The following is a 576716-nucleotide window of genomic DNA, read 5'->3' on the forward strand; positions in this document are numbered from 1 at the left end:
ACCTCTTTAAAAAAAAGTATGGTGGCAAGTATAGAATGGAAAGATGACACAATAGAGGAGTTGGGAAAAGGATTGAAATAAAGGTCATTGCAACACTTTCATTTGCTTGTTTTAAGACCTTTATATAGTCCAGGGTGGCCTCAAACTCATGGTGATCCTCCTGCCTCAGCCTACTGAGTACTGACTGGACTACAGGCTTGAACCACTATACTAAGCACCGTTATACTGCAGTCAGCAGAGCTAATGCCAAAACACCATAGTTTGTGAGTAGAATTACTATAAAACACAGGAAGGCAACAATGATCAATGGCCACACACAGACATACGGATATTGTTGTTTTACTATGTTCTTGTTTTTGGTGCACACTTGAAAACTTACATACTATAGAGTTAAAATGAGAAGAATCATTAGTGACCCATGAGCCTTGTCCTTCTTCTCAATGAGACTGAATTGGATTCTTTGCCTGGCAGATTGAGATGGAGAGAAGAAGCCACCCCTATTCTTCCCATAGAGAGAGACCACCTGCATGTGCCAGCAGGTAAAAGTACAGGATTTTCTATAGGGCTCACCATTTACCCTCTGGGCACTGTACCAGTCAAGGCAATGTAGTTGCAACAGTGAAAGCAATGTACTTAGCAAAGGGTGGCGTGCAGTTGGTGTGCAGTGCTTATCCAAGAGGAATGATATTCTGTAAAGTAGCCAAGCACTTCGTAAGACAAATTAAGTGAAACAATGAAAGGATATAGCAGTTCAAGCCAAAGATCAAAAGACTATCAAATAGTCAAGCAGTCTACAAACAGCAACATGGTAGAACCTACTTAACAAATTACACATCCATGAACTCAGCAAATATGGAACCCATGCATATAGACAGTTTTGTACTACCAGGAAAAGAAAAATCAACATGCTACCACCTAGCTGTATCCAATGGTCTCTCAATGTGCAACATTTGCAGAGGGACTAATTGATAGGGCTGTGGATGACCCTGTTGTTGAGGTTCAGCACTAGGTGAACCTGATAGTAATTGCCCTTTGAACTTTGTCCCTTAAATGTCTCACTTGCCTCACACAGGTTCTGTCCCTGGTGAGTCGCCAACTCTAAACAGCCAAGCAATATATTAGATTTACATAGAAGCTTGAACCAAGATCCCACCATGGGAGGGCAGAAAGTTCTGGGCCCAACTAAAATAAAAATGCAGAGACACAATGGCCAGTGACTGACTCCTACAAGATGAAGAGAACAAAGTGTCACCAGCTGGCTCCAATGTGCTTGTTATCTCCCCCTGCTCCAAGGGGGTGGGTGTAGTAAGGCCAGTCAGTGCTGTTAAACCTTGAACCCTACCTGTTCAAGTTCCTAGGACACTGTGGCAGAGCATGTTCTCCTAGATGGCCATGCAGACTTCCTCCAACAACACACTAGGAGGGTTTGGGGACTAGTTAAAGTCTACAGATTGGCGTGGTTTTAGAGGCAGTAGATAGAGATTCCCATCGCTTGTTCGCAGCCGCTTGCTGCCATGAGTCTGTTGTCATCTGAAGAAGTGCTTTCGGTAATAGGCTGTGCATGACATGTGGGCTCCCATTATTGGGATGCCTCTGAACGCTGCTTGTTACCGGGCTGCCAGGGCACTCAGAACTCTTCTACTAACTAAACCCTTTCTTAATTTCAAGAAGTAACATGTCTGGAAATAATCTTTAGACATTGTTAAAACTTGGGAAACATCAGTGAAGATTTACACACATGTGTATGTATGTGTGTGTGTGTGTGTGTGTGTGTGTGTGTTTCTTGTCCACCTGCACACTGTCTTCTGGCTACTTGGTGGGCTTTTGCAACCTTGAAAAGCATGCACATTTGAGCTTTGAGAGGGAAGAAACAAAGCATGGTTTATTGTCAGTATCCAGCCTATGTCCAGCCCATAATAGGTGCGCAGTTCATGGATAAACTATAAGAAATCCCAGCCCTTAGAAGGGGACAGAACCAGAGAGGAACGGGCAAACAGGGCTCTCGGGGCTTCGTGCCCGGGCAGATGGCTGTTTTGGTTGACTTCAGTTGTGAGAACCAGCAGTTCGGCGTGCCGCCAGCATTGGGTAGCATGTGGTGCAAGGGGCAGGAGGCGGCGGCTCCCATTGGTCCAGCGCGTGCCCCTCCTCTCGGGACGGCCCAGAAAAGGAGCTCCCGGCAGTCCCAGACTTCAGAGGTTCAGGATACCTTGAGAAAATGGCCGAGTATCTGAGGCTGCCTCACTCCCTGGCACTGATCCGCCTCTGCAACCCTCCAGTTAACGCCATCAGGTAACAGCACCAGGTCAGGGGATGTGGCGGGTCTGGGCCGGGACTCTCCTCTCTAGAAGGACCGGCCAATGAGCAGCTGGCTCCGGCCTTCCTTTCTGCCCGCTGTCAGTCTCACAGCTCGCTCAAGTCTGGTTGGTTCTGGTGGGTCAGGAACCTACAGAGGCGTGGCTTCCTGCTACCAGACTGCGGGCTTGCAAGCCCAGCTTCTCTGTGTGAAGCCCAAAGCTATAGCTACCCGACTCAGAGAAAAGCAGTGTTTCTCAAGTGTGTCAGCGCTCCCTGTCAGCGCTCCCTGAACAGCATGTCCTGAAAGCTGAAGTTTTGCCTACTTGACCTGCGTGCAATGCACTTAGCACGTTACTTTTAAAAGTGACATCTGTTGCCTTTTTGTAAAATGACCAAGTTGATTTATCTTGTTTATTCCATATCACTGGCGAATAGAGTGTAATTCTCTATTAGCCTCAGGAGGAATTACGCGTACGCGAACTGCCGAAGTGGTGGACCGGATCATGACGGATACTGTACAACATTTCACTGAGATGTTGCTAAAATCCATTTCCTGGGGGGAGACCTCCTACAGCCCAAAGAACAACCCTAGGTGCAGTTCCAGCCAAGTTCACTCGGGGGGCGGGGGGAGGGACCACCAATGGGTTTATTAGGTTAACTTTCAGAACAGTGAGGGGGCGGGGGCTAGGAGCAGAAGCATGGGTGGCCTTAGGGCAGCCACACTGGAAAGCAATGCAGGAATGCCCTCCCCTAATCCTTCCCTACCTGTAGCCCTTTCCAGAGACCTGGAGGGGAGCTCCACTGCAAAGACCCCCCCCCCCACACACACATACAGTTGCTTCTGCTCCTATAACCTCGGAAGCGAGGTGGGGGGGAGCGGTGTGTTGGAGGTGTGAATCTTGCAACTCTGAGCTTCCTGGGCATCTTAAACATCGGTAAATTTATTTAGCTTCCAGCACCTTGTCAGTTTCTTTAGTTTCCTGAACTTTCTCCTCCTTCAGGGAGGAGTGCTTCAATCCCAGGGAAATAGCTGTATAACCGCAGAATAAATAAAGTGAAAATAGGCCATTTGGTGAAAATTCCCATCCCAAGCTGCTGGGTTGGCATACTCCTGGAATCGCGGCGTTCAGGAGCCTAAGCAGCAGGAAGCATTGGTCTATTGAGACCGTCTCAAAAAACAAAAACAAAACAAAAACAAAAACAGAAAGGGGACATGTTCATTTTTAACCCACACTGCCATTAAGTTTTAGTTTTAAATTTTTCAAATTATCTTTATTTTATTTTATGTGTATGGGTGTTTTACCTGCACATATGTCTGGGCACTGCATGCTTGCCTAGTGCCCACGAAGGTCAAATTTTATCATCATTATTAATGTAATTCTTTTGCGACAGGATCTTACTGTGTAGACCTGGCTGATCTGTGAACTAGGTGGGCCTCGAACTCACAGAGATCCACCTGCCTCTGCCTACCAAGTGTTGTGATTAAAGACGTGTGCTACCACACCTGGCTTGATACCATACTTATTTTAATGTGAAGGATACATATGCAGTATGTATTGATATAGTAATACAATACAGTATGCAGAAATAAAACCACATGCACATATATCCATTTACTGGCCATTTGGGGGGTGAAAGCAAAATACTGATTATGCCAGCTTCACACTTGATCTCAGCCCAGAGACCAGGAAATAGGCATCACATGTGTTTTCACAAAGAAAGTATAAGCAATATGATTCCTTATCCATTTGAGGTGTTCATATACTGCTAGGATTACCAGGTAGAAGATTCTACGTCCATCAAGAGGTGAGAGGGAAATGTCCCATTCTCACACCCCCAGTCCTTCTGGTACTGTCGGATATGTTTCTAGTGTTTAACCTACTCCCTCCCTCCCCAGTCTGGAGAAATGTAAGTGCCTAACGTAAAAAGTTACATGGGTTAAACGAAATGGAGATTGTAAATGACTTTACCCACCTGTGGTCATCCTTGCATCTCTGAGCAGCCTGTGGTCAGTCGCCTGCAGTGGCCCCTTTCTCGGCAGCTGCTTCAGCCTCGTAGAGATTCATCTTATACCCTGCACAGCCCCGTCTCTTTTACTTTGAACTTTAACTGCACGTCAATTGCTTACCAACTCTAACGGCTTCCTTGTTTTTTTACCTTAATTTTTTTGGCCTCCTTCCTTCCCTCCTTCCTTCCTTTCCTGCCTTCCTTCCTTCTTTCTTTCTAATTTTATGCAGGAAGCTATCTCTACATAAATGAGGTATGATAACTTGTCTAATTCTCTTTTTTCCCAATTAATTAACAATCCCTTGTTACTGGAGTAGGCAGCCATGTATCCCTCCATTCTGGGAAAGTAAAGTTTCTTCATAATTGTAGAACATGGCTGATTACTGAGCTTGTCTCACAGAGTGATGGTTTTCAACATTTTTTATTACTCTAAGCTACCTAGTTAAACAGAAACTCTTAAATTTGAATTAAGTACATAAAATCCGAAGATGCATACACACATTTACATGGTATAACTAAAATAATTTTCTGAAACCTAGCCTATCCTGATATGTTATAGATTTTGGAATATTCTAGTGTTACTTCTCTTTCTTTCTTTGAAAAAAAAAGAGCTGGTTGTAGATCACAAATTTGATTTGATAAACTTTGGTTTAAGTAACACTAGCAAAAAAATTCCAGTGGGAAGATCATGCTAGGGTCAAGGAAGCTGAAAGGTTAAGGTAGCACTCATAAATGTAATCCTGGGTTTCACTCTGCCTTGCTTTGTATATATAGGTGTGGTGTTCAGGCATGCATGTTCAAATGTACATGTGTATGTGAGGGTATATTTACACCTATGTGCCCACGTATGAATATGGAAGCTGGTGGTTGACATCCAGTCTTCCTGGATGGCTCTCCACCTCATTCATCAAGACAGAGTCTCTTTAGAAATCAGGCGCCAGCCTTGGCACTCCTGATTTAAGGAGTTAAAGTTTCCCTTTCTCTGTATAGATTTAGGGTCCAAGTTTTTAAACTTTTAATAATTTAATTTTTGGCCCCTCAGGGTTTCTCTGTGTAACAGCCCTGGCTGTCCTGGCATTCACTCTGTAGACCAGGCTGGCCTCAAACTCACAGAGATCTGCCTGCCTCTGCCGCCCAAGTGCGGGCTTAAAGGCGTGTGCCACCACTGCCTGGCTGTATTTTTTTTAACTGTTGAAAATGAAAAGCCAGCTGTAGTCAAAGAACTTGAAGCACACAGTGGGCACTCAGGAACTCTCCCCTCCCTCTGTCACCACTCGGTGAACACTGATCTCCCTCAGTGAACACTCCTCTCCTCTCTTCTCTCTGCCCTCACTCAGTGAGCACTCCTCTCCTCCCTCTGTCCTCTCCTCTGGCAGTGTGGTGGGGAGGACACACTTCCTAGCTGCTGGCCTCTTCCCAGTATGGCAGATGTGTTCCCTCCTGAGCTTCCTGATTCTTTGAAGCTGGAGACTTCCTCAGGGAACACTGGAGAGGAACCCCATGTCTAACAATTACATTTTCCCTAGTCACTGTTCTCCTCTTAACCTAGAGAAAACAAAACAAAGCCACTTTCCTTTTCCAGTTTTTCCTATTTATGAATTTCCGCCCAAATTACCAAGACCATGAGTAAAAGTGGAGAGTCTAGATAAAGTGGGAAGAAGCAGCGCCCCACCCTGGAGAGGCACCCACTCAGTTTGGGGGTGACACTTTACACAGAAGGAAAACCCCGGCCCTCTGGGTTCCACAGCTGCCATTCAGCCACCCTGGGTGGGAAACAGTCATATCCGCCATGAAAGTTTCCCGAATGAACACAGATTATTTTTCCCTTGTCTTTGTTTTTTTAGTAATGCAGTTTAACAAATATTTATATAACATTTCTAGGTTAAGAGCTGTAGAGACGATTCGTGGAAATATGAATATTATCTCATTTTCTATGGGGGACTTCACTATGTGAGGATTTAGGTCCTGTGGGGGAGAGGGTCTCTGGGAACCTATGCAGAGGAAAATGTGTATGCTTTGTGGACTTTTGGATGTTATGTAACAGTTCTCAAGCTGTGTCATGATCTGACTGCTAATTAACCAGTCAAAATCTAGGGGGTTTATTTTATTTCCTCCAGGTTCAAGTGTAAACAGTAACTGGAGAAAAGGTAACTCATAAACATGCTTACTGGACTAATTTTGGTATTTACCCAGAGAAATAGTTTAAATCTTTCATTGAGTCTAACCAGACTCATTTGCTTGAGTTTGGTTGGGTGCCTGTTGGCATTGTGTAGATTTAACACCTGGTTGCTTACCAGGCCCGGCCCTGGGAACACAGTAGTTTTATTCCCCCACCCAACTCCCGCCCACCCTGCCACTGTAATCCACATAGTTAAAAACACAATGGTTTACTTTGGAACTGAAGACACACACACTAATGCATTACCGAAACCACAGTTTTGGGAAACAAAGCCACATTTAGAGGTTAGTTTGGACTGTCTGATTTTCTTTTATGTTGGAGAGATATTGGTTTATAAACCTCAAACTTGATGAACTTTGATTTTAGTTTTTAAAAGCTGTCCACAGGGAAACACGTGATATGGCCAAAGATGAAGCCTTTGCTTTGCACTCAGGAAACGCTGTCTTTTCTGCAGACCCCTTCATCTCTTCCTACCCCCCATCCCTCTACCCCTACCCTCAGCTCCTATATCTAGTAACAATGTTTTCCCTATGTATAGCCGCTCATCCTTTCTCTTCATTCCTGGTTTTTTGACTGTTTCAATGTTAACCAGAACATAAATGAAGAGAGAGATGTGGTTTGAACAGGAGACACCTGCCTCTTCTGGAGGCACCGGCTAAAGTGATTTGGTGGAGGCCGGTATTTCATCCTTGTATGAGGAGTTGTTGGTGGTGTTTGCTCTGGATTTTTGAACCAAGATTTCACTCTATCATGTAGGTTGGTCTTGAACTTATAAGAATCCTCCTGCCTCAGCATCCAAATCCTGAGATTACAAATGTGAGCCACCACTGGCTGCCACTCTTTACCTGGAAGGAAAATACTGTGGCCTTCTGTATCGCTGGGTGTCCCATCTGCCATTCAGGCAGCACAGATAAAAACAAACAAACAAACAACAACAAAAAGTAACTACTCCCAGGGTGCCCGAGGCCCTGATAAACGGGGAGACTTTCTCTCCATTTATGCATAACCACCTTTCCCAGGATATTTCCAATTCTGAGTAGTGTAGAGATGGCAGTGGCCGTAGGTTTCATGTGGCCAATTCACTTTTCTCCTATAATAGACCTCCACATGTGGAGATTTTCTCAATCCAGAGTGGTGTCTGGAGGGACACCCACATCAACTGCACGTGCCTGTGACCTAATGGCTCAGAATCTGTTTTCAGGATAGGATTCCATTTCCAATTAACCAGCCAAAGTCAAAAGGTCAAAGGAAAGAAATAAGGAGGTAAAAGATAATTACCAGGTCAAGGAAAAGCCCTGCTTTAACTCCCTACGGACTCCGTTATTCTGTTGTAAGGTGTTTTCCTTCTGTTTATATTAAGGAACGTGATTTACCACATTCCTGCTTGTTCACCAAGTGAAATACATTCCCAGTTTTTCTTTGTTTTGTACTTTTGCTCTTTCTTGTTTTTAATTTTTGTGGGGAATTATCTTTCTAGCTTCTCAAGTCCCTCCACATTTTTTTAACACAAGATCTCAGTATGTAGTCCTGCTGGCCTCAAACCCACAGAGATCCACTAGCTTCTGACTCTCAAATGCTGAGATTAAAGGTGAGAGCTACCATGATTGCCTACTGAGCTATTACTTAAATCATTCTTTTTTCACTCCCCCGCCCAAAGTATTATACATCCTTAATTGCTGGCTTAGCCAAATTTCTTCCTATTCTAGTCGAAGCCTAGGGTCTCTGGAGAAATAGGGTATTTCTATGTCTTTCCCCAGAAGAATGCCTTTCACATTTCTAAAACTACCACCCTCATAAGAGGAGACCCTAGCAACTGCCAACACATTTCTCTTTCTTTCCTTCCTTCCTGAAACTTGAACACATTTGATTTAATAAACTTTATATCTTTTCTGCTTGGGTTTTTGTTGCTGTTATTGCTTTTAATAGTTCCATAGGAGGGAAGCAGACCATGGCTTTCACGTTTTCTTAGGACCCATTGTCCCAGCTGGGAGACAGACATGATGCCCCCTCAGCTGGCCCTGGTCAAACTCTGTTTGTTTTCTTCTTCTTTCTTTTTTTTTTCTGTTTGTGAGTTTTCAAAATGAACAGGAGTATGAATAAAAGATGACATATGACTGTAATGTGAAACCTCAGTCCTCTCCTCACTGGCTTCCAGGACAGGGAAGTCCAGAGGGAAAGAGTTTGGCTCTAGGTTCCATACCATAGACAGAAAATGGTGTTTTGTCACCAAATGTTGAGTTCCCAGGAAGGACATCACCCTTTTTAAATCTTGTCATTGTTCCATAAACAGTGTGCTGTGAGTCATGCACATGGGTTGTTGTTAGTCGTTAGGAGATGTGGCTTGCATGGAGTACGTGAGCCCTGCAGTCTTTTATCTGCTGGACTTGAACGTGGAGGGTTTTGTTGTGCTGGGGGGCGGTGCATCCCGAGGTAATTCTGCCCCGGAAACCAAACGACAACTGCTCGCTCCTTTTGGATTTTGTGGTATTATGTAATGGCTCAGATTCTGTTTATTTGATTTCCTATTAGTAAATCAGGAGCAGGAGATTTTATTTAATTGTGTCTAGGTAAAAAGTAACTGGGTGAAAGGTAATTATCACTCATGCATAAGGCGGGTATCTACTGGCTCCAGTTTTTGTCTTTGTAGTCTCAGCACATCTTTCGTAACTTTTTCCCATTTGGTTTGAAATTTTCATGTTGTATACATAAGAACGAAGAATCTACCCCAATACATATAATCCCAAGCCAAACTGGTTAGAGTTTCCTTACATCTGTCACCCCATGATTTTTCCTAAGCTCACCAGCTTCACCGTCCTAATCCCTTAGCAAATTCTCTCCCTACTTCTCGAGTGGAGACAGATCTGAAGGATCTACCCTTGGCTTGCATCCTCCCGTGGGTTTAGTTTTATTTCCTGTAGGCGCCTCCCTGGTACTGTGGCACCTGACCAACGTTTCTTTGCCCTTGTCTCTTCCTCCTACATTTATTAGGGAAAAGTCTCACTGACAGTGAATTAAACCGGAACCCCTAGCTTTTCTCACAGCAGTGTCCAGAACACAGCTGCTAGCTAATCGGCAGTGTTTGCCTGCCAGCTTTCTGCATGCCTTCTACCTCTTGGTACAAGGAGGGTAGTTCTGTCTGTCCATCTCATCTGCATTATTGCCAGGAGTGGGAAGGAAAGAAAAATAGGAAAAAATCATGCCCATTGTTTTCCAGAAATCTTTCTCTAAGTTGCACATATCAGATATAGAATTTAGCTCACGGGGTGGAGTGTACTGTAAAGCATGCTGGGAAATGTAGTCTTTTTCTGAGTCACCATGGAGCCATCTAAGAAGCAGGTGTAAATACTTTGAAGCAGGTGGGGTGGGGGGGGATGGATGTTTGAAATGACTAGCAGCCCTACCTTGTTTCCTAGGCAGCCTCTCCTTTATCTTTTTCCATTTTGCAAGTATGAGAAATTGAAGGAATTGTGTCCCTTGCAAACTTCTACACGCCCTTCTTCGCAGCCTTATTACAGCTCTCTTCCTGCACACGCTACATGGGAGCTGCGCATACTCACCAGGAACTCTGTGCTTGTACAGATAGCATGTGTAATGCTTTTAAAACTGGTTACTCGTGATTGAAGTTAGAGTGCAGTGGAGGAAAGTGACAATTGCTCATAAGAGGATTTATTTTACCGGCTCAGCACTTCATTGACAGTAGATGAAATCATCTATTGAACTAATAGTGAAAGTTCTGTGGTGAGAACCTGTATTGTTTTACCCATCACTGGTAAAGGAAAATCTGCGAGATCATAGAAATTTAATTTTGGCTAATCTGCTTCATGGACTTTTATCTTTCAGCTCAGCTGTCCTCAGCGGAATAAGAGAGGGCCTTCAGAAAGCCTGCTCAGACTACACAATTAAAGCCATTGTGGTCTGTGGGGCAAATGGCAACTTCTGCGCAGGTAACTGCTGTCTCCATCTTTCCCATTACCTCTAGAACTATGCCCAGGCCACAGGCAACAGTGCACAGGCTGTCCCTGTGAGTCAGAAGCCGGTGAGTGTAAAGATCAAGGGACAACTGGAGTGAGAAGCATCACAGGTGAAGGGACACCTCTGCCGAGAGAGACAGGACTGTGGCCTTGTCGGTTTCTCTGTATTGTTTCGGAGGCTATCGGTTCAGCCCGGCCTCGAACTCACGGAGATCCGCCTGCCTCTGCCTCCCGAGTGCTGGGATTAAAGGCGAGCGCCACCACCGCCCGGCGGGCCTTGTCTCTTTTATGTGGACTGGACTCTGGAGAACGTTCCGTTCCGGCCTTGAGAGCCAATAGCTACTGCCATAAACTAGCTTTGTGTCTGCTCTGCGCGTGTCCCTTCTCCCTGTGTGGGCTTGGGCCAGTCTCTTTGACAGCCTTACCTTATTTTCTCTGCCTATAGAACAGGGGCTGTAGTTTGCAGCCGAATGGCATTGTGTGGGATTTAATGAGATGCCCTGGCTGAGCAGTCTTGTCAGTGCCTGTACCCAGAACAAGTTCAGGAAACATTGCCATTTTATTCACAGAATCATGAAGTAAAATAAAGTTCATTCCGGCGGCCCTTCCCCAAAGGGACCACGGCACCGCTCTGCTTGGTCACTGTACAACAATGCACAGCTTAGCCAAAGTATCTGGTATTGAATCATCCCACGTAGTTTATGGCACCTCATTCTTTCCCCATCCTGAAAATGAATATATTGAACACTTTGACGGAAGTCACATAGAAATAAGGGCCGTGGGAATTCTCCAGACCACAGACATTCGGTGTTTGTAAATGGTAACCTGAAAATACACTGGCGCTAGAGCCAGGATAAGAAACAATGCAAAAGCGTCCACCATGATAATCACAGCTTCCTTGCCTGATCGACACCATAGAGATTGTTTCCTGATTTAAAAATCGGTAACGATCTCACACAAGTTGTAATGTTCAGCAAATCCAGACGATGAAGGCCGAGGCAGAGACAGACTAAAACAATGCATCAACTTTAGGCCCGCTGTGAAATGGCTTTCTCACTAGAGTCCAAAGCTTGAACACCGTGGTGATGATTTGAGACCGGAAGGGGGCTCAGAATCACCGAGATCTTGATTTTCTGTGTGATGATGAGGAGAAAATTGGAATGCAGTGCAAGTTCCTGAGCCGAAGTTTTTTGCTTTTAGCGAAGTATCAGAAATGACCCAGCTGGACTAGTGGACCTGTGCAGGACAGTGCATCTCTAAATAGGGAAAGGCACCCTTTCAAACACATCAGCAATACTTACAAAAACAGGTTGGGAACTGGTGGGAAGTGGTGGCGCACGCCTTTAACCCCAGCACTTGGGAGGCAGAGGCAGGCGGATCTCTGTGAGTTCGAGACCAGAGTGAGTTCCAGGACCCATAGCTAATACACAGAGAAACTCTGTCTCAAAAAATACTGGGGGGTATAATTCAGTGGTGGAGTGCTTCACGGTTTCAAGGCCATAAGTACATTCCCAGTGTACACTGAGCTTGTCTCTGTAAACTTCTTTTAAAAATCTTCCAGCCAGACTGCAAATCAATAGCAAAAACACAAACAGAGCTCCTCCTTTGTCTGAAAACTGAATTCCTTTTTAATCTTTGAGTCAGACATAAATGATAAAATATCAAGAAATTTAGAGAATGCAGTGACAAAGTAAATTCTAAGCCTTGGTGGCAAACTGCCCCAAAAATTCAAAGTTAATGCTACTCCAAGTTTACCAAAACATTTTAGGAAGGAGAGAGAAGGGACCTGGAACCTTCTTTGGCTAAGTCTCCTGAGGCCGCTGTAACAACTTTCCATAAACTGGTTTTTTTCTTTCATTTTTTTTTTTTTTTTTGGAGATAGGGTTTCCCCATGTTCTGGAACTTGCTATATAGATCAGGCTGACCTCAAACTCACAGAGATCTGCCTGTCTCTGCCTCTTGAGTGTTCATAATCTATTTTGAATTAGTAGAGGTTTCCTGTTCCTTGGTTCTGGAGGCTGGAACCTCGTGATGTGGCACCCGGAGCCCCTCTTCCTCGGGATCTGGGGAGAAGCTTTGCCTGTCCCTTCTGGCTTCCTGTGCCTGGTGCTGTCAATCCTTGCCTTGGAAGGGTTCCTGCCCACTCTTCCCGTCTTCACATGAGTTCTTCCCAGCAGGTCCACATTGAAGTTCCCTGCTCTTAGATAGCTCCTCATTGCCAAGTACTACATATTTTCCTTTTTAAAAAGCTCCATTATTTTCCTTTATGTATATGAGTGTTTTGCCATCATGTGTGTCTGTACCCTGTGCATTCAAGGCCAGCAGAGGCTAGAGGAAGGCATCAGATCCCCTAGAACTGGAGTTAAGAGATGGTGATGAGCTACCATGTGGGTGCTAGGAACTGAACCAGAGTCCTCTGGAAGAGCAGCCAGTGCTCTTAACTGCTGAGCCATCTCTCCAGCCCCTGTGTCACCTCTTTTGAACTTGATCGGATCTGCAAAGGCTCTGCTTCCAAGTCAGATGATGTTCACAGATACTCTGTGGATGTTGCAGCAAGTATCTGTCTCAGTTTGTGCTGATGCTAACCTGAGCTTAAACCAGTACCTGACCAGGGCAGTGTGAGCAGTCAAAAGGATAGACCAGCCCTAATCTTGCTGTTTTCTAACAGGACCTCCTGTTATATAAAAGGTGTAACAACCACTCTTGTCTTAGACATATGAATCCTAGAACACTCTAACAGTGTTATTTATCCCAGTAGAAGATGATATGAGTATTTCAAGAAATGCAGGGGAAATAATATCCAGCAGAAGTTAGCATAAGAATTTTTACTCAGCTAGATCTGAGGATGTTTACAAGACCCATAGCAAGCAAGTAAATGCTGAGTAGGAAGCTTTCCTCGTGGGAGGAAGAGAAGGCTGAGCTTCACCCATTTGGACTTAGACCCTTTGCCTCCTACTGAACTAGAAAAATAAATCAGTGGTGTAGGGGTTGTGGAGGAAGATTAAAAGACAATTCATTATCCAAAGATACAGCAGGAATAGCAAAATCATTCATCAGAAATTCATTGTAATTAAGAAGGGAATATAGCCGGGTGGTGGTGGCACACACCTTTAATCCCAGCACTCGGGAGGCAGAGGCAGGCGGATCTCTGTGAGTTCAAGGCCGGGCTGGACCGACAGCCTCCAAAACAATACAGAGAAACCCTGTCTCGTTAAAAAAAAAAAAAAGAAGAAGGGAATCTAATAAAACTTCTAGACATTAAACCAGTATTCAAAATTTAACTGTTTTCTCCAAAAAATGAAATTGCTACACCCTTACCTTTGGTTCCTGTGAAGTTCTGTGACCACGCTGTTAACTGTGTGATTAAAAGACTACATGAGATGCGGACTTTGTAGCCTGGCTGCCTGGGTTGGGATCTCTATTTCACGAGTTATTGTAATTTAGTATAGTTGCTGTCTTGGTCAATCAGTTTAATACCTCAAAACCTTAAATTTTCACTGGTGATGCAGAGGGTCATACTACATAATTGAGTTGGCAGGAAACTTAAAGGAGACGACATGTGGGACCATGCGGTACCGGCCTGGTGTAGGCACACGAAGCCCATGAGGAGCAGGTAGAAAAGACGGAAAGGAAGCAGATAATGTGCTGAATGCAAAATTATTCTTTTCAATTTAAATTTCTTTGCTGTCCTGTGGACTGAACACAGGTTTTGCGTGCTATGCCAGCGCTCTGCAATAGAGCTGTACTCTCAGTCCCGAAAAGATTCATTTTAAGTTTATACCAAGCTTACTGATGTCAAAGAATAGATGATGCCCCATAGAAACACTAGGCATTACTGACGCTTCTATCTGAGGATACAGCACCTCTCAGACCCAGGGCGTCCTAGCCTTCTAAGACTGCTGCATCCCCTGGTGTCAGTGACAAAGGCCCCAACCACCTCCTCTTGTCTGTCTTTAGGTGCCGATATTCGCATCTTCAGTTCTCCCTCCTCTGGCCTCAGGCTGGGAGATGTGGTAGACGAAATGCAGAGATGCGAGAAGCCACTGGTGGCTGCTATCCAAGGCGTGGCTCTTGGAGGGGGACTAGAGCTGGCCTTGGGCTGTCACTATCGGATTGCCAATGCACAGGTAAGAGGCTCCCAGGGGTGGGGTTAGGGCAGGGCTTGTCTTCAGTGCAAACTGTAAGGTGGACCAGGCCTGAGACTGATGGCTTTGGACACTGGCTGATGCGGGATGATTCTTGCATCTTGGGTTCTGGGGCCCGGCTGTTTGGTTCCTGCCCGCCTCTTCCACGGTGTTCCCTGAGCCCTACGTTCCAGCGTTCTTTTGTAGATGTGTCCATTGGAACTGGGATAGTAGGGTAGTAGGCTGCCCTTTTGATTTCCCTTTTGTTGAGCAGGCTTGAAGTCCAATTAGAGAGCTGTTGGTTACCGTGGAGATGTGGGTGCCGCTACTGCACCCATGACGCTTGTTATGGTTTGTCAGTTGTTTCCCTTCCTTGGAAACTTGTGGTGCCATGAAAGATAGTTCTCAGGGAGGAGGCTTTCGGGTCAATTCCAGCTCCACAGCCTCTGGGCCCTGTGTCTCAAGTGCACGGTGTCTTCAGCAATAGGGACGTTCCTTCCCCCTCTGGGAGGCAACCAAAGGTAACCACAATGTTTTGTAGGGTTTTGGGAGTCTCTCGACAATCCTGACCAACTCAAACAGGACTTCTTATGTCTGGGTTTCTGTTAAATTGTCTATGACTCTTGGGGGGTAGCATTGTCAGCCCACATGGGAAAATACCTTTTAAACTACCTATGCACACGTAGACACAGATTCATATGTGTTATGTATAATTCTTGGTAGAGAGATAATAGTATGATGTGTTATGACTTGCTCAGACATTGTGTGTGTGTGCGTGTGTGTGCGCGTGTGCGTGTGTGTGTGTGTGTGTGTGTGTGTGTGTGTGTGTTTGCATTTGGCCTGCATGTGTGTCTGTGTGAAGGAGTCAGATCCACAGGAACTGGTGATACAGACAGTTATGAGCTACCATATGGGTGCTGGGAATTTAACCCAGGTCCTTTGGAAGAGCAGCCAGCACTCTTAACTGCTGAGCCTCTTTTTTAGACGTCTTTACTGTTAGTTTATCTTCCTCATTATTCTGTTTTTTTTAATCTCCTTCCCCTTTCCTAACTAAAACTCCCCCTTTTTTCTATTTCCCCCTTCAAAACACTTGAACCCCAATGTTCCCCTCCCTATTGAAAAATATGGAGTGCTTTACAGACATGTGTGTCACTCTTGGCAGCTCCCATGCTAATCAGCCCTGTATTGTTCCAGCTTGGGCGCATGTGCTGCCAAAATGAGCACCTGCCGTTTTTGTTATGTGTACTCTGGCAGGCATCACATGTGTTTCATTGTAGCTTAGTTTTACATCCCCAATGGCTAATGACACGAGCATCCTTTGCCACTTGTGTCCTTTCTTTGGGGCGTTGTTTATTCAGATAATCAGCCCATTATTAGTTGGTTGCCCATTTATTGTTAAGTTGTGAACGTTCTTTGTAGAGTGGAGATATGGGAAGTTCTGTACTGTTTTTCTCCCAGCCTCGGGGTTTTGTCTTTACATTCTGATGCCTGCAGGGACCCTGAAAATGCAAAGACTACTTTGTTATCTGAGAGGGTTACTTATAGAGTCAAAGAAAGAAGTGTGCCCAAGCAAGGATGTGTGAAAACGCCACAGCTCTGCTCGTGTTATTATGGGAGACAGCAGACACGTGTGCCCTCTACAGACTGTTGCTGATTTCAATGTAGTTGTTTCTTATGGTGTGGGAAGTCCTGGGCGCCCCAAGATCTCATGATGGTGGCCTTTCTGCCTTTAATGTCTTGTAGGCTCGTGTTGGCTTTCCAGAGGTCACACTGGGAATTCTTCCTGGTGCGAGAGGAACCCAGCTTCTTCCCAGACTTATTGGAGTTCCCATTGCCCTTGACTTAATTACCTCAGGTCAGTAGAAACCTCAGCTATGACTTGGATCAATGTGGAGAACAAGGCCAGAGTCTTGAAAGTCTGGTCTTGGTCACTTACTACGCACACAGGTTCTAAGGAGCCTATTTTAGTTTCTCTGACTCCAAATTTTGTCATCTGTAAAACAGATACAGTAATTTGCCTCAGCACGTCCCAACTGTTTCCATGAAGAACCCTTGTAAGAGCTTTCTAAAGGAAAAGTGCATGCAAAGAGCCCCTCTGGGGTCATACTGTAGTTTATGTTACTCGTAGACTACATATTCATATAGGGACCACCCTAATTATGCATGAGAAAGTTGAATGTCTGGGGCTGTGGGTATAGCTCAGTTGACAGTGTGCTTGTCCACCACAGTTGGTTCCTTGGCAATGCATGAAACCAGATGTGATGACTGGTAACAATAAAATCTAACCCTCAGCAAACAGAAGGAGGAAGATGTGGGGTTCAGGCTCATCTTCAGCTATACAGTGTGTTCTGTTCAGGGCTAGCCTTAGCTACATGGAAGGGAGGGAGAGAAGGATGGGCATAATACCTAAAAGATTAAAACTAGAATTTGAGTTTAGGTACCAGCGATTGAATTATTCATTTTCAAGGTATTACGATAATAGTTAAAATGAAAGTTTTTCTTTTTGAATGAGGACTATGAACCAACCTGAACTTGACTTTCCATTGAGGTGAGGTTTAAAGACAGGACATGTACAAGTATTTACTCCAAACAAGTGTGGTTCATCGTGAGCCTGTGGGTGGTCTTTTCAGCAGCATACACGAGAGGGTGATGGGAAGATTGTGTAGGCTACCATAGCAAGCTGACACATGGTATGAACTCCCTGTCCATTAGCTCTAGCCTAATACTGCTGTTTCTGTCTTTTGATGTAAAGACTGTGTAAGTTAACACGATGAGATTACACTTGGTATGAACTCACTATCTGTTAGCTCTAGCCTGATATTGCTGTGTCTTTTTCTAAGTAAAACTAAGATGATGTTCCCATTTGCAGACAATGTCTTGATGAATGAGCAATAAACAAGCAGAGGTTTAAAATTCAGTTATTTTAATGAAAAGTTTGTGTTAACATGTCATGAATTGATCATCGTTTTAAAATTATTTCATTCATAAACCTTTCTAAGGTTCCCAGTTTTAATTTCCACTGACGAAATATTGACAGCTACAACTTACATAAATAATAGCTCTTTGGAGTCTTTCATAACTTCTAAGAATGTGAAAAGATGGATTTTTTAGAATTAATAATAGAGATCTATATGCTCTCATAAAAAAACTGACACGAAAACATAGAAACCAATAGCCTATATGAATTAAAAGTAGCTTTGCTCTTTCAAATGAGGTGTGTGAAAGGAAACTTAGAAGAACTAGATGTATTGAATTGAAATTCACTCAAATAATCAATTTACACACTGTTTAATGACAAACATATTTCAAAAGCCCATGAAGTTTTGGAGGTGGTTTGGATTTTTTCAGAGAATGCCTGTAATTCAGCATCCTACAGAAGCGCAAAGCAAAGGCAAACCGGAAACAGAAGCACAAAGTGTGTGAGGGAATAACGGGGCAGGGACTGGGTTTACAAGCCCTGAGGTCTGCAGGATTAGGCCTGTGAGGAAAGTGAAGACATTCGTCAGGAAGGCAAGAGTGCCTTGAGAAAAATCAGGAAGAAACACAAGGGGCCTTGGTTGGGTTTTGCCCACAGCTCTGATTCAGAAGATGCTGCTGTTTTAGCGTGATGAGAACGAGCATAAACTCCGAGATCGACAAGTTTTGATTTGCATGGCGAAGGCCCCTGTGGATCAGCAAGCAAGCTGGCGCAGGAATCACACCCCTGTCTCCCTCAGTGGACAGAGTGATCTGGTGGCCCTGGGTTGGCTTTAAAATGACATCTCAGAAAGGTTCCGTTTGAGAAAAATTCCTGGAGAAATTTGGAAAGACACATTTCAGAGTCGAACATGTGAGAGGCACTCTCTGCTCCAGTCACTTTGGGGTCTCCCTGCAGCTCATCTTCCTGCGCTTTGGGGTTACAGCCCACTAGACAGAGGTCCAGTCTACACTGTGCGTGACCCAGGAAAGAACAAAGTCAGCAGGGGGACTTCGGGTTCAGCATGCAGGGCTGTGTTTCCTCAGTGGTCGTTTGGAGCAGAGCTGGGCCTTCGTTAAGGCATTAGTAACTGAAGACGCAGCTACGGTGTTCTTTCTGAGACTCCAGAACTTGACAACAACCATCCTTTCCCATGGGCAGCTCGCACTCCCCTGCCTTACTGCCCCAGAGATCTCTGTAGTGCCCGGATTTCATTTTCTATGCCTTGGTCTCTTTGCCCTGCCTAAGCAGGCTCACTTACACTCACCCATGTGTCCTTATCCAGAGGACACATGGCATCATTCACCTGCCCACACTCCTCACTGGATGAGGAGGTCTGGAAGGCTATCATTGAAGCAGTGGCAGAGAAAACCTCGGCAGAGTACTGATTCCACCAAGCTTGACCGTAAGGGCCACACTTCACTGCCAGGGCATTGAAGGAGCAGTTGTCTGATGGTATCTACTTCCTCCTCAGCCTCCATAGGAATCAGGGCTTCAAGTTTGCCCAGTGGACAGTCCACAGGTCAAGGTCAAGGCAAGGTCAAGGTGCCAGATAACCAAAAAGAGACAAAACTCTTTCTAATTCCTCCTATGTAATTTTCACTGTACTTAATGGAATGCCAACTTAATCAACATGGTTTCTCCGATCAGCCAACTAGCTCTGTATGGGGACTGTCTCTGGATCAGTACAGGTCCTGGTATGTGGTAGACAAACGGTAGATAGCCCTGTCTATCTGTGGCTACCACTTCTATCACAGCCCAAAACTCAACCAGTCCGTACACGTCTGTAGAGATGTACAGGGCTCTCTACTTCTGTGAGTATCTAAAAAGAGACCACTTTTCCTTTACCTAATACTCAAAATTACCATAGTAAACATAATTACTTCCATTTTTCAGGTGTGGAATTTGATTCCTAGTACATTTCCCTATGGTTTCTCTAATAATAAGAATTAGAGCTACAGCTTGAAGTCGAGTGACCTGGCTACATCTGTAGTGATGTTCAACTACTGCAGTTCAGCCCCAGCATGGTGGTGCATGCCTTTAATCCCAGTACTCAGGAGGCAGAGGGAGGTGGATCTCTGAGTTTGAGGCTAGCCTGGTCTGTGTATCCAGTTTCTGGCCAGTCAGAGCTACATAGTGAGTGTTAGAATAAAGCTGGAGGGGAACCTTAGTGGATTCCTTGGCAGGTGAGGGTGACTGAGGCGGGTGACAAACATGCCAGGCAGACAGAGCTTAAGTGAGAAGGTTTATTAGAAAGGGGAGGGAGGGGAAAGGAAAGAGAAAAGAGGTAAAGAGACACAAAAACGCATCGAGAGGACAGAAGAGAAAAGGGAGACAGGAAAATTCCTGTCTGCCCCAGGGGAGTAGTGGAAAAGAGAGAGAAAGAGAGGAGCAGAAAGGAGAGGATAAGAGCTGTAAGTGGACAGGGGTCTGTCTTTTAAAGAGGTCCTTTGCATCTGCATGCAGACTAGTAGTCATGGAACGCTGGGCTGACCAGAGTATTGCCTGAGTGCATTCTGTCAGGTGACATCAGCAGGCCAGCATAATGCCTGAATCCTTACAGTGAGATCCTGTTTCAAAACAAAGACTACAGCAGTCAGGCTGATCCCATGCATTTTACTTACTAATTGGTATATCCAGGAATGGCCACCTTCCCCTCCAGAGAGAGCAATGCCTTGGATCATCCTCACATTGTTGAGTGGTTTACTTTATTTCCTTTTGTTTCAGGAAGACATATTTCAGCAGGTGAAGCCCTCAAGTTTGGCATTCTGGATGCAGTTGTGACGTCAGATCCAGTTGAAGAAGCCATCAGATTTGCCCAGAAGATTATGGGTAAACAATAATTTAAAACAATGGCACAAGATTGGGAATAAGCTAAATGTGCTTTCTAAGGAGGGACTCCTTAAAAAGCTAATGGGGTATCCATGTAGTACAATGTAGCCAAGCTTTAAATGCTGTATTGATCTGGCAAAAACTCCATGGTATGTTGTAATGTTGCATTAGGCAATGAAGAGAACATTATCCTAAGTGGCCTTTTGTTAATGGTGTAACAAGAAGAAGGGTGTTAGTGGAGAGAAGGTATGTATGCCAAGGGTGGGCAAGCGTAGATGCTGTCCATGCCTGAGGTCTTCCAGAAGCATTCCACAGGAAACAAAGTGATTGCTCTGGGAGTGGGACTGGACATTTGCTGAAGTTTTAAGGAAACGGTTTAGAGTCTGCTCTGCTGCACCTTGGGGGTGTCAGGCGTCATGCATGTTTTTCTGGTTGAAGCATACAATTAAGCTGAAACATGGGGACAAACATGTAGCTGATCCACTAGAGGAGGGGACCTGCAAGGTGTTCCCAGAGGCGTGGCTTCTGGAGTTTCTGTCTTGGACAAGTGAGTTCTGTCCCTGCTGGGTGTGCAGACCAGCAGTGTCCTTCAAGTGTCCCTTTAGTACTCGCCTACAGAATTGTTATGCTTTTTATTTGTTTTGCTTTGGGGGAGTTTACTTAAAACTGTGCCTTTTTGCTGGAAAAAAAATAAAAGTGGGACTGGTGACATAACTCTGGGAGACAAGTGCAGAGTCAATTCCCAAAAGCCTTCCTGCAAGAAATCATGATAGAAGCAAAAACCACTCAGTAACTTCTGGGGAAAGTTGAGGGAGGCTACATACTCTAACTGAGCAGGGGCAAGTTGCCTAAGAAAATACATAGGAGGAGTGCTGGGCTCCAGGCAGAATGGAGTGAGTGTGTGCTAGTCTCTGCTCCAGGTCATTCCAAGACATCCCTGTGAAAGACTGTTAGCTGCCCCTGACAGTGACCTTTCTTTTCCCAAAATCTTTTCTATGCTCTCGTGCCCCCACCCCCAGCTAGTTCGGGTTTCAGTGTGGAGGTGACACTCACACTCCAAAGGTGAGGTACTTACTGGTGGGGAAATACTGCCAACTCCTGGCGGGTGTCAGCAAGTCCTGTCGCTTTGGGAGCGCCATCCCTGCTGTGCTCTGTCTCCCAGGCTGCTGTCACAGCGCTGTGTCCCTGTGCTCCAGGGAGGGCTGCTTGCAGAGAGCGCCCTAAGCCATTCTTAGAATCAAGCTCACACTATTGATTTCCGTTTGTACTGGTCTTGGTTTCTATGGGTCTCCCTGGATTCTGTTTTGAGAGTTGAGTTACTTCCAGCAGAGGATAAGGACCAAAGTCTAATACTTATGGTCTGGGGGTGTTTACTCCCTTCAGCTTTTAAAGTTAATTCGAAACATTAAATTTGAAAGTTAATAAAACAAGATGGCGGCCAGTCTCAGCAACATTATGGAGTTTGTCCACGAGGGGGCACCCCAACGCTACCGACAGTTAAATGTGACTTTCTACATTTTAGTCCTGATATACAAATGTTTCAGCTGTGAGGATCTGCTTGGGGGACAGGAACTAGCATAGTGAAACCATGGGTTTGATTCCAATTCCAAGAAAAAAAGAAACAATAAAAATTTACTTACAACTAGTTAGGATTCATATGAGTATATATAAAAATTTTAAGGAGATAGTGACAAGTTAAAAAGAGCTTTTCACAAAAGTTACTATCCGCGTTTTGTTTTTATTGTGGTATGTTTTCTGTTTGTCTGCTTGTTTGTGTGTGTGTTGTTTTGTGGAGAGGATCGTTGGGAATTGAACTCTGGGCTTTGCACATGTGTGACAGAGATATGTCACCAGCATTTGTTTTACTTATTTTTTTTCTAGCTTAGCCTATACTAGTTTGCCCAGATATTTCTAATTTTTGGATGTGTTTACATTTTGTTTTATGTATTTCCTCGTTGTATAGATCATATTGACTTTATTTACAATTCTCCATTTAAGTAGTAATCCAGATGAAGAACAGTTAGAATGTTCCCTGATGTTCCTTTATGCCCAGTGAAATTCACCCATTTAAGTGTAGAGTTTGGTGAGTGTTGGTAATAGTTGTGTGGCTACTGCCACAGTGTAGTGGCAATATAATTTTCACCTCGAAAAGTATTGGCTCCTCCTGGTAGATGCTCTCCATTTTGTTTGGCTATTCAGTAGACACTTACCAACTCCAAGACAGCATGGTTTTCTGTTTTTAGAATTTTATATAGCTGTAGTGTGGACTCTGCCGTGGCTTCTTTCACTTAGCGTGTTTTTTGAGACTCATCTGTGTTGTCTGATGTAACAATTGACCGCTTTCCATTACTGAAATGTGTTCCATATGACTGAGGCACAATGTCTTTAGCAGCTGATGGACTAATAGGTTGTTGCCATCCTGGATCTTCACCAGTATTCCAGGACATACATTTCCCCCCCCACACACACACACATACCAGGATACATATGTCCATCTGTACACACACAATAATACTAAAATAAAACAATCGAAAATATTGCTCTTTTCCACGATCCAAGCCACTGAATTTACCCAGAGGAAAAAGAGAGGCCTGCCCAATGTGTTGGTGGGTTCAGTGTGATACAGAAATGGTCTGAACATCAGGGACATGGGCTTTATTCTCACTTGGACCGCAACAGCTCTTCTTTTGCCTTTTCTTGTCTCTCTAAAGGAAGAGCTCCACAAAGTCAGTTGACTTTGGGCCACATTCTGAGAAAGCCAAGGCCCTGCTGGTTGGGACCTCAGTAATTAGTCCTTGCTACAACCAAACACATCCATGCCTGATTTGGGCTTCAGTGAATAGAATCCCACAGAAAATACTAGAACTTTTAAATTGCTGTTGTGTTTGTGTCTGTCTTACCTGAGCACAACTGTTTGGATCTTACTATTTCAGGTTAGGGGTGACAGTGTACTTACCTCACATGTAGGGGGTCCCTGGGTTCCATCCCGGCAGTCATAAAACCGTGTGTGTTAGCACACTTCTGTAATCCCAGCCCGCTGCGATGGAGGCAGCGGGGAGAAGGCTGCTACCGGCTATGTGAGATCCAGTTTCCTCCTTGTTGAAGGTAGATGTAATAGGGAAGAGTAGAAAAGCTGGGCAGCAACCAAGGCCTGACTCGGAGCGTCTTCCTGTTGTGACTGACTGTCTCGCAGGACACACCAGTCAGCAATGCCTACTTTCCTCTTCCCTTGAGGCCCTGTGCTTCTCCTGATGCCTCCCGGCTTCCTCTCTCAATTGCTCTTAAATGTAGCTATTAGTATATAACCATTTGACAAAACAAAACTGGTGGGTTACCTTGATGGTCAGGTTCAGAAACGACGTGTGTTTATACACGCATGGGAATTTACGTTTTTGAAGCTATTTCTGATGCGCAGCCACAGCTCTCCAACTTGACCGTGTTGGGATTTTCTGTCACATAGCCTGCAGCCTAGTGCCACGTCCACTACTCAAATGTTGAACTGAGAGGCCAAAAGAAAAAGATGTAAAGGTTTCACTTTTCCCTCTCCCGGGAGTGAGGAGAGGGTTTCCATTGTAGCAGTATTTTGGAGCAAGTGATGATCGGGAGGGAGTTGGGGAGCTCTTGTGCCCATGGTGTCCATTTTCTCTACGAATCTAACCCTGCATCCCGAAGAGTTGACTATGCTCATTAGCGTCTTTATCTTCCTAACATACAAAACCTTCCAGACTACAGAGGCGAAAGAGATAGGGGAAAGAGATAGGGCCGAGCCTCCCCTGAGGAAGGGACGTGCAGGGGTGGAGGGGAGGGGTCTTATAAAATGCCACTTCTTTCACTTGCCATCCTACAGGTGAGAACTCACCCCCACCACACGTCCCTGTGAAGCTGGGCACACAGAGTGTCCACCTAGGAGTCTCGGCTCAGGAATGGATGCTCAAGGGGGCTGGCTCACTTGTGGGTTTGGGATTTAAAAAAGATTATATTTTATATTATGTGTATATCTTTACGGGTTTGTGCAAATGAGAGCAGTGCCTCAAGAGGCCAAAGAGGGCATCAGATTCCCTGGAACTGGAGTTCCAGGTGGTTGTGAGCCACTCTACACAGCTGCTGGGAGCACAACTTGGTCCTCTAGCAGAGCAGCAGGCACTCCGTTTAGCCACTGAGCCATTTCTGCAGCCCCCGGTTTTTGTTTTGGAGGCAGAGTCTCCAGCCCAGGGGGCCAAATGCCCAGTCTTCCTGTGTCACTGTCTCAGGCTCTGGGGTGACAGGGTACACCAGCATGCTTCTCTCTGACGCTCTATTCTCGTCTGTGCAGTGAGCTCAGGTCCTTCGCCCTGGATGTCTGGTCCTTTTCTTTTTTTTATGATTTTTTTTATTCTTTTTTTAAAATTTAGATAAGAAACAAGGTTGCTTCACAAGTCAGTTCCAGGTCCCTCTCCTTTTCCCTCCCCTCCTCCCGTGCCCTCCCCCATCCCCCCCCCCCCGTTATCCCCTGTCTGGTCCTTTTCTAACAGCTGTTTCTGTTCAAAGACTTGTTTCTGTTAGTTATTGTGGCTCTTAAGAATTCTCAGCACTTTCCTTGGTCTTGCTCTTCATTTTACCGTTTGCCCGTTGTAATTTATTTTTACTTGGAGTGGATATTTGTACGGCCATGTTTCTAAAGAATGGAGTGACCCTGCCCACACAGAGGCCTCCGCTTGACGAGCTACCCACCCGTGAGTGGTCTTGCTGAAGTTGATGATGGGCAGTTGTGGGTGCAGCACCCTGGGTCAGGGTAAGAAGAAAGTAGTCTTTCGTGTCTGAGGAAGCAATTTATGTGAGCCTTGGGTCTCTTTAGCCAGAGCGACAGTCTCTTCCTGCCACATTGGCAGAAGGGCGTAGGCGAGAGGACCGCGTTTGTGCCCCTCTGAAGTACGACCCACTGTTTGGTCAAAACTTGTGAGAAGACCCTAGGGTAGACGTGACCACTAGCCTGTTGGAGCTGCTGCTTCATCCCGGCCTATTTTCCCCAGCAGCCGATGCTGAGCTGGCCAGTGTTGCCCGCTGCCCATCACTGCCTGCGCCTGCGCACTGTGCAGGTGATGTTTTTCTCCTTGGTGTCTGGATGGACTTCCCAGAAACCGCAGCTGTCCCCCAGAGGTAACTCCCAGGGCTAAGATCCGCTCCTGGACTGTGCTTCAAAGTCAAATGCTAATGTTCTTCAGGTCGCCACATCCTGTCTATGTCCGCAGCACAGTCAAACTGCATCTGTGATGGCCAGCAGCCACCTGAACTTAAACTTTTGGAAGAACTCGGGTGTGCAGTGGTGTTAGGAGGCAGTTCCAGTCCCGGAGGGAACAATAGCAGCTTCAAGGATAGCATGCTCGGTCTGCAGTGGGTGGGGCCACTCTCGGTCTGCAGTGGGTGGGGCCACAGCCCTGACGTCCATCCTCCTTTCTTTTCCACTTGCCCCTCCCCCACATGTTCTCTTCCGGTTCTGTCTTCTATTGCACTGTCTTCATTTGTCATCCCTGAATAACACTGACTGTAGACCGCACAGGTCTCCTCATCTTCTTCAGCTGTCCCCTCCCCCTCCCCGTCCTCCCCCACCCCATCACCTCACCTCACCCCCCCACTCCCCCTCACTGAGGACTGCGCTAATGTATTGAATAAGTGATGGCTGTAGCTCCTGGTCCTCCAAAGGAGCAGGGTGAGGAGGGCCACAGGCTGCTAACCCCTGTCTGCATGCTATGCTGGAAAATGCTTATAGGACAGCATTCACTTAAAGCCCTTCTCACAGCTACAAGTAGTTAATGTTTGCATATTCAAGTCATGGGCTCGTGTTTGGCTTCCAAAACCGGGAGGAGACTGCAGAAGCCCAAGTGCACATGATGCTGCCCAGGCCCTGCACTTGCTCCCTTGGGCACTCCTGAGCACACACTGTCACACGACTGTGCTCCTCTATGATGGCCCCATGTCTTCAGCAGGTTCTCTGTCTAACTCTCTTAGGTGTACATTTTTACCATAATGGTTCATTCTTGAGATGGTAACCCTTTTTTAGAGCACATTATATGGTCGTGAGTTTTGGTAACTAATTTGTTGTGTTTTTAATATGATTTTAAAACCATTTTATTGAATCATTTAGTAAAATTACAGAACCATAAGGTTCTGGTACTTAACTCAAGATCACAGAGATGTTCCTTTGTTATGTTTTGTTTTTCCTAGAAAATTTTATAGAATTAGGAGTTCAGTAAAATTGTGATTCATTTGGAGGTGTGTACTTCATAAGGGACAGTTCATTTACTTAGTACTGCGTGCCCAGTCAGTCACCCCATCTGAGTGTCCAGTCACCCCACCTGTGTGTCCAGTCACCCCATCTGAGTGTCCAGTCACCCTACCTGTGTGTCCAGTCACCCCATCTGAGTGTCCAGTTACCCCATCTCCTTTTGGGGGAAAAGACTTCTTCTCCTGTTGACTGTCTTCTGTCCTGCATGGATAATCAATTCCGTGTCGGAAGAACTTACCCACGAACTTTCCATTATTTTCCATCACCAACCATTGCATCATGTTACTTCCCATCCGTTACGGTTTTTTAAAAGCTTCGTAGCCTGGTGGTGGTGGCCCACACCTTTAATCCCAGCATTTGGGAGAGGCAGGCGGATCTCAGTGAGTTTGAGGTCAGCTTGGTCTACAAAGCAAGTTCCAGGACATCCAGGAATACACAGAGAAACCCTGCCTAGAATGTAGAGAGAAGCCTTTTCCTTGCCAGCCGCTTTGGTTTTTCCTCACCAGTCGCCTGGGCTCTGCCAGGTTGTAGTCCCCAAATAGCACACATGACGCTATATTAATTATGAAGCTGTTGGACTTTTGCTTGTTTCTTACTGGCTATCTCTGACTTAAGTATTTACTCCATAATTGTTAATCTAAGCATTTCTCTTACCAGAGAATAGGTCCAGACTTCTTACCCCTATGGCGGCTACATGGTGACTCCCTGTGTTTCTCCTTCCCAGAGTCCTCCTGGACTCCTAGTCCCACCTATCTTGCTTCCCTATTGGCCAACAGTGCTTTATTGACATATTCACAGGACTTTTCCATCACTGGAAACCCCCCCAAATGGTTTTGTCATTATTAGCAAAGGAATGTGAATAATTTTGAATATATGATATTAACTAAGAACTGGCATATTTGGACTCACTGACAGATTGATATTTAATCTATTATAAAGTTCTCTTGACCTCAGAATAAAAGAGAATGTACTTTTCATGTCTGGATTAGGAGCTTAATCGTTTAGATCTTCTAAATTTTGCATTATGGTCCGAAGTTACTAAGATAGCATATTTGGGAATTAGTGTTTCATTAAATAACAATGCATAGTGTCTTAGTTGGGTCATTGGAGCCATGTACTATTGCTTGGCTGTGGTGGGGTCCTGTTGCCTTTGTATTATACTTGCAGTGCTCTGATCTTTCGCAATTCCTTTTAGATAAACCTGTAGAACCTCGCAGAATCTTAAATAAGTCAGTTCCAAGCTTGCCCAACATGGACAGTATCTTCGCAGAAGCCATTGCCAAGGTACGAAAGCAGTTCCCTGGCCGGCTGGCTCCGGAGACCTGTGTCCGTTCAGTTCAGGCCTCTGTGAAGCACCCCTATGAAGTGGGCATCAGGGAAGAAGAAAAGCTGATTAAGTATCTTAAGGCGTCGGGGCAGGCCAGAGCCCTGCAGTACGCCTTTTTTGCTGAAAAGTCTGCAAATAAGTGGTCAACTCCCTCTGGAGCATCTTGGAAAACCGCGTCTGCTCAACCAGTCTCCTCAGTTGGCGTTCTTGGTAAGTACGTTCCTCACACTGGCGCATTTCTTTTCATCAACCGAGAATCTCATACAGGTGAAAACTGGATCAAGTGCCCTCCCCTGTTTCCTTTCCCTCAATTCCTGCCTTAGCCTCCTCCCACCGCTATCTCCCCAACTTCACGTGTTCTCTCTCTTAAAATCACAGAGACTTCTTAGTGCTGCTAGTGTGTTCATGGTGTGAGACCATCTACTGGGACATGGGTAGCCTCTTGGGAAGGTGGGCTCATCCTTAAAGAAAGTCAACTCTCCCTCTACCAACAAAGGCCAATAGCCCTTCAGCTGGGGGTTGGACTTTCTCCCTGCCCCCCCCATGCTGGAATTTTTGTCTGCTTGATTTTGGCGGGTCTTGTGAGTGCTGTCAGACATGTTGTCAGTTCATATGAGCAACTGCACCACTGTGTACAAAAATCACAGCACATTTCAAATGTCGCTTGCTTGGGGCTATTGGATGCAAAGTTCTTTGTTGAACTTAGTGCTCATGTTAGCTCTTGCTGATTCTTGCCAGAGTACATGAACTCTCTCCATCCTGCGGGTCAGCCCTAGGGCTGTTTCAACAGCAGCAGTCCTGTGCACATACGGGCCATAAGAGTGGAGTTTATTTTGGACTCTTGGTTGACTCTATCTGCCTTGAATTCTACAGTTTTGTCATAATTATTGAAACTGGGAAGACTGACTTCTCCAATTTTTTAAAACACTGTCTTGACTCTCCTAGGTTGCTAGCATTTCTGTGTGAATTTTAGAATCCACTGTTAATTTAAGCAAAAAAATTGTGATGGCACAGAGTTTGCATTGGTTCTACAGATCAATTTGATATTTCGTCTTTCTGATATTAAATGTTTCCTGGTCTGTGAACAGTGGATGTCTTTTGACTTACCTAGGTCTTCTTTGGTTCCTTTTCTTTCTTTCCTCCCCTCCCCCTTTCCTTCCTTCTTTATTTTTTTGTTTCTTGTTATCAATGTCAGACTCAGAGCCTTGTGCATGCTATGCAAGCACTTAAACACCAAGAACTAAATACCCTGGCCATTATTTAATTTTCTTCAATAGTGTTTCATTAATTTTAGTGCAGAAGCCATCTTTGTTAAATGTACCCCTTTAAGAGTATTATTGGTTTTGGTGTTATTGTAGGTAAAATTATTTTCTGATTTGCATACAGATTGTTCATTACTAATGTGTGGGGATGTATTTGGAGCTGGAGAGATAGCTCAGCAGTTAAGATACCTGCTTTGAAACATCAGGGTTTAGACCCCAGTGCCCATGTAGCCGCAGCTCCAAGGGGGACAAAGGCAGGAGGGTCACTGGGGCTTGCTGGCTTTCAGACTAGGTTAAAATACACAAGTCCCTACCCTCTTAAGAGAGAGGACCCTGTTTCCAAAGGAACAGGCAGTGACAGAAGAGTACACCCCTTTCCTTCTTCTGAGGTCTGATGTACACACACAGGGAAATAAATGTTAACGAGAACGCAGTGACTTTTATATACAGATTTTACATCCTGAAGCCTTCCTGGGCTTGTTCACTAGTTTTAATAGCTTGTGTGTATACATGAATGTGAATCCTACTGAGTTTTATTTTCTCTGGAGCACTTAGCAGTGCATGAACTACTACTCAGAACATTTATGTTCACTAACCAATCCTAGTGTTCTTACTCATCTTTAGTGCTGGGGACAGAAGTCAGGGCCTCATGCATAATCAACACACTTGGTGACGGCAGCCGGGACTCATGCATGATCAGTAGCACACTGTGACAGTAGCAGCACTATGCTTGGGTCAATCTTTTATTTTTATTCTTTTAAAGATTTATTTATTACAGTGTTCTGTCTTTATGTATGCCTGCAGGCCAGAAGAGGGCACCAGGTCTCATTATAGATGGTTGTGAGCCACCATGTGGGTGCTGGGAATTGAACACTGGACCTCTGGAAGAGCAGTCTGCGTCATCTCTCCAGCCCCATGGTCAATCTTTTAAAAGGCCACTTTGCCACAGATGCCTTGTACCAATGTCCACCTATTTGGCACATCATGTTTTCTTTCCTTTGTTCTTTCCTAGGTTTGGGAACAATGGGCCGGGGCATTGCCATCTCTTTTGCAAGGGCTGGGATCCCTGTGGTTGCTGTGGAGTCAGACCAGAAGCAGCTAGGTGCTGCTAGGAAGATGATAACTGCCATCTTGGAAAAGGAAGCATCCAAAACGCAGCAGAGCGGCCAAGCTTCCGCGGGACCCAAACTTCGGTTCTCCTCATTCATAAAGGAGCTGTCAAGTGTGGATCTGGTAGTTGAGGCCGTGTTTGAAGATATGAACCTGAAGAAGAAGGTCTTTGCTGAACTGTCAGCCCTGTGCAAGCCGGGAGCCTTTCTGTGTACCAATACTTCAGCCCTGAATGTGGATGAGATTGCGTCTGCCACCAACCGCCCTCACCTGGTGATTGGCACCCACTTCTTCTCACCAGCTCATGTCATGAAGTTGCTAGAGGTTATTCCGAGCCGACACTCTTCCCCCACTACCATTGCCACTGTTATGAGCTTATCAAAAAAGATTGGAAAGATTGGGGTCGTTGTAGGTAACTGCCATGGATTTGTTGGGAATCGAATGCTGATGCCCTATTACAGCCAGACGTACTTCCTGTTAGAGGATGGCAGTAAGCCAGAGGATATAGACGGGGTCTTAGAAGAGTTTGGTTTTAGAATGGGACCCTTTAGAGTGTCTGACCTGGCAGGGCTAGATGTGGGTTGGAAAATTCGCAAGGGGCAAGGCCTTACTGGACCTTCCTTGCCACCAGGAACTCCTGTCCGTAAGCGAGGCAATAACAGATATTCCCCACTTCCTGATCTGCTCTGTGAACATGGGCGATTTGGTCAGAAAACAGGTAAGGGTTGGTACCAATATGACAAACCACTGGGTCGGATTCATAAACCTGATCCCTGGCTTTCCTCATTCCTGTCACAGTATAGAGCAACCCATCACATTGAGCAGCGCTCCATCGGCAAGGAGGAGATCCTGGAGCGTTGCATCTATGCCCTTATCAACGAGGCATTCCGCATCTTAGGGGAGGGGATGGCTGCTAGCCCAGAGCACATTGATGTCATCTACTTGCATGGGTATGGGTGGCCAAGGCACTTTGGAGGGCCCATGTTCTATGCTGCCTCAGTTGGCTTGCCCACAATTCTAGAGAAATTGCAGAAATATTACAAACAAAACCCTGACATCCCCCAGCTGGAGCCCAGTGACTACCTGCGGAAGCTGGTTGCCCAGGGAAACCCCCCTCTGAAAGAATGGCAAAGCTTGGCAGGACCCCACATCAGTAAGCTGTGAGTTAGCCTTCTGCATTGTGCCATGCATACTGGCATCTAATTTCAGTGTGATTCGCTCCTAAAATCCAAAGAGATTGCTCTGAGATACCAAGGATGATGATAACGGTCTGCAAAAGCTCTTCTCTATCTCTATCTGCCTCATGCTTTTATTGGTGAGATTTTAGAAATGTGTTTTCTATACCTCTGAATGTACTTCTGTGAGAAAAGTCCAGTGAATATGTACTTACTACTCAAAGAGTTCTTCTCTTTTGACTTTTTGCCTTGTATAACAAAAATTTGTACAAAATGTGGATAGTAGGATTATTCATAATAACCCCAAATTGACAACCCAGATTGCCTTAGCAGATCAACAAAAAGTGGTATATATACATGCAGTTGTCAATTTTCAGCCATGAGAAATAATTGACACATGTTGTAACATGATGCTGAGTTAGGACACTGTTCTGAGTGACAGGAGGCAGGCAGGAAAGGCCACATATCATTTGGATATGGATGTGAAATTATAGAATATGTAGATTTGTGGTCTGAGGCTGTTAACTGTTAGAAGCTAAAATTACTGCTAATGGATGCACAATATCTTTGGGAGTTCATAAATTTTTCTGAAGTTACTCTAGTGGTGGTTCTGTAGTGCTACAAATATACCAAAACACAATGAGCCAAATGGTTCAAATGAACCATGTCGTGTATATATTGTATGTCTCAATGAAGTTAATAAAATTAATGGAAATAAAGATTTTAACTATGTAAAATGTTTTCACAATATCTTCACCTTTTAATGTAAGCAAAGTCATTGGAATTTCTGATGGGGCTATCTCGAGTGAACGGAGTACATGTTTTCCATTGTAAAACAGGTTTGGTGATGCCAGTGCAGGAAGATCAGAAGTTCAAGGGCTGGAATGGGCAACATGGAGCAAAATCTAAAAAAAAAAAAAACCTCATGCAAGCAAGAAACCAAGAGTGTCCCTTGCACTGTAATTCAGTTTGAAAATTTTAAGTGTGGATTATTAGCCTTTGGGTAATCTTTTGGGAGGGGGCATTTTGAGACAGGGTTTCTCTGTGGCTTTGGAGGCTGTCCTGGAACTAGCTCTTATAGACCAGGCTGGTCTCGAACTCACAGAGATCCACCTGCCTCTGCCTCCCAAGTGCTGGGATTAAAGGCATGTGCCACCACCGACAGACTGCCTTTGGGTACTCATATTTGAATTCATGGCTTTCTAGATGATTTCTTGGAGTTGTAACTCTGAACAACTCCAAAGTAACTTTTAAAGAGGATCACATCAACTTTCCTTAAAGCCATGGGTGATTTTTTTGTTGAGTTATTAAAACATTTTCAAATTAAAATATTACCAAATGGAACTGTGGGATGACTCAGGGTGGCTCATAAGCAATTTCTGGAACCCACATATGTGTGAAAGGAGAGAACCAACTCCACAAAGTTGTACCCTAACCTTGATACATTTGCAATGCTGTGCATATGTCCCTCATGATAATAAAATTTAAACCTTATTTTCATCCTACAGTAATCATTCTTCATAAACATAGGGGGAAAAAACCTCACAATTTATATAGCAGCACAAAACACAAGCCTAGCAAAAACACTTTGAACAAACAGAATGGTAGGGGCAGAATCACCATACAAAACTTCAAGTTATACTATAGAGCCATAGTAATAAAAATGCCACGGTACTGGCACAAACTGGTACATAGCTCAGTGGAATAGAATCGGGGACCATGCAGTCTTTGGCAAAGATAACAGCAGGCTATAAAATATATGTGACACCTTCCCTACCAATGGTGTGTTAGTTACAGTTTTATTGCTGTAAAGAGACACCATGACCATGGCAACTCCTATAAAGGAAAACATTTAATTGGGGCTGGTTTATAGTTCAGAGGTTTAATCCGTTATCGTCATGGTGGTTTGCCGTCAGAAATGGTACTGGAGAAGGAGCAGAGAGTTTAACATCTTGATCTGCAAGTAGTAGAAGGAGATTGTGAACTATACTGAGTGTAGCTTGAGCATATGAGACCTCAGTGTCCAACAAGGCCACACCCACTCCAAGGCCATACCCTATAGGCCTAATAGTGCCACTCTCTATAGGCCAAGCATTCAAGCACATGATTCTATGGGGCCATTCCTATTCAAATCACCACAGTTTTATTAACTGGTAGCTAAAGATAAAGGTCTAGGGAGGGGAAAGTCTGGGATAAACATCTAAGATGAAGTCTGTCTCTATAGCACAAGGTTGGTAAGGCCTACTTCCACAGAAAGCAAAGGGTCTAACACCATCCACTCCCAGCTTTCAGAGCAGGAAAACAAGTATTTTATCTCCTCCATTGAGGAGAGGCCCCTGCATATTAAACATTCTTCACTTCCCTAGGGATCTTTGAACAACAACAACAAAAAACCCTTTTTGTTCTCTCAACATCTCCTCCCTTTTGATTTTTAAAAGAAAAAATGGTGGTCGTAATAGAGGCTATGGCAGAATGCATTGCCTCCCTGGCTAGTCTAAAACTGTGGTCCTCAATGCATCCATCTCTAGACTAACTTCTGCTAATATTTTTGTTGTAGTGCTCATAGTTTTACTAATCATTGCAAGTTTAGGGGAGAGTTCTCTTAATTCTATTGACTGGTTGCAAAGATTTACTGAGCAAAATGAGTGCAATACAGCCTATTCCACAGAACCCCTTATAAACAGTCCTTAGCATGGCAAAACAATATCACACTGTCTCCTATCACAGGTGTGTCTTTTATCCCCCACCCCCCGACAAAAATATTTGGATCCTGGATAAGCCGATAATTAACATGCAACATAGTCATTAAACAGAACAGCCTCATTTTGGGAGCCAGTCATATAATAATGTCTTTGTTGTTTCCTCAAAGTCTCAGATTGATGAGTTAAAGTCCTCATGCCTCTCCAAGTTACCAGCTTCCTCTTCCTCCTGGGACATCTCCTCTTGATAGTTGGTTTGTGGTCTGCCTTCAGATGTTTCATTCATCTGGTGGTCTCTTGATGTCCTGGGTGGAGTCATCAGATCAGGAGTCATCTGGGTCACCATTCATTCTCTGAAAATACACCAACATCACCCCACCTGGATGTTAGAATATCAGTTCTTTCTTATTTAGCATTGAATTTAGCATTGACTTTAGGTTGTGTCTCCTTTAGGGCAAATGCTTTTGGGCAGCAGAAAAAGCATTAGCCTTTACACACAAACAGACTAGATGACTTCCTCCTGGCTGGTCAGCTTTAGTAATTCTGGAAGGCGTTTTCCAGACTGCTAGGGGAGAAAGGACACCAATGGTCTTACCCAGTACTGGACCCTACATGCTGAAATACAACATGCCAGGTAAAATGTAGTTACTGCTGCAATAGTGGTGTGACCGTTATGGGAGAAATAGATTTCTAACTGGGTTTGAGACCTTCTTCACAGAAGGAGTTTCATTCCTGTTGCTGTAATCCTGGTCAAAAGGGGAGGTCAAAGGCCCTAGAATCTACTTTTGTTATTTTGCTAAGTGGTCTTGCTATCAAACTACCTTCTAAATACTTATGCTGATAACAATAGACTTGGCTCCTCTTAGCTTTGGGCAGAGAGTCTTCTTTTAAAAGTGGGCAGCATCCAATGAAGAAATGCATAACTGGTCAAAGTGTGGAAAATAAGAGACTGAGTGCTTGACTTTTAATAGGACATCTATGTTAACCCCCCTACCACCAAGGCTCAGGAAGCACAGCCCAAGAGAGAGCAGAAAGGGTGTTAGATCTGGAGGACAGAGAGATGTGCTATATGATGTGTTCTGATCATGACTTGACTGTTGTAATCATAGACTCACAGAAGCTGTGGTTGCTGACTCAACATCAAGTCAGCAAAAATCTCAGTGTAGATGATCTCCAGGCCCCAACCCTTATTGAGGAACTTCTGGCAGTGCATGGTTGTTGGAGAGGGAGAATTATTCCACTTTAAAGTGTGGTCAGTTTCCTTTGGAACCTGGACTTAGTGGGTTATCGGATAAAGAGAGAGACAGACAGACAGACAGAGAGAGACAAGCACACAGAGACAGACAGAGAAAGAGACAGACGAGACAGAGACAGACAGACAGACACACACACACAGACAGACTGAGACAGAGATAGACAGACAGACAGACAGACACACACACACACAGAGAGAGAGAGAGAGAGAGAGAGAGAGAGAGAGAGAGAGAGAGAGAGAGAGAGTTAGGAAGGCCAGTGTTGGGGATATTGAAGGAATAAGAATTTAGACATGAGCATTTGGGTGTTTTCCTTGGAAGAAGTTCCATATTTCATACCATAGTCTTAGAAGTATATAAAATAGAGACAGGAACTTGAATATTCTTGTTTTTCATCGAGGAAAATGAAAGAAATCATCATTTCTAGCCTGCTGATGATCGAGCACAATATAAGGTTCTTTAGGCTAGCTTGTCCTGTCCTTAAAAATCACTTTTTTTGTTTTTTGAGACAGGATTTCTCTGTGTATCAGCCCTGGCTGTTCTAGAACACCCTCTGTAGACCAGGTTGGCCTCAAACACATGGAGATCTATCAGTCTCTGCCTAAGTGCTGGGATTAAAGGCATGTGCCACTATCACCTGGCAAAAATCACATTCTTAAAGTGTAGATTTCATTGCTAATTTTAAAACTGTTAATCTGTAAAGAGAAAAGTCTTGAACAACATTTTAAAAATTGGTAATTCACACTGACAAGAACTATATATTGGAAACACCCTTGAAGCCTTGCCTGCGACTACAATTTTCAAGATGAGACTGCTGAAACTTCCCAATGAGCAACGTCACAGTGCATCTGTGCTCTTGACACTTCCTGTCCAGTCGTATCTTGTGGGTGGCCGAGCGCCCGTGGTGTGCAATTTCTCGTAATCATTACAGTTTCTAGGATCTCATAACTGTCTTCAAAACAGACCCAACTTCAAGCCGGGCAATGATGGCACATGCTTTAATCCCAGCACTTGGGAGGCAGAGGCAGGCAGATCTCTGATCTCTGAGTTTTAGGCCAGCCTGGGCAACAGAGCGAGTTCTTGGACAGCCAGGTCTACACAGGAAAAAAACCCTGTCTCAAAAATCAAGAAAACAAACAAAAAAACCAGACCCAATTTAAATGCTACCGGAATGCTGTGTGCACACTAGATAACCTGAGCCCTTCGCTGCCATTGGTGCCGTTAACCCAAGCCAAGCATTCTAGACTAAGGCTAGAAACACTTCCCGGCAGAACCAGAACGGTTCACGATCATCCTTGGTCCTCACCGGCTTCTCTTGGAGCCTTTGCATATCTGAGTTTAGCAGCCACATTATGTCACTTCCAGGCAGAACAACGGCATTGCACCTCTCCTGGTGATGTCATGCTGTACACCAAAGGGTTGTCACCCAGGCAGAAGTAATGACACCGCAGAGTTGTGCTGCCCACCGGGCTCTCTGGCAGTTGATGGATAGCAGTGGGGGAAGGCGATCCCCTTTCTTGGTCTCAGATATTTAGGAAGGGATCACATTTTGTTTGTTCTCTTTAGCATTTGTCTGTGGAGACTAAGAGAGGAAATGGGGGAGAGGGCTAAACAGAGCTCTGCATTTGTATCCTATGAATTTCGGGCATTTCAACTGCGGGGCTCCCTTGTTCTCTTTCACCCGGCTTAGCAGAGCCTGGCAGAATGGGTGGCTGGAGAGAACACTTCTGGGAGGACCTGAGCAGAGCTAATGAGCTGTGTCATGTGCACATTTTCCATGTACCTAGGGCTATTCCACCCTCTCCCAGAGGACACAGAAACAGCTGCTATTTCTAGGCAGAATGTGATGTCCTGAGGGTGAGGTAAGGGCAAACTGCCTCCAAATTGCAATCACACTTGGATTTCAGAGCATGCAGAGGTCGGGGGTTGTTTTAGAATTTGGAAGAGATTGATGGCTGGTACCTGGTATTTCTCTGACAGTGGCTGGCACCTGGTATTTCTCTGACAGTGGCTGGCTTTGTTTTCAGCTATGCACATACTTGCCATACTGTAGGAATCTTGGTTAGTTTGTAATGCAGAGAACTGTGGGCATGCGGATGGGCTAGACAGTGGACCGTAAGTGAGGGTGTCTGGTGGCAGCCATGGGAAGCTGCCTTCACAGTCCACGGCGGGCATCCTTTGCCCGTTTCTTTTACTACTTCCTTCATCTTGCTGCAGGGGACGCATATGTAGTGGCTGGAGTTCTACCCACTAAACTGTGAAGAGAGGGCCCTCTCCACTGGGTCCCTGGGAACCTCAGAGAGCACAGTTGTCACTTCAAATGACCTTCCTACAGCCATTCATGTGTGAGCTGTCATGGGCAAGCTACTGTTACTGCAGATTGTTAGTCACAGTTGACCTAAATCTGGACAAATACATGTGGGCTCCAGGAATTGGGGGAGGGTCATCTGTTCTATTCTTGGTGCACAGGAAGCTTCAAGAGTATAGTCATATATAAATATATATATATATATATATATATAAAATAAAATTCCTTGCTTTAAAATTTTTCTTTGCCTGGTCTGATGTGTTTTTCAGCTTAATGTCGAATTGCTCAGAAATCTTTATGCCACGCCATACATATAACTGCAGTGGGAAGTTTACAGAGGGGAGCATTGTGAACACCAGAGCAAACCTTGATGTCAGTACGGAGCAAGATGTAGTCTCAAAGGCCGGCTTGACCCACAAATTTCCCACTCTGTAATTGAAAATAGAAGCACAAGGCAGTGCTCACCGCTAGGGAGGTGTCTTGAGGGAGAGGAATAACTTGAAAAGCAGCTTCTCCCATGGAGCACCAAAGGCTAAGTGCCAACCGTGGGGTTCACAAGCCTTCTTGCTAGACCAGAGATCTGTAAAATGGGGCACCGGTCAGAGGAATCTGATTAATGACCCACAGCAGTTCAGGCAGTACATATTAGAACTACTGATGTGTTAGCAGGCTTTCTTTTGGGCTACCAATCAGCTCCCAAATCATGACATGTAGACTTACAATGCTTGGCCTTAGTTTACGCTTGTTCCACTCACTCTTATAATTTAAATCAACCTGTTTCTCTTCATCTGCGTTTTGCCTCAGGGCTTTTTACCTTTCATTCTGTATGTCTTACTCTGTGTCTGCCTGATTGACTGGCAGCTGCCTGGCTGGCTGACCCCAGGTGTCACTCTCTCTTTGTCCTTCTTTCTTTTCTTCTCATTCTCTCTCCTCTTGAGTATAGATTCCTCCTTCTACTTATTCTTTCTGTATCCCTCTTCTGCCTAGCTATTGGTCATTTTATTAGACCAATCAGGTGCCTTAGGCAGGCAAAGCAACACATCATTACATGTTAAACAAATGTAATACATCTTTGTCTAGTCAAATAAACATTCTGCAACACTGTTGCCCCTTGTTTTCATCTCAAGCTAAAAAGATAACCCTGTTTAACATTCTGTGAGCCAGTAGACATAGTCAGCCTCATCAGGTGTGTCTCAGAAACCCGAAAACCAGGGGCTGCACACAGGGCTCAGGGACGTCTTCACCCAACTATCTGACTTCAGAAATGTAGCGACCTCTAGGACAGTGGTTCTTAACCTGTGGGTCATGTCCCCTTTGGGGAATCACATATTTGCATTACATATATTACATTCATAGCAGCAGCAAAATTACAGCTATGAAGTAGCAATGAAATAATTTTATGGTTTGGAACTATATTAAAAGGTCAAAGTATTAGGAAGGTTGAGAACCACTGTCCTAGAGGAACAGAAAGAATGAATACATACATTCTGTATATATGTATATGAGACTTTATCAGAGTGGGTTACTGGTTGTGGTCTGGGTAGTACAACAATGACTGTTCCCTGATGGCAAGGTCAAGCATCCATGAGACTGAATGTCTAAGTCACAATCTGGTGCTGTGGTCCCAGGGAAGCCCTAGAGAACTGCTTGTCTTCAGTCTATGTTGGAATCCTGAAGATTGTGTTCTAATATCAGTGAACGAATGCCCCAGAAGCAGCATAGATGAACTTGCCAGCAGGAGTAAGAGAAAGCAGGCAAAAATCTTCCTTCTTCCATGTCCTTTTATATGGCCCAGAAGGTATGACCCAGACTTATTGGGGGTGGGGGTCGTCCTATGTCAAATAATCTAATCAAGAAAATGCCTCATGGATGTGCCCTGATGCTTGCGTTTTGTTTTATTCCAGATGTAGTCAAGCTGACAACCAAGGTTAGCAGCGAACTTTCCCATGCTAACCCTTCCCAGCCAAGGCCCTACCTTTAATATGATGGATTTGTCATGAGAATTCATATTTTACAGAACTCCACAACTCTTAAAATTAAATCCCAGATTTGATTCCTCTGCTGCTTCTGCCCTGTGACTACAGGGCGTTCTTACATAATGCTAGGTAAGTCCTCTGGTATTCACAGCATGTCTTACCTTAGTGATTGATCACCTGCATACCTTTTGTTACATCTCTCTAGTACAGCAGATGCCCCCAGCAATAGTCAGCCATCTCCATTTAACTACAACTTCCTCTGACCTCCAGCGCCTCATTATTTTCTGACTGTATCTTATCCTAACTTCTCCACAGGCAAAAGTTTCAATGTTTGCAGCTTCAGCACTCCAGGGACTAAGAATACTTCTGTGGTTGGTGATCTGCTTTCTTAACACCTATCTACCCAGCCAGATCCTGCACATTGTTCTTCAGGGTCAAGCCCAGTTAGTCTGCCCAAGCCTCCTCTCCCTACCTCTGAAGCCCCCAGATCTGGCCCAGGTCTCTCATACAGTGCCCCAGCCTAGTCTACACCCCTGCCTTCAAAACAATCAGCCTCTAGTCTGCCTGTCCCTGACACACAGGCCCCTCCCATACCAGATCCAACATCTCCACCCAGCCAGATCTCCCCCCACACTCCAGGCTTTGAAGAGGAATCACACCCTACCCACCAGTGTAGTCCTCTCTGACTTCATTCCACCTAAGCCATTTCCATCCTCTAGACCCAACCTGCCCGTACATCCTCTCTTCTGTCCCAACCTGTTCTGTCCATATCAGGCTGACAACAGGTGTCCACATGCTCAGAATTTATTTAAAAAATTACAAACATTATGAAAGATCATGACAGTCAACACCCCAGTCCTATAGAATTTGTTGCCAGTGAAGATTACCTAGCTGAATCTTGGGACACGGAGCTTAAAAGAATAATCATAATGGTCATCAAAGAATTGATGGGAGACACACAGACACACTGACACACACACACGGTTAAACTTTCCCTATTTGTGAATAACATCATACATTAGAGATCCCAAAATTCTAACAGAAATTTCTAGAAATGATAATATGAGAATATGGCAAGATTCAAAAATCAATTTTCAAGAAACAACAGCTTTTCTATATACCCACAACAAACATACAGAAAAGGAGACCATGGGAATAACTCCCATTCACAATAGCCTCAAAGAGGGACTGGAGAGATGGCTCAGCAGTTGAGAGTACTGGCTGGTCTTCTGCGGCACCCAGGTTCAATTCCCAGCACATGTATGGCAGCTCACAATAGCCTCAAAGCAAACAAAATATCCAGGAATAAACCTAACCAGGCAGGTGAAGGACCTCTACAATAAAAACTGAACCTCTGAAGAAACAGGTGGGGAAAGATTCTAGAAAATGAAGAAACATCCTGTTCTCATGTGTTAGTCAAATTAATATTATGAAAATGACCATTTTATCAAAAATCATTTGCAAATTCAATGCAATCCTAATCAAAATTCCGATCTTACTCTTCATATAAATAGAAAAGGTATAATTCATATGTAACCACAAAAGACCCAGGTAGCCAAAACAATCCTGAGCAAAGAGAACAATGCTGGAGGGACTACAATTCTAGATCTCAGGATACTTTACATAGTCACAGTGATAAAAACAATATGGTCCGGCACAAAAACAGATGTGTAGACCAAAGGAGCAAAACCAAAGACCCAAACATGAGCACATGTAACTTCAGCCATTTAGTATTGAACAAAGATGCCAAAACATAAGCCAGAGAAAAGACAGCATCTTCAACACATGGCTCTGGGAAACTGGATGTCCACATGCAAGAGAAAGAAAGTAGACCCATATCTATCACTGCAAGAAAACTGACACCCCATGGATCAAAGACCCAAACCTGAAACCCGAAACACTAAAACTGCTAGAAGAAACAGGCAGTCCCTACATGACATAGGTGCAGGAAAGGACTTTCTGAACAGGACTCCATTTGTCCAAGAACCAAGGCCAACAACTGACAAGTGGGATTTCATAAACCTAAAAAAATGTCTTCACAGATAAAGAAACAAGCAACCAGGCAAAGGCAACCATGAGAGAGAATCTTTGCCAGGTATTCATCTGACAGAGAGTTAACATCCAGGGAATACAAAGAACTCAAAATACAGAGTCAAACAAACAAACAAAAACCAACAACCCATTCAAAAAGTGGGTCTGGGGTCTGAACAGATAGTTCTCAAAATAAAAAGAAAAATGGCTAAGAAATATCTTTCTAAAATGTTCATTTTACCTAGCTTTGGGGAACTACAAATCAAAACTACTTCAAGAGTTCATCTTATCCCAGTCAGAATGGCAAAGATCAATGGAACAGCCAACAACAAATGCTGGAGAGAGTTTGGGGGGGAGAGAGTAATCCTCCCTCATTGTTGGTGGGATTGCAAACTGATCCAGTCTCTCTGGAAATAAGTGTGGAGAATTATCGAAAGCTGAAATTAATCTACCAGACAAAGTAACGTTAGCTCCAGACACCACCACATGGGCACAAAGAGAAAAGAAAGTTTTTATTGCCGGCCAGTGGCTCTGCAGGGAACTTACCCAAATCATGCAGCCCTGAGCCTTACAGCCCTTTGTCTTTTATGTACAAGACCCACATCATACTTCAGTTAGCAGGAAGTGGAATGACAGAAGCCAGAGAGCAAGGTTATTACACTTGGGGACTTTCCTGGAACTGAGGCCTAGGTCCTTGATGGATTAGGTCTTTGTTCCCATTTTGCCTGCGTGCTGGGTTTTCAGGTCAGAATGGTGCCTCCAACATGGTGTCAGTTGTGCTAAGATCTGGGGATCTGTTACAAAGGAATTACAGGCAATTAAGGAATGCTAAGAGCAGGAGAAATGGTCTTTCCCCAGGAACTGTGCATCAATTAGTTATCAATGCTAAATGGTCAGTCCTGAAAACACACACACACACACACACACACACACACACACCCTTATACAGACTGAGTGGAGTGTATTTATGTGTTTAAGAATATATATATGTAGTAACAGTAAATGAAAAGAAAAAGAGGTCATGAATTTGAAAGAGAGCAAGGAGGGGGTTATATGTGGAGATCTGAGGGAGGAAAGGGAAGGAAGAAATGATGCAAATGTACTGTAATCTCAAAAAGTTCAAAAAGTTCTTAAAAGGCCATCTCAAAGTTTGTTCCCTCGTATCGCTGGTTAGCCACTCTCTTGGACCAGGATCCTTCAGAAAAGTCTCTGAGGTCTGGATACCCACTCAAAATCTGCTGGTGAATGTAGGTGGAGATTTTGTTGGTATTGCCAGTCAGCTCTGTCTCACCAACCGGTTTCCCAGAGACTTAATATTAATTATAAATGCCTGACCAATAGGTAAGGCTTGTTACTAACTAGCTCTTACAACTTAAATTAATACATATTTCTTATCTAAGCTCTGCCACGGGGTGGTGGTACCTTTTTTCAACATGGCATGTTCATCTCTTGCTTCCTCTGTGTCTGATGTGAGACTCTGATACTCCCACCTCTGAGCTCGTTTTCCCTGTCCACAAGTCCTGCCAAAACCTCTTCCTGTCTAGCCATTGGCCACTAGTTCTTTGTTAATCCAACCAGAAGGTGCCTTGGCAAAGACACATCTTCACGGTGTACGTAAAGATCATTCCATAACAGGTGAACGTCTTCCTGGTGAATGCTCCTGGAACTACATTTGTGAGGGAGTGAAGAAGGCGAGGTAGACAGAGAGAAGATTCTGGACTGTGATGCAAATGCTGAGGAAGCTGCAGGGGTCCCTTGGGGACCTCTGAGGCTCAGGATGCCCCTCAGGGGAGTCGAGGGAGATGAATGCTTACCCCGCTTTGGGCTTTGTGTATATATGTTGTCCCTAGGAAAGGAAGGTGGTACTGGACAGGCCTTCTGCCGAGGTAACATCCTTAGAGGAACTCAGATTCTTACCTCCTTCCAAGTATACTCAACAGTGGGAATATTGAAGATGGAGACCAGGTAATTCTGCCTTGGAGACCAGAGTTGCTTTAATCAGGATTTTTTTCCAGTTTTTCTGTTCATGAGAAACTCTGGGCTCTCATCCATGCATGGCATTCATTGCCTCTCAGCTTCCCAGGACCTCCTTGTTGGCCTTCCAGAATTCACAATTTATAGTCACACCACCTGGAGGGTTCCCTGTGTGTTCATTCACTTTGGCAAAAATCCTTAGAGAATCCAATCATGGCTCCAAAGAATAGCTCATCTTCCAGCCTCTGGAAAACTGGGAAGTAGGACAAGTCAGCTGTGGAAGCTAAAACATCACCAGGGTTTTTAGGTATAGGAACCCTGTCAATTCAGGACTGTTGCGCTGGATAATCTGGCCTCCCCACATGGACACAGTGGTACTGGACCACACTTACAATGTCATCTTTCCTATAATTTAGATCTGGGATGTCCCCTAAAGACCCATGTGCTAAAAGCTTGGTACCTGGTGTGGCCCTCTGGAGCCTAAAAGGTAAGACGTGGTAGGATATCTTAAGTCTTCGAGGCTGTGCCCGTGAAAGGAATGTTGGGGAAGATCTCAAGTCCACTGCTCTCCCTCCATCCCCTCCAACCTGCCCAGGAGTTGACCAGCTTTGTCCATCACACATCATGGTGTGCTGTCTTCCCATGGACCCAAAAGCGGTGGGGCTACTTGGTTATAGACTTAAATCTCCCCCAAGCTGAGACAAAGTGAACCTTCTCTCTTATTCAGTGGGTTATCTCAGGCACTTGCTATAGTAATAGAAAGCCGATTAAAGAAGTAATTCTTCGTTGCATGAAGTAGTCTCCGGACCTATCTGCATACTTAGAAAGGGAAATGCAGGTGTTTAGACACTCAAAACCAGACAAGAAGGCAGAGAATGTAGCATGTGCTGTGTGCAAATGAGCAGGGTTTGTCCTGGAACTCAGAGGGAGATGGCCAACCAAGGGTGGACTGCCCGCCCACATCCTGGAGGCCATCCTTTACACTGTCCTGTTCTTCCCTATGACTGTCTTATTCCTGATGTCCTCCCAAAGCTTGTCACCTCATCTCCTCCTTGTCATTTGGTGCCCTTAACACCCTTCCCAGAGACATGAAACCTCAGAAGACAAAGTCTGGGAGCTGCAGCAGCTCAGTGCGGTAGCTGTGGGCACGGTGACCAGAGGGCTCCTATTCAAAACCCAGGTCCCCATCCCACTTCGAAGAAAATGAGAGCAGAACTAACAGAAACAGCAACGCAACAGTGTTTTCACCATCCCGAGAGGCTCCTCTGACCTCATCTCCAGTTTCTCTGCCTGGCTCATTCTGCCACAGAAAATTAACCTTCTTGATCCTCTCTGTTCATGCCAAAGAAGCTGTCACCTCAGGACCTTTGCATCTCCTATTCTGCGTACTCATTTCCCTCAGCCACTACACAAATTCCTGTCCCCTCTTGTTCTGCCTCCTTCGGTCTCTCCCTGCTGGAGCAGCCTTCCCTGACTCGCCCATACCTAACATTGCTGACTGCTTTCCCTACGCCAACCCTTACCACCCCACACCGCATTTTTCACAGCACAGTTTCTGTCTGACTCTGTACACACTTGTTATTTGCTTATTCTCTGTATTTTCTCTCATAATATAAATTAAGGTTTTATCCTTTACTTTAATCTATGAATGTATGTGGGTGTTTTGCCTGCAACGAACAGCTATGCAAACTTCCGGAGGCCAGATAAGGGTGTGGGATCCCTTGGGACTGGACTTGTAGAGAGTTGTGAGCCACTGTGTGAGTGCTGGGAATCAAACCTTGGTACTCTGGAAGAGCAGCCTGTAGGGAAAAGGGTCTAGCCAAAGAAACACCCTTTGGGCCTGCAACCAGAACCAAAGAATTGTACCCTGACCCTGAAACCAGTGCCAAAGAAACACACTTTGTTCCTGGAATCAGAGCCAGTGAAAGAAATGCACCCTGACCCTAAAATTAGAGCCAAAAGGCTAAAAAGGACCAGTAAAAGAAACACATTTTGACCCTAAAACCAGAGCCAAATCTGATCCTAACCCTGTGCAGAAAACTAACCAATCCCTGAGCAGGAGGTTAAAATCTAACCAATCCCCACTCTGGAAAACTCCACTCCCTAAAAAGCCCTATATAAACCCTGTGACTGTTCAGCTTGTGGCCGTCCTTGCTACCCAACTGTCCTCTGCCACAGTGGCAGAGGACAGTCACTCTCCTGGATTCTTCCCTCCCAATAAACCCTTTGGGTGAGCTTTGGGTGAAGATCTTCTTTTGTAGCGAGCATGACTGTAACACTTTTGCCAGGGAAACCTTCCCTTGGATTGTTATACTCTGCTCACCACTCTCCCAGGAGCAGAGCTGAACAGTAGCAACTTTGCCCAGGAAACCTTCTCCTGCCCAAGGAGCAAAACTGCTACACTGGGCAAACATCCCCAGCTGGATGATCCTCTGAGGATACCTTCCCATCTGAGCTGTGTAACACTCAGTATTCTGTGACTCCCGAGTGCCAGAATACCTGTCCCATCCGATCCATGGAAATGCCTACACAGCCAATGCCCTCTTTCCAGGCCCAAGTTTTGTGAAGGTAGGCACTTGTGGTGTTTTCCCTGCTGTTGTGTCTAGGACACAGAGCAATGTCTAGATACAGGAGATGTTCAATATATTGTGAGGAAGTGAGAATTCTAGTTCAATGCTTCATTTTAGGCTCACTATTCCAAAATATCTCATGTTTGTCATACTAGAAACTAGTCCACGCCTTTGCTAAATTTCTAGTGTTGTTGTGGAATATAAGTAGAAGATGTGTCACATTTGTTTGTGCTGTGGAACATTTGTTTAATGGTGCAAAGATGTGTTGCATTCTTTTATGCTGCATTTGTTTAACTCTGTGAAGCTGTGCTACTTTGCCAGTCTGAAACACCTGATTGGTCTTATAAAGAGCTGAACGGCCAATAGTTATGCAGGAGAAATGATAGGCAGGGCTGTCAGGCAGAGAAAGTAAATAGGAGGAGAAATCTGGGAAGAGCTCGAGGAGCAAGAGGAGGAGAAAGGCACAAGGGCCAGCCACCCAGCTACACAGCGAGCCATGGAGCAAGAAACAAAGAAAGGAATAGAGAATAGAAAAAGGTAAAAGCCCAGAGGTAAAAGGTAGAGGGGATAATTTAAGAAAAGCTAGCTAGAAATAAGCCAAGCTAAGGCCAGGCATTCATAAGTAATAGCAAGTCTTCATGGGTTTATTTGGGAGCTGGGTGGTGGGCCCCTCAAAGAGTAAAGACTAAAAAAAAAACAACTATGTAGTGTCTACATAAAAACCACAGCTCTCATTTTAAAGGAAATAAGAGATAGTTTATTCTGGAACCATTATGAGTGACCATGGCCCAGAAACACAGATTTAAGTTATCCAAATTCCATGATCCCATGTGGGAACAGTTTATTGTTTTTTATACAGTTTTATAGAACAAAGAAAGTCATACACCAAGGCAATTTTAAAATTCACTGGGGGGTACAGCGAGATGGGGGAGCAATTCTATAGGCCCAAGATGCTACCTAACAACATTCCTAGCTGTTGGATTGGCAGAAGCTGGTGTTGGGCTCAGTTAATAACTTTGATGAGCTTCACACTTGCTGCCAGGGCATCTGCAGCATCTCATGATGAAAAGCTGGAAAATGAAAGTGTGATAGACAGAAACCGCTTCCTACCAGAGGGAGGTTTTTGTGTTCTCCACTAGATGGTGCTGCTGAGCAAGTTCCATTGCAAGTTGAGGTTTCACTTTTAATCAATAAAGTATAGTTCACGTGTTCAGTTGTGTTTATCAGTTTTATCAGTTTAGACAGACTTTTATGGGGCTCTTGACACTTGTTGGTGAACAAAATTTGCTTTATTTTCTTAAGTAATAGGCAGAGTGGATATAGGTGGATATTAGTAAGAATTTCAACAATTATGCATCTGACACCTCATAAAGTGTGTGCATGCATGTGTGTCGGTGTTTGTCCATGTGCACACACAGGCCGAAGGTTAATGTCAGATATCTGCCTTTACCACTCAACATCTTATTTATTTATTTAATTTATTTTTGAGACAGTGTTTCTCACTGAAACTGGATCTCACCAATTCAGCAAGGCTAACTGGCCAGTGAGTCCTGGGGGAACCTTCCTCTGCCTCCCAGCTATCCAGGTATGCACCACAATGCCTAGCTTTAATTTGGTACTGGGAATCAAACTCAAGTCCTAGCTGGGTGTTGGTGACGCACACCTTTAATTCCAGCACTGGGGAGGCAGAGGCAGGCAGATCTCTGTGAGTTCGAGGCCAGCCTGGTCTACAGAGTGAGTTCCAGGACAGGCTCCAAAGCCACAGAGAAACCCTGTCTCGAAAAACAGAACAAACAAACAAACAAACAACCCCCCCCCAAGACCTCATGCTTCCAGGGCTATTTTACTAAGCCACCTCATGGTCCTTTGTTCTCCATAAGGATTTGACTAGACTCAAATTTATGATCCTCCTGTCTCAGCCTCCCAAATGCTGAGATTACAGGGATGTACCCAGCCGGCTTCTGATATCCTTTCTCAGACTGAAAGAAGATCTGTGTGGCAGTAAGTGTCGATGTTGTCCTTCATCAAAGAAGCCTCTTTTTTTTTTCAATGATCCCATGTGGAGTTTATTGGTGGACGGGGAGGGAAAAGGGGGGTGAGAGGTAACCAACCCGTGCAGAGCAGAGAGAGAGAGAGAGAGAGATAAGAGAGAGACAGAGTAAGAGTAAGAGAGGAAGAGAGCAAGAGAGCAAGAGAGTAAGAGAGCAAGAGACAAGAAGCCTCTTTTTGTAGCAGCTGGAAAACACTGCCACAGAGGTTCTCAACCTGTGGGTTACAACCCCTTTTCACAGGGGTCATCTAAAACCATTAGAAAACACAGATATTTACATTATGATTTATAACAGTACCAAGATTACAGTTATGAAGCAATCACCAAAATAATTTTAAGGTTAGGGTCATGGGGAACTGTATTAAAGGGTTGCAGCATTAGGAAGGTTCAGAACCATTGTCCTAGAGAATTCCCCAACTAGTCAAAGTGCAGAGAACAACTGACTGTGCGGTGTATTGCATTGCCACAGCTGAGGTACACTGCATTGTCACAGCTCAGGTGCACTGTTACAGCTGAGGTGCACTGCATTGTCACAGCTGAGGTATACTGCATTGTCACAGCTGAGGTACACTGTCACAGCTGAGGTACACTGCATTGTCACAGCTGAGGTACACTGCATTGTCACAGCTGAGGTACACTGCATTGTCACAGCTGAGGTACACTGCATTGTCACAGCTGAGGTACACTATCACAGCTGAGGTGCACTACATTGCTACAGCTGAGGTGCACTGCATTGTCACAGCTGAGGTACACTGTCACAGCTGAGGTACACTGTCACAGCTGAGGTACACTTCATTGTCACAGCTGAGGTACACTTCATTGTCACAGCTGAGGTACACTGCATTGTCACAGCTGAGGTACACTGTCACAGCTGAGGTGCATTGCATTGTCACAGCTGAGGTGCACTGCATTGTCACAGCTGAGGTACACTGTCACAGCTGAGGTACACTGTCACAGCTGAGGTACACTTCATTGTCACAGCTGAGGTACACTGCATTGTCACAGCTGAGGTACACTGTCACAGCTGAGGTACACTGCATTGTCACAACTGAGGTACACTGTCACAGCTGAGGTATACTGTCACAGCTGAGGTACACTGTCACAGCTGAGGTACACTGCATTGTCATAGCTGAGGTATACTGCCACAGCTGAGGTACACTGCATTGTCACAGCTGAGGTACACTGTCACAGCTGAGGTACACTGTCACAGCTGAGGTGCACTATCACAGCTGAGGTGCACTACATTGCTACAGCTGAGGTGCACTGCATTGTCACAGCTGAGGTACACTGTCACAGCTGAGGTACACTTCATTGTCACAGCTGAGGTACACTGTCACAGCTGAGGTACACTTCATTGTCACAGCTGAGGTACACTGTCACAGCTGAGGTACACTGTCACAGCTGAGGTACACTGCATTGTCACAGCTGAGGTACACTGCATTGTCACAGCTGAGGTACACTGTCACAGCTGAGGTACACTGCATTGTCACAGCTGAGGTACACTGTCACAGCTGAGGTACACTGCATTGTCACAGCTGAGGTACACTGTCACAGCTGAGGTACACTGCATTGTCACAGCTGAGGTACACTGCATTGTCACAGCTGAGATACACTGCATTGCTACAGCTGAGGTACACTGTCACAGCTGAGGTATACTGCCACAGCTGAGGTACACTGCATTGTCACAGCTGAGGTACACTGTCACAGCTGAGGTGCACTGCATTGTCACAGCTGAGGTACACTGTCATAGCTGAGGTACACTGTTATAGCTGAGGTGCACTGCATTGTCACAGCTGAGGTACACTGCAGTGTCACAGCTGAGGTACACTGTCACAGCTGAGGTACACTGCCACAGCTGAGGTACACTTCATTGTCACAGCTGAGGTACACTGCCACAGCTGAGGTACACTGTCACAGCTGAGGTGCACTGCATTGTCACAGCTGAGGTACACTGTCACAGCTGAGGTACATTGTCACAGCTGAGGTACACTGCATTGTCACAGCTGAGGTACATTGTCACAGCTGAAGTACACTGTAATTGCTGAGGTGCACTGTCACAGCTGAGGTACACTGCATTGTCACAGCTGAGGTACATTGTCACAGCTGAAGTACACTGTAATTGCTGAGGTACACTGTTATAGCTGAGGTACACTGTTATAGCTGAGGTACACTGTCACAGCTGAGGTACACTGTCACAGCTGAGGTACACTGTCACAGCTGAGGTACACTGCATTGTCACAGCTGAGGTGAACTGTCACATATATATAAAACAACCTTTACACCTAAGACAAGGAGCGTGGTGGAAGAGGAGTTGGAAAGACTATGAGTCAGAGGACCAGGAAGCCTGACGCCAGACTGAGTCTTCTAACTATGGCAGGGAATCTCCACCCACGAAATCTAAACAATGTGGCTGCTTAAACAAGGCCTGAACAATAACAACACCAACCGACATGCCAGGTTGGATGGGCCCTGCCATGGGGCTCCACCCACAGTGAAGAGCTACAGGAAGTTAAAGACTGCCAAGAAAGGGGGAGTTAGACTTAACCCAAAGTTGTTCTTCAATCCCAAGTAGTCAGCCCTAAAAATATATACATGTATGCAAGTGTAGCAAGGTTTTCTCTATCCCACCAGCAAGCTCCCAAATAATGACATGGAGACTTATTAATTATGAAAGCTCAGCCTATAGCTTAGGCGTGTTCCTAATTAGCTCTTATAACTTAAATGAACTCATTTGTACTAATCCACATTCTATCACATGGCATCACCTCTCTTCCATCTGCACCTCCTGTTTCCTCTCTGTGTTTCCTGGCTTCTCCTGCCCCTTGGTTCCTCCTCCTCTTCCTTCCTCTCCTTGGAAATCTCAGCTATACCTCCTGTCTGGCTATTGGCTATCCAGCTCTTCATGAAATCAATCACAGCAATATATCTTCACACAGTAAAAAAACCACACACACATACAGCACACAAACAACACTAAATGGACTCAGGTTTGATTTATATGCTTATTCACACATATATTTATGATAATAATAAAATAAGAATACAAGGGAGTTGTAGGCTGAAGTCATTCAGAGATTCACCAGTCTGACTCAAGTTTTAGTAAGTTAGAGGCTTGTTATTAAAAAGAGAGTGTCCGGGACCAAACCAGAGAGAGTTCTCTAGGTAAGGTCCCAGCTATTGTTTTTACAAGCATAGAACAATAAATCTATCCTCTAAGCATATGTGAACCGTCATATAGAGGCCATGAATTTGAAAGGGAGAGGAGGGGAGAGAGGATTGGAGAGAGGATATGGAACGGGGATGAAGTAATTAAGAGTCTAATATAAAACTTACAAGAATATTCAACACAAGGGTAGGGTAGACACAATGTAAATATAGTACTTATGTATGAAATTCTCAACAAAACCAATAAAAGAAACATGAAAAACAACAAAAGAACATTATAACACAGGGGAAATGTATGAAATCTCTGTAATTTTCCTGGGGCTCTTGTTCAAGTATAAGAGTGAAGATTGCAGGGCTAGAATTATAGCCCAGACACTTGCTTAACATCTCCCAAGCCCTTGATTTGATCCCAATGAACACACACATACACACACACACACACACACACACTCACACGCATGTGCATATACACATAGGTACCGGAAGGAGTAAGAGAGAGAGAGAGTGCATGATAATACCATTTAGATTTGTAAAACTCCATTAATTATTATTAGATGAGCCAATGAAAAAATGGTTTTAAAATCTGGTCAAGAATTTACAAATAACAGTGGGATTTCTGGTTCTTTCTATGGTGATGATTTTTGCACTAGACAATCAACTCAGGGTTGTTTGCAGTGTACAATGCCCACATTAGAGCAATGTAATAATTTCAGCCTTGATAAAATATGGCAATTATTTCACTTGATCTTTTCTTAAGAGTCCTACATTTCAAAGGGAAATATGGTGCATATAGATGATCAGATTTTGCAGCTTGCTACTCAATTGAGGCTTTCACTGAAATTTGAGGGTTCAATGTGCTCCTTCCTTATTGGGGTACTAGTGGGATCCCGCTGAGACATGACTGTTGTATTGTATTTCCTAGATTAAGCTCTAGTGGATTTTTCATCCTACCTTTTAATTTCCCAGAGTTGGAATGAGAAGGTAGAGGAGGCATCATTTATATAATGATTTCCCTTATTACCTACATCTATTTGCATGTGTTAGAAAGCATCTGAGAGTATGAAGAGGCACCCCAAAGGGATGAGAGAGCAGCCGGGGGTGATGGTCAGGACTGCCCAAAGGTCCATGATGGAGAAGGATGATAAAGTGGTACAGAAGCAGAAGAGAGGCTTGGCTGCAGTCGGGCCACCGGAAGGGAGACTGTGAGACTAACAGCATCAGAGGGAGGGAAGTGGGCAGCACGTGAGCCCAAATCGCCCCTTTCTCCCTTCATCTACAGCTAATGTTGTCTCTGCTCGGTACCTCTGCCGGACATGGGGCGGCCAGAGCTCTGAGCAGGACATCAGCAGCTGTTTGTCCAGCAGCTGGCGGGCGAGGTCGCCACGAAACAGAGAGCCCTTTCTTTATCCATGGAGGGAGCAGGCAGTTGCTATGAGTGGCGCCTTGTTTTGGCCCATCGTAGCCCAGTTGTGAGGAACCTCTGTATAGCTCAGCAGGGAGAACAGAGGGCTGCACAAAGAACAGTAACCGCAAATGCTAGTGTGGCTTTCACATTATCACCCGGCTATGACCCTCAGTCCCAAGACTAGCACTGGCTTGGCCAAGGAGGAGACTGAGGAAGGGTCTTGGAGTAACAGAATAAGTGGAATGGTTACAAAAGCAACTGCCAAACTTTAAAAATTGCACACTTCTGGCTGGATAGTGGCAGCATGTATCTTTAATCCCAGCACTGGGAGGCAGAGTGAGTTCCAAGACAGTCAAGGCTACACAGAGAAACCATATCTCAAAAAAAGAGCACACTTTTGTAGATAGACAAGAGTAGGATAAATGTCAAGAGAGAAGAGCATCTTGACTTAACTCACTACATCTGTATTTATTGATTTTGTCATAGTTCAAGCTCACACTACACTTACTATCGCACTATTCTAAATAATCTGTGTGTTCTAACTCACTCAATTCTCACAATAACCCTGTGCCCAAGTGCTATTGTCTCTGTCTTAATGGTGGAACTGAAGCATGATGGTGACTCTTTTCCCCAGGCAAAAACCCAAGATTCTCAACCAGGTCATCTGACACAGAGAAGTGCTCTTAACTAATGACATGGAAATGTACTTATTTATAAATCATATATGTGTGCTGTGATAGCCATTCCAACAAATTAAAACATTCTGTCATAGAGGAAATCTCATTAAAAATCAGGAAGTTTCAGAGCCCAACATGGTGGCATAGCCCTTTTAATTCACAGGTGGATCTCTGTGAATTCCAAGCTAGCTTAGACAACATAGCAAGCCCCAACTCAAAAACAAATAACCCCCATCCAAAGAATCATTGAAACATTCCATCCTAGGGGAAGGCTTGTCAAGACTCATTAAGTAAACAAAAGTGGTAAGATAAGGGGAATAAACAACTGACAAGTCTCATGAAGTTCCCGAAACTTAGAAGAGTCACAAAGTTTCAACCCTTAAGGTTATAGAAGCAGAAACGCCTGCTGGAGAGGAGACTCTGATCTGTGGAACTTCCTGAAAGTCATAGGAGGTGCTCTGGGAGCTTCAAGGATTCAGTTTTCATCTGTCATCACTCAGGCTGGGATGGGATTTTTAGAGATTCAGCTGCCTTTAAATCATCCATGTTTCCGTAAGTAACCCCTCACTCATACTCCTGTAAGTAATCCCAATATGTTCATTGGTTCTCCGAGTTGGACTTTGGTGGAATCAGTTCTTTCTTTTTGTGTATATGGATATTTTGTCTGCATATATGTTCCGTATGTGCTTGCTTGGTATCCATGGGGGTCAAAAAAGAGCATCAGGTCTCCTGAAACTAGAGCTACAGAAAGTTGTGAGATGCTATGTAGGTGCTGGGAATTGAACCCAGGTCTTCTGCAAAAGCAACAAGTGCTCTTCGTCACCAAGCTATTGCTCTAGCTCCTGGAATCATTTCTTTGGTCTATCTTTGCTGTCCTATCTGGGGTGACAGGCATTTGTTCACATTCTTGTTTGTTACAAAGGTAAAGATAAAAAGAATATAATAGAGTTCCATGTATTTTTTTCTTTATCTCCAGTGGATTATCCTATGTTTACCCCTCTTAAAGACCACTGTCGGAAAATTTGGAGCCCAAGGAAAAGAGGCCAACCAGGACAGGCCACCATGGGAAACGTCCCAGGTCACTATTAATATAGGTAGCATTCAACACTTTGTGTTGCTGTGTGTCCTTTTAAACATAGAACAGATCTGCAGGTGGCCATACCTTTAGTAACTGCTGACTGAAAAAGCACACAATGGTTAAAGCTAGTAAATATTCAATAACTATTTATCCCATAGCAGTGATACTATGTAATAAGAAGCAATATGCAAGTCATATTAATTTGGGGGACTGGATAAATACTTAGTACCCACAGATTTACCTATTTGTTATAGTGGCCTGTCTCTAGGTTTGCAGTAGTTTTACTGGTTGGCCAAAAGGCTTGGTTCAGGAACGAGCCAGAAATGAGTTTGAATCCTCAGTCTGCATGTGTGATATAAGCTCAGTAATGGACACTTGGTGCCAGAGGGTTTGTGAAAAGAGGACAACATAGCGTGCTCATTTGCAGGTAGATCACATGCTCATTTGCAGGTAGACCACATGTTAAAATGTCTCTGGTAATCCTAACTCAGTAATGAAGGATGGCTATTTTCTGAAGCATTTCTATGACGCTAGCAAATCCTAAAATTTAGGGTGTGGCCCTAAACAGGCCATTTCTGAAATCCGGTGAAGACTGAGTGTGGTGCCATTTGCCTATAATCTCAGCATTATGATACAAGGCAAGAAGATAAAATATTCAAGACAAATATGAGTGCTCCAGACAATAAAGCCTTGTCTCAAAACACGAACAAGCAGAACCCTGGGAAAACACAGAATTTTTGTGGCCTGTTCTCCTCTGCTCTTCTTATTGAACAGAGACCCTGAAAGTCTATGAATGTTACACTAACCTTGGACCCATCCTTGGCTAGATTTTTTTCCCAAGGTCTGTTGTTTTCTTTCTTTCTTTTCTTTTTTTTTTTTTTTTTTTTTTTTTTGGTTTTTCGAGACAGGGTTTCTCTGTATTGTTTTGGAAGCTGTCCTGGAACTCGCTCTGTAGATCAGGCTGGCCTCGAACTCACAGAGTTCGCCTGTGTCTGTCTTCCAAGTGCTGGGAATATAGGCATGCGCCACCAAAGCCCGGCCTGGTCTGTCGTTTCCAATGGGATTATTACCCTGATTTTTTCTTTCTCAGTAAGTATGTTTGTCGTGGGCATGCTAATTTTGTATCCTGTCACTTTGCTGAAAATGTTTTTATTTCTAAGAGTTTCATGGTGGAGTCTTTACGGTTTCCCATGTGCAAATAGTGGTATTTTTTTTTGTTTTCTTTACCTATTCATAACCTTTTGATTCCTTTTCTCATCTTATTTATTGCTCTAGCTAAGACTTCAAACACCGCATTGAATAGGAGTGGAGAGATAGGGCACCGTTGTCTTGCCTCTGATTGTAGTGGGAATGCTGTGCTTTTCCACCACTCAGCATAACTTTGGCTATAAGTTTGTCATATAAAAGCTTTAGTATGTTCCCTCCACCCTGATCTATTCAGGGGTTTTGTCATGAAAGAATGCTGGATTTTCGTTGGAGGACTTCTTTGCATCTATTCAGGTGACCACGTGAATTCTGTCCTTAAGACCATTTATGTCATGCATAATGATTTCCATATGTTGAGTCATTATGAATCTCAGAATGAAGCTAACTTGATCATGGTGGATGGTCTTTTTCATGTGTTCTTGAATTCAGTTTGCATTTACGTTTATCAGGAAGCCTGGTCTGTAGTCATTTTTTTCTAGTGGTAGTTTGAATATAATTGGTTCCCATAAGCTCATAGGGAGTGGCACTATTAGGAGGTGTGGCTTTGTTAGAGTGGGTATGGCCTTGTTGGAAGAAGTGTGTCACTATGGGGGTGGGTTTTGGGGTCTTTTTTGCTCAAGCTTCCCTCATGGTAACAGTCAGTCAACTTCCTGTTTCCTCCAAGATGTAGGGCTCTGAGCTCCAGCACCATGCCTGCCCGCATGCCGCCATGCTCCCCGCCATGATGATAATGGGCTGAAACTGTAGGTGAGCTATCCCAATGAAATGTTTTCTTTGTAAAAGTTGCTGTGGTCATGGTGTCTCTTCACAGCAATAGAAACTCTAAGACACTTGTACATCTGTGTTTTCTATCAGTGTAAGACAGGCTCCATACAAAGAGCTTGGTGCATCCCTCCTTTTCTGTTTTATGGAAGAACTTGAGAAGCAGTGGTTTCAGTCCCTCTTTTATGATCTGGTAGGATTATGCAGTGATTCCATATGGACCTGAGCTCACAAGTATCACTGTATTGGAGTTAATATGTGACTTTTATCTTGTAGTAGTTGTTTCATGAAACTGAATGCACACACATGTTTAGAATTGCAGTGTTCTCTTAGTGGACGGTTCCTATAATCAGAATCAAGTAACCTTCTTTACCTCTTCTGAATAGCTTGGATTGGAATCTACCTTGTTAGATATCACAGCATCATTGGATCCACTTGCTTGGACCTGTTTCCATCGTTTTACTCTTTCTTTTGGGTGGAATGTGCTTCTTGGAGACAGCAAAAACAAAGACCATGTTTTCTAAACCAATCTGATAACCTTTTGTTTTTTATTTATTTTAATTTTAATTGTTTATTTGTGTGTGTGTGTGTGTGTGTGTTGGTATGTGCACATAAGTGCAGGTGCCCATGTAGGCCAGAAGTTGGTGTTGGATCCCTCTGGTGCTAGAGAGTTACAGGTGATTGTGAGTCAGCTGACATGGGTGCTCAGAACTGAACTTGGGTCCTCTGGAAGAGCAGTACATACTCCTAACCACTGAACCATAGCTCTAGCTCTAGTTTATGATTTTTTATTGGAGAATTGAGGTCATTAACATTCAGAATTATTATTAAAAGATGACTCAATCCTTCTCTGCCTTCTAATACACTATAGGTTAAGAATTTTTAACTATAAGAAAACTTGAACAGTTCTTTTCTGGCCTTATCTATTTGGTATTCTGTCTTCCTCTTTGACCTTGATGTACACCTCTTTCCCTAGATTTGGGGAATTTCCTTCCATGATTTTTATTAAAAATGTTTTCTATGCATTTAGTATGAGACTCTTCTTCAATAATCATAATTCAAAGATTTTTGTCTTTTTATGACATTCCCAAGGGCTCACATGTCCTGTTCATCCCTGGATAAAAAAAATTCAAGCATGGTTTTAACTGAATGATTGAATTCTTCTAGCTTGTCTTCAAGCCATGATATTCTGTCCTCCATATGACCCATTCTCATGACAAGGCTTTGTACTATGTGTTTTATGTGAGTTGGTGAAATATTTACTTGTAGTATTGGAGGGACTCTAGCCAGCCTGAGTATGGTAAGCATGGTTCTGGCAGGCCTTGCCCTTCTCTCCCATTCCCTCTTCCTGACTAAAAACCCATTAGATTACAGTCCTAAAGCTAGTCCCCGAAGGCTTTTCCTTATTTGACCACTTCCTCCTCCTGATGCTCACAACCAAGGTCCAGCTATCAAAGTCCAGCAATCAAAAGCCCCCTTTGGCTCACCTAATTAACATGCCCAATTAAAATTAAACATCTCATTCTAACACAGAGTTTCCCCTTTTACCTTTTTAAACCGTTTGCCTATGGGCCTCATTTCTCTCCTCTCTATCCAGATGTTTGTCCCTCAGAGAAAACATCCCTTTCCCCCTCTCCCTGTACTCTTACCCTTTTCCATGTCCCCTGTCTCCTGTCTTCATCTCTTATTCCCCACCATTTGTTCCTCTGGGGCAAATAAAATCTCCTTGGTGCTGAGAACTTGGTCTTGGAATCCTGGGCCAATACCAGTCCCTTCAAGTATCATTTCAGTTGGTTTTTCTTCAGTATTTCTATATTTTTATTGAATTCTATTTTTGTATCCTGAATTGACTTCCTTATTTCGGTCATTTATTTGTTTATGATATCTTAAAAGTCATTCAGGAGTTTATTAAAATCCTATTAAAATCTACTCAATAGTTTATTCATGTTCTCTGTCAGTTCTTTGAATATATTTATAATTGTTCTTTTGGATTACTCCTCTGGGTTGTTATGCGAGTTGTGAGGGCTAATCCTGGTTGTCAACATGACCACATCTGGAATCAACTAAAAACCCAAGTATCTGGGCATGCTCACGAGGGACTTTTCTTGGTTGACTTATTTGAAGTTGGAAGACCCTCCCTAGATATGGGCTACATCTTCTAGTGGTAGCTTATATAAAAGGACATGGCAGAAGGAGGCTTTTCCTTTTTGCCTGCTTGCCCTCACTCTTGCTGACAAGATCATCTGTCCTGTTGCTGAGGCGTCCCTTCCTTGGTGTTAAAACCTACTTCTTCAGTATTCCAATATAAACTGAAGACCAGCTGAGACATCCACCCTGGTGTTCTTTCCATCATGAGATAACTATTGGACTAGCCAGACTACAGGATAATCACTCTAAACCCCTTTTCAATAAATGTAGGTTCATTCTATTAGTTCTGTTCCTCTAGAGAACCCTAATTAATACATAGCTGTTATTACCATTACTAGGAGATTGATAATTTTTTCTTAAAGATTTGTTTATTTTATGTCATGTGTGATACTTGAATGCATACACATTTACAGTATACATATATGGCAGCTGTGGAGAGAGCAGAAGGCATCAGATCCTCTGGAACTTGAGTTACAGGTGTTTGTGAGTTGCTTTGTGGGTACCAGGTCCTCTGGGAGAGCAACAAGTACTCCAACCATTGAGAAATCGTTCCAGTTCCCACGACTGGTAATTTTTAGAGAAGATACATGTCTTTTGTCTTTGGAGCAGGACTTGCTGGAGCTACTTCACTGGTATAAGTTTCTGTCCCACTTGTTTTGAGTGGGTGTTTGGATCTGTACTTGCCTGTAACCTGTCTGGTTTGGGAAGGTGGCTGATTTGTGGTAGGGTAGCTGAAGTAACCCCATTTCATTTAGGGGGCATATAGCCTCTGACCTCATGGTGAGGTGTTTTTCATAGGTTTTGGGGCTGGCACCAGGGTCTATAGCTGTGTCTCCTCCAAACACAAGCATGTGTATGTTGTTCTGCCATGAAGAGAGGTGGGGTGCTGGAGTCAGCTAGTGTGGCAGCTCCTTACCTCAGAAGCAAACAGGCTCGCCACACAATTTGATGTTGTGGGAGGTGGGGGCCCAGAGTTGGCTGGATCCCAGCCTCTTGCCCTCAGAAGCTGAGTTCTGGTTGTAAGTAGAGGAAAAGGTTGTGGGTGGAGCAAGAACTGTGCATAATTCATGAAGTTTCTGGTCAAAGTTTGGCCTTATTGACCGCTGCCTGAGTTCTGGCTCTTTGAGGGGATTCTATGAAGTCCTTGTTGAATGATGGGAGCAATCTGAGGTCCAGAAGTTGATGGCTCCTCACCGCCATTTCCGAGAATGGTCTGCCCTGCATGTCTATTCTACATCTGGCTTTTAAGATGACGGCATGTTTAAAACAGTGGCCCATCTTTACCCCTTCAACCTTGAAGGAGAATGTTATGGGTTAGGTTTTTTTTCTCCTCAAGACAGGGTTTCTTTGTGTAACAGCTCTAGCTGTCCAGGAACTCCATTTGTAGACTAGGTTGGCCTCAAACTCACAGCCTCCATATTGCTGGGATTAAAGGCGTGTGCCATCACCACCCCGCCACCACTGGCTTTTATACAGACCTTCCTGACTGACTTGCTTGTAGATTCAAGCAGGAGTCTGGATCACAGTAAGAGAGAGAGATACAAAAGGAAGGCAGAGGAGATCCCAGGCTCTTATCTCACTCTTAGGCATCTTGTGGGCCACGGGAGGGATCAATGTTTTCTTTCCTTTTGCCCTTTCTTTTTTATTCAGTGCAGCTTTTAAGTGACTCTTGTTTCCCCGTTTTGGTTTTAAGGGGATGGCAGACCAGAGGGGAGAGATGTCAATGACAGTTGAAGTAGAACGAAAGGGTAAATACAAGTCTGGCGCCTGCGTACCTGCTGAGGCAGCCTTGGGGTAGGGTGGGGGGCAAGTTTTAAGAGCTGTGCTCCCCAGCAGAGGTCACATGAGAACACTGCGTGTTGGGTTCCTAGGCTGTGATAGCCATGAAGAGTTGAGGCTGTGCTACTTGTTGACTCCGAAGCTCTGAGTAGGAGGCCAGGTCAAATCAACAGCTTCCTCATCTGCCCTGCAACTTAGAGGTGAAAGAGGCTCTTAGCTAGGCTCGGAGCACTATTCTAAGAGTGGCTATAAACTGTGGCTACACAGGAAAACCAACATGGGGAGTTTTGAAAAATATTGATATTTGGGCTGACCCCCAGAGATTTCAGGATATGTTTGGCTTAGGATACACAAACAGCAATGCGTGAAGGATGGGAGGAAGAAAAGGAGCCTCTGGCGTGGGGAGAGAGTACAGAAAAACGAGAAGAGAACATGAAGGAAGTGGCAGGCTTCTAGATGAATCAGAGGCAGAGAGAGCAAGGAGGCTCTGGTGGCTGAAGGCAGCTGCAGGGACTGATCGATGACTTAGGACTTAGCGGGCCTCGGGCCTCTGTGAGTAAAGGAGGTGGCTCAGCAGGTGAGTAACCAGGGAGAAGCACACATCCATCAGGCCTGCAGGAAGTTTCCTTGGAGCCCAGACTGAGGGAAGACACCACAGGGCTCTGACAAATCTAGCCAATGGATACAGGGACACCTTTGTTCCATTTCACTGCACTTTGGACTTTGGAAGGCCCATAATCTTTCTTTCCCCCAGAATACCCTGAAAGGTTTGGCATTGGAGAGCCATCCAGGCCATCCTGAAATTCCCCCATCACCTCTCTGGCCTAGCTCACGTCATTCCAAAGCTACCCATTTTTAGGAGCTCAATGTTTACCCTCCTATGACATTTTGCTTTAAAATTGTTTTGCTCTGTTTTTAAAGTTTTTGGACATTCCTTTAGATCATGAACCTGTCGCCTTAAGATCTGGTCACTCCAAGCTGACCAGATCTCACAGCCTGAAGTCAGGCCATGTTTTCCCAGAGCACCCCCATCCCCCTGGTAAGGCTAAGAAGCCATGCAGTGTTATAGTTTTCTAACCCCTAACTTATGATTCTACCCAGTACCTGGCTCACCATGTGACCATCCTAAACTAAAGCCCTGCTTGGAACTTCCCACCAACCCCTAAAAGGATATAAAAGTCAGACCTTTTCCTTTGTTTTGGGGAAATGATCTGAAGGCTGTTCCTGAGGCCTCCCAACCCTCACATGACTGCACCCCCATCCTGTCCATGGCAGTTACCTTTCTTTCCCTGTGAGCTTCAGAGGTGAGGCTGCTGTTGTGGGTCAAGCCTTGGGAGACAGGTTTGCAGGCGAAGCTGCAGGTAGAACCCAACAAAGAGATGAAATGGCAGGACCCCGTCCAGGATGGGTTGATGGATGGACAGCAGATGCAGGCGGGTGAGCAAGAGTGGACTTGATGTGGGATAGCCTTCTGTATGCTGCGAATATGTGTTGCTTTTGTTGGTTGATAAATAAAGCTGTTTTGACCAATGGCTGGGCAGAATGGAGCCAGGCAGGAAATCCAAACAAAGAAGACGGAGTCAGGGACATTATCAGTAAGCCACAACCATGTGATGATACAAAAACCATGTAGCTGTTTTAAGAGGCTCTGGCTCTGCTACCAAACACTTATATAGAATTTATGAGAAGCCAGCATCACGGACCTAAAATCTCCCCAGAGTTGGGCATGATACACATGGCTCCCGCGAGTACCTTCACCATGAAGCTGGACTCTCAGGAAGCCAAGGAATGGGGTAAAGCCAGCCTCTTTGGTCCTAGACAAGCTCGTTTAACATTTTAAAAATGCTCCTAGTCAAAAAAGGATTACAGATAGACAATAAGGACAGATTCAGACCCCTCCCCCAAAAAAGGCCTCTAAATGGATCATAGTGTGTTTGATAAGTGTTAGCGAGTCATAGGTAAAATAATAATCATTCAGAATGCCTTTATTAACTACAAAAAATAAAAACCACAAGGAACTAGACTTAGCCAAAATTATAATGTATAATGAGATGTGGGGGGAGGTAAATGAAAGGACTCCATGGTGCAACTTCCATGAGGTTATCCATGTTGGAGTGGGATTTTGTCGTGATGCAGTTATGGGGGGAGTCACCCATCATAGTGGGGTTGGTATATCTGAAGCCGGCTTTCCAACTCCATGAAACCTACATTTATTAAAGACGGACTCCAGTAGCAGGTAGTGCACTGAAAGTCCATGGCGCATAGTATTTAAAGAGCTTGTTTGTTTGTTTCTTTGTTTTTTGAGACAGGGTTTCTCTGTAGCCCTGGCTGTCCTGAAACTCACCCTGTAGATCAGGCTGGCTTCGAACTCACAGAAACCCACCTGCCTCTGCCTCCTGTATGATGGGATTAAAAGTGTGTACCACCACCCACCTGGCTGTATTTAAAGAACTTAAAGAGACTGACATTCCAGATTCATCTCTCAGGAGGAGCAAGCCAGGAAGCAGCTGTCATCCCTGGTTCCTGCCTCTGCTCCTGTGCTCTCTTCTCCCAGGGGTCTACCGTGATCTTATTCCACAGCTCCTGCCTCTGCTCCTGCTCGAGTTCCTGCCCTGACGTCTCCCAGTGATCCACCATGATCAGGATGTAAGCCAAAGAAGCCGCTTCCTCTGCAAGTTGCTTTGGTCAAGGTATTTATCACAGCAATGGAAAGCAAGCTAGAACACCCATGCTCCACCCACACACACACTCATGCTCTGTAAAGAAGCCCAATAAACTGGTCTTCCAAATTGGAACTTGTGGGATTTACTTGTGTCCATTGTTGGTGTGTCTATTGTTGGTGTGTCTGTTGTTGGTGTGTCCATTGTTGGTGTGTCTGTTGTTGGTGTGTCTGTTGTTGGTATGCTCTCTAGGGCGAATGGACATGTGTTCTGTCTCCCTAGGAGCAGCTTACATGCAGCCAGTAATCACTGTGTTATTTAAATTGAACAATCTCCTTCTTATTGTATCAGATGAGCTGTAGCTGTAATAATACAAATAAGAAATTAACTTACTAATAATTTGAAATTTATTTTGTCAATTTAACCTGCAGTTTGATGATATTTCTTTTTCTGATCAGATACAGCACCCCACCACACTCCCTGTAACTTCTCAGGATGGTGTTTATCAGACATTAACTCGTTCCCTCTCTGCTTAATCTGTTTTGTTGGAACATCAACAATAAAATCCATTTTCACAGCATATGACATGATATATATCTGCACAAAGTGATATATGCATATACAGTTAATACAATCATGAATTATAGCACACACACACAGTTTCTGGAAGGTTGAAAAAGCCTACTTTCTTCTCTTTTTCCAGTATCAGGTGATCAGATTCAGTCTTGTACATGCTATGTGGTGTTCTATCACTGAGCTACACCCCAGCCCAAAGTCTGCATTTAAACTCATTACTACTTGAGAAATTTAGCTTATCCCCTGGATAGTCAGGTCTTCAATCAAGTCCTCTGCAAAAGAAATACCTTGATTTCTTTGTGTCTAATACTTAATTTTTTAATTTTAAACAATTACCATAAGGTTGAGAAACAATAGTACTATTGAGAAGATGGATGTGTGTCTCATTAATAGACTACTTTCAGGGCACACTCTGTGACGGTGAGCCTGGGGACGCATAATGCTGCCTTAGTTCCCCTCTGTGACACTGAAGTGGCTTGAAGCGGGCCAAATCAACGGAGGACTTAGGAAACCCCTGCAATGACAAAGTTTGAACATTTTGTCTTCATAGAATGTACCAGGCTCACCTAACAGAAATTTGTTTGCCTCTTTAATGCTTGAAAAAAATTGAAGCCAGTAGAAAAGCAGAGTTTTGGGGGGACGGTGAGGGGCTTCTTGTGTTCGTTCCAGTTACCTGATCTGTCCTAGTGGTTCTTGTTTTATAAGCAAGCTCCCATTTGGCCATCAGCATGTGTTTACTACAGCAAAACTGCAGTCTGTCAAATGCAGAGCTAACTTGTGGCCTGCTGTTATACACAGCCTTATTAATGTGTCTCCTTATTGCTTTGATTGCAGCAGTAGTCTTTGAAAAATGAACTTGTTTATCTTTTCAATGCTCTAACCTAGTTTTGATCTCCATTTGTGTACACTCTGACTTCTTTTTTGTTTTAATTTTCTTTACTGACTAGCCCCCATTATACATTTTGGCTAAGTTTAGTTCCTTGTGGTTTTTATTTTTTGTAGTTAATAAAGGCATTCTGAATGATCTTCCTTTTCTCTGGATTGTAACTGTTGTCCCCATCTAAGGACCTAGGCTTGAAAGCATGGGCCCCACATGGGCCTGTGGTATAGAGTGAATCTTGAGTGTCCCTTGCAGGCCTATGTGTTAAAAGTTTGGTTCTCAGCCTGTGGTACTTCTGGGAGGTGGTGGGACATTTAGGAGGTGGGGTTTGATGGAAGGCCATTATGGGTGTAGCTTTGAAGGCATATTGGAAACCTCACCTTTTCCTGTGTCTTTTGCTTTTTGGCTGTCGGAAAGTAAGCAGGCCTTCTGGGTCCTTGTTCCCATGATGCTGTTCTGTGCTGCCATGGTCCAAAGCAACAGGACCAAGTGTGACTGAACTGAAACCATGAGCCAATTAAACAAACATTTCTGCCTTCAGGGCACAGGGTCAGAAAAATGTCCCACAGGCTGCTTGGGTTCAGGTTTGAGTTTCGGGTCAGTTCGGTTGCGCTGTATGGACAAGCTCCCCTGTCTCCATACTGCAGCTTCCTCACGTGCGAAGTAGGGTGATTGCCATAGATGGCTTTTGTCACAACTGTGAGGCAGTGTGAACGTTTAACATCGGGCTTGGCACGGAGTGAGCTGCTAGCAGATGATAAAACACATGCTATGTGTTTGCACTCCAGCCCCTTCCAAGGAGCACTCAGAGGAACGAGGCATTTCGGGTGAGAGGCACGGGAAGAAACTTTGGCAGAGGGTGGTCTCGGAGTGGAGGATAGGAAGGCTGTCTGATTCCCAAGTTACTGCTTTCGAGTTTTACAGCTGGAAAACCACGGACTCTGCTTCTACGCATGACCTTTGCTGGTCAGCCATGACACAAGTGAAGTCCGGGTAATTACAGCTTCCGTCTGCTTTTCCTGCCTTTGCTACCTAGTCTCACCAGCCTTTCTATCCCATCTCTCATGCTCAATCCCGAGTAGATTTTCATCACGTTATAACTAATAACACAGCTTAGATTTTATTTGAGCTGAACATGTGGCATGATTTTAAGAAAAGATACATTTTCCTACAGGTAATGTACAGGTCATGACAACCTTTGGGGCCAGTTGTCAATGTTAATGTGACGTTGACTTATCCATCCCCCTTGCCGCATGTGGACCATGTGGGGAGGTCATCAACCGTTGCTGGCCAGTAGCAGTGCCTGGACACGTGTTCTGTCACACAGATCTGGGCCAGCCTTCCTGCTAGAACTACAGACAATGCTTATCTACGTACAGCCTGCCTGGATTCCTAAGGCAGAGTGTAACAGCTGGTTCTTGGCGTCAGACATTAAGCTTGGGAGTGATTTGTTAGCAATAGGTGTCTAACATAGACTGTATTTCTTCGGGTTGTGACCCTGGGCCCCCTCCTTCTGATCCCTCTGTTGTTCTCAGGCCCAGCCCATCTCTTCTCTCTTCCGGTGTGCTGGTTGGTGTTTTGGCAACCTAGGGTCATCTGGGAAAAGGGAACCTCAATTGAGAAAATACATCCATCAGATTGGACCATTGGCAAGTCTGTGGGGGCATTTTTTTGTATTCTTGCTACTTTTATTTTCTATTGAGAAAAGCATTTTTCATGCACTATATTCTGTCCATGGTTCCCCTCCCCTAACTCCTCCCAGACCCTTCCCACCTCCCTACCTATCCAATCCCACACCCTTCTTTCTCTCTCTCTAGAAAACAAACAAGAGAAATAAACTAGAATAATAAAAAAGAAAAACACACATACACACATGCAAAAAACCCAAAACCTATAAAAACACAAAATTGAAAACCATGATATACAAGCAAATGACCAGTAAAGACAAAAACTGCCCAAATAAAATAATATGAGACAAAAGTCTACAAAAAATAACATTGCATTGGTTTATATGTCATCTCCTATGGGCACAGAGCCTACTCCAAGTGTACAGTTAGTATACCCAGTGAGATCCCATTCAAGAAAACTATTTTTTCCTTTGCATATAGATGCCAATTGCAGATAGCTTCTTGGTTACGAGTGGGGGCCTGTGTCCATTTCCCCCTGAAAGACCTCCAGAGTGGGGAGGCCCTCACTCAAGTCTCGGGATAAGCTGACGCCCCAATAATTCAAGAGAGACCATTCTTGCTGCAGCACACGAGGTTTATTTGGGGAACCAGTGCACTGGGGCCGAGCTTATAACCCTCATAGGGGCAGAGGAGTTCGACCCCTAGTAGCTGTAGTCGGGGGTTTTTTAAAGGGAAAAACCATAAAGAATGGGGGAGTTAGGTAAACATCATAAACATAAAGGATGAGGAAGTTAAATGATAGCTTATGTCTTAACAGGAAGGTTATCTCAAGCAAGCATTCTTTGGGCATTGTACAGTTAAACACTGAGCTGGAATGTGGTGAGCTAGTTCCTGGATCAGGGAGTGTTATCTTTTAAGTTTATCTTGAGGTCTCCAGTTTCTCAGGAGAGGGCAGAAGGACACGTTACTTTGTGATGGGCTAGTCGCTAGGGGTCTAAAAATGTTGAGTTGGGATCTCTCACCCCTCAGTGCTGGGACCCTGTCTGACTTAGACCTGTGCTGCCACAGCCTCTGTGAGTGCATGCGTGCATCGGTTCTGTTCTACCTGGAAGACACTTTCTGGATTAATGATGATAAACATGGAAGGGCTCAGCACTGTGCTGCCTCCTGGGCTGTGGTTCTGGGCTGTATAAGAAAGCAGGCTGAGAAAGCCACGGGGGAGCAGTCATGTAAGAAACAATCCTCCATGGCTACTGCTTCAGTTTGGGCCTCCCGGTTCCTGCCTGTGGTGTGACTATAAGCTGGAAGGAGCCCTTTTTTCTCCAAGTTGCTTTTGGTCATGGAGTTTTATCACATCCAGTTTCCCCTATAGCATGTGTTGAGGTGGCAGACAAGTCAAGGCCACTGTCACCCTGACAGAGCTCGTCTCCTATTCCTAGACTCCCTTGTCTTGACACTAGACCAGAGTGGGGAGGTCCCGGAACTTTCAGTTGCTTTTCCACCATGGGCTCTACTTTGGGGCAGGGAGCCTGGAGTGTCATCATAGAATGTTAAGGTGCTCCACAACCCTTGCTTATTTATTGTGCTTGCCTTGTTGCTGCCTTGTGGGCAGGAGACGGAGGCATGCTGAGGTAGGGCATGACTGGGTCCTTTTCTGTAACACCTGGACATGGTGACACATAACTGTAATCCCCAGAACTCCTGAGGTTGAGGCAAGAGGCTGTCCTGGGCTTTATAGTAAAACCTTATCAAACAAACACTATAAAAAGAAATAAAAAAGAGAGTATGCCCTAATAAGCAACCGTGAGCAGAGGGAGACAGGGATAACAGGCATGTGAAGTGTGGGCGAGCAGAAGTTGGGCCCTGTTTACATCTCTAGGCTAGAGCAGTGGCCTTAGAATCTAAAGGCAGATTCTGCTTCCTTCTCCACCAGTAGGTCATGGGATGAGCTTCTGTGACCTCGGGCAAGCAGCCTCATCACCTCTCTGCATCTCCATGTTCCTCAGGGTTAGGAGGGCCACCTCTTAGCCCATGCTCTCCACCCACACAGCTCTCCTAATCGCTCAAAGCTCTTCACACTTGGAGCTTCCGGATGGGAGCACATGCATTTTGATGCCCACGGAGGTGGGGGAGGGCAGGGAGCAGCAGCTTGTCTGTCCTGAATATTGCAACAGCAAGTCCTGAGCCTGAGCTCCCACAAGGAAGTGGGGGTGGCGGCGGCTGTCCTCAGCTCCAAGGGAGAAGCAGCAGAGGAGAATGGGTCTTGACCCAGCTCTGATTTCACCAGGCGAAGAAGTGACAAGCATGGGCAGGAGTGACGAGCATGCTACAGACCACACACAGGGTGGTGAGGAAGCAAAGCGAGACATCCACTGTTATTCCTCTCTTTGCTGCTGGGCTGGATGAGGGTTCGTTTTTTTCCAGGAAGTGATATAAAGGGCCGAGTACTGCATCACAGACATGGCATCTGGAGCTAACCTCACGCCATTCCTCATACCTGATACCCAGGGGAAGGGAAAAAAGAGAGGGCCCTGGAGATGCTCTGCTTGGCACAGTTGTAACTTACCTCTTATTCAGTTTGAAATGGCAGTACGCTGTCTTTTAAGAATCATTTTTTTTAGTATTTGTGTGTTTTGTTTGTTTACAAACACTCAGACTTTACTATTTAAGTATGCAGAACAGTTGGTAGCAATGGTGCACGTTTACTAGAGGTAAACTTTTAGTTTTACATGTGCACACGTAGTCACACGTGCCGCAGATTGTTGCTGTGAGAGTCCTGGAGCCCTGTTGCAGACCATCGCCAACAGCTGCCGTTTTCCAGCAGAGGGAGTACTTACTGCCTGTCATGAAGATCCGGGGCTGGTGGTGACTGTTCTGAAGCACCGGTGTGCAGTTATGCCCTGAATTCTATTACACTACATCCAAGTAAATGCACATTCCAGAATATAGATGTGGTCGTGGAACCATACTAATGATTAAACCAATGATTGCTGAGAACCACTTATGCATTTGTTTTAAGGTATAACTCATTGTTTACAGTATGTTTTAGGTGACAATAGATGTGAATAACATTCCCAATGAATTTATATAGCAGTGAAAAAGTACATGTCTTCTGTGGCCATTTTATAAGTGCATTTTATATCAATAAAATTTTCTCTTTAAAAGAAAAACAAAAAAGAAATATTTATTTAATGTGTGTGCATGTGAACAGGAGGCTGTTCTAATTTTTTTCCTATTGCTGCAATAAACACTCAAGGCAGAAGCTTGAAGTAGAAACCAGTGGGGGAATGCTGTTTACTGGCTTGTTCCCAGTTCACATGCAGCTCTCTCTCTTGCTCGTTCTCTCTCTCTCTCTCTCTCTCTCTCTCTCTCTCTCTCTCTCTCTCTCTCTCTCTGTCTCTCTCTCTCTGTCTCTCTCTCTCTTTCTCTCTCTCTCTCGCTCTCTCTCTCTCCCTCCCTCCCATCCTCCTTCCCTTCCTTCCTTCCTTCCTTCCTTCCTTCCTTCCTTCCTTATATTTTTGGTTGTGAGCCTAGCCTTTAATGGCTGAGCCATCTCTCCATCCCCTTCCTTCCATTCTTTATTTCCTTTAGAATTTTTATTTCCACTCAGAACCAGTTGATATGTACAATTAATTTTATTACATTTCCAAAATTTACCATATTAAACATTTAATAACAGTATATAACTATGTGTCATATATTAGTGTTTTCATGCACATATTTTATTTATCACTGTCTTGTGTTTTTCTAAAAAGATTGGTCTTACATCAGGTTTCTAGGTTACAATAAGATCTCTGTGCTAATCAGTTTGAGACTGGACTAATATAAGAGCCAGAGAGGGTGGAGAACACCAAGGGAACAAGACCTTCTAAATACACCAGGACTGATGTATTTATCCTAATAAAATATGAGACCAATTTGTTAAACAGAGGAAAACAAAAGGCAAAAAACGAATCTGGCAGCTTATCACAACATGTATTGTTTATATATTTGGCATCCAACATAGTTCCAAGGATTTTTTTCTTTTATTGAAAATAGGCTTTTTTACACACTATAATCTGATTATGGTTTCCCCTCCCTCCACTCCTTAGTTACTCACCATATCCCCTCCCATCTGGAGCCATCCTTTTTTTGTGTCCCTCAGAAGACAAACAGGCATCTAAGGAATAATAATGTAATACAGTATAGTATAGAATAAAAACAAACAAATTGGAATAGTACCAAACAAGCAAACAGAAGGAAAAGAACCCAGGGAAAGGCACGAGAAACAGATATAGACATAGAAACACACTTGTTCAAACACTCAGGAATCCCATGAAAACACAAAACTGGAAGCCATAAAATATTCACAAAGGCTTTGTAGGATAAAAATGATAATAAAAAGGTGTGGGGGGAGCCCTGACTTGACATTATGAGACATGGGATCTCCAAAGATGCCCTTGCGTTTATTTCCTGTTGACCGTCTACTGGTGGGCTTGCGGCTTTCCCTTAAGAGTAGCTTGTTTCCCCAGTGAGGTGTCCGTGGAGAAAACTAACTTTTCATTTGCAAGTAATTATTGGTTGGAGGCAGCATTGGGTTAGGGATGGGGGTGCGTGCCCACCCTCCTTTCAGTTCTGGGACCCCATCGTGTACAGACTCTGTGCGTGCTGCCTCGGTCTCTGTGAGCTCATATGCATCAGTCCTGGTGTGTTTAGAAGGTCTTGTTCCCTTGGTGTTCTCCACCCCCTCTGGCTCTTATATTAGTCCAGTCTCATCTTCCACAGGGTTCCCTGGTCCCTGAGGGGAAGGATTTGATGCAGGCCTACCGTTTAAGGCTGAATGCTCCAAGGTCTCCCACTCTCTGCACAGTTTCTGGCTGTGGGTCTTTAAGTGTTTGTTCCATCTGAAGCTTCTCTGATGATGGCTGAGCAAGGCACTGATCTATGCGTACAGCAGAATGTCATCAGGAGTCATTTTACTGCTGCATTCCTTTAGTAGAACAGTGGTGTTTGGTTCCCCCTGGGTCTCTGGGACATCTGGTCTCAGGTTCTTGAGCCCCCAGCAGCATGCGGTGTGGTTTCCTGCTCAGGGCAGGGGCCTTCAGTCAGATCAGGCATTGGCTGGTTGTCTTCTCAAGTTTTGCGCCACCATCACACCAGCGTATCGTGCAGGCAGGGCACTACTGCAGACTGAGGGGTCTGTAGCTGTGCTGGTGTTTCTGTTTCTGCTTTGGCAGTGTGCAGAGCAGCTTCTGGTACCAAGAACACTAGCCAGTAGGGGTGGAGGCTCTGTGCAGGCACCAGATCGGCTTCTCCATGTCAGGTGTTGTCTTCAGAAATGGGCCTTACTGTCAGTTTATGGAGAGAACCTATGGTCTCGGCAACAACCTATGTTGTTTGGGAGTCGTGGGCCATGGGACCACGTTGGCCAGTAACTCAATTATATGTAACCCATTTCTAGTACTGGAAACTTCACTTGGTAACAAGAAATGTCTAGCTGGGACTCTGTCTTCCCTATTATTTAGCAATTTCATTTAGATTATCTTCATAAATGTGTATATTTGGGGAAGTTTCTACTGTAGTTTACGTTGCCACACCACTCAAATGGCTCTTAATTTTAGCTGTCCCTCCCAGTATTCCTTGCTTTGCTCCCTCTTCTCTCCCCGTCACAGCTTGACACCCCTGTTGTAGCCTCTCACCCGACCCCTGCCCCTCTGTCCATCCACAGCTATCTGTTTTATTTTTCCTTCCTCGGGAAATCTTTGCCTCACACCCCAGTCCCTTACTTTGTGTCTGACCTCTGTGGGTCTACAGAGAGCAAGTACACTTTTGTACAGCCCAGGCCTGCCTGCTTAGGGATAAAACCACACACAGTACACTGACATGCCCACAGGCCAAGCTGATGGACGCAATTCCACCGAGGTTTGTAAGAAATAAGCCAGCGGAGGAAAATGAAAGCATCGACTCAGTTTGACCTCAAAATGGCAAGAGCAAACCTTTGTTGGTCTGAGAGGTTGTCATCTCCAAACACTGTGACTGGATACCTGGGGGTTTGAGGAATGCTCTAGCCCAGGCTGAGTTTCAGTAAACCAGTTTTTGCATTGCAAGTAGGAAAGGGGGAGGGCCTGGCTTTATCAGGCCCAGAAACTGTTGTTTGGATAAACTGTCTGGTTGAGAAGCAAGTCAGATTGCTTGCTTATGTGATCTCAGGGCTCCAGGGTGTGGTACAGTTTTGGCTGCTTCCCAGAATTCAGTGCATGACAGCTTTCTTAAAGACTTGGGCCTGTTTTATGGCCCAATGTGGGGTGGGGGGACATTCCTTTAAGGTTGCTTCTTCCCAGGTGTGTCAAGACAGTCAAGATTAGCCACCACAGGGGCACCAGATCCCTTGGAGAGTTAACTGTGCTTGCCAGCCACCCAGTGTGAGATCTGAACTCTGGTTCTCTGATAGAACAGTAAACGCTCTTAACTGCTGAGCCATATCTTCAGCTCCCAGAATATTTCTTTTCTGCCCCGTGACTCCCGGATTCCTGGTCTCCGATGAATGGACACTCGTAGACTTGCCGCCACGTCAGGCATTTCAATCACGGGCCTTCCTTGGCCATAGTCCCTTCTGAGGAAAATCGGTGACCAGTAGCTCCAGCTATTTCTTCATTTTATTTTATTTTACTTCATTGATTTTTGTTGTTGCTCCTTTGTTTTGAGGCAAAGTCTTACTTCATAGTCCAGACTGACCTCAAACTCACTGTGCAGCCCAGGCTGGCCTTGAATTTCTGGTCATTCTCCTGCCTCAGCTTCCCAAGTGCTGGGATTACAAGCAGGATCCTGCTCTCAGCTTTGATGTAGTGGCTTTAACACGACCTACCTTCCCTCCAAGCCATTGCTGGCATGGTATATAAAATAAACACTTGCTGCTAAGCATCTGAACTTTGAGGGCAGAGGAAATGGCTGGTCATATGGCAAGCAGAATTAGAAAACGGAGTTAAGATTTTGAGTCAAAGTAGAGGGAAGAAAATGCAATGACAGCGAGAAGGCGTGACAGAAAGCGTAAGTGTATCAGCCTTGTGAGGCCTGGGCCAGGGTGACATCACATGTCTGCACATTAGTAAAACCCTACCAATTCCTGCTGCTGTCACTCCCAGAGCACCCTTGCTGTCTGCCCACCTGCTGTTGGCCCTGGATGCCCCAGGGCTTCTCTTCCCAGAGTCTCTATATTTCCTCTTGACATTCCGAAGTATTTGTGGGGATCACCGACCCTGGCCGAAAACCCACCCCTCCATCAGCCTGGGAGATAATGTTTACTGAAAACAATTCAGTGCCATAAAGCTCTGATAAGGGCTCGCTCACTGAAACACCATGACTTTGATCCCCCCTATGGCTAGATGCTTCTTCCTGCTCCCTACTGTTTCTCCCTGATTCTGGGGCCGGGAGATTAAACCACCAGCCAGGAGGTTGAGAAGTCTGTGAGAGCTGTGAGAGGTGTGTGAGAGCTCGGTTGGAGAATTGTATGTAGATGGATGGCAGAAGTCCTTATAAAGGGAAGTGTTTTTTCTTGGGGAGTTCTCTCCTAAGCCGACTTGGGGAGCATAAAGTTTTCTTAAAGCAACCGACCGGTCTCTGTGTCATCTATCCCGACCACCTCGATACATTCTCGGATGCAGGCTGCTCAGCAGGTGCGACAGTATTCATAACCAAAAGGAAGATATGCACCAAGTGTATAAACCAATGGCACGGCCACTCTGTGGTATGGTTAAGGGGAGAACAGCTAGAGACATCTGGAAGAATCCAGTGCAGAGAGAAAGAAGTGGCTTGACTATGGCCAGCAAACTGGACATGGTGGGAGCTATCTGTGGGAGAGGAGAGAATATCAGGGTTAGAGAATGGAGAGAACATAATGAGAGAGGCAGGAGTGGAGCACAGAGTGAACATACCAAGAACAGCAGGGTTATAAGGAGAATGCTGGGTGGGGAGCCATGAGCTGGCTGGAGTTTAGGGTAGGGTCAAGGTGAGAAGGGCTAGGATGCTGGCATGGACTTTAAAGTGTGTAACAGGTACTTGTGACACTGAAGGACTCTGGAAGCCCACACGAACTTTGATATGTGAATAGGCCCCAAAGGTCCCTTCTGCCAGAGGTGAGGGAAATGATCATTTTGGTAGTCATTAGGGAACTTGCTTGACAAGGTCCTGAGGAATGCTAGCTTTTATCTAAGCACCAGGAATCCTCCCGTAGCCCAGATTGAGCTCAATATTTGGACAGCTTGTTGGTGTTTGGGAAACTGGAATTTCCTTTGGACCTAACACCAAGTACTGAGAGTCCTAGCAGGGATGCTCCAAGGTAGCTCCTCCTCCTCTTCAAGGAAAAATTATATTTTATTTTGGCCTACATTTTCAGGGAGTACGGGCCCCAGTGTCACAGTAGGAAAGCCCCAGAAGCAGGGGCATGAGCTGATTCAGCACTCAGGGAGGTGGAGGTGGTTCCTTTGCTCTCTGGACAGAGGGGCCAGGACGACCTCTGTGCTGAAGTGTCCTTCCATGGGTGATCATCACCACCATTTCACTGCTGTAATATTGGCTGCCACTTCCCAATGGCTGTCTTGTGCCAGGAACACTTGGCAGTTAGCAATAATTTCTGCATTCTATTACAGCAATTCCACAAAACTGATATGTTCAACACCTTATAGCTAAGGAAATGCTGCTTGAGAGAGAATAATGAACTTGGCCAGGGACAGCATTTTGGCAAGCGACAGACACAAGATTTGAACTCAGTGTTGACTGACTTCCAAACTTCTGCCTTTTTAGTCTTCTGGGGCAGCTCGGTTAGGAGTGCCTTGGCTTCCTCTGAAGCAGGAGTTAATCTAGCAGACAGCAGGGCATTTCACACACTTGGCGTGGATGCCAGTGAGAATCCAAACCAGTCCCTACCACACTTGTGATATCAGCCCCAGGACAAGTTTCTCCTTTTTTAATTTTCATTCTCTTGATCTGCCACCTCACCTCTATCCATCACCAGCCTTATCTGAGAACTCAGACTCAATCACGCTTAAAATTTAAGATATGTCTTAACCCACTAATTCGATTTTTGTCAATTAAGAACTTAAATGTGTTCAATGACAATTTCACACATGTATGCAACATACTGTGATCACTCAACCCCTTAGAAGCAGTGGTGCCATTTATCTATCTATCTATCTATCTATCTATCTATCTATCTATCTATCTATCTATCTATCTATCTACCTACCTACCTACCTACCTACCTATCTATTTATTTGGGTTCTGGGGATGCTCAAACAATGGGGAACAGACCACCAAAGTCTATTAACCAGAAGCAAACTTTATTTCAAACACAGCGAGGCATAAAACTTCTGGCTAGCCAGGGCCACAATGACAATGAGAGGAGGTTTCAAGCCTCTTCTTATAGTAAAGACCAAGCACCAGGTGGTGGATCAAAACGGTTTTACAATCTGGAGGTTAGACCTTGGGAGAGTCATGTTACATTTCCAAGATTTACAACTTTTGATTACAGGGTGTTAGTTCAAGATGTTTGTGAAAGCCTGTGACTCTCCCCACAGGATAGAGGGACACTAGAGGCAACTGTTGAAGGTTAAAGGGCCGTAGGCAGGGCAAGGGGTCATAGAAGCAACTGTTAAAGGTTAATCTTCGTCCACAGTAGCTGCCAGAGCCAATTCTCTCTGAATACGTGTATAGGCTGTACAGTTTTTCCGTATTCCTGGGCTCTTGGATTTCTTTCTTTCATTCAGGCGGAGTGACGATGAAGCTCAGTCTTGGACAGGTCTTGTGCAGAACCCCACAGCTGTAATGGGCTCCTGTTTGCAAAGGCCACCTCCTGTCCAGAAGCCAGGGCTTGGCAGTACTCCTTCCTATCCGTTTGGCTTTTGCATTCTTTTTGCTCCCTCCTCCAGGATGCTACCTGGGCCTCAGAGGGTGCTCATACACGTCCCCCTTGGGCCTGATGCTCCTTTGTTTCCTAGCTAGCGACCTCCATTGTCCTTCTAGCACTTCTGCTCCCTCCAACCTAATCACCCCAAGTTGCTGATGTCATCTCCTCAGGATTACCACTTTTCCTTGCACGCAGGCTCCCTGGACTAGCAATCACTTCCTTCTGTCCTCACCCCATTTAAGGGGTCCTGGGGCTTTCCAATATTCGTGTAGACAGTGAACATTTGACCCTAATACTCTGTCCTCTGTGATGAAACAAACATCTTCACAACTTAGTTAGTTAACACAACATAAGCTTATCTCCCAATGTTCTGTGGGGCAGGAACCTAGGGGCAACCTAGTTGGTGAGCGGTCTCTCTACGGCTACCAGAACTGTGTTCTGATCTGAGGGTTCATGTGGGCAAATCTGCCACCAAGCTTCGGTAGCTATTGTCAGGCTTGGGTTCTTGCCAGGCTGAAGAGTCCTTGCCATGGGGTTTCTCATAATGTCCCCAGAGTTGTTAGGGGCAGGGACTGGAGCCTGGCAGCTCAGACAAGTTAGGCGTGGCCATCATCTTCAATAATTCAGCTAAACTGAGAGGTAACACTGGGTCGCAGAGAAAGGAGACTTATGCAATGTTGGGAACACATAGGAGGAAGGGACAAAGAGGTCCAGTGATTCTGAGTCCACCTTCGAGGCCCTGGCATGAGGCTTAGGTTTTAACGGGCACAAGTAGGCAGTCTTAGGCATAGAGTCCCCCGCTCCCATCATCCACGCATCAATATCTTCAGCTCCAGTCTCTCCTGCAAAGCTGTCACAAGGGTGAAATTGGAGGCGCATTCCTCCTCTGCTGGCACCAGGCCTCAGCATTCTCCTTCTCTTAGTGCGAGATTCCTGGGGAATCGGATTTCTTGAGGGAATCATTGTTCCAGCCAAAAGGAAGGGCACAGATGCCTTCAGAATAGTTTGTTTCCGCCAGGCTGGTTCCAGGAGGGCAGTTGACAAGAAGCCAACACAAATCCCATCCTTTGCAACCTCATCTTGGAAATGCTCCCACCTCTATTTCTGAAGTTGCAATTGCTCCATCCGACCCATATTTCTTTCAAGAAGGTGGCAGAGCTGGCCCAGGCTTTGCTGGGGGCCCAGTGTGTGCTGCCTTCTCCCTGACCTTTGAACAGACAGTGCCTTCTTGCTGGGAGATGTGTTTTGATGGCTCTGGGCAGACCTACCTTTCTACCCTGTGCTTTGTTTAAACACTTACAAGCAATTACCTTTTAGAATACTAGGCTTGCTTTAGGTAACCACTTCAAATTGTCTCCAGCAAACTGTTAGGGAGCTGTGTCACTTTCCCTAGAGTGACATGAACAATATCTCCTCACCCCAGGATGGGGGTGATGGGGTGCCCGGGACTGCCTAGAGAAAGGATTCTGTAGAAGGCTAGCTTAGTGAGTCAGTGAGTTTCCTGGGGACACTTATTGCAGCATGGGTGGCTTACATGCTCCACCCATGTGAGCAGCTGCACCACTGAGAAGTCCACCCCAGAATGAGTGACAAGTCACAAAAGCTGCATCCCTGGGGCTCCCTAACACCCTGTAGTCAGCTGAGATGATCAGAGAGTCTCCCTGTTAGTTGGAAACTCTGCTTAGACCCCATTCTAAACCCCACCCCTTCTCAGAAAGCCCACCAAGTAGACCACGCCTACAGTGTATTTAACACCCTCTCCCTAGGCCCTAGGCATGATTTCCCTCCTGCTTCCCTCAAGATCACCTGGGAGTGCTTTGCTCAGATTAAGTCTGGTCTTATTAATTTGACTTGATCTGGCTTATTGCATCGGCAGAGAAACCCACTACAGAGGATTCAAAATACTTATTACTCCTGTTCACAGCAGTGTGAGTCTTGTAACTCTGGGGCCTCCCTTCTCATATAGGAGGGAAAGTTTCGGTTTAGAAGAAGACGCTACACAAATGAGACCATGGCATCCAGAAGGCACGGAACAGGCACTGGACTGCACCTGAGCGTTTGCTACGCTGGGCCTAGGCAGAGTGCTGACTGCAGGCTGTTGTCCTCACCAGTTGCCTCATTTATAACCTGGAGTCAATCACTGTATTCTAGGTTGTTCTTTACTGGTATTATAACCTTCCAATGCTTCCTGAAATGGTTACTTAAGGCTTATCTAATTTCATGTTTTAAAAGTCCACCTTACTTTTACCTATGTGTCTGGGGGGTTTGGATTTAAATACCAGGTTCTCTCTCTCCCTTCCTCCTCCCTCCCTCCCTCCCTCCCTCCCTCCCTCCCTCCCTCCCTCTCTCTCTCTCTCTCTCTCTCTCTCTCTCTCTCTCTCTCTCTCTCTGTGTGAACATTCTGATGTGTCCATTTAACACAATTTGTCATATGCCTCTGATGCAGCCAATACAATGCCAAGTGCTGGAAATAAACAGTACCTGCTAGACTGTTTGAGGTGCCACATATAGGGACAGCAAATTCTTAAGATTGCAGAGGAAGCTGGGCATGATGGCACAGACCTATACTCCCAGATACTTAGGATGCTGAAGCAGGAGGTTCTGTAACTTTGAAGGCTGCCTCTGCCTCTTAGTGATAGTCAGTCTCCAAGTACAAAGTATAAACGGGGCTGGGGGTATAACTATACGGTTGAGCACCTCAGGCCTTAAGTTCAACCTCCAATCCTGATAATGATAATTAATAATAATGGTGATGATGACAACAACCCAGAGCGAATTAGGTAAAGACTTCAACAGCAACTGAGCTCAAATGAGATACAGAGCAAGTAATCAAGGCCAAGGGACAGAACTGGGAGGCATGGACTCAGGCAGAAGAAAATGGCACACTTCCAGAAATACAGCAATGAAGAACACAGGTTGTTGGGCTTTGGAGCCTAGACAAGAGGTTCATTTTGAACAGTTGTTGTGGTGATTTGAAAAAAAAATGGCCCCCAAAGGGAGTGGCACTATTAGGAGGTGTGGCTTTTTTGGAGTAGGTGTGGTCTTGTGGGAGAAAGTGGAGGTGGGCATTGAGGTCTCATACAAGCCACGCCCAGTGTCTCAGCCCACTTCCTCAGTTACCTCTTTAGTACCACGTCTGCTACCCACTGCCGTGTCCCACCATGATGATAATGGACTGAACCTCTGAACTGTAAGCCACCCCAATTAAACATTTTCCTTTGTAAGAGTTGTCCTGGTCATGGTGTCTCTTCACAGGAATAGAAACCCCAACTAAGACAGTTGTTCAGGGCAGTCTCTCCACAGCACCATAGAGGGAGGCTTGGGAAAAATATTAAGTCTCTGATTGTGAATGTTTGAGATGCTATAAAAAAAAGGGGCTGTGTTGGTTAGTTTTGTCAACTTGACACAAGCTCAGGTCATCTAGGAAGATGGATCCTCAACTGAGAAAACACCTCCCTCAGATTGGCTTGTAGGCAAGTCTGTGGAAGCTTTTTTTTATTAATAAATAATGTGGCCAATTCTGCTCTGGGCAGGTGGCCTGGGTTGTGTATAAGAAAGCAGGCTGGGCAAGCCATGGAGAAACAAGGCAGTAAGCACTGTTCCTCATGGTTTTGTTTCAGTTCCTGTCTCGACTTCCTTCAACACAGTCTGTAACACGGATGTTTATGACAAAGCAAACCCTTTCTACCCCAAGTTGCTTCTGGTCAGTGTTTTATTACAGAGACAGAAAACAAACCAGAACAGGGACTAACATGGAGCATCTGCAGTGGGCTGGTACAGGGCCAAGGTATAATACAGGAAAGCATGACTGCTTCTGAGTCTAAAGATGCTGGTCTTACCTCAGTACTGGGGCAAATGCTGAGTCCAAGTTGTGCTGATGGCCTTGCTGAACAGACTTCTTCCTTCCTCACAGGCAGCTCCCAGTTTAGCTGCACTGCATTTGGAAGTTGTTGCCCGTCAGCCCTGTGATTGGTTTAATATGACTAGCAGATTGCTGGTAGCTTATTTATAACCACGATGCTTGGTTGCTTGGTTAGGTAGCCAAAACCTGTTCCATTAAGATTCAGTTTCAGTTAAGTGTTCAGGGGGTTAGTGGGCAAATACAACTTACATTAAAAATAGACAAAGAGGTGCACTGAGACAGCAACAAATTATCCAGCTCTTTGCATTTGAACCTGAAGATTCTAATGAGGTGTTATAGCCAAGTAGACAAGTCATAGCCTTGTCTGATCTTTGATGGCTGTGAGTGTCTGGCATCTTAGGTCTTTGGGTCTTGGCTATGAATAGTCTCATTGCACTAAAAAATTGTGTTTCCTACTTAGTGGAATCTTGTGGTCCAGTCTGTAATAAAAGCAAGTGGGGTTAGCTATGTAAGCCCTCCTGGAGATGCCCTGTTATTTGACCTTATATGATATGCCTAGTACTAGAGGGAGTTTATACACTGGAGGGGAAAAACAAATTAAAACAGATGGATATACCTATTGTTTAAAAATTGGTTGGTGGGCCTAGAGCAAGGCTCAGAGGTTAAGGGCACTGGCTGCTCATCCCAATGATCTGGGTTTGACCCCCAGCATCAGCAGGGCAGCTAACAAACCCCTGTAACTCCAGTCCCAAGGAATCTGATGTACCCTTCTGTCTTCTCATTGTGCAGGCGGTACACAAACAATACATGCAGGCAAAACAGCCATACACACAAAAACAATAAAATAAAATAGAGAAAAATTGATTTCAGAATATAGCAATAATGTGGTATGGATTCCTTTGGTTTTTTTTTTCCTCCTCATTTGCTGAAGTTATTTTGAGATGGCTATATTAACAGCAGGGATGCATGCATGCTATGAGTCAGCAGTGAGCTGCTCTGGGACTTAAGGGGGTGGACACCTGGGAAGTAGGTGAAGTGATAATACCTTATGTTTGACGCTGATTCAGGGTAGGTCATTGGGAAGCCAGAGTTTGTGACTTAGAACTGACAGCCTTTGCTATCTTGATTTCCCTCAATCCCTGGCATATGAAGACTTCACTAGAGTCAGGCATATGCAAATTAGATTTCCCTTCCTAAACCAAGGTTAAATAAAAGAGAAAGCTATGAAAGGTTGCTTATGGCAGCAAAGATTTTTGAGGGCTTGAGGATGAATTTCCTTTAAAGCCAGGTTGGATCTCATTGCTAAGCAAAAAGGGGAAAGGAGATCCGGGCATAAGCACATGCCAGTCCAGAATTTGTGCTGAGAGGTTCTGTTCCCGACCCTCGGTAATTAGGGCATTTTCCTGGGACTCGAGAAGCAGTTGGCAAGGAAGCCCAAGGAGGGCGTTCCCTTTGCAGGAAGCAGTTCCCAGCGCTGCTCCCTGGAAATAATGATTCCTTTTCTCTTTTCTGGCTCAGCCTGGGATGGAAAACACATTTGATGCAAGTTGTGGTCAGGAGGGAAGGCAAACAAGGGGACTTGGAGAGGTAGGAGGGGGAGCTGCAGCCTGGGCAGCCACACCCATTGGCCAGGCTGGGCACCACGGCAGTCCCATCTGAGTGCCCGTGTGCGTGTCAACTTCACACATACTCTCCACGCATAAGCTCTCTACGCTATTCCAGCTCACCACGCCGCCACACACACCCATGTTCAACCTATGCAGTTATCATGCTCACACAGTGGTGTCCACATCCCCAGTCACCGCGCTTAACTCCCCCCCCATACACACACACTCTCGACCATTCGACTTACACACAGGCAACACACAGCCATTACATGTCACTCAGTGAACACCCCCCTCCCCAACCCCATATATCAGGACACACACCTAACACATCCTCCCGCCCTAGCTGCCTCATGCCCGGAGCCCAGCACTAATTCCGGGCGGCTGGCGCTGGGAAGAACCCTCTTGGTCTCGGGTCCGGGATCACCGCCGGCTGCTGCTCCGCCGCTCCCGGACTGTCGCGGGGGCGAGTGCGAGCCCTGCAGGACGCCTGGCACACCAGGGAGGGAGTGCCAGGGCCAGGCTGGACCGTGTGCCTAAAGGCTGGGGGAGAAAGCAGCAGTAGCCAGAGCCATCCCCACCCCCACGAGAGGGCAGGCGCGTGCGGGACGTGTGCGTGTAGGGACCCAGCTGACCGTCCTCGCGGCCCTCCCTCGGCTTCGAGAGGCGTGTGGGACCGACTCGCGGGGGCTAGGCTCGCAGAGGGGCGCGGCAGCCTAAGTGTGCGCGTGCGCGTGCAGGCGTGGCGGCCCGAGGGGAGGGGGCATCGGAGAGGAGGGAGCAGCAGGGAGGACGACAGAGAGAAGGGAGGTGGGAGCAGCGAGGAGGGTGGAGAGGAGAAAGAAGGGAGGAGGGTACCGGAGAAGGGACCGGGGCGCGGGGAGGTGGCAGGCCCGGCCCGGTCGCTGCGCCCTCCCGGGGCGGCTCCTCGGCCAGCCGGTCCCCGCCGCGCCTGCAGCGGGAGCCCGCCCGCGTCCTGCCCGCCCGGCGCCTCCGCTCCCGGGCTCCGGGTCCCCGCTCCGCGCCGGGAGAGATGAGTGCGGCCGCGGCGCCCGAGCGCGGCTGGAAGAGCGAGAAAGTGGACGAGGCACAGGCCCTGGCGCGGAGCTGCGCCGCCCGCAGACCCGACTTCCAGCCGTGCGACGGGCTGTCCATCTGTGCCACGCACAGCCACGGCAAGTGCTTCAAGCTGCACTGGTGCTGTCACCTGGGATGGTGTCACTGTAAGTGGAACCGCGTCGGCCTGCGGTCGCCCGCCTGCGGCCCGGCGCTGCCGGGACGACGGGAGGAAATCCCGGGGGAGCCTGGCTGCAGTCACAAAAGGGGAACCTCTCTGGCCCAGGGCAGCCTGTGTCTGAGCTTCTTAGCTTTTTCTTTTTTTGTGACTGCTCAGACGTGGTAAAGCTGCCAGAGCGAGTCTTTCCCGGGGTGGGCGTAAGGATATGCCCCCATTCACTTTCTTACCTTTTCTTTCTGGCTGCTATTTTACAGAAAGAGCCCATATAAGTCCAAGTGATTCTCATTTATTGAGACTGAGAATGAAGTATGAAGGATGGCTTCTAAGAAGTTAAAAGGAACAGTTTGAAGAGCAAACTCCTTAGACATTCAGTTACAGCATTTGAGCCAAGCCAGAACTAGTTTAGACCAGGCCCTTTCTATTTATCCTGCAAGTTTTAAATAGATTAAACTTAAGTATCCATTTAATCAGAATTCCACAATTTGATTACTCCGGCATTTAGCTTAATCTCACTGATGAATCATTTCTTTTTAGAAACATTCTAAAGCCTGTTTCCACATAATCTTAGATTAGAGGGCTTTAGAGTGTTTAAGACACATTTCCAAGTGATCTTCAATCAAACTTATTTTTCCTGTTATTCAGAAGCAAATGGCTCACAAGGAGAGATATGATGTGTAACAAATCTTTATTTACATTGATTGAGACTACTTGAATATCTTAGTTGCGTTTATGAGTTAAAGGATAGAAAAATCTTTGCTTTTTCCATGTAGATCCAAGGTCCATGGGCTGAGAACAAGCATTGATTTGTTGTTCCCTGTGCTGATGGGGTCCAGCAGAGAGTTTTTGCTTCTCATCACAAGTGTGGCTTCAGCATAGGAAACATGGTGCTGAAGTACACAGTGTGATGGACTCAACGGGGGTCCGCCTCCCGTGTGTCCTGTTCATGCTGTGGGACATGAGGGAGTTCAGATGGCCCTGGTCAGCACTGTCCCTTCCAGGGAGTGTTGAATCCTGGGAAGTGTGCCTCCAGTCAAATGGATTCTTCCTTGATTCTCCAGTCTTCCTTATACATTCTTTCCTCTGTTCTTACATGTACCTTATGAAATCGTGTGTGTGTGTGTGTGTCTGTGTGTGTGTGTGTGCGCGCGCGTGTGCCATGCCTCACATGTGGAGGTCAGAGGATAACTTTGTGGATTTGGGGGAATCCAACTCGGATTGCCAGTTTATGAGGCAAATGACTTCAGTGAACGATCTTGCTATCTCCCTTCTTACTAAATCTTACACAACAGTCTCATTCTTCTCAAATCATGTTGGTCTCCACTTCAGATATGCATATTTGAATATACCAAAAATTTCTTGCACACATAGCCATTCTTTTTCTTCATCCCTGGTATTCTTGGTAGTCCTGTTTCTGAACCACCCTTCCTGCTGTCCTTCCTCTCACAGAGTAACATCCATGGTTTTGTCCTGACTGTCAGGTGAGAGGTACCTGAGTTCCGGTCTGGCCGACTTTCAGCTTTGAGATGCTACTCTGCCTCTGCCTAGCTGCATCACCTTAGCCTTCTCCTAGCTACCACACCAAGCTTGCTGCTGCCCCCTCAAACTAAGCTTGTTGTCTGTCAATGCCATTAAGGAAGCTCTAAAACCGGTGACAATTAATCCACAGCTTGCCCCTCTCAAAGCTGTGTGCATGTTTTTGGAGACAAGTGCTAATACCTTAGGGATTTTCTCCCTTTTATTGTATGAGAATTAGCCCATTTTTCTAAGTTACTGTGATTTTAGTCTTGGCCCTATTATTGGATGTGCATAGCTTTTGTATGTTTACGTGTGTATATGATTCCTCCTGAGTTCATGTCATTGTGCCTGTAGTAAACACAGGCTTCCATGCTTGGCTTTTATGTGGCCTCTGCAGATTTGAACTTGGGTCTTTTCACTGATAAAGTAGTTAAGAGGGAAGGCCACAGAGTCCTGAATTTTGCTGATAGACCTGTACTTGAAGCTGATAGCAGCTCCTTAAGGAGCACTTGTGGCGGCTTCTCCATGGTTACCTAGTTGCCTAAATGCCCTATTATCATCTCGTGTTGTTTGTGTCCATCTAGGTCAATGGGAACTTGGTCAACTAAATTGCTGCAGTCTCATCAACACAGGGATTTTACCGCCGCCTCTTAATCTGTGCTCTTTCTATACGCAATCCTCTTTAAAAAGGAAATTAGACTGAGCTTGAATAACTCAGATTGGTTACACGATGCTTCTGTTTTCTTTTAAGAGACTAGGGACTGATTTTAAATAATCCAAAGTTAGAAAATGATTTCCAACATGCATACTGATGTTGGTAGTTCTTTATGATTTTTTTTCTGTATGTGTGTGGTGGCAGTGTATATATAGATATGTGTGTGTGATGTCTGTCTGTACACAAGTATGTGAGTGAGGGTATGTGTGTATGTATAAATATATGTATGTAATATCTATGACTGTTCATGTATGTGTGTTTGTGTGTGAGTGAGGGTGTGTGTAGTATCTGTGTTTGTACATGTGTGTGAGTGAGGGCTGTGGTGTCTGTGTGTGTATAAGTATGTGTGTGTAATGTTTATGTCTGTACACACTGTGTGTTTGTGTGTGTGTGAAGGTGTGTGAGTCTCCGGGGTCTGTCCTCCACCTTCCACGTTTGGGTCAGAGTCTCTTTGTTGTCTGCACACTGGCTGGACTGTCAGCTTCTGTGGACTCTTCTGTGTTCACTTCCTGCCTCGGGGTAGGAGCACTGGGGTTGCAGACACAGGCTTCCATGCTTGGCGTTTATGTAGGCTCTGCAGATTTAAACTTGGGTCTTCTCACTTGCATGACAAGAACTTGGCTCACTGAGTCATCTCCCCAGACCTTCATCTATTCTTTCTGGTCTCTGCCAGGCTCCCGTTCAGTGCTTCCTGCACTGGCAGTGATTCAGGGGTCTCATTCATGAGCAGCTGTGGTACCCAAAGCTGCCAGGTGTTCTGTTTCTGTTCCCTCGCTTAGTTGGGTATCAGTTCTTACTACGCTTTTTACCAAAATAAAATTGTTCTTGAGAGAAATAGTTAACATATTTGAGAAACTTGTTTTTTGGCACAACTCTTATAATCTGTTGTATCTTACATATTTTCTCTTCCTGAGACATTATAGAAACAAAATAAAGATATGAATACAGCTGCATCCCATCCTTTAAACAGAGTCTAAGGGTATGCCCCATGGATTTTTGTAATTCCTTTAAAGTCATATATGATATAGATAAGGACACCATTGGTTTGCTCATTGAATCTCAGAATGCAAAAATGAGAGAGATCTCATCATACTCAAGAAAGAGTCAGAGCAATTCAGCAAGTTCAGTATACATGATGGATGTTATATATGTGATGGATGCTAAAACTGTGAAGTTCATAAATATATAAAATAGAAAAAGGTGAAAATATATTCATGTTTACAGAAGACATGTAAATATATATACTCATAGGTGCATTCTTGCATAATTATTGTGTTTGATTAATTACTAGTTTTTGAGGAATAAACTAGGACTATGTTACTTAAGCTTTTCCTAATAAGAATGATTTTTGAGTTCAATGAATGAATGAATGAATGTTTCTAAGAAAAAGAAAAAGGAAAAACTGGCTTTGCCACAGAAGAGGAGTGGGAAAGAGAGTAAACCATGGGAAGATGTTTGAAAGTTAACGTTTGTCCCTGAGTAGACATTTAGAAGGAAGAAGAAAGCAGAGATGGGAGAATTTGATAGATGTTCAAGGTGACATTCATGGATATGAGTAGACTTGGGGTGGGGAAAGGATTGTGAAGTTTATTAAGAACAACATCTAGGATTCTGTCCTTTACAGGTAGAATGAAAGGAGAGCAAGTGAGATGGGGGTGTGTGAAACCAAGTTTGGATTTGTTGAGTTTATGTTGTCTTAGTTGCATACAGGGTTCGAGAACTCAGAGAACTTTGGGCTAAAGGTTGTATGGAAGTTTTCTGCTTCCTTAGAGTTGGAGCCATGGTGAAGTGTGGTATCTCCAAGAGCAAGAAGACAGCGCAGAAACTAGAGATTAGACTTTCCCTTAGACCAGTGTTGAGAGTCAATGCATGAGGATACATTCTCTGCCAGAGAACCTGAGATGACCAGAGAAGAAACATCCTCAGAGCAGAATGCTGAAGGGTGAAGCACAGTGAACCCTGGAAGAAGGAACAGTGAGATGTAACCAGTACTCATCCGGTTGTTCCTTAGATATTGCTAAGAACACTCCTGATTTTCCTTTTTTTGCTCAAAAGAGGATGAAAGATTTAGTCCTGCAATCATCACTTCAGGCATATACTGACATGTTAGTCAAAGCAATTGGAGATGGATTCTTCACAGAGTCCCAGGAGCTCAGAATTAGGACACTGAAGCGATTGTTCACGTGTGCTCACTGATTACTTTGTGACAGACTAAACTGAATATGCCGAGGACAGTATCCACAATTGATGCCATTGTGTCCATGTTAAAGTTGATAAAGAAGACCCCGCGAAGTCCAGCAGCTTCCCAAGGGCGTATAGCTAGTGAGGACAAGAGATTGTGTCTGGATCCAATATTCCCGATGCTACAATCTTGACCCAGAACCAAAATAGAGAAACTTAGAGTTAATGGGCAGAAACAACAGCTCAGGTCCATTAGAGCCAGCGATGCAGAGAGTGTTTTAGAAATGGGCACGTGTCATTTACAGTAATGAAACCCAGAAGAATGAGAGCAGTGGCGAGGTTGCTGGATTTGGAGAATAAGATTCAAGTGAAGGGTTATGAAAGAGAAAGTGATTAGAAAGTGACAGGTGGGGCTGAGTAGGTGTGCATGGTATGATGGAGATGCCACGAGCAGAACTCTTGCAGAGTTGGCTTCATACAGTCACACAATAGATAAGCTCAATTTCCTGCAGAATGCATCTCAGAACATGTCTGTCCCTTTCAGGTTGAAGGCAGTCAGAGTGGGACTTAATGTCACCTAAGATGATATTAGCATATCTAAAGAAAGACTGTTGTCAGCCAAGGTGGAAGAATGGAGACGTGGAAAGGGTTGGAAGTGATGTTGAGGGCTGTTTAGAGGAGACTGTATGCTACCTCCTAAAGGGTGGGAAGCCTGGTGTTCTGGCACGGTAATCTGCAGCATTTGGATATAATTGAATCCCTATTTATTAGTGTCCTGTACAGAGATGAAGAGCTGATTAGAGAATTTAGCTGTTAAAACTTTAGAGCAAATGTACTTTGTTGGTCTGTTAGCGTTGTAGTTATTGTGCTATTGTGTTCTCTTTTCCCACGTCCATACCACTAACTCTAGGAAACCTCATGCTTTCTAATTTCCCCCTGGCAATGCCCGGCTGCTTCTTCTAAGGGATAGCTCTGTCATACCCGTAACCCTGGGAGCTATTCAGAGCTATTGAAGGAGGTGATAGTGAAACATAGCCAGAGAAGAGGGTAATGAGGCAGAATGGTCAACTTCTACTCTTTTTTTTTTTTTGAGACAGTGTTTTTCTATGGCTTTGGAGGCTGTCCTGGAACTAGCTCTTGTAGACCAGGTTGGTCTTGAACTCACAGAAATCTACCTGCCTCTGCCTCCCTAGTGCTGGGATTAAAGGCGTGCACCACCACGCCGCCCGGCAACTTCTACTCTTTATTTCTTCATAAGACTGAAGGTCCAGCCTGACCTTGACTGGTGGTTGAAGAAGAAAGCTCAGGCCTTGAGTGGGAGATGTAGACTAATGTTCTGGCTGAGTCTATTTAGAGTTGTCAGAGCTGGAGAAAGCCAGTAGATGTCCTCACAGCAGACTGGTGCTCAGGAATGTGTTGACCTCACCAACAGCACGAAACAGAATGCTTATTGAGACATGATGAAGTCTTTCTGTATGAGAGTCTGCCTTAACTCACCCACTGCCAACAGCACAAACTGAGCAATGCTGAGAACAGGAATGTAAACACAAATGTTTAGCAGATGGTTAGATACTATGTCCATCTAGGAAAACAGCAGAAGTAGGTTCTTCATTAGGGCCTGTGACCTCAGTACCTTCTGACCAGGGTTATAATATATTGCAATAAAATACCCTGACAGAAATGTGATGGTTTGAATGAGTTGCCACCTATAAGTCTCAGGCATTTGAATACTTCATTGTTCCCATTTGGTGGCAGGTGGCTGTCTGGGGAGGATTAGGTGTGGCTTTGCTGGAGGAAGTATGTCACTGGGGTCTGGGCTTTTTTGAATTAGCTCTCCCTACTTCCTGTTTGTGGTTTGAGATGTGATCACTGAGCTGTTACTGCCACCATGCCTTTGTTCAACCATCGGACACTCCAGTCCTCTGGAACCATATGCCCAATTAAATGCCTTATTTTATAAGTTGCCTTGGTCATGGGGCTTTATCACAGCAACAGAAAAGTAACTAACACAAAAAGCATCTGAAGATAAGAATGTATTTTAGTTCACAGTTCAAGGCATAGCCCATCATGGCAGGGAAGTCAGAGGAACAGGGGTTCAAACAGCTGTTCACATTACATCTAAAATAAGGAGAAAAGAGCAATGAGTGCGTATGGTGTTCAGCGCTCCTTCTCAGTTGTATGTAGTCCGGAATCTGCTGTCCTAACAATGACCCCACTCACCGTAAGATGGTTACCTCAGTTAGTGTAACTAACATAATCTCCAATGGGCATGCTCAGAGGCCCATCTCCCAGATGATGCTGTATTCTGCCAAGTTGAAAATTAAGCATCACACAGTACCAGGTAGGCATTCCATCCCATGGTCCTCTAATTCAGTTACAATGTGGTTGGTTACACCACAACAGTCATGCCATTATTGTATAAGCGGGCACATCTTGCCTGGCAGGCCAGTATTTAGTACAGGTTTCACGGCTTGGTGAGACCATTGATGATTTTTCTCTGTTAGCAGCCTACATTATGAGATATCTAGCGTGGATGAAGCTTCTATCTCATTTCCAGTGTGATTTTTCTATGTCCTGTAACCAAGATGTGTGCTGTCTTCAGCAATGTGGTCTCACCATCAAGTTCTCACTTGGTCTCTGGGCCTCCAAGACCAATATTCTATGGGGAAGTATCTTATACCTGGCACTGGTAACGCATGGCTTTTTAGGGAAGCATTACCTACCCATGCTGGATATCTCCATTCAGACTTTTTTGTTTGTGTTTTTAGACAGGATCTCACTATATAGCTGTGGCTGTCCTGAACTTGCTATGTAGAACAGGTTGGCTTCAAACACCACACTTGGCATTATATTTTTAAGCTAGTTTACAAAATAGGTTCCTATGTGAGGTTTGGCTAACTCTCTTAACCTCTTTTCTTTTCTACCCCCATGTCTATACCCACTTGATCATTCCCTATGTCAGTGTTCCTCCCCTGTGCCCTCAAATCACACGTGTTCTACTATCTCCTCTCTCCTAAGGCCTTTACCCCTGTGTCCCAACAGTTGTCCCTTTCTACTTTCCTGTCCTCTAAAGTCACTCCAGGGTAGACAGACACCTAAAATTTAAAAGCTAGGGTCTTATGAAAACAAGGAGTTTGTCTTTCTGAGCTAGGTTACCTCACTCAGTATTTTCCAGCCCCATCCATTTCCTGAAAATTTCCTAATTTGGCTTTATGTACCTCTTATTCGTTATCCACTCATCAGTTGGTGACATCTAGTTTGAATCTATTTCACAACTATTTCGAGCAGAGCAGCAATGAACATGGTTGTGACAGTTTCTCTCTAGTAGGAAATGGAGCCCTTTGGGTGCATTCTCGGGAGTGGTATAGCTGAGTCATATGGCAGTTCTATTTTTAGCTTTTGAGAAACTTCCACACTGATTTCCATAGTGGCTACATAAATGTACATTCCTGCCAACAGTGAATAAGGATTCCCCTTTCTCCACATCCTTTTCAACATTTGTTGTCACTTCATTTCATTTCTCAGTTTAAAGCATTTTTGGAGAATACATGAATACGGTATTTACATAATTTTCATCTCTTCCTCTCCTAACTCCAACTCCTGTCATGTCCCCCACTCTATCTCAAATTAATGACCTCTTCTATAATTACACACAGCAAACTAAACCAACCAAACAAAAATAGCATCCATTTAGTGCTGTTCTCATGGGTGACCAGTTGGGATTGGATAATTTATGAGGTGATTTGTACCTGAAGAAGATAGATTCTTCCTCTTTCAGAAGCCATTGCCAGTAGCTCCTCATCTAGGGATGGGGCCATAAGAAATTCCCCTTATCTGCATTGGCATGTCTATTGGTCTGTTTCTATGCAGGTCTTGTTTAGGAAACTGTATTGTTGCAGAATCCCTGCCATGTCTGCAGGACACTACATAGCCTCAGGCATCCTGGCTCTTATAACCTCTCTGCCCCCTCTTCTGTGATGTTCCCTCAGCCCTAGGGGTAGGACTGTTCCACAGGACACCCCATTGTCACATGTTGTCTACATTTTGACTAGTTGTATATTTCTGTCATGGTCTCTGTCCACTGGGAAAACAAGCTTCTTTTGTGAGGGGTGAGACAGTTATCTGTAGGTAGAAGGAAAAGTACTTACAAAACAGTTATTAATCATATTGGTTTATGAAAATGACAGTAGTAGTATCTCCTCTAGGGTCTATAATGTCTACAGCAGTGCCTAGTTGGGTAGGTTTGCAGTCATAGACACAAATTACCTCCTGTTGAGCAGGCCTTAAGTCCAGTTAGTCACTTCCAATAGATGTCACACTATGGCACTATCTTAGTAGGGTTTCTATTGCTGTGAAGAGACACCATGACCATGGCAACTCTTATAAAGGAAAACAGTTGGTTGAGGTGGCAGCTTATAGTTTCAGAGATTCAGTTCATGACAGGGAGCATGGCAGCGTGCAGGCAGACATGGTGCTGGCTACATTTTGATATGCAGGCAACAGGAAGCAGACCATATACTGGGTGTGACTTGATGAGACCTAAAAGCCTGCCTCCACAGCGACACACTTCCTCCAATAAGACCACACCTACTTCAACTAGGCCGCACCTCCTAAGAGTGCCACTCCCTTCGGGGGCCATTTTCTCTCAAACCTCCACAGGCACCATTAGGGATATTGTGCTGAACTGGTTATTGTGGTTCTAGGCTTTACAGCTTAGTAGGACTACTGATTATCCAGTGGCAGCTTGTATGGAACCTTGTAATACTGTGAGAGCTAGTATTTAGGTATAAAGCTTCTGAGTCAGTTCTAGCTTACTACCTCTAAGTCTTGTGTCAGAACTATGTAGTATCTTCAGCAATGGGTCTTACCTTCAAGTTCAGGGAGGTAATCAAGGGCAATGACAATAACCTATATTGTTTTGCTAGTCTCTTTGATTCACCTGGCCAACAACTTGAAGAGAGGTTTCTAAAGCATGACACTGGAATTTTTGCTAGATTGTCTATGGCTCCTGGGGGGAGTATTATCATCCCACCTCTATGACATAACTGCATTGTTTGTATGTATGTGAACATACTTACTATATATGAATTTTTGAAGCTTATTAAATAATATTTCCTTGTGGATTTTCAAACATCCTTAGTGTTTTTTTATCTCTCCTTCCTCCTCTTCCCTCTGCATTATCCTCCCTTCCTCTTCCTCCTCCTCCTCAGTTGGAGTCATCCCCTCATTATTCCACTTTCCCTTCTCATTGATCCAAAGTCCCTTTATCTCCCTCTGGAGCTCCCTCCACCCCATAGTCCCTTTCTACTTTCCTGGCTTCCGTATCACTTAGTTCAGGTTATACACTTAAATCTAAAGATTCAGAGCTCGGATCTACAAATAAAAGAGATCATGTGGCATTTGTTTTTCTGGATCTAGGAACTCAGTACAGTATTTTCAATCTCTATTCATCCATCTGCAAACTTTATAATTTCATTTTTTGCAGCTGAATAGAATTTCATTGTATATATGTGCCACATTTTTATTAGCCACTCATCAGTTGTGGACATCTAAGCTGTTTCCATTTCCTAGCTATTGTGAATGGAGCATCAATGAACATGGATAACAAGCATCTGTGTAGTAGGAGGTCAGGTATCTGGGTGTATGCTAAGGGGTGGTATAGCTGGGTCGTACGGAAGATCTACTCCGAGCTTTTTGACAACTGCAGATTGATGTCCATAATGGTTGCACCAGTTTGCAATCTCATTGATAGTGGATGAGGGTTCCCCCTTTCCCTCATTCCTGTCAGTGTTTGTTGTTGTTTTCTTGATCTTAGCCATACTGACTGGGGTAAGAAGGGCTCTCAAAGTAGTTTTAATTTCCATTTCTCTAATTGCTAATGATACAGAACGCTTTTTAAGGTAGGGCCATCTGTAAGCATTTGGAGCCCACCCCTGGAGACTGGTGGCCTGAAACAGTGGGTACTCAATGAAAAACAATGGTTCCCCTCTTCACAAGGTATCAGCAGCTAACAGTTCAGAAGTGAGGGTAGGACCTCAGCAGCCATTTCCCCACGTGTAAGTGATTGTTGACAGTCTCGTGCAGGGCCGGTGCAGGTAACTGCAGTCGCTGTGAATCCGTGATTGCGACGGCTGTGCCAGGCCTAGAGCATGACACTGAACATCCCTTTCTCCCATCTCTTGACTCAGTCTTCCTGCCTCCTGTTCTACAGTGTTCCCCGAGCTTTAGAGAGGGTGCTTGTTGCACAGGACTATCCTCCAAGCCAGAGTTCCACGATCGTCATGACTTCAGCTGGTCCCACATACAAAAGATCATGACAGCTGGTCTTGTTGACCTTCCCTCATAGACGGGGAAGGGGGAGGGTCATGGAACTCTTCCAGTCATTCCAGAACTTCAGGTTTTATGTTAAAATCTTTGATCTGTTTCGAGTTTATGTTTTTGTGGGTAATCTAGTATCATTTTTCTATATATAGATACATAGTTTCCCCAGCATAATTTATTGAAGCTTGTGTCTCTTCTCCAATGTGTATTTTTGTTGTCTTTGCCAAAAATAAAGTAGGCCTATATCTAAGTCCTTAGTTTATTTATTCTGTTGGTTTATGGGTCTGTTTTGTGCCAGCTCTGTGTTTTCAGTTAGGGTTCTGAGGTGTAATCTCGAATCGAATATGTGTTGCTCATGATTTCTGTGGCTACCCAGAGTCTTTTGTTGCCTCCTTGTGAATGTTAAGATTTCTTTCCTATCTGTAAATAACAGCACTGGAACTTTTTTTTTCATACAATATATTCTGATTACAGTTTCTCCCCCCATCCCTCCCAGTTCCTTTCCATCTCCCCTCCCAGTCATATTCCCTCCCCTTTGCTGTCTCAGAAAACAAACCAGCATCTAAGAGACAATAAATAATAAAGTAAAATATAGTGAGATAAGACAGAAACAAGCAAATTGTAATAGGACAAAATAAACAAACAAATGGAATCGAGCCCAAGACAACATACAAGAAACAGATACTGACCCAGAGACACATTCATTCACACACTCAGGAACCCCATAAAACCACAAAACTGGTAGCCATAATATATATGCAAAACCTATAAGGTAAGATAATAATTATTAATAATAGTAATAAATAAGGGAAGAAAAAAGTCCTAATATGATATTATAAGACAATGACCCTCCAAAGATGGCATTGGGTCTATTTTCTGTTGGCATCTATTGCTAGGCATGCAATAGTGTGGTTTATGTCCCCAGTGAGACTCCCATGGAGAAAACTAATTTTTCATTTGCAAGTGGCTATCAGCTGGAGATAGCTTTGGGTTAGGGACCAGATCTTGTGTCTGTTTCTCCTTTCAGCTCTAGAGCTCTATCTGTGCAGACCCCTGCCGGCCCTGTGCATGCTGCCTGAGTCTCTGTGAGCTGTCACTTTTGTTACTGATCTTGGTAAAATGAAATCTCAAAGTAGTTTGATTTGCATTTCCCTGATGACTAGGGATGTTGAACATTCCTTTAAATGCTTCTCAGCCATTTGAATTTCCTCTTTTGAGAATTATCTGTTTAGATCTGTACCCCAATTTAATTGGATTATTTTTCTTCTTGATATCCAAATTTTTGAGTTCTTATATATTTTGGATATTATACTCCCTGCAGATGTGTACTTGGTAAAAAATCTTCTTAAACTTGGCTTTACCTTGGGATGTCTTATTTCCTCCATCTATTGAGACTGAAAGCTTTGCTGGGTCTAGTAGTCTGGGGTGGCGTCTGTGGTCTCAGAGTTTGTAGAAAATCTGTCCAGCCCCTTCTAGCTTTTAGAGTCTACATTGAGGAGTCAGATGTAAATCTAATAGGTCTGCCTTTGTAGATATTTTTCCTTTGCATCTTTTATATTCTTTATTTGTTCTGTATATTTAGTGGTTTGATTATCATGTGCCAAGAGGACTTAAATTTCTGGTCCAATCTATTAGGTATTCTGTATGTTTCTTGTACCTTGATAGGCACTTCCCTTAGGTTAGGGAAATTTTCCTCTATGATTTTGTTGAAAACATTTTTTTCTGTGCTTGTCACCTGGGTTTCTTCTCTTTCCTCTATTCTCATTATTTGTAGATTTGACCTTTTATAGTGCCCCAGATTTCCTGGATGTTTTTTGCCTGGAGCACTTTTGATTTAATATTTTCTTTGACTGAGGTACCCGTTTCTTCTGCCTTGTCTTCATCACCAGAACTTGGGGATGGCAATGAATCTGTAGATTGTTTTTGATGGGTAGTCATTTTCATAGTTTGTTCTTCCGACTCATGGCGTGGGAGGTCTTCCCATTTCTGACTGCTTTTCTCAATTCCTCTGTGGCTTTAAAGTTTGTATTGTATAGACTTTCACTACTTTATATTAGGGTTATCAAAGGTATGCTATTATTTACTTTTTGAGACTACTGTGAATGGGATTATCTTCTGACTTCTTTCCCAGTACGTTTGTCCATGGTAGACAGGAAGGGTATTGATTTCTGTGTGCTAATGTTCTATTCTGTATCCTGATCTTTACTGAAAGCATTTATCAGTTTGAAGAGTTTTCTGGTGGCATCTTCAGGGTCTCTTATGAGTGGAATCATCTCACCAGGAAATGAGGGTACTTCCTCTGTGTTTCCTGTACTTCCTGCTTCTGTCTTACTGATCTAGCTAATACTCCATCACTGGGTTGACCAGGAATGAGGAAAATTAAGACCCTTGTCTTCTTCCTATTCTTACATGTTTGGAGTTTTTTTTCCAGTTAGCATAATTTAAGCTATAGGTTTGTCACATGTGGCCTTTAATATGTTGAGATATGTTCCCTCCATCCACAGTTTCTCCACAGCTTTCATCATCAGAAATGTTAAATTTTGTCAAATGGTTTTCCCATGTCTGTTGAGATGATCACACTATTTCTGTCTTTGAGTCTGTTTGTGTGATCAATTACATATGTTGAGCCATCCCTGTATCTCTGGAATGCAGCCTACTTGATGATAGTGAGTGATCTTTTTTCTCTTCTTGAATTCAGCTCAGAAGTAATTTATTGAGTTTTTTGCATCTATATTCATCAGGGAGACTGTTCTGCAGCTTGGGGCTTTTGACTGTCTATATGTGTTTTTGGTCTGAGGGCAATACCAGCTTTGTAGAAGGACTTAGAAGTGTTCTTCTCTTCCTTATTTTATGGATTAATTTTAGAATAGTTAATGTTAGTTTAGTTCTTCAGTCAGCTCAACTGATATGGAATTTTCTTAGTTGGTAGGGTGTTATTACTGATTCATTCTAGTTGCTTGTTATGGATCTGTTTAGATTATTAATATCATTTTTTAAACGTTGGTAGGTCATATGTATCTTAAAAATTCATTCATTATCCAGTTTGTTAGAACATAGTTTTTAGAAGTATGTCTTGGTTTTCTGAATTTAACTGACACACATTTTAATGTCTCTCCTTTAATCTCTGATTTTATTAATTTTGGTCCTTTACTTCATATCATCTTGCTAAGGATCTGTCAGACTTACCTTACAAAGAATAAACTCTTCACATCATTGACTCTTCATTTTTTTATTTCTCATTTCTATTTCTCTGAATTTTATACTAATCCTAAGTATCTCTATTGTTTTTGGGGTCGTTTGCTCTCATTTTTTAAGGTGTTAAGGTACATCGTTAGTTATTTATTTGGTCATGCCCATCTTGGGCTAATTTGATGTGGGCTGTGTGTGTGCACGCCGCCTGCACGCTTTCCTCATTTCGTGCTTTGGCCTCCCTTCTCTGTTAGAAAGTGCTCTGGCTCCCTGTACAGCATGTTACCTGCTTAGTGAGCAACAGCACACATGTCAGCTTAGCATCAGCAAAACTACCACCGATCCAGTGCGCAAGTTCAGACTTGCACCAGTCTTTAAACCGCATACTAGAAAGTATGGAAGTCACAGCACTAAGCTCATATGTTCCCAAAATAGTTTTCTCTGTATATTCAATCATTTCTGATTCTGATCAATTTTTGGATTTGCCTTGTTAAACTTTGTTTCTAAGATTTATTTATTTTATGTGCCAGGGTTCTATCTGCATGTACACCTTTATGCCAGAAGAGGGCATCAGATTCCACTAGAGATGGTTGTGAGTCACCATGTGGGTGCTGGGAATTGAAACCAGGTCCTGCTGAGCCATCTCTCCAGCTTGCCTTTTTAGGCTTTTATTTCATGGTGGTTTCACCTCGGCTCATGAGAAATAATACAGAGAGGCCATATGTTCATTTCACCCAAAACTGACATGGATACAATCAAGGCTCATCAAACATTTGTGAGGTGTTTTTGTTACAAACTTCACTTAGTAATACAAAAATATCATTTGAATAACAGAGAACCACTGATGTCATTTCTTAGCACAGGGTGAAGCTGTGCTTTAGAATTAATGTGAATTTCATACTGACTTTGTAAAATTATAGCTATACTGATAATGCTTATCATCCTATTTTTTAGCTATGATCAGTAGAGTTAGTTTCTGCATTAAGCTCTGGGTTCACCTTAACAAATTCATACATGAACCTCCACAAAAGGCTCTCTGTTGTCAATTTTGCCTGGATAAAAACATAAAAGTGATATTTTTGCTATTGTCATTTAATATTGTATTGTCCTCAAAATGTAATTCAAGGCTCCAGTTATATACTCAAAAACTTTCTGATAATGATAGGTGGAGATACAAATTCAGAAGTTGTGATCCATGTTAGACACACAGTGGGTATGTGTTAAGTCACTGACCTGGGCAATGTTGTCTGTAATTACTTGATTAAATAGTGCATATTCATTCAGATCTGTCCCAGATCTGTCTTGTTCTTCAGTAAAACCAACCATATTAAGGACAGTCATAAAATAGGTTTGTTATGAGCTTTGCCATATCTTGGGTACAGTTGCACTGATAGCGTTTTTATAACCTCACACATCACGTGTAGCTCTGCATGTTGGAACAGAAAGAGGTTGTCCTGTTGGGCTCCTTGGTGGTGGCGAGGTTCAACAGTCAGTGTGGCCTGCTCTGGACTCCCTTGATACTTCAGAGTGAGGATCTCTATATCTGCTTTACATAAAGAGCGAAGTTAGGGAAATCATAAACATCACTGTTTGTGCTGACTCAGTATCCTTCAGGGCAAATAAGATTCATCCATTTTCAGAAAAGAGGACGGAGAGCTCATACTCACTAACTATAGTGCTTAATAAATAAATGAGCAAAAATCTCTCTGGAACCTGTGTGTGTGTGTGTGTGTGTGTGTGTGCGCGCGTGCGCGCACACACACATGCACATACATGTGTGTGAGCTTGTGTGTGGACATGGGTTGTCAGTGAGACAGATTAAGAGAGACTCAACGTTCCTAAAAGGTATGTCAGCCAGGGGGTCAAGCACCGATGCAACGAGAATGCATCGTAGGGCAGGACACGAGAGATAAGAGCTTAAAGAGGTTGCAGGTGGGGCTGAGCTAACCAGGTGCAGGTGAGTGTACACTAATTAGGGGAGGTGACTAACCAGTGGGAAGCACAGGGCTCTAAGAAGATATTGTGCAAGACACTGTCACCTTTTAGTACATTTTTGCATCTGATGTAGCTAAAAGTAACAGACTGAATTGTAAGTAATCGTGGTTTTTAATCCGAAGCTGCCACCTATTCCAGAAAGGAGACCACCCAGACCATCCCACACATAAGGAACCAAGTCTGAGGTAACCAAGAAAGACTGTAGCTGCCTCTTGGTCGCTTTGATAGAGTTGGCTCACTGCTGAATGAGGTAAGCTACAATCTGGTCATGCAAACATGAGAACAAAGAGAACATATTTTTATTAACTGGGAGCAGACCCTGCCAAGAGACACTGGCGAGGCCACCACAGCTAGAGGTGTTTTTCTGGCCAAACAGACAGAAAGGCATGTCAGAGGTGGACAAAAGGGGGTTTCCTGGAACCCTGGCTAGGGGAATGATAAAAGGACAGACACACAGATACAGTCGGTGAAGCAGGGATTGGATAGCGTTCCATTACCCCTATGGCTGCCATAACACTTTTCCTTTTAGGTACCTCAGCATATTTATTATGTACAGCACGGGGAGGGGCTGGATACTCTGGGAAGGAAGTCTCTTCAGGAGAGCAGTCTGAGAGGACTGTTGCTAGTCTTTGCACATCCTGATCAGTCATTCATAAACACTCATACTTGCACTACAGGGGAAAGCCTTGTCGTTCCTCTTGAGCCTGGTTCCTATGGGTAACAGTTTTACCAAACTAATTGTTCCATGGGCCAGTTAGTTCACAACATAGGCTGTGCCCAGGTCAAAATACATGTCCACTCAGGACTCCACTCACTCAGGGCTTCCTCCACGCCTGCCTACACGTTTCAAAGCATGTCAACTCCCATAATCAAATGGACAGAACACATCATCTCCCTGGTTCCGTGCATAAAGTATGTGAGTCCTTCACTGGCTTAATTTATGCAGTGCTCAGAGACTTAACCAGTCTCATTAGAAATGGCCTCAGACTTTGTCCAGACCCTTCTTTAAATGCTGTTTGAAATCCGACACAGCCAGCTTAACATGTTTCCCCCCTCTGTTGGAGTCCCCTCTGGAGCTTTGCTTAACTCTCCGGAGCTCTCTTTCTGCCACCAATATTTCATCTTTCTCCTTTCTGTAAGAATAAAACTTGAAAACTCGCCCTTCATTCTTTGAATTTGTGAGATGAGGGCCCAGAACCACTAGCTCTTTAGTTATGCACACCCAAGGACACTTCCTTTTCCCATTTCAATACTGGACAGAAATTTACCTCAGAATATGTTAATTTATGGTAATCTTAGTTTCCAGCACTTTTTGATGTTTTTTATTTCTTTTAAAATGACAGAGGCTGTCAAGGTTGGTCAAAGTGACCAGCTCAGTTACTAGATTGATAGCTTTCAGGTGTGGCCCAGGCACAGGCAAAGAGGCATCTGTCCCAGGACAGGCAGGGACCAAGGCTCTATTGCAGTCATTTTCACAGTCACTGAGTCTGTCTAGGCTGTGAATACATTTCTACCTGAAGCCCCATCTGTCTTGGTTAGGGTTTCTATTGCTGTGAAGAGACACCACGACCACAGTAACTCTTATAAAGGAAAACGTTTCATTGGAGTGGCTCACAGTTCAGAGGTTTAGTCCATTACCATCATGGTGGGACATAGCAGTGTGCATACAGACATAGTCCTGAGAGTTCTACATCTTACAGGCAACAGGAAGTGGTCTGAGACACTGTGCTGTATCTTGAGCATATATGAAACCTCAAAGCCTGCCTACACAGTGACACACGTCCTCCAACAAGACCACACCTACTCCACAAGGCCGTACCTGTAATGATTCTGCACGAGAGAGACCCTGGCAGGTTGGGTCCAAACCACCTTGTGGGGTTGAGGGACAAACACTCCATGCAGACAGAGCTCATGTGGGAAGTTTCATTGGGAGAAGGGAAGGGAATGTGGGAAGGAAGGGAGAGAGAAAGGGTGCATGTGGAGTGGCCTCATGGGAAGAGGGAGGAAGGGAGAGAGAGAGGGAGAGAGAGAGAGAGAGAGAGAGAGAGAGAGAGAGAGAGAGAGGCAGGAAGACACAGTCAGGAGGAAGAAAGAGGAAGAAGAGAAGGGGGTAGATAGTGTTCTGCCTGTTAAAGAAACCACAGAGCAGGTCAGGGTACCGCAGGTCAGGGTAGCGCCTGCCATGCGTGCAAGGGTGATGCACTCTACCATGTCCCCAAGGGGCGGGGCCAGGTGTGCCTGGATGCTAAAAATACCTCCTAGGTGCTGGAGAGATGGCTCAGAGGGTAAGAGCACTGACTGCTCTTCTAGGGGTCCTGAGTTCAATTCCCAGAAACCACATGGTGGCTCACAACCACCTACAATTCAATCTGGTGCCCTCTTCAGGAATGTAGGCAGAACACTGTATGTATAATAAATAAATAAATAAATCTAAAAAAACCCTCCTAATAGTGGCACTCCCTTTGGGGACCATTTTCTTTCGAACCACTGTACCAGCAGCAAGGGTTGCTTTTGCAGAAGGGGTAGGAACTGTCAATCAAGAGTCCCTGTTTTTGTGATCTGGTGAGTTGCTCGCTTTAAATGCTTAACAACTGCTCTGTGAAACTGGGTTTCATATGTAAACACACTGACAAGACTTTACTCTAGTTATGGGAACCCCAGGGAGACTTCACAGAAACCTCTTCAGCTGTCATATCTGCTGCTTCTGTCCCAGAGGCCACCATATTAACAATTACCTTAAGAATTTTTGCATCAGCCTTTATCACTCTAGATATCCTACTATGGCTCTGGAAAATGCACTTGGCCTCGACAACCTTTGATGATCCTACCCCACAGCCTTTCCGTATGTCTCCACTTATTGCAGAAGTCTCACTAGAGCCTAGAAAGAGCACCCATGACCCCCAGGACAGCCAGGCTCAGTGCACCTCCCCACCCAGACTGTGCTGACTAGCTGAATGTTTGTGCCTAGCAGACAGGAGGCTCTGCACATGAATGCCTGGCTAAGCAGTCCTCTTCTATTCTCCTCAGGTAATCCAAGGGATCTATGCCCTGGCCGCATCCTGCAGCATAGCTTCAATAAAGCCTGCTGCAGGTGGATATTGCATACCTCTGGTCCTAGGTAGGGTGACCGAGCGGTTGCATGAGAACAGACATCACAAGAGACTGCTGGCTCCAAGCACAACTAGTGGTAGGGGAGCTTGAGGGTTTCCTGAGTATCTGGGGGCAAAGACTGTTGAAAGAGGAAGGGAGGAGAAGAGCTGCAGAGACCTGAGACTGAGGAGGACGAGGATTCTGGAAGAGCTATAGGCTCCACCTGCTAGGAGAATTCCATCCAAATTGCTGCTGAGAGTTCCCGCTCCACCCGCTGAAGGGCCTGTAGGAACGGTTGGAGCTGAGCTGCTCCGTGTGTATGGTGGCACTAGTGCTGAGGCTACTGGCACTCCCAGGTTTGGAGTGGTAACTGCTAAGAACCGAAGGCCATTGCTATTCCATGCACACGCTGCCAGCACTGAAGGAACTGTGCTTTGCATATTCATGATCTCTGTCCAGAGTCAGTAAGAGACTTTCATCCAGTTGGTGACACTGAGGGTCAAATTCAGGGTCTCATGTTTGCTGGGCAAATGTTCTACCCCTGAGTTAACCCTTCAGGCTTCTAATTTATTAATTGGCCACCTGATAGTAATATATGGTACAATTGTGAGAATTAGAAATAATGTAATTCCTTGTAGTATTGCCAGCTATCATGATCATAATTGTGTTTATAGTCTTGACAAAGCAGACTCCTAGCATAATGATTTAATAGGAATGCAGTGTCCAGGCCCTGTAGTTCTGGAACATGAGTCTGAATTACTCCATTTACTAGGACAGGACTAGACACTAAGAATAAAGGGATTCCAGGAAGCTTGTTAGACCTGTAAATGTGAAGTCGTCATAGCAACTCAACTGCTCTAAATGCAGCATCTACCCTCCCATCGTGTAGTATTGGTGTAGCAATGCTGCGAGGTCTTGACATATAGACCAAGACAGGGCCTTGATATGCAGCCCAGGCTTGCCTTGAGCCTTAAACTCACCGTGTACTCTAGGCTAGTCTCAAACTTGTGGCAATCCTCCTGCTTCAGCCGCCTGCACGTTGGGATCACAGGTATGCACCACCATGCCTAACCAGCCAGCCCATCCTTTCTGTTGGCTGCTCTGCCCTGTAAGTATGTGAAGCTTTGGATTTCAGCCTGTGAACTCAGCTTCTGACACTAGACATCGCCTTACCCATGGGATACAGCTGAAGTGAAAAAGAGGAGGTTATGTAAGCAAAACCACTGAAATCCTACAAATCTAAGCATTGTTTAGCTGAGGCAGCAGGTGTGGGAGGGAAGGCGCTTCTCTGGCAGGTGCTTTGGGTGTGCTCCTGAGATTATAGAGTTCGTCCCACCGAGTGTGAGAAGGGATTGAGGGAGAGCAAGGCAGCAACTATAGTCTCCATTACAGGTTCGAGTCCCGTTTCCACAGACTCTGTGTCCTAAGCCATGGCTGATGTTAGGGTGTCAGGTAGTGGGAGGTCATTCACTCCTGCTTCCCAGCACATAGCAGGTTATGTGTTCATGATGCTGAAAACGAGGATGACTCAGTTACTGAAATGCTTGCACAGCATGCAAGGGTTCAAGTCAAACGCACATCTATAATCCCAGCACTTGGAAAGTAGATGGAGATAATCAGTTCAAGGTCATCCTTGGCTATATCATGAGTTCTACACAACCTGGACTCCATGAAACTCTGCCTCAAAGGAAAAAAGTTAGTGAACATAAAATCTTACTGACAATTTGTTTTGTTTATTTAAAGAATTCTTGGAATAGGAGTAGGTAAATTATCACATCATTTTGGGGCTTAACCATCCTTCTTGTATAGATGACATAATTTCTTCATGAACTTTCTTGGTTTTTGACACAAAACTAGGCAGAACAGATGCATACATTAAAATGCTGTAATTTATGTACAAGAGAATGAAATTGAAAATGCATCTCTGGTTAGGTTCTAGAAACAGTTGTATATTCTGTGTGTGGGGTGCATGTGGAGGCTGGGTTGACGTGGAGTGCTCTCCTCAAGTTTTCTCTACCTGTGGTGGTTTGAATGTAGCTGGCCCCTATAAACTCCTAGGGAATGGCACTATTAGAGGTGTGGCCTTGTTGCAGTGGGTGTGGCATTGTTGGAGGAAGTGCGTCACTTATGGGGGTGGTCTTTGAGGTCTCTTTTGCTCAAGTTTCTCTCAGTGTGACACAGACATTTCCTGTTGCCTTCTGATCAAGATGTAGCGGGCACCATGCCTGCCTGCGTGCTGTCATGCCTCCCCATCATGATGATAATGGACTGAACCTCTGAACTGTAAGCTGCCACCTCAATTAAATGTTTTCCTTTATAAGAGTTGTCATGGTCATGGTGTTTCTTCACAGCAGTAGAAATGCTAAGACACCACCTTACTACTTTATTTTAATTAAAACTTCACTTAATATTGTGTGTGCGTGTGCGTGTGGTCTCTCACATACATCAGGTGTATGTGGGTGCATGTCACAGTGTCACGTCTGCTTCTCAGCCTGTGTCTGAGAACGTGCGGAGGGTGTCGGGGATTGACAACACAGAGATTCGTTCAACGATATAAAGAAAACTTTAAACAGGCTCCAAAAAGGTTCAAGAAAACCTCCTAAGAAAAGCTCCCACCAGAGAAGCTTCTGCTCTCTCCTCTACCCTGGCTGGTTCTGCTCTGACCCAGAAGTGGATGTGTGTGGGTTTTTAAGGTGCGATTAGTCTTTGGACAAGGTCGAGGTCAGGGCGGTTTCCGTGGGAAGGCTTTTTCCAGGAACTTATTGTATCATTTTTAGTAAACATGTTTTTACTAAACATTGTCTACAGCTGCCTACTCCCAGGCAGAAGGGGAAGTGGGTCTCTGCTCAAGGTCTGGTGTTCCCACATCACAGCACATGCTGTGACATGCACTTGGGGGTCAGAGGACAGCTTCTCTTCTTCTACTTGTACCTATGCTCTGTGGCTTAAACTCAAGTCGCCAGGCTTACACGGCTGGTGCCATTACCCCTTGAACTATCTTGCTGGCCTGTTCTACCTTATCTTTTGAGACAGGGTCTCTCAGCTAACACTAGGGTCTCATCAGTTCATCTGGATTTGCTGTTAGGGAAGACCCAGGGATCCTACTGTCTCTGCCCCCACAGTGCAGTGATTGCAGACATGTGATGGATCATCCTGCTTAAAAAACAAACTACAACAAAAATGTGGGTTTTGGAAATTGAACTTGAGTTATCGTGTGTGGCTAGCAGTAGAGTTACGGGCTGTTCCACACCCCCAGCCCCTCAATTACATGTTCTTACCCATAGCTTACAGACACAGAGGTGGAACATCTGCTGTCACCACCTAGAAACTCTTCATAAATTTTGGCTGCTGTTTGGATCTTAAGTGGCTGTCAAAGGCTCATGGGTTAAAGTCTTAGCGTGGCCTGGTAGCAGTGTAACTTTGAACAAGGATGGTCTAGCGAGAAGTCTTTGAGTTGTTGCCAGTGTGCCTTAGAAGGCTGTTATGAGTCTCATGATGCCTCATCTTGATTGTGGACTTCATGGGATTCGGAATCACTATGGCAACAAATCTCTAGGCCTGTCTGTGAGCAGTCACCTCCATTGATTGAATTGAGGTTGGGAGATCCATTCTAAATGCAGTACCATTATTACATGGGTTAAGGTCAGGCATCTTATTGCAGCAATGAGAAAGTAATCAATATAGAGAAAATGGTACTGAGAAACCAAGCCGTTTGCTAGGATATACTTGGCCATGTGTGGCTTGTCAGACTTCAGTACTGGTTTGCATGAGGCATGTAGTTGAGTTTGGAACTTTGGGCTGGAAAACTCCTAGAGTTCTGTAAGCAGAGCTAGTGGGCCATTGGGATGGGAGTTTGGAAGACCAGAATGCCAAGAGAAATGCAGACAATGGAGGACAAGATCATAAGGTTTAAGAGAACATAGACTCCTATAATCACCTGGATGAGGGCCATTCCTCTTAATCTTGACAAAGAATCTGGCTACATTGTGCCTGGATCTGGAGAACTCCAGTGAGGTTAAATTTAAAGGTAATGTACTAATACACTTGGCAGAGGAATTTTCAAGCCAGGATAGCATTCTGGTTGTCATGGTTACTGCTTACTGCTCTCATCCAGGGCTATAGTGAGAGCAAAGACTATAGCAAGTCTTAGTTGCCAAGACACCACACACTGTGATCATAGGACATGGAGAAAGCAAGATGGTACTGACCAGAAAGCTTGCTCCCTACTGGCCAGTTTTCATGGTCTCAGAAGGTTCTGTGCAGGCTGTTGGGGCAGACAAGTAGTTAATAGTCTTATGCAGCTGTGAGCCCTGTGAGCTACAGTAATGACTGGCGTGGCAGGGTACGCCCATGGGTGAAGTAGTGTCATGAAAGTTGTGGGAATTGCCAACCCCTCTATGGCTGGTGTAAGAGACATGCCATAGGAAGAAACAAATGCTTGTAGCTGTGCATCTGTCCAAGAACACATGACTGCCTTTGTTCTTTCCAAAGTTGTTTTAACTGAGGTTCTACTGCCTTTCTCGTGCATGGTAGAACCATATTCTGGAGTGGGATTTGATTTGGGTTCCTGTTGAGTTTGTAGGTTATTTTGGGGAGATTTGACTTTCGAAGTGAAGGTTTCTTGAAGTTCTGTTGTTAGGTCTCTTGTGCATAGGGGATGGTATATCTCTTGGTCATCGGACCTTCATAGCTGTGTGAATTTTTATTATTATTATTCTTGTGTAATGTTCTTTGCTCTAAAACTAGTTTTACTCTAATTTGGTAGCTCCATCATTCTTTTGAATAATGTCTTGTGGTACATTTCCTTTATAGCTTTACTTCTCAGCAGTTGGTGTCTTTATGTTTAAGATGGGTTTCTTGGAGAGAGAATACTATTGGGTCTTGCCTTTGTAGACATTCTCACATCACGGCTAAAGATTGTGATAACTAAGGAAATAAACATGGTTCTGCTATAAATAAGGCCTATTCTGGATAGGGTGGCTAGGCAAGATGCTTCTGAAGAGATCATGCTGTAGTTGAGAAGGGGCTTTCAGAACAAGAAGAGGAGTTAGAAGTGTACCACATGGGAGGCTGGAGGGAGAGTGAGGCTACCACCAGGGTAAGAGAATATCCAAGGGAGAAGCACCAGAAAAAAACCCTAAAAGACAAGATTCCATGTGTTCTACAAACTGAATTAAGGCTAATCTGATGGGAGAGCAGAGGGGATGAGGGAGAATGTAATAAGACTTGTGAAATCACAGGAGGAAAGCCAGCACATGTAGGACATTCAGAGGACATCACTGCATGCTTAAGTCATGAGATGACAAGTTACTGGGATATTTTATCCTAGCAATCAGAACAGATATAAAAAAACTGTACAAAAATTCATTATAAGTATAATGAAGTTTTTGGCGTTAAGAAATGAAAAATAAAACCCAAATGACCTGATTACAGTTATCTCTTCAAATTTGTTTGAAAGAATATGTTGCTTTTTCTTTAGTCCCTATTGAAGTCCCTATTGGTTCCTATACCTGCCATTCCTCTTTCTCATTCAGTTTCATTTTATTCCATTTAAAGTTATAAGGTAGAAAAGGGCAGTCTCTTGATTATATAATTGAGAAACTTCTGTACTCAAGGAGTGTGACTGCTAATACCTCATTAACACGTTCATCATTTCATGGCACTGAATTCATAAACAGAGTAAGGGATGAAGAGGACTACTGCATAAGAAAAGGAGCTATTCATTAAGAAGATGCAACTATTGTAAGGCTGGGTGTGGTGGTGCACACTTTTAATCCCAGGCAGGTGGATCTCTGTGAGTTCAAGGCCAGCCTGGTCTACATAGCAAGTTCCAGGACAGCCAGAGCTATATAATAGAGAGACTCTGTCTCAAAAAAGGGGGGAGGAAGAATACGATGATGAAGAAGAAATGATTGTAAATATGTGTGCACTGAATGCTGAGGCTGCTAATCTTTATAAGACAAACATGAAAGGCATGGAATGTGTCAGAAAAGTCCTGATAACATTGGTGGAGAATTTCAGTACTCTACTGTCATCTTTAGACAGGTATTTCAAACTAAATCTCAGAGCTAAATCATCACATAGATCATCTGATTTTAACAAACCTCTATAAAATATTCTATCTAAAGGATATGGAATTCACATTCTTTTCAGTTGTCTGCAGACTCTTTCTAAGATTGATCACATTGGGGCTGGAGAGATGGTTCAGTGGTTAAGAGCACTGGCTAAAGTTCAAATCCCAGCATCTACATGGCAGCTCACAACTGTCTGTAACTCCAAGATCTGACACCCTCTCACAGACATACATGCAGGCAAAACACTAATGTACATAAACTAAGAATAAATTATATGAAAAAGATTGATCACACTATAGGCCACAGTGCAAGCTTAAAAGATACAAAAGTAACTGAAATAATTCTGTATCATCAAATTATAGTGGAACAAAACTAGCAATCAACAGTAAGAGAAACCACAGAAGTGACACAGGTACTCGGACACTGAACAATACACCCTGAATGAACAGTGTCCTAGAAACCATGAAAATGAAAGAACAGCTAAGCCTTGCCTAGAGAGGGTTTATGGCTCTAATGTGTGCAGTGAAGAACACAGGAAGTAACTACAGGATGCACCATGAGGCTTCAGAAAAACGAGAAGTCAAGTCAAATGCAGCAGGAGGAGAGTAATAAAGACTAACAGAAATGAGTGAAACAGAGACTGAAAGAATAATACAGTTAAACAAAGAGTTATTTAAAAGGAAAAAGTTGCAGATCCTTACCCAAACTACCTAAAAGAAAGAGGGAACCCAACTTAGTTGGTTTCCTATTGCTATGAAGAGACATCATGACAAGACAACTTAGAAAAGAAAATGTTTATTGGGCTCACAGTTCCAGAGGATTAGAGTCTAGGACTCCTTGGAGGGAGGGGAGCATGTCAGTAGGCAGGCAGGCCGGCCTGGTGCTGGAGCAGGAGCTGAGAGCTCACATTTGAGCCACAAGCGTGAGGTGGCATGAGTAGGGATACTGGTGTGTGTGGGCTTTTAAAACCTCAAAGGCCCACCTGCAGTAGCATCTCTGCAACAAGGCCACACCTCCTAATCCTTTCCAAATAGTTCCACTAAGTGAGGATGGAACATTCAAACGTATGAGTCTCTGGAGGTCATTTTCATTCAAAGAAGCATAGGAGCTGTTATAACAGACGGCAGTGAAATCCTGAGAAATACTAGGGAATACTTGGAAACCTATATTCAAAAAAGCTAGTAAATAGAAGAATGAATAAATTCCTTAACATGTTCTAAAATTTAATTGAGTTTGTAAACAATGTAAATGTACCCATTACTAACAATGAAATTGAAGCAGTATTAAAAAAAAAAACCTACCAAAATGGGGCCTGTCCGTGACACTTTAGCAGGCTTTGGGGACCTATTCCTCATAGTGGGTTGGAATTTAAAATAAATGAATAAGTTTAATCAATTAAAAAAAGTCTTCCAAACAAAGAAAAGCTCAGAACCAGGAGAATTACTGCTGAATGTTACCATCTTTTAAGAAAAAGTTAACATCAGTGCTTTTCAAACAGTTCCATAAGGAGGGGCACTACCAAGCTCATTCTGAGAAGCCAATATTGCCTTGATACCAAACTTGGAAAAAGATGGATGGACACACACTATGTGTGTGTGTGTGTGTGTGTGTGTGTGTGTGTGTGTTCACTAATTTCCCTGGTGAACATAGATGCAAAAATTCAAATGATCCTATACACAAAAGACCCTAAGGCCTCTCCAGAAAATTCTGAGATCTGATAAACATTTCTAGCAAAGTAACAGAATATACAACCAAGATGCAAAAATCAGAACTTCTGGATGTATCAGTAATCATCTTGCCAAGAAAGAAATCTGGAAAAACATTCTTTGATGATTATAAGCTTTAAAAAACTATCTAGGAATAAACCTAACCAACGAGGTAAAAGCTCTCTACAATGAAAATGTTAGGACCCTTTAAGAAGAAACTCCAGATCAGTGGTTCTCAATCTATGGGTTGTGACCCCTTTGGGTTTGCATATCAGATTTCCTGTATATCGGATATTTACATTATGATTCATAATAGTAGCAAAATTACATTTATGAAGCAGCAATGAAAATAATTTTATGGTTGTGGGTCAGCAAATCATGAGGAACTGTATCAAAGGGTCTCGGCACTAGGAAGGTGGAAAACACTGAGCTACACAATAAGACCTCCCATGGTCAGTGGATTGGCAGGGTTAATATTATTAGATTGGCCATATTACCAAAATTAGTCTACAGATTCAATGTAAGCCCCATCAGATTTCCAGTGACTTTCTTCAAAGAGCAACAACAAAATCCTAAAATTCATATGGAAACAAAACAGACACCAGTCCTATGCAGAGAAAATAATGCTGGCATTAGTACAGTACCTGATCTCAAATTATTTTGGCACCAACCAGCTCTGGAAGCTGAAGCAGGGCAATCACATGTTTTAATGGAGCCTGTGTAACCTACCAAGGCCCTAGCTAAAATTAAGCACTATGAAGCAAAAGAGAAAGAAGTCCAGGGATGTAGCTTAGTGATAGAACGTATGTGTAGAAAGCATGGAGCCCTACTTTCAGACCCTAGTCCAAGAAGAAAGGAGAAGGAGAAAAATCCAGCTGGAGTGACTGGAGAGATTCACCTTTGCACACCGAGGACCTGGACCAGAGTTAGCTGTATAATTTAATCAATCAGTTCAGAACATACAATACATGTCTGCCCATTGGGGTTTCTTCATGCTGCCCTTCCAGCTGGCTACAGGGCCAGTTTTGTAGATCTTTCTTTCGCATGTCTCAAAATGGAGTAGAGCTAGCTACATTTTTGGCATCAATGAAGTTAAAGTTCATATTCGGTTCTGTTTTTATCATCTATGCTGGTCATTGCAGCCCCACTGTATTGACTAGTATTTTGGCTAGTTCTTTTGTCAACTTGACACAAGCTAGAGTCATTCGAGAGGAATGAAACCCAACTGAGAGAATGCCACCATAGCATTGGCCTACAAGCAAGCTGGTAGGGCATTTTCTTAATTGATGATTGACCCAGCCCACTGAGGGTGGTGCCAACCCTGGAAAAGTGGTCCTGGGATGTAGAAGACAGCAAACTGAGCAAGCCATGAAGAGCAAGTCAGCGAGCAGCATCCTCCATGGCCTCTGCCTCGGTGCCTGCCTTGCATTCCTGAGCGTGACCTCAGAGTTGTAAGCGGAAATGTTTTTGGTCATGGTGTTTTATCCCAGCAACTGAAACTAAGAGAGTCTGTCTATTCCAGAGAAACAAAAGGAAGAGGAAGAAGAGAGGGCATTGGTTCATAGCATTCTGCAGATGACAAGTGTGGGTAGCAGGGGAGCCCAGGAGAGCCTGCCTGGGCCGCATTGGAAGCTGCTGGGGGACCTGTGTTGGCAGCCATTGAGCACTTCCCTTATGTTCTCTGCTTAAGCAGATTAGGTGCGGCCTGTTCAAGTGGAAGACTGGCTACTTACCCAAGCTGAATATTAATCGTGTCTGAAACCATTTTCCCAGCTCACATAAAATTAGCCATCACCCCGGGTGGTGGTGGCACACGCCTTTAATCCAAGCACTCAGAAGGCAGAGGCAGGTGGATCTCTGTGAGTCTGAGACCAAGCCTGGTCTACCGAGCGAGTTCCAGGACAGCCTCCAAAACAATACAGAGAAACCTGTCTCGAAAAACAAAACAAAACAAAAAAAATTAGCCATCACTACCTACCAATAGCAAAATGACTAGTTAGTTGGGTTTCCAAGAATGTTTACTTCGAGGGCAAGTCTTTTCTGCCTCCATCACATTTTGTAAGCCTCTGAGGTCTTGTGAGAACGCTATATATTCTTCTGAGTTATTAGCCTTCTCAGTGGACTCTATGCAATAATCGTTTTGAATAGAATGAGGTCCACTTTTATCCAACAAGACAACAAAAGCCTCATTAATCTCTGCTTGAAACTGCCTTCTACAAGCGGGGCTGCAGGGACTCAGAGTCCTGCAAGCTTCCTCATTAGCATCTGAGTTCTTAACCCTCAGATGCTGCTGCCTTCAAAAGCAGCAGGACACCTCTTAGGGCCTCATCTGTAGCCAGACTGCTCCCTGGGATGGGTGATTGGCTTGGATTAACCGGGTGCTGTCCTGAGCAAACGCACCTCGTGGCATGCTTTGGCCTTTCTGGGGGCCCGTGGCTTTTTTCTCTGCAACCATCATATTTGTTTAAATAATGTCACTTTCCCTTATATTTTCTAGTGATAATTTTAACACATTAAAAAAAATATCTTCCTTGGTTTTGAAAATCCCTGTGGTCACGTTCCCAGACTAAAACCCTCCAAGTACTGCAATAATCACGCATTTTCACAGGCCCAGCGTGGACCAGCTTCACTCACTGCTGTTCTCTCTGCCTTTGTCGAGACTCAGATATAAATCAGGCTGCACTCTTGCGCGGGTCCTGCTTGGCAAGCGGGCAGCTTCTTCCTGTCCTTCCTGGGGGTCTGCCTTAGACTATGGGGAGAAAAGCCTTGACAGCCTTGGCCCAGCCACCGTGCTGTGCTGCCGTTCAGAAAGCCATGGAACACCCTGATGGTCCTCTTCATTCTGGATGAAGACAAACATATGCTCACCAACCATGAAGGATGAATCCAGAATCTCGCTTGTTCAGGAAGCAGTTGCAGTTTTATATGACATTGTTTTGGAAGAGATAGTCAAGTATCTTCAATAAAAGATTACTTTGGTTTTCTTAATTTTTTGTCATTAATTGTTGATAGAGAAATATGCAAGAGGCAAAGGCCATATTCTTAAAAGAAATAGAGTTTAGAATGCATTATCTTAAATTCTTGCCCCAAAATATTCAACTTAATTATTAAAACTATTAACTTAGCTGGCTGTGGTGGTGCATGCCTTTAATCCCAGCACTTGGGAGGCAGAGGCAGGAGGAGCTCTGTGAGTTCGAGGCCAGCCTGGTCTACAGAGTAAGTTCCAGGACAGCCAGGGCTTCAGAGGAACCCTGTCTTGGAAAAAAAAAAAAAAAAAAAACAACCCTCCCAAACTATTAGCTTATCACCTTGTCCAATTTTAAGCATCTAAAATACTATTAGTAGTTATTGCATAACACTCATCCATCATTAGTATACTTTCCAAATATATAAACTAGCAAGTCTCTTTTTGTTGGTTTGGTTTTAAAATGCTGGTGTTCCAAGTCCAGGGTTTTACACATGCTAGGCCTATCACCAAGCCACACTTCCAGCTTAAACTGTTGTGTCTCTCAGTAGACGGTCAGAAAATAACCACCTGCTGCCCTTTCATGGTCATTGTGCCAGTCTGTGTCCTATCAGGGAACAGAGACCATAGACTGGATGAAGAGGGCATCTCCTATAATGAAAAGATTATTTAGCAGACTACAATATATGAGGAAGTCAGCAAAGTATAATATATGAGGAAGTCATCCATGGTTCTCAGGGACACTAGGATAATGTCACAGGAAGGACAAACGTGGAAGGAGGTTTCTAAGGTCAGGCTTTGAGACATTTAAGTTTAACCCTAGCATAGCTGCAGAGAAAGTTGGAGCTTTGCTGTGCAGGTCCGAAGCTTGTACAGGTAAAGGCTGACTGTACAGGGGCAGCAGAAGATTTGCATGGACAGCAGGCCTTGGGCATATTGGTTTCTACTGGGAGAGGTTCTTGGGAAGGCTGCTGCTGGACCAGGTTAACTGTTAGGTTGCCAAGGAACCACATGTCCTGGGAACATGGCTGCAGTATTTCTGCCTGACTCCTGACATCTTCAGGAGAGTATCTTGTACTGCAGTCACCATCTAGCACTTTCTGAGAAAATGTCACATTGTGGGAAAGGACATGCACTTCAGAGAATTCTGTCCATTGTGTTTGGGAGGCCACATACTGACAGCTAGTGCCTGTGTGGCCTCCCTGTAGTTTGAACCCTTCCTTTCTGGTTTAACGTTGGCTGTGGAGTGTCTACGTGGCAGCATGAGGAAGATGTCCTTGGACATAGGGCCAATCAAGCTGACTTTTGGTGCCACCGTCTGAGCTTCTTTGTCTTCATGAAGTAGTGTGAAATGGGTAGTGAAGTAGACACTACTTGTCACTTCTTGTCCCTAATTCTTGGGATGTCTCCAGTGGCACCAATTTTTTAAATTGGCTAACTTAACTATATGTTGTAAGAGAAAATACAGGCAATTACTACATCTGACTGAAAACAAAATGTAACAATATGATAAATGTTTTATTTAATGAAAGGTTGTATAATTATGCACATAACTGGTAATAGTTTGGTCTTAAAATATATCTCATTGATAGACTGTGTACTAATATTATGACTTTTAATTTAGAGTTTATTTAATATTTTTAATTAGATGTATTCATTTTATATGTGTCTGAGTATTTTGCCTGCATGGATGTGTACCACATGCACGCTCTGGGCCTGAGGCAGTTAGAAGGGGGCATGGATCCCATGGAATCGGAATTGCAGGTGGATGTGAGCCAAGTGGGAGATAGGAATAAAACCCCTGTCCTCTGCAAGAGTAACACGTGCTCTTAGCTGCTGAGCTGTCTTCCAGCCCTTGATTTTTAAACATCCAGAATACTGCATTACTTTGTATAGTCTTGAAGATGAGGTCCATGAATAATGAACAGTCATGGTGCCTAGGAACAGTAGCCTTTACAGAGTTATATTTAAATTGCAGTACACAGTTCCTGAGCCGCTGCTGAGCCGGGTTAAGTATAGACACTTCAGGTTTAAGTCTGCCTGTCTAGTTAGTGTCCTTTCCTTGTGACTCTCTGCATCCCCGCATCAGTAAAGAGGCGTGGCAGGTGTCTCGTGTCTGTTTCCCTTGCTTTAGCTTGCTGGAGGTATCCGGTCACTGGAGGTCTGTGGAGGCCGACAGCCTTGTGCTGGTGGTGTGGCACAGAGCCGCCCCAGGATCACCAGGCTCAGGTTCGGCTTTGCGCCCATGTATTTATTCATTTACTGGTTTCTAAGTGAATTTTTCAAACTGCAGTTTTAGACATCTGCTGTCCAGTTTAGACTCTGCAGAGAGGTGTTGAAGACAAGGTAGGAGGTAGGAATGGCCTTAGAAGATTTTAAGATTGAGGAATATTATTCTAGAAGATTGGTGACAAAACCCTCCAGTTTTAGCATTGCTAACATTACGCGCACGCGTGGCTTTTCTCACCCTGCTCTTCCTCTTTCCCTCCATCCCATTTCTGAGTGTCTGCCAACACTGCAAATCTGGCCGTTCTCTGAACACAAAGCCGACCCCAATGACCCACCCTGCAGAAAGGACTCCTCAGCTCTGTGTTCTAGCCCCTGCTCTCTTCCTCCAGTCCTGCAGGTAAATGGGGCCTAAATGAGAAGAGGCGGGCATGGTCCCTACACAAACCCCCATTTGCCTACTGTCCTGGCTTCCTTTCTCTTGCTGTGATAAGATATCCCAACCAAAATCGTAGGGGGCTGTGTTTGTGGGGCTGCAATCGGAGTCAGCCGAGCAGCCCCGGGTTCTTACCTGAGTGGGGGAGCGTGGATGAGGGAAAAGCTAGCTAAAAGGGGTTAAGAACAGAGACACAGGATAGGTGTCGGGAGGGCAGATTCAGTCCGTCCTGAATACAACTTTAGTTTATTCTTATACCATCTTATGTATTCAACCAACAGTGAGGACAAAAAACAACAACAACAAAAGAAAAACAAAAAACAAAACAAAACAAAAACCTGGCAGAAGAAGAGTAAGCACACCTGGGCTGAAAGAAACCTATTGTTGTGTAGATAAGAGACATGTCCCTGCCAAGGCCAGAACATCCTGTAGCCACTGAGCTATGGACTTAAGGACATAAGGACATTTTTAAACTCAGACTATTAGTCAAAATGAAATGGACTCCTTTTCATGGGTTCTTTTGTGTCATGGGTTCTGACACAAAAGCAACTCAGGGAAAGAAAATATTTATTCGGCTTACAATTCCAGGTGACAGTCTATCACTGAGGAAAATATTTATTTGGCTTACAATTCCAGGTGACAGTCTATCACTGAGGGAGTCAAGGAAGGATCTCAAGCAGCTAGTCACATCACATCCACAGTCAAGAGCAGAGAAAAACTAATGTGCCTCTGTTGCCTGCTTGCTCATTCAGCTAGCTTTCTTCAGTCATATACAAATCAGTGCTCAGCCTAGGGAATGGTGTCACCCGTGGTGGCTGGGGTCAGTTAACTATCAACATAATACCCTTGATTAGATCAGGCCAACTTGATCTAGATAATTCCTTAAGTAACTTAAGTAAGATTTTTCTTCCCTCCCAGCAGTGGTGGTGCACACCTTTACGCAGACGCAGGTGGATCTCTGTGAGTTCAAGGCCAGCCTGGTCTACACAGAAAAACCCTTTCTTGAAAAACAAACTTCTTCCTAAGAAGTTGTGTCAAGCTGACAATTGAAACTCCACTGCATGGCTACTTAAAAGGAACTAGAAACTTCTCACTCTGCACACCATATTCAGTCTGTTTTAGCTAAACTTATATAACACAATATTACTGAATTCATTCCGAACGGGGTCTCTTCTAACTGGAGTTGTCTGTGTGTATATTCAAAGGATTCTGCTATGCCGATTTATCTAGCATAGTGGCTGTTTTGGCAGTCCGGCACCCCACCTTTGATGACGAGGAAGAGCTCCGCTCCTTGTCAGTAATGGGGTGCTGGCACTGGTCTTGGTCGCAGGCGAGTCCACTGCTGCAGCCAGGCTGCTCTTCTGGCCACCACTTGCTCACCCACACTCGGGGCTTCCGCATGTGGCATGTCACTCCCCTTCTTGTCCTCAGCTCCCAGCTTTCCTTCAGCTTGCAGTCCGTGTTTTCTGTGGCGCCCTCCCTCTTTAGCTCTTGGCCTTTCTCTGGACATGGTATTTGTTTTGTAGCCACAGCTCATTGCTTCCCTCTGCTGCAGTGTGCGTGGATGTGTGTTTGTGTTTGTGATGCACTGTGTACAGCTCTCCTGGAACCCAACACACGAGTTTTTGGTGCGCGCGCGCACGCGCGCGCGCGTGTGTGTGTGTGTGTGTGTGTGTGTGTGTGTGTGTGTGTGTGTGTGTCTGTATGTATATGTATATGTATTCATCCCTTAAATCCCTTAGGATTCATGAAAGCCTCAACACCGTCCAAAGATTCACCGTCTCTGTCAGTGGGCTGCAGGGAATTCCTGTGTGAGCCAGGCAGCTCTTTCGTGTTTGGCTTTGGCAGGCTTTGCTGGTTGTTGTACTTGAGAGGAGTTGAGATGTGGCCCAGAGCATGGGGACAAAGGCAGACGGGTTGCTTCTCCCCAGAAATGACTCTCCAGTTGCCAGCATCTCCCTCAGGTCTGCCCTGTCGGTGTTCATTCATCCAGCCACCGTGGGCCTCCCGTGTCCTTTGGCCCTGTCCTGGGTGACATGCACTGGATTCTGCCTGATGTTGTCCCTGGATGCACAGACCAATCAGCGTTAAGTGTAGCCAGCTCCCTGTGGCTGATTTCGTTGGGCCTTCCTGTCATTTTGTGCTCATCACTCTTAAGAGTTTACGTCTTTTCCTGAGATGACCCGTTGAATGCAGTGACTCAGGCTGGTCATGGCCTTGTTCTTCAGCCCTGTGTCCCAAGTGCCCGGCAAACAATTAAGTTTTACTTCATTAGCGTGGAAGTAGGTGTGGGGACGAGGGAAGAAAGTGGGGTGTCTCAGCGCCGAGCCAGTCAGTCGACTAGAGGACTCTGCTCTGCATATGGGGTGTAGCAGAGTCTCGGAGGTCTGAGGCTTGGAGACACTTTCATGTTAGTCCTTCAACCCCTGACTGAGGCAAATATCTTAACCACTTGTACAATGGGGAAAATCGAATGGGAGAATATTAACTTTACAAGATCCAAGAGCAGCAGAAGAGAGTGTTGGGACTCAGGGATGTCTTCGGGTCCAGTCTTTACATAATGCACTGCGGTGGCTACCTTCCTGTGGGCGGGTCCTCCTGTCTTCTTTCCCTCCACATCTTAGATGAGACCCTCACAGTCCAGTATCTGTGACAGCCTCCCCCCCCCATTTCCTTCTGCTTCACCAGCACACATGTTCACTTATCTGTGCGCCCTTCCTCCCTGAGGTCATCAGGGTTCACTGTGGGAGCCACACTGGGTGCCATGGTCCCACCCACCACAGTCTTGCTGTCTGAACCCCCACGCTGATCTGCCTCACCCTTGCTCCCTGTGGGGTAGTCTGCTTGCTGCTGCTCGGCTGCCTTGACAGAGCTGCCCCTCCCCCCAGCCCCACTGCTGCTCCACAGCCTTTTCAGAGTCCCTCCATCTTCCTGTGCTTTTTACACTGCCCTCGTTTGTTTGTTTTTTTTTTTTTCTGAGACAGGGTTTCTCTGTATTGTCTTGGAGGTTGTCCTGGAATTAGCCCTGTAGACCAGGCTGGCCTCCAACTTGCAGAAATCCACCTGCCTCTGCCTCCCAAGTGCTGGGATTAAAAGCGTGCACCACCAACGCCCGGCTTGGATTTACTGTTTTACATTCTGTCCCAATCCAGATGCTTCCAGAAACACCATTGCCTGTTGTACTGCATTTTTTTCTCCTGTGGCATGTGACTTAGGAAAGACAGTGGCTATTTGATGAGAACTCATTCAGTGAGTAGCTATGCCATGCTCCTGCTGGTCTGTCACACCAGGGATTGGCTTCATATTAAATGGGATCCACTAAAGATGGTCGGTAAATGGAGGAGCTAGAATCTTGCTTACATCTCTAATTAGGGCTACAGCGAAGTGTACAGCCTGTGATCTTTAGCGTGCTCCTACAGCAGAAGACAAAATGCCAGTGTTACAGAGGACTGTAAGGGGCAGTGTGGACCGTCAGGCTCCTGTAAAGCTGTTTCCATTGGCTTTTAGTGTGTGATTCACTTCTCAACTCAGTGACTGATACACACTAAAAATTACTACATAGCATTTCTTTCAAAATACTGAATACCTCCAGTCTAACACAAACAGTTGTGATTTGATGACAAGCAAGGGCCTGAGCTGGGCATGTAGTCTGCCTCAGGCCACCCCGCCTTCCCTTTGCAGATTTGCTTTCCTAACTGTAATTTACTCCGGCTAACTTTAAAACGACTCTCCATTCCTGATATCAGTGTGTTTCATGTGTTAAGTCAAGGACACACATTTAACAACACAAGGTTATCTGTAAGAACATAATACTTATTTCCCCCCAGAGGATTTTTTTAAGTCATCACATATATGGCTTTAAAACAAACACACAACACATGTAACCAGGAGCATACAGCAGAGTAATGGGGCGTGGAAACACATCTGGATTTGTTTTGCTGTTTTAGTTTGGTTGTGTTTTTTAATCCCCTTGTAAAAAAGAGAAAGAAAGAACGAAACAGCTTCACAAAACCATTTCTGCTGTGCCGTCACACCGTGCTACACATGGGGTGTCAGATGAAGCGAGGTCCACTGACAGCCGGCACTAGCTCACCATGGGCGTGAGAAGGAAGGGGGCTGTCGCCTCGCTCTAGACCATCGACTGTCTGTCTTATACATGAGCGAGCCTGACAACATAAACCTCCCTGTGCACATCTAAGTGTCTCGTCCAGGGGTTGTGAGATAAGGGTCCACAGGGTTATGGCCCAAATCAGAAGTGTTATCAATGGAGACTTCCAAAGACTCATGGGAGTTAGTTAGTGGTTTTGATTGACCTTTGAGAAATGTCTGAAGATGTTGAAGGAGATTCCTGCTGAAGAAATGAGATGTCTGAAATACATTTTCCACCTGTTGGTCACAGTTGCTTTTTTTGTGTGTGTTTGTGTGTGTGTGTTTGTGTTAGCTTTATTATTTTAAAGGGTTATCAGTTTTTCTTTTTTAAAATAACTAAGAAACCTTATCTTTTGTTTTCTGGTCAGCCTTTAAATCTATTTTAGATTTATGGAGTGCAGTGTGACATTTCAGTGTGCTAATCAGATTAGAGTGATGGACATATCAGTCACTTCTGACATGTTTTTTTGTCTGAGAATTCCATTAGCTATTCTGAAGTAGTCAATTATTGTCAACTGTAGTTACTGTACCTTGAACATCAGAAATTGCTGCTCTCCAGTAGTGCTCTTAGTGATCCTCTGTCTACCATCCTGTACTTTCCAATTTTCTGCTACTGCTAGTAATAGTCTGGAAATACGTGTCACTGTTCCTTCATTGGCCTACTGTTGCACGGCCAGTTTCCATGTCTTGGCTGTTGTGAACTGTGCTGCAGTAAACATGTAGTAATCCTTACTGATTTCCCCCCATTGGGCATACGCAGCCAGCGCTGACATCGCTGGACCACGTAGAAGTTCGTTTCTGCCAGGCAAGGTGGTGCACGCCTTTAGTGCCAGCTTTCGGGAGAGGCAGGCACAGGCATCGCTGTGAGTTTGAGGCCAGCCTGTCTAGGTAGCCCAGGCCAGACAGGGCTATACGGTTCGAACCTTTCTCAAAAAACTGAAAACTGAACAACAACAAAATCACACAAAATGAAGTTCATTTCTAGTTGGATTCTGTTGTTGCTTGCTGGAGTTTGGACCCAGGCCCTCCCCAAGCTCTCACACAGGCTGAGCATGCATTCTCCCACAGACATGTCCACTTTACATGTGATGTAAAGGAAAAGGCCATCATCCATTATTTCAGTTGAGTAATCTTCATGTGGTCTTCGTAATGATCGTTTTAATTTTCATTCCTCTTAGGAGTGTGGGAAAGCCCGCTTTTTTTGACATCTTCACCAGTCTTGGCTGTTTTTTCTCCTCTGACAGCAGCCATTCTGATTCTTGTCATTGATTTGTGGGTCTCCAGTACCGGGTGTCACTGGATCCTTTTTCATTTATATGTGAGTGGCATTCAGACTGAGCAGCTGCTGCCACCATCCATCTTCACACCCCTCTGCATCCCACAAACTGAAGTTTACTTGCTATAGCTCCTTCTCATGCCCTGTCCCCGGGAAACAAGCTCTGCTTTCCATCTGTATGAATTCCACTGCTCCAGGCCCCTCACATGTGCGGAATTACTGCTATTCATCTTCTCATGACTGGCTTGTTTCCTTGGCTCGGTGTCCTCCAGAGACACCCATGTTGGTTTGGCATGCTGAAAGCTCCACTACAGCTCTGCTTCTATTTATCCGTCTGTTAATGGACACTTGCTTCTCTGGCGTCTGTCTCTAGGCTGTTGTAAACAGCCCGAATGACACTGCAAAGGCGTGCAGACACTGCCTCTGTAGAACAGTGCAGTGTTCTATGGTAATTTGTCTCGGAGCTGCAGCCTCTCTACCATACTTTGTCTTTGCCATCTGTGTTCCCAGACCACAGACCCTGCCTAGTTCAGAGTGAGGCAGGGCTGTGTCCTGAAGGGACACATCTCCCAGCTGGTCCCTTTCCCTTTGCTGTACTGTTGGGTCAGTGCTGGAGAACAATGCTCAGACTGAGCACTTGCTATGCAAGATTAGCACCTGAGTTTGAACCTCCTGGACCCATGGGGAAAAGCTGGGCATGACTGGGATGTGCCTGGAATCCCAGCTTTAGGGAGAGGGAGGGGTGGAGACAGGCAGATCCTGAAAGCTCATTGGCCTAACTGAAACCCTGAGCTTCTGCTTCAGCGAGAGACTCTGTCTCAAAGCAGTATGGCAGTGATAGAGCAAGGCACTCAACGGGCTTCTCTGCCTCTGCACGCATAACCTGCCCACTCAAGTGCATGTACACCCCACCACGAACCACACACACACATACACACAACACACATAACACATACACACACATAACGCATACACACACATAACACACACACACATACACACACATAACACATACACACATACATAACACATACACACATAACACACACACATACACACACATACCACAAACACACACAACACATACACACACATAACACATACACACACATAACACATACACACACATAACGCATACACACATAACACATACACACATACATAACACACACACATACACACACATAACACACACATACATACATAACACACACATACATACATAACACACACATACACACACATAACACATACACACACATAACGCACACACACACATAACACACACACATAACATACAGATACACACACAGAACACACACATATACACACATGACACACACACATACACACACATAACACATACACACATACATAACACACACACATAACACATACACACATAACACATACACACACATAACACATACACACACATACATAACACACACACACTTGCCATAGACTGATGGCTTAACCAACATCTATTCCTTCAGCCTGGCTGGGAAGTCTGATGAAGGTTTAATAGAGGTAGTGTCAGTTGAGGACACTTATCCTGGTTACAGAAGCTGAAGAGCCAGCAGACCTCTGGGCTCATCTTCTTCTTTGAGGACATGAAGCCCACTTGGGGTGGGGCGTGTCCATTCTTACCATCTCATGTGGATCTACTTATTTCTCATGAAGTCACGTTGGTAATCGGAACTTTAATACATAAATGTGGGGACCTAGCATCCATACAGAGTGACATACTTCAAGAAGGGAAAACAGAGCTTTGGAGAGGGGAGCCCAGAGTAAGAAAGGCAGAACAACCAAGAAGAGAGAAACAAAACAAAAATGTAGATCACAAAGGAGGGAAAGGGGACAGAGTAGGACATAGTCCTGCACATGGTTGCTGTTCTTTCATGTCTTAACATCATGAAACCTATGACAGTCGTCCTTGTGAAGATAATTCCATTCAGAGGTTCCCAGTCTGACCAAGAAATAGAACATGAGTGACTTCCCTGCAATGAGATGCTTACAAGGATGGACACCATAAACACTCGAGCCTCTACTAGAAGAGGGCTTCCCCTTGGGATATTGGACAATATCTGGATTTTTTTTATTATGTAGAGAGAATCCCAGAAAATGATGGTCTGGTCCAAAACCTCCAGTGGCACTAAGGCTTAAAAGCTGCCATAATGTGTGCAAAGGATGAAACCCAGCCTGACTAGATCCACTCATCCAAAGCAGAAGAACACAGGGATGCCCAGAACAGTGGCTTCTGTCTCTGGAGTTCTCAGAGCTTCTCCCCCCTTTTAGCATTTAAAATAGATATAATAGACAGATGATAGATAGGTAGATAGATAGATCATAGATCATAGATTTATAAATAGATGACAGGTGACTGATAGTAGATTTATAGGTAGATGATAGACAGAATATAGATAATAGATTTATAGGTAGATGATAGGTGATTGATAGAGGATAAATGATAGATTTATAGATAGATGGTAGGTAGATAGATGGATGGATGATGGATGATAGTGTGTGTGTGTGTGTGTGTGTGTGTGTGTGTGTGTGTGTGTACAATCACCCACCCACATGTGGAGGTCAGGGGACAACCTTGGGTGTCCATCACTGGTTTGTGGGAGGGTCTTCGTTGTTTCCTGCTGTTCTGTGTACTCCAGGTTAGCTGGCCTTAAACTAGGAGTGTCTCCTCTCTCTGCCTCCCTTCTCACTGTAGGAGTGTGGGATCACACACATGCTGTGACACCTGCTTTTCCATGGGTTCTGGGAATCCAAACCCAGGCTATCAGGTCTGCATTGCAAGTGCTTTTATTATGAGACATCTTCCTGGACCCCGTTTAGCTTTGTATTTTGAAATAATGTTAGACTTACAAGTCAGATGTGGTGGCAAGTGCCTTTAATCCCAGCATGGGAGGTAGCAGTGGGTGACTGTGAGTTTGAGGTCAGCCTGGTCTACAGAGTGAGTTCTAGCCAGTCAGGGATACATAGTGAAATCCAGTCTATAATAATAATAATAATAGTGTAATCATTATCATCATTGGAGACTTGCAAACTGTATAGCTTTAATCTGTTAGCATTTGGCTCTTGAGAGACTCTTCCTAAATGCATGAAACAAGTAGAGAGAATGAGGAAGGGACATATGAAGACTCCTCCGTGCGATGTTCACTCTGAGGAGCAGCCGAGGACTAAAGGGAAGAGTTAACGAGAGCCATTTGGGTTATGAAGTGGCTGTGGCTCTGGTCTGGCAGATGCCTCCTCCTTATGCTACTCGATTCACTTCGGGCCTTTAGACAGAGTCAACCATAGTCAACCTGTGTGGCCAGGGCAGAGTCAACCATAGTCAACCTGTGTGGTCAGGACAGAGTCAACCATAGTCAACCTGTGTGGTCAGGACAGAGTCAACCATAGTCAACCTGTGTGGCCAGGACAGAGTCAACCATAGTCAACCTGTGTGGCCAGGACAGAGTCAACCATAGTCAACCTGTGTGGCCAGGACAGAGTCAACCATAGTCAACCTGTGTGGCCAGGACAGAGTCAACCATAGTCAACCTGTGTGGCCAGGACAGAGTCAACCATAGTCAACCTGTGTGGCCAGGGCAGAGTCAAACATAGTCAACCTGTGTGGCCAGGGCAGCCTGCTGGGCTATCATCTACTCAGTGTGAGAATACTGACTAAAACATACCATCTAGGGCCTCAGGTCTAGCTCGTGATAGCACAAGACTCACCTCAGGGTTCTATCACTAGTAACAGAGTCAAAACACAGACACCTAGAAAGGGAAGGCCTTCCATAGTTTTGGTGGTACACTGAAGGACCTCTAGAATTTTTAAACTTAACAACATGTATTAATATATTGCTAGGAATAAAAGTGAAGTTGCCGTTGCAGTTCTATAGTGTATGGTTTCTTTTCAGCTTGTGTTTGCCATGCTATGTGATGGGTGAATTTTTTAAGATGAGGGCTGTAGGGCTGTCTGCACACTCCAGACCCATGGGAGCAGCTCTGTGTCCCCCTCCCCACAGTATTGGTGGTTGAACCCAAGGCTCTACACATGCTGAGTATGCATTCTATGCGAGTATCTCCTAAGTTAAATTTCAGAAGGTATTTTGGGTGTCTTGCATGGGAATCACTATGACACACTGGATGAAGTAGATATCCAGTGCCAAGTGATAACATCATTAACCATTTTGATATAGATGCTGCAGCGATTCTAATACGGTTTGCTCAGTGGTCTTAGATTTCATCTGTGTCTTGTGTGTCCCACAGGCAAATATGTATATCAGCCTATGACCCCCGTGGAGCAGCTCCCAAGCACGGAGATCCCCACAAGGCCGAGAGAGCCCACCAACACCATTCAGATCTCAGTCTCTCTCACTGAACACTTTTTGAAATTTGCATCTGTCTTCCAGCCGCCGCTTCCCCCTGACTCACCAAGGTACTGTATGATTTCCGATCTCTTCATTGACAACTATCAGGTCAAATGCATCAATGGGAAGATGTGCTATGTGCAGAAGCAGCCGGTGCCCCATTCCCAGAAGATGAGCCCTGAGGAGGTCTCTGCACATGATGCCTTAATTTCTAAAGAGAGTGAGACTCCGAAACTGGGTCACTGCTCCTCCCCTTCCAGTTCCGAGGACTCGGGGATCAATGCAATTGGGGCTCACTATGTGGAATCCTGTGACGAGGACACAGAAGAAGGGGCAGAACTGAGTTCCGAGGAAGATTACAGCCCTGAGAGCAGCTGGGAACCCGACGAGTGCACCCTTCTCTCCCCGTCACAGTCTGACCTGGAAGTGATCGAAACCATGGAAACCACTGTGTAGTCAGCTGGGAACCACGGCCAGGATCCACCCTGAGCTTCTGGACTTTGATTTGATTCTTTTCCAATACTCTTGGCATTTTCCAAGCCCTATTACCAACAATAGCAGTCCAGGGGGGCTGCTAATTAGTGTTAAAATTACCTTGTAACCAGGACATTGTTTTTTTTTCTTTTAAATGTATCTTGCTTTCTTTGTAGCATCTGGTGTCGTAGCTGTGACCCAGCCTTAATTTCACTGAGAACTTTGAGCGTGCTGGTGACCACAGAATATCATAGGTCGCATGGAGGAGCTCCCCAGAGTGGAGGTGCCCATACTTTACCCATAGCCCATCATTTGTGGCAAAGGCTCTGCTCTTGGGTATGTCATGTGACACCTCTGTTCTGTTGGTCTCCGGTGGGGGAGCAGCTCACTTCAGCCAACATGTTCCTTCCCTTCCTCCTCCTGCCTGCCACCCATACTGGCTCAGGTCAAGAGTAGCCTTGGAGCTACTTCTAGGAGGCCCTTGGAGGTCCCCTGGGCCCCTGGTGATGGCCATGTCACAGCTTCTGTGACTGTGAGGAGAGATGGGCCTCTCCGATCTGTGTCTAGTCCAGCTTTTGTGCAGCAGGGTGGTGGGATTCGGGATGGCTCAGACCAGGTTCTCACCACAAAGGGGACACATTGAATTACAGGACACAAGCCATGGCTCATGGCACCCACGAGGCTCTTGGAAGCAGGGGAGGAAAGGTGGACTTGGCCTGGGCTAGCTGAGAAAGTTGCTACAATGTCTGAGCCGGCCCGGGTGGGTTCACAGCATCCACTGCCCTTCCTGATTAGTTTTCCAGGTCAGGGAGAAGCATTTATGTTTTGTAGGTATTATATTTAGGAGGCAGCACATCTGACATCTTAAGAAAAAAACCACAATAGTTTTAGTTAGCATGGAAATGCTAAAAGACAAGTCCTTTAGGGATTAGGAATGAATCTAATAGGTTTGGTTAATTCTGCTTCGTTTGGTTGTATGAAGCATTAGAATGGCTTAGATGAGAAATGGACTAGAATTTTGTACGATGCATGGATTTTATGCAAATGCAAAAACAGTTGAAGTAGCTCACTGCTGAGTCAGGAAGATGTTTTATGTAACACTTCTTCACTTTACTGAGCTGGAGTCCACACACATTGTGTGTGTTCTTTCACACAGCTCACTGCTGAGTCAGGAAGATGTTTTATGTAACACTTCTTCATTTTACTAAGCTGGAGTCCACACCATTGTGTGTGTTCTTCCACACACACAAAATAGTGAGTAATTCTTTCTTACGTAGATTTCTTCAAAACTCTGTTCCTAATTTGGTATATACCGGGTGTTCTCACGTGATCTTATTACCTGCTGTTTTCTTAACTCTGTGAAGCACAGTACAAATCTGGGAGCTTTAACATATGCGAGCAGAGTCACACTCCTGCAGGGAGGTGGCGGCTCAGACCCTGGCTGTCTAGGCAGGTGCCGTGGCCTCATGGCCTGATGCTGCCAGCATCTCGCAATCCCTCCTCCCTCTGATTAGTGTGAACCCAAAGGAAGGAGAGGCTCGCCATGCTCCTGAATTTGGGGTTCTTCACTACGTTCTGGAGGAAGAATCTGCTTTCCCAACTGGTTATGGAGTCCCAGTGATTAGCCACTAGAACCTTCTTCAGGCTGACAAGCCCAAAACGCCCACAGTGTTCAGAAGGCAGGATATGTGGCTTCCTTTGAAAAGCATTAGTTAAAACTTCCTGTGCTAGAGAAGGTAGCAGAAAGTCCCCACAAACCGGGAAGGAGCAGCAGGCACAGGGGAGGGCAGGAGGGAGCAACCATGACTTGGTGAGGGTCATGCTCCCGACCTGGGATGGCCTGGGACCATCTGGCAAGCCCAGCCTGAGGTTTGTGATGCCTCACTGGCATGGAAACCAAATACCATGAGCCACATCTCCCTCATCCTGCACTCGGAGCTGTGGAGGCAGCACCGGGGCCATCTTCAAACGTGTGGTGGACGATCTCCTCAGAGCCCCGGGAGAGGCAGGCACACGGCAGCCAGTGCTCCATCCCCACACCCTTCTGATACTTTCCGGTGGGCTCACTGCCATGAGAACTAAACTAACTGGAGTTGTAGCCTGGGCTCCAAGGCCATGAAAACACGTGGTCTGCGCCCCAGCTCTGGAGCTGGGCCGGGAGCTTGGCTTGGGCCCTTGATCAGTAACATCTGTGACTTTTGCCCAGGGTTCTTTTTCTTCCTCCTCCTCCTTTTTGTATTTTTTTTTTCGAGACAGGGTTTCCCTGTGTAACTTTGGAGCCTGTCCTGGAACTAGCTCTTGTAGACCACGCTGGTCTTGAACTCACAGAGATCCACCTGTCTCTGCCTCCCGAGTGCTGGGATTAAAGGCGTGCGACACCACCGCCAGGCTCAGGGTCCTTTTTTCTAAAACCCCAAACTGCCACTCAGATCTGCCACAATTGTGACAGAACTTTTGATTTTAATAACAATTGATGATCACATTAAATATTTGCATACTCTTTATAATTAAACTCTCTAAGCTGCACTTGCTGTTTTATAAAATTGGACACATTCCCCTGCATTCTTGGATCTCAAAACAGCCTTTTCTAAATGAGCACAAACAAGAGAGGTTTTTGGTTTTGTTCTCCTGATACTGTTCATACCAGTAACTGTCTAAAATCCAACTAAGTCAGAATTACTTCCCTATGCTTGCACTCTGAAATCAGCGAAAAGAGTATTAAAGATGTATAGCTCAACTTCAGTTGTAGGCCTATTCTGTTCTATAGTCTATGAAAGGATTCCTCTATAATCCTGGTATTAGAGTGCTGATTTGTATACTTGTATTCATAGGCACTTTAGAAATACTTAGATGTAATATGCCCTGTCGACAGTAAGCACTGTCGTGTCAAATAGGCTTTTGACTAACACTGTACAGAGAGAGACGGAAGCTTGCAGGCTGGACCTTTAGGGGGCGAGGCTTGGGCCATGTGGATGGGCTTCTGCGGGAAACTGGCACTGTTGCTACTTTTTTGAAAGGTCGTTAGGTATACTAACATACTCCCACTAAATGTGGAATATAGTTTTCTTACCTAACCAAGATTTTAAGTTTCAGGTGTGTCCGTAACAAAGCAACTAAAGTTCTTTTAGGGATAACTATTTGATATCTTTAAAAAAAATAAGGCTTTACTTTAAAATCTGCGTATTTTTTACCTTGTAACATTTAAGGTATAAACTGAGAATCTGAGGGCAACCCTGAAGAGAAGCAGTTGCTTTCCTGGGAGACACACCTCAAGGCGACACAGTACTGAACAGAGTAAAGCCAAGTCTGTGTCCCAGCCCAACACAATGAAATACAATACAGAACAGACTGAAACTGGAGTCACCGTTCCCAACACCACACCACACCACACAACATAGCATAACACTACACGGAATAGAATAAAACTAGAGTCACCGTTCACAACACACAGCACAACACAGCATAATACTACATGGAATAGACTAAAACTGGAGCCACAGTGTCCCAACACAGCACAACACAATGTAATACAGTACAGAGCCAGTGTCCCAACAGGCCACAATACAATATAATACAAGACAACATACAATGCAGTGCAACACAATGTAAAACCTGAGCCATGGTGGTTTTCTGACAACTCCTTGGGATCTGATGTCTCTTGGGAATACTTTCACTTCTTAACTCCCGGCTTGTCTATTTGAATTATGTTCTTCTGGGGTGGATCAGAATAAATGCTTCTTATGCAAATTTGGTTGCAACCAGAGACTTTAGGAAGTCAGAATAACCATATGAGCCTGCAGTGTAGATACTGCCACATAAGAAAAAGCACACGTTTAATACTGCTCATGTCATCTGCTCCTGATTGTCCCCGAGCCCTATTTGCACAATTCTATTGTCATGTTTTAGCTTTTTACTTGAGGAAAACTTTTCTCTTTCCTTCCCCTTTGTCGAGCGGTGCTGAGAGTCTGAACAGTGGACTGTGGGGCTTCGTGGGGAGTATGTCACTGCGCTCCCCATGGAGGGGCAGGTGGGAGATGAGGGGGGCGCTACTCACCTTTTCTGTACCACACAGCCCTGAACGACATCGTAAACCTCAGTATAAACACAAGGACATTTCCAAAATGAAATTGTTTCCAAATCTGACCTTGTCGGGACTATGGCGGCTGAGCATGGGTGTGCGCGGGTGTGTGCACGGGTGCGGTCCGTGGAGGAGCTGCGTGCTGCCCAGGGTGAAGTGGCTGGAGGCCTGTCTGGGGTTTGAATGGCGCTCCAGGCCACTGTATTTGCACATGTGTTGAGGCTGTCCATACCTTGCAGTAGTCATGTGCTGTGCTGGGCTCTTTTGAACCTGTTTTAAAGTTTAAGCACAATGTTGACCCTTCTGTAATTTCCTAAAATTATATTCTGTTTTCCTAAGACTGCTCAACTTTAGGAAAATACTGCTGTACAATAAATGTGGTTTTCTTTTGTACTAGAACAAATCTGCGGTTGGAATTTTTGTATCAGGTGTTTACAGTGTGCTAGGCAATAAGCAATCCATACCCCTTACGCATTTAAACTTTTGGAAACTTGATGAAATGCAGGTAAGTATCGAGCACACGCTTGCCGCTGCTGTTAATTCACGGAACTCCTTGTAAAAACGTTTGTGTTGATTCCATCAGGTTTCTATGGAATGAGAATTATATCACCCCATGAATAACATTGATTTCACACTGAGTTAGGCCCTTGTCCCAGCTCATGAGTGCCATGTAAGAGAGCTAACAGCTACAGGCTGAGTAGTGAGGGAGGCTGCTACCCCATGGGGTCTTGGGTTTACTTGATCATTAAGGCCCAGCATCAAGGCTCAGTATGACAAGTCCAGAAACTCCACTTGATTCGGCATGCCAGCTTCTGGGGTTCACTGGGTGGGACAGCCTCCCTATAAAGACTGCTGTAAAACACACCAATGATAGTGCGCTCACCGACTGCCCAATGCTGCCTTACCATTTTCCATGTGGTCTTCATGACATCCCATGTCACATACAAGGGCAGCTCAGAAAGTGCTGCAGTGGCACCATTCATTAGTCAGAATGGGCCCTGAACCCAGAACACAGGCCCAGGAGTCCACACTCATGCCCCTTTGCCTACTCCATTGTCTGCAGCCTGGTGAATGCGGCCTGAGTCTGCAGCTCACCACACAGTACCACAGACAGTGCTGGAACGAGGCTGTGCTCCAGCCTCGCCTTTCTGGGAACCAGATCGCCAGCCAGTGTATGTGTGCACACGTGCTGTGTTTCCTATGAGGTCAACATTCAGATTGGTCCATCGCGCCTTCCATTTCAGTCACGTCTTGGCCTGTACTCTTGGCTGGCTCTGATACCGAAAGGGCCAACTTGTCTTCTTAAGGGATTCCTGCTGACAGCGGATCTCATCTGCATTGCGGTTTACTGATTTCAGTCTATATAATTGTACTGCACGTTCTGGAAGGCGGCTTCTTGTTTGTAGTCTTACAAGTGCTGACGGCCAACACTGTTCTACAGTTCCCCGGGCTAGCATCTTGTCAACTCTCCGTGACCACCTCAGGACTGAATGCAGAGGTAAAGGTGGCACCTGCCTCTTGGCGGTTGAGTTTGAGGAGAGAGGGTCAGGTGGAGGTCCTTTGAACCAGGGAGACATGACGGGAATGCATGTTAGAAGTAAAAACGGGTGGGCTGCAGAGGTGGCTCAGTGGTTAAGAGCACTGGCTGCTCTTCCAGAGGACCTGAGTTCAATTCCCAGCACCCACACAGCTTACAATTGCCTATAACTCCAGTTTCAGGGGATTCAACACCTTTGCACAAACATACATGCACACAAAACATGAGTGCACGTGAAATAAAGATAAATTAGATAAATTAAGTAATACATATAAAGAATGGGTGAAGATGCTGAGATACTCAGGTGGTTTTTGTTGCCTCTTGGAGTTTTCTAGAATGAACCTATATTTCCATGGGGAAAACCCATTTCGTTTGAAAGTGGAAGTTCTGTTGAGCACAGGCAGTCAGCACCTCACTTCACAGGTCTGTGGTGGAAATGGGGTGTCCAGGCAATGTGCATCTGTTGAGACCGTCGCTGGGAGCCTGGGACAACTGGTGTCTGCTGAAGAACAAGGTGCTCCCACCATGGCTGGGTGCTTGTGTACCTGGGGAGGGCTTCCTGTGTTCCTGAAATCTGGAGACAGGGATTAGAGGGCTTGGGCTTTGGGGGACCTCTGAGTCTGGTTCCCTGTAAGATGACAACAAGCGCCAGCGTTGTTGACTCGTGGAGCTCTGCAGGTTGTAGGCACCGAGGTCACGAGCATCTCCCCACACAGGAGCTTCTTCACTGTCCCTGACAACTATGAGTGGGTATGCGTGTGTGTGTGTGTGTGTGTGTGTGTACGCATGTCTGTGGTGCGTGTGTGTGTGCATGTCTGTGGTGTGTGTGTGCATGTCTATGGTGTGTGTGTGTGCATGCCTGTGGTGCATGTCTGTGGTGTGTGTGTGTGAGTGTGCATGTCTGTGGTGCGTGCGTGTGCGTGTGTGCGTGTGTGTGTGTGTGTGCTGGCTGAAGCAATGAAGACTTCATTCAGATGTGAAGTTCACAAGGCAGGGAAACAGTAGGATCAGAGTCCCCGATTCTCAGTGCAGCCTGCACTGCTCTCCTGCCAGCAAACACCAACCATACAGTTTCCTACTCCACACCAAGTCCAGCCCATGGCTGCTGTGGCTGCACCTTGCGTTGCCCAAGAGACCGGGCCTGGTTGAGTGTGGGTATTGCAGGGCTCAGCCTCCAATGTTGTTCAAGCCAGCGTACTCTAGTTTCCTGCCAGGCTGGTTTGACCTGAGCCTTGTCTCAAGGCTTGGGTTCTGTCTTCTTTTGGGTGTGGCATATGATCTAAAGTGTTCCTCTGAAGACCTGGGCTTCATGGGTCGCATATGATCTAAGTGCTCCTCTGAAGACCTGGGCTTCATGGGTCGTATATGATCTAAGTGCTCCTCTGGGGGCCTGGACTTCATGGGTGAGGCATGTGATCTAAGTGCTCCTCTGGGGACCTGGGCTTCAGTCTTAGTGCTTTGGCGATGAGCTGCCGCCATCCACCCCTTCTGCCCTTCCTGGGGCATCACCTCTAGCTGCTTCCCGCGGCTTACTCTCCAGTGTTGTCATACTTCACTCAGGGTCAGGGCGCCCCAGGGCATGCTCACCTGCTCTGAGAACTTGCTTGAGTTTGGCCCTGCGCAGAAGAGCCGGGTTTCTACCCTCAGCTTAGAATCTGCCTGTGTAGACCGTGCTGCCAATGCTTATAAAGCACGTGTCCATGCCCATATTCATCTGCAGGCCCTGGAAAAGCCTCTGCAGCCTTGTGAGTGAGCGCCGGTGATACAGTGCACAGCTACAGGAGTAGGCTGTTTTGGTTCGTGGTTTCAGACATTCCAGTCAGGGTCAGATGGCTGTACTGAGGCAGAGAAAGTGGAAGGGGGGGCTTGAGTAGAGCGTGATGGCAGAAGGGGGTTGCAGAGGGGTGGCTGCCTCATGGCAGCCAGGAGGCAGTCACAGGAAGGACCAGGAACATGACCTGTCTTTCCAGGGTGTGCCCCACCTCCTAATAACGCCATCCTATGGAGGGAAGAGATCGGAGTCCTCAGGATGCAGTCACCCGCTAGTCACTACCCCTGAACATTGCTGCATCAGAAACCAAACTGTCGACACGTGGGCTTTGGAGGCTGGTTCATAGGACGCTAACGGTATCAGCAAGGCTGCTACTCTAAGAGGCTGGTCAGAGCGGAGCCCTTGGACAGATAAGGCCACATGGCATCCAGATGGCTTCAGCAAGGCCTGCCAGCCTGCGTATCTGTTGTACCTGTGAATCTAGAATCAGATGAGCCCAGCACACTTAGGAGGCTGCATTGAGTAGACGGAGAAGACACCAACATTCTAGGCTTCCCAGGGAACTTCAGCCCTTAGGTCAACCTGCAGGCAGCAGTGGGTGTCAGTTGACAGTCACTCCAAGGTCACAAGAGGTCAGCTGTCCCCAGCTAGGATTAATTCAACCCCACAGTTTGGTCTCTCTCCATAATCAACATGTCCAAGGGTCACCAGAGGCCATGATGCTGAATATGTCCTCCTCCCCTCTCCCCGTCATCTATGTGGCCCCCAGTGTGCCTCAGCCCTGGAGGGTCAGCAGTGGCAAATATGGCAGGGGGATGTGGTGGTAGATGGAATCTGCCACCTTGGGTGAAGGTGAAGTAGGGCATGGGAGTGTTGAATGATGACCCAAGTCATTCTTCTCGAGGAAGAGGCCAGACTGGGCAAGCTAAGGTCCCTGAGGTTTCTGAGGGCTGAGAGGTGGCCTCTCAACCTCTTAGAACCAATTCATAACTTTTTTGTTCTGAGGGAGCAGACGCGCGAAGGGCATGCCTGGCTTCTCAGATAGGGAAAAGTGCTCTAGTGTGAAGCTACTGTCACCACCACCCCTCGGTCCCAGCTGTGCCCAGTCCCAACCAGAAGCTTTACAGGGAGTCCTGTCAGTCAGGGTCAGGGATGAAGGACAGGCAGCCGATGACACAGCCTTGCTCTTAGAGGTACACCCAGGAAAGGCGTTTGGGGTAGGTGGTGTATGGACTATTTCTATTGGCCCATGCTTCTGAACCTAACCTCCTAACCTACCCTTGGCATCGTGAAATCATCCCCAAGTTCATAACTAATAGAAATAAATGCACATGTTCACAAAAGTCAGGCACAAGAATGGTAATAGGTTAGCACCTATTGCCCTAGAGGCCCCTCTACATGGAAGGAATTTGTTTAGTCACAGTGGAATGCTGTTCAGGAGTCGGAGTGTTTGACATGGGCGCTACACACACACACACACACACACACACACACACACACACACACAGAGGCACGCGAACCTGTGAACAATCACACTGTGCATGCTATCAGAAGTCAGGATACTTATTGGCCTGGGGTGGACAATCTGCCATGCAGGTCATCTCTATGTGGTTGCCCTGATATGTTCGGGGGAAGAAGGTGACTTTAGGAAACAGTAGTGACACCTGTTTGAGGCAGAGCCTGGCACATGCTTGGCACTCAGAATCTAACTGTGCCAACAGAACAAACAGCACACACCCTCTTGCCCTGAGCAGAGGTAGAGGCAGGAGGACTAACAAGCCTCATAAACAGCCACCATGGGGAGTGCTCCCTGGAACACAGACCAGGGGAGAACCAAATGCTATCTTCCTGGTGTGTGTGTGTGTGTGTGTCTGTCTGTCTGAGAAGGGCTTCATAGAGGATGGGTGCCCTGGGGAGGAGGGGACATGCACTTCCATACTGGGGCAGCCCCAGGAGCCATCCATGCTCTGGCCTTCCCTGGAGTGGCCCTGACCTACCCAGAAGGCCACGCTGCAGGAGGCCTTGCTTGTGCTCTGGGCACAGCTGCAGCTTTGGGAACAGTTTTCCCATAGACAGTGCTGAATGGAGACACCGCTCTGAAAGGATCCCCAAAGTTCTTAATTATTTATCCATGAAAGCATCCATCATGGGCGAGCTGGCTTTCCTCTCATTCCGCCCTTCACCCCCCCCCCCCCCCGCCCTCCTGGCAGCCATATTGGGCCACACCTTTGTAAAACATTTTCTCAAACATCTCTGAGAACTTTTGGTATGGCTGGAGATTTTCAGAGGATCCAACAGCCTTCCTTAGTTTTGGGGGGTCCTAAGGGAGGCAGCATGGGGCAGAGCCTAGAGCCCAGGCCCTGGCTGGCAGCCTAGTGCTGTCCCCAACAATGTCTCTCTTTGCAGCAGCACTTTCCCTGGCTCTCTGCCCTCAAGGCTGGAGTTTCACAGTTGTCAGAAAGTCCTCTCAGGGGCCTCGCCCACCCCAACAATAGCTGTGACCAACACTGATGTTTCTGACCATGTGGCATGCCCTTGCCACCCGGGTGCCAGTGTGGCTGAAGTACAGACCAGGGCCTGCCCTCCCAGTTGGCCTGAGGGTCTCACAGCAAAAGGGCGGCAATGGGCCTAGAAATGCGCTTGTGGGGGTGGGTGGGCAGGGAGATGGCTCTGCGGGTAAGTGCTTGCTGGGCATGGCTGCGTGTGCCTGGAACCCCAGCGTGGAGGGGCAGAGACAGGTACATCTCGGGAGCTCTGTGGTCAGCTAGCTTAGCCGGTCAGTGAGTATGTGCTTCAAGAAAGATCTGCCCTAAGTATAAAGCAGAGAGCAACTGAGACACATACACACCAGAGACCAAACGGGTGAAACAGAGACAGACGGCTGGGAGTCAGCCCTGAGTGGCAGAATAGCCTGCCCCTTCTGAACTTAGCTTCCCACCTCGTGCCTCCTAGAAAGCTGTCACCAGGTCCACAGAGTCAGCCTTTGCTGGTTCTAGAGACTCCTTCTGGTAAGTCTGTCCCCAAGCAGCATTTTGAATTGGAACCTCTTGACATCACTTGGTAGATACTGGTTAAGGGTTAGAGGGGACAGGGATGGGCTTCCAGATGCCGGAGTCTGGGACCTCAGCTCAGGCTGTGACAACCCCAGTACACCAGAGCCTGGCACTCAGAGGTGACACATCTACTCCAGAAGAGCCGGGAGGACTCTTGAGACCCCACCCTACTGCTTCTGTGTGTCAGTTGGCTAAAGGACTCATCTCTGGGCCTTGACTATGAGCAGCGAGTCTGCATGCACTCCCCTCAGGTGAGAAGAACTGCCCCCAGCCTCTTGTGTAGGCAGAACCTCTGCAGCTCTTGGGGGGCGGGCTGGGGCGGGTGCCACTCCAGGAGGGTGAGGTTAGCAACTCTAAGCCCGTTTACGCACTGCAGGGCAGGCTCTGCTTTCTGTGCCCGGTCTGCTCATCTAGTTCCTGTGGGTTTGCTTAGCCGTCCACGAGCTTAACTGATGACGTGGGTCATCCGAGTCTCTGGGCACGGTAGCCCGCATGGCTGCCACACAGTGACAGAAAGCTCCAGGACCAACGCGTCCAGGCTTTTCTCTCCTTGGCCACCCTACCTGGCCTCAGGCCACCTGGGTGTTGAGGCCCACGTGGAGCCTGTGATGGAGCTGCTTGTCTGAACGGTGTGAGGGTCCCTGATTTGACAGACTGAGTCGGGGTCGGGCAGGCATCGAACACTGAGACGTTTATTGTTTTGAAGCACAGGTCCCCTGCTCACACGGGCTCTAACACCATCATCAGCAGGCATGGCTGCCCACACTGCTGCTCTCTCCAGGCCAAGCTTTCTATTCCTCGGCCGACGTGTAACTGCCATGTTACTTACATGGGATGCCATTGGTGCATTTTATTCTAAAGGGCTGGGCAGCATTCCAAGCAAGATGAAACCGGCCTGCCTGCTGGACTGATGCTACATCAGGGGGACTACACTTAGACGGGAGGGTGGCAGGTGGGCACAGGGGCAGGAGTGTGGGAGGCAGAGCTGTCCAGGAGTCCCCTCCTGCCTCCTGCGGTGCGGCGCTCTTCCAGGGAAGCCTCAGTCTTCAGCCACAGGCGGAGGTGCGAGCTGCAGCTGGAAGTTCTCGTTCTGGAAGATGCTGTTGAAAGCAGGGCCGCTCTGGGAACCTGCAAACGGCCTACAGCTGTCACCACTGCGGTTCTGGGACAGTTCCGTAAGGAGAGCCAGCTGCGAAGAAGAGGACACCCGTGAGGCGTGGGAGGGCACAGTCCTTCTGTGGGGGCACACAGAGGTGGAGAGGGTCCTGTCCTCTGCCTACAAGGAGTGAAAACGCTCAGTTTGGGTCCCAAGGTGGTGTCTGCAGAAAGGAGTGTGCCTCTGGGCACAGGAGGAGGCTCCTCGGGTGGGAGCGCTATAGTCATGGCCGCCCTCCAGGCACGGCTGCTCTCCAGACCACTCTCCACAGGTTTCCTCTGGTGCCTTCCTCTCTGGGCGCACGGCCCAGGGTTATTACCACTGGCTCTGACCTCTCTCTATGGTAACCCAGGACAATTCAGTTTGGCCACCAAGTGGCACTCTCCTCTAAACACACCCTCCCTACTTGTAGCTGTATATATGCCTTGGCACTACCCTAGTTCTGAACAGCTGCCGGGAGGAGCCCTTCCTGCCAGCCCACTGAAAAGCCAGGCTGCCCGCCGCGGTTGCCTCCTCTCATCTAGCTGGCTTTCTGCAAGGAAGAGCCTGGCGGGCTGACGCCCACATGCCCCTGACGATCAGAGGAGTCCATGCCCAGGAGCTGAGCCCTCCTGCCTGCTAAGTGACAACACCTGGACTGTCCCACAGTGCTAACTTAAGCCTTCAAATGCCTCAGGGCGACTGTGTGCATCTGTCTGTCTCCCGGCATCAGTCAGTCCCCAGGAGTTTCTGCAAGCCACAGGCAACTCTTTTCAGGCCAGACAGACTGGGTGCTTTTCATGGGTGACATTTATAGTCCTCCATGGAACCATGCGAGTGACTCACTCTGGGCCACCCAGCTATGAGTGATAGGATAGAATTCACCCTCGGATCCACGTGACCATTTCTGTTCCGCTAAGCTGCCTGCTGACTTCCGGCTGTTCTGATCTCTGGCAAGAGGTCTCCCCTCACACAAGCGATTAATGGCGCTGAGCTCATGTTACCATATGGCTGACAATAAAACCACTGGCTACAATATTAGGGAGCCGAGAGAAGCCCTCTACACTCTAAGCCCCAATTTATCAAAACCAACCCAGTCCTCAGTCCCAGATCAGCAACTCACACTGTCAGTCAGCTTCAGCTGTCAAGCTGACACAACTGTATCTGTCTGGCCTGTGGGCAGGTCTGTGGGGAATTTCCTCTATTGTTAGTCGATGTGGGAGAGTCTGGTGTGGCACTGTAGCTGGTGCCACCCCTAGACAGGTGGCCCTGGGCTACAGAAGAAGGGTAGCCGAGGAAGCCAGGGGGCAAGCCAGTAAGCAGCATCCTCCATGGTCTCTGCTTCAGCTCCTGCCTCCAGGGTCCTGTCTGAGCTCCTGCCCTGCCCTCTCTTGGTGGGCTGTGGCCTGTAAGCTGAAGCAAACCCTTTCTTTTCTCCCAGTGCTTTTGGTGTTCATCATGGCAGACCCGAACACTGCGTAACCACACGCCCACACTGACTGTGAGCCTCTAGCCTGTGAGGCAGCACGTGAAGGAGGCTGACTCATGGGTAGCCTTTGGGGTAGAGACACTTCTCGCTCAGCTTGAGACACATCTCATGGACTTCCAACCCTATAATCCAGTCAGCTCGTGAAGGGTCTGTGAGGAGATTATGCCCAGTGTTTCCAAACGAAGGGGTGATGGATGCTGTCCTCAAGGGGTGCCTACATTCTGACACCATGGCAAAGAGACCAACCACAAAACATGCTCCTATTTCTAAGTCTCACTGTCCCTTCCTCTGTCTAGGTGGCTAGGGATCACTGGCTCCAAGGAAGGCTCAGTATGTGGACAGAACGGTGATTCTGATTCTAGTTCCTGGTCAGAACTTGGTGGCAGGTAGGAAGGGACAGAGTGACACCAGCAAGTTCAGTAAAACTGCAGGGTCTCCCTTGGGAGGTCCTGGAAGTCTCCAGAAAAAAGAACCTCTGTGCACACCAAGGACTCCAGGGCGAGTGCCACTTTATCCCCAGAGTCTGCAGGAATGGGTGACAGCAGGGCTACATGCCGAGAGGCAGCTGGGACTAGACGAGCTCAGAAAAGCGCCGGGCTGGGTGGGATGCGGATATAGCATGGAGTGGAGGAGCGAGCGGGCGGGCATGGCTGGGAGCCAGCATGGGCCGTGCAGAAGGGAAGGGACACGAAGGGTGCCTGGCCAGAGTGGCATGGCCTCAGTGGTGACACGGAACCTTCCCCAGAGCACAGGCAGTCTGGAGGGGAAATGTCTGGAGAGAAGACGCTGCCAGGCTTCCACAGGGTGAGGCTGAGCCCAGGCTGCACCAGGCCTGAGCTCTTGATGACTGGATGGGACACAGGCCATCCCAGGCAAGGCAGGCAGGCTGAGAGCCCAGGGAAACACTTCAGCCTGCCGTGGATGCCTGTGCAGGGCTGACTGCTAGTAGCCTTCAAGTCTGCAACCTCCTCCCACAGTTGGAAGGGACCAAAAGTTTAGCCATGTCCAATCCTCAGTCTTCACTGCAGCTAGTGGGGGGTCACAGACCTACCTTGTAGACAAGGGAGGTTAGTATATACAACTTCTGGCCACTGTTCTTGAAGGAGGGGCTAGCCTCATCTTCCTTTCACTCTGCTTGCTAGCTGGCATGCAGAAGCTGTGGCCAGAGCTGGACCCACCATGCAGAACTACGTGAGAGTAAGCCTCAAGCTGGGGATACCGGGAGGCTCAGGGATGGTGTCCTGGCTCTCTGCGTTTATACTCCCAGTTAGTTCAAGCCACCATTGCTTAGTATTGGTCTTTCGTGGCTCAAATACAACTGAGGCAGATGCTGAGGAGCGCCTGGCTGTAGGGCAGCTTTGGCAGTCTGGGATATAAACAGAGTCCTCCTGAAGGAGGACACAGGCCTCTAGTTTGCTCTCTCTGGAGACAGGCCATGTACAGCTCTGTGTGCTCATGGCCCCCGGGAGGTAACAGACGCCTCTTTTGCCTTTGCCCTTGTGTCGCATTCTGAGTGCTCTTGGGGCCAGGGCTGGTGGACCATGAGGTCAGAACAGGTGCAACGGGGCACCTTCCAAGCTGGAGCTGGAAGCAGGACTCGGAACAGTAAGTCCAAATCGCAAACGGAAACATAAACACACACATTACCCGAGAACTTCCTCGGTAGAGCCGGCAGAGCTGGTCGAAGGCTTGGATTTGCTGTGGGTCGAGAGCAGGCTCTGAGTTCGCCTAGGGAATAAAGAACGGTCAGGTCAGTAATGACATGTCTGTCCCTGGGCAACCTCTGACCTTCCTCTCATAGACGAAGCAAGACACGGTAGTTCCCTCTTGTGTCTGAAGAAAATTATAGTCCTGTCAGCTGGGGGATTTGTCTGAGCATCCTTCTAAGGCCCGCTTTGATGCTCCAACCACCTCAGCCTCCATCAGTGCACCATCGGCACACTCATGACCTCCCTGGAGGCTTCAGGGGGAGTGCCTTTGGTCCACCAACTCTTGAACACCCATATCCATCACCTAGTGAGGCTCCCACAGACAGCCTTTCTTTGCCATTTCCTTGTTCATTATAACTCTGGCTGCAAGGCCAGTCTAATGCAGCCTGAGGAGGGGATGCTGGAGCACCTCTGTCATCTGTCTGTCCATTGTCCCCTTTCCCCCAGGAGCCTGCCAGTGCTGCAGCAGACCTTGTTTAACTCATACCTGGGGAGAGGAGAGGGATCCCAGGGGAGGGGTCAGCAGCATATCTGAACACTAGCACTCACCCCACATGACCTCAGAGAGGTGTTTCACTCCTCTGAGCCTGGAGGTGACCCTTGGGAGGTCACTGACGTTTAAGCTAGATGATCGTCTGCCTCCTACCAGGCCAGTGCTCAGTCATGAACTGTTTTGGCTACACCTCAGAGGAACCCTTGGTTAGAGGTTTATCTCCAAAGTACTTTGTATTTGTGCATTAGACTAATAAAAACTGTCTGTTGTTGCCACATACTATGAACCTCTCAGGCAGAAAGGCAAAGGGCTTCTCAAACATATACATATACCCTACATGGGTGACCAGAGCGGCTTCGGTGCTGAGGCGTGTGGGGGTTGACATGGAAGCCAGAGGGTCAGGGCTGAGGCCTGGTGCAGACACGACCACTAGTAACATCGCTGAGCACATTGGGGTCCTGGCTGCTTCACGCCGCCAGTGGGCCAGCTCACCAAGTCCTCAAAAGCACTCTACGAGAAAGGCCCTGGCAGATTCGCTTTCCCACCTAGAAGGTTGTTAACTTTAATTAATTAGTTAATCCGGACTGTGTGTGCATGCCATGGCTCCTGAGTGGAGGTCACAGAACAACATATAGGAGTCAGTTTTGCTCTCTGTGAGTCCTAGGGCTGTCAGGTGTGGTGGCAGTGGCCGCGGAGGTGTCTCGCTGACCCAGCTGTGACCCTGAGACACTGTGAGACACATGTTAGCTGCCTTTGTCGTAGAAATGGCTCTGCTTCTTTCCCGTCACATTTGCACAGGAGACAGCTGCCTGGGCACGGAAACAGCACTGCGTGAGACCCGCCTTGCTGGCCCCACCTGCAGGTACCACAGCTGTCATCCAGCAGGAGGGAAGAAGTCTGATGCTTCAGAAAGCAGCAGCTGAAGAGAAGCAGGCTCACAGCTCCCCAGACAGGATGTCGTAGCTGGTCTAGCTTATGGCTGCCTTCTTGATGCGTGTGGTAATAATGGCTGGCTGAGGAGGTGGCTTGAGGAAGTGCGGAGTGGATGAGAAGGGTAAGGGGGGGACCTCTTGGGGCTCACTCTCATTTAGCTACACTCATTTCACCGGGTCTTGCGCCAGATGAAGGAGCCCACTACAGCCTGAGAGTGTTAAAGCTTCCTTGACACGTGTTAAGAACCACTTGGCCTCAACACTATTTGGCAGGGAAAAAAGACACTGGAAAGAGTACACATCACACGTCTGACAGGTTTTATAAGATGGTCAAGGAGGTTCTAAGACCTGAAGGTCTGATAAATACACCAAGCTTGGCTCAAACCAAAGCCCAGAAGGGAAATGCCACCTGTTAAGACACAACCACTGGCAAGCACGGCCCAGCACCTCCCTCAGACCCGTTAGCACCAGTGCCCAGACTGGGAGCAGACAGATGGGGAGGGGACACATGTCCTGTACCGGCCATTCTGCACCTCTGCCATGTCCCATATAAGGGACCAGCCCTGGTTACTGTGTGGCAAGGTGTTCTAGCTTCATTTCTTTATTGTGGCAAATACTTTGACAAAGAACAACTTAGGGAAGATGGATTATTAGGTTACAGTCCAGGTTTCAGTACATCACTTCAGTGAAATCAAGGCAGGAAACTAAAACATCGAATCCACAGTCGGGGCAGACGGCATGAGCATCATCTCTGCCTCCTAGAAGCTAGCTTTCTCCTCTCTAAGTGCTCAGGATGCCCTGTGGGGGTGGGTGGATGGGTGGGGGTAGCAGAGGTGGGTGTGGGTGAGATGGGTATGGGTGAAGGGATAGGAGGGGTAGGGGTGTATTGGGACGCCCCACTGGTCAGATGTTGCAGGCTACCATAATTTAGCAGCTCTCCCAGGACTCAGCACACTTTGGAGGACTCCCTCCCCTGCCCAGCAGGGACTCTCTGTTCTCACCTAGCCTTATCTGGAGGATGTCTCTAGGCCCAGATGCCTGATTTATCACAAGGATGACCCTTGATACCCTTCCCTACAAATGCTCTTCCCCAGCTGTCCACAAGGTAATTAAGTAACAAGCTCTAGCTGTTTTCATAGGGTCGCTAATCCAGCTACATTATAGGAGCATGCCACCTAATGAAAATTAGGATCTGCCCCAGCTACCACTCCACTCCTATATACCCCTATACTGTAGAATAAAGTTGAACTGTCTCACTGAAGTCCTCTCCCAGAGGACTGTCTCCGTCGTGTTCACAGGCCGTACAAAGCTTTTTGTTGCTGCTTCTGCCCCTTTGTCCTAAAGGACTGGTAGCCAATGGACTTTGAGAAAAAAAGGGACCCCATGGATGAGTGTAGGGTGGGGGAATGGTGTGATCTACTGTGGGCTGGGCCCTCCTCCATCAACTAACAATCAAGACAGTACCCCACAGACACACCCACAGACACACCCACAGGCTCACCCACAGACACACCCACAGGCTCACAGGCTCACCTGATTGAGATTCATTCTTCATCTGGGCTCTAGGTGCTGTCAAGCTGAAGGTGGAAGCTAACGAGCACAGCAGGGTTCAATAAGAAGGGTCCAGCAAGAAGCATGCAGAGGAGGGACTTGTGGGTGGTTACTTTAAGATGTGCTGCATTTGTTTATGCTGTGGAACATTTGTCTAATGATGCAGAGATGTGTTGCACTCTTTTTTGTTGCATTGTTTAACTCTGTGAAGTTGTGCTACTTTGCCTGTCTAAAACACCTGATTGGTCGAGTAAAGAGTTGAACAACCAACAGCAAGGCAGGAGAGAGAATAGGCGGGGCTGCCAGGCAGAGAGAATAAATAGAGAGAGAAGAGAGATCAAGGTGAGGAGAACGCTAGGTGTTGCGGCCGGCCGGCCGGCCGGCCGGCCGGCCACACAGTAAGAGCGAAAGTAAGATACAGAAGCAAAGGGAAAAGCCCAAAGGCAAAGGGCAGATGGGATACTTTAAACTAAGGAAAGCTAGCTAGAAATAAGCATTCGTAAGTAATAATACGCTTTCTGGTGTGATTTATCTGAGAGCTGAGTGGTGGGCCCCAAAAGAGTCAAAGAGCAAAAACAACCAACAACAGGAAAACACTAGGGAAGGCAGGTTATTTAAAAGACGCGGCAAAAGCCAACACACGGCAGAGCAGTGACAGCAAGGAAAGCTGTCCCCTTATGGAGATACTTGTGTAAATTGGTCTTTGGACCGAGGAGATACTAAATCATGTATCAAATGCCAGGGAACTGCACTGTAGAATCATAAGATCATTATGGTCCTGGCCACTTCCCAAGATCTACTGAAATTTCCCTCAGACCCTGTAAAGAAAAACCTGTGTTGGACACTGTGATCACTTAAGTTTTGCTACTAATTGTTCTTCCTTCTTTCTTTCCTTCCTTCCTTCCTGGTCCATTCCTCCCCAACCTTAGCCAGGTCCCCCTGCAAGCTGGCCTCAAACCTGCATTCAGTCCATCTTTGCCTCCTGAGCAGCTGACCCACCTTGTTTAGGTTAAATGGTCCTACTGCCAGAGAAACAGTGGCTGAAGAGAACTTGGTGGCAATTATTTCTGTGGGCTGAGATAAACCCTGGTTTTATATTATTTCTCACAGACATGCAGTTTTTAAAAAATGTAGATTTTTCTTGTTTACTCATTTTATTCCAGCAGACATATTTTGGAAGCAATTGCTATCTTTTTAGCAAAGTGAAGGTCGTGTCACAGGGTAGTAGAAAACTACTGCTAAAAACAGAACCACGCCGTCAAGCCCCTGGGAAATACTGTACAGCTAAGCTGTGGGTCTATTCTGGGCACAGGATACACCAGTGCCTGCCCATGGGAGTTGCTGGCTGAGTCACAAGTGCAGACGTCTCAGATAAGGTTCATTCCACAGTTTCTGACCCAGTGCGTCTCAGACTCCAGAGTGAAGGGGAATCGCTCAGGGGTGCTGTTAAATGCTGACTCTGAATGGTAGTGTCCTATGGAGACCCCATAGTGTGGGAGGCTGAGGCAGGACAGTTTGTTCTGAGCCAGCCTGGGATACATGATAGGAGTCTCTTAAATGCTTTCGTCATAAAAGCAGATCTAGGATGGCAGGTGTGGGGTGGGGTTTGAAGACTCTCATCTCAAGCAGCTGAGGGGAGGATGTCTTCACTGTTCCTTATGTGTCCTGATGGCAACAGGATACTTTTAGGTTCTAGGTGTTTTAGTTCCTGGTTCAACTGTATCCAGCCAATTAATTAGCACTTCCCCCTCAAGGTGACTCAGTTAGGTATGTTGCTTTCAACATTTGCTGGGTTCACATGTACCCTGGCAATCCTTGCTAAGATTGTTTAACCAGACCACAGTGTCCTTGCTAAATGGTTTGTTCGAATCTTTCCGGAAGGAGCATTTTACATTCTTACCATGTACACAGGTCAATGTAAATTGAAGACAGTTGGGAGGCTTGTCCAAAAAAAAGCACAGAACTAACACGTGCACATGGAGGACAGTTTTCAAGTCACCTAGCATACCCAGGTGAGCTGGCAGGGCTGGCTCTGAGCTCTGGCCTTGCCAAGGTGCTGTTTCTTTACATTTCTTGGAGCTGCCATGAGAAGGGGCTTCTAATTAGGTATCTGTGCTGTTTGACTGAGAATGGCCCCATAGGCTCATGTATATGAAGGCCTGCACCCCAGTTAGTGGAACTGTTTAGGAAGGATTAGGAGGTGTGGCCTCGTTGGAGAAGGTGTATCACTGGGATAGGGGGTGGGATAGGGGGTTGGTGGTGGGCATGGGAGGACGGGAGGGAGAGGGAACTGGGATCTGTATGTAAAATAAGATTGTTTTTATTTTAAATAAATAAAAAAGAAGTGGAGCCTGGTTGGGTCACTGATGCAGCTACAACTAAAGGCAACAAATTCCTCACCCCTGAACTACCAGTAACAAACAGTTTAGCAGTAAGAGGGAGGGCCTCTGACAGGGCCACCATGCCTGGTTCAGCCCTAGATCTTATTCATTCTCTCCTCAGCACTCTGTACTCAAAAACCTGTACAGCCGACATTTGCTAAAACCCACATCATGATTCATTCTGAGCTGCCAATTTTACAGCTGGACTTTGTAAAGGTTCCTGTGATTTCGGGTATGTTTATCCTACATGTCAGCCAAACCATTAATCTTATTTTATTTTATCCAGTTTGGGGAAAGTATCATTTTTAAATGTCAGGGAAAAAAATTACCAAGCAAGGCCTGTGCCACCGGAGATGCTGGGGCTGGAGGTCTGAGCTGTGTCCCTGTGCCGGAGCTGATGCTGCCTTCAACAATCGCTATGCACACAAGCTTAGGTGAGCCCCTGGCTCTCTCTGAGAAGGGTGGGCTGCTCTTGCTTTAGTGAACAGGGATACTGATCAGAGCTCCCAATATGAAATGGTTAAGCAGCTGGAAGGAAAGTCAGCCCAGGACTCCAAGAGCTCTCACAGGGGCTGGTACTTAGAGGACACAAATGGCCTGTAGGCCCTGCATACACGGCCAGTCTCCATCATGTGCCTTCATGGGACCTCATCCTAATGTGACCAGAGACCCAGAAGCAGCACTGCAGCACAATGCAGAGGCCACAGTGCAGGGAACACGAACGGGCATGCTGCATGGGAGGGTGGGGGCAAAAGAGAATGGCACCTTGAAAATGGGAGCTATACAAGGGCAGGGTCAGGCAGGGCAGCCTGCTCGCCAGCACCAAGCCCAGCCTGAAGCAGCTTTGGAATCAAGATCTGCTCAACCGATGACTGGAGGGATAGGAAAGGCGAGTGACAGCATCCTTCCTTGTCTAACAGTTTCCTATAAACCCTCTGCAATGCAGAAAACAGCGCTGAGTTTCTGACAGCCATTGGCTCTACCTGGATTCTAGCTGAGTGGTTCTGGAGATACTTAACTTCTCTCAGTCTGGGTGAAACTCTACTTTGCAGAGTTATCGTGAGACTTACAAATCATATGGATCTGGTTCCCATTTGATGTTTAATAATGGTAGCAGTAACCTCGAGTGATTGTCTTACGCTGGAAGTGCCTACTAGAAAGTTCAATGGGCCGGGGTCAGGACACCTGAGCTCTCATCTGCTCACCAGCTTCCTGTGTAACCCACTGGGCCCAAGTTACAATTTATTTCAGAGTACTGCTACTGTGGACCACATTCTACCATCCAGAGGATGCGGGCGCCAGGAGACAATGCATATTTAGGGCCTGAGAGGTTTGAGGAACACAGTGGTGGTTACTGAAGCCAATTGTGGCTTTTGGTGTGAATCAAAAGCAAACTAGGGCAGCCAACTAGAGGCACTGTCACAAAACAGCCCAGAAGGGAAATAAGATTCAGTGAAAAGATGCTGCACAGAGAAACTGATTTTCCAGACAGTGTCAGGCACAGAGTGAAAGCAGGAACAATGGGAATTCCACAAGAAAACACGTAGAAATGAGCACTCTTATGGCAGAGGATACAAAACCAAGTTAAAACACAGCCTCTCTACATGCCAATAGTGGGGAATCTAAGAAACAGATCAAGAACACGCTCCCATTCACAACAGCCTCAAAAATTAAAATAGCTAGGGATGAACATAATCAAGCAGGTAAAAAAAATCTCTATAATGAAAACTTAAAAACTTCCTATTGCCATTTCCTAAACCTATAACTTCTAACTGTATTCTTCCGCAGCAGCACCCGGTTGTATGTCTACAATGCTACCCGCTTTTGGGACAATCACAGAGGAGGGGCGGAAAGACTGTAAAAGCCAAAGAATCATGATACCTGCTGCAAAATTGTGTTTTCTTGACATTTCAGGGATGCGGCACCCATGAAGTCACAACAATATGGCTGCCTAAACAAGACCTGCATAATGACAACACCAGCTGACACGCTGATGTGGATGGAGACAGTTCTAAAAGACTCCAGCCCTGTAAGAAGAGATACAACACTCAATGGCTGCTGAGGAAGGAAGCCTTAGTTTTCTCCAGGGACAAGTCCCTTGATAGGCTATCCAATCCTAGTGACCAACACTAAACACATGTGTATACAAATGACATTAAATGGATTCAATAGGTTATATGCATGCATGTGTGTGTGTATATATGTATGCATGCATGTATACATGTAACAATAAAAATTAAAGAAGGTCATGAATCTGAGAGAGGGGAGGCACAGGAGGAGTTAGAGGGCAGAGAGGGAATGGTGAAAGAGATGGGTATATTCACATATTTCTAAAAAAAAATACAATTTAAATAAAAATGGAGGGGAAAAAAAAGACAACAATCAAAAACCTGAGCAGTGTGGCAAGCCATAACACACAGCCCTTCCCCTAGCATAGCCCTTCCATCCTAGCACGGAACTAGGTAGGACTGATTCCCCAGTCACAACAGGAGGAGAAGTGACTGGTGCTACCGCATAGCAAGTTTCTTTCCGGTGATGAAGTCAGTCCACCACTAAGGACTGGAAACTAAACTGCAGCTGAACATTTTAGAGGAAGAAACAGTGCTGCCCTGCAAATGACCTGCAATGCTCTGCATTAAAGGAAATCCTGTCGAAAATGAGGTCTTGGTGATCAGTGAGAGCCCTGGGGAGAGGCATGTGAGGTGCGCACAGCATGCCAGCACACTGCAAAGCTGGGTGACTCACAGATGTGGTGTGAGTGAGCTGCAATTCCCGCCGCCAGAGAAAACCGACCGGGGCATGTGGACCTCTTGGCCACACAGCCAGCTTCACCGCAGAAGCGTGAGTCACTGCCACCCTGAAGCAGGGATGTGAGTCCAGGGAGCCTGCACGTGAGCCTTCCCAGCACATACAAGAGCACGACAGGCACAGAGAGCTGCACCCTGCTTGTTCACTTCTTGCTCATAATCCATACGCAAGGATTTCATTTCCCAATCATCTTTCCACCTAACGTGCTTTGGAGAGCCTTGGGCCCTTGGTGTACTGAGCCAACATAGCTTGCTGTGTTATACATGCAATAAAAACCATATTTTGGCTTTTTACCTGCCTGTCCTCAACTTCATTTTGAAATCTGTTAGCACTATAATCAATCGGCTATCACTGTTAGCTAGGTTTTTGCTACCATCTAAACTGTTTCAACCTAGAGTCTTAACCGTTTAAAGCTCTTTGTTAAAATGAAACTTCAGCCTCAAAGGTAAGAGTGAACCTCAGCACCTGCTCTGCGAACAGAACGTGCCCTTCCTGAACGTCTAACACAGTATGCCCTCACACGGAGTACCTGACCCTTCAGGCCCTCTTACATCCTAGTAACTCAAAAATCCATAGGTCACAGCTAATGAAGAATCAGATAATGGAATAACTCATCAGGCTATTAAGCTGCCCGAGAGAGTGGCAAACCAGGGACAGGCTAAAGAAGCAATCTGGGCTCTAAAGCGACAACAGTGACATAATGACCTTTCACAGCAGAATGGGCGAATGCTGGCAGTGCTGGCTGGAGCTTCTGTGCTGTATAAAGAGGAACAGCCGGCAAGACTGTTGCAGCTCAGTGTCACTGCCGTGTGCCAGCACGGTGCAAGGCATTCTCTGCACTGTCTCATCAAATGCCACGGCACCCCACGAGGTGTCACTTTACTGATGCGCCAACGGTCACACCAGTGGTGGGGCACCGATCTGAATGGAGGCACTTCCAAGGACATCTTTTACTGTCATGGTCTCAGTACCAGTCTGAAAGAAGCCTGACAAAACATTCACTTAAAGGAGCACGGAGAAACGGGCCTGCCTGGGTCAGGCACACAGGTGGCCTCTGGCCTCCTAGGCAGTCTTCATGATTCTGCTCGGGAACGTCAAAGCTCACTCCATCAGACCCTCACAGAGGAAGAGACAGCTGGCTGAGAGGGGAGCAGGTCGTGTGAAGAACCAGGCTGACTGCAGGAGGAGCCTCATGTAAACCAGCTGTGCCGTACTGGTGCTCACCATGCTTCTGCAGCCCTAGAGAGGACTCCGATGCTGGCTCTGACACTAATCATTAGTGACACTAATCACATCTATGACGTAGCAGGGATGTCTGTGTAACTGTTTCCCAAGCTGCTGCCAGGGGGTAAAGGGAGGCAGGGGGAGATGCAGGCTTCCTGCTGCCCAGAGGGCTCTTGGTCGCCCGTCAGATGCCTCTGTGTTTAAGAACACAGAAGCAGCCCAAGGAGGAAGTATTTACTGTCTGTAGACGGCAGGACACTGAGGTCCTGACATGCTAATGTCCTGTTAGTACACGACAGGGCGAGCCACTAAAACACATGTGTGGCAGACAGGAGGTGACATGAAATTACAAGGCGTTATGGGTTTCCCACAGGCAAATTCAGCTGCCTAATTGGCTGGGGTGCTGACTCTGCACCTGCCAAGTGTCTTCCAGGTAACCCGAGAGGCGAGTATCACTAAGTGCTGTTTCATTACAGAAGGAAGCACAAGTGTTTCTGTGTGAAATGGTGGAGGTCTGATATTCATGTGGCGTCGTCAATCAGTCTCACCTCCTTTTCTGTTCCCTTCCCCCTTGGATATGGAGCCTCTTACTGAAGCTGGAGCTCATCAAATGCCTGAGCAGCCAACTTCAGGGACCTACTTGCCTCTGCCTTCCCAGAGCCGGGCCCACAGACCTGCTCTGCTACTTAAGCTGAGTGGTTTTGTGTGTTTTGTTCTATCTACCCATTTTGTGCTCTCTCTTTCACTCACAGAATGTCCCCGAGTTAGCGTAATGTCTCTGAAACCCATATGCTACCCACGCACACGCTTGGCTACTCCCTGCCTAACCTACTGTGAAAGGCAGCTGGGGAACAAATGCTTGATGATCCTGTCACACCAGAGTGGATTGCAAAAGCTGGTTTGACAACCTCAGAATGTACTGTGAAGGTTTAGACATGTAACGTAGTATTTCAGTCAAATTCATTAAAGCCTGACATTAGGGAGTGCTGGCCACAACTGCCTCCCAGGTAGGAGTGTCACCTTACTGTAATGCAGGCAGTACTCAGTCACCATTACCCAGAGGGGTCAGGCTGGGTTCACCGTGAATGAAATGAAAAAGACAGCGGTAGCAGAGGGGACACAAGGTGAGGCCAGGGTCCCCAGTGCATGTTCCTAAGAAGACTAGACGCTTGACCACAGGTAGATTATGGCCTTTCTATAACTACTTTCTATTTTTGCCAGAAAGGGGAAAATGTTAAAAACCTATTAAGATTTCTTTTTATGGGCAGCAGAGTTGTAAAGATGGCATCTTAGAGGGTGGCACTCTAAAGAAAGGGTGAAACCCTTTCTTTCATCACTGGCCTAATGTCTGGTCTTACTTAAAAAATGACTCAGAAAAGATTTCATATATATATATAGAATTAAGGCCTGCTATCCTCTGACCACCTCTGATTGTTTTTACTTAGGAAAAAGTCCAACAATTATCTTGATGGGCTGCTCAGGGCTCCTCTAAGGGGCCAAATCTATCATGATTGATTGATTGTTCTATCAGAGTCCTCAGATCTGGATCACATCTGGCTCTCACATTCCTGCCCATCAGAACTAAGCAAACATGCCTAGAAATGATGGCCTGATAACAAGAGATACAGAGAAGAAACCAGAATCATGGGTTTAGCTCTAAAATTAGTATGGTGGTTTGAGTAAAAATGGTTCCAATAGGCTCAATTTGAATGCTTGGTCATCAGGGAGTGGTACTAGTTGAGAAGGATTAGAAGGTGTGGCCTTGTGGAAGGAAGGGCGTCACTGGGGCTTTGAGGTTTCAAAAGGCCATGCCAGGCCTAGCACCCCTGCTCTTTGCCTATGAATCAGGATGTAGTTCTCAATTACATCTTCAGCACTATGCCTACCATGCCTGCCGTGATGCTCCCTGCCCTGATGATCATGGACCAAGCTGTGAAACTGTAAATAACCCCCCAGCTAAATGTTTTCTCTTATAAGAGTTGCTATGGTTATGGTGTTTCTTCACAGCAATAGAACAGAGACTAAGACAGAGGTTGGTACCAGGGAATGGTGCACTGCTGTGACAAGTGTGATCATGCTGCTTGCTGGAAGAATTTAGAAGACTTCGGGACTTTTGAGAAAAGTGGTTGGAGGCTTTGGGGTGGGTGGTGGTTAGTGCTTCCTAGTAGAAACATGGAAGACAGTATGAAGGTAAGTTGAACAGTTGGGAGTTCAACTCAAGAAGTTTCAGAGGGAAAGAGTATTAGTAAGTGGTCTAGAGACCATTCTTATGAATATTTTGTCAAATAATATGGCTGCTTTTTGCCCCTGTCTTAAAAATCTGCCTGTGGCTAAATTGAAGAGTTTTGTATTAATGGCATTGGCAGAGGAGATTTCAAGACAGACCAGTATTGACTCTGTTGTCATTATTAGTGACCACTCTTAAGCAGATCTATAATGAAAAGGGGTAAGCCGTACAAAGAGAAATACAAAATGTACAGTTTGAGGAGAAAAGGAGTACCAGGAAGTATAATGGAGCTAAGTCCAGTGCTCAAGGAGATAAAAAGCTTAAAGAAAAGCCTGATGCTAAATGGAATAAAGAAGTGGTGACCTCAGGGCAAGAACTCACCCATCTAAGCTTCCAATTTGTGAAAAAGAAAGAAAGAAATGATTAAGTGGTGAAGGAAACCATTGAAAACAGAAACCTAATGTAACTGAAGAGGGGTCCAAGCTCCAGCCTCAGCAAGCAGCAGAGGCTGGCAGCTTTGGCCACATGGTTCTAGCTTTGGAGTCAAGAACACAAGAGGGTAGTTGAAGAATCTCCCTCTGTGGCAAAGGAAAGCTGCCAAGGCCAGGCATATGTCAGGATGTCCCTGCATTGAGTCCCAGAGAGGTCATTGTATGTAGTTGTGAAGGTGAAGATGCCAGCATTATGCCATACCTGCCAATGAGAGATGCTAAGAGGGGGTGAAACCAGCCCAGGATAGAGACATCTGAAAGAAGTTGGAGATCTGAAGAGCACCTTGATATCAGACATGGAGACACACAGTTCAGAGTTTGCCCAGCTGGTTTTCAGTCTTGCTTTGGTACAGTATTTTTCAGTATGCTCCCCATCCTCCCCTTTTTTTGGAATGTGCTGCTGTATGTTGAAAGTATGTGATCTGCTTTTTGATTTTGACTTCACAAGGGGGTTTCAGTAAGAGACTGCTTCAAGTCTCAGAAGAGACTTTGAACTTTGGACTTTTAAGCAATCTTGAGACTGTGAAAGACTATGGAACTTTTGAAGTTGGACTGATGCATTTTTGCATTATGATATGGCTTCAAGTCTATGGAGGCCAGGGAGTGAAATGTGTTTAAATAAGAATGGCCTCCAAAGGATCATATGTTGGAGTTCTTAGTCATCAGGGAGTGGCACTATTTGAAAGGATTAGGAGGTGTGGCCTTGTTGGAGGAGGTGTGTCACTGGGGTGGGCTCTGAGGTTTCAAAGGCCCATGTTAGGCCCAGGCACTTTCTCTTTCTGCCTACAGATCAGGATGTAGCTCTCAACCACTTCTCCAGAACCAAGCCTGCTGCCAAGCTCTACCTTGATGATAATGGACTAAGTCTCTGAAACTATAAACAAGAGTTGCTGTGGTCATGGTGTCTCTACACAGCAACAGAACAGTGACTAAGACAATTAGCAAAACCAAGTTAACAATCCAGTTACAAATTAAAGGACAGTGCCTATCACAAGGCTGTGCTACAGTTATTCTCAACAGGAATTTGCTGCCTGAAAGGGACAAACATGTCCAAACTCTTCCTGTAGGACTTGGTTGTTGGGATGAAGGCAAGAAGTGTGTGCTCCCCACCCCCCAAGAAATCAAATAAATGTAAAGAAGTAAAATTTAAAAACGAGCCAGGAGCTTCACACCAGCAGGTGAATTTGAAGAGGAAGGAGGTGAGCTAGAAATCAATACAGGGCCTAACTCTCAACTCACTGGTGCAGGCTAGACTCCAGAGCCCTCAACTCACTGGTGCAGGCTGGACTCCAGAGGCCTGGCGGGAAATGCTGCCTGAGACTCTGGAAGTCACATGGTAATTCCAGATATGGCAAAGTGCCAGAAGACAAGAGAATGCTAACCATCCAGACTGGAAAGAGTGTGGATAAAGATTTGGATGTCGGAGGAGAAGCCCAGTCCTGAGCCAGGCATGGGATCTGGGATACTTCAAACCTATTCCTAAAACAGCTGAGAACGAATTCCCTGAAAAATTAACAGCATCTGACAGCCAAACTTGAATGCCACTAAAAGAAGACAAGAAAATGCAGACACTCGACACCACTGCTGTCAATATACAGCATACAATCTGAAATTCCTAGACAGGAGGAGCAGGAAATGTGACCCATAGCCCAGAAAGCAGCAATAGCAATGCTCAGAGATGTTGGAACTAACACACTAAGAATTGGAAAGATAATTGTGTGTGTGTGTGTGTGTACAGCCTCAGTGTGAAAGTCAGAGGAAGTCAGCTGAACCAGCAGCTACAATTGTAGTGCCTGATGCATTCCAAGATGACAGACATGATGGCCTAATTTGGATATGTACTCTTCCATTGGAAGAGAGGGAACAAAGACGGCCCCGAGAACTGCCACTGGCACCCTAACTGTCTATAAACAGCCTCACACCGGGGCCAGGCGGGAACAACCAAGGAATGCCCCGAGAAGCAGAAGAGTGACAGGGATCTCTGCTGATGAACTTAAGCTCACTGCAGGCTTTGTTCCAGACAAACTGTACTGACTTGGATAAAGGCAGGTGAGGCCTGTGTAGATGGGAAATAACGATCCCACACGTCACAAATGAAGCAGTACCAGCACAGGCCAGCACTGGGCTCTGCAAGGCGGGAATGTATACCATCGATGGCATGTGTGAACGGAATCAGCAGGTTGGTATTGGCTTGTTCACTGCAGGGTGAGCATGCAAAATGGCTTCTGAAAAGGACAATGTGCTTTTGGTCCCATTTATGAATAGAGAGCCTAGAATAAGGACAGTTAAGTTCATCAATGCTCTCACCTTTGTAGCATGACAAAGGACAGAGCTGAGTCTGCTCTCCAGAGAAGACCAGAGTCGGGGCCCACTGGGCAAACAGGTTGTAAGTATCCAGAGGAAGGGGTTGAGTAACCTTTGTAGCTTCCAGAGAATAACAAGAGCAATGGGTAGACAGTGCCATCCCACTGAGACCAGGAGGCTACGCCCCATTCTAAGTTACTCTGTACTATACAAAGGAGTAATTTTTCAGGCTGAATGCCCTAGAAGACTCTATTTATAAACAATTTTTACTCCATTTTAAGGGAGAAGGATGACACCAGGTCCTGGGTGGACCTAGAAATTCTACCATCCCTCAGCCACCTCCTATCTAGAAGAGGATATTCACAGAATAATGACTTATTCCTGGGACTAAAAAAAAAAGGCCATCCTATAAATTTATCGGGGAGAATTGAAATTACAGGGGCACGTGGGCATATTAAAATTCTCTTGGGGAGACCAGATCCAAGAATTTATTGGACTCACCAGATTTAGGAAAAAGTATAATTTCCTCACTTGTACCCCATAAATGTGGGGGTACTTAAAAATGTGACAGCATGGCCCCAACACCAAGAGATCATCTGATACCAGGTGTGTACATTAAGGGCCGTGTATCTAAGATTCAGTCTGGTCCCCCATTGGTAATGTAGCCTACTCATTGCCTGCCCACCTACGTGCCCATCTGGACCTGGACCTGGTATAGCCTTATCCCTACGCAGTCACATTCTGCAGCTTTGCTCTCAAACTCGAATCCAGCAGCTCCCTCTCAGCATTGGTCTAGTTTGTATCTATGCAGATTTCCTCAGCTCACTGCCGAAGCCTCTTTACTTTGTATTCATTCTGTAATACACACACATGCACAGACACAGACAGATAGGCATTTACACACACACACACACAGTGAGAGAGAGAGAGAGAGAGAGAGAGAGAGAGAGAGAGAGAGAGAGAGAGAGAGAGAGAGAGAGAGAGAGGAGAGAGGAGAGAGGAGAGACACACACACACATACATACACACTGTGTGCTGTGTGATCTGAGAGTTAATATTAGTTAGGAGTGGCCAGTGTTTCAAACCCAAACCCCGGGACAAACGGCTGAGGTGCCTATTTAATAGATCAATGCCGACCTGGCTGCCAGGCTCTCCCAGCATCCCTCAGTCCTTACCTGTTCAGAGGGTATAGCTCACATACCCTGTCCTCTACCCTGAACTCTTCAACCCAGGGGCTGTGCTCCCCTTCCTTATATAATCCAGACATTTTGGTTATCTGACTCTTCTTTTTTCTTGTACTTTTGGCCTCCTGGCTACTGCACCTGGTTCCCCTCCCCTCCCATATGGCCCAGCTCAGTCTGGTCATGTCCACTCTGAGCTCTCCCAGATGTCCCTATGTTCTCCCTCAGATCTACAACAAACCTCCTTCACCACACCTAGGTACCCACTATAGGAGCAGTAAGGTCCTTTCTTTTCCTTTTTCTCCCCCCATTTAGCTAGGCTACCAAAGCAGATGGATTTAATGATAAAGGCTGTCATCGAACCTTATGATTTTATTGTATTCAATAAATCCTGATACTGCGGGAAGACATGGTGTATTTGCATGTTTCTTGTATAGCATGTTCAGGTCATGCCCACTACAGGAAGACAGCTTTAGTTAGGGCTCCCCCTCACCATGGCAGCCCAGAGAGCTCCACAGATTCTGCCTCCAACTGCAACTGGTGAGAACAATTAAAAGCAAACCTAACCAAACCAAAAAAATCATATAAAGATTCTAGAAATAGTCCTGGTGGAAAATGGCAAATGAAAAACAATTATCTGAAGAAAAAACATCTATGATTCAGTGAGAATAGTGAGTGTGTCGAAGGAAGCCTTTTTCTCCCCAGCATCTCCACTCAGCCTGGGGGACTCCAAGTCAGACACCGCCCTGGGAGGAGAAGGCCTTTGGCACTCCTCAGCTGCCTCACATTGTGCAGTCCAGTCCTCGATGGACACCCCAGGTGGTGGGGTTCCCTGGACTTGAGGGAAAGGTGGGGGTTCTATCTGGGAGGCTGTGTGCTGCCCCCCACCCTTCCCTGGCTTGTGAGGCAGTTCCGTGCCAGAAGACGCAAGCCTTTTAAAAGCAAAAGAAACTCAAAATATTAATCTTGTCAGTCAAACCCTCCAAGACTTTCATTTATGACAAGGAATTCAAATCTTTTTATTTTCTCCCACCTTGTAAAACCTTTATGCAAATGTTTTAATCTCTCCCACCTGTAACTGTTGTGTATAGAAAGGCCCTGCTGCATTCTTGGAACTTAAATGACGTAAGTGACCAACCCCTTCCCCTATTTCTTTTTTTTGGGGGGAAAGGGCTATAGCAATGACTCGGCAGTCAGGAGCATTGCCATCCTTGTAGGGTGTTAATTTAGTTTCATAACTGATGTTTTATGCTACATGGTCATCTTAAGAAGGTGACATCACCTGGCATGTGCCCTTTAACCTTCATAAAGATGGCTGCCAGCCGTGTGGTGTCATTCATCTTGACGAAGCCATCAACCAAGATGGAGTAAAGTCATAGAACTGCTATTTAAAAACATCTATTTTCCCAAACACGAGTCGAATAAGTTAAATATACAGTGTATTCTAAACAAGAATTGTATCACATGTATAGAGTTTTAGTTGTAAGCCTTTTGTTATAAATTTAAGTCCAAGTTTTGCTACAGATTTTATGGATTTTAAACCATACCTAATGAACTTAAGCAAGAGACCTGGATTCAGTTCCCAGTCCCATGTGGTGGTTTACAATTATCTAACTCCAGTTCCAAGGGATTCAAAGCCTCTTTTAGCCTCTGAGGCCACAAGGCATGCATGTGGTCCACAGACATACATGCAGACAGAACTCTCAGGCACATAAATCTCTCTCTTTTTCTCTGAAACTAGCCATCTGTGAAAGACTGTGTAGTTGGACCCCAGCCAATGAGGAAAGGTCACAGTCACCACCTATCTTAGAATGAAAACCAACTGACTCCCTGTCTGGTTGAGCATGTTCTGTTTCTATGAACATGGCAACCTGCCTCATTGAGACACTTTAATTGGGGTGGTGATCTCTGCTTTGTGACTCTGCGCTTATTTCTAACAACTGGACCACAGGCTGTAGTCTCCTCCATCCAGCATCTAACAACTGGACCACAGGTGGCAGTCTCCTCCATCCAGCATCTAACAACTGGACCACAGGTGGCAGTCTCCTCCATCCAGCATCTAACAACTGGACCACAGGTGGCGTCTCCTCCATCCAGCATCTAACAACTGGACCACAGCTGCAGTCTCCTCCATCCAGCATCTAACAACTGGATCAGGCTGCAGTCTCCTCCATCCAGCATCTAACAACTGGACCAGGCTGCAGTTTCCTCCATCCAGCATCTAACAACTGGACCACAGCTGCAGTCTCCTCCATCCAGCATCTAACAACTGGATCAGGCTGCAGTCTCCTCCATCCAGCATCTAACAACTGGACCACAGCTGCAGTCTCCTCCATCCAGCATCTAACAACTGGATCAGGCTGCAGTCTCCTCCATCCAGCATCTAACAACTGGACCAGGCTGCAGTTTCCTCCATCCAGCATCTAACAACTGGACCACAGCTGCAGTCTCCTCCATCCAGCATCTAACAATTGGACCAGGCTGCAGTCTCCTCCATCCAGCATCTAACAACTGGACCAGGCTGCAGTCTCCTCCATCCAGCATCTAACAACTGGACCACAGGTGGCAGTCTCCTCCATATAGCATCTAACAACTGGACCACAGGTGGCAGTCTCCTCCATATAGCATCTAACAACTGGACCACAGGCTGCAGTCTCCTCCATCCAGCATCTAACAACAGGACCACAGGTGGCAATCTCCTCCATCCAGCATCTAGCAGCTGGATCAGGTGGTAGTTTCCTTTCAGCATCTAACAACTGGACCAGGCAGCAGTCTCCTTTGGGAATCATTCAACTCCTAGATTACATGGTGAGAAACTTTCCACTATTCCTACCAAGAGCTCCAGAGATGTGGAAAAGATTGTTCCCGGGGATAAATGCAGGCTCAAACATTGATAGCTTCTGCTCTCTCTCTACTAGAAAGAACTGGCTTCATCAAAATCAGCCTTAGAGATGTTTAAAAACCAGTTCTTAAGGACATGGGAGTTGTGAAAGGTAGTGGAATGGAGATTTTCAGGTGTAAAGCAGATGCAACCTAGACTACAGGGCTACTCTGCAGAGCAGAACCGAGAAAAAGGACCGTTATTGGGAGGAGCCCTTAGGCAGCAGGAAGAAAGATAAATATAGACTTTAAGAATGATTACTTAAAAAGAATCAGAGTTGATCCCTGGACTTGTACAACTATTTATGTACTAGCTCACTATTGAAAACAAAACAGCTGGATGTGGCCAAAGAGTAAAGATGGAGTCAGCCAACACTACAACCCCAGGGTCATCCCAGGAGAACTACAGCACTCTTCCCTAGGGAGCAGTATCGGAAGCTTAATTGTGGAGACCAGGCCATGCCAGTTGTCACTCCACAGTGTGCAGAACAGTGTGCTCGGCTGTGCCTGCTCTAACTCCACAGTGTGCAGAACAGTGTGCTCGGCTGTGCCTGCTCTAACTCCACAGTGTGTAGAACAGTGTGCTCAGCTGTGCCTGGCTTCAGGGGACTCCATTTTACAAAGCAGCATTTGGCTCTACTCTGAGCACAGGCACAGAAGCAGGTGACTTAATCTCATCCTTTCACCCATAAAGCACAACCTCTCCAACACGGCCCAGAAGGCACAGCCTGGTAAGAGCTTATTCCTAAAGTATAAGCACCACCTCTCAACCTACCCAGGTATACAGGGATATCTGGGCACATGGGCATATGAAGAACATATCAAAACCCAGGCCCAACAACACATCAAACACACCAGACCAACAAAGGGCAAACATTCTCACCGGGACCCAGTTAGGTTCAAAACAGCCCCTCTAAATGGCGGTGCTCTTGCCCTAAACGACAGCTTGGGCTGAGTTCAGACTGGGCTCTTGACCAGGTTAACAGGATTGCTAGCTGTCTTAGGGTTTCTACTGCTGTGGAGAGACACCACGATTACGACGATGCTAATAAAGGAAAAACATTTCATTGGTGCTGGCTTATAGTTTCAGAGAGTTAGTCTATTATCATCATTGTGGACATGGCGGCATGCAAGCAGACATGATGCTGGAGAACGAGAAGAGAGTTCTACATCTCAATCTGAAGGCAGCAGGAAGAAACATTAAGACACTAGGACTGATTTAAGCTTCTGAAACCTCAAAGCCTGCCCCCCAGTGACATACTTCCTCCAACAAGGCCACACCTCCTAATAGGGCCACTCCCTATGAGATCATGGGAGCCAATTACATTCAAACTAGCACACCGTGGGAGGGCTGCAGAGATGGCTGTGTGGGTGAAAGGCCTGCTGTGCAAGCCTGACCACCTGACCACCGGATTTGATCCCTGGGACCTGGGGTAGAAGGAGAGAACCGACTCCTTCAGTTGTCTGACTTCCACGTGGTGCCGAGGCCCTCACACTCGTACCCACCTCTCTCTCTGACAAGAGTGACTAAGGGTTCTTCAGAATGAAAATGTTTGAAGCTACTTCAAGTGTCCATGGATCAACAAGGAGAACCAGAGAGGTAACGGTGTAATTGTAAAATACTATATAAATGCCTGTTTGTTTTCACAGTCTCTCGCAAGTGATTTTTAAAAAGTAACTGTATAATATGCATGCAATGCATTCAGGGCCTATAACAAATCAGACCTACACAACCAGAATTTGCTAGTTTAAATCAGAAACAGAACCAGAAAAGCCAGGATACTCACAGTAAACTCAAGAGCACAAAGCATGCCCCCGCCCTCGAAGAAACCTTTACAATGAAGACAAACAGAACACCCAAACACACCGAGGAATCAACCAAGTAAGGAGTACACAGAGGGCAGCCACGGTGGCGGGTAGAAGCAGGAGGGAGACCAGGAGTTTGGATGGAAGGGGTCAGGATAAAAAGTCATCAACAGAAAAACAAGAGGAAGCATCAGTAAGACAGGAGTCATTATCTCCATGAAAAGCCATCTGGTATGCCCCACCACACCAATCTGCTTCCTCCGAGATGGTCCATCGGGGAGGAGCTCAGGAGCGAGTTCCCACTGCTGAGAGCCAGGCTGGAGGACGAGCCAGAGAGGAGAGTGAATCAGCGGCGTAGCACCAGGCAAGGAAGGGTACAGGGGCTTCACCCAGGAAATGGGAAATACATTCCAGGGGCACAAGGAACAGTCTCTAAACCTATCAGGAGTCAGAGTGGACAGGGTTAGGAAAGAGGATGCAAAGCTAATTATTTTTCTAGTTCAAATTCTGTCATGGACTTTGTGATTTTGGTGGTAGCTAAGTGCACAAAATATATTTGATACTGAAAGTATAAAATGTAACCCGGTGGCTGCTCTGAATGCCCAGTCTGACTTTGAGTCTAAGTTTTAGTGTGTGATGCTTTCAATTATTTGCAATTTTTAATAGTAAATTCTATAAAAGTAAAAAATGATCACATTAATGGCTGCTCCCGCAGACACACACCCCACACATACAGAGCCGGCCAGCAACGAGCCTGTTGCCAGATCTCAGGCCAGAACCACCAGTACTAGCCAAAAAACTATTTCTCTTTAAATCTGAAGTCAATTATCTTGACAGTGTAGAAAATTGAGAGCATCAAGGTATAACTCAGTAATCCACTGTATGGCCTGGAAACATGTCCGCACAGAAACCTGCACAGATGTCTACTGTAGCCTTCGGCATGACTGCAAAAACCTGTTAGCAACTAAGATGTCATTCAAAAGGTGAGTGGGCAAACCAACTACAGTACAGACAGACAAATGCTGCTCAAGGGTGAAACACTGACCACTAAGCCATGAAAGGACCCCAAGAAATCTCAAATGCTGACTGTGGGGTACAAGAAGCAACATGCTAACTACATGGCATTTCAGAAAAGGCAAAACCACAAAGACAGCAAAGAGACCAGTAGTTGTAAAATGTTTGGGGGAGGAAGCATTATCAATAGGTGGGGCATAAGGATGCGGGGCTTAGTGAGACTGCCTGTAGGATCCTCAGTACACACAGCTCGTTACACAGGCGACAGAATCCACAGATACACAACACAAGGCTTCAGGTCCGAAGTAAAGCACAGACCTTAGTGATTAACAGTGTACCAGTACTGGCTTGTCAACTGCAGCCACTACTGTAAAACATTCCATCCAAGCCAACCAAAAGCTACACTGGTACCAGCTCCGTCTTTGGAACTATGGAGAATGCTTGTCCTTCGACCTAACTCAGTAGCCTCCAGATGTCTGAAGCCGAATAGATACCGGTAAAACTAATGGCTTATTAAGCTGTTCAGTGAATGCTGGAAATAGAGTCTCACTGATAAAATAAAAGCTATTGATGATGTGTAGGTAAGGGGGAATACTTGAAAAGTTGTACCTACTCTTGCACAGGGGAAGGAACAGGTGTACACTTGGCCATCTAAAAAAGACATCAAGGTCCATGTATATGCAGTCCTGGCTTGGGAAGTTTCTTTTTTGAGATAGGGTTTCACTATGCATCCCTGGCTGGTCTGGAACTCACTACATAGACCAGGCTAGACTTGGACTCATAGTGATTCGCCTGCCTCTGCCTCCCAAGTGCTGGGACAAAAGGTGCTCCCACACCTCAGCCAGGGACGTTCCTTTAGGTGACGTGGATTAGAGCGGTAACAGACATCTATGGTGGTGCCCTTCTCTGATTTAGTCAGAAACCACAGAGCTGAGGCATAACCAAGTTTGCAAAACAGGTTGCATCAATCCACTTCTAAACGAGTATTTATCTAATAAATTCCTAGCTATCTGGCAGAAATTTCTGTCACGAGGAAGGCCGTAGAGGAGCAGCTAACCACCCCTTCAAGCCCCTCACTGTTCTTCTAATCACAAAGAACACGAGGCTGCACCAGATGGCACAGCCATTTGAAAACAAGGCCCCTTCTTGGTGCAGGCAGAACATCCTGCACACTGTACTTGGCATTGTCAAGCCGTATGGTGATTGTGAGATCACCTGACTTGAGCCCAAAGACTGCATTTTCACCTCTGGCCCAATGCTTAGCTCTGGATGGATCCAGTGTCAAGAAATACTTGACGACTGAATGATGATGATGACGATGATGATGACGATGACGATGATATGTAGCAACACATGAAAAGGCGCATGGGAGTCAGAAGGCCCATGGTAAAGAGCGGTGCTCACCACAGTACTTGCTGTACATCACACACAACTGTCACGTGCTTCAACAGCACTTCACTGAGTGTTTAGGGCAATTCTAAGATCATCACTATCTTACACACGGAAAAAACAGAAGCCACCCACCTTTTAGAGTCTTTGAGTTTAAGCCTGGTTGTAGGTGAAGCCTGTGCTTTTAATCATTGTGTTGGACATGGCTGCATGGGCGCTGTTCAAGAGCTTGTACAACCCAATTTCTCCCTGTCTTCCAATTCTTTCGTGTTTACTGAGTCAGACTGACAAGGTTCTATTGTGACTGGCTGCCGACTATAGCCGGAGGTTCATGAAAGTCTTCACAGCAGTGTTAGCAGTTGCTATGGATGTTTGGGAAGGGGCCTTACAGGAGCCCTTGAGTCCTTGGGAACAGTGGGACACTGGCTTCATCCTCTCTCTTCCGTCTGGCTCATGATATGAGCACCTGTTCCAGACGTGCGCCTGCCACAATGCATTACTTGCTCTTAAAGCCCATACACGTGAAGCTGCCAGGACATGAATCCAAACCCACGTGGGGAATGAAATCTCATCTCCTCTGTAGCTGCATTTCACATGACGCTAACTGCCAGTTACAGCGAGGTGGCTCTGAGAAGTCACACTCTTCCCCTCAGTTTTGCCTGCCCATGACACTTTCAAAGAGCAGAGAGATTCCTGTATGACACATTTCAGGACTTTCAGACACTATGTCTTGTTTCTATCCTTCCGTTTGAAAATGTCAGTGTTTGCAGGCAGAGAAAAGGGACTGGTGTGTGTCACACTGCTTTGAAGCTAAAACCAGCTGTTAGTAAACACAGTCACAAGTTGTCATTTTTGTTCCACAAATACTTTGATGACATCATTGCTAGTCAAATTACAAAAGGGGGGGCACAAAATCAAAATAGAACACCAAAGCCGGGCACTTCAACTATCAGAAAAGTGGCAAAGGTGGCAGAAAGCCAGGCTGCCTACATCCTTCAGCACCCGTGGTTCTCAGCCATCCTAACACTGTGACACTCATACAGTCCCTCAGGCTGTGGTGACCCCTAACCATAACATTATTTTGTTGCTACTTCGTAACTGTAATTTTGCTACTGTTATGAACTGTAAACATCTGTTGTGTAGGATATCTGATAAGTGACCCCCGTGAAAGGGTCGTGACTCCAACAGCTACAGCGGGACAGAGAAAGTGGCTGTAGTGGTTCTCTTAATGCCGTCTGGGCACTGTTCAGGTCACAGACTCATAGCCCATCAGAGTCTCAGAGTTTACCGGCAGAAATAGTGGCACAGAAGACGCCTAGTCTAGCATCTACTGATGATCAATTATGTGGCACATGCTGACAGGCAGTATCTCCAGACAGTTTATTTTGGGCACAGCTATCTAGAGGGAAAACGCGTCACTGAGAAAACCAGACAGCTTTCCCCTCAGAATATTCTCCATCTGCAACTGCCCTCGGACATGAGGATGCCAGCCCTGGTAGGCTGTGGATGCCAATGCCACAGTTCGTAGGGCTCTTAGTTGCCAGGAGACTGATTGCTGGGCCCGAAATCCCCCAGGGCCGGTCTAGAAGAAACAAGGAATCCTAGCAACATATCGAAGTGTCCAATCAGAAGCAGCCTGAGAACATTAGCATAAATAAACAGCACTGCTATTTACAGAAGAGTGACCATAGAGCAGAATGCACAGGAGGAGGGAACGGAGGGAGGAGGAGGAGGAGGAGGAGGAGGAGGAGGAGGGACAGGAGGGAGAGGAGGAGGGAGCAGAGCAGGAGGAGGAGAAGGAGGAGGAGGAGGAGGAGGAGGAGGGACAGGAGGGAGAGGAGGAGGGAGCAGAGCAGGAGGAGGAGGAGGAGGAGGAGGAGATGGGGGAGGCAGTCCTCTGGGCCTCTGCCTTTGACACTCACCTTCCTGGTGGGAGGGTCCCCTTTGGACTGATATGATGGCGAGGTTTTTACCTGGAAAGGGGGGAACATTTTAGGAACTTTTTAGATATGGTTAAACTTTATTTCACCCACATTGCCAAAAATTCAACTAAAACTAAACCCAGGAGGATCTAGGCCTTGACCCCCAGATGATATGACAGATTTTGGAGATCCCCCATGAAGGGCCTCACCCTTCCTGGAGAGTCAGTGGGGATTGGGTGTAGGTTTGGGGAGATTGCAGGGGAGCATGGGAGGAGGGGAGGGGGAGGGAGCTGGAATTGACATGTGAAGCAAGCTTGTTTCTAATTTAGATAAAAAAAATTTAAAAACTTAAAAAAAAACCCAAGCTACTTTCAGAGTAACAATGAATAGAATTTTATAGAAAAATTTCACAAAAAATCAATAATAAAGCACCATAAAAGTATGAAAAGGGTATGACAAACAGATTATGGTGTGTTCATGTGGTTGGATGTGTGTGTGTACGGAGGTCAGAGGGCTTAGGAGTGCCCTCGACCACATCGCCACCTCATCTTTAGAGACATGGTCTCTAGCTGCACCTGGATTGGCTGGACTGGCAGGCTAGTGAACTCCATGGATCTACCCATTTTTTTTGCCTCCCCAGAACTGTGTCCACCTAGAAAAACAATAGTAACAGGTTCTATCTTACAGGTGGGTGACTTTTTATGTGGCTGTTGGTGATTTGGACAAGGGTTCTTCTGCTTACATGCAAAGTACTTTACCAGGTGAGCTATACCACCTTCACCTTCAAATTGGTGTTGATCAAATGGTGTGAAACTAAAGTGCTACGTTGCTTCACTGGCAATGCTGACCAATGGGAGCACAAGCACTGCTCAGCATGAAAAAGGCCAATGCTGACCAATGGGAGCACAAGCACTGTTCAGCATGAAAAAGGCCAATGCTGACCAATGGGAGCACAAGCACTGTTCAGCATGAAAAAGGCCAATGCTGACCAATGGGAGCACAAGCACTACTCAGCATGAAAAAGGCCAATGCTGACCAATGGGAGCACAAGCACTGCTCAGCATGAAAAAGGCCAATGCTGACCAATGGGAGCACAAGCACTGCTCAGCATGAAAAAGGCCAATGCTGACCAATGGGAGCACAAGCACTGCTCAGCATGAAAAAGGCCAATGCTGACCAATGGGAGCACAAGCACTGCTCAGCATGAAAAAGGCCAATGCTGACCAATGGGAGCACAAGCACTGCTCAGCATGAAAAAGGCCACGGCAAAAGAACTCTGGCTACCATGTGGGTGAATCCAATATGAGTTGCATACAAGTCAGACAAAAAGCACACATAGCTTACCGTTTATTTATCTTAAATTCTGGATAATACAGACTAATCGGGCATGTCAAAGAACTAGTTTGTGACTGCCAGTGATGGGAATAAGTTCCTAGTGGCACTGGTTGGAGGCAGAGTGTGGTCGTGAGTGTGGTGACAGTCACTTCATCTGTCTATATGTCAAATTGATGCACATTATCGATAGTTTATATGAATTATCATGTAAAAACATTTAGGTAATTTGTAGAATGCAGTGGCATCATTGTTTTTAAAAACTTAGAGCTTTATGTGCTGTGCAAGAAAATAAGAAAGGCTTAAGAGCAAGATTCTGCATTTCAGAGTTAAGAAACTAAAAGAAGATTAAAATAAAAGTAGAAGAAAGGAAAAGCAGAGACACTAAGACAATCCAGGCCATTGCCACTGTGGTCTCCACTAGAACATGGTGGTGAGAGCCTACTACTGAAGACCACACATGCTGGCCACAGGGCATGGAGAGATAAAGCTGGGACTGACCAGGAAGCCCTACCCTGCTCCCTTGTTTTCATAGTACCAAGAGACACCATGTAGACTGCTGGCATTGGGGAGAGTCATCAGTAATCTTTCCAGTTGTGAACCTTGTCTGCTATAATAATGACAGGAATGCAAGACCTGTCCCAGGGGTGCACGGGTGCCTTCTAACTGGATTTAAGGCCTGCTCCATAGGAGGAAACGTGTGTGGTACTGTAATCTGACTGAGAGCCCATGGCCTGGGAGCTCACAGGCCCTGGGAGAGAACCTGTTACTATTGTTTTCCTAGGAGGACACAGAATCAAACTGCCCTTGGAACTCCTCTCCATGCCCACACAGCAGTGCGGCGCTCAGGCTCCATCACAGATGTCTCTGTGTGCAGGGGATGGCAGCAAGCACAGAAACTTACCACCCTGAATGGGACAGCTACGTCACCCCCACCCAAGCTGAATGGGACAGCTACGTCACCACCCACCCAAGGCTCAGGGACCAGGACAGAAAAGTTTAACATAGCGTCTTCCGGACACAACAGACACTGCACTCATGAGCCCACAGCAGCTGTGGTTGTCTGCACAGTCAGCCCAGCTAACACTGCAACCCCCAGCTGAGGAGCTGCCAACAGCTGACAGCTTTGACACTTCCCGGAGGAGGGAGAGTCAGCTTCCTTTCAAGGATGTAGCCTCTGGTAGGGGGACCACATTCCAGTGAATGGTCCCATTACCAGGGGTATAGGGCAGCACACACTGGACCTGGTGGGTTATTTAAAAAAAGAGGAGATGAAGGAGGGAGGGAGAGGAAGGGATGGTAAGAATTAGGGGTGGGAGACAAATATGATCAAAATAAATCTTGTGCATATATGAATTCCTCAAAGGATAAAAATATCACATTAAATATGTACAAGAACCAGCAGAGACCCAGCTGGCAAGACGCTATCAAAGCACACATGAACAGCACTGGCTGGAGATCAAGTCTGAACACAGCCCTTTGTGAGTTAAGTTAGGCCAAATCAGGACACAGATTCAAATTTTATCCAAGATGAGCTAGAAATGGTCAAATGACATAAATAAGATACAAGACAGAAATATGAAATAAGACATGGCAAAGAACCAAATGGAGTGTGTGAGTTGTCAGGAGAGTGTGACTCCATGTCAAATATCCAAAGTTAGGCCCCTAAAGCAATAAAACGCTGGCACACACGTTTTACTTTATAACTTCTGAAATGTGCAGGTGTGAAACCATGATTCAGAGTCTCATGTCTGAGATGTGGAAGTATAACCTCATTTTCCACCACATACAGAATAAAGGTGCCATATCTGAGCAAACCAAGTTTCCCAGTAAGCATAAGCGTCTGTCTTAGTTAGGGTTTCTACTGCTGTGAAGAGACACCATGACCACGGCAACTCTTGGACAGTAAAACATTTAAGGGGTTGGCCTTCGGTTCAGGTTTAGTCCATCATTGTCACGGTGGGAAGCAAGGTAACACGTAGGCAGACACGGTGCTGGAGCTCAGGGTTCTACATCTTGATGCAAAGGTGACAGGGAGTGAACTGAGACACTGGGTGTGGCTCGAGCATACATAAGACCTCAAAGGCCACCCCCACAGTGTCCCCCTTCCTCCAAAAAGACCACACGTATCCCAACAAAGCCGCACCTCCTAAAGGTGCCACTACCTTTGGGGCCGTTTCCTTTTAAACCACCAAATTCCGCTCCCTGGCCCCCAAAGGCTTTTGGCCATATCATAATGCAAAAATGCATTCAGCTCAGCTTGAAAAGTCCTGCTAGTCTATAGTAGTCTCAAACTCATTTAAAAGTCAAATGCTCGAATTCTCTTCTGAGATTCATGCAATTTCTTAGCTGTAATCCCCTATAAAATTAAAAATAAAAAAAGATCACATACTTCTAACATACAATGGTGCAGGATATACATTACCATTCTAAAACAAGGGAAAGAGCCATAGTGAGGAAATACTGGACCAAAGCAAGCCCGAAACCCAGCTGGGCAAACTCCAAACTGCATCTCCATGTCTGAGGTCAAAGCACTCCTCAGATCTCCAGCTCCCTTCAGCTCTGTTAACTGCAGCACGCTTTTCTCTCTTGGACGGGTTCCATTCTGTTAGCAGCTCTCCTCAGCAGGTATCCCACGGTTCTGGTATCTCCAACATCTTGGGCTCTCCAAGGCAATCTAGGATTCACCTTCATAGCTTCATTCAAAAACCTCTCTAGGCCTCCATTCAGGGACACCCCTGACACGTCTGGTCTCAGTGGCTTTCCTTAGTTGTGGAGGTGAATTCCAGTCCTTTCTTCTCTCCTCAACTCCAGAACCACATGGCTGAAGCTGCCACACTCTGTTGCTTACTGGAACTGGAATAGGGCCCCCTCGATCAATTACATCTTCACCAGCTTTCTGTTTTTGATGGTTTCTTTTACTGCCTAAGCTTGTCTGTTATGAAACTGAATCTGTAGATCAGGTTGACCTCAAATCCAACAACATCCTCTGTTGGATTAAAGGCGTGTTCCACCACACCCAGCTCTAAACTTTTCTTTAATTCCTTTTCACAAGTTGGAAATTTAGCTGGGTGAGATCTTGCCTTCATTCCATTTCCTAATCTGTTTGTCTCCTTGAATACAGGATTTAGCGCCATTCCACTTTTGATGCCCTTTTATCCTCAAATATTTTTCCTTGCTCAGCTTGCTCCTTTTCATTATATAGCTTCATTAGAGTTAACACTAGTAACCACACAACAGAGTCTATACTAGGCTGTTTTGAGATTTCCTCTGCCAAGAGAATTAATCCAAAACCCTTCACTTCAGCCTCAGGCAAACTTTTGGACAAGGGCAAAAAGCAGCCACTACCTTCACCAAAATATCATAAGAACAATTTCTAGGCAACATACTAAAATTCTTCCCCTCTGAAACCTCTTAACTCATCCCCTCACAGTTCAAATCATGCTTAACACCACTGTCTTCTATGCTCCTATTGATAGGGCCCATTAAGCAGTACTTCAATCATTCCGTTGCATTCCTAATGCAAACTCCCAAAGTCCAAATCCAAATTCCTTTAAACAAAAGCATGGTCAGGCCTTTCATGGCAATACCCCAGTGAGGTGGTTTGAAAGAAAATGACCCCTAAAGGGGTGGCACTTTTAGGATGTGTGCCTTGCTGGAGGAAGTGAGTCACTGTGGAGGCAGGTTTTGAGGTCTCCTACATGCTCAAACCATGCCAACTGAGGCAGACCACTTCCTGTTGCCTGCCTATTAAGATGTAGGACTCTCAGCTACAGTACTATGTCTTCCTGCACGCTGCTATGTCCAACCAGAACGAAAATGAATTAACCTCAGAACTGTAAGTGAGCCACCACAATTAAATGTTTTCTTTAATAAGAGTTGCCATGAACATGGTATGTCTTCACAGCAATCGAAACCCTAACTAGGGCAAAAGTTGGTATCAGGGACTAGGTGTCTTAAGAATTTCTACTGCTGCAAAAAGACACCATGACCATGGCAACTTTTATAAAGGAAAACATTTAATTGTGGTGGCTTAGTTACAGTTCAGAGGTTTAGTTCATCATCGACATGTCAGAAATCAAGACAGCATGCAGGCAGACATGGCACTGGAGCTGAGAGTCCTTACATCTTGATCCAAAGGCAACAGAAAGTGTCATACTAAGGGAAGCTTGAGCAAAGGAGACCTCAAAGCCCACCCCCACGGTGACACACTTCCTCCAACAAGGCCACACCTCCTAATAGTGCCACTCCCTTTGGGGGCCATTTTCTTTCAAACCACCACAGCATCCTTGTGGATTTCCACAAATGCTAGTTTCCAGAGCCTGCATTAGGGACAGCTATGCTGCTGAATAGTCAGCAAGTATCTATACAGAAGATGGGCTCTCTATCTGAAGTGTTTAGGAATTTTAAAGAAATGTCAGCAGTAGATTTAAAAGTAAGCAATTACTTTACTAGACATATGGGAATGTATCTACAATTATGTCTTAATACTTACACATTTGTGCTGGTTGGATTTTTTGTCAACTTGACACAAACTGAGACATACCTGAGAAGAGGGAATCTCAAATGAGGAAGAACCTCCACTGTGAAAATGCCTTCATAAGACTGGCCCGCAGGCAAGTCTGTCAGGCATCTTCTTGATTAGTGATTGATGTGGGAGGGCCCAGATCATGGAGGGCAGTGGCACCCTTAGCAGGCGGTCCTGGGTTGTACACAAAAGCAGGATGAGCATGCCATGAAGAGAAAACCAGTAAGCAGCAACCCTCCATGGGTGGGTTCCTGCTCTGAGTTTCCGCCCTGACTTACCTCAGTGCTGGACTCAGACCTGAGAGTTGGGAAAGGGAATAAACTCCTTGCTTTTGTTCATGGCAATAGAAACCCTAACTAAGACAATATCTCTTTTTAAAAATTTACTCATTTTTATTTTGTGTGCACTGGTGCCTGCATGCTTGTCTGAGTGAGGGTGTCAGATCTTGGAGATACAGACAGTTGTGAGCTGACATGTGGCTGCTGGGAATTGAACCCTGATATTCTGGAAGAGCGCCAGTATTTTTAACTGCTGAGCCATCTCTCAGCCCCCTAAGACAACATCATACTACTCATATGGAGATGATTAAAAGAAGAAAAATAATATATAACATACTTTGAGATTTTATGTGACAAGTACCACAGTAGGCTCATTATGGGCACAATTTTACTTAATCTACACCACCTCTTCCAGTGTGGTTTCTGCTCCACATTTTAGAGATCAGAAAACTGAGTATAGTGTTGGAGGAAGACCACGTGCTCCGAAGTGTTGTCTAAACAGATTCAAGTTGTCTGTCTCTAGAGTTTAGGCTTTTAATTGCTACATTATCTAACATCTTGGCAGACCAAAAGAAACAAACAAACAAACAAAAACAACAAAAAAAAAAAAGCCCCAGGAAGGATCCCATAAAAATGAACCTCTTAAAGCCTGCTGTTAAGTTTCTAGGAAGAAATGGGAAAAAAATCACTAACAGTCATAAGAGACCCTTTCTATCTTACTTCACTGAGACTGTGAGCCTGTTATCACACCTCAGATACTTATCCTAAGGCTATTTGAATTAAATGAAACATGAGTTTTCTTCAACTATTTTTGCGAGGACCAAAGCTGCAAATACAGAATCACACCTACTAAGAATTATAGGGCCACTGATTTTTTTGAGTTAATCTTGTATCCTGCCACTTTGCTAAGGTGTTTATCAGTTGTAGAAGTTCCCTGATAAAATTTTTCGGATCACTTACATAAACTCTCTCTCTCTCTCTCTCTCTCTCTCTCTCTCTCTCTCTCTCTCTCTCTCTCTCTATATATATATATATATATATATGTATATATATATATAAATAAAACTAATTTCCAGCACTGCTAATTACTTAACAATTGCAACCCTGCTGGTTTTATTTGGCCTCTGCTGATGACCACTTTCCAGCTGTGTCTGAGAGATGACTAAGATACACGCCATTCTTCTGTGTCTGCTGACACCAAAAGGGCCTCAGTGGAGCACTTTATGCCAGATGGGCCAAAATGGACAAAATGATACAGTTTTGCCAGTTTCTTCATGGTTTTCAAGGAAACTCCTCCCTCTGGAGATTTCTGTGGTTTCTTTATATTTCAGCAAGCAAAACTGGAAAAACACAACCATGATGGGGAATGTTCTTCTGTGTACATGTTTCTCTTATTGGTTAATGAATAAAACACTGATTGGCTGATTGGCCAGACAGGAAGTGATGTAGCTGGGCAGAATCAAGATATAAACAGGGACAAACAGGAAATTGCTCTCTTTCTTTGGAGACACTGAGCAGACATCATGTAGCAGGCAAAGGAATTGCAGGTCTGGCATTCCCCAGTAAGCCAAGACCACGTGGAAATACATGGATTAATAGAAATGGGTTAATAATGAAGACAGAAATAGCTATTAAGAAACCATAGCCAACAGCTTTATAACTAATATAGTGTCCGTGTGTATCTTTGGGGATGAGAAGGGTGGCGGGGACCTACCGGCCCAAAAAGCTCACATTACACAACGAAGCTAGGAATACTGCTTTTGCTGGATTTGCTTTGTGTTTTGTTTGATTTTTTCTTCAGTTGTTATTTTCCCTGACAATTTCATAGTGTATATAATGTATTTTGACAATATATTTCTCCTTTTATGCATCTGACATACATAAAATCACTTCAAATACTTAAAAGATAAAATATTCTTTAAGTATGAACTTAAATATTCAAAGTATAATTGGCCTTTGCTGCCATATAGAAATACAATTATTTAATAATATTGAGCTTATAATCTAGAAGTATGCCAACAGTTATCTATAGATTCTTGTGGTAAACTCTCTGAGAAACTCCAAAATAAGAAAAGCAAACATCAACAAAAGTGATAACAAAGTAAATCAAAGGACATAGCTCTTTAAATTTAGAACTTAAAAGAATAGATCCAATTACAATGAAACAGAAAATATGAACAGCCTGTAGCTTAAAGAAATTCAATTTGTTATAGAACAGAATTCCAAATCTGTAGTGAATTCCAGAACATATTAGTATCCCATTTGTGAAGCCAGAATATACATGTAACGATTATAAACAAAACATAACAATTACTGTGGGCTGGCTGGTTGGTCCCAGGTTCTGCATCCAAATGATGGAAGAGAGGTTCAAGCAACTGCACTGAGTTGTCTATGCAGCCCTTCCAGTCCCAGCTGAGGAGGCTGCAGCGCACACTACAACAGTCACATGACCACAAGCATACATGCTTTCACCGCGTTGTGAGAACATGGTCCAGGAATGAACTTGTCTGAGGAGAATTCTGAGTGCCTGTGAGAACACTCCGAGGAAAAGACAGGAGTCTAGAGACCTCAGTCTCCTTAAAACAAGGAATTGTCCTTGGAATGTGTTTCTGTGCTCCTCCCTGGTGTAGGGGATAGGAGTGAGTTTACTTCAGATTACTCATCATGGCGTGCTGCTGTTACTCAAATGTTTAAACTACCCTTTATAGTTCTCTGTGGAAAAACACGTCACTGCCATGCACAGCTTGTCCCTGTGACTGTACACAGCCTGCACTCATGAGAACTTTACCCATGTGATCTTTCTTAACCCTCAGGGTATAAACTGTCTGGGGCTCTGGATAAAGTTGGCTATTGTGTGAGACTTCAGTCCTCCTCACTTATCAGCTCCATTCTCCCAGGTCCCACCACCTCTAGAGCAGTGACACAGATTAAGGGTAAAAACTGCGGGCTGGCCAGAGTGCCCTTTCAGGTCCCAAAGTCTGCAAGAGCTGGACTTGACGGTCCTTGGCGTGACATAGCATGACATCAATACTCTGGAAGTCACAGCAGATGCATGGTGTGGCTTGCAAAAAGTGATCTGTTTGTAACTTCTGATATGATCCTTTTGAAAAGGGAGAAAGAGAATTTCAAAGAAAAGTAGCTATTTAAGCCTAAAAATGACCTCATGAAAGGATCTGCACATTTTAAAGCAAGTCCGGAACTAGATGTGGTGGTGGCGACTCACCAGAGAGCTGTTCAGGAGACATTAAGTCTGGGAGTGTCTGATGTGAGACAGAGGGAAAGGTCTTACTTTTGTTTAAAAAGATTCCTCTGGAAATGCCTCAGGCAATTCGGCTACAAATCCAGGCCCAGATAGCAGCTCTGGGAATATGGGTGATGGGCTGAGTGACAGCCTTAATAATGATGAACACACCAACCCTTTGTGAGCTTTGCTACCAAAATGATTCCTGACTCAGGTAAAGTTTAAGTGAAAGAGGAATATCACTGTTATTTTTTTTAAGTCTTATGCTTTCTGGCTTTATTAGAAGAAATGTATACACATTGATGGAAATCTAGAACCCAGAGAAGACACTGTACAGAAGCCACAGTCAAACCCCACAGCAGTGACCACTGTGAGCCCCGGCAGAGACACGCCTGCCAAGTTTCCAGACTGGACATTACAGAGTAGTTCACTACATTAATATTTTTCTACAGTGTGGTACTTTTCATGATTACAAAGGTCATTCACTGTATAGAGGCACTGTACCTAATTTAACCAACTATGGGCTACAGGGATATTTTGGTTCTTTTCAACTTTTTAAGTATTAAAAACATTGTCATAAGCATTCAAGTTTGTAACACTTGGCACTCAAGCTTGAATACCTGATAGATTTCTGCAACTCCATGCCTCAAGAGTGCAAGCATTCAGATAAAAAAAAAATCACTGCCATATTGTCTCCAAAATGGGTCCATAGACCTTTTCTCTAAAACCCAGAAAGCTCTGACAACCATTGATTGCTAACCAAATAATACAGTGTAAAAGAAACCACAATGGTTTGACATCAAACCTCATCTGACGGCAAAACCAGACCTGAGCCACAGCAAGCTATGAAGGTTTTATTAATTACACATGACCACTTGGTTAGGGGATGCTGCTGAGTTCCCTCTGGGACTACTGTGCAGCAAACGGTCCATGGGCTGATGTCCTCGTATCATCAACAGTGTGCCAGATTCTCTCCTTCTTGTTGCTATGTGATGCTGTTCACGAGCCGTCTTCCTGTAAATGTCCACTGTGCCAGAAACCTCATCTTCAGTCTAGACACTGCCGTAATCTCCAGATGCCTTGACATTTTCTAACTTTCATATCTCCAGTCAATATATTCAATCTTCCCTATGGCGTCTTGAGCATATGGAATAAGCTATGATAACTTTAAATGCCCTACCTATTAAGTCTATCACCTGTATCATCTCTGGGCCAAAACTGTCCATTCTGACATATCTTCCTGCCTCTTTGCTCACCAGGGACTGTTGTCTATGTTCTAAATTCTTAGTAGATACTTCAACTTTGTTCTAACTAGTTGTAAGTAGCTCCATCTTTTTAGGGCTTCCTTTTAAGCTTCGTTGGTGGGATCAAAATAGCACTTATCCCTAGTCCTCTCCCTTTCTTTCACAGCAAGATCATCTTTGGTCATCTTAACACACTGTGTTGATAAAGCTTTGCATTTGCACTGGGGACAGACCTTCCTGCTGGTCTGTCCATCCAGGACACTGTCCCATCTAATTCTCTTGGATGTTTGGTTTTCCTCTCACCTCTCTTGGAGCTGCTCCTATACTGACTCCTGCAAACCCTTGCCCTCTGAGTTCCGGGGTTCTCTTCTTGGTTGAGGCTGAGGGTCTGCCTTATTCCTAACTAATGACTTTTCTAATTAATGACTTAGCAAGTTTCTTCAAGTGGTTTAAGGACAATTATACCTTTTATGCTTTTTTGTCACTGTGGTGGTTTGAATGTAATTGGCCCCATAGTTCATAGGGAGTGGCATGATTAGGAGATGTGGCTTTGTTGGAGTGGGTATGGCCTTGTTAGAGGAAGTGTATTACTGTAGGGACAGGTTTCCTACGGTCAGGATGCCCCCTGGTATCTCAGTCAACTCCCTGTTGCCTGCAAGATGTAGGACTCTCAACTACTTCTCCAGCACCATGTCTGTCTACATGCCGCCACGCTCCCCACCATGATTGGTGATAATGAACTGAACCTCTGAAACTGTAAGCGAGCCCCCAAATTATAGGCTTTCCTTTGTAAAAGTTGCTGTGGTCATGGTGTCTTTTCACAGCAATAGAACCCTAAGTAAGACAGATATATATATATATATATATATATATATATATATATATTTTTTTTTTTTTCGAGACAGGGTTTCTCTGTGGCTTTGGAAGCTGTCTTGGAACTCACTTTGTAGACCAGGCTGGCCTCGAACTCACAGAGATCCGCCTGCCTCTGCCTCCCGAGTGCTGGGATTAAAGGCGTGCGCCACCAACGCCCGGCTGACAGTTATATTTTTAGAAATCACTGTATTCAACTATCTGATATCTAATGCACTATGAATGATTATTTAATAATTTAATCTGTATTTTACTCATCACCTCCCCTTAAGAAACCTTAAACATATTTTATCCAGAAGTATAAATCTCTGAGCTACCTAGGGAAAATAAAAACAAAACAAAACCAAAAAAATAAAAAGAAAACAAAAACCCTGAAACACAGTTGGCTAAAGGGACTTAAGTCAAGAATCATGAGCTTCCACACACATACACACATTAACGAAGCATCACAGTGTCTGCTGCTTCTCATCGTATTGTCTAATCCACTTGTGGCTGCTGTGACAAGCTTACACAGGCCACATAAATTATAAGCAACAGAAGCTGCTTGGTTTATGTTTCTGAAGTTGGAAAAACTAAGTCTGAGAGATGCATTGATGAGAGTCTTCCTGCTATGCCAAACACATTAGAAGTGAAAGGGTGCTATCTCAGGACCCTTCCTTTTCTTAGAGAGCCTCCTTAATCCCAACTATGAGATGCCAATCTCATGACCTTATGGAACTCTAACCCCAGCATATGAATCTAGGGGCCAAGCTTCCAATACACAAACTTTGGAAGATACATTCAAATCACACCACTTACAAATATGAATACATACATAGCCTGGGAAGATGACTCAATAGGAAAAGCAGTTGCCACACAAGCGTGAGAATGGGAGTCAGATCCCTAGCTGGGCAGGCATGGAGATTGCCTGTAATCTCTGCAGTCAGGTGACCGAGCACCTTTAATCCCAGCACTACGGAATTATTAAAGGAAAAAGCAAAGGGTCTCATGTGGAGATTTAGTTTCCAGACACAGAGAGCTATTGTCTCTGAGGATTCATGGAGAGAGCATTGCAGTCTGAGGACTCATGGAGCCAGGATCACCCTTTTGGCCTGAAGCAGAGGTGAGCTAGTGGCTGGCTGCTTTGCTTATTTGACCATCAGCTTGAACCCCGATATCTGTCTCTGGGTTTATATTATCCATGCTACAGTGCACAAAGGCTGAAAATTCTTTTTGCATTAACATTCTCAGGTGTCTTGGAAACAAGCCTTTGCTGACTGGTAGAAATGCTAAGCCATTCACCACGACAGATGTGGGAAAGATGTGAAGACCAGGCAAGTAACAGATATGGCTGTCTACACACAGCGAGCCCCGGGCCAGATCACCCCTTTGCTTTAAAGCCCAGTGTTCCCTTTTACCTTGGAAATGGAAACCAAACGTGCCTGTCACTGCTCCAGACACTGCCCCGCCCTTACCAGTTTCCACATTTACAATCCCCTCCCCACATATCTCACTGTGGTGCTCAGGCTGGTCTCAAACACCAGGGGTCTCCCTGCCTCAGCTCCCAAGTAGCTGGGCCCCAGGCATGAGACCTTGCCTCCAGCTCCTACACGTCCCTCCTCAGACTCTCTCTGTACACTCTTCTGTTGCTTGAATGCTTTTTTTTTTAACATGGCTGAGCTTAAAGGTTCTACCTGTAGACATGTACATTCCCCGCTGCTCAATCCAAGTCCCTCACCTTACTCCACTCTATTCCCCTTTCACATCCGCTGTGTACTTACGGCAATTCAAAACTAACATGTCTGCAATACACTTCCTGAAGTGTCTTCTGGCTCTCTGGCCGGCTATGCTAACTGCTAGTGAGAACGATGGTTTTGTTGTTTGCCAGTATCTACCCATAGGGGACTAGAGCTATAGCTCAGTTGCTTACCTGACATCATGGAGTTCTGGGTTTGATCTCCAGCACCATATAAAACCTGTGACACATGCCTGTAATCCTGGTGCGTGGAAGGTAGGAGTGGGAGGAAGTTCAAGGTCAGCTCGGGCCAAATGAGACTTTGTTGAAAACAACAACAAAAACAAAACAAAGCAAAGCCAAAAACCATATATGCTATTGTGGTAGTTTGGAAGAAAATGGCCCCTAAAGGGAGTGGCACTATTGGGAGGCGGTGTGGCCTTGTTGGAGAAAGTGTGTCACTGTGGGTGTGGGCTTTGAGGTCTCCTATGCTCAAGCTTCCCTTGTGACACTCAGTTGACTTCCTGCTGCCTGCAAGACGTAGCACTCTCAGCTCCAGCACCACATCTGCCTGCACGCTGCCCTGCTCCCCACCATGATGATAACGGACTGAACAAGCCACCTCAATTAAATGTTTTCTTTATAAGAGTTGCCATGGTCATGGTATCTTTTCACAGCAATAGAAACCCTAACTAAGACAGCTATAGTACTAAGAAAGAGAAGTGGCCCAAGGTAGGTGTATGCTAAATATTGGCTAGAGTAGTGGTCACTTAGTACCATCCATCCATCCATCCATCCACCCACCCACCAACCCACCAACCCACCTATACACATGCAGACCCACAAGATTACTGGAAAATGGACAACTAGTTTAAAAAGTTTCATTTACATTAGAATTGCAAATTGCTGATAATTTCTATGTATTTCTGAGTCATATTTGTTGCAATTTTAAAAATCAGCACTAGAGAGAAAGACACCATGTGAGAGAGTTCAAGCAGAGTTTTTTTTTTTAATTAGGGAAAAAGGATCATATAAAGGGAAAGGGGAAGGGGGAGACCAGCTTCCAGGGACAGGAGCAGCAGGAGAGAGGAGAGAGGAGAGAGGAAAGGGAGAGGGAGGAACAGACAAAGAGAGGGAGAGAAAGAGAGAGAGAGGGAGGGAGGGAGGGAGGGAGAGAGGGAGGGAGGGAGAGAGGGAGGAAGGGAGGGAGGATGGGGGGTGGGAGGTGGGCAGAGCCCTTTTAAAAGGGAACATATTGAATAGGCACAGGTATGCTCTTAGTGGCAGCAGCTGAGAGTGTACCTTGTCAGAACTCCAAGGACAGGCCAACAAAATGTCTAAATACTAACAATGTTAATACTTATATAAGTTTCATTTAGAAGACACTCTTGAGAAATGTCACTATAACCAAACACTGAGATCTCATTTTTAGTATATATATCTTCAATTTAACCTTTTTATAGCAGACAGCTAATACTCTTTAAAAATGGACTTCTGATTTTAAAAAAGCAAGCTTCTGTTTTCGTTAAACAGCAAGATGATTTACAGTTTCACAGTATTGTGGGAATTCAAAATAAATAAGCAATGTCTAATATTCAGAGAACACAAATATCATTTACTGAATAATTATTTGAAGGTTACAAATTCTGCCCACTAGCACTGCTTGTGAATTCATCCTCCAAGATAAGACGTATTCTCAGGTGTGTGCAGAGCTGAGGTCAAGGGGAAGCTTGTGTGTTTTCCCCTGTATTGCACACAGTCATCTCCTTGTTAGCTGTGGTGGTATATTATTTATGATTCATTAAGGCTTGCCTGAAGGTACAGAAAGCAAAGTTAGCCACAAGCCATAGAGCCAGGCGATGGTGATACACACCTTTACTTCTGGCAGGAATACTAGCTAGTCACAGAGCCAGGTGGTGGTGGCACACACTTTTAATCCAGGACTCAAGAGACAAGCAGATGGATCTCTGTGAGTTCAAGGCCACAGTAAGCTCCATGAAATTGATCCAGTTCTAATGAGAAAGAGCTCACACGAAGGTGATCTCAGCACTTGAGGTCCCACACTTTTAATCCCAGCACTAGGGAATTATTAAAGGAAGAAGCAAAGGGTCTCATGAGAGATTTACTCTCCAGCCACACTGAGGAGAGGTAACAGTCTAGGATTGCAGTCTGAGGATTTGTGGAGCTAGTGGGATCACTCTTTCAGCCTGAGGTAGAGGTAAGAGCTAGCAGCTGTCTGCTTTGCTTTCCTGACCACCAGCTTGATCCCCGATATCTGTCCTTGGGCTTTTATTACTCGTATTAGAAATTCTGGACATGAAGCATGAGTGTCTGTACTCCTAGCAACCCTCTGAGGAGGTGGATGGTAGAGACGGGAATCCCTGCAACTTCACAAGCCAGCTGGCCTTGTGCACACAGGATAAACCACAAGAGACAGTATCCCAAACCGAGGAGAAGACAGCGGCCAATGGCCAGGCTGTTTTCTGCTTCCCATGTACACTGTGACAGGCAGGCAGCAAAACTTGACATACACGGGTGGAACACACATGCCACAAACACATTAAGAAAAACAGAGAAATGCAGTGGCCCCAGCAGAGGCCACTGGGCGGGGGAAACAGGAGATGAAGAGATGGAGTGACGGAGGAGCTGAGCGGTGCATGCGCCGTGGGAAGAGGTGGAGCTGGTGACCTGAGGCAGTGATGGGCATGAGAGAAGGCTGAGGCTGACAGCAGATCATTTCACTGCCCAGCGGGGTGGATGGGGTGGTGTGCAGCAGCCTGGTGCTTAAGCAGATGCAGACTCAGCCCCTGAACAAGCCGCCGGGCCATGGGATCACCCTGTCACAGGGAAATGATGGAGGCCAGAGAGGAGGAAAGGTCTGCTTTTTAGATTGGATGTTCTCAAATGAACACCATGTCCTGTGATGCTGCTGAGGGCCATCTGTGGCCCTGATGTGGCTGGGGTGGCGGTTGACGTCTGAGGATTGTGTCATTACCTAACTATGTGCGGATGTTCATGGTCTGTCCTTGGTGGTGTCTGGGTCTGTGGTCCATGTTACCACTGATGGTCAAGCAGAGGTCCCTGGTCTGCACTGCTGCCTGATGCAATATTGATGTTAGCTGCCATACTGTCACTGGGAGCCATTACTGATGTGAGCTGCCAATGTGATGTCTGGTCATGCTGCTACAGAGGGCCATTATCTGTGGTCTTACTGCAGCCAGGTCTGTGTTGATGTCCATAGTCTATGCTGTGGTCTCAGTGCATGCTGACTGACGTCTGTGGTCCCTGCTGCATCAGAGGACCATGTCTGGGTCTGTGACCCTACTGTAACCGGGAGCACTGTTTGTGGTGTGTGCTGGTGTCACACACCACACAGAAGTCCATGGTCCATGCTTCCAAAGACCATAAAGAGCAAGGAAGCTAATTTGGCAGTGATATTGATTACTGCAGACACACAGTTGAGAAAGAGGAACACAAAGACTTCTGTGACAACCCTATCTCTACTCCAACCCCTCCTGCCAAAAGAGTAACAGCCTAAACAAGCAATGGAAGAGAACTGTTAAAAATGGCGGCAGGGTGCTGAAGTGTCATTCTCCACCATCAGTGGCTTCCAGCAGGGGTAAGGGAAGGGAAGCACTCAGGTCTATTTTAAGGGGCATACCACTCAGAGCATACAGACAACACAGAACTGATTATTTTCTTTGCTGGGGGGGAGGTCACAAGGACAGGAGGACTGAACGGGGAGGGACTGGGAAGCGAATGTGTAGGGGCGTATGATGTGAAATCCCCCAAAGAATCAATAAAAATATTATGCTGGAAAAAAAGAAAAACAGAACAGAAAGAAAAATAACAACAAAGAGACCATGGATAAAGGAAAACAGAACCCTGAGCTTTGTTAATAATGTCTGAGATCTAGTGGATCTTTTTTCTTTGAACTTGTATTTAAAAAGTAACATAAATTCGATAGTCACTTTAAAAAAATGAATAGTAAGTTCACCTCATTTAATGCTAACCAGTGCTAATGAAAGCATTATCTGTTACTCTGAATTCATTAAATTAAAATGACACTGAAATTATTTGATATTAATATAAATGAATAAACGTATTGAGATACTAGACTAGGATGCTGAGTATTACAACTAAAATTAGCTTCTCTTGTGCATTTTATCTGTGCGTGGAGAAAACTAGAGTAGGTGAGACAGGCCAGCCAGGCAACACTGGTCCTGTGATTCCCCTGAGCACCTTGAAACCCTGAGAGAAAGGGGGGAAAGGCATTTGGATCACTTCTCTTCGAGAAAGAGGTGTTCTGAGGAGAGCTCCTGTCATGGCCATGTTAATCTGTTGGCAGACAACTAGTATGTAAACTTTATTGGATATATATATCTGCTGACATGAAGTAAGGTAGGAACGCGAGGTAGCAACACTTGACCAGCTGGGACCACAGGTTTAGTGTTGCAAGAAGTCAAACTGGAGTCAGAAGCTAGAGAATTAATTACCAGTTATTATGTTTCCCCCATTTGGCAGGATGGTGTTCCAAGGGCAATGGACTATTTCAAACACATTCAATTACCCTGTGTACGGAGAGAAGCAGGTAAAAGATGAGTGGCCCTGCCATGCTCTCTGGACAGACATAAGCAGACGGACAGACATAAGCAGACGGACAGACATAAGCAGATGGACAGACATAAGCAGATGGACAGCTCTTCAGAGAAACCAAAGAATCCAAGTAAAACTCTCAGATAGTGAACTCTAATGAAAACAGCCATACTATGGAATTGATGGTCACTACCAATTAAAAATGTGAATGACTCGTGGGGCGGTGGTGGCGCATGCCTTTAATCCCAGCACTCGGGAGGCAGAAGCAGGTGGATCTCGGTGAGTTTGAGGTCTACAGAGTGAGTGCCAGGGCAGCCAGGGCTACACAGGGAAACCCTGCTTGGAAAACAAAAAAAAAAGTGAATGACTATCAAGCGGTCCCAGCAACATGTGTGCATCTGTTTTACAATCAGAGTTACCAGGCAGATTCTGGCAGGACTCAGGGAGCAGGGGGGCGTTTTCCTAAAAACATGAGTTCAAACACTGGCTCTCCCCTCTGAGCTGCAGCTAGTTCTTTCAGTTGTAAATTGGGATAATCTCACCCTCATATAGTTGGGGTGAATCTAAACAACACATACATCTGATACAGTTTGTGTCAACCCGCTTCCTTGTGGGCCACCAAGTCATTAGGTAGCAGGGCCCTGTCTGCCACACAGAATAGAACAGCCACAGGGAGAAATGCTGTGACATGCATGTCTAATTTTAAAGTACTCACCTTTCTTACATGTACTGAGGGGGTAAAGGGAAAGACAGGCAAACCAAGTGTTTTCTTTCTCAGTGCCTGAGGTTTGGAGACATTAGAGGTGGGTAATGAACATATTGTAGATGATTTGAGAATTTAACATGGACTTACATTTTTTTTTCTTATAGAAAGCAGTAGGCTGACTTTAAAATTTATAACGAGGATTTCAATGAAAATGAGGGGGTGGGGGAATTCCATTTTTTCACTATTTAAACTACAGAACTTGCTTCCATTGTGACTTTAAGTCATGTAGCCAACCCAGGCAAGACAATTACAGAGTGAGGCAATCACAACCCCCAGGACACCTGTCACAGATGGTTAAGAGAACATAAGCAGAGGTCCCCCCGATTGTAAGCAGTGTTTTAAGATGTTCACTTTGCTCCTTTTAGTTACATAAAATGTTAAAGCTGGGGTGCTGATGTAAAATAGAGTAGCTGTTATTCACAGTACATACGGTGTGATGTCCTAGAACTCTTGTTTACCATTTGAGTTGCAAAACCCAGCACACTATCCATGCAAGGCTCACAAGCTACATCTGCCTTGGCAGCTCTTTGCAAAGAGTGATGAGAAGCGAGCTGAATTTACACCAGATGGACCGGTGGTAACAAGGGCTTCCACTGTTCTTTTCAGTGGAATCTTTTTGGTCAAACTGTAACTAGCTACTATTATATTTATATACAAGGTCTCTTTTCCTTACAGATGTATTTTCTTACTCAGAACCAACTAGTCAATTCACAATCTGTTTCAAAAAACTGTAATGAGCTGAGTGGCAGTGGCACATGCCTTTAATCCCAGCCATAGGGAGGCAGAGGCTGGCCTGTGAGTGTGAGGCCAGTCTGCTCTACAGAGCGAGTTCCAGGACAGCCAGGGCTACACAGAGAAACCTTGTCTTAAACCAAACCAGAAACCAACACATACGCATACAAACAGTGAAAGACAATAGAAGTAGAATAGTCAAAGGCGACACTTGTGAAGGAGGTGACACTTGTAAGAGAGCTCTTTACTTCTAGATCCAACCATGGTCAAGGTCTAATGCACGCCCTTTTCTGTTGAGAGCGGAGGTTTGTTCCCCACCATGTCTACCCCATTCTTCCTCTTACCTGCCTTTGCATCTAAACTTGCCTGTCTTAGTCCCCTCCCCACTGTCCCTCGCAGGGGCAGCTGACATGACCTCCTATGATTCTTTACATCTGATTCAGGCACACTCATTTTCTGTTCTTCCAGCACGGTTCATCGGTAAGTATTAGTTATGCAGTAAGAATACAGATAATTGGTCTTTGTCCCTGGTTCCTGGCAAAGAAGTCTTTAAAATCTCAAACTGGGGCCCAGCAGTTAAGAGCACTAACTGCTCTTACAGACAAGCCAGGTTCAATTCCCAGCATCCACATGGTGGTTCACAACCTTCTGTAATTCCATTTCCAAGAAATCCGATGCCCTCTTTCTGGCCCCCATGGGTATTGCATGCACATTGTACACAGATATACACACAGGCAAAACACTCATATGCATAAAGTAAAAATAAATAAATCTAAACAACAAATGAAGAAACCAATTCCACCATAGAATCTCTTCTGTAAGAACTTTTTTTTTTTTTTTTTTTTTTTTTTTGCTATTGTTGTTTCTTGAGACAGGGTTTCTCTGTGTAACAGTCTGGTTGTCCTGGAACTCACTCTGTAGACCAGGCTGGCCTCAAACTCACAGAGATCCACCTGCCTCTGCCTCCCAAGTGCTGGGATAAAGTCATGTGCCACCACTGCCCAGCCAGGAAGAGCACTTTTTATATGCCAATGAGATGACTGGGATCTGGGGACCCTATATAGTTTGGGGGTGAGGGCTTGTTGCCAGGGAGATTAAGCTAGGCGTTGAGGTTTCAAGCTTTGAGCTCTATCCCCCAACTCCAGGGGCTATGAGTAGTTTCTGAAATGAACACGTGGCACCAAGTTCTTTAAGGGAAGAAACATGCACAGAGCATACAGGCAGCCCCCTGTCCCTCACCAGCACAGGAGAGTGGTGTTGTCACACTCGTGCCAGGCAGGTGCTTGCTGCTATCGGCACCTATTTGCCCGTCCTCGCTGATCTGCCATTCTGTCAAAGGCCCCTGACAGAGGGCAGAGCATGTTTCATCCGTTTCTCAGTGCAGAGCAGACTTCAAACACTCAACACAGCTGAGCAGGGCACGCCGCACACTCTGTTTCTATCAGGTCAACTGGAGGCTTCTGGGACCTGACAGGATAGGCCAGGCCTAACAGACTGGCAAGAAAGCACAGGCCACGCGGGCACTGAAAGGAGCCCTACCTGTGGAGAGGCCGCCCGTCCTTCCTGGTCTTCGGAAGGGTTGTCCCTGAGCTTGCCCGCTTTGCTGCTTGAACTGCACTTGTAGCAGGTCCATCTGGTTGGGCCCTCAGTTTCTAAGGTGCACTCCTTGCTTTGCAGGCAGAGTGAATGATACAAATGGCCACAGCTACAAAACGAAGACAAATTTCTTAGTGTAAAAGCCATAAACGTGAAGTAGGATAGGGTAGGTGGTGCACCCACATGTGGTAAAGAAAACCCCAGATGATCTAGTGACTGGCTGTACAGGGACAGACTCAGAGGGGACACATATTCATCCATGTCCTCCCCTTCTGAGAAGCCAGTCTACATGAATTCCGAACTGGTGAGTAGGCATGCCTCCACAGTCCTCGGACTGCAGAAGCTGAGCCGAGCCAATGCTCATCCTCAAACTGTAGCATTCTGAGAGCTGATTTCAGGTAGGGATTCTTGTTGTTGTTGTTTTAAGTAATTGGGGAGAAAAAAAATCACGATTATTTGAGTAGCTTGGTAAAAACTCAAGTGCCCTCACCATATTCAAGCAGATTATGACGAAACACTGACACAAACACCACACCCTGAAGCTTTAACGCTGTTCCTAAGCAGGAGTCCCAAGACTGGCTACTGATGATGCTTGTCAGTGGCCATTTCTGGATCCCCCTTTTCTGACCAGAAACAGCTGATGAGTGTAGAAGACAATCTTCTTTCTTCGGTTGTTCCCCTTCTTGCTGCTGATTCATTCTGTGTGGAACCTGTTTCTCATACACTTGTCTTCCCTCTTCCCAGCCCTGCTCCTTTAGTTGTTATTTTTAATTTTAAGCCTTTAAATGTCACGGGCTCATGACTCCAGGTGTATACCGCCAGCCCAGTGTCTCCTTGAGAACTGCACTCTGGTGTCTACTAGGAATCTTCGTCTAACACACGCAAGCCTCTAACCTCCATTAACCCCCTTCCACTGCATATCTTCATCTGCCCTTCAATAACAGCGACCGCGTTCTTCCAGTTTCTCAGGCGAAACTTTGGTGGTGTCTAAACTGTTTCCTGACTTTTACATGATGAAAGTGTCCTTAAGCAAATCCTTGGTTCATCCTTCAGATGGTACCCAGAGCTCTCACTTCTTAGTTCTTTGCTACTGACTGCACTGGACCATCTCTCGTTGCGGGCTACAAAAGTAGCCTTCCTGGCCATTTTGCTTCCTTCCGTGGCCCTCCACCGTCTATTCTCAAAACGGCAACCACTAACCCTTGACATATCACTTCCATCCTCAAAACAACCCAGTGCCTTCTCAGAAGAAAAGCCCAACTTTGTACAAGAACCCAGTTCTTATCTGGTTAGCCTCTGTTGTTCCTTGGGTATTTTGTTGTCATTCAGTCTTCACTCTGTCCAGACCTACTGTGTCACCACTCACTGTCCCTCAAGTATGACGGCCTCCACATCCCTGACAGACAGCCTCCACATCCCTGACAGACAGGCTCCACATCCCTGACAGACAGGCTCCACATCCCTCTGACTGACAGGCTCCACATCCCTGACAGACAGGCTCCACATCCCTGACAGACAGCCTCCACACCCCTGACAGATGGCCTCCACATCCCTGACAGACAGCCTCCACATCCCTGACAGACAGGCTCCACATCCCTGACAGACAGCCTCCACACCCCTGACAGATGGCCTCCACATCCCTGACAGACAGCCTCCACATCCCTGACAGACAGCCTCCACATCCCTGACAGACAGCCTCCACATCCCTGACAGACAGGCTCCACATCCCTGACAGACAGGCTCCACATCCCTGACAGACAGGCTCCACATCCCTCTGACTGACAGGCTCCACATCCCTCACAGACAGCCTCCACATCCCTGACAGACAGGCTCCACACCCCTGACAGACAGCCTCCACATCCCTGACAGACAGGCTCCACATCCCTCACAGACAGGCTCCACATCCCTGACAGACAGCCTCCACATCCCTGACAGACAGCCTCCACATCCCTGACAGACAGCCTCCACATCCCTGACAGACAGGCTCCACATCCCTCTGACTGACAGGCTCCACATCCCTCACAGACAGCCTCCACATCCCTGACAGACAGGCTCCACATCCCTCTGACTGACAGGCTCCACATCCCTGACAGACAGCCTCCATATCCCTGACAGACAGCCTCCACATCCCTGACAGATGGCCTCCACATCCCTGACAGACAGCCTCCATATCCCTGACAGAGAGCCTCCACATCCCTGACAGACAGGCTCCACATCCCTCTGACTGACAGGCTCCACATCCCTCACAGACAGCCTCCACATCCCTGACAGACAGGCTCCACATCCCTCTGACTGACAGGCTCCACATCCCTGACAGACAGGCTCCACATCCCTGACAGACAGCCTCCACACCCCTGACAGATGGCCTCCACATCCCTGACAGATGGCCTCCACATCCCTGACAGACAGCCTCCACATCCCTGACAGACAGCCTCCACATCCCTGACAGATGGCCTCCACATCCCTGACAGACAGCCTCCACATCCCTGACAGACAGCCTCCACATCCCTGACAGACAGCCTCCACATCCCTGACAGACAGCCTCCACATCCCTGACAGACAGCCTCCACATCCCTGACAGATGGCCTCCACATCCCTCACAGCCTCCACATCCCTGACAGACAGCCTCCACATCCCTGACAGACAGCCTCCACATCCCTGACAGATGGCCTCCACATCCCTGACAGACAGCCTCCACATCCCTGACAGACAGCCTCCATATCCCTGACAGATGGCCTCCACATCCCTCACAGCCTCCACATCCCTCACAGACAGCCTCCACATCCCTGACAGACGGCTTCAACATCCCTAACAAAGGCCTCCACATCCCTGGCGGCCTCCACATCGCTACCCTTGGTTGAACATGTGTCCCACAAACTAGATAGTCACTTGCTCACATTTAAAAATCACTCATTTAAACAGGGTGGCATTCCCCAACTGCTCTTTATAAATTAATAGCTACCAACATCCTCTTTCTTCTATACTGTTTTATTTTTATTAATGTAGTAATTACATTTTAATTAGGTTTCAAAGTTGTCTGTTAACAAGTCATTTCAACAGTGAGACATTTCTAACCATGCTATATAAAACACCCATTCTCCCAAACTTCTGCAAATCTCTCTGCATGTTGTATTCCTTTTTCCCATAGCGGTTACCACTGCTTCATACTTCACTCGTGTGCTCATGCTGGTCCTTATCCTGGTGATTAGAGCTGCTACACAGTGGCGTCTTTGTTAGGGCTTCCATGGCTGTTATAAAATACCATGACTGTGCTGGTTTGTACAAGAATGGTCCCCATAGGCTCATATATCCGAATGCTTGGTCCCCAGGTGGAGGAACTGTTTGGGAAGGGTTAGGAGGTGTGTCCTTGCTGGAGGAGGTGTGTCACTGGGAGTGGGCTTTGAGATTTCAAAAGCCCATGCCATTTCCAGTTAGCTCTCTCTGTCTCCTCCTTGTGGATGAAGATGGAAGCAGTCTGCTACTGCTCTGGAACTAGGCCTGCTTTCCCTGCTCCTGCCCCCACCATCAAGGACTCACCCTCTGCATTTTTTTTCTGAGACAGGGTTTCTCTGTGGCTTTGGAGCCTGTCCTGGAAGTAGCTCTTATAGACCAGGCTGGTCTCGAACTCACAGAGATCCGCCTGCCTCTGCCTCCCGAGTGCTGCGATTAAAGGCGTGCACCACCAACGCAAGGACTCACCCTTTGAAACAGTAAGCCCCCAATAAATCCTGTCTGCAAGCAGGAACCTAAAGGCAGGGACTCAAGTGGAGACCATGGAAGAATGCTATTTACTGGCTTGCTCCTCATAGCTTGCTCAGCCTGCTTTCTTTCTTTATTTTTATTTTATGTGTATGGATATTTTTCCTGCATGCCTGGTACCCATGGAAACCAGAAGAGGAATCAGATCCCCTGGAATTGTAGTTACAGATGTTTGTGATCTGCCATGAGGTGTATAGGCCTGAAGTCAGGTTCACTAAAAGAGCAAGTAGTGCTCTTAACTACTGAGTCATCTCTCCAGCCCCAAGCCTGCTTTCTTATAAAACACAGTTGTCACCTGCTCCAGGGTGGTACCAGCCACAATGGTTTGGGCCCTCACACAATACTCTTTAATTAAAATAAATGCCCCACAGGCTTGCCTACAGGCCAATCTTATGGAGGCATTTTCTCAACTAGGTTTCGTTTGTGTTAAACTGACAAAACAAACAATAACCAGGGCAAGTAGGTTCTCAGCAAACGACTTTTGAAGGAGTGGGTTCCAAGCACAGTGAGAGCACTGTCCTCACTCATCCCTAGACCTGCCTTTTCCTGCACAGCTAACAGTTACTCATGACAGGCATTCAGTGACTGATCACAAAACCTCAAGATGTGTTACTACTGCTACCTCAACCCACAAACAAGGAAGCTAAGAAATAAAAGGATAAAGCTAACTTCTCCAAAGTCTGGGTTAGCACATGACAGTCAACATTTGACATCGGAAGTTTGACTCAGGAGTATTTTGGACCACTCTCTTCAGTCCTGATCCTAACCTCGCCACTGTGTCACTTGTGTATGAAATGTCTCCTCTCTTCGCACTGCAGTTTAAATATTATCTGTGCGTTGCTGAGTCATGAGTATCTATTTCTGGTCTCAGCATGGCTCCAGATTTCTGACAGAAGCATGGCTATCAGATAACCCTACTCAGAATGTGGCGGCTACCCCAGGCCTAAGATCTGCTGGACGAAGTTACCGTTTTCCCAGTTCCTTACTGATTCCTCCTCAGACAAGGGTGCCGTGTTCACCCAGTTGCCCAAGTCAAAGACCTAGTTTCCACTTCCACATCCACTGCACCAGCAAGCTGGTCACACCTTTCAGAGCCCACTCGGAATCCAAACCCTTTCCACACATTCACCCTGTCTCTCCGTCTGCTCAAGGCCATCCCTGGGCGATGCATTCATTCCCTTGTGTGCTTTCTCGACACAGCACTGCTGTCTGGTACACACCTCATTCCCCCATTCTACCGCCTATTGTTTACTTCTCATCTTAACTCTGGTCATACGGGACTTATGTAATGTCTGAGACCCTTAGTCCCCGCCGCACTCCCACAGAGACTGTAAGGATGGGGGCAGGAACTCTTGCCTATTTTGGCTGCAGCTTGAATGGCTGACTGTGCATGGTAACATCTATTGCTGCCTGGCTGCTTCGACCACAGATGTATTTGGGCCACGGGCCGTTCATAATCCTCCCTCTCTTACCTAAAGACAATGATTTCATCAGCCATTTCTTGCCGTCTTTTGTACTGTTGTAAACATATAGAACAGTAGTCCTGTTTGGGGTTGAGTCCTCTGGAGACCGAAGCCCTCAGGTTACACAGTGACCAATGGAGGTCTTGGTTCAGGAGGCTGGTGGTTGTTTCCAGCAAGGTCTATAGAAAGTCAAAACAAAAGAAAAGGTTAAAACTAAGGACAGGGACTAACGGACAACACAACAGAAACTAGAGTACTCTACGAGAAGATGAGGCAACCTAACATCTCAAGCAGGAACCCGGCTCATGCACAGTGATGATGAATGCACACATTAAAATGCTCAAATCAGTCAGTAGCTCCTAAGAACTATGTGCTCTGCCGTCTGTGGTTCAATTCAGCACTGATGGCTTTCAGATGACTTCTCTCTCGATGGCTCAGACAGTTGTGATAAGAACAGCCTGATCCCTGGCCTGTGATGGAAACTGCTGCATGGCAGTGTTTCAAATAACAATTCACTGGGAAGCTAACGGTCATTATTCAGTGTTCATTTCCCCTGGGCAGATCTCATTTTCTGATGAGCACTTAAAAGCCACTTGAAGCTGCTCAAGACCCTGCTATCTGTCATTAAGACATTTTCGCCGCAAACACATTAGGTCGCTTTAGGGCTGCCTGTGCTTGTAAAGCGCTTTCCTACCGTATGAATTCCCAACCTTCTTCACACAGATCACTGAGACATGCAGTCAGATCCTTTCTGTCAGTCCGAAGGGAAAGACAGACCTGGGCACAGCCCACCTCCTTGCTATACAGTTTGGCTCTTCAACTTTACCTCAATGCAAAGCTTTTACTTAGCTGTCCTCAGGTATGCTAACTAGTCTTGCCCTTCCCTCTGCTTCGATGACTTCCCAGGTGTTCTCCGTTTTCCTCCCACTTCTCAGGGCCTGGGTCTGAGGGGCACGGAGCCTCCCCATGCTATCTGTGGCAAAACTTCAATTCTTAAAGAAAACGTTTAAGAAAAACTCTGCCTCTCAATTCTTCTCACTCCTAAACTCTTAACAAAAAGATGCTGTATCTAACACACTGGATGGCACTTCATACTTAATTCCAAAGGGAAAAAGTGTACAAAGCCAAGACAGCTCTAACTGAATCTTAACAGCTATAAGCACTTGTGAGTTAAGAGAAAAATAATGACAATTTCTACTTAGTAGCAATAATGTTTCTATATATTTGAATGAACACTAACTTAGTTTTACTTTGCTATTTTCTATAATTCTCTGACCCCTTTCATGAGTTAAAGATTTTTTAATTAATCATTTTCTTATAAAGTTTATCATATGATAAAATATTGGTCTGATTGTTAATGAATTATAAAATAAGATGCATTTCAGTATTCTGTGTGTGCACAGGCATGCACATGTGTGTAAATTAGCTTCACAGGAAACTTAAAAGTAGTGAAAGGTATATTTGTATCTCAATTTACCTTATTTTTAGTAAGTTGTAATTTTCAAAGACAAATATTCAAACAGAAGGAAAGAAAAGACTAGAAAAGAAAAACATAAGGTTTTTCTATCTTTAGACAAACTTGGATGCAGGCAGCTCACTCACTTGCTCATAGTTAAAGGTGTCCAACATCCCCAGAATAAGGCCCTGGATTTCTCCAAGTTTTCCTTTCCCATAAATTGGGTCCTAATAAGAAAAAAAAAGTAATTTTTATGGTTCTTGGTTTTTAACATCACAATAAGCGCTTGTTACGGCTTGGTTGGTGTCCTTCCCCAGTGATAGCTGCTACTCTGCAGCTCAGGTTTGGAACTTGTGAGGTAGCCCAGACTAGCATCAAACTTGCAATCTTCCTAAGAGCCAGATTTACAGGAATGGGCTACCGTGGCCAGCCTCAGAACCTGCAGTCATAGCACACTTGTTCTCCCATGAGCCCTCCCCAGAAGGCCCTTAATTGCTTTCTCTTTGGACATCTCAGATATTTTGGAAACTAAAATGGAGGTAACTCAAGTTCCTTCTACAAACACCGTTTTTCAAGTCTAACCAAACATTTTATCACTTCTTCTCTCAGAAGCTTCTTTGTATTAAACACCAACTCTTCCTCTCCAAGTTCGTATGTATTCACTGTTCATTGCATGGAAATCAACGTTACCAAAGAATACTAGAATACGTATAACAATTCCTCAGCGTTCACTTTTTGCCACCTCTTGGTTAAAACTAAATGCCCCCAGTCTTGGAGACAAACAGCTTTCCATATGTGTTTTCATTTTCACAATAAAGCCATTACTGACAAATCACAGCTATTTAGAAACCAGGTCTATTTTTCATTGTTTGTATGCCAAGCCACTTACTTATTATGTATAACCCTGAAAACACTAGGTGGACCAAAACCTCTTCAAAACCTCCAAGCTACAATCCACCCATCCAGAGACTGCTGACTCTCACAGACACGTCTTCAGCCTTGTTTCTGGAAAGGATGCATTTCTTAGTGTTATCACCTCACATCTATTTTTTACTTAATGTTATATTGTGAGTATGCTCTGACATTACCAAGTATTTCTGAAAACTATACAATAGGAGTAATGGGAAAAATACACTTGTTTTCCTAGTCTTTCTAAGCTGCTGTGTCCAGGGTCTCCTCTTCCCCAGCCACATGAACGAACTAGTACCACAGCTGATGACTATAATCTTGGTCTCACTCTCTGATTCCATTTTAAGGGACATTTCCAGAAAGGGAATTATGGACTACAGGACAATTTTATGGCTGCAGGTATATACTGTATTGACCAACTGTTCTATCTAAAATGTATTATGCAATTTTCATCCTCAGTATATACTGTGTCCCCTTAAACTTTAATTTTGACTAGACTGCTAATCACAGTTTTAGGAATTGCTAACAAACCTAATATGAGGTTATGTGAAATATAAATGGCTTTTGTCAAATAGAGAGATCCAGGCACACAACCATGATCTAAGCAGACAGTGCTTGTTAAAGGAGTAGGATATGCCAAAGACGGGATGAAAACACTTTATACTATCTGCCCCATCCCCATGACCAGACACTTACACATGATTGACAGTGCACACAGTAAACAACAGACCAGACTGTGCCTGCTCATGTAGACTTTGAGCACTGTAACTGTTTCCTAGGCGATATGGTTTTATCACAACTATCTATATATTTGTTTACACTGTGCTAGCTGTGGTAAGGGAGAGCCAGGCATGGTGATGCACTGTGATCCTAGATCTGGGGAGGTGGAGGCAGGAGGATACTGAGTCTGAGGCCAGCAAAAATCAAACATATGAGTAGTAAGTGGGCGGGATGTGCAGGTTTTATGCAAACTCACTTTTAATAACGGGTGTGAGCATGCAGATATCTCTGGGAGTTCTTAGAACCTGACAGGTGCAGCAGGGTCACTGAATACACCTCACTGGCGTCCTTCAATACCTTTGGTGAATGAAGACACCGAGGCTGAGAGAGCAAACTCTGCTGAAGAGCTGTTGTGCCAAAAGCTGCAATCTGCATCTAGAAACTTCAGAAACCCATATTTATGCTGCCCTCCCAAGTACAGATACATAAAAAACTGAATGATGAACTAACAACTGTCAGAAATGTCTCTGGCGACTCTGGTAAGTCTGTAAAATTTGGTGAATTTTACACCAGAGTTTGATCCCTTTCAATCACAGCTTCTGATGTTGACTCTGGGAGGCTGGGAGCGCAGCTTCGGATGGAGACTAGAACCAGACTTGGGGTTTTTCTGGAGTAGTGTGGAGCTGCCTTTCGTGGATGTGGTTTTCTTTCAGCTGTGAGATTACAGTGACACTCTGAAAAGCGCAAAACTGCTCTGGATTTCTGTACTAATTACAATACACAAGGGCTTTTGAAGGCCCATCAGCTCTCGAGTCTCAGCCTCTGCTGGAGGTCCCATCACTGAGCTAAAGATCCCCATACCAGTGGCCATCACTCGCAAGTCTGGCTCTTACCTCAGATGTGTCCTCTGGAAAAACAACTCATACCACACATCCACAGACAACTTACTCTTTAAATTTGCCTTGCATAAAAGTAGATCTATTTAATACCTTTCATCCTTATTTAATCATGCTTTGGTGAAGCCCCTATTGGATATACATTTCTTAGCCACGTGTCTATCAGCAGTACAATATTATACGCATCCAATTTAACATCTATTCTAACCTGCCAATCAATGTGCTACAGTATTAACAGTTTTGGAGTCTGACAAGAGAGATTGAAGGATAAACATACCCTTTTTTTGTTTGATTGGTTTTTGTTTTTTTGAGACAGGGTTTCTCTGTATAGCCCTGGCTGTCCTAGAACTCACTTTTATAGACCAGGGTGTCCTTGAATCCACAAAGACCCACGTGCCTTTACCTCCCAAGTGCTGGAATTAAAGGCATATGCAACCATCGCCCAGTGGATAAAGATGTCTTAAAAGGTTAAACTCAGAGAAAAAGGAGACATCTTTATAGATCATTTCTATATTTACTTCAATATACATAATTTAAAAGGGAAGCCAGGAAAACTACTCATGCTGAGGCAACACATCAATTATAGAATCGAGGTGAGCACAGGCTTCAAGGACAACATCTAGCAGCCACCAACTCTCACAATTATTCTGCAGCATCCAGCTAGTCTTCATAAAAAAGCTGCTGGCCTTTCTCCGTAAGCTGCTGGCCTTTCTCCGTAAGCTGCTGTTAACTGTGGAGGAAGACACACTTGGTGCCCACATACAATTTCAAAAGCTCACTGGAAAAAGATGCAGTTGCCACTTTTCCCTACTGCTCTTTGGAACTGTGTGTGTGTGTGTGTGTGTGTGTGTGTGTGTGTGTGATTTGTTTCCTAACTAAGCATTATCTTAAAGTATGAGCATGGCTCCATGGAGGAGTGTACACACCAGGCTCTATGGAGGAGCGTACACACCAGGCTCCATGGAGGAGCGTACACACCAGGCTCTATGGAGGAGCGTACACACCAGGCTCTATGGAGGAGCGTACACACCAGGCTCCATGGAGGAGCGTACACACCAGCCTCTATGGAGGAGCGTACACACCGGGCTCTATGGAGGAGTGTACACACCGGGCTCTATGGAGGAGTGTACACACCGGGCTCTATGGAGGAGTGTACACACCAGGCTCTATGGAGGAGTGTACACACCAGGCTCTATGGAGGAGCGTACACACCAGGCTCCATGGAGGAGCGTACACACCAGGCTCTATGGAGGAGCGTACACACCAGGCTCTATGGAGGAGCGTACACACCAGGCTCCATGGAGGAGCGTACACACCAGCCTCTATGGAGGAGCGTACACACCGGGCTCTATGGAGGAGTGTACACACCGGGCTCTATGGAGGAGTGTACACACCGGGCTCTATGGAGGAGTGTACACACCAGGCTCTATGGAGGAGTGTACACACCAGGCTCTATGGAGGAGTGTATACACTAGGCTCTATGGAGGAGTGTACACACCAGGCTCTATGGAGGAGTGTACACACCAGGCTCTATGGAGGAGTGTACACACCAGGCTCTATGGAGGAGTGTACACACCAGGCTCTATGGAGGAGTGTACACACCAGGCTCTATGGAGGAGTGTACACACCAGGCTCTATGGAGGAGTATATACACTAGGCTCTATGGAGGAGTGTACACACCGGGCTCTATGGAGGAGTGTACATACCAGGCTCTATGGAGGAGTATATACACTAGGCTCTATGGAAGTAGCTTTCTTAAAAATCTAGGACTTTAGTCATATAGTGGTATCCATTTAAAAATCCTTAATTTTATTTATTATTCTCATCATTGTGCGTGTGTGGGGGGGGGAAGGAGGCAGGCAGGGAGGGAGAGAGGGAGGCAGGCAGGCAGGCAGGGAGGGAGGCAGACATGGGGAGCATGTGTATGGAGGGCTGGGGCAAGTTTATGGAGCTGGCTTTATCCTCGTACATTTACACAGGTTCTAGAATTGTCAGACTTGTCATGAAGCTTCTTTCCTCACTGCTGAGCCACCTTGTTGCCCCACCCAGTGATGTCTCTCTAACTTATATGAGGGTTCCTTTAAGCTTCTGTCCTCACCATCCATGTGTGCTCCTGGAGATGCTGTATGATTCAGGCCCTGGGCCTCACTTGGAATAAACACTCACCAGTTACGACAGTGTGAGGTTCCTCTGCATAGGACTATCTCTTCTGAAAACATTAACTGTTTCAGTTGTATGTGGGCAAATACGTGTCAACTGTCCCTTCCTCCCTTCTCCCAGGGGGATTGCTAGACTAATATGAACATGAAAATATATCAACTCATGTTAGACAGGGTAAAAGGCAGGGAGAAGCCAGAAGAGCTGTTTCTCACCCAGGAGCAGTACTCTGGGGCAAGCTCACACTGGCTTCCCCTTCTCTGAAATGTGAGGCTGTGGATGCTTGCTGTTCAAGGATCAAAAAGACAACGAGTACAAAGACTCTACGATGTGGGTGTGGTTTATCATCACAGGGTCATGTGCTGGATACTCAACTAAGTCCTCAGTGTAGCAACATTTGGAGATGGTGGGATCTTTGGGCCACTGTAGGCAAAATCAACATACTGAAAATATCAGGAATACTAAGGCAGTTCCATGAGACGCCATGTCGTTCCTCTGAGAACTCTACTAAAGATCTGTGGTCACTCTTCATTCTTTTTGGCTTTTGTTCTAGGAGTGTGATCATCCCCTCGTGCACAAGCCCTTCCCATATAATGTCATACACTATGAGGTCTTCACCAGGGTGGGACTGACATGAGGCTATGGCCTTGGTATCCTAGAACTGGGAGCTACATAACACCATTTTTTAAATAAAGGTGTCTAAGAGGTCAACAAGGAAAAATCACTGGAACTAAGGAGGGGTTACATAAAAGCAAAGTCAAAAGGTCCAATGAGCTCACACAGAATTCAACTTCTTTCTAATACACCAACAGCATACTGTTCACAGTGGCACCTAAGAGAGAACTATTTAGCTACATATCATCTATACAGAAATATATGATGCACATGAGAAAATATCTACAAAACACATACCCAGCCAAGGACTTTATTAAAATATAGAAAGAACACTTCAAATTCACAGACAAGAGAGCAAATGCCTCAAATAAAAATGGGCAAAAGCTCTGGAACAGACATCTCACAAATGAAGACAAATAGCTTAAGGAATATACTTAGCATGTCATTGGGAATTGCCAATTAAAGAAAAAGATCTGTTCCAGGTCCAGGCCAGCCCTGCACATCTTGCAGTGGGGCCCAGCCTGGTGAGTCTTACCCTCCCCAATCTTTAGATCTAGTCCGTAATCTGGGGAGCCTGGCCTGTGTCATCCCCAACCTCTGGGCTTGGGCCAGGATGCACTTCTTGCTGCCAATTCAGCCTCCCTGTGACCACCTGACCTCAACCCTCAACCCTCACACTAGGCAGGCAAGGGTTCCACCAATGAGCAACACCCCTAGTCCTGAATTCCTGCAGACATAGCACCTTGTGATGAGAGAGACTACTGCGTGCAACGCTCTTTGTCAGACCACTCACCCAGGGGCCTCAGAGCACAAAGGAAGAAAAGAGCACTTGAGGAATCCTAGAAGGAGCTGTAGGGACATTCCAATGGATAAAATCAAGGCCAGTGGAGTCCCATCACTATGTGACTCTGTGTGTGTGTGTGTGTGTGTGTGTGCATGCCCGTGCAGAGCACACTCAAGCATGCGTCCATGTATATGTGTGTGTTGTGTGTGTACATGCGTGTGTGAGTGTGTCTGGGCTCATGTGTGCACGTGTTACTGCTGCACATACAGTGAGAGAAGAAAGACTGGTTTAATTCTTGCCATCTCCCCAAGAATGTTCACAGGTTTTTCTAAAAATACAGCTGCAAGTGTTTTTAGTGTTCTCTTTCTTATGAAGCTGGGAAGTCTCAAGTCTTTTTGCCAAAGAAAACAGGAGAAAACGTTTCTTACAATAACTCTGGACAAAAGGCTAGCTAGAATTTTTAGCCGGGGCGAGTTTTCAGCTTAGAAGTATTTTTAGAATGAGCTAGAAAACTGAAATAACAACCATTACTTAGAATGCCTACATTCACTTCATTTTTAGATAATTCTTTTTTAATCTGAAAGTATGATCAGCTAGAAATAAGTACCCATTGTGTCCCAGGGGCTACAAACAACAAGAAATTTGTATGTGAGCCCTAAGGAAGCAATGTCAGAGTAGGGTCAGACCTAAGAGCTGACACCATGCAAGACTGACTCAACGTTAGTTAGAAAGTTAGGTAATGCCCAAACTTAGGTGATATAATAACCCTCAGCCTCATGTACTGGTAAAATAACTGAAACCCAGCAATGTTTAGCCTCCCTGCCCCTTTGAGCTCACCTGCAGGATCCTTTGTAAGATGGACGGGAGGGCAATGAATGCTGCCATACTGTTTAGAACTTGCATAGTCAAAGACTTCAGAGCTGTTGGAACAAAATGTTAACGGTAAGACTGGTTTTGCTTTTCTTTTTACTTAGTGGAAAACAGTCACCTTATATAGAAACTTAGTTAACTTAGGCCAGTTTGATATCATAAAATTGACAGTTGGTCAGCAGCAAAGACTATAAAGTTTGTAGATAAATTATGAAAGTATCACACAGAAAGAAATGCACATGACGAGACAGACTACAGCAATGGCTTCGTTGGGAAAATCACAGGAGGACAGATGTACTGGGGAAGGACGTGGCCTTGGCAGGTTGGTGAGTGGCCCGGTGGGGGGCATCCTGATGGGCTTACCTTCACAGTGCAGATGAGGAGCAGTTGAACTGGACAGCTTCTGTGGCGCCATCATTGCCTCCAACAGTGGAAACCACAGTGCCTGTGACATCAGAGGAAGCCACACCATCAGCATAGTGTTCACAGTTGAAATATAAGTATACTGGCAAAAATTAGGCAAAGGAAATTGGAATGTGACCAGGAAAAGACAGTAAAAGGCAGAGAGCAAAGTCAGAGAGGTCACCTTCATCAGCTGTGGGAAGCAGAGGGAGGATGTGGGACCATGACTGTGTTTCTATTTGGAGAGTGTGGGTGCAAGCCAGCCACGAGAGCTTCCTGCTAGGCTCTGACTATCCACAGAGAGGGGATAAATCACCCCAGGAGACTCGCCTCCACGCCTGTTCTTCAGGTTAACGGGAGACTTCCCTACATCAAGAATTAGGCTCTTTCCTCCATTGTTACACATCAGGAGTGGAGGTTAAGATGAACTCATTAGCATTCCAACCACATCAAGAGATGAGCAGATTTACCAGTTCTTTACTTCTACCACAGACTCCATTTAAGGCCTTACACGTATCTGTTTGTTTTTATGCTTTAACTTCGTTCAGAATGCACAGTTAGCAGAGGAGCCTCCCAAGCTTGGCTACTCAATAGACTCAGGGACACAGATGTGCTGATGCCTGGGGCTTAGCTGCAGTTAACACATAATGAAAAAGTTCAAAGCCCCCAGGCCACTCCCATGTGTAGCCAGGGCTGAGAATCACCGTTTTGCAGTCTCGCTCTAGCCTGGGCTGCACTCTAGCTACTCTTGAGGGCTTTGCTCCCGCTCTTCATGCTCACTCTTACCCACTGTGAACAGACTTGATGACAACTGACTGCACGTTCCTCCAACTGGCAGAAACAGAAATCCCACCCCACAGGCCCCACAGGCCCCACAGGCCCCGAGCATTCCCACACCAACACTCTGCAGCGAAACCGCAGACGTTAGGCCTTTGGGAAAGAAAGGAGCCAGAGCCTCCTGGCAGTGATGTCAAGAGCCTTATGCTCCTGGGAACACTCAAAAATGATTAAAGCTCAAACAAATTAAATTCAGGTTGCCAAGGGGGCAGTGGAAAAATAATTAGCTGCGAGTTTCCACACACGAAGACATCAGCCTACCTCTCGTTGCTGCTGATTCAAACTCTGGGAATTCCTCTGGCAAAGAGCAATCGTCTCTACCATGGCATCTTCAACACCCTTCAGTGGGAAAGCCTCCTTGGTGTCTAGATTGGGAAGGGGATAAATGTCACTTAAAGGTATGCTACTAGGACCTCAGAGCTTCTGTGAAACACACTTTTCCCTTTCTGCGTGTGGCTCTAGTTGGTTAATCTCCATTGTCAACTAAACTGAATTAAAAATGGCCATGGAAACATTTGTGTGTGTGTGTGTGTGTGTGTGTGTGTGTGTGTGTGTGTGTGATGGTGGAGGTTGTCCAAAAAGTTTTAACTGAAGATCTGGGAGAGCCACCCTGAACAAGGGTGTCAACTACCCAAGTGCTACAGTCCAGACTTAATAACGAGAAAGCAGGGAGCCTGTGCATCTCTCTTCCTGACTGAAAGTCAGAGCTGGGAGTTGCTCTGGCCTCACATCCTCCCCACTGTGAAAGACAGCCTCCTCAAACTATGAGCTAAAGAACCCCTTCCTTCCTCAGTCGCCTTGATCAAGTACCCTGTCACAGCATTTAATAATTACCTTTCTTACATGTGCCAAACCCAACTTATCACACTCACCTCACATCTGCTTGTCTCTTAGTTTAGGAGGACTTACAGAACCAGCGTCTCCAAGCTCCTGAGCTACAAATGGCTCCCATCTTTGGAGCTTCCTTCTCTGTTCATTCCACCTGTATACCTCCTGTGCCCCTCCCTGTGCCCAGATGGAGCACTGACTCTTCACTGCGTTTCCGACTTCCTAAGCCTGCTTTTCTGTTCTCTTTTGTATACAAGTCCAATCAGATCACCTCTCTGTACAGAAACTACCAGAAATCCCCAGCCTTAAGAACAGAGACTCAGCCTGCATAACAGAGGAGAGACAGGTTCATCTCGCCTGTGCCCTCCCTGAGACTACTCTAGCCACATCCACACACTCCAGTTGTCAGCCTCAAAACTCCTTTCTATGCTCTGTACAGTACATGTCTTTCACAACACACACTGACCCGAGTTACACGAGTGCCTGAACTCTTGCGACTCCTTTGTCATTTCCACAGCACCTGTGACACACTCTGTTCAACCTGTATTATAAGTCTTATCTCCCCGTGTCTCTTTGATGAGACTAAAACCTCTGAGGAGGGCAGGCTGTGGTTTAGTCAGCTGGGTGCTACCCATGGAGACTAAACACAAAGCCATGCACTTAATAGACAGCTGAATTTCTTAGCACACTGTCAACAGTGGATCTGAAGGCAAGAGGCTGTCACTGGACAGGTAATGAGACTTTCTATGAACTTTGGAAAAACAGCCTTCTGGATATGCTGCCTATGAATTACCACAGCAATGAAGAAACATCCTTCCTAGTTTTCCTTGGCCGCTCATATATTTGCAAAAATTATTCTTGTAACACTAAATTTAAGAAAAATATCACAAAATGCACCAAATACAACATTATCAAACTGACTGAGCATATACAGACAGTACAAAAGCAATAACTCAATGTCTAGTTTGATCACCAACAGGAAAAGTAAATAAAATCTTTTCATAGGTTCCAAAAAGCCACGGTGTAATACAAGATGGCCAAAATACAACACAAATACCTAGTCTTAGCATCAAAAAATATGGGCAGATTATCAACAGAGTTGCTAGATTAAAAAAGTACTAGAGGAATGCATGGGAGATAATCTAAAACTCATCTGACCCTCTGGCAAGATATGCTAGACTGTCAAAGAATATAAAAGCAAACACCTAACTAAAAATGGATGGAGGAGCAGAACAGATTATTTTTCCAGAAAAAAAAAATACAAATGGTCAAAATAAGTGCATGAAAAGATGCTCAGTTAAGCAAAACACATGATGCCCCAGGTGGAAACTGAAAGGAGAGAGGGGAAAGGATGAGGGAGAAAGGAGTGGAAGAGAGTCCCCTGACACCATCATGATTGACAGACAATGAAAGGAGAGAGGAGGAGAAAGGACGAACACATCAGGGAGAATGTGCTGCGACCAACCTCACACACTGAAGAGCATGTGAACATTGGTGTGGCTGTGGAGAACTCTAGAAACAGGGTTAGAGCACCTGCCTGGCTCTGGGTGCAACTCCCAGCACAAAGGAACTTTTAAAATGACGACATCACAGGCTGGGCACTGGTGGCGCACACCTTTAGTCCTAGCACTCAGGAGGCAGAGGCAGGCGGATCTCTGTGAGTTTGAGACCAGCCTGGTCTACAAGAGCTAGTTCCAGCACAGGCTCCAAAGCCACAGAGAAACCCTGTCTCGAAAACCAAACAAATGGGTCAGGCAAACTAAAAGTCAGTGCTGGAACTGGAGAGCAGACTAGAAGGTACAGTGCTGCTGAGGGGCTGCTTGTGTGGTGCAGTATGATAGCATTTATTGCCACTGATACTTTGGGTAGTTTTTTTTCTTATTTTATCGTAATTTTTTAAAAATGAAGAGAAATGTCAACGAACACAATACAGCTTATCTATCTGTGTCGGTCACTCCAGATTCACTGCTTGGGCTACAATGGACCAGAAGCTCTGATCTGCTGCTGTCTACCATAGGGCACCAAGCGTAAACACATTAACTAGGGACCTACACAGAGCCAAGTGCAGCTGGAGATGGCCACAGGACAGTGACGGGCGCCACATCCCCTGCACAGCTGACCTCATCACACCACAGTGGCGCATGGCTTCCTGTCAAGAAGCCTCCTGGAAAACCACTAGAACTTCAATCTATGTTACAGCAGATAAGGGGAACTACGAAAATGGCTAAGTGTAGTTATCACTAAACTAAGGCAGTATATTATATAACATTTTCTCACAACATGAGGTTAGTGGAGGAAAAGCATGTTACATCCAAGCACTTACCCACACCCTGCTGTGTTATCTCTTGCAGTCTGCTCTGCAGTCTCTAGGAGGTAAAAACACAGAGGTGGCAAACCACTTTATATTTTTACCCACTATATACTTGCATTAACAAAATTTAGAGGTTAACCCCAAAGAAACAGCTGGTGAGATGGCTGGCTCAGCACCTGCCACCAAGCCTGACAACCTGACTTCATCACTGGGAGGAGAGAAATGACCCTTGCAGCTTGTCCTCTGACCGTCACACGAACGCTGTGGCTTGCATGTGCCCATAAGCACACACATGTAAGTAAGTAAATACAAATGCAACGTTCCCCTGCTGCGCTTCAGCACTGACTACTGACCACATAGCTCACAGTGTGGAATGGCTGCAAGAGATCATGAGTCACCAATTCTGCCCGTGTGTGCCTCTCTGTGCCACTGAGCCGTCACCACCGACGTCCCTTAGAGCAGCACTCAGGGTCTCCACTTGTCATGCTTTGGATGAGGGTGTGAAATGTTTACCAGGTTCTAAAAAAAATGGGTAAGCTGTGCAGGTACTAACCAAGGACGCGGCAAGCCTATCCTCTCGGCACAGGTCCCAGCCTCGCGTCCGAGTTTTCTCTAACATCCAGCTGCACTGACCGCTGCTCTGACGACTTCCAAATTCTTACTCCCTTAACTGATATCCACAAAGCCTTCCTGACAAACATCAGAGCTGGTCCTAAGAGATCCCTCAATCTAAATTCACTCGTTTTCTTAGGTGCCTTGTAAGTCAAAGCCACAGAACTTTGAATTATGGATTTTCAGTTTATAAATCAATGTCAACATTTATCCCCCCACCCCTCATTCCCTTCATATCAGAATCAAATGACAGATACCTTCCCAGAGTCGTGCCTCTTCCCTCTCATTAGCTCATACGTGTACTACGGAACCCTGGATGCTGGAGCAGTTCTGTGGGTGGATGCTGGCGGACGCACAGCAATGTGACTATATCTGGCTTTGCAGAACGGTACACGTGCTACCACAGTGGTTTAAATGGAGACTTTTATACCTTACAATCGTCTTTGCAATAAGGAATGATTCTTTTTAAATTGAGAGAACCCCAAATACTAGTAAGAAAGGAATAATTTAAACTTCTATTATTGGGAGTATAAAATGGTATAGCCCTTGCAAAAAAGATTAGCACAAGAGTGATGAAAACAGTTCTATTCCTGAAGACCCCAGATCTAGAAATACGCCAGGTGTCAATCAAGTGAATGGAGAAACAATGACAGTTTGCTCATACCTAAATGTTACACAACACAAAATACTGATAAGTGTAATAGAAGAGAAAGCTCAAGAGCATTGTGGTATCAGAAAAACTACACAAAAGAAAACATACTGGACACGGAGAAATACACAGTGGTTTTCTCTGACTATGAAGAAAAGATAGTAATTATCACTGTTTTCTTTACATGCTTTGCACAAATACATGCATTTGTCAAAAAACATCATCAAATGTTATACTTACAACTGTGATCCTTTCCATGTATATAAATTATGACTTCATAATGGTACCACAAATAAATATGGGGCTGTTCTCAATGAGTCTGATAATAAAACATACTTCTGTCTACAGCATACCTCAAGACACCAGAGACAGAGACAGAGTGACAGTGAGCACAGCGAAACCCTACCTCCAGTAGCAGGAGGAAGGCGCCATGAACATCCCCTTTCTTCTCCAATAGATACGCAGTGACTTCATGGAGCCGATACTTTTGTGTGATCTAGGGAAGAAAGAAAGCACTTCTGTAAACTCTCTACAGAGGACAGAGAGTGCAGCCCACCAGTCACATGCGGCGGTCGGGTCAGCAGAGAACCCGGGTCTTTACAGAGGACAGAGAGTGCAGCCCACCAATCACATGTGGCGGTCATCAGAGAACCCGTGACTTTACAGTATCTACTGTACAGTACAGTGACAGTCAGCAGAGAACCCGGGTCTTTACAGTATCTACTGCGCAGCACAGTATGTGAGAGTCAGCAGTGAACCCGTGTCTTTGCAGTATCTACTGCACAGCTCAGTGACAGTCAGCAGTGAGCCAGAGTCTTTGTAGCATCTACTGCACAGTACAGTGACAGTCATCAGAGAACCCGTGTCTTTGCAGTATCTACTGCACAGCACAGTGACAGTCAGCAGTGAACCAGAGTCTTTGTAGCATCTACTGCACAGTACAGTATGTGGAGCCTTCTTATAATGAACCCATCTGGCAGTTCTACTTCAAACAAATTCATCCCTTTGTTTATTTTCCAAATTTGTCACACATCGGAATGGGGAGAAAAGCCAACACACATAACAAACAATAATGCTATAAACTAGAAAATGTCAGTTACAATTCTACATAAAATATTTAGAACAAAACAACCAAAAAGAGTGGATACTAACTTATAGGGTTTTACTAAAAATTAATAAACTAAGAATATCTAAATTGGTAAAAAAAATAATTGAGTATGTTCAGAAATAAGGAAAATACAGAAAATGAAAGCAAGCAAACACCAGAGAAATACTAAAGTGTCACAGATCGCCTCCGTTTCTTTCTCCACTGCTGTGATGAAATACCCAACAGAAGCCACTTAAAGGGGAAGGGTTCACTCTGGCTCACAGGCAGTCCCCCATGGAGAAGGGTTCACTCTGGCTCACAGGCAGTCCCCCATGGAGAAGGGTTCACTCTGGCTCACGGGCAGTCCCCCATGGAGAAGAAGTTAAAACAGCAGCAGGTTGGAAGCGGCTGTTCACATCTCACTCACAATCAGAAGTAGAGCACTGTGAGAAATGCCTGCTAGTGTAAGGCTCACTTTCTACACTTCAGATAGTTCTTTCCATGCCAATTAACCTAAGACAAACCCTCATCAGTGCCCAGAGGCCAAACAGCACCTCAATTTCTCAGGTGACTCCAGATCTTATCAAGTTAACCACTGACACTGACCAGCACACAGATCAAAGGAGAAAACATCTCAAAGAATGTAGAAAACTCACTTGTTAAAACACAACATGCTTTCATGACCGAAAAAACAAACCCAAGCAGAATTTCCTTAAGAGGCATTATCTCTGAATATCCTGCAATAAACACCATAATAACTGCAAAGTACCTGGTTCCCTTTAAATCAGAAACAGGATGGAAGGCATACTGCCACTGCTTCTATTTAGTCATGCCAAGAGTGCCCAGACACCCAAGAAGACTGAGCTGTAGAAACCCCCAACTATTGAACTGAAAAAGAATTTAGCTGGTTGCTAAGTGCAAACCAGCACAAATAATCCCTTGTACTTAATGCCACAGAGGCAAACAATAAAACGTCTTTACAGAGAGAGGCAGGCATGGTGGTGCACACCCTTCTAATCCCAGCACTCTGGAAGCAGAGGCAGGATCTCTGAGTTCCAGGTTAGTCAGGCACACACATTTTTACAAGGCAAACATTTCTGGATGTGAAGCATCAGTACCATAGCTGCATTGACTCGTGTGTGGTATGTATGTAAGGAAAAACAACCAAAGGAACAGAAGAGAACAACAAACAGATCTGTGTACGTGTAGAGTTTAATATAACACAGCATGGTGTTAGAAATCAGTAGGGAGGGTGTGCTGGCTAGTTTATGTCAACTTGACAAAAGCAAGTGTCATCTGAGAGGAGGGTACCTCTATGGAGAAAATGTCTCCATAAGACTGGGCTGTAGGAAAGCCTGTGAGGCATTTTCTTAATTAGTGATTGATGGAAGAGGGACCAGTCCATTGTGGATGGTGCCATCCCTGGGTTGGTCCCGGGTGCTATAAAGAAAGCAGGCTGAGCAAGGCATGTGAAAGAAGCCAGTAAGCAGCACCCTTCCATGGCCTCTGCATCAGCTCCTGACTCCAGGTTCCTGCCCTGCTTGAGTTCCTGTCCTGACTTCTTCAGTGAACAGTGATAAATTCTTATCTCCCCAAGTTTCTTTGGTCATGGTGTCTCAGCACAGCAATAGTAACTCTTACTCAGATAGAGGGAGGGCCAGCAAAATGGTTTGTGGGTAAAGGTGCTGCCTGAAAACTGATGACCTTGGTTCAATCTCCAGATGCCATGATGGAAGGACTCCTGATAGTGTCGCCTGGCCTCTACATGTGCACGCGTACACACACACACACACACACACACACACACACACACACACACACACATGCACGCACGCACGCACAGCCTCTCTCTATCTGTCTCTGTCTCTTTCACTCACTAGGGAGCAGAAGAAAATCAAGGCAAGGAGCATGCTGAATCTACTGGACTGTTACTTAGCCTGCTGTACTTCATGGTGTATTACGACTATTTGACCATCACTGTCTGCAGACAGGAGCTGCCGAGTTCCCTTTTCCAGGCTTACTTTGCTAGTTAGAATTTGTATAAACCCTGAACCATTGCAGGGATGGTCGAGTGTTGTTTCAAAGCAGCTGACTGTAGCAGTGGCGACTCCACCTGGGGTGCCAGCACTTATTACTTCCCAGCTTCTGCAAGGAACGTCACACCTGGGCCTCTGTGTCCACCCGGAACAGGGAGACTCTTCAGGGAAAGTCACACTTGTCTTGTGCATGCGTGCTGCAGGTCTTACCTGAATGGTTTCCTCCAGACGGTAGCACTCGAGGACTTGCAGTGTTGCTATGACTTGGTCTGGACTGAGCTGACACAGTAGCTCAATGAACTGCTCTGTAACCGATGGTGGTACCTGCAGCAATTCCTGATTGACATGAACACCCTCCCTGAAAGAGAGGCAGGAGGGCACACCTATAGTCAAAGGCAACTGGCACATCGTGATAAAACAAGACCACTTTTCATGAGATGAAAATATGAACTACACCATACATAACATCAGAGGCATGGAACAGGTCTGCGTTCACATGGAACAATTAGCAAAAATTATACTCTGTACTAAAAGAAAAAAAAAGACTTAATTCAGCTTAAACAATGAGAACCATGAGCTGCTCTACTTTAATGATTAATGTGGGTGGGCCCATCCCATGGGGGCTGGGGTCCTGGATTGTCATGAGAAAGCAAGCTGGCATTCCACTACAGTAGCCTGACGCCCACTACATTCTACATCTCCTCCTCAGAAACAGGTGAGTGCAGCTTCCACCCATCACCAAAGAAGCGTCTCTTTACAGCAGTTGGAGACCCTCACAGAGAACCAGAGCGGGTCACAATGCAGAGACCAGGGCGGCAGGGAGTCCAGCCCCAGTGGACATATCCACATCCCAGCTCCACTGGGCTCAGGGAACACAGCAGGAAAGGGGGCAGAAAGACTGTAAAAGCCAAACTTCAAGGGATTCCTGATGAGACAGTCTCTCCCAGAAATGGCTGAATAAACAAGAGTGAGCAGTGTGGAGGGGAGCTTTACAGGAGGCCCCACTCCAGGACAAAGGACTGCATGCATCTGGTGACTTCTGGGAGGAGAGTTAGCCTCTCCCAAAGACGAGCCCCTTATTGGTTGTCCAGTGCAGACTGTCAGCCCTGAAACCACACACACACACACAAACAAAAATGGACTCAGAAGGACCATTTGCACACATATTATACATTTATGTATTGCATACATGTTTATATGTTTATGTATGCAACAAATATAATCACAGAAAAAGAAGCTATCAACTTGAGAGTGAGGGACAGACATGGGAGGGATTCAGGGAGAGAAGGGATAGAAGTGGTGAAATTCTTATTTCAATTAAAACATTAAACTTAGAGGTGGGCAGTGGTGGTGCACACCTTTAATCCTAGCACTTGGGAGGCAAAGGCAAGTGGATCTTAGTGAGTTCAAAGCCAGCCTGGGCTACAAAGCAAGTTACAGGACATCAGGGCTGTTACACAGAGAAACCGTATTTCCAACAAACAAACAAACAAACAAACACATACATAAAACAAAACAAAACAAAACAAAGAGCAGGCTGAGAAAGCCATGAAGTGCAAGCTAGTAAGCAGTGTTCCTCCATGGTCTCTGCATCAGCCCTGCCTCCAGGTTCCTGACTTGAGCTCCTGGCCTGACCTTAGTGCAAGCTTTAAGCTGGTGTGTATAGGGTGATTTAAGTCACACCTTGATGACATTCTTTTGCTTGCTACATGTTTAACAAATGTATTGTTCAAACAGAGAACATGGCTGCGGTGAATCATTCTGCATGACTGGCCTGGTGTGGAAAGGGCTGGTCTACTCCCTCTGCACTCCAAAACTGTGAGCAGGCCGGCCTATACTGTTTCCATGGCTTTGTGGAAGTTTCACAATCTCCCTCAGTGCTTGCTTTAACAAACTGGAGTCAGTAAGCTAACCATATCTGTCTGCTTGAAAACTCTTTGTCCCCTCTCAGGCCCGCTGTGATGGACAGGGCTACCTCACACCCACTTGACTATGAGTCCTAATACCTCAGAGTGGCATTTGGAAATACAGTCTTTGCAGACTAATGAATTGAGTAAGGACACAGTGGAGGCCAGTGTACCTCTGACTGGACAAATTTCCCATGAGAAGAGAAAACCTAGATACAGAATTTAGAACACTGTGTAAAAATGAACTTTCTGGGTTCCAGGAATGCCAACCAGCCAAGATCCACCAGAGATGGGGGAGGGGAGAGAAGGGCTCTCCCTTGTGGCCTCAGAGGGGAAAATCCCTGTCAGCCCAGCCTCCAGAGCTGTACAAGACAGCGAGCTTGTGCAGCTGCTGGGAAACTAGTGCACCTGCTCCTGAGGGGCCCAAGGAATGGGGCTTCTAGGCTTAACTGACCCGGCGAGGCACGTGGCCAACTCCACCCTGTTGCCTCAGGTATGGAGCTGGGAGAGAAAGGCTGACTGCCCTGGAATAATCCTTTTGTGCACTGCAGATTTCTCACTGTGACTGGTTTAACAAGGAAGCTGACTGGCCAATAGCTAAACAGAAAAAAGTGAGGCAGGAGAGCCAAAGTGAGAATGATGGGAGGAAGAAGGGCGGAGTCTGGAGTCGACAACAGATGTAGCGAACAAGATGAACATGCCATTCTGAGAAAAGGTACCAGGCCACACAGCAAAGCCTAGATAAGAAATAGGGGTTAATTTAAGTGTAAGAGTTAGCCAGTAACAAGCCTGAGCTATTGGCCAAGAATTGATAGGTAATCTTAACTCTCCCTGTGGGTTACTTGAGAATGGCTGCGGGACAGGAGAGCTCTGCCTATAGCTGACACTCCGTGACCACTAGGAGGGACAGGAGCTCAACAGCTAAAAGCCAACTGAAGAACGGTGGTGGAAATGAGTGCCCCAGACTCTCCTCAAGAAGCAGCTTCTATGGAAACCCAAAGGGAAGGAAGAAGAGAAAAATAAAGGAAATTCCAGCTTCAGACATTACACCTACAGTAAACTCCAAATCTGAAGGTCTCTTTACTCCAGTTTCTTTTACATGGAGATGTCTGGCTTTCATCCCAAAATTAGAGGACATATGAGAAGATAAAGCAATGCGGTTTGAAAAGATGCAGTGAGCAACAGAAGCAGACCCAGCCGCGGTGCCGCGGTGTGAGATGGCTAGCACACTTTGCGCTGTGAGAGAAGCAGTCAGGCAAGAGGAGTACCACATAAACACACAGACTCGGAAGACACAGCGGACACCTAGGAAGAAAAGCAGAACAGAATAGCCAAGAACTACAGTAAGGCCCCAAAGAATGAATACACACATTAAACTGTGAGACGGAAAAAGAACGTAGAAAAGAAATAAACAGTAACTGAATTTAAACCATAGTTCTCAGAAGAGTAAAGAATACCAAGAAAATAAATGTTTGAAAGCAAAACAAACAAAAAACCCACAGAGACAGGCATCAGACACAGCCTGGTGGAGAGGAGGCCGGAGGGAAACCAGAGACACAGATGGAGAGAACGAATGGGAAGTTCATTAGACCTCTTCAAACACCATGCAAGCAGAGCAGGAACAGAATTTAAAGTGCCAAAGGGAAAAGCAAAAACAGTGACTGAAAGTCTGTAATTCAGCAAAATTAGCTCTAAAAGGTTGAAAGGGAAGTATTTTCTCAGACAAAGAAAAATGGAGGGGATGTGTTGCTGACACATCTGCTTTACAAGAAATGCTGACAGTAGCTCTTCAGAGAGTGGGAAGACACGGGTCAGAGCCTGAGTCTACAGACAGAGTACTGAAGGCAGAACAGGCACTGTCAGATAGCTCACGGCTCAGGAGAGCAATGGCGCTCAGGAGAGCAATGGCGCTCAGGAGAGCAATGGCGCTCAGGAGAGCAATGGTGCACAGAGCACAGCGCAGAGTGAAGGGTACGGCGGGCAGGCAGGCAGGAGAGGGTTAAACAAAGGGCAGCCACTGGAAAGGGTTTTTCTTTTTTAAAATATAGTTTACATTTATTTACTTATCTCCCTCCCCTCCTAGTGTGTGTGTGTGTTTGGGGGTAAAGTGCACATCTGGTAGCCAGAGGGCAATGTGTGGGAACCACTCCTTCTACTATGGGTACTATGGGAGTCCTAGGGACTGACTCAGATTGTCAAGCGCCTTTACTTATGGAACTAGCTCTTAGCCCCAGGTTTTTTTGTTTTTTGTTGTTTTGGGGTTTTTTTTGCTGTTGTTTTTTTTGTGTGTGTTTGTTCAATGGACTCACACAAACTATCCAATTAAAGTCAGGGAAGGCAGAAAATAAGTTAGACAGGCAGAAAGGGAGCAGGGCAAAGAACAGCAATCTCTACTCACAGAGGAGTAGAATTTTAATGAGCCCTTTTCATTGCAAAGTGGAGAAACATGAGTATTTGCAAAGAGGGTTAAAAATAGAGAATTTATGGAACTTCAGTTGTGGCACTAACATGCCAGCTGTCACTGTGTCAGAAGTATGCACCGCAAAGGGCAAACCCTCCAAGGGGGCAGAACAAGCTCCTGCTTTTCACCAACTGGCCAGGGCAGACAGCATGTGGCTAGCCACACCCACGCTCTCCTCTGATCAAAGTGTCCGCATCTTTCTCCGCCTCTGGTATTCCTCATTCATGTTGTCGTGCTTGCTGATTTGGAGTCAATCAGACTCACGAGTGTCTAATTCTCCTTCTTCCCTATTTCCTTCTTAGGATAGCTTTTTTTATTACAAATGCTAAGATAGTTGCTTTCCTATCAATCGCTCTTTAGAATAACATCAAAGCACACGCACTGCTTTCCAGCCTTGACAACGTGCAGGTGAGCTGTGCTCATGAAAGCTGTGTGGAGGAATGAGGACACAGACACACCAAGGGACGGAAATGGCGTGCGTCCCGAGCTGCCCAGGGGTTGTGGAATAATCTTGTTGTACGCTGTGAAGGTGTCTCACTGTGATTGGTGTTAATAATCTGATATTTTTATTGAAAAACTAAGTGGCTAGTCGCTAGGCAGGGTTTCCAGGCACAGAGGATGCTGGGAAGAAGAAGGCGGAGATGCCAAGAGAAGGCAGGAAGCAGCATGGGCAATGCAGAGTACAGGTAACCAAGTCTCATAAAAGAACACACATTAACATGGGTTAATTTCAGTTATAAGAGCTGGTTACGAAGAAGCCTAAGCTATCAACTAGCTTTCACAATTGACAGTAAGTGTCTGTGCCATTACTGGGGAGCCAACAGTCCCAAGGACAGTCCAACTCCACCCAGTACTGCTAAGGGGTGAAGAGACAGCGGGGACAAGAGGAAGGAAGCCTGTTAAGCTGGACAGGTGGGCCAGGTCAGGTCAACAAAAGCTGGGATTTTGCTGCGGGTGACGGGAGCAAAAAGGTTCAAGAAAGGAGGGTGACAAATGCATGCTTTGTTCACGAAGGGTACAAACAAGCTGGACGGAGGAGATGAGGGTGTTTACATAAGAGCCTCATACTGAAGAGACGTGGGAGAGAGGAGTCTGTAGATTTCAACTGCTTGTTTTGATGTGGTCTCAGTTGCCCAGACTGGTCTCAAATTTGTGGGCTCAAGTGAGAGCCTCCTGGCCTGGCCCCCAGAGTAGCCTACACTACACATAGATCCTGCCACACCTGGACTACATGGTACAGTAAGAAGGTATAGCGACAGTGAGTCAGAAAGGGAAAGCCGTTCATCTCTGAGGATCCCACAGCAGCACATGAAAGCTGCCTGCACCTCCGCCCGTGCCTTCTAGTGGGACGTGAGCTCTCTGATGGCAGGGCTCTGCTGCCATCTCCATCTGATCTCCCATGCCAGTCACCATGCTCAGCAGGCTTCAGCTGAGATTACTAAATGATTTAATAAGTCGATAAAGCCATTTGCTAAGAAAGTGAAGGGAAAGGTCTGAGTTAGAAAAAGAGTAACCATAGCAATCTCCCTGTAAGTACCGAATAAAGAAATAAATTTGTATGGGCTACACATGGGGGTGGGGATTAGGGAAGAATGAGGAAAGAGAGACAAAGAGACGATGCTACAATTTAAAATGCTGAATCTGGACTTCAGGCAATATACTACCAAGGGGAGACAAGGCTGACCAGGCTGACAAACCTTTTTCCCACTGGGGACTCACTGAAGAGGGACAGGTTCAGGAGTATTTACTGTGTTCTAGTTTTTGATTTTGAGGTGCCCCATTTGGTATCCTAAGATGTCCTTTCAAAGATATCCACAGAAATGCCGACAGATCCGATGACGAACCAGAGCCATTTCCATAATCTATATTTTGCTTCTTGGCAAAGTCACTCATGTTTAGCTTTTACTTTATTTTGATTGATGACTTAAAAATACACTGCTTCATATGATTTGAGAGTTTTCCCACAAGAAAAGCCCTATTGTATACTTCAGGGCCCTGCATGATATTGTTAACAAAAGCCACACCAGCATTCCTGGGGAAAATCACACACAAAGAGCTCCGAATGTAAACTTGCTTGTACACTCGTGCCCTTTGGTGGTGTCCACCAAAAGTGCCCTCTGCACAGATGGCAGTCCGTCAGGAGTCCTGCAGGGGCTGGTGGCCAGCAGGAGTCAGGAGAGGCGGTGGGCCAGGCCCTGGGGAGCGGCTGGAGGGAGAGAAATAGAAGAGGATACAGATGCCTCTCTCTCCAGTGGACGCCTCCATGCTGTAGAGCTACAGTGACAGGCAGGCACAGCGCTGGCACTGAGACAGACATGCAGACCAACAGAAAATACTAGAGGGCCCAGGGAAAACCTGCACAGGTATGCACATTTAATTCTTGACAAAGGCGCCAAATAACATATACCAGGGAATATACCTTCCTATTTAACACACAGTTCTAGCAAAACTGGATCTCTACCTGCAGAAAAATTATCCTGGAACCATATCTCTCAATTGAACAAAATCAATTCAAAGTGGATCAAAGAACTTCATTTAAAAAAGAAAATACAGCAAAAGCATCTTGATGCATAGTATAGCCAAGAATTTTTTAAAATGAAATCAAAAGGCTTCTATACAGCAAAGGAAACCATCAGTGGAGTGAAAAAAACCATCCGATGGGGGAGACCCTTTCCCACCTACACATCAGACAGGATTAATACTTGGGATGTACACTTTTAAAACTGCAAAGCTTAAATGTCAAAAAAAAGCACCCAACTGCCATCAATAAATGGTCCAATTAATTACAGAATTCCCAGAAGTGTTCGGCTGAAAACTCTGCTTAGAAACCCCACCTCAGCCCCACTCCTCCTTCTCCAAGCACTGGCCCCTCAGAAAGTCTACGAAAGTCCAGGCTCCTCCTCCAAAACTCAAGACCTCGCCTACAGGGTTTTTAAGGCCCTGCCTCTAGACCTGCCATGTGATTTCTCTCCTGCCCCCTTTCCAAGAGCCACCCAGGAATGCTTTGCTCAGATGAAACCTGGTTCTTTACTTTTTAATTCAGCTCGATCTGGCTTATCCAGTCAGCAGAGAAACCCACTATCTGGGATCCTAAAGTACCTATCAAAAAGCACTATAAATGGGTAACAAATACTATAAAAAATGTTCAACATTCTTAGGCACTGGGAAAATGCAGATTATAACTACATTGAGAGCCTATTTCGGATAAGTCAGAAAAGCTATAATCAAGAAGCCAAAATCTGGAGGTAAAAGAACTGTGATGGCGCTCTTACCATGTCCAGTATCAAGCTGTATTAGCACTGTAAGAAAAACAGCCTGATGTTGATGTAACAGATAAAGGATAATGGACACACAGATAAAAGCACAGAATGGGGGTGGGTCCTACTTTTAAACCACACAGCTACAGCCCCCAATCTTTGACAGAAACATTAAAATACACACTGAAGAAAAGACACTTCAACAAATGATGCTGGAAAATGGGTAGCTTCATGTAGGAGAATGAAACTAAATCCTTATCATTCACCCTGCATAATAATCAACTCCAAAGACCTCAATGTCAAACCTGCCTCTAAGACTGGCAGTGGAAGAAGTAGTAAAAACACGATGTCAGTGTAAGTCGGAACTTTCTGACAGGACCGCAGCTACTTGGAAACAGCACCAACAGACAAACAGACTTCCTGAAATTAAAAGGCTCTGCACAGCAAAACAACACAATGAGTAAAGAGACAGCCTACAGAAAGGAGATCTGTGCAAGCTATACGTCAGACAGATAAGTCTTATGTAGAATATACAAAGGACTAAAATGAAGAACAAATAGCCAATAAGCATAGGGAATAGAGAAATGCAAATAAAAATTACATTTGAGATTCTGCCTGTGCTATCGATGGGACAGTCAGAAACAGCAAATGCTGTCAAGGATAAGGATAAAAGAAAAGCCTTACACACTAGTGAGCGGAGTATAAACTAGTCCTGCCACTGTGGGTGCTCCGTAACAATAAACACTAAAATTGCCCTTCCCCTCTGTGCTGGATAGTTTTTTGTCAACCTGACACAAGTTAAAGTCATCTGAGAGGAGGGAGCCTCAATTAAGAAAATGCTTCCATAAAATTAGGCTGTAGGCAAGCCTGCAGGGCATTTTCTTAATTAGCATTGGAGGAGGAAGGCCTAGATTATTGTGAGTGGTGCCATCTCTAGACAGGCGGTCCTGGGTTCTATAAGAAATTGAGTTGAGCAAACCCCTCGGTGATCATATCCTGCCTCCAGATCCCTGGCCTGCATGAGTTCCAATCCTGACTGCCCTCAATGATAAATAGTCATATGAAGTATAAGACAGATCATCATATCCTGCCTCCAGGTCCCTGGCCTGGTTGAGTTCCAATCCTGACTGCCCTCAATGATAAACAGTCATATGAAGTATAAGACAAACAGACCCTTTTCTCCCCAACTTGCTTTTTGGTCACGGTGTTTCATCACAGCAACAGAACCCTAACTAAGACACCATGTGACCCAGCTAGGTGTTTATCCAAAATACCCCAAGTCAACACATCACAGAGACACTTCACATCAATGTTTACTGTAGCATATCCACAATAGCTCTGTGAATCAACAGAGATGGGTAAGAAGTGTGGTTTATACACACACTGCATTTTTTCAGCACAAAGAGCAAGTCACACCATTTGCAGGAAAATGGATGTAACTGGAAACATACTAAGCAAATTAAGCCTCAAAGACAAATATTGCATGCTTTTCTGCTTTTCTCTTGTTCCTGGGTGCTAGACTTAGACAACTGCATAAGATCCTGTGTATGGATGAGAAGAGAGTAGAAGCAAAATTGTCCCAGGGCCAGAGGCGCTAATGAGAGGGGAAGGAAGTGAGGCACCGGGGCATGTCCACAGGACTTGTATAAAACGCTTGATGTGACCCAGCACACAGCTAAAGACACGTCGTGACACCTAAGGCATTCCACCCAGTCACGACAGAACGTCAGGCTCTCACACGTGGCCCTGATTTACTCACATATCCATGGCTAATTCCATCATCTCCTAGGGTTTGCTTCTCTGTGATTTGGTTATTTTTAGAGTAGCAACCGACAATGACATTTGAACTATCCTTTCTATACTACCAAGACGTTAATATAAACTAAACATTCAAGTGAGGGTGAGTAAATTGACGGATGGGCTGGGAACTCCAGAGTAAGGACTAGGCTGGGGAAAGCCAGGACAGAAAGGGTCCTTCCTGAATGGACAGTCTGCATGTAGGGCCTTGTTATTTATTCACACCAGTGGGAACTCATCATATATGTGTGGTGATATCTTGCTTGTACAAATAAAGCACTCCTGAAGATCAGAGGGCGGAGCTTGCCACTAGCTAACAGACAGACAGGAAGTGAGAGACTAGGTGGAGAAAGGATTATAGGCTGGAGAAAACAGGAACTCTCTTTTCAGCTGGGAAGTTCGCTAGATAATGTGAGGCTGTAACTTGCTCCTTCATCTCTCTGATCTTTCTATATCTGACTCCGGGCTTCTATTATTAAGACCAATTAGAGCTCGAGATACATATGTGCTTATGTTTGAATGGAAAGGAAGTACTACTTCACATCTGCTTTCAGGGCATGGACCATTTATCCGGGTAATCACTCCTTCTTACATTAAAAATAAAGAGCTATTTACTGTTTGAACACCAAGGGCCAGGATCTTAACCCCAGCTTCTGTCTTTCCATCCTTCCACATGTGTACTATGAAAGCCAAAGTTTATTAACATACCTTGGGTCAAGAAGACTCCTCAAAAATTTGAAAAGCAAAACCTGGTTCTGAATAGAAAAGTAAAAAGTACAATTAAATCCCAAATTTCAACAATCGCACAATGCTCAAGCACTCTCCACAGCCCCTTCAAAGGGCAGGTGCTGCCTCCATGAGCCGTTCCTACCTCAGTGCTGCAGTCACTTGAGTGTGGAAGGACAAACAGAAGCCCCTTCCCAAGCAAGCTGGCCTCAAGGGGCCAGCGCTGTTGACAGTGGACCTGGGCTGCAGAGGTAACCTCAACCTGTCCTCTGCCTCTCACAGGGCCTGCTGCAAGACAGTTAATGGTGGCAGGGGAGGGGAGGACACAATACAGACTTGGGGGGATGTTTAAGGTCCAAATCAACAATGACCTGCAAAATCCACACATCATCTCTGCAACAGAATCAACCACAGCTGTGAAGCGTTAGCCATCAGTACACCCGAAACCCTGGGTCCTGTTTCCAACATTCACTAGCTACATGACCGTGTGACTCAGTGTTCAGTTTCTTACGTGGAAACGAAACCAAAACCAACCACTCCACGGCTACCATCACCTCCAAACCCCAGCTGTACCTTCCCACCTTTGTCCTACAATAGTGACAATTAAATAAGGTTAAACTTCTCATACCACATAAATATAGTTTCAAAGATCTTAAGAAGACTAAACAAAAATGAGTTTTTACACTTTTTTCTATGTACTGAAATTTCTTTAACATGCAGGGAGCATCCAAAGTGAAAAGAATATCATTTTAAATACAATTTTAAATATATTTATGGCTAGGGGTGTAGTTCTGAGAAAGAATCCTTGCCTAGCACACACAAGACCCAAGGCTTGATCTCACACTGGAAAGGGACACACACACACACACACACACACACACACACACACACACACACACACACACACGCAAGTACAGAAATATTTTAGTTTTTAAAAAGACTTACTCATATAGTCATTAGTCTACATCAGTTTTCATACCCTGTCTTCTCTATATTGCTTTATTTTATTTTACATGACTTCCTCCTGGTTATAACTTAATATTCTGGCTAATTTTTCATTCCAAGAGTTCTGGGAACTATTCTCTAGAAGCAAATTGTATTAAAAGTAAAGGAACTACATAAGAGCTGTATGGGGTTTATAAGATCATTAAAACTTGGCAGTAAAATACAATTTTGGGGGGGCGGTGAGGTTTTGAGACAGGGTTCTGCCTCTCAAGTGCTGGGATTAAAGGCGTGCACAACCACCATCCAGCTAAAATACAATTTCTTTTAAAAAACTGAGTAGAACTCAACAAACAAACCACAATCAAATAGTCGCCTTTTTCTTACACCTGTCTTTTATTTGACTGATGAATGACATTCACTCAACAGCCCTCTCTGTCTCTTCCTATGGGTGGGTGGGGGAGTCCTGTCAAGACAATCCAGAAGCATTGGAAGAAGCCAGGTTCAGCAGATGTGATTTTTTTTTTTTTTTTTTTTTTTTTGGTTTTTCGAGACAGGGTTTCTCTGTGGCTTTGGAGGGTGTCCTGGAACTCGCTCTGTAGACCAGGCTGGCCTCGAACTCACAGAGATCCACCTGCCTCTGCCTCCCGAGTGCTGGGATTAAAGGTGTGCGCCACCAACGCCCGGCTCAGCAGATGTGATTTTTAAAGGAGAGAAGCTCTGGGCTTGAGTGGTGAAAGCAGACTCCTTTGGTGCCCCCCAGTCTGACCATGTGCCCTTCCCTGGGCCCCAGCATCATTCTAGCTGCTCCTACCCCCATAACACACACATAGAACACACGCAACATACACACCACACACACATACACAACACACACATACACAACACACACAGTATCCACACCACAGTATACACACAGTATACACAACACATGTAACTAACACACACCACATACACACCACACACACATACACACCACACATGTAACACATACATCACATACATAACACACACATATACACAACACACATCACACACAACACATATAACACACACACCAAATACATACCACAAACACACACATATACAACACACACCACACACATGTAACACACACATACATCACATATACAACACACACATATACACAACACACACCACACACATAGCACATGACACACACACCCCACCATAATAACTGGCAGCTATGAATTTAGGCTATAACTATGGTCAGAAGCCCTCAAACAAAGATGTCCTTTCCATCATATGCTCACGGTCCTTACCTGAAGCTGCCCAATGACTACTTCAATCTGTCCAGAGAAGTGAGTAGCGACCAGCTCTGCAGCTTTACAGGGCTTCAGCGACACAAGTTCCTGCAGTCAATGGAAAAGACAAGGTGTTTTCTTATGGTACGCTCAATGGGCTACACGAAGACAAGAGGCTTGTTGTTGCCATGAGCTTCCACAGTATACTTCAAGACATTCTGCTTTGGCCTTAATTTAGGGGTCACATTATCAATTAGCAAAGTGAGAGCGATCCCACACAGTAAATCAGAATTAGGATTTTTTTTTTTTAGCTACTCTAGGATCTGGAGACAGTGGACTTTATGAAATTCTGGATTCTGGCCATGGAGCTATCGGTGCACAGAAGAGTGAAAGCCCCCAAGCTCCCCAAAGAGTCTCATGCTTTCTTTAGGTAAAATCCGAGCTTTGCCTCTGGTGCAGGGTCAATTTACACACCAGAAGTGTCTGTGGAAGCCAACCTGAGTCGTGAGGGGACTGAGTCTTAACCACTGTTACTACCCATTTAAGAGGATCCACGTTTACCAAATCTAAGACTTCCATGTGTCATCATCTCCTTGAACATCCGTGACCTTGCTGGATACTCTTTTGTCTTTGGAACTCTCCCTTCTGGGATTCTCTCAGCACTCTCCCTGCACTGGTTAGCTTTTTTATTGTCAATTTGACACAAACCGGAGTCACCTGGGAAGAGGGAATCTCAACTGAAGAAATGCTTAGATCAGACTCATCTGTGGGGCATCTTCTTGACTGATGACTGATGTGGGAGAACCCAGGCCATTGTTGATGACATGGTACTAGACAGGTGGACCAGGGCTGTGTAAGAAAACGAGGTGAAGCCGGGTGGTGGCGCATGCCTTTAATCCCAGCACTTGGGAGGCAGAGGCAGGCAGATCTCTGTGAGTTCAAGGCCAGCCTGGTCTACTGAGCAGGTTCCACGACAGCCTTTCAAAGCTACAGAGAAACCTGTCTCGAAAACAACAACAACAAAAAAGCTAGCTGAGAGGCTGGAGAGATACTCAGCAGTTAAGAGCACTGGCTGCTCTTCCAGAGCACCAGGTTTAATTTCAAGCACTCACAGAGACTGACGACAGTAAGCAACACTCCTCCATGGTCTCTGACCAGTTCCTGCCTCCAGGTTCCTGTCTGAGCTCCTGCCCTGCCTTCCCTCAGTGCTGGACTGTGATCTGGACATGTTAGATGAAACGAGCCCTTTCCTTTTCCAAGTTGCTTTGGTTGTGGTGTTTATCACAGAAGTACAAAGAACTACAGCACTGCCTTTCCATTTGTGCCTCTGTGGGAATACTTCGCCCAAATGCAGTCACAATACACAGATAAATGCAAAGACCCAGTGTAGAACAGCACGGTATACTAACTCCCCAGTAATGGATTCCAGTGAGAGTGACAAAACAACAAAGAATTCAAAAGACTGATCGAAGAATGTCCAATGAAATCAAAGAAGACAAGTCCTTGAGTGAATTTAAAAACAATACAAATAAAAGCTAAACGAAACCAGGAAGACGGTACAGGACATGAATGAGAAGTTCACTGGTGATAACCCTGAAACAATGCATCAAATTTTTAAAAATGAAAACTCAACAAATCCGATGGAGACTCAGTAGGAAGCCTCACAAGCAGATCAAGTAGCAATCTCAGAGCCTGAAGGTGGGGGCGGGGTAGGGATGATTCAAAACATCCGACAGTAATGAAAATAAAAAACAAAGTAGGAATAGAACATGACAGATCTACAGGACACATTACAACAACAAATTTACTGATCGTACACATAAAAAAAGGAAAAAAACTAAGGATACAGGGAATACAAACAAAGCAGAGGAGGAGAATCAATCAATAAAGTACTTGCCATGTAGACAAACGGTTGTTATTAGCTGAAGCATGAGAGCCTGACTTTGGATGCCTAGCACCCACGTAAAAGCCAGGTGCAGCAGCACGCTTCTATAAGCCAATAACATGGGAAGTGGGCCAAACCCAGGCCCTTGCAGCTCACTGGTCCTCCAGTCTAGCTCACTGACAAGCTTCAAGTTCAATAAGAGACCATGCCTCCAAAAAACAAGGTGATGAGAGACTGAGGAAAACACACCAGGTGGACCTCTGGACTTCAGAAATGGGCGTGTGCGTTCCAGCACATGCACTCAAACACAAGGTGGAGGAGGAGAATATAGTCAATAATGTCCTAGCAGGGGGCACTAGAGAGACGGCTCAGCAGTTAAGAGCACTTGTTGCCCTTGTGGAGGATTGGATTCAGTTCTCAGCACCCATTCGGTGGTTCACAACTACATGTAACTCCAGTTCCAGGGGAACTAATGGCCTCTGTGAAACCAGGAATACACATGGTACACATACATGTATGCAAGCAAAATCTTAAAACAATTTTTTAATCATAGTAGAATTTTCTGAAATCTAGGGACAAAGATAGCCATTCCCATACAGACAACATTCAGAATGCCAAGCAGGTATGACCAGAAAAAGGACTTTATCAAATCACATTATAGCATCCTGAACAAAGAAAGAATGCTGGAAATTCCAAGAGTTGAACACTAAGCCACTTATAAAGGTGTCAAGGCCCACAGAAGTGGCTCTGCTCCATCTTGACATAAGGCAAGCCTATTATTGCTCCTTTCAAGGCTAAACATATTGTTTAGCCTAAGGTGTGGATATTGTATGTCTTGCCTAGACAACAGGATATCTGGCCTAAGGTGTAGCTAACAGATGTCTCACCTAACAACAGGATATTTGGTTTAGGGTGTGGTTACCAGAGGTTTTGGGTATTGAGAAGGTAGTTATGCTCGTTTATTCTTTGTATCTCTTTTGCCTCCCCCCTTTGGATTGGGGTGTACAAGAACTTTGAGTAATAAACTTGGGGCTGATCCCAGTATTCACTGGGTGCCCTCCCAGCTCTATCTCTAGTCTCTTGTCTGTTCCTGTCCTCAGTCCACTCTTCTTCCAAGCACAGATAAATCAGCTGGGCCAGACAGATGGCTCCTCAAAGTAGGGCCTGGACATTAAGGCAAAGCCTTCAGGATGCAGCAGACGTCTAAACACAAACACTGAAATCCAAGGACAAGTAATTTTGAGTTCCATGTTCTGAAACAATAACTGCCAACCTCCATTACTGCTTTCAGAAAAGCCTTCCTTCTTGATTATCTTGATTATCAACTGAAGGATTGTCTTCATCATCCCATGGACATGTCTATACCATTATTCTCTTAATTGCTGATTAATATAGGAGGGCCCTGCCCACCATGGAAGGTACCATCCAGTGGAGACAGGTCTGGGATGTCTAAGAAAGGCAGACAAGAAAGCCAGGGGTAGACAGTGTGCAAGCCAGGGGCAGACAGTGTGCAAGCCAGCGGCTGATGCTGGGCAGTGTTCCTATGTGGTCTCCAGTTCAGTTCCTGCCCTGCTTTCCCTCAACAGCGGACTGGGACCTGTAAGTCAAATGAATCTTTCTTCCCCTAAGCTGGTTCTAATCAGTGTTTTAGCCCAGTGTCAGAAATAACTGAGCAGACTCTGGCACTGGAGAGAGGGCTGTTGCTCTGGTGAAACTGATGTTTTGTGAAGGATTTGGGAACTCTGGGCTGGAAAAGCCCTTAAGTGCTCAGCTTAATGAGCTGTTCTATGGGAGCTGGAAGATAAGAATGCTGGAAGCCTTACTGGTGATGGCCGCCTAGCTTGTGAGGCTCCAGAGAGAAGTGTGAGACTCCCTCATAGACTATCCAAGCCATTTGTGTGATATTTCAAATGAAGAATCTGTGAAGGGAAACCTCTTTGCTCAATGATTGAGACTAGCATCACTGTGGTGAAATCTTCTGGGAAATATCTGCTCAGGGTCAGCACATAGAAGATGAGGTCCAGGGAGTCAAGTTTGCGCCTCAAGCTGGAAGTCAAACTCAGCAACATTGAAGAATCTTCCACGTGGTATTGGTTTTGAAGGCATGAAGGGGTCATGGAGAGCAGCTGAGGCTTGACAACAGGAAAGGCCAGGGGATGCCACTGGTGAAGGGGCAGTCCCAGGTGCAGTAGAAGGTCCAGGTCGTGGAGAGCAGCTGAGGGTTGGTCCACAGCTTGGTGGCAAGGTTAGTTCCTGAAGAGAGAGGCCAGGAGGCCACTGCTGAAGGTGCAGCCTCAGCTGCAGAGGAGACTCCAGCAGACTGGAGATGCCTGGACCATGGGATGACATCGAGAGCAGTGGGAGTTATGGAGTGGAGCCGGCCTCAGCTGCAGAGACAAGCTATGTGTACTGTGGACGGCAGAATGGAGAGGTGGTACTACCCACGCCCGTCAGAGTTCAGAAGACCACACATGAATCTCTTCAGAGATATCAGACATGAAGACTTTACACTGCTGGATCTGAGTTTTGCTTTGTTCTGACTGTATTTGTGCCTGGTTCTTCCTTCTCGGATTACGAAGTATGTAACTTATTTTTGGATTTTCCAGGTATCCACAGCTAATGGATTTTGACCTTTTTTTTTTCAATGAGAACTTGGACTTTTTAAACTGGTAGGTCATGTTTTAGACTGTAGTATTAATATTAACATGAGATCTTGAGTACAAACCAAAAAAGGAAAGTTATTATTTAACCATGGTATGTTTGTATGTCAAGTTGACAAGGAGTGAGTGGGCTCATGACAGCTACTCTTGCTTGTCAACTTGAGACACCTAGGAAGAGGGGACTCAGCAAGGAAGTGCCTGTCAGATGGTTCCCTGGGCATGTCTCTGAAGCATTTTCCTAAGTGCTAAGTGGCACAGGAGGGCCAAAACACTGTGGGTGGTGCTGTCCCTGGAGAGGTGGCCTGTGTTGCATAAGAAAAGCAGCAGAGGGGAGTCAGGAAGCAGTTCCCAAGTCCTCTGCTTTGGTGCCTGCTTCAGGGCCCGGCCTTCACTTCCCCCCCACACACCCCCTACGCCCCCCCCCGTGATGTGCCATCCTGAGAATGAAATGAAGGCTTTCCTCCCCAGCTTGTTTCTGGTCAGTGTTCTATCACAGCGACAGAGACCTAACCACAACAGGACAAACAACAAACTTTCCTCACAGACATAAGCCAAATGAGTTTGCAACCACCATGGTCACACTACAGAAGACACTTGAAGGAATCCTTTATACTGAAGAGAAAAAGAAACATCAACGAAGCCATGTAGAAGAAAAGTGCACTAGAACAGAGGCAAGCAAAGAGTAGGAAAGTCCCAAACATTGCAAAATCAACAAAATGAAAGGAATTAATGAATACCTTTCGATAACTGTTAAACATTAATGGCCTCAATTCTCCAATGAAACAATGCATATTAGATTAAAGCAGGATCCATCAACTTATATGTCTTCTATTCTGTCTGCTCACAAAGGACTAAAACAAAGTGAATTCTAGAAAAAAACAAAATCAAAAACAAACGAATCCTCATAGAGGTGATCAGGAGGGAAATTTACAATTCCTAGATTCGAAACACAACATACTAGATGTAATTGGATACAATGAAAGCAGTTCTAAAGGGAATGCCTACAACCTTAAATACCTACATTTAAAAATCAGGGGTCTCTTAAATAAATGATGATGCATTTCAGTGTATTAGAAAATAAGAACAAAACACATCCCAAACCAGTAAGATCAGGACAGAGAAGCTGAAGAGATGGCCCAGTGGTTAAGACCATTTATGTCTCAATCATGAGGACCAGAGTTCGGATCCAAGCATGCACATTGGTCAGTTCGTGAATGCCTATAACTCCAGCTCCAAGGAGTCTAATGCCCTCTTTGAGCCTCTGTACACACATGTGCACATACTATCATATATGTACATACATAAATAAAATAACATATTTTTTAAAAAACATCAGGGTGAAGTCAATAGAATGGAAACAAAAAGAACATACAAAGAACCAACAAAACACAAAGTTGGTTCTTCACAACACTGACAAGTCCATAGTTAAAACTAACTGAAAGAAAAAGATCCAGATTAATAAAATTAAAGATTCAGGCATTACAACAAATCAATGAAATAGTGAAGGCTGTGAGGGCATGCTCTGAAAACTTATATTCCAATAAATTGGAAAGCTAGTAAAAATTGATAAATGTCTGCACATCCAACCCATCAAATTAAACCACAAAGGCAGAAACAAGTAAAACAAATCTATAACCAACATGAAATTAAAGCAAAAATAAGTATCCCAATTGAAAAAGCACAGGCCTGAAAGGGGAGGCCGAGGTGGGGGAGGGGGTATCTGCAATACAATACCTTCAAGGATTAGCACCAATGCTATCAAACTATCGCACAAAATGAAGAGGAAGGCCACTGCCACACTTGTAGCAAAAGCCAATACTACTTCAATATTAAAACCAGATAAAGACACAATACAAACTAGTATTGAAGTCAATATCCCAGATGAACATGAATGCAAAAATTCTCAAATAGTGGAAAATTAATTTCAACACCCACAACTGTTATCACTGGCTTGATTTCAGGTGTGCTAGGATGGTTTACCATATACAAATCAATGAGTGCAAAACACTGCCTGAATAGACTCAAGGAGACAAAACACAGATCATATGAACACACGCAGAAAAGCTTTACCAAAATACAACAGCATCCCTTCATGATAAAAACCTGGGGGTGAGAAAGAACAGAAGGAACACATACCTCAACATAATAAAGGTTTGCTGCAGTCACCTAATACTAAATAAGAGACAAACTGGAAGCCATTTCCATTAAAACATGGAATGACACCAAAGTCAACTCACTCCTATTTGCAGACAGTATGACCTCATATGTAAAAGACGGTCATGAGACTCTACCAGAAAGTTCTTAAACTGGTATTTTCAGTAAACTAGCAGAATGCAAAATCAACATGAAAAACAAACCAGTAGCTGTCCCTATATAATGAATAGTAATGAACACTCTGAGAGAAATCAGGAAAGCAATCCTATTCACTACAAGCTAAAAACAAAACCAACGAAAACTCTTGAAATAAACCTATGGAAGTGACAGACTTTTACAGTGAAAATTTTGGAGCAGTGAAGGAAGAAACTGAAAAAGATACTTGAAGATAGATAGACCTTCCATCTTCAGATGAGTTCTATAGACATAGATAGATCTGCAGAATACTATGAAATATTTATAGACCAAAAGTTATTTTATGTTATAAGCTAGAGCCATCTGGGAAAAAAGAACTTTACCTCAGAAAATGCCTCCATCAGACTGGCCAGTAGGCAGGTCTGTGGGGCATTTTCTTGACTGACAATTGATAGGGGAAGGCCCAGATCACTGTGGGTGGTGCCACCCCTAGGCAGTTGGTCTTGGGTACCATAAGACAGCAGACTGAGCCCAGGTACAGCACACTGGGGAGAGGGCCCTGCACCCTGCCCGAAGAGCACACGAGAGCTCCTTACAGCAATCAGAAGAAGAGACCCTGTACCTTGCTTGGGCAAACAGTAGAACTGGCCCCGGTGTTGTAACTATGGCCATGTTGGTGTCCAAGAGCAGTGCCACCACTCAGGCCATGCCATCCTACGTGTCCTGTACTGTCACCTGGGGTTATGGTGTCCGTCCAGGCCAGGGCTGCTGCCGAGGGCCATGTCTGGGTTCATGGCCTTGCAGCAGCCAGGGTCAGAGTTCATGTTCATGGTTCCTAATACTATTGAAGGCAATACAAATGCCATGGGTCTGTACCATGTTGGTGTCTGAGGGCTGTGCCAGCACTGGGGACATGACAATCTAGGTGGTCTCCACTACCCCACAGGTTCAAGGGGTGGTCTAGGACCAGGCTGTTATCATGGGACATGTCTAGGTCTGTGGCCCAGCAGCAACCAGGGTCTGGGTTGGTATCCATGGCTCCTGTTGCCACTGGAGGATGAACAGATGCCCTGGGTTTGGACACATGCCAAAGGACATTGCTGTCACCAGCTTGTGCTGCTACCAGGGCCATAGTGACATGGCTGCTGCCAAGAGCATGTCTGGGTCTGTGTTCCTGCTGCTGCTGAGATCTGTGATGATGCCCATGGCTGTGCCACCACAGGGAATAATAGGCACCATGTGTGCTGAAATCCGAGGGCTGTGCTGAGCTGCCCCCCACCTGCCCCGCCTCTGTCCCTGGGATAGCTGGCCCTGGCCCTCATTAGACCCTGCAGCAGGCACTCAGGAGAGCCGTCTCCACCCCTCACCTGAAGGGACAGCCCCAGTGGCCCAGACTGAGCAGCTGAGCTGCCACCCAGATCCACATCCTGGGCCTTGGGTCCAGCATCTACCCCAGCATCTACCCCAGCTACAACTGCTGGAGCTCATGAAGGGACTGGTCCTGCAGGATATCCAAGAGGCCTCGAACCAGAACAATGGCTCACTGCGACGAACATTTCACAGGTGGGGCTGACTGTGTGACACACCACAGCTCCCGATGCCACTAGGATGGATGAAGAGGTGCTGGGAAGATGGAGGAGCAGGGTGGCTTGTTTGTTTTTAAACTAATCTGGAGGGGACACATGCTGCAAGGGTGAGAGGCGGAAGTGGGGGGCTGGGACATGAGAGGGACTGAGGTGCATGAATCAATAAAGAATTATGTAAAAAGAGAAAAAGCACAAGAACTGAGAAAACCCCTATAACGTCTGCCACTACTTAGCAAACGCTAACTTGGAAACTACCCATTCAAATGGCGCAGTTTAGGTTTAACAGTCCCGGCTCCAGCCTCCATTTGAGGTAAGGGACGTGCTCACACTTCAGCCGCAGCTCCAGGCGGTCCCTGGAGGTTAGAGCTGTGCTCAGCCCTCTCTAGCCAACCTTCTTACAGCAGCGGAGGGAAGGTAATGCAGAAACGCATAGCTGGCTACAGTCTGAGAACAAGCGGTGGGGCCAGGCTCAGTCCTGTCACCCACTCCAGGGCTCAGAAGCAGGGACGGGAAGAATTAAGCCGGGAGGAAGGGGAGACATGCAACGAAAAGACATCTTTTGGACATGCCACAGCAGACGCACTCTCGAACTTACTGCAGCTGTGGCTGGTCACCTGTTCAACTCTGAGCCCATCACCATCTCATCCTGGAGAAGGGCCCGTGAGGCTCCATCCCCCCTCAGAGACTATGGGCAGTCAGTGGTAGTTGGAGGATGGGCATTATTTTCTTCCATGGAATAGCCATTGCTATACCCACACCTGGGCACTCAGTGGGTCACACACAAAAAGAAGACATGGAAGTTGTGGTGGTCTGAAAGAAAATGGCCCTAGAGGGAGCGGCACTACTAGGAGGTGTGGCCTTGCTGGAGGAAGTGTGTCGCTGTGGAAGTGGGCTTTGAGGTCTCAAATATGCTCAAGCTTTGCTCAGCGTGATACACAGACTGCTTCCTGTTGCCTACAAGATGTAGGGCTCTCAGCTACTTCTCCAGCACCACGTCTGCCGCATGCCACCATGCCCTACCATGATGAGATGGATCAAACCTCTGAACTGTAAGTGAGCTGCCACAATTAAATGTTTCTCTTTATAAGAGTTGCCATAGTAATAGCGTCTCTTCACAGCAATAGAAACCCTGACTAAGACAAAAGTATGAGGGGGACTTGAGAAGGGTTCTAGTGAGAGATGGAGGGGAATGAGAGGAGAAAGAGGCGTGAAAATGCTAAAACTCGTTACATAAACATGAAACTGTCAAAAGAATTCCTGAAGGATTTGGAGTTGGTACCTCCATATGATCCATGGCTTTCTGCCACACAGACTGCTTCTCCTCAGCACTGTGGCCAGGAATAGATAAGATGTTGTGGATATAATTGAAGACGTCTTCCTGTAGAGCACAAGACAATGCATTCAGCCCTTTACTCGGGCAGAATTCAGAGACTGTTGCTATAGGTGCCGGCCTCAATAAATATCTATTATTAGAAGATGAAAAAGCACTTGGATTGGGAGAGAGCTTATGGAAACCGGCACTAGAGGAAGAGTAAGTACGTAAGCCACAGGACAGACTCTCTGAAATTCTACATCTATTCCACTTAAATCTGGTCCCAGTTTGCTACCCCTCCGTGAGCGAACTGGATGCATACTTTTGGCTTTGGTAATACCTGTCCACATTCCCAATTTCATCTCAGATCTCTCTTGCTCTTGTCAACTGTGCTCCATCTATACTGATCCTCATTTCACCCATGCGATCTCCATTCAGTTCCCTGAAGATGCCCATTTTACCTACTTTGGAACCTCCCTGTGCACTCCTCCATGAACACTCCTCCCTGTGCACTCCTCCTATGCACTCCTCCCTATGCACTCCTCCCTGCGTACTCCTCCTGTGCACTCCTCCTGTGCACTCCTCCCGTGACTCCTCCCTGTGTACTCCTCCTGTGCACTCCTCCCTGTGCACTCCTCCGTGTGCACTCCTCCCGTGACTCCTCCCTGTGTACTCCTCCTGTGCACTCTTCCCGTGACTCCTCCCTGTGTACTCCTCCTGTGTACTCCTCCCTGCGCACTCCTCCTGTGTACTCCTCCCTGTGCACTCCTCCCGTGACTCCTCCCTGTGCACTCCTCCCGTGACTCCTCCCTGTGTACTCCTCCTGTGCACTCCTCCCTGTGCACTCCTCCCTGTGCACTCCTCCCTGTGTACTCCTCCCTGTGCACTCCTCCCTGTACACTCCTCCCTGTGTACTCCTCCCTGTGTACTCCTCCTGTGCACTCCTCCCTGTGCACTCCTCCCTGTGCACTCCTCCCTGTGCACTCCTCCTGTGTACTCCTCCTGTGACTCCTCCCTGTGTACTCCTCCCTGTGTACTCCTCCTGTGCACTCCTCCCTGTGCACTCCTCCCTGTGCACTCCTCCCTGTGCACTCCTCCTGTGTACTCCTCCTGTGAACTCCTCCCTGAGCACTCCTCCTGTGCACTCCTCCTGTGACTCCTCCCTATTTCAGAGCTCATCTCTGAGTGGCTTCTCTAATGCCAGAAGTCAGTTTACACACTACTTTCTCAGAGACTCCGCCTGCCTTGCCCTTGTTATCCTCCAGAGCCACACCCCAACCCTCTTCCCTAGCACAATATTTAAGTCTACATTTGGTTATTATCAGATTCTATCACTTAAAGCTTAGAAACCTCATGCTTTAACTATAGCAAAAACTCAACAAAAACCAAGTGACTATGGCTGGGGGAGAGAGACCAGGAGGGAGGCTCAGACGGGGGTGAAGCAGTCTTCAAACTTACCTCCCTCAATGGATCATGCAGGTAGCAGTCAATGATTTTGTCATACTGGTGTGCTCGCTCATACATAAATTCACAGATTTGATAGCTGGAATGGGAAAGGACAAACTTCAGTTGCCAAACAGGCAGGTGGCGATGCCTTCTGACATTCAGAACTTTACTCAAGCAAGGGTAAAAGGGAATGATGTCATTTTCAGTGCCAAACACAGGTCTAAGAATTTTCAATACAAGGGCATCTTGGACTTGAAATCTTAAATCCATGCAAATATTTGAACCCTGAAAACCTCTAGAATCTGGTCCAAGGGAATCTGGTCCCTGGCATTTCAGATAAGGGTACATTGCTGGTGTTATGTATCTAAGACCTCAGAGTAGTGCCTGCCTCTTTCCTGCCTCCTGACTGAAAATGCTGCTGAAAGCTGTTTACAAAAGCATTAAAGAGACAGTATGTTGTCTATTTCCTAAAGAATAGTTGGTGCTAGGTATCAATAATTTACAATAATCTGTTTCTTTGTTCAAAATTAAATATAATAAAATAGGTGAGTGTTGGTACATTGTATCTTATTTATTATGCTAAACTGTTCATAATCTCTACTAAATATAACTGCCATAATCTTGTAGACCTGGTTGGTCTTCAACTCAGAGATTTGCCTGCCCCTGCCTCCCAAGTGCTGGGATCAAAGGTGTGCGCCACTACCACCCGGCTAACTGTCATAATCTAAGAAATACCATAGATATATTACCTTTTAAAAATTTAGAGCTGGGCATGTGTATGGTTCCAGCACTTGGGAGGCAGAGACGGCAACAAGAAAAAGGCAAGTCATACACTGCATACTCCAAGACAGCCTGGGGCTACACAGCGAGAACTCATCTCAAAACACCATGGATGGATGGATGGATGGATGGGTGGATGGATGGGTGGATGGATGGATGGATATGTGTATGAATGAGGTGAAGCACAGGAAGACTGCTTGTTCATTTTCATGTTGAAACAAATATACATTTTTAATGTATACTATATATTTCTGTAAATTTTGCTAATTTTTAGAATTCATATGAAAGGCAAAAAGCAAAAGCAAACTAAAAAACTCTGTATGTTTACTGAGATTGTTATTGCTATAACCTTTCTTAATTAAAATAGTGAAAATGCAAAATGAAGTGGGTTTCACATTAGAGAAAGAACAGTACTATGGAAAATTAATATGCAGCTTTAAGACACTCACAATTCAGCCTTTTCTGCCATGCGGATGAGCCGACTTTCTTCAAACTGAACTATTCCTCCAGCCTGCAGCAACTCTAAAAGGACCTGAAGATTTAAAATGAATGAGTAGAAACACTGAGGTTTGTTTTACTGCCTAGTTCTCTAAGTCCATTCACCCATGCACCCCATAGCCTTTTTCTTATGTATTATTACTTGATTGTATTTTGGACTGGGTTCACTACATAAGATGATTCTGCTTTTCAGACACAGAAGGAATAGCACAGCATTTTCAGGTGCAGCCCCACACACTCACACTAACTTTTAAATGCCCGTATATATCATTCTAAGAGATTAGTTTTTTATTCCTTTGCATTTTATAAGTGTGAGTGTTTTTGCTGTATGTATGTGCACCATGTATGCATGCCTGGAACCTGTGGACGCCAGAAGAGGGTGTTGGATCCCCTGGAATTGGAGTTACAGATGGCTATGAGCCACCACATGGGTGCTAGGAATCAAACACAGGTTCTGTTGCGGGCATCTTGCAGAGCCACTCTATCTAGGAAAACACTGCAACAGCATAGTTGTTTTCTAGAAGTACTTTGATCTTGAAGAAATCTTGGTGGAAATGAGTGCTTGTTTTCTGTGATTTATAGAGTTGTTTTTCTGAAGCAGTTTTATAGCCTTTGCATGACAGAAGACACTCCTGGCACATCTGCAGCTCTTGGATTACCGGGTACTGAAAGCAGTACGAAATAGAGAGACTTGCATATGAGGAACTTGCTTACCCAAAAGACAACTCCGTGCAACAATTAATAAATACTCCTTTGTATGGCTGTCTGAGGTTCAGTCCGTAAGAGGCTGGACCTTCCTGCTGCCACACAGGCCTAAAACATTCTTCTTGGAATGACCTCTTTCCTTGACCAACTCACACAACCCAGAACAGCGACAGGGTCCTCTGTAAGAGCAGCCGGTCATCTTAACACTGTGCCATCTCCCCAGCCCAAAGAAGCTAGCTTTGGCCCAGCACACCTATGGCTATGGTTTTTAAAATCTAGTCCACAGACTGTGTCCAGTTTTACAGACGAACTACTTTAACTAAACATAGGGTTAGAGAGAGAGAGAGAGAGAGAGAGAGAGAGAGAGAGAGAGAGAGAGAGAGAGAGAGAGAGAGAGTAACCCTCAAAATACACGAAAGGTAGGAACAATTAAAATGTCTATCAAAGGATGAATGGACAAATGAGCTAACACACACACACACACATACACACGAATAATTTCGTTTCAAAACAGGAAGAAAAGTTGGATATGTGGTGCAACATGAATGAACCTTAAAGATACTGTGCTAATGAGATCAAGCCAAACAGATGTACAATAAACACTGTATGCCTGAACTTATATGAGGAACCAGAACAGAAGAGAAAGAATGGCGGCTGACAGCTGTCAGGGAATGGGAGAACATGGAAGTACTGCTCAGAGTTACTATAGCTTGTTTGGGGAGGTGGATTATCTTGGCAGTGGTGGAAAGGACTTCATACCATTGAGCTCAGACTTCAAATGGTGAATTCCAGGTCTCAGATACAGCTCAGTGCTAGGAGACTTGCCTAGCACTCATGAAATTCTGAGTTTAATCCCCAGTAATGCATAAAACTAGGCACAGTATTACATGCCCACAGTCCTCACACTAATAAAGATCAGAAATTCAAGGTGTGCTCAGCCACTTAGGAGTTCAACGCCAGCCTGGCCACATGAGATTAGCATCAAAAAAAAGGGACATTTTACCCCAGGAATCCATCATGGTGCACACATACAATCCCAGCACTCAGAATGATCATAAACTCTATGCCAGCCTATGCCACACAGCAAGACCTCATTTCAAAAACAAAGACAAAAACAATAAAAGCCCAAAATACTGATGCTCACATCACTTTATCATAGTAACCAAAGATGAACTATGAGCAGAACAATGGTGCAGTTAGGATGTCAGCCTGCATGCTAGCTGGGGAGTCAGAGGAACATGACCCTTGTCAGGGTGCCAGGAAGCTTTCACCAAGAACTTTTTGTTTATGATTTTGATGTTAAACAAAACTGATCTGAATTTTACATTCAAGGACCAAATTTAATCCGTTTGGAGCACTGGAATGTACTGTCATATGCAATGAAAGAGGAATGAGCGTATTCACTGTGTCAGTTTTGAATAAAATAATGAGTCAAAGGTAATCTTACCAACTCATTAGAGCTGATCGTTATCATCAGGGATTTTTGCGAGCAAGTTATGCAATAGTACTAAAAATTAAATTAAACTAATGTATAACTATACATGAAAAAAGCAAAGGTAATGAAAATCACATCTCATCATTTCCTATTATTTCATCACATTTTGTTGCTCTGTCTGCTCTTGGGGAGGTTTATGCAGGGAGGCATCTTCCAGCTCCTTGTTTTGTAACAACACAGTGGAAGACTAAATAAGCCATTGTGGCATGTCTATAAATCATCAAAATGTTATTAAAAATCTTACTCTTTGAAGAATTGTAAAAACAAGCAAGCAAACAAAAGAGGACAGACCATTCTGTGGCCTACCCAACCTAAAATGTTTACTCTTCGGTTTCTTTGCAGAGATAGTTTGTGGGTTCCTGGTTTAAAAAAAAATGGAGAAAATGCTACTAAGGCAGTTGAATTAAAAAGTGTGAATTCCTGGGCTAGCAGGTGGGTGAAGGGGCTTGCCCCACACCAGAACTTGAGTTCAATCCCTGGGCCCCACATGATGGAAGGAGAGACCTGGCCCCTGAAAGCTGTCCTCTGACACACATACTGTGGCTTATGCTCACAGGCACCAAGTAAATAAATGTAATTTTTAAGTGCGCCTGTCTGTAGGCATTACATTGTGAAGGGGAAGAAGCAGTTACTTTTATTATTCAAAACCGTTATATGTGAGGAGTAACAAGAGAGAGTGATGGATGGGGGAAGGGGGAGGGTGTGTAGTATTGAACAGATATGAGAAAGTCAAGGGGAAACGCATTATCTTGTATGCTTACTAAAAGAAAATAACAAAAAGCAATGTGTTACCTGATTAGGCAGAGCACTCATATATTACTTTCACCGTATTCATTTACATAAATTTACATAAATGGCACCATTCATATCAGAACTATACTCGGGGAACTAATTATTCAATATATGTATACCACTGGAAAATACTAAGAAATAATACACAAACCAATACTGTTTTGTGACAACCAGTATAAGGGGTTCTGGGTAATCAGGAAAGGAAATCACCAAGTCCTAATTTGAATTGTAACCTTGAAAAACTTATTGATCAGTTTTCACTATTTCAAAACCTGAGGAGGAAGAGTCATCTAAAGAGGACACCTTTATAATTAGTAAGGCAAAGGTGCTGTGGCTGTTTTTGAAAGTTCGGCTTTAAAGTTCAGACCTGGCCACATCTAAGCACTACAGCCAAACCTGCAAACATGAACACACTTGCTGTGGAATAATCCTTTTGTACACTGACTGTAAAGATTTGTCACTCAAACTAGTTTAATAAAAAGCTGACTGGCCAGGCGGTGGTGGCGCACGCCTTTAATCCCAGCACTCGGGAGGCAGAGGCAGGCGGATCTCTGTGAGTTCAAGGCCAGGCTGGACTGACAGCCTCCAAAACAATACAGAGAAACCCTATCTGGTAAAAAACCAAAAAGAAAAAAAAAAAAGAAAAAAAGCTGACTGGCTGGCTAAGACTTTTGGGGCAGAGAGAATTATGGGAAGAAGGGCAGAGACAAGAGTCTCCAGGCAGATGGACAATGAGTAAGACACACAAAATGAGATAAAAGGTAAAAACCATGAGCCTCAGGGTTAAGCTGTAAGAGCTGGTTAGTAACAAGCCTGAGCTATTGGCTGAGCATTTGTAATTAATATTAAGTCTCTGAGTCAGTTATTGGGTAGCAGGCAGTTGGGACAGGGAAACCCTGCCTACACTCACTGTATTGATTCACCTTCAGTCAATAAAGCTTTTTATACTCAGGGTTGTATGCACACACCATGCACACCATGGTCCACCCTGACTGTGTAGACAAACAGGTGTAAAATAAAAGTTCCCTCGATGCTATTTGTACTCAGTGTAGCCTAACAGGAAACCAAAACATTGGCCTTGTTCTCAGGTAGTCTGCATGAGTGCTGGGCCACAGGAGAGCAGCTAAAGGGTTCACTGCTGCCAGGCTACACTTCACCAGGGTCTCTGAGTCTGGGTTGTACACAACACCCAGGAAAGTCAGCTTAACAGCCACAACTCTAAATTCTTATGACTTGGTTAGTTACAAAGTTTGGTATCAATGTTAACTGGGCTGGCCTAGTTCCCACAATTTCAGTGTACAAACTTTTAAAGCACCTCTCACAAAAGTGGCACGAGAAGAAAGAAATGGTGGCCAGTTACTATCCCAGTGATTAACTGGTGGGGGTGGGGGTGCAGGTAGAGTCCAGTCTCCAGAATGGAGCCCTCCATGCAGCAGCACCTTAGGGTACCCCTAAAACTGAATGTGCCAACACTGAAGGTCCTGTAGTTGGTGGTTCTGGGACAGAACCATGAGCTGGAGAGGCACAACATTGACTGTTGCTACATAATGACGGATGGAACATGCTGGATGCAGACAGCTCCCCTGATGTTGAGTAGTCAAGCTAACTTAAGATATCCCCACCCCCGGGTGATCAATGACCCAGACCTACCAATCAGTACTCTCACACAGTTAGAGTAAACCAGAAAGCTCTTCTGTAGCAGCTTCACTACATAGAAAGGGAGATGGTCTGAACAAACTCTGACTCACAGGTAGTGGCAATCAGTGTGGATACAGGGACGTGTGCAAAGCTTAGGGATTATCTTGATTACGTTTGTTGAATGGGAAGAGTCACCCTAAGGGGGACAGCACCGTTCTTTTGCTTGGGCCCTGGACTGCATGAAAAGGGCAATGATGGGGCTGGAGAGATGGCTCAGAGGTTAAGAGCACTGACTGCTCTTCTAGGGGTCCTGAGTTCAATTCCCAGCAACCACATGGTGGCTCACAACCATCTACAGTTCAGTCTGGTGCCCTCTTATGGCATGTAGGCAGAACACTATATATGTGATAAATAAATAAATCTTTAAAAAAAAAAAAAAAGAAAGAAAAAGGGCAACGATGGCAGAGTACCAGCATCTGTCCCTCTCTGCTTCCCGAATGCATGTTAACATTATCAGTCGCCTCAAGCCCCTATAGAGAAAACTTCTCAGTCATGATGGACTACACATGAACTAAAATAAATTCTTTCTCCCTTAAGTGCTTTGGTTAGAACAGCAAGAACAAAAATAGATAAAACAGACTCCCCCCCCCCCACACTCTCTAGCAAAAAGAGTGCTGGTGCTCATACCTGCTGCCTTTCAGAGTGGCGGGAGTCATCATCAGGGCTACAGAGGAACTCAAGGACCTGGCCAAAGGTAACAGCAATAATTATCTTTCCATTTCAACAATTCATTCTCACTCACCTGTAACAAACACCCCCTTATATAGAGTTGTCCCAGGTGATGGCCTACTGCGCAAAGCATCACGTTTCGGGGATACCTACAATTCAGCATGTGTCCTATACACGTCTGCTTTGTTTGTTTGTTTGGTTGGTTGGTTTAGTTTTTGAGACAGGATTTTTCTGTGTAGTCTTGGCTGTCCTGGAACTCACTGTGAGAATCAGACTGGCCTCAGACTCATACAGATCCAACTGCCTGTGCTGCCCAAATGCTGGGATTAAAGGTGTGGGCCACCACTGCCTGGCTGCTAGTACACATTTCTTTCCTGTTGAGAAACAACTGGAAGTACTTCACTTTGAGGAAGCATGAACTTCAATCAGGATATTTGAATCTAAATACTATCCTAACACATGTAATAAGATTCCTGCTAGAAAAAAATCTAAGTCTGGCTTTAGATGAGTTCTTCAACCTTTCTGAGCCTTCTCTGAAAACTAAGAATCAATAGACTGATTTGGGGACCTCTGGAAAACTTGGTGAACACACAACACTCTCCTGGCTCTGAGAAGTACTCAGTACAGCACATTATCATCACTGGCTTCTGTAGGCAGTGGGTAGTCTTCACGTTCCCTGTGGACATGTAGCAGATGTTTTGACTATGACTGAGAAATGCCTGGAGAGTCAAAGTCATTTATGAGGAGACATGGACTTCCCAAAGTAACCTCTTCTCCAGACCATCAACAAAAGAGAGACACTCAAGTTAGCAAATTCAGAAACAAGAAATTTTAGGCAACTTAGAGCAACCAAATAACTCTTAAAACAGAATATTGATAACCCATGCTCCAATAATACTAGGCATCAGGCAAAATCATATTGCCCAGGACACATCATTAAAACATACATCCCTAATTCAGATCCCAAACTTGAACACAGTCCCCAGTAGTCTGCCTTGTCTATGAACCAAGAACAGAAGAAACAAGCTCCAGGTCTCACTGTGAAAGACACTTACTTGATCGAAGAGAGTTCTGTTCACAAACAAGGTATTGTCAGGCTTGGCAAGCTGCCGAGCGAGGAATGTAAAGAGACACCCCACTTGTGATGGGGTAAAATCTGAATTCTCCACCATAACCTGTTAATAAATAAAACAAACTATTTAGACAATACTCCATTCTGGCTTGAATTAAAAACGTGCATGCATGCACGCACACACACAGTGGGAGCCTCATTAGTGAAGATTCACAAAAAGACTATTTTATGAGCTGTGCAAGAACTGGGCTCGCTACCATCCTGAGAAGGAACACAGCTACTTGCACATTCTCAAAGAAAACAGTGAGGTAGCTTTTGTCATGTTTCTAGCAAATGGTGAGAGCTGCACTTCTGGAGAATTCAAAGACACAATAAGCGTTTCTCTCTGGGATTCTTAGAGACTCCTACTAAAATAATTTAAATTTAATTTTGCTAACCTTAGTGAAGGTCTGTCATCAACAAGGGAAGAAACAGGCTGCTCTGGGGGTTAAAAGTAAGATAACCTGCCAGTGAAGGAATTCCAGGAAGGAAGCCAGTGACCACTGCCTGCGTGGGCGATGCTTTCGGCCATATCTATAGCCTTGGAGTTGGTGGTTTGTGTAATGGACTTTTACAACCATACACAACAGGTTACCAATGGCAGTCTTTCCTCTAGTTTAACTTTGTTCTCTGGTCCTACGTCCTCACATATGGTGATATGACAGAAGCCTTTGACAAGTGTGATGGTGAACACTATTGTCAACTTGACACAATCTAGAGTCACCTGGAGACAGAGCTCTGGGCTTGCCTATGGAGGATTATCCAGACTGGTTACACAGGATGGAAGACCTGCCCACCATGGGCACCTGGCTGGGATCCTATCTTAAATGGAGAAGGAAACTGAGCAGCAGCTTTTGGAATTATGAACTAAGAAGGAAGGTGAGTCAGATAAACATCCTAAAACAGATAAACATCCTAAAACATATAATCAGATCACATCATTATTGAGGCTCAAAAACAATTGTGGAGGCCCAATGTTTAAAAAAGAAACCCACAACACAACAGCACATTAGATTCACTGCTACAGAAGGAATCTGAGAAACGAGAAAGAAACAGCTTCTAAGCAAGCTCTGAAGTCCTAAATAGAACCTTTGCCAAGGAAGTTACAACCAAGAGACGCAAGAGCAATGATGCACGTGGGTACTAGAAGACCGGTCTGCCAAGTCTTCTGGGATGCAGAGCAGAGAGAGGAGAAATCAGATGGCAGCCTTGGGAACCTGGAGCATATGACACAAACTGTGGGACAAATAGAGGTGGATCCTGATTGGGACTGAGCTTGGGAAATGGTCGTGTGCACAGTAGGGGACACAGACAGTGCCAGGAGTTCAGTATGTGAGGAACTGTATGGGCCCAAGGGAGGAGGGGTCCAGCACGGGCCCAAGGGAGGAGGGGTCCAGCACGGGCCCAAGGGAGGAGGGTCCTGTCCTGCAGCAGCAGTGATGAAATGGCGGCTCAGTGTAGAGCAGCCTGGACAGTGTCCCTACATATGGAAAATGTAAAAGCGACACATTTCCAGAATCATCAGTAGGTGGATAATCCTGCCATTAACAAAGAAAGAATGCAGACATTTGTGGTTGAAGGTCCTGTATGCTGAGGGCTGTCAAGTTGGATTTACTTGGGGTAAATTAACCACAAGCGAAGGTATAGCATCCAGCCATCCACTGTAAAACTTCCAAGTTCCATGCATTATCCTCCACTCTGAGACGAAGCATGAGATTTTGCCTGCTATAAAACGGTCCCCTGGGGCCTACTTCCTGACTTCCCCTCTAGCTTACTCTGTGAACAACAGGCCCTCCCTTGGCCCTCCTGCTTTAGGACGGCAGTCAGCGCTTGTTCAAGTGTACTATCATTGCCAAGTTACGTTCCCAAGAAACAGCCCTGAGTTTCACTTCCAGCTATGCACTCCCTCTACGTCTACATCACCAGCCAGCTCCCCATACATAACACATGTCCCAGACCATGATCTCCAGTTTTCCATGGATCAGTCATCACCCTGCTTAGTGTCCAAGGTCCCTGTTCTAGGACTCTGATCTCAGGGCCCAGCCAGTGCCCCTCCATACTGTTGGCTGCCCTTCTGCTCTGTAAGGTCCCAAACTGCCTGACTTTACACGCACCTTTTACAACAGCAGTTCCAACTCATAACTGATTCCTTTGCCAACTCAGCAAATGTCTGATTCCATCTTACAATCTCTCCATTTATTTCCTCCATAATATTTCAAAGGCCTTAAAACTTTCCTTGGTCTCTTGAGTGTTTTCCCTGTATGCAACCACACGGCACATGACAAGCCTGTCCCCACCACTCATTTCTTCTCCTGCTCTCAACAGCTCCCTCCAAAGCATACTTCAACACATGTACACCCCTGTCACCAGAAAGTCATGACCTCTGTGTTCACGCGTCACCGATTCTAGGTGAATTTTATGACAGCACGAAAGCACAGTAGCCTGTTGACAGTAACGGGGAGTTACAGAGTCCCAGGCTCTGCATGGGGATCATCCTTCCAGACTAGTACAGATTCAAATTCCAACTTGACCAATGGATAAATGTTTCTTAGACAGCTACGAGGTTTCAGGTACTGGAGATCACATGCTCTGGGCATGCTACAACGATGGGCCTCAGTGAATATAGTGATACAGTAGAGCATAAGTAACACAACTAATATAGTAAATACCACTATATTGTTTACAGGAAAATCTGTAAACAATTCCAACGCAATGCACTAGCACAGCACAAAGTATGCTGGGAACAAAAAGGAGCTCTAAGCTGCCCAGAAGTGTGTGGGAGGACACAGAAGGCAGTCAGGAGCCTAACAGAGAGCGGGAGGGAAGAGGCATGGCTGGCCGAAAGAAAATCCATGCGAAGATAAGGCATGATGTTGACCCAGAAGCCTGGAGACTTCTGATGATTTAGCATGGGTGAAGAGTTTGTAGACTCGCATGTGTGCAGGGGTGAGGGGATGAGAGGAAAAGGAACCAGCTATAGAGTAGTCAGGGACTATAAAATATAGAGGACCTTAGATGCCATGTTAAACCACTCTGAAGAATATAGCGAAATTTGCTATATACTGGGCCATAGATTAGTTTGTTCCCTGAGCTGTATGAGCTGGAAACTTGGTCCCACTTGTAAAAATAGTGGAATTTTTGATAGGCAGGGTCTAGTGGGCAGAAACGAAGTCATGGCAGACATTGCTCTGTGACGAGATTAACGCTGAGCTGCCATAAAAAGAGCACACCTGGATCTCTGTGAGTTCGAGGCTGGGCTGGACCGATAGCCTCCAAAACAATACAGAGAAACCCTGTCTCGAAAAACCAAAAAAAAAAAAAAAAAGAGCACGCCTGATCCCTATAATATCTCTCTGACTTCTTGGCTCCTTGTCACACTCACCAACACCAAGATACCATCCCCCATGCTGTAACAAAGGCAAGGAGACCTTTACTAGAAGCCGAACAGGCAAAGGCTGCCCAATTTTATGCTTTCAGCTCCCAACACTGTGAACTAAATAAACCTCTTTCCTTTAAAAAGTCCCGGGTCTGTCTGATGGGAAAAGTGCACTAACACACTGTCTAGTATCTGTTCTTTCCTCTTAACTGAGAAACACACGTTCTTGTTTTTAGCTGAGCATATGGTAACCCAGAATGCTTTGGTCTCTCTTAGTAGCTTTCAAAGCTCTGGATCACGTGCTATGAGCAGATTTATAGTATACAGCTTCGAAGGTATTTTCCTAAGGATGCAGTTCCTTCTGAGTCTTTCTGACATGGGCTTGCTAGCTGCAGGGGAACAACTGGCCCTGAGCAGCTACAATGAACCAGACAGAAACCATGTGTTAAGTGGAATAGTAACAAACCCTCGATCCCTGGGGGTTCTGAAGCCCTCTATTGGATCAGGTTGCCTATCTCCATCTTAAGAAAGAATAATACATTTCCATAATAGGCTACTGTCATTTTGAGTTATCTCATAGGTATAGTTTAATTGCAACTGATCTAACAGAGAGCTACAGGAAAATAACAGAAAGACAAAAAGCAGGTCTACAGATAGGTAGACTATCTGGGAATGTAGATGAAAATTCTGTATATTAACCACCTGGATTTAACTGGCTTTATTTGGGAATTCAAAAATTCTATTCTCAGAGTCAACACTGCCTATCTTACAAAGCTAACAAGTAGATAAATTGAGATGCTATATATACTGTGTGTGTGCTGTGCATTATTACAAAGAATATTACAGCTGTAGTGTGTTTTATGCTACATACACTAGAGGACATTTTAATCCTGGCCTCTTGACCAAAGTAATCTAGAAGGAAGAAACCTCTACTTTATGGGCAGAAGAAGAGTGGTAACTTAAGCTTTCAACAGAAACGCTCTGAAAATCTGAGACAACACAAAGGACAGGAACCCGTCTGTCTCTGCAGGCACGCACAGCAACAGCACGGATCCTAAAATAGGTCTCTGCCGACTCCAAGGCTGGGCTGAGGTAATCCTCAAATCATTTTTAAGTGTCACCCATCATCTTAATGCCATGGAAAACATGGTACTACCATAGTAACCAATGAAGGCTGGAAAGTGTCAGGGATTCTTGGCATTATTTCTTAAAGCTGTCTCTATTATTACATACAACCATATTAATAAAGTAATTGCCACAATAAGCATTTCTTGAATCATACCATATACCCCAGCACCCAGTATAACACTATGATACAGTAAGCTTTTTCAATTAATTGTTAACATTTCATTCACCTCTTGAGAACCAAACACCATACTATATTAGCACTTCGACAAATGGTTCCACTGAACAGATTATTTCAACTCTGCTATAGAAATTTCAATTATCTTAATATAGGATCAATCCAAAGAGGTGCAATCTTTGAATACTTGCTTTCAGTAAAATATCCACAATGCGCTGTTGGTATTCCACAGCTTGCTTGTCATTTTTAAAATCTTCAAAGGTCTAAAAGAAAGACAAAATTTTAAATTTAAAGTGTTATTTGCTAATTTTAGAAGGAAACAAATTACTAAATATCCCCCTTTAGCAAGAAACACCTGAATTTATTTACTTTTATAAAATGACGAAAATCTTTGTTTTCTAATTTTTAAGGAATATTAGTCAGTTATATCCAGCAATTTCTTCACTTCAGATACATTTTGTGGAGAAAGTATGCATTCGGAATGTTACCCATCTCAGCATGATCAAATAACTGGAGTCTGGTACAGTGAGTTCAAATATTTCCAATACAAAGAATGGCTGTTCTCAGGTGATGCTTCTGCTATTACAGCAGTCAGGCCAGGAATACGGACAGAGTAGCTATCTCTCCACAGAAATGACATGGTGTAAAATCCACACAAATCCCCAAATAAAATAACCATTCGTCATCAGGTTCTTTTTGTTGCTGCTGTTTTCAGATATATTTTCCCAGGAGTGGTGGCACACGCCTTTAACCCCAACACTCATGAGGCAGAAGCAGGTGAATCTCTGAGTTCAAGCCTAACTAGGTCCAGGACAGCCAGGGCTACACAGAGAAAACCTGTCTCGGAAAAAAAATTACTTTTAAAGATTTGCTTTTACCATCTTTAACTACATAATTATATAATCACCTATATAATTAACTATAGTATATATAATTGTATATATAGATACACACATAGTTATACATATATACATACACACACGGGGAGGGGGTTGTCCACAAGAGTACAGGTGCCTGCAGGAGCCAGAGGTTCTGGATGCCCCTGGAGCTACAGGTGGCTTTGAAGCACCTGACACAGGAGCCAGGAGTTGGATTCAGGTCCTCTAAAGAGTAACAGACGCTGTTAACTACCGAGCAGTCTCTCCAGCTCCTCTTCTTTTTAAGATTCATTTTTTTATTTCATGAGTATGAGTGTTTTGCCTACACGCATGTGCATCTACCACATGCCTACCTAGTGTCAGTGGAGTCCAGAAAAGGACATCAGATCTCCTGTAACTGGAGTTACAGATGGCTGTGAGCTGCCAGATAGATGCTGGGAATCGAAGCCAGATCCTCTGCAAAAGCAGCAAGTGCTCTTAACCACTGAGCCCCTCCAGCCCCATTATCTCTTATTTTAACAATCATGTGTGCTTTATAAAATTAAATAGAAAGCTATAGTATTTAATATTTCATGGCAATCTAAGATCTCAGAATGACTATGATCTATATACATACATACATATAAACATACACACACACACACACACATACATATTTGGTTGTATCATTATATACCAAAAACTGTTTGAGGGAACCGGGCAATGGTGGTGCATGGCTTTAATCCCAGTACTCCAGAGGCAGAGGCAGGGAGATCTCTGTGAGTTCAAGGCCAGCTTGGTCTACAGAGAGAGTTTCAGGACTGGCTCCATAGTTATTGAAAAACACTGTCTAAAAAAAAAAAAAAAAAACAGCCGGGCATTGGTGGCGCATGCCTTTAATCCCAGCACTCGGGAGGCAGAGGCAGGCGGATCTCTGTGAGTTCGAGGCCAGGCTGAACCGACAGCCTCCAAAACAGAGAAACCCTGTCTCGTAAAAACCAAAAACCAAAAAAACAAAAACAAATAAAGGGAGGAAGAAAGTAAGACAATGTTACAAAAGGGCAAACAGCAAGGGACTGTGGAGGGAACATAGAGGTCCTGATGCTATAGGCTGACACTAGGGAAACCTGGAATGTTAAACATTGTCCTTTAAGGAATGCAAGTCCTAGTATCTGTGTAGAAACCTGGAAACACACATGCCCTCTAGCCTGGTGACCATACCAGACCCTCCCCCAGACCATTATCATAAACTTGTTTTTCTCAGTTAATCTATAGAACCTACCTTTATGGGGAAGTGTTAAATAATTGTTATTTGCTAATTTTATAAGGAAACAAATGACTAAATTCTCCCATCTCAATGTATAGAGCCTATCTTTATAGACGGTGTCACGTGTACTTTACCAAGAATTTCCAGATAGTCATGTCTGATCTTTATTTAACTTACTTTGCTCCTCGAGGAGATTTATGTATGATTTGTTATATACATGGGAGAAAAATTTTCACCAAATTGCACAGTGCTTAAATATGCCTATAATAAAACACTTGAGGTCAGACTATTGAAGTTTGAACCAATACCAGCTACTGAACCAGCTGAACCAAACTACCTTCTTGACTCCCTCTGACCATCTCTCTGCAGGCCTGTGGAGGTCACAGGTCCCATGAAGGTCTGAGCAACCTGTAACTAAGACCTTAAGACGGAAGGGCGTGACGTCACAGGTTTAATCACCATTCAGACTAGTATTTAGAAATAACTGAAATGCCATTTACTGTCATGAAAAATAATTTTCATGATTTCTACAATTAAGAAAAAGGGTTTTCAGGGATAGTATTTTTAAAATAATCATGGTTTACAGCTGTGCAATTGGCAATAGCCTGGAAATGGAACCCACTTTGATACCCATCAGCAGATGAATGGATAGAGAAAATGGGGACCACACACATAACACAATTTTATACAGCCATAACGAAAGATGAAATTATGAAATCTCTAGGAAAATGAATGTAATTGGAAATCATTACATGAAGGAAATAAGCCAGACTCACAAAGCTCACAAAGCAAATACTGCATGCTTTCTTCCACACGCAGAACCTAGTTTTACAGTGTGTGTGCATCTGCATGTGTCTCTGTGTGTGTGTGCGTGTGTGTACTAATAAATGTATGCTTGTGGGACAGGGGACTAAAAAGAGGGTCATGGGGAAGTAGAAGATACCGTCAAGGAAGTAGGACTTAGAGAGGTGACAGGATACGTGTAATGGGGACTTACTGGAGAAAGAAAAGAATTAGCTGGAAGGAGGAAAAGGAGGAGGACCATGGGGAGAGGAACAGACAGAAACAATGTATAATGAATGCATGTATGATGATGGCATGAGGAAACCAAGGACTTAATGTGATTACCTAAGAATTAGTTTTACAACATATTTTAATAACAAAAATAAAAATAATTATGGTAAAGCTTTCAAAAGGCCAAAATGTTTAAGCCTAATTACCAAAATGAGTTACCATATCCTCCAAGCAGTGCCAAGAACAGCACTTAAAATTTTTATGTTATTGCTTAATGTGTTCTGAATATAATATGCATCAAGAACACCGGATTCAGAGTGGCAGCATGTAATAGTAGTATGTTACAAAAGCACTAAGTCCTTACAGGACCACCAGAAAGGCACAGAAACTGAGTCACACCTGGGCACACTGAGCAGGAGTGAGAAAAGATCAGGGCATCTTCTGCAGGTTTGCACTTAGCACCCCTGGTTCTGAGCAATGCTAAGTTAACATAGAAATGATGGTTACTATATTCTTGACCAAGGAAATAGACGGCGTGTTGTCCCAGCAGATGTTTTAAACGGATCTGCACAGCCAATGGGCTTTCAAGACTCTGTCAGTTCTATCCAAGCCAGAGAACTTGCTAGTCTTTAAATGGACCATAGATTTTCTCCAGCGTCTCTTTCCTCTGACTGGCACGCCTTTCCCTTCCTATTTCTGCCCAGCACATGGCAGGTACTTTAAAAACAACCATCGGAAACAAACAAAACAGCCTTCCATCTGCGCTCTTTTAGGCCTCGAGGCTGCTGCACCTGGTTCCCCCACCTTCTCTTTTCCCCTCTCCCTCTCCTCACATGGCTCAGGGTCATGTCCGCTGTGAACTCTCCCAGATGTCCCTGCCTCTGACTATGTCTCCCTTTTATCCACAATAAACTTTCTTCTCCACTATTAAAAAAGAAAACAAACAAAACAAGAACAGTCATTGAATTATCTATGAGACATGAAAGGAAATTTCCACCGGCATTTTCCTCCTGGCAGTATCCAGTCACTACTTTGAAACACACACTGAAAGTCTGTTTCTAGAAATCTAGTGAAATAGTGACATAAGAGTATGGATGTTATGATACACAGAGTGACATCTTTTGGGGGTAGGCAGCAGCTGCCAGAACGGCACAGCACTGCTAAAACTCAAGTTCAAAGTTATCTGGAAATTTAGACATAAAAAAATTAAAGATGAAGGTCTGGATAATAATGGTTGCAAGGTAAACATTAACTAAGATCAATGAACCTGTTGGTAAACATGGTACGATTTAGAGGCTATACTTCTTTTTACAACCCTAATAATACATTCTCAGCTTATGCAGGTTTTGGGTTAAATGTGGCCGGACTTAGTCCTTTATAGAATCCTGCTGTATCTCTTTACTGAAGTCCCCCAAATAAAACAATTTAAAAATAAATAAATTAAAAAGAATTGCTCTCAATGCATGTTTAAAGGCAAAATTCTAATGACAGCAACTACCAGAGCCTTCAAATGACATGGTGAATGTCTCTTGACCAATCATACCTAACTTCCTGTTAGTTTTCTTCCCTTCCTCCATGTGCAATTAAATTTACTATGATGCAACAATCCTCTCATTAGCTTCTTAAATTAACTTAGTTGGTTATATTGCTATAACTCATAAAAGTGATGTATGCACACAGAGAGACAGGCACCATCTCAGTGACTGTTGGCATTAAGATGTACATTTTCTCCAAATACTGTGTCTGTAAATGGGTTTTGCATACTTGTGGAGCTGATAACTTCACTAAAGACCATAACATAAGCGCTTTCCATCTTACCAAAAGCTAAACAAAACAAAGAAGAATAAGACAATACTATTTCATTGGGAAGAGTCGTCACATTTTATATAATTATTCCCTTAGATGATTATGTAAAACAGAAAATCAGCTTAGCTGAAATCCCCTATAATTAAACATTTATGAAGATGCTTTTCAACGGGGACCTTCCACTGTCTACGCAACTGCAGTTAATTCTGCTGTGCTCACACAGCTCCCTCAGAGTCTCATCCATACTGTGGACACCAGTAACACAATGTATGGAATCAGCAGTCATACCATCTAGTCAAAGTTTTTTAAAAAAATAAAAAATTGGGCCAGAAAAATGACTCAGCAATTAAGAGCTCTGACTGCTCTTCCACAGGACCAGGGTTCAATTCCTAGTACCCACATGGCAGCTCACAACTGTCTGTAACTCCAGGATCTGACACCCTCACACAGACATACAGGCAGGCAAAACACCAATGCACAAAAAATAAAAATAAATTATGAAGAGAGTGCTCTGTTTTTATAAATACAAAAACAACAACAACAACAAAAATGTTCATTTTGGTTTCTAATGAGAGATAACAGCAAGGGAAGGAAAAGCTGTATGCAGAGTTAAGGGGCCCAACAGACTGAAGCATTTCAACTCCTGACTCACTTGCTGGAGCATGACCGGGTGTGGTTCTTTCCCTAATTCACACACATACACATGCTTCTTTGGATCATTTGAAAATAGCGTAGGAACCACAGTGTCCCTTACCAGTGCCAACACATTCAGAAATTCTCTTGTGTCAAAATGTAGCAACGTCCGAACATAAGGATAGACTTCCTCCTCGGAGGACGCTTCTACAGAATGCAGACGAATCAGAAACTCAAACACCTGCAAATTAAAACCAACTGTCCATTATTTTCTATCATCTTAATGTCTTACTGGGGCAAGGATTCCCATACGGAGAAAGCAAAGGCAGGCTCAACAGTCACTTTAAACTGCTGCCGTGTCACACAATGTTTCTTTTAAATCTTTTTTTTTTATTTTAATTTTAATTTTTAAATTTAAATTAGAAACAAGGTTGCTTCACATATCAATTCCAGGTCCCTCTCCCTTTCCCTCCCCTCCTCCCACACCCTCCCATCAACCCTTCCAATATCCCCTCATTTCCCCAGGGAGGGTGAGGCCCTCCATGGGGGTGTCCATAGTCTGTCATTTCATCCAGGGCAGGGCCTAGACCCTCCCCTAAGAGTCCAGGGTGAAAGTGCATCTCACATTGTTGGATGGGCACCCAAGTCCATTTGTATACCCGGGATAAATACTGATCTACTACCCAAGGCTCAATAGATTACCTAGGCCTCCTCACTGACACCCACATTCAGGGGGTCTTGATTAGCTCCATGCTGGATTCCCAGGCATCAGTCTGGAATTCAAGAGCTAACCCTTGTCAGGTCAGCTGTTTCTAAATCCTCCCTTAACCAAAACTTTAAAGTTGATGACAGTACAGAGACTTGTCGAGCTGTGTTTAATGTCCAACTGCAATTCGTCTTCAGTCATTATACTAGCTAGCTTTATGTCAACTTGACATGAACTAGAACCAATAGGACATTTTCTTAATTACTGATTGATATGGGAGGGCTCAGTACATTGTAGTCCCCCTGGGCTGGTGGTCCCGGGTTCTAAGCAAAAGCAGGCTGAGCAAGCCATAAGGAGAAAGCCTGCAGGCACACCCCTGCACGGCCTCTGCATCAGCTCCTGCCTCCACATTCCTGCCCTGCTTGAGTGCCTGTCCTGACTTCCCTCAGGATGGAGTGTGCTGTGTAACTGTAACAAACCCTTTCCTCTTCAAGCTTCTTTTGTTGATGGTGTTTATCACAAGAGGAACCATCACTACAACAGCCGTCTCAAGAGGTGCAGACAGGAGAAACCCTGAAAATAATACTCACCTGGTTTTTAACCAGGGGAACAAGATCTTCGGGGATGTCACCCAGGGGATAGGCACGGCCTGCCAGGCAACAGCTGGAAAACAAGAAGACCTGATGCCTTATAAAGGAATAACTTCATGTGAGGGCAGTTTTAGCCCTGAGATTCTGCCCCCTCCATCATGATGCAGACTCAACTTTTGTCAGGTCAGGGTCAAAACCAGGTCGCTGCTGTCCTGCAGAGCATACTTACTCCCAGAGGTCGTGGGAAAGGGACAGAAAAGATGGCAGGAAGGCTGCAGGGACTGGTCCAGAAAGGAAGCTGACAGATAAACTGCCATGATGGGGCCTCAAGGGGGGAGGAAAACATCAGACAGAAACAATACAATATGGAGATCTGAGCGTGATGGGATCTTAAAGGGAAGGAGAGGATTCCCATAAAATCCTAGAGATGCCTTGCTTTAAGAGGATGAGAATGAGGGTGGGGAGAGGGAGAGGAGGAGGATGAGGAGGGGGAGGACAAGAATAAGGGAAAGAGCCACCACAAGCAGAATGAGGAGGGGAGGCCAGAGGAACTGTTACAGACAGCCAGCTTCATTCATCTCTGGCTGTCTTCATCAATGGTCCCTGAGGACCAATCCCCAGAACAATGGCACCGTCTGACTTGCTATAATCTTTTAGGAGTGTGAGAAGTTTGACATCACTTGAGTCACCACAGCATGGGAGACCTGACAGGGGAGCACGGTGGAGTCAGGCAGCACAAACTGAGAGCTATCAAGCCACAGCACAGCTTCTTAAGGCTCCATTCCAGTGAGCGCTGGAGGGAGGTCTGGCTTGTCTCAGAGTACCGGGTCAGGTCTAAAGGTGCAGGCCCATGTTCTAACAAAGGCTGCTGGATATTTTCACCAGAAAGCTTCCAGGGAGAACTATATTAACACTTGACTTAACATCACATGGTGGCCCATAAATGTGCATAATTTTTATGTTTTCAAGTGTTAGTTCAAGTGTTAATACCAGATGATACTCAGTTCAAAACACTCGGGTGATAGGGGAGGCCAGCACTTCGTGTCCTGTGCCTGAGCAGGGGCCTCCATTCCTGTACTGCACTCAAGGGCAGAAGGGATGAGGCCACTCCATCAAATACCTCTGACTTGGCATCGAGAAGGAACCTAATGGTACCAATCAACTACAGTTTGCCTGTTTGAGACTTTTAAACTAGAGGCTTCACAGTGACAGGGAAAGTTCGGAAATGAGCCATGGTGATGAACTCTGGGGAAATCACTGCCTTTTAAGGAGAGTTTGCATCTCACAAAGAACTTGCCCGGTAGCTTCACCTCTGAATCAGAATTTTTTAACAAACAGTAGTTAATGACCTGAATTATTTATGAGCATCTGGAATACATCTCTTAATGAACTCTTTTTGGGGAAGGGTAGGAACAACCTTTATACCTTTAAGAATCCATTATCAATTTTTAACAATAGAAACAACTTGGTACCAGATATTCTGAAGTTTAAAATATGATAATAAAGTGCTGGGTAACTGTTGCTATGTTCTTACTACTGAATCGATGTGAGAGGTGTGAAACTGGCCTCGACGTCCACTCCAACATCTATTCCAATGCTACAGGAACTAAAGTGATGCTCTGAGAGGATTGGCCACCTTCCTGCCAAGCAGCTACATGGCCAGTTCTACCAGGACTGAACCCTCATACTCTACAGGAACAAACTCTCCTCTATGGGTATCGACATAGACAGTACAGTTTCACCTCTGTCACTAATGTCTCTGTGACTTAAACAAATCTTCCCCTTATCTGTAAAACAGGAAAACACACATCACCCAGACCTTCTGGTAGTAAAGGTAGAATTTACTACACCGCACATCTCTTGAGTTCTTCAAGGGGATTGCCCTGGGCACTGTGGGGTGTTAGCAATATGCTTGTCCTCTAGGCCTTCAGAAGTAACACAAAATGACTTTGGATATTGTCAGACATGGAACCTGATCTATATAAAATAGCTTTGAAAGAATGAAAAACACTACACAGACAGGACATTGTGGTACTGCTTCAAACACGGGGAGTTGGGGGACACCGACACATCAGAACTTCTCACCTGATGTACACCAGGAGCTTGTTGCCCATAACAACTTGCTCGTCTGAAACAGAAAGAAAAGTACTGAGCAGTTTTCTCTCCAACTTTTTCAGAACTGTAACATTTATGTGGGGGAAAACTCTCAAAGTTGGCTTTAAGATGAGGTAAATACATTTCTAAATAATATAAACTTGAGATGACAAATTACTGCCACACATTAAATTTTCCATTAGATTATATTTGTAGACATGTGTAGAGCTAAGTAAATGCTTATGTATTGTTGATAGCCTGGGAGCAGGGAAGGGGAAAAAAGCTGGTGAACTGTAGATCATGGCCAATCACTACTGAGATGTAGCTATGGTGTGTTCTCACAGAGCACAGGGTTCATGTTTCCAAATGTTTAAAGTAAAAAACCTTGACTAAATTGCCTATTCTAAACTATGTTAAGAGGGTCTGTTACTGGGTGAGACTTTTAAAGCACCACAAAGATAATTAGATGAGTTTTTAGCTATGGGGTAAAGGTAGCACAGGACAGAACACCATCAATAAGGTGAAGTGACTGGAAACTCTACGGATCGAAGACTGTAGGTTGCTAATGAGGAGCTAGACTTTCTGGTTTTGTAACATGAATCCTAGACAAAATTTAAGTAAGAAAATATCTTTATCAGTAACTTTCATAAATACGAAAGTCTCTGATGTTCCTACAAATAGAACTGAACGTCTCAAAACTACATGAATAGCTATGTTTTGCTTTAATTAAAGGTGTTACTGGATCCACCTCAACTGGTATGACACATGACTGCAATCACCTCACTAACACACCAAGTTCAGGTTCATGATGGATTGGATAAATATTTTTAGTGCATGTGTGACTGCGTGTGTGACTGCGTGTGTGACTGCGTGTGTGACTGCATGTGTGACTGCGTGCAGGCAGGTTAGAAAACAACTTTGGGAGTTGCAGTCAGTTGTTTCCTTCCACCTTGGCAGCAAGAGTCTTTACTCATTGAGTCATCTTGCTGGCACAAGACTATATAAATACTCTAGTTAGAAATCTCAGGAAGAGTATATCTAGTAGTATATTCCTAGAGAGCTAAATTTACTAACGAGCATGCCCCTCTCCACAGTTCCATTCCCAGGAGTTCCTTTGGAGTGGGAAATCTGTGATCTGTACTCTAAGCAACCAGCACAGTGTCTCCACACGTAGGCAGATGATTAGTGGATGTGTAGGGACTATAGACAAAATTGGGATTTGCTCTCCACTGCTCACGTCTTCCCAGTGTGTTCTAGAGTTTTCTGTTGTAAAAACTCAACATCTCCATTTAGACTTTTCAGTGCTATATGCCATATTCATTTATGGTAACTACATATGTGAAAACCAACTTTCAAGTCTATTTCAAACAGATTTACACTGAACAAAATGACTCCTGCCCCCATCACTATAAACAAACAAAAAACCCTGCAAGCCTGCACTTAATACGGAAAGCAACCATGTGAACTTACTGAAGAGCAAGTAGATGCTAACACCCTGAAGGCACCCAGAGTCCTTTTCTCCTGAGGCCTTTCCCTTAGGTAAGTGCACCACGACCTGCACACCTGAGACAATAGTCAGAAAGACTTCAGTTTCTCTGGCTCGAGTGACACAGAGACTCTGAGGAGGAGGGCTATGGTGACAGAGCACTCCTCGTTCTCTGCATGAGGCTCTAGGCTCACAGCACAGCACCAACCTGGCAGCTCACTGAAGATCCATTCTTAGTAAAACTGCCCGACAAAACGAATGAGGAAATGGTGGGGAAAAGAGCAGAACCCAGAATCCCCTCAGAACTGTCCTTACTGGACTCCGCACCCTTCCGAGAGAAGAGCACTGCTCTTGGGGCGTTCGTGAAAACAACTGTTGCTATCCATAAAAGACTCAGCTGCGGGAGGCCCTGCTAACACTGAGTGAGGACTGAGGAGGCCTTTTAAAAAGGATAAGGGAGGGACGAAACTGCAAGGGTTTAAGAAGTCCAGCATATCCCTGGGATCACACTGCACACAGGAAAGCAGCACACACCCAGGGAAGACCAGAGATGCCCTAGTCACAGTCGAGGCTGACCTGAGGCTCCACCCATGAAGGCCAGAGGAAAACTCTCACCTGCCAGAGAAATGAAAATTCCTAAACAAAGAGAAACAAGTAGATCTATCTCCCTGGCCTGTTAGTGGGAGGGGCGTGGCCTGATATTCTTGGTTGCAGCCGGTCTTGGCACCATGACCTCCAGCCACTGTAGACAGCTGCCTCGAGGTCCTCACAAGTACCAGCAGAGTCATCGCCACACTACTGGACTTCCAGATCTGAGGACTCAGGTAGACTCCAGGCAACTACTGAACCAAGCACAGGAAGGGAGGAAACAATCCCCCATAAAGCACACCATCTGCCATGACTGGGTCTGGACTCTGTGTCCCTATGAGAAAGTGACAAGCAGATTGTGGGTGGCATTTTCAGAGGGAAAGGCGATGCGGGCAGTGTGAGGAGAGAGAAGAATGTGCTCTAGAAGTGCTGACAGTGACTGAGAGCAGAGACAATCAGAAACTGAGAGGGGCCATGCACCTCGGGACCCTGCCAATGCTCAGGCTATACTGAGCACTTCATCAGAGGTGAGAAGTTCCCGTCTGGGCCTGTCGCCCACTATCTACCAGTTTGCTAACTAGAAAAAAGCTTATCAAGGGACAGACAAATGTCATGTGAGATTCCTGGTCAACGAGGCTGGGGGTGAGTCCAGATAAAGATCAACAGGTCCTGACTGTCTTAGTTAGGCTTCCTATTGCTGTGAAGAGAAAACATGACCACAGCAACTCGTATAAAGGAAAACAGTTAACTGAGATAGCAGCTTGTAGTTCAGAGGTTCAGTCCGTTATCATCATGGGGCCTGAAGGCAGGTGTGGTGCTGGAGAAGTAGCTGAGAACTCTAAATCCTGCACAGGCTACAGGAAGTGGTCTAAGACACTGGGCATGGCTTGAGCATATTAGACCTCAAAGCCTGCCTCCACAGTGACACACTTTCTCCAACCAGGCCATACCAACTCCAATAAAGCCACACCTCCCAGCAGTGCCATTTCCTATGAGTTTATGGGGGCCATTTTCTTTCAAGCCACCACACTGACTTTGTCACTTTTCTTTACAAATGACCCCTGAACTGTACCACTGGCTAGAGAGTGTAGATCCTGCACAGGCTTAACGAAAGCAGCCACAAGTCAGAGGGCTAGAAGGGTACATAGGTATGAAAGGGAAATGCCTATTCTGTACAGTCACTGATGGCAAAAACAGGAGAGACCCACAGAAGCGGGTGGAGGAGCTCCAGCAGGAGACATACTGACGCCTCTCTCTGATTGAACAAAGACCACAGCTTTTAAACTGTGGGCATGAAGCTTTTGTTCGCAACCGAGTAGTCACAGCTTATCTCTGGTGTGCCCCTAATGGAGCAGATGGCCTCTGCATGTGCATGTCCTTCTTGGGTCTGTCTTCCCAGTTTCCCAGGTACAAATGCTTCAGATTTCTAAGGCTTTCATTGTGTAACTTAGCCATTTTCCCAAACAGTAACTTCCACATGGAGTCAGAACCTTTGAAGGTAGTAAGATACAGCCCACAAACTTTTAAAAGGCAATTTAAAAAAAAAATCTAATTTATACTATTGCTTCAGTTCAGCTAAATGGCAATTAGGTGTGTCTGGCTGGAATCTATTTTCCCATTTGAACTAAAGTAATTTTAATATATAATGCCACCAGTTTATTTACCACTAACAAGAGGCATTCTGATAACAAACAGAGATTACTTCACAAGAGGGGTTAAGCTATATTAAATTTTAATATAGTTATAAGCAATTTGAAGATGTCCCGTGAAACTGTCACTCATCCAAGTGATAAACATTTTCTGAATATTAGCTATAAAAACTGGAAGAAGTGAGGCATGAGACAGAACAATGAAATAACAGTAAAGATCTCTGTACCAGTTTTCAATAAAACAATTACAACGGCAGGCAGGACACGGAAGACTTGAACAAAACCATACACCAACACCACAATGTTCCACTAAACAGAATACTTTCAATCTGTTCTCCAGTGTATTTGAAACACTGTCTAAAACAGACCAGATACTAAGCCATAAAACAAATCTCACTATGTTTAAAAGGCAGATACACGATAATGTGCGTTTTTCAGATGAAATAAGAAATCCGTATCAGAAAGAATTGTGGGAGGCACTGGAAGCATGGCTCAGTGGGTGAAGGGCGCGCCGTGCAAGCGTGAAGGCCTGAGCCTGCATCCCCAGCAACCACAGAGAAGCAGGTGCAGCCATGCACACCGGAACCTCAGCATTGCCAGGCAAACCCCAGAACTGGCTCGCCAACACTGCCCCAATCCAATAACTCCAGGTTCAGGGAGAAACCCTGTCTCCAGAAATAAGGTGGGGGAGGGCCAGCAAGACAGTTTGGTGGTGAACACACATGGCATATGGGCCTGGTGGCCTGAATTTGACCCTGAATCCCAAGCGAAGGTGGAAGGAGAAAGGCAGAGGACTCTGCAGTGCTGCCCTCTGACCTCCACACGTACCCTGTGGAGAATGGGAGCCCCCCCAAAATAAATCAATCACAGTGAAACAGAAATCTTTTCAAAAGAGAAAAAGTCATACCTGTAAGAGTTTTTCCTGCATTCAGAGGAGGGGCAATGACTCTGAAAAGTTTCTAAATTCAAAAAGAAAAATCACCATCATTTCAAAGCATAATATTTTTAAAGATAATCAAGAAGAGTAAAGTTATTAATCCTTTCTTTGATGGAGTTAGTTATTTGTTGTTTGTTGAGCTTAATACAAAACTTACTATGAATAGCTATTGGGAAGAACCACCAGGGAGACACTGAAGCCACGCCCTTATTTAATAAACACTAGCTACATGAAGGTCTTTGTCGAGATTGTGGTTTCTGGCATAAAAAGCATCTTAGGTTCTGAAAAGAGCTTTATTATTCACAAGAACAGTAATCGCAGGAAGGAACACCATCCCACCAAAGTGTAAAGCTGACTTTACTCTGTAAACATCATCAGTAGCAGCCACAGGAAAAAACACACCACCTACACCACCTCAAACATACAGACCCAAAGAGATCATTGCCAGGGTCTTCCAGAGGAACTCCTGTCTGGTTTTGGAGATAAGGTCTTACTCTGTAGCTCAGGCTATTACTCAGCAATCCTCCTGCCTCAGCTTTAAGGACAGGAATTCTGGGCATGAGTCACCCAGGAAAGAAACTGACTTCTTAAAAAAGACTTTTATGAGTATTTATTACTTGAGACACATAGAGTAAGTCCCTTAAAAGTTGTTTATATTATTTCCTTCATCACAATAGGACAATGGTGGCTTCTGGTCATTCAACTGCTAGCGGGGCATTGGTGGTGCACGCCTTTAATCCCAGCACTCGGGAGGCAGAGACAGGTGGATATATGTGAGTTGAAGACCAGCCTGGTCTACAAGAGCGAGTTCCAGGACAGCCTCCAAAGCTACAAAGGGAAACCCTGTCTCGAGAATAGATAGATAGATAGATAGATAGATAGATAGATAGATAGATAGATAGATAGATCGATAGATAGATCGATAGATAGGTAGGTAGGTAGGTAGATAGATAGATGATAGATAGGTAGGTAGGTAGTAGGTAGGTAGATAGATGATAGGTAGGTAGGTAGGTAGGTAGATAGATGATAGATAGACAGACAGACACATAGATACACAGATAGATAGATAGATAGATAGATAGATAGATAGATAGATAGATAGATAGAGCTGGTTCAACTGCTTCATATCCTTTGTTGCGCCTGTCATTGTAACCAAACACAAAAACGGCTTGCCATAATTAAAGCAGGTTCACAAACTTTGTTTACAACTTATTTTCATCCACCTTACTTTGTTTTTTAATTGAAATTAAAATTTTAATACAATATATTCTGATTACAGCTTCTCTTCCCTAAATTTCTCCAAGATCCTCCCCTTCTTCCCACCTCCATGCCTTCAGAAACAAACAGGAAAATAAAAACAAACCAGATTCTTTTTAAAGTAGAAGAAAAAGTATCTCACACACACGCAGCCATAAGAAAACAAAATGAGAAACTATAGTATACAAGCAAAAAGAAAAACAGGAAGATTTTTTTTAAATGCCCAAACAAAGCAACTAGAGACAACAAATCTCAAAAGCTGCCAGTGAGTGTGTCGTGTGTTGCCCATCCACTCTGGACATGGAGACAACCCTTCCATGTGGTTTGTGCACTCACTGAGACTCCACTGGACTGACTGTTAGCGCCAAGGTGTCCACATTCATCTGTCCATTAGCATCAAGAAGCCCCCCCCAAAATAAGATGGAGCAGACACCTTCAGTCCCAACTAAGCCCAGCTACTCAGGTGGGAGAGATGGGAGAATCCCCAGATGAAGCTAGCCAGTGTGGAGAGATGCTCGCATCATTTAAAGGGAAGCAGAACAAAATGCCTCTCCTCTGGAAGCCCTAACCCTGCCTGCTTCCCTTGGGGTTAAGGCCGTGGGTGTGCCAGCCTTTACTTCTGTCTGGTCTTAGAACTAGCCGTTAGTAACTACATAGATCTAAGAATTAAGCACGTGTTAATTCTAACACACATGAAGGGATATCATCCTTTCTCCTCTCTGCACACTGCAGTCTCTCCTCCACTGCCCCCTTTATTCCCTACCACAACTCGGATCTAATTTGTAGAGGAGAGGACTTTCCTCCCAACACAAGGCACTAGGGAGATTTCACAGTCTTTCATTCTGGAAAACCCAGAAATTTACTAAGGATGTTAACTGCCCTTGAATGTAGACCTGTTCAGTACTAAAACAACTAAGCCTTACAAAATGGGGGGTAAAAAGGAATCACCGATGAACCTACTGCCTACAGTTCACATCTCCAACTGCTTAATAACAAATACCAGGCTACCCCTGCTGAAACCCATTCAACTTGGAAACTCCTCTGAACAAGAGAGGCAAGCTCAAGCTCAGTGTTCCACCTGAAACATAGAGGGATAAACATAAGCCAGACTGTACAAACTACAGCATATAAAATGCAGTTGTCAAAGGCAACATAAAAATATAGCAACTACTTCAATTTTTAAAATTAGTTTATTTCCAGGTGTTAATGTGGGGGATGTGGGGATGTGGGGGTGCCACAGGATATCTCTGCAGGTCAAAAGACAGGTGTGGAAGCTGGTGCTCTCCTCCCACCATGCAGGTTCCAGGGATCAAGGTCAACTTGTCCACAGCCTTTACACACTGAGTCGTGTCACCAACCCTACCTTGACAACAGTTTCCATCAATGTGGAATGAATGCCTCAAATTAGAACTGGTATTAAGGAATTATTTTGAGAAAACTGGAAACTGTACTCATCTTCGTAATGGCGGTCTAGACGTGGGCTGAGAATGTTCTGTGTGTGAGGAAGGACAGAGCCTTACTGAGGGGACAGCTGACATAGTTAAAGCAAGAACAGATTAGCATCGATAGTTGGGGTTAGAAACTGACCAAGAGAAAAGGGTGTGACCAAAATCGAAGGTGGTGCGCATAAACAAATGGCAATTGAATGACTACTGACCAGACAATATTAAAGGGAGTGTCTGCCTCCTTGGAGGGTACCTTGTCACTGCTGCAATAACTCTCAGAAACTGAGAAAGCCACACGTATCCGTGGCCACATTCATCGCAGTGACAAGCCTGTGTGCTTCTTGATTCCCAGTGAGGTGTCCCGGGAGACAGCGTCATCATGAACGGCTAACAATCCTTACTCAGCAAAGCAACCAGTGTCAATTCACAGTGACTCCTGACTGCTTTCATCCTGCCCAAGAACACACTCCCAAAACAGCACTGCCCAGCAGCACTTCATTTCTACCATAATTACACAAGTTTCTTACACATTTTGGAAAAGTTACATTTAAAAAAAAAACAGAATAGAACTTAAAGTCAACAATAGTCATTATTTCTTTTTCTTTTCTTTTCTCTTCTTGTCTTTTCTTGAGAGACAGGGTTTCTCTGTGTAGCTTTGGAGGCTGTCCTGGAACTCACTCTATAAACCAGGCTGGCACTCCACTGTCCAGCTGCATTATTTCTGTCTGCTGTTCCCTGAAATTTAAACATTTACATATGCAACTAAAGACTACTGAGGCTAAAGGTATTGCTCTGTGGTAGAGAATACAAAGCATAGAGAGGTCCGAGTTCAATCATCAGCAAAAAATATTAAAAAATTAAATACCACCTGAAAGTCCCAAGCTAAGGGCCACTGAGTGAGACAGCTCAGTGCTGAAGGTGTCCTAGCAACCTGAGCTTAATCCCCAGGCCCCATGTGGCAGAAGAAAGAGAATCAAACATACACACACACACACACACACACACACACACACACACACACACACACACACTGTCCTTAACATGTGCACACATGCATATCCCACACATAAATACAGACAAAAAAATAAATATAATAAAATTAATTTTTTTAGAGACAGGCATGGTGGCACACGCCTTTAATCCCAGCACTTGGGAAGCAGAGGCAGGAGGATTTCTGTGAGTCCGAGGACAGCCTGGTCTATAAAGTGAGTTCCACAACAGACAGAGTCATTACATAGAGACGCCTTATCTTAAAAAAATTGATTTTTAAAATAATGAATACAGTTATAATAAGCTGACATAAAATTTTAAAATGATCAGATGAAAACAAACTATTCCAAGCATATGAAGAGTAGAGGGGCATTAGACAATATTAGGTATGTTAGAAAGTATCTTACCTCCATGGGGCTAATGAACTCGTTCATGCCTTTGTTGTACACATAGATCATGGCATCATACAGACGATTTTCCCAACACATGAGAACTACCTGTAAAAGGGAGAGGCTCCTGAGTCATGTGACACCATGACACCAAGGATTTTCCTTCAAACTCCGAAAATGAAGATCTTTCTCTTCCCTAAGTTTTCTTCTTATTCCTTCTTCTCTGGAGGAAACTGAAATTTAAATCCTCAAACCCAATGGAAGGGTGTTACTGTAGGTTCAGTATTAGTTCAAACAGTACAGTAGACAGTCCCCAACGTCTAATTGTGTTTCTTTGTAATCTTCCCTTTTCAATATTCATTTTACTTTTAATCATTAAAACAGTTCTTCAAAAAATTTACAAAACATCTCTTTAGCACTAGAATAAAGTGACAGACAAATCCAGCCTGGAGCTCTACCTTCCTAGAACTTACACTAAGCTTGGACACCATTCAAAGAAGACAATAAAATGGTGTAAGTTAAGACTCATGAAGAGGAATATATGAGAGGGTTTGGAGGGAGTAGACGGAAGGGGGAAATGATATAATTATATTATAATCTAAAAAAGAAAAGAAATAATAATAAAGACTTGTAGAGGACATTCAACTAAACACACACACACACACACACACACACACACACACACCTTTGTTTAGTTACAATAAGCATTCTAAAGGAACCTGACTCTGTCTTTAGCATTCAAAGTCATTCAGAACAACATATGAGCTAGGACCTACAGGACACCTGGCACATGAACCAAAGAAGAATGAGCCTGAGGGGCTGCACCAGCAGAAGATGGTAAGGCTGGGAAACTGCGTGGAAAAGGGGTGTGGTGTGGACGAACAGAGAGCAGAGAAAACATTTAGAGAAAAGAGCAGAGAGCCAGCAGAATGAGGTCCTTGTTTTCTGTTCCCATGAGGCCTGTGTCATATCAGACACTGGACTGGAGGACAGCGTGGCAGAGAAAAGGACATGTGGCCAGAGGCATAAGAGGAAAAACAAGAGGATTTTGTAGGATTTCCACCCTCTCTCCAGAGTTCCCATCTCCAACTCTAACCTCCCTTCTGCCCTATCCAGCTGCCTAAAATCTTCCCTGAGATACCTAGCAGCTATTGCAAGACAAGTGGCAAGCAAGACTCCTGACCATGCCTCTCAGACTCAGACTGCCTGTCTTCCAATCGCCTTCAGGAGATCACTATTCACCCTGTCCACAAAACAACATCTTTAAATCCCCTCATTCCCACACAGTCTCCAAATCAGACCAAACTGACTCTCCACCACACTACCATTCCTGGCAGCCCAGTGATTTTGCTCTAAATAGTCTAATGATTTCTACACAGCACTTAGAACACAATGCACAAATTTTTCCTTGTCCTGTGAGCTCTGCTTACACGTAAGTTTATCAGGCTTCAGATCTGCCTGCCTCTTTTCCTGTCATTTAACCCTCAGGGCAGAATCTCCTCTCCCTTCACACTGGTTTTCACCTAAAACGATCTTCTCATCCAAATACAAGCATTATTGATTTCTTCTCTCTATGTGTCTGAATGCCTTTTTCTTTTCTTTGAAATAGACTCTCATGCACCCCAGACTGGCTATAGTCTTACTGACTCTGTAGTCCACAACTTGAACCTCTAATCCTCCTGGCTTTGCCTCCACACCCCAATCCTGGGATAACAGAGGCATGAGCACCACCACTCTCGGTGTTTTGATACCTTCTGTCAGAAGGATTTTCTATGCTAGCCACCCTCAGGTAGCCCATCTCTACTATACTATCCTTTCTGGTTTGTAACATTACACTTGTTTTCAAATAATCTCTGGTTTGTTTACTATCTTTCTGCTCACTGCCAAACTTCTCTCCTTAAATTTAAGCTTTATGAAGAGACACTTGACTGACCAGGCCGGCTGCAACACCCTCAGACCCTGACACACAAGCACTCTGGAAGGAATTAACTAATGACGCAGATAAAAGAAAGTAAAATAAGGACTTAAAAATATTATTCAAGACCTGGAGAGATAGCTCCCAGTAAAGTGCTTGCCACCCAAACTTAAGGACCTGGGTTTGATCCCTAACATTTGTGAAAAGATCCAGGTATGGGGGTGTACTTACAATCTCAGCACCAGGGAAGTGAAGACAGGAGGACCCCTGGAGCTCTAGCCAGCAGCCCTAGCTTAACCAGAGAGCTCAGGGCCCAGTGAGAAGCCCAAACATAAGCTGGATCCTTCCTGAGAACAACACCCAAGGCTGAGCTCTGGCCTCCACATCCAAACATACACACCAGCGTGCTCACATACACAGGCAGGCACACACGCATGTACATAGAAAGAGACACACACACACACACACACAGAAGGAGGGAGGGAGGAAGGAGGGAGGGAGGAGGGAGGGAGGGAGGGAGGGAGGGAGGGAGGGAGGGAGGGAGGGAGGGAGATCAGTGCATATTTACACTGAAATTAGAAAAAGCTGAAAATACTGGGAAGAAATAAAAATTTCTCCTAGCTGTGACAGTCAGAAAAGGGCAGAGTGATAATATGTTCTCAAGACATTGGCTGTTGTCAGACAATGTGGTCTACACTAAATCACCACATACCAGAAAGGCACGTGCACAGAGCACCCTGCCTTACCTCAAATGCTCACCAACATTAGGGAAGTAATAACAGGGTTTCCAAACTTTCTTTCTGTGAGATCTGTACATTTGGAAAGGGATTGGTCCTCTAAGACATCTGAAAGGCACTTAGCTGGAGAAGCTTGGACACTTAAGCAGTAACGCACTCATTGTGAGAACTAACGTGAACCGAAGAATTAAACTGTCAAATGCTTTGAGCAACAAAAATGAACACCGAGTAAAAACTGAAAACTCACTGGGCCTCAGATACACCATCAGCCACAGCTGCCTGAACCCCAGATACACCATCAACTACAGCTGCCTGAACCCCAGATACACCATCAACTACAGCTCCATGAACCCCAGATACACCATCAACTACAGCTGCCTGAACCCCAGATACACCACCAGCCACAGCTCCATGAACCACACATATGCCACCAGCCACAGCTGCCTGAACCACACATACACCACTAGCCACAGCTGCTGACTTGCTCTAAGAAGCCCTGTCATTTTCATCTCACACCATTCTCTTCATTTCAAAGCTCAATTCTGTTTCATGCACTAGTTGATTTTTATTTTGTTTTGTTTTTTGAGACAGGGTTTCTCTGTGGCTTTGGAGGCTGTCCTGGAACTCACTCTGTAGACCAGGCTGGCCTCAAACTCTCAGAGATCCACCTGCCTCTGCCTTTCCAGTGTAAAAATGGTCTATTGTGAATGAGAACGTATCCACGGTTGAAAACGAGCTGCCAGTGTTAGTGTGCAGACTGAGTAAGGGTCAGGCAAAAGGCGTTCACTGGGTGATTTGAAGACAAACGGCCACAGGCTCTGAAGACAGCCAAGAAACACGAGACCCGCGCTCTGGCTTGGAGGCATTTGTTACCTAATTTTTATTCACAGAAAGTCCTAAGAAGTGTATCAATACACAAAGGGCTCAACTGGAGTCTGTGGAAGGCAGACAGAGGCCTGTGGATCAGTGAAGGAGCTCAGTGGACAGACTGCCAACTCACCTGCTGAATGTCTAGGCTGGTGACGTCCATGTGTACAATGAGGGCTTCCACGTTTCCCATTAGTTTTTTGTCTTGGAAATGAACAATCAAGTCTTTCATGACCTGCGGTGTAATCCCCACCAATTTATCACTTAAAATATATGGCTCGAGGCACTCCAAAAACACTCCTTTTGCCACGGAGTTTTCACTTAATTTGTCATACATTTGGCTAAATAAAAGATCCCTGTAACAAAAAGAAAGAAAAAAAATAGTAGCTTTAGGAACATTCCAAATACCCATTAAATTTAGTTGAAGTATATGACATCTTTTCCAAACTTCAATTTACATCAGTTTAATAGAAACATTAACAATGTTTGCATCAAACTTTACATTGCAATACTTCACAAAACAAACCTTCCCAACAATTCTTTTAGGTGCAAGAGATGTTGCCAAACACGATGGCGCATTCCAGTAACCCAAATACCCAGAAAGCTGAGGCAGGGTGATTATCAGTTCAAGGCCTCAAAATCATCAGGGCCACAAAATGACTCGTTGTATAGGGCGCTTGCCACCAGGCCTGACCACCTGAATTTCACCTCAGGCCCCACAGGGTAGAGTTGAGAAATGACTCCGCAAGCTGCACACTCAGGCTGTGGCATGTGCTTCCCACCAAAAGTAAGCACAGAAGTAAGTATAAATCCAATGAAGCTGACGAAGCTCAGCTGCTTGCTGAAGAGCACTCTGGAGTCAGAATCTGAACCCAGCTCTCTGGCCACAGCGCAGACAGGAGTGGACGGGTGAGAGGGAAGACGAGATGAGGAGGGGAAAGGTCAAAGGACCATGCCCTTCTCCCCTTCTGGCCCTAAACACCCTAGTCAGCTGCAGGTGAGCTTCATCTCCGTCTCTGCTCCTTCACTTCTGCGGGAAACTACAAGCTCAGCAAACGGCACAGACGTTAGCAGACAAGGCACTTCTGTGTGAAGGGCTAGACTAAGGCAGACCACTCACAAGAGGCTAGGGTTCACAGACAAGACACTTCGTGCCAAGGGCAACATACGATGCTGGATAGACTAAGGCAGACCACTCACAGGAGGCTAGGGTTCACAGACAAGACACTTCGCGCCAAGGGCAACATACGATGCTGGATAGACTAAGGCAGACTGGGAACAAAGAGCAAGAAGAACTAGACTCAATAACTCCTATCACTACCTCAAAATAAAAAGGAGATAACTTCTACAATGTGATCTCATTATTCTGGGAGAAAGATGCAAGAAAGGTATGCACACAGTTTTCACACTTAGTCCTTATTCTCTTGGGGTGCTGACATGTCTCCTGAAGGGCTAACTTCAGCCCTGCTGGGCACTATTTTCAGCCTCACCTCCTGTAACACAAACTCCACTACAAATAATAGAGGCATCACTTTTCCTAACACTCGCATTAATGGTATGTTTTAGAGAGCTTTTAGTTTCTGCTGCAAACAGAAAAAAAAATGGTTAAGCTTATCTTATACATTATCAGTTTATAACTTTTTAATGTGAAGAACTATTTGACGATAACTGCAAATTCTGAGAGGAAAGAGAAGTGGGTATTGTCAAGCCACAGACTTACTGATCTACACTACCTGAGCCAGAGACGAATATGCAAGGACTACTGTGTGTCATACCGAAATACTGCTGGCTTAGCTTCCCGTACAACGGAGTCATTTGAGTTTAATCACTTCAGATACTACTCACAGTGATGGAAACTCAATGTGGCCAGCACCGTCATGCTTTACAGAAATATAATCCAAACACTGCACCCATTTTTACACCATTTTTAAATTATTACTTCACATGGGCTCTGCATCACTGCACAATGAAGCTGACATTAAGTCTGTAAAATGGCATTTGCACTGTATACAATTTGCTCCTAAGGGGACTCTCAATGGCATGAGTCCTTTTCATATTTGGGGAAGAAGAAAGACTAAATGCAGAGCAAGCAGCAAATACCAGTTTATGGAGAAAGATGGGGAAGGTCCATACATATAACAGTCCTCTGCTCAAGCAAGCCTAAACCACTGACCACGGTAACTTGATTATCAGTGGCCACTCTAAAACGTTATAAAATCTCCAGCATTTAGTATTGATTCAACTAAATATTTAATTGAACACTACACATTCCCATCAAATACTTTAATTTCCGTGTTTGAGATGGGAGGAACCTAATAGACAGATGGCTTAGGAATGAAGAATCGATGTTGATCAAACAAACAGCTTATTCTATCCTCCCCCTAAGCCCACGACTAGATGACAGGATCTGAGTCTGACGGAAAAGAAAGTCAGAAGGGAAAAAGCTAAATCTAGAACAGGAAGAGGGGAGATCCAAAGCATGCACAGCCTCAGGCCTTTGCACCACGGTGGTGACGCTGTCCTGGCCCTCCCGTGGTTGCTGATACTTAAAAAGCAGGTCAGGACCAGGAGTGAAAGGAAACTAAGACCTGTGGAGCCCTCACCGGGCAGAAGCTGGACCAGCACAATGTAGTTTTAAGACACAGGACAAGGAAACTGTGCACGTTAGCAAAAAGGAGGAGGGGAGAGAGGTCCAAAGAGGAACAGAGCGCACGGTGACTCTGGTATTCCTCTCTGAGATTCCCCATGATGGCACAGCCCAGAGGAAAACATGCTGAGCTATCAGAAAGTAACTAAGGGAAAGGGGCTAGTGGACACCAAGGGACAATACAGAGATTCTGATGTGACTAAAAAGGTGGAGGAGTCTGTCTTCTGCTAGCATGCTCCAGTTCAATGAGAAATCCCTGACCTCAGACTGGCTGACAGACTGGAGCATACTTTCTTTTGAGATCATACACACAACAAATGCTTACCTACAGAACATTTGGGGGAATATCATACAATGTTTCTGATGAACGTTTTTCTACCCCATCTTGTCCTTCATTTTACAACTGCTGGGGGCATTTTAACTTTGTGTCCCTGGGTGAGCACTCAGGATTCCAGAGAATGAGCACCTTGTTCATTTAATCATCATGTATCAAAGAGTCACTTTGCACCAAGTACCACACTTATTTAGTATGGAAGTATGTCCCACTGTAATTAGAATTCTCTCAATGTGAATAGTTAAGTGGACCATAATACTTAATACGAGTAGGAAGCCTCTTTCCCTCTACTTTCTGCTATGGAAATAAATATGAGAGTCAAATGAATCAAAAATATATAAACCTTAAGCTGCTAAGATTATGTTAAAATTTTTTTAAAAAACTAGCAAGAAAGTGAGCATGAAAATGGGGTAAAATAACACCAAATCAGTTAAGGATGCAGAGGCCCGTGACAAGTGTCATGCGTTTTGCCTTCTAAGGTCTTCACCCCTGAGGAAATGTCTCCCTTCAGCACTTACTTATAAGGAGGAAAACGTACAATACATCTCTGTCAACAATATCTCTGCTGTGGGAGCAGTACATGTCACCGATGATATAGCTAAAACACTGGGGTCGATTTAAGCCACAAGTGCATGGGAGCCATTGTTCCCTACAGCACAATCAAAATCAGACATAGCAAACAACCACCTCAACAACCCTCACTTACACTTCACAGTAAGATCCACCCTCTTAGGAATCTGGTTCCCAAAAGGCGTGCACATTCAAGTCAAGTGAATGCCGTTAGGGTTTTAGCTGTGCATGAATTACATACTCAGACAGATCTTTATCCCTCAGAAAGCTGAGAACCCACCTTTGCCCCAAAAGCGCCTGTGTGAAGCCGACAGGTTTGTCACTTGCTGCCTGGGGAACATCGTCCATGCAATAGATGAGCAAAGCTTACCCCACTGCTATACACGTTAATAAGGAGCTACAACAATTAGAGACACTGATAAAAGGGCCTCGGGGTGCTTGGTATTACAGTGAGTGTCAGAGACTATGAGCTGGCACATGCTGGAAGGTAATAAAGTTAATACTCCAGAGTTTTACACTGACTTTAAATAAAAAAGGCTCCGAAGAAAACTAAAGGTGAATTAGCAAAATGAACCTAGTCTAGTCTAGTCTCTTTGGAAAGACATGAAATACTGTGGTAAATGACAGCCCATAGGAGCTGCATCACCTCCATGATGCCTCTCCGCTCCGTTTCTGTCGCACACAAGCACAGATGAGCCACAAGCTTCCATCTGGGAAAATGAAGTTTGTGCAAATGAAGAGAAATCCTAATCCAATTTATAGAACTCCCAAGCAAGACACTACCTGGGTTGGGAATGACTGAGCGGACGAGCAACGGGTACTTACTTTCGCTGGAGCAGAAGGCAGTAGTCCACGATGAGTGGCACCGTATCCTGGAAGGGAACAGAAGAGCATCGTCTCACTTGACCTGCAGCCCACTGGGGACAGCAGAAGTCAGCTTCAGGTGCCGGGACTCCTAGCAAGATACAACTTTGGATTGTGCTGTCCACAAGGAAATCTATACCCACAATTTGAGGGCGGAGGGCCTTTGTTCTTAGATTTTATTTTTGTTTTATATTCATGGATGTTTCGCCTGCGTGTATATATGTGCACAATATGCACGCAGCCCACAGAGGCCAGAAGTAAGCACTGGATTCACTGGAGGTGAAGTAACAGGGGTGAGCTGCCACGTGAGTTAGGGGAATCAAACCCAGGCCCTCTGGAAGAACAGCCAATGCTCTTAATTGCTGAATCACCTCCAGCCTGGAAAAACAATGTTTAAATCCATTTCAGGTGTGTGCTACGGTAATAGAAGGAGAAGGCGGCAATGGGCAAGGGAGAAAAGCAGTAAGAAATCAAATTAAATTAAATATAAACATAATAGTCAAGTAACGTTTTCTACGTATAGCTTCTCTATAGTACAAGCGGATAGCATTTCCAGTGACACTAAACAGACAGCAAACTGAAAATATATTTAGTGCTGATGGTGCTTCAAGTGACTTAAAGTTACCTAATTTTCTGCTCAATGTTCTAAACTAACTTTGTAGTTAGTTTAGCTTCTCAGTTTCATATTCCAGAGTTCACCATGTATAGTCTCACATCAAGTAGGTGGCAACTCATGACAGGCGCCATTTTGGAGTAGTAGGTCATTATGGCTGGAAACTGACAGCCTGGGTTTACTGTGTACACGACACCTATAGCCAAGAGACCTAGAAACTAGGCAGAGGCCGTCCCACCAGAGCTGGTGGACCACACAGAACACAGTTCACACTTGCTGGACAGAGGTCACAACAGGAAAGCCTTCTTGCCAGAGGGAAGACCTGAAGAGAACCCACAATCCTGAGGTGATCCTGCGGGCTGTCCTCGACCCACCCCACTTTCTTGTCACTATTCCTCATGACCAGATTCATAACTTTATGTAGACTCTTCGCAACGAGGACCCGAGGGCTGGTGAGATGGCTTGGCAGGTAAAAGTGCTTGCCACCTGGCCTGGTTCAAACCCACACAGTGGAATGAGGGACCTGGCTCCCACAAGCTGTCGCCTGATATCCAGACTTGTGCCACAGTACCTGAATGCCCACACACACACACTCACACAAAATAAACAAATACGTCAGATTTAAAACCAGGAATTACATTCAAGGACTCACTAAGAGTTACAGCTACATTGAAATCTCGAAGAAAATACTACAGACTAGATAACTAGAGAGTTCCTAGAAATGCTGATGGGGGGAAGGGGAGTCTAACGATACCATTTAAAATATTCAGGCAAGGGTTAGAAATCTCTCAGAAGTTAAGGACTCAAGTTTAGCCCCCAGGACCCACATTAGGAGGCCTGAAAACTTTGTGTATCTCCAGTTCCAAGGGATCCAACTTCTGCCTCCATGTACAACTGCACTCATACACTGTCCACACTCAAGTACAAATAATTAAGAGTAATAACACACGTTTTTAAAATTACATAAGTAAGTAAGTGCACAGCTGGACTCTCACACAGGAAGGACAAACAGAGTCTCCAGAGGACTAAGAAGCAAAGCAAGGCGCTTTGACGCTGCATGTGTGTGCCGGTCACGGAGGAGCCCGAGTTTCGGTGCCACAGAGAAGCTGAGAGCGAAGCAGAGGGAACGCCTAAAACTGAGATCTGTAAACACCCTGCATCTCCTGGCACGGGGAGAAGAGCAGGAAGCTGTGCCCCATGGCTACGTGGGCCAAATCTGTACTCGGACACCCTAACAAACGACTGTCACTAACTTAGAGTGGGAACACCCGGACCAAGAAATTAGCAGTGACTCTAGGAAAAGGCATACACGGGCCACGTGAAAGAACAAATGCCCAAGCTTCCCCGAGGCAGAGTAAGTACCACAGATAGAATCCCCCCCAAAAGATGTGCTCAAACATGTGAACATGCCCTGAGAGAAGGTGCCATGCATGAGTACCACTAGGGACTGCCAATGCCTACAGTAAACCTAAAACTTACCAGGCAGAATTTGTTTTAAAAACTATTAGAGGAAAAAAGAAAAACAGAACTTCAACTAAAGTGTTCTTAGAAAGTAACACTGATGTATTTTCCATGCCTCATCAGTTCCACTCAACCAATAAAGATTTTTTAAAAAATAGAAAGGGGGCCACACCCTGCTGTTTAACACAGCATTGAGAATTACTAAGATACCCAATACTGCAGCTGGAGTTCATGGCTGGGAAGTCCCTGGTACATCTACTGAGGACCTTGTCTTCCCAGTGATGGTGAGAGCCAGCCACAGAGGCTGGAGTTGTGAGTGAAGTGTTTGGCATGGAGAACATAGAAGAGGCAGGAAGAGAGGAAGAGAGCAAGAGGAAGCAGAAAGAAGAAAGAAGAGTACTGGTGTGTATATGACTGGAATCCCAAATAAGAAAATAAGAGCCCTGGAACACAGCCGGTAGCTCCACAGGGAATTCAATAATGCTTCCTGAAATAAAAGCCCTTGAATCTCCACCCTGAAAAAGCACACCACACACGAGGACGGAAGTGGCCTGAAATGACCCATGGAGATGCAATGGGTTCTAAAAATAAAGAAAAGGCCAGGAAGTAAACCTGCCATTTGGGAGAGCAGAAACCTCCCAGGCTAGCCCTGATTTACCCACAGTGACATTCAATGCTAGCGGTAACAATGTTTCCTAGATCCTTAATGAAATGACCTTCAATATAAAACCTGGACACCAGCAACTTGAAAGCACAGCTCAAAGAACACTGTTCTCCCAAGCCGTCTTGAAAATGCTTTTTTGTTTTCTAAGACAGGGTTTCTCTGTGTGGCCCTGGCTGTCCTAGAACTTTGTTCTGTAGACCAGGCTGGCCTCCAACTCAGAGATCCTCCTGCCTCTGCCTCCTGAGTGCTGGGATTAAAGGTGTGTGCCATCACCACCCAGTCTTGAAAATGCTCTTCAGTTAATACACAGTGCTTTCTAACTCTACCTACCCCACCTCCCCACTCTCCCATTCCTCCCTTATGAATATTGATACCTCTGTCCTAAAAGAACTACAAACTATATTCTCCCCAACCGGTGCCCTAATGCTGCAGTCTCTGAACTCCATAGAGAACACAGGTGACAAGTGCGTCCTCCTGCTGGGACTGCTGCCAAGTCAGGATAGGTGTTATGGCACTTGGATTCTCCTCTGAACATAAATCCAAGTGGACAACACACCAGGATGGATCATGTTTAAGAAAACAAAAACAAATAAAAGCCGGTGGGAAAAGAGGAAACTAAAAATCAGAAGATATATACATCCAACAGATGCTCAAAAAAGAACACACACACATAAATACATAAGTACATAAATAAATGTGGCACCTCCACAGGCTGATAACTTCTCAGTACTAAAAGATGAGATGACTGAAAAAGCCAGAAATAGGGGAATACTAAGCAGATGGATAAAATAGCATTAATTTATACTATGAAAAAAGTTATAAAATCTAGACAGGAAAGACACCAAAGCAGATAATTGAATGAGTAACTGGATTGGAGAGATGGCTCAGTAGCCAACACCATTGTCCGCTCTTGCAGAGGACCTGGGTCCAATTCTCAGCACCCACATGCTGACTCACAACCATCTCTAACTCCAGTTCTAAGGGATCTGACACCCTCTTCTGGCCTCTGTGGGCACCTCATGCACGTGGTGCACAGACATCCATGCAGGCAAAACACCTGTACACATAAAATAAATATTAAAAGATCATTAACTTGAAGATAGAATTTGAAACCATGAAGAAAAAACCATCATGAAAATTGAGATGCTGAAGAAAAAGTAAACAGAAATTTGGGGAATCAAAGAATAAAATACACAGCAGAGCCGCACACAAACTTTGGACCCAGCCTGGGAACATTTCTGCGTGGACAGGGAGGACTATGATGTTCCACCCCTATCTTGGGCCCTATGGGCAGTTAATGGATGTGGGAGAAGGAGGGTCACTTTTCTTCAGAGGTAATAACCACTAGTATACTCCCCACAATCCGGTAAACACCCTAAGCCCAGGCATGTGTAAACAACCCTGATTAAGTTCAGTGGATTATTCAAAAGCAAACAAGCATCAGGCACACCAGGAAGACATGGAGTTGCAGAAGGAGCAAAAAGAGACAGGAGAGGGGATGGAGTATCAACAAAATAAATCATATGTATGAAATAGTACAAAAGTAAAAGTTAAAAAAATACTAAGTGTGATAGTTTAACCTTTAAGCCTAGCACCCAGGAGGCAGAGGCAGATGGAACTCTATGATGTCAAGCCTCACAGTCTATAGAGCAAGTTCCATGTCAGCCAGAATTACAGTGAGATCCTATCGCAAAAACAACAACAACAAAACCAAACTAAACTAAACAGCAGAAAATATCACTAGAGATATGATCAAGCCCAAGAATGAATTCCAGGTACGGAGGACAACAGTACACAGAGATGTATATAAAGAAAAGACAATTAATAATCACATGCCATGGCTATAGATAGCTCAGAGGTTAAGAGCACTGGCTGCTCTTCTAGAGGTCCTGAGTTCAATTCCCAGCAACCACATGGTGGTTCACAACCATCTGTAGTGAGATCTGATGCCCTCTTCTGATGTGCAGGTGTGCATACAGATACAGCACTCACTCATATACATAAATAATAAGTAAATAAATAAATAATCACAACCCAAACTTCCAAGAACTCTGGGATATGTTCAAGAGACCCAACCTAGAAGCCAGGAGGTAGAAGGAGATAAGTCTAAAGGACTATACAATTTATTCAATGAAAATATAGCAAAGATTTCCCAGAGCTAGAGAAAGACATCCAAACCCAAAGACATCCAGATGTGACCACAGAAGAACCCAGTCACAGCATGTCATAGCAAAATGTCAAAAATACAGAGTAGAGAAGCTATAAGAGAAGAACTTCAAATTACACACAAAGACATAAACACTGGAAAAACATCATATCTGTCACTGGCACTGAAAGCCAGGAAATAAAACATGGCTTCTATAGATTTCAAGCTCTAAAAACTAACTTTCATCTAAGATTGCTGCATGAAGCCAAGCTCTCTCTTAAAACTGATGGGGAAATAGTACTTCCAGAACAAATTAAGGCAATTTGTGATGACCGAGCAAGCACTGTAGAAAAGGAAAATTGTTTCACCCACAAGGACATAGGAGAGAATGTATTTCACAAGGAAGACAGATAATGGAGCACAGCAAGGATGTAATCAATCAACCAGCAAACAAATGAGAAGAAAAAAAACTAACAGTGATTCACCCAAACAGAATTACCAACCAAAACCACAGGAAGTAGCAAAACCCACCTCAACAGTAATCTTACATGCAAAAGGTCTTAACTAACCAATTATGTCTCAGAGGAAGAAATTAGGTGAAGATAGGAAGGAAGAAAGGAAGGAAGGAAGGCAGGCAGGCAGATAACAAGATCCAGGGCTGGGAAGATGGTTCAGTGCTTAAAAACACAGGACATGCAAGTGTGAGGCCAGGAGTTTGGGTCCTGAAAGCCCACAACGTGGCCCAGTTGTAACTTCAGCACAGTAGAAGCCAGGTTAGCCACCTCAGTGAGCTTTAGGCTAGCCACCAATGAGACCCTGCCTCAATGAGTAAGCCAGGAAAACATGGCTTCTAAAGATTTCAAGCTCTAAAAACTAACTTTCAACTAAGCTTGCTGCGTGAAGCCAAGCTCTCCCTTAAAACTGATGGGGAAACAGTACTTCCAGAAGACTCCCCACATCAACCATGGGCCTTCACATATACATACACACATGAACACACACACACACACATGCACACACACACACATGCACACATGCACACACACACGTACAAGACACATGCACCACACACATGCACAAGAAGAAAACAGAATATACTGTCTCCAATAACCCAAGCAACTAGCAGACACAGCCAAACACTGGGAGTCAAAGGTCAGAAAGCAACAGACCAAGCAAATGCAAGCAGTAGACAAGCGCGTTTAATGACTTCCATGTTTGATAAAGTAGACAGCAAATAAAAACTAGTCAGAGGAGATATAAAGACAAACACACAGAAATGAAGGGAGCAGCTAATAAAGTGCATGAAACTAATGTAAATATGCAGCAAACCCTGGGACCCATTAAGTTGTCTTCTGGCCTCCATACAAGTGCTATGGCACACATGTACATGCAGGCCCACCCTGACTCACTCCCCTGCAAATAAATAATGTAATTAAAATATACATTTTTAATTGAAATAAATCCTTGTTTCCTATCAGACCACAATGGAAACTAGAAATCAACATCAAGGGAGACGTCAAAACTTGCACAGATATATGAAGACTGAACAATACACTTTAAAAATGAACAGTGGTCCCCTGGAGAAAATGGAGAGGAGATCTAGAAATTCCTATCCTCAAATGAAAATAATACAACCTGCAGGCTAAGGCACTCCTAAGAGGAAAGCTTACAGCTCTAAAAGCTCACATTAAAAAAATCAGAGAGATTTCAAAGTCAGTGTACCTGGAGGGTCTAGAAAAAATAAAAAGCTACTAAGACCAAACAAGTACACAGCAAGAAACAATAAAGATTAGGGCAGAAATTAATGAAGCAGAGGTTAAGAGAACAAGGCATAAAATCAACCAGCACTGGTTCTTTGAAAATATTAGCAAAGTTTACTATTCCCTACCCAAATCAACCAAAACCAAGTTAGACAAGACCCTGAAATCACAGATGAAAGAGAGCTGTTATCAATAAAATATAGAAGATCACAAGAGAATACTTTAAAAATGTATATTCTCAAAAGTGGAAACTGTGTTTGCTGCAGAATATGTGTTAACACTGTGTGAAGATGTGTCACTGTGACTGGTTTCATAAAGAGCTGAATGGCCAACAGCTAGGCAGCAGAGAATAGGCAGGACTTCTGGGCAGGGGGAGGGGCTGTGGTGAACCTAGGCTTAAGAGAAATGCCAGCAGGACACCGAAGAAGCTGGACATATGATACAGAGATGTAACCAAGTCACACGACAGAACGAAGACTAATAGAAACAGGTTAATTAAGTTCTGAGAGCTAGCTGGGGAAAAGCCTAAGCTAAGGCCAAGTTTCTGTGATTAATAATAAGTCTCTGTGTCATTATTTGTGAGGTGGCGGCCCAAAGGAAAGTCGGACTACATGTCTAAATGTGTTACAACATGCCCAAACTCAAGTTGGGTGATACCAACAGTTTACACAGACCTGTAACAAGCAGGGCGACAGAGGCAGTGATGTAAAGTTCCCACGGGCTCTTCCTGTGACCAGAAGGCGTCAGCCTGAACCCTACCAAGCCGTTAAGGAGCATCTACTACCAAGACGTCTCAAACTGTTCCACAAACAGGAAAGGAAGAACACCACGAAAATCATTCTAAGAAGTAGGTATTCCCGACTGCAGAACAAGACAAGGACACACATACCTGTTACACACACACACACACACACACACACACACACACACACGCACGCACACAACACACCAGACAATTTCCCTGATGAACACAGGCACAAAGGGAAGATGTCAGACCATCCCTATTTGGAAGACAACACGTCTAAACAACTCATGGACTCCACCAGAAAACTGCTAGATCTGATGACACTTTCAGTAAAGCTGCAGGATACAGACTCAAAACACAAGATCAGCTTTTATATATTCCAATCACAAATTTGCTGGGAAGGAAACTAGGAAAAATATCCCATCCACAACTGAACAAAAAGGAAGAAACAACCAAGGAGGTAAGTGCCCCCGCAATGTTCAGACACTAGAAATTAAACAAGACACCAGGCACGGAAGAAGTCTGCCTTGCTCTGAGTCGGCAGAATTAGTATTATAGAGATAACTATATTACCAAAAGTGGTCTACAGACTCAATAGAATACCTTCAAAATTCCATCGGCTGGCCCTTTGAGGAAGGCAGAACTACTGAACAGCATTGAATACCGACGCCAAAAGAAACATCAGATTACTGACAGCAGGCACGAGGCGCCACCTGCTGGCAGGTCACTAATTAGCACTACTGATATTTGAACTAGTTGGTTTCATTTTCCTGTTTCTAATAACAGCTTCATTTTCAAAATTTGTTTTTCTTGAGACAAGGTGTCACTCAGTGACCCAGGCTGGCCTTGCACCTATGATTTTTCTGCCTCATATTCCTAAGTACTGGGATTAAAGTACAGCAAACCTTCTAGACACTAACTCAAATTATCTCACCCAGTAAAAGTCTTTAAAAGTATTATTCCTAAGTATTGTGTGTGGATGGAGAAGGCTACTCCTGTAACATAAAGCTAGCAGATGAGATCCCATAAACGACATCAGTGTCAGTCTCTAGCCTCTGCATACATAGGCTCACACACGTGTGCACACAGGAGACAACGCAGAACAGACATAAACGACATCAGTGTCAGTCTCTAGCCTCTGCATACATAGGCTCACACACGTGTGCACACAGGAGACAACGCAGAACAGACATAAACGACATCAGTGTCAGTCTCTAGCCTCTGCATACATACGCTCACACACGTGTGCACACAGGAGACACTGCAGGACAGACATAAACAACAGTCATGGACAGGAAGGAATCTCAATGCTAGGGGCAGACTACCTCTTACGAGTTTCTGGACAGAAAGGACCTTCTGGGTCTCCAAACCAATAGAGATTATGGTCACTGCTGTTGATTGCCCTTGGGAACTAGAAGGTAGGACCCTACTGTGCAAGACAACCAGGTGCTTTGGTTGCAGGCCATAAAGAAACAAGGCTGGAACTGAGGTGGACGCTTCCTCCCCGTTGGAATTTCACAGTGCTGAATGAGCTTTCAGCTGCTGGGAGGAGAACTGCCACCAATGGTCTTACTCAGGGGAGGCCCCTCCCAGGGTCCAGCCAGTTAAGGTGAGCCCACTGGTGCAAACACGGGGAGAAGCAGCTCTGCTCTAACTGAGTTGAGGCCTGCTCTGCTAGCTCTGCCAGCATCCAACTTTAGGTAAAAGCCTCTCTCCATGTCTGCAGACGTTGTGATTTACACACTGCTACATTTTGAATACAAAATGTGGTCCACCGGTTCGTGTGTTGGACACTTGGCCCCCAGCATTGTGCTGTGTGTGAATATGTATGTTTCTCTGTCTCTGCTCCCCTCTCAATTACTTTCTCCCATCTTTCCATAATGGATGCTTTTTTTCAACAAAACATACTTTCAGTGAAAACTATCTCACCACCTTTTGGTGAAGTATGTTCTTATGAAACATTAAAACCGCCTTTTCTGTCTACATTCCACTGCATATCTTTATTACTGCATGTGTACCTATGTACACATGATGCAGGGAGGCACATGTGTGTGCGGTGGCTTACAGGCGGATGTCAGATGACAACTTTTTGGAGTCAGAACCCATAGGATCCAGGGACCAAACTCAGTCATCAGGCTTCCACGGCAAGAGCTTCTGCTCACTGAGCCACCTCACCTGGCCCAGAAAACACCAGTGCATACATGCTTTTATTCCTAAGTCGCTCTGTTCCCTTTCTCTCTGCCATGTGGTTTCCTCCTCAGCTTACTTATTCCAAAACCTTATCTGAACTCATTTATCCTTCTCTACTGACAAATTTACTAAGGCCCAGCCAAGCAGCAATGGATCTGCACTGAGCGGTGCAGCTCAGGAAGCCAAATGTTCCTCTGACACCATACAAATCTTAATCGCCATATGTATGCTCATACTCTAAATTCTGGGCATCAAAGAGATATAAAAATGTCAGTATAAAAATCCAGCACTCAGGAAACAAAGGCAGACAGAATCTGTGTATTCAAGACAAGTCTGGTCTACATAGCAAACTCCAGGCCAGCCATGGTTACATAGTGAGACCCTGTATTTAATAATAATAATAAAATAATAATTATTATTATTATAATTATAATCAGTTCCTACTCTGTAGAAATCCAGAATTCCTAAATTCATTTTAAATGTTTCCATTAGTATATATTTCAACTGTACTATAATCATTTTGGTTTTTGGTTTTTGTTTCCTGTAGCTTTGGAGCATGTCCTAGAACTTGCTCTGTAGATCATTCTGTCCTAAACTCACAGAGATCCACATGTCTCTGCCTTCCAAGTGCTGAGATTAAAGGCGTGTGCCACCAATGCCTACCTAGCTGTATTATAGTCTTTAAGATAAGAAGCTGGGCGTTGGTGGTGCACGCCTTTAATCCCAGCACTCGGGAGGCAGAGGCAGGCAGATCTCTGTGAGTTCGAGGCCAGGCTGGACCCACAGCATCCAAAACAATACAGAGAAACCCTGTCTCATAAATACCAAAAAAAAAAAAAAAAAAGAGTTTAATCTATATGAAATCAAGCAACATATACTCAAGCCAATGGGTCAAATCCTGTCACAACAAAAACATGGTTCTTAGCTAGGCCTGATGTCACATGCCTTTAATACCCACGCTTGGAATGCTGAGACAGGTGAATTTCTGTGAGTTTGATGCCAGTCTGGCCTACACAGCAAGTTCCCACCTATGCGGGGTTATACTGTGAGACTCTACCTCAAAACATACAAACAGAAAAGGTGGGGACCAAATGGATGAGTCAGCAGGTAAAGGCGCCCACTACCAAGCCTAATGACCTGAGCTCGGGCCACAGGACATACGCGGTGCAGAGAGAACTCCTAGGAGCTGTCTTCTGAATGCTACACACACACTGCGGCACAGAGTGGGGCGCTTGCATGCAGTTCAGTGGTACAGTGTGAACTTGGCGAGGGCCAGGCTCTCAGTCTGATTTTCACGAGGAGGAGGAGGAGGAGGAGGAGGAGGAGGAGGAGGAGGAGGAGGAGGAGGAGGAAGAGGAGGAGGAAGAGGAGGAGGAAGAGGAGGAGGAAGAGGAGGAAGAGTGACTTTAAACCCCTAAAATTTACCATTTGGTTCTTTTTACAAATGTTTGCTATTCCTGATACCCAAATATTTATTTAAAGAAGACTTAAGTCTGGCTAGGGGATGTGGTTCAGTGCTGAAGTATTTGCCCCGTGGGGCTGGAGAGGTGGCTCAGTGGTTAAAAGCACTGACTGTTCTTACAGAGGACCGGTTCAATTCTCTGCCCATACATGGTGTCTGGCAACCATCTGTAACTCTGGTTCCCTGGGGAGACAACACCTTCTTCTGACTTCCATTGGCTTGACACATAAATACATGCATGCAAAACATTCATACTCATATAATAAGTAAATAAATAAATCTTTGAAAGTCTTTAAAACATAACGAAATATTTGTCCCATACGTGACGCACATGCACACATACACACGACACCAAATGCAGGCAGAGGAGAACTGCTGCAGTAGAGGCTGTCGTAAACAGAGTTACAAGAAGCATAGCGGGAGATCGCTGCACACAGGAAAGCCAGCATCATACATTAGCACACCTTTAAGCTGTTCCTTGGCTTGTGTTTTCATTAAGTCCTACGATAATCTAAGCATCTTTCATTAGCATATTTTATAGACTATCATATACATACACATGCATGTATTTATTTTATTTGTATATCTTGAGTCACAGGTGTGTGGGGAACTAAATTTAAGCCTTAGCAGCCCACTCCCTCCTTAACAACCCTAGTTAATATAAATGTGAGCCATTAGCAACGTCACCCACAGTAAGGTGTCAAGTCTCAGGTGTGTCGCTTCACACGGCAGTGAGCAGCAGTTCACTTGTCTCTTCCCATCTACTAGACACTTCTTCAAAATTTACTGTTGTACAATTTCCCTGCAAACACTGAAACAATTCGCTCGACACTTAAGGATGCTTAGCAGCCAAAACCTGGAAGTCACATCCGCAAGGCCGAGGGGACGCGAGACAGCATCACATGTGCAGCGAGGGGACGCGTGAGAGCATCTGCAGCTAGCCATGGTGAGCTGACATACACAAAGAGGCGAACCTGAAAGTGCTGCTCCATCACTTGGATTTTTCCCTGGTCTGGGCATTTTTTCAGAGCCCGATCTGCATAATGGAACAGGATCTCTACCATCTGTAGGAAAAAGAGCTTTGTGTCAGAATCAAAGGTATGGCTCAGTATTTAACATGCATGGTTCATATTGAATCATGCTTTATCACTATAATCAAAACACAGTTGGGATTTCAGTGTCTTTATTCCATCATTCTCTCAGATGAAGGGCTAGTATTAATTTTCTAATCTTTCCTAAGAACTGTCTGTATGTTCCAGACCTTGGTAGTATTACATTGCTCAGGAAATGAAAACCTGGAGTTAAGTGCCTCAGTAACCCTCCCTACAGAGAGGATGGACAAACCATTAGTGAATCTGGATCCCCACGTATTCCTTCTCCCCAGTGCTCTGACTGTTTTTCTGATTTACCATCTCCCTGAGGAAGGGCAGTGCTGAGACTTTACACAGCACTGCAGATCATACCTGGGACTAAAGCCTGACCCATTTCTCTCCTTGAGGACAGTCATTTGCCTGATCATCCCCAAAACATTCGCAAATATAAAAAGCAAATCTACAGTGTGACCTCTTGAAGACAGCACCGAGATGCTTACCCGATCTGCAACGACAGCCTTCCTCTTGCTGACATCCCCTGACAGCCCTTCAGAGAAACAAAGTCCAACAGGAAACAAAAGTTAGTGCTCGACTCCAGAAGGGAACCTCGGTTCTGGTCTCCCCTCCATAACCCAGGCTAACAACACATACAGTTACAACAGCCTCAATATCAAAGGCTGGGTAAGGGAATATCTCACACCTACCAGCCTCGCAGTTTATCAGTGTGCATCCTGCTAGTTCTCACAGTACATTTCCCTTATGAAAAGATTCCTCACAACAACACCTCCAACTCCACAGCATCTATTCACTTACCCACGACTGCTTTTGCCTTTCCTTCATGAAAAGACCACGCAAGAGCCAAGGCTTCTGTAAGACAATCCTGCTTCAGGAGATGATCCATTCTCTGAAATGAGCAAAGGAGACAAGCCAGACCTTTTTATCTGACCCAACAACCCATCGGAATTCCTATTCTACCTTTACAGACTTGCTGCTGGGGAGTGAGCAGTATGTCGTCAGCATTACACATTTCGGCACAGGACTTTTACTAAGGAAAGTGCTTCATAAAGCACTGGGTATCGCATGCCTGTGGGCTGAGTGACAGATGGCAGGAGAGCCTCACACAGAAAGCAAACAATGGGACTACCATAAGAGAGATGGCTGGCTACTTAGCACAGTGGGCACCTGCTCCCTCAATAACGAGCTCCGAGCTCCCCAGAGACGGCAATACATCAGCTACCCACACTGCTAAGATTCCCTTGTATCTTCTGGGGGCAATGCAACTGAACTCTGGTCAACAAGCGGAAGCGGTAGCTGGTATTTCTAATGTTTATTAACTTTAGACGTTGGGGTTGACCTTTGTTTTCTCTTTCCTCCTTCACGGACCCTAGACAACAGTTGGAGCCTCTAGTAACTATCCTGGATTGTAAAGTGAGTTTGAGACTAGAATTCAAAGGTGATGAAATGGGACAGCATCTTAGGACATGGAGCGCTCATACTGGCTACAGTCTGCCTGTCTCCAGATCATTCCAAATGGGAGTAAACCCTTGATGAAACCACCCACTGTTACCTTGAACGGACTCAAACCCGATTCTTTTTTTCACACTTCCTTGTTTTAATAACTTCAAACAACAGACGGTCACTTATAAATGAGGATTTACTACACAAAGCTATCCCCTTCCAACTTCCATAGATTAATAAAGCATTCTTCCTCATGCTATGTTCTCTCTGACAGCAGAGCAGCTACAGCTGTGCAAAACCAAATTCTGATGCAATCCGCTTTAGCAAATCAAGTACCTAACAGTTAAAGCGGCTTTTATGCATTCTTCTGATATTAAAAAGTCCAAATTATCATCTGCAGAGTCAACAAAAGCATGAGGCTGCTGCCATTCAGTTCCTACACAGGAAATCCCTGTGAACTCACCTCCCTCCAGCCCCTCAGCATCATCACGTAAACGGACTAGAAAAAGAAGGAAACGAAGACGACCGTTAGCAGATTCACTCGGGGGCACATTTGTTCCAGCCGCAAGATCTCCAAGCAACACACACTTCACACGCCAGATGGAAACAGACCCTGGAAGTTACTGGAGGGTCCTCAAGTTGCTCCTCCTGAAGAGCAAGGAAGCAAACCCTCAAAGGAAACATGAACCATCTAGGCTCATGTCTTGCACCTACTTGGCAATATTCTGGCTGAATTTTAACAGCGAAGAAAACTGTCCATTTCATGTTGAAAAGTAAAGTGCTCTAAAGCCAGTTATTCTAAGTCAAACACCTCAGTGCACTTCAATATATCTTAAGTTGACCTACGTTAAAGAGCACTTTAGTCATAGGACAAATACACACTTGGGTTGGCCTGTGGCATCTACTATCTTAGTCAACATAAGAGATGTGCCTCTGAGCATGTCTGTAGGAGACTCTCGGGATTACATGAACCCCTGTGGGAAAGCCCAACTTAACTGTGTGTGGGATCCTGACCCAGGGGACCCTGAACTATGAGAGAGAGACAGAGAGAGAGAGAGAGAGAGAGAGAGAGAGAGAGAGAGAGAGAGAGAGAGAGAGAGAGAGAGAGAGAGAGAGAGAGAGAGAGAGAGAGAGAAACTGTGCAGCAGTGTGCATTCACTATTCACTCACTCTGAGTGCAAACATAACATGGCCAGTTGCTTCAAGCTCCAGCTGGTCTGACCTCCCTGCCACCATGTGTACCAGGAACTGAGAGCTACAATCAGTTCTTTCTCCCTGAAGTTGTTTTTGTCACAGCATTCACCACAGCAACAGGAAAAGGAACCAGATGCTGCCTTCAATTTACTGAGGAAGCTGAGTTTCAGCCTCCCCGTCCCCACACAAATGATAACTAAACAAGGTGATGGGTATTTAATTATCTCATTATGATAATCACTTTGCAATGTATATGTTGATCAAAGCAAGACATAAAAGTTCTAATTAAAAAAGAAACAAGATACTTGACATTAAAACAAATGTCAAGGAAGACTATAAAAGCATATCCTTAAATCAAGAAAATAAGTGTCCTATATTAGCACCTACACAAAAGTAAAATTAGATCTTAAGTGAAAAAGAAAATGTTAAACAACTAAAAATCTTTGGCTACATAACTATTCCAAGATTTGGATCAATACTGATAAGAACTCACTTTGCAATGCACTACTCCTCATCAGACACCTCCCTCCTCAGCTACCCTGATGACACACAAAGCAGAATGAGAGAGAGCTTACCTTTGTCCCCAGATAGAAGATCTGACCACCATAGCTACTGATGGATTGATAGCAAGCCTTCTCTCCGACCAAAGCCTGACAAATACACAAACAAGGTAAAATTACACATACTGGAAGTTCCATTAAGAATGTCAATAAAGGGGCTGGAGAGATGGCTCAGCTGTTAAAGGCTAAGCTCACAACCAAAATGTAAGAATGTCAATCATGGGGCCTGTGAGAGGCTCAGCAGGTTAACGCTCAGGGGCAAGCCTGATGATACATGTTCCAGCCCTGGAAGCCACGAAGGGTGGAAGAAGAGATCTGACTCCACAGAGTTGTCTTCCAACACACACACACACACACACACACACACACAGTGGTATACACACACAAATGATAAATTCTAAAAAAGCTGTAAAAGAATGCTGAAAGCAGAGACATTTTGGGTCAACAAAGTTTTAACTTACAAGCAAGTAAAGAAAAAACTCTGTTGCTTGATTGCCAGTGGAAATGACTGAAAAGACAAAGTTCTAGAAATCATTCCCCACTTCTATAAACAGCCTTTTTCTTTCTCAGAATAATGTGGAAAAGAAGGAAATAAACTAACTTGTAAATGTAACTGCAAACTATTGCAATCTGCTATTTACTGAGTTATAGCTGCACCTTCCTCTGGGAGTAATGGTAAAGATTAGGAAGCATGGGGAATGTCCTGGTGTAGGAAGCAGCAGTTTCAGGCTTTCCTCTGAGATCTGTGCCTTCACTAGCCACAGGTGGCTGACTAGATTTTCAGTACCAGGGATGAGGCCCCTCTCATTGAGTGAGTCTTAAGTCAAGTTAGACAGTTGTTGGTAGCCACCAGGCTATCAGTGCCACTGCTGTATTTTTAGGGATATCTAGTCCTACTGGTCCCTGTTGTGGTTCCGGTGTCCCAGCTGGTGTCCCAGCTGGGTGGGTTATTGAAGGCTCTCCTCCTTTAGCAGTTTGCATAGCACCTCAAGGAGAACGGGAGGTTCCCTCCTCCATGACAGACAGCAGACTTCTGACTCACTCACTGCAGTCCTGAATTGGGGACAGTTTCTACACTCATGATACATAGCTGTGTCCCTGAGGGAGCAGGGCAGCTGCCACACAGCAGCACCACCTGACAGGAAGTGCTGAGCAGAAGGATCTCTTAAGGCTTACCAAGGCCTAAACTGCTGCAAAAGAAGCCAAGATGCGGGTTAGGGGTTCGCTCAGTGTAGAGTGCTTGCCCATCACGTGCAAGGCCTTGGGTTTGGTCCTCAGCTCCAAGGGGCTGGCAGGGGTGGGGGTGGGACGGGACAAAAACAAGAAGCCAAGATGCTTTTTGGCCATTTTCTGCCTGGTGATCTACATGGTTGACTTGCTCTGGTTGAGGTCGCCAGATTGTGGCATCGTTATTCTGCACACCTTAATACTAGTGCTATAGGCTTCTCCGGAAAATCTCATCTTGAATCATTTCTATCTCTATATCAAGTTCATTCATTTTCCATTCTATAATCTCGATCCTGCCATCAGTCCCTTCCAGTGTCTCTATTTTCATCTCGAGCACTGTAGTGTCCACCACTGGATATCTGGTTTGCACCTTTTAAAGTGTCGTCCACACCTTCACTTAACTTTGCGAACACACGGACTATGCTTATCCTGACGTATACACAAAACAGAGACTTGTACATCCGCGCTTACTGTCACAACACTGACAACAGTCAGGAAATGGGACCCGCGTAGGTGTTCTTCAACAGATGGATGGCTAAAGAATGGTCCATGGACAAAAGGGAAGTTTATGTAACCATGAAGAAAAATGAAATCATGGCATTTACAGGAAAATGGATGCAAATGGAAATCATTATGTAAAGTCAGATAAGCTAGACTCAATGGGATCAGAACTGCATGGTTTCTCTCACATGCAGAACCTAAATTTAAAAATTACGTATGCAGGAGGGCCTAGGCCCTGCCCTGAATGAAATGACAGACTCTGGAGATCCCCCACAGATATCTCAGCAGTCCTCTTTTCCTAAAGATGAATGGCTTGGGAAAACACAAATCAAAAATCACAGTGCTTAACTACACACTACTGACATAAACTGCTTAAGGCATTATTGTAGCTGCCTTTCTACAGTAACATTAATACCAATATGAGCCGGTGTCCTCCTCCTCTACGTTCCTGTCTCGGATCCTAAAGCATCTTTTTCCTTCCTCTCCCAGCCATCTTTGCCTTCTAATGTCCCAAGCTGCCACACCTGGCCAACCTTCTGCCATATCTCCCAAATACTTCTGTGGTGGTTTGAATAGGTGTGGCCCCCACAGACTCATTGTTTGAATGCTCGGTCCACAGGGAGTGGCACTGTTAGGGGGTGTGGCCTTGCTGGAGGAAGTGTGTCACTGTGCCACTATGTGGGGCAGGCTGTGGAACTGCAGTTACAGATCAGTTGTTAGATGACAAATCATAGTTAGGAATTGAACCCATGTCCTCTGAGAATGCTCTTAACCCCTGATCCACCTTTCCAGCCTATTTCTTGGTATTAAGTAAGAGGAATTACTGTTTAAGGTTATGATCCTGAATCCTTACAAACATATTCATACCCATTTTAACACATCCAGGCAAAAAAACCTTAGTACTCCTACTTTCAAACAAAACAGTGCTTAAAAAACAACAAAACAAATAAAAGCAAAATCCCACCACAGTGATGAGAGCAATGCCAGTAAGGGCAGCACTCACCAGTGCCTGGCTAACGTTCCCTCCAGTGGCCAGTGACTTGAAGTGGCTGCTGTTATAGACGAGCTGGACTTCTGAGATCTCCATTGTCTCCAGTTCCTCCTGTGTTTGCCGGTCAACCACGTGCAGCTTCTCCACGCTGTCTAAAAGCACAACTGTGCGTGAGTTTATCCACTGCAATTCAAGCACATAACAAAGTAAGAGTGAGGACCGCTCCAATCCCTTCATGACAAAGGGGCTTGGTCACTCAGAACCTTGTGCATAAATAACTTAAATAGCAACAGAGTGACAGTAAGAGCAGCTCTGCAATGGCCAGAGAAAGCAGTGCTAGGTATCACAGTGTCAGATAACACTCTGCTGGTATAAGGGAGGGCTAAGAATGCTAACACAGTGCAGAAGGTTGAATATTTTACAAGTTTTTTGAAAAGCATATTGGCACTAATGACCTTAGTACAATAACAAATTTATTTCAGCTTTTTATATTAGTGCTGCAATACAGCAACGTAAACCTCACAAACCTTTACAGTCAGAGGACAATTCTTGGCACTGAAATAATATACATTTTTCTAAAAGGCCAGCTGAGACATCCAGCCTTGTGGATGGAACAACTACCAGATCCTTGGACTCTCTGTTAGTAGACAGCCATAGTAGGACTAGCTGGACCACGGCCTGTAAGCCGTTCTAATAAATCCCTTTAAATATATATCCATTCTATCAGTTCTGCTCCTCTGAAGCAGTGGCTCTCAACCTTCCTAACGCTGTGACCCTTCAATGCTGTGGTGACCCCCAACCATGAAATTATTGTGTTGCTACTTCATAACTGTAACAGTGCTACTGTTATGGAACATAATGTAAGTATCTGATATGGAGGATATCTGACATGCAACCCCCAGAGAGGTCATGACCCCCAGGCTGACAACCACTGCTCTAGAGGACCCTGACTAACTCACACAGCACTCTTACTGCGCCTGCATTTGGATTACAATTCATTACATGAGGTCAAGTGCAGTTTTCCCATTGTGCTTCCACGTTGGTCCTCAAGAAGTTTTAGACTCTGGAGCACCTCGGCTTTTGTACTTCCTGATTAGGGATGGGTGGTGGTTTGAATGAGAATGGCCCCACAGGCTCACATATCTGAATGTGGTCCCCAGTGTGTGGGGCTGTTTGGGAAGGATTAGGGGGTGTGGCCTTGTTGGAGGAGGTGCGGCCTTGTTGGAGGAGGTGTGGCACTGGGGGTGGGCTTTGAGTTTCAAAATTGCACAGCATTCCCAGTTAGTGCTCTCTGCCCCCCACTTGTGGATCAGATGTGAGCTCTCAGTCACTGCTCCAGCACCACTCCTGACTGCCTGCTGCCACGCTCCCCGCCATGATGGTCATGGACTCACTCTCTGAAACTGTAAGTGACCCCAATTAAATGTTGGTCATGGTGCTTTGTCACAGCAGTCGACAGGTGACAATGGCAGGGTGTTCAACCTGCATTTCTAACTTGAGAGAGTATAAGTGAGTTTACGAGAGCAATGTGAGCCAGGCCTGGTGGTACACTCTTAGAGCCTGAGCCCATGGGAAGCTGAAGCAGGAGGAACAGTTGAGCCAGAAGTTCCAGGCCAACCGAAGCAACGTAGGAAGATCTCATGGAAAAATGCAACTAAGTTTGTGCATCATGTATTATTTCTTAAAATCTGACTATACTAACTATATCCTAAGAAACTGTGTATTAGTGTATTGAAGGGAAATTTTTTCAGATTTTTTTACTGGATAAATGAACCATTACATTATAATTAAAGCCAGCTATCTTCATGATATATACAATGTTTCACCGGATATCTATCAGCTATTAGATGCTAAAACTAATAATGGTAAATACTGAAATGTAAAACACACTAGTCTCAAAATCACCCACTCCTGAAAAAGAAAACATAAAATCTGACTCAGAAAAAAAAAGTCTCAGTTTTAAAACCAAGGAACCCTGAGGACTGAGAAGTGAGGTAAAATCTGGCAAAGTTTTAAGTCACAAAAGAAGAGCAGCTAACACAAGCTAAACCCTTTAAGAGAAGCTTACACATGCAAACCTATCTAAGCACAAAGCAGCGTAACCACAACCCTGAAAAGACCTGAGCTCTTCTGAACCCAGACCCCCTTTGAGGTATTAAGCACTCAAGAAAACCCCGCCTTCCCCTGCCAGTGCTAGCAGGACTTTGGGCAAAGGCAACAGGGACCTGGCACCACACCAAAGTCAGACCTCATGGCAGACATGTGCCCTGATGGCCCTGGTGAAACCCTAGGAGCTTTAATATGCCTGGGATTCGAAATGAGGGCATGAAATAGATGGGATGTGGTTTAAATACTACTCACAGTAAAGTTGATCAGATCGTAGTACAGGTGAAGATGCTTTTGCTTGGTAACGTGTATTGCGCCTGACTCGTCTCTCTTGACCTGACAAGGAGAGTGAAAACAGCATGGATATCGGGCAATTCTTGAAATAACTTTTTAAAATTTATGCTCCACCAAGAATGTGATTCCCATTCGGTATAGATAAACACTGACAGAGAAATCATAGAAATGAAGACACCTCAGCCGCGCCAGGGTCTCCCCTTGAAGAGAAGTGCAGTGCACAGGCCCGCCCGGCACCTGGGGTGCTAGCATCCGCTTCCCATGGGAGTGCGCCAGATGTTTTCCTTCTCACCTCAGAGCCCTTCCTCCCCTCTAGCCCCACCTTCTGGCCAGCTGACCTCAAGTAGTGCCTGCTTCCCTGCTAATCAGACCTAAGGAGGACCTGGCAAGCCCTGTGTCCCAGCTCATCTCTCCAGCTACCTTCCTCCATCATTCCACAGCACCTTATTACCTCAGGACGGACCCTGTGCCAGCGGCTCCGTCCCTCCTGTCTGGTGCCTCTCAGCCATTTCTCCTCTCCTTCCACATGTCTTTACAAAGGCCACCTTTCCTGTTGCCTTCTCTTTTTCCTCGGCCTTTCGTGAGTGTCCAGCAAAACACATGCTGTGGTTTAGTTACGTCTCCACTGAAGGTTAACATTTGGATTAACCGTTTGGTTACTAGCCTGTGACACTGCTGGGGGTTGGGGGAGGAATGGGGTAGCATCTTCAAGACACAGTGCTTCCTGGACTGAAGTCAGGTGGCTGTAGATGTGTCTTTGTCTGTCTGTCTCTGTGTCTCTGTCCGTCTGTCTCTGTCTGTCTGTCTGTCTGTCTGTCTGTCTCTCTCTCTCTCTCTCTCTCTCTCTCTCTCTCTCTCTCTCTGCAACGAGGTAGGCAGCTTTACCTACTACATGCACCCACTATGATGTACCTTCCCCACAGGTAGCCTGTGCTACATGAGTTTGAGTTTGTCTCAGATAAATAAATATGAATGAACGTGACTATATTCTACTAAAACTTTACTTACCAAAACAGGTAACTAACCATATTTGATACATAAGTTTCCCCCACTCTGATCTAGGACATGTGAAACACAAGTTTGTATGTTCTCCCAATTTTGAATCCCTCTTGGATCACAAACACTGGTGAAATGAACAGATGGAGGAGGACGGTGACTGCCCACGACTGCTGCCTGCTCCAGACGTTTTGTTTTCGAACCCATGTAGCCCAGAAGGGACCTGGTTAGTCCACCCACTGCAGCCTTTGGCAGCTGTGGTTCCAGTTCCTCCCGATTAGGGCCCATGCTGCGCCACCTACCCCCAGCAGCTGTGAATGGCACAGTGACCTTCCCACAGCATGAGTATGGACGGTACATCCTCGCTGGGACTTGACCCTACTAATTTATTTTTTATTTATGTCTTAATCCCCACTACTAACTGCATCCTCCCAAGGTAGGGTGGGGCAGGCTTCTTGTTGGGGAACCATGGGCTACAGGTAGGGAAGGGGAGGTGTTCAAGCAGGTAGGAAAGAATAGGGGTAGAGTTTGAGACTAAAGACTCAGTCCCAGCTCACTGGTTCTGTGCTTTTAAACAAACTACCTAAACTTTCTGAGCTTCATATTCTTCATCCAACAAACACGAGAATAATACCTACCTCAAAGGGTTGTTGTGAGGATCAAATGGAATATTATAGCTGGGAACTCCTTGCACAAGACCAGGTATACATTTGTGTGTGTGTGTGTGTGTGTGTGTGTGTGTGTATGTGTGTGTGTGTATGTGTGTGTGTGTTTTCAATAAATGTTAGTTTCCCTTTTTAAAAAATCCACCCGTATATTCAATTTTAAATTTCACGCCCTGACATTAGTTCTATACACATTTACCAGCCACCCTTTACACTGTGCTAGCTGAACAGGAGAAGTCAGCTTCTAGCCTAGGTTTTCAGCTTAGTAGGGGAGAGTGCTAGGCAAGGACTGACATGTGCTCACTGTTGTGACAGAGAAGGTCTGGAGTACAGAGCAGGGTCAGGGAGGCAGAAAAGGCAGCAATGACCATGAGATGGGGCACAGAGACAGCACAGAGAATTACAGACAGGAGTAGAGACCAGCTGGGAAGTCACCTAGGAGTCTAGGACAAACATATATGTGGCTTATACAGGGAAGTGAAAAACCATGATGGGGTCAAAAGGAAGAAAGTCATGGAAGGAGAGTCAACAGGACACTGTGACAGAGCTCATTTGAAGAAGGAGGGGTCTGAACGGTTTCTGGCTAGAGAAATGAGACGCACAGTGGTACATCTGCCTCGTGGAGCAAGACACCCAGTGATACTACACAGACACATGTTTAGCTCTGTTACTGAAGCTCATTGCCTTCCCCTCCGGATTCACAGACCTCTCTAAACATTCTGTGTGCTCTTATTAACTAACAACTCTTAACTCTCATCAAATAGTTCAGCACTTCAACTGTCCTCTTCAGCAGTAACTCTGGTTTTGCTATTCGAACAGTACATATGCTGTGTAAAAGAATGTTTCATACTTCCTCCATTGTCTTCCTGTGTAATTAGCATGGCTCTCTAACAAATAAATACACAGACATGTACAGACTGTATTACTACAGACATGTTCACAATTATACATGTGCAACTCACACATAGGCAAACCATTAATTATGTGTTAGCTAAAAGAGAAGAAACCAAGAATTAAACCATTAAGATTAAGGAACCAAGAGAGTTCAATCTTTTTTTCCATTTTTAACATTAAAGCCTTAAATACAAATTTGGAGTCTCTCCAAAGACATATGACAGTGACATAGATTTTTTTGACACAAAATTAAATTACCAGTGAAATCTGGAGGGAAAAGTGTGTGTGTGTGTGTGTGTGTGTGTGTGTGTGTGTGTGTGTGTGTGTGTGTGTGTGTGTGTGTATCTGAACCTTTACAACAGACCCCCCCATCACATTGTGGCTTACCAAGAGAAAATGAACCACATCTCCTCTGCAGAAGGCAAGCATGGGATTCACACAGTTATTCACTGCCACAAAGTGCCAGGCCAGCAAGGGAACACTGGACGGATCCATCTAAGTCAAAGAAAAGACAGGGAATATTCATCACAGTTGACAAGCAGAAGGACAAAGTAAAAAAAAAAAAATCTGTTTAAGACATAGTACCTGACTAGCTGCTTTGCTAACCCTTCCCTGGTTCCCACAAGGCTTCCAGTGAGCAGAGACCGGGTGGGAATTGACACAAGAAGTGTCTGGGTTGATGGTCATGTTTGCCATCTTCCTCGCTCAGGGCTGGGTTACAGAAGTACATGCATCTGCCCAACTTCAACAAATGTATACTCAAGATCTGTATAATTACATATGAATTTGTGCCAACAAAACCTAAACAAATATGAAAGTCTTAGCTAATTACCTACATGCTGAATGCCCAAAGCGCAAGGTGCTGGTTTGTATTTTACTCTGAAATCCATTTAAAAAACTAAAGTATCTTGGTGGATAGAAAGATGGACAGCTGTGCAGATACGTAATAAAGGCAAGACAGTAAAGTGGTAAAAGTAGCATTTCATTACAATTCTTTAGACATCTGATTGAAAACATTCACGAATGAAAACATTCAAACAGATGCAAACATCAGGATGAAAACCTCAGTGAGTCAATGAAGCTATCCTAGAAATGTTAATGATGTTCTCTACCGGTTTCACAACAGGACACCCACAATCTCCTCCACGTCTGGGCTGCTGCTACGGCCATGGCTCTGCGTCACCACCCTCTCCATGGCTGCGCTGTTGGATGAGCACTGCACCCTCACCTCAGGTTCACACACTTGAACACTTTGTCCCCATTTGGTGGAACTGTTTGGGAACGGTTAGAAGGTGTGGCCTTGTTGGTGTCACTGGAGGAGGGCTCAGACCCAGTCTCTCTCTCCCTCCCCGTTCTCCCTGCCTTTTCTCCCCCAGCCCAGCCCCCTCTGCTTTTTAGGGATCAGATGCAAAGCTCTCAGCTACAGCTACAGCACTATGCCTGGCTTTCTTCCGCCACACTTCCCACCATGATGGTCATGGACTCACTCTCTGAAACTGTAAACAAGCCCCAGTTAAATGCTTTCTCTTATAAGTTGTCTTGGTCTTGATGTCTCTTCACAGCAATAGAACAGTGACTAGGACAACAGCATCTCATCAATGTCCTTCCAAAGAAGACCCCGACTCCCTTACAAACAATATCAAGAACAAAAGGAAAGGGAAAGTGGATGTTCACAGGGAATTTATTCCAGGCTTACCCCTTATTTATACCTATATAAATAAATGAAATATTTATATATAACCTATGCACATCCTCCCATGCACATCAAATCATCTCTAGAATACCTTACAATTCATCTAAGTGCTATGTAAACAGGTGCTACACTGCATCATTTAGAAAATAATGACAAGGAAACATGTCTGTTCACATTCAGTATGAGCCCAAACTTTTCTGATAATGACGTATGGCTGGTTAAATCCATAAATGCGAAACCCATAAAACCATCTGCACTTCCTGAAAAATAACAACTTCTAAAGTGACATATCAAGAGACAAAAACTATGGAAAGCATCTGCAGTGCTAATTCATATGGGCTTTATGGTGGGGTATGCTCACTCATGGTGTCAAAGAAGCAGACAGTGAGCATCACCCTGCCTCAGCACAGCTGTCACCCAGCACAGATGTCACCCGGCACAGCAGTCACAGGGCACAGGTGTCACCCGGCACAGGTGTCACCCGGCACAGCAGTCACAGGGCACAGGTGTCACCCGGCACAGGTGTCACCCGGCACAGCAGTCACCCGGCACAGCTGTCACCTGGCACAGGTGTCACCCGGCACAGCAGTCACCCGGCACAGCTGTCACCCGGCACAGGTGTCACCCGGCACAGCAGTCACCCAGCACAGATGTCACCCAGCACAGATGTCACCCAGCACAGATGTCACCCAGCACAGATGTCACCCAGCACAGATGTCACCCAGCACAGCTGTCACCCAGCACAGATGTCACCCAGCACAGCAGTCACCCAGCACAGATGTCACCCAGCACAGATGTCACCCAGCACAGCAGTCACCCAGCACAGATGTCACCCAGCACAGCAGTCACCCAGCACAGCAGTCACCCGGCACAGATGTCACCCAGCACAGTTGTCACCCAGCACAGATGTCACCCAGCACAGATGTCACCCGGCACAGATGTCACCCAGCACAGCAGTCACCCAGCACAGCAGTCACCCAGAGCAGCAGTCACCCGGCACAGATGTCACCCAGCACAGTTGTCACCCAGCACAGATGTCACCCAGCACAGCAGTCACCCAGCACAGATGTCACCCAGCACAGCAGTCACCCAGCACAGCAGTCACCCAGCACAGATGTCACCCAGCACAGCTGTCACCCAGCACAGCAGTCACCCAGCACAGATGTCACCCAGCACAGATGTCACCCAGCACAGCTGTCACCCAGCACAGCAGTCACCCAGCACAGATGTCACCCAGCACAGATGTCACCCAGCACAGATGTCACCCAGCACAGCAGTCACCCAGCACAGATGTCACCCAGCACAGCTGTCACCCAGCACAGCAGTCACCCAGCACAGCAGTCACCCAGCACAGATGTCACACAGTATTCTTGGACACTACAGCAAGGCTGCATTCAATACACCAACTTGCCCATCAGTGTTATAGCCAATGAGGATGGACCTCAAAAGAGCAGTGAAAGAAACTAAGAAAATTCGTGCATGAGAGCAGGTGTAACTACAGAGAACCAGGACAGCAATACACAGAGACCACTGAAGAAGGTTAAAACAAGCTGAATATGCGGTTCATGGCAGAAAAGCTTAAAACTTTAAAGATACCAAAGTACAACCTAAACACTTTACCCTGCTTGGTTTTCTTAAGCCAATGTCTTTGGGAGCTCACTTCCATTCTATAGCTAGATTTTTGGACAACTGCATAGAATTCACCCTACAGACCACTCCCTCCACCCTCCTGACTTGCCCTTCCTTTTACCAACAAATCAGAGTCATGCTCACCCGTCCATAGGGAAAAGTCATCCACACTTTCAGGGACGGTTTCAACCCAATGACCAGTATCTACAGGAGAAAATACATATTATTTTCAAAATTTACCTTGCAACTCTCAAACTAAGTTCAACATCTCTGGAAGTTAGGGGTTCTGTCTCTAAGTGCACCCACCTTAGTTAAAGACGCCATGGCCAATAGTGAAAACTGTGTGATGGGGTGATCCTTCAACTCAGGCTTGGAATGCAGGGGCTCGATGCAGCAGACTTCGCCCTTGGAGCCACTGAACAGACACCTCGATTCACACGTCCTCACGCCCATCACTCTCCTGGCAGCACAAGACATTCGCAAGCAATTTAGTGATAGCCCCGACGCTATCACCTCCAGCCTGACTGACTGGCCAGCCACTCCTAGCTACACGGTCCCCATGACAGCATCTCTTCACTGTGCAGGTCAGAACTGCCGCTCTTCTGGTAACGGCACTCCCCTGACACACCTCTGTATGCGAATAAAATCCAAACTCTTTACCCATGTCTCAATTCCTCTCCTACTCCAGCACACTGGCTCCCGTGCATCCCCTGGATTTTCCATTCGCTAAGTCTCTGACCACTCAGCTTTCTTGTTAAATGTCGCCTTCTACCAAAGACTTCCTGAGCTCATTCAAGTGCAAGCCAGCACAATGGCCTCTGATCACCCACCTTTCTAATCTACCCAAGGTATGGTATTTCAGCTTGTGCCTATCTCCCCATGCTCACCCCAACTACTCTGTAAAGAGTTGGGACTGATTGTTCATAACTCTAACTCTAGTGTCTGGACAAATGTCTGCACACGGGAGATGCTCAACAGACACTAGCTGGATAAATGAGTCATGGTGCTCCAGTGATTACTTTGTTCCCAGTATCTAAGAAGCTATGAAAAAAGTAAGAAACAAATATAGACATTAACCTTGAGAATTATGGAAACAAAACACACATTGTATTTTGCAGTCTATATTTTTAAACCTCAGCTTTACAAATATTCTTCCAGGTAGTTAGACAGCTTTTAGTCCTATTTAACAAATAAAACAGGACAATTCTAGGGCAAGAAAATCTTTTTTGTACCTGGCCATTACAGTTATAACCAAGTAGGCTTGGAGCCCAAACTAAAATTAGTGAAGAATAGTTTGTAACCTGGTAACATGGAAGAGTCTCCCGGTAGTCCAAGTCTTGAATCCCAATTCAGACCTGAGATAAAATCACAGAGGCCAGGCCTAGACTCCCACATGACTTGTGAGCTCCCCAGGTAACAGCAACATAGCCAGAGCCTATCTGTAAACACCTGGGCTTTCCAGGCCTCCCTCACTACCTTCAATTTCAAACCATTAAACAGCTAATCATCCCACTTTGCAGCAATCATCCATTAGTCCCTTACTTAAATGTCAGTTCAAAAACAGAGCCTCCGCTGTCGTTGCAGATAGCAAGAGTTGGGTCATCTGTAAACTAAACAGAGAAGGAGTTTATTTTCTTGTCAATTTTAATCAGCAGACAAGACAAGTAATTAAGTAGATCATGTGAACAAAATTATAAATGGTGACAACAAAATGCACACTTAGCACCATGAAATAGCTGTAACCTAACTTGGAAAACTCAGAGCAATGGTTTTCACAATGATGCAGTCCTAAAGTTCAGGTATGTTATGGTAAATACTACTGGATGCAAAAGGAAATGGTAGACTTTATAACATTTACAGGGACTTCCCTTACACAGCCTGAAGGTTAGTGAAGCACTCTGAATGAGCCACTTTTACTCAGAGATAGCTGAGATACAAGAGGTGACTCAAACACCCCCCCCCACACACACACACCAAAAAGATCTCCCTCCTTTCTCTCAAAGCCTAGACAAGCAGCTGTCAAGGGCAGAAGCACATGAGACGTCTGCTCTGGTGCAAAAGAGGGAAGAGAACTCGTGTGTCTGCTTTACTTTTCCTTTTTGTGTATGGAGACTGTTTTGTTCTTGTCTTTACAGGAAGACAGAAAAAAAAATCCATCTCTAAAAAGCAAGAAGACACCAAATGTGTAGATGCCCAAAGAAGAGAGGATTTATTCAAAAAAATTACATAAAGAACAATCTGACATATGGTAAAATATTTATACTAAACTCTTATCTTCTTCCCAGCACAATTGTAGTCCCAAGTCACATAAAAATCAAACCTGGCTTTAGAGTTAGACTTGGCCCTCCTTCTCCAAATTCAAACATGTTGTTTAAATAAAATTCAGAGTTTCTGTCTCATATCAAAAGGCCAATGGTGTAAGACAGAAGAAAACAAAATCTAGGACTACTATTGTCTTAACTCTGTCATCTCTAAAATCCTAATTTTCCTCATACTTAATTTCATTCTTATTTTTACCTTTCCTTGTATGCTCACCTATCGAAGTTAAACTTTCTATGCTGATATTAACATTTAAATCTTCCACAGTGAACAAAAAAATTTCCTAAGAGCAATCTTTGAAAGAAGATTGGATCCCACTTCATCCAATCCACCGATGCCTCTGAACTAAAAAACACCACCCTAAGACCGGTCTGGGACCATAATGCTCGCGACAACTCCCGACTAACTAGCTGAGACGGTGCACCTTCAGATAACAACTTCAGTTACGCATCTCCTGCCACGCAGAGTCTGGCAACAAATGCTACTGCTAGTCCTCTCGAGACTTGTCGCTGCTTAAATTTTCTTCCTACAGGACCCCATCCTCGTCATCCCATTTCAGCAGGAAGTAATCCTAAAAAACAACGCCCCTTTCCCTGCTGTTGGCATTGAGTATTTGGGGGTTTTTCTTTCTTTCTTTTCTCTTGTCACTAAAAAAGGGATAATTCACCTGCTTAGGGTTGGTTTTTAAGTTGTTTAGGGTTGGGTATGGAAGGTATGCTCAGACTAGAGGATCTCTTTTAGATAATTTAAGGGTATGGGTGGGAAAGGTATGGTTAGGGTGGGATATAGGAGGATTTACATATTTTCTAGTGAACTAACTTAAGCAACTGTTAGCTATAGGTAACTTAAATTGTTAGATTCTTGTATGTTGACTGTTTATGGTCTTCTTTCTGTATATGATGTTTTGCACACAAACATAAAACTATCTTGATGTATATACACTTTGTATATTGATATGACTTAGGATATCTTATCATTTTGCACCTTACAGTTCTACCTCTAGCCAAGACATTTCAGTTTTATCTCTGTTATTGAGAATTATATATATGTACATAGTTACAAATTTGAGGTCATTATCCTTGCTACTCACAGGTTTTTAAGTTGTTTAAATTATTTTGGGAAGTTTCAGCCATTGTACAACTATGTTTCTGAGAACTACAGATTATTATCACCCATGTTTCTTATACCTATGATATTAGTCAGACATAGATATTTGATCTTCAAACAATTCATAAACTTGTAGAATATGGCATTGAAATGTTTTAATACTAGTACTCAATTAACATGAGACACAATTGCTCCTGACAGCACGGAGCTTTCCCAAAAAACTGTTGGGCACTGATGACACTACTTCTGGAGTCCGATCTCTCCTCAGGGCTCAGCTAAAGGCCTCTTGGGCAAAGAACTGTCCCCACCTTGACTGCTGACTTTGGCCATGCTGTCCTACTGTGCTTACAGGAGACAAACATAGAAGACTGCTATGTATGACAGCCTTTCTACCTCCCTGCTTCTGTGTTAGTCAGTCAGATACTCTAGGCCTCAGCCAAAGCTGGTTGCCCCTATGAGACTTTGGATGACTTTCCAGGTGGTCTGCTGTTTCTGTCTTCACTGCACCTTTTGGAAGTTTCTCACCTGCACTTCCTGCCTACCCTAGTATTGCTATCTTCCTTCTCAGGTCTTTGATGAAGTTGAAGATTAGACTGTCACAGTTATTGTTCTCTCTCCCTAGATAGAGATATTACGTACAAGGCTTATACTTTCCCACTTAGGACAGCTCTATAGCAATCTCTGTTGTGCCTTTACCCTACAACTGGGTATATAGCTCTTGCCATTTACTCCTGTTGCTTCACTGGCCATAGGTCTTAAGTGTGTTTGATCTTACTTTTCCTTCTCCTAGAGTACACTTGATATTTGCTGTCTTTGTATATAGTTTTGTATCAAGTCTAAATCTTTCTTTAGACTAAAAGGGGAATTGTAGTGAGATATCCACCCCACCCACATCTGGGCGTGGTCAGGTGGCTCTCTCTTGCATCGTAGCCTGTGCAGATCCTTAGAGCGGGAACCTGTGGCAGCCATCTGCTTCTTGTATAAATGACTTCTCCCCAAAACAAATTATATTTAACATATATTTAAGCCTAGTCCCGTAAATCATTATCCATGCCTCCACAGTCCAGAACATTTGTAGACTCACATATACTAGAACACAGGATGCAAGCCTGGACTGCTGCTGACAGTATCAGGCTGTCTGGAGAGTGATGAGTCAGTTACTCAAAGGCAAGTAGACTCCAATTAACACTGAGGCACGTACCTGCTTCTCGTGCCAGTGTCTGCAAACCCCACCTGCAAACCATTCCTAAACAACACAGCTTCAGGAGCTGCGCCTTAATCTCAGCTGTGTCCTTCTCTCTCTCTCTCTCTCTCTCTCTCTCTCTTTTTTTTTTTTGTCTGCCTTCAATTCTTCTGTTTCTTAGCGTCTCACCAATAATTGTTTTTTTTTTCCTGCTACAAAGAGACTAGACATTACTTCAAGCAAACACTTATTGAGAAGCTACTATGGGCAAACACAAAAATAAATGACAAATAGAATCTGATTTCAAAGATCTTACTCTATTACGAGAGAAAACACGCACAGACAACTATAACATTAGAAACTGGCGTGCGCTGGAGGAAAAGAGGCCGAGATAAATTAGCTCTGTGCAGAGAGCGGAAGGACTAACTCATCTTGGCTGTTTTCATCGTTGCTAAACGCTTCAATGCTGTTTTGTCACAGAACACTTTCTGTGACTAACCTAGATGCAGATATATAAACTCCAGATGCTTGAGCTTTAAAAAGTATGCGTTGGATAAGAAAGCCGCATAGCTAAGCAACCAGCTATGCACATGATTAGATCTAGAGGAGCTGGTTTTAGAATCCCCTTGATGGAGTCCTCTACCTTTTATGCTTCTGAGCATAGGCTTGCCAGCGTGAAAAGGCAGGCTTCACATGAGCTATAAATGAAGCCTGTTACCTAAGTCTGTTTTATGTTTTTTAGGTCTGAGAGTTAAAAAAAAAAAAAAAAAAAAAAAACCAACACAGCAACCTTAATGCTTTTCCTACAGAGGCCTGAAAGAAAATAAACCAAATGATTCACTTCTAAATACACTGCAAGCCCTGGCTCTTCCACGGTTGCTGCCTGGAGCCTCAGGCACCTCCCGACCGTGGGCAGCCATACACCCTTGGCAATAAAACCCTGGCCAACTGAACAAGGTAAAGAGACTGTTTAAAATCTCAGTACGAATTTTTAGCAGGCTATCAATTCTTGACTGACAAACCCCTACTACAGGATCAGATCAAGTCGGCCTTTTTGCTGCTAGATTTCAGCACAACCTGAAGCTGAGTATCTTCATTCTAGCCCATCTCTGGTTTTTAACTTGAGAAAGTATCTTGTTGGGTTCATCAAATAATATTCGGCTTCATGTTAAATAAACTCAGGGGGTGTCTGCTTATCCAAATGTGTAATGTGGCTACAGAGGCATGGTAACAAAGACAGCTGACACGAGGAAGAGAGGCTGTCACCTTGATGTGCAAGATGGCTGTCCCTGGAGGATGAGCATCTGATATTGACCTGAGAAGTTTTCCGCTGGCCAAATCCCACATGGTGATCTGTAAGACAGGCAAAGCTTTAAAATAAATGGATTGCTTTTCTGGACTTCAATATCCTGCCTTTTGGCTGAATAACCTATTCTTTGTCTATAAACTTTGCAAGAAGAAAGTCATCAACTTAACAGTTACAGGCTGAGACTCCATTAGAGCCCTGGGCCTTTCTCACCTGCCCTCCCTCTGCTGGCCCATTTAACACTTAGATTTTGTCATTTCTGATAAGTCAATCTGTTGAGCACTGACTAAAACCACATACAAAAGGTATCATAGCGAACTAGCTGTGATGTACAGATCAGGGAATGAGAAAAACCATGACCTATCACCACAAAGAAGGAAATGTCGGAACTAATGTCCAAGAACACAGTGATGGGAACAGTATATTTTAAAGTGGCCACAGGGGGTGGGGATGGCTCAGCTGGTAAAACACTTGCTCTGTAAGCATGAGAACTTGAGTGCAATCTTTGAACTATAAAAACTCCAAGTATTGGAGCAAGAGAGCAGGCTTCACCATGAAGAGCCTGCTTCTCTTGCAGAGGATCTGAGTTCATTTCCCAGCACCCACACAGGAAGCTCACAATAGCCTGTAACTCCAACTCCAAGGAGATCCAGCAACTCTATTGTCAGTGGGTGCCTGTGCTTGTGTGCACATAGCCACACAGAAACATACACATAGTTTAAAATAAATCACTCGGTGGTGGTGGTGGTGGTGGTGGTGGTGGTGGTGGCGGCAGCGGCGCATGCCTTAAATACCAGCACTCAGGAGGCAGAGGCAGGAGGATCTCTGTGAGTTCAAGGACAGCCTGGTCTACAAAGCTATACTGAGAAAGACTGTCTCAGAAAAAAATAAAAAAAAAGAAAACCAAAAGATGGATGGATGGTAGACAGATGGATGGACAGACAGACAGACAAAAGGGTTAGGTGCTGTGACATATGGACTTGTGATTCCAGCCCTGGGAAGTGGAGACAAGCAGATCCTAGGAGCTCACTAGTCTAGCATGAGTGAGGTCGTCTTTCAGACTCTACACGTGTACACACCCCATGAATGCATGTGCATGGGCACGCACGCACATGCACACACACACACACACACACACACACACACACACACCTTTGTCTAAATAAAAATAAGACAAAGGTCAGACTAGCAGACCTCAGGTTGGCACTAACAGGCAGGCCACCTCTAGATATATCACTTCATAACACATAGCATGTATTCTGCTCTTCAAAATAATTACCTAAAAAATTCAGATTTTACTTTAACCTCACCTTGAGGGTAAATGAGACTGTCACCTTACCTGTCCTTTAGCAAAACCACAGAGAAGTCTTGAGCAGTCGTTATTAATGCTGAGGGCAGAGATGGCGCCATACTGGCTTCCGACACTTGTGCTGCCAAGGCAGAGTCGCAGGGCTTGATTCTGATCTAAAGAAAGCAAGCAAGTTAGACCCTGAGATAAAACAGGAAACATACTTCAAAGCTTGGTGGTGACAAGTCAGAAATCCATACAAAAAATATATTCTCTTAAACAAACCAACTATCTCTAAGCTGCCTCATCCTACAATATTTATTTATTTATTGCTATTTCTAAGATTTCAGGATACAGGGGATGTCACCTTCTTTGTGTGCACATGTGTATGCACACGTGTGTGATGTGTATGTCTGTGTCTATGACTGCAGGGGCAGATACCTGTAATTCATATGTGGAGGCCACAGGAGGATGTTACGCATCTTCCAATAGTGCTCTTTCCCGTTTTAGACAGGGCCTCTTACTGACCCTGAAGTCTACCGTTCAACTAGGCTGACTGTCCAAAAGGTTCCTGGGATCCACCTGTCTCCACCTTCCAACACTGGGTTGGAGGCACATTCAGCCACGCCTACGTCTACGTGGGTGCTGGGGACTTGTGCTCAGTCCTCTTACTCACACAGTGGGTATGTTCTGACCCACTGAACATACTGCCTCTGAAAACTTCACAATTCAAAATATATTTATTTAAATTTTAGCTCAGTGGTTAAGAGCACCAGTTGCTCTTCCAGAGGACCCAGGTTCAGTTCCCAGCACCCACATGGCAAGAGTCTGTAACTCCAATCCCTGAGGGTCTGACACCCTCTTCTGACCTCCACACATACACATACACACATGCAGGCAAAAACAACTATATGCAGAAAAATACTTTTGTTATAAAAATAGACTTAAAAAGAAAAGAATTTGTTTAAAGTTATGCTATTCATATAGAAAAGGCTGACCAAGCAAACTAACTGAACAGTAAAAGCGAATTTTTGGAGTAAACAGTTAAATTACTTAGAAAACTTGTTTTCAAGTTTCCATAGGAAGTACTCAAATATTTATTAAATGCTATTACCTAACAGCTAAATGCAGTTATCCTGGGTCCTCTCCTAGGCAAAGGTCATTTTGTATTGAAAACAATGAGGTGGCGGGATGACTCACTGGCTGCCCACGCAGAGGGCCCAGGTTTGGTTCACAGCACCCACAGGGTAGCTCACAGCTGATTATTACTCCAGTCCCAGGGGGATCTGTTGCCCTCCTCTAGCCTCCACAGGCCCTGCATGCACGCTCGCACCACACACAGATCCCTAAGAAAGTTTGAATGTAAGGAAGTGTGCCTAAAAAGTCAATTGCTTCAAAGAACAAAAAGGAAATGCACGGGGCTGCTGTGCCTCAGCCACTCCTGGGCAGTCTGCTGTGCCTCCCCCACTCCCGGGCAGTCTGCACTGCCTCCCCCACTCCTGGGCAGTCTGCTGTGCCTCGGCCACTCCTGGGCAGTCTGCACTGCTCCCCCACTCCTGGGCAGTCTGCACTGCCTCCCCCACTCCTGGGCAGTCTGCTGTGCCTCCCCCACTCCTGGGCAGTCTGCACTGCCTCCCTCCTCTGTTAGGCATGGCCTCTCTGAGGGTCAAGGACATGTGTAAATTAAAACGTCCAGGAACACCTCACCTGACGGTTATCCCAGTGGCTTTCAGCAGTACAGACCTAGCTCCTGTAAGAGCTGTTACCAAAGAGCCTGGAGGATGTTCTTCACTAAGAACTCATTCCCACCCAAAACGAGCAGTGCCTGAGTCAGTCTGTGTTCATAAACTGGCTGTGATGGCACACAGGGGTGTGGGAGGCAATTGGTGGCTGCACTGCACCTGGCACACAGAAAATCTCAACAGCTTTCAAGTTATTTTAGATTTCAAACTCCCAAGATAAATATTCAAAAAGAATAAACCCATAAATATACAAGGTCGCGTGTGTTTTAAAAGTCCTACCTTTATTTCACATCCAGAATTATATAAATCCAATTTTCACACACACACACACACACACACATCCAAACTAGCATCCCCCTAATGTTTAGCTTTAATTTAACCCTTATTAATAAAACCTTTTATTCTAGAATCTCTTGCCTCCAATTATGACATTATGTTTGTTTTGCTTTACCAAAACTGCCTACAACTGGGTTTTCCATGATCTACCTTATACATTTAGTAGACTATCTACAACTCTGAATCACCAACTAACCATGATTGGGCAATTCTATGTGTGCTACCAATCTGAGTCACATGGACAAGCAAGAAGTAAAAGTAAGAGGGAGAGAACTGACACTGAAATTCCATACTAACTCACAAGTCCCAGCTCTGGGCTGCCAACCTTGCAGGCACAGGGTGGGGGCCACTCAGCAGCTGCTGGCCTTCTGCAGCCCTGCTTTGGGATCCACGCCACACAGCATCTGATGCACCAACACACTTGCAACTGCTCTGGATCTCACAAACCTCAAGTTAAATTTTGTTTTTTGGTTTTTGTTTTTTTTGTTTTTTTTTTTTTTTGTGTGTGTGGCTTTTGGTTTTTCGAGACTGGGTTTCTCTGTGTAGCCCTGGCTGTCCTGGAACTCACTCTGTAGACCAGGCTGGCCTCCAACTCAGAGATCTGCCTGCCTGTGCCTCTCAAGTGCTGGGATTAATGGTGTACACCACCATCACCGCCCAGCTTAAGTACTCTTATTTGGCTGAGAAAGCAGGAAAACAGGGAAATCTGATCAAATAGACAGTATATGACTTAAGTAAAAAAAGAAACTACAAGAGTAGCAATGGAAGAAAGAAGAAGGGAAAGGTATATCTAAAAACCTATGTCTGGTCAGGCATGATGGTGCATACCTAAGTACCCCAATACTTAGAAGCCAAGGGAAGGAAAGTCAGGAGTTTTAAAACCATCCTCAGCTACATGACAAGCTCAGGGCCAGTCTGAGCTACATGTGACCCTGCCCAAAGAAAAGCCAGAAATCCCTATGCTTCCCACATAATAAAAACTAGTCAAGAAAGGAAAGAAATTAAATTACCAACCTTGGTCATTCCTGCAATATATGCTAACTTTATATCCTACAATCCACATCAATGAAAAGCTTCTCAATTTTCCCCTTGTTTTTTTTTATGTTTTAGTTTATTTCTATAATGTCCTTGATAAGGTAGCTTGCCTGTGAAACTATGGTTTTAATTTCACTTCTACTAAAGAGTTACAAGCACTATACATGGACAATTTTAGGGCTGTCTCTTACTTTCACTTAACCTATCTTCATCTATGCCATGTAGAGAACAGCCCATCACCTCACTGCTTCACTGAAAGAAGAGATTACTAAAGGACCAATTACAGACTACAAAGGACCAATTCAATATCCTCGCATATGATTAGGTTCCCACCTAAAACTAACTTTAGATTATAGTTATACACAATATTTTTAAAGTAGCAGAGATGGTGGCAGGAGATGGATTACATATAAAATACAATCTGCTTTGACACCACGAAGCTATCCTTCAGTTTCTGTTCTGCATTTATACATCCTATTTTTATGGCATGCTAAGCTTGCTATGGGTAACCTTCTAAATTCGGCAGAGGTAGCTATTCCATGCAACACCGTGGGTTTCTCCTGCCTCGGGAGCTAAACATTCTGTAGTCTGTATGAGTCTGCACAAGTGGGGGAGTGGTCGGCTGAGATAATGTACAGCCTCTTTTAAACAGTGACAGCTTGCAGTTCCGGGGAAGGGGAACTGAAGAAGGACAGGGAGAATGAATGTACACAGAAGAAAGGAGAGGGAGGGTGAGAGCTCTGCCCAGGCTCCGAAAGTCATCAATTTCAAAAGAAATTAAATAGCTCTGTTCTCCCCTGCATTCCGGAAGCTCCTCTGTCTAGCATTGAAAACAAATGTACTAAATTTATAGTAAATTCATCTACTTTCACATACAAAGCAGCATAAAATTATGTCTGGTTAACATTGTCGACTTAGTATTTTAAGTGTTGGCATTATGAAGGAGGTGACCCAGCCAAGAAATACAAAGTGAAACCATCACTTTTCCTGCATGCTTCACAGAGCTTAAAATTTGAACAACAAGATGTCTATGAACAATCTGAGAATTATCGAGTGACATGAAACCAAAAAATTAATATTGGCAGCAATAATATCGTTCAAAAATTAGTTAAGAGGACTCTAGGTCCAGAATAACCACAAAAACACAGAAGCTAGGTGAGGTGTAGCACGAATAAGTAAAAGACCCAGTGACAGATATTGGGGTTCAACCTGGATATCAGGGGAGCAACACAGGCAAGCTACCAGAGAACTCTCACCTCTAAGAGGGCTGGGTGTTTCTATTCTCAACATGGCTGGAGAATGAGTCCCTTCTATTCTCAGTGTGTATGCCTGGAGAATCAATGTCTCATACTGAGACTTTGCTCCTGTCTTATATACCTCTCATGAGTCCTGGGATTAAAGGTGTGAGCTATAATTCTCTTTTAGACTGATTCAATCTTGGGTAAATCCGGATGGCCTTGACTCACAGAGCTCAGTGTACCTCTTAATTCTGAGTCCTAGGATTAAAGGTGTGAACCACCACCTCCAAGCTTCTGGCTGCTGGGATTAAAGGTGTGTGCCTGGCTTCTATGGCTTATGGCTGACTTTGCTTTCTGAATCCTCAGGCAAGCTTTAATAAATCATACATAATATATCACCATAGTGAGGTGACCTATAATCTCAACACCCAACACTGGAAGCACAGGCAGGACTGCCACAAGTTCAAGGCCAACTTAGTCTACTCAGTGAGTCCCAGGGCAACCAAAAATACAAGGTGGTACTTTGTCCTAAATCAAGGGGGGAAAAAAGGCTATTTGCCATTGCAGTGAATTACACTTATTTTTTATATTAGTACTGGATGTGCACCCGTAATCCAAACAACCAAAATCTAAAGTACTACAAAAATCTAGTCCTTCCTGAGCTTCATCAAACTGACATTGCACCGCTTTAGATTTTTAGATTAGAGATGTTCAACTGGCAAAGTCTATGCAAACATTCCAAAATGCAAAAGACTCAAAATTTGAAGCACGGCAGACACCAAGCATTTGGATAAGGAATGCTCAAAGCACACTTTGCTTAGGGCAGACCTCATGCTGGGCTTAACAGTAATGTGAGAAATAGCAACAAAATTCACAAATAATAGCTCCAAATGTAAAGGTGAACATACTCCAAGAATTCCACAACGAACAGAATTTACTTGTAAGCAGGTTAGTCTAACCCTAACCTGCCCACAGTCACCACTCTCAAGCGCTGGGTTTGTTGTTGTTACTGTTGTTGTTGTTGTTGGTTTGGTTTTGAGTGGGGGTATGGTGTTGGTTTCTTGAGGCAGGGTTTCTCTATGTGGCTTTGGCTGTCCTGGAACTCGCTCTGCAGACCAGGCTGGCCTGGAACTCACAGAGATCCAGCTGCCACCACGCCCAGGCTAAGTGCTATTTTCTTGTCCTGTATTTTCTCACACCATAATAAGCTCTAGGGCCAAGGGAAAATTAAGAAGGTGGCCTCATTATGAAGCATTTGTCCTGTTTGATACAAAATAGTAGATGCACTATTACCTGAGTTGCACACAGCCAAACCTTACTCCTCAGGGAAGCTTCCTAACCAGGACAACCTGAATGCATGGCTGACTTCTACACAACAGTCAATGTTCATTCCCAGGTACCCATGCCACTGTGATGTTAGTGAACTTTCACTGACAGACAAGCACAAACAAGGAGCTGTGGTTGTCGTGGGCACCAGGCAGATGCTTCAGAAAAGCCTGGAGAAGAGTTACTCTACAAAAGTATTAAACTGGGTATCAACAAGATAATGTTAAATAAAACACCAAAGCAAGGTTTCCCTAGAACCCAGAATACTGTACTCATGGATTAACTGACCAGGCTGAAATGCTCTGTGACTCATTATCAATAAGGTTTATGACAAAAAAAAAAAAATGTAGTTGCACACCTCCATTGGCAGACACAAAGAAGCTCAGGGCTGTAATAAAAGATTACTGGAGGCAGAACATACTGAAAACTACATAAAAGAATTCCTTATTTTCAGCTAAAATAAAGCATTGAAAATATGCATACAGTTTTAATTTTCACAATGCCTGTTTTAACCAATTTTAGGTAGCTATTTTTCTTTCATAAGAAGGAATTAAGTGTAATTGACAATACTCTCTTCCAATGTTAAAAAGCTCAAAAGAAAAAGAACTAGTCATGCATACCAAATGTACTATACCTTTTCCTTTTGGATCCATGGAGAAAAGATCGAAAGAGAGGAAGAAAAGGAAATCAGTTCAAAAGTTCATAGAAAAATGCAGGCAAACTCTGAGGGTCTAAGTGATGAGTTTTGTTTATCTATGGGAGTGACAGATGCTCAGTTGGATTAAGTGATGTTCCCTAGCATTTGTGGTTACAATCAGATACTGGTTCTGGGAAAAGAGAAAACATGCAACATTCAAACAGTCAGTAAGCCACCTTTCAGTTAGACAGAAACAAAACTATTTCACAGAGACACATCAGCAGAGCACGCTGAGGGCAAAGGGAAACTGGAGGGTGAGGCTGCAGGGAGGAGGACAGGTGTGAGGTGAGACCCGAGACTCGCTGGGGGCCGCATGCTGGAACTCTGCGAGCCTTCCAGAAGCGCGGGGTTACAGTTTTAAAGACTCAGGCCTGATTCACAAAGAACCTAACAGCACTCAAAGTTGGTCTTTCGCTAGGTTTCTTCTGTGATAAACAAAGATATTTTTAAAAGACTAGATCTAACCCAGACTGCTAGTCTAGACACGTCACAGTGTCTGCCAGTTGTTTCTGGGCTTTTAGCAAATTTTAATGCATTTGTTATAAAGCACTGTCCAAACATCTGTCTCCTACAAACAAGTGAGATTTAACTGAACTATTAAAACTCAGTCAAAACCAGATACTATGGTTCCTCCGCAGAATGTCTGCTCTGGCACACTATCTTTCCCATGAGCCGTAAGAAAAGATGAATGCCTCATCTCTGCTCCAGGAGAGCTGCTGAGGATTTTAGAAAGCCAGCAGGCAGGTCCAAGGAAGGGAAGGAGACAGCATCAAGGGTAATGCTCTTCCATGTTAACATGCTTGTCTGTAGCGAGCACTTTGTGCGTGGCTACACACACAAACCTCCCGATAAGGAGAGAGCTAAGCAGAGCTGTGGAAAACCGGCTACTGCTCCATGGAAAAGGCAACACAGGCAGGCAGGCACTCTGTCCTGTGGCCTCTAGGCCTTCTCTTCTTCGTTTCTTGCAGTTCTGCATTATCTTCTCTGGGGAGTGGGAGTCATGACTACTGAAAATAGTGGAGGGTGCTGATCAAGGAGCCAGTGTTATTTAATTCTGTGCTTGGCTCTGTGCATGTCACTTAAGCCCTGGTTCTCAGTCACTTCATACACCTAAAATTACAGCACTGAGACACAAGACTGTGAGACCCCCCCCCACATAATGATGTAATACCAATTTCCCCTCAGAGGAAAATGAGGCCCTCCCCACCTGCTGCACACCATGCTCGAACAGTTTGCTGGAATTCAATTAGACAAGAACATGAAAAGCTTTAATGCTCCTATCCCCACCCAAACCAAAAAAGAAAAAACACAGAAACAAAGCTGTGTATGTTTAGACACAGCTTACGTGGTTTCCTTGAGCAAAAAGCTAGTTACATTTTCATGGATCCATTTGAAAGGCTACTGTATGTCCATTAAAATGATTTCCACGCCTTACTCCCAACATTGGGAGGCTGAGGCAAGACAATGCCGCGAGTCTATGGCCAATCGAGGCCACATAAGCAAGTTCTGGGCAAGCCTAAGCTGCACAGTGAGACATCCCGAATGAACAAAGATGCCACTTTCAAACACAGAAAACATGGGAGGTGCCCACCAGAATGAAAAGCAGGCTCTAAATTACCATGCTCCTCCTTAGAAGTATGCATTCAGCTCTGTACATATGTGGGAATGGGGCTGGATGGCTATACAGAAATGCTAAAGATTAGTCCTAGATATTAGAATTCATAACTTTATATTTTCCAATTTGCACGCATCTATGTTTTATACATTTTCTACTATGCATACATTTCAATTATGCAGGGGAAAAAAGATACCACTTAAAGATTCAATTCTAAAGTCCTCTCAGGGAAATTACACTTTTGTTTCTCTCCTTCTGCTCTTCAAGAAATAAAACTCTATTATTTAAATCAACCACATTTGAAAAGATTGGGTAGTATAATTATATGTTAAATAAAGCTTTTGCAATGATGGAAAATTTATAAATGGAAAGTCAAATTGTTCAGTAACAATGGCAAACAGCTAGTTATTCACACGGGTGGTAAAAACTATAAGACTCACAGAAATCAAACGTCGGTTCTGCTAATAAAGCACCCTCAGGTAACCCTTCCCCAGCAGCCCCTGCTACTTCCCATCTAAAAGAAATGCAGGTCGGGAGACTCCACACACAGAAAGAGCTGAGAATGCTTTCTGATGGATTTAAAGTTTTAAAAGAGATCAAAATGGTCTGCTTGATACTGAATTCAAAAGCAAAAGACTAATGAAGCTGATTACTTAGTCTCAGAGGAAACTAATTTCTACTATATAATTAAACTATTCATGTTCTCTTAACTCACAAAACAAGGTAATTACAGGCTAACTTTTTTTTTCCAGTTTAGAAAGATTTACAATGGAAATGACTCAGAAACCTGGGGACCCCTTTCCCTGAAGACCTTTTTGAATACCCGTGACTGGAATATGACTCAGAATAAAAAGTGATCACCACCACCAACCGAAGGGAGACATGTTGACAAGGCATGGTTCTTTCCAACATTACTCTCCTGTCTAAAGAACACCAACAGATATGCTAGCAGCAACACCTTACATATTCATAAGGAAGGAGAGAAACGTGCAGGGAACAGTGAAATGAGCCGTGATTCAAGTAATTTTTAACTGTAAATGCCAACTGCTACTTACTCTTGTTTTCCTTGTTGTGTCCTTGAAAATCAAGTCTACCATATGAAATATAATTCAAGGGACATTATAAAACCTAAAAGGAATCTTGAAAATAAGAAAGTACATAGAAAATTACCAAATATTAAAGCCAATCCATGAGATGTGCCCACTGCTATCAGACTGGACACTGCCTGGAAACAAAAGGGAAATGTCAGTGTTGGAGTTGCTGGCCTGTCTTCATCTAGGCATCAGCTGATGCACCAACCACTAAAATAAGGAATTTCATCCCAAAAGCAAAACAAGAAATGAAACCCAGGGCATTTTTATTTCTAAGAGCTCTTCTAACTTTAAGAGAAATGCTACCAAAATGTCACCTATTTAGTACTGTATATGAACTATATCCTTTGGCTGCCTTTAAGGCAGTGGTCTCAACCTGTGGCTCACAACCCCTTTAGCAAGCCTCTATCTCCAAGAATATTTACATTACAATTCATAACAGTAGCAAAATTGCAGTTATGAAGTAGGAACAAAAATAATTTTATGGTTGGGGTCACCACAACATAAGGAACTGTATTAAAGGGTTGCAGAATTAGGAGGGTTGAGAACAACTGCTATAAATCAACTTTAAAATAATAATAATTAAATAAAAACCACCTCTCAGGCTGAAGAGCTGCTTTTATATGGCCCACCCAGGACCTCCTAGCAGTCTGGGGGGATGAGAATACTTTTCTCCGGTTTATCACCAGCAGGCAAGAGACACCAGAATGTTCCACTTGAGCCCATTTCCTCACCAGTGACTAAAGTGAAAGCCACAGAGAGAGGCAGCTGAAGAAAACCAGAAGACAGGTCCTTAATGCACTTTCAAGCCTCCTCTGGCTTGCCACAGCCGTTCCAGACACTCTCTGCAGGCCTGGCCCTGGAGTCCATAGCTGTGGAATGTGTATCGCCAGAGTGAGCTCACTCAATACTACCCCAGTCCTTATAGACTAAGGGACACAGCTCACAGGGGAACTAATGCTGGAAAGGTCTGTTTCTCCATTACCTGCTCTCAAGCAAGAGCCTGAGAGCTGAACAATAAAAGTAGAAAACTCAAAACCCAGCATGAACAAGTTTTAAACTTGATTACCAAGAGTAAAATGACTTAAGAATGTATCATAATGGAACTGAATATTTTAATAATAAACCTGAGAACTCAGTGAAATTAAAAACCTTACCTCGAGGAGTTAAAGGTATACTTACAATTGCTGTGGGCAAGCCAGCATCTACTTTGTCCTAAAAGAGATTGTGAAAAAGAAGAATTTGAAGAGATATTGTCATTGAAAGTAAGCATGCAGCCTCTTTATGCAATCTTGGACCTGATCAACTTGGCAGGAAATGCACTCTTCACCTCCCGCTCCAGTAAGAGCAAATGACAAAGCTATAGACGTCAAAATAGATGAACATGAGAGAAGACTTTCATTCTACTAATGGTAACAGATGCTTCAGTGCTGATTAGAAATGAAAATTTAAAGAAGAAAGGAAAGGAGTTTGTTTCCTGTAATGTAAAAAGACTACAAGTCTTACAGGACAAAAATGGTAGAATCAAAGATCCAAGAAAAGGGGAACACGCTGCAGGTACCCCATCTCTAAGTAGGATGTTCCTCTCCAGTAGATTAACTCCAGTAACCAAGGGAACAGCAAGGCTGCCCTCAAATAAGTCAAATGTCAAGTACATTTCTGCTCCTGGTCAGTAACTGAGACAGGAAAGTCACCTACCTGTTTTAACAGTGATCTCCACGTGTTCAAGAGCAAGCACTGCTCTATTTATCCTAACACACTGTCCTGTGGACCAAATTAAATGCGAAAAAAGCTATACCGGTGTCTATCTGGGGCTTAAGCAGCTTTAAGTGGTAGCAACAGCCTATGGTGATACAGCATCCTGTTGTGTCAAGGGGAGCAGAGCTAGCACAATGCCTGATATAAATATTTGATATACGATTTCTGCTCCGTTCTGCATAGAGAAAAGCAGGAATGAAAGCGCAGATGAGAAACATAAACTACATTCAAATGAATGTTGAAGCCATCTGACTTCAAAAGGCATAAATGGCAGATGCAGGAAACATTTTAGCATTAAAATTGGAATTTTACTGGGGGTAGAGCAGGGAAACGAGGGAGAAGAGTGTAGATGGGTCAACCAAAAGTAAATAGTATGAAAATGACACAAGAAAACCTGCAATGCTAATTAAAAAATAAACACACTCCTGAAGTTGAGGTGACTGGAAGCCCACAGGAGAAGCAAAGTAGCATAGCTGAGCAATGAGCTAAAGCAGAGCGAGGGGGGGTGAGGGAGAGGAATGATGAAGGGAAGGAAGAGGGGAGGGACAGAGTTAATTAAGTTATGGATTGGTGATGACGATGCAGCTCCCTAATGTAGTTAGAGGCTCAACCCACACTGTGACGGTCCGTGTGCTGCTCACTTCAGAAGGTGTGGGTGAGCTCCAACAGTCACCCCAAGACAGTCCAGCACAGCAGACGTGCTTTTAAACAATAATAGAACATGTGCCGAGGCATCCATTGTACCTTAAGATTCATCCTTAAAATGATAAATTCCTTTTTTAAAATACCCTAATTTGAATTAATTTTAAATATGGTCATAAGCCACATTAACATTACTTTGAGAAGGATCCCAAAGTTAAGCAATAAGACTCAAAAATTTCGTGCTTCCTAAGTGTTTTTTATGCATGGACTCCAAGTGAAGATGATCAAGGTCCAAGCAGGGCTGATACCATCGCTGTCCACAAGGCTGGAGGCACAAGTGAGCGACTACTCAGGAAAAAGACCCCAAACAGAACCAGCTCTCCATGCCAACAAACCCGCCGCCAACACGGGAAAGCAGGCGACTTAAATCAGCTGGTAACCCGGGTTAGGAAAGCACCACATCACGCGTGGCTGTGTTATCTCAACATGCCATGGCAGCTCTGCCAGAGCAATGCAGAGAGAACAGAGCGCACACACTCTGGCATTTATTAGAACAGCCTCCTCATCCTCAAGGGGAAGGAGGCCCCTTTAAAGAACAGGTTTATCTAATCAGTGCTCAGTGTCTGTGCTCTAGCTCAGTCTCCATTATCCAAAATATTTGTTGAACTACACAGGTGGGTCAAATGACTGCTTTGGTTCATCTTGATTTTGGAAGGAATGAATTTCATCACCTACATAAGGATTAGATTCAGAAAATGTCATGGAAACATGATCCTCAACAGGTGGTTTCCATTCTGGCAAATATGAGCTACTCTCCACAGAAAGGAGGAAGGGCACTGCCCACTCTCCACCGCCTGGCATCTCTCGAGCTAACATCACGTCCCATGCTATGTGCATCAGCTGGGTCAGGACAGGCCAGCTGCCCAGGAAGACCATTATGCCGTCTGCAAAAGAGCTTTAGAGACCTGAAACACAATTGGATGTCCTGACTCCTACTGCTTCACCCTCTCGCTCTTAAAAAATCCCTCTCATTTCTTGTTCAAATTAAATGTGTAGAATGTTAAACACCATAAAAAGAATAAAGCAGTATCATCATCATTATATTGTCACCCTTATCATGCAGAACTACTGAACTCAGAGAACAGACTTGACAGGCTAAATGTAAGTACAGGCTGTGAGGTCAAAGGAAGAGTCTGCCCACTGCCCACTGTCTTAAATATTACTTTATACAGGGTTTCTCTGTATTGTTTTGAAGCCTGTCCTGGAACTCGCTCTGTTGACCAGGCTGGCCTCGAACTCACAGAGATCTGCCTGCCTCTGCTTCCCACATGGTGGGATTAAAGGCCACCAGCGCCTGGCTTTCTAAAACATTTTTTAAAGCGACCACAAATATTCCATCACAGCCACTGTACGATGGCCCACTCACCAGAGCCTTTCACAGAGGTGCCTCTCCCCTCTCTGAGCTGCTTTTGAGTTGCCAAGTCAGGGTACGGCTTTACCCTTTTTTCTCAAGGGCACATGAAAAAGACTGGTGAATGATTTTTAAATCATTGGGTTATAATCCTGATCCATCATCTGTCCACACAAAGGCTACAAAACAAGTCCTTCACCTCAGCCAAACTCCTAAGACAAGGCAGAGAGCGTGTCTCCCCGCTTGTTGCCAGGCTTCACTCGGCCCCACAGGCCTTTACTCTCAGGGCTGCACTAATTCCTATGTCAAGACGTGCAGCCATTTCTTACAAGGCAAAAGTAATCGGAAAAAACACGATAGGCCATCCGGCTGTGACAGGGACAGACACTCACGGCCGCAGACACGATCTGCGCGGATATCCCCTTCAGAAGTGAATGTCGCATAACCGACCCGTGCAGTGAGAAGGAGTCGGGCAGCTTCTTCTTCCTAAGAGACAGCGAGGAGGAGACAGTTAGCAGAAGGGTTTAAAAGGCTGGGTCCCAAGGCTCTGAAAATAACACTGTTCAGTCATTAATTACTAAGCATTATACAATTTTTGTTAGCTGTTTTTGAAAGTAGAACAGACTAACATTCAGAAGTGTCCTAACCCTTGAGGCTCAGACAGACTGAAGAAAATAAACTAACATTCTTCTTCTATGCTCAAAATGCTCCCTGCCCACCTGACCTGGGGTTGGCTTCTCCTGCTCTCCGAGGGCTGCACAGACCACCGCTCACTCCTGTCCATGAACCTACAACCCCACCTGCCTCACAACCTCTGCCTTCCTCCCTTCCCCAACCTGCCTCACTCACTCTGTTGCTCCTACTTATGCCTCCTTTCCATTAAATGCTTCATCACCAGCCAAAAAGGAACCCTTAAACTTTCACCAAGCATGAATCAGGGTATGCCCATTCTGACTAAAATGTACTCCGCTGATCCCAAGCCCAGGAGGGCACAGGTGCTGCCATGAGGCTCTCACCGCCCAGTGGGAGGGGCTGACAAACAGCATTGACAAGAAATACGAATGTCACGCAGATGGCGAAGAGTGTATCCTGTTTATTGGGGTACAGCTACCGGAAAAGCGACGTCTAATCTGCCTGGGCACAGTGTAGGGAGGTGAGGACAAAGAGGCACAGCCTGGGTGGCCAGGGTGAAAGGGCTCACAGACAGGCTCAAAGCGGAAGCAGGGCCTGGCCTGGCGCCACACAAGGACTTCATTCACCTACCAGTCACGTGCAGCTCATGCCCAGTGAGCCACCTGCAGCCCAGGCGAGCAATGAACACAGCTCAACACGAATCAAGAGCCCGTTTAGTGTGTGTGTGTGTGTGTGTGTGTGTGTGTGTGGTGTGTGTGTGTGTGTGTAGTATGTGAGTGTCTCTGTGTGTATAGTGTGTATGTGTGGTGTGTATGTGTGTGTGTGGTGTATGTGAGTGTCTGTGTATGTAGTGTGTGTGTGGTGTGTATGTGTGTGTGGTATGTGTTTTCGTGTCTGTGGGTGTGTGTGTGTGTGTGTGTGTGTGATTTTTTTTTCTTTTAGCTAAATTGCATGGTTTTCAAGTGTGAACCTGCGACAGTATCGAAACTTAGACACACCTCACAGGCTACAACTCCCTCGATTTTAAACAGGGAAATATGTCATCAAAAACATTCATCTGGCCAGGCGTTGGTGGCGCACGCCTTTAATCCCAGCACACGAGAGGCAGAGGCAGGCAGATCTCTGTGAGTTCGAGGCCAGGCTGGACCGACAGCCTCCAAAACAGAGAAACCCTGTCTTGTTAAAAAAAAAAAAAAAATCATCTGGCCAGGCAGTGGTGGCGCACGCCTTTAATCCCAGCACTTGGGAGGCAGAGACAGGTGGATCTCTGTGAGTTCGAGGCCAGCCTAGTCTACAAGAGGGAGTTCCAGGACAGGCCCCAAAGCCACAGAGAAACCCTGTCTCGGGAAAAAAAAATTCACCTGTTTGTAAAGCAAGGAGGTGAGAACACCTACAAGGATCCCTGCACCTAAGGAAGACAGTGCTGACACGGGAAGAGCGCAGGTCACAGGTCAGCATCCAGGTCACACGTGGCTTCAGTGACCATTTATACCACGCTTCCTCCACTTCCCTCCTCTCCACGCTCTCCCCGAGAGTTTGGAAGGTGAGGAGCAGTTGAGACTGAAGTTATTTAGAGTTCCAAGTGTTGTGTGTCATTCTACCCCCAAACCCCCACCCCGTCTCTGATGCTTTCTGAACCTACTCCAAGCTAATTGCACTGCACCATGGAGACACTGACTTTCAATAATCAAACTAGACAGCCATGAAGACACTGGTTTTAAATAATCATCTAGACTACCATAAAGAAAGTGACTTTACACAATCATACCCAAGTACGATTCACAAGCATAGTCACCTCTTTAAGTTGGCCCTGTCGCCGCTGTCCGAGCTTGCCACAGAAGACGTGTCATACGAGTGAGAATCAATGGTGTCGATGTTTAGCAACGTAGGGTCCTCAAGAACAAAGGATTCATCTTCATCATCGGTCTGAGTTGAAAGGAGACACAGTCATAAACTCAAGACTGCAAACATGCCCTAAGACACGTGAGGGGGCGCTGCTGGCTTTCCCACAGCACCCCACGTCCTGATTCCGCTTTTCCCTTCTCTTCCATGCATTCTCAGTCCCCAGAGAGGCATGGCACAGGACTCCCAGAGTTAAATGCCAACTCTACACAGAGATCACTCTAAAGATTCAAGATGTCAAACCCCCTTGTAACAGGAAGAAGCAGGAACAATTAGCTGTACAGGTCATTGCTAGCTGCAGAGTCTTTTGAAAAACCAAGCCTGTACAGAAACTTCACTGCTAACTACCGAACAATGGCTAATTAGAAGAAAACAAGTGTCTGCCGTGAAAATATAACAGAAGAAAGACATTTCTGTGGGAAACGTGCAGAAACCTTGATTCCGTAACATGGATTTTACTGGGGATAAAGGAAGCTGCCATAAATGGCAGGAGTATATGAATACAAGCTGAAGAGGGTCTAGGAATATGAGCCAGAGTCCAATTTGTAAAAGGCAGTGTTTTCTATCAGGTTTGGTGGCAGCAGGGCTAGCGTCTGCCACCATACCTACAGTGCCCGCTACAAGGCCTCACCTGTAACGGCACTCGCTGTGTAATTAACTAGAATACCATCTACAGCAGCAGCTAGAAGGGAATGGAGACTTTTAAGAAGCAGACAAGATGGGAACCGTGTTTTAGGAAGATAAGTATGGACGCATGCTGAGTGACACGGGGAGGGAGAGGCTGTGGTGGAGGAGGTTAAGGGCCAGCTAAAGGACCATCTGAATACCAAGGAAGGAGAAGAGAGTCCAGCAGGAATGCACAGGCCAAGGGAGGCCATGAGGAGGGAGGCATTGCTGAGCTAAATCAAGTGCCCGTTACCTTTTAATGAGGGGGAGGGGCTGGAGAGCAAATGTCAAAGAAGACTCTGAGGTGCCGCCTTGAGGGATTGCCACTCTGACAGGCCTGGCCTTCAGTCACAGACAGCAGATGAAGGAGGTGAGGAGCTTGGCCTCTGAACACCGCCTCCCTGCCAGCCCTCGCCTCGCATTTCCAGGCACTATTCCAGGGAATGCCATCCACGCCCATCACCTCCACTCTCCCCTTCACTCTGAGCTGCTGACTGATTACCAGTGGTGATGAAGGTACTGGCCACTTCAAGTCAGCACTCTGCCTCACCCCCACCCCCACGGACAAACACTCTCTCTCCTTGGTTCCCAGCAGAAGTGCCTTTCCCTGCTTATGTGACTCTTGGGGCTCCATTTCCTAGCTTCTCCTCAGCCCTCCATTAAACTCTGTAATTCCTCAGGAATATTCGTACTCTCTTCTGCTCCTCAGACACTCCCTACTGAAGCAAGCTTTTTCATAACCACAGCTTTAAGTGCCATGTGGTAATGGCCCTGAAATCTGTCTTCAACTTCAACATTAGTCTATAATTTCACGACATTCCAGAATTCTCCACCACCCCTAAGTCTACTAAGAGTGAGCTTGTACTTGGCAAGGAGACAGCTACTTGACAACTGTGAAAGACTATAGCAATTGCTGTAGGAAAAGGAAATAATTTGGAAATAAGAACTGCAGGGCAAAGGTCAGAGAAAGAGAGTCAATCAAAGCCTTATTTGATTTTCTTAAGTAGCCTGGACACATAATTAAATAAAACAGATCACCTGAGAAAAGCCAGGCTTGCAGGATAGCTGAAAGAAAAAGTGAAGGGAATAAAGAATTGAGGAAGTCAAGAGGAATTTAAAACTACTGCTACCCAGTAAAGATACCAGCTTTCCATGAACTGTGTAAAATCCATACACTCTTATCAAGCTTAGCAGTCTTGTGCAAGCCCCTGAACCTGGCGTGGTGAAAGCCCAAAACTGAGACCTATCGATCTCCACAGCAACGACAGAGCTGGGACACCTCAGGCACTGGTGTCAAGGCCTATGTTTGTTTTATTTGTTTACAATTTGTTTATTTGTTACTTGTTCTTTAGAATTATGAGTATGTGAGCGTGTGTGTGTGTGTGTGTGTGTGTGTGTGTGTGTGTATGAGAGAGAGAGAGAAAGCCATGCTCATGCACATGTGTGCAGACATGCATGTGCATGTATCTGTAAGTGTGAGTGTTTTGTCTGCAAGTCTGTGCAACCTGTGCATGCAGAGACAAGAAGGCAGCATCAGCTCCCCTGAAACTGGAGTTACAGACAAGACAATTGTGAGCCACCATGTGGGTGCTGGGAATCGAACCTGGGTCCTCTGCAAGTGTAGCAAGTGTTCATAACCACTGAACCAACTCTACAGCCCCGTACTTTTTTTTTTCCAGGCTGGGTCTCGTGTAGCCTATGCTAGCCTTGCGCTGCCTGTGCAGCTGAGAAGGACCCTGAACTCCTTCCTGGTGGCTGATGCTCTGCTTCTGCTTCCCTCCCCCCCTCCCCCTCCTCCTCTCCTTCTTCCCGCCTTGCTTTCTTTGTGTGTGTGTGTCTGTATGTCTGCATGTGTGTTACTGGTGATGAATCCCAGGGCCTCACATGCTAGGCATGTGTTCTACCAGACTTAAGATCTAAAGTCTCAATCCATAGAATGTGATAATGAGATATTGGGGCAGCCACAGACAGACCAGTTAAACCAGATTCCCACAAGTATGTGACACCACAACCAAGAATATTCTTTTCAGTAAATGATATCAGATCATCCTAACATTAATGCAGACAGAAAAAAATTACAGATGAGTTACAGATCTAAATATGAAAGGAAAAACAATAAAAGATTTTGGAATAAACAGGATAATAAGATCCTGCCTCAGAATTTGGCAACAGTTTCTTAAACACAGGAAACACAAATAACTAATCACAATGGGAAAGTCTAAAACGCTGAACTATGCTAATAACCTCTAGGCATCAAATGAAGTCACTAGTGGTGTAAAAAGATACATAATGAAAGAAGAGATTTCAGTAACTACATCTAAGATAGGTTGCAGGTTGCACGGCATATATGAAGAACTCCTGGGCTAGAGAGATGGCTCAGCAGTTAAGTGCCCTGGCTGCTCTTCCAGAGGTCCTGAGTTCAACTCCAAGCATCCACATGGTGGCTCACAATTACCTATAACAGGATCTGATGTCTTCTTCTGGCATGCAGATGTTACAGCACTAATATACATAAAATAAATAAATCTTTAAAGGGGGAGGGGAGCTTTTCATAAAAGAGATAGCCAAAGGGCCAAAATCTACTTGGAAGTATCCAACGTCATCAATCTTGAAAAAAATTCAAATTAAAATCACTATGTATTTTTCATTAAGCCTGAAAGGTCAAAGAAGGGCACAGCAAAACTCAAGAGTTAACAAGTGTATAAACAACCAGACATCACAACCTGATGTCTCAGACCTTTCTCCTAAAGGATACACTAAAGAGTTAACAAGTGTATAAACAACCAGACATCACAACCTGATGTCTCAGACCTTTCTCCTAAAGGATACACTAAAGAGTTAACAAGTGTATAAACAACCAGACATCAAAACCTGATGTCTCAGACCTTCCTCCTAAAGGATACATTAAAGCAACTACTTGATAGCCCATGGCAGTGTTCACAAAAGCTGAGTTGCACTTCCCAGTTCTAGGGGGCATGCACAAGAAAAATGTGAGGACATAGCTGTACGTGCACATGAGACAAGATGAAAATAACCACACAAATGTCTATCAACAGTAGGATGAGTAGATGAGAAGACATGCAGAGAATGACAGAGTAACGGTGACGAATGAACGGTTACAACAGAGTGCCGGAGAAAGTAAGTCAGAGATGCAAGCATATGTCCCACGTGCATGTGTACACACGCTACCCTGCGTGTGGAAGGACAAAGCAGGCAAAGCTACCGAGGACTAGGTGCTGACGCGCAAGAGGCGTTTGGGGGATAGGATGTGCTTCTGCCTCTCTCTGCATTCTGCTGCGCAGGCTGCTCAGCCGGCACGCTGCCTCTGCTGCACACTTAACATCCGTTCACATTTCTGTGCGCACACTGCAAGAAGTTCACTAGATATTCCTGACTTCCCAACAGCAGACCTGAAGTGAAGCCAGCATCACTCTGAAACTGGGAGACTACGACAGGTCAGGAGACAGGTCATGATGAGGTCAAAGAACAAGGTTAGTGGGAGGAAGGGACCAGTTACAACAGTTGGAGAACATAATTTCCCACGTAGAACCTCAGAGGCTACTTCATACCCCAAGCCTGGGGCCAGGGCATCTTAGAAGTTTCTATCTTTCCATTTTAAAAACACCAGAAGTCCATTTTCCCAACCTCCCTTCAAGTTGGTATAACTGAACATTATAGAATATATACATATACATAATTCAGAGGAAAAGTTATGCTACCTTTTGGTTTTTTAATCATTTCCTTTAATGACCAGTGATAAGTCTTCACAATGATTTTTTTTTCTTTCTCTTATCTAACTGCTAGCTCCCAACACCTACCCAATTTTGAGTCCCACTCCTTTCTCTCTCAAGGACAGAGACTGCTATATGGCTCTATTTGATATTAGCATCTGACACAGTGGGCACCAAATTATAACCACAGTAGAAACAGTATTATCTTATTGGTGAGCTACATCAACAACGGCACTTGCTGTTCCTCAGGGACAAAATGCTGTGCCAGGATAGTTTGCTTTCATTATGGGAACAGTCTCACTCATAGAAACATTTCTTATCTTTAAAATTTATTACCTTTCTAGATTTATTTTTATTTTACGTGTATGAATGTTCGTTCTGCCCTCACGCATATGTGTACACCATGTGTGCCTGGTCCCTAAGGGGGTCCAAAGAGGGCATCAGACCCCTTGGGACTGGCGTTAAGGGTGGCTGTGAAACACTGGGTGCTGGGAATTGAACCCAGGTCCTCTGCTGAGCAACAAGTGCTCTTGACTGCTGAGACATCTCTCCGGCCCCACAGGAGCAATGTTTTTGTTGCCAATGTTTACAGATGTGCAAATAAAGCTGTGATTAGAGTTCATTAAGATAACTTTATTTCATACTCAGTAAGATAGCTCAATGAAAATGTGATTAAGCTATGCTAACCAAACTAGCTAAAATTAATTTCCTTATCCCTAAATAAAAAAAGTCTATCAGAAATAGTTATTAATAGCCAGGCAGTGGCAGCACACACCTTTAATCCCAGCACTCAAGAGACAGAGGTAGGTGGAGCTCTGTGAGTTTAAGACCAGTATGGTCTACAGAGCGAGTTCCAGGACAGCCAGGGCTGTTACAGAGAAACCCTCTCTCAAAAAACCAAACAAAAAAGTTATTAATAAATTAATAAGTAAACATTTCACTGCAAGAGATTCTTTCAGAGTACAATGCTACCAATGTAAAAACTGAAAATGTTTTGTCTTAACACAGATCTTACAAAATACTTTTGAAGTAAAATACAAAGTAACTATAACTTCAAACTAATAAAAAAATTAAGTCAAGGAGATAGCTTGGGAGTAGGATGCTTGCCCAGAATGCACAAGACCCTGTGTTCAATCGTTAGCATTGTAAAAAATGAACTAAAAATCCAAACCAAACAACAGAACAATAGCACTCACAGAGAAAGTATTCAGTAAAGTGTGCGGTGCCATCTACAGCCCTACAAGCATGTATGACACAGACAGAGGTGTGACTCTGAGAGCCGTGAGCATCAGCAGGCATCACTTCCGTCTCCTGTCTTAAAGATGTTAGAAAGTCCTTTAAAGGACTAAGAATGCAGCACACATGAGCCCTGAGAGGAAGGGAAGGAGAGAAGGGGAAGGAGATGCAGAAAGGAAAAAATAAAAAGGGGAAGAGGGAGAGAAGCAGGGGGAGAGTGGGGAGGAGGGAGGGAGGGAAGGAGAGAGGGAGGGAGGGAAGGAGAGAGGGAGGAGGGAGAGAGAGAGAGAGAGAGAGAGAGAGAGAGAGAGAGAGAGAGAGAGAGAGAGAGAGAGAGAGAGAGAGAGAAGGAGGTAAATAAACTTGTTAATTCAGAGACGGTGGTCCTGGGAGGTATAAATAAGAAAGCTAGCTAACAGAAGCCTGAAGAACAAGCAGGAAGCAGCATTCCTCCCCGGTTTCTACTTCGGTTCCTGCCTTCAGTTCCTGCCTTCAGTTCCTGCCCAGACTCCCTCAGTGATGGAGTGTAAACTGTAGGCTGAAATAAACCCTTTGCTCCCACGTGGCTTTTGCTCATAACGGTTGAAGGGCTCTAGCTCACACGAGCATGTGGCTCTGGAAGACCTTGCCCTTCTCCCCATTCCCTCGGCCTTGCATTCCTAAATCTAGCCCCAAGGTCTACTCCCTTATCTGGCCACTTCCTCCTCCCGAGGCTGACTACCAAGGTCCAGCTATCAAAGTACTGAAGTCCAGCAATCAAAGCCCCCTTTGGCTCATCTAATTGATATACCCAATTAAAATTAAACACCTCTGTTTGCAATGAACACTTACAAGTAGAGATGTATGGACAAAGGGGTATAGGTATGACTTATTGGGTCACACTGCAGCTTCCATGAAGAGATAATTTTTCCCTTTTTTTTTTCATTTTATTTTCTTCCTTTTTTTCTCTTGAATTTTGTTTTATTGGGGAGCAGGTGCATGGGAAGAGGGAAGATACAATGGGACAGGGAACGAATGGGATCAAGATACATGATGTGGAAGACACATAGAATAATTTTTTAAAATTAAACACCTCATCCTAATATGGGATTTCACCTTTTACCTTTATAAACCACCTTTTCCTATGTGCCTGCCACATCCGTCTCCTCTCAATCCGGAGGCAGTCAATCCTTTGTCCTCCCTTTGGGACAAATACCCCTTCCCCCTCTCCCTTATTCCCTTGCCCTTCTCTCTTGTCCTCCATCTCCTGTTAAATAAGGGTTAAATAAGGTAGTTCCCCCATCCCCACCCACACCATCGTATCCAACATTTCTTCTTTAACACAAGCAACTGGATCTTTCTCTGCCGTGCCAGATCTTGCTAATTTTTTGTTTTATTTAGTATCCACTTAACAGCCAGAGTCCCAAAGCCAACTGGCATTTGCTTGGAAGAAACAACAGTGAGCCATCAGAGGTCTGCCTGCACTCTGTAAGAAGTGTTACTACATGAATGGCATGATACTAATCACTGAATGTCTTACAGAGCTGAAAAAGCATCTCAGAGAATAGTTTCTAAAAAACAAACAAACAAAGGTGTGGAGAGTGGATAAAGTCCTGAGTGAGTGTGTAAGGAGTGAATAAAGTCCTGAGGGGATGTGCAGTGTTCACATGTCAAGGATCCCAATGCCCCAGATCCATGGAAATGGCAAGGCCTTTTCCAGGTCAGGCACAGGGGAATGACAATCTTCTCCATGTTGAAAGTATGTACTGAAAATGTCCTCCACGGCTTCCTCCTCCTAGATGTTTACAGCCTGAGACTGCTCCCCTGCAGAGACCCCTCCTGTTTCAGCTGTAATTATAAACCTGCCTCTTCAGTCCAGATGCATAAAATAAACAGGCTGAGTCTCCCAGCTATTGCTGATGCATCTCCATCAGGGCACACAGCCCACCCAATCCCAGCTTTTCTGTTGTGGGTCTTGTTTTTCCATTCACCATCGCCCCAGTTAGGTCAATCCCTAAAACAGTACAAGACTGCTGGGAAAAGACATGCCATGGATGGATTACCTCCCTACAAAGTATTGGCCAAAGAAATCCTTGAGATCCCCCACAAGCCATAAAGGCCAATGCTTTGGTAGCACACCAGATGGAAGATAAGCCTGTCAATTGCCTTCTAAACATGTGTCTAACCTCTGTTGCAGACAGCCTTGGTTATAGAGGAAGGCGTATTTGCTATGGAATGTGGTTACTCACAGAGACTCGTATTAATCAAACTGCTGAACTTAGTGACAGCTGTGGTGTGGTGGCCAAATTCTCAGTATATAGTCACATATATCACCCCTTCCAGAGCTCAAATAACACAGTGGGAGAGAGGGAAGGAGCTTGTAGGAGTCACAGGACAAGAGGACAATACTGAGTATAGCTTTCACCTCTGGGAAGAGATATTCCTGGCCCTGTAGTTCTAGAGCAGGAAGCAAGAGGGTCACCAGATCCTCACCTGGCGTCTTGTTACTTTTCCATCGTGATAAGACACTGCGATCAAGGCAACATATAGAAGAGTTTATTGCGGGGCTCACATTTTCAGAGGTTTGCAGTCTGTGACCACCATGCTAGAGAGGATAACAGCTTTTGAAACCTCAAAGTCCACCCCTAGTGACACCCCTACTCAACAAGGCTACATCTCCTAGTTCTTCCCAAACAAGTTCTACCAACTGAGGACCAGGCATTCAAATATAGTTGTCTATGGGGGCCATTCTCATTCAAACTACAGTAGCTGGCATTCACCCTACACTGTCCTCCTGCCTCACACAAAGGTCCAAGAGTATACAGGAGATAGAAAGTCAAATATGGCTGTTCTTGGTAATCTGGAATTAACATAAACCCAAGTGACTGGGTGTACTGTGAGGGATTTTTTTTGTCTTAATTAAATCATTTGAAGTTAGAAAAACCATATTTAATCTAGATCTTCTGAGGAGGGGAAGACCCACCTTTAATCTGGGCTATTCCCTTTAATGGCAGCCTATATAAAGGACATGGACAAAGGAAGTTTGCTCTTTGCCTGCTTGTTCTTGCTCTTCATGGCAAGCCCATTCCTTCACTGGCATTAGAGCCTATAGTGAAGACCAGCTGAGACATCCAGCCTCACGGACTGAACACCTACTGGATTCTTGAACCTTCAGTTGGTAGATAGCCATTGCTGGACTAGTTGAACACAACCATTCTAATAAGGTGTGTGTGTGTGTGTGTGTGTGTGTGTTTCAGTCTATAAATTCTGTTTCACTAGAGAACCCTGACTAATGAACAACTAAACACAGGATTCCTACTGTAATACAGCTTTCATGAGGGATGCTGAGGTGGGAATTTTTTGTGATATAACTAATTCTGAGTCATGTATTCTCTTAAACTAAGTCAAATAAAGTCACTGGCTCACCAAGGTCGACTTGTGTAGAATCTTTTCTTTGGTCTATCACTGGCACTTTATCTCATGTGAATTCACAGTTGTTCATGAACCCCCAGGAAAGTAGCAAATCAGCTGGGCACCAAGATAAAAGATGAGCAAGATGTAGTTTCTACCCTTGAGAAATTCAAAATCTAGACAGATGCTAATCAACAGAGTTTTCTGCTGTGATGAAGATTACGTGTCTACGCTGATCACTTTGGTAGCCACTAGTCACACTTGGCAACTGAGCTCCTGAAATGGGCCTTGTGCAACTGGGAAACTGAAGTATTAGCTGTAATTAACATAAATGTTGACACATGTACTAGTGGCTACCATTCTGGACAGTGTACATGCAAACACATACACTGTAACTAACCCAAAAGTATGAAAACTCAATGCCACAAAGTAGTAGTAATAAGTAATATTTACCTACCTCATTAAGTATGCTTTCCAGAGTTGGAGGGGTATCCACTTGAGGAATATCAAACTCCTTGTCATCAATCTAAATGAAGAAATTAAAGTTCACAAGGCTTTTTCTCCTATAAGTGTGAGATATTTTAAATAACTAGAAACACTGTCAAAGGACAAGTTTACCACTGACTGGATCATGTATTCAACTCAGTAATTTCCATCCACCTACTCAGTGACTCTCAAGACCAAGGAATGCCCTGACTGTGCTGCTCTGACAGTCCTAGACCTTTCTGGAAAGTTGAAGAACTTTTGTACCACCTTCCTTTGGATGACAAATACCACATCTCATGCCAGGCCCTCCCTTCCTAAGTGTAGGCTTGAGACCGGAATGGTATGCAAAGCATGGCAGAATTTCCTGGCTCCTTGATGGTGAAGGATCACTAGCTTTTTTAAAAAGTTGTCATTAAATACTCTCACAGTCACAGAAACCATTAATATTCAATCAAGAAGGAAAGCAAATAAAGAACAAGGTAATAATTCTTAACATTCCCCTGGGCTCTGTCACCCTGAGAAGGCATTCAGCACAGCTGCACACCTGTGTCTCTGTCTATAAAGTGATTACCAGTGTGAAGTTCCAGGACAAGACCAGAGTGTTCCATAAACAGTACCAGACTACGTAATTAAGAGTGGTGGAACCTCAGAGCATTTGGGTCACACAGCATACTAACCCAAGTTTTGTTCAAAAGTTAAACATTTACCAGATCATTTTTGAACTCCAGCTCTTTATCCAGATCTATGCAAGAGAATTTTGAGAGAGAAGCTTCTAGACTAAAAGTCTTGTTCAACTCTTCCTCAGTAGTCCTGGCACATGGATTCTGTTCCAAATTCTCCTGCTCTGGTTCACTTTCCATATTTGCTTCCAACAAATGTATTCCGCCAATCCAAGCAATTTCTTGCTTTTGGCCTCAGATTGTAGTGATCCAAAAGATGACCTCTTTGGTAGGGAGGTAGGTGTTGTCTAGATAGACTCTTCTCAGCTGGACATTTCAGAGAAATCCTTGGTTAGGTTCCACTTGGCCATCTGTTTGCAGGCAAAAAGAAAAGGGACGGAGGTAGCACATGGGTGGAGGGTTCCTACAAAAATACAAAGGGGGAAACTTAGCTCAAACTTGGAGAAGTATGGGACTGGAGTCTCCACCCACCCAAGTCATGAGACAAGTAAATATGGCATGAAACGCAGTGGGCCCTAGACAATACCAAAGCAGATTTACATAGCTACAGTCAGAGGGCAAACTGTTGTCAAAAGCTTCCAAATAATCATGTCCTTCTATTCTGGGACCTCGGGGTAACTCTCCAGTTCCCCTGGCCGACAGCACATAGACTGGCCTAGCTGCCATCAACTTTGGGCCAGCTGAGCATACACACCCAGGATAGACAGTTATTTAATACTACCTTAGCAAACCTAAGGGCCGATTTAAAGGAAAAGTAAACAGTGACCCTAGGATAAAATAATTACACAAAGCCAGAGTCACAGAAAACATGGCTATCTTTAAGAAAGAATGAAATACTGAAGAAATCTAGAAACGCACACAGATGCACTGTGTCTGTGTGTATGAGCAGAGGCCAGAAGAACACATCAAGTGTCTCCATCTACTGCATACTCTCCATCTATTCCTTTGAGGCAGGATCTCTCCCTCAGTCCAAGGTTTGTCTCCCAGATAGGCTGGAAGTCAGCAAACTCCATGATGCTCCTGTCTCCACTCTCCTCAAAGGAAATACAGCTGCTATGTTACTGTATGCAGTACGCCTGGATGGTTATGTGGGTGCTGAGAGCTGAACTCCAGTCTTCATGATTACACAGGAAACACTCTTAACTACTGAGCCATCTCTCCAGCCCTTAGAAAACTTAACTTTTTAAAATTAACTTAAATGGATTCCGGATACCATCTGCCACTGGTAAGATTATTGCCCAGTATATCCAAGATCTTCTCTTACACACACACACACACACACACACACACACACACACACACACACACAGAGAGAGAGAGAGACAGAGACAGAGACAGAGACAGAGACAGAGACAGAGACAGAGACAGAGAACAATAAAATCAACACAAGTAAGCAAGCTTAATTAATGTTGGGCCTAAAAAGACCCAGACACAAGGCCTAGTGGAATTTCCTAGCCTGGCTAGATTTGGCGACCTGTCTTTGGCCTATCACTTCTGCATAGGAGTAACTCAGCAAAACTGCCTCCACCCAGCTACTACTAAGGTCCCCACCCACTTCCTCAACCCTATATAAGTACCTACCTGAGGCAATAAAGAGAGATCCTGCTTCAACAAGTCTCCCAACTCTGTGTGGTTCCCTCCGGTAATCAGGAGGGAGGTCTGGGTCATCGACACTCTCCATCCCCCTCAGCCCCAGGAAGTGACCTGCTGGAGGGGCCCTTCCACAGCCCTACCTGCCAGAGGACCCAGCAAGTTATCTAAAAGCAACATGCCCAAACTCACTGACAATTTTATCATTTTTAGTGCCCATGATTAGGGTATTAAAAAATGGATAGCTGACAAGTGTAAGACACATGGATTTGTGAAAACACAAGCTAAAACTGGCTGGGCTGTGGTGGCGCACGCCTTTAATCCCAGCACTCAGGAGGCAGAGGCAGACGGCGGATTGCTGTGAGTTCAAGACCAGCCTGGTCTACAAGAGCTAGTTCCAGGACAGTCTCCAAAGCCACGGAGAAACCCTGTCATGAAAAAACAAACAAACAGCAAAAACCAAGCTGAAGCTGATTCTTCTATTCCATCTGGACTAATTTCTTTCAAACAGACTCTAATGCTCTATCTACAAAACACATGCTATCAAAACTTTCCTAGAGCACAGTTGAGGGCATTCTCCCTGGCAACATCTGAATACATCAAGCCCAGAACTCAGTGCACTGCTCCTTATCATACAGACACATGCAGCAGCAATACTGCTGCTCACACACCTTCCTCTAAAGACTCGGGACAAGTTTCTTCTTTATAGTCTTTCACTATGTGTACCACCAAGCAACACACACACACACACACACACACACACACATTATTCAAATACTCCCCAAAATATCTTTTATTCTTCTGCAGCTTTTTATTTTTTTGAGAATTCCATGAATGAGTACTTTATTTACATAATTTTCCCCCTCTTACCTCCAACTCCTCCCATCATGCCCTGCACCCACTCTGGCACTCTGGGATCCGTGACCTCTTCTTCTGTTTCTATTACACACACACACACACACACACACACACACATACACACACACTCCACATTTAGTCATTTAGTGTTTCTTGTCTGTACATGTGTTTAGGATGCAACCTGTCCAGTGCTCATGTCTGGAGAAAACTTAACTGTCTATAGTCCTTTAGCTAGGGGTGGGTGGCGCCGTGTGGACTTTCCCCTATCCATGTCATGTCCACTGGTGTGGTCATTATTTGGGTCTTGTTTAGACAACCATATTGTTAATATTTCAAGAGTATATCATGCCCTATCATGTTATAAGGTACAATCTCTCAGCAGGCATCCTGGTCATTTAGAGCTTACAAACCCTCTTTAAAGATGTATTTTATGTGTATGTTTTGCCTACATATATGTCTTTGCACCACATACATGCAGTTCCTTCACAAGTCAGAGGAGAGCTTTGAACTCCTGGAATTGGAGTTGCAAACAGTTGTGAGTCACCATGCTGATACTAGGAACATGACCCAGGTTTTCTGCAAAAGCAGCAAGTACTTTTAACCAAGGAGCCATCTCTCCAGGCCCTGGCTCCTACACTCTTTATGCCTCTTCTGTGATGTTCCCTGAACCTGAGGTTTACAGCAATTAGAGCTGGGTACTTCTTCAGCTTTTTTAATAGGACCACGCAGAAGGAGGAAGGAGACAGGATATAAACAGACAGAGACAAACAGTTCAACAGCTCAGTGGTTGAACCATCTCAGCCCATAAAGGCACTTGCCACATAAGCCCAATGGCCTGAGTACACGTTCCAGAATAATGGTGGAGTCACAGACTCCCACACATGTATGCACATGCATGCCTCCAACCATAAATGTAAAGCCAGATATGGTGGTCCACATCTGTAATCTCCAAACTCATATAATGAGATGAGAAGGGACAGAATCAACTGGAAGCCCCCAGGCCAGCTAGCTTGGGAGGACTCGGCAGGAGAGACCCTGTCTCAACAAGGCCAACTCCTCAAAGGTTGGGAGGTGATCGCTCTCGCCCACTCACCCATCCTCCCTCTCTCCCTCCGTCCCCTTCTCCCCCTCTCATTCTCCACATAGAATAAGTACATACATAGATAAATACTTCTTTAAAAACAAAGATCCTTGGGGATAGCTAAGACAGTTGTTCTCTGGCTTCCCCACACACATGCACACATGTGCATACACACAGCAGGCTTCAATCTGGACTTTACCAGTTCTCTCTCTGACTCTGGGCAATCTGGTTGCTCTGAAGCTCTATGATTTCTCCATCTGTAAGATGAACAGTGTGAGCATCTGTGTTGTGTGTATTGCTTTCCCAGAACAGCACCTCTTGTTCTGGAAAAAGTTCCCTCCAGTGGCGCTTTCTGTGGAGGCAGCCAAACATCAAGGGGAATGGGGGAGAAGAGACCCAAGTAACCTCTGTTTTTGTTTGTTTGTTTGTTTGTTTGTTTTTTGTGGTTTTTCGAGACAGGGTTTCTCTGTAGCTTTGGAGACTGTCCTGGAACTCACTTTGTAGACCAGGCTGGCCTCGAACTCACAGAGATCCGCCTGCCTCTGCCTCCCGAGTGCTGGGATTAAAGGCGTGCACCACCAACGCCCGGCTCCAAGTAACCTCTGTTATACAGAAGAGTCATTCAACAGTTGTCCCCTCTGTTATAGAGAAGAGTTCTGCAACAGTTGTCCCCTCTGTTATAGAGAAGAGTTCTGCAACAGTTGTCCCCTCTGTTATACAGAAGAGTTCTGCAACAGTTGTCCCTATGTTATACAGAAGAGTTCTACAACAGTTGTCCCTCTGTTATACAGAAGAGTTCTACAACAGTTGTCCCTCTGTTATACAGAAGAGTTCTACAACAGTTGTCCCTCTTTTATACAGAAGAGTTCTACAACAGTTGTCCCTCTGTTATACAGAAGAGTTCTATAACAGCTGTCCCCTCTGTTATACAGAAGAGTTCTACAACAGCTGTCCCCTCTTTTATACAGAAGAGTTCTATAACAGTTGTCCCTCTGTTATAGAGAAGTTCTACAATAGTTGTCAACTAACACACCAGACCAGCTACAGTCTGTTACTGGCAACCAGCCTCTACTGGCAGGACTTTTATTCTGGGTCCATACTCCCCAGCAGGAATTGAGTCAATCTTTTAAAAAGTATAGATGGGGAGAGAGAAGCCAGGTTCTAGTTATCTGCCCATGGCTTCTGGCAGTTCAGCTACACAGACCAATATACTCCTTCACATCTCCTACCTCTTCCCCCCCCCCCATTCTTCTCTCCCTCTCATCCTCCCCTCTAGGGGCTCCTGGGACACTCAAGAGTTCTCACAGAAGAATGCAATTCCTCTCTTCACGGGACACCATGGTAATAAAGGACACTGACTGCAAAGCACTGGGTAACACCTAGACACAGTAATTTTCAAGAAATAATACATATTATCATTTACAGGTTCCTCAAGATTTCCAAAATCTTCCAAGTTAAAGACTCTAAATTGAGATCAGCAGTTGTGTAAATCACAGGATCTTCTGACACATCAGCAATTTGGTCATCTGGTGAATGTCAACAGCTTGTCTGAGACAGCAGAGACCCCAGCGCAGCTATCAGACACCCTCAAGACCTTGAGTGTCGACACTAAGGATCTGCTCACACTAACTCATTCTGCCATCATGCTTGGCCCGTTTCACCAAGCACCGCTCTGCTTCCACTGATGAAGCCGGTATGTCCTCCTTTTCACCTCTGTCGCTTACTCTTGCTGTACCTTTCTTTCCTGTTAGCAAATATTCTCACTGAAGTAGACATGGCTGACTCAAAAATTACCACGCTGATTTTTCAAAGGTCGCTAGAGGCTGGAGTGATGGCTCAGTCAGCAAAGTGCTTGCTTTGAAAACATGGAGACCTGAGGCTGGATCCCCAGCACCTGCATGAAAAGCTGAGTACAGTGGCACACGCCTGTGATCCCAACCTGTGGCACAGGAGTTGGGTGGGAGGCGGCAGGGGCTCCCTAAGCTTGCTGAACAGTTGGTCTAGCTGAACTGATGAGCTCCATGTTCAGGCAGAGACCTTGTCTCAAATTCAGCTGGGGAGTGACTGAGGAAAACACAGGACCTTGACCTTTGATCAATACATATGCATGAACACATCTAGACTACACACTCACATATGCACGCATTCATGCATCATGGTGAGCACTTGTAATCTCAGTACTGAGGAAGCAGAGAGAAGCAGGCCCCTTAGGGCTGGACACAGTCTAGTCTATTTGGTAAACCCCAGGCCAGTGAGACTGTCTCATAAAAATAAGGTAGACAGCTCTTGAGGAAGAACACTTGACATCTTTCTCTGATGTATACACACACATAAACACACACACACACACACACACACACACAAGCACAAATACAAACATATGGCAAAGGAAACTTGGTTGATGTAACTAAATAAGGACCGAATTCAAGTGGTGCACACCTTTAATCCCAGAGGACCCAGGTTCAATTCCCAGCATCCACATGGCAGCTCACAACTGTCTGTGACTTGAGTTCTAGCGGATCCTACACACTTACACAGGCATGCATGCAGGCAAAACAACAATGCACATAAAATAAAAATAAATAAAATAAAAAGACAGATAGAGAAGTGTACCCTATAAACAGCAATAGTACCATTATAACAGTGCTCAACTAAAAGCTAAAAACTCAAACTTCCTAACACTGTGACCCTTTAATACAGTTAGTTTCTTGTGTTGTGGTAACCCTTAACAATAAAATTATTTTTGTTGCTACATCATAACTCTAATTTTGCTACTGTTATGAACTGTAAATATTTGTGTTTTCTAATGGTCTTAGGATACCCCTATGAAAGGGTCATTTGACCTCAGAGGGGTCATGACCCCCAGGTTGAGGACCCGAGCTCTAGAGTGTGGCCTGCACTGGACTAGGTTCTGACTGTGGCTGATGCTCACACCCATCCTCCAGGTCCCAGGAGTCTGCACCATGTCAAAGCTCTTTTCCTTCTGAAAATCCTCATAGGATGCTTGGGGACACCTTATTTAAGGAACACTTTCCTAAACACTGTCTTGATACTTCCCTTCTTTTGATTCACTAGTTAACTTACCACAGTAAAAACTAACATTTTTAAATACACCATCTTGTAGTAACCTTGCTTCTGCTCAACTTAATCCAAGTATTTTTTTTTCTTCTGATTCTTTGTTTTGTTGTCTTGTGAGGGAAAGGACCACAATCTAGTTAATTTGTATTCATCTTCTACTAACTGTCTCTAGAGAACGATCTCATTTTTAGCAGGCCACCACCAATGGCTATAGGATAAACTCCAGATCCTGAGCCTGTGCATAGGTGCTCCCCACTTTCTCCTCCTGTGTATAAGTGCTCCCCACTTTCTCCTCCCTTACATGGGTGCTCCCCACTTTCTCTTCCTGTGCATAGATGCTTCCTACTTTCTCCTCCTGTACAACTATCTCTCCTTCCTTGGCCTGGCAGGATTTCCTTAACCTGGAATCTTAACTTTGTTCTTCTTGCTCATGCCTGCACTCTCTCTCTCTCTCTCTCTCTCTCTCTCTCTCTCTCTCTCTCTCTCTCTCTCTCTCTCTCTCTCTCTCTCTCTCTCTCTCTCCCTCTCCCTCTCCCTCTCCCTCTCCCTCTCCCTCTCCCTCTCCTCCAAGATGCACTTTTACAAGGCCCTTGCCCTGGCTCTCCATGACCTTGAACGACCCTTTATTTATCCTGTATACTACTGAAATTTGGGGAACGGCTCTATGAATTTGAGGACAAAAGAGAGGACCCACCTTTCCCCTGTAATCTACCTTTCCAAACAGCTGGGTACAGCGGTCCAGAGATGGCAGCCTGGCTTACAGGCACTAGCAGCAGCCTTCCTCCCAAGGGGCTTCTGTGTCACTTTTGGTGGTCCTCTCTGTCCTCTCACCACACCAACTCAAGGATCTCCCATCGCACAAGAGTCTCTCCACTCTGTCCCCTTCAAACTTTCCCACATGACCTTCTTGGGAAACCCTGGTATCTCATTTTGGTGCCTGCCCTCCACTAAACTCTGCCACAGCCCTTCCCAAGGCCACCACCTTCAGCCATTCCTGCCTAGAGTCCCTTGAAACCCTTACCTACAGAAATCCACAACTTTCCATTTCCCCTTTGACATGTCCTGACTATACTTGGCTTATAGATGGAAACTCGTCTCTCAGCTCCAATGGCTCCACCAAGCGGGCTATGCCATAGTCTCCTCTGAATGGGCGGTAGAATCTACCGCTATACCACCAGGCACTCCTCAGAAGGCAGAGCTCATAGCCCTCACTGAGCTCTCGTCCTAAGGTCTCACAAGACAAAAGCATCATATATACACAGATTCTTTACCACCATGCTTCCATCTGACAAGAGAGAGGTTTTCTCACCACCAGAGGCATATCTACTACCAATGGGCCTCTGATCCTAAAGCTGTTAGAAGCCTCTTATCTTTCCAAGCAGGCAGCAATTATTCACTGCTGGGGTCATCAGGCCCCTACTCATGATATAGCCTTGGGAAATGCTTTCCTGACTAAACATTCCAAGCTATGGGAGCTGTCAGGTGTCCTCAAGGTTGGCTCCTCCTACAGGACGGGGCCTGTCTCCCTGACTTGCAAGCAAAGTCCTTTGTGGTGGCTATTCACAAGTCTTTTCACAGTGGGGTTTGACCTCTCTGTGGAGTCCTCCAATCCCTCTTCTTCTATTCCAGCCTTCTGCCCTCCTTAACACTATCTATCACCCAGGAATGCTCCACCTGCACTAGAACCTCTCACAGTGGGCCTTGAGACCCCCCCTTCCTTTAACCCACACCAGTTTCGGGGTAGTTTTCCAGAATACACACATGCCTCCTAACAAAAACCACACACATCTTACTATGGTAGACACTCTCAGGCTGGGAGAAGCTTTGCCTGCTACAGCTGAGACTGCAGGAGTGGTCTGTTTCCACCTCATGAATGATGTCTTACCCAGATTTGGTTTCACCCTGACTCAAACCCGGGCTACACCCCGAGCCCCCTCCTTCCTCAGCCCCTTTGAGTTAATACACGACTGTCCTTTCTTCTATGAACCAACCTCACTCTGTGACTATTTACCCTCTCACTCTCTTGAGACACCTCCAGGAACACACTGATAGTCCTCTACTGATGCTATCACCCAAATCACATTACCAAGAGATTGGGTTTATTTGAAAGTCTCTTGCCCACAGGCCTTCAACCCACGCTGGACAGGTCCACATCTGGTCATCCTTACCACACCAACCGTGGCTAAACTTCAAGGAGTTACAACTGGATGCACCTGTCACAACTCAAACGGGCTCCTGACCTCTTATGGCTGCCAATCTATGGGACCTCCAGAGCTTAAGCTCTCCCACCCACCACCCAGGCCTGAGAATGGCCCCCTTTCTCACCCTTCTGCTGGGGGCTCTCTTGTTCTCCCCACCCCCCACCCAGGCCTGAGAATGGCCCCCTTTCTCACCCTTCTGCTGGGGGCTCTCTTGTTCTCCCCACCCCCCACATCGAAGCACCAGACAAGCCTGGAAGTTCCGGATATATGCCACACAAGCTAACAGGCTCCTTGGTCTGCCGTCTGTCCAGCCTCTGGCTGCCTCTTGGAGATCTCTCTGACTTTCCACACCCCAAGCAGCCTGTTTCCCCAACTGTGGAGAGGAATGGCTCCACTACCATCTACCTGACAGCCCCGAGAGCCTTTGTCTTCTCCAAGACCAAACAAGACCGAGTCTGCACTGAGGACCCCTCCTGGGCTAGGGCGGGAAGTACCATTACTCTGAACCAGAGTGGGATGTACAGGCTCAACAGCTCCCCCACAGTCCATGCCAGGTATGGTCACCTTCACCATCCAGGACCCCGGGGATAAAAGGTGCTCCAAGGGCCTGTGGGGCAGATCTACACCTGCATAACGAGGGCTAGCCCCCTCTCACAGAGGGGAGTGGTAATTATATCTCTGGAGGAAGTGCCTGCCACCCTTCTAGATGACATGGTGGAAGCTATGCAATGGTCTGAGTCCAGGCTGTGTGACCTCTCGTAACCCAGCCTTTTGGAAGACTGTTCTAAATGAATGCCTGCGTCTCCACATTTATGGCAGCACAGTGGGCCACTTAATGTAACTTTATGTTCCTTTGTGCTCCCTTTCGACAATCCCTGGTGGCGGCTTGCACTAACATTTCAGGCTCCTCACCAGTCCCTGAAGGAACCCTCTCCTGGCACCAATTCAGTTTTCCCAGTGTATAGACAAATCCACTGTGATCCCGTTTCCTCACCCTACATACAGAAGGAGAACCCTACACTCTCCTCCAAGTCTCCCCCAAGGATCAACGGGCCACAGCCCTCCCAGCTGTGGTGGGAGTTAGTCTGCCAGCCTCAGTGGTTGCTGCGGGTTTGGGTCACAGACTGTACCTATCTCAGGAGATGTCCACCCAGCTAGCAGGTTCCCTCCAGGGACCAACACTGGCTCTGCAATTCCTCCAAAACCAGCACTTCTCTGTCTTCAGTGGTCCTACAAAAATGGAAGGACCCTCAATTTGCCAACTGCTGAAAGGGGGTAGGGGTGGGGCAGCTTCCTCTTCCTTGAGGAATGATGCTACTCTGTAAACCAGTCTGGCCAGGCGAAGGGAAGGATTAAAAACCTACAGGAGCTGGAAATGACCCTATGGCCACTGGGAGCCAATTCCTTTGCAGAACTCTCGTTTTGGTCTCCCATGAGCCCTTGACTCCTACACCTCCTTGGCCTGCTAATTTCCAAGTTTCTTGTAATGATGGCCATTCCCTGTCTCTTCCGGTCTTCTAGGAAAACACTAGAAGTACCCAGCTGTCACCAGGCCTCCTACCATTGTCTACCAGCCTGAGCCCTTGCTTCCAGCGGCCTAGCATCAGAGAACCCCACAGAACCTCAGCAGGGAGTGAAAAACCAGGTGTTTCTGGCTATTGCCTGACCCCCTACCTCCCCAGCCTCTTGACCAACATTTCAGCCTTCCTGGGCCCTAACAACTTTGCCCCGGTTCAGCAGGAAGTAGTTACAGAAGAGACTACAAGCCCCTTTATCATCAACAAAAGCGTGGGATTCTGTGTCCCTAAGAAAGTCCTTTTCCCAAGGCCAGGCCTTTAGACAAAAGTTCCCATTCCCAACGCAGGGACTTAAAGAAACTCTCTGCTTACTAAAAAGGGAGTCATTCTCCTTATCTCTGCTAAAGGAACTTGTGGCTTTCCATTAATGACTGTGGTATCTATTAACTTGTCAAGGTCAATGCTAGCCTCTTGGCTCCCTCAGTCTCTGCTCACAAGCCTCACCCCAGCTCACAAACCCCCTTTCTCCAGGACCCATTTAACCCTAAAAATCATTCCCCTGTCACTTCTTGCTTTCCTGGGATACAGTCTTGGCAGTTTGGAAAAAAAACCTTCCTGAATCATCATCTAAGTCTTATAAGCTGTTCTCTCTCTCTCTCTCTCTCTCTCTCTCTCTCTCTCTCTCTCTCCCTCTCTCTCTCTCCCTCCCTCCCTCCCTCCCTCCCTTGCTCTTTTGTTCTCTTGTGAATTCTCTTGAACTCATTTCCTTGCTCCTCTCTCTTCTCTACCTTAAAGCCCAGACTGGCTTCAAACTCATTAGAAGCCCAGGCTTGCCTTGAACTTATGATCCTCCAAGCCTACGCTCCAATGTGCTAGCATTATAGGCAAGCTCAGTGGTACCCTGCTTAAGGCATGTTTTCCTTAGCCCTGTCTTGGTACCCTCCTTTGATTCACCAGTTAAATGACCAGATGGCTATGCCTTTTCTCTCCAATTTATGCAAGTCATACTAGGTCTAAGAGCCATACTTCTAGATCTCTGGGCTTAACACCTTGTGTACTGCAGAGACATTTAATAAATATTTTCTGATCAACACAAGAAGACAGGAATAACACCCATGCTATAAATTAAACATACCAGTGTTGTTACCTGTGACTGTTACCCTAACATGTTACTCCTTCTGTCTCTACATGGCATCTTTCCTCAAGGTTTCTCTCTCTCTCCTCCCCCCAGAATTCTCCTTATCTCCTAGCCCTGCCTATACTTTCTGCCTGGTTACTGGCCAATCAGTGTTTTATTCATCAACCAATAAGAGAAGCATATATACAGAAGGACATCCCCCATCAACTGATAGTCTCAAGGCTAGCATTTGACTCAGAGTATACAGAGACCTGCACCACAGTCAGACAAATCACAACTAGGTTCTACTTCCATGGACACGGCCAGACTCCACCCAACTACTGCTACAATCTGAGGTTCCCCGAGTTCTGCTTTTAAGGTTCAGAACCTTGAGCTATTCCCAGGTTGATCTCTCTGCTTCCTGCTCAGTTTTAAGATGTGAGCTCAGCCGGGCGTTGGTGGCGCACGCCTTTAATCCCAGCACTCGGGAGGCAGAGGCAGGTGGATCTCTGTGAGTTCGAGGCCAGCCTGGTCTACAGAGCGAGTGCCAGGACAGCCTCCAAAACAATACAGAGAGACCCTGTCTTGAAAAACCAAAAAAAAAAAAAAGATGTGAGCTCATCTGTTTCAGCAGCCAGAATGCCTGCCTGTTGCCACACTTCCACGACATAATGGTGATGAACTCTTAATCTCTCTGGAACTGTAAACCAAATAAACCCTCCTTGCTTTTGGTCGTGGTGTTTTATCACAGTAACAGAAAGTAACTATGATACCATTCTACTCAAAAGTGTCCCAACTGACATCTAAGAGAGATTTTACTTTAATCTAAAAATGTTTTTTAAAGATCTTTCGGCTTTTTATTACATGACACAAACTCCATGATCTCTAGAGGTTTTACGGTTTTTCACACTTACTTGGTTTATTCGTGAAAATAATGTATCATGTATCTCTTTAATTTAAAGGAACTCACCATTATCTACAGAAAAGAGAAACAAGAAAAGGTATGATTCACACAGCCAGGGTATTCCATTCAACTATGTCTCACGTGAGTGCAGAATGGAAATGGATACCTGCTGTCCCTTTGGTCAGTGTCAGCTCATGCATGCCCACGTAGAGGCAAACTGGCTTCATCTGTGCTGACAATAATAAGCAGCACTCTGCTCCTACATGGAACAAAAGCCAGCTGCACTGGGTCTTAAGAGCTCATGTCAGTCTTCTTGGAAGGCCTCAAAGGTACAGTTGGGGAAACCACTCCAACCATGTGACTTTACTGGTGCCACCAACCATGTGCCAGTGAGTCTAGCCAAAAAAAAGAAAAAAATAGGCACAGGACATCTGTCTCCAATATGGCCTCAATCAAGGTTCTTCCAGAAACATATAAATACTAAGGCAAGAGTTTTCTTTCAACTCCGGGGTACACCAGATTGGAGAGGCTGTTAGGAGTCTGTTTTTCACACTAAGTTACAGAACAGAACGAGATCTGCAATCAGAGAAACAGAAATGGGGACCAAGACCTTAGAGGTCCTTTGTGAGAGGGGACAAGTGGTATAATGACACCCTATGGCATCTCAGGTTTGTAAACTAATAAATCTCCTTTGGTTTAGTGCATTTGAATTAATTTTCTGACACTTGGAACAGAAAGAGGCCTCTGAAAACTACTTGTTACCAACATAAACCTGAGCAGTTATCACCAGTGAGAAGTCCAGGGTAAGCCTGCAGCTGCTGACTCAAATGGACAATGCACTTATGATGCCATATACAGTGAAGGAGCCCAAATGATAACTCAGTCCAATCTAAAGGGGAGCAGACTGGCCTCATAAATATACACAAGGGTGACTGGGAACCACAGGGTGTGAAAAGATGTCATCCAATGTTCATGAAACCTAATAAACGAATAAAAAGTTAAAATACATTTCACACTGAACACGGAAGAGAGCTCAGTCAGTACAACACCTGCCATGCAAGATGAGGACCTGAGTTTAGTGATTTGATGACATCTGTCATTCAGTCCCCGAGACTCAGAAAACATCAGGCCAATTGTGGGCCAATTGTAACCCCAGCACTGGAGAGGTGGTGACAGGCAGATCCCTGGGCCCAATGACCTGTCAGCCCAGCCTACACAGCAGGCTCCTCCAGGTCTCAAAAGCAAGGTGGGAGGCCATCCAGATGGCTCAGTGGGCAAAGCAGTCGTAAGTCTGGCAACCTAAATCTGATTCCCACATAAAGGTGGAAGGAGAAGTTGTGCTCTGATCTCCACATGTATGCCTTGGAAGACACACACACACACACACACACACACACACACACACACACACACACACACGCAATAATGAAATTTAAATTTTTTGTTAAAAAACAAAAAAGGTAAGTCTGGGGAGATGACTCAGTAAAATGCTTGAGCACAGATATGGGGATCTGAGTTTGATATTCCAAAACCTACATTAAAAACTGAGCATGGTGGCGCCATCCTGAAATCCCAGCTCTGGAGAGATAGGGATCCCTGAGGCTCACACATCTACCTGAATTAGCAAGCTATGTGCATTGGGCAATAGGTTTTGTCTCAAAAAAATAAAAAATAAAATTGAGGGAATGGGAGGGATGGCTCAGTGGTTTGGCTGAAACGTATACTGGTCTAACAAAGATAGATCAGGGGTTGGTTCCCAGCACCAAACAGGTAGCTCTGGACAGCTTGTAATTCCAGCTCCAGGGTTGTGGAAACCTCTGCTGGACTCTGAGGGCACCTGCATTCACCCCTACACACACACACACACACACACACACACACACACACACACACACAAAGTCCAATGTCAACCTCTGGCTTCTACATGCATGTACACATACAAGAACACTTACACTGTCACAGAAAGGGGAGACATGGAAGCGCACATCATGCACACACACACACACACAGCCTTACTTCTCCCATCACAATGGCTAGAATGTATACGAATAGCGGGATAGAGCTAAGGGTCACCAAAGCTACTCCAAATGCTGGAAGACAGAAAGCACTCTCGGCTGCCAACAGTCCAGTTACAAAGGGAACATAGTGAAAATAATCAGCATCTCATTCTGTTGGAGGTCTGTAAAGAATTTTCTCACATAACTCAGTCACTTCAACCATACAAAGCCCAACAGTTCAAACAAAACTGCTCCATTTATCTTTATTGTGTATGCTACAAGCCAGGTCAGCTATTGCCAGATGATTCAATACTTTTCTGCTTAAACGTCAACATGAGCAAACCCATGACTTAAACACATGTGGGTCCCCCATCCTCTTCTATATTGGAAGCACTTCAAACGCAGAAGTGTAACACAAACCCACACACCGCGACGTGTAATGTTCTCCCGGGGACACCTGGAATAGTTAGCAGCACAAGGCAACATCTGTGCTTACGTTACTTGGCACTTCGGGGGTTGGGGGAGAATGGTGAGGTGCAGAGGAGTGGGCAGTTCAGTCACTAGCAATCCGGGCAAACAAGCCCGCCTTCTCAGGGAAGGCTCTGTAGCCACTCCGGATAACCCAGGACAAGCCTACTTTCTTTGAAACACTCTCATTTAGTATACCCAAACTCTAGATTGCCGCGCGTCCTTCTGTCCCGGGATGCCACGCCTGGACAACTAGCCAAGGCACAGGGCTGCCCCCAACTTCCACCTTGCGGCCCTCGGGCTGTGGCACACTTGGCAGGAGGCGAGGAGGAGCCGGCCCCACAGGCTGCACTTCGGTCCTGCGGGGTGAGCGCCTCCATCCCGAGCGGCGTGGGAGGGACGGCACCCACCTGCCCGCCGCAGCCCCGGCGTGGGCGCGCCTGCCCCACAGCCTCGCAGGAGTGCGGACCCGGCTGGAAACTGCTGACCCGGTCCGAGGCCAGCCCGCGGTGGCGGCAGGGTCCCCGGGAGCCACCAGGGCGCACGTCCGCCTGCGCACCCCTGCTGCGCTGCCCCGCACCCGCCGCCCCGCCCCGCCCCTCCCCTCCCGGATCCGGGACGCGCGTTACCTGAGCCTGCGTCCGCCTGGTCGGGACCCCGGCCCACGTGACCCCGCGAGGCCAGCCCACGCACGCGCAGTCTCTGCAGCTCGCCGGCGCGCTTCCGCTCTCTTCCCGGTCGACGCTCGGCGCTGGGCGGTGCGAGGCTCTGCGCCACGCCCTCCTTAAAGGGAGACTTTGGTGCCACCAGGGACTGTCACCGTCGTCCGGGCCTCCGAGGAGGAACACAGACTAGTCAGTAGAGGTCCTCAGAGGGGAAAGGAACGTCCCTTTCAGCCCTGCTCAGTGAGTTCACCTGATCTCCCAGAAACTGACCCCAAGGCCAGGTGTCTTGGCTTTTGCCTACCATCCTAGCACGTAGGAGCCTGAAGATCGTAGTGAGTTCAAGCTAGCCCGGGATACACACAGAGTGAGGCCTGCCTCAGATGCGATCGGTCGATGGATGGATGGTGCGTGGGGGGTGTGGGTGAAATTAGAACTAATTTCGCTGTATTTGGTAGTATCCAATTTTTTATTATTATTTTATTGGTGTTTTGCCTGTATATGTGTCTGTGTGAGGGTGTTGGATCCTGGAGTTACAAACAGTTGTGAGCTGTCATGTGGGTGCTGGGACTTGAACCCAGGTCCTCTGGAAGAGCCATCAGTTCTCTTAACCGTTGAGTCATCTCTTCAGCCCTCCAGTTTACCACTTTTAAAGTTCATCTTAACATCAGAAATACAGGGTGGGTCACATTATCAAACAAAGAAGGCATCTTCAGGTTTCTTTTACTAATTTGCTACTGGAAGAAGATTAAAACTTTCAGCTTACTGTAGGTATCATTAACCCAGGAGGCGGGTACTGCACTTGACGGACCTGTGTGTGGTCCAGAATAGGAGGAAGAGTGGAGGAAGATGCTTTGGGAGGACTTACAGGAAACGCCCAGTTGAGTATCAACCAGGATCACTATCCTTCCAGGCCGGGACAGACTCTCAAGTGGGAAAGCCAAGCGCCTGTCCTGTGGGTACTTTGGAGCTAAGAACTTGGTGGGCTGACTGCAGTGACATAAAGAAATTATAGGACTGCTTAGGCTCATGGGTGCAGGAAAATAATCAACTGATCTAGAAAGTGGGGCTTCTGTAGGCAGGAGCCTGAGAGGCTGCTAACTGAGGGGAAGTGCGACCAGTTACAGTCCAAGGCGAGTTTAAGGACCAGTGCTGGCCTGATGTGGCCAGGGTATGGGCAGTGACTTTCAAACCTTTAATTGTCACCCACAGAAACGCATTTCAGCCATGACTAAGCATGTGTCTATGTGCACTGTGTATGACAGGAGGCAGGGTAGAGAGTTTAGTGACACCAGAGCCCTGAGTGACAGAACTCAGGCAGTTCTGGGAAGAGAAATTCAGCAGACACATGAGGAGTGGGCTGTAGGCTATCAGTGGACCTTTTCAAACTAGTTCTATGGCAGTCACACACTTATGTTTCTGTGGCAGTCATGCACTACTACTATTTCTGTGGCAGTCATGCTCTTATTCTGGATAACTCCAGAAAGCAAACCTAAGACTTGTGGGTGGGTGTTGTAGGAGAGCAGATTTCAACTCAAGCTACCTCTGGAACCCTTCAGTGTGACAGCCTTTCCTGTGCCCTTGTTCACAATGTGGAACAGTTGCAAGAGTATCGCATGTCCAGTGCTACTTAACTAAAAATAAAAATAGTACATGCTTACTAGAGAAAGCTTGGGAAATTCAGGAAATACTTAAAAATAAAAACTACCCATTTTCTTCTTTCGAACCTACATTCATTAAGTCTTTTTCTTTGGATAATTACTTTTTATCATTTTTTGTTTTGGTTTAGAGGAGAGTTAGCAGTAAAACTTTATTCACTTGTGTTTATTTGTTCTTTGACACATGTAGAATACGTTCTGTTTCCCTCCAACCCCTGCCATCCCCCCCACCAGTCCCTTTCCCAGATTCATGACTTCTGAAATATTTTTAAAATCTTATTTTATGCATGTGAATGTTTGCCTGTATCGAGGCCAGTCAGATGGTTGTGAATCAGCATGTAGATGCTGGACACTGAGCTGGGTCCTCTGCCAGAGCAGATCATCCTCCAGCCCAGGTCTCTGTCTTTGTCTTTCTTTCATTCTTTCTCTTTCCTTCCTTCCTCTTTTTCCTTACTTTCTTTCTTTCTTTCTTTTTGGAGACAGGGTTTCTCTGTAACAGTCCTGGCTTTCCTGGAGCTTGTTTTGTAGACCAGGCAAGTCTTGAACTCAGAGATCCACCTGGCCCTGCCCAGGTTGGCCTTGAATTCACAGTAATCCTCCTGACCTAGCCTCCCAACTCTTGGGATTAAGCATTAAGCCCCTATGCGAAGAAAGTCTTAAGCTTGGAAGACTGCCCAATGGGTAAAAGCACTTGCCACCAAACCTGGCAACCTGAGCTTGATCCCCGGGACCTGCACCATAGAAAGAATTGTCCTCTGATGTCCACATGTGTACTGCACTGTGGCATCTTGCAAATATGCATCACATATCCACAAATAATAAATGTAGCTTTAAAAACCTGTATTAATAGTACAAAATACATCCTGTGGAGTTGAGGGTGTAGCATAATGGTATGGGGCTTGCCTAGTTTGGAATTTAATTCCCAACAGTAAAAAACAAGGCTGTATGTTTTTGTTTGGTTGGTTTTTTCAATACTGGGTTTCTCTGTGTGGCTCTAGCTGTCCTAGAACTCACTCTGTAGACCAGGCTGGCCTCGAACTCCTGAGGACCAGAATTAAAGGCATGTGCCACCCAGCTCGAAGCCAAACATTTTATAAAGCAAAAGCTACCCTAAATATTGAGTATTCTGATGGATCTATGCAAAGTAAATTGAAAACCTTCAAGAAAAGCTAGTTACTGTACATGCCACTAAGAGCATTCGTGATCAATAAGAAAGAGATTACAGTACCAACTTTACCAGACATTTAGAAGTTAATAAATGGCATTGTAGGTATGGTAGAGACAGCCTAAGAAGTGAAGTTTGAAGAAGACCTCATCAAATGAGGAATTGCTAACAATGATGAGTAGAATTGCCGCGCCCGCTGCGCAGCCTGTGTCCAAGAATGTGCGGAGGGTGTCGGGAATTGATGACACAGACCAGAAGGCTCCTCAAGAAGGCTCTCCTTTATTCCTACTCTGGCTGGTTATTATATACCCTGACACCAGAGGTGGGGGTGGGTGGCTAGAAAGAGGTGGTTAGTCTTTGGAAAAGGTCGAGGTCAGGGTGGTTCCTGTGGGCCAGCCCTTTTCAGGAACTTACTGCCCCAGGCATTGTATTGTTTTTAGTAAACATGTTTTTAGTAAACATTATCTTATAGCTGCCTACTCCCTGGCTGATGGGGAAGTGGGTCTCTGCTCAAGGTCTGGTGTCACCACATAGAATCTAGTTCCTTGAGATGGAATCTACTTCCAGTGAAGATTTTGTTATCACAGTCAGAATGAGAAAGAATCTGGAATATAAGTGTAAAAACAGGGTTTGAGAAAGTGGGTTCCAACTTTGAAAGCATTTCCGCTGTAAAATGTTATCAAATAGCATTCATGCTAAGAGAAATCTCCCATCAATGCAGAGCCACTGACCCTAGGGAATGGATAGCAGCCACCCCAGTCTTCAGCAACTATGTCCTGATGAGTCAGCATCATCAACATAGAGGCAAGACTCTCACCAGCAACAGTATTACCACTCTCTGACGGTTCCCTTTATTGTTAGCATTTCTTTATCAATAAAGTATTTCTAATTGAGGTATGTACATTGTCTTTTTATAATGTGATTGAATATTGGCTATACTATAGAACAGTGTAAATGTAACTTTTACATACCCTGAGAAACCAAAAAGTTGGCATGGCTTAAGTCCACCAAATTGCTTTCCATAAAGGTCAGGCAAGATTTTATTCCTGAAGTAAGTTCAAAGAGTGCCCATAACACATACCCACCAGCATTTATCTTTTTTTTTAAAAAAGCTTTGCCAATTTGACAGATGAAATGGACTCTCATTTTAATTTGCATTGGGTAAATAGTGAGGTAGAAAATCTTTACAAATGTATGAATCCTTTATAGTTTTTCTGGAACAAAATTCCACTGCCTGTGTTTAGATATGTGATAGCAAAGAACTAAGTGAATTGTTACAGACTTGAGAACAAATAAACAACAGAACAATTTCAAAATAAAAGGTATAGTAAAATTGTTTTTTGTTTGGTTTTGTTTTTCTATTTTGTTTTGTTTGAAACAGAGTGTCTCTGTGTAGCCCTGACTGTCCTAGAACTCACTATGTAAGCCAGGCTGGCGTTGAACTCACAAAGATCCACCTGCCTCTGCCTCCGGAATGCTGGGATTAAAGACGTGCGTGATAACACCTGTCCAGCACAGTCAAACTGTGTTTTGGTGTGCCATATTAACAAAGATAGGTGGGGAATCAGTCATCACATAGCATGTGACTGAATAGACTCGTGCTGTTGCAGTCAATACAGTGTTAAGGATTTTTGTTTTGTGTTGTTTTTTTTGTAGTTGTTTTCGAGACCGGGTTTCTCTTTAGCTTTGGAGTCTGTCCTGGAACTCCTTCTGTAGACCAGGTTGGCCTCGAACTCACCTGCCTCTGCCTCCTGAGTGCTGGGATTAAAGGCGTGCGCCACCAATGCCTGGCTAGGGTTGAGGTTTTGAAGGTGACTTGGTTACAGCAGTAAGTCATTCCTTGTATTAAATCAGTGTGGCAGATTTGAATTTCTCTCCATTTAGTAGTTTTATTTGTATTAATTAACAAATTTGTTTTAGCTTCACTGAGTCCATCCTTAGTTTTGTGTTTGTATATACATGCATATGTATGTGTGCAATATTGTGAAGGATATCCTAAGTCAACTCAAGGTACTTGTGAGAATCTTTTTCCCTTATGAGAGATTCAAACAATATTCAAGTTTGAAAAACATTGTTATATGAAGTTTGTCTCATGATTGTCTAAACATAGGCTTAAAAAGAAAGGTGAATATAATGTCCACTTATGTACTAAAATTTTCTGTATGTATTATTATTTATCCAGCCTTTGGAATCGTATGGGAAAGAACTGTACTCTGTTTAGGATTCAGAGATGGTACTGAGTTAAAGCACACTATCTATCAAAGTCACCTCATATAGGCTGATGAGATACAGAAGCATGTCTGCATTTATCCAATGTGACTCTTAAGGGCGATAGTGACTAAACAGGAAGTTTGGGAAGTGGTGAGCCAAGCCTCACGTGAACCGTGGGAATCAGTGAGGGCTGACCACCCTGCTGCACAGCATCAGGAAGGATGGAGACCATGATCCTGACACCACTGCTGGCTCTCTACAGAAAGCCACCCTGAAGGCAGAGGATGCCTGCACATCAGAGCAAGCTGCAGGGAGCCGCCTGGCTGGAGCACAGAGAGCCATGAAACTGCTCTATATGCTAAGATGGTAGCTAGATGTCAATATATGTTCCTGGGTCCTAATGGCTCCCTCAGGGGATGGGGTGAGAAGGCACAAAGACAACTGTCAGACTCCAGGTTGGCTCAACTCTCGGCCTGGTAGGCCTTAACGTCCTGCAAATATACATTTGTCAAACCCATTTGATGCCAAGAGTAAGCCCTGTTAGCTATGAACTTGGGTGATAGTGATGTGTCAATTCAGATTCAGCCACTGTAACAAGTATGCCATGATGGAGGCTGTCCTTCTGTATATGTTTCTCTTATTGGTTGGCCAATAAGGCAGGAAGATAGGCGGGACTAGGAGAAGAGGAGAATTCTGGCAAGTGTAGGCAGAGAGGAGATGCCATTTTAGAATGGAAGAGAGGACATGACAGGCATTTTCCGGTAAGCCAAGACCACATAGAAATACATAGATTAATAGAAATGGATTAATAATTAAGACAGAGCTAACCAATAAGAAGCTCTACTCAGGCCGGGCGTTGGTGGCGCACGCCTTTAATCCCAGCACTCGGGAGGCAGAGGCAGGTGGATCTCTGTGAGTTCGAGGCCAGCCTGGTCTACCGAGCAAGTTCCAGGACAGCCTCCAAAACAATACAGAGAAACCCTGTCTTGAAAAACCAAAAAAAAAAAAAAAAAAAAAGAAGCTCTACTCAACAGCCAAGAGTTTTATAATTAATATGTCTCTGTGTGTTCATTTGGGCTGAGGAGCATGGCAGGACCCATGTGGACAAGAAACCAACCACAACAGTGCCATTCTTGCAAAGAAAGTTGACACAGGGCAGGTTTGGGTATATAGGACAGAGGCAGGAAATGCATGGCCTAGCTCTGAACCTGCCTCTCAGCCTCACTGTGAACCTGAAACTGCATCTTAAGAAATTCTACTAAAATTAAAAAGAATAAAAACTGAGTACACAGGCTCTTAGTTGACTCAAGCATCCAAGTTGACCTGGCAAGTAAAACTGGTTGTCGGTAAAGTAGCCAAACCAATGTATGCACCATGCAACGGTTCTCTGCCTGCGACATTCTTGCTCACTTCCAACCAGCTAAGAACTTTGTACAGGTGTCTTTGCAACTGTCTGGGCAGTAAATACAAGGAAAATGGGGACAGTTACTGTCCTCCATCCAGGTCTCTGGGATTCAGATCATTCCATCTGGTGGCAATCTCAGAACACAGGGCCTGGGAGTTCTCCAAGGAGGAGGAAAGGGAGAAGAAAGCCCACGAACTGCGAACTGCTTTGGACTGTAAGAGAGACATGCTCATTCTGCTTAGTCTGTTGGCCCTGTTTTACTGCAGAGGAGGCCAGGGAACATGGAACAGAATAGAGTAGAGACTGGACTCATCGGTGGAGGTACCACCGGCATCTAGGACAACCTGGTATGTGGTAGGAATTCCAGAAATGTTTATGAAGCCAATGAACAGATTCTGCAGTGGCAGTCTGTATTCAATGGCGTGGGGGAGGGGGAGCATAGTACTGACCTAAGAATGTATCCTGAAGTAGGTTTAAAACAATGAAAAATCTTCTTTACCCAACAGTTTGTTGAATGATTATTATGTACAAGACATCATACTTGATGACAGCAACATGTATGAATGAGAAGTAGTCCCTGATACCTAAGCCAGGGATTCAACACTAAAATATGCAATGTTTATCCAGATCCATAATAGAAATGAACTATGGGAGCTCAAAAGGCCAAATTCTCCTGCATTCTAGTAAGAATGAGATTTTATATCTACACATTGCTGGTGTAATGGGCAAAGGCACTCAAAAAGAAAGGCTTCCAGCATCACAAGGGAGGTCTACATCTACCATGTGTTCCTGGTATCAAGCTGCCTTTAGGCTTTGCACTCTGCATTTTCTCCCATTATTCTAGCGAATCCCTCACCCCTCTTCCAACTAGGCTGCAGCCCCTCAGTACTTAGTTGAAACTCAGGTTGCTCAAGTATTTCAAGAATTTCTCCTTCTAGTCGGTTCAGAGATCTGCTGGGTTTTCTCCCTGCCCCACCCATCGCCCCGCCTACACCCCTACAAGGAAAAAAGCAGACTTCTTTGAATTCTGCCAGAACTAGGTGACAGAAAGAGGCTGGAACAGGGAACTCGGGGCATGGCTCTGGGCTCTTGAAGCAACAAGGCAGGGGTGGTAGAATTAGACAAAGAAAATGCCAAGAAGAAGGTAAAGGTGGACCACAATGTGGACATCAAAGGTAAACTTGACCTGCCTCTCTGCTCTGTGTGGAGACAGCTTTGCTTGCACAAAAACATGAAAAATTACACTCAGCTAAGAATGTAAAGAAGTTGAAAACAATAGCAGTGTTCCCTCGTATTGGGCCCACACTCCTCGAGCTAATCCTCTTTCCACATGGGGCCTTCATTAAAATCAATTACATAGCTCAAGATGTCTATTCCAACCATCTGTCTATGTTTCAATTGGCAAGAGAAAGGTATATATATTACCAGTTCACGTGTGGCCAGTCAAACCTAGAGCTTACAGCACCCATTAGTGTGACCTTGCATTTCCTTCAGATCAGGGGTCCAGGCATGGTATGACCGGGCGCTCTGACTCAGGCTCTCCTAAGTCAACAACCAAAGTGTCAGCCCAGCTGCTCAAGGTGGGGGAGGATCTGCTTCCAGGACACCCGGTTTCTAGGGAGACCCTGCTCTGCAAGCTGTCAGACTGAGGGTCCTCACTCATCACTGGCCAAAGACACACTCGGATCCTTGTGGCATGTGTTTCCACACGGTAGCTTCATACAAGCAAGCAGAAAGCACCAGCAAGGGTGGCAGTGAGACCAGCCAAAGCCTTTTCAAAGCTAGTCTTGGAAGTGACTCCCCTTTGTCTCATGCTACATCTGCTCGCTAAAACACTAGCTCAGCCCACACTCAAGGGGAGATCATGCATGGCTGATGTCGAGGAAGTAGAGTCCCTAGAGTGGTCTTATTTGGTTTTTGTTTATCTATTTTGTATGTGTTAGTGGAAATGTGTGTGAATGCAGTCGCACAGAGGCTGTGACTGTCATAGAGTTGGGCTTCCGCCATCTCGTGAGGCTGGGGGTGGAGGGTACAACTCGGGCTGTCAATCTGCACACATAAACACCTCTACTCCGTGAGCCATCTTGCCAGCCCTCAAGAAACTATTCCAGAAGCTGTTAGCAAAGAAAGGCCTGCCTAGTCCTTTATAAGACTCTTCCTGCCGGGCGGTGGTGGCACAAGACTTTAATCCCAGCACTTGGGAGGCAGAGGCAAGTGGATCTCTGTGAGTTCGAGACCAAGCCTGGTCTACCGAGCGAGTTCCAGGACAGACTCCAAAGTCACAGAGAAACCCTGTCTCGAAAAAAAACAAAACAAAAACAATAAAGAAAGACTCTTCCTAAAACTATACACACCAAGCCTGCTTGTTTAATATTGCCTCACATTTGGCTTCAAGGTAGACTAGAAAATAGGGTGTTCTGGTGCCAGTGGACTCGTCTAAAATTGAAAGCTTGAGCCAAGGAGATGATTTGGGCAGCAAAGTGCTTGTCTTTCAAGCATAAGGGCTTGAATTCCAGTTTGAGGCTCCCTGTCCAGCCAGCCTATCCTATTGGGTGAGTTCAAGACTAGTGAGAGACCCTGTCTCAAAAATAAGGTGGTCATTGTTTCTGAGGAAGATATCCATGGACCTCTGTGATACATCTGGAATGCAGTAGGGCCAATATCTGTCAAGAGCCCAGAGAGATTGCTCAGTGGATAAGGCACTTGCCTGAGTTCAGATCCCTGGCACCCACGTAAAAACTGGATGGTGGTATAATCCCTTAGAAGGCAGATTCGGGGATCTTCAGGGTAAAGTGGCTAGCTAAACTAGCTGAAATGGCCAGCCTCAGGTTCAGTGAGAGTCCTTACCTGAGACAGCCAGCATCAATCTTGGGCCGCCATATGCATGCCACACCCTCCTGCAATGGCTATTTAGTCAGTCTGTGACAGTCAATGAGCTTGATCTGTGCCTCCATGCCATTCAGATAACCTCTCTGAAAACTAACTTCCTGTCAGTTTACTTTACTTACCTTGTTGGGTTGCTAAATGAATGGCACATGTAAATGTTTCAAGGATATATATATATGGCAAACTTTGTGGCATTAATGGCCACCAGGTGGCAGTGGGGAGCAACAGGCTTGGGTTGTGGTCCATGGCCACCAGATGGTGCTGGTATTCAGTAGATGGCACCTGGCTCTTGGAAACTTTTCAAGGAGTCCTGGAAAGGTACTTGATAGCTGGTGCCACACCTCAAACCACCAGAAAGGGAAATGATACCAGGGTGGGTGGGGAGATAAGAGTCCACACAGCAGTGCCTGGCTGTGCCTTGGCTCTCTGAAGCCCAGGCTAGGGGCTCTTACTCAAACACTGTGAGGATGGCAATCTCTCTGACTTTACACTGGAGCTCAATTGAGTCTACTGTCTTCTTCATAGAGTTACTAAATTTGAGAATTCCGAGAAATGCCCACAAACAGCACCTGTCTGTCTGACTGTGTAGAATAACAAGGGCATGGCTTTAGAGTCAAGTGAGATTTCCATTTCTATGTAATATAGACTGCAAAGTGAGCATAAGAATTTTACCTCAGGGCTGGAGAAATGGCTCAATGGTTAGGAGCACTGACTGCTCTTGCAGAGGACTTGGGTTCAATGCCAGCACCCACATGGCAGCTCACAACTGTCTGTAACTCCAAGATGTGACAAGCATATATGTAGGCAGAACACCAATGCACATAAAATAAGAATAAATAATTTTTTTAAAAAATGAATTTTGCCTCACGGGCTTGGAGAGACGAAAAGGAATTAGTTATGTGATTAGTGTACATGACACCAAAAGCACCTACGAAGTACCACACACACCTAAGCAGTTTACATGTGCTTAATTCACTTAATTCTCACCTCTACCTCATACATCTGTTGTTATTATTAGGCCCATTCTGCAGAGGAAGAAACTGACATACAGAGAAATGCTCACTTGTAGCTAGTAAGGGGAAGAGGCAGGATTTGAACTGTCTTCAGAGCTGGTATCTTTAGAGCATAACCGTGCTAAATGCTCAGCTGAGAGGAAATGCCCAATAAGTGACAGATATGGGTCCACAGAGCAAGCTGGGGACCTCAGTTTTGGGAACAGGATTTGGAATGAGAAAGCTAGCCACACTACCCTGCTCTTCCCCAGCAGTGAGAGTAACACATGCGAAGGAAAATGCTAAGCACTCAAATTAACTAGGATGGACACAAGTTTTTAAAAAAGAAAACAGAAAGCAGCCACAACAAAACCACAGACAGACAGGCTTTCGGACCAGAGACCAATGCACGAGTTCGTTGCTGCGGCTTGCTGGCTCTGGGGCGTTGGCGGGTTTGTCTAACACAGTAGAGTATTGTGTTCCTCATCTGAAAGTGGAAGCCAGTGATCTGCTTTGCAGAGTTACTGTGCAGGCTGGAGACCCATGTGATTCAAAGGCCTTTGCACCAAGGGGCAGAGGCTTAATTTTTACTATTCCTTCTATTCTACAAATACACGCACAGCATATATTGCTTCACAATGGAGCTATAGTCAGAGAGACTGCCCTTTCATCTATGTGCAAACTGGCAAACACACAGACTAAAATGACTGCATGGACTCACCATCATATACAAAGCTCATCATGGACAAAAACTGATCAGTCGTCGGTGGAAAGAGATTGGGATTCAAAGACATTATTCTAGTGTGCTTTCCTCCAAGATGTTTGCACAGCAGAGGTGTTGGGTACAATGCACATTTAATGTGTGACAGGAGAGATGAAGTCTACAGTGCACATTAGAAAGCAGGAATTTTTCTCTTGGTACAAAATGGCAAAACAGGAGGATACAATACTCTGAAAATCAGGCTTGGAGAATGGAAAAGGATTCAAGAAACATTCCAGAAACTATCAAAGGCAGGGGAACCAGAAAAGCTGGGGCTCGTCGGAGAAGAGCAAGCAGTCCAGATTGGCCACTGTGGAGGCAAGAAGTGAATTGCAGGTGGGGTGTTGGTGACACACACCTCTAACCACAGCACTCGGGAGGCAGAGGCTAGGGGATCTCTGTGAGTTCTAGGGCATCAAGGCTACATGGAAAAGACTCTGTCTCAAAAAAAAAAAATGAATTGCAGGCTGAGCTCAGGAGGTTACACATGCACTTGAATGTGTCCCTAAAATGACAGCAAGGTAGTAAAACACAAACACACAAGGACTGTAAACACGAGAAGAGATGGCAGCTAATGGGAATGTCAAACAGTTTGGGAAAAAGGATAGCAGCTGGATGGATGACCTCGAAGGGAAGAAGGAGCTACCTGCCAGGCAGGCGGGGCTCAAAGATGCTTTCAGAAAAGAGCTGGTTTGTTATGAAAAGCAAACCAAGATAATAATAACCACAAACGTGAGGGATGGGTGCCCTGACACTTCTGACGCGGATGGGATGGGGTGGGGCCGAGAGCATGAAAGTCTGCCCTGCACTCCCGAGCCTCACCAGCCTGCTCTTCGGACAGCTTTCTCCATGCCTCTCAGCAAAGTAAACACAAGGGTCCAGAGAGACTGAAAGGGGGACACTCTGCACTGAAGACACCAAGGACAGCAGACAGATAGATATAAGGTATCCTACTGAGAGCAGGCAGATTCAGCAAGAGTGTCCATCTCTCCTAAGGGAAAAGGGTCAGGGAAGCCCCTGCTATATAACTGATATAAAGAAAGACCTATTGGTACCACCATAGATGGGAAGTCCCCAGTAAATAATGGCTTCCTAAGCTGTGACCTACCACTCAGTTCACACACACCACTCACACAGATTTACACACACAGAGATCTACACACACATCACTCACACAGATACATACATACATACATACATACATACATACACACACATACCACTCACACAGATCTACACACACACACACCACTTACACACATCTATACAGAGAGAAAGAGAGGTGGGGGGTATCTATACACAGAGTGGGTGCTTTCAGTGAGCACTTTAGGCCGCATTGAAAATTATCTGAAATGAATAGTGAGGAAAGGAAGGGAGCCTAGAGGAAGAGACAAAGTTAGAAGAAACAATTCAGAAAAATACAGAAATTGAACGGCATAATTAATACCTTAGAAAGTTAGGGAGTCATTGTACCTGTGAAACAGGGTGAGGGACACTACAAAAAAGAAAAAATGAGAGCATAAGAAAGGTTCTCAGCCGGGCGTTGGTGGCGCACGCCTTTAATCCCAGCACTTGGGAGGCAGAGGCAGGCAAATCTCTGTGAGTGTACCAGCCTGGTCTACAAGAGCTAGTTCCAGGACAGCCTCCAAAGCCACAGAGAAACCCTGTCTCGGAAAAAAAAAAAAAAAAAGGTTCTCAGGATAGCTAGAGTACGAATATGTATGTTTAGAAGAAAACAAATGAAGACATCTCCTGAAAGTAAAACCATCAAAAACACACATGCATAGAACTTGTATGAGGGGAAAAAGAATGTTTGACTATTATTCCAGAGTGTTAATTAATGTCGTCATAACAGGATTCCAGAAACAAGAGGTGAGGGGGCTGGACAGAATTTAACTTTGTCTAGAACAATAAAAGAAAAATATCGCATTAACTTACATGATTGTAATTTTCAAACATCAGACAAAGGCAGATACTTAGACCTTTTAGGAAGAAAAATTGGGTCACCTACAAAGGACTAGGGTTTAGAACACATTAGAAAAATGATGGTATAGTCATATGGGATCTAACTGGGTGACGAAAATGTTCTAAAAACTAGAGTGTGGTGATTATTAAGTAACATAGTAAATTTAGTAAAAATCATTATCTTTGAAATTAGTGAATTTTAGAAATCCAAAATTATACTTCAGTAACATTATAAAATACAGAATTCATAAGATAAAAATCTTGGGACCGAAATACATAAAACATCTTAAGTATGAAGTGTACATTTTCATATTTGAAATAGTAAAATAATACATATGTAATAGTAAACATCGTTAAAATAAATTACCATATAAAGTAAAGCAAGCTGATTTTCATGGTGCACACCAGTAGGGTTTTTGAAGGAAGCAGAGGCAGCAAATCATGAGTTCAAGGCCACCCTGGTCTACATGGTGAGTTCCAGGACAGTCAGGACTACACAGAGAAACTCTGTCTCAAAAAGTAACCCCCTCCAAAAAAAATGGAATTCTGGTACTGGTGGAATGGTTTGGTAGGTAAAGGTGCTGGCTGCCAGGTTTGGCATCCTGCGTTTGATGTCAAGACACACCTAGTAGGAAAAGATTGTCAACTCTCACATACACACACACAGAGACAAACAGACACATACAGACACACACACACACACACACACATAAAATAAATGTGAAAAGGAATGCTAAGAGATAACAGAGCATTTTCTTCTAACTTCTGAAAGATATTATTTTATACCTGGGACTCTCTAGTTATCAGATTCTCTACACTGCGCATAAAGCAAGAACAATGTTTTCAGGCATACTAGGTTTCAAAAAGTTTGTCTGATATACCCACTCTTATAAAGCTATGAAGAAATCAATCAAATGAAGACATGGGACCTAGGAAAAAGAAAAACAATACAGGGCAGAGACATGATAACTTTCTAGAACGAGGGAACCTCGGGATAACAGCTGTGTGAAGAGCCAGGAAAACGGCCAGTCCTACTGGAGCAGGAAGACCATAGACTTCAGTCTGAGTACTGTTCCTAAGGAGATCCAGACAGGGTAAGCAGCATGGCTCATTTTGTAGTACTATCATCTCTAGAGAGGAAATGTAGGTACTTGTAGTAATACATGCTCCTATTCCCATCTACTTGAGAGGAAGTGAGAGGATCAGGTGAGTCCAAGAGTCTAAGGCCAACCCAGACAACAGAGCAACACCCTGTCTTGAAAATAAATAAAATGGGAATGTAATCAGACTTTATTACGTTGTTTAAGAGAAATATTAACATATCCATAATAATGTAAATTCTGAGTATTGATTTAACTAAAAACCAAGCTCCAATGTAATAGGTTTTCTGTCCCTCAATAATAGGTTTTTCTGCCAACATAGTAAGCCAGATCAAGCAGAATAGGAAAAGAATAAGAACAGGTTTATTTGAGCAAAGCAACTCCTGGGCTGTTTTCCCAGTCCCAGAGATGGAGGCTAGAGAAGCCACGCTCCTGAACTAAAGCAGGGAGGTTATATAGCTTGTAGACATGGGGTGATGACATGTTGACCACAAGCTGGGTTTGTGCCCAAGGATGGTCAAAGCTGAGCACATAGGTGGGGACTTGGGCAGCTGGCAGCTTCAGGGGAGGAGCTGCCATAGCCACCAAGAAATGCGGAACTGGGCTTTTTGGCACCTCCCCTTTGTTCAGAGATTATCTGAGTGGGCAGGATTTGGAGAGACAGGAATGGGGCTCTCTGGATCATGCAGGTATGAACTGTGGTGTTGTGTATAAGTGTGTTTGTAAAACTTAGTCTTCCCAGCAGCAGACCCTGAGACAGGGGATGGATTGTTCACGTGATTTACCCTGGGAATGCAGGGGACACTTAGAAAATTGAGAAAGCATCAGAGAGACAGAACAGTAGATGATTAAAACACAAAAAGGAACTGGATGGTAGTAGTGTAGTACTAATCCAAAGACTCGGGGGCAGAGGCGGGCGGATCTCTGTGAGTTTGAGGCCAGCCTGGTCTACAAGGCTATACAGAGAAACCCTGACTCAAAAAACCAAGAGAGAGAGAGAGAGAGAGAGAGAGAGAGAGAGAGAGAGAGAACAAAAAGTGTGGTTAAGGCAAAGGCTTGGTTGTGGAACGTAATCTACTGGGGCAGTAGCTAGAGATGGGGCAAAGCACACACCGGCAGTGAAATGTTTGTGGCCAACTCCTGAGAGTGCAGAGTGGGAGTGAGGTGACATTAACTTCTGGTCCTCACCTATCTCCTCGGCTGTGCAAGAACCCCAAAGTCAAACACTTCAGTTATAGAAACTAACACCTTGGCCATTGGGAGTGAGGACTAATGCTGCACGCAATGTATGAAGAATTCAGGTGAAATATAAACAAAATCATCCTGAGAAGACATAGATTATGTCTGTAATGGAACAATGCAGCCATGGGGGGTAAATACCTGAAGAGAGGGATGGGTGGGTGGGTGGATATAGATGTATACATGTTTTATATGTAACACTCACATACACATGTTTGATATTTGCTAGGCCCCTGAGATGGCTCAGCAGGTAAAGGTGCTTGCCACCAAGCCTGACAACCTGAGTTCAGTCCCCAGGACCCATATGGTTGAAGAACAAACCTGACTTCCAAACCTGGACTTTGCACCAGGCAGCGGATCTGTCTAGGAACTTGTGGATGGTAGCTCTCTCCTAAGCGAGAAAGAGCCGCTTTGGGAGAAGGTGTGACTACTTTGGGGCACAGCACAGTGAGGCAGCTGGCCAGACATCTGGAAAAGTCAAAGGCCTCAGGAGTGGCTGGAAGCCATTCCCAGTTGGGGAACAGGATACAGTGTGGGAATCCTCAGAGTAAAGACACGGATGAAAAAGTCAAAGCGGGGGATTTAGAGACGGATCTGGACACATTCGGGAAGTGAGACGGGAGATACTGAGCAGATAAGAGACCTGGAGACAGAAGTGAAAAGGATGTGAGGTCAGTTTCCAGTTCTGTGGAGAGAGCGGAGCCATTGACACAGCCCCTGCCCCGCTCAGGGAGCCCAGATCCTGGAGTCCGGTCCTCTCCTCATCCCTCATTCTGGACAGGTTTTTAACCTCTCCTGACCCCAGTCCCCACATCAGCATCACTGAATTGATTGTCAGTCTGCTGTGAGCTGGGCACAGTTAATGTTTCAGAAGCAGAACGGTATCCAGGGCACGCGGTAAATAACCGTTCCCTGGTCCTTACATGCGACATCCCAGCCCCTGCCTTCAGCTGTCCTAGTGTCCCTGGTCCCTCTGCAGCAGCCCTGCCCCCCAACAGCCCTGCCCCCACCAGACCTTCCTGCAGTAATGGAGGGAGGGGGCCTCTGGGGCCTCTAGAGTCTGTATCTATTCCAGTTGGTTGAGCTTACGATATAGGGGCTGTTCAATATTTTGACTATCACTCCTGCTAATAATACCTTCTCAGCCTACGTGACAGCAGCCTGGTTAGGATCAAATGAAACAGCAGACATAAAACGGCCTCTGCAAAGGCTCCAAGTGCTGCCATGTAGTGGGCAAAATATTGTTTTAACATCAAAATGCAAAGGTATTGCCAGAGAAAGATGCGGTCACAAAGGGCATGAACACAGAGCCATGATGAATTGCAGACTGGGAGCAGAGAGGGGAGGGGACAGGAGGTGGGGGGGCAGGGAAGGGAGGGGGAGAGGGGTGGAGAGGGGAGAGGCTGTAACCAGGCCCATGAGGCCTCCATTCTAGGTCACTGTGGTGCGGTGTGCAGGAGGAAGGGATTTCACTCTCTGTGTCCCAAACTAAACCCAGAAGCCATCAGTCGGATCCCATGCTGGGCCACTGCCCAAAGCACACGGGCTCACGGGCCTCACCATTACCTCTACCACCATCCGCTTTCTCCTCTTTGTCTTTCCTCTGGCCTCCTCCCTCCACCCTCCCTCCTCCCTTCTCTCTTTGAAGGTTGGCCTGGAAAAGCAGGCAATCTAAGTCCTTGTGCAGCTTGACATGTTTTGTGTCACTGGTAAAAAGTCCCAGGATAGCAGATGCCATAGCCACCTTGAAGTTTGTGCTGCCTCTACTGTCTGATGCCTTCAGAGCCAAGCTCCTCACGTGGGTTTTTCCTAGAGTATTAGTTCCAATAATTCTCCTCTCTCCCAGGGCCCTCCCCGATAAACATGCTGAAACATTTTCTTCCTTCCTGTTTTACAGCTGGGAAAAACAAGGCTCCAAGTCAATTGCCAGAGATACACAGGGGATAAAAGGTGAAGCTATGGCTCAGATACAGGTTAGTGTGTCGTCTTCTTCTTCTTCTTCTTCTTCTTCTTCTTCTTCTTCTTCTTCTTCTTCTTCTTCTTCTTCTTCTTCTCCTCCTCCTCCTCCTCCTTTGTCTTCTTCCTCCTCTTCTTTTTCCTCTTTTTCTTTTTCTTCTTCTTCCTCTTCCTCTTCCTCCTCCTCCTTCTTTTTCTCCTCCTCCTCCTCCTCCTCCTCCTCCTCCTTGTAGACAGGGTTTCTCTGTGGCTTTGGAGGCTGTCCTGGAACTCACTCTGTAGACCAGGCTGGCCTCAAACACACAGAGATCCGCCTGCCTCTGCCTCCTGAGTGCTGGGATTAAAGGTGTATGCCACCACAACCGGGCTTGTTTTCTTCTTTAACAGCAGACAAGGCAGAACATACTAGAAGAGGTAAATCTTCTGTTTTAACTGAAGCCCATTAAGTGCAAGCCCAGTGGGCACCTCAGTGACTCCCCTATGTCTGCCACTAGAGGAACTGCTTGTGACTCAGTGGTCTAGCACTGCTCTTCTATGTTTGTCAGCTGCTGCTGCGCTTTCGTGGTCATTTCTTCCTCTGCTTTTGCTTTTCCCTCCCATGCCGCATTTTCAATCCAGTAGGAGCTCATTAAAAATGAAACCATGTCACTTCTCCAATCAAAATCTTCCAAGAGCCTCTTGTCCCCTTGGGAGTGTGAGTCTGTCTGTGTGATGGTCCGTGAGGCACTGTCTGGGGCCCAGCTGCCTGTCCCTGTGCCAGCCACTCTGGCCTCGTTGCTGTCCCTCGGATGCAACAGACACAGTCGTGTCTCAACCCTTGGAACCAGCTGTGTCCTGCCTGGGAATCTGTCCCCAGGTTGCCATACAGCTTGCTTACTGAGCCCTGCTGAGTCTTTGTTCAATGTCATTCTCTTCCCCAGGTCTCTGGCCACCCTTGTTAATGAAAGTGTCTCTTGCACACACACACACACACACACACACACACACCCGTCTACCACTTCAGCTCCAAATGAACACACAGAGAAGGGACACGGTGGGATAAGAACCCCCACAACACACCCTGTCTCTAATTGCATTGCTCCTCCCCTATGTCACCTGTCTCCCTTATCTTGTCTCAATTGGACAAAGGGTCACCATGGAAGCTTCGAAGGAGGAATGCTGACTGGGCAAGAGTAGGCCGCAAGTCCACTTGCAAAACCACACACTGGACAAGGGGTGCCTCGGCCCTCAGAGGTTCCCTCTTTACGAGGCACATGGGGCTGTTAAATAAGCTAACAGACACCTGGATAGGAGGTGATTTCTTTCTTTTGTTTGCTTGTCACGTTTTCAGTCTAGCATCAGGAGTAAGAGCCTTGGGGACAGGGAAGCTTTTTAGTCACTGCTGTATTCCCGGGCCATAAAAGGCTCTAAGCACACAGTATGTGCGAACAACAAATCAGTGAAAACAAAAATAACTGCTTGAAAGTTTTTGTTGAAGGTTGGCACTAAAAATACAAGCTAGCTCTGCCTGTATTGACTCTTCCTCTCCTCGGATCACTTAAAACCCCCACCCCCTGGTGGGGTGGAGATTCTCAACCTCCATTACCACCTTTGTGCCATCCTCTTTGATGGCTTTCCGCTGGCCCAGCAGTCTGGGGTTACTGCCATCCAATACCAACTTCACGTCTCCTGCATTACTCACACTCCGCCCTGCCAACCCCAGTTCCTAATGTTTCCTGCCATTGTGCTCCCAGTGATAGACTGTCTGCAGATTAGAGGAGATGTACCTGTGGCCAACAGCCTGTCTGGATCTGCACATCCAGTGGCCGGCTGCTCTCTGGGGACCTGGAGCCTCCCAGGTGTCCTTGAGGCAGTGTGCCCAAAAGTATGCTTCTAGGTTCTTTACCTTAACCCGGAACAAACTTCACCCTTCTACCCCATTGCAGTTCCCAGCCGGCTCTGAGGACCCGCCTTGGACACCCCCACCCCCCCTCGCCACACTGTAGTCACTAAAGCCTTTCCCCGACTCTTCACATTTCCCGGCGCCGCCTAGGTTCGGTCTCGCGATGCCTCCCGTGCACTGTTGCCCTATCGCCCCATCACTCCTTCTGCCAGAGAAACAGCAAAGTGTGTCTGAGCCGGGCGGCGGTGGCGCATGCCTTTAATCCCAGCACTCGGGAGGCCCAGGCAGACGGATCTCTGCGAGTTCAAGGCCAGCCTGGCCTACAGAGTGAGTTCCAGGATAGCCAGGACTACACAGAAATACTGTCTCAAAAAAAAAAAAACCCAACAAAAAAGTGAATCTGAGCATCTCTATTAAAATCTCTGAGTGGAAAACGAATCTGAGCATCTCTGTTAAAATCTTTGAGGGGTGTCCGTATCAAGAGCTTGGAGTTCTAAGACCCGAGTGTACGGGGACCTCTGCCTGCTTCTCCGAGCTCAGCCTCCATACTGTCTGGCTGTCATTCCACTTCTGTGAAATTGAGGTCTTGTCATTCCCAAGCCTGCGATGGGATCTCACACTCTGCCCTTCCTCTGGCCTCATCTTCCCAGGGCACGTTCCTTTACCTTTGCCATTTTCCAAGGACAACCAGAATGCAGTGGCCTCCAGCTTTCCTAGCTATGTGGGTTGGAGTTGCATGTCTAAGCCTCTGAGACTCTATTTGCTCTTCTGTAAAATGGGACTAACAGGACCTGAGGCCAGAGAAAAAGACAGAGGAATGGAGGAGGGAGAAGAGTCCATCATCCCAGTGTCTCTCCCTCTGAGAAGCGAGAACTCCTGCACAGTTGGCAACGTTCACTGTGAAGGCTGCCTACATAGTGTCCTCACCACGCTAGGTGTGAGGTATTTCTGAGCCTCCCTTCCTCCCAGTATTGAGCTTAAGCCTGTAATAAAGCCCCTTTAGTGAAATCTGTTCTTCCTCATAAACTGGCTGCACCCAAACATCTTTTCAGCCATGCATCCTGGGTTGGTCTGAATCTCCGGGAGCGTCTCAGGCTGTTGGGGGTGCAATGGGGAGGGGTGCTTCCTTTACTGTACCCCAAACACTGACAAACCTACCTGCTAAGGTGTTCCTAAAGCCCAGTGAACACTGAGCAGTGCTCATGCTGCCCGCTATTATCACCCAAGTCCCCTCACACGGGGTCTCGTCCCTCTTCGAGCCACTCCCGTAGCTGTTCTGACACCCGTGGCTGCACTTAAAACAAGATGGTGGCGCCCTTGGTCAGCGTCACACACTGGATAACTGGACCTGAGGGCCGCTGATGCCACTGAAGTAAACACTGCAGTTGGGTAGGACGTTCAGACCGATGAGCTGGCTAAGTGGGTGAAGGCACAGGGCTGCCGACCTAACAACCCGCTGCCCTGCCGACCGGGACCCACATGGAGGGGAGCACTGACTCACCTTGCCCTCCGACCCTCACCCATGCTCCGTGGAGCAACAGCAGCCACACAAGAAGCAATTAGGTGTACATTCTTTTAAGCTTTCAGCAGCGGCTCTGCTTGCGCCATCGTTCGAGCTGGCCTAGAAGCTGCTCCCCCTCTGAGGCCGAGACTTCCACACCCCCAGACTACTGGCTGCAGGGCTGCTTTGCCAAGGATTGTCGGGGCAGAGGGCTGCCTTCCACACTGGTGGAACATCCCGGAGCCTGTGCTGACTGACATTCGGGCTCATCATCTACTGCTGAGTAGGTCTGAGAAGAAAATGCTGATGAGATCACTCAAGAGGCCAGGGACTGTGGTGGGTCCATGCGTGGCAAGGCAGACAGATAAGCCTTCTTGAGCTCTCAGCAACTTCGGCGTGGCCGGGGCTCGATGCCTCCTTAGCGCTGTCTGTCTGCTGGCCTCGGGAAACACACCGAGTTTCTTCCTCAGTCATTCACAGTGTTGTGTCACGTGTATTTGGTCCATGGTATCATTACACGTTGACACTTACACATCAACACTTGTTGTGTCAATGGGCAAAATCCATATGCCTTTTTCCCCAGCCACCGAGAAATGTGAGGGAACCCCTCCTTCTGTATGTGACATAGTGTAGATGAACCATCGCCTCCTCTTTTAAAAATCTGGACTCCCCAAGGTCATTGCTGAATATCCATAAGAAACTTGCTTCTGAACAAGTTTTTGCAGTGTAAATTTCCTGCCAGTCTGTTTTTAAAAAATGAGTCCCTGTTGTGTCTAGCTGAGCCTCTGTGCCAGCCTCAAACCACAGAAATGATGTCTGGCCAGAGCCACCGTCAGACCTCAGTGGGCATGCTGAATGTGCTACCCAAGCACTGAAACCCCATTGTGAGGCACAAAGAGCCCTCCACTTGGTTAGCAGTTTGCAGACCTGATAGTCCCCATCTGACTCATAGTTTTAATTAGCCCTAAGAGCTGAAGTGGAGGGCAGGGTGCACCTAGAATAATAACCTCAGTGGGGAGAGAAGGAAACGGCTTAGGTTCACCAAGTCCTGCAAACAGTAATGTAGTAAGAGGCTCTCTCTCTGTCTCTCTGTCTCTCTGTCTCTCTGTCTCTCTGTCTCTCTGTGTGTGTGTGTGTGTGTGTGTGTGTGTGGTGTGTGTGGTGTGTGTGGTGTGTAGTGTGGTGTGTAGTGTGGTATGATGTGTGTGTGTGTGGTGTGTGTGTGTGGTGTGTAGTGTGGTGTGTGTGGTGTGTAGTGTGGTGTGTGTGTGGTATGGTGTGTGTGTGGTATGGTGTGTGTGTGGTATGGTGTGTGTGTGTGGTGTGTGTGTGTGTGTGTGTGGTGTGTGTGTGTGGTGTGTGTGGTGTGTGTGGTGTGTGTGGTGTGTGTGTGGTGTGTGTGGTGTGTGTGTGTGTGTTGTGTGTGTGGTGTGTGTGTGGTGTGTGTGTGGTGTGTGTGTGTGGTGTGTGTGGTGTGTGTGGTGTGTGTGTGTGGTGTGTAGTGTGGTGTGTGTGGTGTGTGTGTGGTATGGTGTGTGTGTGTGGTGTGTGTGTGTGGTGTGTGTGTGGTGTGTGTGTGTGGTGTGTGTGTGTGGTGTGTGTGGTGTGTGTGGTGTGTGTGTGTGGTGTGTAGTGTGGTGTGTGTGGTGTGTGTGGTGTGTAGTGTGGTATGTGTGTGTGGTGTGTGTGGTGTGTGTGTGTGGTGTGTGTGGTGTGTGTGTTTGGTGTGTGTGTGTGGTGTGTAGTGTGGTGTGTGTGGTGTGTGTGTGGTGTGTGTGTGGTGTGTGTGTGTGTGGTGTGTGTGTGGTGTGTGTGTGGTGTGTGTGTGTGTGGTGTGTGTGTGGTGTGTGTGTGTGGTGTGTGTGGTGTGTGTGGTGTGTGTGTGTGGTGTGTAGTGTGGTGTGTGTGGTGTGTGTGTGGTATGGTGTGTGTGTGGTGTGTGTGTGGTGTGTGTGTGTGGTGTGTGTGGTGTGTGTGGTGTGTGTGGTGTGTGTGGTGTGTGTGTGTGGTGTGTAGTGTGGTGTGTGTGGTGTGTGTGGTGTGTAGTGTGGTATGTGTGTGTGGTGTGTGTGGTGTGTGTGTGTGGTGTGTGTGGTGTGTGTGTTTGGTGTGTGTGTGTGGTGTGTAGTGTGGTGTGTGTGGTGTGTGTGGTGTGTGGTGTGTGTGTGGTGTGTGTGTGTTGTGTGTGTTGTATATGTGTGGTGTGGTGTATGTGTGTGGTGTGTGTGTGTGTAAAACACTCAGCCTCCACTTGGCTTAGCTCATTCTGGGCACAGGGCTCTGCCTCCCACACTCTTCCCGACACTCCTTTTTTACCTGGTGCCGTGTTTCTGGGTCCTCTGCTCTCTGAAAGGCCCAACCTCTTCCCTGCCAGCTGTCCCGTCCCGCTTATCTTCCTCCTCAGTGCCTTTCTCCAGAGACTCTGCTTCCCTCTGGCTCAATTCCTTTATGCTCCATCTCCTGACTGGCTCTCCATCCCTTCCTTCTGTGCTCATCCTCAGTCCTGACTTAGTTTACTCTTCCTCTGAGTTTCTGAGTGTCTCTGCCACTGGTGAGTCAGAGCCTGTAGATGCTCCTTTCCTGGGGAACCTACTCCATACCCTTCTGGGGGTCAGTGCCTGGTAGAGAAGAGCGGAAATCCAGCTATTGTTCTGGGGGAACTAATGCCATGGACTGGGGCCATTGAAAGGCTGCCCAAGAGTGGGAGGCTCTCCTGGCTACAAAAGCCTCATTCATTGTAATCCATTTTGCAGACACCCCGGAGGGCTGTGGGCATCTCTGCACAGACATCCTGGTCCACGGAAGAGAGAAGCCCCGGCCAGTTCTAAATCGTGGATCTCATTCCCTGGGGTCACCACTAATCGCCAGTGTCTCACAGACAGACAGACTTCCTGTAGCCCCTGTGCAGAGCCAGCCTTCTTCCCTGAAGACTGGAAGGGGTGAGCTTGGGAGAACGGCTCACCTCCCTGCTGCACCTAATTCCCCAGCCCCTTTCTTTCTAATCATGTTTGTGTGAAGGCAAGAATACGGGAAACGTCAGAATGTCGTGAAATGAATGTATGGTCTAATTTATTTTTGCAGAAGATAAAATCGAGCCCTGAAATACGGATTAAGTCAGATGTTGGGAACGTTTAAACAAGTAGAATAAGAAGAGGACCTACGTGTAAAACACAGCTGGAGAGGCCTGGTGCCTGCTCAGTGACCTGCTTACCACACTGAGTGATGTGAATAATTTATCTCATTTCACCCTGCATTAAGAACCGGGAGGATTAATCTTCAGTTCATTTCAGAACACGTCAACCCCTCCCTGCCTCAGTCTACCATTTCCTGGGGGGGGCATCCAGGAAAACCTCTCTACTGTTCTTGTGCTAGACAGTAGTGACTAGCCTAACCCACCAGTCCCTTTCCAGGAATCCACAAGGAACACAGAGTGACAGCCAGTGTTGCCTATGTGTGGGGCACCCCCTCGCCTGTAACCTCCAAACCTTCCCAGGCCTGGGCTGACTTCCTCCGAGTCCTTTCCATCTCTCTCATCCATCCCTTTAATTCTAGGCCAGATGCACAGTCCAAGCTCATGCTCTCATACTGGGCCCTGAGCTCTGACTTTCCCCATTCTTCCTGGGTGTGGACGGACACAGCCTTCCTCATCTAGACGACCAGGCCTCCCGATGCCCAGCACCACCTCTCCACCCCGGCCTCACCTCCCTGCTTAATCCCACTCATCTCCTCCGGTACAGTCCAGATGGCCCACAGTCAGCTCCCCGCCTCCACTTCCCCTTTTACCTTTGCCCTCCCCTCCAAAGGGACTTCTCCCTGCCTTCCTGGTACCCACTGCAGCCAAGAGGCCTGTCACTGGGTGAGCTTGTGACCACACTGAGCTGGAGCCGGAGTTCTGGAGTGGGGACACTAGGACGTCTGTCCCACAGAGATGTGGGCAGGGTAAACTGGTTGGAAGCGGAGCCTCGGAGACACCCCCAAACTGTGATGGGAACCCAGCTGGTTCGGCGCAGAGCAATGAAAAGAGCAAGCTTCTCTAACGGCCTGGCTCACATTTTCCACACGATTAAGGAGGCCCTGATCGCCTGGGGCAGAAGCGTGCTTTTAACCTGGGCTCTCGGGAGGAGGTTTATGAGGGGTGGGCGGACTTTTCCAAGCCACTCCTTCACATTTCTGTTGCCCTCATCCCACTAAAGGAGGAGTAAAAGACGCCGAGACAGTCCTTTGTCTGTGAAGGTGACGGACGGCTACGAGGGGCAGAGTTGTTTGCAGAGCTCAATGAGTCCATGTTTTTGGACCATCTCTGGGCTTCGGCCCCTGCCGGTCTAGTTGGTCTCCTAGGATTCTTAGAATATCCCATCGCGCCTGGCGCAGCAGCCACTGAGGCTGGACAGCAAGGCCGTGAGAAACGTGCAGCCCTATCCGCCCCTCCCTTCTCCAGATGCCCCCCCCCCCAATCCCGGAAGGTGCCTTCCGCCTCTCCCTCCTCGGGGATGAGTCTCCTCGCTTTACAAGCTGCCCTCCTGACTTTCTCTACTTGAGACCACCCGGACCTTATCTTTTACTTTATAATCTCAGAATACTCCCCATTGTCCATTTCCCAGCTGTGTCTCTTGCCTTAAAATCTTTCAGAATGTGGCAGGACAGGGAGGAGCAACCAAACGATCTCTCCCCCCCCACCTGTGTCTCCTTATCTGATGATGATAACGGAATTGTCCCGTAGGCCTCCATGCACATTGTCCTGACAGCCCCTATCAGAGGATGATATGACCTGCTTGGGGGAGGCAGCCAGCTGTAAGTGGGTCACTCTTTCCTAGAGACTTTCAAGAATCCCCTGTTTCTGATTAAGCTTCTCACAGCAAATGACCTTGTCTGGTATTGTCCTACATGCCTATCTGAAGGGCAAAGCGGGGACAGGCTTGCTAGCCCAAACAGGATGGGTGACAACTTCCAAGTCATTCCTCTGTGTGCTGAGTAGCTCAGCCTTCTGCCAAGACCGTGTCAGAGAGCTGCCTCCTCATTGACTTCCCAGTTATGGGGTTACTTCCCTTTAGCACCCCCCCCCAGACTCATTCCCAGCTGCTGACTCGGCCCACAGGTCCAGCAGACATCTGGGAAACAACTGTAGGTGACCCAGATGGTTTGTGGTCGGGCCCCGCCTGCAAAAGGTAATGCATAAAATCAAATCGAAGACAGTCTCCAGGGACACCATCAGTTGGGGGGGGGGGGATTGCGTGCGTGCGTGCGTGCGATGCAGGTGTCAGATGGACCCAGGGACTCTCATCTCTACAGCAATGCATGGGTGTGCATGTGGACAGACCTGGTCCTCTGCTCCAGTCTGCATCTGAACGACCGTCCTACACAGACTAAGATGATTCAGCGTGGGGAACAGATGTGCAGGAATCTGGGTGTCTTAATGAATTCCCAGCACTGGAAGAGAGGATTGGCATCTAAGGGAGGAAGAAGGCTGACAAGAGGGGGAACCCTCAAGTGTGACAAGAGAAGCAGTAATTAAAATGGCAGATTGCGATTCTGGAGGGTGGAGGGAAGGCTGGAAGGGGGTAGGTCGGTGTGAAGACCAGGGGGACACCCAGGGAAGCGTCTGAGAGAAATGATCCCAGGGATGTTCTGGGGAGAAAAATCCATCTGGAAACAGAAAGGGAATGAAACAAGAATTTGCTGCATTATTTAAAGCTTTCTGGGGGAGGGGGCATTCAGGAGAGAGGAGGTTAAAAGAGAGGAGAATGAAATTGCTTTACCAACGGGGATTAAAGGAATCATAAGGACTTTTTTTAAATGACTCAAGCAAAGAAGAAAAGGGGGGAGCAAATAATGTAAGCAGTGAAATTAATGGCGGCCAAGATTCTTGATGCATTCCTGAAATCTGCTTAACAGGAGAAATGCAGAAGGCCACTAGCACGCTGGGGTCCTTGAAAACACAGTTCCAGAGATGACAGGCAGAGCTGAATGCGAGGTAGGGAATGTGTCCTGGGCTGGGCAGAGCTAGGCAGAAACCTGGCCCCATAACGGCCGGCCACAACCTGCTTATGTCAAAATGCCTGCTTTCTCTCCTTTGGAATTTGACTTCCTGAATGCTTCACTCTTTCACAGAGGACTCTACATCGTGTCCAGAGTCAGCAAAGTCAAAAGACGCCTTTGTAAGAAGCCATGCTGGCATTAGGAGGCCCTTTTGTGGGTGCTATTGCTTCCTGGCTTTGTGACCTTGGGCTGTTTCTGAACCTCACCGAGGGTTATTTGCAGTGAAGATGAAGTAGGATTAAGCAGAACAAGTGGCTATCAGCACTGGGCTGTGCAGGCTGTGAATGGAAGCTCAGCCGATCTACCTGCCCCGTGTCTTTGGTCTAAAGGTCCTCCTGCATGAAGTTCTGTCCTTGGACATACACCTGCCTGGGGTTTCTATTGCAAAACTGACTAGAGAATTGTTAGTCCTAACACCCCATGAGCGGTAAAAGCCAGCAAGACATCCACACACCCTCTCACCTGAACGGCCTTCCACGGCTGTCCATTAACCCTCCAGCCCCACCCACAAAGATGTCTTCCGCAAGAGACCCCCAGAGACATGAGGCACTGGTAGGGTGAATGGCATGCTGAGGACCCTGGCACGGCAGGGTGGGAAGAAGAGAGGGAAGGGACGGTCTAGAAGGAGCTGGGTTCCTGAGCACAGAGCAACCCCATCCCTGTGGTAATCCTGGGAGGAATCTGCACTTCACTGGAAACAGCTCTAGACTAGAAGGGCAGGGAGAAGCCTACATGGCCCCATCCCTCTTTGACCCCTTTGTATCTGTGAGGCTGGCAGTGGTGGGTGAGTTCCAGACTTGGACTCTGCTGTGAGTCATTTACATTTGCCTGTTTCTAAATAACTGCCCTAGATCCCAACCACCCACCCCTCCCCCCAAATGAAAAACAGGGCTCCTCTGTGTAATGGCCTTGGCTGTATGGAACTTGCTCTGTAGACCAGGCTGGTCTTGAACCCAGAGATCCACCTGCTGCTGCCTCCTTAGAGCTGGAGTTAAAGGCGTGTGCCATCACCACGCGGCTTCACCACATTCTTCATTCCTCTTTAACAGGGGGACTTCTAACTTGTACTTGACAGTGGAGATGGTATGGAAGATAAGGTCAGTGTCTCCCAAACCCCGAAGCTCTTCACCTTTACCCAGGATTGCCCTGTGCCCCAACCTCTCGCCTACCCATGTACCCAATAGTGACCAGGAAGGCACTCAGCACTCCACCCTGTCACTCCAGGCTTTGATGAGAAATGTCATAGCCACCAAGCCAAGGACCCTGTGTTTGTATGTGCCTCTGTCAGGCTCCGCAGGCATCACCATAGAACTTCAGAAGAGAGCCTTGCTCCCTGGAGGATGGGAGAGAGTCACATTATTGCCCAGCCCCCCAGTTCAACTATTTTGTGGCAGAAGAGATCAACTCCCACCTGCGACCCTAGCCTAGTGTGCCCGCCTCCCGGAAGACCATCTGGCCCAGCTGGGATCTGTAGTCACTAGATGGGCGCCTATTACCAAATTGCAACTTGAAGCAAGTCATTTGGGTTCTCAGACCCTCTGTCAGCTCATCTCTAAGATGGGGACAATTACGAACAGCTCATGGGACTTGAAAAGGGGTAAGCTAGGAAGGGTAACTAAGACGTTTTGTAAATACAGATCTCAGACAAGGATTGTTAAGTGTTAGTTGACTATTCATGAAGCACAGCATCCTATACCTCTTAGAAGATTTTTTTCCTTTGGTTTTTCGAGACAGGGTTTCTTTGTATAACAGCTCTGGCTGTCCTAGAACTTGATTAGTAGACCAGGCTGGCCTTAAACTCACAGAAATCCACTGCCTCTGCCTCCTGAGTGTTGGGATTTTTTGTTTTTTATGACAGTGCTCAGGTTGGTTGATCCTGTCAGCCTCAGCCTCCTGGGCATCTGGACTGTAAGGTATACTCTACCATGCCCAATTCAAGGAATTATTTTTGGATACCATACCTAGAAGCTGGAATGCAACCTCACCCCCTTTTTTCTTTTAGTTTCTATTATATCCTGGGCTAACCTCTGCTGCAGCACTTATGAACCTGTTTGTAATTGTTGCTTTACATATTAATATTCTACAGTCCCCTGCTGACCTGTTCTTGGGTATGTGGTTCATCCACTTAACAAGAGGGAATCTCCACTCCCCACCTCCCCGGTACACAGCAGGGAACCTCAATACATATTTGATGAATGGCTGAACCAAGGCACTGGGTGGAGGGGGTGGAGTTGGAGCTGGAGATGTAAGACATGGTCACCAGGGGGCAGTCGAGTTCTTCTAAGCAGGACCACTTGAGTCATTGCCGTGTCCCCTTCTCAGAGGCAGCCAGCGAGGGCTCTGCGGAAATCACTCTGGCCAATACAGGCCAGAGTCTAGGGACTGAGTTCTCTCTTTGTGTCTGGCCTGTCTCCCATGAAGGCCTGAGTCCTGCTTTCTGCCTGTCCCCGGAGTCCCCAACAGTCCAGAGGAGTAAACCAGGCTGCTGCCAGTGCAGGGAACTGATGTTCTCCGCTGGCAGGATCTGAGGCCCAGTGTACACGTAGCGCATACATATGAGTTCGTGAGTGGCATGTCTGCGGGGATTCTCAGACCCCTTCATGCAGATCTGGCTATTCACACACTTTCACAAAGGGGGCCAGCACCAAACAAACGGAGGTCCCACACAGGTCTAGCCCACCCACCGACTCACTTTGTGGCCTGGGTGAGTTTAGTTTCCTCATTTATAAACTGAGGGCTTTAAGGGCTGGAGAGATGGCTCAGCGGTTAAGAGCGCTGCCTGTTTTTCCAGGTTTGATTCCTAGCACCCACATAGTGGCTCACAGCCATCTGTAATTCTAGTTCCAGTGGATCCAACGCCCTCTTCTGGCCTTCACGGGCACTGCATGTATGTGGTGCAACAAACAGACATGCAGGCAACACACTTAAAATTGAAACAGGGGTGTGTGGGTGGTGTGGGCTTCAGGCTAGGCGGCTAATGGCCTTTCAGGCTCCAGGTTGGTGCTTTGTTAATGTCAAAGCATATGCCACAAAGCGGAGGACAAGGACTTATTTTTCAGTTCCTTACCCAGGAGCTAGAATGATGTACCCCTTTCTTTCCTTTTTAGTATCCCTCTTATCCTAAGCGACCTGTGCAGCAACACTAATCAACCTGTTTTGTAACTGTTGCTTTGCATACTAACCTACTACTGACCTCTTCTCCAGGCTTCCGTGACCTCTTCCTGTCTCCCAGGTACAGACTAATTCAAGCCGGAGGCCTCCAGGAGATGTTGTGACTCCTCAGCCTAGACTGGAACTTGAACCCTTAGGAGGGGCCTCTGCTAGCCCTGGCTTTTTACCTGACAAAACCCAGCCTCACTTGACTGGACACTGACAAATGTTGGTCGGTGAAGGCTCTCAGTGGTTCTGGGGAGGCTGTCACTCAGCTCTGCGTGTGTGTGTGTGAGAATGTTTACCAGGTGGAACTGAGCCCACGTGTCTCTCCTTGACCTCAGTTTCCCAGGCCCTTCCCCTCCTCAAACCATCAAGGATCCCTTCTGGCCATCTATGTTGCTTCAGCTGGTAGGAAAAGGACCTGGGTCAGAGCTGCTGGTCTGGGTTTCTCTCGGCAAGCAGAGTCGGAACCCCTGGCTCCCAGCACTTCTTGGGACTCATGCCAGCCCCCTCTTTTCACCTCCAGGAGGGGCAGGCCAGATGACAACCTACCAAGCACAAGCTGCTGTTGAAATGAGGGGAGAGATGTTTCTTTATAATTTCCCCCCTTGAAATAAACCCAGACTTAAGAACAACAGAAACACGCAAAATGTGTTTTTAGTGGAACCCAGATGGAGGGCTAAAAGCCCAGCGGGCTGTCTCCATAGAGGATTCCTGTCTCTGGAATTTTGCCCTCTCCTCCCCACCCCCTCAGGCACATCCCCTCCCAAGCTCTGAGCTCTCTGGTCTGGGGTAACCTCCCCCATGCCATCTCACTGGTGGTGTTTCAGACAGGCATTGTGATGGGAGAGGGGGTCGTGGGTTACCTCTGGACACAGCTCAGCCTGGGGAGATCTATGGTTTCAGAGATCTGGGGAGACAGGAGTGAGGACGGAGACCAACTCCATCCAAACACCTGGATCTGTCGAAATATAACAAAGACTAAATGAAGACATCTGAAAAAAATCCTCCAAGGAATTCCACTCACCCACATGGCCCACTGCTTCTCGTTACATAGTTACAGTTTTCCATATTAACATATGCAAATCCAGCCCAGTGCGTGAAGATTTAGGATACAAAGGCCTTTCCCCTTCCCCCAGTGTGGTCCAAGGTTTCCCTGTGGGGTACAGAACTCTCACCAGTTCCATTTGGAGTCCAGGAAAACAGAAATGTTGGTGCGGCCCCTGATGAGAGCAGCTTCCGGGGAGGAAATGTGGGAGGTGCCGCTCCTGTAAGTGATACAGTCATTTTACAACAGACACCTGAGTGGCCACCATATACCAGGGGCTCATGTGGGAACCGGAGACTAAGGCCAAAATCATCTCTTCGGCGCTGGCCTCTGACTGCTGGTGGTCTTCTAGAGAAGAAGAAGAAAATCAGAGACGATAATTAACCAGCTCGTGGAAGGGCTGGGTTTGGTCAAGGATGAGTTGCCTCCAAGACCTCACTCAAGATGGGAACAGTGGAACAGAGCCAGATACCAGAGGTGAGGTTTGGGTGAGACACGTAGAGAAAGTCAAGTTATCTGAAGAAAAACATGGAGGCCTGAGAGCCATGTTGCGGGGAGTGAGTCTCCCATTGAGGGAAGAGCCAGATGAGCAAGGTCAGAAAAGAACGGGGAGGAGGGAGACAGCATTGAGGCCAACGGGGGATGCTGGAAAGGGGCAGCCCAGTAACGGCACCACAAGGACACATTCTTCTGAAGCTTACTCAGGAGATCACCTGGGCCCCTGGCAGCGGACGGAGGTCAATGGGAAATCAGAACAAGCGCATCAGGACCAAGGCACATCCTGCAAGCCGAGGCCGTGTGGCTGCCGCTGAAGAGACGGCTGGATCTGCCCGCGTGGAGCCTGTGGCGAGCCCTGGCAGACACGAGCTACTGCTCAGTCCCACATTCCAGGAGAGTCAAAGGCCATCTTGGGTAAGAAAATGGCGAGAGACGGTGTGCGCGTCTGGTCACTGAGTGCATACTATGTAGTGGACTCAGTAGCAGGTGCGGAGGGTGCAATAGAGCAGGAAGTCCCTGGGGTCCTCCCTGGGAAGAACTGCCCTTCTGAAGAGCGCCTCTGGGGCCGTGCGCTCTGGAGGCCCTTCCAGTCCCAGACTCTTGGCCTGGCGTCTCTGGAGGGTGATTTCTTCTGTGGACCCAAGGATCTTGACTCAGGCAGCAACCCTGGGGCGGGGGAGGGGCTGAGTGTTCAGTGATGACGCTCAAAGACAAAAAGCAGCAGAATGCCAAGAGGGTTCAGAGACGGCAGGGGAGGGTTTGTTTGTTTGTTTGTTTGTTTGTTTTTAGCAGGCGAGAAGAGGTGTCATTGGGGCTCCCCAGACCACTCGGAATCTGTTTTTCTATTTCACAGCCTCTTACATGGAGGTCATCCCGGGCTTCCATTCCCAACCTAAGCTACCCTACTGTCTCTTATTCCTCTGCCTCTTTCCTTTGCCCATTTGACAGTCACCCTCTGGAGGACAGTAAGAGTGGAGCAATGCCCTGAGGACGGGGTGGCCTGACTCTCTGCCTGGCACACGGTGTCTGGCACACGGTGTCTGGCACACGGCGGGCCCTCACGTACAGGAAGGAGAGAGCAGACGGCCCTATTTCTCTCCTCCCTCAAGGCCTGTGGGCAAGGCCTTGCTGCCATGAACCAGAAGGCGGGCCCACAAGGAAGGTACACAGTGCCTCTGCCAGAGCCCAGCAGTGGGCAGAAAGGCCACATCCGGGTCTGAGCTGCCGGGTTTCCTGCTCTCAGCCATGGCACTTGGTCTGAGTGGAGCCCTGTGCTATCCCCTGGGACCGGCACACGTGAGCCCTGATGCATATGCACGGAGGAGTGTGGCCAGGAGTGGAAGGAGGTGCCCAGACAGAGGGAGAGGAGCTTTCAAAACCTCACTGGCGGCCTATGGGAAGTTTAACCATCCTTTTGACAGGTCTCAGGATGCACCGCCCTAGCATCTCTGAGAAACTGACACATTGCAGCCACGCTTCCCCTGGAGCCAAGGGTGGCTGAGTCCAGTGGGGACAGAAAGCAAATGGCCCAGATTGCTCTGATTTCAGAGGCTAAGGGCGGGAGGCCGAGGAAAGGGCGATGGAGAGCAGGCCCAAGGACACACCCCCTAGTCTGGGAAGGTGGTCCCTTAAGGATCTGTCTCCTGGTAGAATGCTGTTAACCTGGAGGGAGAAATTCGTTCTCTCTCAATGGAAAGCTCTGAGTGGCATGTCACATATGTCTTTTATTAATAAAAAATGAGAAAATTGAATCATTATTACTACGTAATTGTAGTTCATTTGCTAGGCCAACTCTTTCAAAGCCTGGGCGTGGGGCGAGGGCACCGGAGAGATGAAAGGGACCCTTCATGTGAACTGCTTGGGAAGCACCTGTGCTGCAGGAGGCACCTCAAGCCGGTGCGAAGGACTTCCTGACTGCACCATAGCCCTGGCGCCAGCTCCAGAGGTCAGGTGATCTTAAAGTAAGGCCCTGTGCTCCTAGAAGAGCCTTTTTTTTTCCCCCTTTTCTTTTCAGGAAGTCGGGGCTCATATTCCTGTGCTGTTGTTGACTTACACCATTGTTCTGGGAATAGAATGGCCGTCCCCACGGACTGTTTTTCCTTCATCCACAACCACTTACCCAGGTATGCATGTGACAGGCACCGTGCTAGGTGACAAGAATGAAAAAAAAAAGTGTAGAATTAAAACCTTGCCTTCAGGAATCCCACAAACTATCAAGGGCACCCAGATAAGTCCAGAATGACAACACTGTGTACAGGGGAACCCTAGAATACCAACTGTGCTGGAGAAACCTTATGGAAAGTGGAGGCAATCCACATTCCCCCTGCAGCTATGAGACGTGTGTGTGTGTGTGTGTGTGTGTGTGTGTGTGTGTGTGTGTGTGTGTGTGTGTGTGTGTGAGACCCTGATAATGGACTTTGGCACTGTGATCAGAGCAGAGTTATTGCTGGATACACGTGATGGCTGTGGCTGCCCAGGACAGGTATAAAGGGAAGGCTGGGGGCCAGGCACTTCTGTCAGACTGCTTCACTCCATGTGGCATTAGCATCCCACCAGCCTCCTTGAGCCTTGTACACTGCCCTAAGTCCGTTGTGGATAAACAGCATCCCTCGACTCTACCTGGGACCAGAAGGTCCCAGTGAGTGCTTAGAATGAGGACTCTTAGTTTTGTGAGAGGAGAGTTCAGGATTGGGAGATTGATCAGACAGGGCTGGAGAGATGACTCAGCAGTTAAGAGCACTGACTGCTATTCCAGAGGTCCTAGGTTCAATTCACAACACCCATATGGCATCTCATACCTGTCTGTAACTCCAGTTCCAGGGTTTCAGACACCCTCACACAGACATACATGTAGACAAAACACCAATGATCATAAAATTTATATACATATATGTATATGTATATACATATGGCCACACATGGACCCAGGAGGTGCTTCAGCCCTTTAAGCCAAGGACAGAGCTGTGTTTAAAAAAAGACACCTCTGCTTGGAGACATGTCTGTTCTACTTGTGATGTTTTCTCTTTGTTGGGGGCCTCCTTTGGATTTGATGAGGTTGTTCTTAAGATGCCAATCTGTCCCAGCCCTAGGAAACTGGACAATAATTTCAAAGGAGTGAGCTTAAACTCCTGGGAGACAGTTCATAGGAGACCAAGGTCAGGCCACATCAACTGACCCAATTCAAGACTGTCTGTTTTGCCCAAATTCTGAACCCCACAATCACAAAGAGACCTGATCTGATGCAAAAGCAGAATCTTTAATAAATTAACAAGTTAACTGTATTAAGTTGGGACCTTTGTCTATCCAACACAGAGGTTGGAGGAAGAAGGAACATGGGGCAGGGAATTTATTGGGGTGAGGCAAGGGGAGTGCCTGGGGTACACAACAGTCTCAGGATTGGTGTACTTCCGGGTTTGGGTGACCTGTCCTATATTGATTGGTCAACTGGTTGCTATGGTCTATAGGTCCTCCCAGGGTGGTTGCTCTATATGTCACTGTCACCGTAAAGCACATCCAGAGCCCACCAGCTAACTTCTGATTGGTTCCTTGCCGCATGGAGATATCTGGCTTCCTAGTGACTAGGAGGTCGGGCAAGTTCAGGCCTACATCTTGCTGGGTCTCTTCTGCAGCCTGGCCATGGCTGCTAAAGCAGGGGGCTGGTGAGGGCCTGGCCATGGCTGCTAAAGCAGGGGCTGGTGAGGGCCTGGTCCCTTCACTGTCCTTCCACTGTTCTTTGGTCTGAAACTCTGGAGACTTTCTGCTTCTGCGTGTCTTTCTCATGGACAAGTCATTTTGCTTGCACTATCTACACGGAAGTAGACCCAAGACTAATTAGAGAGAACCTCCCTCCTCCAGGCAAGTGGGCTGCCATTCATGGGCAGACTCTTCATGACTTCTGTTCTACTGGGTCCTATTGGTGTCACCACTAATGTGGTCAGAGCCGTCTGCAGGACTGGATCTGTTCCCCTGCGGAACTAGGGAGAAATGTTTATTCCGCACCTCTAGGCCCCTGATGAATTCTGATTCAAGCCATACAGGCCTAGGGATCAATAGTTTTAATCATTTCAAAAACTAGTCCCACTCTGGGTAAAATTACAATGTGCAAGACACTCGATGGAGCTTGAAGGCCACGACCTCATTATCATTTCATTAGACTCACATTTCAGAAAGCTGGAAAGAAACGTTCTCACACACCACCCACTCCCCGGCCCGGGCCCTCCCTCAGCCCTGTAGAATAACTCTGGAGGACAGCGATGGTTTACAACAGCTGTCAGCCACCAGAGCCACTGGCCCATTCCCAGCATGCACTCTGCCTGAAGAGGAAGCTTGCTGAAGTCACTGGAGACCTCAGCGCAAATCAGCGCAAAAGTCTCCCAAATCAAGTTTGGGATCCTGGAAAGTTTAGTGAAAACAACCCTGCTGTCAAGGTTTGGCCTCTCACAGCTGTGGGGGTTAAGTTATCAACACAGTATAAACCCAGGCCGGTAGAGCCCTGTCCTGCCCCAGGCCCTGAACGCCCTCTGGGATACAAAGGATTTGAAAATGTCTTAAAACTTTTCCAGTTTGTTTATTTTCCGATGTTTAATGATATTGTCCATGCAAGGAGCAGACCCCAGCTCTTGCTAACAATTAAAGCTTTCTAATTTAGGAGATATGTTTTATAAAGAGAGCAAGCGTTCACATAGGAAGCAAAGGCAACATTTACGCCAGCAGCACACGTGCCGGAACAGTATGCGTGAAGAAGCTGTTGGCCTGGTGGATGTGCACAGGGAAGCTTTTGGTAGGGCCATGCCGACCTGGAGTCGGCTTCAGAAAGGACCTCGCTCCCCTGCCTCTCCCACCACCAGTTTCATGATCGGGGCTTGTATTGACCTGTGTGAGCGGGAGGTTTCCTGGGGACCCCCACACATGCTTGTGGGCAGCCAGCATTGAGAATGGGATGGGCGTTACGTCTTACCAAAGTATGCAGTCCCAACCTCATCCCATTCCTGCATGCCAAGCTGCCCACAGCCACTCTAGAGGAGGTTCCAACACTGGTGACAATGCCGCTACACGTAGGCTGTGCCTGACAGCCACAGATGGGACTCTGGAACAATCCAGGAGCCTCCCATGTACCCTGGTTTGTCTCTCTGGCCCTTCTGTCACCTGGATGCCCAAGAGGACTGGGCTCTTTGACTCCCACAGACGTGCCCCCCATTTCTTCCTTCACTCCTAAAGGATGTGGGTGCCCTGCACTTCTACAAATCTGATGCATCTGAACCCCAGCTGTCAGATGGCTGAGGATCACAGGGGCCCTCGTCATCAGACACTCCTCAGTCTTGGCTGCCTGACAGAATCACCACACAGCTTACGTGAGCCACATCCCAAACCAAAACATAGGGATCTTTGGGCTTCTGTAATGTTCCAGCCTCTCCTGTGTGTAGCCCAGGCTGAGCACTACAGCCATAGATGTGGAACAGGAAGGGGCAGGAGGCGAAGGCCGTGGGTGGGAGAGAGACTGACCTGCGTCACACCTGGGTGCACACCGAGAATAGCCAGGCTGCCAGTGACTCGTGCTCTTGTTGTCAGTGTCTTTCGGCTGAATCACACGGGGAGGGCCGGATGAGACACGTGCGGGAAAAACACTGTGCTGGTGACTCTCGGGCTCAGACTGGTGGTACCGCGAAGGGAGGAGGCTAGTCAATGGCACGGGCAGAAATCCTGTAATTGCCGGGACTTTGGGGACGCCTCTGGTCTAGCCCTGTGGAGGTTTCCAAAGGACCCAGGGCAGCTGGCTGTATGTTCCAAACACAGGTGTGACCAGGAACCTAGGTTAGCTAGGGGCACAGAGTTTATTATGCACCTACTCTTATTCATCTCTGCCCACTCACACATCCAAGGGCAGTGTGAGGGAACCCAGATATGTAAGTGTAGCCCCACATTTCTTGAGCTTCATTTTATTTTTGCTCAGAAATACTGGGTCTATGTGAAACCCATGGGGCTTAAGCAAATACGAGGAGAACCGCTCTAGCTGAGGCAGCGATGAGGCCCCAGGCCCAACCCACTCCCCTACTCATAAAAGTACCAGGTCCTCCCGTTTCCAGAAGCCGAGGCTGGAGACCTCTCATTTGTAAGGGAAGACGTGGAGCAGGGTGGTCGGTCCTTATCCACAATCCCAGAGTCCGCATTACGAATGTGACTGACTGGTTGTGGGTGAATACAGAGCTGGCTTCATAGTCGTTCCCTCTACACCATCTTGTGCGCTGAGGCAAAGCCCCCATTTAACCAGGAGACCTTCCCTAGGAAAGCCCTGACTAGGATGCTTTCTCAGAACATGAGAAACTTCAGCCGTGTCTTCAGGGTCAGGGTTCTACTGCTCAGCTGGGGTGGACTCCTTTGGGATCATTGATGTTCACCTGCTTGTTTGTTTTCAATATTTTTAGCATCACACTTCAACTTTCCATCCAAGTTTTCAATGTGTAACAGGAAGCAGACAGTAACAGACACATCCGTGGTGAAGACTTTAGACCCAGCTTCTCATTGCTCTTACTCTAGGCCACCCTCTGTCCGAGAGCTTCCAGAACAAGGAAGACCATTCCTTGCAGGTCTAACCCAGAGTGGGATTTTTCCATTCATACCCAAGGATGCTCCTTAGCCCATGGTGAGAACCCTCACCTCTAAGGTACATTAGAAGATTTAAAGCCACATTGCCTCAGGAGAACCCTGTGGGCTTTAGAGTCAAGGCAGGCCAAGTGACACGTTTCCTTGGGGCAGAGCTGTGCTCAGAGGCAGGTGGTCCTCCGACCTGCAGTGCAGCATGGGTGCCCTCTCTTTCAGGAGCTGCCCTCGGATGAAGGTAGCCACCCTCCCCAGGGACACATAGCAACAATCTCATTGCCTTTAAGGGGGAGACCTCTTTGAAAGGCCCCCAAGCTTTAGTGCATTCCTTGGGAACAGCTGGCCCCTTGGCTGGCTGGCAGCAGTTTCTCTGTGAGTAACACCCAGCTAACCTGCCCACAGGTCTCCTTCTCAACTTGCCCTCGTTGATTCTTACCCACAAAACGGAAGCAATGAGTCCTGACTTTCGGTGCTTTTCTGAGGGTGACATGAAAGAGTCACTCAAAGGAAATGATTGGCACACTTTAAATCTGGGAAGTGACCAATTCCTTCCTGGTGTACTGTCATTCAACCCTTCCCCCCAACACATACCACACGCACACACACGCTCACACATGCACAGGCACACACGCACATGCACAGGCACACACGCACACACACACACACATAAACGACATAGAATTCTGTGATCTTCGTAGCTCTGCGGATACCTGGTGCATTATACCATTGCTACATGACAGGACCTGTGTGTACAGAGGCCTGGGTACCAGGTGCTCTGCAGCATCCGAGGAAGGGGAGTGTTTCCTGGAACCCGGGAGGGCTTCAGGAGGGACACTGGCCATAGCATTAAAAGATGGGCAGAAACTGAGCAGGTAGGGAACATGAGAATTCCTTTCCTGGTCAAGGGATGCTAGAGCAGTAAGCTGTGGAGTTGGGAAAACAGGAGGCATGCCTGGGCCAGTCCTCCAGGCTGGCTGAAGGTTTCATGAGAAGGTGAGGGTGGAGCCAAGGGTGGAAAGAATGTTCAAGACCGAGCTGGGTGAGGCCCTGAGTGTTTAAGTGAGGTTCCTGGGATTCTACTGAGATGCTGAAAAATAGAGGAGAGCTCCCAGGAGGTCAGCCATGGGGAAAGATCTGGGTCAGGGCACCAGGAAGGGGCCGTACCAACAGCAGGCTAGCAAGGACCACACCCTTGTTGGGGGATTGGAGGACCATAATCTCAGGACAGGAATGCTGACCTCTTTCGCATCCAGCTCTTACTGCAACCTGCCACTGTGCAAAACCCCTGAGCTGGTGATCGTATAATGGGTAACAAGTGAGCTCACTCCCCAGCAATTGTTTGGGGAAGTGAAAGAGGAAACTGACCTCAAAATAAAGATGCCTGACTCACTGTCTCTGAGTGACCTTGTGCTTGAACATTCTCTGAGTCTACTGCCAGATACCTCCTCTCTCCACACCTTAGCTCATAGGAATGCAGACACCCCAGAGGAGCCCATGTTCAGAACACCTACAGACCTCGAGAGCCAGGGCAGACTAAGACCCACTTCCCCATTCCTTGCTGGAGGGCCTCCAGAAAATCACTTACATTTTTCTAGGCCTTGATTTTCAAATCTATAAAATGGTAATCATAGACATCACCACCCATTTGTGGGACTTTTATGAGGTCTGATAATCTAATAAACTTGAATGTGCTTGAAGCTCTTTGAAAGTGGGTGCTACAAAAATTCCATCTGTGGTTGTTGCTATTGTTGTGTAATTGGGCATTGCTTTTGCCCCCCCCCCGCAGACGTGCGGTATCTCTGCCAAGAGGTCAAATGCTGTTCACCATGTCTGAGTAACTCTGACACCTCCTCTTGTTTAGACATGGCCCAGACCCCAGAAGGACCCATAGATACTGCCTACCTGAAAAACGGGCCTGGCGTCAAATCTTAGGAAAAGCCAAGGGCCTGGCAAAGAGCACCCTGGAGAGGTGAGTCAACCCTGCTCAGCAGGGAAGGTGCCAGGATGCCAGGCAGGGACGAAAGCATGTGACTCAGGGTGCAGCTTTCGGGGTGCAGAGGAACTGTGAACACCATCTCTCCAGTGCCTCCACATACTGGGCTGCATCCGCCTGGAGCATGCCCCCTCCTTACCTCCTCCTGATCCGCCTCCCTAGAAATCTCACCATGTGACTGAATAGCACCAAGCCGTTCTCATTCTGCTCACCGGGAAATGGGTCTAATAGCCCAGATCTGCCTGCGATTCAGGGCTGAGGCAGCCCAATCACCTAAGGTGTTGCACCAAAATAAAGGATTGGCTGAGGACCTGACTGCCTTGAGATGATGTCATGCCTGGGGTTGAGTGGTGGTGGCCGGAAGATGCTCTGCTGTAGCCATGAGAGAAGACACAGGGTGATCCTAAGAAACAGGTCCCGAAAGTTTGAAAGCTGAACAGAAAGCATGTCTGAGACATAGCTTTGAAACATCTCTTAGCATTAAGAAACAAAACTACCGAACCCTTGGGGGATCGTCTAGGCCCTGCCCTGGATGAAATGACAGACTATGGACACCCCCTTGGAGGGCCTCACCCTCCCTGGGGAAATGAGGGGACATTGGGGGGTTGGTGGGAGGGCACGGGAGGAGGGGAGGGAAAGGGAGAGCGACCTGGAACTGACTTGTGAAGCAACCTTGTTTCTAATTTAAATTTAAATTTAAAAATAAAAATATAAAAAAAGAAACAAAACTACTCCCCTAAAACTTAAAAAAAAAAAAGAAAGGAAAACCAGTTTAGGATACTAGTACAATGTGTGGACAGAGGTTTCTGTCCTGCACAGTCCTGCAGCCATTTAGTCCCAAATAAACACACAGAGGCTTATATTAACTATAAACTGTTTGGCTGATGGCTCAGGCTAGTTCTGCAGAGGTTGGCTGCAGCAGTGGTACCCCAGGACTACTAAAAATGCATGCATGGGAGAAGGAGGCCATGCCAGAGTTGAGCTAAAGGAGTGGCTCCCGTCCCAAAGAGGCCTGGATGGAGAAAGAAAGGAGGCCAGAGGCCACCACCTATCAGGGACGGCCCTGACCACAGGGCAGTAAGCAGTCAGCAGAAATAGCACCCTGAAGGCCGACGTGGGTCTGTACGTCCTGCACAATGAAGTGGGAGAGAAACAGGTAAGAGTTACCCAGAAGAAGCCTGGGAGCCACTTTGGGGGATAATGGACCTCAAGATCCCTGAAATCAAGACAGATTATTCATGGACACAGAAGGACCTCAATCTGTCCCTGTCACCTCACTTAAAGTGTTCCCCAGCCTCAAATGATTCCCAAAGTCATCAACATGGTGTGTGTGTGTGTGGGGGGGTGATGTGTGTATGTGTGATGTGTGTATATGTGGTGTGTGTGTATGGTGTGTGTGTGTGTGTGTGTGCACAGTATGTATGCATGGTGTGTGTGTGATGTGTGTATATGTGGTGTGTGTGTGATGTGTGTATGTGTGTGATGTGTATGTGTGATGTGTGTATATGTGGTGTGTGAGTATGGTGTGTGTGTGTGTGTGTGCACGGTATGTATGCATGGTGTGTGTGTGATGTGTATATGTGTGATGTGTGTATATGTGGTGTGTGTGTATGGTGTGTGTGTGTGTGTGCACGGTATGTATGCATGGTGTGTATGTGATGTGTGTATGTGTGTGATGTGTATGTGTGATGTGTGTGTATGGTGTGTGTGTGTGTAGCACCTGTGATGTGTGCATGTGATATGTGATGGTGGGGTTAAGCCTTTTCTTTCACTTGACCCCTCACATCCTCAATCACATCTGGGTCACACTCCTAGACACCAGCCTAGGCTGACTCCATCTACCTCCGCATGTCAGGGAATTTCCATTACTACACTGTCCCTCCCTGGTGCCCTGGCCATGAGCACAAACTCAGGAGCTAGACTTCTGGGCTCAAACCCAGGATGACTGCCAGCCAGCCATGGCCTCTCAGGCAGTCATCTAACATTTCTGGGCTTCTACATCGCCTGTATTTGTGGGTCACAGTGGGACCTATGCTACAGCTTCTTTGAAGAAGTAAATATATTGATGCTTTGGAAAGCCCCACCCCTTGAAGTCTTGGCTGCAGGGCTGCATAGGAGAGACCATCCCAGTTACTCTGGACTTCCATTGTTTGCCTGCACAGGAGCACTGTCTGTGGAGTTCCTCTGGCTTCCTGGCCAGACAGTTTATGGAAGCTCCTGAACAAGAGAGCCAGCTCCATCCTGCTGGGGAACCCTCAGTCCCTCACCTGGGCTCTAGCTCTGTCCAGAAAAGAGTGATTCCCATCTTCCAGGTCTCTACTTAAAACTCAGCGTTCCCAACACATGGTGCCGTGGGCAGGAAGACCTGGGTTGGCACCTCCTTGACATAAGCCAGATAAGTGACTCTTGGCAAGTCACTTAATCTCCCTAAATATCCTAAATGATGCTAAACGAGGTACATAACCCTCCCTGCCAGGGTAAAGACAGGACAAGGAGCAACAGTGATGTCTGTACCGGGCAGTGATGACACATAGTAGGTGCTCGGTGCTTCTTTTCTCTCCCCACACCTTGTTCTGATGGCACTTCCTTTTCTCTGTGCTCCAGCCCCTCACATCGGCACCAGTCAGTTAGTGGTCTCCCAGTTTGTGGATACTGAACATCTGTTGGTTCTTCTTTCATCCATTGGAGGCTTGCTGGGCATTTACTATCCATCCTAGGCTGCACTAGGAAGGGCTCTGGCAGAATTCTTGCCCTGAGTGGTTCGTAAGAAATAGAGTGATCCAATACACATGCAAATAACCTTTGATTCCTGTGATTCCAGAGATATGCATAAGGTACTTTTGGATTTTTGCTTTCAGTGACTTAGGACCCTCCTTTTTACTCGGTGAGCCATGGCTGAGCCACCCCATGTCCCAGGCATTGAACTAGGCACTGGGCATTCTGGATGCTGGCACCTTCATCCTCAAGCAGTGGAGGGGGCCAAATGTGGAAGACACACAGTAAGTCTAAGGGTTACACCATGCAGACAATGTCCCAGACCACAGGTCAGTGAATTGTGAGAGGTAAGGAGGAGGCAGCACCGGGACTTCAAGGATGTTGGCTAACCAAAGGAGAGGCTCGGCCTGTGCAGCTCGTGGGACGGAGGCCAAGCATGGGGCTCAGGATACCACAAGTCCTGGACAGTTTTATACAAAGGCAAAATACTCAGAACTTCCAGCAAATTCTTCTTCTCTTTCTCCCCGCAGCACCGCCTCCCAGGCAGCCCCTATAGTCCCTGCTCGAGTCCCCGACTTTGCCCAAACCTTCAGCCTGTGTGATGACAAGGCCTATCTCAATGGAGCCATGCAGCCCAGTCCCCTCCTGAGGGACAGAGACATAGGGTGAACAAGAAGGGAAACTCAGGGGGAGCTCAGGTTGGGCCGGAAGGGAAATCTTCGTGACTCCCAGTGACACCCCCGCCCCGCCCCGCCCCCAGTGCTGTCAGGATACTAGCCCAGGCTCAGCTTAGCCCTGTGCTCAAGCTGGCAGTGACAGCTGGCAACATCAGGGACCCTGCTTCTTCCAGGAAGCCACCTCACCCTCTCCTAAGGTCCCTGCTCTGCTGAATCAGTTCCCACTAATTTGATCAAGGTGATTGGTCAAGGTGCTTACTGGAGCGTTCCCTTGACACCAGCAGGTCACGATGTGCCCAGCATATCCCACATGAGAGACCGACAGTGCTCGTGTGTGTGCACGTGAACGCACATACACACACACCCTCCCCCACCGGAGCTCACCGTGTCAGTGCACAGAGACAGACTCCACTCACCCAGTGTCTGCTCTGAGACTCACAGGACAGGACGCCACAGGGCCAGCTTACCTCAACTCCCTTTGGAATGTTCTGGATCTCCTGCCCAGGGACAACAAAGCCCGTGCCAGAAATCCCCAGTATCTTTCATTGAGAGGGCACCAAAGGGTTAAGAGAGAGCATTTCCAGGGAGCCTGCCTCTTAATCAACACAGTTAATTCTTTTCCTTTTACAAACATAAATTCTTGGCAGTCAGTAACCAAAAAAGAAAGGGGTAAGAAAAAAAACTTAACCCAGCATTAGTCAAATCTTTGCCTCTTCCTATTTTTTTTTTCAAGTTAAGACCCAGGGGAATTCAAAGCAATGAGAGAAATCCCAGCCCAGATGGAATGTTTTTGCTAATATACGTCTGCAAGTTATTTAAGTGTGTGTGTGCGTGCGTGTGTGTGCGCGTGCGTGTGTGTGCCTGTGTGTGTATGAACATGTGTGACCAGAACACACAGTGCATAAAAGACATCACTACCCTCTCTGCCAGAGTCCCAGCTGTCCTGCAGCCCCAGCTCCAGTCTAGACTTGAAGCAAGACAAAGCCATTACCCAGGACATCTTTGTCCTTCAGCCCAGGTCTTTGTCACCGAGGCTCAAGGATGACCTCAGTGACTGGCCTCTTGTTCCCCTGTAGAGCTCCCTCAACACCTGACTCCTGCAGTGTTCCTTCTTGGCCCTACAGAGCAGCTCCTAAGTGACAGACTGAGCTTCTCCAGTGGTCTCTGAACTCAACAAGACCCTCTGCAGCCCCCACCTGCCCCAGTCCCCCCTGCTCCCTGAGACCCTCTGCAGCCCCCACCTGCCCCAGCCCCCCTGCTCCCTGAGACCCTCTGCAGCCCCCCTGCCCCAGCCCCCCTCTGCTCCCTGAGACCCTCTGCAGCCCCCCTGCCCCAGCCCCCTCTGCTCCCTGAGACCCTCTGCAGCCCCCTGCCCCAGCCCCCCTCTGCTCCCTAAGACCCTCTGCAGCCCCCTGCCCCAGTCCCCCCTGCTCCCTGAGACCCTCTGCAGCCCCCACCTGCCCCAGTCCCCCCTGCTCCCTGAGACCCTCTGCAGCCCCCTGCCCCAGCCCCCCTCTGCTCCCTGAGACCCTCTGCAGCCCCCTGATCCCTGAGACCCTCTGCAGGCCCCCTGCTCCCTGAGACCCTCTGCAGCCCCTTGCCCCAGCTCCCCTCTGCTCCCTGAGACCCTCTGCAGCCCCCTGCCCCAGCCCCCTCTGCTCCCTGAGACCCTCTGCAGCCCCCCTGCCCCAGCCCCCCTGCTCCCTGAGACCCTCTGCAGCCCCCCACCTGCCCCAGCCCCATTGTCTGTTCCCTGCTGAGCTGACTTTAATTCTTTTCATCTTTCCTCCTAAGTCCCTGCTCTGGCCCTGTAATCAGCTGTGTGGGTTCCAACTTCTGATTTCCAGGGAGAGATTAAGCAGTTTTCCATCCAAAGGCACTTGGAGACCTGGGCCACCCCAGGGCTAGCTCAACCACTCTCTAGCCCAGGGTGGGGGGCGGGGTGGGGTGCAATTCTCACTCTACTGAGCCTTGGCCTACCCTGAGTCCTGGGCCTTCCATGTGGACCTTCCCATGCTCTACCCTGCCCTGGTTCTCCAGAGTCCAACCTCCCATCTCTTCCCCTCCACACAGAGCCCTCCAGTGTCTCCAGCTGGGCCCAGGGTGGGGAGCCCGCAGCTTTCTGTACCGCCAGCTTCAGGGAACAGCAAATGGGGTTGGAGGCTCCTGGGCTTTACCACATCGGGTTCTTTGCCCCTCCCTCTCACTCTTGCCCTCACAGGTTTTGGAGAAGTGGGACCACTCACAGCCTCCTCTAATTGATGAGGGGCTGGGGCTTTCCAACCATCTGCTCTCAGAGTCTACTGTGTGTGCCTTTCTGCTGGGGTCGCCTTAGTTCTGGGGGAGGCTCAGCCAAGCTAACAGCACAAACCTAGCCAGGCTTGGGGACTGAGAAGAATGCCACTGAGGAGGGCTCAGAAAGAGCTCCCAAGAGACAGAAGAAAGGAGTTTTGGGCAAGGTGTCATTGGAGCCTGGATGTGAAGTAAGGCCTAGCACCGAGTTCCAAGCTGGAAGGAAGTTGCCTAGAAAGAAACTATGGAGGCAGGAAGAGGGGAAGAGGACCTCCCGGGTGGAAAGTATCCTGGATTGGGCCCACTGAAGTGGGTGTGGCCCTGGCCCTTCACATATGGACATTGGCTTCTGAAAGCCTGAAGATTCCAGAAAGATAATTCACTCTGTCTTGGACTAAGGAATTCAGGGAGGCCACGAGTTTTCCAACACTGTAAGCAAAATTCTTGCAAGGGAGAGTCTCTGTGGCCATCCTCTGTTCTCACAAGAGAACATTCCAGAAGGCAGAAAAATGCTGAGCTAAAAGTTAACACCAAGGGACTCTTGGGGCTGGCCAATGTGGAGCGGGTAGTCGCTACCAGAAACCAGAAGGCTGAATCAGGCTCAAGCAGTAAGACGTGACTGAGGGTCTGGTCTCCACATGTATTTGTGCACAAGAGGTGACCTGGCTTTTGGCATCCTAAAGCAGGTGTAATCCTGGTGCTCCCATGGGCCCAGGGTGCTTGTTGCTGTTACCTGCTGGGCACTGGCACTCATGTCACCCCCCAGAGAGAGGTGATAGGAAAGGTGGTGTCTTCTGGGACACTGGGGATGTGTTCACAGTGGGCTAGGGCCTGCATCTTTCCCTCGTTCATTAGTGGCAGAGTGAAAACATAACCCACTTCCAACAGGAAGAGCTTGTGCCCTGCTCCTACATGGGTACCTCAAGGGAGTGCTGGGAATGTCACCGATGCTGGAGGCGACTGGGAGCAGGGCAGAGCAGCTTGGCAACTAAGCCATCACCATTCTGGGTCCTGGGTTCCCTTTTGTGTTAGAAAGCCCAGAGGGCCTGGGGGGCCCTTCAGTGCTGTTGTCTTGGGTTTTAAGAAACACCCTTTGTGTCATCTCTCCAGAGCTCATTTTGCGAGGGTGTAGTGTGAACATCTCAAAACCTTGGGAGCTTCCTCAGCCGTCCCAGCTACTTTCCAAGACCACCCACCCAGAACTTGGAGTGGGTTCCTTCCTCCCCAAAGTCAATTTCCCAGAGACCATGCTGTATGACAGGAAAGGTCCTCTCTGTTTGGTGGTTTGCTTGCCTAACTGGATGTCTCCATTCCTGTGGGGGCAGAAAGTGGACAGCCAGACCCACTGAGATGAAGAGGAGCATCCTGGCTCTGAGGAGAAGCATGTGCAACTGTGCACTCCTCTGGACCCTCTGAGGCAGAGACACTGAAGTGTAGACTATCCATCCATAGGTCTGCTCTCCCAGCTGGAGAAGTCTAGGGTGCTTTCTTCTACCGGGCATGTTCCTGTGTGGTGTGTGCACACGCGTGTGTACAGTAGATTGCATACATGTAGATAGGTGGATACAGTAAATGGTGCATGGGGTGGACAGCCATGCTGCCGGCTGGCCGCCACGCCCCGCTGCTGGTAGCTCCGGTGGTGTCTCTCTGAGTTGATTTGGCTTGCCCCTTCCTCCCGTCGCTCCTCCCCACCTCCCCACCATCCTCACCAGCTCCTCCCTGCAGCCAGGCTGTTGCTATATCCTCACTCTTCCTCCGCAGCGCGTTGACTCTGAAATCTGTTCCCTTCTTGGTCTCCACCCCCTCCATCAGCATCCCCCTGTGTCCCCATCTCTTTCCACGGCCCCCTGTCTCCTCATCTCTGCTTCTCTTCGCCTCTCACTTTTCAGGCTCTGCGCCTTGCCCGTCCTGCACACCGTTGCACTTGTGTGCTGATCGTGTGGAGAGCCCTGCAAGTCTCTCCCACGGGTGCATGCCCTCTGTCTCCATGCCTTCTTGCAAGTGACTGCACCAAGAACTGTCTTTGGAGAGGGGGAATGCCTGACCCATTTCCATCCCAGCTGTGTACTCATGGGCCTGGGCTCTGGGCCCAAGCTGGAGACATCGCAGGGTAGAAAAGGTCCCCAAGGCCTGCTGCTTCCCTGAGAACCTTGGGTCTTGGGAAGAACAGCTAGGCGGGGGAACCAGTGAAGCTGCCCTGCCTGTTACTAAAACAAGTGTCGGGCCTGGCTCATTTGCATGTTGGGTCTCTTTTACATAAATCTGCATGTCAAGTTGGAGGCCCTGGAGCCAGGTAATGCAAAAGGATGCAGAATAAATTAATCAGCGTGCCCTACTGCAGGTGTCAGCCAGCCCTGCCTACCCACTGACAGAACAACCTAGCCGGCTAGTGGCCCTGGGGTGGGGGTGGAGCAGGGAAGGGTGCTTGCTCCCTGCTGGCAGGATGCAGATGTTCTTTAAGCTGCGACTGGCCCAAAGGGCAGCCAGCCTACTTACCAAGACAGGCCCTGAGAAGGCTAAGGACCTGGTCTAGAAAAGGCTAAGGAACCTAACAGCTCTCTGAGGTGCAGGAAGCAGCCAGCAGCTTTCCAAGGGCGCCCGGCTCTCAGCAAGGTTGCTTCCCTGCTCCTTGGCTGTCTGAGAGTGGCTGGATACCACGGCTCCATCTGAGGCTCTCTGGGAAGACAGTCAGTCTGTCCATCTTCACCCCAGCCCTCAGCGAACACTGCCTCTCCTCCAGCTGCGTTGGGGTGCTCTCCAGCCCTTCCTTACATAGGTCCCTTCTGGAAAACTCAAGAGTGATATAAGTAGTGGACTCCTGGGCTCCCCTGGGATTGGGAAATGACTCTGGGAACCCCAAGACTACAGAGAGACCCTTTCACCTAGAAAGAGGATGGGGTGGGTCACTGGCACCAGATCTGAGACCTGGCTCCACTTCCGAGGCAAAGGTGACACGCCACGGCCTCCCACCATCTCCAGACTCTTCCACACTTTAGAGGGGATTCCCAAGCATGTACCTGCAGCCAGCTGTGGCTGCTCCATCCTCCTCTGGGCAGGAGGATGGCCAGCATGGCTGTGCGGCTGGTGGGCCTGGCCCTGTGATGAGTACCACCTCAGGGGCATAGCAACATGGAGTAAAACAGAAACTAGAACCCCCACACACCTCTGCCTGGGTCCTAGGCTAGCTACCACCACCAGCCTTGTGACCCAGAGCATGACACTTGACCTCTCAGAACCGTGTTTGCTCACCTGCAAAGCAGAGTTCCTCCTCATAGAGTTCTTAAGAGAGACGCAGTGTGGAAGCATCCCACAGCACACCTAGTGCAGGCGGGCCTGAGTCTGAGGACGACTGGGCGGGTGGGCGTGGCGCTCTTGCCATCTTCCCCCCTCTCCACGGCTTTCTCCCATCCATTCTCTACACATGCTGGATCCAGGGAACATCTTAAAACACAGATAGTGTCAGGCCACACCCCCTGTTCTCACCTCACTGGCTGATCCTCTTGACAGGGCTTTCCCTGTCTTTCTGGGGTCTGGTCGTACTGATCTCCACAGTCTCCCATCTTGTCCTCTCCACCCACCCAGCTTGTCACCGGCACTGCCCACAGTCGAGAGCTCCACTCGCCTCCAGGGCCTGCACAGGGGCTTCCTGGCCCCAACTGCTCTCTCCTAACATGGTTGAAAACTCTGCATAAAACCAGGTGCAGAAATGGCTTCTAGGACCTCTCCCTTCTTATAAAGCCTGAGAGAGGCAGTCTTGAGGGACTCACACCTCAGGAGCCTGCTTGAGAAGTAAAAGAGGAAGCCCAGAGAACCTGGGGTGACCCTCCCCAGGCTCCTCCAGACTCCACTAAATGTGAAAGGAGCCACCACCAACTCACTTTTGCCGGGAAGGGTCTAATATTCCTGGCATTGGTCACCTCTCTGAACAAGCGTGAATGGGCAGAAAGACTTGGGGTACCAAGAACTGACACGATTTGGGGTACCAAGGACTGACTTTCAAGCCACACAAAATCACCTCCTACCACGCTAGCATTTGGGGGCAAGGGCTATCACCTAACAATGCCCGCCCCCGCTTACTGACTCATTCTGCAAGACACTGGCCTGTCTCATCTTTTAGGAGAGCAGGGCTTGAGTCTAGAAGAATGGGCATCCAGGCAGGGGGCCTCTAGGGAGCTGCATATTGAAGGAGCAGGCCTGTGAAAAGTTTGTAAAGGTCACCACGAGCCTAGGGGGAGCACACACTGTGGAATCTGAAGACTGCAGCTTAAGGGCCTCTTCCCAGCCAAGCAAACTTTGAACCTCAGTCTTCAACAAAACAGCTCTGTCCTTCAGGCAAACACAGGCTTTGGGAGGTGATAGCTGTAGAGTGCCTGCTACCCCAGTCAACACACAAACGTGGGACTTGGGGCTTTGCTTCTGCTGTTTTGAGACTGGATCTCACGTAGCCCAGATTAGCCTTGAACTGAGAATTCCTTTGATGGTCTGCTCCTCCCGTACACACCAGCAGACCTGGTTTTATGCAGAGTTTTCAACCATATTAGGCAAACATGATACCAACTGATCTGTACCCCAGTTGCAAACTGATTTTTGTTCTGTTTTGGTGGGCACTGGGGCATAAACCTGAATCCCTTCCACTCACGAGGCAAGTGCTCTAACACCAAACCATGTTGCCAGCTCTCATTTTATATTTTGAGGCAGGGTCTCACTAAGCTGCCCAGGTTGGCCTTGAACTCACTCTGTAGCCCAGGCAGACCTCCACCTTGTGATCTTCCTGTCTTAGCCTCCTGAGTAGCAAGGATCACAGTGTTGAGCCTCCAAGCCAAGCTACACCTGTTCTTAATAAGGTGGGCGGAGTCCAGTGGCTTGCTCCTCCCACCTCTGGCCCTGCTCACATTCTGTGTTTGATCTGCTGCGGACTAAAAGGTGGCAGGCTTACAAATATTTGTTCCTTATGGCCCGTCTTTCATGGGTTCTATCAAGATAAGATACCCTACCCTGCTGGCTGGCACTGGCACCTGGTCTTCTGCGTGGCAGGTCACCTTGTGTGCCACACTCTTTAATACCCAGAAGTCAATACAGAGGTTCTCAGTTACCGGTGGCAGGGGCACAGCCAGGGGGCCTCGGAAATTAGTACTCTTTGTTCTGACTGTGATGTCTAGAAGTGACCCAAGATTCCAAGTTCGCCCTTTTCATGCCAGGTGGTGACTAGCTCTGCACTCGGCCCACCGAGCACTGAACCAAATGGTTTTGAAAAGACTTGAAGTGACAGTCTCCTTTAATTATGCACAAAGTCTCCAGATCTATTTCAGCCTTTGAAAAGTGAAACCCAGGAAGGCAGGTTCCCCGGCAGAGGGGAGAGGCCCGTGCCATGAAGTTCCCACCTCCGTTTCTCCTGTGTAATTTAATGAGTTGAGAAGGCTTATCAGCTAGGCTGCGCTGGCTCCAGACATGCTACACGCTTCCGTCAGCAAAGGTCACATCAGGAAGGCTGGCTGGTCAGCCAGTCACTGGCAAGGTGAGTCGGGTCCAGGTGAAAAGCCAGGATCCTGCACCCTTGCTCAGTCACCCCTCTTCTCTGTCCAGGTCAGACCAGCACGGAGTCCCGTCTACCCCCGGAACTGTCCCTGCCCTCCTGGCTTTGAGTCTGGGGAGAGCCAACCACACTGCTCCACCTTCTCTGGGCCTCAGTCTCTTCAGCTGTAGAATGGAGACAACAGCAGGCCGGTAACATCGTGCTTGCAACCTGCCTGGTTATTACCCTAGACCACCCGTTCTCAGCCTTCCTAACGCTGTGACCCTCCAACACAGGTCTTGTTGTGGTGATGCCCCAACCTTAAAATTACTTCATGACTATTTCATAACTAATCTTGCTACTGTTATGACTTGTAATGTAAATATCTGATGTGCGATCTTTGCCATGGGGGGGGGGTCTCGACCCCTTGAGAACTGCTGCCCTAGATTTTAGGGCACAAGCTCCACAAGTCAATGGCTGCACGTCACTCCCTGCTGGATCTTGAGTTTTAGTCGACACAGACAGCATTCTGTTTGTGTTTATCATTACCTGCCCCCAGTTATTATTCTTCATACGGCAATTTTCCTTGCTCTGCCTCGATCACCTTCCCTGGCTGTTTTTGGTCATGGCCAATTTTTCCTAATTCCCTTCCGCATCTAGTGGGCTCCTGCACCCTGCAGGCTCAGCCTGCTGGGGCTGCTGGGCTTCCACGCCTCTCCCACCTGCAGGGGGAGTGGGAGCACCACCCAGCCTGCCATCCCTGGCTCCACTGCCCATCCCCCTCCCACCGCTTTTCAAAGTGCCATTCCCTTTTCGATATTTTGAAATCCTGGCCATCCTCCCCTGACTTACTGAGCTCTGCCTAATAAGTCAGGAGTGGCAAGAAAAAAAATTCTACATTGCTTTTCCCCAAGAAAGTTGTCCACTTATTTTTGTTTTGTCTGACTCAAAACTGCCTGATGTAATTCCCTTCTGCTCTGACAAATGGGACCCTCAGCAAAGAAGGAAACAGAGCCAAAGCAAGAAGGGAAGGGGCCAGAGACTTTCTGGAGGGTTATGAGGTTCCCACCAGAGTGCAGGCAGCTGGACGGTTCTCTTCTGTGTTGGGGCCTTCAATTTCAGGAAGACAAAACACCTTCCTCTGAGAGATTCTGGCAGGGCTGGCCTGCGTGTTTTCTTCCCATCTGCCTCTGCTTCCTGAGGCAGCACAGAGAAGGCAACGCCACCTTCTTCCACCCGAGTGTCTGAGCTAGTAGAGGCAATAGCCACCTCCTTCCACCCAAGGGTCCAGGATAGAGGGGACAATGTCCAACTCCTTCCACTTGCAGTCCATCATGGAGACAGACCCTTAATCATTTCAGACACCCACTCACCTTGGATTTTCTCAGCAACCTAGGATTCGCCTTCACTTTGATTTAGTGAAAATTAGTAGGATTTAGGAAAATAAGGCAAGTAATTCAACTCTGCAAATTAACATAAAGATTGGGAGCAGTGGTTAGTGCCCTTTCATAGTCTCAGCATTCAAGAAGTCAAGTAGGAGGATCGTCACAAGTTCGAGACCAGCTTGGTTTCTTGTTACATTATTGATAAAAACTCTCAAGTCAGACATTGGGGTAAAAACCTGACAGATCCATAGAGCAGCGGAGGAAGGACCAGCTGGCCCTCTCTCCATGCTTCCCACATCAAAGGCCTGTGAATCTCTCTAAGCCCCTCCCTACATCTTCCTGTGGGTCCCCCACCCCATCTTTATGGCTAATTCTGGTCAACCAATCACTGACTCTGCCTCCTAACTCAGGATAAACTTTATTAGCAGTCTTAGAGTGTTAGTGCAAACAAATACCCCACCACATTCCGTGTAGCAAGTTTTACGTCCGCCAGAACAGCAAAACAAGATCCTGACTCAAAAAAGCAGAATAAAAATAGTCGACATGAGCCCACAGGCCCGGACCCGAATGGATCAGATGATGCCAAGTAGTAAATTGCTGAAGAAAGGAAACACTAGCTGGGTTCAGTGGCTCACACCCGTAAGCCCAGACTTGGGAGGTGGAGATGGGATCCAGAGTAGTTCAAGGTCATTCTCAGCTACATAGAGAGTTGAAGCCTGGACTCCATGACACCCCGTGTCAAACAAACAAATGCACAAACAGACAGAATAGAAACAAGAGCTACAGCCTTTGCCATCGAGCTAAGGACGGCCAGAGGTTAGATTTCTGCCACCTATATGGGGGCCTGCAAAGTAGAATTCTCAGTAGCAAGTGTCGGCTGTGGCTCTATGTGCTCCTTTAATACGGACAGACGAAAGCCTGGTTCTCTTCACTTGCATGTCTGTGGTGGCTTGAATGAAACGGCCCCCACAGGCTCGTATATGTGGATGCTTGGTCACCGGGAGTGGCACTGTTTGAAAGGATTAGAAGGACTAGGATGGCCTTGTTGGAGGAAGTGTGTCACTGGGGAGTTGGCTTTGAGGTTTCAAAAGCCCCCCCCTCTCTCGGCCCACAGACCAGGATGCAGCTCTCCCCTGCTGCTCCCCTGCCATGCTTTGCACTATCACGGTCATGGACTAACCCTCTGGTACTGTAGCCCAGCCCCAGTCAAATGCTTTTTTTCCTTTTTTATGGTGTCTGTGTTTCACAGCAATAGAACAGGGACTGAGACAATGCCCTTGTAATGACAGTCAGACGAGGGTCCCACGATAAACAGGACTGTGAGGTCTGTGCCATGGTCTTACATTTTACTGTTGTCTGGAGGGGAGAGGGAGGGCACAAGTGTCACAGTGCACGCGTGGAGGTCTGAGAGCGACTTCAGGAGTCAGGCTCTCTCCTTTACCTCTGCATAGACTCTGAGGGGGAACTCTGGTCGCAGAATTGCAGCACATGCACCTTCAGCTTCTGATGTCACCTTTTTAAAAGATTTATTTATTGATTTATTATTTATTTATTTATTATGTGTACAATCTGCATGTCTGCCTGCATGCTTAGAAGAGGGCACCAGATCTCATTACAGATGGTTGTGGGCCACCACGTGGTTGCGGGGAATTGAACTCAGGACCTCTGGAAGAACAGCCGGTGCTCTCATCTCTCCAGCCCCCTGCTGAAGTAATCTGACTGGGCACAGGTAAGTGTTTTAAGGTGGGTCTCCTGCTTGTCTGAGTGCAGATCTTCTCACCAGCACCCTGAAGTCCACCAAGTGGCAAAGCGTCTCTGACCACACACCCCACAGGTCTTTTGTGGGAATAGAGGTCTTACGTTCAGTCTGGAAAACCAAGAGGCAGGCCTTGGTGTGACAGGTCTGAGATACTCTCTGACGTGCACAGCCTCAAGGCTAGGGTGTGAAGCCATGGAGTCCTAGAGCTGGAACCATCTCCACAGGCAGAGCCCAGAGCAGCTCAGGGGAGCTCGTGTTTGACAGTTAGTGCCCAGGGCTCCAGGGCTACCATTTTGTACCAGGTCCTCTGCCTCATCTTTACTTGATGCGGTGTCTGCTGTCAGCCTGTTTCACAACTGTCTTACAGATCTAAGAATGACCCCCTTAGCTGAATCCCACTCAGGACCTCCTTAGCTGAATCCCACCCAGGACCTCGGGTACCCCAGCATCAGGATCTGTGGCCTGAGAACTGGTACGGACAGAATGAATGGCTGGGAGCAGGCGTGTGAAGAGACGGAGCGTTTGCATGGATTGTAGCTAAAACTACACTGTGTGCTGCCTTGGTGATAGCAACAGCGAGATTGAGACTCGGAACTGGTACCGATTTACTGACCCTGGGAGATAAACTAAGACCACCAGCTGTGAGCCTGGTGACCCCGCCTCAGCTTGGTTCTTTGGATTTTCAGATGCCAGTGGTCTTTGAGGAGTGAGAGCAGGGTAGGTGGCTCAGGAAGAAAAGTTTCCAAACTCCCAGCAGCGCGGCCCGAGGCAGCCCTGGCTCTGCTCTCCTTCTCGACTCCCAGGGGCCTTTTTCTGGCTGGGGGGAGGGGGTGCTCAAGGCTCTGTGATCAGCCAGCCATGCTCTGCCCTGGGAGTCCTGATACCTCATCACAATGGGCATTGCTGCTTTTTGTGATATTCTCTGTTTCAGCCTGGGTCATTGTCACAGGGGTTGCACAGAAAACAATGGGCTCTGGTGACATGAGCACTATCAGTATTTGCCTTCCTGCCTTGTCATGGGCCGCAGCTCTGACACACAGGTAACGCTGTGTGGGTCTTCACCTGGTTACCCACTCACTTGCATCCCAGAAAGCCTAGCCGTTGCCCGCTCTTATCGATCCCAAGAGAAAGTTCCCTTGGGAGTACGTTTATCTTTACCCCATCTTTCTGTGCAAACTTGACCATGGAAAAGCTGCCAAGCTTTTAAAAACAACTGATAACCTTGAAGGGTGCACAGATGGTGCCCCGTCATCCAACTTCAGGTGCCACAGGTTGGAGTGTGGCCCCACGTTTGAGGCTCTAGGTCCCATTCCTAGCATGGCAAACTAAAGTAAATGAGGATTTTGGGTAATCCCTTTCATCTCTGCACTCAGGAGGCAGAGGCAGGCAGATCTCCATCTTTAGAGCGAGTGCCAAGGCTATGTAGAGAAACCCTGTCTCAAACATAAACAAACAAACAAATAAAGGATTGATTTGTAGAGAATCCCTAAGAAGGGTCAGAGAGTAAGGTTTCAAGTCATCCTTAAGTTGAAACAAGGAACTGAAATGAACAAGATCAAATTTACTGCCGGCAAATAGGAACTTAGGGGACTCAAATCCCTAACTATACAGCTGGGTGGTTTCAGTGTTTGGACAATGTAACTCAAGGACTGGAATCGGTGTGTGCCGGGAGCGTGACACACACTCAGCAGTCACAGGGGAGTGAGGCTGGCGATGGGAAGCAGGTGAACAGACAGTAGTGTTCTTAGCATCGCTGGACCCAACATGGTGGCATCCGCATGGCCCGACAGTGCGCGAGAGAGCAGGAGCATGTGGGCATCTAGAATTCTGACAGCAGTTAGCCATGAAAGAACCACGGAGGTTTAAAAGCAAATTTAAGAACAAAGAAAGTATTTAAGGGAACACGAACACCATTTTTAGTGTTGGAAGGGCTGTCCTGTACAGGAGACAAGGCAGCCTGACTCTAGAGGACAACGCAGCCCCATGGGAGTAGAGAAAAGGGCTCTGGTGGCTCAAACAGTGAGTTCCCCGTCACTGGAGGCATTCAAGCAAGCGCCGGTGGGGGGCGGTGCAGAGAGAACTCAAGCACTCTGATCCAGGGGTGTCTATCACAACTGGATCTTCCCTACATGGGAGCGCCCAACACTCTGCTGCTGGACTTCGGCAGTATTTCCCAGCTGTTTTTAGACCAAGTTTTAAGTTTCAGATAAAGGGCTAGGGAAGTGGCCCAGTAGGTTTTATCCCTAGCCCCCATATGTCAATAATAAAAAACATTTAATTAAAGAGAAAAATTCTAGGCACAATAATGAGGAGGGAGACAGTGGGTCCCCGGGGTTCAAGGGCCAGCTGGCTTAGCCATATCAGTAAACTCTGGTTTCCAAGAGAAGTCCTATCTCAAAAAAAAATAATAAGGTGGAGAGTCGTTAAGAAAAACATTGGATGGCAATCTTTGCCTCCACAAATATACACATGTGCACACAACAGCACACACACTCAAACATGAGCACATACAAAAATGAAACAAAATTTTAGACAAAGGACACAACTCCGGGGAATAACCCGTGTCCTAATCCTGGTTTTGTTAACTTTTTAGCTGTGTGACCTTGGGCAAGTCACTTAACCTCTCTGGTCTCCATTTCGCTAGTGGACGATAGTGGTAGGGATAATTATAGAGCTGTTACGAGGATTAAATAAATTAGCCTTTGGGAAGCAGTCGGAACACTGTGGGAACATCATGTTGTAAATGTGCTTGTTACATCCAATAGGCATATCTAAATGGCTGAAGACAGATGGTACAAGGTCTTTGCTCTTAACCAGCTCTGCAGCAGCAGCTCTAGCTGTAAAGTCAAGAGCCCAGAGGCAGCAAACAAACAAACAGAACTACAGCAATCACAGGCACAGACGCTGCTTGACCCAGACACGGGGTGACCCTCCCCGCGGTCAGGGTGGCCGGCCGCCCCCTCCCCTCCCCCTGGAGCTCTGAGCCGTCTGAGTGCACCGGAGGGCAGACTGTGTTTGTTCCAGGGAGACACAGGGTCTGGGCCTCTCCTTGGTTGTAACTGTCCTCCTGGCTTCTCCACATATTAGCCCAAATTAGTAAAAGGACTCGTAAAAGCATTTACTAGGCTCAGACAGCAGAGCCACTTTCTCTGGCTGCAGGGCTTAGCAGCCACAGCTGCTGGTGCTAAGGGCTGAAGGAGGTACCCACTGCGCCCTGAGCCCAGCCAGGTCCCAGCCAGCCAGTCATCTCACCCAAAGGACCATTGCTGGGGAGGCTCTGCCATGGCACACCGTGATGTGTCAGGCGGAGCTCACATTGACTGCAGACTTCCCAAAAGGAAAAGTCCCCCAGTAGGACTTGAATTGCGAAGACAAGCATCAGGTAGGCTGAGTGTCTGAGGCAGGATCTCCCTAGGTATGAGCTGGGCCTTGAGCTCTTAGTCTTCCTCCATCTCCTCATCTTCAGGGTGTATAGCCCCTTCTGCAAAGAAGAGAAAGGGAGCATGGGGGCTTGGAGCTGGCTCACTTAGAGGACATAGGGCATGCTGGCTGGAACTGACCAGAGCCCTACATTTCCCCCATCCAATCCCACAGAATTTGGGTATAGAAAGAATGGGTGAGGCCATCCCCACTGGGCAGGGAAGAGCGTGATCATTGCCATCACGTCTCTAAATTATTATTGTTGTTATTATAATAACTAGTGGGTTGAGTTGAGTGGGTGGTGGATGCCAGATAATTACTAAGACCCCCAAATTAAAGTGTGGAGTCTTGACTTTTCCACGGCTTCTCAAAGAGGAAAATGAAAGCTGGCCTCGGGGAGCTGGGGAGGAGCCCCAATCGGGAGGCGGAGAGCTCGACTGGACGGGTTACGGTCTATGGAGAAGGCCAGGCTGGGTAAGAGAGCTGGCATGGGGCCTTGGGATCCTGGGCTCCAGAGCGTCCTCCCTGCCCTGGGATCCCAGACTGCAGAGCCTCTGCCCTAGGAGCACTGAGAAGATGGTCACAACGACTCAGTGGCCTGTCCTGTACCCCCTCATCGCCTGAACCTTAGATTCCTCAGCCACACCTGCCTTGAGGGAGGAGGGCTCTGGGAGAAAGGTGGGGCTTTGCGCCCCTCAGGTTTGCTCAGGACCATGGATTCCCTTGACATCTGGGTGACACTAGGAAGTAAGGCCCTGCTCTCCTGAGTTCAGTAGAAATGCTAGACTTAGTTTCCTTCTGCTTAAGACCGAGTGACAACATCTCTGCCTTTGGCCCCTCCCTGGCCCTGAGGACTGTGAGATGGACGGAGATACGGTCCTGGGAGGCAGGGTGGGAGGTAATGACAGTGGGCTCTGTTATTATTGTCATTACTGCTCTGTCCAGCAGGCAGCAGGTGATTCACAGTCTGCATTCTGAGGCCTGTCAGGACCTGCCTGCCGGGATCCCTCCGTTTCAAGGCCTGGTGGTTCCCAGCTTTGTGGCAGCTTGGGGGCCCTCCACCAAAGAGTACAAGGAGGTATCAGATTTAGGCAATCAGGGTGTCCACCTCTGAGTCAGGAGCAGCGGCAAGAGGTGAGCGGAGCAGGTACTGGGGGCTGTGGCCCTATCTCCTAGGAAACGGTGACTCCTTCCAAAGAGTCAGGGAGGGAGCAAGAAGCTGGGCCTGGTGGGCTCCTCTCTTCCCTGCCCTATCTTCCTGACCTGAGGAGCCTCTAGACCAGTGGTTCTCAACCTTACTAACGCTATGACCCTTTAACACAATTCCTCACACTGTGGTGACCCCCAGCCATAGAATTATTTCATTGCTACTTCATTAACTGTGATTTTGCTACTGTTATGAATCATAATGCAAGTATCTGAAAGGGAGGGTATCTGATATTCGACCCCCTCCAGAGGGGTCAAGACCCACAGGCTGAGAACCACTGCTGTAGAAGCTGGGCAGGGTGGCTCTCACACTATCCCCTCAGCTCCTAAAATCCTCTGTGTTACAGGACCAGCTCCCAGCCCCCACCACCTGAACACTAGATGCCCCAGCAGACACAGCAGAGGACAGGGCTCCTCCTAGCTGGGGCTCAGGGAGGAAAGGGGATTGCAGTGCAAGTACCCAGACCACGGGGTGGGAGTTCACAACACGGGAGCTCTGTCCCCCAGCAGGCTTTGGGGGGTGTCGGTGCTAGGTGCCGACCAGTCAACCAGTCACACCTCTCCCCCCCCCCCCCCCAGGTCTCTGCTGTGGTCCCTCAGCTGTCACAGAAAGTGACTTGAGTTTGCTTTTAACTGGATCCGGGAGGGATCAAATGTGACTCACATCTGTACCCAAGAAAATGAAGGCTGGAGACTCTGTGGCAGAGTGCAGGCCCCAATGCAGACTCTGGCGTCTCCCGGGTCTCTCTGTCCATTTTGATTCAGTGAGAAATAACGATGGTGTCTGCAGCTAATTGCTAATGAAGGGGGAGACAAGGTTCTGGCCTCTCCCTCCAGGCTGAGGCGTACTTCCACACAGGCTTTCACGTTCATGGCCGTTCAGGCAGCACCTGCTTTATCCATTGGTCTGGGACTTTTGTTGTTGTTTTATCTAGACAGGGCTTTTCTCTGTGTAGCCCAGGCTGGCCTCAACCTCATAAAGATCCACCTCCTGAGTGCTGGGATTAAAGATATTTGCCACCACGGCCTGGCATGATCTGGTACTTTATGCTGAGATTTTCATTAGGTCCCAAGAGTCCAGAGACAGAATATAGCAGGATCCTTGATGGTACCCTAGACTGATGGCTTGCTGGAATTGTAGAGTGTCGATCAGGGATACAGAAGGGGGAAATGCTCCCAGGAAATAGGGAAGGCTTCCAGATACAGTGTCATTGAAGTGGGTTTTGAGGGGTAAATAGGAGTTTGCTAGAGAAGTCTGAAAATGAAAGAGATGCAGTAAATGCAGAGAAGATTCAGAGAGAGAACTGGTAGAAAGAACTCTGTGTGTTTAGTAATAATAAACAGATTGACAGGCTGGAAAGCCAACCTCACAGTTAAACATACTTGCTAAACTTGTAGAGGACCCAGGTTTGGTCCCCAGCACCCATGTTAGTGGCTCAGAACCTCCTAGCTCCAGCTCCAGGGACTCCACTACCCTCTTCTGAACTCTGTGGGCACCAGAACACATGTGGCACACACACACACACATGCCGGCACATATACAGACATTAATAAAAGTCGGATAAATCGCTTGAGATGGTGAGAAAGAGTGAGGGGCGGTGAGAGACAATGTTACAGGGTGGGTGGGATGAGACCTGCCCAAGGAAGGCCAGGTGCTAGTCCAAGGACGCCAGTCAAGCTCGGATCTGAGGTTCTCAGGCCCAGCAGTCCCGTGGTGTCCTTTGCATCTAATTTCCATAACCCTTCCCCCACTCCTCATTGCCCACCCTTCCCGACCTGAGAACTTGATGGTCCTCTTGAGGCCAAAGGGATGCTCCCAGAGAGGCTGACTGACTGCCAGCTGGGGTCACCAATGCTAGCTCTGTCTGCACAGGGGCCTCTCCACACTCTTGGCCACTGCCTCTGTGACTGGCATGGACTCTTCTCACCCAGGCATGCAGCAGGGTCAGACTCTGAAGTTGGACCACAGTATTACAGCAATCCCTCTGCTCCCCTCTCCTGGTCTGGCCCAGCTCCGTCCCACCTAACCCTCAGCTGATGCTGTCTTTCATCTCCCTCTTTCTGACTGGTGGCTTTGCAGCCCCTGCTCTGGGAGCCTGGAATATGATGGCATGCTTCCTTTTGCCTAACTAGGAAAAGATGACTCTCTGGCAGAGGACAGAGATGTGTTTTGGGAGTGACAGGCTTGAAGTGGGACTGGGTGACATCTGCCTGACCACTTTCTCCTATCTGCAATATTCTCACCCACAAAATGGGGACCTCAGGCCTCTCTGTGCAGGGGCTCAAGGGGATCACACGTGGCAATCAAGGCAGAGCAAGATGGGTGAGAGACTCGGGCAGGAACACATTTCACTGCTTCTTCTGAGACTTAGCTTCCAGCAAGAAAGACAGGAGCAAAACAAAGGAGCAACTCCAGCGAAGCTCTATACTGTGTGGCAATGACTCAGGAGCGTGGCAGGAAGGGAAGGTGTCCCCCCACACCCCCACGCCCCCACACCCCCACACCCCCCACACCCCCCACACCCCCGCCGTCCCCATGGGCCGGTAGAGCATCTACTAGTAGGAGGAGCCAAGCACTTCCAATTCCGGAAGGAAGGAAAGACTGTAGTGTGGGCTGTCCCCTGAAAGCCTCAGACAGGTGACTCCTACTGACCTGGGCCAGGCCAACCCACCGGGTTGCAATCTCACTGCCCAGCCCGCAGGGTGGCTGTGGAGCTGGTTGGTGGAGTTGGCTCAGGGAAGACTGACTATTTTGTATCTGGCTTCTGGAATGACTAATGAATGAGCTGTCTCCGCTGCGGGAGAATTATGCCACTTAAGCAAAACCCGGTCGGCCGGGAGCTGGGCGGCTCGGAGATAGCGAATAGGAAACGCCTGTCAGGCTGATGCTTCAAAGCCAAATATACTCTCTGCGTAGCTCTCTCTGTTTGCTAAGTTTATTTATGCAAAATATAACTCAGCTGAAAATATGTAGATGGCAAGGAGCTAGCTCCCTCCCCCAGAGAAGCCGGAAGGCGGGGAGAAGAGCGGTCCTCAGGCAGCCTGCAGGCCTCAGGGAGGAGCAGCCAGGCGCCTTTCCAGAACCAAAGACAGGGCCTGTCCAATGCGGCAAGTACTACGGGAGAGTAAGGGAGCTGGGTTCAAGTACCACTGCAGTCCATTTTCTGGGTGTGGCCTTGGGTCTATGGCCTAAAAACAGGGTACTGAACTAGGTCACATCTAGCACTCCGTAGCACACAGGTCACATGGAGGCAGAGGTGTCTATGGGTTGCCAAGAGACCTGGGCATAAGGATAAGATGATCTTGAAAAAAGACAACACGAATTTCTTAGTCCACGATGCAGAGGATGCTCCAAGGATTACATGCAGGTCCCTGGGAAAGAGTCCGGAACCAGCGATCTGGAGCCCTGGTGGCAGCTCATACTGGTTCCCACCTAGGGTTATCCTCCGGGAGGGAGCTGGGATAAGGGGACTGCGGCTCCCAAGAAGAGCTGGAACAGGACTGAGCAATCCTAACAGGGTGTGTGAAACACAGCGTTTTGCTTTCTGAGCCTTGGCTCTAGTCTAAAACAGGCAGCGGTTGCCAGTCTTAGGGGAACACAGGTGAATGCAGCATGCCTACTTCAGTACCCAGCATGCTTCTCCCTCTGCTAAGGGAGCAGCTATATCCTTATTTCCAGGGCTTACAGAAGGGTTCTCGGCAGGATAGGCACCGGGTGAACAGAGGCTAGGTACAACCCTTCAACCATTTCATTTGCTCTTTAGGCTACTGGCAGCCCCCCCTTAACCCCGCATGTCCTCCACGGTGTATAAAGATCATAAGGAAGGGTTAGAGAGATAGCTCAGTCCATAGTACTTAATATGCGAACATGAAGAGCTGACTTCAGACTCCCAGAACCAATGATCTAAAAAGACTGAATTGGGAAGCCCCACCCCCTCTGCAACAGGAGGTTTCAATGAGTTCCTGGGACTCTGAGAGGAGGGAGGTCTGCTGTAGAACAAAGAATCACACACGAGCCTGGTGATGGTGGCACATGGCTTTATTCCCAGCTGGGAGGCGGAGGCAGGCCCATCTCTGTGAGTTCGAGATCAGCCTGGTCTACAGAGTGAGTCTACAGAACAACCAGAGCTACAAAAACAAAACAAAACAAACCACCCACAGAAAATGTCAAAAACAAAGCAGGCACAGGAGTGAATGGTGGTGGTCAGTCTGGATATAGAGGGTAGCCTGGTCTCAGCCCCTTGCATGTGGAGCCCCAGTGCCTGGAGCAGCTGCAACTGGCTGCAGGAGGCTGGATCCAGGTGGAGTGCAGTGGGGTGGGGGCTGCCAGGTTCAGCTCTCTGGATCCAGTGGGGTGGGGGCTGCCAGGTTCAGCTCTCTGGATCCAGTGGGGTGGGAGCTGCCAGGTTCAGCTCTCTGGATCCAGTGGGGTGGGGCTGCCAGATTCAGCTCTCTGGATCCAGTGGGGTGGGGCTGCCAGGTTCAGCTCTCTCTCTGGTAGAAGGCATTCGGACTCAGAAGAACTTGACTCCTATCTCCGACCACAGCACGACATCTCTCCATTTTCCTCTCTGAAGTGAACGTAGTCATAGCACCTTCCCAAGGATGCAGACAGAATGAGGCCACTGTGGGGCTTCTGGGGTATGCATGTCCATACAGCAGAACCCACTCTAAACATGACAGTTGACCCCTGGGTGGGCTTAGAAGCATCCCAGGAAGCATGTGGCAGAAGCCCCATGCATGTAAGAAAGGGGAAAATCACAAAGGTTGTGACGACATAGAAACCCTATTAGAATTCTTCCCCCACCACTGTCTGTCTGTGTGTCCTTCAAACTTCAGTATCCTCGCCTGTCCAGGGGAAGTATTCACAGCAGCTTTGCAGGGAGGCTGCAGTGATTTAAGAGGGCTTGTGCAGACTCCCATCCAGGCAGTGCTTAGGCAATTGCTATGCCATGGCCTCAGTAGAACCATGAGGGACCAGAGAATAATGGAGCCCAGAGCTCACCTCCTGCTCTCCTGACTGAAGAGCTCCAGCAATGCAAACATTTCTTCGCAGAAGTAACAGCAGCCAAAGCAGGGGTACCCAGAAGGCCCTGGCAGGTTGGCCCAATGCTCTCTGGCAGACCCCTCCTGCATGCAGAGGGTTGACTCAGAACCAGGTGAGTCATGTTTGGTGGTGAAAGGCAGCAGTGACCCCAGCTGGGAGGGCCTAAGAAGACAGGGCCGAGGGATCGGGGAAGGAGATGGGAGGAGATGCTTGCATGGACTCAGTAAGCAAACAAGTGATCGTCTGTCTTTGTCAGGGCTTCTATTGCTGGGATGAAAACACCATGACCAAAAGCAACTTGGGGGAGGGAAGGGTTTATTAGGCTTACACTTCCACATTGTAGTCCATCATTAGAGGAAGCCAGGGCAGGACCCTGGAAGCATGAGCTGATGCAGAGGTCATGGAGGAGTGCTGCTTACTGACTTGCCCCACATGGCTTGCTCAGCCTGCTTTCTTATATTTTTGGTTGTGAGCCTAGCCTTTAATCCCTCCAGCCCTCAGTTTTCTCATAGAACCAAGGACCAGCAGTCCAGGGATGACCCCATCCATAATGGTCTGGGCCTTCCCATATCAATCAGTCATTTTTTAAAATGCCCTCTAGGCTTGCCTATAGCCCAGTCTTAGGGAGGTATTTTTCTCAGTTGAGTCTCCCTTCTGTCCAATGACCTTAGCTTGTGTTAAGTTAACATACAACTAACCAGCACAGCTACCATGTGCACTTCCATATAAGACACCCCGTAGACAGCATGGGGAAGCAAATAGCTGTGGCCTCTGCATCTTCAATGCAAGCTAGTGGGACAGCAACAAAGAAAGGGAGCTGTGGGGAGGCCACCCCTGGCCAGGTGCTGGCTGGAAGGAAGCAGGAAGGAAGTCAGGCAGAGGCCTGTCCACGGGGAAGGAAGGCAGGCTGTTGGCTGCCAGGATGAGCCTGTGTCCTGGGATGAAACGGTTCTGCTCACTGATCCAGCAAGACAACGTTAGGGTCTCCATAAGATGAAATTAATGGTGTGTGCCATGCAGGGCTGTCGGTGACTATTCGGTGATACATGGGAATTTGTCCTTTCAACAAATGTCTTACACGTGGTAGCTATCATTAATAAGAACATTCATTGCAGAGAGTTGGACGGAATGACAGGATTTGGGAAAGATCGAAGTTGACATGTGGGTACCATTAGCAGGGTTGAGCATCTTAGCTAGGAGCTGGAGTGTGAGCTGGGGGAGTCAGCTCCTGCAGAGGGGGAGCCCCATAGCACCTGAGCAAGGGATGCAGCTCAGTTGAGGGGTGTCTAGGCTAAGTGTTTTCACCTGATTTTCTCCAGTATCTTCCCAGACAGGTGTTGTATGTTGTATAGGCTCCTAGAATTCCACAATTGGAGCCAGAGACAGCTTGCCCTTTGACATGCCAAGGGCCCCAGTGGAAACACACACACACACACACACACACACACACACACACACACAATTATCACCAGTTCTCTTGATAGGAAAGTGCCGAAAGTCTCAAGAAGCTTCAGAGGATGCAGGAAATGCAGCGTGCCGAGACCAGTCTGAGAATCGTGCCCCCCAAACCTGTGCCCACTACAGCTTAATGAGCAAACTCCAAAGCTGCTTTCTCTGTAATCTGACAGTGAGGAGGAGATGATGCTAAGGAGCCCCCACTCCACCCTGTGGGTTGCCATGACTACCCAACTTCTTAAAACAAGCAGGAACTACCTCAGCATCTCCTTATAATACAAAATAAAATTACTATAGGCAGAGAGCTCCAAGGATGGGAACCTGTTACTACAGGGGATTCTTCAGAGTGGCTGGAGATGAAATCTGAGCCCGGATGGATGAGCCTTCTGCTCTCCCCAGCCCCACGGAGCCCTGCTCTGCCATCATTGCTGGCCCTCTCTCCTCAGCTGGACTTCATTTGCTTGTGAAATGATGAGTAGTAAAGGAAAAACATCCCCACTCCACATGAGGGGACGAGGGGCCTAGGTCCCACGGTGCAGTGGAGCCCCAAAGGAAGCAGAGGCAGCTGCTCATGGGAGCCCTGCTGAAGCTGGAGATCCACGGGGCACACTGCAGCCTCCCTCTGTGGTGGTGGTAAGCACGGGTGTTTCCAGAGCAGGGACTCTGCTGGGTCACAGAGCAAGCCGAGAGGAGGTCTGTCATCTAGGAGCGTGTCCACCTGCAGCGCCCACCTGTGCAATTGGGCACGAGGACAGAGGGAGAGGGGTGTGTTCTCCCTTTTTCAAGATCTTCCTTCACTTCCTGGGGAGGAGTGGCCACCCTCCCTTAGCTACGGGGACAGTGGGAGGGCTTCACCCTGACTTTCAACCCTAGTGAACACACTCATTTATTGAAACAAATTACTGAAACTGCAGGACCTACTCCAAAGGACCCAGCACTGTTTCCCTCAGTGCCACACATCTAAATTTATCTGGGGTCTGCTCTGTGCAGAGAATGTCTTTTTGATATATTCTAATAAAAATCTTTCCAGAAGGAAATGGTCATTTCCCTCTTTCCAAGCTGTGTTCCCTATGAGCCCTGTAAGAACCCTGTGGTCGATTAGAGGCCTCCAACATAGAGGCCCTGGGGCACCTGAGCAAGTCTTGCGAGATGGACACATAGGTGTCTATTTGGGTCTCCACTGATGTGAAGGAACACCTCGATCAAAAGCAACTTGGGGGAGGGGTTATTTTGTTTACACCTCCGCATCACAGTCCATCACTGAGGGCAGTCAGGGCAGGCCCTGGAGGCAGGAACTGAAGCAGAGGCCATGGAGGATGCTGCTTGCTGTCCCGGCTTGCTCAGCCTGCCTTCTTACAGCACCCAGGACTAAGAGCCCAGAGTGTGCCAGGCCCTCCTACACCAATCATCGATCAGCAAAGCTCAGCACCGGCCAATCTGGGGGAGGCATTTTCTCCATTGAGACTTTCTCTTCCAAAAGAGAAAGCTGGCATAAAAGTATCCAGCACAGTAGGCATCCATGAACGTGGGAAACAGTCACAAACCAGTGTAAGGAGAGTACCAGCTTCACTTTCTTCTGGATGTGGGAGCTCAAACAAGTTGCCACACCCTTGAGACTCAGGTTCCTCCTTCGAAAAATGCTGGTAAACAATAGGACCAGCTCAGGGAGTTGTAAAAATAAATGAAACAAAATCTTCTCCAAGAAGTCACCTAGAGAAGTGTGCCTCAGCCATGCCCGACCAATGAACCCTTTATACAGAACCCTTAATAAGACCATCTTTACTATTCAGACATGAAGCAAGTAGATACCATAACATATGCTATAAAAAATCAATATAGTGTCACAACTGGAAGCCAGATAACTAAAAGAAAACAAGAGAGCTAAACAATACACATATACATATTGTCAGCGATGAGCATGATTCTCCCATCAATCCTACAATCAATACATTTGAATTAAAGACGAGAAACCATGTTTTTTTGCATGAGTCTTTTTTTATTTGATGTTCTGAAATAAGATTAAATAAGCACTGTATATTTGTAAAGACAGTTAACTTACCACTCATCTACAGACATGGAGGGAAAGAGGTGTGTTATTTGGGTAACTCAAATACTGTGAACACTTTGCTGTTGGTAATGTTGTTTTCTAAAATGACGAACAAACCCTGGTAAAGACAAAATAGAGTGCTCTCTGGGTCTGTAAGACAGTTCCAGACACAAAAATTATGTACTTGAAAACCATGAAAAGTATGTTGTGTTTACATACACAACAGAATTAGCTGTTAGGCGCAGGCCACTGTAAGGAGGTTTTCCACCTGTTCGAACTAAGATGTCACATGAAGACAAGACTGGCCACATTCATTTTATTTGTCTATCTTGGTTTCTTTGAGACAGGGTCTTACTATGCAGCCTTGGAGGCCTAGAATTCACTCTGTAGACCAGTCTATCTCAAACTCACTGAGATCCTCCTGCCTCTGCCTCCCCAGTGCTGGAATTAAAAGCATGCACCACCACAGCCAGCTCAAGACTGCCCCATTTATGACATCCCTCTACCTCCTCCCAAGTGGCACCTCAACCAGCAACAAATACAAATATACCGCACGCTTCCAAACTGCCTCTAGGGGGCAGTACTGCCTCCTCTATAAGCAGCAAGGCAGAGAGGGCGCAGGACGTTTTCCAAGGGTAGAGCCACACAGCCTCAGGGAACACAGCACAGTCGGCATTAGGAACTCCATCAACACACCACTCCAAGTCCCTGCTCTGTGTTGTACCCTGCCTGGTTTTTATTTGTTTCTCACCACTGGCAATGGCCATATGAGGCGTCTGGAATAGGGGAAGGGAGAAGATGCAATAAAATAGCGTGTCGGAAGCAGCTTGGTCCACAAAGTTGAGACCGGCGCCGTTCCTCCACACATACAAAAAGCATCATCTGCTCAATGGACAGATCCTGTATCACTTCGCTGGACAGCTACTGACCTCTTTAGCAGGAGAACCAACCGCACTCTTTACAAGGTCATTCCCCAGGTGCTTGCCACCAGCCATGTCACAACGGTGGAGCTTCTGGCGTCTCCACCGAATGCACCTGAAGAAAAGCCACTGTCTTCTGTTCTGTGGACAGGGTCAGTCAAGGTACCCGGGTGAAGTCAGCTGGTATGTACCCCAATAACCAACTAAATCTTGCCTAAGTCTCTTGTTTCCCACAAATGGAGCCATCATCTCTCATCACCCAGAAAAGGGCACATTCTCGACAGGAAGTGAATTCCAATGCAGACACCACAGGGGACCGAGCCTCTACCACTTGATTCCTTTACTACAGTGTGCGCATCTGAACTTCCAAGGGCCAGCTCCTGCTGCCTGGCCCTGGTTGCTGCTGTCCCGAGCACACAGGGGCAGCCCCCACACGGGCGGAGCAGTCCTGAGCCTGGGGACCAAGCCATGGCACATCAAGGCCATCTATCTGATAAGGCCAGATTTCTTTTTGCGTTTGTTGGTTTTTTGCTTTCCTCAACAGCTGTAAAGGGTGGACCTGACTGAAGCATCCAGCCTGATCTTAGCTGCCCTGTGTGTTTTGGGGGGTGAGATAGGGATGTTGGGCAAGCAATCCCGTCATGCCTCTAACACAGATTCTCCCTTCTCTGCTTTGCTTGGTGGAGGCAGGTTTATTCTTTAGGAAAAGTTAGGTGACTTTGCCCTAGATAGCAAGCTAGGGAGGGGCTGTAGTCTTAGGTGAATCAGGAAAGACACGGGGAAAGAGTCTGAGGCTGTGGGTTGAACTCCCTAGAGAGAAATGTGAAAGCCAGTCTCATAGAACAAAGGTTCTCACACAGGCCCACAGAGCATATCTTGTATATCCGTTTCATCGAGAGACAAATCGGTTGACCAACAGCTTATGTGGGCAAGCCTACGCTTGGGAGTGAGGCTGGGCACAAAGCAGGCTTGACATGTGTCAAGGGGGTAGAGAAGGGACCAAGAGAAAGGAAGAGCAAATAAGAAACAAAACAGGAACGCTGAAGACATCTTCTCTGGGTCACTCTATCATGGCCTGTTCTTTGAGGCACGGAAGTGCTTGGGACTGTTGTAGCTTTTGAAGTGGAACTAACATTCCCTAATGTGCACGGGGGTGTGACTTTCAGAGGTATATTTCTTCAGCAAGGACAGCAGCAGTTGTAGCATCCCCGACACCTCCACCAGCTGGCCTTCTGCTCTGCACAGCGACCTCCCCAACTTGGGGCACACTTCAGGAGGACCCAGAAGGGCAGACCTCTCTATAGTGAGTCTAACTCACAAAGCCAGTGTGCTCACGGGTGGCTGTAAGTCCTGCATGTATATGAGAGGCACCTGCCAAGTATTTAAGTCTCCACACTTGGTCCCACTGCCAGGGATTTGGGTTTAATTGGTCTGGGCCAGGCCTGGGGCACAGGTGTGCTTTAAAGTTCCCCAGGAGATTCTAATATGTGCCAGGGTCAAGAATCACTTGATTACAATAGGACAGGGCCTTGGCTTCACATTCGGATCAGCCACCTTTCATTTAAACATACTTCTAATAATCTAGTTGTCTGACTTTCTAGCTGGTGTGAGATTGAAAGTCATATATTCAGAGGGAGAGATGGTATGCACGAGATGCAGCAGGACACAACACATCAGGTCTGACTACAAGGTAAAGATAAAGAGCAAACAGCACACACACACACTCACACACACATACACTCACTCACACACTCACACTCACACACACACTCACACACACACTCACACTCCAGTATATCCTATTTACAGTAAGGCCTGAGGAGATTACTCAGGGAGAGTCAGGAGACCAAAGGCTATAGTGTCTCAAGTGAGTGACACACACACACACACACACACACACACACACACACACACACACTGTGATGTGTAAGGCATGTGCAGACAGGTGCCACCAAGGCAACGTCATTCGATTCTTACCACAGGCCTCTGACACACATATTAGTCCATTTTACAGATGAAGGAACCAAGACTTAAGGAGGCTCCCTCTTGACTTGATCAAGTTTGAACCAGCAGCAAGCTTTAAAGCCAGAACTTGTTGTTGTTACTGTTTTTCAAACAGGGTTTCAATAAATAACGCAAGCTGGCCCCAAACTCCTAATCCTTCTGCTTCAGCTTCTTACATGCTGGTTTACAGGCATGTGCCATTGTGGAGGGCCCACATCTGAGATAAAATGTCAAACGTGGGTCCCGTTAGTGCAGCCCAGCAATCACATGTGTTTGGATGTGCCGTGTCTGTTTTGTGTGGTTACCCACATTCTTCACGACCTAGTGCCTAGCACTACATTATCCTCAGTGCCCATCTGCTCAAGATGTTCTCTTTAAGAACAGCTACACACGTGTACATGAGCATACACACACACACACACAAATACGTGCTTTTTAACAGTGATGAAAGAACTGGGCATCCATTTGGGAAATAAATAAATAATACAAGTTATTTCCCAGCTCACACCATTCATCAAAATGGATACCAGATGGCTAAAGGCGGAAATGAAACCATCAAGGTACTAGAGGAAAATATAAGTGAATATTTTATAATCTTAGGATGGGGAAGGACTTTCTAAACATGTCAACAAAAGCAGAAACCATAGAGGAAAAGATTGATAGATTTGACTACATAAAAAATTAAAAACTTATGTACATCAAAACCCAGCATAAATTGAAAAAATACTCAACCTCACTAGCATTCAAAGAAAGGCAAATTAAAACAGCAATGAGGGACTCTTTTTTTTCTTTGCTGATCAGATTGGCAATGATTAAAAAGAATGATAATGCTGAGAGCTGGGGAGGGGACGGGGTGCTCTCACACACGGCGGGAGGCAGTGGGAATCACTACATTCTTGTTGGAAGACATTTTGACTCTAAGTATGAAAAGAGCCCAAGGCGACCCACACCTTTGACCTAGTAATTCTACGTATAAAAATGTATCCCATGGACAGATTTGGTGTACTACACATGCTGCACACTTTTGTTTTGAATACTGAAAACCTGGAAGCTGAATGTTTTAACAACCTGAATTAGTCAAATAAATTGCGATACACCACACCCAATAGGACACAGCACGGGAGTGCTGGAGTGACAGACCAATGGCACAGAATGGAGAGCCCCAAACATTGTACATGCAGGTGCGACTCTCCTTTTCTATAAATATCAAACCTATGCGGCAAAGGCAGATTTTTAAGTACATGGAGCTTAGCTAACTGGGAAAAAACCTGGACCAATATTTCAAAGGCGTACAAATGGTTAACCTTCAACTAAATCATAGATTTAAATGCAGCCTGGTATGGTGGCACACGCCTCTAATCCCAGCACTTGGGAGGCAGAGGCAGGTGGATCTCTGGGAGTTCAAAGCCAGCCTGGTCTACAAAGAGTTCCACCTGTCTCAAACACACACACACACACACACACACACACACACACACACACACGCTAAAAAAATTAAAGTAGCATATGTATGTGATTCTCATATATATTGAGAAGTAGCAAAGTTCAGAAAGATATACTAGAAAATATTAATAGTACTCCTCTCTAGTTGGTAAGATTTACAGCTGCTTCATTTTAATTATTTGTATTTTCTCCTTTTTCTGAGATGATTGCATTTGTTTTTGTTTTTTGTTGAGTTTTTGTTTTTTCAAGATAGGGTTTCTCTTTGTAGTCCTGGCTTTCCTGGAACTCACTCTGTAGACGAGACTGGCCTTGAACACAGAGATCCGACTGCCTCTGCCTCCTGAGTGCTGGGATTGAAGGAGTGCACCACCACCGCTGCTTCGGTCACACACACACACACACACACACACACACACACACACCGCCTCTCTACATTTGTTTTTATAACTACAAAGTCAAGAGAAAAACTTACCTTAAATAAGCCTTAAGGTTATTATTTTTCATAATTACCTTATAAAACAAAATTTATTAGTGTGGTTCATGACATGTGAAAATATACATATTATACATATACAAAACAATGTATATAAGATGACTATTTTCAAAAATAAAAGTGTATGTAACTAAGATCTCAGGAAGTATGCTACCAAGTATTGTTCTCTGTATATGTGTCCGAGTGTCTTTCTTCCTTTCTTTTTCTTTCCTTTCCTCCTCTCTCTCTCTCTCTCTCTCTCTCTCTCTCTCTCTCTCTCCCTCTCTCTCTCTCTGTCATGGTCAGAAGTACCTCTTAAGGCTGGGCGATGGTGGCACATGCCTTTAATCCCAGCAGGAGGATCTCTAAGTTTGAGGCCCACCTGATCTATAGAGCAAGTTCCAGGACAGTGAAGGCTACATAGAGAAATTCTGTCTAGAAAAAAAAATTTTTTTAAACAGAGCCCTCAAGAAACATTCTAAAGTTTGTAATTATTTACCCATCCTAGGTTGCTGACTATGTGGATGGACTGTCTGTACACACTGATCTAAGGAAGCAGAAAGCTTGGCTATGGGCCTCAGAAGAGGTGGGTACTTAGCCTTTCTTTAGTACCCTTGGGTGGCCCTAAATGCCGGGCTGTCAGCTGCCATGCTGAACACAACAAAACTATCTGTACTTGAAAGACCTATTCTAAGGCAAGGCAGGCTTCCTAAGAACGGGTCATTCAGCAATCTGTCTTGCAGCAGGTGGGTTACAGATCTGCTGACCCCAAGAGGTGGCTCAGGGGAAGCATGGATAGTGAACGGCAGCTAAGGTCAACTATAAGAACCCATTTCTTGGCCAGTGCTCCCCCACAACTTCTGCTGCAGCCTGCTTGGTCATCCTACTCTTATACCCAACTTGTTAAAGGATAGCTTGGGGGTGGGGATGTGCAGCCTGTGTTATGGCTCAGAGGATACAGGCCATTGCCACTAAGCCTAGTGAACTGATTCTTGGGACCCCCATGGTAGGAGGAGGGAATCGACTCTGAAATGCAGTCCTCTGGCCTCTAGTCACCACATTTTGCATTCATGCATCTCCTTCCCACTCAGATAAATAAACAAAAATATAGAGAAAAAAAAGGGCAGCTCCAGGAAAGCCCCCCTCCCCCTTGCAAAGGGGCCAGGACAGGTCTGAGCCCCAAAGTCCATGCAACTCCCAGGCTCTTCATTGTTCCTAAGAATTTATAGTAAAAGCCTCCGAAATGGCTTCTTGCCCTCTATTCCTGCCCTGTCCGGCTCATTCTCCAAGCCCCAACACCCTCCTGGAAATACAGCTAATTATTTTATTCCTGGGATCAAAACAGTATTTCTCGAACTCTACCACTGAGGTCCACCAAACAGCAGACAAAAGAAAGAACTGTCATCTCTTCTCCCAGGGGACCCAGCCGCCTGAGGCCCCTGCCAGTAGGTCCTTGCTCTCTTGGAAGCCCCTTTGTTTTCTTACAGATCCATGGGATTTTTGCATGCTGTTGCACAGACTATCTGAATGTCTTCTATATGAAGTTGTTTCAAATTATTCACCTCAAGGAAAATTGATGCTTCTGGAGGAAAACTGTGTTTATGCATAGGCTTCAGGTGTCCTCCTGGGAGACTACCAGTGGGGTAAAACTCAGGCTCTGACAAGCAAGGCGGTTTCTGGTTTGAGCCTCCCGACACTTCCTGGGCCTTTCCTATCTGTCACTCATCACTGGGCCACCTGGACCCCTGCCCGTTCCTGATATGCCATCTTCCTCCTAGTCCTGAGAGGACACTGTCTACTTGTTGACAACCAACTCACTATCCCAAAGGCCTTGAGGGAAGCGGAAGCCCGGTGTTCAAACCCGGACTCCATTCTTCACAGCAGACATGCTTGCCTAACTTCTCCTTCGCATCTGTGATAGGAATGACGTGAGACTCAAGCCGTTCACTAGGCAACCCAGGCTCCTTCACCCTTCTCCTGGATCCTACTGCACTTCAGGCCCTCACCGGGCCACTCCTCCAATCCCCTTCAATAGATCAGCGTCTCCTCAAGACTTGGTACTAACTATGAAATACACTTATGTCTCTGCATTTTGTTTGTTTTAGGGTTTTATTTGTTTGGTTTTTTTTTTTTTTTTGAGACAGGGTCTCTCTATTATGTAGCCCTGACTGTCCTAGAACTTATTCTGTAGAAGAGGCTGTCCTGGAACTCGCAGAGGTCCACCTGCCTCTGCCTCCTGAATGCTGGGACTAAAAGCATGCACCACCATGCCAGAGCATTAAATATACTTTAAATAATAGTGTCCTTTATTAATGTTTCATTCCCTTAAAAATTAATTAATTGGGGGACTGCAGAGATGGTCTACTGCTTAAGGGTGCCTCCTGCTCTTCCAGAGTTCAGCTCCTAGCACCCAAGTTGGGCCACTCACCACTGCCATAACTTTAGCCCCAGGTGATCTGAAGGTCCCTTTGGGGGACTGAAGTCCCCCTCCTCCACAAACACACAGATTAATAAAATAAAAATGAAACTTAAAAAAATGAATTGATTAGCCAGGCCTTGGTGGCGCACGCCTTTAATCCCAGCACTCGGGAGGCAGAGGCAGGCAGATCTCTGGGAGTTCGAGGCCAGCCTGGTCTACAGAGTGAGTTCTAGGACAGCCTCCAAAACTATACAGAGAAACCCTCTCTGGAAAAACCAAACCCCCCCCAAAAAAAGAATTGATTCAGTGTGTGTGGTACATGTGTGTGTGCATATATTGATTCAGTGTGTGTGGTACATGTGTGTGTGCATTGATTCAGTGTGTGTGGTACATGTGTGTGTGCACAGGCAGGTGCACTTGCCTTTTCATGCATGTGTGGAGGTCAGAGGTCAGCTTTAGGTGTCTTCCTCTGTGACCCTCTACCTCCCTGTTTCAACCATAATGACTGGTCAACAAGCCACCTGGAACCTGCCAATCTGTGTCACCCCACACTGGAACACATGCTATCCCTTGCTTTTACATGGGTGTTGGGGATCTGAACTTGGGTCTTCATGCATTTACCCACTGAGCCTCGGAAGTTCTCATGTCTCTTTGGATAATGAGAGTGTTTCTCAGCCATTGCTTTGAGGGTTGGTTCCTGAGAAGCTGGCAGGGAGCCACCCACGGAGACCATAAACACCTCCAGAGTGCAGCCCCGCCTCCCTCCTTCCCACAGCACCTTACTCACGCTGTGCTTAGAACACACCTAGTAACTGCTTGTGGCATAAACAAAAGCTTCACATACATGATGTGGGTGGGGAGGGGGAAGGGGGGAGGGGGGAAACCCTCTCCAAAGGAGCCGTTATGAAGAAAGGGTCATTGTTACAAGAGGCAGAGCTGGAGGCAAGCCCTTCTCCCGTCCACAAGGACCAGTGCCCCCAATTACACCAGCTGGCCTCCAACTTCTGTGTGAGCCGATTAAAAAGCACCCTCTTTCTAGTGCCTGGAAACTCCTGCAAGGAAAGTTTGCTGCCCAAAGTTGGCTTTTGACTAGAGTCTTAATAAGAGGCTTCAGCAGGCTGTGTGGAGAGACAATGTCACTTTAGAGAAGCAGCTGGAAGCGGCAGTTAGAAGAATTATTTTAATGAATACATTTCCTTTCAATTGTATGGGAATATCAAGATCCCATTAGAATGGGGAAGCAATTAGAACTAATAAAGATGAATGCGCAGTGCTCGGTGCATGCGGAATAACAAGCAGCTAACAAAGGGACTCCCAGAGCAGGCTCTGATCCAAAGGAGCCCACAGCCAGCAGCGGGGAGAGGCCCTGCTCAGCACTCAAAGCCACTGTGCCCTGTACATTCTGATCACGGCCTGGCCCACAAATGGCATGAGTTGTGCCTCTGAGGTGCGGGGTGGCCCCACCCCCTCCTGGGTCAGCCTCTTGGGTGTTGAGATGGACTGTTGGCAGCCTCTTGGCAACAGCCATTCCAGCCAGGGCTCTGGCTCCTAGCCAGCTTCTAGCCTGTCCCTCCAACTAGGCCTCATTGTGTCCAGGTGGCAAATGCCTTCTCAGCAACTCTCCTTAGAGCTTTGGAGAGGGACTGGGACAGTGAGGAGGGAAGGAAGGGTGAATGAGAAGGGGCCTTCTGCCCTGCCTCTCTCCCCTCCCCCTCCTCCACTGCCCACAGTCTGAACCTCCTCTGAGTCTGGGGTTATGTTACAGTCGGTGGTGAGTCACAGACAGCCAAACACAGGAGTACTGTTGCTTACACAATTGCTCTTCAAACAGCAACAAACAATTTTCATTACCCAAGTCAGATCAAATCATTCGCCTGGCCATCCTGCCTCAATCCCAGCCACACAAACAGGCCCTAAGTCTCAGGCTTGCCCATTCCACTCTGACAGCACTGGGCTCCATTCTTCCTTGGGCTCTGGGGACAGACAAAGCTCTTTCTTTCCTTTATTCGAGCTGGGCTGCTGCATGGCTGTCAAGACTAACAGGAGGAGCGGGTAGGCTCACACACCTCTGCAGTGGGGCCCACTCAGCTGCGGCCCAGCAGGCTTCTTAGCACCTGTGTGAAGAGGCAAAGGCTTGCTGGACTCCGTGCCTGAGTGTAGGAGGCGGCCACCAAGAAAAGCCTGGCTCATCACCAGAGTACTCACTGGCCTCTGGTGCAGTGTCTGTACTTGACGTTTCTTTGTTTAATCTGTCTTGGCCAGACATTTTTTTTTGGAACCAAGAATGTATAAACTCATTCTGAAATGTCTGTATGAGAGGTCAGTTACACATTCATTACTGGGATTTTTCTATCTTCTGACTTCTCTTAAAACAAGACAAAAACACTTCACAATCTTCTTTGAGCCTCAAAATAACCCTGTGGGTGGACAAGGCAAGAGTGGCCCGGTGACGAGGACACAGGCCTGGGGTGCGGCGCCCGTCCAAGGTCACAGGATGAAGGGTTGAGAAGCTGGCTCAGCACACTCTGACACCTTTCCCACCGCCACTGAGTGCCAGGCATTCCAAGAGGCGTCACCCTACAATCCTTTACTTCCACGGTAACTCCTTGTCCCCTTGCACGTCATACGGTGCTAAGAACCAAGGGCTGGAAGGGCCCTCAAGGAGATTTTGATCTACAGTCACCCAAGTGCTTGCCTTGCCATGCCCCCTACCAAAGAGAAAGCCCCTCCTGCCTTCTCATGGCTCAGATAAAGACTGGAAAGTTCCCTGGACATGGCAGATACAGTAAGCACTGGGGGAAATTGCTGCTTATGCCCCTTCAGTACAACACTGTAGTGTCTAGGGCACCTACCATGCTCCCCTCCACTCACCACATGCAAAGGCCTCTTCACTTAACTTATGAGTCTTTCTTTTTATAATTCTGCAGTGCAATTTGTAAACTGTGAGATGCATAGGTAGTAAGTATACAGCTTGGCAAGTTGTAACCAATGTATTCCTATACTAGAGATACAGAGAATTTTCATCTACCCAGAAAGTCTCTGTCACCCTTATTCAGTCAGACCCACCCGCAGTGTCCACTGTCTTAATTATATCACATAGATTAAACACCCAGAATCCTATCATAGCTATCTGCGTGAATACAAGGAATTTGTCGGCATCTACTGCTATCTTTCGTTTAGTGTGATGCCTGTCCGCTTCACCCAAGCTGTGTCAGTAGTTTGTTCTTGTTCAAAAAGCAAGTACTGAAAAATGAAATCCTAAAAAGTTCTGGTAAGTAACTGGAGCTGGAAAAAATTATACTGAGTGAGGTCACCAAGGCCCAGGAAGACAAACGCCGCACATTCCCTCTCATAGGCTGATCCCAGTTTCAAATCATCTGTTTTGTATGTTTAACTCAGAGCACAAGTGGAAGCCAGGAAACTAGAAAGGGCCATTTGCTTTAAGGGAGAGGGAGAGACTATAAATAAAACAATAGCAGAGAACACTGGGGGGCGTGGAAAGGCTTAGGCAGGAAGGGGGAACGAGGAGGGGCAACCCCAGGAACCCGGCATGAAGAAGCCATGTGGAACCCTACTGTCTCACAGACAGTTCGGAATTATAATTGAAGGGGACAGTAGAACACATGTGATATGAAAGAGGATGGCAGAGGTGTAGGAGGGGATGACACACTGGAGGTGAGGGTTTGAACTGGGACAGGGCTGGGTGGGGGAAGGGAAAGGAGTTAACCACAACTAAGGATATGTGGAAACCCACTAGTATGTAAGTTCATATCAATTACATTTTTAACAAGGTGGTCAAACGTAAGTACCCTGCACGGATGGAGAATGTAGCTCCAAATCTATGGGTTATTAAATAAAAATCACAGCACAAGAGGCATGGAATACCTCCCTAGGAGCTATTAGTCAGGGAGGCTCCAGAGGTCTCCAGAAAAGCTCAAGCTATTGCCTTGCTCTTGGTCTCCCATCGTAACTTCATGGTAAGAGCCTACTGCTGAAGACAAAACACACTTAGCTGCAGGACATAAATCCTCAAATGTCCTCCTTGCTGGTCAGCTTTCCCAGTGCTGGAAGGAGCTATGCAGGCTGCTGCGGGGGTGGGGATGGGGGATGGGGGGACATAAATGGTTTTACCCAGCACCAGACCCTGAATGCTATAATCCTAACCTGATGGACAAAATGTGCCCACTGGTGCCCAATACACAAATGACTGCTGTGGGGCAACTAACTGCTTTGTTTGTTTGTTTGTTTGTTTGGTTTTGGTTTTCTGAGACAGGGTCTCTCTGCATAGTGTTGTGTGTAGATGTTCCAGTGCAGGAAGGCCACCCATTGATCTGTAAGGAAGCCTAATAAACTCATTGATTTCCCAGAGTGAACTCTGGTGGAATTGTACTTCAGTTTACCACTGAGATCTTAGGAGGAAGAGTGGACTTCATGTCTCCCCTGTAGGTAAGGGATTTCAACAATACTGGTACACTCTTGAACTTATGGCACCTGGGGTTACCTGCACAAGACCAAGCCAAGCAAAATTCTAGAATGGATGGAAGAAGTACTCAAGAGGCTCCCACCCCTGAGGTGCTATTGAGAGTTGTTAGTTAGCTTCTGGGGGAGGGGAGTCATTCTTCTTTTGGGGTGCGGGCAGGGATAGGTTGCCCCTGTTCTAGTGGATAACCCCATAGCCATGCACACAAGGCAGCGCTAATTGGACTTAGTCGTTATTTATAAGGAGGAGGGGAGAGGAGGAGGAGGAGGATGAGGAGGTATAGGGGAAGAGGAAGAAGAAATTAAATAGGAAGGGTAGTGTTTTGAGGGAATCCAAACGGAGATGGAAGGAGTCAATGGGAAGTGATATGATGATATTTCATTGTATATGAGTGTGAAATTCTCAAGAAATAAAATTTAAAAAATCTGTTTCTTAAAAGACTTGAGAGATACAGTAGGGTAACACTAAAGTGAAGTGACACATTAATTTGGAAAGTTGGGTGGGGGGACTTTGGGAAGCTTTGGAGAAAGTAGATATAAACTAGCTGATAACTTAATAATAGTTCACTTGAAATAAGTCTTGTTAGTATATGTAAAGCCATCTAAATTCTTGCTAACTTGTCTCTTAAGATGCTTTCTATCAGGCTGGAGAGATGGCTCAGAGGTTAAGAGGACTGACTGCTCTTCCAGAGGTCCTGAGTTCAATTCCCAGCAACCACATGGTGGCTCACAACCATCTACAATTCAATCTGGTGCCCTCTTCTGGCATGTAGGCAGAACACTGTATATGTGATAAATAAATCTTTAAAAAAAAAAAAGATGCTTTCCATCTGTCCTGTCTCCTGCAGGCTCGAATATCTCTCCTCCATCTTTCCCTGGCCAGTCTTGCTGTGGCAGGTGCATTATCTTATCTTCAGCACTAGCAGGACAGCCCAGCCGGGATCATGAACACGGGAAGGCTTCAGAGGTCTGGGTTTGCATTTCCAGTCTAGCACATAGCAGATGAGTGGTTTGAGGCAGGTAATTTCACCTCTCTGTGACTGTTTCCCATTTGTAAAATGAGGATAATAATACTTTGCTAATAGGGATTTGGGAGGACTCAATTACATTGTACATAAGACGCTTGGCACAATGCTAACTAACAATCGCCTCAAGCTAGACTATAATAAACACCTTCCTGCCTCATTCACACACTTCAGTTTTTGTAAGTCATATATCAATGGGTATATATTTTTCAAAGTCTTTTTCTCCTTTCTTTTTTGGGGGGATAGGGTCATGCTATGTAGCCCAGGCTAGATTTGAATTCTTTTTGTTGTTGTTGTTGTTTTGTTTTTTCAAGACAGGATTCCTCTGTGTAACAGCTCTGGCTGTCCTGGAACTTGCTTTGTAGACCAGGCTGGCTTCGAACTCACAGAGATCCACCTGCCTCTGCCTCCCAGTTGCTGGGATTAAAGGACTGCACCACCACCGGGTTTATTACACTCGTTTTTCTCAATGACGCAACTGAAGGGCAAAGAGTTTTAGTTAACTTGTCCAAGGTTATGTAGTTGGCAAACAGCAAATGCTACAGGAAAAAAAAATACAACCATTTATAAAACGTCGGAAACAGCAAGACTTTAATGAGAATCAAATATTGGAGAAAATGCTTTTAGAACAAAACCTAGCACAAGGATTTTAAATAAACCTAATTATTATGATGATTCAGAAATATCAGTGAATATTGAGTACTTGGGTGTTAACATAATTGCTGTGATGACTCAGAAATAACAGCAAATACATTCTATGCATGACCTTCAAAGAAGACTTGGAAAGGCAATGTTGTAAACGTAGCCCTGAAGAGTGGATAGGAGGTGGAGGGGTATGAAGTGGGAGGGGGTGAGGGGTTAAAAGGGAGAGAAATAAAAAACCAAAAACAAAAAACTTAAGGCCGGGTGGTGGTGGCGGCGGCAGCACACGCCTTTAATCCCAGCAAAGGCAGGTGGATCTATGTGAGTTTGAGACCAGCCTGGTCTACAGAGAGTGTTCCCGGACAGCCTCCAAAGCTACATAGAAACACCGTGTTGGAAAACAAAACAAAGAAAAAAGCGGGGTTGGATGAGAGTAGTTTTGATGGGGGGAATGCTTCCTCTCCGGTGTATCTCTCATCAGCGCAGAGTGCTGTCCTCACCTTGCAATTAACCACTGACCAGTATTTCGGATCGCTTCCAAGAGCCTCTTCGCAATGAAATAAGCATCCTCTCCACACACCACCGAGGCCGTGGACAAAGACTGCAGTCTTTCCCCATGTGCCCTGATAAATTTTAATGCCTCCAGCAAACGGACGGAGGCCCTTCTCTAACTTACCATCCCAGCCGTGTCTCTATGCTCGCCGCACTTCAGCCTCAACATCTGCCACAGGCGCTTATGGAAAGATTGCGCCGGGACTCGGCTTCTGTGCTATTTCGCACACAGAAGCTTCCCCACCCTGAAGGGCAGCTAACAACGTTTACCCCGAGGCCAGGGTTCACACTACCCGCGGCGCGGGCACCAGCCGGAGCCGGTGCTCGCTGCCAGCCTGGGAGGAAGCGGAAGGGCTGCGCGCGGCGCCGGGCCGCCATCTTGGCCGAGGGCGCCGGAAGCGGCGAGCACGGACTGCGGCTGCGCGGCCGTGAGCCGGCGTGGAGCTCGCCGCGACCTCTCGATGCTCCCGCCGCCGCCGTCCTCCCTGGCCTGTTCGCGCAGTCTCCGGGGTGGCTCACCCGGCACCGCCTGCCCGAAGGCAGGTGGCTGAAGCCTGAGAGTGGGACAACCCCGCCTCCTCCCGCCGAGGTCGAGCCCGGGACCTGGCCGCCTCCCAACGCCAACTGATCAGACTGCTGCGTGCCTGCTCGGTGCAGCTTCTGCGAGTGGAGGACAGGAAGAAGCGCCTCATCACACGCTTCCAAGACGGCGAAACACCGGAAGATCGCCCTAAGGCCGCACAACGTCGCGGTACGTCCTTGCTTTCCAGCTGAAACAGATTCACCGCCAGTACCGCACTTAACATCTTGGCCATCGGGTTAAAACCTCTTGATGGGTGGAGCAGGCTCTGGGAAGAGATGGCTCCAGATTAGGTCTCTTAGCGATAGTCATGGGTCTTATCTACATGAAAGGTAATGATAGCTCCGGGGAGGCTCAGTTCTGGGAACTGCTGAGTCGTCGGGGGGGGGCGTGCGTCCATCAAAGCATGGGTACCGAGAAGGCTTATTATGGGAAGTTTTGTTCAGCAGCGGTACCTTAGTTATAGACAGGTGCCTTGCACCAATTCACCGGAATATGAATACCCTTGGAGTTCCCGAAGCAACCTGGAAATCACCAAGATGAAAGCCCTGGGGTTCTCGGCCAGGCTTCGGAAGAAAGAACCGCAGTGTTGTCCGGAACAGTAACGAGGTCAGCAGAGCCAGAGCCAAGCCTAATTAGAGCCGCGCTTCACTGCTGGTGAGGGCAGGAGGAAGGGTGGCCACTGAGGGCATGCGTATAAGAAGTGTCATTTTCTGAGAAAATTGTGGAACTTTAGTTTTTAGATCTTGTATCTTGTCAGGTTTTGTTACTTTTAATATAGTAAATTTAATATATTAAATTGCTATTTATAAATGAGGCCGTTCTCTTTCCTATAGAATTTTGTTGTAGAATTTTGCACATTTTGTAAAATGAATTGAAAAACATTGCATTTGGGATCCTGAATGCATTATGCAGCACTATAATGCTGAACTTGATAGCTTGAAGGACCTCACCAGGTTGATCTGGTACCAGGGTGGGAAAACTTATTTGATGTCGAGCCTCTAACATTTTTTGTGTTCTATTAAAAAAAGAAGAAGATTGGTATGTACTTCTATTTGCTTAGCTATTATGGTGACCCAGAAAGTGAAAATACAGTAAATGAGAAGCGTATCCTGGTACACTTAATAAACTTGTTGAGCATCAGAGTTTCAGGCATTTGGGGATAGGACGGGTAGAGTAAAGAAACGGGAAATTACAATACAGTGAATGAAAGCTTCAAAGGGATGTGTAATCTAGCTGAGGTGGTTGCAGGAGGCTTGCTTGAGGTTACTTTAGTAAATCCCCTCAGACTTTGGAGATGGAGGACTTGGGGGTGGTACAAAAGTGTTGTAAGATCGGGCTGGAGAGATGGCTCAGCTGTTAAGAGCACTGGCTGCTCTTCCAGAGGTTCTGAGTTCAATTCCCAGCACCCACATGGTGGCTCACAACCACCTTGAATGAGATCTGGTGCCTTCTCCTGGCACACAGCAAGAAGACTGTATACATAATAAATAAATAAAATATTTAAAAAAAGAGCACTGATCATTCTCAATAACAGTACTCGCTGGGAGCTCTTGTTTCATAGCGGTAGGTTATAGAGCACAACGATCGTGACCATGATCAGTCTGGCCCTCACTACCTTCCTTCGCTCAACCTCTATAAGGGTCCCTCTTCTAGCAAAGCTTTCAGAGGCCAAATAATGCCTGAAATATTATATAGGAAATGGGAACCCATATCTCTTCCTGCCAAGAAGCTCCACTTCAAGACCTGTGCAAGGCACCGGGAAGCCCCGTGCTTTTGTTGTGGAGACATTAGACACCCATGGAGATTATCCTGGCCTCTGCAGTATAGACCACCTGCCTTCGCTCTAGGAATAAATACTTTAGAAAGTCCAAGTGGGGAACGAAAGGTGTGGGACCCACTGGAGATGGGCATTAGGGAACTGGGTCCTTAAAGTGGCCATACTAGTAGAGCTGTTTTCTGTTTATCACAAGTTTTCTTCTACCATTTGTGTTCAAATAACATGAAGTATGGTAAGGTCAAGGAACACATTTTAGGACACAAGGTCAGGGATTCAGTGAATCAGATTCAAATCAGAATAAAATCTGTCAGTAGGCAGTTTGCTAATGATTAAAAATGGCCCCTGAGTAGTTTGTAATTCATGTGGAGATGACCTTGCTCGGTACCAAGTTAATTAAATGGGAAGATTGCCTTTGCCTTTAAGGAGCAATACTTTCTCCCAGGCAGAGGTCAGATTCTGCCTGCAGACGGAACCCAAGTCTCCTGTAACTAAAACTCCAGGGTGTTTCCTCCTAGCACAGCATCCCCTTTCCTGGCCATCAGTACGCTGTGTGGGATTTCAGTTATCGCATCTCCAAGAACAAGTGAGTCATGTGTAGTTACCTTCAGTTGCCACTCAGTCTTTCAAGGTCTGAAGTAGAATAAAAGCACTCTGAATTTTACTGGTGACAAACAAGGTCACATGTATGAAGACACGGCAGAGACAAGACTAACAAAAGTACCATTCATGAAGCATGTTCCCGGCCAAAGGTATTTTCCACTACTTTTTACAAGCACACCGTAACGTATCACTAAATATCTACATTTTAGATACACTAATGACAGTAATGCCACTTACTCAATTGCCAAACAAGCCAGCTCTTTTATGCTTCCCATGTTTGTAACCATCTTAAGGGGAAGATAGGATCTTGCCTGCACACGAAAGCGGAAACAACAGAGCTCTCCCAAGTAGCCTGAAGTCTTAGTCAAGAGTTCGCATTGTTGTAGAGTTTCTCCCTGGAACTCCTTCCAGTCTTGGGTGTCGTCACCAGACTCATCTTTCTTTAAGCATTGCAGTGTTTCTGGAGATACGAACCTGGACTCTTGTCGCTAAGGTAATTACAATAAGGTGAAAATGGGCAAAATAAAGTTGGGTGTTATCGGGCAACTTCGATCCCAGCTGTGGATACTTTCAGTGTTAGCAGTGTCACATAGAATATGTAGTGTTGCTCAGTCTTAGCTTTGCCCTCGTTTTGACCGTGGTTCCTCGGTCTTTAGTCTCCTGTTTCTAGTAAGCCCCAAATTAGTCTCTCATGCCATTAAACAACAGTAATATTTGAGGCCTGTAAACGTGATTCCCAGTTCCCAGATGGTGGTAGAAAGGCTGGCAGAACTTGTGTACCCTTGCCTCAGGATGAAAGACCTCCCATGTCACAGATCCCATCATCAACTTTTCAGAAGGACTAAGAGATGGCCTCAGGGTCCATGTGTGCAGCAGATACTGGCCACAGCAAGGGCAGGAGATGAAACCCGTTGTTCATGGTCATTCACGTGAGTGGGAAGAAGAGCATGCCAAGTACAGCTAGGACACAAAGCCAGTAGAGGAAACTGAAAGCAGCGGCAGCTTTCATACTGGACAATGGGAAGATACCTCAGCCAAAAGAACTCTTAACAGGGATTTATTTAGTGGTGTTGGGATTGAACCCCATACCTTGGGCATGCCAGGTAAGCAAGCTACCACTAAACTACATTCCCAGTCCCCAGAGACAGTATCTCAGCATGCAGCCCGGCCTGGCCTGGAGTTTGCTCTGTAGCCCATGCTAGCCTCAGACTCCTTGTCCGTGTTGGGATTACGGGTGTGGTGCAACACCCAGCTCTTCAGGGATTTTGATGCCAGAGTCAGGACTCAACGACCTACTGGAGCTTGCGTAACAGGTGTTTGGAAACAGCCTCAGGTTGACTGCAGCTGTCCCAAGATCCAGCAGGCACACGGTGCCCCAGAGGTGGCCGCTCATTTGTAGCTCATGCAAGTCAGGCCTCAATTCATAGGCCCAACCCCAGTTTCCACTTGAGGTAATTATTTTTCATGCCTTGGTCATGGTGGCAATTGATACTTATGTAAATTATACCTCAAATTGTGCAGCCCAGCAAAGATGGCAACAATTACCTCCCGGCAGAAACAAGCATAATAAGGAAGTTGGGTATCCTGAAAAGTATCCTGATCAAGGCCTTTTAGAAGTCATGGCCATGTGACCTTAAACAAGGAATCCTATTCTCCCTGCAGATCCAGGAAACAGTTTAGTGGATGATTGAAGTAGGGGGTCAGTGAAATCCATACCCCACACTCCAGTCCACCGACTGAAATCAGACGTGGGCCGCCTCCCAGTCAGTAACGATAGCAGCTAGCGTTTGCTAAGCCCATGCGCCAGGCGTGTACTGAGAATGATAAGCACATGGTCTCATGCATCCGCACAACAGCTCTGCGAGGCAGATTCCGCACTGTCAACATTAAGATCCTGTAAGGAAACCACGGGAAAGAGTATTTCCACAATTCTCTCAATACTTGAGTTGAATGCCTTGGCTACTTAGTAAGGTACTGCTCATTACAACTTGAGCATCTGGACTGGGCTGGGAAATAGAAGCAGTGAGCAGTGTCAGGTATCTGGCAAATGGGCTTCTCTGGTTGAGGACTCTGGTGGAGAGGGAAGCCTGCTTTTGAGGGATGATGCCCCCAGGCACCTCCAGACCTGCTGTTGGCCTGGTATCATTGTTGTGCGGTAGGAGCATCTACTGCCTGAGCCACACCCAAAACCAAAGTAAAAGGCAGACCTCTGGCCCCTGAACACTTACATCTACCCCCACCCCTGCTTGGTCCAAGGACACGTTGGCCTCAGCTGGGTTGCCATCTCTCCCACTTTGGTGTGTCATCTTTGACACAGACGGTGCTACCTACCTGAAACATCTGGAAGGCTAGACATAAGAGGGGAGCTGGCAGAGCTCCTCCCACCTCACCTGCTATATGGTGAATACTGTTAAGACATTGACCACTCACTCAACAGATATGTATTGAGCAACTTGAGATGGCCAGTGTACACACAGGGGACGAGATTACAACAGAGAGCAAACTGGATAAACATCCCCGTCCTCCGTGAGCTCATGTGCAAGAGCTTCCATAGCACGCAGGACAACGACCTGTGTTGTAAGGGGAGGGGAAGTAAGGATTTGAGAGTGCTGGAAGACGGGCAGTCTTAGAGAACTCAGCCAGGGAATTGCTCACTGAGAAGTGACCTTTAAGTCACAACGAAACGGGAAGCACAGAAGCAGACTACAGGTGTGTGTGTGTGTGTGTGTGTGTGTGTGTGTGTGTGTTTGGGGGGGGGGAGGGCGGTACTGGCAGAGGAAATGCCAAGCCTGAAGGCCAGGTGTGTTGGGAAACTTGGCTCCAGCAGGAGGAGTCAGTGGGAGGGGTGGATGGGAGAGGTTGCCTAGCTAAAGGGGCATCAAGGCTGACCAGTGTCAGTATGAACTGATTGCATATCCAACCTTGGGCCCGAGAGCTCCTGTAGGACCCATCTTGGGTAGGACACAGCTTCTGCTGAGCCTAGAGAAGGGAAAATGAAAATATTCTTTGTGGCTTTGACTATCCTAATTGTGGATGCTTAATGGTGGGGAAATTGGAATGTTTTATAAGCATACAAAAAAAGTGGTGGTGGTGGTGGTGGTGGTGGTGGTGGTGGGGTGTGTGTGTGTGTGTGTGTGTGTGTGTGTGTGTGTGCGCGCGCGCTGTATTGTCTGTACTGATAGCACTGGGAAGCCGTCATGAGTAGCAGTGTATGATGGTTTTCCCTGTCCAGCATGCTTTGTTTTCACTTGCCTGGAGTACAGATGACCTGTGGGGTTTGGTTTTGGTTTGTTTGTTTGTTTAGATTTATTTAGTTTTAATTTTATGTGTATGAGTGTTTTGCCTGCATGTATATGCACCACATGCATGCAGTGCCCACACAGGCCAGAAGAGGGCATCAGATCCCATGGAACTGGAGTCAAAGTTGTGAGCTGTGGAGGCTGTTGTGAGCTGCTGTGTGAGGGCTGGGAATCAAACCCAGGTCCCCTTCAAGAGCAACAAATGCTCTTATTGTTGTTCATCTCTCCAGCCCCTGAGGTATTAATTGTGAGCTCCAATTCACAGCATCATGTCATGGAATATTCTCTCTATTTCTCGAGGCTTATCTTTGGGGTTTGGCTTGTTTGTTTAGTTTCTGCAAACCTGTATGTAGCTAAGGATGATCTACTCTCTCCACCTCCTAGGTGCTGGGACTAGAATGCCTGGAGATTCCTTCATTATTTCTGAGTGATGCAGCAAAGTCACTGCAGAGATGCCACTGCAGTTCTGAGTTGGGCTCCTGGAGGGCTCTCAAAAGACCCTGCTGGGACCACCTGTGAGTCTCCAGCATTCGTGGTTGATGCCTCCCTGTCGGCACCACATAGCTCTTTTAGGATTTTGGTGCCAGATTCAAGGGCTTCAAAGACATCTTAGGTCCAATGCAGAAATGTGTGGATGGAAGTTCCTGTCCCGCCCAGTCCCACAGCCATTTAGTGCCAAATAAACACACAGAGGCTTATATTAATTATAAACTGCTTGGCCAATGGCTCAGGCTTATTCTTGGCAGCTCTCTCTTAATTATTAACCCATTTGTGTTAATCTGTGTATCTCAATGCAGTCTGGTGATGCCCAGACCTCTAGCAAGAGGCAGCTACATGGCGTCTCCCCGACTCTGCCTACTACTTTTCTGTATTCCTGTTTGGATTCCAGCCTGGCTAAATCCTGCCTGTCCATTGGCTGAAACAGCTTTATTCATCTACAATAAGAGAAACATATATTCACAGCTATGTGTGTCCTCTCCAGTCATGGCTATGTGCTTTGATGAACCAGAACAGTCAGCATTTGTTGAGGCCAACAGTGACTATTCAGTTTGTGACAATTTTCTCAAAACAAGGACGTGCACCTCAGAGGTGAATTGAACTCACCAGTTCTAACAGAGGTGAATTGAACTCACCAGTTCTAACAGAGGTGAATTGAACTCACCAGTTCTAACAGGTGAATTGAACTCACCAGTTCTAACAGGTGAATTGAACTCACCAGTTCTAACAGAGGTGAATTGAACTCACCAGTTCTAACAGGTGAATTGAACTCACCAGTTCTAACAGGTGAATTGAACTCACCAGTTCTAACAGGTGAATTGAACTCACCAGTTCTAACAGGTGAATTGAACTCACCAGTTCTAACAGAGGTGAATTGAACTCACCAGTTCTAACAGGTGAATTGAACTCACCAGTTCTAACAGGTGAATTGAACTCACCAGTTCTAACAGGTGAATTGAACTCACCAGTTCTAACAGGTGAATTGAACTCACCAGTTCTAACAGAGGTGAATTGAACTCACCAGTTCTAACAGGTGAATTGAACTCACCAGTTCTAACAGGTGAATTGAACTCACCAGTTCTAACAGGTGAATTGAACTCACCAGTTCTAACAGAGGTGAATTGAACTCACCAGTTCTAACAGGTGAATTGAACTCACCAGTTCTAACAGAGGTGAATTGAACTCACCAGTTCTAACAGGTGAATTGAACTCACCAGTTCTAACAGGTGAATTGAACTCACCAGTTCTAACAAATGAATTGAACTCACCAGTTCTAACAGAGGTGAATTGAACTCACCAGTTCTAACAGAGGTGAATTGAACTCACCAGTTCTAACAGAGGTGAATTGAACTCACCAGTTCTAACAGGTGAATTGAACTCACCAGTTCTAACAGGTGAATTGAACTCACCAGTTCTAACAAATGAATTGAACTCACCAGTTCTAACAGAGGTGAATTGAACTCACCAGTTCTAACAGAGGTGAATTGAACTCACCAGTTCTAACAGAGGTGAATTGAACTCACCAGTTCTAACAGGTGAATTGAACTCACCAGTTCTAACAGAGGTGAATTGAACTCACCAGTTCTAACAGAGGTGAATTGAACTCACCAGTTCTAACAGGTGAATTGAACTCACCAGTTCTAACAGAGGTGAATTGAACTCACCAGTTCTAACAGGTGAATTGAACTCACCAGTTCTAACAGAGGTGAATTGAACTCACCAGTTCTAACAGGTGAATTGAACTCACCAGTTCTAACAGACTGCTAGCAACTTTGAGCAGCTCTGCACCCAAGCATTGCAAAGCTGGAAAAAGCCACAGGATGCCGTTCCGCCGGGCCCGATAACCACTTAAAGCCTGGGAATTATGGTAAAAGCCTGGGTGGGGGAAGGGGTTCCAGGCAAGAGAAGCTATTAAAGTTAGGGTGTAGGGGTGCTCATGTCCTGGAAGCAATGAGGACACACCTCAGGATTGAACCTCAAGCCTGTGGATGGAGAGAGCTGCTGGGGTGCAGTGGAGGAGGAGGGCACTGAGCACTTGATGGTGCTGGAGGGAAATGGATGGGCTGGAGGGAGGGAGGTCAGGGAGACCTTGGAATAGTCCAGAGGAAAAGGGGTGACAGCATTACCAGGGTAATTGTGGCAACAGAAGTGGGGGTGGGGAAGGGCTGGTGGGGGCAAGTAACTAGAAATGATTGATGATTGGTTAAGTGTAGGAAATGAAATGGGGAGCTGGGGTACAACCCAACGGTTTCTAGCCAGGGTGACTACAAGGATGCAATCGTTGTCAATAAGAAGAGCAGTGCTCGCCCGGCGGTGGTGGCGCACGCCTTTAATCTCAGCACTCGGGAGGCAGAGGCAGGCGGATCTCTGTGAGTTCGAGGCCAGGCTGGACTGACAGCCTCCAAAACAATACAGAGAAACCCTGTCTCTCATAAAAACCAAAAATAAATAAATACATAAATACATAAATAAAAAAGAAGAGCAGTGCTCAGGGAGATCTGGCTGGTGTAGCTGGGTATCAGTGAACACTTAGACATAAGACAGAGGAGGGGTATTGAGGAGTAGGGGATGCTCGGAGCCATCCTACCAGGGGCCATAAGCCAAACCAATCAATGGCCCTGTTGTAGGGAGAGCATAGGACACAGGACACTTCAATTCTCTTTGTTGCTCTTGAAGAAAGCCAGGGCCTTGGGGACACCAGGGTGCTCACCAAGCAGTGTGGCCCTTCCTGCTCACTGCCTGTTGGTCCTGGACCACCTTCTAGATCACGTCTACAAATCATCGGGGGTTAGGAGAAGGAAGCAGTATGGCCAGGGCATTGTAGGACCCGGCAAGAGAAGCTGGGTTGTTTTAGGTGGGTGTCAACAAAGGGGTGGTCAAGGGTTATTTGAGGGAATGAAAAACAGAGCCGGGCACTGGTGGTGCACGCCTTTAATTCCAGCACTTGGGAGGCAGAGGCAGGCGGATCTCTGTGGTTCGAGACCAGCCTGGTCTAGAAGCCACAGAGCTTTGTCACAGTCAGAAGGACTTACAAGGTCTGTCAGGGCTTCAGTGGGTCAATCCCAATGAGTCCAGGTGACCAACCTTCCACTCCCGTCATTAGTTACCATCTTTGTTTGAATGAAACCATTAATCAGACCTTGGGTATCACAATAGCACAAGATTTATATCCTGAGGAGAGGTAGTTCTCACTGGAAAATAATGCCCATGTTCCTACCCATGGACACCTTATGTACACACAGAACAGTGTCCCCTCCAACTCTAAAGGAAACCTGGAGAGAGCTGATCGTGCAGCACTGAGCACAGCCAGGCACTTGCTTAGCCACATCTGCACGCCTGCACATTTGGTCTAGGGAGAGCTGTGAGAGTGAGAGGCTGTTTTATGACTCCTGAAGCTCAGCGGATGCTTTACCTAAACTCACCTGGCTGGAAGATGGCAGATGGTCCCTAACCCAGGTCTGCACGTTCATGCCCATGCTCCTATTGATCCTGTGTGTGTGTGTGTGTGTGTGTGTGTGTGTGTGTGTGTGTGTGTGTGTGTGTACAGTGGACTCACATGTGCAAACACATGTCCATCCCCTCAGGATAAAAAAAAATCTCTGGGTTTTCATTTTCTCCATGTGTGTATCCCAAGCCTGGCATATAGTACACACACAGTAAATACATTGTTGTTACATGGATTAAGTGGGTGCACACAGAGAGATACTCATCTGAACCCATGGATATCTTCATGCACTGTGCATGGGCTCATGTGTACATCTAACCTGCCTTAAAGGCACTCTCAGAGCTGTCCCTGCTGGAGGATGACCTGGCACCATTAGTCCCATGGTGGCCTTTCTCCTCTCCAAGGAGGAGGCTGGCCCACCAGCCCTTCTCCCAATCTTCACACAGCATGCATCCTCCTGTCTTTGGCTCAGTCAAGGAAACAAAGAAAGTTTCTGAAAGATCTTCACTGAGAGAGAAAGCCGAGGAAAACAAACCAAGTGATTCTCAGCTCCTGCTTGGCTAGTTTACAGAGCTGGCTTCTAAGCCCTGAGTCTGGATGAGCCGGACTTTGAGGCGGGCGCTTTGGGGGCTGGCACAACTGCTCTGTCTGGGAGTGAGATTGTCCCTTGCAGATCCTGAGTCTGCTGCTGAATCCAAGGCATAGACCTTCTTCCGCCTTTCTGGCTGTGAGCTAGCTGCCAATTTGTACTGTCATTGCCATCTACTGGGCCCTCAGCTTGGACCCCTGCTGCTTCAGCCCAGACTGCTCAGCTGGACTGTGCCCATCGTTTCTTAGAGTTTGAACAAATCTTTACTGTCACCCAGCCCAAGCTATGCCTGGAGCAGCTCCTGCCCACCCCTTGGCCTTATGCCACTCTACCCTTTAGGTCTCTGGTTTGTTTGTCAAGCCATACTAAAGGATATGCCCGAGCCCAGGGAAGAACTCAGTCCTTCCCAGCCCTGGTTATTCATGCACCCACCACCTTCCTCCAGACCACACACACACACACACACACACACACACACACGCACGCACGCACGCACGCACGCACGCACCACCACCACCACCAATAACAACAACTCGGATGACTCCATATCAGACTCTGGGCTGTATGTCAATATGGCTAAGGACTCTGGATTCAAATGTCAATTCCTAAGCCCACCCCAGACATGCTGAGTCATAATATCTGTGGGTGAGGTTCACAAACCAGCACTTTCAAGAAACAGTTCCACACACCAGAGTCCAAGAAGCACCACCCCAAACTGAGATTCCCCACCTTCCATACACACACAGCAGCTGAAACATTTATTGAGCATTTACTGTGTGCCAGGAAGCACAACTCTTAAAATAGCCCTGCAAAGGCCTGGTGGGAAAGTCAGGATGGAACCTCGGGGTCTTGGAACTTCTGAGCCTGCCACACACACTCCGAGTGCACAAGGTTACACTGACCCCAGCATCTACCACACAGCATTCCACTCACATCTCACCAGTAAGGAGGCTGAGACAGAGTGTTTGGGGAGGGCCTTGGTGTCTCCTATGCCCAGAGTCTGTCCTACACATATGTAAGCTAAGAGCCAGTAGCCACAGCCAGCAGGGCCAGGGACTTGGCAGGCAGCCGCACTGGGGCTCTAGCAACCTTCAGGCCCATGAGGCCTAGCCCTGGATGCTGTGGTGAGCATGTCCACTGCAGGCCTCACCACCAAAGGCATTGGCCCTGCCCATAGCCTCCACAGCCCAGCATACCCAGCCCTGGGACCTAAGACCCCTGACAGGACCCTCCTGGAATGCCACAGCCAGAGAGCAGATGTGCTCAAAGTCTGCTCCAAAAACTAGTGTTCTTAGGAATCTGCCGCGGGGGTTGGGAGGGATGGAAAAACAACCCAAATGCCATAACACAGAAAAGTGATCCAAATACAAAGCAGCAACTGTGTATCTGGAAGGAATAAACTGAGGAGGAGAGGCGCAGAGTTGTGCAGCGTGGCCACGAGGCTGCCAACCTTGGCAGCCTGAGGCAGGGGCTGGGTGGCGCCACCAACTGGCCACAGGGCTGCCCCAGCCGAGGGGCTAGGCTGTGGGAAGAACAGGCGTGGGCCCGCTGAGCATAAGGCGAGGGTCCTTGTTCCTAGGGACGCCACACAGGGCATTCTGCAGCACCCAGAAGGCTGGAGAGGAAGCGGGGTTCCAGCAAGGGCTTTTGGAGCCTCCGCCTCCGCACAGCCTGCCTGGAGGAGGATTTTCCACACACTTCACTTAAAGGGCTGTTGGGACCCAGCAAGAATGATGCTGTGTTGACGATCACTTGGGCGCTGGGGAAGGGCGTTTTCAGATTACGGCTGGGAAACAGTGAGGACTCAGGGCAGATTGATTCTCTGGGCCACAGGGCAGAGCTGAGCAGACCGTCCTTGCGATCCCCAGTCTCCTGGCTGGAGAGGACACGGCGTGCTTTTCCTGGGTACTTCGGGCTCCCAGAAGTGGTGTTAAGCCATGGAAAGCTGCAGGCTTGGACTTCCCCTTCTCTCCAGAGCCAAGGAGCACACACAGAGTGGGGTATCTGCTCACACCGGTGCGCCTCCCTCAGGTGCTTAGCATTTTCCAGATGAGCAAAGTAAGAAGCAGGGCATTAAAGGACTCTGACAGCTGCCAGGTAGAGGAGTTGAACCGTGTTGCTATGGAATATAATCAAATGGACATTTCAGCCCAGTGGGTAGGGATGGGCAGTGTTGTGGTGGGTGAGCCCAGTGCGGGGGTCATGTCTAGACACCCTGGCAGAAAAGACTGCACCTAGACAATGACTGCAGGTGGCAGGGACTGAGCTTGGGCCCCAGGCAGAGCAGGAGGCTTGGCTAGTCCTGAAAGAGCTGAAGCCTTGGGTGTGTGTTGGGGGGGGGTGTCTGTGACAGCCCAGAGGCTAGAATGATCCATCAAGAGTCCAGGGAAGCAACCCTGGGGCCATAATTTATACCAGACCGAGAAGACCCTGCAATGGCTCAGCAGAATACACAGATGAACTTGAGGAAGAAGCTGGGCTGAGAGGCTCAGGCCAACCACAGGTGGCCCCCCAGAATAAACCGACAGTCAAGTCTGAGTCCTCCTCGCACATGGCCCAAATGCTCCCTGATGCTCAGAGGGGCTTTTAAAAGGCTTGACTTGAGGCTAGAGAGTTAGCAGTTAAGAGCACTGGTTGCTCTTCCAAAGGACTCAGTGCAGTTCCCAGCACCCACATGGCAGCTCACAACTGCCTTTAACAGCAGTTCCAGGAGCTACAACACCCTCACAGATTATACATGCAGGCAAAATACCAATGCACATATAAATAAATAAATAATGACCGTCTGACTCAAGTGCAGAATGGGCTGAGGAATGAAGTTATTAGGTCTATTACTAGCTGTGTGACCTTGGAGTAGGCACCTACCCTTGCTCTGTTCAAGAGGCCAATCTAGGAGTAGTGCCCTGTTTGGCCCTGTCCTGGCTCTCTCTCCCCAGGGCACCAAACCCATGGTACCTTCATTCTAAAGACCAGCAGGAGTGTCTGTTGCCCTGTCAGGATTGTAGGCTTCTCCTGGAGCTGACAGAAGGGCTGGAGAGTGAGAAATGAAGACCTAAAAGAATAAACCCCACCAAAACGGCTTCCGAAAGCATAACCTGGCCACCTGGGTCTTAAGGAGGGCGTATGTTTATTGTACTTTTTCTTTAAAGAAATTGCAGCTTTTCTTGGCTTGGACTGCTTGGGGCTAGCTGTGACAGTCTCCAACAGTGTTGGAAGAACCCTGCCGGCCTTTGCCCACTCATTCCCGAAGTGTTTGTTGACTGCATACTGTGTGCTCAGCTGGAAAGCAAAAGCTACGAAGACACGGGTGTCCTCGGGTATAGCAGTGAAGCAGACAAACTTGGGCATAGGTTAGCGTGTTGCTATTCCGAGACCATAGAGAGAATTCTGCAGCTGTCATTGAAAAGACACCGGCTTGACCCAGGGAGGAGCAAGAAGACACAGAATTGCCACATATGATGGTGGCTCACGTACCATACAAGCCGGGGTGCCTTGTCCTCCAGGCCGGGGGTATCTGAAAGCCTCGTGGCGGTCTACTTGCCAGCTCCGGTCAACCTAACTTGTCCCAGAGAATCTTTGTCTTCTGGCTTCTCTCCTACCCACAAATTCCTTTGTCCAGCCTTCCAGAAGTTTCTCCAGGAGAGCGCTCCATGTGCTCTTGCCGTCCCCCTCCCTGCTGCCAGCTCTATAAAGCAAGCTGGCTTCTCTAGAGGGTTTTACATCCTGGGGAAGTGTGATTCATGGAGAAAGAACTCTTTCTAACCTCTGCTGTGACCCCCAAAACCTGTGGCTAATACCGAGTGATCTAAATCTCACAAAGCTCATAAAAGCAGGGCATTGAGCCGTGAAGGAGGCCTCTGGCTAGCCAGCTCCTGCCTCCTCACTGGCACCAGTGGCCCTCCCTGAAGCCCTGCACTCTGTGGGCAGCTCCTTCTGGGACCCACAGCTCAGAGCCCCTGACCGGCAGGGATGCTCGCCAGGGCCTCTGGCAAGCCGGTCCATAGCGAGTCCTAGAACCTCTGCCCTTCTGGTCCTGGCAAGAAAGACCTCTGAGAAACAGGCATCTAAAAAGACATTCTTGGTGGGAAAAACAGTGGGACAGAAAGACGTGAATTATAGATGACCAGTCTGAAGAGGTTATGTCCACTGTGGACATGGCTGCCACAGGCCTGGCTCAGACTGAGACATCTGGAAGTTTCCCTGTAAAACATGTAGATCCATTTCCCCCCATGAAAACAGTGCTGGGGGGCTACTGTTATCAGCAACAAGTATGACATGCTCGTTCCTAACACAGCACGCCTCCTCTCCTGCATTAGCCAAGGAGGATGTCCCGCGCAATGCCTTACACAGTGCCTGACCTATAGTGGCAATCTGCAAACACTCACATTTCATTTTATGACCAGAGTACTGCTAAGAGAGGTACCAGTGGGGAGAGAGCTGAACACGGTCCAGAACCTTGTCTGAGGGCCTGCCTGTTGCACCCCGGGGCCCAGGAGACCTGGGGCTAGGGTTTCATGTCAGGAAGTTGGCTGGCTGAGCTGGGCATTTGTGCTGCTGCTGCTGCTGCTCGTGCTGAAAATAGTGCCTCTGCACAGCTGGTCTCTGGGCAAAGGGACGAGCAGTAGCAAAATTTAACTGATGGTGGCTTCAGGACACACAGCCGGGTACACCCCCACCCCACCCCCGCTGCCGCCATTCCAATGACAATTGGAAATCAAAGGCTCTTGGGACAAGTTTCCAACACTGGGGGGGCCCCCACCCTCACCCATCCCCCTGAGTAGGCATCCCTGCGCCACTTGTCCCTGAGGCAGAAACACGGAGATACGTGCTAGGGGCCATCAGCACCTCAGGTCTTAGCCAGCCTTGCTAGGGGCCATCAGCACCTCAGGTCTTAGCCAGCCTGCACCTGTGCTACCCGTTCTATCAGGGAGCCAACAAGGACTCTTGACTCAGACTCCAGACAGAAGAGGGAGTTCCCTTCATGTGCCCATGAGTGTAGGTGGCTGGGAGTGGCATCTCACTTCCTGGAAAACCTTTCTGAGATCCCCCCCCCTCCCTCCCCCCGTGGCTGGGCTACAGAGAAGAGAGATGAGGCAGGGGACCTGGTTTTCTGTCCCAAAGGGCGAGGCTGGCTTTGGAGAGTACTGGGCCGTGTCCTGCTGAAAGCCACATAACGGTGCAGGTGTGGAACCAGCGAAGATCCCCACTCCTGGACCCCCTCCCCCGGCACCGAGGCCTCTCCAGCTGACACCAGCACTCGAGAAAACCACTGCTTCTGTGTTTCTCAAACATTCACTTAAGCCACTAGAAGAATCAAGAGGGACTGCCTGGAGTGTGTACAGGAGCTTCGTGCAGAAGGCACCAGGGGCTCGGCACAGCTGGGACCTACTATGTCGTCACGTGTTCAGGTGATTTTATTTTGTTGCTGAAGATGGGATCCACAGCTTCCCACAAGCTAGACAAGCATTCGACCACTGAGCCACACCCCTGGCTCTGGAACTTAATTTCAGGATCTGGGCTTAGGGGACAAGGTTTGATCATTCACGTTGTGTCATCATTTACCCTTTTGAAGCCGAGTGGTCCCATTTGTCACATAGAGATGTCACTCAAAGCATGAGAATGTGCTTTCCAAACTGTGGAGTGACACATGACATCAACTGTGATCACCACTGTACTGTCTAAGTCTGTAAAAGCAGCTGTTTCATCCTGGGAAGTACCACCAGGCCTTCCAGCGTGGAGCCTGGCTCCTGTGTCTGATGTGAGGTGGCACCAGCAGCCAAGAGAGAGAGAGACAGCCAGTGGGACAGCCTGAGTCACAGGGCTCTCCCAAAAGAGGCTGCCTCCTAAAGTTGAGTCCAGGGTCTTCCCCTGCCCCAAGAGCCTGGACAGGGGCCAAGAAGGTCAAAGCCCCACGAGTAGCTACTGAGCCTGTACGAGGCTCCTTACAACTGCTGTTTATCATGTGCTCCTTATCACAGCCCTGTGAGGCGGGTTATTAAGCTCTCTTGGATGAGGCCCTATCTGATGTGACTTCCCCAAGAGTCCTAATTGAGTAAGTAAGTTCAGCTAAACTGAACAAGACTTGGAACCAGGATCTAACCAGGTCCAAGGCTGAGACCCACTTGATCTTTTGGTCAGCTCTTTTTGGGAACCAGCCCACTTGGCTGCTTGGGCTGGGATCCGGATGGAGTCACCAACCACCAGCAAGAGAAGAGAGAACCACAGAGGACAGGCATGTCTGCTCTGGGCAGCTGTAGTTCTGGACTCCCACCAGCCCAGCACACCACAGGCCTGTAAGGCTGCCCTGCCCGTGGACCCACTAAAGGCATGTCAAAGTTGTGTGCTCCAGAGCTTGGGCCCACAGAGGGACATGGCGTCTGAGTGGTGGATTCCCACCTCCCCTTTGCTGCATGCAGAGAGACAGGGTCCTGATGCTGAGTTCAAAGAAGCCTGCCCCAGGGCAGAGCTGAGCAGTAAGGAGGCTACCAGTGCCAGACTGGCTGTGGGGGAAAGCCTGAGTCATCTCCACAGCGCTGGCACTGCACACTCTCCAGCAGATCCGTCGAGCTGGCCTCCTCTTTTCTCATCGTCACCTAGGAAAGGATAGGGCACAAGGAGAGCAGACTGCCTCAGAGGATAGGGTATGGTCAAACCCTGTGAGTCTTGCTAGAATGGACACCAGAGAAACTTTGGAATTTTTTTATATTGCAAAAGTCAGTATGGAATGTTTGGCAAACAGAAAAAGAATTCTGGCAAGACAATCAGAGGACACAACTGCCAAGCCTGAGTTCTATCCCTGAGACCTACATGTGGGCTGACAGATCTGACCCCACAAGTTATCCTCTGACATCACATGTGACAGGGCACACATGTTCCCCCCCATAATTAATTAATCAATTAATCATTTTTGTTTTTTGAGACAGGGTTTCTCTGTGTGGCCCTGGCTGTCCTGGAACTCACTCTGTAGACCAGGCTGGCCTTGAACTCACAGAGATCCACCTATCTCTGCTTTCCATGTGCTGGGAATAAAGGTATGCATCACACTGCCTGGCTTGATTAATTAATTTTAGAGTAATCCTAAAGAAGGCAGGATTGGCTGTAGTTTCACGACACCCAACATTCTCACATCCTTCCTTGTCTCCTACTTCTCTTCCCTCTCTCCCTCACCCTCTTCCTTCTTTATTGTAAACACTGTCCTCAGGGGCTGGAGAGATGGCTCGGGGTAAAGAATATTAGCTGTTCTTCCAGGAGACCCAGGTTCAATTCCCAGCACCCACAATTCCCGGCAGCTTACAATTACCTGTAACTCCAGTTCCAGGAAATTCAACACCCTCACACAGGCATATACGCAGGCAACATAAAAATCTCTAAAAAATAGATAAATTCAAAAAACAAAAGAACTGTTCTAATAATTGAAATAATTCTACATTTTCCAAAATATGGGTCCAGAGTGCCCCTCCTTTGAATTGTTTGTTTATTTGTTTGTTTGTTTGTTTGAGACAGGGCCTCATTGTGGCCCTGAGTGGCCTAAACTATGTTGCCTAAAAGGACTTTGAATTTCTGATCCTCAGGCCTCCACTTCCTAAGTGCTGGGCTTACAAGTATGCACCACCACACCTGACTCCAGCCATGCTGGGGAGTGAGCCCAGGGTTTTGAACATCACCACCTAAGCTACATGCTAAGTTACAACCTAAACTGCATCCTAAACTGCATCCTAAACTGCATCCTAAACTACATCCTAAACTACAACCTAAGTTACATCCTAAACTGCATCCTAAATTACATACTAAACTGCATCCTAAACTACATCCTAAACTGCATCCTAAACTACATCCTAAATTACATCCTAAACAGCATGCTAAGTTACATCCTAAACTACATCCTAAGCTAATCCTAAACCACCACTTCATCACGGCAAGGGAGAGAGAGAGAGTCCCCATTTAAGAGCATTCACACTTGATAAAGTCTTTGAAAGTAGAACATTGAATCACATTTACCACGTTATAACAGACTACTCTTCTTTTGGTTTTGAGGTGGTTTGGTCCTTTGTGGTTCAGTTTGGCCTCTCAATCCCCTTATCTCCGAGGCCTCCTAACTGGCTGGATAGTAGGCATTCAACACCCCCTATTTTGACAAGATAAAATTCCATGGACTCAGAGCTGGTCCAGAAGATCCAGGCAGCTCTTGGTTGCAGCAGATTAGGAGGGAAGCATGTGGGTCAGAGAAGCACAATCAATGTGGGGTTGAGACAACTTCCACCCACCCAGGAGCCCCCAGGAGCATATCCACTTGCCCCTCAGTCCTGCAGGACATGGGCTGCCAGCAGAGCTCGTCCAGCGATCTGTCAGGAGCCCCTGGCTGTGAGAGCATGTTAGGTTAGAAGCCTTGGAGCCTACTTTGCCATCTGCCTGCTGTCTTTTTGAGAGCCATCCTGCATCTGTGACGAAACTGGGGAGGCAGGTTCAGGCTGTCCTGGTCACTGTGAACAATGGCCTCCATCCTCAGGAAGCTTGTCCCATGGGCCACCCTGCTCAGTGATCTTATCCCCAGGTGTTCTGAGGCTTGTCCACTACTCATCAAAGTCTGCTGGCTGGATCGGAGACCTGCCGCAAACAGGAAGGATCCATCCTTGTTTATAGTCCATTTACTAGAAGTTTATATTCCATTTCTCAAGAATTTCCAGCCAGCACCACCAGGTGTGGTAATCAATGGCTCACTCTGGAGTCAGACTCACCTGGGGTGAGCTCCTCCCTGACTGCTCTCTGGAGACATAAGGAGTCAACCCTTCTACCTTCTCAGGCCAGCTTTCTCACCTTCAGAACAGGCGGGGGGGGGGGGGGTCGAGAGAAGAACTTTAAGGGCCACTCGTTGCCCAGCTTTCAGAAATTCTGGCTAGCAGTAAAGTGGCACAGAAGCCATGTAAATTACTAAAGACCCACAGGGAAAGCGCTGAGCACTGAAGGGTGAGGGTGAACAGCGCCTCTGGGGCACCGAGCTTCATGCTTGGCTGTCCTGGAGACCTGAGACCGGAAGGTTTGCTGGTGCCCAGGCCTACCCTTACCAGAAGGGGCCAGGGAACAGTTTAAAACCTACCCAGGTGACATGCTGTCCCCAGGCTAAGGTGTGAGGAAGGGTTTTGAAGTGTTGTGAGAGGAAAGGGAAGGGCACTACTTGTGGTGACTGCATCATGTTGTCTGCTTTCAACCCTCCACTCCCCTGGTTCTCCCGGTGAATAAAGCCACTTTCAATGTGACAACTGAAATGTGAAAGGAAACACCAGTGTGAAAGGAGGCAGCTTTGCAAGGTGACACACAAGCATTACTGAAAGGGAGCCCCCAGCCCAGGCACACTGTGCCACATGGAGTCCCAGACCACACTATCTAATAGAAACACAATGCGAGCTACCAGTGGGAACCATACTATAGAGCTGGATGCATTAAAAAAAAGTGAAAAGAAGTAATTTTAAATTGTGTATTTTATTTAGGCTACCCTATCCATAACATTGCCATTTTAATATGTATGATACACACACACAAACCTATATGTCATTTTGAGGGTTTTTTTTTTTTTTTTTTTTTTTTGGTTTTTCAAGACAGGGTTTCTCTGTAGCTTTGGAGGATGTCCTGGAACTCACTTTGTAGACCAGGTTGGCCTCGAACTCACAGAGATCCGCCTGCCTCTGCCTCCCGAGTGCTGGGATTAAAGGCGTGCCCCACCAACGCCCAGCATCATGTTGAGTTTTTGAGTCAGGTTTTATTGTATAGCTTGGGTTGGAGTTGAGTTTTCTGTCCCTGCCTAACCTTGAACATGCGATCCTTCTGTCTTAGATCATAAGTGCTACCATTGCAGATAAAATAAAGATTAAGCTATTTTACATTACTTTTTTCATACAAAAATCTTCAAACTCTGGAAATGTATTTTACACAGTATATCTCAGTTGAGAATAACTGTAAGTGTCTGGAGGCTACCACATTGAACTAACAGGGTAACTGAGCTGGCGTGTGGGGCTGGGCAGATCATAAAAGGATCTGGGTAGGACCCACGCATAGGGGCTGAAGGGTTTCAGGTTAGCCAAGTGGCAACAGGAACTAGCCAGGGGTTCCTGAAAATGTCCTGAGCAGTGCGGAGGCTGCCTGCAAGCTAGAACAAAACATCCCAGAATAATGGAGACCTGAGAAGGAAACCCTGTCAGGGGGAACTGGCCTCACCTGAGACTTAGGTCATGCAGGTAGGGTCTACAAGTGTGAATTCCCTCCCCAGGAAGGTGGGCAGGTCATTCCCAGTTCTGGTTGGAAGAAGCTGAGGGTCCCCTGAGGCTGTTTTATGTCTCCCTTTTCTCTCAAAGGCAGTCACACCAGATCCCTTCCTCTGCTCCCCACCCCTCCCTCAGCCCATAAAGGGTGATGAAGCTGATGTTAAAATAGTTACACGAAACCCACTCATTTGAAAGGGCACCTGCTTTCAAGGCCAAATTTCCTGAGCCCAGGTTTATACATTAAGCTACAGAGAGCCCTAATTAATTCAGACCCCACTCACTCTGTACTTGGGAGAAATTCTGCCTCTGGCTGGTCTGAAGCCTTTCCTTTTACACTATCTATGAAGAAACGGTTTGCTAAGCAAATAAATAGTTCAGGCAGGATCACAGAGGAAGGGCTGGCTCCCTTCAGTGTTTTCTAGAACTTTAAAAAGTCGCTGGAACAGTCCTATTCCCAGAAAGTTAATGAGGTCATTACAGCTGGTCCCTATCTTGAAATATTTCTGTTTCCCAAACTCGCTGCGAGATGATGTGGCCCTTGGAGGGGGCCTCAGTGTGCTCGGCTTCCAGCAAGGGGCTGAGAGTAGTAGGTGCTCAGTGTTTGCTGAATGAATGGAGGTGGCCACGACAAATCATTAATCTCGTATTTCAGGTGAGAAAGCTAAGGTTCAGAGAAGTTACTCGTGAGGCAACCCGCCAGGACCAAGGGGCTCGGGCATCCGGAGAGCGAGAGCGGGACGTGCCAGGCTGCCAGGAAGTGAGTCCTGATTTGAGGCCACGCTTGGCGCAGGGGACCCCTCCACTCTGCTATTTTATTATAGTGTTAACCCAGCAACCATGGAGTCGCAGAATTCTGAAGGAGCTTCAGCAGCCCCCCTGATGGTTCTTTTATAAATAGCCTTTCCCCTGGGGACAGGAATCAGCCCCTGGCTGTGACCCCGCCTCCAGCCACGTGTGAACTCCTGGACATCAGGGACGGTGCAGGTCCGGGAAGAACTGGAAGGAAGGAAGGCTGCTCCAGACGGATCTGGACCGGGTTCCTCCAGGGTCCCGGCTCCCTGGGGAGGCTGGTTTCAGTTCTCCAAACCTTCGCTGGCCCCAGATCGGGGTGGGGGCCGACTTTTGCCGGCTTTCCTTTCCCCTGGCGAGGGGCGGGTGGAAGAGACGGGAGAAGGGGAAGACAGCCTGCGTGCTCTCGCTGCCCTTTGTTCTGAAGGCTTTGCCCTCCTGGAACACCGCACAGGGAAAATTCCCTGACCGTGAGATCTGCAGGCTGCTGGGTCCCCGGGGAGGGCCAGGCCCCAGGCTCTTTGGAGTTGCAGCTGGAAAGAGGGGTTGAGTTTCAAGGAGCGGGGCTGGGGGGAGGCTGCCTGCCTTCCCGGCGGTGAAGGAGCTGGCCCTGGGAGCCAGCGGTGCCGACAGCTTCCTGTCGAGAGCTGGCGGCCCACGTGACCGCTCCCCACTCAGCGGATTAGAGGGTGAAAGGCCCAAGAGGGAGAGAGCGCGGGAGGGGCGCCCAGGCTCTATCTGCTCGTCTGGGGGAGTGCTTGCGGGGCAGAGCACCAAATCCGCTTTTGCTAAATGAATTCGGCTGGCTCCTTGTCACACGGTCCAGCGAGCTGCCTCAGCCTAAAGAGGAAGGAGGAGAGTCTGGGCACCGACTGAGGCTAAGGGCTGCTAGTTTAAAGTCCCCTCCTCCCAACCTGGCCACACACATCCCACAGTGCCTGTCAGGGAGGAAATGCAATAGTCACAGACCTGCCGGGTGTCGAGGAGATGGGATCCGGCTGCGACACGGGGAAAGTTGTGTGGTTGTCTTGAAGGGCTGACTTGTATAGCTCTGAGCTACTGACCTCCCGACCTCCCCGACCCCTACCCCCACCCTCCTCTAGGCCAAGTGCAGCCACCCTAGTGAGGACATCAGGCCTGGTCTTGGATCCTTCTCTGTTCAAGCAGTCAGGGAGCACCTACTGTGTGCGGAGCTGGGCACGGGAAGAAGTTGGATGCTGGTCTGCCTGAAGGAGAGAGACTTGAGATGAGGTTTGAGCATGGCCTGGTACCCTAAGCGTGGGTTCAGAGAGAACTTATGGCCCAGTCTAGTAGATAGTTTGGGGTGACAACTGTAGATTCAGCCTCCTTTCATGTTCCCAGAGCAAAGAGGTGCCCTCGAGCCCCACAGATCTGTGAGAGGAGGGCACAGGCTATGTGGAGGTTTCTGAGTCGGCGGAGTTCTCTTCTGGATGTGGGGGGCGGGGTGCACCATGCAGCTCACACACAGAGCTGGCCTTCTCCAAGGAGGACTGACAGGCCTAGGCAAAAGTTCTCCTTACCCTCCAACACCCGAGTCACCGGCCCTCAGCTAAAGGCTGCCTTGGGCTGGAGCGGCAGCAGCCTTTCTTTGGAGAGCTCTGGTATGGCTCCATTTACCCTGTGGGTGATTTTTGTTCCAGGTTCCATCTCTGTTTATACAGTTCAGAGTTCTGTGAAGTTAGAAAAATATGCTTTCCTTTCCACTAAAGGTGATAGGAAAAACAGCTGGGCTGGGGGTGGGGGGCAGTTGAAGGTGGGGTCTTGTTGGTCACCTCTTCATTTTGATGGGCATCAGCCCTGTAGAGATCTCTCACTCTGCAGAGATCCCGATTCTGGGAAGGGGCCAGGATTATGGAGTTCTAACTGAGTGAACTGTCTGTCTCCGGGAGTTGGATTGTCCCTGAGGGGAGCCCTTCAGACTTGGGAGGACTTTGTCTGAGGATTCTGAGGAGATCGGAAGCAGGTACTTAGAAGTTCCGAAGGACAGCAGCAGAGCAGGCTGGGAGAGTGACTAGGACAATGGGAACAGTGCCACTCACTGCACCTTGAGGGCTGGGAACTGCCCCCCACCCCCTCACCCCCCCACCCCCTACCCCCCCACCCCCTCACCACCCCCACCCCGCTTTGGATCAGTCTATTCTGCCTCTGGGTTTTCTCTTCATCATCTCCCCCCCCCCAGGGGCTGTCACTCTCACTGGCTTCCTTTAAGAACTGCCCCTGTGCCATGGCAGAGAACTCTGAGGACTGCTCTTCAGGATCTCTCTTAGGAATTTGCTCAGTGCAGGGCTGGAGAGGTGGCTCAGTGGTGAAGAGCACTGACTGCTCTTCCAGGGGACCTGGGTTCAAATCTCAGCACCCACATGGCAGCTCACAACTGCCTGTAACTCTGGTTCCAGGGGTCCTGGAACTTCCTATGGCAAAACACTAATGTACATTTAAAACAAAACAAAGCAAAGCAACTTTTAATCCCAGTACTTGGGAGGCAGAGGCTGGTGGATCTCTGTGAGTTTCAGGCTAGCTTGGTCTTCATAGTGAGTTCCAGGACAGCCAGGGCTGGACAGTGAGACCCTGTTTGGGGTGGGGAGGGGAGTTTTCCCTTTGCATCTTGGAGTCTCCTCCACTCCCCATCTGATGCTCCTACCCATCCACCACCAACAACCAAAAAAATGTCAAGTCACTTCGCTTCCCCGGGACTGGGTTTCCTTGTCTATAAAATGGTGAAAGTAGCGGAAGAATGGGCCTGCCTGCCAGTCTTGAGAGCCCCTAAGACCAGAAGTGACTGATTATGGATGTCCAGGTGCCTGGCGGAGACCCTAAGCCCCATTCACCCAGGCCAGCCTGCTGAGAGGAGTGGTCCCAGGGGTGATAGTTCAGCTGTTGCAGGCCAAATACGGGGTGAGGCACAGCACAGTGGGGAAACCCCAGCGAGAAGAGGATCAGCAGGGCTGACTGGAATGAGCCTCCCACCCGCCTCCCTGCCTTGACTAGTCCAAACAGTACTAAAAATCCCCCAAATGTTTCTAACCAGAGAATCCCCCAAAGGAGTGGTTTGGTGTCTGGGGTTACAATGACTTTGTTACTTCAGCAAAGCACAGGACAAGCCGTTTACTGGTTTAATTTAATTATTTATGATAACACTTCAGAGTAAAAACTACACTTGTCAAAATAAAGGGGACTTTGTGCAGCAGTGACCCAGATTTTATTGTTGCATTGCCTAATGCCCCAAAACGTGGTAATCGGCACCAGATCTCCCTTCACCCAGGCAAATGAGCACTGAAGGAGAAGGGCTCCCACAGATTACTGCTTCCTGGGGGAGTTATTTCAAACTATCCTAACAAAAAGGTATTTCAGGTCCGTCCTCCTATCTCGATACATCTTCTTGTCTTCTCCAAATAAGCTGCTTTCTACGCTCACTTGGCCCCTGGCCATTTCCTGCGTGCTGTTGGGTCACTTCCTTTGCTTGCACAAGCAGACCCTTCTGGTAGCATGTTTTCTCCATATCATCCGCCGTATTAAGTAGGACCTCGTTTGGATGGCCAGGACAGTCTGAGGAACTCCCACTACACTTAACCGTCCCACCACTGCAGAGCCTCCCCCTGCCTCCACCTGGTTGGGCATGACTTCCTTTGCAGACCTCACAGCCCTTGGCTCCTTTCCCAACAGTTATCTTGTAGGAAAGAGTTTGCCTCCAACCTCCGTATGCTCAGCCTTACTCAGCCACGTGGAGGGTCTGCCTGGGTCAGAGTGCAGTGAAGGGTACCTGGGTGGGGCTTGGAAGAGCAGAGTTTGCTAAAGTCATGCAGACACCAGCCCCTAACCTCACCCAGTGCCAAGCCCCATGCCTCCACATGCCTATGGGACATGCTCTTCCTTTAACAAAAAGGACCTCTTTGGACAAAAGACTTTTGAGGACAAAGTCTTCCCAGTCTCTCTGTGTGGTGGGCTGAGAGAGCTGAGAAGGCACAGTAAAATACAATGAGCTTGGAATCTGGCCTCCCTCTGCCCAGCTAGGTGGCCAGGTCCAGCCTCAGGTGCTTTTTCTGTATTAACAGTACTCCCAGATCCCAAGGCTAACTCGTTCTCTGACTACCCAAATGCCCCCCATCAGTCACTTCACAGTGGTGACAGAGGTGGTGGCAGCATAGATGACCCACTGCAAAAAGAGTGATTAGTACCAAAGACAAAGGTAGAAGATTGTACATCTATGTATCTATGCACACGTGTACACACAGACACACACACACACACACACACACGCGCACACACAGACACACACACACACACACACACATGGAGTTACTTATCAGTAAATGTACCAGAAAAGGAAAAAAGACCTGGTCCTGCCCATCAAGGGCTTATAAATTAATTGGAGAAACAGAGAGCAGTTATACTTTTGGTTTTGTTTTATGTAGTCCTCAACTAACCATCTGTAGTAAAAACACTCTCTCAACTCCTTGTGACCCAAGGCGGTGGTGGCACATGCCTTTAATCCCAGAACTCAGGAGGCATAGGCAGGCAGATTTTTTAATTCAAAGTCAACCTGGTCTACAGAGTGAGTTCCAGGACAGCCAGGGCTGCATATAGAAACCCTGTCAATTAATAATTGATTAATTAATGCTTTCTGATACTAGTCCCTAGTTTTTCTGTTCGAATGAGTTGTACCAGGTGTGCTAGGGGCGCTGCCTGCTGTGCCCAGGTGGGTCTGCTTAGGCAGGAATTCCTGGTAGAGAAATGTCAGGGGCCCACAGCCTGGAAATTGACCCAAAGCCACTTCCTGGAGGTGTTTGTAGGGACCCAGGCATTTTGAAGGCAGATTAATGAGCCACAGAGCCAGAGAGACTTTGGGAACCACCCAAATCCATGACTCCCAGACCTGGATACATATTACAACCACTCGAGGGCTTTAGGGATGAAGTGGAGGTGTCGGGAACTCAACCAGATCTGTTTTTCTTAAAAGCACTTTGGGTGCCCGTTGCCTGCAGCCAGGATTGAGAACCACTGTGCTAACAACCAGTGTATTCTGTGCGGCACAGAACTGAGTCTGGGAGCAGCAGAACTTGAGCTGAGACACACAGACAACAGCAGTGACACACAGCCAGAGCCCCACTTTCCCATGGTGCCAGCTGGTCTCCTGCTTTCATAAGTCCTTTTCCACCCACGGTCAAAGACACGGAGGCCCCGCTGTCCCTGGAGATTCTACTCTGTCCTCCGGCTGAGAATGCTTAAAGCGGCCTGGCGCCCTGCTGGGTCCTTTCATAGTGTTCAGAGGCAGAGGGACAGTTTGGTGGCAGGTGACTCCAACTATCCTCAGAGTAATTTGTGTTTATCCTAAACAAACAAGAACTTGTTCCAGGAAAGAGTTTGTCAGCTCAGGGAAGGAGCCCCATTCATCATGATGGCTTAGGGACCAAGAGCAAGAAGTTAGACTTTCGGGGCCCTGACCCACTAAGGAGGAGTTTGGGGGCAGCTCCCCCAGGACCAGCCAGGAGGAGATGTCAGGAGAGCTAATGAGGGACCAGACAGCTGCAACTTGTTAAAAACAGTGCTCCAGGCTTATTGTAACTGAGACCTTTAAATATACATCCTAGTCAAATAAACAGCATCCTCCCTACCACTGGCTGGTCCCTCCAGGGCCATCCAGGACTGGGCTGCTCCAACACGACCCAGCTCACATAGCCCACCCAGTTCCTCTCCTGCCTCCCATGCACATCCCATACGGAGGGCAGTGCTCCCTCCAGGCTAACTTCTCTCCTTGGCTGGAGGTGAGAAGTTATGCCTGGAAGAATTGGGTGCAGCCAGATTCCCAACCTACCTTCTCCAGCCTCCTCTAAAGTAAAACTCCAGAGACTCTGTGTTCAGAAACTCCTGATGGCATCTGTGGGTCACTGGAGGTGCCACCTCTACAGAACACACCACACGTCAGGTCCAAGTCTGCCAGAATCACCGAGAACCATCCTGGAACACCTCAGCAGTTGCCTCACCTCCACACACAGAACTCCATCCACCCTGTCGTTTGTTTTCCCCTTGCCAGTGGTCCGGGACTGCCATGTACTGCACCCTAATTTCTCACTAGGTCCTCACCTACAGACACTGTCCTCTACTTTGTCACTAGTCCCCCACCTACAATGCCTCGTGTTTGTGGATCAAGATGTCAGCTCTCAGCTACTGCTCCAGGGCCACATCTGCCACGTTCCCCACCACGAAGGTCATGGACTCTAACTCTGTGAAACTGTAAGCCCCACATCAATGCCTTTTTCTATAAGCTGCTTAGGCCATGTATAGCTTGGGAGAGGGAAGTTGGTACCAGGACAGGGACAGGACTGACCGTGATGCTTTATGGAGACTTGAGGAAGACTTTGAAACTTTGGACTAGAAAAGTGGTTGAGTACTGTAAGTAGTTTAACAGGCCATCCAGAAGTTTCAGATAGAAACAAAATTAGCAACTGGGCTGGAGACTACTCATGATATTTTTGCAAAATATGTGACTATTTTCTGCCCTTGTCCTAAGAATTTTCCTGAGGCTAAATTGAAAAATATTAGATTGATTTCCTTGGCTGAGGAGGTTTCAAGTCAGCCTACTATTGGCTCCGGTGTGTGGTTATTAGCAATCACTCTCAATGCAGGTCTACAATGCAAAAGAGCAAGTGAGGCAGAAAGAGACACAAAGTCTACAGATTGAGGGGAAGAAGAACACTGGGAAATGTGATTCATATTGGAGCCAGCGTGTGTGCTAAAAGGAGAGGCAAGACCCACCCAGTTATGCTCCCAGCTTGTGAAAAGGTAATGCCTGAGGAATTTTCTGCACCTAAAAAGCAACCAAAGGACAGCTTATGTAAATGTGATTCAAGGAGAGGTCAAGTTCCATCTCAATGGGAGAACCAACCTTGTCAGCATTGTCCATGCAGTTCTGGCTTTCCAGTCATGGATCTGCAGGACTGAGGGATTGTGGAATGCTCCTCTGCAGCTAAGGAAACCTGCCAAGGTTAGTCCTGTGGCAGAAGAGTCCCTGCATCCAGCCTCTGAGAGAGCCCAGTGAAGCTGTGAAAGTAGAAACTGGATTGTGTTGGAGACCCCAAGTCATTGGAGATGACAGAGTCCTGGAATTTCCACCAGGGAGAGCTGCACATAGGAAGCAGAACGAGCACAAGAGAGAGAAATGTGTTGCATTCAGCAAAGCCGGAAGAGGGGAGCCATCTAAGCACCCTGACATTAGACGAGGAGCTACAGGATTTGGAGTTTGACATACTAGGTTTCAGTCAAGAATTTTTCCAGTATATCCTCACTATGTCTAATCTTCCAATATGGAAGGTGATGTATAATCTGTGCCATTGTATGTTGGAAGAATATAATTTGCTTTTTGACTTTCACTTTACAGGGAATTACAGTTGAGAGATTGCCTTTAGTCTCAGGAGAGATTTTGGATTTGGGACTTTTAAACTGTGTTGAAAAACTAAAAAAAGCTATTGAGACTTCTGAAGTAGGAAGAAACACGTTTTGAATTATGATATGGCCACCAGCTTATGGAGGCTAGGGAGTTGAATATGTTGGTGCGAATGAAAATGTTCCCCACAGACTTATGTTTTTGAATACCCCATCTCCAGTTAGCAGAACTGTTTGAGAAGAATTAAGAGGTATGGTCTTGCCAGGCCAAGGTGGTAGCATTCACCTTTAATGCCAGCACTTGGGAGGCAGAAACAGGCAGATCTCCATGAGTTTGAGGCCAGCCTGGTCTACAAAGTAAGTTCTAAGACAGCCAGGGCTACACAGAGAAACTGTTAGAGAGAGAGAGACAGAGAGAGAGAGAGGTGGACTTCTTGTTGGAAGAAGTATGTTACTAGAGGCTGGTTTTGAGTTTTCAAAAGACTCCCATGATCTCCATTTAGCATTCTCTGCCTCATATTTGTGGGTCAAATGTAAGCTCTCAGCACTGCTCCTGAACCACGTCTACCTACTGCCCACCACAATGGGCATGGGCTCTAAATCTGTGAAGCTGTAAGCCCCAAAGAAACTTTTCTATAAGTCCCTTGGTCTTGGTGTCTTACCACACCAACAATAAAACAAGTAAGAAACTTCTGTAGATGGAGTTTTCTTTGGACTGCCAGCTCACAAATAATGACACGGAGACTTACTAATTATGGGAGCTCAGCCTTAGGTTAGGCTTGTTCCTAACTAGTTCCTATAACTTAAAATTAACCTGCATCTTCTAACCTAAGTTCTCTTTCATGACTCGGTTACCTTTACTCTGAACTGCCCATGCTGCTTCCTTCCTGTCTGGCTTGTGAATCCACCTTTCTTCTTCCCCAGCATTCCTCTCTGCCCAGAAGTCCCGCGTATCCTCCTCCTAGCTAGTGGCTGTTCAGCTTTTTATTACACCAATCGCAGCAATATATCTTCATAGTATACAAATATCCCACCATAATCTCGTGCGACATTTCCCTGTGTTTTCCATCTATTAACCGCATTTGTTCTTTATGGGGATGGCATCACTGAGCTCATCTTACAGATAAAGAGACTTATCCAGGGATATAGCTTGCAATTTATAGAGTTGGATTTTGAACTCTCCTCAACCCTCACACCATTACTCAAATCCTCAGATAACCCAAAACTCATTGTCTTTTGCTAACAGTCAAGCAGGCAGGATGCATCCAAAGCAGCGACAGACCAGACAGCCTCTGATCAAAACTGTAAAGCTTATGGTTGACAACAGATAATTGTACATTTTGAAGGAGAAAGTCAAAAGGGTTTTAAATGTTCCCAATAGAAAGAAATGGTAAACAGCATGTGAAATGATCCAAATGTCCCAGGCTGAATACAAACACTCAAATATCACACTGTACCTCATAAATACTTGCAGTTCTTTTGTGTAAATGAAAACACTTTTTAAAAACTTATAGGATTTATCCCAGGGGAGTCTAGAGATAGTCAGCCTTGGTCTTACTGCTCTGTACACCCAGTGTATATAAACAGGCTTCCCTGCCCAGGGTACCACCCAAGCACTCCAGGTAAGGTTTCCTAGCAATTTATACAAAGCTGCTAGTCTCTGGCCACTTCCTTAGCCAGCCCAGGTTCCCTCCATTCCTGGGGCACAGGCCAATCACAGCCACATGGTGATTCTTCCCCACGCCTTTGACTCATTGGGCCTGCAGTGCCAAGACCCAACCCCAATCATCCTTACCACATTCTCTTCCCTGCTCCCTGGGCTTAGAGCTTGGCAGAAGTGAATAAACAAGGTTCAGGGTCATGCCGTCCACTGGAATAGCTCTGCTCACTCAACACAAGAAACATTGGCTACTTTGGGGCAGGATCAGAAACCTTTGCAGGTGGGTTAGGAGTAGAGGGTGAATTGCAGTGCCTGTCTGCAGGGCTGAAGAGGACAAAGTAGAGGCACCCCCCCAAGTAGCCTGTGAGGAGCTGAAATGCCCCCTCCTGAGAGCCTGCCTGAGCCTTATAGCCCTGAGGCCACAGCTGCCCAGGAAGGGGTGAGCAAAGCCTATCCCCTAACTCACACAAAGGTGCTGCTGGCCCCACCGGCACCAAAGTACCACTAACCCCCACTGAACAAAGACTGAGCAGGGTGCAGCAGCTTCCGGCCACAGCAGGGAATGCTCTAGTGGACTCCCATCCCTTCCAGCACCCGCGTCCACTATTCCCACAGCTCTCTGCTCTCCCCATTGGCCCCAAAACATCCCCATGAACTCCTGGTGGTGTCCTGACCTTCAGGAGTCATTGCTCCCCCCCTTCCCTTGGGAGGGGGGTGTTAATTCTATCTATTTATTTATTTATTTTTTGGTTTTTACGAGACAGGGTTTCTCTGTATTGTTTCGGAGGCTATCGGTCCAGCCCGGCCTCGAACTCACAGAGATCCGCCTGCCTCTGCCTCCCGAGTGCTGGGATTAAAGGCGTGCGCCACCACTGCCCGGCCTATTTATTTATTTTTAAGTTGTGGTCAAATCCAGCTAAGGAGATGGCTAAGTGGATAAGACCGCCAAATGCTTTACTAGTGGACCAAGTTCCTTTCCAGCTCTCAAGTCAGGTGGCTCACAGCATCAGTAACTCCAGCCCCCAGAGGATCTGACACCTCCTCCCAATGCTTTGGAGCTGTCAGCCCTGCCCATTCGCTCCAGAACTCCCATTCATGCGCTGAAACTGAACTGAACTCAGTGACCACTAGACAGCAACCTCCGCTCCCTCCGGCCTACTCCTGGCTACCTTCCCTTTCTTTACAGTCTCTGTGAATTAACTACTCTGGTACCATGTACAGGTGGAATCCATGTACAGGTGGAATCCATGTACAGGTGGAATCCATGTACAGGTGGAATCCTGCCCCCTTTTGTTCCTGGCTTCTTTTACTTGGCATGATGTATTCAAGGTGCACCTGTATCATAGCATGTGTTAGAACTCTTATTCTTAAAGGCTAAATAGGGTTCTGTGGTCTGTCCACGCTACTGCTAGACCCTAAATTAACCTGTAAACCCCCTGCTCAAGGACAAGATAACTTCCTGGGAGTTGTAGTTCTTGAAAAACAACAAGAAAGCTCATGGGGAAGTACTGTGGTCTGTGGGTTTTGCCCATTTAAGCCCCACCAACACGTGTCTCAAGGCCACTCACCTGGAAGGCTTCCAAATGATGGTCCTGACCAAATTCCATCTGAGTCGGTATTTAATAAAAGCTAGCTTAAATTTGGCCAAAAATGATGGACTAGTTTTTCTGGTGAATTTCAGGATTATGAATGCCTACTCATTCATCCTTTTATGATACTTGAGTTTGTCTACTGCTGGGAATATGGGTACCACCACCCTTTTTTTCTCTCTCTCTCTCTCTCTTTTAAGATGAAGTAATGCTGTGCTGAACAGGTTATCCTCCAATTCCCAGGCTAAAGCAATCCTCCTGCCTCGGCCTCTTGAGTAGCTGGACTTTCGGGGGTATGGCACTAAGTTCCTGTCCTATTTTCTAGTAGCTTCTTCACCTGCTCTTTCCTCTCGAAGTAGAAACCCACATACAAACTCACCCTAGATCTGCAAAGCAATTTTCCAGAACCATCCTAGTTTCAAAAATTCTTTCCTTTATGGAAAAAATCCAAAATAAATTTTCTCTCTCTTCAATCTAGACAAGATACATGGGTTCTTTCTAAGAGCTTGTTTTTTATACTCAAAAACAGCATCACTTTAAAAGTCTCTCCCAGGCTCGGTCAAAAAAAAAAAAAAAACCTTCCCTCAGCCCGAGGCCTTCCAGGTGCCATCTCTGTCTTTCCATTTCCTGCCAGCCCTCTCCGAGTGTTCCTCGCTCTTCTGCTCCGGCACCCCCTGCCACTCTCTTAATGCCCTGCAATCTGGCCTCCAGAACAACCAGCTCAGTCTGCTCCTGCAAGGTCACCGCTAGCTTCTGTGTCAGCCAGCTCTGACTGCTGCATGCCTGCATTATCAAATATACGTTTCCTGTGGGAAGCTGGGCAAGTCCAGGACACACGAGCCGTGAAAGAGTCACTCACTCAGCACATGCCCAGGGCCAACCACCGTCAGCGTTCTGGTATATCTCCTTCCAGCCTTTCTTCCTCGTTCCTAACGTTTTCTCACTTTCCTGACCCTTCTGGTCCCCAGTGTGACTGAGCATTTACTCTTCTTTGGTCTCTCTCTGTTCCCTTTGCCTGCTATTTTCTCACTGATCCATGCTAAGATTTGGATGGCCCTTGAGCTGGGATTCCTAAGAAAGCCAGGACCTCCTCCCAAAAGCCAAATAGTAACAGGGCACACCATTATCAGAAACCAGGAACACAGTTCAGGCAGGGAGCTCATGCCAGCAAACGTTGAAGCTTACAGTCCTGGTACCCTGACTCTCATCCTCCCCATCCCGGTACAGACACGTGTTCCCTGCCCCGGCTGCAGGCTGTCCTCTATCACTCTGTCCCTCAAGTATCTGTTCCTCCCAGGTTCCTCCCTGCCTGCTGCTCCTCCTTCAGGCACACAGTCACTGCCTAAGTAGACAGCGGTCCCTTTGCATGACTGTGTCCCTGTCTACCTGTTTCTTATGGGCAAAGGCCCTTCCTGAGCCCAGTGGAAAACCCAGCAGCCAGTCCAGGTCCAGGAGGGGATCTCCCCACCAGACCAAGAGGCCAGGAAACCACAGGCCTGGGAGACCCCTGACCCCTGGTTCTTTCTATGGCACATAGTGGGACCACAACTGCCTAGCAGTGAGATGATTATGTATGGTGCGCAAGGTTGGAGGTGGAAGACCTCTAAACAAAAAGGAACAACTCAAATCTGGTCGGGAAGGTGATAGAAGGCAGAGGTGTGACTAGGGTTGCCTTTGGCACCTTGAGTGGGTGAGCCTCCCTGCTGTGCCACCCAACTAGCAGACAGAAACACTATGCCATGACTCACTCAACCTTCCAGGCTGTGTTTCTACCATCCCTACTCTGAGACTTCACCCGGGAATCCCTTCCTTCAATGCGACTCTGTCTCTCTCCTCTGGACACTTGAACCACACAAACAGAAGACACATGGTGTCCAACCTGCTGCACAAAGGGTGGCCAGAGAGTTTGCCATGGACTCTGAAGACAGAGCAAACCCAGGTGGAAATCCTAGCTCCGCCTCTTTTAAGCGTGTCTGATTACTTCCTCTAGGCAAGTCACAATAGCTTGGGAAGTTGGTGTGTGTGTGTGTGTGTGTGTGTGTGTGTGTGTGTGTGTGTGTGTGTGTGTGTGTGTGTGTAGCAGCTGCTCCATAAATGCTCAATAAACAGCACCAACCTCTTTATCAGCACTATTTTGAGAACCACCACTTCACACATAAACAGCCCCCAGGAAGCAGACCGGGTGGAGGCGCTCTCTCTCAGAGCTCTCTCTCAGATTTCTCCGCCCTCACATCTGGCTCCAGTCTTCCTCCCATCCTGTTTGGGACATGGTGAGATGGAATCGAACATCCCAGGTTCTCATCCGCGTGTGAGCCAAGGATTGCAATTCAGTGTCCCTACCTGGAAGGCAGGCCTGGTAACTTGTGGGGCTGAGGGAAAGCAAACTCCCCTCCACTGGCACACCTACGGTGACCAATGTCCCACAAATCCTTCTTCCACTGTCTCAGGCCCCATGTGGGGTCCAGGGCTGGACTGTGGATCTGAGTTGCTGGGTGGTGGGGTGTGGGGTGGGTAGAGGTAAGACCAAGAGATGAATGCATAAATAACTAGTCCTGGTCTCCTACCCTTTAATCATGGAGCTGCTCTTCCTTGGCTACCTTCCAGGGATCCGCCCACTCCCTTCCCGGAGGAGCACCGGTGCAGAGAGCATGTCTTGTCTGCTTCACATGGCATGCTTCTAATAGATCCCAGGAACCGGATTGGGGGGGGGGCTGCCTTCCTCAGCTGACTCACCCTGTGTCCAACAGCCCTTACCCCACACAGCTCCCCAGTCACAGAACTGCCTTTACCCTCTCTACTGTCCCCAACCTGGCCTGCCCGTAAATCCTGCCATATTGGAAAAGAGGTCTGACAGAACAGTGTCCTCCTTAGTGACCACATACAACAGCATCAGTCCCCAAGGCCTGATAGGTCCAAGAGTTCTCATGGGACAATGGAAACCTAATATTAGAAAGTGAGCCGGTCTCAGAAAATCCAGGACATGTGTTTGCCATGTTGGTTAGCAGCCCCCCCCTGCACACACCCCCCCGCAGGCAAACCTCTCTTTATTCAAGGCAGAGTATTCCTTAGGGATCAAGGGTGAGAAGTATGTTGGGGGCGGGGAGAGGGATTGCATGTGAAATCACATTTGGCAACTTGAGTCGTATTTTAATGCACTAATGGAGTTGGCTTCTTGAAGAAAAGAGCCAGTGAGTCTTTCTCATATGGGAATGGATTCATATGGGAAAGCATTCCAAAGAATGAGCTATTTTTAGATTTGGATATACTGGATTTGCTTAAACTGAGGCACACCGGTGTTCAGTGTGCAACCTTTTTTGTTTGAGGTCTCCCTCCCTGGGTTATTACCTCAGTTCTGAAATTCAATCACCAGTTCTGTCTTTTGCATTCCTCCAGTGAGAGTGAGGCAGGTGGCATGGGGGACTGGCCAGCATCCCTCGCTTAGAGTCTCTGCGCCATTTCCCACCATGTGACCTTAGTTACACTGGTGGCTCTGGGTCGCCGTTGTGGTGGAGAGAGTCAGAAAGCTGTGAGTTGATGTGTGAGTGGCAATATTTTCCCTCAATAGACTGGATGAGAGCGTCAAACCAGGTCACAGGAGTGATGGGGTCATGAGATTGCCCCCTCCAGATCCTACTCCCAGAAGTTCTTAAAAACAACATTTGCCAGTTTGGGAAGAGCATGTGTCCCTCCCAGCAACCCATTAGGTCTGCAAACCTAAACACAAGGTGCTGCTGTAAATCTCTTCACTCAGGGCTTCCCTGGCCTGTAAGGCGGAGCTCCTGAGCTTTTCACACTGAGCTCCGGCAGACAGCTCTGGGCAAGTCACCTCTGCCAGAACCGCAGAGAAGTGTCCAAACACACCTAGCCTGTGCCACCCTCAGAAGTTGCAGATCCCATTAGCAAGCCTTGCGTCTCCAGTTCCTTCCAGACATGTGGAGAAACTGAGGCCAAGAGAGGTGTCTCTGACTTGGAGTCAAATGGCTCCTCCAAGACACAACTGGGCTCCCCTCCCCCACTTCCTCTGGAGGGCTGCGTATCTGGCTGCATGAAAAGCCTCCATTCTGTCTGAGCAAGGATTGTGTCCCTCATTAGTCCACGCCCAGAGCTCTGAGTAAGTGGTGTTGGCTGACGGCTGACAGCATTCTTCACAGAGAAAGACAATTTGAGAAGAGCCCTGGAAGCTCCTGGCTTCCCATCCTTGTCTCTGGGAGGCAGTGTGCCGCAAGGAAGGGGCCACCTGTGGCCGGGAAACTTGGGTTTTGATGGAATTGGACGCTCACACAAAGAACCTGACACACGGCAGGTGCTGTAGCGGTGCCCATTTCTTGAATGTTAGTCCCAATTCTGCTACTGTGTGTCCTTGACTAAGTCAACCAATGTCTCAGGGTCTCAGCTATCTGGGGCATAGGACTAACCCTGCTTCTTAGCCTCAGGGGAGTCAGTTTTCATAAAGACCTCACAGGGTTTCAAAGCTACTAAGAGATGAATCTGCTACAAGCTTAAGAACAAGGGGGGCCGGGTGGTGGCGGCGCACGCCTTTAATCCCAGCACTCGGGAGGCGGAGGCAGGAGGATCTCTGTGAGTTCGAGGCCAGCCTGGTCTTCAAAGAGAGTTCCAGGACAGCCTCCAAACCTACAGAGAGACCCTGTCTCCGGAAAAAAAAAAAAGAGCAAGGAGGAACATGGTGGGGTGGGGTGCTGGAGAGATGGTTCCGTGGTTAAGAGCTTGTACCATTCTTGCCGAGGACCTGCTCAGTGCCTAGCACCCAGGCCAGGCAACCCACCACTGCCCATTTCAGGCTCTGCGATTGCTCTCAGTGAGTTCTGTGGCACTGGATAGTCCTTTAACCCCAGTGAGGAATGTGATGACAGCACCTAGGGCTCACAAAAGGAAAGCTCCCACCCTCAAGCTCCAGGTGCTCCCACCCTCAAGCCCCAGGTGCTCCCACCCTCAAGCCCCAGGTGCTCCCACTCCTCAAGCCCCAGGTGCTCCCACCCCTCAAGCTCCTGGTGCTCCCACCCTCAAGCCCCAGGTGCTCCCACCCCTCAAGCTCCTGGTGCTCCCACCCTCCCGGTGCTCCCCCTCCTGTGGCTTGTTTCTTTGTCTCCTGTCATCTGGGGAGACAGAGTTCCGGGTCCAAGGAGGTCAAGCATGGCTGATAGCTCTGAAGGACAATCTGAGGTCTGGGTTTCTGGAGGCATCCAGGGTGTGGCATGTTCCAAGAAGAGCAGCTGGGCCCAGGCTGTAGGTGCTGACAGAGCAGAGGGTCTGCCCTCCCCCTTCATGAGTGAGTGACAGCAGCAGGTCCCGGGCCAAGTGGCCTGATGGGGCTGTCAAGCCTCTTCAGCCACCATAAGGTCCCGGAAATACCAGGACTGGGAGGGGCCATGAGGGGGACAGAGGCTAACCTATCATTTGAGTCTCTGCCAGAGTATCCTTCAAGTCTTGGCCACACAGACTGCCTTGCCTAGCACCCTCTGCTGCCACCAGAACCCGGTCTCTGTCCCAGCCGAGCCCTGAGCTTCCTCTCCTATCAAGCTCCAACACCATACTCAGAAAGACTTCGTGTTTTTCAAATTAATGCAATTAAGAGCATTAAAGTTTGTGAACGATAGAGTTTTTCATTTTCTTTTATTTGATTAGAGAAATTCCCACCACACAGTTCCTCCAAATGAAACCCAGACCTGAGACCCATTGTTCCGAAGGCTTCCATGAGAATGTGTTACCTTTCAATCTCACACACTAATGTGTTTAGCGTTACAGTCCCCCCCCCGGGCGGCTGCAGGAAGGGTCTGGTGCCTTGATTAAAGGGGCCTTTGCTGGGCAGGAATGTGGGCTTCTCCAGCCGGGAGTCACAGGGGCTGGGTGCTTGCTAGGCAAAGCCTCCGCTCAGACGGCCAGCAGGGCACTCAGATCCAGGGCAGCTGGGCCTGCATGTAATTAGGCCTTTCCCCATCACTGCTGCATGTCCTCTGAGCCCCGCACCACCCTCAGCCCCAGCACACTTACAGCTACAACACAACGTAGCACGCACACCTCCGTCCCATTTGTGTCTCTGCTCTGTTGTCCTTCCCTCTGTTCTTTTCCCCTTTCTTCTTCCCACCTTCCGGTCCCCAGTTGCCATCTGGGTCTCGAGGCACAGAGAAATCACACTGCTCCTCCCTCAGCTGGGCCAGGGCCCGGGCTCCAAGGTAAAGAACAGAATTAGAGTCAAAGCTAAAACTGATTAGAGGAATATGTAAGGACGGCTTGGGAAAGGGAGGATGGTGGGTCATAACCCCTGTTAAAAACCTTGACTAGTGCCAAATTTAAACAGGATGTTGAGTCGACACCTTCCTGCCCCAAATCACCAAAGGCTCAGGCTTAGCACTAGGAGGCCAGGTTATTTCCTCTGTGTGTGTGTGTGTGTGTGTGTGTGTGTGTGTGTGTGTGTGTGTGTGTAGGCCAGTGTCCTGGTACACAAAGCAGGTAGCATTTCCCTATCTGACAGCTTCATATCTTTAACAGCCTAAGTCAGGATCCTAGAACACACTGCAGAGACCTGGCCAACATGATACAGATTGGAAAGGAGACTTTTCAACTCAAACTCAAACCAAGCCTGTGGACTCCCAGAGGCAGCTTGGCTACACGGGGTCCCAAGGCTTGACTACACACGGGGAACAACTTGGGGAAACATGTGACACTTACTTATCCCACTCCCCAGCCCCTTGGCCTGCTGCATTCCTAGATACCTCACCACCAGTCCTCAAAACTCCAGAGACCACATGTCACACAGCTTTGATGCAGCACTTGAGGCAGAGGAAGGCAGGTCTCTTCAAGTTTCAGGCCAGCCAGACCTACACAGTGAGACTGTCTCAAAAAAAAAAAAGGTTGTGGACGGTGGTGGAAGGCTAAGGTGGGCTTTCCCTTACAATCTCCTTCAGGCTTCTGCAGCCCCATGACCATTTGCCTATGTGAACCACAAGCAATCCACATGCCTGGGTGTGCTGCTTAAGAAGGTACAAGAGCAGAAACAGCGGAGCTTTGGGTCAAAGAAGATGGAAGCCAATCTGAACCTCTAGCTGGAGATTGGGGAGATGGGAGGAGATGCAGAAGCCAGATTGCACCAGGAGTTGCCACCTCAGTCTTCCGGGAAGAACAGAACACCACCACACGCACAGGAGGCTGGGAAAGTTAGGGGACTGCTTCACAAGACTAAGGAGCTCACAGTCCTTTTGTTCACGGAGACACTGACTGGGGCGGGCAATACTTGGCCGATGAGATAAGTCCACCTACACCTTTAAGTTCTTCTGCCGCACACGGGGCCCAGAAGGTCTAAGCCTTGGACCAGTACCAGGGTTCTGCCACAAACATCTGCCAGGGCCAACTGCCCTTGGGGAGCAGATACATAATGTAAACTGCTTTTGGATGGAGGAGTCGGAGGAGGCAGAGTGAGGGAATCTGGATAGCAAGGGAGCTCACAGGAATTTGGCTCCAAGTCTCCGTTGAGTCTGTGGAGACAATCACCTCGATGCGAGTACCTTTCGGTTTCCCATGCTTCAGGAGGGTTGGGGAAGGTGGACGGCCCCCAAGGTGAACAACCCCGCGACTGTCTGAGTGTTTCATCGGGCCTTGCCAGTTGGCCTTTATTCCCCCTGCTGGGAAACTTGCTTCCCTAAGCGGGATTTTCTTCAGCTATTTTTCAGACTTTACTCATGATTTCCAACCACGAACAACACTCCCCCAAGATGACCAAGTCTTGCTCTTGCCTAGTTTCCCATCAAACCACACACAGAAAGAGCAGGGGGCAGGAGGGGGTTCCGCCAGGACAGTGCTGGGTCACGGCAGCATTTTTGCAGGGTCTGGATTGGCAGTGGACAAGGCTCCGGGACGGCCAGGCCGAGTTGCAGCTTCAGGCGTGCCCACTCTTGCCATCTGCATCTACTCTGGTGTCCCCCACAGGCACGGCCACACTAGTGCAAAGCTTTGGTGGTGGCTTGGCAGGGGGACGGGAGAGCCTGCGTATGTCTGACTGAGGGAGGGGCGACAGCCCAAGACAAAGACTGACTGCCCAAAGGTGAGAATCTGATTGCAACTTCTGGGACTCCCTGCCCCCTTCCCCGCACCCATATGCCAACATGGGATCCCAGGAGAGGGGGAGGGGGAGGGGGAGGGAGAAGGGGAGAGCAAAGATTCATCTTTGAGTTTTACTTGTCATGGAAATGAACCGTGTTATCTCAGAACACGGGGGTGGGGGTGGGGGTGGGGATGAATTCCCTTTCCTTAGTGCAGATGAGCTAAATCCCCTTCGCTTGCTTTCTTGCTTGAAAAATTCAAAAGCGACTGCCGTTTGCGCTATTGGACGGCGCCCGATAAGACTGCGCTGCTTGGCTCGGTGCAGCAGCCTCGGTGGGGCTTTGGGTTTCATGGGTGCTCAAAGGCTGGGAGCAGGCCAGTGAACAGCCCGATTCAGGCAGGGAAGGGTCTGAGGACGACCCTGGAACTTGCTGGAATCCTCAGGAAGACAGTCAGAAAACGCTGTCCCGGACTCTGCGGTCCTAACCAACCCACACCATGCCCACTGGGAGCCTGGGTCAACTGCTCAACTCCTCTGCGGTTGCTCGCAGCCTGAACGGAGTATGGACTGTGCCCGGGGCTTTACCTGCATGCTCTCCCTGGAGAGCCATTTCACAGGTTGGGGAGATGAGGCCCGAGAGGACCAACGGGATGGCTCAACAGGAAAGGGCCCAAATTCGATTCCTGGAATACACATGGTGGGAGCGGAGAACCGACTCCCACAAGTGGTCCTCTGATCCCCCGGTACTGTGACACGTGCCCCTCCCTCCACCACACTTCACGCACAAAAATAGATAAAAGTAGATGGCGTGGGATTTGAACTCCTGCTTCTGTTGAGCCTGTGTTCGTGTGAGGACCTTCCCGGTTTGGGTTGCCACTGACCCAACCCAGCTTCTCTACTCTCCTGCCACACCCCAGCCTTACCTCCAAGCGTTTGGACTGAACAGAGAGGCAGCATGCCAAATAAGACTTCCCGCCCTAGGCTCCCTTGACCTCCTCTGCCCTAGTGGTCCTTAAGGGCGTCCCGTCGGCGGTATCACCTCCCACCCCAGACTGCTGAATCAGAAACTCTGGGCACAGGGCCCGGAAGTCTGCCTTAGCAAGGGTTCCTCTGAGCGTGATACCCGACAAGCGTGGAAGGCGCTGGCTGCCTCGTGCTTCTCCGGACCGAACGAACCACGATGACAATCCAGGGCGAGCTGGGCTCTTGCTGTGGCCTTTGACACCGGAGCCGCCTACCTCGTCAGGTGTGTTAGAGAGGACTCTGAGTGGCTGATAATGAAATAGATGCGGCTGTTTTGGCCTCCTTCTATGACTTTACTATTATTTTAGCTCAGCACCCCTCCAGGAAGGAGTTTCAGCGGCTCAGTCAGAAATAAAAAGCCATCTAGGGGCTGCAGATGTGGCCTAGAGGCTAAGATCACTGCTGCTCAAGAGGACCCAGGTTCGGTTCCCAGCTCCTATATCGGGCAGCTCATTATGCGGCCTTAACCCCAGTTCCAGGGACCCTGACACATTCTTATAGCCTCTGCAGGCACCAGCACACACAGATACGCCTGCACTCTGGTGTACACAGAAAATAAGGATAAATATTTTTAAATCCCCTGATTTGGAGGGAAAAATCACCTGGGACATGTCTTAACAGCCTACATCCACAGTCCACAGTCTAGTCCAGGAAATGAGTTCTGAACCACATTTATCCTTCCAGTGAATCAGGACAAATGACAGTGACTTCTAACCTTACTAACGAGCCCTCTAGTTATGGAATTGTCTATCTTTCCCTTTGACTTTGTCCATTTTTGCTCCATATATTTGAAACACTTATTAGTTGCATATATGAGTATGATTATTTTCCTCTGCCATTATTTTCAGCTTGTGTCTTTAGATTTGAATTACATCTCCTGTAGACTGCAAATAATTAAGTCTTCTAAAAAAAATCTCATCTGACAATCTCTGCCTTTTAATTGGAATGCTTAGTCCATTAACGTTTAATGTAATTATTGATATGGTTGAATTTAGTTTTATTTTGCCCCTCTGTTTTTTATTTCTCTATCCTTCCTTCCCTGCCTTCTTTTGGAATTTTAAAATTCCATTTAAATTTATCTATGGGGTTTGTAGCTATACCTCTCTGCATTAATTCTTTAATGATTGCCCCAGGGATTACAATGCATCCTTAACTTTTCACAGTCCACTTAGAGTTACTATTTCAAGTAAAATGTAGAAACTTTGTAACCACAGATGTCCATTACTCCCTGCCCCCTTCCTTCATGCTATGAATATCATATGTATTACATCTACATAAATTATAAAACCCACATACAATGTTATAATTTTGTCTTAAACAGCCATGTGAATTTCAGAACAATTAAGGAGGCTTATTGCCAAAGGGAACCTCAAAATTAAGGGAATTCTCAGGAATCTGATTCTCGTCATAGTTAGAAAAAGGAGCCTGGATCTTTCAGGATTGTTTGTCCCTTCCAGGTGAGGGTAATTCTGGGGCCCACAGGAAGGGACCACAGATGGTTCATCTGAAATCCTGTCTTTGTTTTCCAGCCTACTAGGACCCAATTATCAGACCCAAAGTCATCTCCAGCATATCTACAGGCCCTGTGGTATAGACCTGATGACCCAGCTTCTCTTTTGTCCAGGTTCCTCTGCTTCTCCATGAAACCCTTGGTCTCATGTTTTCTTTTTCTTATCCTGTTATAAATCATGTAGCTGAGGATTTGTCCCCAAGCATAATAGGTACCCTGGTCAACTTTGCAAAATGAGTCCATGAATCCTAGACAGACCTTCTGTTCCCTTGGAGGGCAGTGGTCCACAAAGGGTCAGACACACTGGGAAGGGAGGAAAGCTCCTTCTGCTAGTAGGGACAGGAAATCATTCCCAGGGCAGCGTGTTGTGTGACAGTCTCCTCCAAGACTGAAACATTCACTCTGCAGGGAAGCTCTTTAAACAGGAAGATAAATAACTCAAAAGAGCTTCAGGAACTCTCTGAAACCCACCAGATTCACTAAGGCCCTCCCTGTCAGAGTGAGCAGTAGAAGCTCAGAGTCCCCCCTCAAGACAAGAGAGCAGATCAGCAAAGAAGATGAAGACCAGACCAGCTTCCTGGAAGAAGCAGAAACCAGCCGAGGTGCCCGAAGAGGTTTTAGACCAGCTGAGTCACTTGGAAAGAACATTCTTCAACCTGCGAGCTGCCTGCAGGCTGTGAGTGTGGTGCAGGTTCCCAGCTTCCGGGAGCTGTCACCCATGCTGGGATAGGCTTTGGTGATGGAGCTGTCTTTGAGTCATTTCTGCTCCTGTAGTAACCCCTCACCCATATTCCTGTAAGTAATGCCAATTAAATTAATGGTTCACCAAGTTGAGCTTTGGTCTGCTGTGAGATGTCTCTCCGGGGTGAGTAGAGAATGTGTTGCCTGTCTCCCCGGGAAAGGTCTTGTCACTGAACACAGGGGTACAGCCAAACCATCAGTGGTGGGGGATCCCAGAAAGTTGGGATGGAAATGTGTGGCTGGGAAGCGAGGGGAGGACCAGGCCAGGGTATGTGGGTAAGTGGGTGGGACCCGGATCTGCAGCTCTGGTGTACCTGGAGGGAGTGAGCCCTGGGCCACCCAGATCTGCTGACACTGCAGCCTGGAGGCCTGAGGCTTTTTGGAGAAACCATTAGTGACAGGGAAAAGAATGAAAAGGCTGCCTGACTGGGGGTTCGCAAGGGCTGCGGGCCCCTGTAAGGGAGGCAGAAACACATCTGGGTTTTTCTGGGGCACACTCTGGGGCTGACCAGAAAAGGCTCTTCATCCCAGAATAAAGGAGCCTGTGAGTGGAGTTTACCCTAAGCCTCAGAGGAAGAAGGGGTCAGGACAGAGAGAGGCCCCAGGACTGGATGGGGGTGAAACTGGGAGGGGCCCTGAGCCATGCCCTCCTTCACCTGTGCCAAGCCAAGTGAATGCCATGGGACCTACAGTACCTAATCAAATACAATGATTGATAGTGGGGCAGATTTCTGCACGGGGTTTGTAGAAAGCTCTGTAGGAGGGGAGATGGAACAGGAGGAGCCATGGCATGGTCCAGTCCTTAGGAGCAAGTTAGCCACTGTGCTAACGGTGAAGGCTTCGCCATCCGAGTGGTGGGACATAAGCAAATCTTCAGTGAGATTTTGCCTGTTGTAATAAACTGAATTGTTTGGGCCCCTGACAGGAAGGAATGAGAAGGCACTGCTGATGACAAAGTCTATTGTACACACATCCCCAAGACAGGCTGGCCACGAGTGACATTAGGTGACATTAGGCTCTGTGGCCGCTACAGCTCAGGGCACCTTGAGGTTTCCAAGGCACTGGGATTTCCCCCGCTTCCTGGGTTTTACATTTTACAGAACATTGTACTCTTCTCCGCATTGAGCATCTTTCAGACACTGTGTGATCACAAAATAGACAGTGCCATGCCTCACATTCAGTTTCCAGGGCTCAAACCAAGAAGCACATGAGCTCCTCCCCTCCCCTTGTCCTCCAAAGAAACCCCAGAGCACTGAAATGCACTTTACTCCCAACCCCTATCCACTCAAGCTCTTACCTACGACTGGCTACCATCCATTCCCAGTTGGTTAAGGGACTAGACACACTGGACCTCCAAAGAATTCAAAGCAGATTCTACAAATCCCCTTAGGAAGCCTGGAATCGGGGACTGTAGAGACCACTGTCCCAAGCCGTCCTCTCGGCCTCTGGACAGATGTGCAAGCTCATTCTCCCTGCCCCCTAGAGAGGAAGGCAGTCTTTCCCGGCTCCTTGCTCAGTGTCAGCCCTGTGGCCTTGTTCACAATCAGCAGGGCAGCGCGCCCCTTTCTGGGAATGGTCTGCCTGGACACTTGAATGTCTCTTGGTAGGGCCAGCTACTAGACAGTCCTCAGTGGGATTCAAAAAGAAATTTGTGAATTTCTAGTGAATGGCCAAGTCGCAGGGAGAGTTGGCTAGGACTGCTCTAAACAACTAAAGCAAGCATTCCGCCTAATTACAGGTGTGCGGCATGGCTGTCTTTCTAGTTGGAGCTGCCCATGCCTGTTCTCAAAGGCAGGACCGGGTGAGCCTGTGTGCTGTTCCTGGAGCCCAAGGCCTTGGCTTCTCCATATTGCCTGTTTGTTTTCCTCGCCTGCCCAAGTTGCCAGAACCTAGAGCTGCATCTCTAGCTGTGGGCTGCCTGGTGGCTACGCAGTAGCGCCAGGCCGTACTGTGGACACAGGACTCCTGAGAGCCCCTCTGCTGCCAGGCTCCAGCCTGCCCCTTTGCCCAGCTCTCAGCAATCCTCTTGGCAGCCAGCACTGGTCAGGGGCCCCTCTCCAGGCTCAGGAAGACATACATAGCTCTTTGAGGGCTCTGACACCCACACCTCAGCTCAGAGGCCAGATCACTGATCCACAAGCATCCCTCAGCCAGGCGTGGGGGTCAAGCTGGCAGTGGGCAGGTTGATGCCTGTATACTGACAGGGGCAGAGGCTAACTCGGTTCTTCTTTCCCATTACATATCGTTGCTGTCATCTATTACAGGCCTCAAACGCTCTCTGATTGGTCTACTGGGGCAGGGGTGGGGATCCTTCGGCATAGTGCAGTACAGTGGCCGTTCACAACCATCCCAAGCCATAAGCTTCTGCCTCTGCTGGGAGTTTGATACTTAGCCAAATTCTTCCATTTTCAACAGTTAAGATTAATAAGGCATTATCAAATGACCAGCCTATGCCTCTGCTCAACTCTCTGAGAGCTTCCCAGCCATCAGAAGTGGCTGGCACCTGTGTACACGGACTACAGCATAGAACTTGTCCCCTGCATCCACAAGTCTTGTGTTTCTGGTTGGGCACTCAGTGGGCAGCTTGTAGCCCAGCACCGGGGACTTGCTGCGCCTCCTCCCCATGGCTGTGAGTACTACCACACCCACACATCACTGAGTATGCATCAGTGGGTGCCCCCCCCCGAAAAAGGCACATGGGACAGCCAAGTGTGTGTTGCTGCATGGAGGTGCCATCCTGGTGGATCCTACACTGGCTCCCACACACTAGCTGTGCCCAGGACAGAAGCGAAGGGACTGGAGCAGGTCCCACGGGACTACTGGCTTTGACAGTCACTTCTGAGAGGGTTGTCCTCAGTGCCATCCACCAGTGAATGAGTAGAGGTACCAGTATTCAAACTCAGATCTACTTACATCCCAGCCTCTGAGAGAATGGCCCCCTCTCCCAGCCCTGGGAGTCCCTAGGCACACTCCTTGAGTGCATGTGGCCTCTAATTATGCCCTTCAGAAGTTTCTGGGTGCCATTCCCCAAGCCCCAGGGGACTCGGGAGGCTGGGGTAGTGTTGGAGGCCAGGCCTATCAGCACACCTCAATCGTTTCATTCTTCAGGACCCTCGGATGAAGTGCGCCTGCGTCTGCAGATGTGCTAGGGCCTTGCAAGCTATTCCTCCTGGCCGTGTCCCAGTACAACCTGCCTCTGCCCCTTTCCTACCAGGAGCTCTGGAGAAAGCAGAGGCCATTCTTTCTCAGTGTCCCCCACTCTCCACAGCAAACCACACACACACACACACACACACACACACACACACACACACGCATCCCCTGCCCACACTGAAGGTTTGCCTCCTGGTTTCAGAAAACCCCAGGGTAGAAGGGCAGAGCACTACATTCTTTCCCTGGTCCTGCCTGCTCTGTGGCTGCAGGCACATTACACAATCTCTCTGGGCCTGCTTCCTATCTGACCCTTATTCCTGCCCTTGCAAAGTGAGCCCAGTTCTCCTGAGGGTGTTGAAGGATGGGAGGCATAAAGCGCCAGGCCTGGGGCAGGGACTCGGGGGTTTTCTCCTTTGCCTGTTTTCTTTTTTCTTTCTTTCTTTCCTTCCTTCCTTCCTTCCTTCTTTCTTTCTTTCTTTCTTTCCTTCCTTCCTTCCTTTCTTTCTTTTCCCTACTGAGAATTCTGAAGGGACTGGACCAGGCTCTCACCCAGCAGAGGGCTGTCAGGGTTCCACTTTCCCGCAGCTAGCAGGCTCTGCAGGGAGCGGTCACAGAGCGCATCCTGGGGCTGTTTCTCCTTGTGATGTCCCGTCAGCAGGACCCGCGGCTGGATTCTACTGGAATGGTGTTCAATAGATGAGCCAAAGCGCAGGGAGAGCATCCTGGCTGCTCTCACGGCAAAGACCCCCTCTCTTCCTACACTTCTGTTCCCAAGAGAGTACTGTCTGGTCCTCCCATGGGACAGGCCCACTGCCAGCAAGACCTCAGGGTTCAGAGTAGTCTTGGTTGCCAGAGTTCATCCACATGGGTCCAGTCAGCCTGGTTCTCTAGGGCCTGTCATGGGCTTGAATCAGAATCCTGAGTCCAGTATCAAGCTGGGGAACCACAAGTAAGCCAGGCAGGCTGCTCCTGGAGCCAAGCCAAGCTCGAGGCAGTGAGCTACCTGGGAAGCAGGTTGCCGGCCCCCACACCTTCCTTACCTTTCTTATTCTTCTCTCTGCTTCTGCCCGTGGCTCCAGACCACCGCTGGCCTGTCTTCCATCACGCTGTTCACATCTCAGGCCAGAGAGGACCTGACTAGTGCAGGGTTCCAGCTCCTGGGAAGATCTTGGTCCTAACCTCAGCTCCTCCCAATCGGGGAAGGCTGCTGGAAGGGAAAACAACCTCTTGGGGGGCAATGATAAGAGGAATAAGGCAGTCCATTGCCCCCAGCCCATATCATTGCTCCCTATGCCCCGGCCCAGAGGGAAGTCCTTCCTCCTATCTAACTTACAGCCTTCCTCTTGTGATTTCTGCCTGCTTCCTCGGGGTGCATGTGACTGGTGCCCGTTACCATCCCTCCCGAGGCTCCACTACAGGCCTTCTCTATCCTGTTGAGCTAGAAGCCCCAGGGGAGTGAAAGTGAACTTTAGGAGGATGTTTAAAGTTTGGCTTCTCGTCACCACATCTCAGCCGAGTCCATAAAACCTCCTTATAAAGCCCACTGGCCACACAGCTGCCCTCCGCCTCCGGGCCTCCCTGTTTTATGATCAGCCCCATTCAGACACCAGCTGGATGTGGGAACTCGGGGCTTTTATGGAGAGATGTTAACGAGAAGCATCTCTGCCTGGTCTGTTTCAGCATCCCCTCCTGGCCTCATTCACAGCTCCTCCAGCCAGTGTCAGTGCCAGGGCCCTTCTCCGGGGCAGGTGAGAACTGCCCGGGCATCCTTCCGGGAAGGGAGCTCCCAGCTCATTGTAGGACGTCACAATCACACGGCTGTTTGCAGACTCCGCGGTAATTGTGAAGGTGTTGGGAAAACAAACATTACCAGCAGTGATAAAAGATGGGGCGGGGCTGAGTGCTGGGTGGGGGGAGTGAGCTCCGGGGCAGGCGGGGCCTCAGTGCAAAGGGGTGGGTTGGGCTCTGCGCTGATGCCTTGAGTACTGGCAGGTAGGAGTCTAGGCCAAAGCTGCAGGAGCAATGCAGGGTTTCTCTGGAGCTCAGTTCCCATCTGTCAGGTGGAGATAGTGCTAGTTAGTTAAAAGAAGAACCCGCTGCGATAATAGCAGGGCATTGGCACAGCTCCGCTCCTTTCCGCCTTTCTCCTTGTGTGCCCCCGCTCCATCCACAGCAGAGCAGGCCAGCCCAGAGTCCTGGTCCCAGCCAAATGCAGTGAGTGACAAACTCAGGTCTCTCACAGCTAGCTACGTGCCCAGCCCCCCCCCTTATCACTGGTGTTGTTTTCTCTGTATCCAAGGGTGGCCATGAACTTACTAGCTAGCCTAGGGTGACCACCCTCTTGAGTGCTTTGAATGCTTCCTAAAATACTCTGTTGGGTTAGCGGAGAACCCCTGGAGAGGTGTGGGGGCGGGGAGGCGGTAAGAGAAGGCTATGGGGAGGAATGGTAAGGTCCGCCCATGGGTCCCCTGAGCCACAACTGAAAAAGGCGAGGCCGTCCTGACAAATGAGGGACCATAGGGTGACGAAGAACGTAGAGAAAGGAGAAAGAGCACTTGAAGGTACAGCCCCCTTCCCCACCCCCCAAGGGTCCTGGCAAGACCAGGTTCAAGGGGTAGGGGTGGGAACTCCTGGCAAAGGGAGGGGCTGCAAATAGTATGAGGCAGGGGCATAGTGTCTGTCCTCCGTGAGCTGGCTAAGCAGCCACTGCAGCGTTTCTGCTGCACCCCAGGTGGGGAGGTACCCCGCCCTCTCCCATGCTCCAGCCTCGTTCCCAAGCAGGGACTGCACTGTTTACAGCTACAGCCAAGCTGGTGCTCAGAAAGGAGGAGCTGAGGGCAAGGGGACCCCACATACAGGTGCACAAGTCAATTGTGTCACACAGTCCCCAGCGCCGTAGACAGAACTGGGCAAGTGACGATCTAAGCTCTTCCCTGTCTCCCTAGTAGAACATGTGTTCTCTGCACACTCACAGCTCCTCTTCCTGCCCTGAACATGCACGCGCGCGCGCGCACACACACACACACACACACACACACACACACACAGACACACACACCTCTGCAATTAGAATGGTGGCTCCAGCACCCAGGATAGGCTGTGATTTATGAATGGGAATAGGTACTGAGAGACTCCAGCTCCATCTGCTTGGGAGCAAACAGGAAGCTCAGTGTACTGCAGACCTGGGGGAGGAAGCTGCCGCCGGCTATAGGAGGCTCATAAAAAGCCTTCCTAATGGTCACAGGTGCTCTCAGCCATCCCAGGCCCCAGCAGGCCATCCCCCTGCGCATGGTCGGTCACAGCCCCTGTCAGCACCCTGTGACAGACTCCCTGGCCAAGTCCAGGCAGCAGGCGACGGAGGAGGAGGCGTGCAAGGCACAGTGCGGCAGAACTCGCTGTGAACAGGGGCAGCTGTGTGCTGGGGCACTCGGTGACACACCTATGCTCTGGGTAGCCAAGGACCATTTGCTCATGTCAGCTCTTCTTCGTAGGTAAGGACACTGGCTCAGCTGTCCCACAAGGCCCTTGAGTGCAGATGGAGTCTGCCACAAGGAGCTGCAGGGCCCGGCTGAGGCCTGCTGGAAAGTTCCCAGTGGTCAGTATGGGCTCATTTATACCCTATCACACGGCAGACTGACCGATGCCCAAGGCTGTGTTCCTCCCCCCACCCCCCACCCCCCCTCCCCCGCTGTGTGCTTCACTGTGTTCCTCCAAGTCCTGCTTACTCAGAAGTGCTGTGGAGTGATCACTTTGTGCTGTGAAGATCTGTCACTCGGATTGATTTAATAAAGAAGCCTACTGGCCAGTAGCTGAACAGGATAAGGTTAGGCGGGAGAGCCAATAAGAATGCTGGGAGGAAGAAGGGCGGAGCTCGGGAGTGGCCAGCAGATGCAGGGAGGGAGAAGCAAGATGAACCTGCAGTACTGAGAAAAAGTACCAAGTCACGTGGCAGAGCACAGGTAAGAAATATAGGTTAATTTAAATGTTAAGAGTTAGCCAGTAGCCAGGCGGTGGTGGTGCATGCCTTTAATCCCAGCACTTGGGAGGCAGAGACAGGTGGATCTCTGTAAGTTCCAGACCAGCCTGGTCTACAAGAGCTAGTTCCAGGACAGCCTCCAAAGCCACAGAGAAATCCTGTCTCAACCCCCGCCCCCCAAAAAAAGAGTTAGCTAGTAACAAGCCTGAGCTATTGGCCAAGCATTTATAATTAATGTAAGCCTCAATGTGTTTATTTTGGGAGTTGCTGGCAGGAAAGAAACACTCACCAACATAGAAGTACCTGAGCTTTCTAAAACTCTCAAGGTCCTGGCCCACCTCCATCCACCACCCATTACATCAGAACCCTGGGCAGGCCAAGAGTCTCTTTGGAAGCTTCTGGAACCTCCTCATCCCCCAGCCCTATCTTGTCCTTACCAGGGCCATTGGTCCTCCCTTGGCAAGTCCTCATCCTAGAGATGCATGCATCCATCAGGATCCGCGGACCGCATGACCAGAACAGGAGCCGCTCCATTTGCAGGACCCTGTCGTGTTGTTCCCAGACTTTCAGAAGCCTTGGGCCAAGATGAAGTCTTACAGACCGCAAGCAACCACTTGGAAGACTGATGGGAAACACCGGTGAATAGAAGGACCAAAGATCGTTGTCTTATCAAAGTAACTGACATAAATAAGAGGGAGTGAAGAGGGAGTGAAGCCCCTAGCTGGGCCTTGAGAGCTGTGAAGGCATTTAGCCCTGTACACTGCCCTGGGGCCAGACTCTGCCTGCCTTCCTTTCCTGCTGCCACAATCGGCAGCATTGCTGGTTACTTTAACTCTCTGTATGCAGCTTGAAGGATAAGGAAGTCCCTGTGCTCAGGCCGGTTTTTCAGAACCTGTGAGACAGCAAAAGGAGCTAAAATGTTCCTGTGAGGGGAGCCCTGTGCTGTGGTTTGCAAGGAAGCAGCATCAGAGCTATGCTCATGTCAGGGGAAGTGGTACCTCTCAGGTCCAGGACGGTGTTCAGAGGAGCCTACAGGAGATCAAAGCCAGTCAGGTGGGCGTGTCAGCCTTCTTCTGCCTCAGTCTACCACCTCAGTCCCTTCTACTTCCTCTTCCACTGAAGGTCACACCTCCAGATTCTAATTCTCCAACCATAGCACCCGTTACCCAGCCCCGGTGACAAGGGTTATCCACCCAGAGGCCCCCTAGCCATGAGGTCCTAGTAACGGGTCCTGCCTGCTTCCACCTCCCGCCATCATCCTGGGAACTTGCATGAACCCAGGGTGTCCCTACATCCTTAAGCCTTATCTCCTGTGCCTCCAACCTCCAGTGATCACCACTCCCTCTCAGCCACCCGTAGATTACCTGGTGTCTCCTAGAAGACCCCTTTTACTGAGGCTGAGGGAATGGCACAGCAGTTAACAGCATGTGCCACTCCTACAGAGACCAGAGTTCAATCCCCAGCACCTGCATCAGGCAGCTCACAACTGTCTGCAACTCCAGTTCCAGAAGATCTGACACCCTCTTCTGGCCTCATCGCACACTGCATTCATGTGCACAAACCCACACAATTAAAAACAAAATAAATCTTTTTTGAAGCCAGAGTCTCCTATGTAGTACAGGTTGACTCAAACTCCCTAGCCTCCTGCCTTAGCTTCCTGCAAGTGTGGGATTGCAGGAATGAGCTATCACACATGCTGGACACCATGAGCTGTCACACACACCTGACACCATGAGCTGTCACACACGCTGGACACCATGAGCTGTCACACACGCTGGACACCATGAGCTGTCACACACGCTGGACACCATGAGCTGTCACACACACTGGACACCATGAGCTGTCACACACCTGACACCATGAGCTATCACACACACTGGACACCATGAGCTGTCACACATCTGACACCATGAGCTGTCACACACACTGGACACCATGTGCTGTCACACACACCTGACACCATGAGCTGTCACACACACTGGACACCATGTGCTGTCACACACACCTGACACCATGAGCTGTCACACACACTGGACACCATGAGCTGTCACACACACTGGACACCATGAGCTGTCACACACGCTGGACACCACGAGCTGTCACACACACTGGACACCATGTGCTGTCACACACACCTGACACCATGAGCTGTCACACACGCTGGACACCATGAGCTGTCACACACACTGGACACCATGAGCTGTCACACACTGGACACCATGAGCTGTCACACACGCTGGACACCATGAGCTGTCACACACGCTGGACACCATGAGCTGTCACACACGCTGGACACCATGTGCTGTCACACACACTGGACACCATGAGCTGTCACACACACTGGACACCATGTGCTGTCACACACACCTGACACCATGAGCTGTCACACACACTGGACACCATGTGCTGTCACACACACTGGACACCATGTGCTGTCACACACACCTGACACCATGAGCTGTCACACACACTGGACACCATGAGCTGTCACACACACTGGACACCATGTGCTGTCACACACACTGGACACCATGAGCTGTCACACACACTGGACACCATGAGCTGTCACACACACTGGACACCATGAGCTGTCACACACACTGGACACCATGAGCTGTCACACACTGGACACCATGAGCTGTCACACACACTGGACACCATGAGCTGTCACACACCTGACACCATGAGCTGTCACACACGCTGGACACCATGAGCTGTCACATACGCTGGACACCATGAGCTGTCACACACACTGGACACCATGTGCTGTCACACACACTGGACACCATGAGCTGTCACATACGCTGGACACCATGAGCTGTCATACACCTGACACCATGAGCTGTCACACATCTGACACCATGAGCTGTCACACACTGGACACCATGAGCTGTCACATACGCTGGACACCATGAGCTGTCACACACACTGGACACCATGAGCTGTCACACACCTGACACCATGAGCTGTCACACACACTGGACACCATGAGCTGTCACACACACCTGACACCATGAGCTGTCACACACGCTGGACACCATGAGCTGTCACAGACCCTAGACACCATGAGCTGTCACACACGCTGGACACCATGAGCTGTCACACACGCTGGACACCATGAGCTGTCACACACACTGGACACCATGAGCTGTCACACACCTGACACCATGAGCTGTCACACACACTGGACACCATGAGCTGTCACACACGCTGGACACCATGAGCTGTCACACACACTGGACACCATGAGCTGTCACACACACTGGACACCATGAGCTGTCACACATCTGACACCATGAGCTGTCACACACGCTGGACACCATGAGCTGTCACAGACCCTAGACACCATGAGCTGTCACACATCTGACACCATGAGCTGTCACACATCTGACACCATGAGCTGTCACACACACCTGACACCATGAGCTGTCACACACACCTGACACCATGAGCTATCACACACACTGGACACCATGAGCTGTCACACACGCTGGACACCATGAGCTGTCACACACGCTGGACACCATGAGCTGTCACACACCTGACACCATGAGCTATCACACACACTGGACACCATGAGCTGTCACACACACTGGACACCATGTGCTGTCACACACACTGGACACCATGTGCTGTCACACACACCTGACACCATGAGCTGTCACACACACTGGACACCACGAGCTGTCACACACACCTGACACCATGAGCTGTCACACACACCTGACACCATGAGCTATCACACACACTGGACACCATGAGCTGTCACACACGCTGGACACCATGAGCTGTCACACACACTGGACACCATGAGCTGTCACACACGCTGGACACCATGAGCTGTCACACACCTGACACCATGAGCTGTCACACACCTGACACCATGAGCTATCACACACACTGGACACCATGAGCTGTCACACACACTGGACACCATGAGCTGTCACACACCTGACACCATGAGCTATCACACACACTGGACACCATGAGCTGTCACACACGCTGGACACCATGAGCTATCACACACGCTGGACACCATGAGCTGTCACACACGCTGGACACCATGAGCTGTCACACACACTGGACACCATGAGCTGTCACACACACTGGACACCATGAGCTGTCACACACACTGGACACCATGAGCTGTCACACACCTGACACCATGAGCTGTCACACACGCTGGACACCATGTGCTGTCACACACACCTGACACCATGAGCTGTCACACACGCTGGACACCATGAGCTGTCACACACCTGACACCATGAGCTGTCACACACTCTGGACACCATGAGCTGTCACACACGCTGGACACCATGAGCTGTCACACACCTGACACCATGAGCTGTCACACACGCTGGACACCATGAGCTGTCACACACCTGACACCATGAGCTGTCACACACCTGACACCATGAGCTGTCACACACACTGGACACCATGAGCTGTCACAGACCCTAGACACCATGAGCTGTCACACACGCTGGACACCATGAGCTGTCACACACCTGACACCATGAGCTGTCACACATCTGACACCATGAGCTGTCACACACACTGGACACCATGAGCTGTCACACACGCTGGACACCATGAGCTGTCACACACCTGACACCATGAGCTGTCACACACACTGGACACCATGAGCTGTCACATACGCTGGACACCATGAGCTGTCACACACACTGGACACCATGAGCTGTCACACATCTGACACCATGAGCTGTCACACACGCTGGACACCATGAGCTGTCACATACGCTGGACACCATGAGCTGTCACACACACTGGACACCATGAGCTGTCACACACACCTGACACCATGAGCTGTCACACACACCTGACACCATGAGCTGTCACACACACCTGACACCATGAGCTGTCACACACACTGGACACCATGAGCTGTCACACACACTGGACACCATGTGCTGTCACACACACCTGACACCATGAGCTGTCACACACACTGGACACCATGAGCTATCACACACACTGGACACCATGAGCTGTCACACATCTGACACCATGAGCTGTCACACATCTGACACCATGAGCTGTCACACACACTGGAAACCATGAGCTGTCGTCACACACCCTGGACACCCATACAACCTTAAGTGCCAACATTGCCCTCGCAGTCCAAAACTTGCTTCCCTTCTTTCCATGAGGCCAGTCTCCATTCACAGGCCTCTCCCACTCTCGTATTCAGCTGGGGAGCCGGGTGCCGGCTTCAGGCTCTGCCAAGCTGTCCCTCTTCCCTGCTCTCCTTTCTCCTCCAGTGATGTGCTGTGGGCTGGCACCTCCATTCCCACGGCCCTGTGCCCTGCCTTTCCCGGCCTGGAGGACCCAGCCATCTGCTTTCCCCATCACGATTTCCAGGCCCCTGGAAGGCACAGGGAAATCAACCAACCGTGTGAACTGGTACCAGCCCAGATTTATGGTCCCTGACTTCAGCTGGCCTCCAGGCCCCAGCGGTCAGCTTCTGTTCCAACCTTCACCACCCCCTCAGCTTCCGGGTGGCCCCCTCTCACCTGTAATTGGAAAGTAGAGAATTGAGGCTACAAGTGCCCTTGCCTCCCTCCGTATCACCCACCCTTCCTAGTGGATACCTCGCTTCCTGTGCCCTCCAGCCACTGGCCTTCCAGACTCCTCCAGGTCTCTCTTCACAGGTCTCTCTCACGTCGGCGTCTGCTAGATTCTGTCGGACTCCCCAGGTCTGTGTCTCAGTTTTTTGTCTTGCCCACCTCTCCAAACATTCTCGTGGACACTGCTAGGTTACTGCTCCTTTTATTTTATTTATTTCTTGACAAGGCATGACAAGCTGTGTAGCCCAGGTTGACCTTGCATTCAAGATCCTACTCCTCAGCCTCTTGAGTGGTGTACTGTCAGACCCGGGCCAATCACCACACCTGGACAGACACACACACACACACACACACGCACGCACGCACGCACACACGCGCGCGCGCGTGCGGCTTAGCTTCTTGCTCCAAAGTGGATCCAAGTCAAAGTGCTACATCCTGATGTCCCGGATGTTGGTCTGTCTGTCCTGTGGGCCCCTCCAAAGCGTCATATCCCAGCTAGCCTCTCATAGGTGTCCTCTTCTCTGTGCTGCTACATTTGGTTACAACATTCCCATCCCTTGTTCCCAAACCCCACGCTGGGAAGTTGCATCCCCAAGTGCCTCATCTTGTAGGCAGTATGTCAGAGCTGTCCTTCCAGTCTGCCCCGTCCCTCTGTCCATACAGTACTCCTTCCCCAGTCCCTTCCATGTTCTGCCATAGCATCCACCTGACCTCCTCTGTCCACTGATCCTGATCCTTCTGACTACACCCGCCCCTCGTTTTGGGGCTTGAGCCAAACATTTTATGGTGGCCACATAATCAACATCTGTTCCTCCATTCACCCCTTCCTGCCCTCTGCCTTCCTTTTGGACATCCTTCTAAGCCTTCCCTCTAGGACCCCCCCCTCTCCCCCTCTGTTATGTAGGAGTCACCAGGCATCCTATCTCCTCTGGCAGAATAAGTCACCCTCCTCTCTGAGTGCCTCATTTTCGGTTCCCGCAATCCATAGCTCTCAGATATTTGCCAGTTTCGCTTGCAACCTCTATGAATAACACTTGTCCAGAATATTCCTATACTTGCACTTGCGTCTGGGGTCTGTGTGCCTGGGGTCTCGGTGCTGGCGGCTGCTTGCAGGGAGACGCTGTGCTCTTCCCCTGTCTTCCCTAGCACTTGGTTTTCTCTGACTTTTTCACTTTTGCTGAGCTGCCTAGGGTATTGGTTACAGAATCTCACTGGAGTTGGATTCCTAACAAATTTGCCTGCCTTCTGTGTATCTACAGGCCATTTGGATTTCCGAGACCATTTGATGCTCCCCACACACACACACACTGAGTTGTCCATCTCTGTTTCATGCATGTCAGACTCTTAGCATGCTCTGGAGACTCATTTGTCAGCTGAGTGAACAGAAAGTCCTTTCCCTGGGGACTTCCTTTTACTCTCTTACTGCCCTTTTTATAAAGAGCAAAACGTCATAGTTTTACTGAATGTTCTTCTTGTATGTTTTTTTTTTTGTTTTGTTTTGGTGTGTGTGTGTGTGTGTGTGTGTGTGTTCCCAAGTGCTGGGATTAAAGGTGTGTGCCACCACCACCCCAACACCAGGTGTTCTTGTATTTTAAGAACTTCTTCTCTATGGGGCAGTAGCACACATCTTTCATCCCAGCACTCGGGAGGCAGAGGCAGATGGGGATCTCTGTGAGTTCAAGGCCAGTCTGGTCTACAGAGTGAGTTCCAGGACAGCTAGGGCTACACAGAGAAACCTTGTCCCAAAAAGCAAAACAACAATAGAACTTCTTCTGCACCCCAAGGTCATGGACATCTTATTGTCTTGCTTTTCCACTTAGGGTCCCTCTCCCACCTGGAATCTGCAGCTCATGGTGACTCTGTCTGTTTCCACCTCCACTAAATCAGAGATCTTTGTATCCAGTGGTCTTCACGAGGGACTGACACACAGTAGGCACTCAACTGACACACAGTTGGCACTCAGCAAATGTCCACTGTGGGGTGCAGAATCCAGATTCAGATGCTTCCTATCACAAAAACCCTCTCCCCCAAGCCTCCCCCACTTTGAAACTTCCCCTCTCTTGAAAGGTCAAATGCTCGTGGTACAAGCGTATGGGCTGACTGTAGGCAGGCCTGGGTTTGTGTTTGTTTTAATTGTTTATAGGGCTGGAAAGGTGGCTCAGCCTTTAAGAGCACTGACTGCTCTTCCAGAGGCTCTGAGTTAAGTTCCTAGCACCCACACGGTGGCTCCCAACTGTAGCTCCAGTTCCAGGAGATCTGATGCCCTCTTTTAGTCTGCACAGACATGCACATAGTATGTACAACATACATACAACTGTAACTCCAGTTCCAGGAGATCTGATGCCCTCTTTTAGTCTGCACAGACATGCACATAGTATGTACAACATACATACAGGCAAAACTCATACACCTAAAATAAAAATTAATAAATCTTCAAAATGCTTTATTTTTATTTCTACAGTGGTGAAGTCTCTACCTTTGAGAAGCTCATGCCATGGTCCTGGTTTCCCAACACATGGCAGAGTCTGCACAGCCAGACATTCCCGGGGCCTTTGAGTGTTTGGTTGGTTTGGTTGGTCTGGCTTTTATAATTTTTGAGATAGGGTCTCATACCCAGGCTGGATTTGAACTCAGCCTCCTGAGTAACGGGGACTGCCACCATATGCCACAGTTCAGATCCCAGTTCTGCTTTTGTCTGAGTGACTCTGAGAGAGTCACTTCAGTAGATGGCTTTTCAGCTTTCTCTTTTGTTAGGAGGAGCAGTAATGGTAACTTACTGGGTCCTTGGGAGGATGGATTGAAAAAGTAAATACAGCAATGGCAGGCAGGTGCTGGACACATGGCAGGTGTCCATAGCTTGTTTAGTGCGTAAATGACAGAATAGGAGCGGGGTAAGGGGAGCTGCAATTAGGAGAGGCAGGGGGCAGGCAGGGGCTGTCTGCTGGGCTGATGCAGGCCCTCTTGGCCATAGTAACTGCTGTCAGCAAATGCTTCCCAGACAGGAATCCCCTTCAGGGCTCCCTTCCCCAGCCTACTGCATTTGTTGACTCAAAACCTTCCCACTGCCAATTTAGCCTGCAGTAAGGAAGGTGGGGGGAGAGGTGTGGGAGGGGGTGGGACTCCACAGAAAGGGGTCTTTGTCTGAGTGCTGTGTGGCATTTCAGATTCAGCTGTGTGTGTGTGTGTGTGTGTGTGTGTGTGCGCGCATGTATGTTTTAATCTCCTAAAGAGTTGAGGGGGCCAGGCATGAAGCATCTAAGCTAGGCAGCAAGACCTTCCAGTGGGATGTCTTGTGTTGGGAGATAGGACTATGGGATGGATTGACAGGGCCCTGGAGAATCTTCCTGAAGCTTGGACCCAGATTCAGGGCCACTGTCCTGGTAGAGGGCAGGGCCACCCAGTGGCTCCTCTCCCAGCTGAGGCGGAGGGCCCCATGTCTGGGTGCTCCTCTGCTGTCAGTACTCAGTGGGCTTCCAAAGCAGGGCTCGGGTTTCCCTCTGTGCCTTCTCCTCTGCTTCAGGTCCCTGTCCTGCACCTAGCTGTGGCTTCCGTTGGGCAACCCTGGACCCTGGGGTTAACTTGTTAGGGAGGAAAAGCCAGGCATCTACTTGACTCATTTAGAGCTGGAATTCTGAAGCACCTCTATCCCGATAAAGCAGCCATCTTCCTACGTACCGGAGAGTTCTCAAGTCACACGAACTTGAAACGCATCTGGGGTAGTTCTTTTTCTGAAAGAGTACTTAGTTATATAGGCACCCCAACAGTTTCATGTGGGCACCCCTACCCTCCAACAGTTTCTAGTAGGCCAGGCTGGCCTGGAGCCCTTATGTAACTGAGAATGCCATTGAGCTCCTGCTTTTCTGGCCTCTGCCTCTTGACTACTGGGATGACAGGTGTCCACCCGGCCTGGCAAGCACTAATTATATAGAGCTCCTTTTCAATTAACAATATCAGAGAAGATAGGGAAATATCACACAGACATGAGTGAATACATATATATCAACAGGAGCAAACCTTCCAAAAAAGACTTCGCTTTCTTCCTGAAGGGTAGCCCAGTACCCTTCACAACAATGTCTGCTTACAGTTTAATTTTTGTCTGTTGTGTTTTCCTGAGCTAGGGTCTCAAGATGGATGGCCTTGAACTTCCCATCCCTCTGCCTCTGCATCACAAGTGCTAGGACGACAGGCATGGCTGCCATCCCTGGTGTATGCAGTGGCGGGGATTGAACTCGGGGCCTCGTGAATGTTAGGCAAGTCCTCTACCAGCTACCAACATACTAATTTACGGGCCCTACCAGGCAAGGGGTCAAGGAAGACTGAGACCGTGTCAGTACTAAGAAGGAAAAGGAAATTGAAAGCAATCCACACTAGGGCCGGGATGTGGAGGTCTCCCTGGTCCTGAGGACTGCTGACAGGACTTGGAATTTACTTAGGTGAAGGAAAGAGAAAGGTCTTTCTGGGCCTTTGGGGACATAGAAGCACTCAAGTTGAGGCAGTGGGGAGCTGGGGTGTGTCACCTCCTGGTCTCGGCTCAAGCAGGCCCTGGGCAGTGCTGGGGGGGGGGGCAGGGAGGGACAAACATGGCAGACAGAGCTTAAGTGAGAAGCTTTATTAGAAAGGGGAGGGAGAGGGAAGGAAAAGAAAAGAGGTAAAGAGATACAGAGACAGAGAGAGGACAGAAGAGAAGGGGAGACAGGGAAAGTCCTGTGTGTCCCAGGGGAACAGTGGGAAAGAGAGAAAGAGAGGGCAGAGGGAGAGATGGGGGAGGGGGAGTATAAGTGGGCAGTGTCTGTCTTTTTTTTTAAGATTTATTTATTATGTATACAGTGTTCTGCCTACATGTATGCCTGCTTGCCAGAAGAAGGCACCAGATCTCATTACAGATGGTTGTGAGCCACCATGTGGTTGCTGGGAATTGAACTCAGGACCTTTGGAAGAGCAGTCAGGACTCTTAACCTCTGAGCCATCTCTCCAGCCCCCCAGTGTCTGTCTTTTAAAGGGCCCTTTGCACCTGTGTGCAAACTACATAGTCATGGAACCCTGGGCTGATCAGGGTACTGCCTAAGTGCATTCTGCCGGGTGACAGGGGCAGGCCAGCATAATGCCTGGGTCCTTACAGAGGGAGAAGGGGGACACAGATGGGCACGCAGTGACAGTGACAGCACATGGAGAGGTCTTCAGAGAGAGGTGAACTGGTGGAAGGTGAGGGAGGACACTGGGGCAGTCTGAAGCTGGAAGAGAAAGATCCCAGGCAGGTTGGGCTAGAACACCAAGCAGCTTCCTGAGGTGGAACCCCCTTGCCCTCCCCCAGGAGGGAGGGAGACCTGAGAACCAGCTTGCACCAGAGGCATGGGAATCAGTGGTTTCTGAGACAGAAGCTCATCTCACCCATGTATGGGATCCGACCCCAGGCAGGAAAAGAGTAAAAAGCGGTGTAGGAGAGAGCCTGGTGGGCAAGCCCAGAAGCCCAACTTCCGGGGATGCTGAGAAAAGAGGACCTCACGGTCAAGGCAGGCCTGGGCTGTAGAATGAGCTGGAGGCTAGCGGAAAGAACAGTATAATCTTGTATCAAAAGGTAACAAGAGAGCGGGTGTATAGGACAGTGGTAGATCACTTGCTTATCATTCAGGGAGCCTGGGGTCAGTCCCTAGGACCTTACCAAGAGGGGAGGGATGGGGGAGGGGGAGGGGGAGAAAGAACACACAAAAACTGATAGCACCAAGTGCTGGCATCATGTGCTCAGACCAGCAAGTATTTCCATTGCAAATTCCTTCCTCCTCCAAGCTCCCAGGCAGCTGCTCCCTGAGCACTAGATGCAGATCGGAGGGGGACGGGAATAAATCCCATTTTCTGCTCCTTCGAAGTGGCTGCTGCAACCTCCTCCCACCACCCCCACCCCATCCCCCGCTGGACTCGGCGCGGCACAGAGGAGGGATCAGCTGGCCTCTGGCTCTGGGGAGGATGCTAGGCAGGCAGACACAGAGTTGGGGAGGGGGAGGTGTTCAGTGACAGGGCTAAGAATAACAGCTTCCATCAGGCCTCACACCCTCTCCCACTTGCCAGAGCTCAAGTTGTTGGTGGATGCAGGAGACAGACAGATACAGGGTGTCTGCAAGACCAAAGCTGGTTTGGCGGCAGGAGCGGGGGCAGGCTGAAGTGGCACCGAAGTGACTGGGGGGATGGAGAGGGACTCGTCCTCTTGTGACCGCAGATTGTGAGTTTGTATGCACGCACATGCCTCCAGTGTGTCGGAGATTGGGGGCGACAGTATCCTGTGTTGTGCAGGAGGGTGGGGCTGTAGCCCAACGAATGGCCAACCAGGACAATAGAGGTAGGGGTGGCAGGGGCAGAGCCAGTGAGAGTGCTGCTCTGGCTGGGACATGGTAGTCGAGGCAGGGTGTGAAGGACAACCAAGGACGGAAGACGTGTCTGAAAATGAGTGTATACTGAATACAGAACCTCCCATGTGTGTGCGAATGCGTGTGACCGTGTCAGTGCTGCAGTGCGTGGTCTTCACTTCTGCTATTGTTGTTATATTGTTTTGTCTGCATGGGGGTGGGTACCTGCCACTGTGTGTGTGTGTGTGTGTGTGTGTGTGTGTGTGTAGGTCAGAAGACAACTTGTGGAAGTCAGTTCCCTTCTTCCACGTACTTTTAGGGACTGAACTCAGGTCATCAGGCTTGACAACAAGTGGCTTTGTCTGCCAGGTCACCTCACTGTCCTGTTTCTGAGTAATTGTGAGTGTGTGTGAGTAAATGTGCGTGTGCATCTATGGAGGAGCGTGGACATACAGAACAATGAGTGCCTGTAAACAGTTAGGAACGCTTACGTGCTTCTCTGTAAGCATGTACACCGTGTGTCTCTGGGACCGGGTGTGGCTGTGTGGGAGTGGCCCAGCGGTGAGATTGTGCCAGATGTGTGATGACTGCAGCCTCACCCATCTCTATCTTAGTGGACCCTGCAAAGATCGACAGGTTGCTATTATTATTTGTTTCTTTGTGGGGTTTTGTTTTTTGTTTGTGTTTGTTTGTTTTGCTTGCCAAGATAGGATTTCTCTGAGTAGCCCTGGCTGTCCTAAAATCCCCTCTGTAGACCAATCAGACTGGCCTTGAACTCACAGAGATCCCAGAGGGCTGGGATTAAAGGCCTGCCCCTACCACGGCCCAGCTGTTTCTTTGGTTTTTGATACTTAGTCTCAAATGTAGTCTACATTCAAATTGCATTAATCTTCCTGCCTCTGCCTCCCAAGTTCTGGAATTGCAACCATGTGCTCCCTGCCATGGCAACTCTGGAGACTTTATTTATTTTCAGTTCTAGGGATGGAACGGGACCTCTGCGTGCTGGAACTCCACCTCTGAGCTACACCTCTTGCCTTTTTTTCATGCTTTATTCTGATACCGCATGACTAAATGGCCCAACCTCTGGCTGTCTGGAATTATCAGGCTACTTTTGGTCTTGCAGTTCTCCTGTCTCAGCCTCAGAGTATCCGGACTCACTGGCGTGTGCTGCCTGCCCACAGCTTGCTCATGGCTGTCTCCACGTCTCCAGTGCAGAACAAGCTAAAAGCTCACGAGGGAGGTTCCAGGAGGCTGCTGCATGTGTGTGGGTGCTAGGGTTTGTCACCTCCCCTCCAGGAGATTGCTGGAGGTGCATCCTGAAAATGCCTGTTTGGGGAAAGGCATGCTACCTCTGATGCCACAGTGAGGGGGCCTTAGAATACCCTGTGACCTGCTGAACTGGTGCTCCATTAGAGTGTCGCACGCTTGCCCTGTCACACAGCTGTGTGGGAGGATGTTTCCTCCTGGGACTTTTCCAAGTTTGTACCCCCAGCCTTGACATCAGCAGCCAGCAGAGTCCCCAAGGTCCAGGTACCCATCCATCTACAGCATCACCTACAGGAGTTCTTTAACTCAGGACTTTTATGAGGCCAACTAAATGGTTCATTGAGAATGACTAAACTCAACCTTGGAAAGAAAATTATAAACATTTTACTACTTACTAAGCCAAGCATGATTGCATATGGAAACTATGGACACTGCTCAGTGGGATTTTAATATTAATTTCCAGTTTCCTTTTCACTAAGGAACTGATGAAAACCCAGGCTCTCTGTGCTGTTCAGGCTAGAATCAACATTTTGCACGCTGGTCCAGACTGCTGCTTCTCCCCCACCACTAAGCCCGGTGCCCCTCTTCCATTGGCCCTTTGCCTTTACTCTGGCTTGCCGGCTGAGGATGCCCACACTCAGCTCTGTTTCTGCCACTTCTACTAAAGAGAGATGTGTTGCTCTGGGGCTCTCCATAGGTGCTACCCAGTCACCTGCTGTCACCAGACCCCCCTGGTGCAGAGCAAGCTAAAGATCTCGAAGGAGATCTCCAGAGGCCACTGCATGTGTGTGAGTGCCAGGGTCTGTCACCTCCCCTCCAGGTGACTGCTGGCAGTACACTCATGTCTCAGTTTCGTGAAAATGTATGTTTGGGGAAAGGCATGCTGTGTAATTACTGTTATCACTGATGCCATAGGGCCTTGGAGTGTGTTGTTTGATTGCTCCATCAAACTGATTGTCCCATCTGCTTGATAGTCAATCTGAGGTGTCGGGCACAGGGTGCATGCTTCTATTTGCCCCTGGAAACCTCGTGTTTTATCCTGATCTTCACAGGAAGATGGGAACAGACATCGCATGGGGCAGGATCAAGACAATCCCTCCTGTCCTCTGTGACCAAGGAAGGTTCCAGTTTGTGTGCAATGTCAGGGTGGCATCACTTAATAGTGAGGGGACAAGAAGCTTCAGATGGGATCTGACTCCAGGGACGGGCCCAGCACGGGGTTTGGAGACATGTGAAGTAGCTTTGGGCAACTACTTAACCACCCTGAGCCTGAGTTTGCACATCTACAGAAGTGTTTTCAGACGGCTATTTGATACAATGGATAGCACTGCTGTGACAATGTACTCTTTTCATAGGCACGCTATGAGAATTAAGTTCACTGTTGCAGCCCAAGCCCCTGCACCAAGCAGGAAGTGGCAGACCCTCCTCCTCCTAGAGGGTCTGAGGGCCTGGACCTCAGCTCCCGGTGTGCCGCCGGCTACTGGGAAGCTGTTTAAAACACAGACCTTTGGTTGTCACAGGCCTCTGCCTCAGCTTCAGTAAGCCAGGGCAGGATGTGAAGGAGGCTGTCTCCAAGTGCACCAGAGACCCCAGGCCACTGTCTCAGTCAAGGGTCGAATTGAGTTGGATGTGGCCTGTACCCAAGAGCGACCGAAATGCTGCTTTGGTTTTAATTATAGGTGGCCTGGCACCGAGTAGCTGTGGCCTGTTCACCTGAACTGCCAGCACAAAGCACAGATGCCAATTACATGCATAAGGACATGCAGATTTCCCAAGAACAACAAAGATAATTTGTTTTCGCCATGGCTTATTAGGAGGTAACTCGGTGGCTTGTACATGGGCCCATGGCCTCTCACCTCTCTCTGCCCTTGGCTGCTGGTTCTCCCAGCTTTGCTGACTAGAAGCGGGAGAAATGAAGGAATGAAGATACCCCCTCACTCCCTGTAACCAACAGGCTGGAGGGGGTAGCCTTGGCCAAAGGGCTAGATAACACTGACAATGGCTAGTCAGTCCCTGCCTAACTATGGCCTCTGGAGCAGGCACCATGAGCTGGAGGCAGGAACTTCTCTCTGCACGTGTGCCTCGTGGCTGTCATCGCTGAAGCCAATGCCAGAAAGCATCATTCTTGGGCTCACAGCCGCCAGAACGCCGCAAGGCAGAGCAGCACTGAGAGGGACCCACTCACAGAACTGTCTGGTGGCTGGGGTGTCTGGCAACAGCCACCTGTGGCAGCTCTGGAGGTGGCCTTGGATACCGTGGGGTGGGCAAGCTGAAAACAGAGCTGTCCTGTCTCCTGGGTATGAGCGGCACTGCGGTAGAGGAGAGTCACCATGGAGATGGCCCAGCTGCCAAGGAACAGCATGAGGGGCACTACCGGAAGTCAGTCCCAGCGCTTCTGGAAATCCCGTGAGAGCAAGAGTCCGCTCTGGAAACTGAGGGAATACTCAGCGGGCAAAGTGCCTGCCATACCAGTGCGAGGAGCTGTGTTCGATCCCTCGTACCCACACAAAGGTTTGGATGCAGGAACACACCTATTGTCCAGCCCTGGGGAAGCAGAGGATCCTTTGGGTTTGATGGCCAGCTAGCCAGCCCAGCTGAATGAGTAGGCTCCAGGCTCAGTGAGGGACTGTGTCTTAAAAAATAAAGCTGCTCTTGGTAGCTTCCTACGTGCAGGGCAGCATGGATGCAACTCTGATAGGCTCATCCCTAGATCCTTGTTACAGGGGAGGAAACGGATGCTCCGTGTGATGGGCAGCCTTGGTGGAGAGCGCAGAGGAAGGCACAGAGTGAGCCTTTGCTGCCAGGGTCCCTTGCCTTCCCCCTGGCAAGCTCCTCCCCTAAAGGAGGGTCCAAGTCAGAAATAGGACACATCCAAGGTCAGGGCTCTCCTGGTGAGGCTGGTGAATAGTGGAGTCTGGCATTGAGGCTGGCAGTCTCGTCTTACCTAGTGCAGGTTTGAGAATGAACAGAGTCAGAGGATCCCAGCCTTACGCAGGGATGGGGGGACCCATCAGAGCACCCTTGCTATGCTGCGCTGGGAAGAGCTCTTACACTCACACCTGCACTGTGGGCTTCCCCCTGCACTCTGGCAAGGGCAGCGTCACTTAGCATGGAAAGAGACTCCTCTCCCATCAATCCCTTAGGCCAGGGTGATCCGTTGTTGAGACTTTTGTTCTTTCTTTTCTTTTTTTATAAGACAGGGTTTCTCTGTGTAGCCCTGGTTGTCCTGGAACTCACTTTGTAGACCAAGCTGGCTTTGAACTCAGAGATCCACCTGCCTCCCCCTCCCAAGTGCTGGGACTAAAGGTGTGTGCCACCACCATCATGGTCTGTCCTTTCAATTTAGGTGATTCACTAACCCTCCATAGATTTTCTCTTTATTCTTCGATAAGAACTTTTAAAGAAGTTTGTTATTGTTGTTGTTTTGTTTTTTTGCCACGGAGGGAGTTTTTGCATTGAGGGAGTTATGGCCTCATTTTGGCTAGAGTAAGTGGTCTTCATGGTACCAGCCAGGACGCACAGGAGAGACTTGGGTCCAGAGCCCCTCATGCACTGCAGACTTGCTGGGACACTAGTGAGCATCTGATCTTATTCTAGCTGCACCACGGCCCTCTGGGGTTCTTCACCTCCACCCTACCCCTGGCACAGAGCTGCCAGCATCAGCAGGCCATCAGCCCATGGCCAGGAAACCAGCATCCTCCTTGCTCTCTTATGGACTGTGGCAAGCCCCAGGCCTTTTGCACACCAAGCTGCCTACCGGAGACAACTCTGCCGTCATTTCTGTTCTGAGTTTCAGGCCTCCACAGAAGTGGCATATGGCTCTGGGACCTCCCGAAGGAAACTTAAGAGATGTGGGCCCTCTCAATGGGAGGATTCTGACTCCTTGTACCCCACCCATCACCTGGGACACAAGTTCATCATCAGAAGACTTTAAGCAGGCATGCAACCATATTCCTGATGCTGAGCTTGACCCTGGTCAACACTTACTGACCCTAAGGCCACTGCACTAAGACATTTAGCCATGCCTGACAACTGGTGAGAGGAGAGACCCAGAAATGAATCTGGAGCTTTGGGTCCAGGGTTCACTTAGTTCCAAGTGGAATATGTCATCACTCAGGAGGCTAAAGCCGAGCTCGGGCTATCCAGTATGACCTGTCTCAAAACTACCAAGGGCTGACCATATGGCTCAGTGGTAGAGTGCTTGCTAAAAATGCACAATGTCCTGGGTTCAATCTCCAGCACTGTGAAGAGATGGGCAGTGACCCAAGTCTCGTGAACAGGAGGACAGGAGTGTGCCGGAGACCATGAGGCCTCTGTGAGTGGGGCAGGAACAGACTCCCACTGTGGAGGACAGGTAGTGGACAGCTGGACTGTAGTCATCCAAGTCCCAGAAGGTGACAGGAATCTGAATCCCTCGGTTGTGTGAACAAGCCAGCACATGGAGATGCAGCCTGGATTGTTAGGGAGCAAGTGACCTTAGTGACAGAAAACCAGGTTTTAGGTAATAAGGGGTTTATTTCTCCCACACAGCAAATCAGAGGAGATAGTGGGTCGGGTTGATGCAGCTGCTCATGAGGTGCTGTCAGGATCCATCCTGACACCCTAGCAAGCTGATGCTCGTCCTCGGGTTCCTTTGACTTTCAATCTTAACCCTAGCGAGCTGATGCTCTGTCCTTCCTTCCTTCCTTCCTTCCTTCCTTCCTTCCTTCCTTCCTTCCTTCCTTCGTTTGACTTTAGTCTTAACTAAGCACTGCAGCTCCAGGGCTGGGAGCATTCAGGGCAGGAAAAGAGAGATAATAACAGATGGTGCTTTCTCCTCACTGAGGAAATTAACAAACAAAACAAAACAAAAAAAAATCAACCATGGGCCATTGATACGGCTCAGCTGGTAAAGCACCTGCCACACAGACCTGACCTGATTACCTCCCTCTCCTGGCTCCCCAGGAGAAAGAGAGAAACAACTCCAAAAAGTTGTCCTCTGACAACTGTCCCAACTCCAAATAATAATAACAACAACAATAATAATAATAATAAATTAACTAAAAAATTAAAAGCCTTTGATGTCCTGGTTGAAACATCTAATAAATTGAACAAAAATGAAGGAAGAAAATGGAAGAAAGGAAGGAAAGAAATCAGAGGAGAGGGGAGGAAGAGAAAGGATGAGAGGGGGAGAGGGAAGGGAGAAGAAAGGAGTGGGGAGGTGGGGAAGCATCCACCCAGAGGCCAGAATGGAGTTTCAAGGCCACTTGCAGCCGCACCAGAGTCTGGGGAGGTTAACTAACTTACCTTCTGCAACAAGACAATAATCACAAAGGCCTTTAAGAATGGCTGCTTAGCTAACCAGACCATAGCACTGGCCACCACCTTCTGGATCTGGTCACTGTGGCTTTTAACGGCTCCCGTCTGTCCTAGTCCATGTGCCTTTTTACTTGCTGCTTCCTGGACTCTGGACACTTTACTCTTTGCCCAGTGTGTTCGGCACCTACCGTTTTAGAGTGACTTTGCAACCTGTTTCAAGGACCATAAAAATGTTAACAAATTTTGGCCTGTTATTTCTACTTCTGAGAATGTATTTGTCCCAAGAAGATAACACAAATGGAAAAAAAAAACAACAAAAATACAAGCGAACAAAACCATTTCACATTCAAGGACATTCTCTGCAGTGTGTGATTAAAAACAATGTAAACATGCAAAGGTAGAAACGGATGGCACATGTCACCATCCCTGGTAATGCCCAGGGATCTACGGTATGATACAATAGTTTTGTTTAGCTTATCTATTTATTCATTCGTTTGTGGCGTGCGTGCGTGTGTGTGTGTGTGTGTGTGTGTATGTGTGTGTGTGTGTGTGTGTGTGTGTGAGACATTGCACATCTCCAGCCCACCTACTCTCCCACACCTACGCCTTCAGGGCCAGCTCTACCGTGTCGCCCAGGGGTGGAGTAGGGGCCTCTCTCCCGAGTGAGGCAGCTGATGAGGGCAGGAACTTTTAGTCTTCCTGCTCTTGTGACCTCAGGGCCAGCCCTCCCACCTGCTGTGGGCTGGGCAGGTTAGTGCAGTAGCTCTCAGGGTTAATGGTTGGGTAAGGCCACTGATGACTTTTTTCCTTCGGTGGCCTGGGTAGTACCTGCCAGTGCCTTGAGAACTCTGTTCAGTGCCAGCCTGATCTTCTTACGTCCGGCAACCAAAGTGCTTGGAGTCTTCAGCAACAGAGTCCTTTCAAGTTCTCTTTTCTTTCTGTGTGTGTGTGTGTGTGTGTGTGTGTGTGTGTGTGTGTGTGTGTGGTGTTTTGAGTTTCATGCATCCTAAGATAGCGTCCAGCTTGAGATAACAGTAGCCTTGCACTTCTGATCATCCTGCCTTCTCCTGAGTCCTGAGGTCACAGGCATATGCCACCGTGACCAGACTGTGCCACCTGACGATTGGCACCAGCATCCTGTGCACGAGGCAAGCCCTCTACCAGCTGAGCTACATGAATCCCCGGTCCCTTATCTCTTAAAGGACCAGGAAAACCACCTGCCTGGACTCAAAGTTCACACTGAGAAGCTGCTGCCTGCTCCAGCCCCGTTTCCAGTGTGGAAGCAATGGGAAGCTCTCCATGAAGTCACCACCCAGTGGTCTCTTGTTCCTGCCTGAGGCTAATGAGCCCTCGTAGGCAGCTCAGGACACCTGCATTGGCATTCAGCTCTTCACACCATGTCAAACACACATTAGAATATGTAGACAAGGGCCACATGCTCCAGACCACACTAGATGAGTTCTGAGGCAGAAAGAGGCTCTGTGGACTTCCAGAAAGAGGCGAGATTAGAATTCAGCCCTGTGAGACCACGATGACCTAGATAAACACAATCAGGGAAGGGCATCTTCCAGAGTCTGAGATACGGTGGACAGGAGTGAGCCCAACTACTACCCAGCAGACAGCAAGAATGAACAGAGCTACATCTTCCAAGAATGGGCTTGGCCATTGTCTCCAGCTGGAGTGAGACTGGGCGTGGGAATTCAGGGCTGGGATCCTCTAGGCTTCTGCCTGTCAGTGTTCTGAGGCTGAGCTCCGTGTCCCACCCTCATCCTTCACAGCTGAAGCACAAGCGTCACCCCAGATCCTGGCCTCGAGTCACCCCATTTCATGCAGCAGATATTTGTGGGTACAGCGGTGGAAGATGCATGCCCTCTGAATCTCAGCTTTTGGGTTGACCCAGGTACAAGATATTCTGTCTTGGTCCCACTGGGGACAGAGTTGGTCTCACAGCACATCTACTGTCACCCACACTAAGGAGAGAGGAAAAGGGACCCAGTATGTTCCAGGAACTTTGCAGACAGCTTAGTTCCGCTTTCACTTTTCCTTTTTAAAAATTAAAACCTAATTGCATCACTTCCCCCTTCCCTTCCTCCAGCCCTTCTCCCTTACTTAATGCTTCTACTGCTGTGAAGAGACACCATGACACGGCAACTCTTATGAAGGAAGACATCGAATGGGGACTGGCTCACAGTTCGCAGGTTCAGTCCGGTATCGGCATGGTGAGGGGCATGGCAGCGTGCAGGCAGGCATGCTGCCGGAGGAGGAGCCAAAGCTCCACATCTGGGTCCTCAGGCAGCAGCAGGAGACACTGTGTGCCACTCTGGGTGTAGTTTGAGCACATATGAGAACTCAAAGCTTGCCCCCACAGTGATGTACTTCCTCCGTCAAGGCCACGCCTACTCCTATAAGGCCACACCTCCTAATAATGCCACACCCTAAGGGCCCAACATTCAAACACATGAGTCTATGGGGGCCATGCCTACTCAAACCACCACACTCTCCTGCGTACCCCCTGCTTGCTTTCTCTCAGATTCATGCCATGTGCATATATAGATTATATACACACACATATATATTTCTGTCCCCTCCTCGATGATGCTCCCTGAGATGCGCTGTAGACATATCAGCTTGAGCTGGGCACCCCAGGTCCTCTTGCTCTGTATTTTAATCAGTTGTGGTTTTCTGTAATGGCCTCCATCCAGCTAGACCCAGGCACAAGATGCGCAGGACCTTGCATGGAGGAGAGATTGGATGTGGTTCCTGAGGAGCCTGTGGGTTGTTGTTATTGATTTGGGTTTTGAAAGTCAATCATGGACTGAGGATGTAACCTGGAGGTAGGATGCTTACCCAGCATATGTGAGACCCTGGGTTCAACCTCCAGCACTTTTTGTCTCTCTCAGAGCAGATACTTTGTGTGTATTCGGCTGAGTAGGGCGGCAGATGCCTACAAACCCAGCATTCAGGAAGCAAAGGGTCTTGAGGCCAAGAGTGAGACTCTGCCTTAAAAACCCACATTGAACAAACAAACAAACGATAAATAAATGCCAAAGACATTAGATCAGCGCCCCTAAAGAGCATAAGCCAAAACAGAATTGGATGTGCCGAGACTGAGAGGGAAAGGAGGGGGAGGAGCTGGAGGAAGTCAGCCTGTGAGGAGAGAGACCTCCAGCTCAGCCCCTTTCTCCGACACTTTGCTTAAGGTTGTAAACCCTGGGGCTACAGCTGTCCTCAGAGAGTCCTGCACCTCTGGCAATGCTCCTATCTTAGAGCCCTCACCGAGCTCAGCTTCTAGTAGAGGTCGTTGGTGACAGCAGAGTCACTTGGTTACACAGCTGCTGGAGATGAGAGTGGTGCACTTTCTGACCCGAGCAGCCTGCTGCCCTCACACTCTCCCTCTTGCCATCTTTGAGGCTAACAGACACCAGGTGAGCTTGGGTAGACCTGGTTGGGGGCTCTCGTTCCCGTGTGACCTCCTTTTTCCTTTTTTAACTGTACAACGCCTCATGTGACTCAGGCTGACCTGGAGCTTGCTATGTAGCTGATGACCCTGAGTTCCTGAGCCTCCTGCCTCCACCCGTCAAATCCCAAATGCTCTGTGGAATCTTGATCAAGGATTTGATTAATCTGGTCTCTTATTTTTCTATAAACTTTTTCTTTTAGTATTTTTTAAATATATGTGTATGTGTGTGAGCCTGCATGTTTATGCACCACATGTGTGCCCAAGCATGCAGAGGACGGAGAAGGCATAGGACTCCAGGAACTGGATTCACGGATGGTTGAGAGCCTCCATGTGGTGCTGGAAACTGATCCCAGGTCCTCTGCAAAAGCAGCAAGGATTCTTAACCACTGAGATTCTCTCTCCAGCCCCCTCTATAAAATCTGTCTTTGGCAGCTTCTTATGGGTCTCTGAAAAGTTAATTTAAGACCTGAAACTGGTTCCTTCCAGTCCCAATGGATGGAAAAGCATAAGTGGACAGACTGAGAGGCTGCTGGGAGCCTGGAGGAAGCTGCCCGTTGTCTTTGCTAGAGGAAAATCAAGAAGGCCAAGAGACAAGAGGGAGGCGACCCCTGGAACCACACAGGAGGGATGTGCTTTGGTGGCGTGAGTTCTGGACCATCATGGAGATTCAGTGACTTGTAGTCTCATTAGATGCACAGGTTCAGGGGTCTGGAGAGATGACTTGGTTGGTAAAGGGCTTGCTGTACAACCATGAGGACCTGAGTTCCATACCTAGCACCCAGTTAGGAAGCCAGACATAGCAGAGTACACTTCTGATCCATGCACTGAGTCTTGGAGGCAGGGGTGTCCCTGGAGCTCACTGGCCAGCCAGCCTGGCCCTATCAGTGCTCCAGGCCAATGAGAGACCCCATCTAAAAGCCAAGGTGGACAGCTCCTAATAAACTATGACTTAAGGTTGTCACAGCTGACTTAAGGCTGTCACAGTTTCTAGTCTCCACACAAATGCCTGCCACACAAACATACACCCTACACACATGTAGATTCTATAATTACCTCAAAACTAAAAGTGTACTCTCAACAGGTATGGTAGTGCATACCTTTAGTTCCAGAACTCCGGAGGAGGCAGAGGCAGGCGGATCTTAGTTGTGGGATAATTATCCTTACGGCCTTTCCACTATGTCAATAAGGACTCCTTGAATCAAAGGACGGAATCAGCGATTGGTAGACTGAGATTAGCCATAGGTTGTTGGAGGACTGAAGAAGTTCAATGGAGAGGGACAGGGAGAGAGAAGAGGGAATTTCTAGGGAGAATTCTGGGGCTGGTGGATGGAGAAAAATGTGAAGATAGGATCAGCCAGTCGACTTGTCATATTCCTTGGATTTATCATGGTTTTTTTGGGGGGGGGTTCAAGACAGGATTTCTTTTTGTAGCTTTGTAGAACAGGCTGGTCTCTAACTCAGAGAGATCCGCCTGCCTCTGCCTCCTGAGTGCTGAGATTAAAGGCGTGTGCCACCAGCACCTGGCTTCATTTATTATGTCTTTACTCAATTTCTGACTCCCAAGTTTTTATTATATAGAGACAATTCAGGTAACCATTGCAGATCTCTGAGGGTTCTAGAGGTCTACATAGTGACACCATGTCTCAAAAACAGAAATTTAAAAAAATTGACTCACAAAATTTTTCAGTCAAGAACACCTTTGGCCCCAAACATGGGTCCGGGCCTGCCAGGTAAGCAGATAAGTGCTTTGGCCTAGGACAGAGCAGACATCCTCTTAGAACGAGACCATCCTATGAGTATGTCTCTTAAGTGACTCTCGACCAAAATGCATGACAAAACTTATAGCAGAAGGAGTTTAATTCGCTCACATCTCAAAGGGCTCAGTCACTGCTGGGTAGCATTTGGCTGAATGGCTGTTCACATCATTGTGGTCCTGGAAGCAGAGAAAAGACACTCCACTGACTTTCCCCTTTCTCTCTTTAACTGTATCCCTCCCACCCCCACTGCCCTCCATGCAGAGTATGGTGTTGCTTGTAATCAGAATGGGTCGTGCCTACTCCATTAATTCACTCTGCAAACACTTTCACACACACCCAGAGATATGCCGCCACATCAGTCTCCCAGATGATTCTAAGCCAGCTGAGAGGACGAGGAAGATTGTCATAGTGTCTTGAGCAGTAGAATCAATTACCTCACTAAAGAGGAAGTCGAGAGGAGGGGGGCCTGCTTAGCTTTCTCTTTAGTACTAGTTCTGGGTTGGTGAACTTACTTTTATTTGACCTCTGCCTCATGGCCACAAAAAGACTGCTATCAATGCAAACCACACCCTCAGGCAATAGTAGTGTCCCAACCTTGAGGAAGTAAGGGGGTGGAAGAGGGAATTGCTACTGGGTCCTCTGCAGAAGGGCCTTCACACACCCCCTTTACTTGTTCCCCACATCTGTGTAGGTGACCAGAACTTCCCCAACAATCACCAACAAAGCAGTCTCCAGGCACTGGTAAGGTCAACCTCTAAGAGCAAAGACTACTTCAGGAAATGGCTCCTGGGGCAGTGATTCCCACAAGAACTTCTGGAAATACAATGAATCTTTCTATCTCTCTGAACATAGCCAAAGGGTTGCAGAAAACAAGAGATATAGCACAGCTGGGCGTTGGTGGTGCACACCTTTAATCCCAGCACTCAGGAGGCAGAGGCCGGTGGATTTCTGTGAGTTTGAGGCCAGCCTGGTCTACTGAGCGAGTTCCAGGACAACTTCCAAAACAATACAGAGAAATCCTGTGTAGGAAAACCAAGAAAAAAAAAAGAAAAAGAAAGAAAGATATATAGCACAAGATGAAATTATGTGAGATACATGGGTGTTGGGTTGAGGAGTGCAGTCAGCAAAGGGTGTGGATGGATGGCTTGAATAGTGGGTATAGGCTTGGCAGGTGAGCTGACAGACACTCTGGCAGCCTCTCAGATCCTGTCAGACAAAGAGCCTGAGAGATGGGAGACTTCTCCGGCAGCTGCGTCCGCACACAAGAAGCTCACTTGATCGCTCAGGTGAGCAAGCAGTTTGGTATGCTTGAAGGTGAAGACTGATGGATGGGCAGCCTCTGAGACGAGGCTAGATCCTTCAGGGGCCCAGAACTTAGATAATGGAAGAGCTAGTGAAAGGTTTTCACAGGAGAATGGCTTCATTAAAGACTTCAGTGATTCCGGTGACAACATGCAAGACTCTAAGGATCATCTGGGTGAGAGAAAGAGTGCAAAGTTCCTTTGGTGAGGAGATCCAGAAAAGAGCAGAGTATCCCAGGGAGATGGTCCACGGGAAGGGGCTGACTGTAAGGGATGAGGAGTTCCTAAATCTTCTTGAGAATGGTGGTTCTGCAGGCCTAACACACTTATTAAAATTCATCAAGGTGTACCGTTAGAATATGTGCCTTTACTGAATGTAAATTATACGTTGATTTTTAAAAAGTGTTATACTGGGTAGGCGGAGGAGACTCTGAAGAGGGGTTCATGACGAAAGCTGCAGGCAGAGTCTTGCAGGAACGAACACACAGCCTGAAGGAGGATGGGGCACAGAAAGGATGGCCCTGGCCACAGCCTTGGATGGTGAGCAGCAGCCCCTGTCAGCACAGTGCAGAAAGGAGAACTGAGCTCAGACGTGGAGACTCCGAGTGTCTGGTGGGAGCTCTTTGGGCTGTTAAATATGTGGAGCTGCAAAGGGAGCAGCGCACTGTGGTGAGTTGTGAAGAGGCCAGGGCCAGTGCACCAAAGAGAACCAGCTTCGTAGTGACGGTCAGAAGAAAACTCCATTCCAGAGACCAGGGAGCAAAGGTCAGACACCAGACTGAAGGTGTGGTCATCAGGGCTGGGGGACAGTCAGGGAGAGTGAGCCGTTGTGTGAAATTCTTCAACTATGTTCAAGAGCTATGGCTCAGAATGACAGCAGGACAGACGGCAGACTCACAAGGTGGGTGAAAGAGACTATATTTAAACACACACCTCCTGACTCCGGGATCAGTGCGATTCCTGTAGCCCTCAGGACACCGAGGATCATGGGAGTATGTATCTGTCATCTCAGCGTAGCAGTGACAGAGATGGGTGATCCTCCGGGAAAAATGGCCAGCTGGACGAGCCGAATTGGCAAGACACCCTGCATGTTCCAGTAAATAGAGTGGACAGCACTTGAGGGAAACACCTGCTATCGGCCTCTGGCCTCTATGAGCACACCCACACACATGTGTCCACATACATGCAAAGACACATACACAAACACATATACACCACCAGCCCCCCTCAGGTGCATGCATACAAAATAAAAATAAATTACACACATTTGGGAACAGATATATGGGAATATCGACAAGGTAAACTAATATGATTATGCATGGTTTTTAAAAACGATTTTAATTTTTTTTCAAGACAGGATTTCACTGTGTAGCCCTGACTGTCCTGGAACTCACTTTGTTATAGACCAGGCTGGCCTCAAACTCACAGAGATCTGCCTGCCTCTGCTGGGATTAAAGGTGTGCGCCCCTATGACCCTGCTTAATTTAACCTTTTTGGTACTCTATATAGTTTTTAGTTTTTCTAGATATAATAAAGTTAGTAAGTTCTTAGCCATCCAGGGCTACATAATTAGACCCCAGCCAGAGGTATATAAAAAAGAAAAAAAAAAGGGGCCAGGCGGTGGTGGCACACGCCTTTAATCCCAGCACTCAGGAGGCAGAGGCAGGCAGATCTCTGTGAGTTCGAGGCCAGGCTGGACCAACAGCCTCCAAAACAATACAGAGAAACCCTGTCTCATAAAACCAAAAAGAAAAAAAAAGAAAGAAAGAAAAAGGAGGAGGAGGGGAAGAAGAGGAGGAGGAGGAGGAGGAAGAGGAAGAAGAGGAACAGGAGGAGGAGGAGGAAAGGAATTAATACAGAATACAGAGGATGCTGTTGTAGTAAGGTGTGGAACCATAAGGAGGCGGAGCCTCCAGAATGGGTCTTGAGGTTTTACAGCTTGGCTCTGCTTTCTGTCTACTCTCTGCTTCCCGACTGCACACAATGTGACCAGCTGCCTCGAGCTCCCACTGCCGTGCCTTCCCTGCCACGATGACCTGTACCCTCAAAGTGCAAGCCCAGATCAGATTTCCTTCCTTTAGATGGCTTCCTTTATTTATCTTTCCATTAATTTATTTTATTTTAGGTCTGTGAATGTTTTGTTCGAATGCTGTCCTTGCACCACATCTCTGCCTGGTACCCACAGAAGGCAGAAGAGACTGTGAGAGCTCCTGGAACTTGAGTCGCAGGTGAGAGCTGGGACCAGACATGCAGGCGCTGGGACCCAAACCTGAATCCTCAGCAGGAGCAGCCAGTGCTCTTAACCACGGAGCATCTCTCCAGGTATTCGGTCAGAGCAATAAGAAAAGTAACTAATACAGATCTTAGGGGGTCCCGAGGGAGAAGACAAAGCGGGTGTCAAGTAGGGTTTCTAGAGTCCTCACTGCTGCAGCCATGAGGAAAGGGTGGGTGGGTCTGGCTCCCAAGCCCCCTCTCAGGGTTGGCCAAGTTGAATGGAGAAAGCCTCTGCTGAGGAGGCAATTGTTGAGAAGACAGCAGGTGACGTGAGAATGTGGAGACCTAGAGAAACACTCTACTCTGGGCAGCGGGTCAGACGCAGATGCTTCTCATGGTTCCTGAGCCAGGACATGGGGAGAAGGTTCTGAGCAAGTCAGACGCCCAAAGTAAAAGCACTGGCCAATGGGAAGGAGTAACTAGGAAAAGCTGTCACCTACGAGGAAGGGACAAAAGCCACCCAGACACAGACACCGGCTCTGCTGAAGCCTTGTGCAACAGGCCCTGGGGATCAAGGCAAGCACACAGCATGAGTCCCACGGAGAACAGGACAGTTCTTCACGAGGCAGCCCAGTTAGGAGAAAAGACCAGCTTTTCAGATGACTAACACACTGCGGATTCCTTGTGAGCCCTGCAGAAGGAAGGATAATGGACATGCCAAGGAAAGTGGGAGGAGCCTGTTACAGGGGAGGGGTCCACACAGAGAAAGTGGGAGGAGCCCGTTACAGGGGAGGGGTCCACACAGGGAAACAACAAAGGGCAGTGTGGCAGAATCAGACGAGTCTCTCAGAAAAAGGAACGAGAAGGGGCCTGCACAGGCAGAAGAAGACTATGAAAGGTTTTCTCTGACGGTAACAAGCCGAGAAAGGGGACAGGCGACGTGGGATCACGTCGAGCAGGTGAGAGACAGAGTCTATGAGCAGCGACACTACAAAGAACAGGCCTTTCATTTTTTCCTCACCTAAGAAGGTCAGCTGTGATCTAAAACCTGAGAGGCAGGCAGCACGTGGAATCACGAGAGGGCAGGACGCCAAGAGGACATGGAAAGAACTTGTGTGTGCACATCCACAGGCCCGGATGACTTACACGTTTAGGTACTTAAGGAATTGGCTCTTCTTAGAGTTAAATCACTAGCTCCCACTCGGAGGGGGATTTATGGAGAACTGGTGCAGGGCCTGGAGACAGAGAGGCTCAGGCAGCCCGGCCCCGCCTCTCTTGAACCCCAGGAGAAAGCAGATGCCTCGAGAAGTACGGGGCCTATCAACTGAGCGGCTATAATAGAAAACTACTGGGACACGTCGTCAAAAAAATCAATCTCCAAACACTAGGTCATAAGGAATTAGGTAATAGCGAGCACTGCCTTCCAAAGAACACATTCTGTCAGAGTAATCCAATTTCCTTGCAGGACAGAATGATGGGCCTGGTAAATCAGGAACGGCAAGAGGCACATAATCTTCCTTAACTTAAAGAGCGAGGCATTTAATTCCATCGTCCATGGGGCGTCTCAAAGGAAAAACCAGGGCAATAGGATCTAGACTTGGCCCTTTCTGGGCTTGGGTGAAATGAAGAGAGGGCTGGAGGACCGATCCAAACAGCAACTGATAATGTTCTCAGGACAATGAAGTCCATGGACAAAAATGGGCAGAGGCAAGGGCGGGTGGGCAATTGTGCTGGTGTGGATGGCCAAGGGGGCAAGAGGGGTGATGGGGCGGAGATGGACATGCCATGCTGACGGCGGTGGTTGGATGTGATGGTGTGAGGTATAGGGCTCTGGCGATGGAGGTGTTGGTGCTCACCGAGATGGAGGTTGAGGTTGGGATGCAGTGACGGTTGGGAGAGATGCTGGAGTGCAGACGCTAGAGGATAGTGGTGAAGAGAGAAGCCGAGTAGAAGTGTCAATCTGACACGATGGTGGTTGTGGTAACCATGGGAGCAGCCACTGAACCCAGACTAGACACAGTGACTTAGTCTGTTTTCTGTTGCTATTAACGGAATACCACAAAGTGAATCATAAACATTCAGAACAGAGATATTTAGAGGTTGGGATGTCCAAGAGCAGAGCACCCACAGCCGAGGAAAGAAGGTTCCAGAGCCTAAGGAGGGCAGACTGTTGGTGCCTGTGGATGGGACCTGCTGCCTGTTAGCTGAAAGTTGTTGATGCCCAACCTTGTCCCCAGCCAGGAAGCTGTGGAAGCTGGGGTCCAAGAAGGATTTTAGCAAGGTCAAGTTTTTATACTGATTCCTACCCTCCATTCTGGCTTATATTATGGACGCCCAAGGACTAGGAACTTGAATGGTGAACTAGCGACCTCTCCCACCTGCAGAGATATGACTGATTGGTTGAATGTAAGGACAGTTAAAATGATACCCAGGCTTGGGGACCCGATGCCTAGGATCCCAGCAGGCTGAAAAGATGTGGGTTGCTGGAACCCACCATGGAATGTGTGGTGGAGGAGGTTGGAGAGAGAGGCCAACTTGGGCTGGACTCCTGAAAACATTCTTGAGGCTGGCAACTCAGCATTAAGTGGCAGTATGCTTTCAGGAGGCCTTAACCACGCAGGCTCCATGATGGTCCCCTATTCATTAAAGTGGGTCAGGATGAACTGTGGGGTTCCTCAGCTCTAGGTCCACCCCTCTTAGCACATCTCCCACCCAGGCTCGCTCTCCAAGCTCACTCCTGCTCCGCCTTCATGCTCGCCCGCTGGACCAGGAACCTTGCTTTAGATTCTCAGTTGGTGGTCAGACCTGCTATAAAGCCTGAAGAGCATTCCCAAGACATACAAGGTCTGCCTCAGAAGTGTCTCTGCTGGGGGCCACTCTGCCAAGTGCTTGCTTCACTTCCCGGGGAGGACTTGATTAGCGGTGTCCCCCCACTCCTCCCAGCAGCTGCACAGGCCTAGAAGGAAGATACAGCATGGGAAGGAGGGAGTGAATTTCACCCCTGAAGGACCCGAGGCCTGCAGGGACCTGGGTCTGATCTCTGTGCCCCCAGCAAATTGACCACTCTAACATCAAGGACTGGAAAGACCCCTCAGAAGAGAGCTCACCTCTGTCTAATGTCTCCCAAGGCTGTGTAATAAGAGACCTTTCAGAGAATCACAGAGCAGCATCAACCTTAGGGACTGAAATTCAAATCTAAGAAAAAGTTTGACTGAAACCTGAGTATGGCACAACCCTGTAATGCCTGCTCTAAGGGAGATGGAAGGAAGAAGATCAGGAGTTCAGGGCCAGTCTGTCTGGACCACATGACACCTTGAAGAGGGGTGGGATGGGGAGGGAAGAGTTAATAGTTAACTGCAAAGTTCTGTCTTTATAGCTGCCAAAATATTTAATACTGTTGATATTTCAACCCAAATTTAAACCATATTCTGAGAACTTGGGAACAATGAAAGGAGTCTAGTGGAGAAACATTGTCTTAACTGACAAACTAATTCACAAGAAGGGTAAATGCACTGGGGTCTGGGTCCCCAGAGCCCACGTGGAAGTCAAGTGGGAGTAGTGGCCTTCCCGTAAACCCAGCGCACAGGAGGCGAGACCCCAGAGCAAGCCAGGCCAGCCAAAACCTGGGCTCTAAGTCCAGCGAGAAACCCTGCCTCAATATAGACGAAGAGCAATTGAGGACACCCAATGTCTACCTTCAGCCTTCACACACGTGAACACAGACATACCCACACAGCACGCACACACATACACCACATACACACACACACACACACACACACACACACACACACACACACACACACAGGCACTTCTCCGCTGCCTCACCATTTCCCATGAGTCTTTACCTCCAAGCTACGTCCTTCTAACAGACCACCATCAGTCTGGAGGTCTTTATTCAGCCTTCCTCTCCCTCATCGTCTGGCCCTTCACCCCATGGAAAAGACACTTGGGAGTATGGTCCTGGCTCTCCTGACTGGATCCTCTGTGTCCCCCAGGCAGGACTCCACTCTGTGACACACACCATCCACTTCCTGACCCCACCTATCCTCCAGAACACCGAAGGCCAGAAGGTTCATCTTTTTGCTGGCAGAGAGTGTCTGAACTTTTTAAGAAACCTGACCCATATCCTCTCCTTAGAGAAGGAAACTGAAGCGCCACGACGTCCCCAAGTAACTTCCCCAAGGCCACCCAGCAAACGAGCCGTAGAATTGCTTTTTATCGTGGAATCAAGAGCTTCCGGAAGTTTCCGGCTCTCCGGAACTTCTTCCCCTCTGGTCTTGGTCCTTCTGCTCACAGCCCAACCAGGTGCTTATTAGCATAAAAACATCCCTAGGTGGGATTCTTTCCGGCCCGGCGGCTCCCACGCCCGCTGCCAGGCCACGGCCTCCGCCTGGGCACCCTCTCCTCGCCCGCTAAGGGTTCGAGCACCTGCCGGGAGGCGCGGAAAGCGCTCACCCAGGGCGCGGCGCACCCTTCCGGGCTGGGCCCACTGCCCGGCGCTCACAGCGCTCCTGAGTACGGGACCGCTTGATTGACCTTGGCAAGAGGCAGCCAAGCTCCCAGAGGCCTGAACCCGACTAGGCCGCTCCAGCACCGGCGCCAGGGCTCTGGTTTCTTCAGACACCACTTCTCGTGCGAGCCCAGGAGGGACCTTGGGGAGGGGTCCTGGGAGGAGCCCTGTCCGACCCCCGCTGCGTCCTGGGCAGCTGGAGGCAAGCTGGTGAGCATCTTCCTGCAATTTAAGACTCTCAGGACTCTCCATCGGGAGGGCACTGGGGCAGCAACCGATGTCTCAGTAGACCCGCTATTTCCTGAACCAACTCAAGTAAGTTCAGGGTCAAGAGGTTGTGACAACTGTGCCCTCCACTAACTCGGATCTACCTAGCTACCAAAGCTTTCCCAGAAACCTGAGCACCGTCAGCACAAACGGCCAGAGAATGGATTCAAATCACCGGTGTCATTTTTTCAGAGACCTCAGAGGTCCTCAGACAACGCCGCCGCTCTGTTTTCCCACATGAGAATCTGGGCAACAGTATTGCCTTGTTTGCTTGGTTGGCTGGTTTTTCTGAAGATTCACTAGACCCTCAAAGCATGCTGCGGGGCCTTTACATCTTCATCCGAAGGGCTTCGGGAACTCTGGGGCAGTTCCTACCGCCCAACAACGTTGCCTGTGCCTGCCCTGTTCTGTGAAAAGGACTTGAAGCCCTTACCGTTCGGTAGAGGAAGGATGACAGAACTCAATACGCTTTAAAGAGTGAGATGAAAAATTTTGGAACACAACCGTATTCCTGGTGGAAAAAAAAAATTCCAAACACCAAGATTTTCCCAGGAAACAAAACTCAGTGCCGTTTTACAAGCAGTGTGGTTTGTTGTCGCTTAATTATGATCAGACCCATTTTATAGAGGGGACTGAGGCCTGTAAAGTGACGCCCCAGGATTACAGACTTCTAGAAACAATGGCGTTAATGATAGAATCCGCCCATTGCATTCTAAATTCAGGGTTCTCCTTCCCTGCTCGAACTGCCTCTGGGCATGGCTGTTTTGTGGGAGTTACGTTTTTTTGTTTTTTTTTTTTTTGTATGGCCCTCCCTTTGGTACCGGTGATGAAAAAAAAAGAAGGAAGTGTACAACCTGCTTTAATTGCGCTGAAGGAAACGGAATGGGAAGTGTTTTAACTGTCCCTGAGATCGAAACAGGGAGGTTGTGGCTGGGGAGAGTGGGGGCCTGGGGGCCCAGGCAGGGAAAGTGAGATTCCTGCAGCTGGAGTCAATGAGTGTCTGAAAGCCCCCAGATCCCCTCTGGCTGTAACCAGGAGGGCCTCCAACAGCCCTTAAACCCAGAACTGGGACAAATGTCACTCTCCCAACATTCCATACTTGAGACCATAGTCAGCCCCCAGTGTCCGGCCATAGGGCTTGCCTGACTCAGGCGTAGGCAGGATGCTCAGCCCACAGCCAGCGCTAGGACTGTACCCTGGGGTAGATGCCTGGCTGTCAGGGTAGGAGGCACCTCCCTGAGGACAGACAGAGGGGCATTCAGAGGGTGAGGCAGGGAGACAAAGGTGTCGAGGAAGCACTAAAATGACCTGGAAGGACAGGAACGGGGGGGGGGAGGGGACACGACAAGGGAGCCATTCAGAGGGCCCGAGAGCAAAGGGAGGCCCCTGGGGAGAGAGGAGAGACAGAAAGAAGGGAGAAAAGAGACCAGCAGACAGGCAAGGGGCAGGGAAGAGGCGAGAGGGCCGAGGGGGAGAGTGTGGAGGAGTCGGGAACTTTCAGGCAGAAACTGAGACCAGGGAGCTGGGACGGAAGACAGCAGAGAAGGGGGAGAGCGAGCGCTGCAGCAGAAAGGAAGGAGGGCGCACAGGGGAGGGGTAGCCGAGGAGAGGGCGTAGGGAGGCGGGGGGGGCAAGGACCGAGAAGGGAAACGGAGAGGGAGCGACGCCCAGGAGAGCTGAGGGGCCCGTCGGTGGGACGGCGTGCTAAGTCTTTCTTTCTCGGCTTTTGGGGTGGGCGGCGGATCTCCGTCGAGATAACCCAGCCAAGCCCCCTGCCCCCCGTCCCAGCGAGAGGCCGCAGCTGTATAAATACCGGGGGTGGGGGAGCCGGGCTGCTGCCCAGGGGTCAGCGACACCGGAGAAGGCTTTGCTGTCATTAGCTAATTGAGCCCCAGATGTTAAGAAAAGGTTACGTCCTCCTCCGGAGAGTTTTTCTTTTTAAACACTTTACACAGAGTCCCCGGCCAAAGTGTCCAGGAGGACGCTTCCCGCCGGGGCCTCGGCTCCCGCCCCGCGCGGCTCTGCCGCGGGGGGATCCCAGTGGCCTGCCCGGAGGCGCGGCGGGGACCACCGGCGGCGGAGCTAACCCTCCAGCCAGGGAACAGGCGGCGGGTAGCGGGGACCCGGGGACCCCGGCTCGCGAACTCCTAATCCCACCGGCGGCTGCGGATCAAAGGCGCTTGTGCGCGCCGAGGGCGGGTGGGGGCGGGGCGGGAGGGCTGGTGGCCTCGCTGGGATCCCAGGCTGGGGCTCCACGCCCGGGACAGACTGTCATCAGGGTGAGCTGGCCCGGCTGCCTCTAACGGTCTCCGAAAGTCGTCGAAGCGCCCCCACAGGGCTTCCAGGGAACAGAAGAAGGGGGTGTGGTGCCTGTCTCCCAGAGAACGATACCTAAGTGAGGAACACGTCAGGTATCCGCTCAATTAGTCCTCACAGTGATCGAATGCTTTTAAAATCCTTATTATTGTTAGTTCATAAAAAAGGAAACAGACCCGGGCGATGTTGGCGCACGCCTTTAATCCCAGCACTCGGGAGGCAGAGACAGGTGGATCTCTGTGAGTTCGAGACCAGCCTGGTCTACAAGAGCTAGTTCTAGGACAGCCTCCAAAGTCACAGAGAAACCCTGTCTCGAACCCCCCCCCCCCAAAAAAAAAAGAGGAACCAGAGTCCGGATAAGTCAATAAAACGTTAGTCCTAGAACACTCTCTTGGATGGGGCAGCGCTGGAATTCTACTCTCAAGGACGTTACTCCTGGTTTCAGTCAACTCCGTCAGGCCCTCTACCTTTCCCTCTTCTCTCCCATTTTCCTGTTTTGTCCTTCCAACCCCTCCCCCAGGCATTACAAGAACAGAGCCACCCACCTGTGGCCCTGGCTCGAGGGGCAGGGAGGAGAGCATGGTGCCAAGGGCGTGCCCATCATGGCAACAGCTACGGGCTAAATGTGAAGGATGGGGCTGGGCAAACATGCGCCTGGGGTGAATCGCAGCTGAAAGAATGTTCGTGTTCCCCCTCCCCAGAGGTGGGGCTGTCTTCTCAGAATAGAACCAAGCAAGTTGGAGCTGGAAGGGGCCTTCAAGAAGATGGGAGCCACCCTTCTTGTATGACAGATGTGGAAGCCAAGACCCGGGAAGTTAGTCCCACCCCACACCGCATAGCTAGTGGGGTAGAGCAGGATTGAGAGCCCAGGCCTACAGCAGTGGGATCTTAATGTCACCCTTCAGCAACACCCCAAGGTAGGGTTATCACCCCCATTGTAGAGATAAGGGAGCTGATTTGAAGAAGTTCAGTGGGCCCAAGGTCCCAGGGCCAGAGATGATGGAGTTACTTGACAGCTCAGGTCATCAAGTCCAAGAAACGCCCCTTTCCACACTCCCAGGAATGGGACCCAGAAGTGGCGATTGGAAGGTAGTGAGGAGAGCCAGCAGACACAAGCTGGAAAAGATCCATTCCAGACTTTAGAAACCAGATCCTTGCTCCACCACGTCCCCCAAATGGCCCAAGTATGTGGAGGGTGCAGCTGACCTGTGGTCTTTCTGGGTTACGAGGGTCTTACGATGCGAGATAAACCTGGACCCATGGATTTCCTCAGATTTCCTGGGGCAGGAGGCACAGTTCCACCTTGCCCAGCTGCTCTGTCCCACAGTTGCCGGCTTCCCCAGAGGATGCTGTCTCTCCACTGGCGGGTGTGCCCTCCCAGCTCTGCTCCACACAGACTTCAAAAGCGGCATCCTCACTCTGTCTCCTTTCTCAGTCGCCATCTGTAGCCCTGTGTCATCTCTTTGTACCTCCCTACTGACGGAGTTCCAATTGTTCATTCATAAACGCAGTCACCAAAATTGTACGGGGTACCTACAACTCCATGTAGGAAAACAGCATGCAGCCAACTGCCGTTTGGGAGCCTCCAATGTGGAGGAAGGCAGACTTAGCCAAATATAAAGATAATCTATTTGTAATTACACCCTGCTGTTACACTTGTAGTTAGTAGGCTCTTTAAGAAGCTATAGTAATAACACCATATAATGGGATGACTACCAAGAGTGTAGTGGCTAAAATTAATAATGGTAATAATTTCAAAAAGAGTAGGGCTGAGGCAGCCCCTCAGGTGCCATCTTGATCACACACAAGCCCACACGCCAGTTAGTAATGGCTGTCACACGATAATTAATATATAATGGCAATAAAAGAAACCTCATTGGTGCCCTCTGGGCTCCCACCTGGCTCCTGGAGCCTCTCCCGCAGATGACCTCCCACTAAGTGAGTTTTATGGATCTGTGAAAATTGTCTAGGGAGCTCCCACCTCTGGAGGTCAAGGCTGGAGTCTGGGCCCCTCCCCTGTGTGCGGCTGTGTACAGTGACAACTTCTCCTGGCTTTGAACCATGGACCCTCTGAACACATGGCTGTTGGCTGTCCCACCATTCTGGGCATGGTCTGATCCAGCTCTACAGTTGGCAAAGGCTGGAGGCCAGGCTGAAGAGGTCTGGCCTCACTGAACTTTCCAGGCAGTGGGGCAATGTCACAGCCACTATCACCACAGGGCACAGGAGGCAGGGCACGGAGCACACCTGGAAGCCATCAAGCCAGCTTTTTCTCTCTTGGCACGAATAGAGCAAGTGGAAGGGTAGTTTTGAATACCTTAAATTGTCCAGGTTTTAGAGCTGGCAATCGAAAGCCCCCAAAGCCCCAACAGGCAAACAGGCAGAGAGACAGAACTGTGACAGCAGGGACAGGTCCAGACTCGCCCCTGCTCTGTGGCACCTCTGCCTAGAAGGCCTCTCTGATATTGATCAGCAAAGGAACTCCTCCTGGAGCATGCAGCGAGACAGGCCGCTTGCTCCCTGCAGCTGTGCAGGGTGGACATCAGAGTCACTAACCCCCAGATAAGGAGGGTCAGTGACTCGCCTAAGGTCACTTGGTTTATAGGTGGCAGGTCTGAATTCCTTAGCAGACCTGTTTGACACCGAGGCCAGTGTGGCCCTGTGAAGGCTGCCGCTAAGGAGGAGAGACTTTGAGTCACTGTGAGAGACACAAAACACACAGCTCTCTGCATCTCAGCATGCCAGCTCCTGACCCCAACTGTCCCAGGCAGCTATGCCCCCCCCCCAGGTCAGTGTTCGCTTGACCTTGGTGGGGGAAGGGAGCTGTGGCTCCTGCCAAGGCCTGGAGAAATGAAAGGGGATCTTGTCCCGCCCCACACAGGGCTCATTCTCTCTAGCCAGCCCAGCCCTGCAGACCAGTGCTGGATATTCATACATACAGAAGAGTTGCTGTCACCAGAGGAAGATCCCTAGATGTCGCCAAGCCTATCCCCACACATTTGCAGGTAGTGGAAACTGAGGCTCAAGGGAGGAGGGACTGCACGAGGCCACACAATGAACTAATGATGTGAAGTGGTGATTCAGGCCCTGCCCTTTGTCTCCTAGGCTGTAGCCTCTTTTCCAGAAGCCTGGGCCTCACCCAAAGCAGGCGGCCCTGCCCACCTCCCTCCCTCATGGATGTCTAGCCACAGCTGTGCTCTCTGACCCCTCTTCATGTCCACAGAGGGATCAGAAATAAATGCTTGCTGGATATTCTCCACTTTGAACTTCTCGGTCATCTCAGCTGCCCACCCTGGAGGGAGCAGGCTTGACAGGCAGGCCGTGGGTGCCCGTCCTGGGAGTGGTCAGAGCCTGCTAGCACACCTGTTGTGGAGGTTGCAGAAGGACCTTGCTGTCTGAGCATTGGTGTCTCTAGCCCTCCACAGCTGAGGTGACTGGGGCAGTCGCAGACCTGGGGCAACCCAAGATAATGTGAGATTTAGCAAACAGGACCAAGGGGCCAGCACACCCACCTTGTGTTTCAAGAGGCTGGCACAAGTCGGCAAGACAAACTTAGGCAAGTGCTGTTTTCAAACCTGTCAGCTATCCCTTCCTCCTGTCTTCTCACATGCCCACAGACACCAAGGGCCTGTGCGTTCAAACCGTAGCAGTCTGCCCTATAGGAGGCCAGCCAGCAATCTGGGGTCCATGGGTCTGATTCTGTTGTCCCTTGCACCCTGGGACATGGACCCTTGGGGCTGCAGCAAGAGATTAAGTCCCAGGGACCATCAGTCTTCAGGAAAAGGATCTAGCAACAGATTCCGAGTGTTTGAGGGAAGTTAGATCAGGCCCTCGCTGGCTCTCTCTGGCTGAACTGACTTGACCCATGCAGTAGTTTGAATGTAATCAGCCCCATAAGATCATAGGGAGTGGCACTATTAGGAGGTGTGCCTTTGTTGGAGTAGGTGTGGCCTTGTTGGAGGAAGTGCGTCACTCTGGAAGGAGGCGGGCTTTGAAGTATCACATATGTTCAAGCCACATCCAGTGTCTCAGTTCACTTCCTGTTGCCTGTGGATCAAGATGTAGAACTCTCAGCTCCTCAATTAGATGTTTTCCTTTCCAAGATTTGCCGTGTTCATGCTGTCTCCTCACAGCAATAGAAACCCTAGCTAAGACAACCCAGTAAGTTTGTTCAAACTCTGAGGCAGGGGCCTACAGTAAGTAGCCAGGGCCAGTGTCTTCCCACCCACTAATCAACCACACCCCCCCAAGGATTTCTCATGAGGAAGGAGTCCTGGAAGCTGGAGAAGAAGGGACGCCTGCCAAGGGATGGGAATCACTGGGCAGGAGACAGGTTAGTGGAAGTTTCCTGCAAAGTAACATAGTTACAAGAAAATATTATCTAGGGAGTAAATGCATGGCTGTGCTTTGCCATTCTTTCAGAGGAACAGTATATACTTCAAAATGGGCCTCATTTCTGATGGGTTATCTCACTATCCCCTTATTAAGAATATGATTGAAACTCCGTGAGGCCTGGACAGGAAGGCATCGAAAGGTGGTACTGAGTGACCTTTTCAATCACCACAGGGCTGTGGATGGGACAGGGAGAAGAGCAAGAATGGGATCTTACGCCAGGTGTGGTGTCACACACCTTCAATCCCAGCGCTCAGGAAGCAGACGCAGGCTTGTCTCTGAGCAGGGCCAGCCTGATCTGCATCGTGAGTTCCATAGGATAAGGGCCTGGGAGGCAAGGCCAGTGGCTTCTTAGGACTGCTCCTATCCAAGCGTGCACTGTGCTGATTGTACAACACTTTGGTAATAATGACCAAAGCTCAGCCTGGAGTAGCTCTGTCCCAGTAGCACAGTGGCCAAGTGGAGACATTGGCCATGGTATAGCATGTGGGAACAAGAGACTCAAGGGTCTCTTAGGAGTGGTGGGAGCAGGCTGCAGTGGTTTCCCACACTGCTGATCTGGACGCCTTAGCAGCTTCATTCTCACGGGTGTTAAGGGAGAGGAGCCCTGGTTAGAAGGCTGAGACCTGCAGACACCTGAGAGTCAAGCTCTGGAAAAGAAGGATCTTACACGGGGATGCATGGTGCCAGCCCTTCCCACACATCTCACTGGCAAAGAGGCACCTCTCAGACATAAACGGTGAATCCGAGGGGCTACAGCATCCCACGAGGCCACACTTACCAAGGGTGGAGTCTCGACTCTTAACCTTGACCCATCAGCTCTAGACAATGACCCTTTTTCTGACCAGGATAGAGAAAGCTACGGAAGATGTCAGGATGGGAAAGAGGGATTCCGCCTCTGGAAACAGTCATTCCACCCTCACAAGCCGCACACACTGCCACTTCTCACTCTGAGGAGATGGAGGCCTGGAAGGTGAAATAACTTTAACGTCAATGCCTTAGCCGTTGGGCCAGGGCTGGACTGGGGTAATAAAAGTGCTTGAGTGGCAGACCCGGGGCCCCCCCTTGTCAGTCTGTCACAGCCACCCCAGCTCTTCTGGTAGCCATGATGCTGTTCTGTGAGGCCCTCCCCACCGCACACACCTGTCATGGCGTGGGGGTGGGCTGCTGCCCTCAGCCCTTCCTCCTCTACAGCCCATCCAGGGTCTGTGTCCCTTCCCCAGCCCTGACCCCCAAGGGACCCTGGGTCTCTGGTTTTTGTCAGGACGGACAGGCTGGTGGGATTGATTTATGAAAGGAGTCCCCACCTCACCCTGGGCCCTGGTCCTCCTCCCTCTCCTCCTCTTCTTCCCCCAGCTCCTCCCCTGCCCGACTGCCTGCTCAGTTTTCCACAGAGTCAGGATTTCCCTGGGGCTGGGGGCTCCACGCCAAGAACAACACCGGTTCCCCCACCTCTCCTACCCCTCCCGTTCCTCTCCAACTCTCTCACCACCCCTGTGGCCCTCCTCAGTTAAAAGGAAGGGTTGAGGGGAGAGGCCTAAGCCCAGCCTGATCCCAGAGACAGGGCCAGAAGTAAGGTCCCACCCATCAGGAGTCAAGAGGGTCCCTTCTCATTCCTTGAGACGTCCCTTTTAGGAGCTTGGTGGGAAGGCAGAGAGAATCCTGGGAAACTCTCTGGGGTACTTTAGGAGTGGACAAGACTGAGTCCCACACTGAGGAGAAAGGTCAGAGAAGCCCTTGAGGTTCACACAGAGGAAAAAGCAGAGAGGATTCTGGAAGCCTCTGCTGGGGTGGAAGGAGGGGGACTAGAACTGTGGAGGCGGTGGACTCCTGCCATGGGAGTAACGGGGAGGAAGCCCTGCTCTGACAAAAGGAGTGAGGAACCCTTACAGGCTGAGACACAAAGCAGGGGGGCTTGTCAGGGAACACGAGCGGAACCAGGAGTGATGGGTGGTGTTGGCAGAGCAGGGCGTCAGCAGACCCCCAGGGTGGTACCAGGACAGGAGCATCAGGCGGGACAGTACATGGGGGCTTGTGTTGAGTCCTGCTTTACCTGGTTCTGAGGCTGGGTCTTGGCCCCTGGTCTAGGAGAGGCAAGCCAGGGCTGGCACAGCAAAGAGTGCTGTCTTCCCTGAGAAGCGTCTCAGACACAGGGTGTGACAGCTGGACAGGATGCTAACACCAGATGAGGAACCTATTGTCCTGGCCCCTTGCTCTATTCCTAGCTACTCTCTCACCTTCTCCGGGCAGCATGAACCTGGGCCATCTCTCCAAGGCTACCTCCCTCACACAGAAGTGCCTTTAGTTTCCCTCACACCTGCTCTTGACTGGCCTCAGTGACACCCCACGCCATTGCCCTCCCCGCCCCCATTTCCACCCCGTACTTGTCTCTAGGCATTCAGGAGCGCCAGGTCCTGGCAACTGTGCTCCAGCGAGTGACATCAAAGCCTTCGCTGCAACACAAGAATGAGAAACACCCGCCCTTGGCATCTCTTAAAGCCTCAGATGGGAACCTCTTCCCACCTGGTGCCTGGCCAGATTCACTCTTTTGGAGCCCGGACCTTAAAGGCCAACAGAAAACCTGAATAGTTGGTAAGGTGGGGGCACTTTGGGGACCAGACAGCAGGAATGGGGCAAGGAAAGAGGTGGAGAGTCGCAGCAGTCAGTGGTGGTCCAGGCCCTCTTCCCAGGTCAGGCCAGGCAGATGGCTTCCCCCTCCTCAGCCCTGACAGGCAGCTCAGAGGTGGTCAGGAGAGGAAATGGGGATAACTGTCCCTTTTACTCATCCAAAGCCTAAACTCCTGGGGCCACACACTGGAGTTCTTTCTGCTCAGTCGCTCCCGCCTGAGCCAGGGCCCAACCTCCTCCACTCCGTTTGCACCCCGGCTCCAGGCCAAATCTGGCCAATTTGTTCTGAGACAGGGTTTTGGTTTCATAGCCTCATTTGAATGAGTTCCAACAGAATTCCTGCCTCCCCCACTGCAAAGTTTGCCCACCCCCTCCCCCAGCCTGTTTCCTGCCAAGCCAAGGCTGGCGTAGGGGAAGGGTAACCCAGACCAAATCTCAGAGTGACACTTGCTGGACCTCCACGCTGCTCTTCCCTGGCAGTCCCAAACACAGGCTGTAAAGGCCAGCCGCTACCATCTCTGTGTCTCCCTTCTGAGCATGCTGGAGCTCTGCCGGCCATCCATCCCCCTGGGAGCCTCAGTTAGCTACCTGGACCAGGAGCAGGTGAAGCTAGAACCTTGCACAGCTGGATCCACAGTAGAGGTGCACTGTCCACTGCCCGGCCCGCCTTGACACATTCCCTGTCCCTCGGAGCTGAAAAGACTGTATCTCAGATGCACCAGATAGATGCACGTGTACCCAGAGAAAGCTGTCCTCAGGAACAGCCATACTTGTGAAACTAAATCACAGACAGCCCCCAGGGTGCTCTTTTACAATCCTAACACGCCATGCAGAGTACATGCTCCGCCTCTTTCAAGAGACTACGTGCTGACCCAGTGTCAGACCCCCAGGGGCAAGAGATATCATTCCTCAAGCCTTTTATCCAGCAGACAAGCAGGAGGACAATTTCTGGTTTACAGGCAGGGAGGAAGCCCTGAGATATTCAGCAGATCGTCTGGGAGCACACAGTAGGACCGGAGCCCAGGTCCCAGAGACCTGTGTGCCTACTATACTGTACTATGGGGTAAGCTTGGAAAGCAGCCTGGAAGTTCTACCCAGGAGCTTAAGGCAGCCATCTTCAAACCCCTCCCCCTGGGAGGAGATGCCTGGTCCAACAACCTGCGTCACAGCCCAGGTGTGTCATTTCCTGAGCTCCCAGAGGGGGTGGGCGGGGCCAGGGCTGGCCCTGCGGCGTTGCTTCAGCGTCTTCAATCCTCTGACACACACAGCACTGGACCTGTGTGTTCCTCACACGCACAGCACTGGACCTGTGTGTTCCTCACACGCACAGCACTGGATCTGTGTGTTCCTCACACGCACAGCACTGGACCTGTGTGTTCCTCACACGCACAGCACTGGACCTGTGTGTTCCTCACACGCACAGCACTGGACCTGTGTGTTCCTCACGAGCACAGCACTGGACCTGTGTGTTCCTCACGAGCACAGCACTGGACCTGTGTGTTCCTCACACGCACAGCACTGGACCTGTGTGTTCCTCACACGCACAGCACTGGACCTGTGTGTTCCTCACGAGCACAGCACTGGACCTGTGTGTTCCTCACACGCACAGCACTGGACCTGTGTGTTCCTCACACGCACAGCACTGGACCTGTGTGTTCCTCACACGCACAGCACTGGACCTGTGTGTTCCTCACACGCACAGCACTGGACCTGTGTGTTCCTCACACGCACAGCACTGGACCTGTGTGTTCCTCACACGCACAGCACTGGACCTGTGTGTTCCTCACACGCACAGCACTGGACCTGTGTGTTCCTCACGAGCACAGCACTGGACCTGTGTGTTCCTCACACGCACAGCACTGGACCTGTGTGTTCCTCACACGCACAGCACTGGACCTGTGTGTTCCTCACACGCACAGCACTGGACCTGTGTGTTCCTCACACGCACAGCACTGGACCTGTGTGTTCCTCACACGCACAGCACTGGACCTGTGTGTTCCTCACACGCACAGCACTGGACCTGTGTGTTCCTCACACGCACAGCACTGGACCTGTGTGTTCCTCACACGCACAGCACTGGACCTGTGTGTTCCTCACACGCACAGCACTGGAGCTCCTGGCACACATCTGTGTGTGGAGGAGCCCCGGTGTTGCCTCTAACAGAACAGTGCTGCGGTCCTCCCACGCTGAGACCGCCTCTCACCTCCACCTTCAGAGCCACCTCCCTAAGTCACTCACTCTTAATCAGGATCAGAATCGTGAGTTCAAATCCAGGCTCTAAGTCTTACCAGACAACATGGGAAAAGTTACTGCTTTTGAACCCCACTTTCGTTACCTGTAAAATAAGAGAGTAAAGCCACCTTGTGGGGTTGCTATGGGGATGAATATACACAAGAAATCTAGCACAGGGGGCTGGGGAGGTGGTTCAGCGAGTGAAGTACTTGGGGCTCAAACATGAGTGCCAACTTCAGATAAGCGTGCCTCTATAACCCCAGCTGGGTGGCAGACATGGGCAGATCCCAGGACTCAAGAGCCAGCCAGTCTAGCCCAATCAGCAAGTTCCAGGCGATGTGAGGCTGTTGCAGAAAATAAGTGACTGAGGATGACACCCTGACTGGTGTTGACACTGCTGGCTTGCACACACGCCTAGCATAGGTGAGTGTACGCACACACAGACGGAAGTCTAGAATGACGCTGGGCATGGTGGTGCATGCCTGTAATTCTGCCTAGCCCAGAGGATGAGGCAGGAAGACCACAAGTTCCAGGCTAGTCTGTGCAATTTAGCAAAACACTGTCTCAGCCCCCCCCCATCCCCTCAAGTGCTGGGATTAAAGGCAAGGCTGCTGCCACTACTGCCACCACCACCCAGCTTATCTCAGGGCTTTAAAAGGACCTCTCTTGGGTCTTGGCTTCCGTGGTGGTTTGAATGAGAATGGCCCCCATAGGCTCATGTATTTAGATGCTTAGTCATCAGGGAGTGGTACTGTTTGAGAAGGATTAGAATGAGGAGGTGTGGCCTTGTTAGAGGAAGTATGTCACAGGGGTGGGGAGGGGTGTGGGCAGGCTTTGAGGTTTCAAAGAACCATGACAGGCCCAGTCTCTTTCTGCTTACAGATCAGGATGTAGAACTCTCAGTTACTGTTCCAGGGTCATGTTTCCTGCCATGATAAGGAATTGACCCTCTAAAACTGTAAGCCAGCCCCCAATTAAATGCTGCCTTTTGTAAGATTTGCTGTGGTCATGGTCTCTTCACAGCAATAGAACAGTGGATTAAGGCAGTTTCCAAATGTGAAATAAAAAAACAACAAATAAACAAATTGTGCCAAAAGGGGTTGTGGTCATGCGCAGCCTAGTCAACATACAGACTGCCTGATGCTCACCCAAGGACAAGACAATCACAAAATTTGTTGATTGAGCCTGGCGGCGGCTCTCACCTTTAATCCCAGCACTCAGGAGATAGAGTCAGGGGGATCTCTGTGAATTAGTGGCCAGTCTGGTCTACAAAGTGAGTTCCAGGACGGCCAGGGCTATACAGAGAAATCCTGTCTGGAAAAACCAAAACCAAAACAACCCTCCCAAACCAAAACAACAAACACAACAACAACACAAAGTTTGGTCCTTGGAATATAGCCAAGGCCTTTCCTGTCAGGGACATTTAAGAAGAAAGTGTCACCTCCATTATTTGTTTCCTAAGCTCTATATGTGTTACCGTGTGAGCTTTGCCGCCCACAGCAAGGTGGTCAGGATTCTGTCTTGTGAAACCTAAAAGTGCCGAACACCACCCCTGGATTTAGGTCTGTTGATTCTGCCTCATGACCTTCGCCAAAACCCATCTGAAGAACTGAATTCTTAAGGAAAAACTATCTCATGGAAAAATAAGATAAGTCCAGTTGAATCCAGCTATTCAATATTGCAGATATCTGTGGCAAGCTTTCAGGCTTTTTCACCATGTGAACACAGGTCGTTTGGTGGAGAGGAAACGGGCAAGCGAGGTGAAAGCAAACAGTGGGAAGGTGACCATTAGCCAACTGCGCCTCAATGAGGTCGGACTGTAGGGTTGCCCCTGATTCAGTCTCCAAGCAGACTTTTCTGTTCTGGGAACTGGGTGCCCGCCGTTTGGCACCTGGTTCTGGGTAGGGACAGGGGCTGGACTGGGGGAGGAGCTCTAAGGCTAGCCCCTGCCAATCTGAGGCTTGTTTGTTTGCTTGCTGTTTCTCCCTGGCTCAAGCCTTGGAAGCAGAATCTGCTTCTCAAGCTGGGCTCCACAAGGCTGTCCCAGTGTCCAGTGGTCTCAGGAGCCCTAGGCCTGGGATGTTATGAGTCTCGCAAACTCACACTTTTCTTAACAGACCTAGAGCATGGGTTCCTTGGATTATTCTTCCCATGAAATCTGCACACTTATTCTTTCTTGGAAGCCTTTGGGTTTTCTCTGCATCTTCTTGTCATTCTTGGCCCTCAGGCTAAGTGATTGCTGTGGAGATAGAGTCACAAGGGCTAAGAGTGAATCCTCTAAGATTGCACACGCCCCAAATAGTGGAATCGAAGTGAAGTTCCGCAGCTAGGTTTCTCTGACTCCAGGGTGGGGAGAGATAGTATCTCTACTTTTAGTTCATAACTCTGTCTGAATGCTATTTCCCAGACAACGTCCCTGCAAGAATGATGTGGCTCTCCTTCCAGTCCATGGAAATACCCTCCTTTCTCCTACCTCTGTGCCCTTGCCACTTCCCATTGGAATACCAACCTCAGCCCTGACATCCACCTGGGGCACAGAGATCAAGGGTTATGACATTCAGAGACAACAGGGAACAGAGGGAAGATTTCCCCAAATCACCACTTGCCTTCATCCTGGTTGCTTGAAAGTACTGTCCCTAAGCGTCAAGACAGAAGAGCGAGGAATGAGGATGGCTGGGAGCCACCCAGGACGCCTGCACAGGGGAGAAGTAAAGGTCAAGCTTGGTTGCCTCCCCTTTCTGGAGGAAATAGGAGAGAAAGGATTGGGAAAGGATAGGGATGATAATTAGTGACTTTTCTTGTTCGTTTTTCCAGGTCTAAGAATCAAATACCTATTCACCCATCCACTTAACCAACCATCTCTTCATCTAACCACCCTGCCATCTGACCATCCATCCTCTACTGCTATACACCCATTTTCAATCCGTTTGTTCATCCATCCACTCTTCTATTCATCTGGATAGCTATCATCTTGTTTATGCTTAAATATTCATCTTCCCATTCCTTCATCCTCCCTCCTATCCAGCCCTTCATTTATCTATCCCCTTACCGATTGTTGTGTAAGCCTGGAGAGCTGTGAACAAACCTCTATTCACTCACTCCAGATGGGGCACCAATGTAATAATTCCACTCCAGTCAGGCTTAGTCTGAACTGGTTAGGTTATTGTGGTTTTATCTACAGACACACTCAAAGGCAGCTAGCTGCATCATTGAAAAACCCACTCCAGCATAGGTGGTGACTCTTGAGATTCCATTTTTAATGGTGTGTGTGTGTGTGTGTGTGTGTGAGAGAGAGAGAGAGAGAGAGAGAGAGAGAGAGAGAGAGGGAGAGAGAGAGAGAGAGAGAGAGAGAGAGAGAGAGAGAGAGAGAGAGAGAGAGAGCATGTGCTCATGCATGAGTGAGGTTGTCCACAGAGGTCAGAAGAGGGTGTCAGATTCTCAAGCAGGAGCTACAGGCAGCTGTAAGCCTCCTAATGTGGCTGCTGTGATCATAGTAGGTGCCCTGAACTGGCTAGCCATCTCTCCTGTCTCTGCTGAAGACTTTTTTTTATTCATTTACTTATTTTTCTTTAAGAAAGGGTTTCCATGTGTAGTATCTGACCTGGAAATTACCTTTGTAGAGAGCTGGTCTTGAACCCACAGAGACCTACCTGCTTCTGCTTCTGGGGTACTGGCATTAAAGGAGTGTGCCACCATGCCTGGCTCCGAGTGACAACTCTTGAAAGCAGCGTTCTTGGAACCCCCTGCACAGCTTGTAGACAGCTCCACTAGAGATTGTATGGCAGCTCTCCTCAGCAACTGCTACTGTCCATATAGCCTAAGGGAGGGCCTCGGGACTGAGTTTTACAGGTTTCACTTACTTCCTGAGTCTAACGAGCATCCTTCCTCCTTGCAGGAGGAAATGCTTCCAATTACAGGAAACAGCTTACAACACCCTTCACACACACACCCATCCACTTGCCCGTGAACTTGCTCATCCACATAGCATTTGTCCGTAGTCCATTCATCCTGGCATCGTCTGTACGCCCATCTACACACATACCCCTTTCTCTATTTGTGTACCCGTCACTCATTCACCCAACCATTCTTCATTCATACATGCTCACTTGTTTGTCTGTTCCTCTGCCCATAGGTATATACATACTCTAGCCACCTATCCATCCAGATACCATACCCATTAATTCATCAATTCATTGGTCTCCTAAATTATCTGTATTAAATTCAAAAACCAATAAAGCACAGATGTATCTTTTATTCAAAGATTTTATTTGAGAAGAAGAGCACTATGGGAGTAAAAAACTTCAATTCTGAATTCAAATCTTGTCTCTTGCCCCTTATAGATTTTATGACTTTGAACAAGTTATCTAACTGTAATTAGCTGAGATTTCCTATCTGTGAATCAGAAATGTTAAGAGTATCTACTCCTGTGGTGACATTTTGTTTATGACCTAACAAATAAAGCTTGCCCGAAGATCAGATTTCAAAGCTAGCCACACTAGTCAGCCATAGAGGTCAGGCAGTGGTGGCTCACACCCCGCAGCCACACTAGATAAATAGCCACAGAGGCTGGGTGTTGGTGGTGCACGCCTTTAATTCCAGCACTTGTGAGACAGAGGCAGCTAGATTTCACCCTGGGATACATGAGAGTGAATTAGTCTAAAAGAGAAACATTGCTCACACCTTTAATCCCAGCACTGGAGGGGAATATAAGGCAGGAGCTCAGGGTCTCAGTCTGTATGTACACTGAGGACGGGATGGCCCCAGCCTTGGTAGAGGCAAGAACTCTCTAGTGGCTGGCTGTTTTGCTTTTCTGATCTTCAGCTTGAACCCCAATATCTGTCTCTGAGTTTATATTCATGCTACATACTCCCAAAGTTGTTCCAAAGAGGAAATGATCTGTAAATGTAAACACTAGAATTATAGCTAGCAAACAGTCAGCATTGGGGCAAACAGCTCCTGTAGGAGTAATCAGGAGGCAATATACCCACCTCATCCCTCCCCTCCCTTTTCCCCTACTCTCTTCTGTCCTATTTCTCTTGGGCAGCCCTGAACACATCATGCCGTTCTCTATTCCCATGTTGTGACTGCTGACTCCAGCTCAACCCCACTCCCGAGCTCTGGATCCACATAGGCTTACTGGGCATCTCTCCTTAGGCTGAACTTGTTCCCCTTCACACATACCATTCCTTTTCTTGAACTTTCTGAGTCCATAAATGACACCAAAGCATACCCAATAGCAATAGATGTCAGACTTTGACATCTAGTCTTGCTACCTTCCCACACCCCTTCCATCATTAAACACATTGTTACTCAACATTGTAATACTCTTCGCATCTCTGTAGCACCTCTTCTCCATCCCATCTCCCGCTCTGACCAATTGTCCTTTACTAAGACTTACATCCTTGCTTTCCTGCCAACATCGCTGTATCCACTGGTACCTCCTATTCCTGCTTCACTACACTCCTCCAAAACCCATTTTCATGATACCACTCTTGCCAAAATGAATCAGTGATACCTTGAATATCTTACATCACTGTACCAGACTAAGGGCTCCTTGAAGGTATTGTGTAACAGTGTCCTCTGACACTAAAACATTCCATCCTGCAGGGAAGCTCCTTTAGCAGGGAAGTAAACAACAACAAAAAAGCTTCAAGAACTCCCTGAAACTGAGCAGATTCACTAAGCCCCTCCCTGCCAGAGTCAACAAAGCCCAGCTGCGAAGAAGACTGAGATCAGATCAGCTGCCCAGAAGAAGCAGAAACCAGCTGAGCTGCTGGAAGAGAGACCAGAGTCATTTGGAAAGGGCACTCTCCAACCTGTTGAGCTGCCTGCAGGCTGTGAGTGTGCTGCAGGTTCCCAGCTTCTGTGAGCTGTCACCCATGCTGGGATAGGCTTTGGTGATGGAGCTGTCTTTGAGTCATTTCTGCTCCTGTAAGTAACCCTCACCCATATTGCTGTAAGTAATGCCAATTAAATTCATGGGTGGTATCCATAATTTGATCTGTTTTGGGAAGCCATGTGGCCTAGTTTTAGATCAGTGGATCTCTGAGAGGCAAACCTGTGGAGACAGTCTCTCACTTGGCATGGTCCAGTGGACCTCTGCACAGCACAGAATACGGCTGGAACCATGAGGTCTGCATGCTCTCTTCTCTCTCATAATGCTGGTGATCCTCTTGGCGGGATTCCGTGTCACTTTGTCAGACATGTGTGGGGCAGATGTGATCAACCCTGGAAACCCCGTTTTCCCCTGTATTTTTTCCTAAAATTCTTTGGAAACCAATGCTCCTTAGGTTCTTATCTGGAAATACCAACTGTCACTCCAGACCTTTCTGATTCAGTGTGGGAAGGATTGGAGGCAATGAAAGATTAATGGGCACATATAAGAAAGCAACACAGGGGACATTAACTACATCTCCTAATTCTGAGAAAAAAACAAAACGTTAGTGCCTTCTCAAAATTCACCCTTTATAAAAAGACTTAGGCATGCAGTGTCCTTTTGTAGGACAAGAGAACAGTTAGAGAGATACAAGCTAACTTTACGCAAGCCGTTTATGGCAAATCACTTATTTCTGCAAATGTGCATTGTTAAGTTTTGAACACCTTTTAGCTCTGCAAGGACAGGACGTGCCTGGCTCTATATTTAAGCCAAGCTAATGAAATTCTGAGCATTGTTTTGAGTTTAAAAGTTGTTCCCAGGCTGTGGTGGGACCGCGGCAGTCTGTCTTGGGTTTCCTGTCTGGAGATAAGTAGAATTGCTTCTTCTCAGGGAGAGTTTTGTCACACAACATAATTGACACCTGAACGTGACCGAACCAAAGATGAGATGAAGGAGGAGTGTGTGCGTGGTCCTGACTGTGGGCCGCACAACAGCCAACTGAGGCTGAGCAGCCTAAGTGAGCAACATCTGTGAGCAAATTCCCCTCGAGTTGTCCTTTTCTGTGCGGTGTGTGTCACCAGCCTTGTGCTACGGCAGTTGCATGGTTCTTTCTATGGGTAGTGAGACATGAAGCTAAGGCTGAGCCATCAGGACTGGGAATGCCTGCTGCAGGAAGAGTCCCAGGATGCTAGTCTTCGTCTGTGTGGTACGGGCAGCATGCTCGCTGGATGAGTGAGGTCTACCACATGAATACAGAGATGCCCTCAAAACAGTTTAAGGTTTAGAGGAGATTTTGCAGTCTTTGAGATTAGCGCACAAGAGCTGAGAGTGTTAGCAAGCAGCTGCAAGGTTACCTGGCCTCTGTTGTGTGGAGTTAGGAACGCATCTGATGCCAAGATGGCAGCCAAGCAGGAACTAGTATGTGTAAAGAGCAATTACAAGAAAAAAGGGAGACACGGCTAGCATCCTTCGTGTTAGCCTCTGACTTGGTAACTAAGTCAGATAAAGAGGATGAGAGAGAGAGAGCAATAGCAAAGGCATAACAATAAAAGGCACCCCTCAAGTCCAACTTTTAGTAGAAAAAGAGTGAAAATCTGTAACGCAGCATACAGATGGGTGCTTTAGCCATGGTCATACTGGTTGCGTGCCTCGGATCAGGGAGCTGTGTTTGAACCCCAGGTCACTTGGCCAGATAGAACCGTATTTTTGGAGGAGATAAAGACAAGGTTAGCCGGGTGGTGGTGGTGCACGTCTTTAATCCCAGCACTGGGGAGGCAGAGGCAGGTGAATCTCTGTGAGTTCGAGGCCAGCCTGGTCTACAAGAGCTAGTTCCAGGACAGCCTCCAAAGCCACAGAGAAACCCTGTCTTGAACCCCCCACCCTCCCACCAAAAAAAAAAAAAAAAAAAAAAAAAGGAAAAAGAAAATGAAAAGGACAGTTCAGGAGGGATCTCTAGCTATTGTGGAACACTGGTAGCTTTGCTGAGCCTTTTAGTGGAGCAAGATCTTTCTACAGCAGGAAGGACTCTGGCAGTGACTTAGGCCAGCATCTAAAGACAGTTGATAAAGTGAGGGAGAGACTAGAGGAGATAGTAAGAAGGGAAAGTCAAGGAAGATCTGTCTGGTCTACAGGAAGACAAATGTGGCAAGAGTCGTTCCAACCTGGGGTTCCTGAGGAAAACACTGATAGAAGCCAAACTGTGTGCTAAGGAGCCTCTGGAAGACTGCAAAGCCTGAGGAGGAGGTCACAGAAGATATCCGTGACAGAACAACACAGGTGACAATAATGAAGCCTGTCCCAGGGGTGGGTAATTATTACCCCAGACTAAGGAGCTGTGACTGGTCGTTCTCTGTCCTGCCAGCCAGCTCCCAACTAGCAACATGGAGACTTATTATTAATTATGAAAGCTCGGCCTTAGCTTAGGCTTGTTTCTGGCCTCCCCGTGCCTTGTCCCCACCTTTGATCTGTGGAGGAAGCAACTGACACAGTGGATGGAACCTTCGATGCTGTATTAGGCTTTGCTTGCGTTTAACTTCAGTATCTTCCTAGTTGTGAACATCTCGGGTCACTTGCTACTTGCTGAGAACAGATGACAACAGACCTTCAAAATGTTTCACCAAGGCTATCTTTGCACCCCCCATTGTTTGTTATGGGATGGGGGTTTGGGATGCTACCTTGCCCTGTCCATCTTCTGGCAAAAGCTTTGTTGTATAAATGACATAATGCTAACCTGTGAGTATTTTGCAGATTTGGAAAGTCATTGAAGAGGCAACTGGGTGTGATGGTACTTCAACCACCTCATAACCCTACTGGGGCTGGGTTAATTGAAACAAACAAACAAAAAAAATCCAGGAGAACATTCCCAGAGGCCATAAGGTTATTGAACAACAACAAAACAACAACAACAACAAACAAACAAACAAACAAAAAAACCAGTGCCAGGGTGGCTCCCTTCCTGGGAGTTGTTGGCCAGAGAAGTCTCTGAGGCCCCATAAACCATAAAGACTATTGCTACTGCTGTTGGTAGGAGCTATTGATGAAGACCCTGCAGGACATGGAGAAAATAAGTTTGGACTGAACTAAAAATTCCCAGGCTGCTGGCTGCCTTTAATAATACTAGAGGTGGCCATGAAGGCTGCTGGTGGGGAACTGTCACCAACATTCCTGCTTGGCTATGGACCCTAAATGCTAAATGCTGACACGCCAGGCAAGATATGCCTGACTTGACAATAGTGGATTGGCTATCATGAGTAAGACTGACAGCCTTCGGACTGGGTTTAAGGCCTGCTCCGTATGAGAGAGTTCACATCCGGTAGGCTAGGACAAATACCTGTGGCTGAGGAGGTAAGAGGTCCCAACAGGGAAGCAACGTCTACGGTTTTCCCAGATGGATGTGCTGTACCTGTCAAACTGCCTTCCAAACATGTAGTGTGTAGGCCCATACTTCCCTGTTACCATCAGCCTCAACTCCTAACCACTGGCGAAGCTCCTCAGAACAAGTGACTGTTACTGTGGCATGGTGACCTATTTCGTAGTCATAGCTGGACATCTATAGTCATCCCTTCCAAGGCTCAGGGATCATTGGGGAAGAAGGGTATAAGAGCCAGGGGAAGAGGTGGAGTGTTGTGTAAGAGTTTCCTCAGAGTAAAACATTCCATCCTGCAGGGAAGCTCCTTTAGCAGGGAAGTAAACAACAACAAAAAAACCTTCAAGAATTCCCTGAAACTGAGCAGATTCACTAAGCCCCTCCCTGCCAGAGTCAACAAAGCCCAGCTGCGAAGAAGACTGAGATCAGATCAGCTGCCCAGAAGAAGCAGAAACCAGCTGAGCTGCTGGAAGAGAGACCAGAGTCATTTGGAAAGGGCACTCTCCAACCTGTTGAGCTGCCTGCAGGCTGTGAGTGTGTTGAAGGTTCCCAGCTTCTGTGAGCTGTCACCCATGCTGGGGTGGGCTTTGGTGATGCAACTGTCTTTGAGTCAGTTCTGCTCCTGTAAGTAACCCCCACCCATATTCCTGTAAACAACTCCAATAAAACTCATGGTTCACCCAGCTGGACTTTAGTGCTATCTATGTCACTCAGTGGTCTATCGTGGATTCCCTGTTTGGGGTGTTTTGTCTCCTCAGGAAAAGTTTTGTCACACAGCCGGGCGTTGGTGGCGCACGCCTTTAATCCCAGCACTTGGGAGGCAGAGGCAGGCGGATCTCTGTGAGTTCGAGGCCAGCCTGGTCTACAGAGCGAGTTCCAGGACAGCCTCCAAAGCCACAGAGAAACCCTGTCTCGAAAAACAAAAAAACAAAACAAAACAAAAAAAAAACAAAAAACAAAAAAACAAAAAAAAGTTTTGTCACACAACAGAAGGCAGTCACTATGTCACTTACCAATAGTAAAGTTCAGGGACTGACAAGAGAGCTCGGTGAGAGCCTGTTCAGAGCATGTATTATTTCAGCAAATAATCGAAGGGCGATGCTGAGAATACAAGCATGTACTGGGGAGGGCTTGCTACAGTGAAATCTGCATATTGCTGTGCTGGACCGTCCCTGGAAATCAGCAAAAATATGAGAGAAGGATGGCTAGAGACTGGAATGGGGACATTTGCCTAACCTATGATGCGCTGGGAGGTGCAGCTTAGAAGTCCCTCGCCCCTCCGATGGGGAGAAGCTGTTTAGAGACCAGAGAGGTTTGACATAAGACAGGAGGAGCCTAGGCCATCCGAGTGGCAGTTCTGGAGGAATCGGCTAAGCGATGGCAGGATAGGAATGTAGCCCAGCACCCTGGGAGGGCAGGAGGACATTGGAATGGCCAGCTTCTAGGTGTGAAAGCCATGGGGCTGGAGCCCAGAGCCATCCTCTCTATCAGGTATCAAGTCTCAGAAACTCAGCTGTGATGAAACGGTAACAAAGGGAAGATGTCAGCCATTAGGCACCTTCAAGAGCAAGTGGACAGGATGTGTGGAGAACTGTGGCCCTGCCCGGGGGCGTTGTGAGCGTGCGCAGTCGAGTCTGGGGAAACCAGCTCCAGTCCCTACGCACGCACGCACACTGTCTTTCAGGGCCTCCTAGGGCATGCTCTGCGTTTCCCACCTGCCCCAAGTTTAGTTTCCATAGCAGGGAAAAGTTAGGACAGAGAGTTGCCTTCCGCCTCTCTTGCCTGTCTCTGTCCCAGGTAGGCCAGGCTAGGCAGACTGATGTCACAGCACACCTCTAGCCGGATCCAGAGTCTGTTGTCATTCCTTCTCCATGAGATGGGAATGACTAATGAGAAACAGGAGAGAAGGGCATGGAAGAGAAGCGGAGGGAGAGAGATGCCTTCCCACTCTGGGCCCTCGGGCTAGTACCCTCTTCCACTCCTGGCAAGGACCACCCACACCCAGCTCCTCCTTCGCACTATCCAAAAGACAAAGACTGCGGCCGTCCCTTGGCTGTGTAACAGCCACTCGTAGGAGGGCCATCAGGTGCAGCATTTCAGGATTTCCTGGGCTCTCTTTCAGGTTATCCTGACGGAGTGGAAACAACACAGAACTGTGTCCAACTAGAGTGGACTTAGATTTGGGCTTTGCTAATGACTGCCTCTTTGGCCAGGGGCAAGTCAGAGCCCTTCTGTGAGCTCTTCCACAGAGACTAGTCAGAAACAGTCACAGACAAATGTTCCTTGCGGCATGGGAGTAGGACAGAGGGCTATGAAAGCCAAGTGGCAAGCCCAAGGAAGACTGTGACATTGCTAGATCCAATGCCCAAGACTGGCACTCTAGGCTGACACGAGTGGGTGGCCCCAGGCCTCAGCTCCCTCCCTGGAACTAGAACTGGTTTGTGGAGGAAGCTCCACCCCCACCCTGCCGCAGGTGTGGGCTGAATACGTGAATGAGGGAATGAACGGGGAATGCTCATGGTCAGACACTGGAAGGTCAGACACACAGAAGCACCCCGATGGTAATGGGGGCCCCCAGCTCCCTCTGCTGGGCATCCCATGACTGCTTAGAGCCCCCAGCCTTGCTGTAGGGACCCACAAAGCTCTGCTTTGTTTCTGTGGCACTTCTTGACTTGTAATTATGTGCAGTTTCCCGTGGTTGTTTGAATCACATCCCGATCCTGTTCTCTAGCCTCTTGCTTCTCGGTGTCTTTGGTGCCCATCCCAGGGCTCCCGTGTGGTAGACATCTAGCAGATGCTCCAGGGTTGAGTGCCTCCCTCAGCTACTGGCCCGCAATCGGCTTCGGGACTCTCACCCAGGCCCCAGCAGCCCCGCCCAGGGGCCAGGGCTGGGCTGACCCTGCAGTAGCAGGTCCAGTACCCTCGACGGGACACGGTTCCTGGCTCCTTCTGCTGCCTCGCCGTTCCTTCTACAGGCGGAGGCTGGCACAACCCCTAGTGCCTTGTTGGAGTTGACCCTGCTAGACACCAGGCTCTACCCACTATTTTCCTGCCAGCTTCTATATTTTCTTCAAGTTTCACATGAATAAATAATGATAATAAAAAAAAGAACTTTTCCTTTTTTTAGCACATACTACCATCTCGGATACAGGCCTTACATTTATTAACGAGACCGAGCATTTTAACAATGTCGAGGCACAGAAACGATTCTTATACTTCTCACAGATGACAGACAGCCCTGATGTCAACCTGCTGAAGTCACGTGTCAGAGAGCTGTCCTTTGCTCCACACCTGCCTGTGCTCTGTGTGGGATGCGCTTCCCACTTCAACCCGGGCCTTCCAGATTCTTACTCAGCACCTGGCCTCAGCGGGAAGGGCCCTTCCCCCACTGGCTTCCCTTTTAAACCATTGACTCGGGAGAGCTAATCTTCTGCCCCAGAGTGTGTAATTAACGAAGACTAGACAGACTAAAAACTCCATACCCCAGTCCTTATCTGCCTGCAGGGGAGCTAGACCCCTCCTGGGGTGCTCTCTTTTCCTCTGCCAAGGCTCCGCGTCTCCTCGGAACCTTGTTCTGAGGTCTGAACACATCCCAGCCCTCTGGAAAAAACACCAGTTGGCTGTATCCGCTGGCAGGAATGTAGTGGGCCTTGTAACCCCCCCTCCTCCCCCGTCCCGCCCTCATTATTTCTGACTCCTGGGAAACACTGGTTTGGAGCGGGGAGGGGGGGCAGGGTGAACAAACTGTGGACATGAAAATGGGTAACGGACTGGGCTTGAGCACCTGCCGTGCCCTGGCTGATTCCTCTGATAGTGGAAGAGACAGCGGGAGTGCTCTGTCCATCTCCATCAGCACGCTGGTGGAGAGAAACGCAGGGGGCACTGGGCTGGACACGGCCAGCAAAGCACCTATGTACCCCTGGGCTTAGGCTCAACTTGGGCCTGAAGACCCTGGCCTCCCTCTGTGGGTGGAGGCCCCAGTCAGCATTGTGGGGTGGGACACGGGTCACACATCCCTCATGGATCCAGAGCCCCTGAAGAAGAGCAGGAGCAGACATGGGGCCTGTGAGGGAATGCTGCCCAGGTGTGCTGAAGCCCCACAGGCCCACCTCCCTTCTGTGGCCCTGTAACGCCTTGTGGCCCTGACAGCTTCTGATGACTGGGGTGCCCTGCCCATCCCCCTCCCCGGAGTCCAGGGCATGCTGAGGCCCCGTTATGGGTGTGTCCCCCACAAGGTGATGACACTGCAGGTCTCTGGGTACCAAATCCAAGTAGTGTGAGGCCAGGAGGCAGCTTTGGCTGTCTTGAGAGCCCGTACTGCCAGCAGCTTGTGAAGGGACCCAGGAGGAGCCAGCAATTTCCCAGCCCCCGTGTTGCCTGCCTTTAAAACCTCAGGTGACACCTTCTAGGCCAGCAGTTCCCTGCTCCTACCTAGATTTCCGGTATGAAGCCCTGCCCTGCCTGGAGGCAATGAACCCCGAGACTGAGGCCTCCCCATTTGAGCCAGGAGTGTGTGCCCAAGCTTCTAGGCCTACCTGGCCCCTCCCTGTGAGGGAAACTCTAAGTTAGGATTTGTAGAGACTCAGAAACCTGTTCTGGGAAGCACCCAAGCTTACTGCAGGAGGATGGCATCTATTATACCCTGCCCCCTTAGGTTTGCTGCCAAAGGACCTGCATTTCTTTGTGCAAATGTCCTCCCCGGCACCCACACCCTCTCCTACCACCACTGAAAGGTTCAGGCATTATGCTGGCTTGCCCTGTTACCTGGCAGGATGCGCTCAGGCAACAGTCTGGCCAGCCCAGAGTTCCGTGAGAACCAGGCAGGTGCAAAGGACCCCTTTAAAGGACTGACCCCTGCCCGTTTACGCTCTCTTGCTCTCTTCCTCTCTTGCTCTTACTCTGTCTCTCTCTCTCTCTCTCTGCTCTGCACGGGTTGGTTACCTCTCACCCCCCTTTTCCCTCCCCGTCCACCAATAAACTCCACGTGGGATCGTTGAGTCGCGGTCTGTGTCTCCTTACTGGATAAACCTAAACATTTTAACAACATTGGTTCCCTGACCGGGAATCGAACCCGGGCCGCGGCGGTGAGAGCGCCGAATCCTAACCACTAACATTTTAACAACAACCACCTGGGAGAAGAGGCAGGGCATGGACGCCCACTCAAGCCCATCCCACTACCCAGCAGCCATGTCCTGGCACCCCCACAAGTTTTCCTTTGATTCCAGAGGCTTTCTTGACCTCTTCTGGCTCCTGTTATGTATTTCCCAAGCCTTTTCAGTGTGCACGCTGTAGACAGGAACCTCACCTCTACCTCTAGTGTGTGTGGCTGGGACTGGTCAAGTTACTGACCACCTCCTCTTGCCTGGGTGACTGAGCTGAAGTAAGATGTGAATACACTAAGTTCTCAGTGAAGGGAGGCCATGCCTGGTTTTCTGCCTGGGAAGGACGCCTCTTATACTTGTCAAGGGACCCTGGGAACTGACAAGCCCTCTGGCTCTCCCTCAGGGAATCTGCAGACTCAAGAGGGTGTCCTCCTTGAGTCAGAAGCAAAGAACCCTAAAATGGCTTGATCACCTCAGTTAACACATCCCTTCTAAGAAGTCTGCGAGATGCTCAATGGGGCTGAACTACAAAAGAGAAATTAGGCGTGGCTAGGCCTCCATGTAGTGTCCCATGGACTCCAGGAAGCTGTGGAGGTCTAGCAGCCAGGGGTGATTAACATGAGGAATCAAGGAGTCCTACTTTGAGAGGAGGAATGAGAAGGGGCAAGAGTCATCTTATTGCCTTTATTTCGCTGTCTGCCCAGCTGGCCCCACTGTAGGGCACAGGGCCAAGCTTGTACACACTCATGCTCTCTGTGCAGCCAAGCATGTGCACAACATACCCATACATACCCCCTCCCACACACACACACACACACCGCACATGTACACACACACACACCGCACATGTACACACACACACACACACACACACACCGCACACGTACACACACACACACACACACACACACACACCGCACATGTACACACACACACACACCGCACATGTACACACACACACACCGCACATGTACACACACACACACACACACACACACACACACACACACACATCTCTGGCTCTGTGAGTCAGTCTCTGGAGGCAAGGGCTGCTCCTCAGCCTGCTCCTGCCTGCCCTTTCATGACAGCACCAAGGGCAGGGGTAGGGCAGGGCCCTCAGCCCCCAACAGTCCCTGTGCAAACTGGAGGTACCAGCTGGTTTCAGGGTGGGGCACCATATTTCCCCGTTCCCGGAGTCCCCTCATCCACTTCCTGGGGGAGGGAATACTCCCTGCTTACCTGGTGGGGGCAGACCCCTGCCAGGGCTGGGGCCTGAGGAACCCAGGCTCACCCCCACCCGACCCTACCAGGACCTCCACTACTGAAGCACAGCCAAATCTGAGTTGTGAAGATTCCCCACTGGAGAGCAGGAAGGCCTGGGCCCCGAGGCATCTGAGGAGGGGGTCATCATCCCCTCTTCTAATCCGTCTTCAATATGAAGAGGTTTGGGGCACACTTCCTGGGAGGGAGCAAAGGCCTGGAGAAGTCACAGCAAGGGTCCTCCCCAAAAACTTCCATCTTCTGGGCCACAGCCAAAGGCCAGACATCCAAAAGTCCAGCGGGCCGGTGAGAAGCCTTGTGCAGTCCTGGGGGCACCCTCCCCCGGTTGGAGCGGAGTGTCAGACCTGCACGGGCAGTGTCTGGTTCATCTGCAGCCGCATGTCTTGGATACTGCTGAGGATCTTCTTCTGGTGGCCGGCCAAAGTGACTCCGATCCTTAGCAGATCTCTAGCGATAGAAACACGGCAGTCAGTCCCTTCCCTCCCCTTCCCTTCCCTTCCCTCCCCTCCCTTCCCTTCCCTCCCCTCCCTCCCCTCCCCTCCCCTCCCTCCCCTTCCCTTCCCTTCCCTCCCCTCCCTTCCCTTCCCTCCCCTCCCTCCCCTCCCTCCCTCCCCTCCCTTCCCTTCCCTCCCCTCCCTTCCCTCCCCTCCCCTCCCTCCCCTCCCTTCCCTTCCCTCCCCTCCCTTCCCTCCCCTCCCCTCCCCTCCCTCCCCTTCCCTTCCCTCCCCTCCCCTCCCTCCCCTCCCCTTCCCCTCCCCTCCCTTCCCCTCCCTCCCCTTCCCTCCCCTTCCCTTCCCTCCCCTCCCCTCCCTCCCCTCCCCTTCCCCTCCCTCCCTCCCCTTCCCTCCCCTTCCCTTCCCTCCCCTCCCTCCCCTCCCCTCCCTCCCCTCCCTTCCCTCCCCTCCCTTCCCTCCCCTCCCTTCCCTCCCCTCCCCTCCCTTCCCTTCCCTCCCTCCCCTCTTGAGGGGCACTTACTCTGCAGTCATCTGGGCCACCAGGTCAAAGGATGCAAACCCAGCACTGACAAAGCTCTCCTTATACCTCCCCATCTTGATGGCATCTAGCCAGTCGCCCACTGTGGTGAAGGTAGTATAATCCGGGACTGAGCGGTCCAGGAGGGGCTGGGACATGCTGTGGACAAAAAAAAGAAAAGAGTGACCTGGTTCATCCAGGGAGCTAGGGAGTAGGGTTAGGGTGGTCCGTCTATGGGAGCTAGGACACTGACCCAGAGGGGGCACTGGCGATGACCTTGAGGCTGGCAGCATTGCGGATAAGCTTGTCTAGTGTGTTGACGATTTGGGAGAACTTGGGCCTGAGGTTCCGGTCCCGCACCCAACAGTCCAGCATGAGCTGGTGCAGGGCAGTGGGGCAGTCCATGGGGGGTGGCAACCGATAGTCTTGCTCTACAGCATTGATGACCTGGACAATGGTAGGGAGTCTGAAATGAGCTCCCCTCCACACCCTGCCAACTCCCACCAACCCACCACTGCCTCTCAGCTCTACTCACATCCTGGTTACTCATGTCCCAGTAGGGTCGCTCTCCATAGCTCATGACCTCCCACATGACAATCCCATAGCTCCAGACATCACTGGCAGAGGTGAACTTCCGGTAGGCTATGGCTTCTGGGGCGGTCCAGCGGATAGGGATCTTTCCTCCCTGGGGATGGGGGGATATGCCCTTCACCTTGTGACTCAAGGCTGACCCCCAGCCCTGACCCCTGCCTGGCCGGCCCTCCCCTCCTTCAAGTCCCTCCCAGGTGCTTCCCGTACCAGGGAGCTCGTGTAGGTGGGGTCTGAGGGGTCATCCTCCAGGAAGCGGGAGAGGCCAAAGTCAGAAACTTTGCAGACCAAGTTGCTGTTAACGAGGATGTTGCGGGCGGCAAGGTCACGGTGCACGTAGTTCATCTCGGACAAGTACTTCATGCCAGCAGCAATGCCCCGCAGCATGCCCACCAGCTGGATGACTGTGAACTGCCCATCATTGAGCTGGAGGCAAGAGGGAGCTCAGACGGGGTCTGCTGCCTCCCCACAGGCCCCTGGCTCGCCTGCCTGCTCTCTCTGAGCCCTCTGAGACCATGCTTTGCAGCGGTGTCCAGAATGTGCTAAATACAGTTGTCAGCTGCCCTACTATGTGTCACGCAGCTTGTCTACAGCATCCCAGTGGGCCCTGTGAGAATCTAGAATGTGTTACCAGGCCCCTTTCAAAACTAAGGTAGCTGAGATTAGGAAAGGCTAGTATTTGTTGGACTGAGGTCACATAGGGAGTTAGGAGCAGAGTCGGCACCTGAAGGCCAGGTATAGGAATACCGTGCCGCCTCTAACCATGCGCAGACTTGGAGCAGGGTCTCTGGCTTGATGGTGGGGATAGCCGGCCTGACATAGCTGTCGGGGAAAGAGAAGGATTGAAATGGCTCTTACCCGAAGGAAGGAGTCCAGGGCACAGTTCTCCATGAACTCAGTGAGGATCATAACTGGACGACTTTTGGTGACCACGCCCTCTAGACGGATTATATTGGGATGGTCAAACTGACCCATGATGGAAGCTTCACTCAGGAAGTCCCGCCGCTGCCTCTCAGTGTAGCCCACCTTCAGCGTCTTGATGGCCACAAACACCTCCCGGCGGCCAGGCAGCTTCAGCCGACCCCGGCACACTTCCCCAAACTCCCCTGCAGAGCACAGGCACTGGTCACATGTGGGATCATCCAGGCCACTCTGCCTTGCACGCCCACTGGGCTCCCAGGTTACTCACCAGCTCCAATCACCTCCTCGATCTTGACACAGGACACATCGATCTCCTTGGCAAACTCTCGGACAGCCTCATTGGGGTCCTCATAGGTGAAGGGGTCGATGTAAACTTTCATCCCAGGAGCAACTGCAGGGAAGAGAGGGAGGTATGGCCATAGGCAGGGGGTTCGCACGCAGGGACCAGCCCTTTGGGTGCACTCTTGACAGCCTCCCTGCTGAGCCTGCCCCATCCTCCGCCTTGCCCCAGTATCCTGCCCCTCCCCCACGAGAATGCCGAGGAACCACATGAGCTAGACGCCCAGGATTCTTCTTCTTGTCTTTCTCCCTCGTCTCTCATCATGTCCAGACGTCTCTCCAGTTCACCCTTCCCCATACCCTTCCCACTGCCCAGCCTTGTCCAGGCCGTCAACGCTATTGCAATAGCCTCCCGACGGGGTTCTCTGCCTCTGCACTTTTCCCACCCGGCTGCCCTGTGTCTTCCTTGAACAATACACTCACTGTCTGACAGCCTTCCCAATTACCGGTGGGAGAGTCAAGTCCAAACTGCCTGCTGCTCAGGACCCTCCAAAGGGCTGGCCACACTCCTCAACCTGGCATTCTCACAGCTGTCAAACCAAACTTCTCACCACCCCCACACCGGGCACACAGCCGGGCACTCCACGCCCTTTGCTTCCTTACAGAGGTTCCTTGTACCAGGAATGCCTTCCTCCCCCCATGTCAAATTTGTCCTGCCACTTCCTCTAGGAAGCCTTCCTCTTTGAACTCTTTTTTTTTTTTAACTATTAATTTTATTTTATTTGCATTGGTATGGAGGGTGTCAGATCCCCTGAAACCAGGGTTACAGACAGTTGTGAGCTGCCATATGGGTGCTGGGAATTGAACCCGGGTCCTCTGGAAGAGCAGATCAGTGCTCTTAACCCCTGAGCCATCTCTCCAGCCCCCCCTCTTTGAACTCTTAATGTCCTTTGCCACAGGGATTAACACCTAATTGTCTCCTGTGTGTACAATACCTTGTTCCCACAGGAATTACTGTCTTTGGGACGGGGGTTACATCTTAGACTCTGGGGCTAGCAAGCCAGGGAGAGCTCAGGGAATGAGGGAGGGACCAAGAAGTGGTACCCTACTAGAAGCAGCCAATCAGAAGGAAGGGAGCTGGAGGGGAGAATCACATCTGAGCCTCCAGGGGCAGGACTCTGGGGAGGTTGACACTCACTGTACTGCTGCAGTTTCTCCGTGTACTCTGCTTCAGGGCCGTGGCGCTGCTTCCTGCAGGGGCAGAGGAGAGAAGGCCTAAGGCCGAGTGCTGGAGCTCCCTCTGTTCAGGGGATCCTGGAGCCCACAGACTAGGCAAGGGGTATGTGGGCGGGAGCCCGTGCTGGTGGTCACATCCCAGGTCTCTGGGTAAGGGCTGAAGTCTCTGGGGGCCGGAAGCAACACAGAAGACGGTGGGTTGGAGTAGGCCTTCTCTGGCAAGGAAAGCCAAGGACCAGGATGCCTGCGGCCGTGAATGCAGCCGGAGAGTAAAGGGGAGCCTGGGTCAGTCCCTGGGGTAGCAGTGTACCTGAGGCAGACAAGAGCGATGACCACGACAACCACCATGAAGACAAACCCGGCCACGGTGGAGCCCACGATAAGGGGAAGCTGCTCTTGGAGCTGCTGGGCGCCTGAGCCTGGAGACCAGAGATAGGACGTGAGTGAAGGAAGGAGAAGGAGCTGGGGCAGGGTGGTATGCAGTGGCCTGTACCTCTTTCACTTGTGGTCTCAAACTCGGCAGGGCGGCTGTACTGTCCATAACCTGCCACTGTACGCGCTCGGACCTGAACTACATAGCGGGCATCAGGCTGTAGCCCATCCAGCTGGACGGAGTTCTTCTGGCTGGTTACAGTGGAGGCGATGCCTTTACTCTGCAATGTCACGAGAACAGAGGCATCTTCAGGTAGGGCTTAGCACCAGCTGACCCTCATTCATAATCACGCTCGCCCTGAGCTGAGACTATGATCCGGAAGACCCCTCCCACTATCTGGGTGCAGGTTTGCCTGTTTCTCCCCAAGTCTCTTCCTGCCTGCCCCCTGAGATTCTTACCTTCTCAAAGTATTTCATCTCATAGTCCAAGATGACTCCGTTAGGGCGCTCCGGGGGTGCCCAGGACAGGGTCAGGCTGCTCCCCGAGCTGCTGTGCAAGTGGAGTGTAGGTACTTCAGATGGGGCTGGTGAAGAGAAAAAGACACTAAGGACTCCTGGGCCCAGGGATCCTTCCAAAAGGTCAGTTCCCACAGGACCTCTGTATCTAGGGCGAGATGGCCCAGGTCCCCCTCTTTTATCCCTACTCACCGGCCTGATTGGTGGTGATATTCACAGCTGCATAGCGGGGTGGCAAAGGGCTTTTGCCTGAGACACCGTTGACTGCCTGCACCTCAAAGGTGTAGCGTGTGTGGGCCAGCAAGTGGCTAACGTGGACCCGGCGCTCCGTCAGGCCCAGCTGCCGAGGCACAAACTCCACGTTGTCATCACAGCGTGAACAGGTCACGGGCCCCCCAGCCCCAGAGCTCCCGTGGCACTTCTTGCAGATAACATTATAAAGGAGGTCATCCCGTCCACCAAGGTCCCGGGGCTCACTCCACTCGAGGATCAGGGACGTCTCATTCACATTGGAGATCACACCCCGGGGTGGAGATGGCACAGCTTTGGGGACATAAAAGGAGAAGTGAGTTGGAGGCCTAGGACTCTGCCTTGGACCCTTAATTCTACCACTACTTTCATAAGCATAAGTCTTCCTGCACTTCTGCATGGGGAGACAGGACTCTGTTCATCCTTTAAGACTCGGGGCAGTGTTACCTCCTCCTAGAAGCCTATCTTGATTGTCCTCTCCTACCCCCTGAACCAGGTATCATCATTCCTAGGCCTAGCACGTAACACATTACACAGTCATTATCTGTTTCTACAATTTGATGTTAAGGTCCTTAGTGACATGTCACTCTCTTTTTTATCCACTGCACCTGGCACAATGCCTGGCATACAAAAGCAAGGACAGGGAGAGAGCAGGGGCCAGTACAGCCTGAGGTGGTAAGGCCTCTTACAGCTACAACTGGGCCGAGAGTACAGCAGACAAAGGATCGATGAGCTGGCGGGTCCCTGGCCAGCTCCTGACACCTGCTAGCAGCTGGTGGGACCTTGTTAAAATGCAGGTAGCTGGGACAAGCCAGCTGAGCTGGATTCTATCTAGTTCAAGAGTGATCACCTCCTAGGTGACATCTGGAGTGCATTCCCCAGCTAGAAGGAGGGGCTATCTCAGTGTCTTAGACTAAGCTTCAGTTTCCCCAGCTAGAAGGAGGGGTTATCTCACTGCCTTCGACTCTCCAGGCTAGCCCTGGAAGGAGAGGCCTGCTGAAGGAGAGCAGAGGGGCTCACGCACTGGTGCAGGCACTGTCTGCAGAGTCCGAGTCCGCACGGTAGAAGTTATTGTGGCAGGTGCAGATGCTGGCAGCTGGTGAGGCGGTTCGGCTATTGGGGGGACAGGGGAGACAGGGTCCCTCTCCCTGCTTTGCCTTGTAACTCCCAGGGGGACAGGCTGCAAGAGAAAGGAGGACTGCACATATTATCTCTCCTCTTGGCAGACATCAAACCTTCCCTCCTCTGAGAGAACCTGCCCCTTCCCAGCCGATGTTTTAGCCCCTCCGAACCCCAGACCATGGCAGCAATGCTTGTGTTGCCCAACTCCAGCTACGGCTACAAAAGGCCCTTTCACCCCACAGAAATCCCACACCAGCAGATTCCTCTTCACTCTCCCCCGACCCCCCAGAAGACATCAGCCCATCACCTGGACAGTCTGGCTTGTTGAGGCAGGAAGAAGAGGAGGGGATGGGAAGAGACCACCAGTGGGCCTCATACCCTGTACCCCGCTGAGAAGCCCCAGCCTCCCCTAACAAGACGCTGAGAAAGTAATTCTTGAGAACCCTCAAGGACACTGCCACAGCCAGGAGGTAGGGCCTCCTCTACAGACAGCTCCCAGAAAACCTCTGCCCCACCCAAGGAGCAGGGCAGGGTTGAGGGCTGGGCAGGAGTAAGAAAAGGAGGAAAGAGGGGGTAAGAAAACAGAAAGAAGGCTGGGGTCACCTGGAGTTCAAAGGCCTCAAAACCCCCAGGGGACCTGTCCCTAGCGAGTCCAGAGCCCAGTGCCTCCACACCCCTCCCATATCGTCTGCCAGCCACACTCAGGCCCTGTGGTATGGGCTCTGCATACTCCATGTGTAGAGTGAGTGATCATGATATCTGTTATTAAAAATCAAAACACTTATAGAGTGAGAGTGGACACTGGGATTGACAGGATAATGGACATCGCTGGAGACCATCCTGGCCACACGAAAGCGACTTGTCAGTCTGTCCATGTGATGACCTCCGGAAAGGGGTCACCCAGCTTTCCGAGGCCTGCGGCTGGGACTGTGCTCTTCTTCAGGGCTTAATCTCCCCTCACGAAGGTGACATCCCATCCTAGCTCTTTGAACCAGTGGGGGAGGGGGCAGAGGCCAGGCCGGCCTGGTTGCTATGGGAACCAGCCTGCTGCACTTCCTGCCAGGGACCTGCAGAGTGTTAGCCCTTCTTCAGGCTGTCAGGCTCATCACCCCCACCCGCTTTCCACACTTGGGAAGAGGAAGTTTCCAGCAGGTTCCTAAAGAGAAGCAGGGGAGGGGGCCTCACGAGGCAGGCCAGGATGGCCCAGCCCCCTCACACAGAAGGCTACGCTAAGAGCATTTCCCATGCTGGGAGGAGGCACCGTCGTGAGTCCCATGGAGACGTGGGCAGAGAGAAGAGACAAGACCCTCACATGTCGCCCCACTTCAACTCTGGGTGGGGATTTAGTGCCAGCTCCCACATTCCCTAGCTGGGAGGCCGGCCGTGCAGAACCTCCCTGAGACCTGAGACCCCAAGTTCTTGTTGGCAAAACAGTGCGGGAACTGGAGTCACTTGCACAGGCTCACACGAGTAGCTAAAGTGGGGACTGGGCGTGAGAGGGACTTGTCCTCTAACTACTGAGCCATACACACTGCCTCTCAGGAAACACGAATCCTTAAGGCAACGTGACCCCCACAGCAGAGCCCCCTCTAGAGCTACCACAGTGAAGTGTACACTGGGGGCCAGGACCAAGAGGGCGATCCCACCAGCCTCGAAGGTCTGTCCGGGTTCGAGCTGCTGACTCGTCAAGCATTCACAAGGTCTCTACTCTTCATTTAAAGCCTCCGGGCGGTGGTGGCGCCCGCCTTTAATCCCAGCACTCGGGAGGCAGAGGCAGACGGATCTCTGTAAGTTCGAGGCCAGGCTGGACCGAAAGCCTCCAAAACAATACCGAGAAACCTTGTCTCGTAAAACCAAAAAAAAAAAAAAAGCCTCCATCGTTCTTGCTCCTCTCCTCCCTGGCGCTGGGGACTGCAGGAAGAGCCTTGGGGGACTGCAGGTAGAGCCTTGTGCGGGCCAATAAGTGCTCCACCACAGAGCATCCTCAGCTTTGACTCCCTCTTCTCTTCCTGTGTCCCTCTTCTCAGGATGCTCGCTATTTCACAACAAGCAGCTCCCCCTCTCCCGCCCTCCCGTCTCACCTGAGACCTTATCTTGTCAGAGAGGAAGCCTGGCTGAGGTCAAGGCTTCCTCAGGCTCCACTTACCACGACACTGGGTCTCCTTGGCGGCTGGCTCATGGCCCGTAGCGCAGGTGCAGGCACCCACGGGCACCATCCACTCCCCGTCACCGTTGCAGTAGAGCTTGAGCGGCACAGACACCTCCACAGCATTGGGGATGCAGGTGCCAGGGGCAATGACCAGCGAGGTGGGCTCGGCCCCCGTGAGGGTCTCGGGGAAGAGTGCGAAGCCGGCCGTGGTGGACGCACACTTCTTGTAGAAGGCACGCACAGAGATGAGTGACATGCAGGCACCCTGGTCCTGGAAGGCCAAGTAGAAGCCAGCCTTGGAAAGCGGCCCGAAGCTGCGCACCTTGGTGTTAACGCGGCCGGCGTCGAGCCGTGAGAAGCTCTCGTCTGGCGCAATGGTGTCCACTTTCACATACGGGTTCTCCATCCAGAAGGGGGAGGAGGCCGAGGCCACATCACTGTCAGCCTCGTAGTAGAAGAGGTTGAAGGTCTCCTTGCAGGAGCCAGGGATGTTGGGGATGCTGTTGCAGTCTCGCACGGTGAACTTGAGCTCCACGTAGACACGCTGCACTTCCCGTCGCCAGATAAAACCCGTTCGAAGCCAGTTGTTCTGGCTGGACTCCCGCACGTTACACACCTGGTATGTTCGGATAGGGTTCATGGCTTCATCGTAGCCGCTCACTTCTTCCCACTGAGTGTGGACCAAACAAAAAAGAGAGTGAGCCGCTTGCCTAGTGTCCGGGGCTGCTGCATTTACCCTGCAGGGGCGCTTCTGTGGTGGGTGGCTGAGCATGCATGTACACCCCCACACCCAGCTTTCTGGGTGACCATGTCACTTAACCTCTCTGTGCCTCAGTTTCGCAGTCTGAAACCGAGAGGTAATTAATATACCCGAGGAACACAGAACTGAATGAAGACAGCACTCAGAATGAGGCTGAGGCCTGGGAACCTGAGGTGGGTCCTACGTGTGTGCTATTTTGGGACCTCAGTTTCATCGCTTGTACAGTGGGACTGGAATTAAATGAGGCTATGAGGAACTAATAAACAGTGCAGCACAACTTGGCTGATCTTGCCTGACAGAGAGAGAGCATTCGGTGGACACTGGCTGTCAGCATTACCGACACATTTCAATGGCACAAAAATTCCACAAGAAATCCAAGGTCCATAGAAGAGACAGACCAGCCAGATCACAGTTGACCTGATGATTGCAGAGCCTGTACTGCCATTGTACTTAGGGCCCCAAAGCTCAGCCTAGCCACGAAGGCCACCTGGGGATGTTAATTCCAATGGCTGAGAGATATCACAGCCAAGAAATAGAGGCCCAGGAAAGTCAATTGCCCTGTGCAAAGGCACACAGGGTGGTAGAGGTCTGGGGCCCGGGCTTCCAGGTTCTTTTTTTTCTTTTCCTTCCTTCCTTCCTTCCTTCCTTCCTTCCTCCCTTCCTTTCTGACAAGTTCTCATTACATATGTAGACCATGCTGTCCTAGAACTTAGAGATCCATCCACCTGCCTCTGTGACCGAAGGCGTATGTCACCGTGCTAGGCTTTGCCTCCGGGATCCTGAGCCAGCACTCTCTGAGGACCCAGGTGGGAGGGGGTGCTCTGAATGGACTGGGAAGGACCACCAGGTCAGGGTGACAGGACAAAGATGGAGCAGCAGACAGAAGAATGGGAGACACAAACATTCACACACTTGGGGGAATCAGGCTATGACGGTGACAAATGGAGGGGACACAGGGGAGGACAGAGGCAGTCATGGCCAGACCTTGGGAGGAGAAGGTATAGCAGCAGCCAGTATTCAGTAGAGAAGATGAGCGTCTTACCCCACTTTCTGGATGAGATGTCCATGCCAGCTCAGATGTCACCCATTTCGTGTCCATGAGGGTCTCTGGGGAAACAACAGAAGGAAAGGGTCAGGGGTCAACCTCAGAATGAGGAACTCACCCAGGAAAGGATGTAAGAGACCAGTACCCATCGGGCACAGCCTCTCCCAGATATCCAAAGACCCCCACCCAGACCCCCCTTTCCCCAGAGGAGACCTAGAACATCCCCAGAGGTGTCACAACCCCAAAGTGTCAGTCTGGCTGACTAGGGGTAGATGTCTGTCTGTGACCCTGGGCCTGGGTTAACGAGGCTGGAGCGAAGGCTGGTTCACACACCTCAGGCTCTGCTAATCTCCACACAAAGGGGCCAGCAGAGCCTTTATCCTGGAACAAAGGGCTGTGGCCTTCAGACCCTGCAGCCTGGGCCTCCCCTGACTCCATTCCCAGCACAAAGGCCCAGCCTCACACACTGCCCTGGGGAGGGAGGGCAGAGCAGTGGCAGGCTGGGGCCTGCTCCCAGCTCCCACTCAGCCACCTGCAGGGCTGAAGCAAGGGTGCTCTTTGAGGTAAAGGACCACTCACGCCCAGAACTGGTGCTCTTTGAGGTAAAGGACCACTCACGCCCAGAACTGGTGCTCTTTGAGGTAAAGGACCACTCACGCCCAGAACTTAGGGTAAAGCTTCATGGACTCCGTGGAGAAACCGCTGCTCATAGCCCTCTGCGGAAGACTGATGCCTACATAGAGTTGGTACATTCTGGTAAAACTGTTGGGACCTGGGACAAGGGGCCGGAGGTAGCTCAAGTGTAAGTCCAGCAGACTCAGTGACAAACCTTTTAAAGGGACCGAAAAGTCAGGTGTGGAGATACACGCTTGTAATCCTAGCACCAAGGGGTGAGGCTGGGGGTGGGGAGTTTAGTCTAGAGCACATGGTAAGACTGGCCCCAAAACAAACAAACAAAGCTTGGAAGAGGCTGTGTGTCCCAGCCAGACTTTCTCGGACCTCCAAGTAAGGTGAGCTGTCTTCCTCTCTGTGTCACAGCTAGCCCCTTTCTGTTCCTAACTCCAGGTTTCCTGTCAGGTCAACTTGCTCAGTCATGGGAGGGGCACCTGAATGCTCCAAACACAAACTTGCACCCCTAGAACCCAGTTCTGAGCTTTGACTGGACAGCTGAAGACAGCGTGACTCCAAGATCAGACCCAGCATGATACCAGGAAAGGAAGGGCCCACCAACTTCTTCCTGTAGCCTGAGAGCCAAGGCAGCCTCAACTTGGGGCTGCTGGATGGGCAGGGCTGTCCCTGAACTTCATGTCACATCCTTGGTGGGGTAGCTGAGGGTCCACATGTTCCTGCAGAAGCCGGCAAAGAACCCCCTGGATGGGCGGCTCAGGGGCAGAGAACAGTAGAGCAGTGCTCTAGAGCTACGCAGTTGGTGGTCCTTAGAGGGCTGGACACGTGGCAAAGCTGTCCCTGCCCCTTGTGGCAGACAGACCAACAGACGCACGTCGGGCAGGTGGTCCTTCAGGGAAGCAGGGATGGACAAAAGCAGGGGCCCAGAGATAGGAAGGCAGAGCGAGGGCTTAGCTGGGCCAGAAGATGGGCCAAGCTGAAGTGACTCTGGCAGGCTGGGACCAGACAGCAGGGATGCTGGGCAGCGGACTACAACAGACAGTGAGATGAAGAGACAAGGAGGCCCAAAGAGACATGGACAGAGAAGGAGAGTGCCAAGTGGCCTCTTCCCCAGCCGGCAGCCTGGAATACTCCTGTCCCTGGGAGCAGCCGATGCGCGCAAAGCCAAGCACACCCCCTCCCCCAGCCGACCAGCCGGCCAGTCCGCCTGCGTGTCTGCCCGCCGCCGCCCGCCGCTGCCCGCCCGCCGGAGCAGGCAAGGGCTCCCACTGCTCCCGCGCGCTGCCTCCCTCCTCCCTCTCCCTCACTTCCTTCTGCTCGGCCTGTGCCAAACCCATCTGGAACTGTTTAAACCCAAATATTCGGCCTCCTCCCCCTCCAGCCAGATTCCTCCACAGTTTAAAACAAGCCCTGCGCCGGCTCCGGGAGGAGGGGCGGGGGAGGAGAGAGGGGAGGGCTGGAGGCGGGCGCAGGAGGAGGGAGAGAGGGAGGCTCTTCATTTCTGTTTAATTTCTGGAGAGGGAGGGAGGGGGATCAGCCTTTGGCCATCGCTCAATCTCGGCACATTTTTCCCATTAATGAGGAGAGGACTTGGGTTTCCAGGCCTGTGTGCCTGAGGAAGGGCTCGGGCTCCGGTCACCCGGGTGGGGAGGAGGCGGGCGCTCTGGTTTCCCCACTTCTCTGGGGAGAGGAGGGGCCTGTTCCTTGCAGTCTGCCCCAAGCGCGGGAGGCAGGTCTAGGGCAGACGATCAGTGCCCTGGCCTCAGAAGGACTGACTGCTGAGTATAGCACCCATCTGCCCACGGTACCGGGAGGAAGCCCTTTTCTCGGCTGAGAAGACTCAGGGGCTAAGAACAAAAGAGCAACGTGAGCAACCTCCAAATACTCCTAGCTGCTGCTTACACACGGAGCCCACCCCCCACCAGGTGGCTGTGGAGGGAGATAAGAACCGAGGGCCACCCCTAGACACCGGGCTCATATTGCCCTTAAAAATCACTGAGAAGCCGATGACCTGGAGTGGGGGGAGCTTCGATGCAACACCCTTTCAGATTTCCACAGGGCCACAGCCATAGCAAAGAGCCCTGGCAGCAACTGTGGCTCTGCTCTCACCTGTGGACAAACACAATTGCACAGGCAGTACCCAGTTCCCAGAGCAAGTCAACACATATGGTGGAAAATACACACAGCCCCAGCCACCCGCAAACACACACATGGCCCCCCACGCCGCTAGTCTTTTTCAGACACAGATGCACACGGCACGACAGGATTAGTCCCCTTAGACATTCACATACAGCGAATCTTTCTCACACACAGAACCAGCTTGCCCTAGGCAGGCCCACTCTCGGCCACACAGTCTTTCTAAGGACCGGCACGCCCGATCCAACAGTACATCCTCCTCACACACCCAACAGCGACAAGACACACAGTCCTGCACATAAAGTACAAACACAAGTACCGGTTTCCCTGCATAGACCTGTAACACGCTCTTACAGTCACACGGAAAACATACTACAGCCCCATGAAGGAGCATGGAAATGCCATTAGCCCGGAGGTGGTGGTGCACTCCCTTGATCCCAGCACTCGGGAGGCAGAGGCGGGAAGAGCCCTAAGAGTTGGAGGACGGTGTGGTCTACAAAGTGAATTTCAGATCAGGGCTACGAAGAGAAACCCAGTCACAAAAACAAAACAAAACAAAAAAACCAGTGTAACAACTTGTAGGGTCTACATACAACAGACACACACAGCAAGCGTGCTCTTCTTTCGGATACCTAGTTAGAGAAGGAAGACTTGGGAGAAGGTGCAAACTCTCACCCTGCCTCTCACCGAGGCAGGGCAACCCCAGTCCTGCTTCCTGTTGTCCTAGCTAAATCAGGAGCTGTCAGGTCACAAGGCTGGGGGTGGGGCAGGGGCATTGAGATGATTCTGGGTGTGGCTGGGTGCGGCCTCCCCAGGTATAGCCCCTGCCTAAGCAGCAAGCCACTTCCCTGGCAGCAAAATGGCAGTGTGTTGAGGATTCCTAGGCCTTGAGGAGGGAAGCGCCATTCAGCAGTCTGGAGCAGGAGCGCGTACTTAAACTGGAGAGCAGGCACCATGGGGACATTGTGGACGCCCGGGCCTGTTTCTGAGGGTCTCATTTGACCAAACTAGCTCAAGAGCAAGAGCATAAGCTGAGAGAGAGCCTTGCTGCCTGTCCTGGTGAAAGACCAGGCCCACTCAACTTTATTACAGAGTTGCCAGACCCCACAGCACCTCCAGGTTCCAAGCCACTGGAACAGAAGTGACACAGAGGGCCCAGGAAACAGTCAAGAAAGGAGACAGAACCAAGGAACCTCTGGCCTAAACCCAAACTGAGGACTCTGAGGTGGTAGTTAAGGTCATGTTTCAAGGCTAGGGGAGCAGGGGGCAGGGTGGGCACAGAGGACAGGGGTCTGGCAGAAAGGAGTGCCCTGAAGTCTTGTCTGTGGCAGGTCAGAGAAAACTACCCCTGCTGTCCTTGTCCCCATAGAGTCCCTACCTGGATCCCAAGCAGGGGATCAAGGTTCTTGTTTCTTATTCCAGTCATGTGTGAGTTTGCCTGCATGCATGTTACCGGCTGCAGAGGCCTGAGAGGAAAGGGCTTGGGGGAGTCCTACCCTGGGATCTGAGGTGTATGTGTGTGCATGTATTCGGGTAGTTGTAGTGGGGTTTTTTTGTTTGTTTGCTTGTCTTTGTTTTGAGTTGCTTGGCTTCCCCAGGACCACTTTCCCATCCTTAGCTATAGCCCCTTGGTCCCCACATCAGGGACGGTGGGGAGAGAACCATCTCTAAGCAGAGAACACATTTTGTTTTTCATTCTTCCCCTAAGATCATGGGGATTTATAATTAAATAAACCTGAGAGGGAGAAGAGGGGAGAAGCACAGGGCAGGGAGCCCAAGGGCCTCTATGTTCCCACCCTGCCAGCCAGCCTGGACCAGACAGCTGACCCTGGCATGAGGCCTCCATCCCTCCCTGGATGCTGGTCCAGTGGCCTGACCAGGGGCTGAGGCAGAAGACCATGGGAGACTTGGCCTTAGGATAGCCCTTGGGCCAAAGGGCCACTCCCACCTCATCAGGTACCCAGCTGCCCCCCCCAAAGCCTGACAAACCAGTTTGACTCAGCACAACAGGCAGGTCTACAATTTTCAAACTATGCAGGCCTGGTGATTCAGCCTCTTCTGCTGTTTGATTAGTGGAAGGCTAGTGGTGGAGGCCTTGCCCACAACAACCTAGGCTTTAGTTCTCAGCTGCTTGGGCCAAAGAGGCAGGCAGTGAGGCAGCCCTGGCTGAGAGGAGGGCGCTGAGGGACAAATCAGTTCTCCTAGATGCCTGCTGCCGACTCTCCTCAGCTCCGAAGGTGACGAACACGAACAGGGTGAGGGGATGGGGTAGGGGAGGTGGAGGATTGCCAGAAACAGGAGAAAGAGGCAGTAAGCAAGCCATGATAATCCCGGCCGGCGACCCTGGCAGTTCCCACATGCTCAGGGTCACACTAGCTAACCTCAGAGGACAGAGGTTTCTAAAGCTGCTTCTTCCCCAGGACCAGGCGTCTCTGCAGTGAGGACTTAACTAGCATGGCTAAGTGGGATGTCCCCAGCCCACCTCCTTCAAGCTGGAACTCTTTCTCTTTCCACAGAAAGGCTTACTCCCGGCTGGGGCTTTCTCAAACACACACCACCGACCCGTGGCACAGATGCCATCCCCCATCCCAGGTCCCATCCTCAGCACGTTTCATCACGGAACACCCTTTCCCGCTTATTCGTGGTCCTAGAATGATCTGGGCTACCGGGAACCAGAAAAAAAGTCCTTAAAGGAAAAGTGAGTGACGAGGTGGCCTCCCAGGTCCCAGGGCAATCCCTGTGTGTTTGCGGGTGAGCACGCACAGGTGTGGGGCAGTCAAAGGGCAAGGGTGAATGGTAATTTTTCAACTAGAAAGGACGAGTAACATCCTGATTCCTACCAAATGGAAAACTAAGATGAGATCCTGGCATCTTGGTAAACTCAAAAGTGTGCAGAGAATGAACCAGGTGTCAGGCAGCATCCAACGTGTGGGTGCAGCGCGGGCAGCACCCGCAGCCCAGACACGCTGAGTCTACATGACAATGACATGTTGTGGAGAGTCAAAACACAAGGGCAAACCACCTGACAAGTTTGGGAGCTGGAGATGGATCATCAGGAGTGGGCTCCCTGGACAGGCTCCAGGACCTGGAAGTCCACCCTTCACAGACTCCAAGTCCTAGAAGGCAGCTGGTATTAGGCAGGACTCTGCTCTCTATCTCCTTCCTCCTCAGAGGCGCAGGGAGACATGCCCCAGCTTTCCAGTCCAGCCCACCCCACCACTCCTTCCTTTCAGCCCCTCTAGTAGGATAAGGATACTTCTCACTACTCTCCTAAGAGTAGACCCTGGGGTAATAATAATAATAATAATAATAATAATAATAAGGGCTGACTCCGCTCAGCACTATGTCTCTTTTCTTCTCTCTCACACAGGGTCTGAGGTATTACAAAAATGAAGGCGATGATGAAAGCCACACTTGAAGGCCCCGCCACTTTCCAGGGTCTCCTTCACTGGCCTAGCATCCCTCAGCCTGGAACTAGCGCTGACTCCCATTCACAGCTGATCACAAGGGCCTCTCAGTCACTGCTTGGCCCAGAAGACCTGGAGAACGGTTATTCCATGGGGTCTGTCTGAGGATTGTGACGGAAGAGAAGGAGGGGAAGGGCCTGCTCAGGGAGCCTTTGCTCACCTCGTCCAAACCACACTGCCCCCACACTCCACTCTCTGCAGCACCACAAAGGGGCCAGAGGACAGGTGACACTCAGCAGCGCTAAGTGTATGTCCCAGAGTGCATGTGCCAATGTTGCCTCTCCCGAGCGATCACAGACCTGGGAACTCAATAGGCTCCCTTCACACCCTTAAGACAATCAACAACAAAGCCCCACACTGGTTTCTCATGCCTGAGATCCTATCACACACATGTGGGTGAGTGTGTATACGTGTGGGTGCAACCTCGCTGTATCTGTCTAAATTTGCATGTGTCCATCCAGGTGAATAAATCTGTCAGCACAGTGACTCCAAAATCATAGGGGCGATTTCCCCCGTGGAGGAAATCCCAAAGCACCAGAAACCTCTATGAACTGTTTTAGCGACTTTTTCCCTTCCAACCTATAAGTTTACACCGTGAATTTAAAGGAAGGAACCAAATTACATAGGGTTCACGGTTTTTGTTCCTCAACTAAAAAAGTGTCTAGCTCTGTCCAAGATACCAGACATTAAGTACTGCCTATATGCCAATTTTCCTTCCAATTCTGTGCTGCCCCCACACTAAGGAAGGCTTTCACTCCTCACTTAAAGGGTTCACAATTTTTGTAACAGCAGGGGCACTGCATGTGCTTCTAGACTGTGTTAGTGACCTGTGCCGGTGTTCCCTGTGGGTTCATGTCAAGTGGTGTAAGTGTGAGCTCTCTTGTCTGGGCCAGTAACACTCAGGCTGTTTGTTTGTTCAAGTTCAATCTTTTCTCAGCAGCAGCAGTCTTGGTAGGTTTCACAGAACCCACAGACAAGGCTGACCTTTTTTTCCGCCACAAACGACTAGTAGCCACCCGGCTCAGAAGCTTGCGGGGCAAACCCTCGTTTGTGAGGTCCAATGGAAACCCAAGCCCTCGGAAGGTCTTGTTAGAAGTGGGGGTGGGGTGGGTCCGAGAAGGTGTACAACAGACACACACCTCCTGTGTTGCTGGCACTTGAGAAACCATAAACAATGACAGGCCCCCTGCCTCTCCACCCCCGCAGCCATCCCCTGACAAAGCCGGGTGCACACACTCAGGCTCGCAGTTAACTCCAACGGGTTCCCAACCAGCGCAGCCCCCCAACCCGGGAGTCCCGCTTCACCCCGCCCAAGCGCCCAGTCCCGCAGCCCCCGCCTTGTCTGCTGGGTCGCCCACATTTCCTCGCTTTCCAGAGGTGCGAAACCCCGAGGGTCTCGTTTCTCTGCTGAGAGTGTAGGCTATTCCCACAAAACCCCACGGCCGAACTGCGGCTTTCGGGAGTCGGGGCTGAGTCCGGGGGCCGGCAGTTCCCCCAACGAAGGCTGCGGAGCCGGCTAGAGCCCAGAGCCTCCTTGGACGTGTGCTCGGCCCGTGGCCCCACACGGCGAAGCTCCCCCGTAGCGCGCGGGACCCCGACGCCTCTCACCTTCCAGCGCCCAGCAGCTGGCGGGCAGCAGCAGCAGTGGCAGCAGCAGCGGCAGAAGCCCCGGCGGCGGGCGGGCTCGGGCCATAGCCCGGGGCGCTCGGGGAGCCGAGCCGGGCCGCGCCGGCGGGGCTGGGGGCGCCCGAGGAGAAGGCTCGCACACAGTCCAAGAGATGCCGGCAGGGAGGGGGCGCAAAGCAGACGGGCGGCTCCGTAAGCGAGGTGTCGCCCAACCCGGCGCTCCGGGGAGATGCCGGCAGGTCGGTCCCGCGGGAATCTGGACGGACCGGTCCAGGAGGATCCGGGGCGCTGCGTGACTGGACGCCGGAGGACTCGGGAGGCAGAGGGTGCAGGTGGTCGCGGTTCTCCGGGTACAGTCCACGGCGGGCCGAGCTCGGATCCCGGGCTCCGGGTGCGCGCGCCGTCCGAGGTAGGAGCCGGGTTCTGGCTGCGCCGCTCACGTACTCACTTCTGCTGGTCCTCGCGTTGGAGCGGCCGCTCTGGGCGAGAGGGGCGGGGCTACCGGCCTGCCCGTCAACACCCGGGCCACGCCCCCAGAGGCCGGCCGCCCACTCACAGACCGCCCAGCCAGCTGGTTCTGCTGCGAGAGCACTCTGCTGGAGTTCAGTTGGCCGCTCCTTCACCGAGCCCACCCTCGGTGTCTTGGGGCTTGGAACAGGAGGAGCCAAGGAAAAGATGAATTAGATTGGGCGGAGCCATACTGTCCGTCAATTGGATAATCCCGCCCCTTTCACCCACGGGCGATTAGTAACCAGCTCGAGTTCTAGGCGGTGATAACCCGAAAGAACGAGCTGGGGGCGCCCTCCTGTGGCTAGCAGACCCCTGGGACTTCGTCAAGTGGCTTTTTCTCCCAGGCACATCCAGACCCAGCATAGGCCTTAGCGAGTGGGGAAAGGGTTTGGGGTGGGGTTTACCCACCCACATCAGCAGAGCCCGCTCCCGGGGCTTCTCAAGGGTTTATTTATTCGTCCATTCAGATGTGATAATTTTCTTCAATAAGTACTTTTGGGCACCACAATGTATCAAAGAATGGCTAGGGCAGAGGAAGCCTGTGTTATCCTGGAGCCATGTGAGCGGTGGAGGTAGCTTAGAAGCTCACAGCGGGGAGTAACAAGCATTCCTGCAGAGAAAGAACCTAGATTTTCGGAGCACACATGAGGATCATTTCTAACGTTAGGTCTAAGGAAACGGCATCCGAGTGACAGTATGAAAGATGAATAATAGGTGCATTTACAGGCAGAGAGAGCACACACTTTGTGTTAAGACCTAGAATCGAAGAATCCGAAAGTTTAGAATAGCCTGGGTGTGGAAGCTGAGATGAGAGAGGTGGAAAGAGGCTGAGTAGTTGTGGAGCGGTCCAGAGAATGGGTTTTTTTTGTTTGTTTGTTTTTGTTTTTTTGTTTTTTGTTTTTATTGATTCGTTATATAGCTTTCCCCAGAGCTCTTTTGAAACAGCGGCGGCATTGCCCTATCCGATTGGCACGGCTGATCTGGGGAGGATGAAAAGTCAGAAAAGCAAAGTTTGAATCCTGGAGGCTAGTAAAAAGGTTCTTGCGGTGTCAGGACAGTGGCTTAGACTAGGGTGATAACTCTGAGGAGGAGCCAACAAGGACAGGCTTGAAGTGTATTTAGGGGATAGAGTTTGCTAGAATTTGTGACTAGGTGGGTGAGAAGAGGCAGTCGGAAACATCAAAGGGAACCTCTAGGTTCCGGCAATGAACTTCTGCGGGTTCATTTCTTAGAACATTTACAAGGTGCAATAAACACCCTAAACAATAGCTCACACTTATTCAAGGTGGGCGTTAGTATAGCCTCGTTTTACAGGCAAAACTGAAGAAAAGAAAATACAGAGACTTGTACATGTGCGTACGTGTACATGACTTGCCCCAAGTCATACAGCTAAAAAGAGGTAGGAGCTGAACCCAGGACTGCGTAGCTATAGACACCCACTTCCCTTCCTCAAAGAACTAAGGAGCTCCAATGTTCAAAACAGACCCCTGAGCTGTCCTTCCCCACCTCCGACCTTAGGACTCAGAATCTCTGCACTGTGGAGCCCAAAATTCTGTGTGGTTCTGAAGTGTACTGAATTCTGAAGTCATGACCACCATGCATCCCCTTATTGTCCTAAGTGGGTAATTGTCACCTCATGGTTCCTCAGTGCCTTCTTACCCACCCCCTGGTTTCTGGGCCAAAGAATGAGAATTAGATTCAAGGTGGCCTCTGTAGTGTGGTGGACAGACCTGTTCCCCTGACCACGAAGCACCCCAATACTCCAGGAAAACCCCAGCAGGGTGGGTGAGGTCATGAATCCAGAGCCTGGGGATATTGCTTTGAAAGAGCTTTGTTTCCCTGGGCAGGGAGGGAGGTGTGTTTGGGTCCCTGGAGCTGGGGTGGGGGCATGGGGGAGCAGAATGCCTTATTCAGAGGCCCAATGTGTTCTTAAGTTCTAAAAGCTTCCAGAAACCTCTAGCAAAGCTCTAGTCCACAGAAGGAATCTTAGAAACCATCTTATCCAACTCTGGGTTGTGGGGCTGGGGATGCCGAGGTGGAAAGAGGGGGCTGCTTGTCCTCTGACCCTCTCTGTCCTGGAAAGTTGTTTGGTGTTGACCAGGGTGGATTTTCAGCAGGTGGCTGAGGGGCAACGCATCCCGATTAAAGACTTGCTTATTGAAAGGCAGACTAGTGAGGCTGGCACTCCTGTTTACTCAGCATCTGTGCCAGGCTAGGCCTCACCCTGGACAAACAGCCCACCAGGCGGCAGGCACCAAGCTCCTTTGTTCTTGGTTCTGATAGCAGACGCAGTGGTGGTGGCAGGTATTGGGGGCCTGTCCTCACCGACTGTTGGCACCATGGTTCCCACGGGAATGCTTCCTGACCTACATGCTGACAGACTGGACAGCACCGAAGTTCTAGCTACAACACCCCTCGGGAAAGGGTGATGAGCTGGTGACAAAGGGTACAGGAGATGGGGGCAGGGGGCACCATGGAACTGAACGCCAAATACACAGAGCGTCCAAACTGTCTCATCTTTCCAAGCTGAGACACCAAGGAACCCAGGGGAGAGGCTCTGGCCTTGGACTTTGAAATGGAGGGGAAACAGTAAGGTTGTGGTAAAAACATTTCTCTGATCACATCATCTGTCATTTGTCTGATTTTAGGAGGAAGCTTGACACTCAGAAGGACCAAGTCCAAACTGGCAGGCCTGTATGTCTATAAGAAGATGAACTGTCTGAGCCCAAGCATCCATGTGAACATGGGTGGGTGAAGATCTGAGGAACCAAAATAAGTGCCCCCCCATAACAAATGTCAAGCTCCCAAATGCTCTCTGCAAGCGACTGAAGAATGTGTGGGGTGGTTAACAACTCCAGGTTTCCTTTAAGGAGATAACGCTTCTGCCCTGACTTGAACTAGCATACATGTAAGGACAAAACAGAGAAAGAGAACTTGGGGTGGGAAGCAGTGGCAGAACGAGTTTGATAAATGCTTTAGAGGCTCCTTGCAGACTAGGGGGGAGACCCTCGGGACCAGGGCTGCGCCATGGTGGCACACACAATAAGGTAGACAGGAGGAGCCTTCTTTAGACAGAAGGAAAAGGGAGGACTTGGAGATGAGTGGGCCTAGTACAGGAAGGAGGGGGCGATGACATCATGATGGGCGTGGTGACTGAGGGGTTTGTTCTGTATGCACTAGCTGGACATGGGAGGCTTCCCAGACATCCACACGGGCACATCTCCACTCCCACCCCTTCTAATCTGCCCTCTGAGCCGCCAACTCTGGTCTCCCTGGCACTTGGAGGCCCACTTCATAACTTTGCACTGTTGCCTCTGCCTAGAGTGCTTCCATCTTAGTGTTTGGACACCAGCTTAAATGCCACTTGTCAGGCCCCTCGGTTTTCCTCTTCCCTCTCCACACCATCGCTGTCTAGCCTACGGCACGAGCCACACTGGCTAACGTGCACTGTTCGCCGTCAGCTTACACGAGTTGTCTCCCCTGAGAGAACACGAGTCTCTCTCTCTCTCTCTCTCTCTCTGTCTGTCTCTAAAGATTTATTTATTTTATATATACGAGTGCTCTATTTGCTTGTACAACTCTGCCAGAAGTGGACATCAGATCCCACTATAGATGGTTGTGAGCCGCCATGTGGCTGCTGGGAATTGAACTCAGGACCTCCGGAAGAGCCATCTCTTAACCCCTGAGCTATCTCTCCAGCCCAGGACTTTCCTTATTTGCCACTGATCTCCAACATAAAGACTAGTGTTCTGCATGAAGTATCCTCTCACTAACCGCTTACTAAGTCAGTCAGTATGTATGAAGCACCAGGTACTTTTAGCCACTCCCTTGTCCCAAACCAGAGGCAGGCATTATTAACCAATCCCAGACTCTTTTTTATCCATACAGCCATTGCCAGTCTGCAGAGAACTGGCACACGGAGTTACTACCATCTGCTATTCCTGCTTGCTACTTACACAGCCTTGTGTGAGCCTTTTGAAAGCTCTTTGAGCCCCCCTAGGCTCCATCCAACATCTCATACAAGATGTGGGGATAACCTTTTCACCTCTCCTTTATAACTGAGCTCCCAATCTGGATATTACTGTGCTGATATCTAAGCTGTCAGGTGGGCTCAGGTCCAATTATCCTCCGGAGCTACACTCACTCCTGGACCTTTCTGCTTTCCTGTTTTAGCGCCAGTCCCCTAAAGAAAAGGCTGAAGGAACCTTTAATATCTAGTTTAAAAAACCCCTTGTTTTCAGATAAGGAAACCGACCTCAAAGAAAGGAAGTCAATGGAGCCACGATCCAATGAAGACTAGTCGGCCATGTCTACCTTTTACTGAGATGCACCTCAGGGACCAGTTGATCAGCTCTTCCTTGATAATGGGGATATGAAGAGAAGATTGCAGTTTCCAAGCCCTGAGAGGCAAAAGCCTGGCTTCCCTGAAGGCTCTGAGCAGTTAGCCTTGGCTGTTTCTAGCTCTTTCTCTCATTTCCTAGCCATCCATTCAAAGGAGGTGAGAAAGGCAGGTCTCCCCCTCCACAGTCCATTTTGGGAACTGCCTTGAGCTGTTTAGCCATTGAGAAGCTTTTGGTTATCCCGAAGTCTGTTAGTGACTCTTGGCAGCTTATTGTCTTTCTCTTTTTCTCACCCAACATGACTGACCCTCATCACTCTCTAGAAGTTATTCTGCAGTGTTCCTTCTAGAGCAAGAGCTCAGTGTGGGCTTCCCTTGAGGGAAGGTAAAAGAGGGAATGGTTGAGTATTGACAAAACCTCCCTGTGCTCTTGGATAGAGTCATTAGACATCTTCCCAGGAGGGGAACACTTTGGGGGCCTTTGAGCTGACCGGGGTGGTGTGTTTGAAAGTGCTCTCTTTGTGCTGAGAGGTCCATATCTTTTTTTTTAGGAGTTATTTGAAGAAACTTTGATGTTTGAAGGAACAGAAAGGCAGATCTTTGCTGAGGAGGACAGGGAGAACCCAGAGGAACTCAAAAGTACTAATTAAGGACCAAAACCCATGGCCATCAGAGAAAGTTAAGAGCTGGAGGTGACTTGGACTTTGGGTTTAATTAGGAAGGATGGAATAACAAGGACCAGAGGAAGATTTTAGGAAGACAGATTTCAAAATGATATTTAGTATTCAATCAGTTTATTGAACAGTTATGAGCCAGGCACAGAAATGCAACTATGAACCGGTAGACAAAGGAGTTTACATCAGGGGAGACATGGGAGTGTTGGTTTTACAGCGTAAGCACGGGACAGCACAGGAAAGAGGTATAGACAGGACACCTGATCCAGGTGCCAAGGACAGCTCCCAGTGATGTCCGGAAGCCTCCTCAGGGAGGAGGCAGTGTGCAGAAACTGAATGAGGCTAGGGAATCAGACAGTGTGGTGGGGAAACAGAACAAGGGTGTGGGCCGTGCGGCACGGCGTTTAGACCCAGAAGCACACTGGGGTCACCTGGCAGGTTCCAAAAGAAACAACACTCATCCCCACAGCTCTGAGGCAGAGGCTGTGCCAGGGTGCCTTTTTAAAGCTGCCTGCTGGGATCCAGCCTTGGCTAGGGTTCAGGTCCCGAGACAGGGAAGGGGCATTGGCACAAGGAAAACTCCTGACCACCAAGTGTATTACACTCAAATGGCCCCGAATAGCTCAGGTCGTCTTGATTTATACTTAGAGTTTTTCTCACCAGGGTTACACGGACAGCTTGCCTGTTGGCTTCCACGGACAGCTTGCCTGTTGGCTTCCATTTTTGACTTTAAGAAACACATCACAGTTTAAGGAATACATCGTGGTCAGTATGAAAGCCACATTGTTCCCCTTTATGCTTCCCCAATACACCTTCCCACCCCCTGTGTGACCTTACTCTAGATGTAGATTCCAGCATGTTTGCAGCCCCTAACTAGACGTTGAGCCAGACACACCCTGATCCTGCAGCACTTATGTCAGCTGGCAGTAATTGTGGCTACGAAGTTAAAAAGTAATAGACAGGGTGCAACGCTTTAAGGAGAGCACTACTCTAACGCAGACGACTATTTCATATCTGTAAGATGTACCCGGTCCCTTTCTACGAGAGGGTCCCCTGTCTCAATCTCTGGAAAAGGCGGACTCTGACAAGCTCTCTTTTCCCATCCCACTAAACCACACTTCTACCACCAGTAGAAGCTTCTATGTATGGTAAAGATGGGTCCCTCCATTCCATATTCCACATTACGTTTTCCCCACTAGATCTTACCATTGATTCTATATGCGGTGTCCAGGGAACTTACTCTCAACAGTTGGCACTATGTGTATTCCTGAGGCCTTTTCCCTATCCTGTGTGTGCATGTCTTAGTCTCCTTTCCAAAACTGTGACATATGGTCAATGTTCCAAGTGTTGTACCTAGCTGTCTCTATTAAGTCAGAAAAGGTACCAGGAATAGGAGTTGTAGCTAGCAATTCCAGATAAGAGACTTGAGAAACAATAGCTCCCTATTGAATCTTAGAGGAAAATATTTGAAAAGGAACAGAATTTCCGGGGAAATTTTCAGCTATTGCATGTGTGGCTGACAAAGTAAAACTAAAAACTGCCCAAAGAATCACCAATGTAATGAGAGAAAAGAGACTTCAAGCTGCAGGAATTTTGCAAATTCCTTGCCAAGTGAGAGTCCTTTTCCATAGGTGCTTTGCCTGGAGGAAACCTGGTAGACAGGGAGTCTTATGCTGATCTGAGACTAGGCTGCACTGCTCCCAACAGCTGCCCATTCTTTGTAATTCTGGGGGCAGAAAAGGGGTGGAGAACAATGGGATTACAGCTGGGCAGATGGCCCCAGTAAAGTGCTTGCCTCACAAGACTCAAGACCTGAGTTCAAATCCCCAGTACCCATGTAAAATGCTGTGTGCCAAGGCAAGTGCCCAGGATCCCAGCAATGAGGAGATGGAGACAAGGGAATCCCTGGGAGTTGCTGGCCAGCTTGTTCAGCCAATTGGTGGGCTCCAGGTGCAGTGAGAGAATCTATCTAAAAAGTTCAAAGGGAGGCAATATTGACATATGGCCTACCCAAGTACACACACGCGCGCGCACACACACACACACACACACACACACACACACACAAAATGAAAATCAAAAGACAAGTACTGATCATAAAAACACACATTGTAAGGTAGGAGGTGTGGTTCAGAAGGCAGTAGCAGTCAGCAGTGTGTCCTCTGAATTAGGACTGTGCAGCTCATCGGAGGGATGCAGGGAACCATGACAGACAGTTTTCAAGGTCTCAAGCAGTGGCATATGCTGGCCTGTGGCGCTGTAAAACCATGCTTGTAGAAGAGTCTTTCATTTCTATTTCTTCTTCCTTTCTCCTAGAGGTGGCGGGTAGGGTGGTGCTGCAAGCCTGCACCATCCCTGCCTGTGTCTCTAGAAGCCCTAGTTCTCCGTATCAGCCTCAGGCCGGGAGCGCTCATCGGAAGTGCCGGCTCCTTCTCCCCTATTGCTACCTGCTCAAGCAGTTAGGACTTCTTTCCCAGCACAGACAAAAGTGACTTAGGTCCTCTGCTGTGTTCAGTTTGCACAGTAGAAATGAGATGCTTCTCCTTGTCGGCCCTCCCCTCCCCCACTACCACTCTTAGGCTAAGCTTGACAATCTTTTCCTGCTCGCCTGCCTCTCCTCAGGCCTGTGGGGACTACTGATGCTGTTCACGGAATCACGCTGCACCTCGGCCACCAGCTGGGAGGAAACAGAAGGCTCAGAGATAGGTAGGTGGGGAACTTGGTCCTGCCTATGATTCCTAGACCCCCTCATCTCCTTAACTGTCCGTTTCTCACGTGTAAGACAATGACACCAACTCCAGGACGTGGGCATGAGAATTGCAGGAGAGATTAAAGCCATAATAGCCAGAGTACTGTTAGATAGTGCCATTCACTATTCACACTGGCTATTATCAGTTAATGCTGAGCACTATCCCCATTCACTATTTATTACACTGGCTATTATCAGTTAGTGCTACACACTATCCCCTCATGCTGGGTGCTCTAAAACCTTGAGCTTTAGCATTCTTTTTTATCCAGTAAGAAGAGCCTGTAATCCCAGCATTCCAGGAGGCTGAGGTAAGAGGATCGTGGTGAATTTAAGGCTAGCCCAGGCTACAGAGTAAGTTCTAGGGCAACCTGGACTAGAGTAAGGCCCTACCTGAAATTTTAATTAATTATTTAAGGGGGAGATGTAGGCTGTAGCATGTAGGGGTGCTGTGACCCCCCTCCCCACCTTAATTAGATCTGAGGGCCACCTAGTGGCCACTGTCGGACCTTCCAGCTCTACTGGTTAGGTCAGAGGCTAACCGCTCAGCCGGCTGACAGACAGGCTCTCCAAGGAGCATCAAGACCAAGCACAGGGAGCGCTAGAGCCGGTTTCCCTGAACACAATGTGTAAATCGTGTACCCAAGAACTGACTGGGGGGGGGTGATGAGATGGGGCCGCAGCCGTGTGAGAAGAGTTTAAACAGACTCGGTTCCCCTCGGGGCCCCAGAAGGGGAGAAGTAAGCTAATGACGAGCTTGGAGAAGGTGGAGTGAGGGAAGGGCGAGGACAAGGCTCCTCTCCTCTTCCTGTGGGGTAAGGTTGGTGCGGTCCTCATGTAGCTGCTGACACCATCAACCCACTAGGATACAATGGTAGATGCTGTGCTGGAAAACAAGGGGAGTTTTACAAAGGGAGGCCGGGTGAGGTGGCACTGAGGAAGCACTGTGGATGCTGAACTGTCCGGAATGACTGATGTGGGCGGGGCAGGTGGCAAGAGTAGGCAGGGCAGGGAGAGGAGCCAGTCACCCTGACGCACAAGCGTGAATGAAATACTGTTCCAAGCCCCCAGACTAGCAGTGCTCTGATATCCCCAGGCCCCAACTGTGGTCCCCAGGCCCTGTCCTCTGTCCTTGGAGTTTCATTCCACACAGCACCTTCAGGGAAAGCAGCTACCTGCATGGCTCTTTCCCATGCTCCTGACTACACCCCCCCCCCCCCCGGTTCCTGGACTTCTCTGTTTGGGCATCCTTCAGGTGCCTCCAAACAAGCATGTGCAAATTATAGCCATTTTCACCATACCCCTACCTCTCACGTTCTCTTTGCCTGGTTTCTGTGGTACGGTGAACTCTTCACCCGGATTCTGTGGCACGCAGCTGTGAAACGCAGCTCTAACACAGTGCCCCGAACAGATGCTGTGGAGCCCCTCCATCCTTCCTACTAACTCTCAAGCACAATAGAGTTTAGGTCCACACACCATTCTCTTCCTCACCCGGCATTCTGCTGTGTCCTGACACCACAGCTACTGTGCTGGTGCAGTTCAATCCTTTCTTCTATATGTTACAGTTTGGCCACCTTTTAGCTGGTTCCTAAATGCTTAGCTGCTGTTAAGTTAGTGTTTGTTACTAAGTTGGCCACTTTTCTGTTGCTGTGATAAAATACCACAATCAAGGCAACTTGTAGAGGAAAGAGTTTATCTGGGCTTATGGTTCCAGAGGGATAAGCAAGGGCATGGTGGGCAGGCGTGACAGCAGGAACAGGAAGTTCACTCACATCTCGAACGCTAAGCACAAAGCAGAAAGAGAACCGGCAGTGGCGGGGCTGTTCTCTCCGAGTCTACCCTCTGCCCTATGACAGGCTTCCTCCAGCAAGGCCACACTTGCTAAGCTTTCCCCAGCAGGAGCGTCAACTGCACCAAGTGTTCAAACGCCTAAGACTATGGGGTTGAGGGGGCCGTTTCTCATTCAAACCACGACAGTGATCAACAGGATTGTCTCTACAAGCCACCTGCCTCTTGTTGGGTGGGCAGTAAATACAGTGATGTGGACTCAGCCAGCAGTGGTGCCATAGGGCTGCAGTCCCATCACTTGGAAGACTAAGGCAGCAGGATTGCCTTGAGTCTGAGACCAGCCAGAACTGGCTAGTGAGTACTCGGCCAGCACGGCTACATAACAAGATCCTGTTTCAACAGTCCCCTCAAGTTCCTCAAAAAGAACATCAAGCAAACTGGGCTCATATGTCTTCACACACTATTGATGGGACCTCTCTAAGCCCCAGTTTCCTATCCTGGAGAACGGAGATATTGACAGCACCTATGGACCATTAGCTATAAGTACCATGGTTACCGTTTCCATCTGTCCCCAGAAGCCCCTCCACCTCTCAGCTGTGCTTAGTGACCTGTCCTTCTTCTGCTCCACAACTACACAGTTGCAGGCAGCACAGGCCCAACCAAAGCTAACCCATTCTGGCATTTGTGTCCCAGTAGGCAAGTTCCTTTCCCAACTCCATAACTGTGAGGAGGGTCATAGAAAAGACCACTGGGCTGCCTCCCTCCCAGAACTGAAGTGTTTTAGTTAGGACTTGGCCACCTTCTTCAAACACAAGAGAAACTCTTTTGTACTTGCAGAAAACGAAACAGAAGAAGTGAAGAGACAACGGATCATTTGGGTTCCCTGTCCAGTCTGCTTCTGGGCCTAAACCGCCACTATGAGAAGACTGAGCCATCTGTTTATGTAAAAAAATTTACTGAGCTACCTAGCATGAAGGGGAGTCTCAGAATTAGTAAAGCGATGTCACCGCTCCTGAGAAGTTAATTATTCCGTGACAGAACACACGTATGTGCACATGCATACACATACTCTTTATGAGTGTGATCCTGCCCCCTCCCTCTGCAAGAGTCCGGAAAGCAAATGTTGCAACAATTACCAGAGACAACACCAGGAGAGGACGGATCACCAAAGGTTTAAAAGGTTTTTTGGAGCCGGTGACCCCCAAAGGAGTCTTGAAACTTCACTAGCAGGAGAAATTCTTAAAGGAGCTGCCCTTCAAAGTAAGAACCTAGGTTTCCAAGGCTGCCTCTCTGGGAATCTTTTGTGGATTCATTTCTAAGGAGAAACCTTTGACCCATGAACACACCACATTGGAAGGGAACCACTGAATGCCAACACCCCGGACAGACTCCCACACATCTCCCATTGTGTCATGTCGTTCCTTCTGGAAGTTTTGATGCTGGAAGTCTACCCTGTCTTTCCTCTTTGGGTTGACCAAATAGCCTGATTGTCTTGAGCTGAATGGATGGGACATGCAAACAGGGGTGGGTGTGTAGAAAGGAATGTGTCAGAGGAAGTCCCGCCATCCACATGTTGACTGGAGCTCACTTCCCACAAGGATCCTTTTTTATTCCAGGTGTCACGAGATCTTGACAATCCTTTGCCTGGTGCATCCAGGAATTGCTCTCACAAAAAAAAGAAAGAAAGAAAGAAAGAAAGAAAGAAAGAAAGAAAGAAAGAAAGAAAGAAAGAAAAAGGAGCTCTATTTGGGGGCCTGGAATAAATTTTGACTCCAGGAGACACGGAGTGGGGGTGGAATCCTGGGTAGAGAGGGAATATCTAAAAGCATGTCTGGAACTCCACTGTGATGGAGCCAGGCATTTGAAGCATGGGTTCCTAGGCTGTGGTGAGTTCCACCTCCAGAAGGATCGAAGCCTCTGGCTTCTATGTCCTGTGCCTTGCATCCCACGGACTCCCTGCCACCGCCATATTAACACGGATCCCAGGGAAGCATGACTGGATGGGAAATTGAGCTGAATTGCCCCCTTTCTAGCGGACAACTTGTATAAATTATCTTTCAAGCCTGAACACTTGAAGAGCCGAAGGAGGTGCTAGTAATAATTATACCGGACCAACTGGCTTGAACTGCAACCACCCGAGGCAAGCCCAGTTCAGACTCCTTACTCACCGGTCAGATAAAATTTCAAGACAAAGGGGTGATGTCTTGAAGCAGATCGCTGGTTGACCTGGCCAGCGAGTCTTTCCAAATCCACCCCCTCCCCGTTTGTCCCCGATGTCACACTTTATGCAGGATGCACTGTTAACAGCAGCACAGTTTGCTGAGGTCATGATCGCCCAGAACACAGCCCACATGAGTGTCTCTGTGCCACTGTAGTCCAGGTTTTGTTTTGTAACCACAAAGGGCTATTAAGTACTATAAAGAATAGGGTTCGTCTACATGATCTGTCAATACTGAGAGGGCACGGAGCAACAGAAACCGGCATGCTGATGGCATGAGAGTAAATTGCCTGGCAGACCCATGGAGCACCGCACCTGCAGGCCAGAGAGCACTCCCGGGTGTGCCCTGGGGAAGCTCTTGCATGTTCCAGGGTACCAGCTACCTAGCAGCATTATCTGTAAGTGAAGGCCTGCCAGCAGCCTGAAGGTCCTTGACGGGCTCATGGCTTCGGAAAGCCATCAACGAGCTGGAGGTGTCGCTCAGAAATTGGGCAGGCGCCCCGGAGCAGCCCCAAGATAAAGATAACAGCAAGTAACGACAACACACAGGTCAGCTTGTGTCAAGAACACCTTAGAGACAAGGGTATATTGCGGAAGGATTTCTATTGGGCAATACCGTCTATAAAAAAAGGCCCAGAAGTATGCCAGGGTGCAGCAGCAACGCGAAACATGTTTAAGAATCTTATAAAAGTCACCAGAATCTGTTCTCCCAAGGGAATTCTGGCCTCTGGTCACATGGGCATGGCAACTCTCAGAGATTCTGGGTGGTCAGGTGCCAGGCAGGGGTCCAACGTTCCCATCCCTGCCAGTGGAGTCCTGAACCGAGCTGTCTGTGAGCTGTCTGACCTGAGTAGTGAGAACTGCACTTTGATTCTCTGCAAGAGTCGTGTGAGCTCTTAACCGCCCGAACTATTCCCCCAGCTCCTACCCCCTTTGCTTCATATTTTGCTGCATAAACAAACTGCTTCTAAAAATATCTGACCATGTAAACATTTATTTCATCCTGCTCTTTCTACATAGACACCGTTGAAGCATTTCTCCTGCAAAAAGAATGCCAAGAAGCCTGCTTTCCCCACAGCAGTCCTCCGCATGGCTTCCCGCAGGCTCAGGTTCACTAGTCCCACTAGCTGCTAAGCAGTGGGATGAAGTACCTGGATCCCCAGGTCTCAAGGACCCGGAGCCGCCACCAGAGCCTTGAGAAGTTCAGAGAAAATTCACTAGAGGGCACTACAACACCGCCCTGAGAAAACTGTTCCTCCCTCTTTCCGTCTTACAGCTTGCCTTTTCTTCTCCCAGCCCCTGCCATCCCCACCTTCAACGAGCACAAGTAGCACTGTATTGAGCACCCATTTACCACAAAGCCCTAGGCTTAAAGCTGGCATGAAAGGTCAGGACATTGGTATGGCCCACCGGTAAGTTGAAAGAAGGGCTGAGAGCCCAGAGAGGCAGTGTGCCTCTGGCTTTTTCCTGCTTCTGGGAACTAATTATAGAGCACTTGTGCTCACACAGCACGTACGTACCGTAGCAATGACATGCATTCACACACGCATCGAGTGAACAATATATGACGGTATATTACTTTTTTTTTCCATAGCTGTGACCCGACAAGAAGCATTTTAAGCCGGCACAGGCTTTATTTTGACTTTAGTAATGCGGTCGGTGATGGCGGGAAAGGCATGGCAGTGGGAAAGCGAGGCTCTTGGTCTTGCCACATTTGAAGCCAGGAAGCCGGGGGAGATGCTCGCCCAGCTTCCTCCTTTCCCCCTTTTTACTTGATCTGGGACCGCAGGGTAAGCCTTCCTCCCTCCTCAGTTAAATCTCCCTAGAAACATTTTCACAGACCTCAAAATGAGTCTCCTAGGCGATTCCAAATCCAGCCAAGCTTGCCCAGTTAACCAGTATAGGCAAACCCCGCGCATGCGCCACATTCCCAACCCCCCCAGGAGAGAGAAGAATGTGGAATCAGTAGCGGTGAGTTTACAACTTGAGAGAACAACCCTCATGGCCCCAGACAATCCACAGAGCATTAGAACCACTGTAAAAGAGCCCCATTAAAATGCACACGTGTTAACCACATGTTCCCTGAGGGTTACACGCACTCATCCATACCCACTGGCACGTTAGCTGATTTACTAGGTGCTGAGGCTGGGGTCCCTGGGTTTTTGTTAGAGCGCAGAATGAGCATGGTGCTAGGGAGTGCAGACTGCACTATGGGCTAATTACTGTCCCAGCTCTTTAGGGAAGGACAAGAAGGCTCTGAGATGGTAAGTGTGTTTTCTAGGCTCAAAGAGAAGTAGGTAGAGGAGCTGCGATTCTGATTATGCCCTGAAGAAACTTGCTGTTAGGAGGATTTGGAAACAAAAGATTCGAAATAAACCAGGTGTGATAGTCCAGGCCTGTAATCCCAACACTTGAGAGGCAGAGGGTTACTACATGTTTAAAACCAGTCTGGCCAGTTCCAGGCCAGCCAGGAGACCCTGAATCAAAGCAAAACAACCCTCAAGATGACAGTGATAAAATTTAAAATAAAAAGATGATGATGTTAGCAGCTCCCACCTGCTGTAACAGCTCCAGAGACTCCAACACCCTCACACAGACAAATGTGCAGACAAAAGACCTATAAAATAAATAAATAAAAAGATTAAGACATAACATAAAAATAAAAGGTGTGAGAGTCCTGCACAGAGTGAGAGTACTGCACAGGGCAGCTCCATTTTTTTTTCCTTTTTACCCTTGCTCCATCTGCATTCATAAGAGTTCGGTGCTTGGGCTGCCCTCCCCTTATTGTCTCTAAGCAGCCCTGCTAGCTGAGCCTAGACCCAGCAGACCCTAGAGCTCTGAAGGGATCAATGGTGGGTAAAGATGCCCAGAGAGCTTGTGGCAAGCTCCAGGGGGCACTCACAGTGAGCCCTCACTGCCAGCCAGCAAGCGAGCGAGCCGTCTATGGAAGAGAGCTATTCGTCAACTATAAGATGGGTATAAAAGATGGGCGCCAATAAGATTGTCCGGAAGGCGCTGCTGAGTTCAGCCCCCAGAGCCGTGTGATAGAAGAGACCTGGCCCAACAATCTGCCCTCTGACCTCCACACACGTGCTTTGTCACACGCATGCCCCGTGCCCTCACTAAGTAACATACAAATGTAATAACGGTAAAACAAAATGAAATTTTTGACCTGGCACCGAGTGACCATCCATCCAAAACTGCCCACTGGGATGTGGGACTGGTGAAATCTACCAAGATCTAAGGTGCATCAGGCCCATCAGTAGTTTATTGTAAGCTTAGAATGCACATTTGACCAAACACGGGCAGATCTGAAGTCAGGCAAACTGCATAATGCCTGTGCCGTCCATCCTCCAAGCCTCAATTTATGCCAGTAGCTGGATGAGCTCCTGTTCAGACAGAAGGGGAAGGGACTGAGCTTTGCTCACAGAAGGTGCATTCCTGTGTGTGCTTGCTGAGTGGAAACTGCATCAGCCTTGCTTAGAGGCAGCCTGGAGAGACCAAGCACCACCCACCGCCTACACACACATACACGCGCACACACACACACACACACACACACACACACACACACACGCGCGCGCCCCACAAAATTTCAGATGACACAGTCAATGATCTGCATTGTGCAGAAAGAGCAGTGTCCTGAGGTTTAAATACATGCAAACCCTGGGTCAAGGATATGCAAGAGTATCTGGGATCTGGACATAGTAAATATCTTCACATCACAGAGATGCACCCAGTAGGGATACCCTCTATGGAGAGGTACTCAAGGGCCAGACAGACAAAATGACCCTGGCGATGACATTGGCGGGCATTTTGAATACCTAGGTGCCTGCATCATGGTACCATGTCACAGTGCAGTGACAGAGGCCACTCGTGAGCTCAGCAGCTTGGCTGAATCTCACCAAGCTCCATCTCCATACACCCAGCACTCCCTTCTCTTGAATGACCAGCCAGCTAGAGGTGCTGGTGTGTGTGTCTATCAGCAATGCTGGAGACTCCTCAAGTTCTGCCTGGGATGGCAGAGTATAGAAGACTTTGCCCAAGTGGGCAGAGCCCTGTGACCGAGGTTCTCTCTCTCACTTTTTTCTTTCTCTTAAAAGGACCTTATGTTACCCTTCTGAGGTGACTAAGGTCCCCGGGAAAGGAGCAAATGCTTCCTGCCAGCCTCCCAGATCTGCCACCCCAAACCAGCTCCTTCTCTACCAGGCCCTCTATAAGCTCAGCCTACAAGAACCCAAGATGGTAGGACAGCTTTCAGACGGCCTCTTCCTCCCCCCCTCCCCACTTAGGGAAGAAATATGCTGTAGAAAGATCTGAAGACCTTCACAGCACTCCTTAGGGGAAGTCTTGAGAATTGGATGTCACCGTCCTTAGCTCACTGGGAGCTGGGCTCAGAGACTTTGTAGTTCTTTTTGTCTCTGGTCACAAAGGGGCCTGAGGGAGGGCTCCCAGGACCCCACACATTGAATGGCTGAATTGGACTCAGCCTCGGCCCCACTGGATTCAGGGTGAGATAATTGGCCTTCCTGGGGTCACCTCTGTCTTAGTGAGGGAAGGGAGGGAAGCTGACTGGAATTTCCTTTAGGAGCAGGGAAGTTGAGGCAGGGTGAAGATCTGTAAGCAACCGCAGAGGGGGGACTTCTGGGTGTATAACTACATTACCTCATCAAGGGGATGACTGCTTCTCCCCTTATGTCTGTGGGCAGTCAGCTTTCCTGAGGGATGGTCTCTTGCTCACATGATTGACAGATCCAGTTGGGAGGTGGCCACAGTATGTATTGTTTTGGCCAGTTTAGAATGTCATGTCTCCACCTAGAGTCAGGGGTAGAAATTAAATCCTATTCTTTTGACCAGGAAGAAGTAGTTTTCCTTAAAAAATTTTTTAAGTTAATGTACTGTGTGCATAGCATGTGTGTGGAGTCAGGAATGTTGTCACTTTCCACCCAACTGAGGCAGGGACTCTCTTGTTTCTGCCACTGAGGCGTTGACTCCACACTAGCTGGAGGCACATCCCTGCAATTCTAGTGCTAGTGAGGTGGAAGCAGGTAGACCAGGACTTTAGACCAGGCTGGACCTGGTCTAAACAGTTAACAATGATGAAACCTCCGGCAGCCCCCTCAAGCTCATAGCCTCATTTTTACAACTGGGCCACTCACAGCGTCTGCCTTCAGGTTTGTTGCAAGGATAAAAGAGAGGAATACCATATCATGCTGAGCATGGGCCTTGATGTACAGTAAGCACCCAGGCAAACTGTGATTTCCTAATAGATCACTTCAAAAGCTGAGCGATTTGTCAGCGAGCAGTTTGGTCCCTTCCTGCAGGGAAGGCTTTAATGGCTGCTGATTGCTCACAGGCTACATCTCCACATCCATGGACTCTGAGAGCAAGCTTGCCTGCTAAGTGAAAAAAATGTGATTCAGTTTATAAAATTTCTATTTTTGTCCAGCTGTTTTTAGAACCCTCTTTTTGCATCGGTTGAGGAGTTGGACCAGATAAGCTGTGATATGCTTTGCCAATTAAACAAAAAATTCATTTTCTCTGTTATATAAGACAAGAAAGCCGTGTCTGTCTACTCAAGTATTTTGGGGGCTCAAGAATAAACAGAAGCAGATTAATATTTTATAGAGAGTAATTTTTAGACTGGGAGAGCTGAGCCAAACATTTAACCTTCAACAATGAATGTCTGTCAATAATGAGGTCATTTGTATGCAGCGTGTAATTCAGAGAGAAACAGATGCTTTCGGCTCATTCAGCAAACGGGGAAAATAAAGAAAAGTGAAAAATTAATTTTAAAGAGCCAACACATACTATGCAGGGAAATTTAAGGTCTCCAAAGTGGGCATTTACTGTCTGACTTTTCCTGGGGACATGTGAGTAATTATTCCAAATAGAGCACCGACCACAGACCAAGAAATGTGTCCATCCAAGTCGACGTGGACAAGCTGGAGATGACCAAGGTTACTTAGGGGAGTGCGGGCGACTAGGGCAGCAGGCTCACACAGCACCCCAGGAGCTTCCTTCCAAACTTCTGGCGGGGACACTGGAGAGACTCTTCTCCCAGCCACTGATCACCTTTAAAACCCGGTGACTCTTGTAACTTTCTGAGCTCCCTGAGCCCTGAAAATTTGATTCGCTTTGGTCTTAGATGCCTCCCTCCTCCTAGTAGGAAATGCTTCAGTTAGATGGAAGCAGCTACACAGCAGCAACAGCATCCATAGAGCCCAGTAGGTGCAGACTCAATCAGGATGAAATGGCTAAGTACAACTCAGCTGACCCAAACAGATAGTATGCAATCTTTTTTAATGATTTATTTATTTACTTTCATGTGCATTGGCATTTTGCATACATGCATGTCTGTGTGAGGATGTCAGGTCCCCTGGAGGTAGAGTTATAGGCATTGTAAGCTGCCATGTGGGTACTGGGACTTGAACCCTGGACCTCTGGAAGAACAGTCAGCGTTCTTAACCACTGAGCCATCTCTCCAGCTCCTATGCAATTTAAAAATTTTTTCTTTTTATTTTATGTACATTGTGAGGGTATCAAATCCCCTGGAACTGGAGTTACAGACAGTTGTCAGCTGCCATGTGGGTGCTGGGAATTGAACCCCATCTGCTGGAAGAGCAGCCAGTGCTCTTACTCACGGAGTCATCTCTCCAGCACCTATATTACACAGCCTTTAAGTGGGGGAGCATTGATTAGCTGTTGTAAACGCTGGCTCTGGAGTTCAAACCCATGCCCAGCACTGTACCTGAAGCAACTCGATTTCCCTCTGCCTCATTTTTCTCACTGGGAAACGGGGATGAACTTATACACCTCAAGGGATTTCTGGGTGGAAACAAGGAATGCATCACAGGGTAGGGGTGAATAAGAACCAAGAATAATGACATATATTTGTAGGAACCATGGAGAAACCCATTGCTCTCTATCTAACTGGGTGCAGGTGAATAAGAACCAAGAATAATGACATATATTTGTAGGAACCATGGAGAAACCCATTGCTCTCTATCTAACTTTTTTTGTTTTTGTTTTTCAAAACAGGGTTTCTTTGTATAGTCCTAGAACTCACCCTGTAGACCAATCTGGTCTCAAACTTAGAGGTCTGCCTGCCTCTGCCTCCCAAATACTAAGATTAAATACACCACCATCTAGCTGCTCTCCAACTTTTAAATTTACTTTTAAAATGCTGGGATTCGGGCTGGAGAGATGGGTCAGTGGCTACGAATGATTGATTGTTCCGTTTACAGAGAACCCAGGTTCGGTTCCCAGCACCCACAGTGGGCGGTTCACAACCACCTGTAACTCCAGCTCCAGGGGATCCAGTGCCTTCTTCTCGACATACACATGAACATAATTGGAAATAAAATAAATCTTTATTTTTAAACTGTTGGGATTAAATGTAAAGTTATTACAACAGTTGCCAAAAGATAGTGCTTAATACAGATTAGGTTAATATAAGATTCAGTAATATATGGACAGCCCCCTCTCACTGGACTCCAACATCCATGGGCTCAGCCAACCTTGGATCAAACATACTTGTGGAAGGCTCGAAAGATGGATCATTGGTTAAGAGCACTAGCTACTCTTCCAGAGGACCCAGGTTCAATTCCCAGAACCTACAGCATGACTTAGAACCATCTGTAACTCTAGTTCTAGGAGATCTGATAAGCTTTTTGGATTCCCTGGGCACTAGGCACATGCATGGTAGATATACATGGATACACTCACACACATGAAATAAAAATGTCTTTAAAATTGTTGTGGAATAAAAATTGTGTCAGTACTGAACATACACAGATTTTTTTCTTGTCATTATTTCCCAAGCAGTACAAGGTAACAATTAGTGAAGTAGAATTTGTATTATATTAGACAATGCAAGGAATCTGGTTTAAAATATATGGGAAGGGCTGGGGGAGGGCTCAGGAAGAGAGAATTTTAAAGTTTGCGGGAGGATATGTGTAGGTTGTATGCTAATGCTGTGCGTCATTTTATAAAAGCAAGTTTGCATTTAAGAACTTGGTGTCTACTGGCAGCAGGGATCTTAGAGCCAGTTCCTGGTAGCTGCTGAAGGGCAACTGCATTGCGGTAGAACTCAGGTCCTTAGTTAACAGTTACAGTTTAACTTCCCAGTTAAGCTTCCAAGTTAAACTGTAGCTTCTAGTCTCTTTCATCTGGGGAGACATGTGACCAAATTCTGGAACACAGGAGAAACCCAGTAGCTTCTTTGTTCAAGCCCTGGGGTGGTCAACTCTACAGGAGAGCACGCCATCTGGAGGACAAGAAAAACTTCAGTGAATCTCTTTTCCTGACCTTTAGTGCTTCCCCTGGATTTCCTAAAGAGGTGGGTGATGGGCCTCCGAGGTGTCCGCAGGGGACATTCTCAACAGACAGTCTGGATGGCTGGGGCAGCTCGGCTTGATCTTGCAGTGGAGAGAGGAGGAGGTGGGGAAGTTGCCTATGCTTTGAGCTCTTGTCCCTTGTGAGATCAGGAGCCCTAGTTTTACCTGCATCGTGTCCCCAGCTCCCAGAGTTGACACCGTTCAATGGTCTTCATTCACCCTTCATGTGCCCCTTTGTCATGACAAAGTGCAGCAGAGAGGGTATGGTCCATTTCACCTGTGCTCTGTACCCTTGGTAACCCCTTATTACAAAAAAAGTTGTGCTGGTTGGGTTTTTTGTCAGCCTGACACAAGCTAGGATAACCAGGGAAGGTGAGAGGATCCCCCATCAGACGACCTACAAATAAGTCTGCAGGGGCATTTTCTTGATTGATGTGGACGAGTCCAGCTCAGCTCGGGCAGGTGAGCCAGGGTCGTTGAGCAAGCCAGTAAGCGACGCTCCTCCATGGCCTCTGCTTCAGCTCCTGCCTCCAGGTTCCTGCCCTGACTTCTCTTCATAATGGGCTATAAACTGTGAGCTGAAATAAGCCCTTCCTCTCCAAGTTGCTTTGGTCAAGGTGTTTATCACAGCAGTGGAAAGCAAACTAGCAAGCTTGGGTTCCAGGGATCAGGCTCAGGTCTTTGTTCTTGTTCAGAAAGCAACTGACTGAGCCATATCCCCAACTCCTGCTGTTGTTTCTGATCTTTGTTTACGTCTTTATTACTCTTTCTCTTCTTCTGCTGGTCAATTCCAGACCTTCAGAAGTCTAGGAAAACAAGCAACCGTGCCACAGTAGTGGCTTCTATCTTTCCCTCCTTCCTCTCTCTACCTAACTCTATCCCTGTCTCAGTCTCTGGTAGCTTGCTATGAAGCAAGAATGACCTCAGGCTCCTGTAGTCCATCCCCAGTGCTGCTGCTTCTTCTGCTTCTTCTGCTTCTTCTGCTTCTTCTGCTTCTTCCGCTTCTTCTGCTTCTTCTTCTTCTTCCGCTTCTGCTTCTCCGCTTCCGCTTCCTCTTCCTCTTCCTCTTCCTCTTCCTCTTCTTCTTCTTCTGATTATTTATTATGTATACAGTGTTCTGCCTGCAGGCCAGAAGAGGGCACCAGATCTCATTATAGATGGTAGTGAGCCATCGTGTGGTTGCTGGGAATTAAACTCAGGACCTCGGGAAGAGCAGCCTGTGCTCTTAACCTCTGAGCCATCTCTCCAACCCATCCAGCTACTTTTAACACGCTCCATTTGTATTTGGTTTTCAGTACATAACCAGGATCAGCTTAGGTGCGGCTTCTTTCCTCTACTCCCACTTGACTCCACAGATTTCAGGGAGCCAGAGGTAGATCTTCCCTTTACATTTTGGAAAAGCATTACAGCTCTGATGGAGCAACTGGTACCAGATGCCAGTCACCACCGGAAAGAGCAACTATAAAAGCAGGTAAAATATAAGACAATAGGCATCAAGCGACAGCACCAGACGTGACCCTGAGAGATAGGAGTCCCATGAGTTGAGTTCTTGGCCCTGGCTTTCTCTCTCTTTCTTCTTTCTCTTCATTCACAACTCAGGGAGGTGACAACCACAACATAGTTTCTTCCTGGGCTGGAAAAGCAGAAAGCTGGAGTTCAGGGACCCCAAGTTGCAATTTGTGGAACAATGTAACAGAGAGAAGGAGCTGGGAAGTTTTAAGTGTTAAAAGGCTGCACTGGGTTCTCCTACTGCCTTTGGTTGAGGGCTCCCGTGGGCATGTGCGAGACACCATGTGTCCACTGCAGGGCTGAGTGATGAGTGGGAAGGCCAGAGGCTGCACAGAGCTGGAGAGACAGGCGGTTCAGCCAATCCAAAGGCAGTGCTGAGG

General features: G+C 47.4%; 4 protein-coding genes, 4 long non-coding RNA genes and 1 other non-coding gene across 12 annotated transcripts; 4 read left to right on the forward strand and 5 right to left on the reverse strand.

Annotated features, from left to right (window-relative positions):
* The first annotated feature begins 2137 nt into the window (after window positions 1-2137).
* Ehhadh (enoyl-CoA hydratase and 3-hydroxyacyl CoA dehydrogenase) lies at window positions 2138-32237 on the forward strand. The gene is made up of 7 exons (XM_040751058.1): window positions 2138-2289; window positions 10322-10425; window positions 14410-14579; window positions 16320-16431; window positions 20260-20364; window positions 27822-28163; window positions 30228-32237. Exons 1-7 carry the CDS (start codon window positions 2216-2218, stop codon window positions 31487-31489), a joined length of 2169 nt encoding a protein of 722 aa, XP_040606992.1. The 5' UTR covers window positions 2138-2215; the 3' UTR covers window positions 31490-32237.
* On the reverse strand, window positions 15695-15800 carry LOC121142123. Its single transcript, XR_005879128.1, has one exon. It is a non-coding gene; the product is annotated as a U6 spliceosomal RNA (small nuclear RNA).
* Window positions 17849-20287, reverse strand: LOC121141997. The gene is made up of 2 exons (XR_005879006.1): window positions 20157-20287; window positions 17849-18366 (listed from the first exon to the last, which is right to left on the reverse strand). It is a non-coding gene; the product is annotated as an uncharacterized LOC121141997 (long non-coding RNA).
* A 50250-nt stretch (window positions 32238-82487) lies between the features above and the next one.
* Window positions 82488-130067, forward strand: CUNH3orf70 (chromosome unknown C3orf70 homolog). The gene is made up of 2 exons (XM_005071627.4): window positions 82488-82894; window positions 125016-130067. The coding sequence occupies exons 1-2, from the start codon at window positions 82705-82707 to the stop codon at window positions 125570-125572; spliced, it is 747 nt and encodes a 248-aa protein (XP_005071684.1). The 5' UTR covers window positions 82488-82704; the 3' UTR covers window positions 125573-130067.
* A 6634-nt stretch (window positions 130068-136701) lies between these two features.
* On the reverse strand, window positions 136702-344558 carry Vps8 (VPS8 subunit of CORVET complex). 4 transcript variants are annotated; one of them, XM_005071629.4, is made up of 48 exons: window positions 344457-344558; window positions 329044-329419; window positions 328308-328376; window positions 318721-318851; window positions 316685-316778; window positions 313664-313696; window positions 312561-312615; window positions 309713-309718; window positions 303453-303577; window positions 302074-302160; window positions 297741-297808; window positions 296505-296658; window positions 296343-296402; window positions 293264-293371; window positions 290283-290363; window positions 287934-288104; window positions 285218-285292; window positions 283912-283947; window positions 282804-282894; window positions 282491-282537; window positions 281874-281963; window positions 269820-269866; window positions 265577-265799; window positions 261943-262032; window positions 257814-257865; window positions 253175-253217; window positions 251090-251162; window positions 249915-250034; window positions 244408-244479; window positions 239482-239601; window positions 238385-238441; window positions 233019-233101; window positions 231802-231886; window positions 230311-230409; window positions 220630-220719; window positions 218387-218433; window positions 208467-208614; window positions 205540-205629; window positions 203885-203927; window positions 200995-201098; window positions 199858-199939; window positions 199462-199544; window positions 192690-192770; window positions 191097-191266; window positions 185809-185974; window positions 164966-165016; window positions 140301-140381; window positions 136702-137218 (listed from the first exon to the last, which is right to left on the reverse strand). In XM_005071629.4, the coding sequence occupies exons 2-48, from the start codon at window positions 329194-329196 to the stop codon at window positions 137069-137071; spliced, it is 4284 nt and encodes a 1427-aa protein (XP_005071686.1). In that variant the 5' UTR covers window positions 329197-329419; window positions 344457-344558; the 3' UTR covers window positions 136702-137068. The 4 variants fall into 4 exon arrangements, with proteins under 4 accessions (XP_005071686.1, XP_012970035.1, XP_005071685.1 ...); XM_013114581.3 differs by lacking the exon at window positions 344457-344558 and adding an exon at window positions 344238-344366; XM_005071628.4 differs by lacking the exon at window positions 309713-309718.
* A 21608-nt stretch (window positions 344559-366166) lies between these two features.
* LOC121141797 lies at window positions 366167-369400 on the forward strand. Its single transcript, XR_005878735.1, has 3 exons — window positions 366167-366274; window positions 367963-368148; window positions 368291-369400. It is a non-coding gene; the product is annotated as an uncharacterized LOC121141797 (long non-coding RNA).
* Window positions 369401-401591: 32191 nt separating this feature from the next.
* LOC121141998 lies at window positions 401592-426252 on the reverse strand. The gene is made up of 2 exons (XR_005879007.1): window positions 426130-426252; window positions 401592-402355 (listed from the first exon to the last, which is right to left on the reverse strand). It is a non-coding gene; the product is annotated as an uncharacterized LOC121141998 (long non-coding RNA).
* A 109285-nt stretch (window positions 426253-535537) lies between these two features.
* On the reverse strand, window positions 535538-554680 carry Ephb3 (EPH receptor B3). Its single transcript, XM_040751059.1, has 16 exons — window positions 554196-554680; window positions 546355-546419; window positions 544550-545222; window positions 542306-542461; window positions 541225-541575; window positions 540976-541100; window positions 540638-540797; window positions 540455-540563; window positions 540107-540159; window positions 538898-539020; window positions 538567-538814; window positions 537919-538134; window positions 537656-537805; window positions 537374-537567; window positions 537124-537279; window positions 535538-536595 (listed from the first exon to the last, which is right to left on the reverse strand). Exons 1-16 carry the CDS (start codon window positions 554278-554280, stop codon window positions 536487-536489), a joined length of 2973 nt encoding a protein of 990 aa, XP_040606993.1. The 5' UTR covers window positions 554281-554680; the 3' UTR covers window positions 535538-536486.
* Window positions 549948-553084, forward strand: LOC121141999. The gene is made up of 3 exons (XR_005879008.1): window positions 549948-550345; window positions 551637-551818; window positions 552491-553084. It is a non-coding gene; the product is annotated as an uncharacterized LOC121141999 (long non-coding RNA).
* Window positions 554681-576716: the final 22036 nt, after the last annotated feature.

Source organism: Mesocricetus auratus, unplaced genomic scaffold (assembly GCF_017639785.1).
Source record: "Mesocricetus auratus isolate SY011 unplaced genomic scaffold, BCM_Maur_2.0 Super-Scaffold_100008, whole genome shotgun sequence".
Taxonomy (NCBI): Eukaryota; Metazoa; Chordata; class Mammalia; order Rodentia; family Cricetidae; genus Mesocricetus; species Mesocricetus auratus.

Coding starts and splice junctions, on each gene's coding strand:
- Vps8 (XM_005071629.4), bottom strand. CDS start 329,196: ATGGAAAGTGAACCAGAGCAGGAGAATTTGGAACAGAATCCATGTGCC. Junction 302,161..303,452: donor GTGGTTTTGCTAAAGGACAG/GTAAGGTGACAG, acceptor CCTGTCTTACAG/ATCACCATGTGGGATTTGGC. Junction 269,867..281,873: donor TGATGGAGCAGCACTTTCAG/GTTCGCCTCTTT, acceptor GTTCCCTTCCAG/GATACGGTGCCACTCATCGT.
- Ehhadh (XM_040751058.1), top strand. CDS start 2,216: ATGGCCGAGTATCTGAGGCTGCCTCACTCCCTGGCACTGATCCGCCTC. Junction 20,365..27,821: donor ATTTGCCCAGAAGATTATGG/GTAAACAATAAT, acceptor AATTCCTTTTAG/ATAAACCTGTAGAACCTCGC. Junction 28,164..30,227: donor CTCCTCAGTTGGCGTTCTTG/GTAAGTACGTTC, acceptor GTTCTTTCCTAG/GTTTGGGAACAATGGGCCGG.
- CUNH3orf70 (XM_005071627.4), top strand. CDS start 82,705: ATGAGTGCGGCCGCGGCGCCCGAGCGCGGCTGGAAGAGCGAGAAAGTG. Junction 82,895..125,015: donor TCACCTGGGATGGTGTCACT/GTAAGTGGAACC, acceptor TGTGTCCCACAG/GCAAATATGTATATCAGCCT.
- Ephb3 (XM_040751059.1), bottom strand. CDS start 554,280: ATGGCCCGAGCCCGCCCGCCGCCGGGGCTTCTGCCGCTGCTGCTGCCA. Junction 545,223..546,354: donor CATCTCATCCAGAAAGTGGG/GTAAGACGCTCA, acceptor GTCCACACTCAG/TGGGAAGAAGTGAGCGGCTA. Junction 538,815..538,897: donor CGAGGAGGTGATTGGAGCTG/GTGAGTAACCTG, acceptor TGTGCTCTGCAG/GGGAGTTTGGGGAAGTGTGC.